Source organism: Dendrobates tinctorius, unplaced genomic scaffold (assembly GCF_039654945.1).
Source record: "Dendrobates tinctorius isolate UK_male_01 unplaced genomic scaffold, ASM3965494v1 ptg000117l, whole genome shotgun sequence".
Classification (NCBI taxonomy): domain Eukaryota; kingdom Metazoa; phylum Chordata; class Amphibia; order Anura; family Dendrobatidae; genus Dendrobates; species Dendrobates tinctorius.
The window spans coordinates 13,811,670-14,307,168 of NW_027361785.1; the positions used below are offsets into that span (position 1 = coordinate 13,811,670).

Here is a 495,499-nt window from a genome sequence, read left to right on the forward strand (position 1 = left end):
GTGATTTCAATCATGTGATATTAGAGATATTACCTTTTGGTGGGGTATTCCCTTTTGGGTGCCTTGTATAGCAGCAGTTTCATAGTGTTGTGATAATTTTATTTGAGCTCTCGTTGTCCATCTGTCAATCTTTTTAATTGTCTATAATAAAGTTTACATATTTAGTGATTTGGACGTGTACATCATTTGTTTCCTAGGGGAAAAACGTTTGTGTTCCTATAGGTGGCGCTAGAGTTCAAGTCCTCTTCCTCTCCAAAGAAACAATTTACACGAGTCGCATGGTTCAGTTCATATTAAGCTAAATCTGCATCTAGTGCGTGGTCGATCGGAATGGCGAACAAAGAAAAATACTGACTTATAATCGGGTACCTGCACTTTTGACAGCAAGATTAACTCTATTTTTCCCATAAATTAACACAATACCTGAAATCGGTGTTAAATATCTCAAAGATTATGCTGCTACCTATGTCATTTTTTTTTTACATCAGTTACTATTATATTGTGGCAAATGTTAATGTTATTTCGACACATGATATACAAGTGCACACTGATACAGTCACATCTTTGGTTTCTAGGAAATGCACCTGTGACTCCAGGAGGCCCAGTGAGGCGGTTGTTGTGGATACTGCAGGGAATCACTGATGCCAAATCTGTTGCACATTCCCATTTGTTACAGCTCATGGGGAGACCACTTTCCTTAGAGGGCTCATTAGGGTGCAGTCACATGTGGTTCAAAAAGGCAGGCAAGCAGTGACTGCTGGGAAAGGGCTGGTTATTGAGAAGGGAATAATGTCTGCTCTCACGCGGTAATACTACTTCCAGAGACTGTGAAAAAAAAAAACAGTTCAGCCAAACGTGTGCATATTTCAGACACGAATTGAGATGCTATAAATCCTACAAAAAATACGGAGATAAAGACCGCAAGTAGAGTAAAAAAGGTCACTTTATTGTAACAGACTCTTTAGACAAAATGTACAAAATACAGACAAAGAACAAAATGCTCATACAGGGCTCATATGTGGTAACCGCTACTAACACCCTATATATAACAGAATGGGTGATAAGAAATGAAGCAAAGAGTCTCAAAGAGAGCCATTCATTATATAGTATATAGGCCCTCACTATGAGAAAACAGAGCTAACACACTCCAAATAGAAAAATAATGTGTAGATAGATAAATATCTATCCAAAATAATAATACTATAATAAATGGAGACAAAATCATACCCATATGTATCTGTAGGTGAGCGCGGCACTAAAGAGAGCAGCCCCGACACGCGTTTCGTGTGGGCTTCCTCGGGGGGCTGTGGGCTTCCCCCCGAGGAAGCCCACGCGAAACGCGCGTCGGGGCTGCTCTCTTTAGTGCCGCGCTCACCTACAGATACATATGGGTATGATTTTGTCTCCATTTATTATAGTATTATTATTTTGGATAGATATTTATCTATCTACACATTATTTTTCTATTTGGAGTGTGTTAGCTCTGTTTTCTCATAGTGAGGGCCTATATACTATATAATGAATGGCTCTCTTTGAGACTCTTTGCTTCATTTCTTATCACCCATTCTGTTATATATAGGGTGTTAGTAGCGGTTACCACATATGAGCCCTGTATGAGCATTTTGTTCTTTGTCTGTATTTTGTACATTTTGTCTAAAGAGTCTGTTACAATAAAGTGACCTTTTTTACTCTACTTGCGGTCTTTATCTCCGTATTTTTTGTAGGATTTATATTATTGTGGAGGTTCCGTAGTTATTTATATATCCTCAATGAAGGTATATTTGCCTATATGAGTGATGGGTGTGTATCAGTGGTATTTATTCTCACGAATTGAGATGCTGCAGCAGCTCGGGCCCTGTGAAATATTCATCATCTTTTCAAATAACTTCTTTGAATGAAAGTGATGTGATACCGCGACAACCAGTCTGAGCGTCAGGGAAGAAATATTCACAACAGAGGAGAAATTACTCAATTTCCATGGTGCCTCTGCTTTACAACCTTCCCGCTAGTTTACATTATCCAGCCAATAGATTTTAATTATAATTGCTATGTGTATATGATGAGCATATAAAACAAATCCTCCATAGGGCATAACTAGCATTCTGTGCCAAGATGAGAAAAGTGACTCATGTTGCCATCATAGTATTTATACATCTGCATACATTTATAATGGATAAATACAGTGAACATTCTGCTTCCAATATTAACTGATATATGATTTTTGGTGAACAGAGGAAGAGTAAATCTAGAACATTGCATTTCAGTTGCAGTTGTGAGACAGTGTCCGGCATTGTTGTGAATGGCTGGTATGTGTCGCAGAGAAGGAGGTCCTCTGCGCTGTAAGCCTGAAATGTTCCTCTGGTACCTGTAGTTTCCCGAGCCTTGTTTAGCTTATAAGGGGCTGGGCTTACAGGGTTAGCTGGAGAGCTTGGTGGGACTGGCTAACCACACACTTCCCATCAAGGGGTGGGTCTCATACAATATAATGAGACTATGGTTTGATCACATGTTCTCTGTGTTTGAAGGTCCTGAATAGCACATGGTGAGGCCATGGACCTGCAGTCTGTGATGGCTACTGCATTGGGGAAGCTACCATCCTTCTGAGGGTCTAGAACTGAAGGGTTTGAACTGTTTAGCAAGTCATCGTCCAGGACAGTGATCCCAGTGAGGCAGCTTCCCTGGAAGCCAGGACTGACAAGTCAGTGTGTGCAGCGGAGCTCCTGGAAGGTAACCTCAGATAAGGGGATTGTAAGAAAGGCAGAGAGGTGTATATGCTACATGAACAGACTGGTGCCTTGCTATGTTTCGTGGATATAACGAAACGGACTGTACTCTTTCCGGTTTATGCTTTGTTTAAATAAACCAGATGGTCTGTTTAAGTGAGAAACCGTTCCTGTGTGCCTTACATACTGTATGGTGGAGAATGCGGACAAAGGTCGACGAACTCTGAGCAGCTTGCTGTGGATCGGAGGGTCCATGAAAAATTTATCAAGACAGCTTGCTGTGGATCGGTGGGTTCACGAACTCCAAGCATCTGGCGATAGCTCAGCGGGCCACGAAGATTACAAGCTTCTGGAAGGTAACCTCGGACAAGGGGGTTGAATGAAAGGCAGAGAGGCACATCTGCTACATGAACAGACTGGTGTCTTGTTATGTTCGTGGATGTACCAAAACAGACTGTAGACTATCCGGTTTATGCTGTATTTAAATAAACCAGATGGTCTGTTTAAGTGAGAAACCTTTCCTGTGTGTCTTAATCCCGTTGCCAAGCGAGTGGCCCCCAACACATATAGTGAGCGCTATCTTACACATTAAAATCAGCTGCATATGGAAAACGAGAGGTAGTCCTGTTGCAAACATCAAAATGGACTGTCATTATGGTACCAATTTTTGAAACCCAGGACAGAAGTGCCTGATGCCCATATACCTTCACACCCTTTCCACGATCCTTGAGCCAATACCTTACGCTCATGTTTTTTAACAAATTCTCTGGAGATGGGCTCTCACTATACAGTTGCAAGGGTCCCATCTTTTCAAAAGGCCCATGGCAGACACTTTATACAGGCTTGATTATTATGACATGTTTGCAATAGTTCTTCTCATTTTCGGTGCCTTACACACCAGCCAGTCCCTCTCACTAACCCACTGACAACAGCCCTACTAATTAAATGCCCAGAAATCCATCATTTAGTGCTTGGTCCTGGACAACAACTCCTTCTACTTGACATCCAGAACGGAACATGTTGTTGGATTATATGAATATCAATGTGAGTGACAATGGCGGGACCTGGAGAATCACCATTGTCACTCACCGGCTGCAACCTTGGTTAATAAACAGCAGCCAGGACACACTGCTGACTCTGCCTAGCAGACAGTGCAGTCAAGAAATGTAAGAGCATTTGCCATTAGTTAAATCAAACAATTATTAAAGGGAGGCTGTAATCAGAAAAATATCTATTGTTTAAATCAGGGTTTTGTGTTACATGTATTTTTAAAATATTTTTGGCAATTTTTTTTTAGTATTATCTTTATAAAAAAAAGGTAATCTTGCAATTTTCACACTGACCACTGTGGCTTTTTTTTATTCCTGTCCTTTCAGGAAGAGTTTACAGCAAGGCGCATTGATGCAACCTGCGCAGGCACACAGAGATAAGGCTACGATCTCACAATGAACTTTTGGTGAGTTTTTGATGTTGCAGATTTCCTGTACCATTACTGCACCTATTTAGTAAATTAGGTTATTTAAGGTTTTTTTTTAAATCTCTTGTTGGTATGTCATATTATACATAAAGCGGCTTTGTTTTTGATACTTCCTGGTATTTTGTTTTCATAAAACTTTATTGATATATTATTCATGTGATGATTCCATGCGATTTTGATGCATTTTGGCTGCAGAAATGCACTAAAAATGCATGTGCAAATTTTCTGTAAGTCTATCGGGAAAATCTGAACATAAAACTCAGGGTACCCGCAAGAGAAATTGTTGCAGACTGGAAACACACACTGCAGCTCAGTTTACACACAGAAAATACACGTCAAAAACTCACCAAGGGCACACTGCCTAAGGGGGCGCTCTTCAAGCTACAAAACAGTTGGAATTATGCATAATGAGCTATTGGATTGCAAAGGGCCCATATATTGTTCTTGCACAGGGGCCCTCTTCTGTCTGTGTCCACTCCTGCTCCATACTATGGGAGGCAGTGTTGTAATGAGAGATAACACCTTTATACACAGCTGAAAGGATCCACCATACACAATAGGTGATGTCATGCTGACTCTGCTCCCTAACACGTTACTATGACCTTTGCATGGGTTCTTTGGATATTTAATTGTTGGGATCCGACCATTGTGGCTATGTACACACGTTGTTTCCTGAAACAACAATGTTAGTCTAAAAAATCCCCAGTGGCCAGTGTGAAAATCGACTTCTATTTTTTAATAAATTGTAACATGGGAAAAAATGTATTTAAAGGGATATTCCAATCTCCAAGATCCTTTCTCAAAGTGTAGTAGGTGTAATAATAATAATATTAGCAAATACCTCCAATTAGAAATGTAATATAGTTCTTTTGATGAGCTATGTTGCTTACTTTGTGTGTAGGGAATTGCAGTAGCTTAAGTATAGGAAGGGAAAGTTCAGCTCCAGCTGCTTGTAAAATCTTCTTTATTAGAATTTTGTATAAAACATATAATGCAAGAAGCTCTCCATATAACCGCACCACAACAGAGAGAAACAGGCTACGCGTTTCGACCTTACGGTCGGTCTATTAAAAATATTGTCTGTAAATTTTTGCCTGTTTTATGTGAGGATGAGAAACTAGCGAAAATTTTATCATCAGGAATTAATGTGGTTTCCAGAAAAGCACATTCTTTGGGAACTGTATTATCCCCTAGCACATTTTCATTGAAACATAAAAAATCTGAGGAAATTTGGTTAACGATCAAAGGTTTTTATAAATGTGGTGCCAATATCTGCAAAATGTGCAAACATGTTCAAGTATCTCAGGAATTCACTAAGAGTAATAATACCTCTAATTTTAGAATAAAAAATTACATCAATTGTAATTCCAGAAACATAGTGTATAAAATTAATTGTGATCTATGCAAGTTGTCTTATGTTGGCTGCACTTCTAGGCAGCTTAAGACGAGAATAAGGGAACATTTGCATGACATCAGTAGTGTAAATAATTATACACGAAATATGTCAGCAGCATCAAAACATTTTAGTTGAATGTCATGCTCGTAATACATCACATTTTAAGGTTCAGGGGATTGAGCGAGTGAGTCTGTCGTCTCGGGGGGGGGGACATCAAACGATGCCTCCTCACCCGAGAAGCGTTTTGGATATACCATCTAAACACAAGACATCCAAATGGCCTTAACAAAAGACATGATTTATTATTGCACTATTGTTAATTTTATTGTCAATGTCTATTTTTATACACATCGGTATATATGTGTTTTGTTTGATTGGTTTGTCATGTCATGTGATTTTTATATGCTGTCTCATTCGTTGATTACACACATATATCCGACCTCAAGTAGATCCTAAGCATGGCTTTGATAAAGACCGTGAGGTCGAAACGCGTAGCCTGTTTCTCTCTGTTGTGGTGCGGTTATATGGAGAGCTTCTTGCATCATATGTTTCATACGTACTCTAATAAAGAAGATTTTACAAGCAGCTGGAGCTGAACTTTCCCTTCCTTGATTTCCCCACGCTGGTCTACATGGAGCTCCGAGTTTCTGCTTCCAATCTTTGGTGAGCTGGCTTTTTTGCATTTATCATGTTCACGTAGTAGCTTAAGTATCCATGTTTAGGATCACTAACAACTAGATAACTGTCACTATATAAGTGGTCGTAACCATGGATACCTAAGGCTGGTTTCACACTTACGTTTGGAGGTGCAGCGGATGCTCGGACGCTGCATGTGACCTGCATACCCTATCTTTAGCATTGGGTACGCAGGCCGTGCGCAGGTATGCTTTTGCCGTCGCATGCATCCTTTTGACAGTGCGGCGACCTGCGCCAAATGCAATGTGTTGCACTGTCAAAAGGACGCATGTGGCAGCAAACGCATACCTGCACACGGCCTGTGTACACAATGCTAAAGATAGGGTACGCAAGTCGCATGCAGCGTCATGCGCCCATATACGCCCATAGGCGGCGCTGACCGGAGGAGGCGCAGCAGGGGGCGGAGCTTCATGACGACCGTCCGCTGCGCCTCCAAACGCAAGTGTGAAACCAGCCTAACCTACTGCAATGCCCTGGCACATGGGGTAAGCGACATTAAAAAAAAACTAAATTACATTTCTAATTGGAGGCATTTGCTAATACTATTATTATTACACCTACTACATATTGGGATAGGATTTTGAACTGTGTTAATTTGCATTGTCTTTAATGTTTGCTTAGTTGTAAAGTGCTGCGGAATATGTTGGCGCTATAGAAATAAAATTATTACTATTATTACTAATAGTAGTAAGTTTAACGCAACATTAAATTACACCTTAAAATATTGAACAAGTACTTTTGGAATATATTTTATGAGTAGCCTTTCCTGTCCCATATGTATTTAATATGTATTTAAGACTGCCATGGCTAACACTGGCACACACTGGTAGTTAAGCTGTCAAACTGCTTGATAGGGAATTACAGGTATATGACAGCTGCTGAACGCCTCTCAATTCTTAGCTGGAATTTGTAGCAGTTCTGAAGATCAAAAAATGACACAAGAGTTGACACACTCGCAAATGAAAATAAGACGTGAAAGGCGACCTCGTGATTTGCTCATATTGAAATTTACTGGAAAATAAAATAAGAAAATTGTGATTGTAATTGTGACCAATACACAGAATATTGCCTTATTGTTTGCTTGTTATTACAAACACAAAAAATATTGCCTTATTTCAACTAATCTCAAACTAAGAAATGACAAGTAGAACCTAAATTGTGATTGATCAGCCCTTTTGCTATAGTTTGCATTTTTTGCATGAAATACGTTTTTGATACAATCGAAAAACAAAACTTAAAATTTGGTGCAGAAACCTTTGAAAATAGAAAAGTCAGATGTTTCAGGTTTCGGGGCTGTCCCTGGGCAACATTGAGTTTCAGATCCGTCTAGAGATTTTCAATTGGGTTCAGGTCTGGAGACTGGCTGTCATGGTTTGCACAGGGTTCTTGCCCTGCACTCACAGGGTTAAGTGTTTGTGGCCTCTTTCTGGATCTGGGAGGGGTATTTATACTCACTCTTTACCAGGGTTCTCTGTCAGCTATACTTTTGCCCTTGGCTTAGTTTAAGTGACCCCTGTGCGTTTGTGCCTTGTGCAGTGTGCATGCTTCTGTGTTTGATATCTTGGTTTCTGACCCGGTCTGTCCCTGTTGTGCGCTTGCCTGCCGTTTCTGTACCGTCTATTGCCCGTTCTGGTTTACTGACCTCTTGCTAAGTCCTGACTATCTGCCTGCTGATTTGGTAGTCTATTTTCCTGGTTTCTGACTTTGGCTACGACTCTGGTGATTCTCCTGTCTACGTCCCTGGTACTTCTGCTGTTCATACGGTTTGACCCTTAGCCTATTCCTGACATCCCTCTTGTCTAGCGCTCATCGGTGCTTGTTTGTGCTATTCCTGCTGGTAGGATCTTTAGTTCTGGCCGGCATCTCTCTCTGCTCCTGCTCCCTCTGGGAGACCTGCAGCGGGCTCCGCCCCTTGGCGGTCACGTGCTTCAGGTCCTGTTTGCCTGAAGCATGCATCTCCACCACTGATGCCCAGCTCCACAGGTATCTTTTAGCATAGTTTGTTCTACTCAGGACACGCGCACTGGCTCAGTGACCAAGTGCAGTGCGGTGTTCTGACATTGGCTAGGCCACTCCATGAACACGAAATGCTTCTTTTGGAACCACTCCTTAGTTGCCCTGACTGTGTGTTTCGAGTCATTGTCATGCTGGAAGACCCAGCCATGACCCATTTTCAATGCTCTTATTGAGGGAAGGAGATTGTTGGCCAAAATCTTGCGACACATGACCCCATCCATCCTCCCTTCAATATGGTGCAGTCGTCTTGTCCCCTTTGCAGAAAAGCACCCCCAAAATGTTTCCCCCACTATGCTTCATGGTTGGGACAGTGTTCTTGGGGTTATACCTTCTTATTCCTCCAAGCACAGCAAATGGAGTTGATACCAAAAGTTCTACTTTGGTCTCATCTGACCACATGACCTTCTCCCATGCCTCCTCTGGGTCATCCAGATGGACATTGGCGAACTTCAAACGAGCCTGGACATGTGGTGACATGAGCAGCGGGACCTTTCATTCCCTGCAGGATTTTAATCCATGATGGCGTAGTATGTTACTAAGGGTAATGTTTGAGACTGTTGACCTTGCGAAGTTGAGTCCTGGACATAATCCAGTAATTAGAATCTACAACTTTATTATAAGTTTATTATCATACACAACATCCAGTTAAAACTCCAATTCATTTAGAAAATCTACTTGTTATTCATGGCTTGCTTACCTGCAATGTACTGTGTCCTACATTTTTTATAAAATTGTTCTGCTGAGGTGTTCCTTCTGGCATGACTCTCAGTGACAAGCTGTCTTCGTGCAGCAAGAGTCATCATGTGATAATACTAAGGCTCAAGACAGTTTCTCGGCAGCTTGCTAAGTCATTTCTCAGTACAGCTGTTTCAGGGCACATCCACAGCAGCGCAGTAGTGTTGAGAAAGACCTCACATTTTAAATCTGATCATTTTCTTTGCCTGGTTGTACGCCACACCAAGTTCTCTGTCAACCAATGTGAGTAGGTAGTTATCTAGGTAGTTATCTACTTTTCTCTGTCGTACCCTGATGAGCAAAAGGGTAACAATGTTCTGAACGTATTTGGCGGTATTTGCTAATACTATTATTATTACACCTACTACATATTGGGATAGGATCTTGAAGATGGGAATATCCCTTTAACACAAAAATATGATTTACACAATAAGTCACTATAGCTGTTAACTGAAATAACCTTACTGACGTCACCGCTTGTCACAGCAGCCGGGGTCACACACTACTCTGTGTGTTCCAGCGGCCATGGTGAGTTGTAATGATATTGATGTCACCGCTCATCACAGCCTCCGAATGTAGCAGTGGGTGGATCATTGTGGGATATCCATATTATGGATTTACGGCTGACCCCAGTGGTTTATTTTATTTTTGGTAAAAGAGGGTAGTCGTTGGGGAGTGCTTTTTGCAACTAAAGGAATTTTCTGTGTGTTTTTTTTTACTACGAGTTTAGTAATAAGGGTGTCTGACAGTTGGGAGAAGAAGTGATAAGTGACAGCAGCAGTCGCAGGCAAAAGGCTGTTAGGGACAACGGGGCCTAGCACTCGGAGCAGTGGATTGCCAAAGAACCTCTCCTGTGTTAATCCGTCTGCTGGCCAGGGAACCTCAAAATGGACGTTGGGGCTCTTGAGCACATACAGCCTGTGAAGCTACAGGGAATGATAGACTCAAATTCTAAGTGTCGAGAAGTGATGCAATCCAGGTACACTGCTTGTGGTGGAGAAAAATTCCTAGTGCTAGAGTAGCAAGAGGGATGCTCTACTGATACCGAGAACTAGGGCTGAAGTTGTGTCGGGTACCTGTGGAAAAGACAACAATCCATTGGGCCTTATCTTTTATGCCTGTTGGTAAAGTCTGCCAGTTGTCAAGTAAAAGTTTGATTGTTTTTACAAAACCTGTGTCCTCTGGATTGATTGCTGTCAAGGTTTCAGAAGATGAAAACCTGGAGTCAAAGGAGGCCTGCGGGCCAGAAGTAAGAGGACACAAAGCAGCACACCGGGACATGTCTTGTCTGTAGAGTACCAGAGCGTGTGGGAGCAGCAGCTTGCCACGACTACCTTGCATGGGCACTTTACAATTGCATATTAAGTGATAGTTTTTGCAGAGGGGAAAACACAGAATTGAAATGATATAACAGCCAAAGATATTGTTGGACACAAACAGGACAGCTTATTCTGAAAAGTTACTCTTTATAGGAGAAGTCAATTTCCTCATGCTTGCACAAGAAAATGTTCTTCTCAAACACCAAATCTGATTTATGACACCTATTCTGTGAGTAGGGGTTATACTGTCTCTTTTTTAGTGTAGTTCAGTATATCAAAGATTTTTGGGTTCATTCCACAAAAGGGGCTATGCTGCACAATTCATTAAAATGCCAGAAGACCACTTTCAAATAAAAGTATTGACAAACTAATCTCCTTAAGATGGTGGAAGTTTTTTTCTAAAAGGATCATTGGAATAAGTGCCTATCCTTTTTTCAAACCAGGCAACAAATGGATGCTAGTAATAGACATGATTTTTATAAAAAAACATTTAGTGAAGGAAAAGTTCAAGATGGACATAACAAGATTTGTTAATTTTATAATTTGTTTTGTTAATTCGGCCAGCATAAATATAACAGATGCATAACTACATATTCCCATACTTACTGTTCACAAAAATTCTCACAATTGCTATCCAGACAGCTTACAGTTGCTAAAAAAGTAAAGAGAATTTTCATGCTACTCAACCTAAACGATGACTCATGAAATCTATCAAGAGATTTTCCTTCAGTATTATTTCCAGATTGCCCCCAACAGTTTTCTTCCCTAGAGAATTCATATCCACAACCTCATTAAAGTTTCAGTATTTGAGTTTTATTTCAAGTTCTTATTGATAAAACTGTTGAACAATCAAACCCAAATTTAGATACTAAGATTTTCTGATCTATGTTCCTTAATCGTTGGTAAAAACATAAATGAAGGAACTTTAAACATCAAAACCGATTGGCTAAGCCGCAACTCCATTCTTCTCAGATTCAACAAAAGATGGATCTCCCTCAACTGGTTGTTTATTCTACCAAGAAAAATGCCAAACTACGATGTTAAGCTTATTTAATCATCAGGATCGACTAAAACCCTGAAATGGTCTGTTATGTCAGTCCATGAAATTCCTTTAATCTCAAAAACCTTTAGAGAAATTGATAGAAAGTAAATGTCACTCTTCTCTACTGGCCTTGTCAGGGCTGGTTCTCTATTACATTACCGTTTCGAAAAACAGATTCTGGAGACTTTGAAAGCAAGAGAATATTCTTTCACAGAATGAGATCTGTCACCTAAATCCAGCCAGGCTTTACCTAATGGCTGGAAGACGAATTAAAAAAGCTTCTTGAATACGGAGTTTTCAGAAGATGCAGTAAAAACCCTATTTCCACTCTCAATGTATGTCACTAAAAAACTTTTGCCAGTATGTTGATAATTTTTCAAAATTGGTGCTTTAACAACCATATTTGTGTCTTCAGTTCTACAATTTTTACAGTAAGGCCTAAAGAAACATCTTATATTGAACATTCTGAAAGTCCAGTTTTTTTTAAATTTACATTTAGAAGACAGATTTTCTCATCATTTGTAAGTAAAATGTTTTCTCAAAGTAATAAAATATATTACAGCTACCGTCCATCATCCATTTTCTTCTTGATATTACCTCATTGTGCTTCTGCTGGCAATTTCCTCTATCAGAAGAAAGCAAGTACTTTCCTGCACACAACTTTACTTGAGAAACTAAGTAGTCTGTCTATTTCAATGAACTATGTCAAGATTTCGCAGTTCTTTGCTATTATTGCTTTTCAATCAATTTGATGTGCTGCTGTAGGACATTTAGGAAATATAACAATTTACTCACCTGAAATTTCCTAGAGTGTGAAGGCAGCACACTTTCTCGGTGCATAGAATCTAACTGTTGTCATTCTTTGGTATGCCCATATAGTACCCTAATTAAAGCTTCATGAGTTAATTTAGTGCTCCTAACATATTCTCCTTTCTGCATCTAGCTAGGCATAGAAACTTTAACCTATAATATACTGCCTACAGTCTCTAGGAAATGAAAAAGTCAAGTAAATGTAAAGTGTACCTCCACTTTCAAAAGAAAAATTATTATAGTGAAGGACTCTAAATAAAAATCACTCTATTAGAGGATTTTGCCATGGACCCGCAGAACATGCTGAATGAAATCTGTATTGCTTACTGCTCTTAGTTACTGTCTTCAGTGCGGGAGAGAATGCTGTAAGACCCTATGATGCTTGCTCCCACAATGAAGACTGTGGCCTAGCAGCAGGAGCAGAACAATGCCTACTTTAGTGCAGCCCTCAGTACAATCCCTGGACAGTCCACGCTGTGGGTTAACAGCAAAATCCTTTAATAAAAAAAATTCTACTGCAAAATCCTGCACTATAATCCTTTTTCTTTTGGAAGTGGAAAATCTTCTTAGCTGACATGTGGACATTGGAAAGCTTTAGTTAGAATATGACCTACTGACTTCTTTGTGAAGTGGGTAGTCTACATTGGTAGTCTTGTACATTGTTCTTTAACTTGACAACAATTACATCATACTACATGAACCACTCTGTTGTATGTCATTGATCAACCACATACAGATCTGTCCTTCCTTAAAGGTGTTTGTCCGAGCACAAGTCACTCTATTTATTTAATGCAATAAAATGCAAATTATGTACTAATCATACAATGTGATTTTCTGGATTTGTTTAGATTCTGTCGCTCCCACTTGAAGTGTACCTACGATAAAAAATTTACAGACCTCTCCATTCTTTGCAGATGGGAAATCTTGCAAAATCGACAGTATATCAAATACTTATTTTCCCCACTGCACTTGCAGTCCACTAGATGTGCACAGCCTCACGCAATGCAAGTGTATTGAGGGTGGCCAGACACGTCTAGTCGGAAAGTGGCAGGAAACATGCAAATAGCACCAGAGAATCTGTGCTCTGCGAGGATTCTTAACTTGATTTGTACTCTAAGGCTGGACAACCCCTTTAACTTGTTTCTAAAACCAATATAGCCTGAGATGTATGGCAGGAGGTGTTAGACAAACATGAAAAACAAGTATATATCCAGCAATCACTACAAAATTAAAAAAATATACATGTTTTTACTTGAAGGCACAAGATCATATTGAATTGGCATCATAACAAATTGTATACCAATAAATAGTCTATAAGGAACTGTATGTTAGTTTAACCTTTGCTTTTTTTATAAATAGTGCCAAAAGCCCATTAAAAAAAGTTTTTATAGCTTGCAATAGAAAAATAATGTGCTTTCTGACAATGAGACAACAATATGCTTTCTGTTGTTTAGACGTCAGACAGCTTTAGGCATAGGACAAAAAGACAAACAATAAAAATAAAAGTGACATAAACAACAAATACCATATAACTTAGTATTGAAAATGAATCCCCAATGAAATTTTTAAACAGACTATAAAAGCATCCTATTAACAATGGTTGCCATAGGTATACAGTACCATTGTCATTGTCATTTTTGAGAAAAAAAATAAAATGGCTTATTTTGGATAATACTCACTTGCCATTTATTCAATTTCTTCTCCATTTGCAGTGATAAATGCCTGCAACTTAACTACACTGGTTTTTGGACAGTTTGCTAAGAATAATCACCCTTCTGAATCATTAGTATTCCGGGCGGTCTCCTTTACGCTGTACACTGCACTTATACTTATTCGCATCACCTGCTCCGATTTAGCACAGATTCACCATAGACCAACTTAGAGATACATAGAAATGTAATTTCCTTTGCAGTAAAGGTAGAGTAGATAAATATCTAACATCTTACTGCTGTACATAATGAGTCTGATGAACCTTCTTAAGAGTAAACCACTTTAATGACTTACTTTAGGTACGATGTACAGGTTTTTGTTTTTTTTTCATTATCATTTCTTAAAACCCTGTAATAAAATTACTTTGAATCATTTTAAATGTATTTTATTAAGATCCATAAAAAGCACCAATTCCTATTACAATGTTCAATTTGCATAACACATATATCCGCTAAACCATCTGCAGAGTCATGTAGTCATGGACTTCTTTAAAACCCATAATGTCAATCCTGAATAATATTTCCAATTTTCAAAACAAGCTAAAAATATGACAATAGTTCAAATATCAAAATATTAAAAACATATTAACAATTTATCATCTCAAGATATACTGTAAATAATATCTATGTGTAAATTATAAAAAGGCGAACACCTTGGAAATGAAGTCCACCTACAGAAGAACATTTGACTTACACAACATTTTGGCTTTCCACTGTTTCACTGTTTTTTTTGTAGTAGCTCATCCAGTAGTAATTCTTAGCATGACATTAGACTAGACAGTTCTTAAAGTATAAAAATTCCTAAATATCTATCACATGCTCTAATTAGTCGCTGTAGCAGATCGACTGTACAATACGTTGCAATCAACAGACGGCAAACTTTAATGATTCCAGATCTGTTCTGAAGCTTGGCGCTCTGGAACATGCTTTACCGGTCACCGATAGGAATCATGACAACTCGCTGACGTATGAAATGTGGGGCACTGTGAATGAATGTGTCGCAGGTGCAAAGACAAAATAGCCCTTCCTGTAGCAAATGTAAACATTTCTATACAACCCGAAACGTATCTGCCTGCACTGGGGCAAGTAATGTGTAAGTTCTAACAAGGCAAAATAATAGAAAAAAATCATCGATCTCAGCAGCAATCATGGTTTTTTCACAATAATCCCTGTACAGTTCCCTTTATATAAATATATATCGAAATTAAATACAGATCTATGCATATAATTCTAAAGCATTGGAGAGGCCAGGAGTGAGGCTAAAACAAAGGGAAAGAAAAAAAAGCTTCTGGTTTTCGAATCATAAATAAAACATTCATAGGTCAAGCAATTTTCAAGCTACACAGACTGTATCCTGCAAAAGCAAAGATGGAGATGAGGCACGTTGTTCTTGGTTTCTTCGGTATATACACACACACATACGGTATTAACCACATACATGCAGACAGACACATTTAACACATACAGTAAAAAGTGTACCGGTTTTCTACAGGCAATGGACATTCCCCCAATATTGGCTCATTGAGTGTTGATGATGCTATGGAGGCACAAAGTGTCCCACGCATCAGGATGCCTCTATTTTCTAGCATGCTCATGAAAACTGGCTCCACAGTGTACAGGCGACAGGTACAGTTCATTGTAGACAGTCCCTATTGATTATTCTCATTCCTATATTGTAAACATTTTACAAAGAGCTGTTTGCGTTGGTTACTGACCATAAGCTTTGGTTCATGATGGTCATGAGAGTACAAGTTTGTGCAACATTGAAAAAGCCAGGGATATAGCAGCAGGCAAAGTTTATCATGGCATGCAAGTCCTCAAGATGTTCCATCATCCTCCTCCACGTCTGCCAGTTCGGTGTCTTTCAGGGCCTCGCCACTTGTTTGCTTTCTAAATAAATGAAATGATGATATTATAGATCAGTTGCTTGAATTACAAAACACCATTGGAAATGAATGCACGTCTTTTATTGCAAAAGAAGAGAAATTAGGTATTAGGTACAATTATGGATCTAAGCCAAGCAATAACCTGCTTGTGACGGGAGTAAGTAAGCCCTCTATTCAATATTGTACCAACAACAAAGAGAATAGATTAATAGTATACATACCAACCGTGTAGAACTCTGCAGGCCTGTCTTCAGGGTCATTATGGGACCCTGTCCCTTCACTTATTAAACCCTCCCCCCGCGCTAATTCACTTCCCTGAAGAGTCCTCGTTGGTGGGGACAAAACAAGACCGAAGGGACTAGAGGTATTTCTAGGAGACCACACCTGAGTACTGTCGTTGGTAGGACAGAAGTCTTCACATGGGGCACGACAAGGGAATATTGTATCGACTCTCCTACCTTGTCTCCTTTCCCTATTGGTTGGTTTTTCTTCAGCAACCGGATGAGGCAAGAGGCAAGAACCATTTATTATAATGCACAAGTTTTTTCGGGTTCTTTTTTTTTGGGAATACCTAGCTACTATTTTGCTCAGTACAATGTTATATGTATTTGTCATATGCTTTATTAGGCTTAGTGCTTTTAATATTAATTAATAAAAGTTAGGTTTTATTCCTATTCATCTATTCTTCTCTCTCTGCTGTTGATACGATTATGGATCTAAACAGACACCAATTTGTGAATCTTTCAAATTAAAGAATATTTGGGACAAACTTCTTTTAAATTTAAAACAAATTGGGACAGATCCAACTTCCAGATAAAGAGAAAGAAAATGCCTTCATTGCTGTAAGGGAGAAAAAGTATTGAGTAGGCTTTTTAACCTTCTCAACTCCTAAAATGTTCATGATAATATGCTCACAAAGGATTATACAGACATTCTGACACAGTGGCTGTCAGAGATCTATTCAATAATGTATACTGTTGGTATTGTGAAATATTGTGAGAAATCAAGTTCAAAGTACAGTCAAGGACTTTTTATTGCCATATGTTCCAGCAAATGTTCTATATAAAACTAAATTTGTGACTTAACCCCTTAAAGGGAATCTGTCACCCTATTTTTCAGCTGCCGACATCGACATCAGGGGCTTATCTACGGCATTATGTAATGCTGTAGATAAGCCCCTGATGTAACCTGAAAGACAAGAAAAAAGAGTTAGATTATACTCACCCGGGGATCCGGTCCGGTCCGATGGGTGTCGCCGTCCCGTCCGGCGCCTCCCATCTTCTAACGGTGACGTCCTCTTCTTTGCTGCCTGTCGTGGCTCCTGCGCAGGCGCACTGCTCTGCCCTGTTGAGGGCAGAGCAGAGTCCTGCAGTGTACCGAGAGTTCCAGCGCCTGCGCACTGCAGTATAGTGCAGCGACCAAAAAAGGTAATTTGCATAGCACTGTACCTTCGATCACAGCTGAGTGCTCACGGTGTCTTTTGACAGTGTGCGAACCACGGCTCTCTGATGAGATGGGGATGATTTCACTGCCGATCAAAAGCTGAGTTCTCCGCGCTGTCATGCACATGACACCTTGGCAAACACTGGATGTTCAGTCCAACCCATTCAAGTGAATGGGGTTAGGTGCTGTTCTGGTACCCGAACCCAAACTTTTTGTAACTGTTCGGCCGAACCCGAACACCCAGGAGTCCGCCCGTCTCTAATTATATACTGTATGTAAGGAGTCAGAGTCTGTCCATTTGATACCGTGTATAGTATAGCATGGCACTACTGCAGGGTGCACAACTAGGTTACCCAAACCAAAGCACAAAGGTGAAAATAACTTGGCACTCTGTGCATCTGTATACCAGGCCTTTGTATGGCTATAAAAAGTACCATGTTGTCAAAATCCCAAAATCATTTATACATAACAGCATGTGGGCTTATAATCTAAATGTGTGCTTACCATTAGTGGTCAGTGGATGCAAGCTCCTGGCAGGATGCAGTTTCCACTGCTTGTCTTGACAAGATGGTACTTTTTATACCCATACAAAGGCCCGGTATACAGATGCACAGACCTTGAATGAACAGGTAAAAATTCTTTCTCTTTGCATCCATTTAAACATTCACCGTTATATACCTTACACATGGCATACTCTCGTATAAAGAATCCCACCATAACAGGAAGCTGTACAAACGTGCCTTAAAATTTCATATAACAGGTATGTCCATAACACCACTTTAATGTTATTTATAACCATTTTTTCTACAATCATCTCCTGACATATATTACTTTATTCTAGCCTCACAAGGGTCTGCCATACAGGCAATCTCAGCATAAATATCAGATAATGTGCTCTCCTTCTTCTGCATGCATTGACATACTTACCACCTTATACTTACCTCTTGGTGCATGTTTGTTAGCAGAGATTCTTATTGTAATAGGGAGCTGGACAGCTTACCTTATATACTCCGTCCAACAGGTATTTTTTCATAGCACCCCTTTGATCCCCATTAAAGGATTAACCTTTTTCATTTTGGATCCCTTTTAACTTGCAAAATCCCGTTATATTTCAATAGGAGCCTACATAATTCTCGTTCTTCTACTCATCCACTAAATTTTTTTTTTTTTAAAAAGCAGTCGGGTAGGTGTGTTTTTCTTTTACTGTTCCTTTAACTTTTGTTTTCGTCCCACCTAGTTTTCCTTGGATATTAATAATATTATTATATTATCATTTCTTGTCCCACCGTATTGGTGTATTTATTTTGTTCATATACAATCATATACTGTGATTATCTATATGTCTACATGAGGACATAATTGTTGTATAAAAAAATTTTTTGAATCATGTTTTTTGTTTATCATGTTTAAATCTCTTTTCGCAGACTGATGAAGGCCATGTAGGCCGAAACGTTTGCAGACTGCCTAAATAAAATTTACTTCTATTCTGGACGCTATAAGTTGAGTGCCAAGTTATTTTCACCTTTGTCCATTTGATACTAACTCCACCAAAATGGACACTGACTCTGACTCGACAGCCCTGATGCTTATAACATGACACTGTATGGGGATAGATTGAGCTACTAGTGTTCTGTCCCCATCATTCTTCATTAGCCGGTGTAAAGTGGTCGAGAAACAAGAGTCAACGACTTCAGTATTGTCGATCACACTCATTAAACGGCCTGAACTCAGCGCATGTAGATACAACCAAAATGTTTGAGTGTCATTGTGCAATATGTGAGCATTGGGGGCCTTATTTTATTTTTTTTGCCTAGGACCCCACTTTGTCTAAAACCGGTCCTGCACACATGTAGTCTCATTGTACCTACTATTGTGTGCTTGATTAGTAACATCTGGCTGCTACATATTCCCATAGTAATGAGTTTACGCGTTGTGACCTCTCGACAGAATTGGTGCACCAGTGAAGTTCTTCCAGTGTTAATGGCTGTAGAGTTATGCAGCAAAACTGTTGTTTATTTCTCATCCATTAAATGGAACCTCTAAACAGATTCATACTGCCTGAACTAAGCATAAATCAGAGACTGGCTCCTGCATAATGCATTTATGTGTTGCATTCTGAAACACTGTCAAAATATAGCTGAAAGCATGACCTGGGGCCTGTTTCTTGGACTAGTCACCTTTTCACTGGCTTCAATTTCTCTCACACAACTTTGTGTTTCGGATCAAAACGTACGCATCTGTAATGCAGGAGACCGTCTCTGATTCATGCCGCTCTAGGATTGAAGAGCATCAATTATCTGACAAGTTTCCTTTATTAATAAGGATATGTTCACACGTGGTGTTTTTGACTCATTTTCCCATGCAGAAAAAATGCCACCTTTTACAGTAGATTTCTGAAATATCAAGCACATGCTGCTTATTTTTTCCTTGCAGATTTGGATTAAAGTGTTTTTTTTCAAATCTGCAACGTGTCAATTCTTCAAGCGCAGTGCAACATTTTTGTGCCCATTCAAATGAATGGGAAAAAAAGAATAACATTTTTTTAATTTTTCTAGAGTAAAAACACTCAAAAACACCACAGTTTACTATTTCCCACCAAGTGTGTCAATATGTGCTGAGTTTTGGGCAATTTATGACTACATCTTGAAATGTATTGTGTTTCTTGTTGTCGTTGGAACTTTGCTTTTTTTTGCTTTTTTTTTTTGGTTATTTGCTTTTTTTCATTTGTAATGCTAAAGTATGTATAAATCTACAGTGTCAATAAAGATTGCTATGTCTTTACCAATATTTTAAGTGTCTACTTGAGGAAAACCACAGCATTTATTATCACTGCACACAGGCTGGAACATCTCAGACCAAGCAAGATAAGATAATTGTATAAAGACTCATCATAAATATGGACATTTGGGTTGTTTCACATAATCCAGATAGCAGTGACAAAAAAATGTAAACTGAGCAAAACAAGACATAAGGCAGAGATAACAGTGTTAGAATACAAGCTATGCTCAGCATTCCCTAGTTATCAAGGAGAGAAAGTAAACGTGAGATGTCGGCTTGAGTGACAAACTGGATGGAGAAAATTGAACTGATTAGCTCAAAATCACAGACAGAATGCAGATGCTAGCAGCAGGTCGACGGGTAACAAAGCCAGTGGAGTAGTAGCCTGCCGTTGTGTAATTTGCACAATGCTGGTTAATATTAGGTTACACATACTGAGATTGCTCTCTGTTTTCTGTATAACACCCCATGAAATAAATAAGGACACAAAAGCAAACACTTGTCAGCATTGGTAACACAGCCACATTTAGGGAGAATCAGCACGTTTTGGCAAGGACAGGGCAAGTAAAAGATTGGTTAATTTGGATGTTAGGTATTTACTCTATGCACAGTGGTGAGGACTGAGGAAACAACACGTCAGTGTAACTAGAGGGGGCATAACACATAAAATTACCTTAAGTAGGGATGCAATTTTAAAGATGACTTAAACTGGCTCCTGTTCCAAGACAATACAATAATACGACACAAAAAGAAAAGAAACAACAATAAAATTGTTTTCAAAATAAAATATGCAAAGCGTTTTAACAGCGGCTTATGGAATGGGATATGCTATAAATACTTGGAAGTAAATTTAGGACTTCCAAGGTATATGATTCACCTGCACTCCGATTAGGGGAACATCTTATTGAAATATTACATTCAGTACATTGAAGAGTAATGAAACCAAACACAGCCAACAGCTCAACAAATTAACTAAAAGCAGGATACGTGTGTGTGTGCATGTGTATGTAACACATGTATATTTATATATACATTACTATTCAAAAGTTTTAGGCAAGTGTGAAAAAATGCTGCAAAGTAAAATTGCTTTAAGTACTAATAGTTTATTTTTTTTATCAATTACCAAAATTCAAAGTGAATGAACAAAAGAGAAATCTGAATCAAATTAATATTTGGTGTGATCACCCTTTGCCTTCAACACAGCATCAGTTCTTCCAGGTACACTTACACAAAGTCAGAGCTTTTGTAGAATCATAGTCAGGTTTATGAGCAACCAATTATACCAAACACTTAACAATGAATATTATTTTCATATGTAGGATGAAGCAGTCCTTGACTTTAACAAAAACAGCTGTGCAGGAGGTAACATGGTGAGGTAGAGAGAAACTCAGCTACAAAGTTAGTTGAGGTTGTGGAAGGCAGTTTCATGTCACAGGTCATACAACATGGCAAAAATGAACATAGCAACAAGACACAAGGTAGTTATACTGCATGAGCAAGGTGTCTCCCAGATAAAAAAAATCAGAGCAGACTAAGGTTTCAAGATCTGCTGTTCAAGCTCTTTTGAATAGATACCAATAAATGAGCAAAGTTAAGGACCATAAACACAGTGGTCAGCCAAAGAAATGTAATGTAGCAGATGAAAGACACATCATGGTTACTTTCCTTCAAAATCTGGAAGATGTTCAGCAGTGCCATTAGCTCAGAAATGACAGCAATCAGTGGAAACCAGGAATTAACTTCCTGTTTCGACGTGGAAACAAGGCCAAATGACTCAGCAGTGAGCAAAAACATAGAAACTGGGGTGCAGGAAAATGGCGGTACATGCTGTCTTTTGTTCATTCACTTTGCATTTGGTTAATTGATAAAAGTAAGCTATTAACACTTCTATTTTTTAAAGCATCCTAATATTGTAGCATTTTTCCACACCAGCCTAAAACTTTTGAATAGTACTCCATATACAGTATATATGTATATATATGTGTGTTTGTATATGTTATATATATTTTACAGAAATTATGTTACAAATGTCAAAGCATTACAACATTGTGCAAGTTTTAAGAGGCATACCGTATTTTCTACACTTCTGAGCACTATAGATACTAAGATCGCAATCCAGCTTTGTTGCCATGGAAACAACTATTACAAAGCACCCCATTGATTATTATACAGTACATGAGGAACATCAGACGTCATTTGAAAAATTTGTGATGCATCTATAAATTATAGTACAATAAGCTATCTACCAACAACTGGGCAAGAAGAGGAGAAATATAATGAACATTTATAAAGTTCTATTTATGTAGTAATAGAAAGTGCACATAGAGTGCTCTGCAATTACCAGGTGCAAATATTCTACCTTCTTGCGTCCATGCTATTCTGTGCTATAAAACATAGCTATGCTGTTAATATTACTTTAAAGAGATGTAAGGGGTAAAATTTCTCCTTGTGGAGAGTGACATACTGGCTCTAGCATGCCAAGGTAAGGAGGCTTAATCGCCAAGCAATGCTCCTCTAGGAAATTTAACTTGCCTATTAAATTTCCCAAAGGAGCATTGCACAGCAAATAAGCCTCTTTACCTTTTCATGCCATAGTCGGTATGTCACTCTCCACAAGAAGAAACGTTACCCATTAGACCTCAGTCGAGAGCCTCTCACCTAGCCAAATCAGTTCTCATACTCTGCACTGATGAGGGCCAAAAGTCTGAAACACCCTGTCTGCAACTTTTATCCCAAGTCATATTGCAAGACTCGTTAAAGGGTCAATGGTGACTTGTAGAATTGCTGCTTCCAACAGGTGGCGCTATAGAGTTCAAGTCCTCTTCCTCTCTGAAGAGGCAATTTGCACTTTAAGGAGATGAAGAGTCTAGAAAATCCAACAGATGAACACTATACAATGGTACTCTGATTGAAAGCATGTAGAACATTCATCACATCATTCAGCAGATTTGTACATGTCATCTAAGAAAGTAACCTACTGGAGTGGATTTAGTATATGGCAGTGTAAGAAAATATATTGTCATGACAGAAAAGTAATGCGTCTTTTTAACTGTGGCTATAAGAGATACATCAATATGGTCAACGTTTGCATGAATCTAGTAGCTAGTGAAAATTGCACAATGTACACCCCATTTGTCAGCCTGCTGAACACAGTACATTTAATTATGAGCACAACTCACTAAACAAGTAAGAAATATTTCTCTTCTTAAAGAGGACCTGACACTTGCTTAAATAATGGAGTTAAAAAAAATTGGAAAGGTAGTCTGTTGGGCATCACCTAAGTGCAGCACTTAAATGTACTGAAATAACTTAGACTAAAATTTAATATGATGTATACAGACTGAACTTGGTTATTTGCCACTATTGCACTCTAATCAGCATGTCTATTTATCTATTCTTCCTGCAGGTACGTCACCTAGCTTTTCCCAATCTGTGATCGTTCTTACATCTCCTGCATGTATTTACTTGTTATGTTTTAACCACTTACCACAGCACTACCTCCCTCACTACTTTTCTTTATGACCTGCTTGTTTACTCTGCAAAAGATGAGCACAGGCCTCTCCCCTCTGCTTCACACCTGAATGTAATTGCTAGCAAATATATTGGGAGCAGTACGTCTGCATGACACAATCTGCTGTGCATCACCTAAGTGCAGCACTTAAGTGTACTTCAATGAATTAGACCTGAAGGGAACTGAAGGTAACTGAGTACATAGTCACAGTAAACAATGTTTCTCTTTGTTTTCACTCTCATCTACTAACCACCCTAATCCCTACACCTAGTAATCAACTGGTCATCTCTCCCTCCATCCTTCCCAACCATCTCAGATCCTCCTCAGAACTGTTCCTCAACATAAAATCCTCTGTCTCCAAACACAGACTGCCCTCATGCTCCCACATAACACTTTCTCTGCTTCTCCTCACTGTCGGTGATATCTCTCCAAATCCTGGTCCTTCTCACCACATCCCCACAGTCACTTCAACCTCTCATCAACAATCTGTCATACAATTCCGCTACCTTTCTAAACATACCTATTTTCCCAGCTCCCACTTCCCCAGTCACTATAACAGGAGCTCTATGGAATGCTTGCTCTGTCTGCAACAAACTTTCATACATCCATGAATTTTTCATTATGAACAAACTTTTCCTTCCTCGGCTTCACTCTGGCTAACCCCTCTGACACAACTTCTCCAACTGCACTTTCTTATGGTGGATGACACCATTCTCACAACCACCACCTGCCAAAGCAGCAAGCACAGTGGAGGAGTTGGTTTTCTCCTGTCAGATAACTGCTCCTTTACCCACATTTCACTGTCACCCACCATTACTCTCCCTCCTTTTGAGGTGCACTCTGTGCACATCTACTCCCCCTCCAACGGCTGTCATTTACTGCCCCCCCAGAGCCAGCCACCACCTACATCTACTACTTTACCACCTGGCTACTTTTTACATTTCCTTTCCGCTGACATCCCCACTACCATCATGGGTGACTTCAACATTCCCATTGACACTTCTCAATCAGATGTCTCTAAGCGTCTAACTCTCACTTCCTCCTTCAGCCTCGCTCAATGATCTTCCGCAGCCACTGTCAAAGAGGGCCACACACTGGACATCATCTTCCCACATCTTCCCCCACCTCTGTTCCCTATCTAACCTCTCTAACTCACCTCTCACTCTTTCTGACCACAACTTTTTTACATTCTTTCCCCTCTCCTGTCCAGGTGCACAATCGCCATTCCACAAACCAGCACAACTTCGGAGAAATCGCAAACATCTTGATTTACACTCACTCTCTGAATCCCTTCTCGCTCTTGGAGACATAAGCTCCTTACACAATGCAGAGGTTGCTGCTGCTTTATAAAACACGACAACAGCTGCAGCTCTCGAATCGGTCGCCCCCTCACACATACCAAAGCTCACACAATCAACAGGCAACCCTAGCACCCAAGGCTAACTAAAGAACTGAGGCGGGCTGTCATGGTTGCTGAGCGGAGATGGAAAAGATCCCATTCAAACCAACACTTCATCACATTCAAACAGTCCCTCACTATTTTTAAGTCCACACACTGAAGCAAAACAAACCTACTTCACATCTCTCATATCCTCCCTGTCTCAGAACCCTAAACAGCTGTTCAACACTTTCAGTTCTCTCCTCTGTTCTGCTGCATCTCCTCCCTCTCCTCTCAGCTGAACCTCTCCTCTCAGCTGAAGACTTTGCCTCATTCTTCAAGCAGAAAATTGGTAACATCAGACAAAGGTTTGGCATACAGTAATCATAGCCCCTCCTCATAACTACTCAGAACAACTTTGGCTTGAGACAGCTCATAGAGTCTCACGACTTTCAGTATAACCTCTAAGCTGATGACACACAGATCTGCCTCTTTGGAACCAATATCACCTCCTTACTAACTAGAATCCCACAATATCTAGCAGTTATTTTACCTTTCTTCTCTGCTAGATTTCTAAAACTTAACATGGATAAAACAGAATTCATCATCTTTCTGCTAGCTCAATGAACCACATCAACAGACCTATCCATCAAAGTCAATGGCTGCTCACTCTCCCCAATCCTGTAACCTCAGTGCCTCGGGGTAACCCTTGAATCTGATCTCTCCTTCAAACCACATATCAAAGCCTTTTCCACTTCCTGACGATTACAACTCATAAATATTTCCCGGATCTGCACATTCCTTAACCAACAGTCTGCAAAAACACTAGTTCAAGCCCTCATCATCCCGTGCCTCCCCTGCTGCAACCTCCTGCTCTGTGACCTTCCCTCTAACACTGTCGCACTCCTCCAATCTATCCTAAACTCTACTGCCTGGCTAATCCACTCCTCTCCCCACTATTCCCTGGCCTCTCTTCTCTGTCAGTCTCTTCACAGGCTCCTCACTGCCTAGAGACTCCAGTTAAAATCCCTAACCATGACATACAAAGCCAACCTTTCGCCTCCATACATCTTTGACCTAGTTTCCCATTACTTACCTGCACGCAACCTCCTCAAAAATCACCTTCTATACTCTCTTTCTCCCACAATCGCGTACAAGATTTCTTCTGTGCATCCCCCCTTCTCTGGAATGTTCTATCCCAACAAATCAGACGCTCGACAACTGTGGAAACCTTCAAAAGGTTTCCACAGTATCAAACCATGAAGTTAAGAAGATGGCTCATGCACAGTGCGTCGCTGAAGACAGGAGACGTATACACTCGGCTTCAGAGAAGCATTGATGCTGCCGAAACGAGGGGAGCGCATGCGCTAGATTTGCTTGAGCTGGTGACGAGGCCGTCTCCTGCAAATTATGTTATCAGGTCTAAAGGGGCATGATAACATGGAAAGAGGGCTGACTAGCCTGGGGCAATTAACGCCCCATCGACTAGTCAAAGCCCTCATTAGCATAGGAAACAGGGATATTATAGGTGCTTTTTTAAAGCATTTATTTAACTGAATAACGTTAAACAGGGCTGGTTAGGCAGGGAGATAATCATGCATAGCGGAATGCTGCTGGGTTGGAGGGCATGAAGAACATGACAGATTCCCTTTATAGCTAAGTTGTGAAAGATAGCATCTAAATCTCAGGTGAAAAAGTAAAACAAAATATATTCTGCCATATAAAAGGTAACCACGTTTCCACCTATCAAAAAGGTCTGTATCCAATACTCGATAATGACGTTTTTGATAGGTAGAAATGTGGTTACCTTTTGTATGGTAGAATAAACTTGGTTTTACTTCTAACCAGAGACTTGGACACTGTCTTTCACTACTTACTGGTTTATCTTCAAGTGGGTTTTTTGGATCTTTTGACTTTGCGTCTATTGATATGAGTGCTGCTGGTTGCTCTCTTCATTCCTTTTTGAAAGCTATCTTTTTAAATCTTGAATGGGCAAAGTGTGGAACATGAGTTTGCTGCTGCCATATATATATTAATGTCTAAAAACACACAGTCGCCTTACAAAAGTAAAGCACATACAGTATATGATGGCTTAGAGCAACATCATAGCTTGTTCTTATTTTAGAACAGTAACTAGCATCAAAGATATTTATTATGAGCTTGGCAACACTTCCCATATCACAAAAATTACTGACAGTTTTTTCCTGTGACATTATTAATTTATATGCCCAAATACCTTGAATGCAGACATGATCATTCTTTAAAGGGAACCTATCAGCAGGATTTACCCCTGTAGACCACCACCAATGCAGTATCACCCTCCTACAAAGGTTTTCTATATTACCCAGCACCACCCAGGCTTCCATGATGGGACCAGAGAATATAAGAATTTGTTGTCCTCTGGTGTTATCGCTGTCAATTTCAAACTATCAGTAGAAAGAAAGTAACACGAATTCATAAATTTGGAGAGAAGCCTAAGATTAATTACTATGCCTAATGCTAAAAGTGGACTGAAATGGGTTAAGACATATTAGCATTGGATTCTGACCTCAACCCCATCGTCTCACCTTTACTAGGAATTGTACTGTAGATTGTGAGCCCATTCATATAGCTGGTTACAACATTTTTGGCAAAATCAAGTGCCTCACAATACAGGAGTTGTCAGTGATTGGATAATTCTTCGAAATCAAACGCTGGCTTTCTTCAGCCATCACTGGTGGAAGCTGACTGCATGTGCTGTTAGCGCACCTAGTGGCAGCAGCAGGCAAACGCAATCAGGTTCCATACTGGATGTAAGTTTGTTTTGGATTTCTTGAATGCGAATTTATGAAACTTTTGATGCTGACTGCAGATCTGGCAAAGATGCTGCAATATTTATGCAAATGCACTTCTATTTCTCAAGGGTATATTATATTCCATTAATAGGCGAGTGTTTGGAAATAGGTACACCCCTGACTATGTTTACAGAAAATTAATTTGAGTTGGTAGATGCTCTGGATTTATACACTGGACAGAATTATTGACTCCGCACAGCTGTGAGCCCTGTCTTGACTCCTAAATTCTAATGAAAAATGAATTGACATTTAATGAGCAAACCGCCTACGCCGCTGGTGTTGGGAAATTAATATATTCTGCCGAGTCCCTGACTACAGTGTATAACTGTGGACTAATTACTGCAGGTGGAAGGCACACGCAAAACAGACTAATACAGAAAAAGAATGAGATGAAAATGGAAGCTGCACAGGGTTTTTATCAAGTAAGGCAAGGTTTCAGTGATCGTCAACGAAAAAAAAAAATAAGAGAATTAAATTACTTCACCTTCAGAAACCAAAGGATCAAGTAAATACTGGCTGGCGGCTGCTGGAAGCAGCAGATTGTGAGACATTTGGGTCGGGGTGGTGTGACATTCCTACTGTGATAACAGATGGGAACTGAAGGTAGATGTTAACATGGCTAAGCTTAATGTGGCTGGTCTCCAAATATTCCTTTAATAAGTTCAACTTATTCAAAATATCATGTTTCATGAAAAAGGAGAATAATTGATGGACAAGCTGCTGTTTATCTGGAGATGAATTTATTCCAAGTGGCGTATTTCTGCAGCAAAAAAATCCACTGCAACAAATGACAACATGTATTCTTATATAGGTGGAAAGTAAATCTGCCACATGACCATTGTTTGGATTTCCACACAGATTTTTTTTCAGTAGAAATCCTTTCTGCTGAGCTTTCAAGTGTATTGTAATTTATTCATAAACTAAAAACCACAACAGAAATCCAAGTCCAGTAATTGCACTTGAGTTTTTAGATGCAGAATTACCTAATTCTCTGGAGTATTTTTTCATCACATGTGAATCCACCCGAAAAATGTTTCTTTCCTTTTATTACAAAATCAAATAGCCATTTGTGAGGACATTTCCGCACAATGTAGGCTCTCTTTTGACTACCTCCCTTAGGACAGGGTCACACTTGCGAGTGTGATGCGAGAAACTTGCGCGAGTCTCTCGCATCAATACCCGGCGCTGCTGCCGACACTTGGGACTGGAGTGTGTGGCAGAGTGTAAGGCAGTGTGACCCCAGCCTTACACTGACTAAGGCCATGTTCACACACTCAGTATTTGGTCAGTATTTTATATCAGTATCTGTAAGCCAAAACCAGGAGTGGGTGATAAATCCAGAAGTGGTGACGTGTTTCTATTATACTTTTCCTCTGATTGTTCCTCTCCTGGTTTTGGCTTACCAGTACTGAGGTAAAATACTCAGCAAATACTGACAGTGTGTATGAGGACTATCTGGCATAATTGGGAAGGAAGACAGAGGAAGGTGAGCCAGAGGAGATGAAAAATGAAAATGGCTAGTCTTTGGCAAAATACACGTTTCACGCCTCACACATTTATAACACTTTTGGATTCTGGAGTAACATGACAATTATTTTTTAGTTGACAGTATACTTTAAAAACCCAGGCAAGAATGTACAAGCTACATCTCCACATACATATAAATAATAGTTATACTTTGTAAGACATTAATCAGATGTCCATGAATTATGCACATATTCTGTGTTTTTCATGGCTAGATCATGTACCCATTAAAGTCTATGTGGCTGTTCACATGTTTGTATTTTATTCACAGACTGAGTGGTCTTCAAAAAAAAAAAAAAATGGAGATGTCCATTTTTTTTATCTGAGTCAAGCTCGCCAATGCATGTCTATGGGTCTGTAAAAAATCCCTTACAGGACATGTTACCATCTGTGTGCTGTCCATGATTACTGTAACATTGCAAAATACAGAAGCTTTGCAATTTGTTTAATTCATTTTTTCATAAGATAAAATTAATTTAATGATAAATTACTGATGGCAAAAACTGAAAATATTGAACAATATTACACATTCTCATTTCCGTACAACCGAAAGTCAAATATTGTAAAGCAGGTACTTTCATGAAATCTTTTTAAATAATTTGAGAAGAATGTGTTTTAACTTAAAAGAAAAAAAAATAAAATATATATATATATATATATATACACACACACACACACACAATGTGCAGAATAATTAGGCAAGTTGTATTTGAGAGGATTCTTTTTATTATTGAATAACAACTATGTTCTCAATCAACCCAAAAGACTCATAGATATCAAAGCTTAATATTTTTGGAAGTTGGAGTGGGTATTTTTTAGATTTGGCTATCTTAGGAGGATATCTGTTTGTGCAGGTAACTATTACAGTGCAGAATTATTAGGCAACTTAATAAAAACCCAATATATACCCATCTCACTTGTTTATTTTCACCAGCTAAACCAATAGAGCAACACTAAATTTATAAATAAACATCTCTGAGATTCAAAAAAAAACAAAAAAAAAAACAGTGACCAATATAGCCACCTTTCTTTACGATGACACTCAAAAGCCTTCCATCCATAGATTCTGTCAGTTGCTTGATCTGTTTACGATCAACATTGCGTGCCGCAGCCACCACAGCCTCCCTGACACTGTTCGGAGAGGTGTAATGTTTTCACTCCCTATAGATCTCACATTTTATGAGGGACCACAGGTTCTCTATGGGGTTCAGATCAGTTGAACAAGGGGGCCATGTCATTATTTTTTCTTCTTTTAGACCTTTACTGGCCAGCCACGCTGTGGAGTATTTGGATGCATGTGATGGAGCATGGTCCTGCATGAAAATCATGTTTTTCTTGAACGATACCAACTTCTTCCTGTACCACTGCTTGAAGAAGGTGTCTTCCAGAAACTGCCAGTAGGTCTGGGAGTTGAGCTTCACTCCATCCTCAACCCGAAAAGGTCCCACAAGTTTATCTTTGATGATACCAGCCCATACCAGTACCCCACCTCCACCTTGCTGGCGTCTGAGTTGGAGTGGAGATCTCTGCCCTTTACTGATCCAGCCTTGGGCCCATCCATCTGGCCAATCAAGAGTCGCTCTCATTTCATCAGTCCATAAAACCTTAGAAAAATCAGTCTTAAGATATTTCTTGGCCCAGTCTTGACGTTTTATCTTATGTTTCTTGTTGGAAGGTGGTCGTTTTTCAGCCTACCTTAGCCTGGCCATGTCCCTGAGTGTGGCACACCTTGAGCTTTTTGATACTCCAGTAACATTGCAGCTCTGAAATATGGCAAAACTGGTGGCAAATGGCATCTTGGCAGCTTCACGCTTGATTTTCCTCAATTCATGGGCAGTTATTTTGCGCCTTTTTTATCAACATGCTTCTTGCGACCCTGTTGGATATTTGCCATGAAACGCTTGATTGTTTGGTGATCACGCTTCAAATGTTTGGCAAGACATCTCACAATTTTTGACTTTTCAGAGTCGGTCAAATCTTTCTTCGGACCCATTTTGCCAAAGGAAAGGAAGTTGCCTAATAATTAAGCACACCTTATATAGGGTGCTGATGTCATTAGACCACACCCCTCCTCATTACAGAGATGCAAATCACCTGATTTACATAATTGGCAGTTGGCTTTCAAGCCTATACAGCTTGGAGTAGGACAACATGTATAAAAAGGATGATGTGATCAAAATACTCATTTGCCTAATAATTCTGCACCCAGTGTAGATGGAGTTTTTAGAACAGGAATGCAGAAAAAAACACATCTGAAAACCTGCTCAAAAACTACTTGACTCTTCTTAGGGTACGTTTTTTAAAGAGGTTTTGAAGCAGAAACTCTCCAAACCCTCCTCAAAATCTCAAATCTACCTTACTCAAATACTTGGAGTTTCTGTCTTACAACTCAACAAAAAGACTCCATGTGCACATAGCCCCAGATGGAATCTGCTACCATTAGGTTATGTGCACACTGCATCTTTTCAGGCAGATTACTCCTTGAATTGGTTAAAAGAAGTGACATGATCATTCTTCTGGTGGTGTCACAGTATAGAGCATTCTAGATCTTAAAAGTTTAAAGTAAAAAACGCCAGCGAAAGAGCCCTCGCAAGAAAGATGGCAAAACCGCCAGTGAAGCTACTTAAGGAAAATGACCGCCAGAGCTTTCTTGAAGTGAATTTGCTGGCATTTAAAAGAATCTGGGTGCACATAACCTTAAAGTTACCTAAATATAAAATTTGCATTGATATATATATTCTTTTCTGATACTGCAGCAAAACGTAGAACTGGCGATTTGCAACATACAAGGGTGACTCTACATGTGGAAACTCAAAGGCTTTGCGTGGAAAAGTGTGTAAATTACAGCTTTTAAAAAAGGGGTTGTCTTGTTTGAAAACCATTTAAAGTGTTAAAAACTAACAAAAGTAATCATAATCATTTTTCCGATTCCCTGCCGATCCGATTCCGATACTTTCCAGTCCCCAACCAGTCTATGTATTTCCTGTTGAAGTGATGAGTTTTCCATTGTGTCATTGCTGGAGCTGGATGTACAGAGAGCAGTGGGAAACAGGGAGGTATAAGACTCAGAGTACGGGAATCAGAAAGGCGAGAATGATGACTTTTGTTTTATAACTTATGAGCAATTAAAAAGAATCTTTTAATGGCAAAACAACCAGTTTAATATTAGTTGACCAGCAAAAACTGACCGTCATGATGGATTGTGGGAGTAGAATTAGGTAAGAAAATAATTCTCTAGTACAATTGCAGAGACTCATGCTACTGTAATAGCTACACTTGCCAATCGGCAAGAATAAAAACCAATTACTCAAAACAATAATGAGTAATAATTCATATTTTAATGGCTAATTAAACATAATCATATTTACCTTCCCGACTGGTGTTAACAATTAAATATGATAACTGTCACATCTATAGTACATTGGCACCCCATCGTTCACTTACATTAAAAGGTTTCCTGGAGCAGACATGGACCTTTCTTCTCTCCTGGCGCATTCAAATGGGTTTCCAAATGAGCGCTTCCGCAACATTGCTTTCACTAAAATCTTAATTAACAAAAAAAGTGCTATGTCAACCAACAAATATATACGTTAAGGAATGAGACACAAATAAAACAGACACTATCATACAACTCTATAAACACAATGGTAAAAATGTGTAAAGCAAAAATGCCAAATATGTTACATGCCAATAACACCGCTTAATGAGTTTTGTCATAAATGACCAGATTGTAGAATAAAAACATAATTGGAGAAATATGACAACCTGAAATTTTGGTGACAAAGTTTAATTATTGCTGTTTGCCTAAAGAAATTGCTCTGACTTGCTATGGGACAGTATGTGGAAAAATAAACGCATTTCTGCCTTTATTTGGGATCTGTTTTTAAAGCATTTACTTATTGAGATAATCATTTTTTAAGTCGAGTGTCGTTTCATTTCTTTTTTCCGTTTATGTTGACATACATTTAACGGGGATTTATCATTGCGTGAAGAGATATAGTTTTCATTAATTCCATTTTGATATATGGAATTTATTCCTTAAAATTTATTTTGACATATATTTGTTTTGTATTTACTGTGCAGAATAATCATTGTGTTGGTTTTATAATTTGTATTATTGTAGTTGCAGCACTATCAGTTATGTATGTTTTCTACATATTTGCTAGAATAATGAAAACGTGGTGTTTTTTTTACTTTTAATTTTTTTCCAACAATTCACTATTATTTTTTTTTTAGCACGAAGAGATTTGAATATATTAAATTTTGACTGCTAACATAATGCAATACTTCTGTATTTTAGAGTATTATGCCAGTGGTACACTACAAATTGTGCACAATCTGAGATGGTCCTTGCAGAGGGATAATTGTGCCTTAATATTTAGCTTTGGAAAAAATCCTTGAACCAATACATTGATATTACTGTGCTTCCGATGCTTCACAGTCCTTATGCCCAACTATAATGGGGTCCATTTGGTTTCTTTTAGAATGGCTGCTATTTTAGCTAGATAAGATTTACAATGCTTCTGGATCTGACAAGAGGAGAAAGTAAGAGTAAAGGCCCCGTCTCACTAAGCGATCTCGGTAGCGAGATCGCTGCTGAGTCACAACTTTTGTGACGTAACAGCGATCTCTCCAGCGAGATCGCTGTGTGTGACAGCGATCAGCGAGCGGCCCCCCTGCCGGTATCACTGATCACTGGAAGAAACCTCTGGACATTTCTTTGGTCGCTGGTCTCCCGCTGGCCAGCACGCATCGCTGTGTGTGACAGGCGGGAGACCAGCGATCAGGTGTAAAAAATAATAAAAAAAATAAAAAATATAGTTATTCTCACCTTCCGACGTCCTGTTCAGCCATCCTGCCTCTCTCCACGCTCCGGTCCCAGTGATCCTTTGCACGAATGACCGCGAGACTTTGTTATCCCTCGAGACCGTGACATCTCGCGGTCATTCGTGCAAAGGATCACTGGGACCGGAGCATGGAGAGAGGCAGGATGGCTGAACGGGAAGTCGGAAGGTGAGAATAACTATATTTTTTATTTTGATTCTATTTTTTACAGCGATGGCCAGCGATGCCGGGCGCTCGGCATCGCTGTGCTGATCGCTGGTGAAGCTGTCTGTGTGACAGCTCACCAGCGATCACATAGCGACTTACTAGCGATCCTGACACCTTGATATCGGTGTCGGGATCGCTGGTAAGTCGCTTAGTGTGACGGGGCCTTTAGGTATTTGAGTTTTAAATCTAGATATCTTATTTAGATCTCAGAGTCAGATATCAGAGTTAGTTGTGTAAAGTGAGAAATTTGGCTCAAACGGTCAATAATCTGATTATTGACATCTAAATATGTCCTAACATGAACATTAGAAATTAATATACAAAAAGTTTCTCAGGACCCTGGTCTAGTAAACAGAATGGTGGTCCTTGGCCACCAACCAGGGGTTTGAAAACCTCCGTCTACCTATCTCAAGAGACTCTATTGATTAGCAGGCCAAATATAACGCACACATGACGTTGTACTGGGACTGCTAGTCAGAAGAGGTTCCGGGGATATCGGTAGGTGATTCTCCAGGTCAGTGCCATGGACAACAATGTGGCTTCTGGATTAGAGTCCTGCAACCCTTTTAATTTGTGAAACAGAAACTGTTCTGTGGAATCTGACTTAGCCATTGGTACCAGTCTGTATAACTGAGCCTTGGGAATCCATGACCTTGTGGCTGGTTAACCAAAGGTACTTTTCTTGGACCATTTTTAATTGGTACTATTGGATGCATTCTGAATACACTCTTACAAGAACTGCCATTTTTGGAAATGCTCAGATCCAGTCATCTAATCAACACAATTTGGTCTTTGTCTAAGTTACTCAGATCCTAATGATTGCCCATTAATCCTGATTCCAACATACAAACTTCAAGAACTGACTGTTCACTTGCTTATTAATATATCCCATAACTTAGCAGTTTCCATTATCATAAAATAATCAATGTAAATCACTTCACCTGTTACGGTTTTATACATGTTACTGATTTATGTATCTAGCAATCATCCAGAGCTTCAATCTATATAAATCTTCATGTAATTATTCAACATAGGTTAAATCTTCCAGAATGTCACTGTATAGCTATAACTCAAAAATTAACAAAAGTATTTTATTTAACATAATCTCAAATATTTTCTAATTTCTGAAAATGTCTGGTAGATTTGTTGTATTAAAGTAGAGCACATCTAACTGATCAGAGAAAAATGATGTGTCAAAGCAATGGAGGAAATCACTAATTAAATATAGGTCATCAACCCCATCTATAGAAAAGAATTGGCTTAATTAAATTTGCATACTTAATAATGCCGATGATGGCTATAACCTGTGGGGAAACTCTTCAACATGATTAAAATATATCACTTTTGTAAAGCTTGACTGCCTACTGCATTTTAAGATTACTCTTAAGATGGGAATAAAATAGACAACATTTTTCATATTCCCATGGAAACTAAACACTCTATTAACCATGTATGACTAGTGAACATCCTCATCCTTGGATTAGTACAGACTGGAAATTAGCAAATCTTCTGAAAATCAAATTAGCAAGTTTAGCCGAATTTTCCTCCAAAATTTGATTTGGTGTAAACCTCAACACTGCACAGCCTCTAATTGCCAAGAAAAAAACCTGCATAACACTCTGAGGTCTCACCTACTGGAGACAGACACCCAGATGAAGTCTACTACATCTGAGTGTCCACCTCCAGTAGGCCTACACTCCCAAAAACGATGCACGACAACACATGTTCGCTCTATTGGCACTATTATAGTCTATGGTCCTGTCGTTAGCGCATATACCCGACTCCCATTTTGGTTGGGTTTTGGACATAAGCCCCGACAAGACTAACGTACAGGTGGCAGAATGCAGTGTTAAAGCACCCTAACACAGACACAAAATTAGGACAGAGGGTTATTAAACTGCCCTCCTTATTTGCAGAGTGTCACGCAAAAAAATGTTGCTATTTAGGTGCTACTACTGAGATATATCACAGATCAATCAATTCACAGTCAAACTGACTATGAAGGTACAGCACCTCCTTATCACTTGATACTTTGTATTATTATTCACAGGCTCAGACTACCGCTCCCATTGTTCATTTTTCTCATCCCTGCACTAGTATACCACAATCAGGGTTAAGCCTTTATTCCTCTATCTGTAATGATGAGTTGTGCGCTCTGATCTCTTATAACTAGCCGGTAAAATCTTAAAATGGCCGCTTCTTTTCCTGCCTTCATGTTTTATAGTCCCTGTGATAATTCCCTTTGATTGGCTGCAATAAACCGTGTGATGTGATAGCTACAAAGGCATTATGGTGACATCATGAGCCCGCTTTCTGGCTGATGCAATTTTCAGCAGTGTATGAAATGGAATTGGCCACTTTTTTTTGGGCTGGAAGGAGGGAGTGATGTGAGGTACGAGGCTGCGCTGGACCCAACTTACTACTGTTTTCAGTGCGGTGGACTTCAGGAAAATGGCCGCCTAGGGCCGCGCATGTGCAGATTGAGATAAGATGTACCATCGATTTATTAAAAGAAATTTCTTTCTATTTTCCACACCAAAATTTGCGGGTAGAGATATCTGATACTTTCTCATAAAGAAAATGGAAAACGGTCTTAGGAGCACAGGAAAGAGACTCAGACAAGAGATGAGTTGAAACCACAACGCGTTTCGACGGAGGAAACTTCCACCTGATGAAGACGGATCCTCCGTCGAAACACATTGTGGTTTAAACCCATTTCTTGTCTGAGTCTCTTTCCTGCGCTCCTAAGACCGTTTTCCATTTTCTCATTGCTCCTATCCTCCATTGGAGGTTTTCGGCTGGAGCTGCGGTGGAGACCTGACAGTCTTGTCTGCCCCTGGGTTGTGTCATGATCTGAAGTGGATCTGACAGTTTTAAAAGCACAGAGTGAACTTTTTTCCTTTTGGCAAGTTGCCAAAGTGACTTGACTGTCCCCGGTGGTGGTTAGTGGTATCGCACTTTAGGTTTAATGCGCACGTAATTATGAATCAGGTGTGGGGCTCTATAAATGAGTCTCAGGGTATGTAATCACTGCTGGTGATATTCATTCATTGATTCTGAGTTTGTGAGAGCCTGGTGGAAGGATGGAGCTGAAGAGGAGTCCTGCGCAGTCAGCCAGAGGAGACGAGTGGCAGCTAATGGTGTCTGCAGGAATTGCTGGCATGGCGTGGAGGAGTCGCAGTTTATGGTGTCGGCGGGAAGTGCGTGCATGGCTTGGTGGAGTGGCGACTATGGAGAGAGTTGCACTCGGCATGCTCGACTTGGTTGCCGAGAGCTGGACTCAAGCATGCTTAGATTCTTGGCAGAGGCTGACTCATCCTTGGGACTGTTATTGGACTGCTGCAACTGGAGATGGACTCTGCTCCAAGGCTGCACTATGGTGTAGGATCCAGGATGGTGATGGATCCGGGTGGAGGAGAAGACGCATGCAGGTGGTGGGCTCTGTTGCAGGAGCATAAGCACAGAGCCTAAAGCTAAGTGGTGTTTCCCCTGTATTATCTTCTTTCCTCATGTGTGTTGTTAGTGCAGTGGTGGGATTAGTCTCCGCACCGACCAATTCCCTAGTGAGGGTTTAGGGTCAGGGCGAGCAAGGGTTTAAGGTTCGCGTGCGGCGACAGGTGCGGAGCCTGTATAGGGAACGTAAGGAGTGCAGGGACACTGGCTCAGGGGAGCTTAGGAAGTCTCCACGTCCCCATTCCCTATCGCAGGGCCCACCATTGTTAATGTTATCCAGGTTCCCCCTTATTATTTAAATTCGCCGTACTGGAGGCGGGGTTTCCAGAATTTATATTAACGTGTAATACCTAAATTTGCCAGGTGGAGGCGGTGTATCCATCTGCACGTATTATTATTTAAATTCGCCACTGGAGGCGCTGTATCCAGGGTCACGTGTGTTATGGGTCCGCCTTGCGGTATCATCTGCGTCCAGACACACGTGACCATGACAAGTTGCTTCCTAAGCGCTCCTTTATGACCGCTTGTCACTGACTCTTACTTTCTCATAAAGAACACAGGAGCGTTTAGTCAAATGTGTGTTTCTGTGTATGGGAGAAATGGCCAAGATGGCTATTGGCAGAACGATCAGCCGAAGCACTAATCAGACAACAGCCATCTACTGTGTATGGGAGCATTTATACCTAAATAAAAGCTAAAATCAAAATGATGGGAAATTATTTCTGATGATCTGGAAATAAGGTTCATTTGTAATATAAAAATATCTACTGTATAATATAACCAGAAATGTGTCATTCTGTCCAAAGCCTCTGGCGCCTGCGCAGTGGTGTGCAAGTGTCAGCGCATGCTGCACTACAACGTCATTATCTACAGGACGCCTGCTGTAGCAGCTTCTTCACCGGCAAAGAGAGAGAGAAATAGAGAGACTTCCATTTTTGTCAAGTATTCAAATTCACCAATGCACGTGCCAGGCATAGTGATGGCATGCACTGACTGAGGTGCAAAAATTAACTTTATTCTCTCAGCCAACATTTAGTTTCAGTCATGGGAGCGGCACCGGCTCAGTCACTACTCTGAGTATGCACTGTGGCCGCTGTAATTGCACCCCCGGACCGGACTTGGACTAGCTGTACATTGAGGCCGACTGTCAGTCAGGACCGAGGACGTGGTTACAGTCGCCGCGCTGTATACTCATAGCGGTGACTGAAGTGGTGCCACCCCCACTCCATGACTGAAACCAAATGCTGGCAGGGAGAATAAAGTTAATTTTCTCCACGCTACATTTGGTTGTTTGCAGGCGCTGGACAACATCATAATGCTGTTAACCTGTAGATTAACCCCATATCGGCAGGTTAACGTCATTTCTGGTGACAGGTTCCCTTTAACATAACACAAAAATGTAACAATAAAAATGCTTGCCACCCGGGCATAGAACCGGTTCAATGGCTCGTAGCACATACTTGCATTGGTAACATACACTGTTGGGTGATCTTTCCAGCAATACAGACATTTCCTAACCCTATTATGTGTCTGACAAAATCAGAAAATTATTACTAATGAAAAGTAACATAGAAATTGAATAGTGAACACAGTACACAAAATGTCATACCACAGTTGTCAAACTTGGGATGAGCTTGACTGAATTCTTGACTTCCTCCTCCGTGACCTCCACAATCGTACAATGCTCTTCTTCAAGAGGCAATGGGTTCTCTCCATTTTTAGAAACCCAGGGATGAACCTGAGATTATAATGACAATGGTGTATAGACAGAATGGAGACATTTCATACGGCTAATTCATATGGAAAATGAATCCAAACTAATTGTACTTTATTTGGGGTCACTGATATAATTATTATCAATTGCATAAATGGTTTTATCTTGATTGGAAAAGAAAAATTAGAAAGATAATGGATTCTCTGTTATTTATGTATAATCATGCCATTTAAATAAGATTCATGTGCTGCAAAGTGGATGTATAATATCAAAGCATCTTCATACAACCGAATAGGACAACAAATCCTACTTAACAGAAAGGTACACGTTTGATGTGTCTGTTGCTATGGAGTTTATTGCAAAAAGTTAACACTGAAGAAATTCTAAGTGTCTTAAAAAGTAGGACAAGCACTAATTCTAAGATTTCTTTTCAAGATTTGAAACCAGTGTCTGCGAAGATAGTTTGAACTTTGTACATTTTTAGTGAATTATTCGCATACTTGTAATTTATTACTTGCGATTTAAAGTGAAATACTGGTTCATAGCCACTTCATCACTGTGGCCTGCAGAAAATTAGATATCACAAGCATTTACCGTACTTACAAATCTCACCAGCACAATCTCCAAATCTCCATTAGATGTTAATGCCCTAGAGCACACTGCTTCCGAGATTTTATATATATATACAGTGGGGAAAAAAAGTATTTAGTCAGTCAGCAATAGTGCAAGTTCCACAACTTAAAAAGATGAGAGGCGTCTGTAATTTACATCATAGGTAGACCTCAACTATGGGAGACAAACTGAGAAAAAAAAATCCAGAAAATCACATTGTCTGTTTTTTTTTTCATTTTATTTGCATATTATGGTGGAAAATAAGTATTTGGTCAGAAACAAAATTTCATCTCAATACTTTGTGATATATCCTTTGTTGGCAATGACAGAAGTCAAACGTTTTCTGTAAGTCTTCACAAGGTTGCCACACACTGTTGTTGGTATGTTGGCCCATTCCTCCATGCAGATCTCCTCTAGAGCAGTGATGTTTTTGGCTTTTCGCTTGGCAACAAGGACTTTCAACTCCCTCCAAAGGTTTTCTATAGGGTTGAGATCTGGAGACTGGCTAGGCCACTCCAGGACCTTGAAATGCTTCTTACGAAGCCACTCCTTCGTTGCCCTGGCGGTGTGCTTTGGATCATTGTCATGTTGAAAGACCCAGCCACGTTTCATCTTCAATGCCCTTGCTGATGGAAGGAGGTTTGCACTCAAAATCTCACGATACATGGCCCCATTCATTCTTTCATGTACCCGGATCAGTCGTCCTGGCCCCTTTGCAGAGAAACAGCCCCAAAGCATGATGTTTCCACCACCATGCTTTACAGTAGGTATGGTGTTTGATGGATGCAACTCAGTATTCTTTTTCCTCCAAACACGACAAGTTGTGTTTCTACCAAACAGTTCCAGTTTGGTTTCATCAGACCATAGGACATTCTCCCAAAACTCCTCTGGATCATCCAAATGCTCTCTAGCAAACTTCAGACGGGCCCGGACATGTACAGGCTTAAGCAGTGGGACACGTCTGGCACTGCAGGATCTGAGTCCATGGTGGCATAGTGTGTTACTTATGGTAGGCCTTGTTACATTGGTCCCAGCTCTCTGCAGTTCATTCACTAGGTCCCCCCGCGTGGTTTTGGGATTTTTGCTCACCGTTCTTGTGATCATTCTGACCCCACGGGGTGGGATTTTGCGTGGAGCACCAGATCGAGGGAGATTATCAGTGGTCTTGTATGTCTTCCATTTTCTAATTATTGCTCCCACAGTTGATTTCTTCACTCCAAGCTGGTTGGCTATTGCAGATTCAGTCTTCCCAGCCTGGTGCAGGGCTACAATTTTGTTTCTGGTGTCCTTTGACAGTTCTTTGGTCTTCACCATAGTGGAGTTTGGAGTCAGACTGTTTGAGGGTGTGCACAGGTGTCTTTTTATACTGATAACAAGTGTAAACAGGTGCCATTACTACAGGTAATGAGTGGAGGAAAGAGGAGACTCTTAAAGAAGAAGTTACAGGTCTGTGAGAGCCAGAAATCTTGATTGCTTGTTTCTGACCAAATACTTATTTTCCACCATAATATGCAAATAAAATGAAAAAAAAACAGACAATGTGATTTTCTGGATTTTTTTTTCTCAGTTTGTCTCCCATAGTTGAGGTCTACCTATGATGTAAATTACAGACGCCTCTCATCTTTTTAAGTGGTGGAACTTGCACTATTGCTGACTGACTAAATACTTTTTTCCCCACTGTATATATATATATATATATATATATATACATATACACTAGAAATAGGCCCGATGCATCCTATTGCATCGGGAGTGCGGTGAAATGAACATCCGCCGGCGGGCGGCTCAGCCAATGAGCAGTGCCGCGCGCTTTGGCAGGGGATTTGAATCCCCCGCCCCGCCGGCTGAGCCAATGAGCAGTGCCGCACGGGATTAGAATCCCCCGCCAAAGCCGGGCGGCATCGCTCATTGGCTGAGCACCACGGGATTCAAATCCCCCACCCTGCCGGCTGAGCCAATGAGCGGTGCAGCGCGGGATTTGAATGCATGGCCCTCTCACTCCCCAATCCTGATATGCATGGTCCCCTCACTCCCCTATCCTGGTATGCATGGTCCTCTCACCCCCAATCCTGATATGCATGGTCCTCTCACCCCCCAATCCTGATATGCATGGTCCCCTCATCCCCTATCCTGGTATGCATGCTACCTCTCACCCCCCTATCCTGATATGTAAAGTCCTCTCACCCTATTAAACTGCACACATACAAAAAAACAAAACATTTTTACTCACCTTTCTTCCCTGTGCTCCAGCGCTGTCCTGTTCTTCCGGAGGCGGAGCACCGGAGTACGCACAGGCCCATACCGTGCTATCCGGCGCCATATTGCTGAAGGCACACTGCAAATGTGTTTTCAGTAAAATGGGGCCGAATAGCGCTATGCGCATGCGCGATTCCGACACCGCACTCCTGCCCCCCGGTCTCCGATGAGAAGAGAAGCGCCACGGCAATGCTCCTCCCGGTCAGGTAGGTATGTAAGTTTGTAATTCCCTGCCCCACCGGCTGAGCCAGTGAGCGGTGCCGCACGGGCTTTGAATCCCAAGCCAAGCCTTAGCCGGCGGCGGCTCAGCCAATGAGGGGAGCCCCACGGCTTTGGCGGGGGATTCGAATCCCGCGCCGCGGCTTGGTAGGGGATTCAAATCCCACGCGAAAACGCTCATTTGCTCAGCCGGCGGGGGATATGAATCCCGGCCGCCATATCGGAATACCCATAACTTGGGTGCAGTGGCGTAACTACAAAGTTATGGGCCCCGGTGCGAACTTTCAAATGGGGGCCCCCATGCCAAAATGCACGCACATCTCCGCTCACGCACGCGGCTCCGTCCACCTCGTACCCGCGCGGCTCTGCTCTGTCCACCTCGTACCCACGCGGCTCTGCTCTGTCCACCACGTACATACGCGGCTCCGCTTCATACACACACGGCTGCGCTCCGTACACTTCGTACGCACGCGGCTCCACTCCGTAAACCTCGCAGAAATGCGGCTCCGCTCCATACACCTTGTACACACATGGCTCTGCTACGTACCATACACCTTGTACACACAGGGCTCTGCTCCGTACACCTCATACACACGCGGCTCCGCTCTGTACACCTCGTACACACGCGGCTCCGCTCCGTACACCTCATACACACGCGGCTACACTCCGCACACCCTGTACACATGCGGCTCCACTCCATACACCTCAAACACACAAAGCTCCGCTCCGTACACCTCGTACACACACGGCTCTGCTCCGCACACCTCGCATACATGTGGCTCCGCACACCTCGTACACATGCGGCTCCGCTCCGTACGCCTCGTACACACACGGCTCCGCTCCGTACACCTCGTACACACACGACTCTGCTCCGTACACCTCGCACACAGGTGGCTCCGCTCCATACACCTCGTACACACATGGCTCTGCTACATCCACCCTGTAAAACCCCTCCTGTCCCCACACATAAACTTCCCCTCATCCAGCACCATGACAACCAGCACAACAAAGTCCTGCACATACCGAGGCCCCGATCATGTGACCCGACTCCTCCCCTCCTGTGACCTCATCACAGGTCCTGTGCACACAGAGCAGCCATCGCCTCAGGCCAATTGCAGCCTGGCAGCCATGGAGCTGCACAGCCAATGAGCGACTGCAGCTCCGCGATCGGACCCCTAAGCACTTCAGGTGGGCCCCTACGATCGCGGTAGATAGCCCCTGCTTGGGTGTTCCAATATGGCGGTCGGCTCTGTCACAGCTTCCGGTCGCGGTGCATTGTGGAAGCGACACAGGCGCCGGAAGCGGTGACAGAGTTTATTGGTAATTATATATTAGATATATACAGTATATATATACATACACTGTGTTCCAAATTATTATGCAAAAAATATTTCCTCATATTTTCTCTAAATTACCTATATGAATTGCAGTCATTGTTATTTTCCAGTCATCTAATATTCTAGTATAATTGCAATGTTTTTGAACAAACTGCCTATGAAAACAGTATATTTTTAAAAATAATAAACACTCAAAATGCATGTTCCAAATTATTATGCACAGCAGCGTTTTCAACCTTTTTATTTTTATTTTGAACAAAAAAATTGGTCAATTGTGAAATTATAAGCATTATCAGCTTATTACAAAATGAATTCAAACAGTTTTCAAGTCAAAACTTTATTCTAGGTGATGTTACATTTGCACATAGGACCCCTTGTTCGAAAGCAGCTTCTGAATTCTCTCGTCCATTGAATTTGTCAGTTTTTGGATGGTTTGTGCTTCAATTGTTTTGCATGTGGACAGAATACCCTCCCAGAGCTGTTGCTTAGATGTGAACTGCCTCCCGCCGTCATAGACGCTCCTTTTGATGATGCTCCAAAGGTTCTCAATGGGGTTGAGGTCAGGGGAAGATGGTGGCCACACCATAAGTTTGTCCTCCCATAGCAGCCAGAGATGCAGATGTGTTATTTGCAGCATGAGATGGTGCATTATCATGCAGGAAAATGATCTTGCTGCGGAAAGCACAATTCTTCCTCTTGAACCATGGCAGGAAGTGCTGTTTTAGAAACTCCACATAGATTATGGAGTTCATCTTTAACCCTTCAGGGATCCTAAAGGGGCCGACAATCTCTCTCCCCATGATTCCAGCCCAAAACATTACTCCACCTCCTCCTTGTTGGCGCCTTAGCCGTGTTTTCATGGGGTGTCCATCAACCAGCCATCCTCCACTCCATCCATCTGGACCATCGAGCGTTGCACGGCGCTCATCGGTGAACAAAACAGTTTGGAAGTCAGTGTTCATGTATCATTTGGCCCACTGGAGCCGTTTCTGCTTGTGTACAGTGGATAGAGGTGGTCGACAGGATGGCTTACGCACAGCTGCAAACCTCTGAAGGACCCTGCATCTTGTTGTTCGGGGGACGTTGGAGGCACCAGCAGCTTCAAAAACTTGTCTGCTGCTATGACAAGGCATTTTTGCAGCTGCTCTTTTAACCTGACGCGATTGCCTGTTGGAAAGAGTCCTCAATTTTTCCTTATCAGCACGCACACGTGTGTGCTGGGAATCAGCTACATACTTTTTGATTGTGCGATGATCACGATGAAGTGTCTTGGTAATGTTGATTGTAGTCATGCCTTGACCTAAATACTCCACAATTTGTTGCTTCTCAGCAGCCGACACATCCTTTTTCTTTCCCATTTTGGCAAAAAATGTAGGCTCCTTAATAATGTGGAACAGCCTTCTTAAGTAGTCTTGCCTTTATTTGGACACACCTGCCAAACTAATTTGCACAGGTATCTGCAATTGCTTTCAGTGATATAAAGAGCCCTGACACATATCACCATCAATGAGTTTAAATGACAAACAAAAAAATTCTAACCTTATCACTCCTAAACTCTTTTTGCATAATAATTTGGAACACAGTTTATATTTTTTAATCACAGCTTTCATGCATCTTGGCATGCTTTCCACCAGTCTGTCACACTGCTTCTGGCGCAAAAATTTAAGCAGTTCTTTGTTTGATGGCTTGTGACTATCCATCTTCCTCTTGATTACATTCCAGAGGTTTTCAATGGGGTTCAGGTCTGGAGAATGGGCTGCCCATGACAGGGTTTCGATGTGGTGGTTTCTTAATTTTTGCCAGAGCTGTATATATATGTGAATATATATATTCTTTTCATGTGACGACACTGAAGATCTGACATTTGATACAATGTAAAGTAGTCAGTGTACAGCTTGTATGACAGTGTAAATTTGGTATGCCCACTAAATAACTCAACACACAGCCATTAATGTCTAAACCGCTGGCAACAAACGTCACTCCTAATTGAAAATGGACAAATTGTGCCAAAAGTATCAATATTTTGAGTGGCCACCATTATCTTTAATCCTGTGGCAAGATGACAGATGTTGACTGGGAAAATCCTGTTAAGTTTACATCTACACACACATCATGGTACAATATGAAACTAATTGGAGATTTAGGCTATGTGCACACGTAGCGGAACTCTTGTGGAAGTTACCGCGAGAATTTTGGAATTCCATTCCGCGGAAAAACCCCTTTTTAAATTCCTGCGATTTCCCGCGGAAAAACTAGCGATTTGCAAGCGTAATTAGCTTGCAGAATGCTAGCGTTTTCCAAGTGATCTGTAGCATCGCTTGGAGAACTGATTGACGGGAAGGCTGCGTGGGACGCCAGAAGGTGAGAATAACAATATTTTTTATTTTAATTCTATTTTTTGCAGGGATATGGTACCCACAGCCCGGAGGACAGTCTCCTCTCCTCCGGGCTGTGGGTACCATCCGCAAATGTTCTGCTTACTTTTCTCATGGTGGGCACAGCGACATGCAGGAAGTAAGTGGAACAATGCATTCCTATGGGTGCGGGATCGCCGCGATTCCGCTAAATTAATGAGCATGCTGCGTTTTTTACCGCGAAGCGATTCCGCCGCGGAGAAAACTGCAGCATTAACACAGCATTGCGGAATCCCATAGGAATGCATGGGATGCTTATTTTTTGCGTTTTCACGGCAAAATCGCGAGTTTAAAACCGCTGCAAAAACGCGACGTGTGAACTCAGCCTACTGTAACATCTCATGTCTCTGCTCAAGATGCTGTTGGGCATTGGGATTTTTGTAAAATTTCTTTCATCAATAAGCCCTAAAATACTAACATTTTACATACAAAAACACAATCTCCAAATCAAGGTCACAATATTACATATAGCAATCCTAAATGTTATTAGACCTTTATTTCTGGAACGGTCATTCTGGCTTCTGGCTTCTTATCCAGCATTTTCACAATCAAGTCCTTAAGTTCATCACTAATGGCTGGCCTTTAACAGGAAAGCAATAAAAGAGACAATAAGTATTCAACTACACAACTCAACAAGGTAGGACACAATCCATGCTCATATATTGTTCCTAAGTTACATTATTTAGTGTTATGTCAGTGAGCTATGTAATCACAACCTGACAGATTTTAAAGAAAGGGGATGGAATGAATGTAATTGAGTAGAAACGAAGACTTAGAGCCTGATTCATCAAAGTGTTTTGCCTGAAATCTGGAGTAAAGCACTTCAAAAAAGTCATAAATTTAGGTTGTGCAACATTTTGTCTCTTTGGGCGTTTTCACACCACTTTTGGACAACTCCGTCAAAATAGGCAGAGCTGGGGTGGGACGGGGGTAAGAAAGGGTTTGTCACCGCCCACTTGTCTAATTTTTGATGATGTGATGAACCTTACACAACAAATCTTACTTCAGTCCCGCCAGTGCCTCTTAATAAATGAGATGCCTCTGACTCCAACATGCCTCCTCATCAAAACCAGCGAGAACAATTTCCCGATAATCTTTCAGTGTAAACAGGCAGATGAACGAGCAATGCGCTTCTTCATTGGGTGAAATTATCTTTTACGCAACACAAAAAAAATCATTGTTCTCGGCAGTATATTGTCCAGTGTAAAGAGAACTCGCGCTGTCAAGAGCCATGGCAGTCTTTGTGCACTGAGCAATGAACTACAGTGCTTTTCATTTGCTTTGGTCTACCTGTATAAACAGGCTTTTCAGTGATTGTCGATCGGTAAATGTTTACTGAATGGCTGTCGTATCGTGCTGTTGGTCGGTCCATGAAAACGGACCCTAATATTTATAGTGTTAAGAATTCACACTGATATACAATAAAACCATTGTTAGGCATAGCTGATTACATACTGTTCTGGGAACTCCACTGGTTTATGCTTTATTATGCTGTGTAGAACCAAGATGTATTCATCCATAAAGGGGCACTGAAAAAAAAAACAAATCATCAAAAAGGTTACAAATTGATATAGCTAGATATCAGATAGCTAGATGATAGATAGATAAATAGATAGATAGATATGAGACAGATAGATGATAGATAAATAGGTAGATGAGATAGATAGATAGATAGTTAGATAGATATGAGACAGATATATGATAGATGGATGATAGAGAAGAGATAGGTAGATATTAGATAGATATGAAACAGATAGATGATAGAGAATCGATAGATAAAATTAACTGCTTTAAAGAGTTTGTGCTACATATAGATAATATATATAATTTGAGTTTATATTGGTTGCTTACCTTTCCAAAAACAAAACAATAAAGTGTGACTCCCATTGCCCAGACATCTAGTGCCTAATAACAGAAACAGATAAGAAAAGTTAGATTCTAATATCTTATGACCATGTAATAACACGTACAGGATATGGAAGTGGAAATATAATGTTTCCATTACAAAGCAAATGGGACCTATGAGTTATCTGCACTTCTCCAGTTACTCGTGTGTACTGTCTGCTAATCCAGAAAGCTCTGACAAGTCCATGAAACTAAACACCACATACTCTTGTGTTCGTAGCAAAACGTAAAGGGCTATTCCCATGAACAAAGTTCATTTTAATCAATAGAACCTTGGAATAATAATAATTTCCCCAATTGGATGTGTTAAAATAAAATATTCCTATGCTGAGATAATCTTATAAATGTGCCCCTGCTGTGTACTGTGTAATGGCCGTGTCTGACCGTACAAGAACATGGTCTGATCATACCACAGCTCCTGGGCAGGGGAGGAAGCAATAGAGTGCACAGACAGGAAAACATTTTTTTTAACTCATCGAATTGTGGAAATTATTATTATTCCAAAATGTATTACGGTAGTCAAAATCAACTTTAAAATTAATTTTGTTCGTGGAATCACCTTTAATAATAACAACACATTGACATTTGGTATTACTTTTTTAAAAATCGATTTCCATTCACGAACGATCCGGCCTGATGAGAGCAGAATTTCCTCTAAGTTCTGTCTTGAACTACTGCTACTTACTCTAACCTATTTCCAGCTACATCTCCATTCTACAAAATATCTGGGTCTCAAATAATAATTATTCCTGCCTTAAGGCATAATTCTTCTTTTAAACTAGATTTAATAGTTTGATCTTCATCTAATATTAAGTCATATTTATTTTTACAATGTAATTTCATGGGGTTGTCCGATAAACATTTATAGGTAATAAATATGTACTCGCTGAGGTGCCACTGCTGGGGCCTCACTGATCTCAAAGTATAGTATTAACAGAGACTGTCATTCCATCAGTCCCATGGACGTGAATGGAGCAGTGATCTCGAAAGTGCCCTACCGCTCTATTCACACAGGGGACTTTAGGAAGCCCAGTTCTTGAAATCAGAGTGGTGCCAACAGTCTATGTCACTATTTTTTTTCACAGTTTTTGCTGCACCTGTCACATTTAACTGAGTAAAGAAATATTGATTTTACAAGTAAAATATCCAATTTAGGACTGAAAAATCTTTTAAAACTTTATTAAGGACACAGTATATTGAAAATACCAAAGTTTTGAACATAACATCACAAACTTCAGACTTACAATGGTAGTAGTAATACCAGCAAGCCATTATTTATTTCTTTAGGGGCCAACTTTCAACTACTACATTGTAAAATCCCTGACATTCTGTCTTCTGACTATAAAGGGCTTGTTTTCTGAAGATGATCTGGTTTTAAAGATGTATCAATGACCTGTTATAGGCAGTAAACGGCATGCATGGCCATACGTTTCATTACATGTTGGGCCTCTGTTGTGACTGGTAAAGGTAACGGTAAGGAGTGGACCCTTCTATATGATGACATCTTACCCATTTCATTCTTCCTTTTCTCTAATATTACTTTCCTTTAGAGCAGATGTCAAACTCTGGCTCGCGGGCCAAATCTGTCCTGCAGGGTGAGTGTATTTGGTTCACAACTTCATATTTAAATTAGGCCATTGGTTCATATGCTTTTACTGCTCTTACATAACATATTATATTATTGCAGTATGCCACATTTGTGATTATTAAGATAGTAGAAGGAGATGGACAACTTTCCTGCGCTGCTGTCAATATCCCACCAAGGATAAAGGAGAATCAATAAGATGAAAACATTTGTTTATTCTGTGGTGTGGATCTACGCGTTTCGAGGAACTCCAACTTGTCCTCAGGAAATAATCTTCTGAGGTTGTAAAGGGCCAAACCAACAAGTATGAAAAAAAAATAAATACAAATGCATATTATGTGGGGCCAGATGGAACTCATGCCAACAGATATCCAACATATCTGTTATAGGGAGACCATCTTCTGTGATGTAATTAGAATAAGATAAAGCATAGCCTAAAAATCAAGTGGAAGAACCCCACGTGTATTGATGCATGTCACAGCTTCATCAGGGGAAGTCTACAGTTTTATTTGGATGAAAATCCTGCAGACCATCACAAATCATTTTTGATGAGGTTCTATTGCCTTCCAAAAATCTATACTGCCCCTTAAGTGAGGATTGTCTGTGTCTTCTGTGAATCTCCTTCACATTACACAGGCATCAATGGCAACTAGACAACAGGCATATACGGCAGCATTGTGGCTCAGTGGCTAGCATTGCAGCGCTGGGGTCCTGGGTTCGAATCCCACCAAGGACAACATCTGCAAGGAGTTTGTATGTTCTCCCTGTGTTTGCGTGGGTTTCCTCCGGGTACTCCGGTTTCCTCCCACATTCCAAAGACATACTGATAGGAAATTTAGATTGTGAGCCCCATCGGGGACAGTGATGATAATGTGTGCAAACTGTAAAACGCTGCGGAATATGTTAGCGCTATATAAATATAAAGATTATTATTATTTATATACTCAGGAGTGTGCTATAATTCTGCAGGAATAAGATTACTAAAGGATTAAATGAAGCCATGTCAATAGTATAATTTCATTTTATATGTTTTATATATGTACCTTTCATAAAAATGGACTTTAGCACAATGATCAACAGACTACCATGGAGAAATATTAATTTTCCTCTCTTTTACCATGTACTGAAAGCAAGTCTTAAGAAAACATTATCTTTTGAGGAACTCAAGGCAAATATACTATATGCAGTCAAAGCAAAACATCAAACGCTGCATCGGTGACCATAATTATTATCAGTACTTCTTTATTACACTGCTATTTCATTGCCGAAAATGTTTATTTTCTATTTAGTGCACATTTGTACTATGTCAGTTATCAGAACAATAACTAATCACCTGCCATTTACATCCCTATTTATAAACTGATTTTTTTTTTTTTTTATAGCGTCCCCTGATATGATCTGTAAAATACATCAGACTCTACCTTTCCACTGAAGCCCTGGCCAGAATCCGAGAGAGTCTCGGGTGCCATGAACGCTGGGGTCCCAGCAGTACTTGACAGGAGTGCATCACTGCCTTCAAACTGATTGCTTACTCCAAAGTCAGCTATTTTAATATGGCCATCATCTCCAAGAAGTAAATTTGATGGTTTTATATCTCGGTGAATAATTTTCTGGTAATGCACTACAAATGAAACAAAAAAAGAATTAATTACTGTAAATATAGAGTTATATAGGGCAGTAAGCATTATGTCAGTCAGTTACCCAAAATGATACATGACAATATTTATGGCAAAAAGAAAATAAAGATTTCTTGTTCCAATCATAGAAATATTTATATATATATATATATATATATATATATATACACACACACACACATATATATATATACGGTATGTCTGTTAATGTCTGTAAAGCGCTGAGGAATTAATGGCGCTATATACAGTTGTGGCCAAAAGTATTGACACCCCTGCAATTCTGTCAGATAATACTCAGTTTCTTCCTGAAAATGATTGCAAACACAAATTCTTTGGTATTATTATCTTCATTTAATTTGTCTTAAATGAAAAAACACAAAAGAGAATGAAGCAAAAAGCAAAACATTGATCATTTCACACAAAACTCCAAAAATGGGCCAGACAAAAGTATTGGAACTCTCAGCCTAATACTTGGTTGCACAACCTTTAGCCAAAATAACTGAGTATTATCTGACAGAATTGCAGGGGTGTCAATACTTTTGGCCACAACTGTAAATGAGTATAATAAATAAAATGCACACACAAAAACATAATTTATATATCTATGCTTGTAACAAGACACATTATGCATGCATACACAGTGGGTGAAGTGAGTATTGAACACGTAACCAATTTTCTAAGTAAATATAAAGGTGCTATTGACATGGAATTCTCACCAGATGTACGTAACAACCCACCCAATCCACACAGGAAAAGAAATCCATCCATGGATGTTCATAAATTAAGTTATGTGTAATAAGAAATGACACAGGGAAAAAGTAGTGAAAACTTGAAGAAAGAGGCGCAAAAGCTATGGAAAGCCATGACACCACCTTAAATCTATCAGTAGTAAGAAAGGAATTCTAACATTTAGTGAAAATTAATATTGATGGTCTAACTGATGGCCTATAAAAAGGTGTCTCATTATCAAGATGCCGCATAAGAAACATCTCATGATGGGTAAAACCATAAAACCAGTTAGTCGTCTCATAGAATGGTAGAGTTGGAAGGGACCTCCTGGGTCATCTGGTCCAACCCCCTGCTCAAAGCAGGATTCACTAAATCATTCCAGACAGATGTCTGTCCAGTCTCTGTTTGAAGACTTCGATTGAAGGAGAATTCACCACCTCTCGTGGCAGCCTGTTCCACTCATTGATCACTCTCACTGTCAAAAAGTTTTTTCTAATCTGTGTCTCCTCCCATTCAGTTTCATCCCATTGCTTCTAGTCTTTCCTTGTGCAAATCAGAATAAAGATGATCCTTCTACAATGTGACAGCCCTTGAAATATTTATAGATAGCTATTGAGTCTCCTCTGTCTTCTTTTTTGCAAGTTAAACATTCCCAAATCCTGTAATCGTTCCTCATAGGACATGGTTTGCAGACCGGTCACCATTCTGGTCGCTCTTCTCTGAACTTGCTCCAGTTTGTTGATGTCTTTTTTAAAATGTGGTTCCCAAAACTGGACACAGTATTCCAGATGAGGTCTGACCAAAGAGGTGTAGAGGGCAATAATCACTTCACGTGATCTAGACTATATGCTTCTGTTAATACATCCCAGAATTGTATTTACCTTTTTTGCTGCTGCATCACACTGTTGACTCATGTTCAGTCTGTGATCTATTAGTATACCCAAGTCTTTTTCACATGTGCTGTTGCTTAGCCCTATTCCTCCCATATTGTATATGCTGTTTTCATTTTTATTGCCCAGATGTAGTACTTTGCATTTTTCCCTGTTAAAAAACATTCTGTTAGTTGCTGCCTATTGCTCCACTTTATTTATATCTTTTTGAATCCTCTCTCTCTCTTCTCTAGTATTAGCTATCCCTCCTAACTTTGTGTCATCAGCAAATTTAATCAGTGTACCCTCAATTCATCTAAATCATTGATAAAGATGTTGAACAATACAAGGCCCAGGACAGAGCTGTGTGGTACCCCACTTGAGACATTCTTCAAACTGAATGTGCAGCCATTTACGACCACTCTTTGGGTCCTATCACTCACTAAGCCAGTTATGAATCCACCTAACCGTTGCCTTGTCCATTCCATACTAAGTCATTTTTTCAATAAGGATAATATGTGCTACCACTGTATGCAGCGTCTCTAATCGAGCATATCTAGGTCATAATTGGAATGCAAATGCATAAGGAGTTGCCAGCAGCACATCGCAATGATTTGTGTGCCCAATTAGTGTGGCAGAACAATCCCCAGACAATCATTTTTATTCATACTGATATCATGTCAAAGTATGGAAGTGAGTATATTTCTGTTCGTGGTGCTCATACTCGATGCTGGATAAACCGAGATATCTTGAAAATGATGTTTCCATTTTTTTGTAATTTTATCATTATCATTCCTAACCATCCTGTGATTTCCATAATTGCACAACTTTTCATTCTTGGTGTTGCAATCTTAATTTAAAATATCCATATACATGCGCACACGATACATAACTACCTTACAAATAATGTTTAACATATAATTTGCAGAAAGTGTTTCAGGGCCATTATAAAACAACCCATGTGCCCAAATCTATCATGCTTCATTAACGGGGTGGCAAGGTGGCTCAGTGGTTAGCACTATGTTTTCATACTAAGGACAATATTGTCATGGAAAATGAGTCAATGCTCTATGAGCGGAAGGAAAGAGGTGTTATAGGGCCACCTCTTTATTATTTTGTGTGTGTCGGAAGATGGACCGGGCATGTAGTACCTATCTCACGTCGGTTACGGAACTATTGGGGCTGTCACCATTATTGCCAGGCGTAAAGCTTTCTGACCCGGACGGACCTTTGCACTCGACTGTAGGGGGTATGAGAGAGGTAAAAGGGATGGTGCACGGGAAAGCGGGAGACTTGGCGGGAAGACAGAGCACGCAGCAGGAGAAGGTTGATTCCCTCTCCATGGAGCTACGCGATAATTCAGGCCCACGCTGCAGCTCCCTAGGCTATGCACACTGACTGACTGTGAGCAACTTATACCTGTGTGCCTGCTCACTCCTGTCACCGAGAATCTGTTCCGCACCGCTCCTCTGACTGCTGCAGGCGTGCAGCCTAAGTCTGACCTGGCAAATCATACAGAGTTGGGTTGATTCCCTCCCGCCTCCGCCACTGAACTGAGTCACACTCCGGCGGTGCCACAGACTACTTCACACCACGTACTTCACTGTGGGAATACAGGACCTCGCCTAGGAGAGCCAAGATACGCCGCTTACGTCAGGAAACAGTGCCTCAACTTTCTTCAGGATCAGGCCAGAGACTTCACACGTCACTTGTGGCGCCACCATATGATTTCAGGCTTCCACTACCCGGAAACCATCAGACTGATAAGTTTACCTGTTTCATAAACATTCGTTCATACTCTTATACAATACTCAGTTTTACTCCATTTATCACTTTTTCTCTCCCTGCGTGGAGTATCCCCTGTAATAAATCCTTTAACTCTTGCTCTACCTCCTGCTGGTCACTGCATCCCGCGTACCTGTGATTCCTACATGTGTAACAGATAATTTTATTGTTTACTTCAATGAGAAGTTTTACAATTTAATATAATAAACTCAATGTTCTGCTTTCAGTGTTTAGCACGCTTTCCTAATTCAGCAGCAGAATGATGATACTTTACAATGATGTGCAGAAAATAAGTATTAGAAGCTCATACTATGCTCACAGAAGTAAACAGCAGGTCTGTCATTTCCATGTGCATGTCTATCTACTCCGTGGAAAGCGCCATTATTGTTAAACAGCTGTCACACATCCCATGTCACAGACATCACTGCACAATGATAATATTAGATCATAAAATGCAGTATGGGTGAAATAATAAAACTGCCACAGAAATGATGCACACACATAATAATTAGCTGAAATGAGCTTTTTAAGGATCACATCTGTCAAAATGCAAGATTTGCCAGCAGCGCTTCAGTAATGACTGAGGAAAAACAAAACTGGCGGCTTGACGTCCCTCCAGGAATAGTCAGTCTGAACTGCACACATCACTTCATAAGTCCCAATGCATAACAGCCAAAAATCCAAGCGTTCCTCTTTTTAAGAGAACATTTGTAGCCACAATCACTGTCCTTATATACCAACAAAACAACACGATGGATCTTTATTCTTGTCTAGATAGTGGTAGGAAAAGTATTTGGCCGGAGTCACTCTACCGTAGAATACGGACGAGTGCTAAGCGAGAAAACATTGCACAGCACTCTGCTCTGTGTTAATCTATGGGGCAGCTCACATCATCGTTTATTTTCTCGGGCATATTCAGCGTGCGTGTAAAATCGCAGCATGCTGCAATTGTCACCAAGACTCGGACGAGACTAGCCAATGCAAGCCTATGGGTGAGAGAAAAAAAATCGCACAGCACTCGGACCATGTGAGTGCTGTCCGATTTTTACGCACCGGTGTCCTTTGAAATGCCGTTCAATTCATGTGCCGCATACAGTAAAATCACACTGACAGGTTAGAATAGAACAGATAGAATAGATATATACATATAAAATACATACATATACAGATGTCAGTGACACACATATATATATGTATTTACATTGCATAGATAGAAGAAAATCCGGTAATTCATCTGCCATGTTCTCTAAAATCACTGCAGGAGCCAACAGTATAGAAGAGATGGATTACATACAGTAAATACACATAGAATAGGTAGATATATAGATGTCAGTGATAAATACAATCAGTACACTGTGTGTGCAGCTTACTGTACATGTATTTAATTAATAAAAGATTATTTTTCGGAAAAGAATGGTGTGGGCTCCCACGCAATTTTTGTAACCAGCAGAGGGAAAGCCGACCCCGGGGGCAGATGTTTATAGCCTGGGAAGGGGGTACCGTAATACCTATGGAGCTTCCCAGGTTATTAATACCAGCTCACAACTGTATACTTAGCATTTATTGGCTATTAAAAAGGGGGGACCCCCCAAAAAATGATGTGGGGTCACCCTATAATTAATAACTGTCAGGATCCTGCCAGCGCTGGCGTGCAGCCTCCGCTTTGTAGGGACTCACCCGCACTGTAGGGGGGCCCGGGGTCAGGTACAGCCGGAAAGTACAGATAGTTTAGCAAGCAGTGAAGGACCTACGGTCATGTGACTGCAAGGGGGCGGGGCTTAGCATCCTGCTTTCAGAGATGGCAGGACACTATACAGAAATACTCGGAGTCAGGCAAAACGGAGGTCATACACAAAGATAGCAGTAAAGTACCAGGGATGAGACAGAACGGATAGTTGGGGCCAAGCAGGGGTCAAAACCAAACAGACATAGAAGGTACCAAGCAGAATCCAATAAGCAATATCCAGAGAACAGACCGAGTCGTACACAGAGTATCAAGCAATCAGAACACAGCACAAACACACTCAGGGGTCACCACACAATGCCAAGGGCGAAAGTATAATTGACGGGGATGGGAGCTTCCTGTGGCAATAAGAAGCTTTCCCAGAACCAATGAGAGGCCACCATAAAAAGTCCCAGGTGTGCAGGTAAGAGTCTGCACTGAGATCAAACCATTAACCCCAGAATGCCAGTCCACCAGCACTGATACCATGACAGTACCCCCCTCTCAACGGGGGGCCTCTGGACCCCCAGGCTTGCCCGGGTACCTAGCATGGAAAGCCCGAACCAGGCGATCCGCATGCATCAACCGGGCCGGCACCCAGGACCTGTCCTCCGGCCCATACCCCTTCCAATGAACTACAGTTGTGGCCAAAAGTATTGACACCCCTGTAATTCTGTCAGATAATATTCAGTTTCATCCTGAAAATGATTGCAAACACAAATTCTTTGGTATTATTATCTTCATTATCGTAAATGAAAAAACACAAAAGAGAATGAAGCAAAAAGCAAAACATTGATCATTTCACACAAAACTCCAAAAATGGGCCACACAAAAGTATTGGCACCATCAGCCTAATACTTGGTTGCACAACCTTTAGCCAAAATAACTGCGACCAACCGCTTCCGGTAATCATCAATGAGTTTCTTACAATGCTCTGCTGGAATTTTAGACCATTCTTCATTGGCAAACTGCTCCAGGTCCCTGATATTTGAAGGGTGCTTTCTCCAAACTGCCATTTTTAGATCTCTCCACAGGTGTTCTATGGGATTCAGGTCTGGACTCATTGCTGGCCACCTTAGAAGTCTCCAGTGCTTTCTCTCAAACCATTATCTAGTGCTTTTTGAAGTGTGTTTTGGGTCATTGTCCTGCTGGAAGACCCATGACCTCTGAGGGAGACCCAGCTTTCTCACACTGGGCCCTACATTATGCTGCAAAATTTGTTGGTAGTCTTCAGACTTCATAATGCCATGCACACGGTCAAGCAGTCCAGTGCCAGAGGCAGCAAAGCAACCCCAAAACATCAGGGAACCTCCGCCATGTTTGACTGTAGGGACCGTGTTCTTTTCATTGAACGCCTCTTTTTCTCCTTTAAACTCTATGTTGATGCCTTTGCCCAAAAAGCTCTACTTTTGTCTCATCTGACCAGAGAACATTCTTCCAAAACGTTTAAGGCTTTTTCAGGTAAGTTTTGGCAAACTCCAGCCTGGCTTTTTTATGTCTCGGGGTTAGAAGTGGGGTCTTCCTGGGTCTCCTACCATACAGTCCCTTTTCATTCAGACGCCGACAGATAGTACGGGTTGACACTGTTGTACCCTCGGACTGCAGGGCAGCTTGAACTTGTTTGGATGTTAGTCGAGGTTCTTTATCCAACATCCGCACAATCTTGCGTTGAAATCCCTTGTCAATTTTTCTTTTCTGTCCACATCTAGGGAGGTTAGCCACAATGCCATGGGCTTTAAACTTCTTGATGACACTGCGCACGGTAGACACAGGAACATTCAGGTCTTTGGAGATGGACTTGTAGCCTTGAGATTGCTCATGTTTCCTCACAATTTGGTTTCTCAAGTCCTCAGACAGTTCTTTGGTCTTCTTTCTTTTCTCCATGCTCAATGTGGTACACACAAGGACACAGGACAGAGGTTGAATCAACTTTAATCCATGTCAACTGGCTGCAAGTGTGATTTAGCTATTGCCAACATCTGTTAGGTGCCACAGGTAAGTTACAGGTGCTGTTAATTACACAAATTAGAGAAGCATCACATGATTTTTCGAACAGTGCCAATACTTTTGTCCACCCTCTTTTTTATGTTTGGTGTGGAATTATATCCAATTTGGCTTTAGGACAATTCTTTTTGTGTTTTTTCATTTAAGACAAATTAAATGAAGATAATAATACCAAAGAATTTGTGTTTGCAATCAATTTCAGGAAGAACTGCATTATCTGACAGAATTGCAGGGGTGTCAATACTTTTGGCCACAACTGTAGGTACTGTACTGACCGCCGTACCAACCTGGAATCTACGATGTGACCAATCTTATATTCCACATGTCCCTCAACCGAAACCGGAGGAGCAGCGGACTCGGATTCTCCCCGGACTGCTTCAAAAGGCTTCAGTAGAGATCTATGGAAGACGTTAGGGATCTTGAAAGAGGGTGGAAGGCACAGCCTATACGCCACTGGATTGATTTTTTCCACAATCTTGTACGGGCCAATGAATTTGGGGCCCAACTTGGCTGACGGAATCTTTAACTTAATGTTTCGCGTGGAGAGCCAAACTTTCTCTCCAACCTGAAACATGGGACCAGGTGTTCGTTTCCTGTCCTCGAAAAGCTTATACCTGCCTTGAGACCTAGATATACGCCGCTGGACTTCTGCCCATGTATCTTTTAACCGCCGAACAGAATCCTCAGCCCCGGGACACCCCGAATCCAGATGAGAAAACTCACCAAAATGAGGACTGAACCCATAGTTGATCAAGAAAGGGGACATACCAGTGGATTGACTCACCCGACTGTTGTGAGTTCATTTTTCCCTTCACCATTGAGGTCTGATGAACTCCCTCCTCTAGTGAAGGAAGGTAGTGAGACTGATTGCCAAACACCTGGGCAGCTAGATGATGACTGGGTGGCTGGAATTGAGGACTGGATATAAGGCTGCCGACGCCCTTCTTCCTGGCTGGTGATTTTCCTGCTGGATTCTTGGAGACCAGTCTGATTCCTGCATCTCAAAGCTACGTTTTTCTGCTCTGCTTTGTACTCTTTTTTGTTTTGCCTTGTTTTTTGGGAGTTCTGCCATCCCCGGCCGGGGGTGAGCTGAATTTCATTTTTGTCTCTGATCTGTTGATATTTTGCTCTGTCTTCAGAATATACCTGAGTGCTGATATAGTCTTTTGAAGCCTAGCGACTTCAGGGCCTGTTTTTCCTATCAGTCGGTTGGCTCATTTTGATAGGGTTTTTGCGGATGGCAGACAGCAGCTTTCCTATCCTGTCCTATGTAGTTAGCTTGGGCCCCATCATTTGCTCAACCTATCTTTCTATCTGTGTTAGTGTTTTCATCTTGCTTCACCGTCATTATATGTTGGGGGCTGCCTATTGCTTTGGGGTCTGCTCTGGGGCAGTTTAGTTTTTCCCCTTTCTGTCTTTAGGCTATATAGTTCTCCGGCTGTGATCGAGGGGTCTAGGGCACCGTAGGAACCCCCCACGGCTACTGCTAGTTGTTGTGGATCGGTTCAGGGGTCTGCAATCCGATAGCTGCCAACCTCTCTGGTTTTTCTGGACTTAGCTGGTATTTTGTTTTTTCCTCCTTCGGTGACTCATCATAACACCCGACTATTGAAGGCAAATTCAGCCAATGGCAGTATATCACACCAGTCATTCTGTCTAGCAGAAGTCAGACACCAGAGGATCTGTTCCAGAGACTGATTAGTGCGTTCCGTCTGACCATTACTCTCGGGATGGTATGCAGACGAAAAGGACAGAGATATCCCTAATTTTTTGCAGAAAGCACGCCAAAACAGCCACAAACTGCACACCACGATCAGACACCACATTCAGGGGTACCTCATGCAAGCGGACCACATGCTGAACAAACAATCTGGATAAGGTCTCAGCAGAAGGTAATGCGGACAGGGGTATAAAATGAGCCTGCTTTGAAAATCTGTCCACCACTACCCATACCACCGTATTACCCCTGGAAGAGGGAAGATTGGTAATAAAATCCATGGACAGGTGGGTCCATGATCTTTCGGGAACTGCCAATGGCATCAGCTCCCCCGCCGGCCGGCTATGAGAGCTTGTAGAACGAGCGCAGACCTCACAACCAGAAATGAATTTATTTATATCAGAACCAAGTGTAAGCCACCAGAAAATCCTAGCCACCGCCAGTCGCGTGGCTGATATACCAGGGTGAGCACACAGCTTGGATTCGTGGAAATCTTGCAAGAATTTAAGGCAAAGTTGCTCTGGGACAAACAACTTACCCCCTGGCTTGGCCGCAGGAGCCAGCGACTGGGCCCCCTCAATTTCCCGTTCCAATTCAGACGAGATCTCTGCTACCACCACCCCAGGGTGCAGAATGGAGGACGGTGGCTCAGGGGCAGACACAGGATGAAAACTACGAGATAAGGCGTCAGCCTTGACATTCTTTGACCCTGGACGGAATGTAATAGTAAACTGGAAACAAGAGAAAAAAAGCGACCAACGGGCCTGTCTGGGCGTTAGTCTTTTAGCAGACTCAATGTATGACAAATTTTTGTGATCAGTGATCACAGTAACCGGGTGACTGGCCCCCTCCAAAAAGTGCCTTCACTCCTCAAATGCCAACTTGACCGCAAGAAGCTCTCTATTGCCTACATCATAATTTCTTTCAGCAGCAGAGAACTTCCTGGAAAAGAAAGCACATGGCCTGAGGTTGGTAAGAGTGGCAGGCCCTTGGGACAACACTGCCCCCACCCTCACCTCGAAGGCATCCACCTCCACCACCACTGGTTTGGACGGATCTGGCTGTACCAACACAGGAGCAGACATAAAACATTTTTTCAGAGTCGCAAAGGCCTCTTTTGCGAGCAAGGACCAATTTCTCACATCCGCACCTTTGCATGTTAGATCCATGAGAGGTTTGACCACCTGCGAAAACCCCCGGATAAATTTGTGGTAATAACTGGCGAACCCCAAGAAGCGCTGAAGACCCTTAAGATCTCGGGGTTGCACCCAATCCACAATGGCCTGCACCTTCTTGGGGTCCATGCGAAAACCCTCACAGGATACAATTAATCCCAAAAAAGACAATTCTTGCACACAGAATACACATTTCTCCAATGTGGCATACAGATGATTTTCTCTCAGTCTTTGGAGAACAGTTCGTACATGTTCCAGATGAGAATGCCTGTCGGAGGAGTATATCAAAATATCATCTAAGTAGATAACGACAAAACGACCAATGAGATCCGAGAATACCACGTTGATGAAATTCTGAAATATGGCGGGGGCATTGGTAAGACCAAACGGCATGACTAAATTTTCAAACAGTCCCTCGGATGTGATGAACGCAGTTTTCCATTCATCCCCCTCCCGGACCCTTATCAAATTATATGCCCTCGAAGATCCAGTTTAGAAAACCACTTTGCCCCTGATAGTTGGTTACACAAATCGGGAATCAACGGAAGGGGGTACGTATTCCGTACAGTAATCTGATTAAGCTCCCGAAAATCGAGACAGGGACGTAACCCGCCATCTTTTTTTTTTTTTTACAAAAAAGAAACCTGCCGCCACAGATGAGACTGAAGGACGTATGTGTCCCTTACGTAGACTTTCAGCAATGTACTCCTTCATAGCCAAGCACTCAGGGCCGGATGAATTAAACAGACGGGCTTTAGGTAATTTAGCCCCCGGTACCAGCTCGATAGCGCAGTCAAAGGGTCTATGTGGCGGTAACGTCTTAGCCTCGCTTTAAGAGAATACATCTTCGAAGTCCTTCAGGCATTCCGGAATACCTTCCAGCTCAACAGATGATACAGACACAGATTTAACAGGTTCAACCAGCAGTGCGGATTTATCACACAACTTAAAATCATTAAACCCCCATTGAACAATCTCCCCCGTTTTCCAGTTAATAACTGGGTTATGGCGTTGTAGCCAGGGCATGCCCAACACCAACCCTGCAGGTAGATTGTCCAGAACCAAATAACTTAGGTTTTCCACATGAGTAGCGCCCACTCTGAGCGAAAACAAGTCAGACATAAAGAGAATTCCCTCCTTAGTGAGGGGAGAGGAGTCAATGGCCACCACCTTGATCGGAACCTTGAGCCTAACTGTCCCTGTCTTGCAGCGTGTGACCAATTGGGAGTCAATGAGATCAATTGATGATCCGCAGTCCACGAAGGCTGTCGAGGGAAAAGAACAACCGTCCACCAACAGTTCCACCTGCATTAACACTTTAGAAAACGAGGAAAATGGTACTTGAGGGTCTGAGTAGTCTCCCTGCTGACTACCCAGACCTAGTCGTTTCCCGCCGACCAGGTCAAAGACGGGCAATCAGGACACTCCCTTTTCCAATGTCCCATTTTACCGCAGTAAAAGCATAACTGCCTGTCCTTCCGGCGTTTCCCCTCTGTATCCTTCAGGGAGAGGGCGCCTAAGTCCATGAGCTCAGGGGCAGTCTCTTTTCCACTGGGGAACAATGGAGTCTCCACCTGCATCACCCCTCTGGCCCGCAGCCTGCGGTCCATCCGGACGGCCTGGGTCATGGCGTCCTCGAAAGTGTTAGGTGGGGGATGTAATGCCAAGGCATCCTGCAGCCGCTCGGACAAGCCTCTGCGAAAGAGTCCTCGGAGTGTGGCGTTGTCCCAAGAAATCTCTGCGGCCCAGCGGCGGAATTCAGTACAAAACCACTCAGCCGAGTGTTTCCCCTGACAGACACTCATCAACATGTCCTCTGCCAATCACACTCGGTCAGGCTCATCATAAATGTGCCCGAGGGCCTCAAAGAATGCATTCACAGACACTCTCTCAGGGGCAGTGGGAGGAAGGGAGAAAGCCCAAGCTTATGGGGACCCTCTTAATAAAGACATAATGACCCCTACCTTCTGGTTTTCATCCCGGGAGGAACGTGGTCTCAAACTAAAAAAAAGTTTGCACCCCTCCATGAAGACCCTGAACTCCTTTTTGTTCCCAGAAAAAAAGTCAGGCAATTTAACAGGTGGTTCCGGGGACACGAGAACAACATCCCTCACCCCAGCCCCCGGAGACCCAGCAGATAAAGCCCCTCGCACTGTCTCAGAAATCTGCTGCTGAGAACGAGCCAGAGCTTGCTGCTCCAGAGATAAACCCTGAAACATCTGACTCTCTGCACAAAAAAACCCCCAAAATGTAATGGTCAGTTATAATGTCAGGATCCTGCCAGTGCCGGCGTGCAGCCTCCGCTGAGCAGGGACTCACCCGCACTGTAGGGGGGCCTGGGGTCATGTACAGCCGGAAAGTACAGATACACAGGACCTGTTGACGCTGAAGTTTAGCAAGCAGTGAAGGACCTACGGTCATGTGACTGCAAGGGGGCGGGGCTTAGCATCCTGCTTTCAGAGATGGCAGGACACTATAAAGAAATACTCAGAGTCAGGCAAAACGGAGGTCATACACAAAGATAGCAGTAAAGTACCAGGGATGAGAAGGAAAGGATAGTCGGGGCCAAGCAGGGGTCAAAACCAAACAGACATAGAAGGTACCAAGCAGAATGCAACAAGCAATATCCAGAGAACAGACTGAGTCGTACACAGAGTATCAAGCAACCAGAACACAGCACAAACACACTCAGGGGTCACCACACAATGCCAAGGGCGAAAGTATAACTGACGGGGGATGGGAGCTTCCTGGGGCAATAAGAAGCTTTTCCAGAACCAACGAGAGGCCACCATAATAAGTCCCAGGTGTGCAGGTAAGAGTCTGCACTGAGATCAAACCATTAACTCCAGAAGTGCCGATCCACCAGCAGTGGTACCATGATAATAACTAGCAAAGGCTTTGCAGACTGCTGTGGGCTATTAATAGCCTAGGAAGGGGCCATGGATACTGCCCCCTGGCTAAAAACATCAGCTCTCAGCCGTCCCAGAAAAGGCGCATCTCTAAGATGCGCCAGTTCTGGCACTTAGCCTCGCTCTTCCCATTTGCCCTGTAGCGGTGGCAAGTGGTGTAATAGTTGGGGGGTTGACGTCACCTTTGTATTGTCTGGTGACATCAAGTCCCGAGGTTAGTAATGGAGAGGCGTCAATTAGACGCCCCCATTGCTAACCCCATAGTCACATTGTAAGAAAACACAGACACCCAGAAAAAGTCCTTTAATTGAAAGAAAGACACCGACTCCTTTAATATTCTTAATTAAATCATACTTATGACCTTGCCTATTCCCACGATGCCCTCATTATCTGCAAAAGAGGCAAAAAAAATCAAACAACAAAATTCTTCACCTTTCTGCAGAGATGCTTTTAACCCATTAGTCCCAAGACAGGTTCATCTCTGCTACATCTAGATGTCAGGCTGCATGGTGCGATCATGTGACTATGCAGCCTGTCATCCAGCAGAGAAACTAAGCACCGTGTGTTCAGTGTCTCTCTGTGAACTGCTATTCCCTGTCTGACTGCACTGCAAGCGTGAGAAAGTTCTCCTGCTCGCGGTGCCATCTGACAGATCCTACCAGTTCACGGCCAATGAACTCACTTCTCTCGCTGACGTCAGAAAGGTGAAGTGAGTTTATTGACTGTGAACTCGCAGGACCCGTCAGACAGCACTGCGTGCAGGAGAATGAAAAATTCAACGGCAGGCGAAGAATTGGTTTTATTTATTTTTTTATGCAGTTCCTCGTTCAGTATAAGTGACTGCGTGACTTTATTCTTTGGGTCGGTGCGATTACAGCGATACCAGATTTATATCAGGTTTTTATGTTTGGCTGCTGTCATACACTAAAAGATGCTTTTATTTCAAAAACTAGTCTTTTAATCCCCATATTTAGGCAGCTGTAAAATTTCCATTTTTCATCCCAGAGTCATATGATGGCTTGTTTTTTGTGGGATGAGTTGATGCTTTCATTAGTACCATTTTCGGGCACATGAAATTTCTCTATTCCGATTTTTAGGAGATAAAATGAACAAAACCCAGCAGTTCAGGAATTTTTTTTTATACTGTTCCATGTGTGGTAAAATTGATAAGGCAGTTTTATTCTCCGGGTCAGTACGATTACAGCAATAAATGCATAATCAAAACTATTTTATAGAAAAAATTACTATTTTTGCATTGCTTTAATCTGAGAGCTATAACTTTTTTATTTTTCAGTTGACAGCTCTCGCTGTTATTAGCGGCAGCAGGCATAGGCTGATGGGAGCAGTAGTCCCATCAGCCAACGCCAGTAACTGGAGGTAAACCAGATGTGGGCTCAAATTACAGCATGGGAACCGCAGATGTCTGACCGGTGGTTATGATTTTACAGCCGATCAGAGGCAATGTTTGCCGCGCTGTCATGCACATGATAATGCGAGAAATACCCGGTGTTCTGAGGGCTGAACCCGAACAGTAAGGCCAGAGTCACACTAGAGAGAAATATGGATGAGTGCTATATGAGAAAAAAAAAAATCACATAGCACTCGGACTAATGTTAATCTATGGGGCAGCTCCCATCATGCGTCTTTTTCTCGCCCGTATTATACGTGCAGAGGAAATCACAGCATGCTGCAATTTGCACCGTATTACGGCCGAGACTCGCCAATGCAAGTCTATGTGTGCGAGAAAAAAACGGATTATACACGGACCATGCATGTGACTTGCGAGAAATACACACCGGTGTCCTTTAGATAAGCCGACAATTCAGTGCGCTATACTGTAAAATCACACTGACAGGTTAAACTAGAATAGATAGAATACATGTTTACACATAGTATAGGTATATATAGATATATGTCAGTGACCAACATATATATATATATATATATATATATTTATATTTCATAGAGATATAGATAGCAGAATAGCAGAAAATTTAATTGTCAACATCTGTAAAATCATTACAGAACCCGATAGGATATGAGACATGGTTTACCTACAGTAGACCATTGCATATCCGTTAGATTTATAAATGTCTCTCACTGATAATGTTAGTAGTGTGTGTGTGTGTCTGTGTGTGTGTGTAAAATTTTGTTGCTGTAGGTGTTAAATTAAATGATTAATTCACAGAAAAAACTTGCCTGGGCTCCCGCTCAATTTTATCTGCCAGAGAGGGCAAGCAAGTGACTGAAGTCAGAAATTAATAGCCTAGAGAGGGACCATTGTTTTTGGGCCCCCCCCGGCTAACAAAATCTGCTCCCGGACACCCCAGAAAAGGCGCAACTTTAAGGTTTTTTCTATATAGGTAAAACCATTAATCCCCTTTCTGTTCGTTTCAGAGAACACTTTAATTCTATTGTGTCGGGTAAAGGTGTCCCCAGATTAATTAACCATATGAGGGATAAACCCGTTAGCAATCCAAAAGCATTACGGTTTGCAGGAATTGAAAGGTTTAAATTACCTCCACAGGGAGGAGATTTACATAGATTGTTACTCAGGACAGAAGCCCGTTGGATCTTTCGTACTAAAGTACAAGGTGCTATGGGATTTAACGATAAGAATGATATGTCTGCATTTCTATGGTTTCCATATATTTGGGTTTTTATTTGTTGTTTTTAACTGTTTGTTAATTTTGCTATTCCAGACTTGTGAGGGATTGTGGGGTTACTCAGTTGGCGGGTTAATGACTAGCAAATAAGATATGGACTGACACCTGTATTTAATGTGCGTCATTTCCATCACATTTTAGATCTAAAGAAGCGCTTGTGTGCGCAAAGAAGCTGTCGTCTAGTGCGTCTCCACTTTTCTGCCTCCATGCTGTTGTCGAATAAAGGATCATTTTGGGATGGAGAGTGCCTGAAGCCACTTTATTTCCTGGACTTGGTGATTTTTTTTACAAATGAATTATCAGTGCTGGCGGAGTAAGAAGCAGATTTCTTTGATAAGATACAGTATATTACAAGGTTTCTTATTTTTATGTGTATTATTGATTTAAGAAATAAAATTTAAAAGACAGTTACTCTTTAAGGCCGGAATATTCATACAAAACATAACGGCAAAACACAAAATGGAATTAAGCTGTCAGTCAAGCTGACTGCAGATCTGGAATGATTCATGTTGGATGGTGTAATAGTTTAATCACATAGGATAGTACATTAACCCCTAATGATTGCAGCAATTACAGCTGTGAATCAATTTCTATGGCAACTGATCATTTCACAATGTAAAAACGACTATGCTGTGAGACGCTTTCTGTGCAATACTTCAGGTGTTCAATACATGGGCAAGTGTTTCAGCAAAGCACAATATAGAAGCAGGGCTCTCCAACAAATGAAACAATACATTATTCACTGCTATCTGTGCTATTTGTTTTTTTGTGCTTACTTATTTAGGTTTTTATTTATTGTCTTCATTTTTTACTGTTTATTTGATGGACAATTGTGAGGTATCACTTGTACTATATAGAGATAGCAAAATAGCCCATTAAAGGGGGTCACAAATTGGTTACAATGGTCAAATGTTCATCAGTATTAGAACTCGGTCACACTGGCGAGTAGCCAGCGTATAACTAGGACAAGTGCTATCCGATGTTTCATCAGATAGCACTCAGCTCAATGTTATACTATGGAGCAGTGCCAGCTAGCCTTTATTTTCTCATGATGAATGGCAGCGCATATTGGAGGGCATGCATCCATACAAGTCTATGGGTAGTAAGACAGGAGGAAAACTTGGAGCTTGAATGGTGAAATGAGCATATTTTATTTCTTACAAACACTGGTAATAGAATAATTAATCACATAATACAAAAAAAACAGACAGGTAACAGTTGCTGGTTAACAAAAAAAAAGACATGAGATAGTTACCATAGTATACCAACTGTGCTAGCGTGGAATCTCCCAAAGTGATGACACAATGGTCAGAAATACCCACAATTTTAACACATAAGTAGTATTTATACATTCAGGAGAGACCACCTTACTTATTAATTGGATCAGCCTGACTTGTTACCAAAAATAAATTGGGAAGGCCAACTCCCCATGAGAAAGCAGGTCATGTAACAAGCAAGATGAACATAGGGGACTCCAATTTCTTTTTGGTAACAAGTCAGGCTGATCCAGCAAATTGGTAATGAGGTCTCTCCTTAACCCCTTTACCCACAAGGGTGGTTTGCACGTTAATGACCGGACCAATTTTTACAATTCTGACCACTGTACCTTTATGAGGTAATAACTCTGGAACGCTTCCACGGATCCCGGTGATTCTGACATTGTTTTCTCGTGACATATTGTACTTCATGTGGTAAAATTTCTTTGATATAACTTGCGTTTATTTGTGAAAAAAAAACAGAAATTTGGCGAAAATTTTGAAAATTTCGCAATTTTCCAACTTTGAATTTTCATGCCCTTAAATCACAGAGATATGGCACAAAAAATACTTAACAAGTAACATTACCATATGTCTATTTAGATCAGCACAATTTTGGAACCACAATTTTTTCTCGTTAGGAAGTTACGGTATAAGGGTTAAAAGTTGACCAGCGATTTCTCATTTTTTTAACAAAATTGACAAACCCAATTTTTAGGGACCACCTCACATTTGAAGTCACTTTGAGGGGTCTATATGATAGAAAATACCCAAAAGTGACACCATTCTAAAAACTGCACCCCTGAAAGGTGCTCAAAACCACATTCAAGAAGTTTATTAACCCTTAAGGTGCTTCACAGGAATTTTTGGAATGTTTAAAAAAAAAAAAAAAAAAAATTTAATTTTTTTTCACAAAAAAATTACTTTTCCCTAACTAAGCGGGTGATAACGGGGGGTTTGATTTACTATTTTTAGCAGGTTTTTATGTTTGGCAGCTGTCACACGCTAAAAGACGCTTTTTATTGCAAAAAATAGTTTTTGCATCACCACATTTTGAGAGCTATAATTTTTCCATATTTTGGCCCACAGAGTCATGTGAGGTCTTGTTTTTTGCAGGACGAGTTGACGTTTTTATTGGTACCATTTTCGGGCACATTACATTTTTTGATCGCTTTTTATTACAATTTTTGAGAGGCAGAATGAACAAAAAACAACAATTCATGAATTTCTTTGGGGGGGCGTTTAAACGTTCTGCGTGTGGTAAAATTGATAAAGCGGTTTTATTCTTCGGGTTACAGCAATACCTCATTTGTATCTTTTTTATGTTTTGGCACTTTTATACATTAAAAACTATTTTATATAAAAAATAATTATTTTTGCATCGCTTTATTCTGAGAGCTATAACTTTTTTATTTTTCCGGTGATGGAGCTAAATGGCGTTTTTTTTTGCGCGACAAGATGACTTTTTCAGCGGAACCATGTTTATTTATATCCGTCTTTTTGATCGCGCATTATTGCACTTTTTGTTTGGCGGTATGATGATAAAGCATTGGTTTTTTGCCTTTTTTAATAGTGTTGGGTTAAATAGTGCGACAGTTTTATAGGGCGGGTCGTTATGGACGCGGCGATACTAAATATGTGTACTTTTATTGTTTAGATTTTTTTATTTAAATATTTATTTATTGATGGAATAAATATTGATTTTTGTATTTTTCATTATTTAAAAAAAAATGTTTACATCTAATTTTTTTAATTTAATTCTTACTTTTACACTTTGTCCCACTATGGACACTCATTTTGTGCAGGCTGATCGCTTCTATAGCATGCAGATCAGCATGCTATAGCAGATGTCAGCGCTGCACTTTCTGCACACTGACCTGACAGACCTCCTAACATGTACAGCGCATGACAGGAAGTCTCTCAGCTCTGGATGTTGTCATGATGACATTGGGTCTCCATGGCAGCGATCGGGACTTTGCCTGCTCCCGGAACGTTGCGATCATGTTTGATTGCAATGTTCCGGGGGTTAAAGTATCGGGAGCAGTCCGTGACCGCTCCTGTCACTAAGGCCTCTTTCACACTTCAGTCTTTTGACGTCAGTTCCAAACCGTCAAAGTGTGAGAAAATGGATCCGTTGCAGATTTGCAAAAAACTGATGCCCTGGATCTGGTTTTTGGATGGATCCATTGCAGCAGCAAGTGTATAAAATTTAATGCAGCAGAACTCTCTCGCTCGAGAAAAAGAGAGGCTTTTTTTTCGGCTGTGCCAGAATGGCGTTTAGGGTTAAATTACATCAATAGAACATTTTCCGGTCATGCACAGTTTAAAAAAGCGGGTCCGGTGCAGACAAAAAACTTTATTATGTCCATCTACTCCACACGGCGGATGCTGAAATACCAACGGATCCGTCAAATAACGGATGCAACGGACGACCATCCGTCACAATCCGCCACTAATGCAAGTCTATGAGAAAAAAATGGATTCCGCAAAAAAAAAAGCATCCGTTTTTTTCAAAAAAGGGTGGATTTCGACTGACGTAAAAAAACTGAAGTGTGAAAGAGGCCTTAGTGCCGGGTGTCAGCTGTGAGAATCAGCTGACACCTGGCCGTGATCTGTAGGGAAGGTGACCTGATGGATGGATGGACTAGTCAGAGTGAAGAAAGATAGGTTTGCACAGTGTAGGTAGGAGTCAGTGATTACAGTGGGGAAACAACTAGGAAAGTGTAGTGGACGTGCAGTACCTTGGGATGACCATTAGATGGCAGGGTGGAGTGTGAGCAAAGGACTTTACAGCAGCTTAGGGCTTTAGAAACCGTTGGTCATGGGGGGCGTGGTTACAGAGTGACAGTTTCGAGGAACCAGGAGAGTTATAAAGACTGAGGGAGGGTTCCAGTCCCCAGGGGGAGCCCAGGTGACAGGAGGACCACGCCAGTCTGTGTTCCCTGAGGAGAATCCGACCAAGGGGACTGAGGAGAGGAAACGTCAGGGGGGTGGTCCTGACAGGGAAGGACCGCAGCAGAGACAAGGCTCTGGATGGAAGACACCGTATGTGTAACGACGAAACTGATTAGTAAAGTGCTGTTGGTGTACGGGCCTAAGGCGGCCACAGTAACCGAGCTGTCAGGATTGTCACAGTGTGAGACGGGACGTGACGTGTAAGTACGTCCCTTGTGTAACATACGGTGTTGAAGCGGCCCTGAACACGGAGGGCAGAGAGAGATATCGCGGTGTACCGCGAGGACCGTCAGTCGGACGGTGTGAAATAAACTTGGACCTGTTGCACCCAGAATCTGCCTCATCGTGTCTGTGTATCATCTCTGCGCGGTATAAAAGTAGGACCACCCCCCCCAGCTCGGAACCCCACCACCGACCCTACATTTGGCGTAGTCGGCAGCATCGCCGCCGCTAATACATCATCTTCTGCGGCAGGCCTGCCTTAAAGAATGGAAAAGGACTTGGACTACTCTGTTTGGATTACAATTACCTGTGGATTACAAATTACCTACCTGTGGAATACAAATGGGGAATGCTGTGGCGGATCTGTGTGGCCAGCAGAGGATCCGGGGCGGTACCAGGTACTGTGCAGTATGGCGGTGTTGCTTCAGCGCAGAGGAGAGGTCCAGGTGTTTGCAGTTGTTCAGAATGGACTGGGACCCCCTCCAACGTACCCCAAAAGGAAGCAGTATGTGCTTGGAGATCGACGCTTCCATATATTGGACCCTGACAGGAGGGTGGAGAGGCCTGCCGACGCCTCACCTCACAAAGGGAGTGGCACAGAAGAAAAACATGGCTGCGGCTGTCTGATGCCATTCGAGTGCTGCCCAACGGACGGTATGAGACTCTGCAGGTGTCGTGGCCTCGGCCGCCTAGAGTGGCAGTGGCGGCAAGGGATGGAGCTGTGCCAGAAGTCGCCCTCAGAGCCACGGGAGAGCAGCGGGATGTTGAGCTGGGGAGCGGAGCCTGAGCGGAGTCAGCGAGAACGGCCGCCGCCAATACCAGCAGAGGACTTCTCAGCGGAGCCCCCGAGTTTGGGGGAAAATCCCGCGGGACAGTGGAGCGAGGGACGGAGGCTGCGGGTGAAGCCGCGTATTGATGTGATGGAGGCCGCAGCGCTGGGGAAGGTGAGAGTACCCCCGGCACCACCAGTGCCTCCGCCAGCGGCCCTCATCATTCCGCCGCAGCACGCTGCCCCCTGCGCAACGGAAGGCCTTGGTACATCGGGCCCGGTGGTGTATGCAGAGTTGAGCGAGGCCCCTGCTCAAGTCCCTGAGGTACTCGGCCTGGAGCCGCCAGTGCAGAAGTCATCCAAAGAAGACGCTGCTGCGTTCCCCCTGCTGATAGCAGCTGCGTCGTTGGAACCGGCCGTTACTCCGGCTCCATTGGAAGTAGTGGATGCGGCCTGTCCTGAGGCCGCGGTTATGCCGCTGCTGGAGTCGACTGCGGCCGACTTAGTGGGCCCTGTGATTCCAGCCTCCGAGGACCCGGTTGTCCCCATTTGCCACCTGGCCCCAGTGGCTGTTGAGCCGCAAAAATCATCGGCCGCCTCTGATCCACGCCCTTCCTCGGTTAAGTCCCGCCCACCGGACTCCAGGGCTCATGCCGGACCCTCTGTTTGGGTCGCAGGAGTTATAGAGAAGAAGAGGGCCAGGGGGCAAGAAGTCTGGAACCTGCTCCATGAGAGGAGAGAGGCTGGCATGGCGGCTGCACGACCCCCGGGACGGCTCGTTTATACTATCTTGCAGAAAGGGACACTTCTTGCATCCTGGGAGCTCCACGGTTGTGGGGTCCCATACTACTGACCACCGAAAGGAGGATTGAACTGTCAGGAGTTCGTTGCACCGTTGTGCAGGTCAAAAGGACAGTTCGCGGTCAGCTTTTAAAAAAAAAAAGAAATGTTTATCTGTGATTTTTATGTCTGTTTTTCTATGTTCCTCTTACAGGATAGTTTGTGTTTACTTTTTAGACTGACAGAGCGCGGGATACTTAGAAGAGAGGGAGTGTCCATGTCCAAGGAAGGGAGGAGGAAAGGAGACATGCAATGTTATGTTATATTTTGGTTTTAAAAGCAAGAAAAAAAAAATTATAAAAATGGGTACTTGTGCTATTATAAAGTTGTTTAATGTATAATATGCCAAAGTAAATGCAACAGGTCCGGGTTAAGGGAAGGTCTGCGGGACCAAAGGAAAGTGTGAGATCCGGTAGGGATCTAAGAGTTGAGGTCTGGGAGACCGGGACGCCGACCATGACATGTAATTGAAAGAAGGAAAATGAGTGGGAAGACGTGAGAAAGACAGCCGTCCTAGGTCAGGTCCCCAACACCACGGACACCCCTGAAGAAGGAAAGGCGGGCGCCGGCAATGATCTGGTAGGTGAGTGGCCTCGATCATGGCGTACCGGATAGTGAAAGGTAACAGTAGGGGAGAGTAGGGGAAAGATACACGCCGTAGAGAGAATACGGGTGTACCTTGCCCAATTTGAAAGACGTTGTCATGTGGCGTGCGCGCTGGTGAGTAGCAGTAGGCTGCTCAGAGCATAGTGCTCCCAGTATGGTTCGGCCCCCGCAGATAGTGGGTTTGGCTCAACTTCTGGTCCGACAACAGAATGTAGGTGTAGATTCAGAATGACGAAGGCAGGGATGACGATTGTCGAGGACGACAATGGACAAAGGAAGGGGGAGTGTAGGGAAGGTGACCTGATGGATGGACGGACTAGTCAGAGTGAAGAAAGATAGGTTTGCACAGTGTAGGTAGGAGTCAGTGATTACAGTGGGGAAACAACTAGGAAAGTGTAGTGGACGTGCAGTACCTTGGGATGACCATTAGATGGCAGGGTGGAGTGTGAGCAAAGGACTTTACAGCAGCTTAGGGCTTTAGAAACCGTTGGTCATGGGGGGCGTGGTGACAGTTAGAGTGACTGTTTCGAGGAACCAGGAGAGTTATAAAGACTGAGGGAGGGTTCCAGAAGGTTCCAGTCCCCAGGGGGAGCCCAGGTGACAGGAGGACCACGCCAGTCTGTGTTCCCTGAGGAGAATCCGACCAAGGGGACTGAGGAGAGGAAACGTCAGGGGGGTGGTCCTGACAGGGAAGGACCGCAGCAGAGACAAGGCTCTGGGTGGAAGACACCGTATGTGTAACGACGAAACTGATTAGTAAAGTGCTGTTGGTGTACGGGCCTAAGGCGGCCACAGTAACCGAGCTGTCAGGATTGTCACAGTGTGAGACGGGACGTGACGTGTAAGTACGTCCCTTGTGTAACATACGGTGTTGAAGCGGCCCTGAACACGGAGGGCAGAGAGAGATATCGCGGTGTACCGCGAGGACCGTCAGTCGGACGGTGTGAAATAAACTTGGACCTGTTGCACCCAGAATCTGCCTCATCGTGTCTGTGTATCATCTCTGCGCGGTAAGAAGTAGGACCACCCCCCCCAGCTCGGCACCCCACCACCGACCCTACAGATCAGCCGTGCTCCCCCCCCGTGAGTGCGGCTGATCGCTCATGACATATACCGTCCATGGGCATTAAGGCCCAGGGCACATGGATGGTATAGTACATCAAATGTCATGAAAGGGTTAAATTATTATGCATACAAAGACCTTTTATTATACACACCTATGGGGCAGTACAGTCCAATGGGCATCGCTGGTCTGGTGCCTCCTCTCTTTTTGCGATGCCATCCTCTTTTGGTGCTTTGTGTGGATGATGCGTCTCATGCCTAGCAGTGGTTGCTTGTGCAAAGTGCATCTGTGACTGCGCTTTTGCTGGTCCAATACGAATTACTACAGAGAAGCTATTCCTGCATATAACAGTCAGCTACCTGCCAGGTTCCAACTCTTGGATTATCCTTCAGCTACAAGAAATGACAGACTATATTGACTTTTCTCACACCATTCACTGAGCCAAGCTATACATCTGTTCTGCTGTGGTCTCCAGTGTGCCAAGTCCTTGTTCCCCACTTGCATTCCTACCTGCTGCCCTAAGACCCAGTGTCCGTGTGCCCACCCAGACCTGAGACCTTGTGAATCCACCTCACCATCCAGAAATGCTGCCATCTTCTCAGGACCAAAGCACACTTAAAATAGACTAAGGCAAAATGGAAAACTGTTCTGTGGTCAGATGAATCAAGGTTTGAAATTCTGTATGAAAACCATGGACGCCATGTACTGCAGACTCCAGTGGAAAGGGACCATCCAGCTCAGCACAGAGTTCAAAAGCCTGCATCTCTGATGTTATGGGGTTGCATTAGTGTATATGGCACGGGCAGCTTACAAATCATTAAGGGCCCTATCAATGCTGAGCATTACAGAGAGGTTTTAGAACAACATATTGTCCCATCCAGACAATGTCTATTTCAGGGAAGGTCTTGCGTTTTTCAGAAAGACAATGCTAAACCATATACTTAATCCATGACAACAGTATGGATTCACAGAAGAAGAGATCAGGTGATGTACCGGCTGCCTGAAGTCCAGACCTTTCACCAATAGAAAACATTTAGCGTATTATGAAATGAAAAATTGTGCAAAGATCCAGGACTGTGGAGCAGCAAGAATTCTACATCAGACAAGAATGGGAGAACATTGCTCTCCCAAAACTCCAGTAATTAGTCTCCTCACTTCTCTGACATTTACAGTGCTCTAAAGAGATGAGGTGATGCTACACAATGTTTGATACTGTCCTGTCCCATCATTTTTGAGACATGTTGCTACCATCAATTTCTAAATTAGATATTTTTTCAAATGAAATGGAAAACGGTCAACTTGATCTGTGTTGTATGTTCTTTAGTAACTAAAATATGGATAAAAGAGATTTCCAGGTCATTGCATACTTGTTTTCTTTACATTTTACATTGCATCCCAATTTTATGGAATCGTATTTCCAGTAATGTCTTTCAAGTACCCTAGAGACGAAACCTCAGCCCCGATATTCTCATCCTCTGGTTTGCTTTGGAAATCATTGAAGCAAATGAAAAAGTAATGTTTGTTGCTATTAATAATAAGATATGTGGGCTGGAATTTCACACTTTCCAAACACTGGAGAGTTTGTGGATGCGGACTATATTAAAACTAGATAATGTCTTAACATCAGCGATTCTATACAGATTGTATCTAGAATGGAACAGAAGCTAGATACAGGTTTTCTGTTTGTACTATAGTGGTTTTATCACCTTATCATTACTGTGACTTACAAAACCAGCTACTAAATAGGGACATAAGCCCCCACGGAGTCACTGAACAGGTGCCTGAATGCAGTGTGAAAGCCCCCTTAGATACTGAAAGTAACAAAGTTGCTCAGTGGGAAAATAAATATCAGGGATTAGACATAAGACATCTTTGAGTTTAGATAAAATGGTCCAGAGATATAGAAAAAAATGTAAATGTGTAAGCCAAGACCAGGAGTGGAACAATCAGAGGAAAACTATAATAGAAACCTGTCACCACTTCTGTATTTATCACCCACTCCTGGATTTGGCTTACAGATACTGATGTAAAATACTGACAAAATACTGAACACGTGCACGTGGACTAAAGGGGGTTTTACACATAGCGATATCGCTAGCAATATCGCTAAAACGTCACTGGTTTTGTGACGTTATAGCGATATTGCTAGCGATATCGCTATGTGTGATACTTACCTCCGACCGGCTCCCCCTCTGTCCATCGCTGATCGCGCGAGATCGGGCGGCTCCATTTCTCGTTGTCCGCTTCCTGCTGGGGCTTCCTGCTGTGATGACGAGCGACGCGTGGAGGCGGGCGGGAGGACGTCTTCATCGCTGTGTGTGAAAGGTGAGTATCGTGCGCTGCGTCGCTGCTGCATCGCTGTGAGATCTTTCTGTATGAAAGCTCACTAGCGATCATTTAGCGATGCACCAAAGATCCTGACAGGGTCGGATCGCTGCTCGGATCGCTGGTGCATCGCTAAATATAAAAGGGCCTTAAGGCTATGTGCACACGTTGTGGATTTTGATGCGTTTCCGCAGCGTTTTTGGATGCGCGGAATTGCATCAAATCTGCAGTGTAGTGCACAAGCAATGTTAGTCAATGGGGAATTAAGTATTGGTGTCCACAAGCTGCGGAAAAATATGTGCTGATTTGCAGCGTTTTATTTTCAGCAGCATGTCAATTCTTTTTGCGGATCTGCAGCGTTTCTCCACCTATTGACTACCATTGAGTCAGGCAAATCTGCAGCAAAACTGCAGGTATAAAAAGTTCTGCAGTATTGCTGCGGAGTTGCATGCGAAAAACACTGCAGATAGAGAGGAGGAAGAGTGTGTGGGCAGAGACTATGTGTGTGGGCGAAGACAATGTGTGTGCGGTAAATATGTGTGTGTCTGTGTGCTGGTGTCTGTGTGTATGTGTGTGTCTGCAGGGGTCTTCGGGGCTGTGTTTGTATGTGTGAGGGTCTGTATGTAGGCAGGCATTGTCCGATGGGACTACTAGTCCCATCCTGCTACGCCTGCTACAATGGCAGCTAGCCGATAATGGGACAGTAGTAGTCTCATCATCCGGCTACTATGTTCAAGTGTAAAAAAACAAACAAAAAAAAACCACATATACAGTACATACTCACCATACAGCTAATACCCGATCACCTGTAAAAAAAAATAATAATAATAAAGCAATAGTATACGCCCTGTTCCAACGTAATCCATTCAATATCGAGTGTCCCACGGCAATCTCCCATGTAGAGCTGTCACCGATGTGACCGCTCTCCAGGGGCTCCAGTGATACAATGACGGCAGGTATCTTCCCGCAGTGGATCACTCCGCCGTCAGAGGTCACTGGAGTTCATGCTGTCACTTGCGGCACCGCTGTGTGGGAAAATTCTCACACAGCAGTGCCGAAAAGTGAGAGCATGAACTCAAGTGAACCCTCAGTGATAACACCACTGCAGGAGCCATTATCTCCTGTCATTGTGCCACTGGAGGCCCCGTAGAGAGGTCACATCTCCTGATGTGACTGCTGTATAGGGGAGATCATTGTGGGACACTCGTTATTAAATGGATTACATCAGAACAGGGAGTATACTGTTGGCTTATTTTTTATTTATTTTTTTTACAGGTGATCGAGGGCGTCGCAGGAATTAGGAGTACAATAAAGATGGGAAACTGTGTTTAGTGTTTTATTCCATTAAAATTTTATTCTGGCTGTGTGTTTATTTAACCCCTTAACAACTACAGGATTAGTAATGGATAGGTATCTTATTGACGTCTCTCCATTACTAAGCCGGGCTTGATGTCACCTCACAATACAAAGGTGACATCAATCCCACAAATATTACTCCATATGCCACTTCTACAGGGCAGTGGGAAGAGAGAGGCTAAGTGCCAGAATCTTAGAGATGCGCCATATCTGGGGCGGCTGTGAGCTGGTGTTTGTAGCTGGAGGGGGCCAATATCCATGGCCCCTTCCTAGGCTATTAATATCAGGCTGCAGCTGTCTGAATAACCTTTTCTGGCTATTAATTATAGGGAGACCCCATGTTGTTTTTTTTGGGGGGTCCTCCTATTTTAATAGCCAGTAAAGGCTAAATATACAGCAGTGGGCTGATATTCATAGCCTGGGAAGATCCATGGGTATTAACCCCTTTCTATGCTATAAACATCGGCCCCCAGTTGCTGGCTTTCCCTCTCTGGCACAAAAACACAGAAAAAATCTGTTTTTTTTAATTAAACAGATATTGCGTTTAAGGCCGGGGTCATACTTGCGAGAATCTCGTACGAGTCTCGCACCTCAATACCCAGCACTGCTGCTGGCACTCAGGACCGGAGTGTGCGGCTGCATGTATTTCTATGCAGCTGAATGCTCCGGTTCATGTGGAAACCCGACCCCAATGTAAGTCAATGGGGAATAAAAGTCGGCATTGAGTGGATGAATGTCATCCGCTCAATGCCGACTTTTATTCCCCATTGACTTGCATTGGGGTCTGGTTTCGGACGAAACTCCGACTTTTTTTGTCCTAGTCAGACCAGTTTCATCCGACTCAAATTTTGTTTCAGTCGGGTTTCACGAAACCCGATCCGACCAAAGTCGTTCAATTCTAGTGTGCACATTATGCCCCCGGAAGAAGCGAGCAGTGAAACGGCACCTGTCGGCCGGGAGGGAGAACAAGGCTCTGTTATAAACAGCGTGACCAGCATTCCAGCCTCACCATCCACCAGCTGCACTACCTATCCACCAGCTCTACTTAGGTAATGAATGCTCCATAGGAGCTTTTTGCTAATGGCAATTATATATATAAATTGTGGTTTAATCTGATAGTGTGGTATATTAATTTCAGGTATCACCCACTAGACCTACTTAGGTAATGAATGCTCCATAGGAGCTCCTTGTTGATAGCAACTATATACATTGTGGTTTAACCTGATGATGCGGTATATTACTTTCTGGTCTTTTCTGTATTGGAGTTCTAGTATACCAATTAATCTATTGCTCAAACTATATATTCAATTGCACATGTATAATAGACATACCTTGTCCATTCATATATCTATCACAGTTTTGATATTCATTGATTCTATTATTGTGCTGTGATATTTTGCTGTTTTTTTCTCCCTCTTCATTGAGGTTTTGTCCCTGTCAATTTTATTACTATTTTAATTGATTATGAATAAATATTTTTTTTTTTTTATCATACTTTCGTTGGAATCACTTCCAGTCCAGTGGCCATGATGCCATAAATGGACATCCTTTGAAATTCATTGTTTGAAGAGTCTAACTACTATCACTAATTGGACATATAGATATTACTCTATTTTCTTATGTGCATTTTCTTACACAATTTAAAGGAGTACTTAGGGGAGATAAAAAATATTAGTACTGTCCCTCATAAGCTATAAAGATGAGATGCCCAGTGCAGTTCTATTATATTTATAACCCTTGTAATTCAGTGTGACAGGAGCTGCTCCTCACCATATCTCCGGTCTGGGACGTTATGTCACACAGCAATGTGAAGCTCCTGGCTGTGACTAACAGAATACCTGAGAATAGGGGTATGGCCACAACCCCTGTTCTCTGCAGTAAAAAGCTATTTTACAGAGACTGGCTGATAGTAAAAGCATTGAACTGCACACTGCTGTAACATCTCAGACAGGAGGGTTGAGCAGTGAGGAGCAGCTCCTGTCACACCAGCCCCCTGATAATGTCTCCCTTTCTGCAGTCCAAAGTGTGGGGGCATGGCCTGCTCTCCTGCTTCTAGTAGCAGCCAGCCCCCTGATAATTTCCCCTTCACTGCAATCCAAGGTGAGGGGGCATGGCATGCCACCAGCTTCTAGTAGCAGCCAGCCCCCTGATAATGTCTTCTTCACTGCAGTCTGAGGTGAAGGGACGTGGCCTGCTCCCCTGCTTCTAGCAGAAGCCAGCTCCCTAATAATGTCTCCTTCACTGCAGGGCCACTAGCAGGGAGCAGGTCCCACCTCTGACCTTGGTCTGCAGACAAGTAAACATTATCAGGTGCCTGGTTGTTACTAGAAGCCAGGGGGCAGGCCACTCCCTCACCTCAGAATGCAGACAAGGAGAGATCATCAGGGGGCTGGAGTAACAGAACTGTTCCTCAGTATGCAGCTCAATGCTGTTACTATCAGCCAGTCTCCTGATAATTGCTGTTTCTCTGTAGAGACCAGGGGGCATCGACATGCCCCCTCTTCTCGGACTGGCTGTTACTCACAGCAGAAAGCTTCACACATAGGGAGCAGTGAAGAGCAGCTCCTGTCATGCCAGACCTTTTATAATGTCTCTTTGTCGGCAGCCTGAGGTAAGGGGCGTGACGGGAGCGTGGCCTGCTCCTGGCTTTCAGTAGCAGCGAGACCCCTGATAATGTTTCCTTCACTGCAGCACGAGATGAGGGCATGGCCTGCACCCCGGCTTCTACTAGCAGCCAGTCTCCTGATAATGTCTTCTACAGTGTAGGGCTACTAGCAGGAGTTAGGCCACACTCCCTTACCTCAAACTGAAGATAAGGAGACATTATCAATGGGGGCCCGCTGCTATTAGAAGCCAGGGTGCGGGGGCACACCATGCCCCTGCACCTTGGACTGCATACAAGGAGATATTATCAGGGGCGGGTGTGACAGAAGCTGACCCCTCCCATCTGGGACATTACATCAGTGTGCAGCTCCACATACTATCAGCAAGTCTCCTTATAATAGCTGTTTCTCAGCAGAGAACAGGGGACCAGGCCACATCCACTCATCTCAGGCAGGCTGTTACTCATAGCTGGGAGCTTCACACTACTGTGTGATATAATGTACCAGACGGGAGGGGGAGCAGTGAGGAGCAGCTCCTGTCAAACTGAATTACAAGTGTTATAAAGATAATAGAACTGCACTGGGCATCTCATCTTTGTAGCATGAGAAATAGCACAAACATTTTTTAACTCCCCGAAGTACTCTTTTAAAGGGATTGTCCCCTTTCAAAAAATATGTGCCCGATGAACTGTGCGGCTCACTTCATTGCAAAAATACAAACTGCACTTTACTTACCCTCCCCTAAGTCTAGCGCTGTGTCTTCTGCCATCTACATTGACAGAGATGCTGAGCTCAGTGATTGGCTACAGCACTGTCGACTGATGTCACCACTGCAACCTATACATAATCACCAGAGTAGTGTCAGACACAAATTGCTGGATCAGGGAAGGAGAACTATAAAACAGTTAGTAGTTGCACAACAAACTAAACTGGAAGGCAAATGTTTTCTAAAAAGAGACAATCCATTTAAATATGGAAAAAAACAACATATGAAATACAGGAATGTATTATAGAGCTAAATGTATACAAAGACATGAACTGTACTTATCTACATAAAATTTATCAGCAGTACTGTTGACTACTGCAGATTTTTCTGTATCGAATTAGAAAATATTGTGCAGATCAGATAAATGTCATTATACATTACTGAGATGTGTAACGTTTAATATAGAAAGACACATGAATAAATTAGTTCAAATTAATTGTGCTACTATTAAGCAAAACAGCTTTAGGTAAAAAAAAGAAAAAAAGAAAACGTATTTAGATGGCAAACTTTTTCTATAGCATTTTACATATGTTAGCACGTATTTAGCCGGCTGAATTGTAAAGCGCCTGCAGACACAAGAGATGCCCGCACATAAATTTGTTTACAACAGCCAGAGCTGTAATATGCTCGATTAGAAGAGAAGCCCATTAGTGTTCAAGGGCAAACACAATCCATATGGCTCCACTGTTGTCTCTGTTTAGTATTGCCCTCACATCATTCGGTAAGCAGAAATGATTTAACACTATCAAAAAAGCTGTGTCAGCATCAGCAGCCACTTCAGTGTTAGTGCGCGTTCACTGCTAGGAGCTCACGGAAAATAACAAATCATGTGATTTATAAGCATTTAAACGATGACTGCTTCTATTAAACAGATCTAAGTCATGGAAAATAGGTGGCTGTACTGACTAGCGTCCTAAGAAAGCTCTATTCTTTGTGCATTTTTTCTACTAGGCAGCCAACCCTTCCATTATTTAGGTGAGTGGGTGGTTGTTCTCATCAGTAGAGTGCACCTGTGCTGCTCCAGCCTTTATCAGTGAGGGCCTGATGCATCCTACTATTGCATTTGTCATTTGAAAAGGATTTGGGGAGGCTAATTTTTATGTTATGTTAGGACTTACAAGTTATGGGGACCCTTGGCATTGGGTTGAGAGCTTATCTGTTTTTACCAAAATAGTAACCAATACCCCATTTAATGTATTTATCATATGCATTATTTTTTCATCTTTTGATTGCACTTTTTATCATTTTTTGCAGGATGCAGCTAGGCCCCTTTATGTTGGCTTGGTTTTCTGTGTGGTGCATATATAGTGCTGGACAGCCCGCCTGCTAATTCTATGGGCGTGATCAACAGGCTGTTATCCAGACACTTTGCATCACACTTACCTGTGTGACTAGCGTCCTATACAAGCCCTATCTGTGTGCATTTTTTCTACCTGGCAGCCAACATCTCCATTATTTAGTTGAGTGGGTGGTTGTTCTCATCAATAGCGTGCACCTGTGCTGCTCTAGCCTTTATCAGTGGGGGCCTGCTGCATCCTGCTAGTGCATTTGTCATTTAACAAGGGGTTTTAGTGAGGCTATTTTTTATGATGTGTTTTTTTTTAGTTTCTCTATGTTAGCTACTTACAGAAACTACCTTTGAGTACAAATAACCAGACCTTAAAGGGAACCTGTCACCAGGTTTGGCTGATATGAGATACGGCCACCACCTTTCAGGGCTTATCTACAGCATTCTATAATGCTGTATATAAGCCCAAAACCAATCTTGTAAGAGAAGAAAAATAACTTTTATTATACTCACCTGCGGGGCGGTCCGGTCCAAGAGGTGTTGCCTCCTATCGTCTTACGATGCCGTCCTCCTTCTTGGTTCGTGTCGATGACGCGTCCCTGAGTCATCCACAGAAGTCTCTTTGGCATCACACTTCCATGCAGGCGTACTTTTCTGCCCTGTTGAGGGCAGAGCAAAGCACTGCAGTGCACTGGTGCCGGGAAAGGTCAGAGAGTCCCAGCGCATGCGCAATGCAGGACTTTGCTCTGCCCTCAATAGGGTAGAAAAGTACACCTGAGCAGGAGAAGAGCGACACCCCTCGGACCGGACCGCCCCACATGTGAGTATAATAAAAGTTATATACAGCATTATAGATTGCGGTAAGCCCTGAAAAGTGGCGGCCGTAACTCATATTGTCCATACCTGATGACAGGTTCCCGTTAATTCACAGAATTCTGCATGGTGCATATCAGTGCTACTGGTTTAATATAAATAAAATCTAATGCTTTCATCCACTAATATTGAACTCGACTGAAAAAAAATACATCTATAAATAGATAGATAGATAGATAGATAGGTAGAGATATGCAAACACCTAAGCATTGATGTTGCAACATTAACCAACATTGAGCAAGAAAAGCTGTAGAATTAAAGGATAGATCAACATGTTAATATCAATCAATTACATGACGTTTCTTTCTTGATGTTGCAATTTTGAGCAGTGTGTGAATGTGTATACATACAGTATATAGATATATATATGTATAAACACGTACAGTATATCACAAAAGTGAGTACTCCCCCACATTTCTATAAATATTTTATTATATCCTTTCATGAGACAATACTGAAGATATGACACTTTAATATAATGTAAAGTAGTCAGTGTACAGCTTATATAACAATGTAAATTTGGTGTGACCTCTAAATGACTAAACACACAGCCATTAATGTTCAAACAGATGGCAACAAAAGTAAGTACACCCTTAAGTGAAAATGGGCAAATTGTACCAAATTGAGCCATTTTCTCTCCCCGGAGTCATGCAACTCATTAGTGTTACAAGGTCTCAGGTGTGAATGAGGAGCAGGTGTGTAAAATTTGGTGTTATCGTTCTCACACTCTCTCATACTGCTCACTGGAAGGTCAACATGGCACCTCATATTAAAGAACTCTCGGAAGATCTGAAAAAAAGAATTGTTGCTCTGCATAAAGGTGGCCGAAGAGATTGCCAAGACCCTGAACCTGAGCTGTAGCCCAGTGGCCAAGACCATTGAACAGTTTAATAAGACTGGTTCCACTCAGAACAGTCCTCGTCATGGTCGACCAAAGTTGTTGAGTGCACGTGCTCAGAGTCATATCCAGAGGTTGTCTTTTCTAAATAGATGTATGAGTGAGTGCTGCCAACATTGCTGCAGAGGTTAAAGGTGGGATGGTTAACCTGTCAGTGCTCAAACCATACACGCATACTGCATCAAATTAGTCTGCATGGCTGCCATCCCAGAAGGAAGCCTCTTCTAAAGATGATGCACAATAAAGCCCACAGTTTGCTGAAGACAAGCAGACTAAGAACATGGCCTGATGGGACCAAGATAAACTTATTTGGTTCATATGGTGTCAAGTATATGTAATGGCAACTAGGGTAGGAGTACAAAGACAAGTGTGTCTTGTCTACAGTCAAGCATGGTGGTAGGAGTGTCATGGTTTCGAGCTGCATGAGTGCTACTGGCTGTGGGGAGAAACAGTTGATTGAGGGAACCATGAATGCTAACATGTATTGTGACATACTGAGGCAGAGCATTGAAACTAGGCCACAGGAAAGTATTCCAATATGATAATGACCCCAAACACACCTTCAAGACAACCACTGCCTTGCTAAAGAAACTGAGGATAAAGGTGCCTGCGATGGGGGTGACTGGGAAGTTACCCAGGGTGTCCACTTCCTCAGGGACCCCCAGTGTTTATAGCAAAAAATACATTGATAATAGAAGTTCTGCATTATCAGTGTAGTTTCTGGTGTTCAGAGTGTATCAGGACCTTTGGTGAAATCACGGTCATATGATCCAGTTGTCACAAATTCCTGTACACTGCAGGAGCCTAGAATAACTGAAGAAGAGGAGACAGACTGTTAAGTCCTCTATAGTGTGTGTGAATGTATGTGTGCACATACAGTATGTGCTCTGTGTATGCATGTGTCTGTATGTATGTGCTCTGCTTATAAATATACATCTTTATGTATGTGCCCTGTGTATACATGTTTGTGCTTTGTGTGTATGCATGTATGTGTCTGTATGTATGTGTATGTATATATATATATATATATATATATATATATATATATACACACACACACACACACGTATAAACTTCCTTCTTACCCCTCAATGGAGGTGGTCTTTGCTGTCCTTTCTCATTCTCGGGTTCTCTACCAGGGGCCTAGGAGTTTGAGGATTCTGCGCAGGATCTTAGTTGTTCCCAGTATTACGCTTTTCTGGACAGAGAGCTCAGATGTTGCTCCTGGGATCTGTTGTAGTCATTCTTCCAACTTAGGGGTCTCTGCTCCAAGTGCTCCTATCACCACTGGAATCACTGTTGCCTTCACCTTCCATATCTTCTTCTCCAGTTCTCCTTTGAGGTCCTGGTATTTCTCCAGCTTCTCATATTCCTTCTTTCTGATGTTGCTGTCACTTGGCACTTCCACATCCATTATCATTGTTGTCTTCTGATCCTTGTCTACTATGACAATGTCTCTTTGGTTAGCCAACACCTGCTTATCTGTCTGGATCTTGAAGTCCCACAGGATTTCAGAACTTTCATTTTCCATCACTTTTTCTGGGGTCTCCCACCTGGACTTAGGGGGGCTTAGCCCATATGCTGCACAGATGTTCCTGTATTGTCTTGTGTGGTAGATTCCTGCTTCTATGGATCTTGTACTTAGTGCTTGCTCTTGTGCCGCTATGATTAGTGCCTCTGTGCTGTCTCGGAGTTCAGCTTTCTCCAGCCATTGGTAGGAATTCTCCATGTCAGCCACTTCCATTATCTGTCGGTGGTACATCCCATGCGGCGGCTTGTCTTGCCATGGAGCTTCATATTCCTGTTCTTCCTTCCAGATCTGTTGTTGTAGCTGCCTGAGGCTTTATCACAGCATCTCATCTTCAGGCGCCATTCTTCTGATGTATTCCTGGATACTCCTTGTTTCATCCATGATGGTGACTTGGATGCTTATCAAGCCTCGCCCACCCTCCTTTCTGTTGGTATACAATCTTTGGGTGCTAGACTTAGGGTGGAGACCTCCATGCATTGTGAGGAGCTTTCATGTCTTCACATCTGCAGCTTCCATCTCTTCTTTTGGCCAGCACACTATGCCAGCAGGGTATCTGATAACTGGCAAGGCATATGTATTGATGGCACGGATTTTATTCTTCCCATTGAGCTGACTCTTCAGGACCTGTCATACCCTTTGATGGTAATTGGATGTTGCTTCTTTCCTTGCATCCTCATCATGGTTACCGTATCCCTGTGGGGATGCCGAGGTACCTGTAGCATGTCTGTACATCTGCTATATGCCCTGCTGGTAATTCCACTCCATCGGTCTCGACTACCTTGCCTCTCTTTATTACCAAGCGGCCGCACTTCTCCATTCTGAAGAACATCCCAATGTCTTCACTATAGATCCTTGTCAGGTTGATCAGTGAATCGATGTCTCGTTCGTTTTTCGCATACAGCTTGATATCATCCATGTAGAGGAGGTGGCTGATGGTGCTTCCATCCATGAACTTGTATCCATAGCCAGACTCTGTAATTATCTGACTGAGGGGGTTCAAGCCTATGCAGAGCAGCAATGGGGACAGTGCATCACCTTGGTATATGCCGCATTTGATGGTCACTTGTGCTAGTTGTCTTGAGTTGACTTCCAATGATGTTCTCCCTAGCCCCAATGAGTTTCTGAGGAAGGTTCTTAATTTCCTGTTGACTTTGTAGAGAGTCATTCACAGCATTCACAGATCCATGTGTGTGGCATTGAGTCATAGGCTTTCCTGTAGTCAATCCAGGCTGTGCTGAGATTAGTCTGTCTGGATCTTGAGTGACTGCTCTATCTACTAGGAGGTGGTGCTTAGAGCCTCTGGTGTCGGTACCGATGTCTTTCTGAGCTGGATTCATGTACTGGTTTATATGGTTCTGTAGCTTGGTGGCTATGATGCCTGACAGGAGTTTCCATGTTGTTGTAAGGCAGGTTATTGGGTGGCAGTTGGATGGAACTGTTCCTTTATGAGGATCCTTCAAGATCAGCACTGTTCTACCTTGTGTTAGCCAAGCTGGATGGTGGCCTTCTTCTAGCAGTTGGTTCATCTGCTTTGCCATGAGTTCATGTACCGCTGTTAATTTCTTTAGCCAATAGGTGTGGATCATGTCTGGGCCAGGTGCTGTCCAGCTCTTCATGTTTTTGACCCGATGATGGAGGTCTGCTTCTGTAATGGTGACTGGTTCTTGCTCTAGGTGGTTGCTGTGTTTCTTCCTCACACCTTGCAGCCACATTGCACTTGTGTTGTGTGTTTTTTCCTTCCCCATATGTCCCTCCAGTATTGTTCAGTCTCTGCTATTGGTGTGGTTGCTGCCTTTGTGCTGTTGTTCGGTAGTTGGGAGAACACTTTGGATGGTTCCTTGGAGAACAGGGCATTTATCTTCTTGGCCTCAGCTTCTCTAGTGTATCTCCCTAGTCTTGCAGTGAGTGCTGGGAGCCTTTGCTTAGCAGTCTCTAGGGCTTCAGCTGGGGTTATGTCTTTGTACTTGTCCAGCTTGGTCTTATTCTTGATCTTTACACCTTTCTGTATTTCTGTTAGTTGGCTGACTTCCCTTCGTGTCACCTTGATTTTGGTCTCCAGCCTTCTTTTCCAAGGGTGGCACATACTTCTGTTGTTCTTGCTGGTTGTATAGCCAAGCATTTCCATGATTGCTGATGCAGGAGCATAGATCAGTTTATTAGTTTGAGTTGTAGTGGAGGTAGGTATTGATGGAAGTACTCTATTGGCATCTTCTAGCATACTGTCTGGTGGTGTTACTTTGCTGGGCCTTGGCAGTCGATCTCAGGTGTTGATGGTATTTAGTTTATCTAAGATCTTCTGTTTCAGACCAGCTGCAGTGCTCTCTAGTTGCAGGATTGGATCAGGATCTTCAGGGGTCTGCACATGTTGTTCTTCCAGGTCTTCATGTGGGATGGATCTGAGTGTATGCAGTTGATCCATCTCAAGTTGTGATAATAGCTTTCTCATTATATTGAGACGTTGGGTGACTAGTTGTTTCTCAGTCAGTGGACATGCAGGTCTTGTATCCATCCAGAGTTTCCTCATACGCTTCATATATCCTCTCTCATTTGGTCTGCTGTTATAGTAGCATTTCATCAGATCCATGTTCTCTTCCCTTGTCCATGAATGGTTTGTTCCAGTAGCCCATTTATCATCAGATTGTCCTGGTTCCTCGACATCTGACATCTATACACATCGTCCAGTTCACCAAAAGTATGGTGAAAGGTCCTCTTTAAAGGGGTTGTCCACTACTAGAACAACTTTTTAATCGAAATGTTTAGCCCCGATAACATAATAAAGCCTATACTCACCTCTTGTGATGGTGCCATTCCCACAGTGTTGGCGCTCGCTCTCCCTGGGGCTCTTGTGAGATATTGTGACACGTGATGACAGCGCCCAATCAGCACGGGCATGACTGTCTTTGGATGTTTTGAACATGAAGAGTAAGTCCAGGCTGCAGCTGATCCCCGGCTTCCTCGTCATTCTCAAAATGTTCAAAGGCAGCATCAGTGACGTCAGAGCTGATTGGGCGCCGGCGTCATGTGTCACAAGACAGCACAAGAGCCCCGGGGGAGAGTGAATGCCGAAGCAGGAGGTGAGTATTTGTTTTATTATGCTATTAGGGCCAAACGAGGGGTATGAGAAGTAGTAAAATGTACATTTCAGGATATCCCTCAACTACCCTCACTTGTCTTCCCTTCTTTTGAGGTCCATGCCGTCAGACTCTACACCCCCTTCTCCATGCGAGTGGCGGTGGTGTATCGTCCTCCTGGCCATTCCTATCAGTTCCTGGATCATTTTGCCACTTGGCTTCCACATTTTCTCTCCTGTGACATCCCTACCCTCATCATGGGCGATTTCAACATCCCCATTGCTCTTCCCCTCTCCCCATCTGCTACTCACCTTTTATCTCTAACCTCCTCATTTGGCCTTTCGCAGCTTACTAATTCTCCAACGCATGAAGATGGAAACTCCCTCGACTCGGTCTTCTCTCGGCTTTGTGCAGTGGATGATTTTGCAAACTCCCCTCTCCCGCCCTCTAACCACAACCTTCTTTCATTCTCTATCAAGAACTGCCAGTCTGCTCAGGTCACCCCCTCTGTCCATACTTATAGAAACATACAGGCCATTAACACCCAGAAACTTATGAAGAACTTGCAGTCTTCATTGGCCCCTATCTCCTCCCTCTCATGTCCGGATTCTGCATTGAAGCATTACAATGAAACACTTCAAAGTGCCCTTCTACATGAATATTTCATCCATTATAAGTTTATGCTTAGAACATACAACACTGCCCTTCACCTCTCAAAACAAACCTATTTCAACACCCTCATCACCTCACTGTCCAATAACCCTAAACGTCTCTTTAACACTTTTCATTCTCTACTCAACCCAAGAGTACAGGCCCCAACCACGGAGCTTCGAGCTGACAATCTGGCCAATTACTTCAAAGAAAAAATTGACCAGATCCGACAGGAAATTATCTCCCAATCACCTCATACCATGCACTGTCCTCCCTCCCTCACTGCATCTAGCTCACTCTTTGATTTTGAACCAGTCACAGAAGAAGAAGCAGGCTCCTTGCATCTTCTCGCCCAACCACTTGCACCAGTGACCCATTTCCGTCACATCTCCTCCAGTCCCTTTCCCCTGCTGCCACCCCTCACCTAACTAAAATATTTAACCTCTCTCTCTCTTCTGGTATCTTTCCCTCCTCATTTAAGCATGCCATCATACATCCACTACTTAAAAAAACATCCCTCGACCAAAACTGTGCCGGTAACTATAGACCTGTCTCTAATCTTCCCTTCATCTGTAAACTCCTGGAACGCCTGGTCCACTCCCGTCTTATCCGCTATCTCTTTGATAACTCTCTTCTCGACCCTCTCCAATCCGGTTTCCGCTCTTTACAATCTACTGAAACTGCCCTCACTAAAGTCTCCAATGATCTACTAACAGCTAAATCAAATGGTCATTACTCCATGCTAATTCTCTTGGATCTCTCTGCAGCATTTGACACTGTGGATCATCAGCTCCTCCTCACTATGCTCCGTTCCATTGGCCTCAAGGACACCATTCTCTCCTGGTTCTCCTCCTATCTCTCTGACCGCTCCTTTACTGTATCTTTTGCTGGTTCCTCCTCCTCTCATCTTCCCCTTACTGTTGGGAGTTCCTCAAGGATCAGTCCTAGGCCCCTTCTCTTTGTACACTGCCCATATTGGTCAAACAATCAGTAGATTTGGTTTCCAGTACCATCTCTATGCTGATGACACCCAATTATACGCTTCTTCTCCTGACATCACGCCAGCCTTTCTAGAAAACACCAGCGATTGTCTAAACACTGTGTCTAACATCATGTCCTCACTATATCTGAAACTGAACCTGTCAAAGACTGAACTCCTTGTGTTTCCTCCCACTACTAATGTACCTTTCCCCTGTCTTTGCCATTTCCGTGTGTGGTTCCACTATTACTCCCCAGCAACATGCCCGCTGTCTTGGGGTCATACTTGACTCCGAGCTTTCCTTTGCCCCCCACATCCGATCACTGGCTCGCTCTTGTTACCTGCACCTCAAAAACATTTCTAGAATTCGACCTTTTCTTACTTTTGACTCCGCAAAAACTCTTACTGTTTCTCTTATTCATTCTCGTCTCGACTATTGTAACTTGTAACCAAACTCTCCCCACTCCAATCTGTCTTGAATGCTGCAGCCAGGATCATATTTCTCACCAATCGTTACACCGATGCCTCTACCTTGTGCCAGTCATTACACTGGCTACCCATCCACTCCAGAATTCAGTATAAGCTTATTACCCACACCCACAAAGCTCTCCATGGCTCAGCACCACCCTACATCTCCTCCCTTGTTTCAGTATACCACCCTACCCGCTCCCTCTGTTCTGCTGATGACCTGAGGTTAGCATCCTCAATAATCAGAACCTCCCACTCCCGTCTCCAAGACTTTACATGTGCTGTGCCAATTCTTTGGAATGCACTTCCCAGATCAATACTGTTAGGAATGGCGGAACGCACTAAATAAAAATAAATAATAAAGTGCGTTCGCTGCTCAGGGTCCACCGTGCAGTAGATGTTACACCGCTGCTAGGTAATGACAGACGAGCAATATGGCGTTATAATGCGCACGGGTTAGACTTCACCCAAAGTGCGCAAAGTGGGCTCTGTTCACACACAGAGGCACCGCAACATAAACATACGAAAACGCTGAGGCTGTTAGTATCACAGACCACAGGGAAATGCACACACGGTATCTGGTCACAGGAGCAGGACCCTAGGCAGAGGAGCTGCGTCCGTCTAGACCTACCGTGTGTGCGGCGTCGCTACTGCGGACGCCAAGGAGGGCTGCAACTGCAGCGCGGCGTAGAGCACGGCCGCTAGTCGACAAAGCTAGTTAGCAGGCGCAGTGTCGGACGCTAGAGTAGAGGTGCGGTGTGCACAGTGGCCTAAGGCTTGCCACTGACTGGCGCTGACTGCTACACTAATTCCCTATCCACATGCGCAATATCAGAGGGAAGGGGTTTCAAATGAGTCAGTCACCATTCACACATTAGCTTGAAAAGTCTATACTAGCGCATGGCCGAATGGTCATGCGCGCTTTTTATAGCCGTGCGGGACCTTCCAGATCTCCAAGATGGACCAATGAGATCTGGAGCAGGACCTGGGCACATGACTCCCGATCTCCAATGGGAGATCGCCTCGTGAGCATGCCCAGTAGGAGCACAGAGGAACTTAGTCTGTGGAGCGGTCTGCTGCAAAGTAATCTTCTCTGCAGTAGACAGCAGGAGACCGCAGAATGTGAGGCTCTGGATTCCTGCAGAGCAGACACAGAACCCAGATGCCTAACAAATACGATTAGTCCCCAATCCCCACAATTTTAAGCGTGCCCTGAAAACGCATTTATTCAGACTGGCCTACCGCCTCAACACATTAACCTAATCTATCCCTGTGTGGCACAGCCAAAAGTTTTTCCATAACCAGGTTCCCCGCATCATGTTCCCACATGCTTTATGCATCTATCAACCCTCTGTGTCTGTACTGTTACACACTTAACATTATGGCTTGTCCATACAATCAGGGCAATTGTTACCACCCACCTTTCGTGTCTACCTTTTTCCTCATAGATTGTAAGCTGGCGAGCAGGGCCCTCATTCCTCTTGGTATCTGTTATGATCTATGTGAATATTGTTATGCTGTAATGTCTATTGTCTGTAAAAGTCCCCTCTGAAATGTAAAGTGCTGCGGAATATGTCGGGGCTATAGAAATAAAATTTTATTATTATAAGTTGTGCAAGTAGTGAACAACTTGATTTATTGCTACATTATGAGTGATGTCGGTATTCTGGAAATAGAACTCTAACTGTTCTTTTTTCATTTTATAAGCACAGAAATCCTCTAAGGAAATGAATGTTAGCATATGTTAGCATTGAAAACAAAATTTAATGTGAAAAAGCGATTAAATTAGTGAATTCAAAAGCGAAGGCAGAGCTTAAATGTTTATTCTACTGACCATGCATTACATGTTCAGCAGTACACAGTACACTACAGTTTTTTTTACAAACTGTGATTTCATGAAAAGAGCACAGAAACTGTGTATACATAATTTATATCCTTTGAGAGGATTTATCTAAGCCAAGACTATGGATTCCTATTTACAAGAGAACCTTGAAAAATAAAATGAGGTGCTGGCTTTCACATAAATTGACACATGCAATTGTACGGTATATTGTAGGCTTAGTGAAATGCATTTATTTACAATATTCTTTTATAATAAAATTTTAACAGAATATAACTTACATAACATTTGAAACACAGGCAGCAGCTGTATATATTGCAGAAAACCTGACAATGTCACAGTCAAGACTTATATCCCCCCCAAAAAAGAGCTAAACTACAAATTAGATTATAAGGCTTCAAAACGTGCAATAGCAATAATTGCAAAAAATGTCATTTAAAAATCCTGCTCACAACTGTTAAAAACCCACATTTCATATACTCATAACATTAGGAAATGGCATATACAATAAAAAGGGAGATGGGACATTGCTATTAACCCCTTCACGACCTTGCAATTTTTCGTTTTTAAGTTTTCGTCTTTCGCTCCCCTTCTTCTCAGAGCCATAACTTTTTTATTTTTCCGTCAATATGGCCATGTGAGGGATTGTTTTTTGCGGGCCGAGTTGTATTTTTTAACTACATAATTGATTCTACCATATAGTATACTGGGCAGCTGGGAAAAAATTCCAAGTACTGTGAAATTGCAAAAAAAAGTGCAAGTCCACAACTGTTTTTTTTACCTTGTTTACTGAATGCTAAATGTGACCTGCTATTATGATTCTACAGGTCATTACGAGTTCATAGACACTAAACATGAATAGGTTCTTTTTTATTTAAGTGGTGAAAAAAAATTGTAAAAAAAAAAAGGCGCCATTTTCCAAGACCTGTAGCGTTTCCATTTTTCGTGATCTGGGTCTGGGTGACGGCTTATTTTTTGCACCCTGAGCTGATGTTTTTATTGATACAGTTTTGGGGTAGATACAATGTTTTTATAGCCTGTTATTGCATTGCTGCGGTGGTAAAAAAAAACCCTGTGACTCTGGTGTTTTTATTTTTTTTCTTGTTACGCCATTGTTACTTTATATTTTGATAGATTGGACATTTCTGAACACAGCGATATCAAACGTGTATTTATTCATTGCTTTACTTTGAAAAGAGCAAAATTGGGGTGAAATAAACTTTTTTTTAACCCCTTCACAACATGCGGCGTATATATACGATGCTTCGGGAGCTGCGTTCCAGAAAGCTACCTTAGGCCGCGGTCACACTTGCAACTGCAATGCGAGAAACTTGCGTCTCTCGCATCAATACCTGGCGAGTGCCAGCAGTAGTGTTGGGTATTCATGCGAGTTGTCTCGCATTGCAGTTGCAAGTGTGACCCTGGCCTTATATATATATCGTAATGATCGCACATGCTCATGCTGAGCGCTACCGCGACCAAATGCAGGTGTCAGCTCTATATGAGAGCTGACACCCTGCAGCAACGCCCACAATCGGTGCTAGTACTTAGGAACTAAACTGAAAAACACTGGGTAAAACTGTCACTAAAAAAGACTTGGGAGCATGGGTGGACAGCCATCTAGTGACCAGTGCCAGTCAGCTGCTACCAAGGCAAATAAAATAATGGGATGCATTAAAAGAGAACATACTGTAGTTTTGCTTCTACACAAGTCACTAGTTAGGCCACACTTAGAATATTGTCTAGAATTTTGGGCTCCAGTGTATAAGAGGGACATGGCTGAACTAGAATGAGTGCAGAGAAGAGCGACCAAGGTTATTAAGGGGCTGGGTGAACTGCAATATTAAGACAGGTTATCAAACTTAGGGTTATTCAGTGTGAAAAGCAGTGGCTTATGGGCTATCTTACTACAATGTACAAATACATCAAGGTACAGAGATTTTTTAATAATCTTTTTACACCTAGGCCTACAACAGTAACATGGGGGCAAACAACATCTAGAGGAAAGATGGTTCAATCAAAATCACAGGCAGAGACAGAGATGTGAGATAAGAACAAGGAGGGCCTGGATGGTTTTCTTGAAAAAATACATACTACAGACTATTGATACTAGATTCTGTGATGGCTGTTGATCCAGGAAACTAGACTGATTGCCGTATGTAGAGTCGAGAAGGAATTTTTACCCTAATATGGAGCTATTAGCATTTGCCCCATAGGGTTTTTGCCTTCCTTCTGGATCAACATGTCAGATTATAGGTCAAACTCGATGGACTTATGTTTACCTTCAATCTTAAAAACTGAGAAGCTCAGAAACCCAACTGTAAAAGAGTGTCATTCTTCTCATGACATTAATAAATCATGCTTTATAATTGGTTTTTAAGCAGAAACACTGAAATCACTCCTCAATAACAAATACAAGACAGAAATGTAATTACCCTCCGATGCTTGGTAGCTTCAGGATACAGTATGCAATCACAAAGGCCGACAAAAAGTAATCATAAATGAAACTTCCCATTTCTGAGATATAGAACCCGGGGTAATAATCTATAATGTAGTGTAGACTCATTTAAAGAATGAATTTAATATTTAAAGACATATCCCAGTGGTAATCATACTGGATCATTGTGTTTTATTATTAATATTACACTCGTTTCAACAGCTCAAACAAGACGTTTAGCAATAATATGGAGCTTTCCTGCCAAGTTTTACTAATAGTGATAGCAAAACAGCTACAGTAATGTTCTAATAGTCAGTACTACCACAAATCAGAATGATATCTACACTCACATCTTAAAATTCTAATTCCATAGTATGTCAAACTCATTAGACTATTTTGTTCAGTTGTTTTTGTTCACCTTTATTTTCTGTCTTTGAATGTGACCCTTTCATTAATTAATGACACTTTAGGACTTTATACAGCAGTGTAGTCACTTTTGTTGTTATATATATTCATGGAAAGACTTGAAAGGGAATCAGTCAGCAGATTTCTACTATGTAACCTGACACAACTATAAGGCTCATGAGATGCAGGTGGTGGCACAGTTTTACCTTGGGTCTCTAGTGGGTTTTTCACTACCTCCTCCAGTCCAACTAGATAGATGAACTCATTATTGGCTGCACTTGGAAGAAAGTTAAGTTCTGGTACAGGTGGTTTGGGTGGTGGAATCACCAGCAAGGTTTTTTCTAACTGCTTATGGGTCGCCCTCCCAGGGCCGTGGGGTACTCAGAGCCGGGCCCGTTGATTTCAATGGGAGTTGTCACAGTAGCGGTGACCCGGTCCGTGGCCCTGAGAGTCCATGTAAAAGAAATAGTGTGCGGATGATGATTAAAGTTTATTAGTGAATGATTCGTGACGCCACCTGTGGTGTTCGGCAATGGAGATGTTAAGCCGACGCTGCAGACAGATCCTCTGGGACAGATGGTGTGGTGCAGCAATCATGGTGTAGCCCTCCACAGGCAGGGCTGTAGTCCCAGGGCAGTGTAGATGGAGAGATTGTGAGGAGAGGAGAGCGGTGTCGTGTTAAGCACAGAGATATAGCAGTGCTGAGTGGGTTGGCGCAGGAATAAGCGGAGGACACCAGGGCATGTAGTTCCAAAGCTTTACTCACAGTCTGTTGTGCATACGGGTGCCCGCCTCGGTGCCGTGTCCTCCAGGTCAGGGGCTCAGCCAACCTCCAGGCAAGATGAAGTACTCCGTTCCAACACTCTGCCAACATAAGTGCCTTTTCTGAACGTCTCCCTTTTGCGCCTATAGTGAAGTACTCTCAGTACTGAGTTACACTGGAGTTCCTCCTGTCAGATGTTCCTATGAACTCTACTTGTACGGCAGACAGCTGTAGCCTGCGACGGGGACTCCTTGCTACTAAGTCCCGGCTCACTCTCGTTGCTGTTGTGCCCCCAAGTCTTGTGTTGGAATAAAGTGGTGACAACTTCTATTCCTCCGGTGTCTGCTGCAGGACCTTTAGTATCCATACAACCTCGGGGACCGGACCCCGGCCATGCGCTGTGAACTTGGGAAGGGTTCTGCTCTAACCCTATTCCTTAGTCCTCCTCTCCTTAAGTTCCGTACTAATCCTTCTTTCTTGTGGAGAGAGTCAGGCTTTCCTTCAATGTCTCTTTCTTGTGCCAGCGGACCCAGGCCACTGAGGTCGGCTGCAGCACTTCCTTCATCCATCCCACTCAGGGGATCTTCACTCTTCCACTGACTCTGTCAGACTGAATAAATCCTAAACTCTTCCCGCTCTTTTGGTGCCAACTAACTCCACCCGCCTCCCAGCACACTTCGTGTTCCAAGCAGGGAGCCACCAAAGGGTGCTTTGCTACACTACAATGTTGTGTGGGATGCAGGTGTTGGAGTGTGGTCAGCAGTCTCCACCTTACCTGAATGGTGGGGTACCACACCTCAGGAGGAGGTGCAGTACCTCTGTGGCGACTGAACCCTCAGGGGCGCCACACTTATGTAGGGCAAGCTTTGCAGCTGCTTGCCAGCTAGTAGGAGATTCATTAGCACTACCACTTGAGATGCTTGTGGTATTTCTGGTGTTCCAGCTGAGCCCTTCAAAGAAGTTGGAGATGCCTGTGGTATGTTGACAAGCAAGCTTGTGTTTGCCACATTTGCTACATGTGAATGTGCTTGTACACAAACACTGTAAATGGACACATACTGTTGCAGCATCTGATGTTATATAATATGTGACAAAATCACAGTTTAATAACAGCATAATATTTTTAAAAACAGGTTGTTAAAATGAAGAGTATTGATTTTGTTTTGTAAATACACTAGAAAATGTCACCACTGACCTTGCATGTAAGCGAGACAGCCGCGATGTGCTAGAAAGGTCAGTCAGATGGATAACACTGAGTAAGAACTTTAACAAAAAAAAAAGGAAATCCTGCCTTTTCAGTCAGTGAGGGGATATTTTATTACGTAAAAATATTGCATGCGGTGTAAAAAGGTGTATGGTAACCAATGCATATAGGGTAAATTAAAGTCACACAACCGTACTTTCTCTCATCTGAGAAAATCCGTCCGATTATGCTAATCTCACTGATTAGAGTTTGATCACCATGTGATCATAGTGTGATACGATTTTCTCAGATGAGGAAAGAATGGACAAAAAATATCTCTGTCTTCTCCATTATGTCAGTCTATGAATAACGGATGTCATCCGAGTCTGGTACAATTTTTTCCACAGAATAACTGAATTACATGGCTGAGTGCGATCTGAATAAGATCAGACTCAGGCATGCAGTGATTTTTTTTTTCCTTGGAGAAACTCTGCCCGAGGGAAAAAATAGGACATGTGCCCCATAGTATAACGTTAGAGCCAATGTTTTGTCGGATTGCACTTGGACCAAACATACAGTTATCTGCAGGAGACATAAGATGTAGTCACAAGGGGTAGAAGTGGAGCTGTTATAACTGGGCCCTAGTCAGACTTGTATTTGCCACTATGCACCGGACGTCCAGTGCCTAACGCGGCAGGTTTCAAGGTGTGGCACTCGGGTTGAGATAAAAAAATTATATATTTGTAGTTATTTTTAAATATACCTCCCTCCTCCAGACTCTTTAAAAAAAACAGTGTCTTTCTGGAGGAGGGAGGGAGTATGCCGTATTCATATGTATTCGTGTCTTTAAGACACAAATACAAATGATCCTCCCTGTGCACTGGCACTTCTTGGGTCAGTGGAGCTCCAATCAGCTCCCTGACAGCACGTGCGGCGGCATGCGCACACTTCTGATGTCATGGCAGCGAGATAAGGCGACCTCATCATGCTGTCGACATCAATGCAGAGTGTATCGGAGGAGGACAAGACAGGTTCTGGAGCTGGTAAGATCTGACAGAGGGGGGAAGCACAATATGAAGAACATGAGGGGGGAAGCACAGTTTACAAAACATGGAGGGGGGGAACAATGATATAGAGAACATGAGGGAGGGCACAGCGTGGAGAACATGAGGGGGGAAGAATTGTATAGAGAACATGAACAGGGAAGCACTGTATGGAGAACATGGAGGGGGAAGCAAGGTATGGAGAACATGAGGGAGCAGGAAGCATGGTATGGAAAACATGAGAGGGAGAGGAAAGCATGGTATGGAGATCATAGTAGGGAAGCAAGGTATGGAGAACATGAAGGGGATGCACGGTATGGATAATATGAGGCGAGGGAAGCACTGAATGGAAAATATGAGGCGAGGGAAGCACCGAATGGAAAACATGAGAGGGGAAACACGGTATGGAGAACATGAGGGGGAAGCACGGCATGGAGAACATGAGGGGAGATTCACTTTCTGGAGAACATAGGGGGAAGCACGGTATGGAGAACATGGGCGGGAAGCACGGTATGGAGAACATGAGAAGGACTCGGGATGAAGAACATGAGGGGGGAGCTTGGTATGGAAGACATGAAGGGGGACCTCAGTATAGAGAACATGAGTTGGATCATATGGAAGACATGAAGGGGAGGGGTCTTGGTATGGAGAACATGAGGGAGGGAGCTTCGTATGGAGTGGGGACATTAGGGGGGCAGTAAAGAGGGGGTTGAATGGAGCGGGGACAATGTGGAGATCATAGTTCACAAGTGAAGAAGGTGTTGTGGGTATAATTCATTACGGAGAGAACAGTGTGGTGGTTTTCGTTTGAGGGGGTGGTGTGGCTGTAGGGCAGTGTGGTGGGAATATTTTATACCTATATTAAATATACTTTCTAATATATAATATATGCATCATGATAAGGGGGAGGTCCCACCTTAATCATGAACCAGGGCCCATCAGACTCTAGTTGCGCCACTAGGGGGAGTCATTGCTGTGTAGTAAATTCAGGTAGTGCTGACAAGGAGAAGAAACAAGTTCTGGCAATCTGGCCAAAGGAACACACTCGTACCCGCACCAAATCTGTATTTACGGTTGCAGAGCCTAGGAATGTGCCAGCTGTCTTCAGAGAGCAGAAGCTAGGGAAGAGTCGAGGTATCATGATGTGATGTGCAAGGCAGCAGAGGAAACTAATTTCTCTTTATTCAGCTGCTTCAGCATGGAGAAGTTTTGTGCAGGGACGATTCTACCTTCCCTGCTATCTGACTTACCCTAACCTAAAGGGGGAACCTGTCGTCTGATTCACGTTGTCCAAACCATGGGCAGCATGAATGAAAGCCTTGCTACATAATTGTGGCCAAGTATACTGTCTTCTGAAATGATGGCGTGCTTCAGGGGGCCATAGCCAGATACGAGATAAATCTGGTGCTGCCACTGGACGGTTCTTTCTACCACGGCTGGAGGTGCTCAATAGGTCTCTCCCTATGTGCAGGCTAAGGTAAAAGAACCTCTAATGCACGCCACCCTCCCCCTCCGTTGGATTAGGCAACAAGCTCTAACAACCATATACACTAAAATGGTTACAGTGCCTTGGGAAAGTATTTGGCCCCTTGGAACTTTTCAACCTACACCATAAATTTACATTTGGTATCTTTATGTTTGATGCATGATATGTTGGAAAATGCTGAAAAGTTCCAAGGGGCCGAATACTTTCACAAGGCACTGTACCTTTTTCAGCTAAAAAAATACCAGGAAAAGAAGAACAAATTTTGTTGTATTCTTATACTGATGGTGATTCTGGTGACATTCATGTAGTAGTGATGGTTGTTCTTGTGCTGTATTCATCAACAAACCCATTATTAGTACATGAATATAATACAAAACTCATTAGTACATAAATAAAGCACCAGAAACGTCATTAGTAAATAAATACATATTTCACTAGAACCACCATCAGTACATGAATACAGCATCAGAACCACCATCAGTACACAAATGCAATACCAGAAGCACCATCAGTAAATACAGCAGTACCATCAGTACATGAATACATCAACAGTACCACCATCAGTATACAAATGCATCAAAAGAATCCCCATAAGTACATAACTACATCACCAAGCTTCGTACAGCAATTAATTGTATTGTCAAGTCAGCCCAATAAACATTTGTATTGCATTAACATACAACTCCCAGTATTTTCTTAACCCTTTAGTGATGGTGCTAATTTTGACCTTAATGACCAGACCAAATTTTTTAAATCTGACCAGTGTCACTTTATGTGGTAATAACTTTGGAACGCTTCAACGAATCTCAATGATTCTGAGATTGTTTTTTTTGTGATATATTGTACTTTTTGTTAGTGGTATATGGTAGTTGATATGATTTGCATATACCGTACTTATGAAACTAACGAAAATTTTACAAAAAATTGTACAATTTGTAATTTTCAAACTTTATATTTTTATACCTTAAATCAGATAGCTACACCACACAAAATAATTAAAAAATACAATTTCTCATATTTCTACTTTACATCTACATCATTTGTTAACCATATTTTTTTTTTTTTTTGTTAGGAAGCTAGAAGGGTTCAAAGTTGATCATCAATTTCTGATTTTTCAAACAAAATTTACAAAACCATTTTTTTGGGGACCACATCTCAGTTGAAGTGACTTTGGGGGCCTTATGACAGAAAATACCCAAAACTGATTCAATTTTTTTTACTTTTGAAAAAACTCCAACCCTAACCCTAACCCTTAGCCCCACCTTAACCCTTAGCCCTACCTTAACCCTTAGCCCAACCCTAATGGCAAAAACTGAAAAAAATAAAAATGCTAAAAAAAAAAAATCCAATTAAGGGAATGACACAGGAGTTAATGATTTACTAACTATTGGCTTTTGATCACTGTGATAGGGTCTATCACAGTGATTAAAAGGAACCAATAGTAAAAAGCCCTGCTGCTGAACGCCGGCAGATCTTGGCATGCACCTGCCATTTTTTTTCAGAAAGAGGAAGGCAGGGAGATGGATCAGGAGGTCCCGGGGGATGGCGGGGGTGCCAGGTGTGGGGCCTGGGGATATAATTTCTCTCTGTATATCATGTCAGAAGAGGCAGAAATGATTTCATAGCGGACACACTTTAATTTTTTTTACTTGATCGCTGTTATTCATTGAATAATGGCAAACGTTATCGTGGATCAGAAAATCCGGTCCTTATCATGTTCTTCAGGGTCTCAGCTACCCCTGGTAGCCAAGCCCCCGGAGATTTTCTGACTCTGGGAGGGCTTTAAACCCTTATTCCCTTAGTGGACAGTCTTTTAGGGTCTGTGCACACGTTGCGGATTCTGCAGCGGATTTGGCCCTGCGGATCCGCAGCAGATTCTCCTGCGGTGTACAGTACTTTTATATTCTATGTAAAACCAAAAACGCTGTGCACATGCTGCAGATTTTTCTGCGTGGATTTGCTGCGGCTTTGAATCCGCAGCATGTCAATTCTTTGTGCGGAATCCGCAGCGTTTTTACACCTGCTCTATTACACCGCAGGTGCAAAAACGCAGGGGAAATCCGCACAAAATCTGCAGAAAATCCGCAGTAAATCTGCACTAAATCCGCAGGTCAAACGCAGGTCAATTTACCTGCGGATTTGGCAAAATCCTCACGGAAAAATCCGCAGTAGAATCTGCAACGTGTGCATATACCCTAAATGCGTATCGGCGGTCATTAAGGGGTGAACAATAGTAGCAAGGGGATGCTTGGAGTTGTTGCTATCAATCACTATTAGACTGGAGACCATAGAGGACCCACAGTACTGAGGAGACGCAGGCAGGTGTCAGGAGACAGTGTGTGCGGTGCATACACACTAGAGAGAGGACAGTAACAAAGAAGACTGTGATTACTGAGCACACTCTCCAGAGGGGGAGGGACGAAGAAAGTAGCAGGCAGAAGCGACGGTGTGCAGAAACACAGACAAGGACCTGGCGGGTCACGTGACCAGAGCAGGAAGGTCCTAAAGGCTAGAACTAGTACTTGTGAGAACTGGGGAGCAAAAGGCGGAAAGTAAGGACCGGCAACGCCGGGAGCGGGGTTGCACTAGCCAAGGTCAGTAACAGGAGGACAGCACAGGACAAAAGGAGTGAGACAAAACCGTAATCAGGAAACAAGCCAAAGTCAATTACCAAAAGAGCCAAACAACGAGGTACACAATCAACAGGCAATAGCAAAGTGAGGGACAGACCGGATCAGAACCTGGGAACATACACGCAGTGCAGGCACAAGGCACAAACACACAAAACACTAAGGTCAAATTAACTCAGCGAAGGGCAGAAGTATAACTGACAGAGAATCCTAGTCCAGCGAGGGTATAAATATCCCTCCCAGATCCAAAAGGAGGCCACAACAATTAACCATGAGAGGACAGGGCATTAACCCTGTCCAAATCATGACAGCAGGATCTCAAATAAACGTTTACATCCAGGTACGTTATAAGTGACTTCTTTTCTGGTTGGAGTTGTTCTTTCCTTTCGTCTTCATTTTGTCTGGACTCCATGATGAATTTTCATATCCACATTTCATCGCTGCAGACTTCCCTCTTCTACGGGCTTCTGCAGCACATCCCCACATTAGGCCCTTAAAATTAGGAGTGTTATTAAAATGCCTTCTGCAAAAAAAATCTTAAGCACTAAATAAGCCTTATATGGTATATAGCCTCCTCACTCTCTGCCCTTATGAGCTACATCTGTCACACTGTCCGCCTTAATGATCTATAACCATCCCACTGTCTGCCATCTATAAATCTGAATGTGTGTGTGTGTGTGTGTGTGTGCGTGTATCACCAACCAATCACGAAGCAGCAGAGTGGGACACCAACCAATCACGAAGCAGCAGAGTGGGACGCGGTTGGAGAGCGTGGCTGAGGACGGATACAGCAGGACAGTGCATGGAGAGCGGGGCTGTGAGGAATACAGTCTTCAGGACAGGGGCCGAATAGTGACGGCACCCTCCCAGCCCTGTCCCGGCTTTGTCGGTGCTCCCCGTTGCCAACTGCGCTATCCCCCCTCTCCCCTACAGCTTCTAGTCCCCGGCTTCTACTGCGGCCTACTACAGTGCTAGGCCACGCCCCCGCAGGCTGCCCAATCACATGCGTTGCAGCTCCGCTCTAGCTCTGCCCACTCTGTCAAGCTCCGCCCACTCAGGCCGCCCGCACTAGGCCATGCCCCCCGCAGGCTGCCAAATCACAGGCTGCAGCTCCCCTCTAGCTCCCCCCAGCTCTGCCCACTCCGGCCAAGCAAACAATCTGCGTACATCTTCCCTCTTAAAGGGATCTCCTGTATGGAAGTTAGGGCAAATCCTTCAGCGCTCTGATTCTGACCCCAGGATTCTATTAAAGGGATCATTGGTATGGAAGTTAGGACCGTTCCACTCAGCGCTGTGGTTCTGACCCCAGGGCCTCTTAAAGCGATCATTGGTATGGAAGTTAGGGCAATTCCACTCAGAGCTCTGATTCTGACCCCAGGCCCCTCTTAAAGGGATCCCTGGTATGGAAGTGAGGGCAAATCCACTCTGCGCTTTGGTACTGACCCCAGGCCCCTCTTAAAGGGATCCCCCGGTATGGAAGTGAGGGCAAATCCACTCTCTGCTTTGATTCTGACCCCGGGCCTCTCTTAAAGGGATCTCCGGTATGGAAGTTAGGGTAAATCCCTCAGTGCTCTGAGTCTCACCCCAGGCTTCTATTAAAGGGATCATTGGTATTTAAGTCATGGCAATTCCACTCAGCACTCTGGTTCTGACGCCAGGCTGACGACGGGATGATGTGGGATATTAGGGGTAGTAGTCCAGTGACTCTGGCTGATGGGATAATGTGGGATATTAGGGGTAGTAGTCCGGTGGCTCTGGCTGATGGGATGATGTGGGATATTAGGGGTAGTAGTGTAGTAGTCTGGCGGTTGTGACGGGATGATATGGGATATTAGTGGAAGTTGTCCGGTAGCTATTTATGATGGGATGATGTGGGATATTAGGGGGAGTAGTCCGGTGGCTCTGGCTGATGGTATGATGTCTGATATTAGGGGTAGTAGTCCGGTGGCTTTGACAGGATGATGTGGGATATTAGTAGTCCGCTGGCTCTGGCTGAAGGGACGATGTGGGATACTAGGGGTAGTAGTCTGGTAGCTCTGGCTGACGGGATGATGTGGGATATTATAGTGAATGTGGCTATGCAGAGAGGGCGGGGCTCTACACTCAGCTTTATATATATATATATATATATATATATATAGATAGATAGATAGATAGATAGATATAATCATTGTAATTTGTTATAACTAACCGTAGTTAGCTACTATGCCCAGGCAGTACCGGGCTCTTCAGCTAGTTGTATATAAAAATCATTTCTCATTTTTCTATAGTTGTGTTCCAAAATGTGGCCTCATCTCCAGGGAAGAAAAACTGTCCTATTGACCTTGCCCATTAAACTCAGCTTTATATATATAGCTATAATTATTATAATTTGTTATAACCGTAGTTAGTTACTATGCCCGGGCAGCGCCGGGCTCTTCAGCTAGTTATCTATATATTTAATGTAAGTGTGTGTGTGTGTGTATGTATGTATCGAGCCATACCCACTCCACATAGCCACAGGGAAAAAGCCCCTGATCCAGGGACACCCGACAACAGTTGTGACACAGCTTTGTCTCACATTATAAGGTCACATTCACACGTTCAGTATTTGGTCAGTATTTTACCTCAGTATTTATAAGCCAAAACCACGGGTGAGAGAAAAATACAGAAGTTGTGACATGTTTCTAATAAACTTTTCCTCTGATTGTAAACTAAAACTCGGAGTAAAACAAATACTGAGGTAAAAATACTGACCAAATAACATATGAACGAGGTCTAAATGAGAAAAGTGTGGTGCTGCTGTAGTATGTTCAATATAATCATTATAATTTGTTATAACTAACCACAGTTAGTTACTATGCCCAGGCAACGCCGGGCTCTTCAGCTAACTGCCACACTAGTCTGCCCCTATAAACCATGTGCTATACAATGGCTGTCTCCACTCCACTGTTTGCCCTTGCACTCTATATCTCCATATTGTCCTTCGCCATGCTAACCTATCTCCATACTGTGCCCCCATTTCATTCTACCCCTCTCCATATCCATTCTGTGCCCCCTCTTCACACTATGCAGCCATACTGCCCACCATGTTGTCCTCTCCAAACTATATCCTCTCCTCACACTGTCTCCCTACATGACATGATGGTCACCATAGCCACCCATGAAGTATGATATCCACAACAGATCCCCAAAATAAAGAATGATGCCCACACAGCACAGGTATAATGTCCAACACAGCAAGGCCCCAGTATAATGTACCCCACAACCAACCCCCCATATAATTTGTACCCCATAGTGTGATAGGCCTCCCAGTATAATGTACTCCACAACCACTCACCAGTATATGTACCCCATCCTGTGATGGGCCCCTCGTATAAAGTACCCCACCGTCAGCATCCCCTAGTATAATATGTACTTCATAGTGTGATAAACCCCCAGGATGTACCTAAGCATTCCCCAGTATAATATCTCCACAGTCAGCATCCCCCAGTATAATATCCCCACAGCCAACATTCCCCAGTATAATATCCCCACAGCCAGCCTCTCCAGTGTAGTATTTCCACAGCCAGCAGCCCCACAGTATAATACCCCCACAGCCAACATTCCCCATTATAATATACCCCAGCCAGCATCCCCCACTATAATATCCCCACAGCCAACATCCCCAGTATAATATCCCCACAGCCAACATTCCCCAGTATAATATCTCCACAGTCAGCGTCCCCTAGTATAATATCCCCACAGCCAGCATCCCCCAGTGTAATACTCCCACAGCCAGCAGCCCACAGTATTATATCCCATAGCCTGCAGCCCACAGTATAATATCCTCACAGCCGGCATCCCCCATATAATATCCCCACAGCCAACATTCGCCAGTATAATATACCCACAGCCAGCATCCCCCAGTATAATATCCCCAAAGTCAGCATAATATTGCCATAGCCAGAAGCCCCCAATAATACATCTCCACAGCCAGCATTCCCCGGTATAATATCCCCACAACCTGTCTTGTGATGTCCCCCATTCATTAGTTAAATACTATAAGGGAAAAAGAAAAAAAAACAACTTATACTCCCCTAATCCAGGCTCCCCCACCTGCACAGCCATTGTCAACTCTTCTATGAAGTGCAGCAGTGAACACTGCATGACGCGATGACGTCACTGTAACACTTCATCCGATGTCCCCTGTGTGCGCCGTTTCCAACAAGACTCAGTCCGGAAGTGGCCTGCGTTCAGCTGGACTTCCTGGCAGGGCAGGGAGCTGATGAATGCTCCTCTACTCCTGTTCCAGGCAGTGCTCACTTCAGTTGTATTTGCAACTGATAGATGTGAATACAATTGAGTGTGGGGAATGAGCGAAGGCCTTGGTGCAGGACAGAGAGGGGTGAGAGGCATCAGTGACTGACATTGCTCCCCTGTGTGCCTGTGGCCTGGCTGTCCCTGTGCTGAATGTCTGTGGCTGGGGAAAGCATTGGGCGAACGCAGGTCTTCAGCTCAGTGAGCCCCCTTCGGAGGTAGAGTTCTAGGCAGGTGCCTACCCCGCCTACCCCTCATACTGCCGGTCAGTACATCTATCATCAGTCCCTGGGATATTCTCTTCCTCCTCATTGTTTAGGCTCTATCCTATAATGGACCTGGATACTTCTCTGCTACTGCACTGTACGGACCAAGGCAATAGTATGCAAGATGCAAGGAAGTTTGTTGAGCGATAACCTCCTCCATGGCTGCACCAGCCACCACAAAGTCTGGTAGCTTCTCCTGGCAATGGAGAGGAGGACTGGGGAGCCAGGAGGACGAGAGACACAGGAGAGTCCCCGCTGTCCTACACGTAACATTGTGACACTTCAGCTGCCGAATATGGTGAAAGCCACAGCAATACTGTGTACCGTGCAAGCAGACACTGCCTGAGGCTGAGTCGTGTCTCTCAGGGGCGTGTCAAGTATAGCGTGGCACTACCACAGGGTGCACAAGTAGGTTACCCAGACCGAAGTGAATGATAAAGTAACTTGGCACTCAACTGAATAATCCTTTATAAATGAAGTTTTACTTTTTATGCAGTCTTAGAAGAAGTGCCAAGTTACTTTATCGTGTCTCTCAGGGGCGGCACAATCATCCTGCTGCAGGATTGGCTGCCTCCTGAGAGACTCCTTAGAGCACTGCTCTCATCACAGAAGTGGCCATGATCTCATATGTTTTAATACACATTTGACTTTTCTAAAAAGCGTAAATCAGCCCGCAGAGACGTGAGTGACGCTTCTACAGGTGTTACTGTGACCTTTCACTTCCGGTACATTTGACAGTCTTCTCTCCCAAATACTCCCTAAACTGGAGTACTTGGCTTGACTGATTGCTCTTGTGTTCTTTATGAGAGTACTAGCTGAAGAGCCCGGCGTTGCCTGGGCATAGTAACAAACTGTGGTGAGTTATAACAAATTATAATTATTGTAATGCACATAAAACCATTTCACATCATATATTCAACACTGCAGATTTGCAACACAAATTAACTAAATGATTACCCAAGTATTGATACACCTCATGATTCTGCTTTTTACACAGCCTCCTCCTGCACCTCACGCTCCTCCTTTTAGTATCAGCCACAGGGGATATATAGCGTAGTAGTATCATCCACAAGGGATATATACTGTCCCGCTCTCTCCCTCCGCAGCCCCACTCTCCACTCGGGCGTCCCGCTCTCTCCCTCCGCAGCCCTGCTCTTCACTCGCCATCCCGCGCTCTCCCTCCAAAGCCCAGCTTTCCATCCACCGTCCCACGCTCTCCCTCCACAGCCCGTCTCCACTGGCTGTCCCGCTCTCTCCATCAGCATCCCCGCTTTTGCTCCGAAGCCCCATTGTCTCCTTCCGCAGCCCAGCCCTCTATTCACCTTCACGCTCTCTCCTTCCGCAGTCCCACTTTACAATCACTGTCCCGCATTCTCCCTCTACAGCCCCGCTCTCTCCCTCAGCAACCCGTCTCCACTGGCCGTCCCGCTCTCTCCCTCCGCAGTGCCACTCTCCACTGGCTGTCCCGCTCCCTCCCTCCACAGCCCCGCCCTCCACACGTCGTCCCGCACTCTCCCTCCGTAGCCCGTCTCCCCTGGCTGCGGTGTTGCTATCAGTGTGTCAAGAGTGGGAGAAGAGGGTGGCATTGACAATCCAACACAATGGGGGGCACTTTGAACACATTTTATAAGTGGTCATAAACTTGTAAATAACTCATAAAAGAATAAAGTTACATTAAAACCGAGCACACCATTGTTTTTCTTGTGAAATTCTCAATAAGTTTGATGTGTCACATGACCCTCTTCCCATTGGAAAAAATAAAGATGGATCCAAAATGCCTGACTTCAAAATGGCCGCCATGGTCACCACTCATCTTGAAAAGGTTTCCCCCCTCCCATATACTAATGTGCCACAAAAAGGAAGTTGATATCACCAACCATTCCCATTTTATTTAGGTGTATCCATATAAATGGCCCACCATGTATATCAGATTAGAAATTTCACTACTTGTCATAGCAAAAATCACAACAAATAGGGAATGGTTTTAAAGGGAATCTGTCACCCTTTTTTTGGCCTTTCAGCTGCCGGCATAGACATCAGGGGCTTATCTACAGCATTCTGTAATGCTGTAGATAAGCCTCCGATGTAACCTGAAAGAGAAGAAAAACACGTTATATTATACTCACTGAGGTGGGCGGTCCGGTCCGATGGGTGTCGACATCCCGTCCGGCGCCTCCCTTCTTGATGTGATGACGTCCTCTTCTCCCGTCCAGTAATGGCTCCGACGTAGGCGCACTGCTCTGCCCTGTTGAGGGCAGAGCAGAGTCCTGCAGTGCGCAGGCGTCGGGAGAGGTCTGGCACCTGCGCACTGCAGAATTCTGCTCTGCTCTCAACAGGGCAGAGCAATGCGCCTGCGCCGGAGCCATTTCAGGACGGGAGAAGAGGACGTCTTTGCATGAAGAAGGGAGGCGCCGGACCGGACCGCAACACCCATCGGACCGGACCACCCACCTCGGTGAGTATAATATAACATGTTTTTCTTCTCTTTCAGGTTACATCGGGGGCTTATCTACAGTATTACAGAATTCTGTAGATAAGCCCCTGATGTCTATGCCGGCAGCTAATAGGGGAAAAAAAGGGTGACAGACTCCCTTTAAGCACTAAAAAATATACATGGTTTTCAAACTTAAAAGGTGGTAACAGTTTTACAAATCTTTTTCTGATGTGTATAACATCTAGATGTTGCAGTTTTAATGGGCAAGGTCAATAGGACAGTTTTCCTTCCCTGGAGATGATGGCCACATTTTGGAACACAACTATAGAAAAATGAGAAATGATTTTTATATACAACTAGCTGAAGAGCCCGGCACTGCCCGGGCATAGTAGCTAACTACGGTTAGTTATAACAAATTATAATGATTATATCCATCTATATATATATATATATATATATATATATATATATATAAAGCTGAGTGTAGAGCCCCGCCCTCTCTGCATAGCCACATTCACTATAATATCCCACATCAACCCATCAGCCAGAGCTACCAGACTACTACCCCTAGTATCCCACATTGTCCCTTCAGCCAGAGTCACCGGACTACTAATATCCCACATCATCCTGTCAAACCCACCGGACTACTACCCCTAATATCCCATATCATCCCATCAGCCAGAGCCACCGGACTACTCCCCCTAATATCCCACATCATCCCATCAGCCATAGCTACCGGACAACTTCCACTAATATCCCATATCATTCCGTCACAGCCGCTGGACTACTACCCCTAATATCCCACATCATCCCGTCAGACAGAGCCACCGGACTACTACCCCTAATATCCCACATCATCCCATCATCCAGAGCCACCGGACTACTACCCCTAACATCTTACATCATCCCGTCAGCCAGAGTCACTGGACTACTACCCATAATATCCCACATCATCCCATCAGCCAGAGCCATCGGACTACTACCCCTAATATCCCACATCATTCCGTCAGCCAGAGCCACCGGACTACTACCCCTAATATCCCACATCATCCCATCAGCCTGGCGTCAGAACCAGAGCGCTGAGTGGATTTGCCCTGACTTAAATACCAATGATCTCTGTAATAGAAGCCTGGGGTGAGAATCAGAGCACTGAGGGATTTACCCTAACTTCCATACCGGAGATCCCTTTAAGAGAGGCCTGGGGTCAGAATCAGAGTGCAGAGTGGAATTGCCCTAACTTCCATACCAATGATCCCTTTAAGAGGCCCTGGGGTCAGAACCACAGCTCTGAGTGAAACAGTCCTAAGTTCCATACCGGGGATCCCTTTAAGAGAGGCCTGGGGTCAAAACCAAAGCGCTGGATGGATTTTCCCTGACTTCCATACCAATGATCCTTTAATAGAGGCCTGGGGTCAGTACCAGAGCATTTAAAGGCAATTGTCCTGACTTCCAAACCGTGGATCCGTTTAAGAGGGGCCTGGGGTCAGAACCAGAACACTGAGTGGCATTGCCCTAACTTCCATACCGGGGATCCCTTTAAGAAAGGCCTGGGGTCAGTACCAAAATGCAGAGTGGATTTTCCCTAACTTCCATACCAATGATCCCTTTAAGAGACCCTGGGGTCAGAACCACAGAGCTGAGTGGAACGGTCCTAACTTCCATACCAATAATCCCTTTAATAGAAGCCTGGGGTCAGAATCAGAGCGCTGAGGGATTTGCCCTAACTTCCATACAGGAGATCCCTTTAAGAGTGAAGATGTGCACAGATTGTTCATTCGGCAGGAGTGGGCGGAGCTTGCTGGAGTGGGTGGAGCTGCAGCACTTGTGATTGGGCGGCCTGCGGGGGCGTGGCCTAGCACTGTAGTAGGCCGCAGTAGAAGCCGGGGACTAATTTAGGCCGGGTAGCTGCAGGGAAGAGTGGGGATAGCACAGTTGGCGACGGGGAGCGCCGACAGAGCCAGGACAGGCCTGGGAGGGTGCCGGCACTATTCGGCCCCTGTCCTGAAGAAGACTGTCTTCCTCACAGCCCCGCTCTCCATGCACTGTCCTGCTGTATCCGTCCTCAGCCCCGCTCTCCAACCGCGTCCCACTCTGCTGCTTCGTGACTAGTTGGTGTCCCACTCTGCGGCTTCGTGATTGGTTGGTGATACACACACACACACACACATTCAGATTTATATATAGAGAGATATACAATACCGAAGTCAGAACATGTCAGAGAGTTATGACAAAAAGTCAACAAGCCTTTTGAAGAACCTGACATTACACATGGGTAGATTCCAAAATGTCAATTTTTTTGTTAAATCTCTTATTTATTGAGTTTTGCACTTTAAATTACAGAAGGTACAATAATCATACCAAAATGTCAATTTATCCTTTCCTATGACATAATAAATACCAAGGCTCCAATTCATCAATCACTTTTCGACAAAACTCTGGAATAAAACTGGTTGAAATGTCTTTTACAATTTTTTGATTATAAAAATATTAACCAAGTGCCCTGTATTTTTTTTTTTTTTTTACATCTGTTACCATTTATTTACTTACCACAGTGTGCCGGATGCACTATGTTTTTATGGTAGGTTGTATTTGTTAGTTGATGGCCCCAGAGTACATGAGCACCTGCATGTCACCTTTATACTAATGTAAGCTGGCCCCTCAAAGTTGCACAAATATATTGTGACATTTAACATTTAAATGCCAGTCCCGGCCAACTCTGACAACTTTTTGAAATCTGGCATGAATTACAACAGAAATGTATGCCAAACCTCAACTGGCATATTTACTGTATATCAGGAAGCGGTGCTTAGCAGTTGAAAAATGTGCCAAATATACTGAAAGACGCACACGCCTTAATGAATTTGGCACATCTTACGCAAGTGCCTTCTTCATTAAGATTGGCATACAAAATACTAGTCTTAAAGAATCAAAGTCCTAATAGTATTTATCACACAAGGTGGTAAACATGTCATGCAGCATATTATTATGTGCGCATAGTCTAAGGGGAGTGTAAGCTCACACTCCAAAAAACAGCTCACACTTGGTCATAGTACTTCAAGGGAACCTGTCAGCAGGATTGTGCACAGTAACCTACAGACAGTGTCAGGTCGGCGCTGTTATACTGATTAACATGATACCTTGGTTGATGAAATACATCTTATGGTTGTTGTTTAATCTTTATTTTCAGTTTTGAGATTATGATCCCTCAGTGACCTGCCCCCTAGTTTACATAACGAATATTATATGTACATGAAAATAATAAAAAAAAAACCTTCTGTAGGTATAGTCGCATGTGTACTGTGTTTATAATTATTATGGTTGAGGTTATCCTCATATTTAATATTATGGTTTCTCAACAACTTTAATTTGTTTATATAACATTCTGAGTGTTTTTTTGAAGCATTTTACTCTATATATTCAGTGCTAAGTGACAAGAGTTGACAGAAGTTCTTCTCTTTGACTTTCTCTCATGTTTCCGAGTCAGAATTGAACTCTGCTGTAAGGAAACTACAGAAATCAGAAACTGCCAGATCTAAACTATCCGGCTCTTCTCCAAGCAATCCTCTGAGTCAATTTGCTGAACCATGTATGCTCACATTTAGGCCTTAGGCGCTTTAATGTAAGGGGATTTGACAGAAAGTTCTGGAAGGCACTGAAGTGTATATCTTAGACTAATATGAACACAAGTAAGCATATACCAAGCATCTGAATGGTACCAATTAAGTTCTGTAGTAACGCTGCAAATGTATGCCATTGGTTTATTGATGTAAAGAAAATGTGACAAGCTATGAGTCCAAATTGCTATACATTAATATGTTTAATATAATAATATATGATTATACATATACAGTGTATATACATAATACATATCTATTTATATAATAAATGCGCTAAGCAGCTTCCGGGTTGTAAGAACTTCCATCCAGTTGTAACTGGTGACGTCACAGCACACCTCTTGCCATGTTAACCCTCAACACACCACTCCTCCTCAACACACACCTCCTCAACACACACTCCTCTCACCTTTCACCATCTCCACTCACTCTTTCACTCCACATACGACCCTTTCTCTCACTCCGTCTCTCATACTCACGCCGTCATCGCCGCTGCTCCACGATCCCCGGCATCTTCTTCCGCTGGTGCTATCCTGGATCCAGACGTTGTCCACGCCGGCGACATGTTCTTGCGGCGATGCCATCTTGGATCGGCGAAATCCCGCGAGTATGAGAGACGGAGTGAGAAGGGGTCGTATGTGGAGTGAAAGAGTGAGTGGAGATGGTGAAAGGTGAGAGGAGTGTGTGTTGAGGAGGTGTGTGTGTTGAGGGTTAACATGGCAAGAGGTGTGTCACTATCCTCCCGATGCATAGCATCGGGCCTTAATGTAGTCTATTTATATAATTGCCTTGTAATATTTTCATTTCCTGTTCTGTCCAGATGTCACCGTATCCCAGAATTCCAAGAGGAGGAACTTCACCGACCGCCATATTGGGACACTCAAGTGATGGGTGTCTCAATATGGAAACTGCTGCTGGTACCAACCTATTCAGCGGTACCACCAGCGGAACACCGTCCCATCGTACCACACACACACTCTATACGCTGTACGCACCACACACACACTCTATACGCACCACACACACACACACACACACACACTCTAACACTCACATGGCCTCTTTCGCGGTATCACCAGCGGAGCACTGTCGCAATTACGCGGCTGCCGGGATCAGCTGAATGATTCACTGACTGCCGCCATCTTTGTAGAGGAGAAGTGCTTGCGCAGTTTTAATGTGATCGCCGCTGTCTGCACAAAGATGGCGACAGTCTGATTTACTGCGCCTGCACGAATTACACGCAAGTGCAGTGAATCATTCGGCTGATCCTGGAGGCAGATGCACAACGTGTCTACAGGCAGAGGAAGCCGGTCACATTAAAGGGGTTTTCTCATGAACGACAGTTCATTTTAAAAATTGTCTATGTCTGACCATGTACGGAGCATACCACATCTCCTGGGTAGGGGAGGAAGCAAAAGACAATACTGACATTACAGCAGGGGATCACAGGTGATTCATTTTGTGAGGTAAAATTTTTCACTGACAGTTTTTAAACAATATTTTACCTCACAAAATGTATCCTCTGCAATCTCCTGCTGTAATGTCAGTATTGTCTTTTGCTTCCTCCCCTGCCCAGGAGCTGTGGTATGTTCTGTACACGGTCAGACACAGGTGTGAGACAGACAGAGTGTAAGGTACTCCTGGGGTGGACCCACTAGACCGTGGCAACGAACCTCCCGAGGGCGAGCTGACCAGGTGGACCACCCCCTATACAGGGAGTGTATGGGGCAAGCCCGCGGGTAACTATCACCACGGCAGCTGGTACCCAGGGAACGTATAAGCGGACAGACAGGTAGATCTGGATGGGATGCACTGGACAGACGGCATGGCTTGGAGACACAGGAGTGACGGCACGGCTGGAGACACAGGAGTGACGGCACGGCTAGGAGACACAGGAGTGACGGCACGGCTTGGAGACACAGGGGTAACGGGCAAGGCCTGGAGACACAGAACCTAGGAGAGAGAACAAGGAGGAATGAGTAAACGCACAGACAGGGAGCTGGGAAGCACAAGGAGAGCGGGCCAGAGTCACTAGCAGGGACTAGTGATAGTCAGGCATCGCCCGCAGGAGGAGGCGGCCTGATATAGGTAGTGGGAGGGCTTCCGGGTCATGATCTCCAGTTGGAGGAGGAGGAGGCGCGCGTCCTCAGGTGGAGGAGAGCGCGCGCCCGGCCATAGAGTGGAGACGCGCGCGCCGGGGAGGAGGAGCGGGGGCGAGCACCAGGCGCAATCCAGAGGGCCGGACGGAGGCGGTCGCCGGCCGAGGAAGGATGACCGGGGGAGACCGCGCCGAGGCCCGCAGCGGCCGGCGCCGAAGCGAGGAGACCACCGGGGAGCGGGTGAGCCGGGGCCGGAGGGAGGTAAGGGAAGGAGTGCGCAGCAGCCGCCGCGTGACAGTACCCCCCCCTTACGCGCCCCCCTCCGCAGACCGGAAAAAAATTTAGCCAAGATTCGAGGAGCTTGGATATTCTCCTGGGGCTCCCAGGACCTCTCCTCAGGGCCAAAGCCCTTCCAATCAACCAAAAAAAAGGTTTTCCCTCTTTGCTTTCTCATGGCCAAAATATCTCTAACCTCAAATACATCGTCTGTGGAGGCAGGCGGAGGTGAGAGAGGAGCCTTAGAAAGGAAACGATTGAAGATGACTGGCTTAAGCAACGACACATGAAAAGCATTAGGGATGCGGAGAGAGGCGGGAAGTCGCAGTTTGTAGGAGACATCATTAATACGGGACAAGACCTCAAAAGGTCCAATATAGCGGGGACCCAGCTTATGGGACGGGATTTTGAGGCGAATAAACTTGGAGGCTAGCCAAACTTTATCACCTGGGTGATATGGCGGAACATCCAGGCGCCTCTTGTCTGCGTGTCTCTTAACCCTGTTACGTACCAACTCGAGAGCGGTCTTGGTCTCCTGCCAGATCCTGGAGAATTCACCGGACAGAAGATCAGCCGCCGGTACACCCGAGGCGGGAGGAACCGGTAGAGGTACACCAGGATGTTGACCGTAGACGACAAAGAATGGGGATTTGCCAGAAGACTCACTGACGTGGTTATTATAGGCAAACTCAGCCCACGGGAGTAATTCAGACCAGTCGTTCTGGTGGACATTAGAAAAGTGCCGGAGGTAGTTCACCAAACTCTGATTCGTCCGTTCTGCCTGACCGTTGGACTGTGGATGGTAAGATGAGGAGAAGTCAAGAGTGACATCCATCGATTTGCATAGGGCTCTCCAGAAGCGAGAGGTGAATTGGACTCCTCTGTCCGAAACAATATGTTGGGGCAGTCCATGAAGACGGAAGATGTGCTGAACGAAAATCTTTGCCAAGGCTGGGGCCGATGGCAAGCCGGGTAGAGGGATGAAGTGTGCCATTTTAGAAAACCTATCTACCACCACTAAGACGACAGTACAGTTGGCAGACGAGGGTAGGTCCGTAATAAAGTCCATGGCAATGTGTTGCCAAGGAGACGAGGGTACTGGAAGCGGATGTAGAAGACCAGAAGGCAGCTGCCTATGCACCTTGATCTTGGCACACGAGAGGCAGGAGGCGACGAAATCCCGGACATCCTGGGAAAGAGTCGGCCACCAGTAATAGCGGGACACCAGGAGAAGTGTCTTTTTATGGCCGAGATGACCAGCCAGCTTGGAAGCATGACCCCAGTGGAGGATTCATCTTCGGTCCCTCTCCGAAACAAAAGTCTTGCCTGGTGGGGTTGCGAGGAGAGAAAGCGGTGCCACGGTGATGAACCTGGATGGGTCCAAGATATGCGCGGGTTCTTCCTCGACATCCGCGGAAAGAGAGGACCTGGACAAGGCGTCGGCTTTGAGGTTCTTGTTACCTGGACGAAAATGCAGGTCAAAATCGAATCGGCTGAAGAACAGAGACCACCTGGCCTGCCGAGGGTTGAGTCTTTGAGCAGACTGAAGGTAAGCTAGATTCTTATGGTCTGTGAAGATTGTGAAGGGATGCGCGGCGCCCTCCAATAAGTATCTCCACTCCTCTAGGGCTAACTTGATGGCAAGCAGTTCTCGGTCTCCGATGGAATAATTCCGCTCTGGGGTGGAGAATGATTTGGAAAAGAAACCGCACGTAACGAGCCTACCAGAGGAAGACTTCTGAGACAAAACCGCTCCAGCTCCAGTTGCGGATGCATCTACTTCGAGGATGAATGGTTTGTTGACCTCAGGGCGATGGAGTACGGGAGCCGTGGCAAATGCACGTTTCAGAGATAGAAAGGCTCCATCTGCTTCAGGGGTCCAGACGTGTGGGTTGGCTCCTTTATGGATCAAAGACGAGATAGAGCCAGTCAAAGAGGAAAAATGGGGGATGAACTGCCGGTAATAGTTTGCGAAGTCGAGAAAGCGCTGAATGGCTTTCACCCCTTGAGGACGTGGCCAGTTAAGCATGGCAGAAACCTTCTCAGGATCCATACGCAGGCCAGAGTCGGAGATGATGTAGCCCAGAAATGGAAGAGAAGACTGTTCAAAGGCGCACTTCTCCAATTTGGCGTACAGACGATTCTCCCTCAAACGGAACAGTACTCGGCGGACATCTCTTCTGTGGGTGGACAGATCAGGAGAGAAGACAAGGATATCGTCGAGGTATACGACCACACAGGAATACAGAAGGTCTCGGAAAACGTCGTTCACAAATTCCTGAAAGACTGCGGGAGCGTTGCATAACCCAAAGGGCATGACGAGATACTCGTAGTGTCCATCCCTGGTGTTGAAGGCGGTCTTCCACTCATCTCCGGAGCGAATACGGATGAGATTGTAGGCTCCAAGGAGATCCAATTTAGAAAAGATTTGCGCCCCACGTAGCCGGTCGAACAACTCGGGGATGAGAGGTAGAGGATATCTATTCTTAACGGTAATCTCGTTGAGACCACGATAGTCAATACAGGGGCGCAGAGACCCGTCTTTTTTCTTGACAAAAAAGAACCCAGCTCCAGCGGGGGAAGATGACTTCCGGATGAAGCCCCTGGCCAAATTCTCCTGTACATATTCGGTCATGGCCTGGGACTCGAGTGGACTCAACGGATAGATCCGTCCCCGAGGGGGAGTCGAACCGGGAACAAGCTCGATAGGACAATCATATTGCCGGTGCGGTGGAAGGACCTCTGCTTCCTTTTTATCGAAGACGTCCGCAAAGGCCCAGTAAGCCGAAGGCAACTCTGCAGGGCCCGAGACAGGAGACGAGCATTTGAGGGGTTGTACTGGGCGGAGACATCTAGTCTGGCAGAAGCGGCCCCAGCGAAGAATGTCTCCGGACCGCCAATCCAGGACAGGTTCATGCATCCGCAACCACGGAAGGCCCAGGAGCACGGTGTGGGACAAAGACGGCAGCACGAAGAAGGTTATCCTTTTACGGTGCAGGACCCCGATCTGTAACTCCAGCTCTTCAGTGACCAGTGTAACGGCCTCGCACAAGGGAGCTCCGTCGACAGAGGCTAACTGCCGGGGAACCTCCAAGGACCTGACAGGTATCCCTAATCTCTTCACCGCCTCGAGTTGGATGAAGTTTCCAGCAGCCCCTGAGTCAATATAGGCTATCTCCGAAAAACGTTTGGAGCCCAGGAGAAACACAACAGAAAGGGTCAAGGGTAGAGAGGTGTCAACGACACCTAGGGAGGCCTCTCTTACCTGTCCTAGGCGGAGGAGTTTCCCGGCTTCACAGGACAGGAACGCAGGAGATGGGAGGCGCTGCCACAATAAAGACAAAGGCCATGAGCGAGTCTGTCCTGGCGGCGTAGCTCCGCGGGCCTGAGTCGGTCCACTTGCATGGGTTCGGGAGCTGCGGCCGAGGCAGAGGACCGCGAGCGTGGAGGGCTGTGTGTCGGAGGAGAAAAACGAGTGGGCCTTCTCTCCCTGACGACCTCGCGGGAACGCTTCCGGAAACGTAGATCAATTCGTGTTGCCAGCGAGATGAGATCCTCCAAAGACGTGGACGTATCCCTGCCTGCCAGCTCGTCCTTGATTCGGGCCGACAAGCCACGCCAAAAAGCCCCTACCAGGGCCTCATTGTTCCACCCAAGCTCAGAGGATAACGTACGGAACTGGATGGCGTACTGTCCCACCGAGAGAGTACCCTGGCGAAGGCAAAATAAAGACTCGGTGGCGGAGACCAGACGACCGGGCTCATCGAAGACCTTACGAAAGGTCTCCAAGAAGGTCGCGAGCTGGGAGACTATCGGGTCATCGCGCTCCCACAAGGGATTTACCCAGGCCAGTGCCTCACCCTCAAAGTGGGAAATCATAAAGGCCACCTTGGCCCGGTCGGAGGGATACTGTAGGGGTGCCAACTCGAAATGCCACTGGCACTGGTTAATGAACCCCCGACAGAGTTTGGGATCTCCGCTATAGCGTGGGGGTTTGGCCAACCGGGGGGAGGAGTGTGGGACTGCCACAGGCGCCGGGACAGCGGCTGCCATCTGTAGAGCTATTAAGCGGTTATCTACAGAGGCTATATAATTCAAAATATGGGCCTGGGTGTCGCGCTGCTGAGCCAGTTCCTGCTGCAAGCCGGAGATTTGGGAGGCAATTCCTGGATCGGAGGTCTGCAAAGACGAAAGTCAGGACTCCATCGATTTGAGGAACGACATGATCCTCGCCTGGTTCTCACGAAGGAACAAAAGTTCCTTTTGGGTCGGGGTCGAGGTACCAGCGGGATCCATGGCCTGACTATACTGTAAGGTACTCCTGGGGTGGACCCACTAGACCGTGGCAACGAACCTCCCGAGGGCGAGCTGACCAGGTGGACCACCCCCTATACAGGGAGTGTATGGGGAAAGCCCGCGGGTAACTATCACCACGGCAGCTGGTACCCAGGGAACGTATAAGCGGACAGACAGGTAGATCCGGATGGGATGCACTGGACAGACGGCACGGCTTGGAGACACAGGAGTGACGGCACGGCTAGGAGACACAGGAGTGACGGCACGGCTTGGAGACACAGGGGTAACGGGCAAGGCCTGGAGACAAAGAACCTAGGAGAGAGAACAAGGAGGAATGAGTAAACGCACAGACAGGGAGCTGGGAAGCACAAGGAGAGCGGGCCAGAGTCACTAGCAGGGACTAGTGATAGTCAGGCATCGCCCGCAGGAGGAGGCGGCCTGATATAGGAAGTGGGAGGGCTTCCGGGTCATGACCTCCAGTTGGAGGAGGAGGAGGCGCGCGTCCTCAGGTGGAGGAGAGCGCGCGCCCGGCCATAGAGTGGAGACGCGCCCGCCGGGGAGGAGGAGCGGGGGCGCGCACCAGGCGTGATCCAGAGGGCTGGACGGAGGCGGTCGCCGGCCGAGGAAGGATGACCGGGGGAGACCGCGCCGAGGCCCGCAGCGGCCGGCGCCGAAGCGAGGAGACCACCGGGGAGCGGGTGAGCCGGGGCCGGAGGGAGGTAAGGGAAGGAGTGCGCGGCAGCCGCCGCGTGACACAGAGCACGGGGGGGAGACAGCTCAAATGGGACAGCACATGAGGGGAGAACACAGCACAGGAAGGACAGCAGACAAGGGGAATAGCACATGGGGTAGACAGGTCAAAGAATAGAGCACAGATGGGAGAAGTCAGCACATGGGGAGAGAGTGGATAGGTGGGTGAGCACATAGGGGGGTGAGATTCTCAATGCTGCAAAGCCTGCCCCCATCATGACATTATCACCCTCCCGATGTGGTAGCATCGGGCCTCCATCTAGTACTGTATATATTAGACAAGACATGATGTTTTAAAATTTTAATTCATTAAGTTTCTCGAATTTTTACTGAGAATGTGATTAGCAGCAAATCGATTTGGAACAAACTGCGAATATCACAAAGCCTCTAAATGCCTGGAAAAGACGTGTAACACGCTTTTAGAACTGTATTGAACCCATTTTAAACTCTTTTACACAAGCAACTATAGAAATGTCAAAGATCTCAACACATGTGCTAAGGGTATACGGATGATAACTGGTCATAACCAACAGACTGTTAAATAACACACTGCATTGACAGACTTTTAAAAATGTAAAAATGGTTTAAAAAATTATCCCTTTGGAAGTGGCAGATGAATGCCATGTCGGTGTTTATACACAGGTGGTGCACATAAAAGAAGCTGTGGCCTTTTGAGAAGCAAAGATCAAAAAAATATTTTTGTTTGGGGAGTGGCAACAATTGTTTTGGTGTTGTGTTTTATAATGAACAAACTATAGTTTTTTAACAAGCTTCCCAAAAATCATCCATTTTTGGGAGCAGCAATAGCTTTACTGTTTGCAAAAAAAGGAGCAATTACTTTTTTTTAATAAGAGACCCATAAATTATCCACATTTTTGGATCACTAACAGTTTTGCTGTTTGAAAAATTAAAAATCAATGGCTTCTGAGAAAGCTGTGCAAAAAAACATTCTGTTTTTGAAAGCAGTTTAAAATGTATTTACACTGTACAGGGTACACACTGTACACCCTTCAGATGTCCATTAGAGCTCGTGAACAAAATTGCACAAGCAAAAGATATCTGCTGCCTATTGGTAATGGCAATGGCCACCCAGTATAGAATATGATGGGATAATGCAAGGAAGTGTCAAGCTGTGTAATACCAGCCCTGGCATCCCCAGCAGCAGAAGTACAGTATAAGTACAGAGCAAAATTGCACAAGCAAGAGATGTTTAGCTGTCTATTGAAAATGAGGAACAGTCACACAGTATAGAATAAGATGGGACTAGCAAGGAGATAGGTCATTTAAATGCCAGCACTCGAAGCCCCTGCAGCAGTAGTACAGTATAACTATAGAACACAATGGACAAGCAGAAGATGTGTGGCTTTTTGTCAGCAGTAGCAGTGGCCAAACCCAAACCACATAGAATATAACGGGACAGGCATGAAGATGGCTGGGTATGTAGGCACTGGCAGCCCCAACTACACAAAGTCACTGTGTTATCAATCATACTGAAAACAGAAAATTACAGAAAATTCTTACATGCCAATATATCCTATCTGTATCTGCTCCTATCAATTGAATATCTGTATCATTCACAGACTACTACATTCATCGTCATTTCTTCAGTTGTACAACACACGTCTGTAGTTTATCCAATATTTTATGTCTTTATCTCTAAATAGCAATATATTCATTGTGTACATAATACACAACATCCACAACTATCTTATTATATCTAATACATGGATGTGGATGTAAGTTGCCACTCCAATAATTGTATACAGCAACCAGAAACACAGGAGTTTTTATTGCAAAAATGTGAATATACTTTATTAGTTTAGACCATAAAATTACATAAAAAATATATAAAATCAAAATGAAAATGACAAAGAACCGCGTTGCCTGGTGACATATGACAAATATAAGGCAAAAAGAGCAAGTATATAACACTATATTCTATCAAAGAGGGGCAGGGAACCTCAAATAATAATTGTCAACAATGAACACTTAAAAGATCTATTTAGTCATATGCCAGTGTGATCACATCCCCCCATTGAAGCTACAATACGCAAAACGCGCGTAGGAGTTTATATTCCCTGGTGGCAACCACCTTCTAACATGTGTGGTGTAGTGACCACTGTGTCCGTTAGGGGGCGCTGTGTTGGTGTCCCAGGACAGGCGTATAAGCATTTCCAGTGTCCTGATAGGAGTAGGATGCTGAATGATCGTAATGTATCTCAAGGTGGGTGGCCTTGGGATGAAGGCTTGATTATGTGCTGATCAGCAGAGCTGATCTTTCGTGCCAATGTGTTAGGGAGATCTACCTACAAATCCACCTAGGGGTGTGTCTAAAAAGCCATAGTAAAGTATATGTGTATGAATGCTTGAAGGACCTGTGATGAGGTCATAGCCATGTGATCTGGTGGGCGTGGCTACGGACCATATAAGGTGGCCAGGGTAGGTCACATGAGAGAATGCTGGGACCCGGTTGGTCCGTTTGGAAGGTCTCGCTGGAAGATGTGTAATCCTTCCTGAAGTGGCTGTGTGTAATGGCTGCAAGTGTCTAACAGTTCCCAGGGAGAGGGAATGAACGTCTGTAGTGAGCTGAAGCACCCATGAGGTAACCCTGATGAGGTGAGAACTGTGAGGCTAGAAAACCTGTGCAATGGACACTGCATAACCTGTGTGAGCACAGGGATAACAGAGGGAAGCTCTGTCATGAACGTTATGCTATGGATATGAACTTTATGTTGCTGCTGTGGGTTTATGATGCCTGAATAAACCGCATGGACTGTTACTGGTTTATGGAAAATCTGTGCCGGATCTGATTATTTAGCTGCCAAGTGAGTGTCCCCAACCTTGAATGACAGCGCTACCTTACAATTGGTGGAGAATGCTATGGGCAGTGTTGTAGCCTTGTTGCTAGGAGCAACGGACGAGGACTGCAAAATTCGGTTGCTAAGGGCAACGGTTCCAACAGCACATGTTGCAGTGCTGGCAACGCTGAGCCAGGAGGGCTGACAGTCTTGAAAGCCGTGTGATATGCTGACCGGGGTCAGTAGAAAAGACTTGTAGGACACCTCTGCGGTAGAGGGGTCCGAGAACCTGCACGGCCGGCAGGTGACGGTCGTGAAAACCGTGTGATGTGCTGACCGGGGTCAGAGAAAGAGACTGTGGATTGTGATAGGGTGCCTCTGTGGATAAGAGGAACCCGAGGACCTGTGTGGCCGACACAGGTAACGGACAGGTGTTCGTGTTGTACTGACTGGGGTCATTGAGAAAGACTGTGTACCTGGAGGGTTCAGTGAGCAAGGTCCTGGAGGGTCAGTGTTGGGAGGTTCTGGGAGAAGAATCGGATCCCTGGAGCACGTGGTATAACCTTGGACCTGGAGAGGCGTAAGTGTTGGACAGTCTCAGGAGGAGACGGATGTCCTGAATAGCACCCGCCAAGCCCCTGGACCTGGTGAGGCCGGTGTGTTGGGAAACCCTGGGAGGAGGGTCGGCTCCCTGAATAGCACCCAGTGTGCCCTGTGTGTTGGATGGTCTCAGGAGAGGAGACGGACGTCTTGAAGAGCACACATACAGGACACGTGAGTTTTGTGCTGCATGTGTGTTTTTTTTCTTTTCCCTTTCAAGTCAGCCTGCGGTGGCTCAGTGGGGGTCAAGAAGGTGACAAGCGGCTTGCTGTAACTCGGCAGGGTTACGAAGGTGACAAGCGGCTTGCTGTAACTCGGCGGGGTTACTAAGTGGACAAGCGGCTTCCTGTAACTCGGCGGGGCTACGAAGGTGACACTAGCAGCTGTGTGTGAGCGGCAGCCGGTGGTGTCGGAGATCGGTGACAGCAGGAGCTGTGGTGGTGCCAGCAAGGACTTGTGTGGTATCGTAAAGACAAACTGTTTTCGTGTGAACTGTGGTCTAAGGAGACCTGTAGAAAGGACATGGGGAGATCCCGAAAGGGGGCGGTGACCCAAATCGGGGTGGTAGCCCATGGACTGTTATTGGTTTATGGAAAATCCGTGCCGGACGTGATTATTTGGCTGCCAAGTGAGTGTCCCCAACCTTGAGTGACAGCGCTATCTTACACATGGGTAAGGGTGCAATACTTTATTGAGCTATTTAATACCACACTAGCATATGGCTAATGGATGTGTTAGGTGTCCATTGTTGACAATAATGTGTTATACCCTTATACACACCTTTACCGGTTTTGCGTATGATTGGGGTCGATTAACCCCTTAAATACTGATGTCAATCGCGACAGCGGTATTTAAGTTGTTACAAGGGGGCACAAGACCCCCTTAGTAACCATCGGACCCCCGCAATGACAATCGTGGGTCTCGATGGTTACCATGGTACCTTGAGGTGATGACCCCAGGGTACGGTGGCCTGTGAGATGCAGCTATAAGCTAAGTCTCACAGGCACCGTCAGTGAGACACTGACTGCTCTCATGCACTGCTGTACATGAGTACAGCAGTGTATGAGACAAGTGATAAAAGTAAAAATTATACATGTCCCACAGTGAAAAAGATTAAAAAAATTTAAAAAGTAAAATAAAATATGTAAAACGATTAAAAAAAAAACTAAAAAGTTCCCACAAATCACAAAAGTGCACTCAAAATGCAGCATTTCTGATAAAACAAAAATAAACATAAAAAAGTACACATAATTGGTATCGCTTCGTCCGGAATGACCTATAAAACTCTATAAAACTAAAATGTTATTTATTCAGTTTGGCGAACGCCATAAAAAAAAAACATGGCAAAAATGTCGCTTTTCATCATGCTAAGGCTAGTTTCACACTAGCGTATCATCACGCAGCGCACGCCGCCGCTAAGTTCCGCCCCCTGCCGCGCCCCCTCCGGTCATCTCCTCCCTACTAGCACACAGCGCTGCATGCGATCTGCGCATTCTATCTTTAGTAGGTGCGCCGATCGAACCATGTTGCATTTTGGTGCGCTAGGCGCACCTTCAAAAGTGCGCAGCGCACGCAAAAATCCTACTAGCGCACGGCCAGCACACGGCCTGCGCACCGTATGCTAAACATAGGGTGCGCAGATCACATGCAGCGCTGTGCGATAGTAGGGAGTAGATCACCTAGGGGGCGCGGCAGGGGGCAGGGCTTAGCGGCGCCATGCACTGCGTGAAGATACGCTAGTGTGAAACTAGCCTAACTCACAAAAAAGTAAATAAAAGCAGTCAAAATGTCATATGTAAAAAATGGTACAAATGAAAAGTGGTAAAATCTCTTCGTTATGACTTGTGTTTATTTATAAAAAAAACGGAAACATGGCTAAAATTTTTAAAATTTCACAATTTTTTAACCCCTTAAATCGGAGAGATATGTCACACAAAATAGTTAATAAATAACATTTCCCACATGTCTACTTTACATCAGCACAATTTTGGAAACAAAATTTTTTTGTTAGGAAGTTATAAGGGTTAAAAGTTGGCTAGTGGTTTCTCATTTATACAGCTAAATTTACAAAACCATTTTTTTAGGGACCACATCACATTTGAAGTCACTATGAGGGGTGTACATGACAGAAAATACCGAAAAGTGACACCATTCTAAAAACTGCACCACTCAAGGTGCTCAATATCACATTCAAGAAGTTAATTAACCCTTTATGTACTTCACAGGAACTGAAGGAAAAAATGAACATTTAACTTTTTTTCACAAACATTTTACTTCAGAACCAGCTTTTTTTATATTCACAAATGTAAAAAGGGAAAATGAACCACAAAATTTGTTGTGCAATTTCTCCTGAATACGCCAATATGCCATATGTGGGGGTAAACCTCTGTTTGGACGCTTGGCAGAGCTCGGAAGGGATGGAACATAGCTTGACTTTTTTTAATGCAGAATTGGCTGGAATTGAGATCGGATGCCATGTCGCTTTTGGAGAGCCACTGATGTGCCTAAACAGTGGAAACCCCCCACATGTGACACCATTTTGGATACTAGACCCACCAAGGAACTTATCTAGATGTGTGATGAGCACTTTGAATCCCCAAGTGCTTCACAGAAGTTTATAACGTAGAGCCGTGAAAATAAAAAATCAAATTTTTTCCACAAAAATTATATTTTCTCCCCCAAATTTTTATTTTCCCAAGGGTGACAGGAGAAATTAGACCACCAACTTGTTCTGCAATTTGTCCTGAATACGCCGATACCCCATGTGTGGGGGTAAACCACTGTTTAGGCGCACAGTAGAGCTTGGAAGGGAAGGAGCTCTGTTTGACTTTTTCACTGTAGAACTGGCTGGAATTGAGATCGGACGCCATGTTGCGTTTGGAGAGCCCCTGATGTGCCTAAACAATGAAACCCCCCACAATTGACCCCAATTTGGAAAGTAGACCACACCCAAGGAATTTATCTAGATGTGTGGTGAGAACTTTGAACCCCCAAGTGTTTCACTAAAGTTTATAACGCAAACATGAAAATAAAAAATCATTTTCCACAAAAATGATTTTTTAGCCCCCAATTTTTTTATTTTCACAAGGGTAACAGGAAAAATTGGACCCAAAAGTTGTTGTCCAATTTGTTCTGAGTACGCTGATCCCCCATATGTGGGAGAAAACTATTGTTTGGGCACATGTCGTGGCTCGGAAGGGAAGTAGTGACATTTTGGAATGCAGACTTTGATAGAATGGTCTGGGGGCATCATGTTGCGTTTGCAGAGCCCCTGATGTGCCTAAACAGTAGACATCCCCGACAAGTGACCTCATTTTGGAAACTAGCCCCCCCAGGTAACTTATCTAGATGTGTGGTGAGAACGTTGAACCCCCAAATGTTTTACTGAAGTTTATAACACAGAGCTGTGAAAATAAAAAATAATTTTTTTCCCACAAAAATGATCTTGTAGCCCACAATTTTTTTATTTTCACAAGGGTAACAGGAAAAATTGGAAAAGTTGTCCAATTTGTCCTGAGTACAACGGTAACCCAAATGTGGGGGTAAACCATTGGGCGCAAGGCAGAGCTCGGAAGGGAAGGAGCACCGTTTGACTTTTTCAACGCAGAATTGGCTAGAATTGAGGTCAGATGCAATGTCGCATTTGAAGAGCCCCTGATGTGCCTAAACAGTGCCTAAACCGCCAATTCTAACTCCAACTCTAACCCCAACACACCCCTAACCCTAATCCCAACCCTAACCATAGCCCTAACCACAACCCTATCCCCAACACACCCCTAACCCTAATCCCAACCCTAACCATAACCCTAATCCAAACCCTAACCCTAACATAACTCTAGCCCTAACTTTAGCTCCAACCTTAACCCTAACTTCAGCCCCAACCCTAAACCTAACTTTAGCCCCAACCCTAATTTTAGCCTCAACCCTAACCCTAACTTTAGCCCAACTAGCCCAACTGCAACCCTAATGGGAAAATGGAAATAAATACTTTTTTTATTTTATTATTTTTGCCTAACTAAGGGTGTGATAAAGGGGGGTTTGATTTACTACTTTTTTATTTTGATCATTGTGATAGAGTCTATCACAGTGATCAAAATGAACCAATAGGAAAAAATCTATTGTTGTCGGGTGCCAGCCGGCCGATCTCGGCGGGCGCACTGTGCACATGCCTGCCATTTTCTCCTGGAAGAAGCCTGAGGCCTGGGACACCTTAGGGGGGTCTGCAGGGACAATGGAGGTAATGGGGGGTGCTCGGGGGGTCCTATTTCTCTATCCTCTGATGTGCGATCACATCAGTAGAGAGAGAAATTAAATGGAAAATCTGACTTTTTTCTTTCGGTCGCCGCTATACCGTTAATAAGGACGATCGCAACACCGCGACATGAATCATGTTCTCTGTGGTCTCAGATACCCCCAGCAGCCGAAACCCCGGAGAAGTTCCGTCGCTGGGGGACGCTATAACCTTAAACCTCAGTGTCGTTAAAAAGCGCACTGTGGTTTAAGTAACCTTAATTGCCGCCGTTAAAAGGCATATCAGCGGTCGTTAAGGGGTTAATAAACTTCTTGAATGTGGTTTTGAGCACCTTGAGGGGTGCAGTTTTTAGAATGGTGTCACCTTTGGGTACTTTCTGTCATATAGACCCCTCAAAGTCACTTCAACTGTGATGTGTGTGCTAAATAAATGGTTTTGTAAATTTTGTTTGAAAATCTGAAATTACTTATCAACTTTGAACCCTTCCAGCTTCTGAACAAAAAAAATTATCTTTCAAAAATTGTGCCGATGACAACTGGGAAATGTTATTCACTATTTTGTGTGACATAAGTCTCTGGTTTAAGGGTATAAAATCTGAAAAATTGAAAATTGCTAATTTTTTTTCATATTTCCAATTTTTTCACAATTAAACACAAGTGATATCAAACAAGTTTTACCACTAATTTGAAGTACAATATGTCACGAAAAAACATTCTCAGCATAAGTCAGATCTGTTGATGCGTTCCAGAGTTATTACTACATAAAGTGACACTGGTCAGAAATGTAAAATTTGACCTGTTCATGAAGGTGAAAACAGGCTTGGGGGATGAAGAGGTAATATTTGGTCCTCTACAATCCCTTAAAATTTGGTGAGGATTGCTCATTTCCTCGAAGAGCAGCACCCTCGATTTATATATTTTATTGCATTTTATATAGTACTTTACATGCATGGTTCCTCACTGTCTCCATTGGGATTCACAATCTAAATTCCCTTTAAGTATGTCTTTTGGGGTGTGGGAGAACACTGGAGTACCCAGAGGAAACCCAAACAAACACAGGGAGAACATACAAACTTCTTACAGATGTTGTCTTGGGTGGATTTCAACCTAGGACCCCAGCACTTCAAAGCAACAGTGCTAATCAGATATTTTCACAAATTAAACATATTCTAAAATATAAGGTAATGTCCAATAAGGCTCTTGACCACCGATGCACTACCATGAACTAGACATCTCTTGCTATCAAGGTCTTAAAATAGGCCCAGTCTACATCTTATTAATTTTTTACATGCCATCAGGAAGGGGGGTTATTAAGTTCTTGTGAATATGTAAAGATATTTACATGTACACATAGGTATGTAATGTATACATGGAAATGTAATATATTGACATTAGAAATGTGGTGTTGGAGAATGATGTTATCAATACCATGGATGGCAAGAAGAACAAACAAATCAATTTTGGAACAAATCAACCCAGACATGTCACTCGAAACAAGGATCACCAAGCTATGGCTTGCCTACTTTGGACACATCATACGAAGAGAGTAATTACTGGAGAAGGACATTATGATCAGAAGTATATAAGAAACAAGGCAACAAAGAAAACCAGCAAGCAGATGACTTGATACTATCACAATATCGGTGGAGAAGACCCTGAAATACCCATCTAGGCTTGCGCAAGATCTTCCTACAGAGCATTCATCCATCAAGTCGCCATGGCTTGAGATCAATCCGAAGGCCCTTAAAAGAAAAAGAATACACAGACATTGTTGACATGTCTGCAGCTTTAGATTTGTCTGAGAGTCCTCTTGACTTTCCATCTTCTCAGACGAATGTATGAACCAGTTGGTTCACGTCAAGAGCCTTGTTGTCCAGAGAAGCCCAAAGAAAATGTTTTTCTTTTAAATCACAAACTGCTTAATTCAATGAGGTGAAAATTGCTGATTGTTACTAGCATAAGAGGATTTCAGGTAGAAAGAAAAACCTCAGGATATGGCAGCCATTCTAATCAGCTGAAATGTTTCCTTTTGTGAGTGGAACAAATATCCCGTGTAATTCCTGGCTATCATTCTGCTATTCAATTTCCTAATTTACAGTAGTGCTCTGATTTTTCCTGTCTGCAATGTGATTTATTCGCTGCAGCCAGGAAATATAATCCAAAGTGATGGAAGCAAAGGAAATTGTTTCTTTCGAATGTTTCCCTAATCTCAGCCTGGAACAGTTCCAACATTTACATCCAGCTGCTTGCCTAAGAATAGAGAAGAGCAAGAGCCATGACATTTGTAGAGAAAGGAATAAATGAAAATAGAAATGACAGCACTTGATTACTGATATGAATTTGGTGATCTAGAAGGGAGAAAATCAGTACAGTACAAGATTCCCAGAAATATTCAGAATTGTGCTCTAGGCTGGAGTGTCAGTCGTCTATTACAATTCTAGCAGTAAGAGAACACCTCGCGCTTATGGTATGTTATTAGAGTAGTGATTTCAATTTGCAGCACAGCTCATAGGTGCCCAAAGGATTTTACCAGCCATTATTCAAGTAAATGTATGAAAATGACAGTAGAAGGGTAATTACTATGGCTACAGTCACTAATTCACTTTATTTCCAGTTACTTGTTTGATAAATGATTAACTCCTATCTGTGTTTGATATCACTTCTTCCTTCTGTTCTTAAACAAACCTGTGTTTTTGATTATTTTTAGACCTAATTGCATAGCATCCTCATATAAAAAGTGAACACAGAGGAACTTCCCCCAATATCGTTCTGTTATTTAAATTTTAGGACTAGACAGAAAATTGGGCGACCTGATCTTTAGCCTATTGTGCTCTGTGTGTCATAGCCATGCCCAGATTAATGCAAGGAACCTGCAGTGCCACAGGATACAACTGAGAGCAAGGAAAGGAATTCCAGCATACGAATGTTAAGTAAAAACACTCTTCATTGAAAAAATGTTTAAAAAGTGGCAAATCCAGTGCCGACGTTCACAAGCAAACACATTTCAGACGAATTTGCTAGTATGTCCGGCACTGGATCTGCCACTTTTTTAATATTTATTCAATAGTGGTTTTACTAAAGATTTGGATGCTGGAATCCCCTTTCTTCCTCCAATGCCTAGATTAATGTTACACATTTTTTTTCCCGGTATACTGGCTATGTTCCACCTCTATGTCACTTTACAACCTTATTCATGAAGTCCTTGCTGCAGATCTTCTTTTTGAAAATGTACTACAAAAATTGTTCTCTCAAACTGAAATCCAAAAAAGGGCCTTGTGACGGGTAAGCAGACTTATCTCTGGAAATGTAGTTTGATGAAGTCCTAAAGGGGAGAAGTAGGCCAAGGGTCCGTTTACAAGTACTGACTGGCAACATGATACGACCACTGGTCGGTAAATCTTTACGGATCAGTGGTCGTTTAATAGCCTGTTTACACAGACAGACCAAAGTAAACAATGAGCACTGGGTGATCTGTAATAGTTCTGTAATAGATTGCTTAGTGCGCATAGGTTGTCAAATTTCTTGGCAGTGCAAGTACTGCTTAGACATGGTCATTTCACCCAATGAATGAGCATTTTGCTTGTCCATCAGGTGAACTGTAGCCTGTTTACACCTCAAGATAATCCTGAAACAGGCGTTTTTAAGAACACTCATTCACAACTATCTTTCAGTGTAAATGCAGCTCAACATGCACTGAAATAATGACACAACGACCAGCCCAAAACATGAACTTCACACTACTGCAACAAAAAAAAAAAATCAGTCAAACAGTACATTTTTATCTACAATCTAATGCATTATTAAAGAAAAATCCATATTTTAAAATATGTAAATGAGCTGTTAAGATTTATGGGCTGGACATAGATCTCCCAGAGAATCTGCTCCGGAGCTTATCTATATAAAAAAAGAGTGTATGTGTGTGTGTTTCAAGCCATGCCCACTCCACCTAGCCCTGCCCACTCAACATAGCCACACTCCATACACAAAGCCCCGTATAATAAATATCTAATATATCTATTTCATAGGCACATCTTTTTGACCACAACAGGTTACACTGCCTGTGTTGCCCATAGCAACCAATCATTAAGTGTCTTTCATTTCACCAGAGCTGTTTAAAAGATGAAAGCTGAGCTGTGATTGGTAGCTATGAGCAACAGTTTTCCTTGTAGAGAGTTGTGGTAACTGAGGCCTATTATTCTTATAATTTCTATGGAGTTATCATCCTTCTGTAAAGCTGGAAATAACACAATTTATTACCGTGCCGACACAGACCACCCTCTGACACAGACTGCAGGGGGAGCCCAGAATCAGGAACTTATCTTTGTCTGGCATGAAGCATCTCATTTACTTAAAAATTCAAACATAGATTAAAAAAAGAAACAAAACAGATTACTCCAACCCAGGTATCAATTTAATTGGTGTAACAGCACCAACCTAACAATGCCTGGTTCTCTTTAAACTTATTTATACAGCTATAGCTAATGCCACTCTAAATTAGTCCTTCGTTACAATTTTTAACTAAATGGTATTACTGTGGTATTAGTGTGGGGTGCAGGCGCAGTGTGGGGTGCAGCACGCAAGCATCCCATAAGCAAAGCATCACAGCATAATCACACATAAGCAAAGAATCACAGAAGCTAAGCATCAAGAAAGCGGCAGTTATCCATGGCATTGGCAAGGAATTAACATTCATCTTCACTCTTCACACAGGTAATCAACTGATCCACCCGGCATGTATTCACTCCATTCACTGTTAGCAAGCAGCCTGAATGGTACAACTCCCCACCTTTGCTGGCTGTCATTTCTGCTGCAATATATCCAAATGGTAATCAACTGATCCACCCTGCATGTATTCACTCCATTCACTGTTAGCAAGCAGCCTGAATGGTACAAGTCCATACTTCTGCTTGCTGTCTGTCTTCTGCTGCTTTACCATTTTGCAACAAATTTTAATGTGCATGCTAAAACTTGTTGCACTGTATGTAATACTAACTGCTTTATATCCGTGACTGGGGCCTCTCTAGATTTTATCAGGTGGAAGGTGCTATAGCATATAGATGCAGCCTGGTCTAGGGCCTTTGATCATCTAACCACCCCCTGGAGTGCTGGCCCCAGCTGCCAAATTATTCCAAACCAGCTCCCACAATCCCTCTTTCCTGACCCTGTAGTGTGGCCTATATATGTAGTAGTTCCTAAGGGGAAGCACGCAGTGTGGGGTGCAGACGCAGTGTGGGGTGCAGCATGCAAGCATCCCATAAGCAAAGCATCAAGAAAACGGCAGTTATCCATGGCAGTTAATCAGGGCAGGAATCAGGTAACCCACACTTTGCTCTCCCCTTTAACCATGTGCTTTATTTCTATCCTCCTGTGCTCCCTTGCCATCCACATTCACCACTCCAACCCCCTTCCATCATGACTTATACACATCAGCCCCTCTATACTTTCCTCTCCGATGCACAGCTCCCATGCACTCCTCACTTTCCTGACAAACCTCAGCCTATCCTTCCCAAACACATTGCAGAAAAAAACTACTTACAATTCCAACAACTATTTGCTCTTTCTCTTCCTACTCCTACTGATTTCAGGGGACATCTCCCCCAACCCTGGTCCACCATCCCCCAACCTCAACCCCTACCCTACCTCATATCGAAACCATAATAATCTTATTAATATTACTTGCACTCCCTCATCAACATCTTTTAATTGTGCCCTCTGGAATCCACGGTCTGTTTGTAACAAGCTTCCTTTCCTGCACAACTACTTTCTGAACAACTCACTTAATCTTTTGGCCCTTACTGAAACCTGGATTCAGGATTCTGACACTGTCTCTCCTGCTGCCATTTCCTATGGTGGCTTACAATTCTCTCATTCTCCGAGACCCACAGACAGACATGGTGGTGGAGTCGGCATACTCCTTTCCTCACAATGCACTTTCCAGGTCATCCCCCCAGTTCCATCACTCATATTCCCTTCTTTTGAGGTCCACACCATCAGGCTCTTCCGTCCCCTCTCCCTTAGAGTAGCTGTCATATACCGGCCCCCAGGCTCACCCACCCACTTCCTTGACCATTTCTCGGCCTGGCTACCGCACTTTATGTCCTTAGAACTACCAACTCTTATCCTGGGAGACTTCAACATCCCCATTAACAGCCTTACTTCCACATCTGCATCCCAGCTTCTATCACTAACCACCTCTCTAGGCCTCTAGCAGCTTTCAACCTCTGAGACACACAAGGATGGTAACACCCTTGATCTGGTCTTTGTCCGGCTCTGTTCAATCTCCAACCTAAATAACTCACCGCTTCCACTCTCTGACCACAACATTCTCTCCTTCACGCTCACAAATCCTCGCCCACCCCAGCTCACTCCTACCTACCACACAGTCTGAAATCTACAAGCCATTAACCCGCAGACACTTTCAGACTCCCTACACTCATCACTGTCCCCAATCACCTCTTTTTCCTGTCCTGATCTGGCTGTTCTTCACTACAACGACACTCTTAGAAGCACCCTTGACCAAGTAGCTCCCCTCACCCTCAGAACCTCCAAGCACAGAGTAAAACAGCCCTGGCTTACATCGCAAACTTAACTTCTCCAGCAATGCTCGAGGAGTGCGAATGCCTATGGAGAAAAACCCACACACCAGAAGATTTCATCCACTTCAAATTTATGTTAAGAACCTATAACGCTGCCCTTTACCTCGCCAAACAGACATACTTCACCACCCTGATCTCCTCACTAGCCAACAACCCCAAGAAACTTTTTGACACCTTTCACTCCCTCTTCAGACCGAAAGCACAAGCCCCTATCACAGACATTTGTGCTGATGACCTGGCCTCTCACTTTACAGAAAAAATAGATAATATCCGTCAGGAAATCTGCTCCCAACCACCAAGTGCTGTGACTCCCATCCCTTCCTGCATCTCCCCTGGCTCACTTTCCACATTTGATCCATCACAGAAGAAGTCTCCAGACTCCTCTCTTCCGACCACATGCACTACTGACCCCATTCCCTCACATCTCCTCCAGTCTCTCTCTCCAGTTGTCACAACTCACCTAACTGCAATCTTTAATCTCTCCCTCTCCTCAGGCATTTTCCCATCCTCCTTCAAGCACGCCATCGTTACTCCATTGCTAAAGAAACCCGCTCTCGACCCATCCTGCACAAACAACTACAGACCATTCTCCAATCTCCCCTTCATCTCTAAACTTTTGGAGCACCTAGTTTACTCCTGCCTTACCCGTTACCTCTCCACTCATGCCCTTCTAGACCCTCCTCAGTCCGGCTTCTGCCCCCTACATTCGACTGAAACTGCACTCATCAAAGTGACCAATGACCTTCTGGCAGCAAAACGTAATGGTCACCACTTTCTGCTCATTCTTCTCGACCTATCTGCAGCTTTCAACACTGTTGACAACCATCTCCTACGCTCTAGGCTCCAGTCACTAGGCATTAAGGGCACTGCTCTCCCCGGGTTCTCTTCCTATCTTTCTGACCGCTCCTCCAGTGTTTTGTTCTCTGGCTCCACGTCATCTCCTCTTCCTCTCGCTGTCAGGGTACTTCAGGGCTCAGTCCTTGGCCCCCTTCTCTTCTCTCTCTACACAGCCCCAATTGGACAGACCATCAGCAGATTTGGCTTTCAGTATCATCTTTATGCTGATGATACACAACTATATATGTCATTCCCTGACCTTACCTCCGCTGTACTACAGAACGCCAGTGACTGTCCGCAGTCTCCAACATCATGTCCGCTCTTTATCTGAAACTCAACCTCTCCAAAACTGAACTTCTTCTGCTCCCGCCGTCTACTAACCTCCATAAATCTGACATTTCCCTCTCCGTGGGTGGCACCACAATAACACCCCGGCAGCAGGCACGCTGTCTGGGTGTTATGTTTGACACCAATCTCTCCTTCACATCCCATATACAATCTCTTGCCCGCTCTTGCCACTTACACCTAAAGAACATCTCTAAAATTTGCCCTTTTCTCACCATGGAAACAACAAAAACCCTCACTGTAGCATTGATCCACTCCTGCCTGGATTACTGCAATGCTCTATTAATTGACACCCATTATTCGACTATCCCCTCTCCAGTCCATACTTAATGCAGCAGCCAGGGTCATCTATCTGGCTAATCGGTATTCGGACACGTACGTGTTATGAGCTCATTTTCTCCTTCACCTTTGATGTCCGATGAACTCCTTCTGCTGGTGAAAGGAGGTAGTGAAATTGATTTGGATGGGAAAAACCTGTCATCTGAACAGGTGGAGTGTGATTGGACATCCGGAATCTCTGAGTGGATATAAGGCCGCCGACGCCCTGCTGGGTTGCTGGTGATCCTCTCTGCTCTGAGCTCTGGCCTCCAGTTTAGTCCTGTCTACTAAAGCAAAGTTTTTGCTCTGCTATTGTTCCATGAGATTTTGTCTGGTTTACTTAGTGTTTGTGTTCAGCCAGCTCTGGTTGGGACTGGCTGAACTCCATTTTTGTCTCTGATCAGTTGATCTCTTTGCTCTGTTTTCAGAATATACCTGAGTGCTGATATAGTGATTTTGAAGTCTAGTGACTTCAGGGCCTTTTCTATCAGACGTGTTAGACATTATTTTTGGCAGGGTTTTTGGGTGATTGCAGACAATTGCTTTTCATTCCTGTCCTTTCTAGTTAGTGAGGGCCCCATCGTTTGCTCAGCCTGTCTTTCTGTCTGTGTTTTCATCTGTTTTCACCGTCAATACATGTTGGGGGCTGTCTATTGCTTTGGGGTCTGCTCTGGGGCAGTTTAGATTTCCCCTTTCTTTCTTTAGGTTTATTTAGTTCTCCGGCTGTGAACGAGGTGTCTAGGACCACCGTAGGAACACCCCACGGCTACTGTTAGTTGCGTGAATAGGATCAGGGGTCTGCAATCCGCTAGCTAGCAACCTCTCCGGTTTTCTGGACTTAGCTTGTATTTTTGTTTTTTCCTCCTCCAGTGACTCATTCATAACATGTACGCTCTTGGCCAGTCCTAACATTGGCTGCCCATTCATTATAGGATCCAATTCAAAGTACTTGTTCTCACCCACAAAGCTCTCCACAGTGCAGCACCCCCCTACATCTCCTCCCTCATTTCTGTCTATCGGCCTAACCGACCGCTGCGCTCTGCAAACGATTTTCGACTAACCTCTGCACTAATCTGTACCTCCCACTCCCGACTCCAAGACTTCTCCCGTGCTGCGCCAACCCTCTGGAGTGCTCTTCCCCAACAAATTAGGACTATCCACAATTTGCATAGTTTTAGGCGCTCCCTCAAAACACATTTGTTCAGAGCGGCCTATCACGTTCACTAATCAAAGTCATTCTATGTGTAAGTGTGCATGTGTAGCCCATTCACTATCTCCATCCATCCCTCACTACTTCAAGATGGCTGGACCATCATTGTAAATACACCATTGTAATACACACCTGTACTTTGTATCTCCCCCACCTCATTGTAGATTGTAAGCTCTCACAAGCAGGGTCATCTTATTTTGCTTTAATTGTTGTATTGTTAACGTTGCTACTTATGACTTGTGTTTTGAAACTGTTAAACTGTAAAGCGCTGCGTAATATGTTGGCGCTATATAAATAAAGATTATTATTACTCTCCCAGAAGGTTGAAATCTGCTTTCTCTAAGAGAAAAGCTGTATTACGCCTAAATGAGCAAGACTTACAGAAAGAAGAAAGGGAGCCAAGACTTACAGAAAAAAGTACAGAAATGGAAGAAAGGAAGGCAAGAGCTGCTTCCTTAAGGGCCACTGAAATGTCTCAGCAGAGACTGCGCCTCGACCGTGTACAGTCGGGAGGGAACCTGCAAGACGTACGTGTATATACTACATGCAGGGGAGATGACATACAGGTATATACTAGATACAGGGGAGATGACATACAGGTATATACTATATACAGGGGAGATGACATACAGGTATATACTATATACAGGAGAGATAACATACAGGTATATACTATATACGGGAGAGATGACATACAGGTATATACTATATACAAGATGACATACAGGTATATACTATATACAGGGGAGATGACATACAGGTATATACTATATACAGGAGGAGACGACATACAGATATACACTATATACAGGGGAGATGACATACAGGTGCACACTATATACAGGAGAGATAACACAGGTATATACTATATACAGGGGAGATAACATACAGGTATATACTATATACAGGAGACATAAAATACAGGTATATACTGTATACAGGGGGAGTTGACATACAGGTATATACTATATACAGAAGAGATAACATACAGGTATATACTATATACAGGGGAGATGACATACAGCTATATACTATATACAGGGGGAGATGACATACAGGTATACACTATATACAGGGGAGATGACATACAGGTGCATACTATATACAGGAGAGATAACACGTATATACTATATACAGGGGAGATAGCATACAGGTATATACTATATACAGGAGAGATAACATACAGGTATATACTGGTTCAGTATGCCTTCAATTTTTAATAAATCCCTAAGTGTCACCAGCAAAGCACCCCCACACCATCACACCTCCTCCTCCATGCTTCACGGTCTGAACCAGGCATGTAGAGTCCATCCGTTCACCTTTTCTACGTCGCACAAAGACACGGTGGTTGGAACCAAAGATCTCAAATTTGGACTCATCAGACCAAAGCACAGATTTCCACTGGTCTAATGTCCATTCCTTGTGTTCTTTAGCCCAAACAAGTCTCTTCTGCTTGTTGCCTGTCCTTAGCAGTGGTTTCCTAGCAGCTATTTTACCATGAAGGCCTGCTGCACAAAGTCTCCTCTTAACAGTTGTTGTAGAGATGTGTCTGCTGCTAGAACTCTGTGTGGCATTGACCTGGTCTTTAATCTGAGCTGCTGTTAGCCTGCGATTTCTGAGGCTGGTGACTCAGATGAACTTATCCTCCGCAGCAGAGGTGACTCTTGGTCTTCCTTTCATGGGACGGTCCTCATGTGAGCCAGTTTCTTTGTAGCGCTTGATGGTTTTTGCCACTGCACTTGGGGACACTTTCAAAGTTTTCCCAATTTTTCGGACTGACTGACCTTCATTAAATAAAGTAATGATGGCCACTCGTTTTTCTTTACTTAGGGTGGTTTCACATTAGCGCTTTTTAAGCGCACGCACGGCCGGGAGTAGCTCCGCCCCGTGCGCGCCAAAATCAAACTTTTCGGATTTTGGCGTGCACGGCGCACCGTCAAAAGTGCGCAGCGCAGGTCAAAGCGCAACTAGCGCACGGCCTGCGCACGATCTGCGCACCCTATGCTAAAGATAGGGTGCGCCGATCGCAGGCGCCGCTGTGCGCTAGGAGGCGGCGCTACAAGCAAGGGGCAGGCACGCCGGGCAGAGAGCCGGCTCGGGGGCGGAGCTACCCCCGGCCGTGCGTGTGCTTAAAAAGCGCTAATGTGAAACCACCCTTAGCTGCTTTTTTCTTGCCATAATACAAATTCTAACAGTCTAATCAGTAGGACTATCCACCAGACTTCTGCACAGCACAACTGATGGCCCCAACCCCAATTATAAGGCAAGAAATCCCCCTTATTAAACCTGACAGGGCACACCTGTGAAGTGAAAACCATTTTCGGTGACTACCTCTTGAAGCTCATCAAGAGAATGCCAAGAGTGTGCAAAGCAGTAATCAAAGCAAAAGGTGGCTACTTTGAAGAATCTAGAATTTAAGACATATTTTCAGTTGTTTCACACTTTTTTGTTAATTATATAATTCCACATGTGTTAATTCATAGTTTTGATGCCTTCAGAGTGAATCTACAATTTTCATAGTCATGAAAATAAAGAAAACTCTTTGAATGAGAAGGTGTGTCCAAACTTTTGGTCTGTACGGTATATACTATAGACAGGGGGAGATGAAATAAGGGTATATACTATATACAGGGGGAGATGACATACAGCTATATACTATATACAGGGGGAGATTACATACAGGTATATAATATATACAGGGGGAGATGACATACAGGTATATAGTATATACAGGGTCAGATTACATACAGGTATATACTATATAAAGGAGATTACATACAGGTGTATATACTATATATAAAAGGAGATGACATACAGGTATATACTATATATACTTATTAACCTGTTCATGACCAAGCCTATTTTGATCTTAATGACCAGGTCATTTTTTTGCAATTCTGACCAGTGTCCCTTTATGAGGTAATAACTCTGGAACGCTTCAACGCATCCTAGCGATTCTGCAATTGTTTTTTCGTGACATATTGTGCTTCATGTTAGTGGTAAATTTAGGTTGATAATTTTTGCGTTTATTTGTGAAAAAATCAGAAATTTGGCAAAAATTTAGAAAATTTTGCAATTTTCAAATTTTGAGTTTTTATTCTGTTAAACCAGAGAGTTATGTGACACAAAATAGTTAATAAATAACATTTCCAACATGTCTACTTTACATCAGCACAATTTTGGAAACATTTTTTTCTTGTTAGGAACTTATAAGGATTAAAAGTTGACCATTGATTTCTCATTTTTACAACACCATTTTTTTTAGGGACCACCTCACATTTGAAGTCACTTTGAGGGGTCTATATGGCAGAAAATACCCAAAAGTGACACCATTCTAAAAACTGCACCCCTCAAGCTACTCAAAACTACATTCAAGAAGATTATTACCCCTTCAGGTGCTTCACAGGAACTAAAGCAACATGGAAGGAAAAAATGGACATTTTAATTTTTCCAACAAAAATTTTCTTTTAGCATCAATTTTTTCATTTTCACATGGGCAACAGGATAAAATGGATCCTAAAATTTGTTGGGCAATTTTTCCTGAGTACACCGATACATCACATGTGGTCATAAACCACTGTTTGGGTGCATGGCAGGGCTCAGAAGGGGAGGAGCGCCATTTTTTGAATGGAAAATATGCTGGAATATTTAACGCTTACCATGTCGCGTTTGGAGAGCCCGTGTGTGCCTAAACATTGGAGCTCCCCCACAAGTGACCCCATTTTGGAAACTAGACAACCCAAGGAACTTATCTACATGCATAGTGATCACTTTGAACCCCCAGGTGCTTCACAAATTGATCCGTAAAAAAAGTACTTTTTTTCACAAAAATTTTCTTTTAGCCTCAGTTTTTTCATTTTCACATGGGCAACAGGATAAAATGGATCCTAAAATTTGTTGGGCAATTTCTCCTGAGTACACCGATACCTCATATAGGGTCCGGAAGTGAAGGAGCGCTATTTGACTTTTTGAATGGAAAATTAGCTCCAATCGTTATCTGACACCATGTCGCGTTTGGAGAGCCCCTGTGTGCCTAAACAGTGAAAAACCCCCACAAGTGACAACATTTTGGAAACTAGACCCCTTATGGAACTTATCTAGAGGAGTAGTGAGCACTTTGAACCCCCAAGTGCTTCACAAAAGTATATAACGCAGAGCAGTGAAAATAAAAAATCATTTTTTTTCCTCAAAAATGATTTTTTAGCATGCTATTTTTTATTTTCACATGGCTAACAGGAGAAATAGGATGACAAAAGTTGTTGTCCAGTTTGTCCTGAGTACGCTAGTACCCCATATGTGGGGGGGAACCACTGTTTGGGCGCACGGCAGGGCTCAAAAGGGAAGGAGCGCCATTTGACTTTTTGAAATGAAAATTAGCTCTAATCGTTAGTGGACACCATGTCGTGTTTGGAGAGCCCCTGTGTGCCTAAACTTTGGAAACCCCCCACAAATGACCCCATTTTGGAAACTAGACCCCCTAAGGAACTTATCTAGATTCATAGTGAGCACTTTGAACCCCCAGGTGCTTCACAGAAGTTTATAACGCAGAGCCGTGAAAATAAAAAAAAAATTTTTCCTCAAAAAAAATGATTTTTAGCCCGCAATTATTTTTTTCACAAGGGTAACAGGATAAATTGGACCCCAAAAGTTGTTGTCCCGTTTTTCCTGAGTACGCTGGTACCCCATATGTGGGAGGTGACCACTGTTTCGGCACAAGTCGGGGCTCGGAAGGGAAGTAGTGAGATTTTGAAATGCTGACTTTGATGGAATGGTCTGCGGGCATCATGTTACATTTGCAGAGCCCCTGATGTACCTAAACTGTGGAAACCCCCCACAAGTGACCCCATTTTGTAAACTAGACCCCCCAAGGAACTTATCTAGATGTGTGGTGAGCACCTTGAACCCCCAAGTGCTTCACAGAAGCTTATAACGCAGAGCCGTGAAAATAAAAAATCATTTTTTTCCTCAAAAAAAATTATTTTTAGCCGCAATTTTTTTTCACAAGAGTAACAGGATAAATTGGACCCCAAAAGTTGTTGTCCAGTTTGTCCTGAGTACGCTGGTACCCCATATGTGGGGGGGACCACTGTTTGGGCACACGTCGGGGCTCGGAAGGGAAGTAGTGACGTTTTGAAATGCAGACTTTGATGGAATGGTCTGCGGTCGTCATTACGTTTGCAGAGCCCCTGATGTGCCTAAACAGTAGAAACCCCCCACAAGTGACCCCATTTTTGAAACTAGACCTTCCAAGGAACTTATCTAGATGTGTGGTGAGCACTTTGAACCCCCAAGTGCTTCACAGAAGTTTATAACGCAGAGATATGAAAATAAAAAAATCATTTTTTTTCGACAAAAATCATTTTTTAGCCCCCAATTTTTTATTATCCCAAGGGTAACAGGTGAAAATAGACACCCAGAGTTGTTGTGCAATTTTTCCTGAGTACGCTGATACCCCATATGTTGGGGTAGACTACTGTTTGGGCACACGTCGGTGCTTGGAAGGGAGGGAGCAGCGTTTTACTTTTTGAACGCAAAATTGGCTGGAATCAATGGTGGCACCATGTCACATTTGGAGACCCCCTGATGTGCCTAAACAGTGGAAACCCTTCCATTCTAACCACAACCCTAACCCCAACACATCCCTAACCCTAATCCCACCCCTAACCATAACCCTAACCACAAGCATAACCCTAATGCCAGCCCTAACCCCAACACATCGCTAACCCTAATCTTAACCCTAATTCCAACCCTAACCCTAATTCCACTCTAACCCTAATTCCAACGCTAACCCTAATTCCACCCTAACCCTAATTCCAATCCTAACCCTAATTCCAACGCTAACCCTAACCCTAATTCCACCCCTAACCCTAATTCCAACCCTAACCCTAACGGAAAAATAGAAATAAAAATATTTTCTTTATTTTATTAGTTGTGCCTACCTATGGGGGTGATAAAAGTTTATTTACTTTTTATTTTGTTTTGATTACTGTGAGAGTGATCAAAATTAATGAATCTGCAGCCGGCGGGCGCACTGCGCATGCGCCCGCCATTTTCCAAGATTGCGGCGCCCATGAAGCAGGATGGCGGGACACCGGGAGCCGGAGCGGGACATCGGAGGTACCGGGGGGGTGAGGGGGGGGTTGGAAGGTGGGGGGAGCGGAAAGAAGGTGGAGGGGAGCAGATGATGACAGCGGCGGCACATTGCCACCGTCAGTTGGTATTGGGGGCCGATCGGCCCCGTGAGTCATGGGGGGGTCGGATCTGGGTCTCCAGCCATGTCCGATGCTACTGCAGCATCGGCAATGGCTGGTTTGTAACATTTCATCAATGTTCATTGATGAAATATTACTATCGCTCTGATTAGCTGTTTCACTTTTAACAGCCAATCAGAGCGATCGTAGCCACGTGGGGGCGAAGCCACGCCCCCTGTGGTGAAGTACAAAGCCCCCTGTATCTGCGGGTCGGGTGACCTTTCATTGTCCCCGGTCACCCGACCCGCAGGGGGGCTTTGAAGTCATGACACAGGGTATGCGTCATTGGTCGGAATGGCACCGACTTTCATGACGCATACGCTGTGTCACTGGTCGTTAAGGGGTTAATTGGAACCTATCACCAGGAATAATGCTGTTAGCCTGCAGATATGCGGTTAATCGCCAGGTTAACAGCGTTATGATGCTGCCCAGCGCTTACACGCAGCCAAATGCAGCAGGGAGAAAATGATCTTTATTCTCCCTGCCAGCATTCAGTATGCAGTCATGAAGGCAGGGGCGCTGGTTCAGTCACCGCTCTGAGTATACAGAGCGGCCGCTGTAGCCGTACCCCCTGTTCTGACTGACAGCCGGCCGCAATGTAAAGCCAGTGTCAGTCAGGGCCGGGGGAGAAGTTACAGCTGCCATTCTATATAGTCAGAGCAGTGACTGTAACGGCACCGCTCCCACAACTGAAACCAAATGCTGGCGGGGAGAATAAAGATCATTTTCTCCCCACTGCATTCGGCTGCGTGCGGGCGCCGGGCAGCATCACAATGCTGTTAACCTGCAGATTAACCGTGTTATTTCTGGTGACAGGTTCCTTTTAAGAATGTGGATTTCTCTGTAATAAGACATTGGATGAGAGATATCAAGGTATAATTTATTCAACTTTCAAAAACCTGCATGCCCATATAGAGGAGAGTTGACCCTATTGACATTACCTTTAACTCTTTCACTGCAGTATACAATTTTCCACAATTACAGTTTTTTCATTTTTATCAATTTAAAGTTGCAGTTTTGTGTGACCTACTTTCCCATACATGACAACCACTTTCTTCCTTTCTGGTTCTACACTTTACTTGTAAGCTGTGGATTAATTGATATCGAGTTTGCCATTCATTTGATATGCTGGTTTGTCTGCTATTATAAAAAATGAACATTCTGGAGGAGTGATAGACCAAGGCGGCATTTGCTTATATCTCACCACATACATCTGGAAGCAGATAACATTTCTTCCATGCCTGGAGATACATCTTGTACCTCCACAGGCTACTTTAGTCCATACAGAAGTGAAATCAGAATTGAAATTCCAAATGAATCCGATCCCTACAAAGTATAGGTGGGAAATAGAAACCTTATGGTCCATTTAAACTTGCTGATTTTGGCCCGATAATGCGCAATTAATAATGAAGTTGTTCAGAACTCATGTACTGACATGCGTACACAGACACCGCTCCCTGATAACGTCTTGGTCCAGGCGGGGTGATAGACACAGGAGGGAAGTGAGTGCAGCCCCAGCCTCCTGATAATGCTTCGTTTGAAACTCTTCTCAAACAAAACGTCACAGGGAGTGAAGTAAAAAAAAAAATTTAGGAATTAAGACAAGACAGGGAGAAGTGTATTATATTTTATACTAAATATATTTACAATAGTTCTTAAGGTGTAAAAATGGAGATTTAGAAAGGACATTTTAGGTATTAGACCACGCCTTTAAGTCCAATATGAGTTATCTAGAAGTTAATTTCTAGAATCTGGAAACAAATACCGTAGTCTGGAAATCCTGATAATTTGATAATTTGCCACATTAGCAGGAAAGAGCATGTTAGGCACTGTAGGTGAGTTCAGCGTCCATTCATTGTACAGCATGGAAGAAGTTACAGGTCAATATTGCATTACCATAGGATCAGATGAGTGTGAACAGCTAAAGGGGCCAAGGTTAAGAATTCATCATTAAAAATGTTAAACAGTTTGGTGTTCCAGCACACAAGTACTTGTATGATGGATTATTGGAATCTAATTGTTCTTACACAAACATGAATATATTAACACACAGAGCTACATACATCAAGGCAGGTTATAGCAGGGAATTGACAACACGTAAAAACATCAGGTTTATCCCTACAATGAAAAATTGAAGAAAAATCATGGCTATACCAAAGTAAAATAGCAACATATTACCATTTCCTACTGTAATGGTAAAATATACAGTAAATGTTTTGATCACAAAACCTTACAATGGGCCATTGTCCATCAGGACCCAGTGATTAAAAAAGACAATCATTCAATTTCACAAGCATTCAGTGCTGGTCTTGTTGTTACAAGGTTTGAGGAAGATAAAATATTCTAAAACATTTGCCTATCTATGGATGACGCTATGGTCGCAGCAATATCAGTGTAAGTATGTATGTATGTATATAAATACACACACACACACACACACACACACACACACACACATATATACACACATAATATCGATCAAAAGATTGGACACACCTTCCTCTTATTGGAAAGTGTACACTGCAGATTCAGCCTGAAGGCAGCAAAACCATTGAGGGAGCACAAATGGAAACATGTGAAACAAACCAAAATGTATTATCAGCTTTAGATTCCTCAAACTACCCCTTTTAGGGTATGCTCAATTGAGTGTATACCGTATATACTCGTGCATAAGCCGAGATTTTCAGCCCATTTTATGGGCCTGAAAGTCCCCCTCTCGGCTTATACACGAGTCATATACAGGGGGGATCGGCGGGGGAGGGGTATCGGGGGGTCAGAGATCATACTCACCCCCTCCCACCTCTTCTCTGCAGCTCCCCTGCTTGTTCCCTTTTCTCAGCGCTGCTGCTCTTCCTGCTTCAGCGGTCACGTGGTACCGCTCATTAAACTAATGAATATGCACATATTTATGACTTTAATTAGCGGTACCACGTGACCGCTGAAGCAGGAAGAGCAGCGCGGCGCCGAGAAGATGGAACAAGCAGGGGCTGCGTGCTGCGGAGAAGAGGCGGGAGGGTTGAGTATGAATGGGGGGGGCTATATTCACCTGTACCCGTTCCAGAGCCGACAACACTGATGAGCAGTGGGCAGCAGGAGGTGAGTATACAGGTTTTTGTTTTTTTGTAACGGAGGCAGAGGCAGCAGCAGAATCATGATGGGGCCACTCACTGTCCTCATTATCTGGGGCCACTCACTGTGCAGCATTATCTGTGGCCACACACTGTGCAGCATTATCTGGGGCCACACACTGTGCAGCATTATCTGGGGCCACACACTGTGCAGCATTATCTGGGGCCACACACTGTGCAGCATTATCTGGGGCCACACACTGTGCAGCATTATCTGGGGCCACACACTGTGCAGCATTATCTGGGGCCACACACTGTGCAGCATTATCTGGGGCCACACACTGTGCAGCATTATCTGGGGCCACACACTGTGCAGCATTATCTGGGGCCACTCACTGTGCAGCATTATCTGGGGCCACTCACTGTGCAGCATTATCTGGGGCCACACACTGTGCAGCATTATCTGGGGCCACACACTGTGCAGCATTATCTGGGGCCACTCACTGTACAGCATTATCTGGGGCCACTCACTGTACAGCATTATCTGGGGCCACTCACTGTACAGCATTATCTGGGGCCACACACTGTGCAGCATTATCTGGGGCCACACACTGTGCAGCATTATCTGGGGCCACACACTGTGCAGCATTATCTGGGGCCACACACTGTGCAGCATTATCTGGGGCCACACACTGTGCAGCATTATCTGGGGCCACTCACTGTACAGCATTATCTGGGGCCACTCACTGTACAGCATTATCTGGGGCCACTCACTGTACAGCATTATCTGGGGCCACACACTGTGCAGCATTATCTGGGGACACACACTGTGCAGCATTATCCAGGGCCACTCACAGTGCAGCATTATCTGGGGCCACTCACTGTGCTGCATTATCTGGGGCCACTCACTGTCCGCATTATCTGGGGCCACACACTGTGCAGCATTATCTGGGGCCACTCACTGTGCAGCATTATCTGGGGCCACACACTGTGCAGCATTATCTGGGGCCACTCACTGTACAGCATTATCTGGGGCCACTCACTGTACAGCATTATCTGGGGCCACTCACTGTACAGCATTATCTGGGGCCACACACTGTGCAGCATTATCTGGGGCCACACACTGTGCAGCATTATCTGGGGCCACACACTGTGCAGCATTATCTGGGGCCACACACTGTGCAGCATTATCTGGGGCCACACACTGTGCAGCATTATCTGGGGCCACACACTGTGCAGCATTATCTGGGGCCACTCACTGTACAGCATTATCTGGGGCCACTCACTGTACAGCATTATCTGGGGCCACTCACTGTACAGCATTATCTGGGGCCACACACTGTGCAGCATTATCTGGGGACACACACTGTGCAGCATTATCCAGGGCCACTCACAGTGCAGCATTATCTGGGGCCACTCACTGTGCTGCATTATCTGGGGCCACTCACTGTCCGCATTATCTGGGGCCACTCACTGTGCAGCATTATCTGGGGCCACTGACTGTGCAGCATTATCTGGGACCTCTCTCTGTGCAGCATTATCTGGGGCCACTCACTGTGCAGCATTATCTGGGGCCACTCATTGTGCAGCAAAACTGGGGCCACTCACTGTGCACCCTCGGCTTATATGCGAGTCAATAAGTTTTCCCAGTTTTTTGTGACAAAATTAGGGGGGTCGGCTTATACACTGGTCGGCTTATACACGAGTATATACGGTACATTGGAAGAATGCTATCCAATGCTTTATTGGATAGCACTTGGATTAATGTTATACTATGGGGCAGCATAGATCTGTATTTTCTTTTCATGCTCCAAGTAACTCCGCAAATCGGTTCACGCTCACCCAGTCAAGCCTATAAGTGCACGTAAAACATTAGACTGTGGATGTTATTGGAGAAGATGGAGAAATTAAGATTTCTTCTGTCTTCTCCGCACCTCTCATCCGAGAGCATCGGATCACAGTAAACTGACACTCGGCCCAAACGCTGAGAAGTGTTTTTTGCTATATTCTGACTTTCAACAGTTGTGAAATAGGTCTGCACTATACTAACCATGCCTCTGCAAAACACATGTGATGTTCGCAAACACTTTTTGAAGGAAAATTCCACACTTGACACAATTGAACGGGAGGGGCGGCACGGTGGCTCAGTGCTGGGGTCCTGGGTTCGAATCCCACCAAGGACAACATCTGCAAGGAGTTTGTATGTTCTCCCCGTGTTTGCGTGGGTTTCCTCCGGGTACTCCGGTTTCCTCCCACATTCTAAAGACATACTAATATAGGGAATTTGGATTGTGAGCCCCATCGGGGACAGTGATGATGATGTGTGCAAACTGTAAAGCGCTGCGGAATATGTTAGCGCTATATAAAAATAAAGATTTATTTATTTAACTGAACCATTCCAGGTGACTACCTGATGTAGTAAGTGACAAATAAGCTAACATTTAAAACCGAGTAAAAAAGAAAACTACATGTAAGATAGAATGAGTGACATAATATTTAATTTCTTTGAAGTCTAGATGAGGTCACAATTTTAATGGAAAACATCTCTATTGTATGATGATATTAACCAGTTAGAACAAGGGTGGTACTTTATTGCATTTATTATCTTTTCTGATATGCAGTTGTCATTGATATTATTATTAATCATGCCATCCTCTGGTTCAACATGTTAGGGCCTGTTAGGATATGATATGGGATGAACTAAATAGACTTAAAGTCTTCCTTCAACCTTAATAACTATGTTACTATGTTACTATTATAGCCACAAGATATTACATTACTAAATAGCCTTTACTGGTTATTAAAATGGAGGACCAAAAATGAAAATGACGTAGGGACCACCTATAATTAAAAACCAGCAAAGGCTGCGGAATATGTTAGCGCTATATAAAAATAAAGATTTATTTATTTAACTGAACCATTCCAGGTGACTACCTGATGTAGTAAGTGACAAATAAGCTACTTTAAAACACCAAAAGCTCCAAGCATGAATACTTAATAAGTAGCTAGTGAAAATGTGCCCTGCTTACTAAAGTGCTAAAAGCAAAGTGCAGGAAAATGTCCATTTATTTGAAAACACCAGTACTCACAGTATTCAATGCCCAGCACAATGTCTCTGAAGTAAACCCAAGCTTGCTCTTCTGAGAACGGATGGTCACTTGGCACCTCCATGACTGGCCTAAGAGGATAAAACATTTTAGTAAAATCTACATGAAGTTTGAGGGCTGAATAAATATTTGCTGGCCTAAAACAGTGAAGGAGATAGTAATGGAATGGAATGTTACATCTAATTTCAAAAGTAGCCAGTTGGGCAGTTTACAAATTTTCAATATTATTACAACTGTAGAGAACATGAGTCCACAAATGGCATTACAGTGGTCTCAAGTTTCGGGTTATATTTTTTCCCTATATAACGTGTTGAATAGGCAACTGAAACCAAAAACCACATTCAACATATGTTACTGACAGTGCCAGTCTGCAGCATGCGAGATTGGCTGAATCTTCTAGATCTGGATCCACATACTGTAGACACGTCACTTGTAAATCACCTGGAGTACTGAAGTTCCTACAGAGATTGGCAGTCTACCGGTGTCTCTTTACAGTACAGACTGCCTGCCACATCAGGTGAGAGTGACATAGGCTTTATATACAGTGTGTAGGGAAAGTATTCAGACCCCTTTAAATTTATCATTCTTTGTTTCATTGCAGCCATTTGGTAAATTCAAAAAAGCTCATTTTTTTCCCATTAATGTACACTCTGCACCCCATCTTGACTGAGAAAAAAACAGAAATGTAGAAATTTTTGCAAATTTAATAAAAAAGAAAAACTGAAATATCATTTGTTCATAAGTATTCAGACCCTTTGCTCAGTATTGAGTAGAAGCACCCTTTTGAGCTAGTACAGCCATGAGACTTCTTGAGAATGATGCAACAAGTTTTTCACACCTGGATTTCAGGCTCCTCTGTCATTCTTCCTTGCAGATTCTCTACAGTTCTGTCAAGTTGGATGGTGAACATTGGTGGACAGCCATTTTCAGGTCTCTCAGAAATGCCAAACTGGGTTTAGGTCAGGGCTCTGGCTTTGCCAGTCAAGAATGGTCATAGAGTAGTTCTGAAGCCTCTCCTTTGTTATTTTAGCTGTGTGTTTAGGGTCATTATCTTGTTGGAAGGTGAACCTTCGGCCAAGTCTGAGGTCCAGAGCACTCTAGAAGAGGTTTTCATCCAGGATATCTCTGGACTTGGCCGCATTCATGTTTCCTTCAATGGCAACCAGTCGTCCTGTCCCTGCAACTTAAAAACACCCCCATAGCATGATGCTGCCACCACCATGTTTCACTGTTGGGATTGTAATTGGTAGGTGATGAGCAGTGCCTGGCTTTCTCCACACATGCCTATTAGAATTATCACCAAAAAGTTCTATCTTCGTAGCATAGCAAACTCTATGCGGGCTTTCATATGTCTTGCACTGAGGAGAGGCATTCTACCATAAAGGCCCGACTAGTGGAGGGCTGCAGTGATAGTTGACTTTGTGGAAATTTCTCCCATCTCCCTACTGCATCTGTGGAGCTCAGCCACAGTGATCTTGGGTTTCTTCTTTACCTCTCTCACCAAGGCTCTCCTCCCACGATTGCTCAGTTTGGCTGGACAGCAAGGTCTTCGAAGACCTCTGCTGGTCCCAAAATTCTTCCATTTAAGGATTATGGAGGCCACTGTGCTCTTAGGAACCTTGAGTACTGCAGAAATTCATTTCTAACCTTGGCCAGATGTGTGCCTTGCCACAATTCTGTCTCTGAAGGCCTTGGCTAGTTCTTTTGACCTCATGATTCTCGTTTGGTCTGACATGTACTGTGAGCTGTGAGGTCTTATATAGACAGGTGTGTGCCTTTACATATCAAGTCCTATCACTTTAAACACAGCTGGACTCCAGTGAAGGAGTAGAACCATCTCAAGGAGGATCACAAGGAAATGGACAGCATGTGACTTAAATATGAGTGTCTGAGCAAAGGGTCTGAATACTTATGACCATGTGATATTTCAGTTTTCCTTTTTTTAATAAATTTGCAAAGATTTCTACATTTCTGTTTTTTCTCAGTCAAGATGGGGTGCAGAGTGTACATTAATAAGAAAAAAAATGAACTTTTTTGAATTTACCAAATGGCTGCAATAAAACAAAGAGTGAAAAATTTAAAGGGGTCTGAATACTTTATGGTACCCACTGTATAAAGACTTGTTGTATATGTTATATGCTTATTTTTCCTTAATCATATTTTGTGTTGCTTTTTTGGAGCTAAAGCTTCATTGTCCCAAGATGCATTTTCAACTTGCAACAGTTGTCCTGAAACATATTAATATTGTAAATTGAGGTCCGTATGTACATTAAAAAGTAGGTTTTCTACTACTCAATGAATAAAAAAAATAGCTTTCTAGTATAGATGAAACTGCTGATGAAGATGTCGCATGGCAATATCTTGACACCATTCACACATCTCAACCTGTCTTCATTGGAAATGAATGTTACCGCAGCTATAGCATTTATATAGATATATAGAGAGGTGGTTTTTAGCTGGTTCCAAGATGAAGCAGAATTCAAGAAGAATCCTTATTAATACATGAATTTTTTAAATAATTTTTTTGAGAAAAGAAGTGCTGGTAATAAGAAAAATCTGTTATACCTATTAAAGGGGTTCTATGAGATTGACACACGAAAGCTGATTTTTGTCTATAATTATAGCTTAACTATATTCGTATCTATGGGGATACTAGATACCAGACATAATAGGAACCGTTTTTTTTTCCATTTTCAGATAAGATATTAAAATACATTTTAACAGAAGATTTATTTTCTTCTAGTATTTACTGATCTTGTATGCTTACATCATATGCATTAAGCGACATAATACAGAAACATTTAAAACCGAGTAAAAAAGAAAACTACATGTAAGATAGAATGAGTGACATAATATTTAATTTCTTTGAAGTCTAGATGAGGTCACAATTTTAATGGAAAACATCTCTATTGTATGATGATATTAACCAGTTAGAACAAGGGTGGTACTTTATTGCATTTATTACCTTTTCTGATATGCAGTTGTCATTGATATTATTATTAATCATGCCTTCCTCTGGTTCAACATGTTAGGGCCTGTTAGGTTAGGATGTGGGATGAACTAAATAGACCTAAAGTCTTCCTTCAACCTTAATAACTATGTTACTATGTTACTATTATAGCCACAAGATATTACATTACTAAATAGCCTTTACTAGTTATTAAAATGGAGGACCAAAAATGAAAATGACGTAGGGTCCACCTATAATTAATAACAAGCAAAGGTTAGGCAGATAGCTGCGGGCTGATATAAATATACTAGGAAAGGGCCATGGACTAAAAACATCAGCTCTCAGCTGCCCCAGAACAGCCGCATCACACAAAGCTGACATCAACCTCAATACTATTACTCCACTTTTGCCAATGAACCAGGGCAAGTGGGAAGAGCGAGGCTGAGTGTCAGAATTGGCGCATCTCATGAATGCGCCTTTTCTGGGGTGGCTTAGAGCTGATGTTTTTAATCTGGGAGGGGAGCAATATCCATGGCCCTCCCCTTCCTAGCCTATTAATATCAGCCCTCAGCTGTCTGACTAACCTTTGCTGGTTATTAATTTTTTTGGAGGGTCCCCCATTTTAATAACCATTAAAGGCTTAGTATACAGCTGTGAGTTGATATTAATAGCCTGGGAAGCTCCATGGGTATTACCCCCTTCCAAGGCTATAAACATCATCCCCCAGCTGTCCGCTTTCCCTCTGCTGGTTATTAAAATTTTGGGGGATCCCATGCCATTTTTTTCAGAAATATATTTATTTATTAATTAAATACATGTACATTAAGCTACACACGAACTGTAATAATTATATATGTCACTGACATCTTTATATCTATTCTATGTATATATATCTATTCTATCTATTCTACCTTGTCACGCTGTGATATTACTGTATGAGGCTGATGAAATGTTTTCAAAGAAGATTGGTCCGAATATAATCTGATTTTTTATCGGATTGCATTCATTCGAGTTCATCGTAAGTGGGAACGATCCCTAAGGCCCACAATTCACATGCATGCCAAAAGGCAGGAGAGGTTTACACAGAATGTCTCACATTTAGAGTAAAAACTCAAATTCTACATTTTGGTATCAGCGGCATGTTTGTGCAGAAAATGAAGTAATCATACCAAAAACTAATGAACTAATTTACTTTGATTTATTTTATATTATACAGAGTTCAGTAGACAAATCTTTAAAATGAGAGATCATTTTAAAAACTTTTACAAGTATTAACCATTTCACTTATACTCAGGCATAAATTTATTGTAGGTGGTAAGACCCAGTCGAAGACGCACTGTTCTAACACATATACAGCAATATAGGGTCAACTGTAAAACAAAGGTTTAATAGAATAATCATTATATGTATTGCATCTGAAACTCTGAACACATATAGTAAACATATACGCCTGGATTATCAAACATGTGAATGTCGAAACATTGATCAGTTTACATACCCTTTGCGTAGAAGGTCAAATACTGTAAAAAAATACGAAGAATAAAGGTAAACAAACTACATCCTGTTAAAATTGATAATCTAACCAAATGCATGCAAAGTGCACTGTTATTTTTCTATCATGAAATTATAAAATTATAGTTAATACAAAAGGTAAATTAAAAACTGTCTGACTTTTCTCTATGGAAAGAATAACTTTTAATGAAACTGGAATACTGTTTTTAAAGTAGATACTGAATTAGTGTAAGTGCATATGTTGCGTTTTTTATTTGTTTTTGGGGGGTTTTCTGCGCATTTTTGCTGTGAAAAAAAACAAAGCATTTTACAGTAATAACAAAGTGAATGAGATTACTGAAATCTCATGCACATGTTGCTTATTTTTTCCTTGTAGATTTGATTTCTAATCTGAAGCCTGTGCATTCTTTCAGTGTTTTTGCAGTGTTTTTCACCCATTCAAATAAAGTGGGAAAAAATACATAAAAAATGTTTGCGAAAAAAGCACCCAAAAACATGCATATGTTAGGTAGCATTTTTCTGGGCTTATCTACAATTTGTTTTTGTTTTTACTATGGGCCGAAAAACCAACAGGAAGTTAGTTTTCAACTACCTGCCTGTTCTACCTGGCACCATTCACTGACTCCTCCTGCCGACGATTCAGATGCTTAAATTCAACAGAGCAGATTTTCCTCTGTGTGTGACTGCCGAAGTCATGCAGATTGACAGCCGTCTCTCCGTAGTTAGGCAGCGGGATGCCATCTGTCAATTAGCATGATGATATCAGTCATGCCCCGTAAGCGGAGCAGCCCGGAAGAGAAGCCGCTGATCTGTCGACAAGACGTCAGCAGAAGCCACCGAATCGCCGGCAGGAGCCGTCTGTGCCGGTAGAGATCGGTGACGGGCAGAAAGGTAGCAACTACCTGCCTGTTAGTTCTTAGGCCCGTAGTAAAAAAAATAGCCCTGGATAAACCCTTTAATCTGTACACATACCCTTAAATATTTGTTGAAAAGCAATATTTAATAATTCAGTTTGTATTACAAATATACATTTACAATAATCTCTTTATTACATGCCCTATAAATAGTGGCATATGATGGGAAAACCAAAACAAGAACTTTATTATCTACAGTCAAAAACTATATTCATTCTGGTTCTATGCATTGGAGGACCAGAAGTATCAATATCTGTGAGTTCTTTTAGACAAGAACACCATATGATTCCAAGCGTGGCAATTCCACACAAAGCCCACCAGTAATAAAGTTTATAGCACAAATACCTGGCATATGCTTTGTGCAAAGAAGTTGTTCAAACTCCTGTTGAGATGACCTGATGTGCTGATGGAGAGTGGTCCGCAATTTCCAATATTTCCTACAGTCATGTGAAAACCTTCACAGGGTAAAGTAATAACTAAAAACAGCACTAGACACAATGTAGTCGTATTTCCATGCTGGAGAATGTGTTTTACACAGTGACGTCCAGAAGGATTTGCTATACATGTACCGATGATAAATCTCCATAGAAGGTCACAGTGACCAATAAGCTTTATGTATAATGGACAGTAATGCACTATAAATCAGTGTGATTCAGCAGCGCATACTGATGACACATATTAAAAAGCCTCTATCTAAAAGAACAGTACAATTTACCTTAAGTGTGACATTTTCAAGCTCAGGCAATTACTTTTCTTTCCTAAAGAATCCTTTCACTGTATATTTTTCCCAAATGCCATTTTAAACTCACAATTACTGGTTTAATCCCATTTGTCCTATCAGCAGTTGGAACATTATGAGAAAAATTGCATATTTTATAAGTGTGTAATTTATTCAAAATTATCACACAATATTAAATTCCCGTTAAAATGTAAGAAGAATACTCAGTGTTTCCCTTATGCCAAATCCTGTTATTCTATTGTAAAATAACTCATCAGATGTTATACAACAAAGAGTTTTCTGTAGATAATCACAGTACACATTACATGAATTTTGCCATTTTTATCATTAACAATTAGTGTTGTGCCAGAAATTATAGAATATAGTAAGTTGCACCTTTTTTGGGACAAATACCGGTACATTTTAAAAAAAAGTTTATTTTAGCCTTGTGAAATTAAAAGAAAAGGACTAACGGGTGTGTAAAACTATGGGCTTCATTCATTGAGACTAACGTTTTGCACCACTCCAGAGTCTTTTTTTCTTTCACCACTGGAGTGGTAATCCAAAGTCCTGCATAGGCTTGAAAAAAAACTATACCTTTCATACTTCTGTATCTCCCCAGGGAAACTGGTGGTACATGTTGATGTTTGTAATTCCTCATTGTATGCAACTCATTTTTAAATGTGCAAAGTGTAAAAATTGTTATGGTATGTGCATTTTGATATTTATTTTTACAACATAACCTCACCTACACCAGTAAAGTACCATATGTAGAATAGTGAACAGGTTTGTAAGTTCATTAATTTCTGATGCAAGTTCTCACAGACTTGCATGTTACTTTTTAAGATTTATATTTTTTTTAATTTAATTCAGGGACCTGAAAATCCCTTTAAGGCTATCTTTGGCTTTTTATACTTGGTTGGCCTTTGCTTTTGAAGACCACTTGCATCTGTGGCATTGAGTGAACAAGCTTCTGCAGATGTTCCTGAGTGATGATATGGTTCCAGGCCTGTATCAAAGCCTCAGTTAACTCACGATTGGTCAAGGCCGTTTTCTAGATATCTCTAATGATACCTTGTGTGACAAATTTTCAATTGGATTCAGGTATGGGGCCTGAGCTGGCCAGTCAATAGTAGCCACCTTGTTCCTTCTAGAAGATGTAATCCTCTGAAAACAGATGTTGACTAGAAGGCAGCATGTTCTTATGAAGGAGGTCTATTTATTTTTTTGCATTAACCATACCCTCCACAATACAAAGCCTTCCAACACCATTGGCTACCATATAGCCCTAGACCATTACTTTCATAGGATGTTTCAGAGAGAAGTTCAAACACTCTAGGGATTGCACTCTTCGTGTGGGAACCTTCTCACATAAGACTTGACACTAAACAGCAATAGCACAAAAAGAGGACTTGAAAATCCTCCAAAAATTCAAAAATACAGCAAAAGAGGCAGAAATGCTCACTTGCCCAGGCCTCCAAACAAATGCACTATTAGGATGCAGTGGACCCATATAGTTAAGATGGCGGCAACACAGGTGCAAAAATACCGATGAGACAACTGCTCACATCATGACAATTCATGGAGGGGGCAGTTGCTTGGTACATTAATGCACAATGAAGACTTGTATGTGGCGCTGTTCACACTATGGCAATGCACAGCATCCAGGTTGACAGCCTATTAGTTACGCCCTTCTATTAGATCAGGCAGGCTGCCCAGTGCTATCAAACTGCATCCCATGTGAACAAACACCACAGTTTACAAGACCAAATGGGCCAAACTGCACCCCGAAAAAAAAGTGCAAAAAACACATAAAAAATGTGAGGTATTAGTTGATATTTTGACCAAAATATGTAAGCTCATAATCCTTGTCACGGATCCTCACATAAGACTTGCCATAATTTCCCAAAATGCAAAAAGTGCTTCTAACACTAAATAGCACATTCCCCCATTTCTCCTTTCTCCATTTTGAATATTTCAATTCCCATCGTTTTCACCTTTGTCTTTGTATGGCTGTCAGCAATGTCTTCTTTTGGACCTTTCACCCTCTTAAACCTGCTTCCAAAACATCTCTAACAGTTGATGTTGCTACTTTAACACTGCACTTTTCTTACCATTCTCGCAGAAGCTGAGAAGAGGTGAGCTTTTGATTGGCAAGGTATGTTCTTAATAGTACTCTGTCCTCCCTGACTTTCTGGGTTGACCAGATCTGGGCCTGTCCTGAGTTATTCCAAGCTGCTTATGTTTCTGCAATATTCCTACATCTGTACTCCGATTACAGCCAAGCTTCCTTGCAATGTGCGGACCAGAAGAACCCTCTTAATGCAGTACCATAACTCACACACGATCCTCCTCTGACAAAAATCTGAAGGCTGCCATCATAATCAGTTGACTTCTCTAAACTCACCAACAAATAAAACAAAGATAAAACAGCAGATGTGATGCAATGTGATTGGCTACCACATCCAACTTATGATTGGTCACATGAGCATCATCTGTGATTGGCTAATTTTGGATTTGAATCTGTATAATAATTAACTGTGCTTTTAATCCCCATATTGTTGGAGAAATTACAAACAAAACTGCTTCAAGAGCTAAAAATATTACAGGGAGAGAATGTAAAACTGAGTTTTGAACAAAACCATATATAATACTGTATGTCATATTAGTGTCAAAGACAATTGACAGAAAACGTTTTTAACGTGAAAAACACCACTAGGACTTTTGAACACCACTAGTGATGACTGAACATATTTGGATAAGGTGCTATCCGAGCATGTTCAGGTGCTAACAGAGTGTCTTTGATGTGCTTGAAAATATGTTCGAGTCCCCACAGCTACCTGTCTCGTGGCTGTTCGAAAGCTGCAATGCATGCTTGGATTGCCTGTTTCTTAGGTTGTCCCTGAATGTGTTGCAACTGTCGAACAGAAACGAAGAGCGGGGACTCGCACATATTACTCGAGCACGCTTAAGTCACTCGGTTGGCACCCGAGCATGTTGGATAACGCCTTATCTAAACACGATCGCTCATCACTAAGCACCATTTTTATGATGTGCAAGTAACCTACATCTCACCCAGCAAATCCTGGTGGGATCCGGCAGAACTATGTTACTCCATTCAAGGACTAAAGTACAATTACTAAAGTGGTGTAAATTTTCATGAATTTGCCACTGTGTCCTTTTTACGCCCTATTCAAGCTTTGGACACTTTGAACATATCTTGCACAGAAAAGTGTTGCACACACTTTGATGAATCTGTGTGTAGAAAAGGGGAGTAGATCTGGGTCTTCAAAAAAAGCCCAAGTTTTTGTTTTTTTTTGGCAGAAATTAATGGAATGGTTTCAAACAGGGTAACAAAATGTTGCACATATTCGGACTGCCTGAACTAAGTTTAAGCTGTGTATTAGACCTAGAGAATGTGAGACATTTTTATCCTAGACATACAAAAGAGGAAGTGAACAAAATGTATATATCCCAATTTGGTACCAATAACCACTACAGCTCTTGTTTCAAAAATAAACCTCTGGAATATTTGCATACAAAAAAATTTTTTCAGGCAAAAAAGCACTAAAATTCAATCATTTCTAGATAAAAACAATTTGTTGCTCATATGTTCAGTCTTTTGAGCATCTTTTAACAGCTTTAGGTTTCCACAGACACCAAGCGGTCAAAAGAAGTGAGCTGACCATTTTTCTGGTATTTTCCTCTTGGAAGATGCTCTATATACTGTACTTTACAAATCAATGGGAAGGCTCAAAAGATGCTATAAAGACATAGGTGCTTTTGCCAGAAAACCGCTAGCGTTTTCTTCATCATTGGAGTAAAAAAAAAAATGTGAAAAATGCTAGTATAAAAGACCCCTAAAAATCCTATAGAATCGCACATAGAAAACTGTCGGCAGCCACAATAGTGAAATAGGTGCTTAGGAAATGCCCTAAAAAACGGTTAAAAAAAAAATAAAAAGACATTTGAAGGGAAAAAATGCCAGCGTTTCCTGAAAAGTCTTCCACTTTAAAAAAAATCAGAATTTGATATCGCCACAATCGCATTGACCTGTAGATTCATGTTGCCAGGTAATTTTTACTGTACGTTGAACACCATAAAAGCGAAACCCAAAAAAACAAATACAGAATTGAGGTTTTTGTTTTTTTTTTACAATTTTAAATTTTTTTCCTGGATTTTGGTATATTATGTGGTAAAGTGAGCGGCATCATTCAAAAATGTAACTTGTCCCACAAAAAAAGCCCTCATATCCTGATCAGTTAAGCAAATTGAAGATGAGATGATGTCCAAAAGGGCCAATGTTAAAGATGACACATTTCCTCTGTATTTTAGGGGAAAATATATATATAATAAGCCTTTAACGGTTATGGCTTGTTCACTATCTTAGTTAGGAAAGGCCAGGTGATGCAAATTTCCCAGCTTTATAAAAACCCAGCCTCCTCTATCCTTGTGCCAAAAAACAGCAGCTATGGGATTTTCTAAGAAGCTGCATAGCACTCTAAAAATGAAAATCGTGGAGGCTCACAAAGCAGGAGAAGGCAACAAGAAGAAGCTTGCAAGTTGCCCTTTCATGTTTGAAATGCAATTGTTTGTTAGGAAATCCCCACATGTATTCAGGCTGTCTAGCTGCCGCAAATCATGCAGCTACGGTGACAGAAACTAAATCTCAGAGCACTTCCAAATACTCGGAAATCACCCGAACATGCTCGGGAAATCTCAAGTAACGAGTATACTTGCTCATCACTGGTTAGGAGTACTTCACCATTTTATTAAATACTGCAGTTTTTTTCCTTGCTGGCAGTGCAAAGATTAATCTGTTCAGTTGAAGCTCCTGGAACTTTCCTACCTGGATTGTCTCAGCTGCTCTGTGCTGGCCACTCCCCTCTGCTATATATCCTCGCCTCTGGCACTTAGGAATTGCCAGTGTTAGCTCTTAGGCCGGGGTCACACTGGCGAGGAATACGGACGAGTGAGAGGCGTTAAAAGCACGCATTACACACGGATAAATTATTCTCTATGGGTTTGCTCCCAACAGCCGTATATTTCTCGGGCGTATTCTACGGTCCGTGCCAATCGCAGCATACTGCAATTGTCAGCGTACTACGCCCGTAGTACGTCAATGAAAGTCTATGGGTGCGCTAAAAATACGCATTACACACGGACCACACATGTGACTTGCGAGAAATACGCACCCGGTGTCTTTTAGAAAAACCGGCAATTCAGTGCGCTATACAGTAAACTCAGACTGACAGGTTTAATAAAGAAACGAAAGAATAGATATATACACATAGAATACATACATATATATATATATATATATATACACGTCATTGTGACAAACATATATATATATATATTTATATTTCACAGAGTTCTTCATAGCAGAATAGCCGCTAATTAAATTGCCGGCTTCTATCAAATCATTCCCCAACCCGACATGAAATGACACATGGTTTACATTCAGTAAAGCATTTCATTTCATGTTTTTTAATATGTCCCTGACTAATAATTAGATGAGGGATTGTGTGCAAAATTTGGGAGTTGTAGTTGTTATTTTGAGGGGTTAATTTGTTGTTTAAAAATGCGTGGGCTTCCCATTGCCCTATACTGGTGGCGAGTGGGTTAATCTAACAAAGGGTTAAGGTCACCATTCGATTGTAAGGTGACATTAACCCTTTGTTAGATTAACCCATTCGCCACCGCTACAGGGCAATGGGTGCAAATTCTTTCTGCGGATTTGAAACCGCAGCAAAATCCGCGCAGAAAATTCCGCACCGTCTGCACAGCGGATTCCGCAGCGGTTTACCATCACCTCCATTGTGGAGATGATAAACCGCAGGGCAAAAACCGCAGGCTAATCCGCAGATAAACCGCAGGTCTTTTGACCTGTGGATTTATCTGCAGATTTTGCAAAATCCGCGCGGATGAATCCGCAGCAGAATTCGCAGCGTGTGCACACAGCCTAAGGGCCCCGTCACACATAGCGACTCACCAGCGATCCTGACAACGATATCAACGTGTCAGGATCGCTGGTGAGTCGCTACATGATCGCTGGTGAGCTGTCAAACAAACAGCGATCTCGCTGGTGAGATCGCTGTTATGTCACAAAACTTGTGACTAAGCAGCGATCTCGCTAGCGAGATCGCTATGTGTGACGGGGCCCTAAGGGTGTTAGCTTCAGTGATAGGAATCTAGCAAATTGCTCCAGCACACAGTGCTGAAAGGGGTTAATCAGCCATGCTTAGTGCTAGGTTATTTGAACAGCTGTAGAGTGGGAGAAGTCCAAAGGATAAATACCCAGTCTTCTAGAGCATTCAGAAAGGGTGGGCCTGGAGGTGCAAAGCTCTGGAGGTGTCAGGATTCGAACCCAGCAGCTCTTAAGGTCCCGTTTCACTTAGCGATGCACCAGCGATCCCGACAACGATACAAACTGGTAATGATCGCTGGTGCTTCGCTAAATGGTCGCTAGTAAGCTGCCAAACAGGCAGATCTCTTCAGCGACACAGTAACCATCCAGCGATCCTCGGCGGTCGTTGGTAACTTGTCATACAGCAGCTTTTCTGAACGATTCCAGCCTGCGTCCCTGAGTTCTGCGTTGCCAACAAGGTCGCTCGTCGGGTCAAACACAGCGATGCGCGCTGGCCAGCGGGACGACGACGATGAAAAAATGGCCCATGACATTTGAGCACGATCAGTGATATCCAGCGGGGGGGGCGGTCGCCGCTGCATGTCACATGTAGCGAGATCGCTGTTGAATCACAAAATCGGTGACACTTCAGCGATCTCGTTATGAGAGATGGGGGCTTTATGCACCAGGCGGCAGTTCTTCCCTCTGAGCTATTCAGCTCACTGGACAGTTCCTTGCTAAATCAGATACTAGTACCTGTGTTGCTCCTGATGTCTCCAACCTGAGTTCCTGATTTCTCCACTCCAAGTACCTGTTTGGCTCACCCTGTGATACCCTGAGCATCCTGCTTAAACCTGGCACTGTACTTCCGTCACTGCGAGAATAGTGAGCTCCCAGCCTTTAGTCTAGCTTTTTCCCCCCTGCTGCTAATCCTCAAGATCCTCCTGCTACTCCATGTACTGACCTCTGGCTATATCCTGGCTACGATTCCTGCTTATCCTTCCAACTATACTGCTGCTCCGTGTACTGATCTCTGGCTATATCCTGACGACGCTACCTGCCAGTGCTGCCCCTATTGGTTGCAATATCACTAATCCAACTCAGGTCAGTCCTTAAAAGTAGGTGTGTGCTTCATGTTAAGACAAGCTGAACCATTTGCTGTTTGTTCCTGAAGTGAGTGGATTCCCGTAGCAACAAGGACTGAGTTATGTTTTTGTTTTCCTGTTAAGCCAGGAAGGCCAGTTGTGTTTTTGCTAATGTTGCACAGGTTTATGCAGTACTTTTAATAAACCAGTGGAAGATTTAAAGAAACAATGTTCCTGTGCAGCCAATTATCTACCACATCATAATAACAGTAATTTTGACCAATGGTGCACAAACTTTTACATGCCACTGTATACAGTATGTACACACAAATATAGAGGTGTATGTTTTTTAAAGCTATACAGCTTTGTGAGGAGAAAAAGAGTAAAACAAATTACCCATATAAAGATTATCTTCAGCCGGATCATCCAGCACCTGTGAAGTAAAAAAAAATAAGGGTCTTCATTTGCAATTTAATTAACATAAACCGGAACATTGACTCCACAATGAGAATATATAATCAAATACTAGTTAAACTAAGTTTCTGATAAATATTCTTTTATTCTAGTCTGTTTTTTTTTATACAGCGGCATATCTTTGTGTTTTGTCTGTACATGATTATGTGGTCAGATGTCTTGCCTGAGTTTCTGTTACTAACATTTACAGATTTACTTTACAGCAGTCACATTGGCGTATAGTGAACAATAGACTGTAGATGAAGTACAGCTTGAATAATACCATATAGGTTGAAATGTTGCTTCTCCTGCACTTGTATAGTTTCATAGTATTTAAGGCTGAAGGTAGTCTTAAGTCCATAGAGTTTAACCTATAGCCTAACATGTTGATCCAGAGGAAGGCGAAAACCCCATGCGGCAGACACAGTAATAGCTACATGTGGAGGAAAAATTCATTCTCGACTCCATACAGAAATCAGACTAGTTTCTTGGCTCAGCGTCCAATCACATAATCTAGTGCCCATTACTTATTATTGGTATTATTATTAACCCCTTACTGCCATGTGACGTACTATCCCGTCCATGTGCCCTGGGACTTAATTCCCAGGGACGGGATAGTACGTCATAGCGATCAGCGGCGCCCACGTGGTGGACGCCGCTGATCGCGGCCGGGTGTCAGCTGATTATCACAGCTGACACCCGGCACAATGTGTCAGGGGCGGTCACAGACCGCCCCCGACACGTTAATCCCTTGCACACCGCGATCAAACACGATCGCGGTGTACCGGGGGTTAAAGGGAAGCATCGGGAGGGAGGGGGCTCCCTCCGTGCTTCCCTGAGCCCCCCACAGCAGCGCAATGTGCAGCGCTGCTGCGGGGGTCTCCTTCTCTGCGGGTCCCCGAATCCAAGATGGCGACGGGGACCTTCGGGGGCCTGCAGGTAGCTGGCTTCCTCAGTGCCTGCAAAGCGCAGGCAAGGAGGAAGCCTGTGTAGTGCCTGTGACAGATTGCTGATCTGTCACAGTGATCTGTGATGTGACAGATCAGCGATCTGTCACAGGACAGTGATGTCCCCCCTGGGACAACTTAATAAAGTTAAAAAAAAAAGTGTAAAAATAATTTTTTTAAAAAAATCGCTAAATAAATTAAAAAAAAAATAAATTCCCTAATAAATTCATTTTTTGGAATAAAAAAAAACTAAAACAATAAAAGTAAACATATTTGGTATCGCCGCGTCCGTAACAACCCACCCTATAAAACTGTCCCGTTAGTTAACCCCTTTAAAAAATAAAAATAAAAAACGAAGCAAAAAATAATGTTTTATTATCATACCGCCGAACAAAAAGTGCAATAACGTGTGATCAAAAAGACGCATATAAATATCCATGGTACCGCTGAAAACGTCATCTTGTCCCGCAAAAAATGAGCCACCACACAGCATAATCAGAGAAAAAATAAAAAAGTTACAGCTGGCAGAATAAAGCGATGCAAAAATAATTATTTTTTATATAAAATTGCTTTTATTGCATAAAAGCGTCAAAACATAAAAAAAGACATAAATGAGGTATTGCTGTAACCGTACTGACCCGAAGAATAAAACCGCTTTATCAATTTTACCACACGCGGAACGGTGTAAACGCACCACCCAAAAGAAATTCATGAAAGGCTGGTTTTTGTTCATTCTGCGTCCCAAAAATCGAATAAAAAGCGATCAAAAGATGTCACGTGCCCGAACATGATACCAATAAAAGTGTCAACTCGTCTCACAAAAAATAAGACCTCACATGACTCAGTGGGTCAAAATATGAAAAAATTATAGCTCTTAATATGTGGTGATGCAAAAACTAGTTTTACAATAAGAAGCGTCTTTTAGCGTGTGACAGCTGCCAAAAAACCCCGCCATAAATAGTAAATCAAACCCCCCGTTATCACCCCCTTAGTTAGGGAAAAATAATAAATTAAAAAAATGTTTTTATTTCCATTTTCCCATTAGGGTTAGGGCTAGGGTTAGGGCTCAGATTAGGGCTAGGGGTGTGTTGGGGTTAGGGTTGGAGTTAGAATTGGGGGGTTTCCACTGTTTGGGCACATCAGGTGCTCTCCAAACGCAACATGGCGTCTGATCTCAATTCCAGCCAATTCTGCGTTGAATAAGTCAAATGGTGCTCCTTCCCTTCCAAGCTCTGCCATGCGCCCAGTGTTTTACCCCCACATATGGGGTATCAGCTTACTCAGGACAAATTGCAAAGCAACTTTTGGGGTCCAATTTCTCCTCTTGCCCTTAGGAAAATAAAAAATTGGGGGCAAAAATATCATTTTTGTGGTAAAAAAATATGATTTTTTTATTTTCACGCCTGGGCGTTAAAAATTTCTGTGAAGCACTTATAGGGTATCAGCGTACTCAGGACAAATTGGTCAACAACTTTTGGGGTCCATTTTCTCCTGGTACCCTTGGGAAAATAAAAAAATTGGGGACTAAATGATCATGTTTGTGGAAAAAATACGATTTTTTTATTTTCACGCCCGGGCATTATAAACTTGTGTGAAGCTCTTGGGGGTTCAAAGTGCTCACCATACACCTAGATAAGTTCCTTAGGGGGTCTAGTTTCCAAAATGGTGTCATTTGTGGGGGGTTTCCACTGTTTAGGTACATCGGGGCTTTCCAAACGCGACATGGTGTCCGATCTCAATTCCAGCCAAAAACGTCAAATGGCGCTGCTTCCCTTCCGAGCTCTGCCATGCGCCCAAATAGTCGTTTACACCCACATATGGGGTATGAGAGTAATCGGGACAAATTGCACAATAACTTTTAGTGTCCTGTTACCCTTGGAAAAGTAAGAATTGAGGGTGAAAAGATCATTTTTGTGGAAAAAATATGATTTTTTTAATTGTACGGCTGTATGTTATAAACTTCTGTGAAGCCCTTGGGGGTTCAAAGTTTTCACCACACATCTAGATAAGTTTCTTTGGGGGGTCTAGTTTCCAAAATGATGTCATTTGTGGGGGGTTTCCACTGTTTTGGTACATCTGGGGCTTTCCAAACGCGACATGGTGTCCGATCTCAATTCCAGCCAAAAAAGTCAAATGGCGCTGCTTCCCTTCCGAGCTCTGCCATGCGCCCAAATAGTTATTTACACCCACATATGGGGTATCAGCGTACTCAAGACAAATTGCACAATAACTTTTAGGGTCCTGTTACCCTTGGGAAAATAAAAATTGGGGTTTAAAAGATAATTTTTGTGGAAAAAATATGATTTTTTAATTGTACCGCTGTACGTTATAAACTTCTGTGAAGCCCTTGTGAGTTCAAAGTTCTCACCACATATCTAGATAAGTTCCTTGGGGGGTCTAGTTTCCAAAATGGGGTCACTTGTGGGGGGTTTCCACTGTTTATGTACATCAGGGGCTCTCCAAACGTGACATAGCATCCGATCTGAATTCCAGCCAATTTTGCATTGAAAAAGTCAAACGGCGCTCCTTCCCTTCTGAGCTCTGTCATGTGCCGAAACAGTGGTTCCCCCCCCACATATCAGGTATCAGCGTACTCAGGACAAATTGCACAATAACTTTTCCATTCCAATTTCTCCTTTTACACTTGGTAAAATAAAAAAAATTGAACCTGAAGTATTTATTTTGTGAAAAAAAGTTAAATGTTCATTTTTTTTAAATATTCAAAAAATTCCTGTGAAGCACCTGAAGGGTTACTAAACTTCTTGAATGTGGTTTTGAGCACCTTAAGGTTGCAGTTTTTAGAATGATGTCACTTTTGGGTATTTTCTATCATATAGACCCCTCAAAGTGGCTTCAAATGTGATGTGGTCCGTAAAAATAAAATGGTGTTGCAAAAATGAGAAATCGCTGGTCAACTTTTAACCCTTATAAGTTCCTAACAAAAAAAAATTTTGGTTCCAAAATTGTGCTGATGTAAAGTAAACATGTGGGAAATGTTACTTATTAAGTTTTTTGTGTGCCGTATCTCTGTGATTTAAGGGCATAAAAATTCAAAGTTGGAAAATTGCAAAACTTTCAAAATTTTTGCCAAATTTCCATTTTTTTCACAAATAAACGCAAGTTATATGAATGAAATTTTACCACTATCATGAAGTACAATATGTCACGAGAAAACAATGTCAGAATCACCGGGATCCATGGAAGCGTTTCAGAGTTATTACCTCATAAAGGGACAGTGGTCAGAATTTTAAAAATTGGCCCGGTCATGAACGTGCAAACCACCCTTGGCGGTTAAGGGGTTAATAATAAAAATATTATCCAGGCACTCTTTGAATTTTAGTACTGAATCAACCAATACAACATCATGTGACAGAGTTCCATAGTCTCACTGCTCTTATAGCAAAGAATCTGTCTCTCTGATTATGGTTAAACCTTATTTTCTATAGATATAGAGGATGCCCCCTTGTCTCTGTCACATGCCTAAGTGTAAAAAGATCATTAGAAAGATCTCTGCACTGTCCCCTCATATATTTGTACATTGTAATCAGATCACCCTTAAGTCTTCGTTTTTCCAAAATGAATAAATAAGTTTGAGATGACCTGTCTTGGTATTGCAGTTCACCCATTCCATCAATAACCTTGGTCGCTCTTCTCTGAACTCGCTCTAGTTCACCCAAGTCTTTTTCAGTGACGGTTTTACCCAGTGTTTTACAATTTAGTAAATAATTTCCTCTGCCTAAGTGCATAACCTTACATTTATCCACAGTAAACTTGAATTGTCATTTCTCAGCCCAGACCTCCAAATACTTCTGCAATAGTAGACAGTTTTTAGGCATACTGTGTGACCAGTGCAGTGTTTGCAGTAAGGGTTGGACTGGACCACAGGAGTACAGGAGAATCCTCCGGTGGGCCCCTGTGTAAGAATGGGCCACCACCCTCTTATATAAGCAGTACATGGCACAATATACTTTAATCACTATGTACAGACAATGGCAATATCTTATTCAATTAACAATCTACCCAGTTCATTGTTATATACATTTGTGATTGAGGATAATGTCACATTTGCATGTAGTTGAAAAGAGGGGCCCTGGAGTTGGTTGCTGGTGGGCCCTTGGCACCCCAGTCCAACACTGGTTGTAGGTGATACGCTGCATTGCAATTTTGTGATAATAATAAGATGACTACTGAAATAAATACCTTTAAGATTTTTCTAAGATAAAAAAGATAAAAGGAAGGTATTGGGTCACTACAAAAAGATTTTTCAAAATCTTTGAATCACATTGTGAGTTTCCATACTGCATCAAGCAAAAAAGTTCTACCTTTAAAACTAAAAATCCTAAGCATAGTATATAATATTCAGATGATTTAACCCTTCACACCTACCTCAATCAATCTGACAATATTAATATGGTCTAACTTTTTCAAAATTGCTATCTCTTGATAAACCCGGTCCAATGGAGCCATTGGCTTTGCTTGATCACCAGATGCAGTTTTTGATCCTCTGGGGGGTGGTCGACCTACCATAATAAGAAGGGATACAAAAATAAAAATTTTGAGTGAAGACAAGGAATAATATAAAATATGCATGAACAAAATTTAGGAAAGCTTTGTACAATTGATTCTTGTATCTCATTCTTTATTATCAAAAGTTTCCATCAACCTCTATGATAGTGGGAAGTTATGAACGTCTACAAGATGCTAGTTATACATATCATTTCATTTTTTTACCATCTAATTGCTAGAATAATGTAATAAATAATGCATGGACTTAATATCATGTGGCCTCCACTCACATGTTGGGAAGTCCATGCACAGAAGTCCATTTGATGCCAGAGAACTAACCCTACACCTAGCGTTGGTTTACTGGTTAGAAGGCACAACATAATGACTGTAACAATAGTAAGTACTTTCCTTTTTTAGAGATTACAAAATTCGTCCACTATTTTACAAATGCTGAATATGCAAAAGTGTCAACTTATTTGGTTAGGATGGCATTTTGTTGTAGTGTACCCCAACAAGAAACTTGTGAAATGCCATCTATGTCTTTACTTAGACAACTAACTTAAAATGAATACATTTTCCATCTTTGTACTATGGGTTTAACATGTTGAAGAGTTTTCATCTTTGCTCTGATTTTTACACTTTGGGGAGATTGAATCAAGTCTGTGTTTATCTATAATTCAGATCCTGTCACCATTTATTTTATGATTGAATAGGCTTTACATTGTTTTTATTTATGTTCCTACGTCCCTCCAATCTGCATTCTGTTTCTCCCTTCCCTTTTCATCCCATCTTACTTGTTGCTTGTACTATTTCTATGTATATTTCCTTATATGTGTATTGCAACCCTTCCCTTTAAAAATTAACAAAAATAATTTGGAGAAATAGTAGTAAATATCTTGGATTCACTTTTTTTGTGATCAAGAAATTAACGATCCACATTTTCCCATATAAAGAAATAAATACAAATTAGTCATCCCAAATATTTTATAGATTTTTTCTTTGTATTTAGAGAAAATGTGAACACAGATAGAAAGTATTAGACTTTCCTTTATACGGTATATATTTTTTCATTGCAATTTTCCATTTTTAAAGAAAGAAATAATGTGGTGATAATTACCCTGATTCTGCAGTGTGCTACTCCAGCCTCACACATTATTCACATAATGGAAGACGCTAAGTGGCCTTTAAGGAATCTCACATGAATCAAGCTATGTAAGTGTCTCCTTGGTTTTCTTGAATACCAGGTGACGTCACCCTTCTGCGTTTTGTTCTGTGCATTAAGTTCCAATGGCATGTGTGGACTGTACAGAACTTTGAAAATGTCAGAAGCTCATGTTCTGATGACAATGAATAGATTATGACTCTACCATTTGAGAAAAAAATTTCGGACCTACACGGGCTATTAATAATTCTCAATTATAGTGTGATGCAAATGACTATATTTAATGCATCCACAACTAAAGCATGAGAATACTGTGCAAATAAAATGCTCTAAATGACCTCATCAACTTATCTCTGACGTAATACAGCATTAAAATATAGTTTAATTTGAAGAAGGATTACACGTTCGTCCACTAATCCATTACAGTATAAAGAATAAAACCTACAGTTTTATCCAAAAAGATAAAACGAATTTGTGCAAATCTCATTTAGGCTGGACGTAAGCTGAAAGATCTAACTAAACGTCCTATAAATCCACTTAGTAACAAGGAAGCTATTCATTTAAATAGAGCAAGTTGGGTATTTATTTGTTCTGCAGATATTGCAATTCAGAAATAACACTTATTCAGTACTAATCAAATTTGGCTGGTAAATCAATGGTCATCTTCTCAATTGAAGATCTGTGTTTTGCCTGGTGAAATAGAAGCTAATCCTTCCATTTTATATAGAGTCATGGCCGAAAGTGTTGGCACTCTTGAAATTGTTACAGAAAATGAAGCATTTCTCCCAGAAAATTATTGCAGTTACACATGTTTGTTTTACACATGTTTATTTCCTTTGTGTGTATTGGAACAACACAAAAAAATAGAGAAAAAAAGGCAAACTCACACAAAACCCCCAAAATGGGCCAGACAAAATTGTTGGCACCTTTCCAAAATTGTGGGTAAACTTTGTTTCAAGCATGTGATGCTCGTTCAAACTCATCTGTGCCAAGTAACAGGTGTGGGCAATGTGAAAATCACACCTGAAACCAGATAAAAAGTGAAGTTGACAATCTTTGCACTTTGTGTCTGTTGGTGCAACGCTAAATATGGAGAACAGAAAGAGAAGAAAGAACTGTCTGAGGATTTGAGAACCAAAATTGTTGAAAAATATCAACAATCTCAAGGTTACAAATCCATCTCCAGAGATCTTGATGTTCCTTTGTTCACGGGGCGCAACATAATCAAGAAGTTTACAACTCATGGCACTGTAGCTAATCTCCCCGGACGGCAGAGAAGAATTGATGAAAAGTTGGAATGCAGGATAGTCAGTATGGTAGATAAACAGCTCCAATCAAGTTTCTAAGAAATTAAAGCTGTCCTGCAGGCTCAGGGTGCATCGGTGTCACCACACACTATACAATGGCATTTGAATTAAATGAAATGGCAGGAGACCTAGGAGATCCCCACTGCTGACACACAGACATAAAAGAGACTGATCTTAAAATTGCTGTTGGGAGAAGACACCCTTCAAATATGAAAGACCTGGAGCAGTATACAAAAGAGTAGTCCAAAATTCCAATTGACAGGTGTAAGAAGCTTATTGATGGTTAAGGAAGCGATTAATTGCAGTTATTTATTTAACAGGGTGTGCAACCAAATATTAGGTTGAGGGTGCCAACAATTTTGTACGGACTATTTTTGTTGTTTTGTGTGAATTATGTACAATTTACCTTTTCTTAATTTTTTTCTGTTGTTCCAATATACACAAGGAAATGAACATTTGTAAAACAAAACATGTGTAATTGCACTGTTAGGCGTCGGATTCCTGGCACTGCACAGCGGGAATCCAGAGCCAGACATCCTGCGGTCTCCCATTCTCCTCCGACCGCTCGGACTCCTGCTCAGCAATCTCGGCGAACCAGGCATTCCCCGCAGACTCGTTCTGTGAGCCTGGATGTTGCTGCCACCTCTGGTGCAGCAATGATAACGCAACCTGCTTTGCAGGGAACTGCTCTAGAGGCTAAGTCCTCGCGCCGTGCGACTGGGCATGCCCGCAACTTGTCCTCTCAGTGGAGAGCAGGGGTCACATGTGAAGGTCCTATGTTGGATCTGATTGGTCCTTCCTATAGTACTGGAAGGTCCCGGAAGCGCATGGCTATAAAAAGCCTGCATGGCGGCTCGGCCATGCGCTAGTGTAGCATATTATGCTGTGTGTATGGTGATGGATGCATGGACTGGTGTCTGACTTATTATGAAACCCCTTCCCTCGGATATTACGAATGGTGACAGTATGTTGGGTTAGTCAGCTCCAGATTGTGGCAGGCTACACGCCACTGAGCCTTCCTCACCTACACTAGCGTCCGTCGGTGCCCGGCTCCTCCGGCATCGTCGCTTAGCGGCTTCAGTTACGGCCGCGCTGCAGTAGTAGCAGCTTTTGGTGTTCGCGGCTGCGACGCCACACGCCGGCTGACCTGTGCAGCTAACAGGTTCAGCCTTTACGTCTAGTTCATACTTTGGCGTCTCTGTGACTAAAGAGAGTCCGCTCTCAGGCTCTCGGGTGACGTTAACCCGAGCGCTGTATCGCACTTCTAGCGTATCTGCCATTGTCCAGCAGCGGTCTTGTCATCTACCGCACGGTGGACCCCGGGCGGCGAACGCGCCTTCCATTATTTATATCTGGTGCGTTCCGCCGACCCTAACATTACACTAGCGCCAGGGTCTGGCTGGCAATGGCAGACGTGCAGCAGCTGCAGCGCTACATTCGGCAGCTGGAGAGCAGGTTGGCGGCTATTGAGAGCACCAACTCAGCTGCGAATGCTGCGCTAGCTGCTGCTCAGACAGTCGCTGAGGCTGTCTCACGTGCGCCCACACTTTTGCCCTTGCCGACAATGTCTCGCCTCCCGCTCCCCGATAAGTTTTCGGGTGATAGTGTCTCCTGTAGGGGATTCGTTAGTCAGTGCTCCATCCAGCTGGAGTTGCTGGCTGCACGGTTCCCTACGGAGCGGGCTAAGGTGGGATTTATTGTCTCTCTGTTGTCTGGCCGGGCATTACAGTGGGCCACGCCATTGTGGGAACGTGGTGATCCCGTGGTACAGGGGGCTGCTCAGTTCCTCGCGGCTCTGAAGCAAGTCTTCTTGGGACCACGGGTCACCCACGATACGGCTCTCCAACTGTTATCTTTAACACAAGGGTCACTTTCGGTTAGCCATCATGCTGTCCAGTTTCGGACACTGGCTTCCGAGTTAGAGTGGCCGGACAAAGTGTTGGTCCCGGTGTTTTGGAGAGGCCTGGCTGAGCACGTAAAAGATGCTCTAGCTACTAGGGAGATTCCCACCAGTTTGGAGGAGTTGATCGCCGTTTCCACCCGCATTGATCTCCGCTACACGGAGCGTGGGTTGGAACGAGCGCAATCCAAACGTAGGGTTAATTTGGCTCCCACCTTTACTGAGCCGCTGAAATTTCCCGCACAGGAGCACCTCTCCTCTGAGCCTATGGAGGTGTCTCGCACCGGCACTAAGTTGCGTCCGATGCGAACCTCTGTGCGCTGTTATCAGTGCCGACAGTTGGGCCACTCGGCTGGCACATGCCCTCAGCGGCCGAAAAGACGACCACGTTCAGTGGCCGTAGGTGGTGGTCAATCCAAGGTGGGACCCTTTTCACCCAAACCGGTGTTCCAGGGTACATTAGATAGTGGGTCCTCCTCCTGGGAGGCAGAGGTCACCCTGGATTCCGGGGCCGAGGGGAACTTTATGTCCTCGACTTTTGCCCAGAGACACGCTATCCCTCTGGTGATACTTCCCCAACCTCTGACCATCAGGGTGGTAAATGGGGCACCGTTACCATCTCAGGTGACCCATCAGACAGCCCCACTCGGACTCTCTATTTCACCCTCACATCGGGAGACTCTGTCCCTGCTAATTATGCCCAATGGCATCGATCAGGTGCTCCTCGGAGTTCCCTGGCTTCGTTGCCACTCCCCGCATATTGACTGGGCTTCAGGGAGGATACTGGGCTGGGGCAAGGACTGTGAGGGAAGGTGCCTGAGGGGCAGCGTTCAGGTGGCTTCCACAGAAGTACCTGCGGATCTCTCCTCGCTCCCCAAACCCTACCACCATTACGCGGACGTCTTCTCTAAGAAGTCTGCGGAGACGCTCCCACCGCACCGTTCCTATGATTGCCCGATTGATCTCCTGCCAGGCACAGAGCCTCCGTTTACCCTTTATCACTCCCTGAGACGGAGGCTATGTCCCAGTATATCCGGGAGAACCTGGCTAGGGGTTTCATCAGAAAATCGGTGTCACCGGCTGGTGCCGGGTTCTTCTTCGTACAGAAGAAGAACGGAGAGCTACGCCCCTGCATCGACTACCGAGGTCTCAATGCTATCACGGTTAAAAACAAATACCCCCTACCGTTGATCTCGGAGTTATTTGACAGGTTGCGGGGGGCCCGGATCTTTACTAAACTAGATCTGCGGGGTGCATACAACCTGATCCGCATTCGCGAAGGAGACGAATGGAAGACAGCTTTTAATACCAGGGATGGCCATTACGACTACCTGGTTATGCCCTTTGGCCTTTGTAATGCCCCAGCTGTCTTCCAAGATTTTGTCAACGACGTCTTCCGCGACATGCTCTCTACCTCGGTGGTGGTCTATCTGGATGACATACTCATCTTTTCGCCAGATTTGACCACCCACCGGAGAGACGTCTGCAGGGTCTTTGACCGTCTGCGGGCGAACTCGTTATTTGCCAAGCTGGAGAAGTGCCAGTTTGAGCAGGAGTCCTTGCCGTTCCTGGGCTATATCATCTCGGCCCAGGGGCTGGCCATGGATCCGGCCAAACTACAAGCGGTAATGGACTGGCAGGAACCCCATTCCCTCAAAGCGGTGCAGCGCTTTTTGGGGTTCGTGAATTACTACCGCCAGTTCATACCACACTTTTCCACACTGGTGGCTCCTTTGGTTGCTCTCACCAAGAAAGGAGCTAACCCCAATGCTTGGTCAGAACATGTCTCCAAGGCCTTCTCGGCTATAAAATCACATTTTGCTGGCGCTCCCATATTACATCGTCCCGATGTGGATAAGCCGTTTATCCTTGAGGTAGACGCTTCTTCCGTCGGTGCAGGAGCAGTCCTTTATCAAAAGGATGCTCAAGGTCGGAAGCACCCCTGCTTCTTCTATTCCAAGACCTTCTCACCGGCGGAGAAAAATTACTCCATCGGCGACAGGGAGCTGCTAGCCATGAAGTTGGCTTTTTCTGAATGGAGACATCTCCTGGAGGGAGCCCGGTTTCCCTTTCTGGTATATACGGACCATAAAAACCTGGTCTATCTACAGACGGCCCAACGCCTGAATTCCCGTCAGGCCAGGTGGTCGCTCTTCTTCTCACGATTCCGCTTCACCCTCCACTACCTCTCTGGAGAGAAGAACGTCCGTGCGGATGCTCTCTCACGTTCAGTGGTCTCAGCGGAGGAAGGAGAAGCTGAGCCTCGGTTAATTCTCCCGCCGGAGAGTTTTACGACCGTGGCTCCAGTTGCGCTCGAGTCGGTACCACCGGGCAAGACCTTGGTGCCTCCTCAGCTACGGCCGGAGGTCCTCGCCTGGGCACATGCCTCCAGAGTGGGTGGCCATTTTGGTAAAAAACGGACCGCCGAACTCCTGGCAAGGTCATATTGGTGGCCACATATGGCTCGAGATGTCAAGGAGTACGTGCAGGCATGTGTTTCGTGTGCTCGGAACAGACCCTCTAGACAGAGGCCGGCGGGGCTGTTGTTTCCCCTGCCAGTGGCGGATAGACCATGGGAGATGGTTGGCATGGACTTCATAGTTGGCCTGCCCAAGTCTGGTGGCAGTACGGTCATCTGGGTGGTCACCGACCATTTTTCCAAAATGGTGCATCTGGTGCCACTCGCACGCCTGCCTTCCGCTCGAGGTCTGGCCACCTTGTTCATTAAACACGTATTCCGTCTACATGGCATGCCGGACAAAATCGTGAGTGACCGTGGTCCCCAGTTTGCGTCTCGGTTTTGGAGGGAGCTCTGCAGTTTACTCAGCATCGAGCTAAATCTATCCTCCGCTTACCATCCCGAGACGAATGGCTTGGTCGAGAGAGCCAATCAGACCTTGGTCACCTATTTACGACATTTTGTCTCTGCCAGGCAGGATGACTGGGCATCCTTGCTACCTTGGGCAGAATTTGCCCTAAACAATGCGGTGGCTGATTCCACTGGTCAGACGCCCTTTCTCCTAAACTATGGCCAACATCCACGTGTCCCTGTCCCGATGCCAGTGTCCTCCACTGACTCCAGGGTGGCAGACTGGGCAGTGGAGGCCCGGGACATTTGGGATCGCACTCAGGATGCTATCCGGGCATCTAAAGAAAGGATGAGGGCGTCCGCCGACATGCATCGGCGGCCTGCGCCAAGCTTCTCCCCTGGCGACATGGTATGGCTCTCCACCCGAAACATTAAACTGCGGGTTGAGTCTCCCAAGTTCGCACCGCGATACATTGGACCATTCAAGGTCCTCGAGCGACTTAGCTCGGTGGTCTACCGCCTGGCTCTACCTCCACATTTGGCCATTTCGGACGTGTTCCATGTGTCCCTCCTCAAACCAGTTCACATGGTCCGGTTTTCTGAGTCATCTGCCGGGTCATCAGACTTATCGTCTGATGAGTTTGAGGTTAACGCCATAGTGGGGCGCAGGTTTGTCCGTGGCAAAAAATTTTATTTGGTGGACTGGAAGGGTCATGGGCCCGAGGCTCGGACCTGGGAGCCGGTGGAAAATATTCACGCACCGCTCCTGATCGCAGCCTTTGAGCGCAGTGAGGCTCAGAGGGGGGGGCCCTAGGAGGGGGGGTAATGTTAGGCGTCGGATTCCTGGCACTGCACAGCGGGAATCCAGAGCCAGACATCCTGCGGTCTCCCATTCTCCTCCGACCGCTCGGACTCCTGCTCAGCAATCTCGGCGAACCAGGCATTTCCCCGCAGACTCGTTCTGTGAGCCTGGATGTTGCTGCCACCTCTGGTGCAGCAATGATAACGCAACCTGCTTTGCAGGGAACTGCTCTAGAGGCTAAGTCCTCGCGCCGTGCGACTGGGCATGCCCGCAACTTGTCCTCTCAGTGGAGAGCAGGGGTCACATGTGAAGGTCCTATGTCGGATCTGATTGGTCCTTCCTATAGTACTGGAAGGTCCCGGAAGCGCATGGCTATAAAAAGCCTGCATGGCGGCTCGGCCATGCGCTAGTGTAGCATATTATGCTGTGTGTATGGTGATGGATGCATGGACTGGTGTCTGACTTATTATGAAACCCCTTCCCTCGGATATTACGAATGGTGACAGTATGTTGGGTTAGTCAGCTCCAGATTGTGGCAGGCTACACGCCACTGAGCCTTCCTCACCTACACTAGCGTCCGTCGGTGCCCGGCTCCTCCGGCATCGTCGCTTAGCGGCTTCAGTTACGGCCGCGCTGCAGTAGTAGCAGCTTTTGGTGTTCGCGGCTGCGACGCCACACGCCGGCTGACCTGTGCAGCTAACAGGTTCAGCCTTTACGTCTAGTTCATACTTTGGCGTCTCTGTGACTAAACAGAGTCCGCTCTCAGGCTCTCGGGTGAAGTTAACCCGAGCGCTGTATCGCACTTCTAGCGTATCTGCCATTGTCCAGCAGCGGTCTTGTCATCTACCGCACGGTGGACCCCGGGCGGCGAACGCGCCTTCCATTATTTATATCTGGTGCGTTCCGCCGACCCTAACATGCACAAATTTGCTGGGAGAAATACTACATTTTCTGAAACAATTTCAAAGGTGCCAACATTTTTGGTCGTGACTGTAAAGCCCCCGTCACACATAGTTTTGTGACGCAACAGCGATCTCACCAGCGAGATCGCTGTGTGTGACACTGACCAGCGACCGGCCCCCCTGCTGGTTATCGCTGATCGTCCTGGAATAGCCAGGACATTTTTTTTATCGCTGGTCTCCCGCTGGCCAGCACGCATCGCTGCGTGTGATAGGCGGGAGATCAGGGATCAGCGTGCTGGTAACTAAGGTAAACACAGGGTTTCTAAGCACCAGGCGGTGCTTAGAAACCCGATGTGTACCTTAGTTACCAGCGCGCTGATGCAGGGAGCTGGTAACCAAGGTACACATCGGGTTTCTAAGTGACGGACACCCCTTAGAAACCCGATGTGTACCTTAGTTACAAGCTCTCGGCATCAGAGCGCTGGTAACTAAAGTACACAGCGACGCCGCGCGCTCGGCGTCGCTCGTGCTGATCGCTGGTGAAGCTGTCTGTTTGACAGCTCACCAGCGATCATGTAGCGACTCACCAGCGATCCTGACAAGTTGATATCGTTGTCGGGATCGCTGGTGAGTCGCTATGTGTGACGGGGCCCTAACTATTCCATAGCCCTGTTTTGTAGATATGTCTTCACAGTCTTCCATGTTTTCCAGGTGGCAATCAAGCAGACATTAGCGTAGCAAGGAAAGGATACCAACTTTCATGACTTATCTTATCCACAGTGCAGAGTATCAAAGGACAAGACTTCGTTATCAAACGCCTGAGCAGCCCTTGATCTTAAAGCTACAGTGAAGACACAAGCCTTAGTTACTTTGCCTTTGGAGATGCAGTGCTTTCAGTTAACCATAATCTAGTGGAATAAGCTACCAATTAGAAGCCATGTTTCCATTGTAGAGAATAAACTGATATATATTTGTTTGGTTGAACTAAAAACATAAAACTAATTATTTTATCTATATCCAGAGATTCCTTTATAGTTATTTATGATAATGTAAGAGATTAATTAAATACATACGTGGGAAACCATATTGCTTCAATAATCTCTTCTTTGAAAGTACTTTCATAGCCTAAGAAAAATAACATATGGGTAGATTATAAAATGCAAGCAGAATCCATTAAACAATTGTTCAGTTACTATTTCAGTGCATATAATCTGTGATGCAGATAAAATATTTTTGTTACGATATTTTTAAAACATCAAGGTCCCAATTAATTAATACTGGCATTTTGTATGCGAGTTGCAGGCATGAATAAGATGTGCTGAATGTTTGGCGCACTTTATCAGTAATAAGCGCTGCCTCATGTTTTACCAGAAATGTTACTCCAGTCATGGACTGGAAAAACATTTCTGGAATAAAAAACTGTCCCCATTGATGAAAGAGAATATGGTGGGCATAGCCACGCCTACCCCAGTTCCAATTTGGTGGTGCTGCCCTTAACGCCAAAAACCTCAAAATTTATGCACAACTATGTGCTGCTTTTTAAAGAATTTTCCACCAGTTTTATAGCATAAACACGTTAATGAATCGGGGACCAGGTGTTTTACTTGTAGTGTAGTGTAGTATAAATATAGGTTCATTTGCACCCCAACAACCCCCTTCAGCTCTGTATATTATTCAAGGAATTATACTTGCTAACTTGCTTTATCCAAAATTTGTTCTGATATATTCTTCCGTCTAGGTAAACTTCCTAATTGTGACCATCATAAGAAGTCACAAAGTTAAAATCAGAGATATATAAGCATACAGTTTATACAGTGGCATGTAAAAGTTTTGGCATCCTCACTTGATTGCAAAAGACCTTCAGAAAGATTTAGCAGACTCTGGAGTTGTGGTACATTGTTCTACTGTTCAGAGACACCTGCACAAATGTGGCCTTCATGGAAGAGTCATCAGAAGAAAGCCTCTTCTGCATCCTCCCCATAAAATTCAGCATCAGAAATATGAAAAAGAACTTCTAAACAAGCCTGATGCATTTTGAAAACAAGTCCTGTGAACTGATAGGTTAAAATAGAACTCTTTGGCCACAATGATCAAAAGGTATGTGTGGAGAAAAAAGGGCACAGTATTTCAGGAAAAGAACATTTCGACAACCATTAAGCATGGGGGTGGATCAATCATGCTTTGAGGTTGTGTTGCAGTCAATGGTACGGGGAACACTTCATACTTTTACATGCCACTGTACATGAAAAGCACTTAGATTGTTAGGTGTCAAACAATGGGATTTTATTGCATGCTATAGATTACAACTGTAATTTTCTTTTCTCAACTTGATTCTAGTATTATATCAACGAAAATACAAAACGAAAATATTACAATACTGAAAATGAGGAAGAGCAAACCCATCAACTGTTTTTTCTTATTACAATATGTGTTATTTTGATCTTTGCATTTTCATTTTTCAAGCAGTTTTAAAGCACAACTTCAGAGGTTTTTTCTTGCAGAGCTGGAGTGTTGCTACTAATCTACGTTACCTGCACCCAGTCTCATACTTTCTAGCCGCCATCTTCATCTTTTATCCACGCTAGTTGGTGTCCAGCAGTTTGTGACCTACTGGATTGCTACAGTGTTTGCTGGGCAGTCTGGAAGTCATAGCTCAATGTATGTTTATGTAAACCAGAAAAAGACCTGAACGATGCTATCGTAGGCTTAAGGTACCGTTACACTTAGAGATGCACCAGCGATCCCGACCATGATATGAAGCGGTCAGGATCGCTGGTGCATCGCTAAGTGGTCGCTAGTGAGCTGCCAAACAGGCAGATCTCACCAGCGACACAGCAGCGGTCGGGGGTAGCTACTTACCTGTCAGACGAGGCGATCCTGACGTCCTCCCGCCCGCTTCCACGCGTCGCTCGTCTCCACAGCAGGAAGCCCAGCAGGAAGTGGCCGATGAGAAACGGCCCAGGACATTCTCGCGCAATCAGCAATAATCAGCGGGGGAGCCGGTCGGAGGTAATTATCACACATAGCGATATCGCTAGCAATATCGCTGCTGCGTCACAAAACTAGTGACGTTATAGCGATATTGCTAGCGATATCGCTTAGTGTAATGGGCCCTTAACATTGAGACCTTTTGACCGTTATCTCTGACGGGCTAGGTGGATTAGCTTTCTTCCATAACAGCGGAATAAAAGCTCTGGCAGCCATCACCAAAATTCTTAGTAGAAACTGTTTGTAGGAGGAAACGGAAGTCTCCTTCAGTCTCCATGAATTTACTCCAAAGAATCTGAGGACTCAGCCCCAAAGACACAGGGTTAGAGTCCCTCTAGACCCACCAATGCTCGGCGCCGCAACTGAAAAATCAACTAGGAGGCGCCGGACTGTCACATCACCATCAGACTCAGGGCCTGCTGTCCCGGCCTTGACCACTAGGAGGCGCCGGTCTGTCCCATCGCCGTCTGACTCGTGGCCTGCGGTTCCGGCCTCGGTCTCTGGGAGGCGCTGTGCTTCAACCCCGAGTCATGGCGGCGATAGTTATGAGGCTCCTGCGCAGGCGTCCGCTGGACGCAAGCTTCGCTCCTCGGTCAGTCATGAAGGGGCTGGTGCATCACCATCCAGCCTGGTCCTGGGGGCGGTCCGGATGACATCATCAGCCCAGGAGCCTGTGAGGGATGACCTGATCCCTCAAATACTTTGGGACGGCTCTTGCAGGCCGCCGGATATATTCTTGGTTCCCCTGCGTGTTACTGTGTGAATTACTGTTTGACTGACTCTGACTTTTGCCTGGACTTCTGACCCCGCTTCTGCCTAACGATTCTGTACCTCTGCGACTCTCCTGGTTTATGACTCTGACTTCGGCCAGGATTCTGACTCTGCTCCTGCCTAACGATTCTGTACCTCTGCGACTCTCCTGGTTTATGACTCTGACTTCGGCCTGGATTCTGACTCTGCTTCTGCCTAACGATTCTGTACCTCTGCGACTCTCCTGGTTTATGACTCTGGCTTCGGCCTGGAATCTGACTCTGCTACTGTCTACTGTTTTTATACCATTTCTGCCCGACTGGTTTAGTCTCGGATATCATTGCCTCTGTGTCCTGTATTGGAACACCTTTCTGGCGACCGTCCTGCTCTGGTCATTGCTCCTATTCAGACAGCGCCTCCTGGGCTCTGCTATAAATCCAGATTCCTGTATAGGGGTAAAGGGTATCAGTGTTTCTCGGGGTGTTGTCTGGCTCCAGCCCAGACCGCAGGCAGACGTCACAAGGGGTTAACTAGTGGGACAGTTTTATAAGCAGACGCGGCAATACTAAATATGTGCACTTTTATTGTTTTTTTTCACATAAAGAAATGTATTTAATGGGGAATATTTTTCTTTGTTTTATTCAGGAATGTTTTAAAATATTTTTACACTTTTTTTTCTTCACTTTTTTACTTTGACCCAGGATGAGACATCACTATATAGTATCAGATCGCTGATCTGACACTTTCAGAAATCTGTGTCAGATCAGAGATCTGACAGGCAGCGCTGGAGGCTTGCCGATGCCTGCTCTCAGCAGGCACTGACAAGCCACCTCCCTGCAGGACCCGGAAGGACCTCGTGGCCATCTTGGATCCAGGGGCCTTCAGGGAGGAGGCCCTCGGAACAATGCGATGCTTCCCTATGCCACTGGAACGCAGCGATCATGTTTGATCGCAGTGTGCCGGGGTTAAAGTCCCAGGAGCGGTCTCCCCGAGAGCACTGCTGATCAGAGATGACGTACTATCCCATCCCTGGGCATTCAGGCCCAGGGCACCTGGACAAGATAGTACGTCATATGTCAAATAGGGGTTAAAGAATCCAGGTTGGGACAATTGAGTCACCTGGCCATATACCTCACTGCTCTCGGTAAGTTTCCTAAGCTCATCGTTACCTCCTCGCTGTGGGGGCCCGACAAAAGCAGGGAGCTCCTAGTGGAGGTATTGGGCATTAGAAGCAGCTCTAATCCTGGTGAATCAGTGGAAGGGTGAGACTCTGTAATTGGCACCATCTTGGGTATTTGCTGGGACTGTTCTGTATGCTATTGTGTGTTGGTGGTTCAATAAATTATTGCCACACTGTTTTACCCTCACCCTGTGTTGTCTGAGTAGTGTTCTGCCCACGGGGAGAGAGCAGGTGTTCAGTATTATGAGCCCTGGTCCATGCAGTCTTTCTAGAGACAGCTGGGCCAGCGGACAAGAGCACCTACTCCGTGTCTTCACACCAAATCTTATAAAAACTTTCGTAGGAGTTATTGACTGGAGGAGGAGAGTTGCTCCATTAACATATCTTTATTAATTTTTGCAAACCGGTGGTGAGTCTTTTTTTTTTTTCCAAAGTAGAGTAATGCACACACTTGTAGTCGCAATTAAATGCCTTAATATGGAGTGTCTATATAATCTTAGAGGGATATCGCAGTGAGGGAGGACAAAACCTGGGTTTAGGTCAGTGAGTTTATGAATTGACTGGTTTGACAAGGGGCAGACACTAACAGCTTGGGGCACCTGTGAAAGTAATGTCTCTGGGCCCCCCCTCCTATTATGGCGACAAAGCTATACACAGCTCTGGCAAAAATTAAGAGACCACTGCAAAATTTTCAGTTTGTCTGATTTTTCTCTTTATAGGTATATTTTTGAGTAAAATGTAAATTGCTCTTTTATTCTATAAACTACTGACAACATGTCTTCGAGTTTCCAAGCACTAAATTTTGTATTTAAGTTCAGAAAATGAGAAATGGTCACAGTGACAAAAAAATGCAGTGCTTGCAGACCTCAAATAATGCTAAGAAAACAAGTTCATAATCATTTAGAAACAATACTAATATTTTAACTCCGGAAGAGTTCAGAAATGAATATTTTGTGGAATTACCATGATTTTTAATCACAGCTTTCATGCTTCGTGGCATGCTTTCCACCAGTCTTTCACACTGCATTTGGGTAACCTTATGCCACTCCTGGTACAAAAATGTAAGCAGTTCTTCTTTGTTTGATGGCTTGTGACTAACCATCTTCCTCTTGATTACATTCCAGAGGTCTCCGTCTAACCATTAGACGACCAGGTGTTCGGCAAAGCTGAAAATTACACTCATCAGAGAAGATTACCTTACTCCAGTCCTCTATGGTCCAATCCTTATGGTCTTTGGCAAACTTCAGCCTGGCTCTCCTTTGGTTCTCATTGATGAAAGGCTTTTTTTTACCTTTACATGACTTGAGCCCTGCCTCTAGGAGCCTGTTATGAACTGTTCTTGCCGTGCACTTCACCCCAGCTGCCATTTGCCATTCCTTTTGTAGGTCACTTGATGTCATCCTGCGGTTGCTGAGTGACATAAGAATAAGATGATGGTCATCCCGGTCAGTGGACAGTCAATTCGCCCTGTGTCGGTCTGTAGCTTTGTTGTCCCAATGTCTGCTGCTTTACCTTGTTGTAATGGACTGCCATCTTAGAAATTTTAAGGATGGAGGCAACATTACGCTCACTGTGTCCCTCTGCAAGACTTTTCTTTTCAACTCCTTTGGCATGGTTAAAAGTAATTTTTTAATTCCTATTACAATGGGACATTGTCAAATAAGATCACAGTGAGAAATACCTATCCCCTCCCACTCATCCCTGATTTGTACAATCAACTGTCGGGGGGCCAAAGGTTTTCTAAATTGGACCTCAGGGGAGCATATAATCTAATCCGTATTCAGGAGGGGGTTGAGTGGAAAACGGCATTTCTCACTTCTGAAGGGTTATTTGAGAATTTGGTTATGCCCTTTGGTCTCACTAATGTACCAGCTGTTTTTCAGAATTTTATTAATCATGTATTTTCTGCTTTTATTGGGTGCTTCATGATGGTGTATTGAGATGATATCCTTGGTGTTTTCATCCAACAAAAAAGTTCACATGGATCATCTACGTGCGGTTCTCCAGAGGTTACGGGAGAACTCGCTTTTTTCGAACCTGAAAAATGCTCATTCTTTGTCCAAGATTTGTCCTTTCTGGAGTTAATTCTGTCTGACAAGGGGTTTCGTATAGACCCTGGCCCCTCACGGATCTGACTCGTAAGGGGGCTGATATCAAAACTGGTCAGCTCCGGCTGTGGCGGCGTTTTCTTTATTAAAGAAATGCTTTATGTCTGCCCCTGTTTTGGTCCAGCCTGATCTGTCTGAACCGTTCATCGTTGAGGTGGACGCGTCGGAGGTGGGAGTGGGGGAGATGTTGTCCCAAGGACTGGCCACTTTGATCAACTTGTGCTTTCTTCTTGAAAACATTGTCTCCGGCTGAGAGAAATTATTGTTGGGAATCGGGAGCTTTTAGCTATCAAGTTTGCCTTTGAAGATTGGAGGCACTTTTTGGAGGGGGCTGTTCTTCGGATCACGGTGATTACGAACCACAAGAATCTGTCTTATATTGAGTCGGCCAAACGTCTTACTCCCAGACAGGCTAGGTGGTCGCTTTTTTTCACGCTTTAATTTCTTAACTTCTTCCAAGAATGTTAAGGCAGATGCCTTATCGCGCAGCTTGAATCCGATATCACCTCCCGAACCTTCTTCCTCCATTCTTCAGCACGGGATGGTCGTGGCAGTGGTGTCCTCAGAATTGGAGCGGGAGATTCGTGAGGCTCAGTCTCTTGCTCTTCCGTCATTGCCTGACAACAGGCTCTTTGATGCGGTTCAGTAGGCCTTCTTCCAAGAATGTCAAGGCAGATGCCTTATTGCACAGTTTGGATCCGATATCACCTCCCGAACCTTCTTCCTCCATTCTTCAGCACGGGGTGGTCATGGCAGTGGTGTCCTCAGAATTGGAGCAGGAGGCTCAGTCTCTTGCTCTTCCGTCATTGCCTGACAACAAGCTCTTTGTTCCGGTTCAGTACCGGTTGAGGATGCTCCAGGAGTTCCACGATTCTGCTCTTATTGGGCATCCTTGAATCTTGGCCACTCGTAAAGCAATTGCTAGGCTGCTTTGATGGTCCTCTATGGCTTCTGATGTCGCCGTGTTTGTGTCTTCGTGTAATACTTGTGCCTGTGCTAAAAGCTCTCATGGCCAGCTGGGGAATTGGTGCCATTGCCAAATCCGGATAGACCTTGGACTCATTTGTCCATAGACTTTATCACTGATCTCCCCCCTTCCAATGGCAAAACTGTGGTCTGGGTGGTGGTGGATAAATTCAGAAAAACAGGCACATTTTGTACCTTTGGCGGGACTGCCTAATGCTGAAACACTTTCTAGGTTGTTTGTTGAGCACCTCGTGCGATTGTATGGTGTGCCTTTGAGTGTGGTTTCAGATGGGGGGTACAATTTGTGTCCAAATTCTGGAGGGCTTTTTGTAAAAGGTTAGGTATTAGTTTGGCCATCTCCGCGGCCTATCATCCCGAAGCCAATGGTCAGACGGAGAGAACCAATCAGTCTCTTGAACAAATTTTGCAGTGTCTTACCACATGCCAACAGGATGATTGGTGTTCTTTGCTACCAGTGGCTGAGTTTGCCTTTAATAATCGTATTAAATCAGTCCACAAGAACCTCTCCGTTCTTTTGTAATTATGGCTATCACCCCCATTTTGGTGAGTTTTCCAGGATGGACTCGGGGTGTCCTGGGGCTGATTCGGCCATTCAGCGGTTGAGGGAGGTATGAAGGGAGGTCCAGAGGAACATTGGGGAAGCTCAGGGCAAACATAAACTGTTGGTGGATAAGCGACGATCTACAAGACCTATATTCCTGGTGGGCGATAAAGTATGGTTGTCTACTAAGAACATTCGTCTGAAAGTTCCTTCCGCTAAGCTAGATCCCAGGTTTATAGGGCCTTATGAGGTAACTGAGGTTGTCAATCCAGTTGCCCTCCTGTTATGAATGAGTCACCGTAGGAGGCAAAAGCAGAAATACAAGCTAAGTCCAGAAAACCAGAGAAGTTGGCAACTATCAGATTGCAGACCCCTGAACCTATCAACACAACTAGCAGTAGCCGTGGGGGGTTCCTACGATGCCCTAGACCCCTCGATCACAGCCGGAGAAATACATAGGCCTAAAGAAAGAAAGGGGAAATCTAAACTGCCCCAGAGCAGACCCCAAAGCAATAGGCAGCCCCCAACATATAATGACGGTGAAGCAAGATGAAAATACTAACACATACAGAAAGATAGACTGAGCAAAGACGGGGCCCCAAAACTACCTAGATAGGAAAGGACAGGAAGGCTGCTGTCTGCAATCTGCCAAAACCCTATCAAAGACATAAGCCAACCAGCTGATATGAAAAGGCCCTGAAGCAGCTAGGCTTCAAAAACTGAATCAGCACTCAGGTATTTTCAGAAGACAGAGCTAAACGAATTCAGCACACCCCAGCAGGGAATGGCAGAAATCCAGAAAAACAAAGCAAAAACAAAGTCAAAGCACAAAAGCAAAAGGCCGAGCAGCAAACTTAGCTTTGGAGGAGCAGGAATTCAGACTGGTCTCCAAGGATCCCACAGAGAAATCACCCGCAGGGCAGAAGGGCGTCGGCAGCATTATATCCAGTCCGTAACTCCACTCAGCCAGTCACAATCATCAGCCTCAGGTGTTTGACAATCAGGCTCACTACCTTTCTTTACCAGAAGAGGGAGTTCCTCGGGCCTCAGTAATGAAGGGGAAAATGACCTCACAACAGTACCTCCCCCTTGAGGAGGGGTCACCGAACCCTCAACTATGCCACCAGGGCGATCAGGGTGAGCCCGATGAAAGGCACGCACCAATCGTTTGGCATGAATATCAGAGGCGGAGACCCAGGAATTATCCTCCTGACCATAACCCTTCCACTTAACCAAATACTGGAGTCTCCGTCTAGCCAGACGGGAATCCAGTACTTTCTCTACCTCATACTCCATGTTACCTTCAACCAATACAGGGTATGGAAGTGCCACCCCCGGAACAACAGGTTCAACAAACCTCTTCAGCAAAGATTTATGGAACACATTATGGATTTTAAATGTGACAGGAAGAGCCACATGAAAAGAGACCGGATTAATAATCTCCACAATCTTGTAAGGTCCAATAAATCTAGGCTTAAACTTAGGAGAAGCCACCTTCATAGCAATATTTTTCGATGATAACCACACCATATCACCAACCTTAAACTGGGGACCAATGGTCCTATGTCGGTTGGAAAACCGCTGGGCCTTCTCCCGGGAGAGAGATAACTTATCCACCACTTGGTCCCAGATCTGGTGCATTCTCTCCACCACAGTGTCAACACCTGGGCAGGCAGAGGGCTCCACCTGCCCTGAAGAAAATCGAGGATGAAACCCAAAGTTACAAAAAAAAGGTGACATCAAAGTGGCAGAACTAGCTCTATTATTCAAAGCAAATTCGGCCAAAGGCAAAAATGAAACCCAATCATCCTGATCAGCAGAAATAAAACATCTCAAATATGACTCCAAGGTCTGGTTTGTTCTCTCTCTCTGCCCATTGGTCTGAGGGTGAAAAGCAGAGGAGAAGGACAACTGAATTCCCAGCCTGGAACAGAAAGTTCTCCAAAATCTAGACACAAACTGCACTCCTCTGTCAGATACAATGTTCTCAGGAATCCCGTGCAAACGAACCACCTGTTGTAAAAACAGGGGCACCAACTCAGAGGAAGACGGCAACTTAGGGAGTGGTACAAGATGAACCATCTTAGAGAACCTATCACAAATCACCCAAATAACAGTCATCCTCTGAGAGACAGGCATATCAGAGATGAAATCCATTGAAATATGGGTCCATGGCCTCTTGGGGACCGGCAAAGGCATCAACAACCCACTAGAGCGAGAACACGATTTAGACCGGGAGCACGTCCCACAGGACTGCACAAAATTCCTGACATCACGAGACAAGGAAGGCCACCAAAAAAACCAACTCACCAGATCTCTAGTACCAAAAATACCTGGATGACCAGCCAAAGCAGAGCAATGAACTTCAGACATCACTCTCTTCTTCCACTGGTCAGGAACATACAACTTTCCACTGGGACAACGCTCAGGTTTGTCCTCCTGGAACTCTTCCAGAGCACGTCTCAAATCGGGCGAGATGGCAGAAAGAACTACCCCTTCGCCTAAGATGGTAGCAGGCTTGGTCACCACAGGAGAATCAGCAAGGAACCTCCTAGAGAGGGCGTCTGCCTTGACATTCTTTGTTCCAGGAAGAAAAGAAACCACAAAATCAAAACGTGTAAAAAACAAGGCCCACCTAGCCTGACTAGGGTTCAAGCGCTTAGCCGACTCTAGGTAAATCAAATTCTTGTGGTCAGTGAGGACCACGACTTGATGCTTAGCTCCCTCCAACCAATGTCTCCACTCCTCAAATGCCCATTTCATGGCCAACAGTTCCCTATTCCCCACATCATAGTTACGTTCAGATGGAGAGAACTTTCGGGAAAAGAAAGCACAAGGATTCATTTTAGATGTTACAGGATCCTTTTGGGACAAAACAGCTCCTGCACCAATCTCAGAAGCGTCCACCTCTACCTGGAATGGAAGTGAGACATCAGGTTGCCGCAAAACCGTGGCGGAGGTGAATCTTCGTTTCAACTCCTGAAAGGAAGAAACAGCCTCCGGAGACCAATTTAACACATCAGCACCCTTTTTAGTCAAATCAGTCAATGGCTTGGCAATACTAGAAAATTTTGCTATAAATTTCCGATAAAAATTAGCAAAACACAAAAACTTCTGGAGGGCCTTCAAAGAAGTGGGCTGAACCCAATCGTGAATGGCCTGTACCTTGGCCGGGTCCATTTCAATAGTTGACGGGGACAAAATAAATCCCAAAAAAGAAATCCTCTGTACTCCAAAAAGGCATTTAGATCCCTTGACATACAGGGAATTCTCCCTCAAGATCCGGAACACAGTCCGAATATGTTCCACATGAGAATCCCAATCCTTGGAGAAGATCAAAATATCATCCAGATAGATAATCAAAAATTTATCGACAAAATCTCGGAAAATATCGTTCATGAAGCACTGGAAGACAGAAGGGGCATTAGTGAGCCCAAAAGGCATCACCAGGCACTCAAAATGTCCCTCCGGAGTATTAAACGCCGACTTCCATTCATCCCCATGCTTAATGCGAATAAGATTATACGCCCCCTGAGGTCAAGCTTGGTAAACCAGCAAGCACCTTTAACTCTGGAGAATAGATCAGAAATCAGGGGTAACGGATACTGATATTTAACAGTAATTTTGTTGAGGGCACGATAATCAATACAAGGTCTTAATGATCCATCGTTTTTGGCTGCAAAAAAAAAACCGGCACCCAAGGGTGATGAGGATGGTCTAATATGACCCTTCTCCAGCGCCTCCTTAATATAGGATCGCATAGCCTCGTGCTCGGGTACAGATAAATTGAAGAGCCGACCCTTGGGAAATTTACACCCCGGGCTCAGTTCAATTGCACAGTCATAACTCCTATGAGGAGGCAGAGACGCAGACTCATTCTCACTAAATACATCATAAAAGTCCGCCAAATAATCAGGAACATCATGCGACTGAGGAGAGGTGGAAAACACCGGAGCCTCACTAAAGGCACCCCGACAACCCCAACTCACCACAGACACAGATTTCCAATCCAAAACTGGATTATGAATCTGTAACCAGGGAAACCCCAGAACAACAGTATCATGCAGATTATGCAACACCAGAAATCTGCAATTTTCTTGATGGTCTGGGGCGACCCGCATTACCACCTGGGTCCAAAACTGGGGTTTATTTTTAGCCAAAGGAGTAGCATCAATTCCCCTCAAAGGGATAGGCGTCTGCAGAGGTGTCATCGGAAATCCACAACGTTTAGCAAAATCCAAGTCCATTAGGTTTAGGGCTGCTCCCGAATCCACAAACGCCTTGGCGGAAAATGTGGACAGGGAGCAGATCAGAGTAATAGCCAGAAGAAACTTAGGTTGAACACCCCCAACAGAAAACGTGTGTGCAAAGCGTTTCTCTCGTTTGGGACAGACAGAAATAATATGCGAGGCATCTCCACAGAAAAAACACAACTTATTACGCCTTCTGAACTCCTGACGCTGCTCTCTGGAAAAAACTCTATCACATTGCATAGGTTCAGACATTTGTTCAACAGGTGGCAACACCTCTCGTGCAGCTTTGCGTTCGCGCAAACGCCGATCAACCTGAATGGCTAATGATATAGAATCGTCAAGACCAGAGGGAACAGGAAATCCCACCATAGTATCTTTTACGGCTTCTGAAAACCCCTTCCGAAAGAGAGCAGCCAAGGCATTATCATTCCAGGTAGTAAGTACTGCCCACTTTCGGAATTTTTGACAGTACAATTCTGCAGAATCACGACCCTGGCTCAATGCCAGCAGGGTCTTTTCAGCCTGATCAATGGCATTAGGTTCGTCATACAACAACCCCAAAGCTTGAAAGAATGCGTTCACATTAGTCAGAATAGGATCATCTGGTTTCAAAGAAAACGCCCAATCCTGGGGATCGCCACGCAGCAAAGAGATGACAATTTTAACCTGCTGCGCGGAGCTCCCTGACGAGTTAGGCTTCAAGGCAAAAAATAATTTACAATTATTTTTGAAATTCAAAAATTTAGACCGATCCCCAAAAAATACATCAGGTGTAGGAATCTTTGGTTCAGCATCACGTGAATGAGCAAGGTAGGCGGAAATTCCCCGCACTTCCGCAGCGAGCTGCTCCACACAATCAGACAATTGCTTTATCTCCATTGAGAGAAAAAAAAAAATTCCCCCTACGGCCTCAGAGATATAGAGGAAAAAATATACACACTTTTTTTTTTTTTTTTTACAATACTTTCGTGCTATTGAGTACCCTAGAATCTGCGGTATGGCCGGTTATTCTGTTATGAATGAGTCACCGTAGGAGGCAAAAGCAGAAATACAAGCTAAGTCCAGAAAACCAGAGAAGTTGGCAACTATCAGATTGCAGACCCCTGAACCTATCAACACAACTAGCAGTAGCCGTGGGGGGTTCCTACGATGCCCTAGACCCCTCGATCACAGCCGGAGAAATACATAGGCCTAAAGAAAGAAAGGGGAAATCTAAACTGCCCCAGAGCAGACCCCAAAGCAATAGGCAGCCCCCAACATATAATGACGGTGAAGCAAGATGAAAATACTAACACAGACAGAAAGATAGACTGAGCAAAGACGGGGCCCAAAAACTACCTAGATAGGAAAGGACAGGAAGGCTGCTGTCTGCAATCTGCCAAAACCCTATCAAAGACATAAGCCAACCAGCTGATATGAAAAAGGCCCTGAAGCAGCTAGGCTTCAAAAACTGAATCAGCACTCAGGTATTTTCAGAAGACAGAGCTAAATGAATTCAGCACACCCCAGCAGGGAATGGCAGAAATCCAGAAAAACAAAGCAAAAACAAAGTCAAAGCACAAAAGCAAAAGGCCGAGCAGCAAACTTAGCTTTGGAGGAGCAGGAATTCAGACTGGTCTCCAAGGATCCCACAGAGAAATCACCCGCAGGGCAGAAGGGCGTCGGCAGCATTATATCCAGTCCGTAACTCCACTCAGCCAGTCACAATCATCAGCCTCAGGTGTTTGACAATCAGGCTCACTACCTTTCTTTACCAGAAGAGGGAGTTCCTCGGGCCTCAGTAATGAAGGGGAAAATGAACTCACAACACCCTCCACTTACGCCTACCTCCATCGCTTCGGATCCCCAATGTGTTCCAAAAGTCTCTCCTGAAGTCATTTGTACCTTCCTCTGATGTGTCTCCATCCCCTCCGCCTCCGATTTCTGTGGACGGGAAGATGGCGTATGAGCTGGAATGGATTGTGGATCTGCGTAGGGTCTGCAGTTCTCTGCAGTATTTGGTACATTGGAGGTTTTACGGTCCTGAGGATCGATCCTGGGTCCAGGCGCGATCAGTTCATGCCGATTGATTGGTCTGGGCGTTTCATGCGCGGTATTCTGGGAAACCTGGGGGTTTAATTTGCAAAATGAATCTTGCCAAATCAGAAAAGGTGATTTTCTGGATTTGTTTTCTCATTTTGACTCTCATAGTTGTGGTCTACCTATGATGTCAACTACAGGCCTATCTCATCTTTTTAAGTGGGAGAACTTGTACAATTGGTGGCTGACTAAATACTTTTTTCCCCACTGTATCTGTTCATATCCTGACATTCTGGAGGTCTCTTGTTGTCCTGCAGTGGTGATGTTACACCACAGCACCAGATCACTAGCCTCAGCTAAACCTGCGTGAATGTGCATGTAGTGTAGTATAGGTGCATTAATACACTCATGGATCACCCTCTTCCAAGATTTCCATCTCCGGTCCTCTTCTGAGTCACGTGTAGTTCCACCTTTCCAGATCCATGCGTGGGCTGAAAGTCGTTTTTACAATGTAAGCCTATCGAGAGTCAGAACTATACTTACCTTGTAAAAGAAACTTCTGGCTCACACAAACCACTGGGTGATCTGGAGTTTGGGAACTTCAGTCAGTGACTCAGAAGAGGACGGGAGCAGAGTTGGAAACCAGAGGAGATGGCGATCGGTGAGAATATTAATGCATCTACACTACACTGCATATTTAATGGCAATGCTTCTTCAATCAACAACATTTCCCAACTCTTGGTCAAATTTTGCAAAATTCTGGAAAATCCGTACAACAGTGTGCAATGGTCTTCAATTACCGGACACACGCAATTTGTTTAACCCCTTTACCCCCAAGGGTGGTCTGCATATTAATGACCGGGCCAATTTTTACAATTCTGACCACTGTCCCTTTATGAGGTAATAACTCTGGAACACCTTTTTCTTTTAGGGACCACATCACATTTGAAGTCACTTTGCGGGGGGGGGCTATATGATAGAAAATACCCAAAAGTGACACCATTCTAAAAACTGTACCCCTCAAGGTGCTCAAAACCACATTCAAGAAGTTGATTAACCCTTCAGGTGCTTCACAGGAATTTTTTGAATGTCTAAAAAAAATGAACATTTAACTTTTTTTCACAAAAAAAATTACTTCAGGTCCAATTTTTCTTATTTTACCAAGGGTAACAGGAGAAATTGGACCACAAGAGTTGTTGTGTAATTTGTCCTGAGTATGCTGATACCTAATATGTGGGGGGAACCACTGTTTCAGTGCATGGCAGAGCTCAGAAGGGAAGAAGCGCCGTTTGACTTTTTCAATGCAAAATTGGCTGGAATTCAGATCGGAAGCCATGTCACGTTTGGAGAGGCTCTGATGTGCCTAAACGGTGGAAACCCCCCACAAGTGACTCATTTTGGAAACTAGACCCCCCCAAGGAACTTATCTAGATATGTGGTGAGAACTTTGTGGGGGGTAAACTACTATTTGGGAGCATGGCAGAGCTTGGAAGGGAAGAAGCCATTTGACTTTTTTGGCTGGAATTGAGATCGGATGCCATGCCGCGTTTGGAAAGCCCCTGATGTGCCTAAACAGTGGAAATCCCACACAAATGACACCATTTTGGAAACTAGACCCCCCAAAGAACTTATCTAGATGTGTGGTGAGCACTTTGAACCCCCAAGTGTTTCACAGAAGTTTATAACGCCTGGGCGTGAAAATAAAAGAATCATATTTTTTCCACAAACATAATCTTTTAGTCCCCCATTTTTTAGTTTCCCAAGGGCAACACAAGAAATTGGACCCCAAATGTTGTTGTCCAATTTGTCCTGAGTACGCTGATAACCCATATGGGGGGCAAAAGGGCAATTCTCAGAGATAGACTTGAAGAGTTTGATGCAAATATCTTATAAAAGTTAGCCGGGAATCCATCCGGACCGGGGCTTTTGCCATTTGCCAGAGACCTGACTGTATCCAGTATCTCCTGTTCCGAGAACGGGGTCTCAAGGGCCATTACGTCCTCAGATGGAAGAGGAGGAATCGGAGTGCTATTTACATAGTTATCCACTCTTTCCTGGAGGTCGGACACAGCCATGTCTGCCAAAGGTCCTCTAAGGTTGTAAAGGGAGTTGTAATAGCCCCTAAATGAGTCTGCAATCTCCAAGGGGGAGTGGAGGGATTTACCTGACCCAGACTTAATGGTAGGTATATAGGTAGTAGGAATTCGTGGGTGTAAAAATCGTGCTAAGGCCCTACCAGGCTTGTCAGAGTATTCATACAGGTATCTGCGGAAGCGGTCTCTCTGTCTTGCTGTTGCTGTATCTAGCAATAAGCTTAAGTCAGTTCTAGCTTTCAACAGGTCAGTCATGACTTATGGATTTTGTGACCTTTTGTGTTCCAACTCCAAAGCTTGGATGTGCGTCAACAAATTTGGAATGGCAGAAGCCCTTTCTCTCTTTAATCGTGCCCCCTGTTGGATGAATACTCCCCGTATAACTCCTTTTAAGGCCTCCCACTGATATGACAAAGCTGTGGGGTCATCTTTGTGAATATTGAAAAAATCTGTGATTTCCATCCTGATTGCCTCCTGACAAGAGGGATTTTTGAGAAGCCCCGGGTGTAAGGGCCAAGTCCATTCGTTCTATGTGAGTTCTGGAACCGTCAAGGATAGTAAGACTGGGGCATGGTCCGACCAATTTGTGTCGTCGGGTGAAACGAGAGCAGCCCGTGACTTATTAAAAAATAATCTATCCTACTATACGAATCATGTACCGCAGAATAGAAAGTATATTCACATGTAGTGGGGTGGATCAGTCTCCAAACGTCAACCAGTCTATATTCCGTTAGCTTAGATTTCAGACTCTCCAACTGGGAGGGGGAGACGGCCGACCTACCCGAAGATGAGTCCAGGACTCGATTCAATGTAAAATTGAAGTCTCCTCCGACAATTACTGAACCCTCTGCGAATGCCGAGAGGTCGCGTAGGTAAGCTTTACAAGTTCTGATCTGATCCTGGTTAGGCAAATAAAAATTAGCAATGGTAAATACATCTCTGATAATTTTAATCTTTAAAAACAAACATCTTGCGTATCAGATTTAGAGGCAATTACTTGAGCCTGTAGCGACGTGTGCAAGGCAATACTAACTCCTTTGGATTTTGAGTCTGGGTTGCCACTATGGAACCAGTGTGAGTAAAATTTATGGTTAAGTGAAGGTATCCGATCTGATCTAAAGTGGGTCTCCTGCAGAAGCAGCACATGAACCCGTTTCTTGTGCATGTGATAAAGAACCTGCGAGCGTTTTTCAGGAGTATTAAACCCTCTGATGTTCAAAGAACAAAGGTTCAAGGTGGCCATTGTAAACTAGTACAAGAATCAGTAGTAGGACTAGGTGGTGATAGGAGGGGAAGAGGTGTTGGGTAAAGAAGAGAAAGCACTTAAGAAAAAGGATATAGAAGGAAGTTCTGAGGGAAAAATAGAAGAGAGCAGAATATAATGTATGAAGCAAATAAACAAAAATTTCAGACGGAGCAGAATATTCCATCTTATTAGACCACAGGTAGCTACTCCTACGGGCTAAGAATTAAGCAGAGAAATTCTCTGAAGGAAGTGTCAAAGACACACCCTAACTTGGGATGTGACTGGACTCTAAAACAGAGAGAACAGCCAGGCCCCCACAGCAAGTTAATTATACATGTTAAACAACCAAACAGATTCAGTGCCCCAGGCCTCAAGGCTATACTGGCTATGTATTGGATCCAAATACCCTACACAACATAATACCAGAGGCAACTTGGAGGTGATGAGGATCCCTGTAGACTAATTTTTCTAGTTATAGTAAACCACTATAATGCATAATAAGGCTCCACCCCGGGACACGAGGCCCTCGATAGAAAACCACCAATATTCCCTGACCCAAGGAAAAGGACAGCGGAGAGAGCAAGTGATTAATATAGGACAAACTCCTCAGTGCTTAGGCGTCACCTGAGGGACCACCGGAATCACGGCGTAGATTTCTTCTCCTCTTCTTCCCACGTTCCGATGGTACTCTTCCACCTCCTCGAACTCCCCCGAACCCAAAAGAGAAAAAACGGGGCCACTCCCCCAGGGTGACCGGTGGCAACCCCAGAGCCGCTGAGAAATCCAGGAGATCCGACGGGGATCTCAGGATTACCGTGCCAGTGTCCCCCCAAGCTTGTAGCTGAAAAGGGTATCCCCACGTGTAGGCAATGTTTTTCACGCGCAGAGCTTCCAGGAGAGGTCGCAGAGCCCTTCTTTTAGCCAGAGTTATAGGGGAGAGGTCCGCTAGAAGTTGAATATTTATGCCATTAAAGTCTATAGTGTCGTTTTCTCGAGCTTTACGCATAATGTCCTCCTTAATTTGGAAAAAGTGGATCCTGCAAATTACATCTCTCGATCTAAATGGGTCAGGGTGCCTTGGGCCCAGGGATCGATGAGCTCTGTCCAATTCAATACGTTCATCCGTGGATTTACTCAGCAATGAATTAAAAACATGCTGTAGGGCTGAAATCAGGTCCCGTGGGGCCACGCAGTGTAATGCTGTTTCTCCTATTTCTGTTTTCAGAGTCTTCTAGCATGTCCATAACTAGATCAAAATTCTGTGAATGCTGATCTAAAAGTAGCTGCTGAGTATGAAGCTGGGAAGATAGCTCATCCACTTTAGCCTCTAACACAGTGATGGCAGAATTTATGTTGGATACGTCCTCTTTGAGGGAGCCAATTTCCCCCTTGCATACTGCCTCCAAACCCTGGATGTAACCTTCCATGTCAGTTTTGGTGGGGATGGCACTTAAATGGGCACGAAGTTCCCCTACATTCATAGTCAGGGACGAGGAATCCCCAGAACCTGTAGGGGTCTCAGAGCCATCCTGGGTAGCTTCACTGCTGATCCCCACCATGCCAGTGTCAAATGTACAAGATCCATTAAGTGTGCTGTCTGCAGACCCTGCTCTCCTCAGAGATTCGTCTGGAGCAGAGGAAAGAGTAAAAGGGGTTTTACACATAGCGATATCGCTAGCGATATCGCTATAACGTCACCGATTTTGTGACGTTATAGCGATATCGCTAGCGATATCGCTATGTGTGATACTTACCTCCGACCGGCTCCCCCGCTGTCCATCGCTGATCGCGCGAGAATGTCCGGCTCCATTTCTCGCCGTCAGCTTCCTGCTGGGGCTTCCTGCTGTGACGACAAGCGACGCATGGACGCGGGCGGGAGGACGCCAGGATCGCTGTGTGTGAAAGATGAGTATCGTGCGCTGCGTCGCTGCTGCATCGCTGTGAGATCTGCCTGTGTGACAGCTCACTAGCGATCATTTAGTGATGCACCAGCGATCCTGACCGGGTCGGATCGCTGGTGCATCGCTAAATGTAAAAGGGCCTTTAATAGTTTAGCAGCAGGAGCTGGCCCGACCTTATCTCCAGTTTTGTTCTGTCCAGCTTGGCACTTTCTGTGTGTTTGTTTTCCCTGTGTGCGTCCTCCATGTGATGATCCGGCTGCAGCAGCAAACAAGCGTGCAGCCTTCAGGCCACTCACATCAGATTTCTCCTCAGCAGCTGCCATATCTGCACGTCTGGTCTGTTTTCCCACGCTGCTTGGGGCTGTTAGATACCGAGTAATTCCAGGGTCAGCAGGTCCGGAGGAAGGCTCCCGTGGTGCCTGAGAGCGAAGACTGGCTTTATCTCTCATGTAGAGGCCAGGGGACTGCCCGTGCTTGCTAAATCTTTGCTGTAAGGGCTCTGGGAAGCAAGAGCTCTCTCTATGTGCGTCTGCCCTGCTCCATGACCAGGCCACGCCCCTATTTTTCCATAGCCGTGGAGCGTGCCTACGATGATCCTAGACGCCTCGGCACAGCCGGAGAGCTAACTAAGCCTAAAGCAAGAAAGGGGAAATCTAAACTGCCCCGGAGCAGACCCGAAAGGAATAGATAGTTCCCAAACATATATTGTCGGTGAGACAAGATGAAAACACAAACTCAGGCAGAAAAATAGACTAAGCAAACAATGGGGCCCACACTGACTAGACAGGACAGGAAAGGAAAGACACTGTCTGCAATCACGCAAAAAACCCTGCAAAAAGTCCAACACGTCTGATGCACAAAAACACTGAAGTCGCACGGCTTCGCCCTCACTATATCAGCACTCTGGTATATTCTGAAAGCAAAGTAAAAAAGAGACCAATATAACAGGGGACAAAATAAACTGGCACATGCAGTAACATATGGGCGGTGATTCAGTACAGCCCCAGCCGGAGCTGGCTGACGCGCACAAAGCAGAGATAAACAAAACCAGATCAAATGCAAACAAAATAACAAATGATCCACTTAGCTGAACACTGCAGGGAAAGAGCAGGAGACATCAGACCTCAACGGGCACAGGAAGAAAATCACAAGCAGGGATAGAGGGAGTCAGCTGTCTTAAATCCCAAACAGAAACCCCAGATCTCCAATCGTCTTCCTCATTATCAGGTGGCAAGCCTCTGTCAATCAGATCAGCTCCACTACCTCCAGTAACCACCAGAGGGAGTCCAGAAAGAGAACTCGCAACCCCTCTGTCAATCTGACCAGCTCTACTACCTTCAGTAATCACCAGAGGGAAGCCAGAGAGAGAATTCACAACACACTGCTGTATTCCCATTGTAATGTACAGCTCTGGCAAAAATTAAGAGACCACCACATCAAAACCCTGTCATGGGCAGTCCATTCTCGAGCACTGAACCCCACTGAAAAACTCTGGAATGTAATCAAGAGGATGATGGATAGTAACAAGCCATCAAACAAAGAACTGTCTAAATTTTTGCGCCAGAAGCAGTGTGAAAGCATGCCAAGACGCATGGAAGCTGTTTTTAAAAATCATGGTTATTCCACAAAACATTGATTTCTGAACTCTTTCTGAGTTAAAACATTAGTATTGTTGTTTCTAAATGATTATGAACTTATTTTCTTTGTATCATTTGAGGTCTGAAAGCACTGTTATGCTTTTTGTTTTTTTTTAAATATTGACCATTTCTCTTTTTCAGAAATTTACTGCTTGGAAATTCGGAGACATGTTGTCAGAAGTTTGTAGACTAAAAGAACAATTTACATTTTACTCAAAAATATACCTATAAAGAGAAAAATCAGACAAACGGCACATTTGGAAGTGGTCTCTTAATTTTTGCCAGAGCAAAATATGCACCATGATGTATTATTATATTACAAGAATACATTCACAGCTTTCTCCCCATCCAATTGATAAATTCTATCTATCTATCCCATAATTCCATCCATTCATGTATACCATCCATCCATTCGCCGTCACTGAGGGGAGTAGGGGATAATCTTTATTGTCAGGGCTGGTGTTCAGGAACAGTGTGCAGTACAGGAGGTATTGCTGATGCTGTGTGAGATGCTGGAGGAGTAATGGGTGAGGTTTAGGAGGAGTTACCAGGGCTGAGATCTCAGGGATTGAAGCTTGAGGAAGATAATTTGCATACTCCAGGTGCCTTCCGAGAAAAGTGAAGAGTCTCCCTAAGCAAGAGGATCGTTGGATACAGCCGGGACCAGCTGCTTGGAAAGCATCGGTGAACCGCGCGCCAAATTTTTGCCTCTAGGACATTATTGCAAGAAAGCTTGCCTGATTGAGTAGATTACACAGGAAGGAAGACACGCAGCAAGTCAGCAGGATCTAGGATCAACATGGCAGATATGACAACCTACATGGTGAGCTGCAACATGTGCTACATGTTCACAGATCGACCAGAAGAAGTATCCAACTTCACCTGCCAGAAGTGTAGATTAGTGGCCCTTTTAGAAGAAAAGGTGTGTGGTCTGGAAAAAAGAATTGCAACTTTGAAACTTATCAAAGAAAATGAAGACTTCCTAGACAGAACAGAAGCATCTCTACTGATCACAAAAGGTGAAGAAAGTGTCAGAGAACCTCCAAAAGCAGACGAGTGGAACCATGTGACCAAAAGAAGCAAGAAGACCATAGTGACATCACCAACCACACAACTGACAAACCGATACCAAGGCCTTGCGGAGGATGACGATGGTACACCTAAGGATGAGGCACAACCAGCACGCAAAGAAGAAAAGGGCACACAGCAACACCCAGAAGTGACAACAAAAAGATCAGCCAAGAAGCAAAGAAGAGTGGTAGTGTTGTGAGACTCACTACTGAGAGGCACAGAAGCAGCCATCTGCAGACCGGATATAACTGCAAGAGAAGTATGCTGCCTTCCAGGTGCGAAGATCAAGGATGTGACCGATAGGATACCAAAGCTCATCAGTTCCAAGGACGTCCACCCATTTCTTCTGATACATGTTGGCACCAATGACACGGCTAGGAAGGAATTAGCGACAATCTGCAAGGACTTTGAAGAGTTGGGGAAGAAAGTAAAGGAACTGGATGCACAGGTAGTTTTTTCTTCTATCCTTCCAGTAGACGGGCATGGTACCAGGAGATGGAACAGGATCCTTGATGCGAACAACTGGCTAAGACGATGGTGCAGACAACAAGGATTTGGATTTCTGGACCACGGTGTGAATTATGACATAGTGGGAATAACCGAGACATGGATAGATGAAAGCTATGACTGGGCAGTTAACTTACAGGGTTACAGTCTGTTTAGAAAGGATCGTAAAAATCGGAGTGGAGGATGGGTTTGTCTTTATGTAAAGTCTTCTCTAAAGTCCACTTTAAGGGAAGATATTAGCGAAGGGAATGAGGATGTCGAGTCCATATGGGTAGAAATACATGGAGGGAAAAATAGTAACAAAATTCTCTTTGGGGTCTGTTACAAACCCCCAAATATAACAGAAATAATGGAAAGTTTCCTACTAAGGCAGATAGATGAAGCTGCAACCCATAATGAGGTCCTTGTTATGGGGGACTTTAACTACCCAGATATTAACAGGGAAACAGAGACCTGCGAAACCCATAAAAGCAACAGGTTTCTGATAATAGCCAAGAATAATTATCTTTCACAATTGGTGCAGAATCCAACCAGAAGAGCAGCACTTTTAGACCTAATACTATCTAACAGACCTGACCGAATTACAAATCTGCAGGTTGTTGGGCATCTAGGAAATAGCGACCACAATATTGTACAGTTTCACTTGTCTTTCGCTAGGGGGACATGTCAGGGAGTCACAAAAAAACTGAACTTTAGGAAGGCAAAGTTTGACCAGCTTAGAAATGCCCTTAATCTGGTTGATTGGGACAATGTCCTCAGAAATAAGAATACAGAAAATAAATGGGAAATGTTTAAGAACATCCTTAATAGGCACTGTAAGCGGTTTATATCTTGTGGGAATAAAAGGACAAGAAATAGGAAAAACCCAATGTGGCTAAACAAAAAAGTAAGAGGGGCAATTAACAGTAAAAAGAAAGCATTTAAACACCGTTGAAGCTCTAAAAAACAATAAGGAGAAAAATTCTTTATCTAAAAAAATAATTAAAGCTGCCAAAAAGGAAACAGAGAAGCACATTGCTAAGGAGAGTAAAACTAATCCCAAGCTGTTCTTCAACTATATCAATAGTAAAAGAATCAAATGTAAAAGTGTAGGCCCATTAAAAAATTGTGAGGAAAGAATGGTTGTAGATGACGAGGAAAAAGCTAATATGTTAAACACCTTCTTCACCACGGTATTCACGGTGGAAAATGAAATGCTAGGTGAAATGCCGAGAGACAAAGAAAACCCTATATTAAGGGTCACCAATCTAACCCAAGAAGAGGTGCAAAACCGGCTAAATAAGATTAAAATAGATAAATCTCCGGGTCCGGATGGCATACACCCACGAGTACTAAGAGAACTAAGTAATGTAATAGACAAACCATTATTTCTTATATTTAGAGACTCTATAGCGACAGGGTCTGTTACACAGGACTGGCACATAGCAAATGTGGTAACAATATTCAAAAAGGGCTCTAAAATTGAACCTGGAAATTATAGGCCAGTAAGTCTAACCTCTATTGTTGGTAAAATATTTGAAGGGTTTCTGAGGGATGTTATTCTGGATTATCTCAATGAGAATAACTGTTTAACGCCATATCAGCATGGGTTTATGAGGAATTGCTCCTGTGAAACTAATCTAATCAGTTTTTATGAAGAGGTAAGCTATAGACTGGACCAAGGTGAGTCATTGGATGTGGTATATCTTGATTTTTCCAAAGCATTTGATACCGTGCCACACCAGAGGTTGGTACACAAAATGAGAATGCTGGGTCTGGGGGAAAATGTGTGTAAATGGGTAAGTAACTGGCTTAGTGATAGAAAGCAGAGGGTGGTTATAAATGGTACATTCTCTAACTGGGTCGCTGTGACCAGTGGGGTACCGCAGTGGTCGGTGTTGGGACCTATTCTCTTCAACATATTTATTAACGATCTGGTAGAAGGTTTGCACAGTAAAATATCGATATTTGCAGATGATACAAAACTATGTAAAGCAGTCAATACAAGAGAAGATAGTATTCTGCTACAGATGGATCTGGATAAGTTGGGAACTTGGGCCGAAAGGTAGCAGATGCAGTTTAACAATGATAAATGTAAGGTTATACACATGGGAAGAAGGAATCAATATCACCATTACACAATGAAAGGTAAACCACTGGGTAAATCTGACATGGAGAAGGACTTGGGGATCCTATTTAATGATAAACTTACCTGGAGCAGCCAGTGCCAGACAGCGGCTGCCAAGGCAAACAGGATCATGGGGTGCATTAAAAGAGGTCTGGATACACATGATGAGAGCATTATACCTGTACAAATCTCTGGTTAGACCGCATATGTAGTACTGTGTACAGTTTTGGGCACCGGTGCTCAGGAAGGATATAATGGAACTAGAGAGGGTACAAAGGAGGGCAACAAAATTAATAAATGGGATGGGTGAACTACAATAGCCATAGAGATTAGCAAAATTAGGATTATTTAGACTAGAAAAAAAACGACTGAGGGGCGATCGACTAACCATGTATAAGTATATAAGGGGACAATACAAATATCTCTGCGAGGATCTGTTTATACCAAGGAAGGTGACGGTCACAAGGGGGCATTCTCTGCGTCTTGAGGAGAAAAGGTTTTTCCACCAACATAGAAGGGATTCTTTTCTGCTAGGGCAGTGAGAATCTGGAATTCCCTGCCTGAGGAGGTGGTGATGGCGAACTCAGTCGAAGGGTTCAAGAGAGGCCTGGATGTCTTCCTGGAGTGTAACAATATTGTATCTTACAGTTATTGTTAGGTCCTTTAGAAGGACGTAGATCTGGGGATTTATTCTGACAGAATTTTATAGGCTGAACTGGATGGACTAATGTCTTTTTTCGGCCTTACTAACTATGTTACTATGTTACTGATCTTGGTGCAGAGATCTCTATCTGCGCATGCGCCTCCTCCGGCAGCCATTTTCCTGGAGTCCACCGCACAGTAAACCATGTAAGTGCGGTGGCTCTGGGCTTTCACAAAATGTCGGCAGAGCCCCCGCACCACCGAACACACGCAGCGGCACTCATCGGAACACCCCCTCATCCCAGCCTGTGGCCTGCAGCAACGCTTCACTCTTGCCTCCTCCAGCAGCGACCCTGGGACCCCGCTTCACCGCAGCCACCACCCCCGTTAAGCAATAAAACGCATCGATTATAAGAAACACCACCAAAAGTTTTTTTCTTATTTTTCTCCTCACAATTTAGGGTGCGCATTATAATCCAGTGCGTCTTATAATCCGCAAAATACAGTAAATAAATATTTCTAACAATTACTATTTTCTTTATTCATTAACTTTACTTGGCTTCATCTGTGTTTTTTTTGTTTGGCATTATGGCTAATATTGGCTATACAAATGATTAAGCCTAATTTATAATTTGCAACTTTTTAAAATGCCTTAAAAATTGTTCACAATTGTACTCTAGTACCGCAGTTGAATACAAAATCTGTTTAGACATTGTTAGTCTAAAAATATGCTAACAAGGAAAATCATAAGGCTCTTTGGATATGTGCCAATTCATCAAACATTGTGTGCCTGTTTTGATGAATTTGGAGCAATGGCGCAAAGTGAAAAAAAAAATAATCAACAAATACCCCTGAAAAAATGATGTTTTCTCTGTATGGTTCTTATCTCTCTTTTTTTTTACATATTAATGAAACTGCATGTGTGTGCCAGAATGTAGATTACCAGCCCCTGATCAGTAATTATTACCCTCCTAATAACAGAGTTAATTCCCTGGCACATTCAGATTTTTTAACTTTGAATTTTTAAAAAGTCACAAATAAGTGTGAACGTTCCCACCAGTGAAGGGTCGTCTCCGGCCACATAGTTAGAGACTGTAGTGCTACTAAAAAAATGTGCTAAATTTACCAATAATTGTGCAGCCACATTTATCAATTTGGTGCTAAGAACGATTCCTATCATGATTATTCTCTCCCAATAGCTGGTATACCGTAATTGATGTACCTCTTCCTTGCCTAACATTGCCCGTTATATCACATACAGTCATTGTGGCAGCGCTATGCACACAAAAAAAACGAAAACAATATGGTTAGAAAAGCATATAATATTTTCTGAGAGAAAAGAACGCATTAACCTCATTACCATGCTCCGGCCTCAGATTTACAGCTGCTAGCTTGGCAAATATTTTGAGCAGTAATAGGATAGTAAAATACATAATAATGATCATTTCTGTGCAAAGTAGGAATCATGCCAGAGGCACATAAATGAGCTGGCCATGAAATCTCACCCCTGAATGTGCAGAAGAACAATAGCAACCCTATATCTAGAACTTCAGTTTGTCATCAGACATACGTCCATACTTACGGTATGTTGGAAACAATATCTGTCTAAGGCTCTTCACATAACATTTTAAACTGAATGTCCATATCACGATCTAATCTGAAATATTGCAAATTCTCATTGTTCACTTGGCATAATACTAGATTAGATGATTTAAAGGGAACTTGCCATCTGAACCACAGAAAGCATGAATCAGAGTCTAGTTGACCATTGCAGCCATTTATCTGTATGCATAGGGATAGATCTGTCAGTCAAAGACATAAGTGCACCAGGGTATCTACCTTGATTTTGTCAGCCAATACACATAGTGCCCAGCCGGCTTTTCAAAATATATTTTCTCTGAAACGCTATAGCGTTTCACAATAAAGCAGACCCAGCTCCGATAATGCAGCCAAATTATGATTTGTACTGCCCGATGTTCAAGCAGCATGAATAAAATGACAGGTTCCCTCTAAATTGAGCTGTAAGTTTCAAGTTTTTTTTAAGTTAAAGAGGTACTCCAGGAACCTAAAAAAATTGTACTGTCTCTGCCCTCATAAAATATAATGATGAGAAGCCAAGTGCAGTTCTATTATCTTTATAAGGGCTCATACTCACTTGCGAGAGACTCGCACGATTCTCGTGTAAGTCTCTCGCAGGAAAACCTATGCACTTAGGCACATCAACATGAACATCCGCAGAATTTTAGAGCAGCAGGCTAACAACAGTGAAACTCTACAGTATGTAGTGCATCGGGGTTGGTGCAGTGCAACAGATAGGCAGAGATCACATCAGAGTTCAAAGCAAATGTCTTTAATGTCCATAAGAAACTCACATATGGAAAGCAAATGGTATCCTCTGGATCGCAGCTGGGGCGTCAAGACAGTCCGAATTCGAGACCGGTTACCGTGGGCGACTGCCCCGCCTTGTCACACTCATGGGTGCCAGGCGCTTTTGCTTCCTTTGGCTCCGTGTTACTTCACACAAGCCAGACGTTGCAGAGCCACCTGCTCTACAGTTTGCAAACCAAGACTGACACACCCATTCCTTTACTTCAGGGTTTTCAAATGGAATTTGTAAGACCCATCTGGAGGGAGCGAACCGCACCACTACCATCCTGTAGTTCGCTCTAAAAATAAAAACCCTTAACGGGTTTTCCTAAATGTAGCCTTGGCCAAATAACTTGACCAGGTCCACACTTTTATTTTGCACTGCAGCCAGAACAATGCCTGTGACTGCAATGCACGTCAGCGGCCTCAATACGCTTCTATGTGCTTCCTGGGGGATAACATATCAACCCTCACTTATGATCCTCCTCACCTCACTGCCTCACAAGTATATTAAAAATGGAAAATAACAAATGTCTCCATGTGAGCTGTTTGGCTCAACGGTCTCAAGATGAAGATATTACGCTTTATTTTAAGATGGATTATAGGATTAATGTATTTTCATTGTTCAATCAAATTTATTTTTATTAAAAATCTACATTAGAATTATATACAATGTATTATTAGTTTCAGCAATGGGTTATTGTCTAGTCTCCTTCGGAGATAGCAGTGTTTTGCAGCCGTCACAACTGTGCTAGCCAGATGGAGCAAAACATAATTTTGGTAGGTAGTTGAGCTCTATTATGCTTATACAACATACAGAAACTCCCCATTTTTAATACTGATAGAACGCCTGACGAACCACAGTAAGTAGTAAAAAACTGCAACGCACTCAGGAAACAATAAGTTCGTGGATGGTGCACAAGTAGGGTATCCAGCCCGTCATATAGAATAACAAATTTGGCACTCAAATTTGTGAAAAAATGATAGTTCCATTTTATTGGCATCCAATTAAAGTGTTATTCTAAACGTTTTCGGCCAAACATCACAAAGCGGTGCATACCGCATACCGGAGGCATCACCATTCCAGCACAATCTCTGACAGCGGCACATGTCGCTATACTCAAAGCGCTATTGAACATTTCAACTGAGCATCCAGCAATCTTTAAGAAATTGTCTGATGAAGGCCTGATATTTGGCCAAAAACATTGAGAATAACACTTTAATTGGATGCCAATAAAATGGAACTATCATTTTTTCACAAAGTGCCAAGTTAGTTATTACTGAACCACAGTAAGTGGTGCAACAATTTTTGAGGTGTTCTGTGCTCTCAAAGCCTAACCCAACTTAGATTAATATGTCCCAAGATAATCAATATGTCTATAGAAATTATTTTATTTGCACTGATACCTGGCTTTTTTATTGCGGCTATTCCATCCCCACTTTCTGGGGAATTATAATCAATTGTGAATATATCTTTTTTGAACAATTAAATATATTTAGATCAAGAATGAAATGCAATGTATTATGCAGTGATTACGGTATATCATTCAGTGGTTTACTAAGTTGGTTTGGCCCAACATCACTTTCATATGAACTTCATAGTCCACTAGTTTGTCACCCATTTAGGATGCTATGTCGATACGTATCTCTAGATATTGTTCTTTACTTGATTTTCACTATATTTGCCTACAGTGTCCATGCTACAGTATATGCTAACTTTTATCTTTGGAGATTGGTGCTGTGCCGTTGGGGGTGGAGAGTGAGAAGGATTGTGGCCTTATGGGATTTTTCCTGCGTCACCATTTTCTTGGTTCTCCCCAACTCGTATTATTTTTTTAACAAGTATTCTCACATTGTCTATTATGTTTTTTGTATATATGTGTAATTAATAAACTTTTTTTGATATGCTTAATAAAAGTAACAATAATATATTTATACAATACAGTATATTCACCTTATCCCTCTTTTTGTCTTTGGGTAGGGTTGTTGTCATTATCTCTTTCTGTTGTGTTTTGGTATGCTAATTCTAGACTCATACTACTTAATCTGTACAGAAAATTTTTCAGCAGTCTTGCTGTCATGACACACAAGATTACAATGAATGGTAAAACCTCTATAACACAGGATTCACAATAGTTAATGGTCAGAGCTCACCCTCCTCTCTCTGATCAGAGCATATCCATAGAGCTTTTCTGTAGAACGTCAAGAGCCACTGCTAATCTATTGCAACCTATGTCAATGTGGCTGAATAAGTCTATTATAAGATTTAGTGGCCAATGACAAAATAGCAAGATTTGTATTATTTTTTTTACAATATAATTAAAAAAAAAATTATAACAAAATCAGATTTAAACAATAGATAATTTTCTGTTGGCACATAAAGCGGGTCCATGGAGGTGACAACCTTTTGCTTCAATTTCTACTTAAACTATCACTCCCATGAAAGTTTTTATCCTCTTAATATTTTGCAACCATCATATTATATAGCACTGTGTACTTACATGTGCTCATTTTGCCTTTCTACCAAGCTAAATCTCCTCTGGTCTGGAAACAGGAAGTCTCCTGTCCCTGCATTTATCATCCCCCTCTTCACCTCCTGACCCAGCTGCTCCCTCATCCCCCTGCCATAGACTTTTGCCTCATACAGGGAAAACTGACTTCCTATTTCTACATAGAGCTTAGAAATATTCAGCTAGTCAGTTTTTAATCACGTGATGCCATAGACTTAATGGAAAAGAGAGTATTTAGCTGGGTAGAAGGGCAAAATGAGCAATTGTAAGGATACAGTGCTATATAATATGATGACAGCTATATATTAAGAGGAAAAATTTTTTAATGGGAGTGCTTCTTTCAATGCAAGATAGTAGAAGAAAGCATCTAGGTGTGACCATGCCAAACTACTGTGTTTGATGTAAGTGGATAATGGACACAGCAGTGCACATAAATACACTTCAGGACACTAAACACATGTTTAACAAAACTTTTGGACAACACTAGAGGGCAATTTTACCAAATAAATCATCATCTCAAAAGGAATATTTAATTCTACCATTTTACACAAACCAATAACGGTTTCCCATTGTGCACCATTTTATTTTTCTCAATGCATACAATATTCTTCATTCATTGTAACACTTGAAATTTAGATAGATAGTATTAACAGACAAAATTTTCATTTTGTACAATCATTGATAAGGCATTACTTACATAATATTTGTCATCACTTTGATTGTAAGCCAGTTTCACAACGCCGTATGAGCCCTAGAAATAAAAATATATTTAATACGGCTGCATATCACATTCCAAACACTATGGGATCACAGAACAGATGGATAAGATAAGACAATGCCAGGTACACACAAGACCGATAGCTGAAAAAGCTGATACTAGACAAATCCACAGAGGTTCCCAAGATTCACACAGGCTGATCCTGATAGCTAGATCTATTTCAAATGCAAATGTATATTCACGCACAAACATAACCAGAAAATCATTGCTCTTTAACTTTCCATTATCATAGGACACCATATTGTTATACAAGTCATTTTGGAAACTTTCTGCTTCAATTGTCCAACCCTAATTAAGTGCAGTCACCGTGCCCTGAAAAACCATGCAAGGCCATATATCACAGAAGCCAAAGAATGGGACTATGGAGTGTTCAAGAACATAGCACATGAAAAGTCTGTTGCTGGACTTACTAAACTACAGCATGCTCCTGAAAGTACGGGACCCTCAACAATCAAGCGCCGAACAGACAGAACTCAAAGTTCCAATGGTGACTATGTATAGCATTAGAAATTAGGCTGAGCTGCTTGTATCCGTTGAAGGAAAATCTTAATTCATATAAATACATTCTAGAGAATTGTATTTTCTAAATTAATTTAGGGAAGGATTCTTTTGGTATTTTACTGCCACAATAAATTTGATCTATAAAACTGGTCTGTCAGATTTGGAACAGAAGGTCTGTACACAGCACTAACCAGAACACCACTAAACACCTTTTAAATGAGTTGGGAGACCAATTATGAATCAAGCCTTAGGCTCTGTTCACATGTTCAGTAGTGATCCATTAGAACGGATTCAGCAGCAATTCGTTGGCAAAAAAAGTTGTGCAGATACAACTTTTTAGGGTGTTTTTAAATAACTGATCTCTGCTGGCTCCATTTTCTTAACATTGATGGATCCTTTACTGAGCGATCTGTTTATCTTTCACTTGTAACGGATCCGTTCTCTTTCTTACTGGATCCGCTACAAATCAAAGAAAAATGGATGGCTAATTAATTGATCCATTTTCCATAGACTTCAGCGTTAAAAAACCTTAATCCTATTGAAATCAGTTTTTTTTTTAACCGGACAAAGAAAGTTGTGCCTGCACAACTTTTGTCAAGTGATTGCTGCTGGATCCGTTCTAATGGACCACTACTGGACATGAGAACCCTAACAGAGTCTCAAATACAGACAAAATTGTGTCTTATCGTGAGCAAACCTTTTAAATTCCTTTATTGTAAACATACAGTTGAAATATCTTCTATTTGCATAAACAATTAGAAACTGAATATGGATTAGAAAGCCAACTAGTGGAAAGGGTTAATGGAATTACAGCAAGTGGCTGCATGGGTGAACCGAGGATAAGGTGCTTAGTTGTAAGACACATAGCCCTGTAGGCAAACTAAATATAGTGAGAACATTCTACGACTCATACTGTTCGCTAAATTTAAAAAGAATTCAGCAATCTTAAAAAAAAAAAAAAAAAATTAGTGAGACTATGGAACTCTCCGTCACAACATGTTGTAATGATCAATTCTCAAAAAGTTCAAGAAGGGTCTGGTTACCTTTCTGAAAGAAATAAGTATTGCAGGGTCTGGGTACTAGACTCTGCTTAACTTTCCCCCATTATGGGACCATTGTTGTCTGCCTCATTGGGGCTTTTGCCTACCTGTGGATCAACAAAAATTAAATTAAACTCATTGGACTAGTGAGCTCACGAGAGAACTACTAGGGTATGTTCGTATGTAGATTTTTTTATGCATTTCTTTTCTGCATGAAACGTGCAAACTATGGTCAGAAAGCCACAGCAGAAATTATGCACGTACTTAATATAGGTTTTGGTGGCTTTTTTATTATATTTTTGCTGCCAACTAATTTTGAAGTCAATGGGGAAGACTGCAGTAAAAACGCTGAAAGGCCAGACAAACTGCGCTTTTTTTTTTCCTAAAAAATGCACCGCAGGTCTGAAAACGCAAGGAATAACCATGTGAATGAGATTTTAGAAATCGAATTTATTTTGCTGTTACTGTAAACTACTGCAATAAAACACAGACAATAATGCAATGTGTGAACATGCTCTGACATAACTTTCTAATGATTATACTTGTCTTCCCTTCACATTAGAACAAATTGGTAACTATTACACACACTTTGCATTTCCATTCTTTTTTTTCAACTTACCATAAAAGGAACAATTGACCTTGTTTAGCTTTATATTCACAACTTTACTGTACATTGAACTCCATTAAAACTGTCTGCACTCAAAACCTTTAGGGAGTTGCGCACCAGTTTATATAGTCCATTGCCATGTAGTAAAGAGTAAAGAAAAAACACGCAAAAGACAACTAGATCCAATGGTAATTAGCGATGCAACAAAAGAAATGGACAACCATGGTGTCGGTTAGAACTATGGTCTTTAATTCTATTATGAGCCACCTCTTCTGGGAATAATACTACAATCATTTATGCGGGACTGTGGGTAGGGTCTTCCGCTCTGCCATGACCCCTCTGCTGTCTATCTTCTTCCATGACAGAGCCGAAGACCCTTCCCACAGTCCTGTCCCGATGCACGGAAACCAAAATTTCTAATGATGAATTTATAAAATCCAGGCTATAGATTTCTTCACTGAAAGTATGTTTTAATTCAGTATACCAGCGCCATTATCACAATGCCTTTAGTTTAGTATGTATAACCCTGACGACAGGTTTTCTTTAATGCTTCCGGCATGATACATGTAACATCTAACAGTCTGTCAAAATATAGCTGCGCAGTACACGCAATATGTTTTCCTATTCACATTTATTTTAAAAGGTCAGAAGTGATTGAATACAGAGAGACCTGACCCAAACCAAATTTTGAAAAAAAGACATTGCCCGTAATATTTGTTTTCCATTTTCGATACATCTATTCATCATGCACCCATTAGGCTCTGTTCATATGAGTGGATGCGCAATTATAAAGATCTGATTCTTTCATTTTTCAAGAAAGAAACAGCACAGCACACAATTGTTTCCAGAAAATGTCAGAAACCTTAAGCATCCTATTACGCTCAATGGGGTGCACCGGGCACCATTCGTGTCTGTCACATGATGCATCCATCCGCTGCATACATTTGGTTCGTATAATGGAACAGAAAAAAACATTATTCCTAATATAGATGTGAATATAGACTTAGAGATTTTTGGATCTTTTTTTGAAGAATATAGTTGAATATACTTAAAGGGAATCTGATAGTAGGATTTCTGACCCCAAACTATTTGTATGTGCATGTAGCTCTTTCAATGACAAGTGCAGCAATACCTTCACATGGCCAGTCCATTCCTCTGTTACTGAGAAATGAGCAATTTAATTTATATGCAAATGAGGCTGTTGACCTGAAGCCTCTGTCACTCCAGCTCTATTCCCAGCTTAGCGCCTCCTCTTATATGACTGACAGCTTCAATGCTGTGTGATGTCAGTAAAAGGAACTCTCAGTCAAGCAGTAGGAGGCACCACTGGGAGTGAAGTAGAGCTGGAGTGACAGAGCCTTCAGATCCACAAATAGATCTTCAGACTTATTTGCATATCAATACAAATGCTGATTTCTCGAACTGGCCATATAAAGGTATTGGTGGATTGTCTTTAAAAGAGCTACATGAGCATATAAATAGTTTTATAAATTGTTTGGGAAAGAAGTAAATTATTGCTGACAGATTCCCTTTTCTTAAAAGTTTTCTTTACATCATAAAATGCTGTGATTGTGACACTATCATCAGGAATTACAGCGAGCTGCTGAGATCAGGTTGTCTCTATTACTAAAAACCATATTACTGGAAACCACCAGTATTATAAAGGAAGATGTAGATTGACCTCTAATGTGATAACTGAAGAACTAAAGTTGACAACGCCAGTAAATAGCGCCTTATTAGGCCATAGGCCATCTCTTGGGACCCAACCTTCTACAGATTGCATGAAGAGCAGTTAATTTATATCACTACAATCATTACTACTCTTTGCCTGTAGTGACCAAAGTAGGGAAAATTAACAGATGACATCAACTTCAATCCAGCAAAATCAACACAAATTAAAAAGGTTGCTTGGAATTATATAATCCCTTTAAAACATCAATTAAAACATTTAAATAGAGCACAAAGATCAATATACACTGCTCAAAAAAATAAAGGGAACACTTAAACAACAGAATATAACTGCAAGTAAATCAAACTTCTGTGAAATCAAACTGTCCACTTAGGAAGCAACACTGATTGACAATCAATTTCACATGCTGTTGTGCAAATGTAATAGACAACAGATGGAAATTATTGGCAATTATCAAGACACCCTCAATAAAGGAGTGGTTCTGCAAGTGGGGACCACAGACCACATCTCAGTACCAATGCTTTCTGGCTGATATTTTGGTCACTTTTGAAAGCTGGTTGTGCTTTCACATTCGTGGTAGCATGAGACGGACTCTACAACGCACACAAGGTAGTGCAGCTCATCCAGGATGGCACATCAATGCGAGCTGTGACAAGAAGGTTTGCGGTCTCTGTCAGCGTAGTGTCCAGACACTGGAGGTGCTACCAGGAGACAGGTCAGTACACTAGGAGACGTGGAGGGGGCCGTAGGAGGGCAACAACCCAGCAGCAGGACCGCCACCTCAGCCTTCGTTCAAGGTGGAACAGGAGGAGCACTGCCAGAGTCCTGCAAAATTACCTTCAGCAAGCCACAAATGTGCATGTGTCTACAGATGGGGGTTGTGCTCACAGCCCAACACCGTGCAGAACACTTGGCATTTGCCACAGAACACCAGAATTGGCAAATTTGCCACTGGCGCCCTTCACAGATGAAAGCATGCTAACACTGAGCACATGTGACAGATGTGACAGAGTCTGTAGATGCCGTGGAGAGCGATCTGCCTGCAACATCCTTCAGCATGACTGGTTTGGCAGTGGTTCAGTAATGGCATGGGGTGGCATTTCTTTGGAGGGCCGCACAGCCCTCCATGTGCTCGCCAGAGGTAGCCTGACTGCCATTAGGTACCAAGATGAGATCCTCAGACTCCTTGTGAGGTCATATGCTGGTGCGGTTGGACCTTGGTTCCTCCTAATGCAGTACAATGCCAGACCTCATATGACTGGAGTGTGTCAGCAGTTCCTGCAAGATGAAGGCATTGAAGCCATGGACTGGCCCACCCATTCCCCAGACCTGAATCCGATTGTGCACATCTGGGACATCATGTCTCGCTTCATTCACCAACGTCACGTTGCACCACAGACTGTCCAGTAGTTGGCGGATGCTTTAGTCCAGGAATGGGAGGAAATCCCTCAGGAGAACATCTGCCGCCTCATCAGCAGCTTGCCCAGGCGTTGTACAGAAAGGGTGATAATACAGGCACGTGGAGACCACACACAATAATTAGCATCTTTTCCTTGTCATGAGGCAGTTTCACTGAAGTTGGATAAGCCTGTAATTTGATTTTCCACTTTGATTTTGAGTATCATTCCAAATCCAGACCTCCATGGGATATCCATTTTGATTTAAATTGATAATTATTATGTTTTCTTGTTCTGAACACATTCCACTACGCAATGAATAAAAATTTGCAACTGGAATATTTCATTCAGAGATATCTAGGATGTGGTATTTTAGTGTTCCCTTTATTTTTTTGAGCAGTGTATAGACAGGGAAAACACATTCTTACAAATAATTATTAGCTTCCAAGTGGCAGCAGAAAACAGGTGAATTGAAGGGAGTAGTTGCGATGTCATAAACCAAGAAGAGAAGCATTATTTAACAGTTAAATCCACCCCCCCATCCAGCACGCCTCCCCCAGTGCTGACCACTGGCCATTATTTACTTACTGCAGTGATGACTTCCTGTTTACACACAAAACAGTTGTAGCAAATCATCAAACTGACTGCAGCAGTCACATGTGTTGATGGGATGTCAGCAGAGATTTTTTTCACTTCCTGTTAGATATGAGCAAATCCACTCAATGCAAATCAATTTGGTTTTAATGTCTAGGAATTTGCTTAACCGTGGAAAAAATGAACAATTTGTGCAAGTTATCAATATGTTCTCTGCATTTCAGACAATGCAGAAGATTGCCTCAGCAAGAGAAGGCTCATATGACCTTGGCTACCACATTACATGGTATAGCACAATGTGACTCTGAGTCACTTCTTACAGATAAGCCATGAGTCAGGATAGTCAAGGAGTCAGAAGTCAAAAGCCAGGAGGATACCTTATAAACAGAGGGAAGAGACAAAGGCATAGGCAGGTAAAAGGCCGAGGTCAGAATACCAGCAGGATAACACATCAGAGCAAAGGGGTTAGACAAGATGGTCAGAACCAGGTCCAAGATCAGGCAGCAAAAAGATCCACAAGCAAATCACAATGCACAGACAAACAAACCACACAGAGCTGAATCTATATCTGTTAGATATAAGTAGCTGGGCAATCACTTGGGACTGGGAACGCCTAAAGGAAGCCCAGCACCTCCCAGTCTCAGATTGGATGGCTGACCTGTCAATCAAAACAACGACAGCTCAGCACCCCCATGCACCAGACTGGACGATTGAGCTGTCAATCAAAGTACTGACAGCTTCTGCATGGTCCTGTACCAAATTGGATGGCTTAGCTGTCAGTAACTGCATCCCTGATACACTGAGGAGTGGAATCATGACACACAACCAGTCAGAACAGACTACCATAGCCTAACAAAAGAAAAGGCAGGGCATCCAGCAGCATTTTGTGTTGAATCTGGACATTGAGAGAACGTCACAGCTCTTAGCTGTACTATAAATATAGGGAGAGAAGGTCATAAATAGCAAAGAGATTCTACAGAAGAATCAGAATATAGATACATTGTGCTGTTTGTACAATCAAGTACCTTTTAATACCTGACAGAATGATTTTCATTGTATTGCTGTGTTTAATAATGAAGCCTGTAATAAAGACAGTCATTGAGAACACAAACAGGTATTGATTCATAAGGTTTAGCATCTTAAAAATATATTATCCTTGAGAAAATAATCCTAAACAATGCATCTTAATAGTGGAGATAACACCTTAGAATAAGGCTGCTGCATAACCATGCAGAATTTTTTTTTATAGGGTGCAGAGCCAAGGTGACTGGAGTGCCGCACTCGGAGAAGTTCTTGTTGTGGACTTGTTGAGTCACTAATTGTTCGCAGATCTTTCCAAAGTAGTAGCATCATAAGAATTGATTGCTAGCTGGTTATTCTAATTACCTAGGAAGCTTGATGTAAATTCCAGATGTCAATGGGAGCACAGACAGAAGCAGACAAGATCATTTAGATTCAGAGCGGTTTAGCAATTGTCATTGTTTTTAAATGAAGAAAAAGCAGGAACAGATGTCAGAGACAGAAGAATTATCACACAGCCGTTCACATCCAGTTCAGATCTACATCATCATGGCACTAATATCACTATGCATTCTTTGCCTTTTAATGGCAGAACAGACAAGGAATACACTTTTTTACTCTTTAGCCATGTATTTTCAATCTGACTATGCTTTGGTTATACAGTTAGCAATTTTACCCCATCCTTGTGAATTAAATTTATTAACTGTTTTGTTATCTTTAATTCCTTTTTAGTCAGTTTATTAAGATGTAGAGCAAAAAACTAATATACTGTTACTATCTGGGAACAGTCAATAAGCTGCTGTCCTGCTTATCTTAGGCTAGATTCACAAATCTGTGTACATTTTACCACTCGTGAGAAATCGACCAACATTTTCTCATGTGTCATCCATGTTGCCTCCATGTGGTATCCAAGTTACATCTGTGTTGAATCAGTTTTTTTTTCATCTATTTTTTTTTCACTGAAGTAGTATCTTTGTCCCCAAACCAATAAAAAAAGAAATAGATGTAAACCGGAAGCCTTTGAATGCATCCATGTTTCACAGTTCCCCATTGACTTGAATGGTCAAATCTGATTTGCAAACACAGATTAAAATTAGACCTGTTCCAAGTGTCAAGGATCTCCTACACTAGGGGTTCCCAACATGAGGCTCAGTAGCCACATGTGGCTCGTGGTCCCATGAACTGTGACTCGCGGCTGTCTGCCAGCTTGGTCCATTAGCTCCAGGTCTAGCAAACAGGTATGTAGAGCACATTTCAAAATGGTGAATTTTGTGAGTAGCCATATACAAAAGAGCAGGTCTGGATGCACATATACTGGTCTTAGGGGTTTGGAGATATTTTACGCATGATAAGCTGGAGAAAGAATGATATTACCTATCAGAGGTGGTGCTTGAAGCTAGATGCAACAGTGTGTTGGGAGAGCTTTATGGGAGAATACTGAAAGGGGGATTTGTAGGAACCACTGGATCTTGGTATTCTGCTTTAGGGTGATTTCTGTGGAAAAGCTTTGGTTATCAATATACCCATAATGTGGGCTTTGGTTGCCACTCCTGTGAGAGGACTGAGCTGAACGTGGCTCACGACCCTCTCTCAGAGCTAAATGTGGCTCGTGACCCTCTCTGAGAGTTGAATGTGGCTCATGACCCTCTCTCAGAGCTTAATGTGGCTCTGAAGGTTAGAAAGGATGGGTACCACTGTCCTACACCAATCTGTGTATTCCATAGATATGTTTAAATCCATCAAACTCTATGGGTCCGTCACAGTTATATCCTGCAGTGAATGTCGGATTGCCTCATATAGACTACCTTAAAGGGGTATTCATAAATTTGACAGTTATCCCCTACCCTTAGGATAGCAGATAACTTTCCGATTGGTCATCTGACTGCAGGGGCTCCGGACAATCTCAAGAACTTGGGCTCTTAAGAGACCCACATGAATGGAGCAGTGGTTGATCAAGTGCACTGTTGCTCCAGTCATTCTAATGGGAATGTCAAAGATTAGCCACCCCTTCAATCTACAGAGGTCCCATTCAGAACGAATGGAGTGGCGGTATGCATGATCAGTCCATTCGCACAGGGATTTCCACAGTCCCTGTTATCAGGATTCCTGGGTGCCCAAGAAGACAGACCCTTAATTATCAGAAAGTTATTCCCTATCCACTCAATGCCGACTTTTATTCCCCATTGACTTGCATTGGGGTCGGGTTTCGGACGAAACTCCAACTTTTTTTTGCCCTAGTCGGACCAGTTTCATCTGAAACAAATTTTGTTTCATGAAACCCGATCCGATCAAAGTCACTCAAATCTACTTAATATGGTTCACACACGGGCAATATTTCATTGCCGCTATTATTAGACATAGCAGGTACTCTCTCCATATCTTTATGCACTTTTATACTATGGTCACTGGAAAGTTATTTACTGTTTTTTTATGCATTTTGCTTGCAGGTTTTGTTAGCTGCTCGATATGCTTGTATATCTGTACTAATCACATTGTGAGATAATTTATACAACTTGTTATTTACCTGTTGGTGCATATTAATTGGCTTTCTCATACCTCTAATAGCCGTTCTTTTTTGCACTGTTTGTCCCCATTTTTTAACTTTTTATTTAGTTGATTATACCATTTTTAATTATTACTCAATAAAAATCTGTATTTTTTATGGCAATAAGACTTCCTAATTTTTCTATATGATGACTTGGCATTTGGAGGTTGCCATAGGTCTAGGCACTTTGCAGCTTTTTTATTACTTTATCTGGTATAGATATTGTTACCATCACAAGGCATCATCTGATAAAAGGAGATGATTTGACAGAAAAGCTCATTCTGCCAGAGTCGGTCTATGCTTCATATGTCTGTTTCTCAACAATCATCAAACAAGCCATCTACTTCAAAATATGGCAGACAGAATTACAGCGCGTTCTTGTTTTATTCATGAATTCATTTTGATACAAGATGCAAACAAGCATTATGTGTAATGCCTTGGGATGGAGAAGACATAAATGCAGATTTGTTCAGCTTCAGTCTTGTGAAACTTTTTTTTTTTCTTAAAACAAGACAGTACAAATTAATGGTAATTATTCCTGATTTCAAGGATGTAAGCTTCTGATTGATTTTTTCCCCAATTCCACTAATATAATTGAAAAAAAAGAGATATGATACTGCGTTTTATCATCTCCGTATGTAATAAGAGATATGTGAGACATAAATGGCCATAACCCAATGCTTACACTTTACCTTCTGCTTCAAGGATAGTCGTGTACCATTTTGTGACTTGTATTTATATCTTTTGCCTTTGCAGAGTTCATCTCTAATTTTAAGTAATGTTTAGGCAACAGGGTATAGACTACTATATCTCTTATACACAGTACATACAGGCTTGATTACTGCTCTGTTGTCTATGTAGCACATGTTTAGAATCAGCAGCGGCATGGCGGACAATATACTTCAGTACTGCGCAGTGTAGCTATGAATCCAGTTCTGGGATAAGATCATAGAATATGAGCACTAACTCTGCCTCTTTCAATTTCATTCTGCCCCCCATTCATAGACTTCAATAGGCAGCTGTAATCTGATTAATCAATGAGGAGGCAGCCTGTGTTTCCCCGAACAAGACAGATTTTACCTGTATTTAATCGTAAGTGATGAGTTCAGTAGGTGGGAAGGAGAAGTAACAGCTCTTAAGTGGAGAAAGGAGAGCGGGAATATATATACTGTACTTATGTTTGCTTTTATTTTTGATTTATGCAAAATGTACTGAAATGATAGTTCATAGAAAAAGAAAAGTCCAGCTCAAGGAGTAAAATCCAGAATTTTATTTATTTAATTAAAATACAAGCATGGCTGCTATAGTCATCATTGCGGTTTTTACCCTGACGACATGGAATAGCCGCACAGAAAGTGCCCAGAAGGTTCTGTACGCGTTTCGAGCGGTATACGCTATTAGACTTCTGAGTCTAAGAGCGTATACCACTCGAAACGCGTGCAGAACCTCCTGACTTTCTGTCTGGTGTCTGTACTCAGCTTGTTATTCGGTGCAATCCCTGGCCGCCTCCAGTACAACCTAGCGGTGCATGCACCAGACCGCTGGAGTTCCTTTTTAGCTCGCTGCTAGATGTCCGGAGCCTGATGACCGTGGCCTCTTGTCCAGAGCCAGATAACCGCGGCCTGATGTCTGGTGTCTGACGACCGCTCCTAGATGTCCGGCGCCTGATGTCTTCCACCAGATGTCTGGAGTCTGATGTCAGTGTTCTGATGTTCTATCCGAGTTCTGATGTCCAGACTGTGACCTGAGTCCTGATGTCCGCCTTGTGCCCTGATGTCCTGATGTCCGGCCTGTGTCCTGATGTCCAGTCTGTATACTGATGTCCCGATGTTCAAATGTCCAGCCTGTGTCCTGATGTTCCGCCTGTGTCCTGATGTCCTGAGTCCAGTCTGTTATGAATGAGTCACCGTAGGAGGCAAAAACAGAAATGCTAGCTAAGTCCAGAAAACCAGAGAAGTTGGCAGCTATCAGATTGCAGACCCCTGAACCTATCAACAACAACTAGCAGTAGCCATGGGGGGTTCCTACGATGCCCTAGACCCCTCGATCACAGCCGGAGAACTGCCTAGCCTAAAGACAGAAAGGGAAAACTAAACTGCCCCAGAGCAGACCCCAAAGCAATAGGCAGCCCCCAACATATAATGACAGTGAAGCAAGAAGAAAAAACACTAACACAGAAAGAAAGATAGACTGAGCAAATGATGGGGCCAAAGCTAACTAGATAGGACAGGATAGGAAGGCTGCTGTCTGCAATCCGCGAAAAACCCTATCAAAATAAGAGCCAACAGACTGACAGGGAAAAAGGCCCTGAAGATGCTAGGCTTCAAAAAGACTATGTCAGTACTCAGGTATTTTCTGAAGACAGAGCAAACCGACAAAAAGGAATTCAGCTCACCCCAGCAGGGAATGGCAGAATCCAGAAAAGCAAGGCAAACTAAAACCAAAACACAAATGCAAAAAGGCAAAGCAGAAAACTTAGCTTTTGAGGAGCAGGAATCAGACTGGTCTCCTAGAATTCCACAGAGAAATCACCAGCGAGGCAGAAGGGCGTTGGCTGCCTTATATCCAGTCAGAGATCCCCGTCGCCCAGTCATCCTCTCCCAGCTCAGGTGCTTGGTAATCAGCCTCACTACCTTCCTTCACCAGAAGAGGGAGTTCATCAGACCTCAATGGTGAAGGGGAAAATGAACTCATAACACCAGTCCGTGGTCCTGGTGGTCCAGCCTGTGCTCTTGAGTCGGTCCCATTCGTGTTCCTGGATGGATTCCACCTCCGTGGTTCTTAGGTGTCTCCAGCTCTGTCTCCCGGTGACGGTCCCGCCAGTAAGTCCTGGATCTGACCAGCTGATGCCCGGTGTTGTTTTGCCAACATTCCAGGACCTGTGCTATCCATGTCTTGCTTATGTTCCGAAGTCCTGCCGGTTCCCTGGGGTCTTACCCATGATGGCTCCAGCCATTGTCTGGAGACTGTCCGAGGTTGGTGTCTAATGTTCTCCTGCTGTGCCTGTGCTATGCCTGTGGCCTGAGAGAGAAGCCATCCTAGTATGCCCATGCCAGACAACCCTGGACTGCATCAACCCATGATGACCTCCTGCTTCGTCTGTCAACCTGAGATATGTAACTGTGACGTTTCCTGGAGTGGACCATTTGGGTCGTGGCACCAACCCACCTAGGGTGAGCTGACATAGTGAGGACCACCCCCTATACAGGGAGTGTCGGGGAGAGCCCAAGGGGGTAAGGTACCACAACTGCTGGAACCAGGTGACTGGCTAACAGGAGACACGAATGAGTGTGTCTGCAGGAAGCAACTAGACTTGTGCAAAGCGTGGGCACGGGGACACGCAGGGTACAGGACAATACAAGGCGTGTACATGGGAGTGCGCTAGATACAGGACATTGCAAAGCGAATACACGGGAGCACGTATGGCGCGCACAGGCAAGCACGCCCAGGTGCGGGCAAAGCAGAGCGCGTGCAAGGGAGCTCGCAAGAGCACAGAGTAAGGCAGTAACAGATCATGAGCTAAAGAAAAAGCCAGAGGACAGGGCAGAGCGTAGGTACGGAGCATGTGCTGGGAAGCACGACAAGGCAAAGTGTAGGAACGAAGCGACAGGCAAGGTACAGGCACAGAGCACAAGGCAGAGGACCCGAGTACAGTGCGCAGTCAAGCAAGGTCCAAGCCGACCAAGCTAGGAAGCACAACAATAATCAGACACCTCCCATAGGAAGAGGTAGCCTGATATAGCAAAAGAGCACTTGGACTTCCCGGTCAGGTCCTACAGAGCCATAGAGAGGACAAGACTGGAGATAGAGCTAAGAAGAGCGCGCGTGCGCACTAAGAACATTGTGTAGCCATGGGACTAAGTACGAGAGGAAGTGGTGATGTTGCGCCCGAGGTCCCGCCCCCAGGTGAGAGAAGCGTGACAGTACCCTTCTTGATGTACGTAATCGGGAACCTGGTGTCTAGATGTCTTTTTGCTTCATTTAAGTAAACTTTATGTTTCTTCATACCTGAAGTTGTGTGGTGTCTTTTAGTTCTGCATATGGCCATCTTGTCCACTAGCTCAGCTGCCACAGACCCCGATCGCTACCCTTCCCTAGTCCGGGTAGTCCCGGGTCCCTCTCTGTGGTCCAGTGTGTCCACATTCCACGATCACCTAGGACGCTTACCCTGTCGCTGTTATGGTTCGACGACGTGGGAGTGTTGGCTGGTAAGCCACGCTGCGTCCACAATCGTAACATACGGAATATGACGACAATATCTACCGCCTGGTACCTCCAGGAACAAAGATATTCTGTAAGGTGGGGATATCATAAAATTCTAACAGACCTAGTAGATCCCACAATCAGCTACCACACGAGTTCATCAAGGGGAGGTATGTGGGCATAACCATGAGCTAATAAAAATGAAAGTTTGGATCTCTTGTCTTTGTTCATTCTGGAAGTCAAAAGTTCGCTGTAAGGGTGTGTGCACACGCTGCAGATTCTACTGCGGATCCGCAGCGGTTTTGGTCCTGCGGATCCGCAGCAGTTTCTGCTGCAGTGTACAGTACCATTATAACCTATGGAAATAGAAATCCGCAGTGCACACTGTGCGGAATTTTCCGCGTGGATTTGCTGCGGTTTCAAAACCGCAGCAAGTCAATTCTTTGTGCGGATTCCGCTGCGGTTTGGCACCTGCTCCATAGCAGGTGTCAAACCACAGGGGAAACCTGCAGGCTAAACCGCAGAAAAACTGCAGATAAACCTGCGTATTTAACTGCGGTTTTTGACAAATCTGCGCGGAAAAATCCGCAGAACAATCCGCAGCGTGTGCACACACCATTAGAGTGTTCCATTTTCCCAATCGGAGTGCTTCCCTCTGCTAAGCTCTGAGCCATTTTCGTGACATCAGGTTTAATAATTCTCTTTCGTTAATGTTTTTTATTTTGTGCAATTGTATATATCGTATTGTTTTGTTCCCTTTTTGTGTAAATACTTATGACCTCAAAAAATGAGAAAAGTATTAAAGGAGTGATACATTTATTGGCTAACCAGAGAAATTATATTTGTACACTTTCAGGGCTCAAACATCCCCTTCACCAGGCTATATTACAAGTAAATTACTGAGAAGAGATGACAACATTTAAATAGGAAATACACAAGGACATGAGGTGGATGCTTGCTAGAGGTAGGCCAAGGAAATCAACTTAAGGTTTTAGTTATACATGCAGATGAGGTGGAAGTGCTCTATTAGAGATCTGAAGACCTTCTTGTGGAGGTGTGAACTGTGTCCATGTAATTTAATACTATTCTCTTTTTTGGGGACATACCGTATTTTTCGCTTTATAAGACGCACCTGATTATAAGACGCACCCCCAAATGTGGTGAAGGAATAGAGAATTTTTTAATTAATGGGGTCCGTCTTATAATGCCAGTGTCCGTCTAACAAATCATATAGGGTATATGTCCCTCATAGCCCCCCATCCTAAAATTAGCCCCCTTAATCTGGATATGGCCACCTTATATTGAATATAGCCCCCTTGTGCTGGCACACGGGCCCCCTGTGGCTGACACACGGCCCCCTGTGGCTGACACACGGCCCCCTGTGGCTGGCACACGGGCCCCCTGTGGCTGACACACGGCCCCCTGTGGCTGACACACGGCCCCCTGTGGCTGGCACACTGGCCCCCTGTGGCTGACACACGGCCCCCTGTGGCTGGCACACGGCCCCCTGTGGCTGAAACACGGCCCCCTGTGGCTGACACACGGCCCCCTGTGGCTGGCACACTGGCCCCCTGTGTTAGATATCGCCTCCATGCTGCTGCTTTTAGTAAAATAAACTCTTTCCTTACCTTCTCAGCGCTGTCCCTCCTCGTGTCTCCCTCAGTGTGGTTGAGCTCCTCCTCCACTTCCTGGTTCTCAGTGCCGGTCATGTGATCAGCACAGCAGAGTGATATCATCTCTGCGTGCCTGATGACAGCGGCAGCAGAGACACCGGGAGATCAGCGCTGGAGGAGGTAAGGAAAGAGTTTTTTATTTTACTATGGGCAGCAGCATGGGGGCGATATCTAACACAGGGGATCATGTGCGATCAAAGGAGGGCGCAGGCAGCTATAATATGCGCCGCTCCCCCAGCCAGTCACCGTGGTGCGGTTTCAGCACCATGGTGATGGACAGCGGCAGTGCATATTATATGAGCGGGAGCAGGAGATCAAAGGCTCCCTCCGGCAGCTTTTACCAGCTCACAGCACCGCTCCAAAGCTGCCCCCACCTCCCCTGGACCCTGCAGTATATATATATATACACCCCCCTTCCCCCGTATATTCGGATTATAAGACGCACCCCCTACTTTCCCCCAAAATTTGGGGGAACAAAAGTGCGACTTATAAAGCGAAAAATACGGTAAGTATTTACATCGATTTTTCTGGCTGACATGGTACCACAATATTATTTTGTATTGTACATCGTTCCCATTTTGTATCATTTTTGTATATTTCTTATAAATCCTGCCTACCTTTCTGCATTAAATAGATAAAATGTAATAGCTTTGTTCTTCTTACTGTCAACCGCACCCCTGAAGTCATATGCTACCCATAACGGGCTTCCAATCAGCCTGTACAACCGGTTGGAGGTGGCAGCTAGTAGCGGTTCAGTTCTTTTTGATATTGTGGAGTTGGCAGTGACCGTACTAAGGTGTATATATGATATACAACTCTAGCAAAAATTAAGAGACCACTGCAACATTTTCAGTGTGTCTGATTTTTCTCTTTATAGGTATATTTTTGAGTGGAATGTAAATTGCTTTTTTATTCTATGAACTACTGACAACATGTCTTCGAGTTTCCAAGCACTAAATTTTGTATCTATTTTCAGAAAATGAGAAGTGGTCAAAAAAAAAAAAAAAAAAAGATGCAGAGACCTCAAATAATGCTAAGAAAACAAGTTCATAATAATTTAGAAACAACAATACTAATGTTTTAACTCCAAGAATTCAGAAATCAATATTTTGTGGAATAACCATGATTTTTAATCACAGCTTTCATGTGTCTTGGCATGCTTTCCACCAGTCTTTCACACTGCTTTTGGGTGACCTTAAGCCACTCCTGGTACAAAAATGTAAGCAGTTCTTTGTTTGATGGCTTGTGACTATCCATCTTCCTCTTGATTACATTCCAGTGGTTTTCAATGGGGTTCAGGTCTGGAGATTGGGCTGGCCATGACAGGGATTTGATGTGGCAGTCCTTCATCCACACATTGATTGATCTAGCTGTGTGGCATGGTGCATTGTCCTGCTAGATAAACCAGTCCTGAGCAGAAGGAAACAACTATTTTTCCTGGATAACCTTGCATGCGGCTTGATTCATACATCCTTCGCAAAGATAAACCTGCCCAATACTAGCCTTGCTCAAGCATCCCCAGATCATCACCGATCCGCCACCAAATTTCACAGTGGGTGCAAGACACTGTGGCTTATACCCTCTCCAGGTCTCTGTCTAACCATTAAATGAACAGGTATGGGGCAAAGCTGAAAATTAGACTCATTAGAGAAGATTACCTTACTTCAGTCATCTATGGTCCAATCCTTGTGGTCTTTGGCAAACTTCAGCCTGGCTCTCCTTTGCTTCTCATTGATGAAAGGCTTTTTTCTAGCTTTACCATGACTTGAGCCCTGCCTCTAGGAGTCTGTTACGAACTGTTCTTGCCGTGCACTTCACCCCAGCTGCCATTCCTTTTGTAGGTCACTTGATGTCATCCTGCGGTTGCTGAGTGACATTCAAATAAGATGGCGGTCATCCCGGTCAGTGGAGAGTCGTCTTTGCCCTCTGGCGGTCTGTAACTTTGTTGTCCCCAATGTCTGCTGCTTAACCTTATTGTAACGGACTGCCGTATTAGAAATTTTAAGGATGGAGGAAACATGACGCTCACTGTATCCCTCTGCTAGTAAAGACAGAATTGAGCCCTTCTTTTCCTCACTCAAGACTTTTCTTTTCAACTCCTTTGGCATGGTTAAAAGTTATTTTTTCATTCCTATTACTTTTGGGATCTTACTATCACTTGTTTTGCCATCCAGCTTGTCCTACTGCAAGATGATTGTGAACACCACAGCAGGGTTTCTATACTTTCCCTCATTAAATACGATTTGGCTCAGATGATCACCTAATCAGAAGTACATTAAATAGAATGAGGTGTCCTCTGGTTGGAATTCAACTGACACTGGAATAGACTGGCTGTCAGACATGTAGAGAAGCTGATTTTTATAAAACTGTGCAGTGGTTTCTTAATTTTTGCCAGAGCTGTATAGATATATATTTCAATGTGTTGGAGTTGGAGGTATATATACCGCACGGTCACTGGGAGTTCCCCAATAATTTTGACAAACAGGTAACAGTGGTGGGATCTGCGTGACCCCTCCTGGCTGTTATCCTTGACATCTGGTGGTAGTGGTGGAATATGAGCGATGCCTAGTTGTTATCGTTGACAGCAAGCTAAACAAAAGTTTGTGTATATTTGCCCCTGCAGATTTTCCTGAGGCTTGTCAAAGATTTGCTGCCGAAATTTGGCACATGTGAACCAACCCTAAAATACAAATAGCCTCTTCAGAGAGGAAGCAGATAGGAACTTCGGTGCCATCTATTGGAAGTAGTGATTCTAAAACTCAATAACAAACATTTTAAGATTTTTGCTGCATGACTTAAAAGGGTTATTCTCAAGTTGTTTCTTGAGCAGCACACAGCTTTACAGTCTTTCACTTCCTGGTTGGTGCCAGGACGGTCCTCCTTAAGTGATAGCTATGGTGAAAAACAGAGCTGTAGTATTAGACTAAGTTCACACTGGGCGTTTTTGCTGTGTTTTTTAATGCTCTTTTATGCTAATTTTCAGCTGCGATTTATAGTGCCAGCAAAGCCTATGAGATTTCAGAAATCTCATGCACACACGTTGTTTTTTTTTGTCATCAGGATTTTGTGCTTTGTATGTTTTTTTGGACAGAGCATGTCACTTTTTTCAGGGTTTTTTGGCGTTTTTCACCCAATTACTTGAATGGGTGATGAAAAAACGCATAAAAAATGCAGGTATCATATTTTGCTGAGTTTTGGGCACAGGGATTTTAAGAGGGCAAAGTTACACCTTGTGAAGACGCCAAGATGGCACAGAGACTTCTAGGCAATGCAATGCTTAACTGGGAATGCAATTAATTTTCACTCTCCTCAAAGAGAAATTTTACAGATTAAACCATCTGTCTTCGGCCTATCACCCAGCCATGAGGGGAAAACACCACAAAACACGTGTCTGCAAATGAAGTTTTTGGTTTAGCTTCTAACCTTAAGTCATGTGGCTCTTTAAAATATCATATTGACTTTTAGCATTGCTACATCTAGAGTCCCTAACCATTTCGTCTCTGAAGAGTCTATTGGAATATTTAAATTCTCAGAGAAGCATTGAAAGGCCTGCAAGTCTCCAGTTTGGTGATCTGCACAAGGAGATACTTTACCCTTTAGATCAACCATAATATAAAAATACTATGGTTGCTAGAAAATAATTTTCTATTCTACAAATAATCATTTAGAAACATATGAGACATATACCAGTCATATATTCTCGCTAATATGCTGAGTCTGAGCCTATTCAGGGAACTTATTAACTAACAAGGACCATAAAATTAAGCACTCTTTTCCACAAAAGAAAAAAGAAATATAAATTAAACAAAGGGAACTCAGCCAACAACTGATTGTTCAAAGTGAAACCCTTTGAAAAATGTTATCAGGATACCGCACGTGGTAAATAATTGTCAGCCCCAAAATGGACTATAAAAATTATTTTTTCCTGTGTATCCAAGTTAAAATAAACTAAAAAAAAATAATTTTGTATACTTACTTTACCAATTTCGCTCTGAAGTTTGTACTGGTTCAACTGTACACAATCCTAAAAAAAAATAAAAAAAAAATAAAAGTAAAGCAAGTTAAAATACAATTGCTTTTCCATAAAGAGATCCAGTGGGCAACCGATTTGAGTCTAAAAAGCCGCTTAGGCTAGTTTCACACTAGCGTTTTGGAGCGCAGCGACGGCCTGCACACGGCCGCCGATAAGCCCCGCCCCCTGCCGCGCCCCGCCAGTAGCTCCGCCCACCGGCGCATGACGCTGCATGCGCCCTGCGTCCCCTATCTTTATCACAGGGGGCGCAGGCCGTGCGCAGTATGCGTTTGGCGGCGCATGCGCCTTTTTGACGGTGCGCCGACGCAACCAAAATGCAGCAGGTTGCCTTTGGCGCAGGTCGGTGCACAGTCAAAAGGACGCATGCGCCGCCAAACGCATACTGCGCACGGCCTGCACCCCCTGTAATAAAAATAGGGGACGCAGGGTGCATGCAGCGTCATGCGCCGGTGGGCGGAGCTACAGGCGGGGCGCGGCAGGGGGCGGGGCTTAGCGGCGGCCGTGCGCAGGCCGTCGCTGCGCTCCAAAACGCTAGTGTGAAACTAGCCTTACACATCACATTCAACCACAAAGGCGTGTATTGAAAAGGGTTAATTTAATGGCTTGGTTTGATTCTATCACTTTAATAGTCTTAGTTTTACCCTTTGAGAAGCAAGGTATCAGGAAATGCCAGGCACAAGGTCACTTACCAAACTTGTTTCTTCGCAACCGGTTTTGATTCCAAAAATGCCTATGACAATTTTAGCTTTCATGCCAGCGATATGAGCTGGGCCAAGTGGCGAATGCAAAAGTAAAGATTAGACAAACAGTTGTGTCTAGATAAAGTTGTAGGATAACTCTTTTCTCTGGGTCCCTGCAATATGTGGGGAGTGGAGTGCTGAGTCTAAGGGCAGGTGAAGACGAGCATATTTTCGGTCCAAGTGCAATCCGACAAAACATTGGCTCACTCCCGGACCAATGTTATACTATGGAGCCGTGCACATGTCCAATAGATTCCTTGGGCAGAGACAGTTCAAGAAAAAAAATCATTGTGTGCCCAAGTTTGATCTGATATTCGGCCATGCAAAAGAATGAGTCAGTGGAATACATCGGACTGCACTTGGATTTTCACATACTGACAGAATGGAGAAGAAGTAGATGTTTTTTTTCTCCTTCACCTGATCCAAGAAAATGGATCACACTATGTTCACACTCTGATCCCAGATTGATCAGAGTGTCATTTGCATAATCAGCCCAATTCTCTTGACTAGGAGAATCTGCAGTCGTGTGCATCTGCCCTAATACAGTGGCGAGCAAAAGAGTAAGGCTGGAGTCACACTAACCTGCGCAAAATACGGTCAGTATTTTACATGCGTAATACGGATGAATGGCCCCTAAATAGTGCTCCGTATGTCATCCGTAATCAAGGTGTGGTCGCGTATTTTGCGCATGTAAGCATCCGTATGTAATCCGTATGGCGAGATTTTCTCGCAGGCTTGCAAAATGGACATATAAACCCTGTCATAGGGCTCCATTATAACAGAAACCAAAGAATAGATATAGATATATATATATATATATATACGCGCATTCTATGTGTATGTATGTATTCTATGTGTCTATATCTATTCTTTCGTTTCTTTATTAAACCTGTCAGTGTGAGTTTACTGTATAGCGCACTGAATTGCCGGCTTTGCTAAAAGACACCTGGTGCGTATTTCTCGCAAGTCACACGTGTGGTCCGTGTGTAATGCGTATTTTTTGCGCACCCATAGACTTGCATTGGCGTACTATGGCCGTAGTACGCGGACAAGCGCAGCATGCTGCGATTGGCACGGACTGTAGAATACGGATGAGAAATATACGGCTGGTGCGAGGGACCCCATAGAGAATCATTGGTCCGTGTCTAATGCGTGCTTTTTGCGCCTCTCACTCTCCCGTATTCCTCGCCAGTGTGACTCCGGCCTAACAATGTTTTTAACTTCACTTTCCGTCTCCATAGCTCAGAATCCACTACTGCTTTTAACTGGAGACCACCATTATTTTACAAACTTTCATCTTGGCTATCTCATTTATAAATTTGACTTGCAATTATTTAGCATATGATTAGTTATGCAGATTCTTGTCATGTCACTGCATTTTTACAAAACAGCAAAACAGCTCCTGGTGGTGGAAAAATCTTTTTCTTCCTATATACTATGAAATACAACCTGTTCTCACATTCCCTAATAGCTCAGCGTATTATTAAGTTGATTCCCAGGCAAAAGATCACTGGTTCAAATCGAGGAGCAGCCAAGAAAAGAGAAACCTCATCATACAGCTCACTGATTGGGGTCTGACAGGCAAGAAAATTACCAAACTGCATCATGTGAGAGCCATGACAGTTGGAAGAATATGAAATGAAGTTCTTCCATCCATTCAAAAGCCAAGAGGTGGACATCCAGGCAAAATATCGGAGTCAATATGTCAGCTGATCATAAGATCTATTAGTTCTGGTGCGACAAACACAGCAGTGGAGGTGGCTCATATGCTTCGGAATAGTGAGATCACAGACATCCATGCAATGCATGTTACACAAGTCTATAATGGAATGAGATAGTGCTATATAAGCAATGCATAATAATGGTGGCTCAAAAAAAATGATGACGAAGCCTCGACTTCAATATCATCATAAGAATAGATGGCTCAAGTTTGCAAAAAAGTACAAAAGGTGGACAGTAGAAGACTGGAATCGGGTGATTTGGAGCGATGAGACGAAAGTCTACGCTCTGATGGGTGCAAATGGGTCTGAAGAAAAAAGGGGAAAAATGGGGAAAAAATGAAGCAATTATCACATGAGCAATACAAAGGAAATCCTGAAAACATGATCTGTTGGTGGGCCTTGAGGACTGGAGTTGGGGAACCCTGTGTTAAAGAGAAGGTATCATCAGAATATGACCTTTTGCTTAAATTCGGTTTTCCTGTTAAATGTATTTTAAAAAAATGTTGTTTTTCCCCACATTACAATGTTTAATAAAGATCAAAACTAGAAATCTTGCAATTTTCACATGGCCACTGGAGCTTTTTTAGACTCCTACTTCCTGTTGTTTCGAGAAATCCACATGTGCTGCAGCCACAAAGAACAGACTCCCACCCAATCTTTTATACTAAAGAATCTAACAAGAGTGCGCAAAGGCCATTGTGAAGGAATGGTGAGCAGGTGTGACATAATACATCAGCTGAGGACAGAGGTATTATCTCTCAGTGAAAGCCTGCCACTGATGATAAACTGAGGTAAACTCTTTCTGGAAGGGTGTGTACATATGAGCAGTGTCGGACTGGGGTGCCAAGGGTCCACCAGTAACCAATTCCAGGGTCCCACTTTTCAGTTTCATTCAAATGTGACATTATCTTCAATTATAAATTTACACAACAATGAACTGGGCAGATTGTTAAATGAATTAGATGCTGTCATTGTCTGTACATAGTGATTCACGTATATTTTGCCAAGCACTATTCATATAAGGCTACTTTCACATTTCCGTCTTTTGAATCCGGCTGCCTGCGGTGAAAAGCCGCAATACAGGATCCGGCCTAAAACGCTGACACCGGATCCTTCTTTTGGCCGGATACGGTAGAGCAGAAATTTAAAAGAACAGATCTGCAAATGTGATCCCTGATGAGATTAACATTAACATTCTCGGCCGCCGCTTGCAGGGTTAACATTCTCAGCCGCCGCTTGCAGGGTTAACATTCTCGGCCGCCGCTTGCAGGGTTAACATTCTCGGCCGCCGCTTGCAGGGTTAACATTCTCGGCCGCGGAAATGTGCCAGGCATGCGCATTGGAAAAAAGCGGTCTGGCTGAGGAAAAAAACGTTGCATGCAACGTTTTTTCACAACGCCGCATCGCCACTTTTCGCGGTGTAATCCGGCAACAATGTATCCTAATGGGGAAAAAGCTGGATCCGGCACCACATATCGCCAGATCCGGTTTGGGAACTTTTCGCCGCAGGGTGCCGGATTGTAAAATGTGAAAGTAGCCTAAGAGATTGGAGGCCCACTCTTTCACAGGGGCCCACCAGATGACTCTCCAGTTCGCCTGTGGGCAAGTCCAAGCCTGTGTATGAGTCTAGAAAAGCCTTAGTAGTTAGTGTGAAAATTAGAAGATTACTAATTTGATTTTTTAGTTAAAATCATGATTTGAAAAAAAAAGCCAAAAATAAAAATAAAAATACATATAAGTACAGAAATGTAGTTTAAACAATAAGTTATTTTCTGATGGCACAGTCACTTAAATCATGTTTTTCAACCCATTTAATTTCCCTAATTTTATTTTACAGCCTTACATGTTTTGACACAAGTACTCTACATAATCTTATTTTTGGCCTTAAATCACCTGTTTGGTGAAAGATGCATCAAAGGTCAAATTTTGCAAGATTTCTTCTTAATATGGGTTTACGCACTGCAATAACTGCATGTGGCTATAATTCTAGTCATATGTTATTGCTAATGGCTGCATAATACTGATGGTAATATTTCCATTTTACCCACACAATCATGAGGCCAGTGGCTGTGGCACATCTGTGAGATTTTGTGGCTATTACAGTGAAAAAACCCAGAAGATATGAGTTCAGGTATGTAATTTGACTTTATGTGGATTAAATGAAATTATAGGGCAGTTTACAAAAAGTTATGCACAGTTTGGTTCTTGCTTCTTCAAAAATAGTTGTCCAATTTAGAAAACTAATTTTAAGTACTATATTAACCCCTTCACGACCAGAGGTATATTTGATTTTGCATTTTCATTTTTTGCTCCCAGCGCCATAATTTTTATTTTTTGGTCAAAATGGCTATGTGAGGGCTTGAGTTTTGCGGGACGAGTTGTACTTTTGAATGACACCATTGGTTTCAGCACATCATGTACTGGAAAACAGGGAAAAAAATTCCAAGTGCGGTGAAATTGCAAAAAAAGTGCAATACCACAGTTATTTTTTGCTTGTTTTTTTACCAGTGTTCACTAAATGCTAAAACTGACCTGCCAATATTATTCTCCAGGCCATTACGAGTTCATAGACATCAAACATGTGTAGGTTGTTTTTCATTTAAGTCAGGGGTGGGGAATCTTTTTTCTGCCAAGGGCCATTTAGATATTTATACCATCCTTCGGGGGCCGTACAAACTCCGCCCACAAAGTACATCCTGACTCTGGCACTGGTTTCATGACTTAATCTTTCATTGCATGCCCTTCAATGTTCAGTAGTGAACACTGCGTGTGTGTGCTAACAGAGCAATTAGATATTAATGGCAATCAAAATACAGCTCCCTGCCCAAGAATGCAGCCCCGGAGAATCTGCTTGGGGGCCTGATAAAAGGTCATCGAGGGCCGTAAATGGCCCTGGGGCCTGAGGTTCCCAACCCCTGATTTAAGTGATGAAAAAAAAATTCAAAGTTGTAAAAAGAAAATTGCGCCATATTCCGTTACCCGTAGCGTCTCCATTTTTCATGATCTCAGGTTGTGTGAGGGCTTATTTTTGGCACGCCGAGCTGACATTTTTAATGATACCATTTTGGTTCAGATACAATCTTTTGATCGCCAGTAACTGAATTCTAATGCAATGCTGCGGCGATCAAAAAAACATAATTCTGTCGTTTTTACTTTTTTTTTTCTTATGCCGTTTAGCGATCGCGTTAATTTTTTTTTATAATTATAGATCGGGCGATTCTGAACACGGCGATATCAAATATGTATATGTTTGTTTTATTATTGTTTTATTTTGAATGGGGTGAAGGGGGATGATTTGAACTTTTATATATTTATTTTTTTTTAATATTTTTAAAAACATTTTTTTTAACTTTTGGCATGCTTCAACAGTCTCCATGGGAGGCTAGAAGCTGCCATAGCTTTATCGGCTCTGCTACATAGAGGTGATGCTCAGACTGCCTGTATGTAGCAGAATTGCTCGCTCATAGCAATCCGGCAGTGACAACCATACAGGTCTGCTGGAGACCTCTCGTTTTCATGCCAACCCATCGGTGACCCACGATCACGTGACAGCATCACCAATGGGCGGGATTTCCGGTGTGCGCTTGCCGGAAGCATGAGTTAAATGCCGCTGTCAGAGATTGACAGCGGCATTTAATGTTAACAGCCGCAGATGGATCACGATTCTACCAGTGGCTGTTAGAGGCATATGTCAGCTGTTGAAAACAGTAACTATGTAACTACAGTGCCTTGCGAAAGTATTCGGCCCCCTGGAACTTTTCAATCTTTTCCCACATATCATGCCTCAAACATAAAGATACCAAATGTAAATTTTTGGTGAACAATCAACAATAAGTGGGACACAATTGTGAAGTTGAACGAAATTTATTGGTTATTTTAATTTTTTTTTCAAATTCAAAAATTGAAAAGTGGGGAGTGCAATATTATTCGTCCCCTTTAACTTAATACTTTGTTGCGCCACCTTTTGCTGCGATTACAGCTGCAAGCCGCTTGGGGTATGTCTCTATCAGTTTTGTACATCGAGAGACTGAAATTCTTGCCCATTCTTCCTTGGCAAACAGTCCCAGTCTCAGGTCTTTTGCAGACTCTAACAAATTTTCTTCAAGAATGGTCCTGTATTTGGCTCCATCCATCTTCCCATCAATTTTAACCATCTTCTCTGTCCCTGCTGAAGAAAAGCAGACCCAAACCATGATGCTGCCACCACCATGTTTGACAGTGGGGATGGTGTGTTCAGGGTGATGAGCTGTGTTACCTTTACGCCAAACATATCATTTGGCATTGTTGCCAAAAAGTTTGATTTTGGTTTCATCTGACCAGAGCCCCTTCTTCCACATGTTTGGTGCGTCTCCCAGGTGGCTTATTGCAAACTTTAAACGACACTTTTTATTGATATCTTTGAGAAATGGCTTTCTTCTTGCCACTCTTCCATAAAGGCCAGATTTGTGCAGTGTATGACTGATTGTTGTCCTATGGACAGACTGTCCCACCTCAGCTGTAGATCTCTGCAGTTCATCCAGAGTGATCATGGGCCTCTTGGCTGCATCTCTGATCCGTCTTCTCCTTGTTTGTGATGAAAGTTTAGAGGGATGGCCGGGTCTTGGTAGATTTGCAGTGGTATGATACTCCATCCATTTCAATATGATCGCTTGCACAGTGCTCCTTGGGATGTTTAAAGTTTTGGAAATCATTTTGTATCCAAATCTAGCTTTAAACTTCTCCACAACGGTATCACGGACCTGCCTGTTGTGTTCCTTGGTCTTCATGATGCTCTCTGTGCTTCAAACAGAACCCTGAGACTATCACAGAGCAGGTGCATTTATACGGAGACTTGATTACACACAGGTGGATTATATTTATCATCATTAGTCATTTAGGACAACATTGAATCATTCAGAGATCCACAATGAACTTCTGGAGTGAGTTTGCTGCACTGAAAGTAAAGGGGCCGAATAATATTGCACGCCTCACTTTGCAGTTTTTGACTTTCCACAAAAATTTAAAATAGCCAAAAAATTTCATTCAACTTCACAATTGTGTTCCACTTGTTGTTGATTCTTCACCAAAATTTACATTTGGTATCATTATGTTTGAAGCATGATATGTGGGAAAAAGTTGAAAAGTTCCTGGGGGCCGAATACATTCGCAAGGCACTGCATGAAAGATACTCATCTCCTGGCAAGATTAGTGAGCTCTTACAAATAAATGTTCTCTCTCTAAAGGACTGGTTTTTCATAACATAAATTACATTGATAGTTTCCTTTGGTTGCGCTCCTGGAAAATGTAACGGTTGTTGCCAGATATTACGTAATTGTTTTAACTAGAAGAACTCCCAAAAAGATATCTTACTAAAAGAGTAATACATTAGTTATTGTCATGGGGGGTAAAAGAATTAATAGTGTTCTCTTGATGCTTGAAAATAAGATTTATTAACTCCTTTGTGAACATATAACATAGATTTATGTCATATAGGTACATGGGATGTATGGATCGGGCTCAGGAAATGAACCTGCACCATAACCGGAAGATCCCCGAGGCTGACATATTGGTCCCTAAGTGGAATACAAAAAAAGAATAAGCGAAAAAAAAGTTTTCAAAATTATAATAAAAAAAATATGTAAACGTTTAAATCACCATATCCCAATTAAAAAATAAACATATTGGACATTGTAGTGTGTGTAAATACAATATAGAAATGGAAGCATTTAAACTGTAAATTATAAGCTGAAAAGAAAAAAAAATTAAGTTCCAGAACTGACTTTTTCAGTTGCCTCACTTCCATTCCCAAAACTGCAATAAAAAGCGAACAAAACATTATATGCACCTGAAAATAGTATGAATTAAAATGTCATCTTGTCATATAAAAAAGCTTCAGCAAAGCTCCATAGAAAATACTAAATTTATAGGTCACAGAAAATGGCTACAAGCCCCCCTCTTTTTTTTTTTTTTTTTTTTAAAGTTATGATTTTATTTTAACACTAATATGTATAATATATATATATATATATATATATATATATATATATATATATATATATATATATATACTGCTCACAAAAATAAAGGGAACACTTAAAAAACAGAATATAGCTCCAAGTAAATCAAAGTTTTGTGAAATGAAACTGCCAACTTAGGAAGCAACACTGGTTGACAATCAATTTCACATGCTGTTGTGCAAATGGAATAGATAACAGATGAAAATTATTGGTAATTATCAAGACACACTGAATGAAGGAGTGGTTCTGCAGGTGGGGACCACAGACCACATCTCAGTACCAATGCTTTCTGGCTGATGTTTTGGTCACTTTTGAATGTTGGTTGTGCTTTCACACTCATGGTAGCATGAGACGGACTCTACAACCCACACAAGTGGCTCAGGCAGTGCAGCTCATCCAGGATGGCACATCAATGCGAGCTGTGGCAAGAAGGTTTGCTGTGTCTGGCAGCATAGTGTCCAGAGGCTGGAGGCGCTACCAGGAGGAAGGCCAGTACACCAGGAGATGGGGAGGGGGGAGTAGGAGGGCAACAACCCAGCAGCAGAACCGCTACCTAAGCCTTTGTGCAAGGAGGAACAGTAGGAGCACTGCCAGAGCCCTGCAAAATGACCTCCAGCAGGCCACAAATGTGCATGTGTCTGCACAAACGGTTAGAAATCGACTCCATGAGGATGGTCTGAGTGCCTGACGTCCACAGATAGGGGTTGTGCTCACAGCACAACACCGTGCAGCCTTCCAAAGAAATGCCACCCCACACCATTACTGACCCACTGCCAAACCAGTCATGCTGAAGGATGTTGCAGACAGCAGATCGCTCTCCACGGCGTCTCCAGACTCTGTCACATATGCTCAGTGTGAACCTGCTTTCATCTGTGAAGAGCACAGGGCGCCAGTGGCGAATTTGGCAATACTGGTGTTCTGTGGCAAAAGGAAAGCATCCTGCACAGTGTTGGGCTGTGAGTACATCCCCCATCTGTGGACGTCGGGCACAACGTCACACAAATGAGGTGAAATAGTGAAGTAAGGCTAGTTTCACACTAGCGTATGGAGGAGCTGTGGAGGGATGAGAACGTCCTCTGTGATGCTCCGCCCCCTGCCGCGCCTCCTCCGTTCAGCTCCTCCTCCCTCGGAATGCCGCCTGCATACCCTATCTTTAGCATTGGGTACGCAGGCCATGCCGATGTATGCAGATGCCTCCGCATGCGTTGTTTTGACAGGGCGGCGACCGGCGCCAAACGCAACGTGTTGCATTTTGGTGCGGTCGCCGCAGCGTCAAAACGACACATGCGGAGGCATCCGCATACATCGGCATGTCCTGCATACCCAATGTTAAAGATAGGGTACGCAGGCCGCATGCTGACGGAGGAGGAGCTGAATGGAGGAGGCGCAGCTTCACAGAGGAAGTCCGCATCCCTCCGCAGCTCCTCCATACGCTAGTGTGAAACTAGCCTTACTTCACTATTTCACCTCATTTGTGTAAGGTGAACAGGAGCGAGGTGAGTATGCATTGTTGCTTTTTTTTGGGATGTGTGTCCATACATAGAAGGCTACAGGGCCTCATGCTCTATATAGGAGGCTATGTGGGGGCTCATACTGTATATAGAAGGCTATGTGCGGGCTCATAATGTACATAGGTAGTTATTTGGGGGCTCATACTGTATATAGGAGGCTATTTGGAGCTCATACTATATATAGGAGGCTATGTAGTTGCTCAAACTGTATATAGTGAGGCTATGTAATGGCTCAAACTGTGTATAATGATGCTATACAGTGGCTCAAACTGTGTATAGTGAGGCTATGTAGTGGCTCAAACTGTGTATACAAAAAAACCACGGCACTCCAGAGAAAAACAGAGGATAATTGGTGCTCAAGTAAGGATTTCAACCCATAGACATATACATAAATTCTTGGCACTCAAAATCGGAGAAGCAATTTTTTCTTTATTGTGCATCCAGACAAAAATAGACTCGTATCATATTTTTCAGTAAAACAACGGACCTTCATCAGAAAGGTCTTTTTGTTTCTTTTAGAGTAGACTGTAAGAGATACAGTAGGGTAAAAGATATCCTAAGGCAGGAATGAAATCCTATAATGCTGTTTATTTTGCAATGACTGGAGCTCGAGTCTATCAAAGGGACCTCCTCTCACGGCGGCACCCTGGATTGTTTCAGCGGCCTCTTAGCGCTGCAGCCCCTTGCAGATACTGCTTCATGCAGCGCTGCCTTTCTCTCCCTAAGGCCTGCTTCATCCAGTCATATTGTATCCAGCCCCTTTGATAGACTCGAGCTCCAGTCATTACAAAATAAACAGCATTATAGGATTTCATTGTCATTACAAAATAAACAGCATTATAGGATTTCATTCCTGCCTTAGGATATCTTTTACCCTACTGTATCTCTTACAGTCTACTCTAAAAGAAACAAAAAGACCTTTCTGATGAAGGTCCGTTGTTGGACCGAAAAATATGATATGAGTCTATTTTTGTCTGGATTCACAATAAAGAAAAAATTGCTTCTCCGATTTTGAGTGCCAAGTAATTTTGTATATGTCAAACTGTGTATAGTGAGGCTATGTGGGGGGCTCATACTGTATATAGGGAGGCATGTGAGGGCTCATACTGAATATAAGGGGCTATGTGGGGACTCATATTGTATATAGAGTGGCTATGAGGGAGCTCTCACTGTATATAGCAGGTTATGTGGGGACTCATACTGTATATAGGAGGCTATGTGGGGGGTTCATACTGTATATAGGTGTTACAAAGATACCGCAACAGAAAGGGGTCATAAAGAACCTGTACAGAATGAAAGGACCCGTCTAGGGACATCAAGAAGCACAGGGCAGCGCAGAGCAAGTTTCAAGGGTTGCCGTTCCTATCTCTCCCTAAGGACAGTGCTTCCCTTCTCAATCATCTCGACGTGTGGCTCCTTCGTGGACAATAGAGGGCTGTGTGTGTACTCAAACAGTATAAAGTGGGATGTCAGCAAACTTAATTCTGCTCGTTATTAACCGATACAAATATAATTAATATAAAATAATAATCCTAAATAATATGGTAATATTAACATTGATTAATTAGTATCAATCGATTGGTCCGACCTCCACAACAGTCAGGTCTCTCATGAGGCCCCTCAGGAAAATTAACTTCCCACTCCTGCTCCATTATGTATAGTGCTATGTTATGCATAGTGCTTGACCTTAGAGAAAAATTTGCATAATAAATTAGTTAGTACCCACAAAAAAGGGCAAGAGTCTTGGGTGCCCAAGAGACATTGGTTGGCATAGGGGGTAAAGGCTATTTTGCCTGGGTGAATCACACAAAAATAGCTACTGTAGCACAATTTGCTGAAAAAGTTAATACCGGCCATGATAAAAAGCTTTAGCACGTGACCATGGAGCAATAATCGAAGGTGATCTGGGTCTGAGGAATGAAATCTTCTTTACATCATGTGAGGAGCAGGTGTGTGTTGGACCACTTAGCAGAAGAATAGATGGAACAAATAATGCACTAAAGAAAATAAGTACTTGGCAATGTTCTGCTGCGAAATCTTGGGCTCTGGCATTCACATGGACAGGGCCGGACTGGGACTAAAATTCAGCCCTGGCATTTGAAGTTACACAGGCCCACTAGTCACATGGTGACTATATAATATCTTTGTACACTTACAAGAAGTGAGAGGAGATTAACACGACTATATAACATGTAGTCACAGCTGTGCCCAGTATTTCAGCTCAGTCCTATTTATTGCTTTTAGGTACAGTACTCCTCCCAAATCTCTGTCCCCTTTTGTATGCATGATTACAGAATTCCTGGCAGAACTGCTCTCTATTGGGCAACCAGACCCCCTGGTCATAGCCGCCCCTATCATACCTCCCATCTTTTGAAGAAGAGAAAGATGGAGAAAGACTGTGGCGCGCGCAGCGCGCCGCTGCAAATTTTGGCCACGCCCAGCCACACCCATTTCACAACTAGTCACACCCATGTCCACACCTAATCGCACCCATTCAGCACTGCTGATCACACTGACTGGTACTGAGGGCACAGTGGCTGGCATTATGGGCACACTGACTGGCACTAAGGAAGAGAGAAAACAGAGAGAGAGAGAAAAAAGAAAACAGAGAGAGCGAGAAAGAAAGAACACGGAGAGAAAGAAGAAAGAACAGAGAGAAAGAAAGGGGAAAGAAAGAAAGAACAGTGAGAGACAAAGAAAGAACAGTGAGAGACCAGAGAAAGAACAGAGAGAGAAAGAGGGGAAAGAAAGAACAGAGAGAGACAGAGAAAGAACAGAGAGAGAAAGAAAGAGGGGAAAGAAAGAAAGAACAGAGAGAGACAGAGAAAGAACAGAGAGAGAAAGAAAGAAGTAAAGAAAAGAAAGAAAGAACAGAGAGAAAGAGAGGAAAGAAAAAGAAAGAAAGAACAGAGAGAGAAAAAAGAAAGATTAGACAGAGAAAGAAAGAACAGAAAGAGAAAGAAAATGAGGGAAAGACAGAACAGAGAATGAAAGAAAAGAGAAAGAAAGAAAAAGAGAGAAAGAAATAAAGAAAGATTCTACAAAGATACTATAGCAGCCTGGCTCCCATTGTAGTGCCCACCTGAGCCTCCCGGTGCAGGACCTATCATGATCCGTTCACATGGCCGGCATCCCCGATTCCAAGGCGATCCTGCTGTCTGCGCTGTCGGAGGAGGACACGGTGATGGATCTGAAGCATTCCTGGTTCCGTCACAATCGCCTCAAGAAATTATCTCATTTCCGGTCAGCTTCCAGCACATCACTTCAGGTGGAACGTCATGTGTGTGTTTTAAAATGCTCCTAGGGGCTCCGCCGTGTACTCCTGTGTCCGTGGGAAAAGCCTGCTTTGTATGCTTTGTACACACTTGGCTCCGCTCCGTACACCTCGTACACACACGGCTCCACTCCGTCCACCTCGTACACGCGTGGCTCCTCTCCGTACACCTCGTACACACGCGGCTCCGTTCCGTACACCTCGTACACACGGCTCCTCTCCGTACACCTCGTACACACGTGGCTCCGCTCCGTACACCTCGTACACACGGCTCCGCTCCGTACACCTCATACACACAGGGCTCCGCTCCATACACCTCGTACACACACGGCTCCGCCCCGTACACCTCGTACACACACGGCTCCGCCCCGTACACCTCGTACGCGCGCGGCTCCGCTCCGTACACCTCGTACGCGCGCGGCTCCTCTCCGTACACCTCGTACACACGCGGCTCCAATCCGTACACCTCGTACACACGGCTCCGCTCCGTACACCTCGTACACACGCGGCTCCGCTCCGTACACCTCGTACACACGCGGCTCCGCTCCGTACACCTCGTACACACGCGGCTCCGCTCTGTACACCTCGTACACACGCGGCTCCGCTCCGTACACCTCATACACACAGGGCTCCGCTCCGTACACCTCATACACACAGGGCTCTGCTCCGTACACCTCATACACACAGGGCTCTGCTCCGTACACCTCATACACACAGGGCTCCGCTCCGTACACCTTGTACACACTGCTCCGCTCCGTACATCTCGTACACATGCGGCTCCGCTCCGTACACCTCGTACACACTGCTCCGCTCCGTACACCTCGTACACACTGCTCCGCTCCGTACACCTCGTACACGCGTGGCTCCTCTCCGTACACCTCGTACACACAGGGCTCCGCTCCGTACACCTCGTACACACTGCTCCGCTACGTACACCTCGTACACACGGCTCCGCTCCGTACACCTCGTACACACACGGCTCCGCTCCGTACACCTCATACACACACAGCTCTGCTACATCCACACTGTAAATCCTGACCCCACACATACTTACCTCAACCAGCACCATGACAACAGCAAAGCAGAGTCTTACAGACGGTAGAGGCAAGGCTGAGCGCACAGGACCTGTGATGTCACAGGAGGGGCGGAGTCAGGGGTGACATGATCGGGGGTCTGGACAAAGGCTCCTGATCATGTGACCCCCTGACTCCTCCCCTCCTGTGACCTCATCACAGGTCCTGCGAACAGAGCGAGCAGGCAAGCGAGTGCGACGCTGTGAGTGGCTGCGGGGGGGAGGGGGTCTCATGCTAAGGCGAGGATGGGGTGCGAGGATGGGGTGCGAGGGGGGGGCGTGGCAGCTTATCTCCCTGCAGTGCGGGAGGAACTTGAAACTATCACCGCTGTGCTGCAGAGGGCCGGCAGCAGGAGCAACAGTGGCCGCAGCAGCTGGCAAGCGGCCAGATGATCGGTCGCTGCCGCCCGCGGCCCACGTGACAGCGGCCCAGCGGGAAAATGCCCGGTTGGTTATATTGCCAATCTGGGCCTGCACATGGATGTTAGTTTCGCACATACAACCCATCTAGCATTGTTGCACAGCGAATAGACCCCTTCACAGCAACATCATTTCATAAGGCCAGTGATCTATTTCAGCAGGATAATGTTCCAGGCAAAAAAATGTTCTTGAATGGCTTGAGGAACAACATAAAAGAATTCAGGGTGTGGACTTGGCCTCCACATACCCACATGTGAATCTGATCAAACATCAGTGGGAGGTGCAGGAAAATTAAGTATGACTTACCTTGCAATTTACAAAATGCATATAATCTGATGCTAATGCCTATATGCCAAAAACCACAGAAACCTTCAGAGGTCTTGAAGAAGCTTCAAAAGAATGGAGGTGTGTTGGTAGCAAAATGAGGACCAACACAATATTTGGCAAATATATTTAATGTTATGAGTAACTCTTCAAAGTTCCCAACAGCCGTTAAAGAGAAACAAATAGTTACAGGGAATCTATCAGGCAATTCATGCTGGCCAAACTTCAGGTAGCATAAATTGCAGCCGGTCTGTAAGAATGCAGCCACATATATTATTCCCTGACATGCTTCGGCGTCTTAGGCCTCTTTCACACATCAGGTTTTCGCCGTCAGGCGCGATCCGGCGCTTTTGACAGAAACCGGATCCGGCGAAATGCAATGCCGGATCCGGTTTCCCCCCCATTGACTTGCATTTGCGCCGGATCGCGCCGGATGGCCTTGCGTTTCATCCGGTTTTCGCCGGATCCGGCAATGTGTCGCGATCCGGCGTCTGGAAAAAACGGCTACTGTAACGTTTTTTGTCTCCGGCGAAAAAGCCGGACACGCCGGATCCGGCGCGTCCGGCTTTTTCACACAATGAAAGCCTATGAGCGCCGCAATGCGCCGGATCCGGTTTTTTGGTCTGAGCATGCTCAGTAGCTCTGCCCACAGGAGATATATAAAAGCAAGACAATGGGACCCTCAGCCACACCCAACATGCCACCCAAGCCAAGAACCAGGAGCAGGAGAAGGCAGCAGACATCTGCAGCAGCAGCAGCACCATCAGCACCACCACAAATGGAGCAGCAAATGGAACATGCTGAGGAGGGGAGTCCAGCAGCAGATGAGAGACGGTAATTATCAAATCCCCCATTCCTCCAAACTAGGGCCATGGAATATCAAGATATTCATTGGCCCTTTGTTTCTCTTTATTCAACAGCCGCCAAAGAGATGCAGCAGCAGCAGCAGCAGCAGAAATGGCATCACTGGCAGCAGCAACAGCAGCAGCAATACCCACAGCCATGGAGTCTGGCCATCAGCAGGACAGCACATCTTCTTCTGGGAGCCCTCCCTCGCATCGTCAGCGTTTGACGGTAAGTTTTTATTTCCAAAATCCATCATCTCTGTAATATATGTCTATTCATTGCCTTTTATTTCAAAACAGGAATCACAAGATGAAGAGGAGCTCCCAGAAGAAGAAGGAAGGGGTGGACAGACACTTGGAGTGGGCTCACAATTGGTAAGTTTTTTGCATCAAACGCAGAAACACAACATCACACTACACACAACACATAGAAAACAATGTTCTGCAGACCACACACAGCAAACAAATGCCTACATCCAAAGACATAACATTTTTTGTTTTCTTCTCTAGTCTTCCCAATCTGGTGCTCGGCCAAGAGGTCCTCGCAGTGCCTCCCAGGGTCGTCGGCGACAGCAACGCGGCGGTCACCAGCGTGTAAGTATAAATATTTTTGCTTTGTTTTTTTGCACTTTTTATTTCATTTCTTTTGTGGAGGCTAATTATGTTATTTTTGTCTTTTTCTTTAACAGCCTTCACAGCGTGCTCCCGACTCTGACGGTGAGGATGGAGGGATTGATGTGGACCGCCTCATCGATCTCGTCAGAGAAAGGGAGCCGCTCTGGAATATGGCTGACCGCCGCCACGCTGACCTGATCGTTACCCGACGACTCTGGGAGGAAATCTGTTTGCTCCTTGTGGGCCGCTGGGAGGACCTCGATGTTCGGGCCCAGATTAAAGAGCGTAAGTATATACAGTACCGGTTGCTTGATGTAAACCAGTGTTTCCCGAACTCCAGTCCTCGTGGTCCCCACGGATCATGTGTTCAGGATTTCTATTTACTATGGAAATCCTGAAAACATGACCCCTGGGGACCATGAGGACTGGAGTTTGGGAAACACTGATGTTGTATACTAACCACTCCTTTCTCGTTTCAGGGAACAGAATTGTGAATCGGTGGCGGTCTGTGAGGGATCGTTTCAAGAAGGAGTTCAATAAAGAGATGCGGGCCCCGAGTGGATCTGGAGGACGCAGGAGCAAGTACAAGTACGCACAAGCCCTGTCGTTCCTCCGGGAAACAATGCTCACCAGAAGGTAAATATTACACACCACATGTGAAAAAAATGTTAGATGTAACTTTTTTTTTTCAGCCAGGGCCATACCATGTCAGTATTTTAATTGTTTTTTTTTCTCTTTATTCCACAGCACGGTGAGCAGCACTCGGGAGCCTGCACGATTGGACCCTTCTGAGGCGATCCCTGAGGAGACCGGCACCGAGGGACACTTCGACCGCCCCGGTGCATCTGCACCTTCCCAGCCTTCCCACACATTCGACCCATCTGTCCCATCCACCAGCACAGGAGCATCGTGGCCGCCTACATTACATGAAGCTGCTGGTGAGGAGATCGCTTTCCCTTTACCTCACCCTTCTGCCCCTGCCACCTCTAGTACACCTGCGGGTACTGGGCGGCAGCGGCAGAGGGGTCAGGAAAAGAGTTATGCGCAAGAGTTCTTGAATCTGAATGCATCTTTCCAGAACTGTCTAAAAGTCTCCGCAGGCTTTCAGCAGATCAACTCCAGCATTCTGGAGGTGAAGACACTTCTGCAAACCATGCATTCAGAAGCAAGATCTTCGCCAAACCACACCTTTTTCAGGTCTGTTGTGGAGCGCATGGCAACACTATCTCCTACCCAGCAGATGCATGTAATGCATTCGTGCCACGGTGCTCTACAGCAGGTTACCTCCCAACCTCCACCTCCCACCACTGTAGTTCCTCCACCTGCACCCCCTCCAGCCACTTTCCATCCTCCCCCTCCTATTACATCTGCACCCCCTCCAGCCACTTTCCATCCTCCCCCTCCTATTACGTACCAGCAACCTCACCAGTACCAGCAACCTCCCCAGTACCAGACATCTCCCCACTTCCAGCAACCTGCCCCTTACCAAACTCCTTCCCCGTACCAAACTCCTTCCCCGTACCAAACTCCTTCCCCATACAACTTTCCATCAACATCATCTGCTCCTACAGTCCCTGCCCAACCCTCCACTCCACCGCCCACCACCTCTTCTGCCTCCAACATGTCCACCCATTCTGTAGCTTTTTCCACACCTTCACCTCTAACTGTTCCTTCACCACCACGATCCCAGTCCTCTCTCCACACACCCAGTGTCGAAGTGTCCCGCAGCCCCTCCAGCAGTATTTCCACCCCACAGTACACAGATTTGTAATGTGTGTTTTTTGTAATAAAAATGCCCATTGGGTTTAAAACCTTTATTAAAAAAGTTTTTTGCACTTTAAAAACATTTTACAAAAAAAAAAAAATTTTAAATAAAAGTTAAATTATCGTTTCACAATGGTTGTCTGTCATTTCTTTCTGCGGCGAACTATGTTTAAAAAATAGGTTAAATACAGGGTATTTAAAAGGTAAAAAGGTATTCAAAACCAGGTATAACTGTGGGTAAATTTTAGCTTTTTGCCACAGTTGTGTTCCTGGTTGTGTTTGAAGCAAAGTATTTCACCTAAAAAGTTGTGTTTATTGTTGGTGATTTCCTACCAATGTACACAACTTTTGTTAAAAGGTGAAATACTTTGCATAAAACACAACCAGGTACACACCTGTGGCCTAAAGGTAAAAATAGTAAGACCATGACAAGATAGCCAACTTTGGTTGGCAAAGGTATATACTGTTGGTCCAGAAGGTACACAAGTTTGGTTAGGGCACAAATCTTTCACACTCTGTCATCCCAGTGTACTCTGCCTTGAGGTGACATAAATTATAGTGGAAAATTGTCCCTGAAACTGTCACAGAACTTCTAGTGGTAATATTTCCAATGACAACATCCATCTTCGCCAGTAACTTGCTCTTCTCTCCAACCTGCACTTTCTTCTCTACAACCTGTCAAAGAAGGGCTGTAGGAACATGCTATATATATAGTTTTCCAGTAGCCAATCCCGTTCGGAAGGCCACAAGGGTCAATTTTAAAAACCGGATCCGGCGTAATCCGTCGAAAAACGGATAGAAAAACGGATGAACCGGATGAGACGGATCCGGTTTTGTCTGTTAAGAACAAGACGGATCCGGCAGAAAACCGGATCCGGCACATCAGGTTTTACAAAACATTTGCCGGATCCGGCATTCCGGCACGACGCCGGATCGCGCCTGACGCCGAAAACCTGATGTGTGAAAGTAGCCTAAGAAAATATACTTTGAAGATCCCATGCAGGTAACGTTGGGAGAGCTGTTTATCAACTGCAGCTGCTCTTTGAAGAGATGAATCTTAAAGATTATTTCTTTCTGATATGCTGAAGTGTTTCAGAGAATATACCAGGCTGCAATTATGCTGCAATTCATGCTGCTGGAGGTTTGGGCACCATGATTTGCCTGACAGGTTCCCTTTATTTTTTTTTAAATGTGTTAGAAACTATATAAAAGGGCACAACACAGATTACATACAGATTATGGTAGTCATAACATTAAAACCTACTGCCTAATATGATGTCATCCTCCTTTTGCCTTCAAAACATCTCCATTCATTTGAAGCTTAGACTCCTCAAGATCTCTGAAGGTCTTCCTGCAGCGGCTTTGCCTAACATCTCAACTCTGGCGTCAAAAAGGAGCCAAGTGCACATAGTCTTAGATATTATTTACAGGCTGTTTTGAATAGAGCTATTAGTGCACATTTATTAATTTGAAAACGTATGACTAGGGATGATTGAGTATACTCGTTAGGATTCGGTACTCGGCGAGTATTGCGGTACTCGCAGTACTTGAATCCTGGCGAGTAAATTTCACTACTCGCATCGCAATATTAGGCACAGCCCGCACAGTCCCCGCACAGCCCAGCACAGTCCCGCACAGCCCTGCACAGTCCCCGCACAGCCCGGCACAGTCCCCGCACAGCCCGGCACAGTCCCCGCACAGCCCGGCACAGTCACAGTCCCCGCACAGCCCAGCACAGTCCCACACAGCTCGGCACAGTCCCCGCACAGTCCCCGCACAGCCCAGCACAGTCCCTGCACAGCCCAGCACAGTCCCGCACAGCCCAGCACAGTCCCACACAGCCCACCACAGTCCCACACAGCCCACCACAGTCCTGCACAGTACCTGCACAGCCCCAGCCCAGCACACACAAACAGCTCATTACTCGCATTTCCCATAAACTTACATTGGACTCGCTAATCGTTACGAGTACCCGAGTATTAGGAGCTACTCGTAACGAGTACAGCGAGTCCGAGTATTTCACTACTCGCTCATCCCTACGTATGACAAAACCCTACTATGGTGGAAGATGCGTCCTAATACTTTGTATTTTCACATTATAATAAAGGAAAATTACTGTTAAAAATGCAGATGATACAGCCATATATGTAAATATTGACCAGCAAATTCTTGTGGAAAACAAGTTATTATATAAAATATAGACATACTGTATACAGTAGATAATATCAGTGGTCAACATCCTCAGGTGCAACATAACAAATGAAAAGCTCAGTTTACATCATTAAATTTTGCTAAAAGTCATTTTACCGTAATATAAAAAGTCACAAAAAGTTACAATTTACTATTATTTCATCGTATAAAATCTGTAAATGCTGATTAACTGGAAAAAAATATTTTTGCTCAACTGATCATCATCATGCTGTCATTCAGAGAAAAATGATGGCTGGAGAACCAGAAAAACTGCACGTCTCCGGGACATAAAGGTCTTCAGCAGGTTTACATGTGAATAACTTTTAATTTATAAATCTGGCTCATTGGCTAATCTGGTTTTGCAACTTTCTATTTTCCATTTGAACATAGAATATCTCCTATAGCAGATATGCGGAAAATAACATAGAGCAATTACAGCATCTGTACTTTAGGGCCTCTTTCATGTTGAACTTTAAAGGGAATCTGTCACCTCTTTTTTGAGATATCATATAATGATATCATTCAATTGTGTGTCACATAAGGATTCTCTTAGCACTTTTGCTTCCCCCTGACCCTGCACCTTTCATGCATAAATACCTTTTTTATATCGGTTCAGATGTATGTAAACTGCCACAGTCCGGTCCGATGGGCTGGACTTATTCACCTGCTCCCCCCCTCCATGTCTTGCTCTACGCATTTCTTCATGCGTAGAGCAAGACAGGGAGGGGGGGAGCAGGTGTATAAGCCCCGCCCATTGGACCGGACCGCAGCAGTTTACATACATCTGAACCGATATAAAAAAGGTATTTATGCATGAAAGGTGCGGGGTCAGGGGGAAGCAAAAGTACTAAGAGAATCCTTATGTGACACACAATTGAATGATATCATTATATGATATCTCAAAAAAGGGGTGACAGATTCCCTTTAACATGGGGCAAGCACTGGAGACACATCGAGTTACGTAATGGAAGAAATTACTGCAATTAAAAATGACATTGTGTAAAGCTGGAGACCTTTCTTTCAAGTGCCAGAAGACTGACAGAGGAAAAGAGCAACTTACATCTGAGTCAGAGATTGAGACCCGGTTGGATTCAATCGTTGGCCTTCGGACTATTCGTGGTGAAACGTGCGATGCTGGACCAGTTGCGTATGGACCATATCCCTGGTTCTGGGAGGGCAGGCAACCCCCTGTAGGCCTTTCCTGGAGGGAGTATTTTCTGTTTGAAAGCGTAGGCCGAGAAGCGGCTCTTTGGAAACAGTTGAAGTCCCTCTGATCTTGGGAAGAAAGAAACACATCCTCACTAGTTGCAGAGCTCATGCCGTTATTTGTCATGCTGCTCATATCTTCAGAAAATAGAACATCTGGCCCTTTAGCTTGTTCCTCCACATCTATAGCAGCAACTCTCTCAGCAAGCTCAGTCTGAGTGTCTTTACTTGGGCCACAATCACACTCCATTGCATCAATGTGGGAAAATTCCAGCACAGTCTCTAGGGTGCAATATACGAGTTCCCAAATCGGATCAACAGATCTTCTTAATTAAGGCTTTGTGTCCACACAGATTCTGCAATAAAACATAAATGTCAATAAGTTGACAGCATGATAAAAGAAAACTGTCATTATTAACACAACCAAAATGTAAAACCAATGTACTGTCAAGATACTTTAGGAGACTTTCCTCCCAAAACATTGCACGATAGTGACCACAATGTACCGCGTTGAAGAAAATATGGAAGTAAAGCTGCTGGGATTCAGAGTGTGAGTTTTCATAATAAAAGTTTATATACTGTATATACAGGGTGGGCCATTTATATGGATACACCTTAGGCTGGGGTCACACTGCATTATGACAGTCCGTTTAACGGACTGCATTACACCGCGGTATAACGTGGTGTAATGCAGTCCATTAACGCTGCCATTCAGCTCCATTATGTGGCGCATCGCGACGCGTGCCGTAAAGCGGCACGCGTTCGCGATGTGTCATCATTCACTGACGGCGCCTCGGACGCGGGCTGCAGCGTCTGAGACTCCGTCACCGCTAGCGCTGATGAATTATCAGCGTTAGCGGTATAGCATAACGCATATCGCGTTATGCTATAGCGTTAACGCAGCCTGTCAACGCTATGCATTGAACGGGATGTGTTAACACAATGTCAACCTGGCCTAAATAAAATGGGAATGGTTGGTGATATCATCTTCCTGTTTGTGGCATATTAATATATACAAGGGGGGAAACTTTTCAAGATGGGTGGTGACCATGGCGGCTATTTTGAAGTTGGCCATTTTGGATCCAACTTTATTTTTTTCAATGGGAAGAGGGTCATATGACACATCAAACCTATTGAGAGTGTCACAAGAAAAACAATGGTGTGCTTGGTTTTAACGTAATTTTATTATTTCTTGAATTATTTACAAGTTTATAACGACTCAAATTGCTGCCCATTGTGTTGGATTGTCAATGCAACCCTCTTCTCCCACTCTTGACACACTGAACAGTTTGGCAAGAACAGTTCGTAACAGGCTCCTAAAGGCAGGACTCAAGTCATGTAAAGCTAGAAAAAAGCCTTTCCTCAATGAGAAGCAAAGGAGAGCCAGGCTGAAGTTTGCCAAAGGCCATAATGATTGGACCAAAGAGGACTGGAGTAAGATAATCTCATCTGATGAGTCTAATTTTCCGCTTTGCCCAACACCTGGTAGTCTAATGGTTAGACGGAGACCTGGAGAGGCGTACAAGCCACAGTGTCTTGCAACCACTGTGAAATTTGGTGGCGGATCGGTGATGATCTGGGGATGCTTCAGCAAGGCTGGAATTGGGCAGGTTAATCTTTGCGAAGGACGTATGAATCAAGCCGCATACAAGGTTATCCTGGAAAAACAGTTGATTCCTTCTGCTCAGGCAATGTTCCAAAACTCTGAGGGCTGGTTTTTCCAGCAAGACAATGTGCCATGCCACACAGCTAGATCAGTGGATGGATTAAATATTGAAGAGGTACTATAACCCTAGTGCCAGTAACATGGACTACATATGATGTAATCTTATTAGTACCCGATGTTCTGTGCCTTGGTTATAATAATATGGAACTATCTATGATATTACCCGGGTTACCCACCTATTCATACTGTACCAGTGTATCTCTCCATTTTTTAAGTAATATTTTAATGAGTTGTTAATAAAAACTAATTTTTTATTACTTTGGCGGTTTCTTAGTCTGCTTTCTTTGGTGTTATATATAGGTTAATATAAACCTTTATAATCAATTAGATCTCATTATCACCCCTGTTGAGTAGAACAGGCAATTAGTGCTCCTCTAGTGAGCTTGTGAAATGAACGTCATACAGATTCCTGCAATTATTACTCTTTATTGTCATAACCCCAAGATGATACATTAGCGGTCATACTTACTTCCAGTGGAATACAACAGTAAATTATACAAGCAGCTTCTGTGCTGACACAAACCATCTATAACCTTATAACACAAGGCTTCGAGGAGTCTGGAAATATCGCTGCTCCTTAGTGTATTTATATATATTATACAAGGATAGTCAAGGCAATAGCATCATTCATGTCACTCCTTTCTTATCAGCATACTTATGTATTCAAAGCCTTCTACAGAAATTCATGGAAATTGTATTTGTAATTGTATTATTATACTGGTAATATGCAGGCAAACATCTATTATGCATACCAACATTTTGTACGCAAGCCGAAATTTATGTCCTCGCATACAGTATGGAAAAATGTAAGGCTCAGCTTTATAGGCACATTTAACACTGTTCTTGGGAAAGAAAAATAAAGTTTCAAGGTACAGTGTTTGTTTTACACATATGGCATATTGGGGCAGATTTACTAATTAAGTATTTTTTAGACAGTCTAAATTCACAGTAGACAGTCTAAAAATGCACCAAATTATCAATGATTAATATGGTTTGATAATTTTCGTGCATTTTAGAGAACGCAATTTGGCACACGGTGTTGCATTTTAATTCGATAGTGCTTTACAAGCAAGACACACACATTTCTAAAAGGGAAGGACTCCAAGACAAAATAATATGAGTCAAAAGTGATGCACTTCTATAATGAAAGGGTGGTGCACTGAAGGAACATGCAACAGTGGTAATAAGACGATAACCTTCGGCACTCTTTATACCGGCGATCCAGTTCTGCTTGGGGAATAGCAGGATTTCTACTCCCCAAGCAGAACTGGATCACCTGGACCCCGCCGACCGACTCATCTACAGATATCCTTGACAAAGGCAATGTTGCCAAAACGTTGGATTTATATTTTCTGTTGTTTACTGAACAGTTGGCCTTTTCAGCACAACTTTATTGACTTATTTGAGTGACAAAGGTTATCGTCTCCTTGACAAAAATGTCAAAGAGCCCTAAAAAATTTTGCTTTACAAATGTTTCTAAATAATGTAAGTCCATGAGCTCCCTTGATTTTGACACTCTTTCCCATTTTGGGCTGCGTCGCTCTACTGTAGAGATATTCACATTTGTTGATTTTGGAGTGCAGAATGTGAAATCTCTGCTTGCAGATCAACTAGGCGTTTCTCCAGAGTCAACTCTTGAGGTGTAGACTTTCACCTCTTTCACCCAGACGCTATCAATCACAACTCGGCCACTTCTGAGTCTCAGATCAGCTGTCAAGCTATGATTGTCAGCGTTTGGGAGGTAGGAATGAATGCGCATATTCCCAGAGAGGACTGTGAAGAAACCCACAGTTGCATTACAGGCAGAAATTTCACCTGTTGCACTCCAAATGCAAAAAATGCGAATATCTTTGCAATGCAGCGATGCAATGTAAGGAGATGGAAAAGTGAGGAGACCCACACAGTAAATGCATAACAGAATGTCTGCAAGTGAACACTGTCATCTACTGGCCAAAAAGTTTGAGAAACGGTAAAGCAGAATTGGATTAGCAGGAACTGTAGAGTGAAGTGCATGTTTACTGGTTGGAAGAGATTGAAGGGACACCAGGTCAGGTGATAGCTGTCTCGCAGTTAGGAATTATAAAAGGCCCAGGAGAGCAGAGAAGGGGAGGAGTCGAAGGCTGAACCTGTATCAAAACAAGAGTATGGAAGTAGCTGAGGTGGCATAAAGTCGCAACTACTAGCATGGGCCAGACCAGTGAAGTGAAGCCTCAACCTTGCGTGAGGAAGAGGGATCCAAGAGACAGTGCTGACCAGAGGAATCGAGACGACCCAAAAAATAGAGACAGTGAAATTGAGAGAACCCGAGAAAAGAGCCGATCAGAGGAATTCAGAGAGGGAGCTGAACAGAATGATTTGAAAGCTGACCGGAGAAATTGAGATGACCTGAGAAAGAGCCGATCAGAGGAATTGAGAGAGATAGCTGACCAGAGGAACTCAGGCAACTGTGGTGTAAATTACGGTACAGATGGGACCGGGTGACCGTGATTCAAGAAACAGAGGCAGCCGGAGTAAAGGCATCACTGAAGGGACAAGTCTATAAGAGACCTGCGGCCCAACGGAGTAGTACCAATGACTCCCCTTGGGACCTGCACTGTGATTGTTACCACCAATGTACTGACTAAGTGATGATGTCGAAAAGCACAAGACTGACTTAGACGCACTTAACCATCTTCTTTTATTGCTTTGTATGATAGATTTTTATCGTGAGAAATGTTATAGCAACTTACATCACAAAGAGGTATACATTTCCATTGTAAAATACTTCACTGCATTTCAATAATTTGTCAATCCTTCTTAATTATGTATCATAATCACCTAAACTGTTGTGTTAGATTAATAAATAATCTTTGCTTAAGTTACCACTGTGTCATCTTCTGCGCTGTTGCATCTGATCACCGTAGCGCACAGAAAATAGAGGCAGAATCAGAGGCGCTCCATGATGTTTGAAAGGTATTTAACTCGATTCTTTGAGAAACTGACTCTTTTCAGGCCTCAATTCTACCAGAAAACAAAAGAAAATGTTTAAAAATTGGCTGCGCTGCTTGAAAGAAGTCTTTCGCTACGATATTCATTAGAACGCTCTTTATTGACCAATTCGTGCTTCAATGCCGTACTGGCATCTTTATCAAGTATAAAAAAAACAATAGATTACACACTGGTACATGGAGATACTTATAGACAAAAATGGACGCCAAAAAGCCTAGAGTATCACCCACTGAGAGGTGGGTTGGGGGTTCAAATTCAAAAGGAGGCCTGGAACTCAGGAAAACGAAAAAGAGAAAATAAAATGTCTCTGAGGGTTTGGAGTCCAAATTCAAAGAGAGACTTGGAAGACAGAAAGAAAAAGGAAGGAAAAAAACACGTGCAAAGTAGAGGAATATTACCTTAAGGAGTTGATAGGACACATAGGGGAACATAGAGAGTGTGTAACTATAAAAAATTAACATTTCTTAAATTATAATTTCTGACAAGGAAATAACTTTACTGGATATAAAAAATGAATTCTTTGAGAACTTTCAGGTTAAACGAAGTTACTGAGATGTTCATGTAATAACTGATAGTTTTTAATTTTTCCTTCCCTTCGATTCAATATCCACTTTATTCACACATGTAATTGTGTTTATTATTATTATTTTATTTCCACCACCCTTCCATTGTACATATTTGGGGAGCATAATAGCATGTTTCTACCCCTTCAGTGGTATTAATACCATTCATTTTACAATAGCGAAAGCTCAGAAATAACCATATTTTATATATCCTTTTATATTAACAGTTTTAACATCCATAACCTAGTTCTCACGCTGATATAGCTTTACATTATTTTCGTTTATCTTTATTTTGTATGCATTTGATATTAATAAGCATTATTTACTCCTTAGAATTTTAGATACTTTGTAATTGCTTTAATATGTACTGGTAGATATGTGCCAATTGAATTCAATGTAACTTTTAAATATTGCTAATTATTTTTGTCTTATTTTCATATACAGCAAAGAAACACTCACATGTTTTATATTGCCACCAATTTATATTTCTCTTATATCAATTTCTATTTTTATTTACGGTAGTTTCACACTTTCCAAAATTTCATGTGAATTCATGGCTTCTGACATCTTACGGTCCTTACTACTATTTCTCCTTAAAACCCCATATTTTACTTTCTGCATCATTTATTCATTATTTTAAACTAGAGTATTCACAACATCTCGTTAGCTTATGTCTTCATATTACTCAATCACATTCTCTCCTCTACGGCTCACTCATTTTTTTTTTATTTGTTTCACTCCCAACATTTTATTTTATTATTATTTTTTAATATTATTTATTTTTTTCTTGTATTACCTACTATTTTAGCAAAACTTCTTTCTCACTGGAGACTTCAAATGCAATTTTGTATCTAAGCTGGGATTGCCCATTTGGAAGCTTGTACTCACACCCCTTTAGGCCGGGGTCATACTTGCGAGAAACTCGCATGAGTTTCACATCTCAATACCCGACACTGCCGCGGGCACTCGGACCGGAGCGCTCAGCCGCATAGAAATACATGCAGCCCCACACTCCGGTCCCTAGTGCTGGCGGCAGTGTCGGGTATTGAGACGCAAGTGTGACCCCGGTCTTACACTTCTATCAGTTCAGCCTCCTTCCAGGTTAGCCACCCGTAGCTCTGTGTTCTCTCCTCACCAACTGACTCTCCTTTTTTGCTATCCATGTCCTTTTTGTTTCCACAGTATTGCTTCCTCCATCTCTTCACCCATCCTTGTATTATTTATGAATTAGTCCTCCCTTTCTCTTTCTAATCCCCTGTCCTACACATATTGTTTATTCACGTTTTATTAATTTTCCATTGCTGATATATCTAATGCTTAATATTTGTTTTTAAACACTCTCTCTCTGTTTCCATATGTGTCCTATCAACCCCTCATGGCAGTAATACCTCTACTTTACAAACTTTTTTCTTTCTGTCTTCCAAGCCTCCCTTTGAATTTGAACTCCAAACCCTCAGAGACTTTTTTTTACTATTCCTCCATTTCCTGTCTTCCAGGCCTCCTTTTGAATTTGAACTCCAACCCAGCCGTCAGTTGGTGATACCCTAGGCTTTTTGATGGCCATTTTTGTCTATAAGTATCTCCATGTAGCAGTGTGTGTAACCTATTGCTTTTTTGTTTATACTTGATAAAGATGCCAGTACGGCATTGAAACCCTTAGTGGAAATAAAGAACCTTCTAATGAATATCACAGCAAGAGACTTCTTTCCAGCAACAGTCAATTTTCAACCCCTTAACAACCACCGATATGCCTTTTAACTGCGGCAGATAAGGGTACTTATTCTTCAGCGACAATTTTTAACGGCGCCAAGAAATAAGGGTATAGCTAAGACCCTGGAGAACTTGATCAGGGTCGGTTTTTACGTTCCATGTCACATGATCGCCGTTATTCACCAAATAACAGCGCTCACAAAAAAGTCAGATTTAAAATGAATTTCTCTCTCCTCTGACATGATTTAACATATCTGAGAATAGAGAAATGATGCCCCCCAAATCTAGCCAGTACCTAAGCAATCCCACGGTCCTTCCTGCTTCATCTTCTGGCCTGCACGTCATCTTCCTGAAAAAAAATGCGCCCGCCGAGATCTGACGGTCGGTACACGGCAACAATAGGGAATTTTTCCTATTAGTTCCTTTTGATCACTGTTATAGACACTATAATGGGTCCCACATAGTCCTCTATACAGTATAATGGGCCCCACAGAGTCCTCCATACAGTATAATGGGCCTCACAGAGTCCTCCATAAAGTGTAATGGGCCTAACATAGTGCTGTATGGAGTATAATGGGTCTCTGCATTGCTTTCCATACAGTATAATAGGCCCACAGTCATCCATATGGTATAATGGGCCCAGAGTCCTCCATACAGTATAATGGCCTCATAGTGCTCCATACAGTACAATAGGTCCAACATAGTGCTGTATGGAGTATAATGGGGCTCTGCATTGCCTTCCATACAGTATAATGTTCCCATAGTATCCTCCATACAGTATAATGGTCTCACTTAGTGCTTCATACACTGTCATGGCACCACAAACCGCTCCATACAGTATAATAGCCCCACATAGTGCTCCATACAGTATAATGTGCCCACATAGTGCTCCATACAGTATAATGGCCACATAGTGCTCCATACAGTATAATGTGCCCACATAGTGCTCCATACAACATAATGGCCCAAAATAAAAAAATAACTACTAATTTCTGCCAGTTCCCCCACTGCTCCAGACTCTTCATATATCATAGCCCTACCTGCGTCATCTCCTCAGTACTACCGCCGCTGCCACTCTCCTCAGCACGCGCGCCATCCCCTCAGCACTATTGCCACGACTCTCACCCTCCTTAGCATGCGCATGGCCTGATGGGGCATGCGTGCAGAGGAGAGTGGAGGCGGGCTAGTGATCATGTGGATGTCGCACGTGAAGAGGAGAGTGGTGCGCGTGCCATAGGTTTGATACCACTGCTGTTGGACATTGGTCAAGATTACTAGTTTTATGCAATATGCTAAAATAAACATACAGTCCTTGATTAATCAAAGCATTTACATAATTCTTGTGCAAATCGAGTTGAAATTAAAATTAACAAAATTTTTGCACAATGCTGAGTTGTGAGCTGTGGCATTCCTTACGCCAGAAATCTTACTCTAGTTCCTGATCAGAGTACGATGTATTGGAAGGTGGAGGGAGGCAAACACCATAATTGGTGTTGATATTTAGGGAATAAGGTAAGGTTACAGTGTGTCTCAGATGCAGGGTGAATTTATCATTAGCTATAACTATGGGCAATAGGGCTATCTACTGTCTTGTTTTAAATATATATATATATATATACACACACACACACACAGTTATATAACCTCAACTAGTTAAATACATTCATTTAGAGCTGTAACCTTTAGAAAAAAAAAACCAGGGTCTCTCTGTTCCTAATATCTCCTGCCACCATAAAGTGCCACCTTTTGAACCTCTTTAGGTACAACTTTAAAACTTGTTAGATCCCAAAGAATAGAGACACATCTCTTAATCACTGAATTCAGGTTTTTCAATCTGTCTCATTCCCAGAGGCGTATAAAATCCAGCCTCTAGTCAAGCAGTCTGCTTGTTCACACACTTGTAAAAGTAATGGGTCTTTTAAAAAGATCTCAGTGAATTCGAGTGTAGTGATGTAATAGGATGCCACCACTGCCAATTCTTGAAATTCCTTCTTTCCTAAATAATCACCGATCAAGTGTCAATGATGTTACTGGAAAGTTACATAATTTAGGAACCACAGAAACTCAGCCACCAAGTGGTACACCATGTAAAGTTACAGCCCGGTGGCTGAGACACATAGTGCATAAAAGTCAACAACGCTCTGCTGACTCACTAACTGCAAAGTTCTAAAACTTCTCTGGCATTAACATCAGCACAAAACCCTGTGTCAGGAGCTTTCCAAAATGAGTTTCAATGGCTGAGAAGTCAGCTGCATGCAAGTCCTACATCACCAAGCCTAATGTAAAGCATTGGATGAAGGAGTGTAAATCATGCCTCTACTGGAATTGGGAATTGCAAATGCAAAAGAGAACGTTACCTGCCTGACTGCATTGTACCATCTAAAAATGTTCTGTGGAGAAGGGATAATGCTATGGCATGTCTTTTTCAGGGGTTGACCTAGGCCCCTTAGCTCCAGTGAAGGGAAATCTTAATGCTTGTGCATACCATGAAATTTTGGAAATTGCACCCTTCCATCATTGCATATGGATATGACTGGACTTACTTTGATTCTATAGTTAAGAATGGATATGCTTAGTAAGAACAGTTTTGGAGATTTTTTTTTGTTCCAGCATGACAGTGCCCCAGTTCAGAAAACAAAATCCATAAAATTATGGTTGGGAGAGGATGGTGTGGAAGAGGTTGGCTGGTGCATAAACAAAGTCCTGAATTAAACATCATCAAACACCTTTGGGATGAACTAGAACAGGGGAGGGGATCCTTTTTCCAGCCGGGGGTCATTTGGAAATTTCTACCATCATTCAGTGGCCACACAAAAATGATCACCTTGAAAATTACTCCGGTATATTTAGTCAAATTAATTACTGTAACTCACCTGGAGCTGCTTCTCTTTGGTGCAGCTGTGATGTTAGGTGATACTGATCATGTTGCTTCTCACAGCTGCTTTTCCAGGTTTGTGTCATCCAGAACAGCAGTCAAAATAAGTTTTGTAAATCATATACATCACATAGAACAGTGGTCCCCAACCTTTTTTGCACCAGGGACCGGCTTGAACCAAGACCATTCTTCCATGGCCCGGCAGGGCGGGGATGGAGGTGTGACAGGGGCGGGGCTTTGGTCATAAGGGGGCGGGGCTATGGACACGGTTGTAGTTTAGCAGTGCATATTTATCATTTAATTATAACATTTTTAATGTGACTCAACTCACCATAGGTTTTGAATGAGTGGGAGCACAGGGCTTGTTTCTCTGTTTCAGTGGGAGCACTGGGCTACTTCTACTGATGACCGTCACTGCTAATGATGATTGGAACCTACAAGGAAATGGAGCATTGAGCACTTAAGAACAATTGTACTGGAGTACTGTACATGCTGATTATTTTCTAATCATCAGAAAATGTATGTGTGGTCCCCCCCGTCCAGCTCTGTGTGGCTCCCCCTGTTGTATGCATGGCTCCCCTGTCCCATCCTGTATACATGGCTCTGCTCCCACTCTCCCATCCTGTATACATGGCTCTGCTCCCACTCTCCCATCCTGTATACATGGCTCCGCTCCCATCCTCCCATCCTGTATGCATGGCTCTGCTCCCACTCTTCTATCCTGTATACATGGCTCCCCTGTCCCATCCTGTATGCATGGCTCCGCTCCCACTCTCCCTCCCTTGTATACATGGCTTCGCTCCCACTCTCCCGGCCTCCCTTGAATATATGGCTCCGCTCCCACTCTCCCTCCCTTGTATATATGGCTCGGCTTCCACTCTCCCTCCCTTGTATATATGGCTCCGCTCCCACTCTCCCTCCCTTATATATATGGCTCCGCTCCCACTCTCCCTCCCTTGTATATATGGCTCCGCTCCCACTCTCCCTCCCTTATATATATGGCTCCGCTCCCATTCTCCCTCCCCTGTGTATATGGCTCCGCTCCGACTCTCCCTCCCCTGTATATATGGATCCGCTCCCATTCTCCCTCCCCTGTGTATATGGCTCCGCTCCCATTCTCCCTCCCCTGTGTATATGGCTCCGCTCCCACTCTCCCTCCCCTGTATATATGGCTCTGCTCCCAGTCTCCCTCCCCTGTATATATGGCTCCACTCCCACTCTCCCTCCCTTGTATATATGGCTCTGCTCCCACTCTCCCTCCCTTGTATATATGGCTCCACTCCCACTCTCCCTCCCTTGTATATATGGCTCTGCTCCCACTCTCCCTCCCCTGTATATATGGCTCTGCTCCCAGTCTCCCTCCCCTGTATATATGGCTCCACTCCCACTCTCCCTCCCTTGTATATATGGCTCTGCTCCCACTCTCCCCCCTTGTATATATGGCTCCGCTCCCACTCTCTCTCCCTTGTATATATGGCTCTGCTCCCACTCTCCCTCCCTTGTATATATGGCTCTGCTCCCATTCTCCCTCCCCTGTGTATATGGCTCCGCTCCCACTCTCTCTCCCTTATATTTATGGCTCCGCTCGGCTCCCCCATCCTCCCCATCATACTTACCCTCACGTCGCTGAACTTCCTTCCCGTCGCTGCACGTCCCTGCATCTCGTGGCGCTTCAGCTTCTTCCTGTGCGGAGCGGTCACGTGCTACCGCTCATTAAGGTCCATGAATATGGATGCCACGCCTATGGGAGATGAGTGGCGTCCATATTCATGACCTTAAATGAGCGGTAGCACGTGACCGCTCAGCGCTGCATGAAGCCGCCGCTGGATGAAGCCGCCGCGGGATGCAGGGTGAGTATCAGCTGCTGCACCGCCCCCTGGCTCCCCTTGTGTCCGCGGACCGGCAAGGGCACTGCAACGGCCCGGTGCTGGGCCGCGGACCGGCGGTTGGGGACCCCTGACATAGAAGATGCTAGGACTACTGTATATACATTACATAGGAGACACTGATACAGCTGTATATACACCACATAGGAGACGATGGGACAACTGTATAAGCAGCACATAGGAAACACTGTGACTGCTATCTATACATTACATAGGAGATGCTGGGACTGCTGTATATACATCACATAAGAGACGCTGGGACTGTTGTATATACATCACATAGAGGACGCTGAGACAGCTGTATATACATCACATAGGAGATTCAGGGACTACTGCATATACATCACATAGGAGACATAGGGACTGCTGTTTATACATCACACAGGAGACGCTGGGACTTCTGTGTATACATCACATAGAAGAAGCTGGGACTGCTGTATATACATCACATAGGGGGACGCTGGGACTGCTGTACAGATATAACAAACGAAACATTGATACTTCTGTATATGCATCACAAGAGACTCTGGGGACATATAAATTCCAGGAGGGGCTGGGAGGCACATGGAGCGCCCCACCAGGGCCTAGCGGGGTACTCGGTACCGGGCCCGTTGATCTCAATGGGAGTTGTCACGGAAGTTGTGACCCGGTCCGTGGCCCTGGGGCTCCATGGCAAAAGGGGGATGAATGAACAATGAAATAAAGTTTATGAATAGTTCATGACGCCACCTGTGGTGTTCGGCAAGTGAGGTGTTAGGCCGACGCTGCATGCAGATCCTCTGAGACTGGTGGTGGGTTGCAGCCAAGATGGTGAAGCTCCCCACAGGTGGAGCTGTAGTCCCAGGGCAGTGTAGATGTAGCAATGGAGGAGAGGCACAGGCGGTGTAGAGGCTGGTGCCCAGATGTAGTAGTGCGTGAATAAGTGGAGGACACCAGGGCATGTAGTTCCAAAGCTTTACTCACAGTCTGCAGTTCACACAGATGCCTGCCTCCGTGCTGTGTCCTCCGGGTCCTGGGCTCAGTCAACCTCCAGGCAAGATAGGATGCTCCCTTCCAACACTCCGCCAACATGTACCTTTCTGAACGTCTCCTCTATAGTGCCTTTAAGTGAAGTACTCCCAGTACTGAGTTACACTGGAGTGCCTCCTGACAGATGTTCCCAAGAACTCTACTTGTACGGCAGACAGCTGTAGCCTGCTTCGGGGACTCCTTACTCCTGAGTCCCGGCTCACTATCCAAGTTGCTGTTGTGCCCCGAGTCTTAGATGGGAGTAGTGCATTTACAGCCCACTACTCCACCGGTGTCTGCTGCAGAACCATTAGTGTCCATACAAGCTCAGGGACCGGGCCCGGCCTTGTGATTAGAACTTCTAGGCAGGGTTCTTCCTCTAACCCACGTCCTCTGTGTTCCCTTTTACTCCTACGTTCCGTACTTGTCTTTCTTTCTTATGGAAGCTCAGGCTTCAGTTCAATGTCTTTCTCCTTCTTTCCTTTCCTGTGCCAGCAGACCCAGGTCACTGAGATCTGCTGCAGCACCTCCTTCCTCCATCCCTCTCTTAGGGATCTTCTCTCCTTACTCCTCTCTGAGTGACTCTTCCTGACTGACTACTCCCTGAAATTCTAAACCTTCCCACACGTTTATGAATTCTAAACTCCACCCACCTCCCAGCACGTTTCGTGTTTCCAAGCAGGGAACCACCAAAGGTGCTCTGCTACTCTCTAAGCAAAGAGCTGCAATGTGGCTTTGCTACACTACTTTGTGGTGAGGGGTGCAGGTGTTGGAGCATGGTTAGGAGTTCCCACCTTACCTGGATGGTGGGGCACCACACCTCAGGAGGAGGTGAAGTACCTCTGTGGTGACTGAAGCCTCAGGGGTGCCACACATAGACATCACAGGATGCTGGGACATATTCACCACCGGGGAGGCTGGGGGGAATAGACGTCACTGAGGGGCTATATACATCACCAGGAAGCACAGACAGAACTGGGGGTATATATGTCCCTGGGGGAATATACATCACTGGTGGGGTCACATACAGCACTGGGGGCTATATACAGCACTGTGGGCTATATACATCAAGGTGGGGGGATATACAGCACTTCTAGGGTAAATGCAGCACTGGGGATATACATATCACTTGAGGGCACATACAGCCCTGGGGGGGATATACGTACAGCACTGGGGGAGGGGGGTGTACAACACTGATGGAGAGGGATATACAGCACTGGGGGGACAGGCATAATCGGGGAGGCAAATAGATCACTGGGTGGGGCTCAGATATCACCAGGGGGACACAGAGATCACCAGGTGGTGGCACAAAGATCACGGGAGGCACAGAGATCACGGGGGGCACATAGCTGGGGGCACAGCAATCACAGGGAGACATATAGCTATGGAACAGAGATCACAGGGGGTACATAGCTGGGGCCACAGAGATCACGGGGGGTACATAGCTGGGGCCACAGAGATCACATGGGGGCACAGAGATCACATGGGGGCACATAGCTGGGAGGCACAGAGATCACAGGGGGCAAATAGTTGGGGGGTACAGAAATCACATGGGGCACAGAGATCATATTGGGGCACATAGCTGGGGGCACAGAGATCACAGGGGGGCACATAGCTGAGGGGCACAGATCACCAGCAGAAAGGCACGGAGATGCGGGCACAGAGATCGCTCTGGACTCTCTGGCAGCAGCTCCTCTTCTGGGACAGCAGGATGGGAGTGCATTGGGCACTAACCTTGCCCACCCCGATGATGTCATCATACGTGTGCTGCGTACCGTACACCTGGGGGTTAAAGGGCTGGCAGCTGGCAGGATACGGCTGCCACCCGAGCATTGTTGACTCAGGGGACCTGAGGTTCCCCAATCCTGAACTAGAATGAAGACAGTGAGCCAGGTCCTCTCATCCAACGATAGGGTTTGACCTCACAAATGCTCTTCTGGATAACTGGTCAAAAATTCCCTCAGACACATTCCAGAGAAAGCCATGCAGAAGCATGGAAGCTGTTTTAACTGTAAAGAGGGACCAATTCTACATTAATACCTATGGATTTAGAAAAGGATATCATAAAATCTCATGTAGATGTCCAGGTACTTTTGCCCACTTAGGGTTTTAGCCTATTGTTGGACTTATCAAAGGAACAGAGGACAGATATGGAAACGTTAATAGTTGCTGTTCTCTTCATAGCAGCATAGAAAAGAGAGTTGAACCACAGAAATCAAATGTGTTTTAAAAAAATGACATGCAAAATTGTAATTCAGCTTAAAAGCAGATACGCTTGAACTGGCATAACCTAAGTAGAGAATATGAACATGACTCACTAGTATATTTGAAAACTTTATTCAGTGTGCAGTTTCTGCTTTCTCCCTTTGTCATACCCAGGAATAAAATAAAAACAATGACTGTATTACAATGAATCATGAAAAGAATGATGTCATTGATTGTAACATTGTCAAAAAATAAAAAATATCATTTATCTTTACTGTGTATATCAGCTTCCAAGTCCGTGAAATGTTTTACTATAGATAAATTAATTGGCTTCTCTGTGGTAGTGTCTGATAAAATGATGAAAGTCTACAAAATTATACATTTTACAAGTGTTAAAATGCAGGTAGGGGTGCACCTAGACTTTTGAATACCCCCAGGTCTATACAAAGGTTCTTGCGAGTGGATGGGTGGCAATAAAAAAAAAAAATCATTTTCAAAAACTTCAAGCATAAGCTGTTAAGTGATCATAGCTTGCTGGGACAATGGCCATACTGCAAGTGGAAAATGCAGGATCAGACATGAGAGATATCATCCTCAAATCAGATCCCGCAAAACAATTCAAAACTTGCATTAAAGGGGATGTGAAATTATCCAACACCTAGCAAATCTTGTGCACATGTTCAAAAAATTATAAAAGGACACAGGCACCAAGTTTTAAAGTAATGGAATGAACAAGTTGGCGACATATTACTAATTCTATCTTTTTCCATTTTAGAGCCTGGATGGAAAGTGAAGCTCAACTTGTCTTTTCAGAACTCCCTATAGGTGTTCAGTTGGGTCCAGTTCAGGAGACATATTTGGCCACAGAGTCACTTTCACTCTGTTCTTCAGAAATGCAGCAATGGCCTTAGATGTGTGTTTTGGATCATTATGTTGGAAAAGTGCACATCTACCTAGAGCACAGAGTGATGGTAGCATCTTCTCTTTCAATATAGAACTGTACAGCTGTGAATTCATGAAACCATCCATGAAGTGTAGCTCTATGGCACGGGTGGGGAATCTTTTTTCTGCCAAGGGCCATTTGGATATTTATACCATCCTTCGGGGGCCGTACAAACTCCGCCCACAAATTACATCCTGACTCTGGCACTGGTGTCAGTATGTAATCTTTCATTGCATGCCCTTCAGTGTTCATTAATGAACACTGCATGTGTGTGCTAACAGAGCAAGAAGAAATTAATGAGTTTGTGGCAATCAAAATACAGCTCCCTGTCCAAGAATGCGGTCCCTGAGAATCTGCCCGGGGGGCCTGATAAAAGGTCATCCAGGGCCGTAAATGGCCCTGGGGCCTGAGGTTCCCCATCCCTGCTCTATGGCAACAGCAGTACTCATGCAACCCCCTCATCAGGACACTGCCACCACCAAGAATCTTGCATCTCAATAGTCTCTGCTGGCATCCACCTATATAAAACTCTTTTACATTCTATTCTGTAGAGTATATATTAGCTGACCTGCCATCTGTGACTGCAGACTGGACGCTTCCCATGTTCAAGTGTAGGGAAGGTGACCTGTTGGACGGACAGACTTTTATGTTGCAGTTAGTTTGCCTGACATGGCAGGGATGCGGAAAAAAAAAAGGGAAGTGACAATGTCAAAGGAAGGGGGAGAAATCTTGTTAAGTTTTTGTTTTATTATATGTTGGTTTTAAAAAAAAAAAGAAACAGAAAATGGAAAAAAAAATAGAAAAAGGGGAACTTGTGCTATTATAAAGTTGTTTGATGTATAATATGCAAAAGTAAAATGCAACAGGTCCGGGTAAGAGAGGGTCTGAGCGACCAAAGGGAAGTGTGAGATCCAAAGGGGTCTATGTGTTGAGAAGGTCTGGGAGACCGAGACGCCGACCATGACATGTAACTGAAAGAAAGGTAAAAGAGATGGAAGTCGTGAGAAAGACATCCGTCCTAGGTCAGGTCCCCGACACCACGGACACCCCTGAAAGAGGAAGGTGGACGCCGGCAATGATCTGGTAGGTGTGAAGCCTCGATCATTGCATACCGGAAAGTGGAAGGTGACAGAAGGGGAGAGTAGGGGAAGGTACATGCCATAGAGAATATGGGTGTACCTAGCCCAATTTGAAAGACGTTGTCATGTGGTGTGCGCGCTGGTGAGTAGCAGTAGGCTGCTCAGAGCATGGTGCTCCCAGTATGGTTCGGCCCCCGAGGGTAGTGGGTTTGGCCCAACAACTGGTCCGACAACAGAGTGTAGGTGAAGCTTCAGAACGACAAAGGCAGGGATTATGATTGTCGAGGATGACAATAGACAAAGGAAGGGGTAGTGTAGGGAAGGTGACCTGATGGACGGACAGACTTGTCAGAATAGAGAAAGGAAGGTTTGCACAGGTTAGACAGGTGTCAGTTACTACAGTGGGGAAACAGCTGAGAAAGTGTAGTGGACGTGCAGTACCTTGGGTTGACCATTAGAGGGCAGGGAGGAGTGTGAGCAAAGGACTTGACGTCAGATTAGGGCTTAGGAAACCGTTGGTCATGGGGGGCGGAGTTACAGGGAACTGGGAATGATATAAATTTGACAGGAGGGTTCCAGAAAGTTCCAGTCCCCAGGGGGAGCTCAAGTGACAGGACTATGACAGTTTGTGCACTCTGAGGAAAACCAAACCAGGGGGACTGATGAGAGAGAACGTCAGTGGGGTGGTCCTGACAGGAAAGTACCGCAGTATAGACGAGGCACCGAGGTAAAGCATACCGTATTGAGAGAGACGACTGTTCAGTAAAAGTACTGTTGGTTTACGGGCCTAAGGCGGCCACAGTGACGGATCTGACAGGAGCGTCAACAGGTGAAGAGGGGACGGTACGTATATGTACGTCCCCCGGTGTAAAGTATGGTGTGCGGGAGACGGCCCTGAAAACGGAGGGCCGAAAGTGAAGTGAAGTGCAGTGTACTTCAGAGGCCGTCAGGCGGACGGCAAGAGAATAAACTTGGACCTGTTGTACCCGACATTTGCCTCCATCGTGTCTCTGTTACATCTCTGCGCGGTAAGAGAGGGACCACCCCCCCAGCTCGGCCCACTGACTGTACACATGCATTAGTTTACTCCACTTTGTTTATATATTACTGATCTTTGCAACAGTCAATCACCTCACTGTTATGTGTAAACTTGGTCTTAATGGTGTCATTACAGCGTATTATATAGGTTACCCTACTAGATAGATCACATGCTTTACTTGACTTACCTACTTGCAGGTTTCCTTTGTGAGGCATTCTCCCCTTTATATTTTATTACCTGTTAGGATTATTTATGCTTATGATATTTTCCACCATTTCCTCCATTTGATTTGCGCCTCCTTTTATCTAGCTGTTGTCCATTATACACCATTTTGCTTGTTCAATAAAATTGTCTACTTTTTCGTCACACGATTCACTGACTTTTTCATTTTTCTGTGCTCCCCCTGTGGTTTAGTGTTCTCTCACTGATTACTTTCCTTTGCATCACAGTTCATTATTTATGTGCACACCTATTATAGATCACACACGTGTGACACCTTGAGTGACTCTGATTTCTATGTGTGCATATATTTCATTGTTTTTCTTCCTTTGTCCCCCTGAAATATTTTTTTAGCTAACTGCATTGAACTTGCATTTAGATTTTCTTCAACCCTTCTCATCAGAAGACGCTTCTGTTTAGGTGTTAATGAGGTCGGGCTTTACATCTCTGTGAGATGGTTCTATCAATTTTTGTATCACTGTTGCTACAGAATTCTGACTGATAAGGAAAGCTTTGCGTGTTTTCGATGATTTATTTTTGAATGATTCTGCAATGAAAGACATTTTTATAGGACAGCGTGCCGCCTTTCTCCTCTTTGAAGTTTCACGAAAATCTTGCATTTAGTCAAGCACTCAGAGTGCCTGAATAATCGCGAGGTGTGTACCATTATCCTTTCAAGTAGTGTTAGTTATAAATAGTGTCATTTTTTTCACATTGACCTTCTTTTAGTCTTTACCTTTCTTGTGCAAATAAATTATATTCTTTCTCAAGTCTTGTGACATTTCTCTTCCACATTTTGCCATTGCTGACATCATGAAATGGGTAGGGGTTTTCTTAAGTAACGTCCTGTTCAATGAATAGTTAGAGTTAATTGTGGTTGAATTGTTAATTAGAATTTTGTAGTCTAAACTTTGTGTCATAATTTCACCACTTAGTGTACTAAGAACACTGTGAGTGACAGCTCCGCCACCCTATAAGATCAGGAACGTGCTGAGCTGTCTATTCTGAGTGGCAGCCCAGCTTCTCAAACAGGGGTAGGGCATGCTGGGCTGTCAGCATTATGAGTCACAGCTCAGCTGAGCTGCCCAATCTGGCCAGGCCTGATGGGTTTCCTCCAGGTTTCTGTCATTTCAGGGGGATTACCTGGCTATTTAGCTGTCTGGAAATTGTCAGATCATTGCCAGTCATAACCTTGTTCAATGGTTTGTTTGCTCTGTTCTCTGATATTCTGATCTTTGCTGCAAGACCTCTGATTTGCCTTTTTGACTACTCATTTGTATTACCCTTTTTGCCTTTGACATACTCTGACTTTTGTTGCCTGACCCCAGACTTTGCTTTTGACTATTCGTTTGTCTTATCCCTTTTGTCTTTGACATACTTTCCTGGCATTTGACCTCGAATTCTCCCTCATGGCTTGTCCATGAGAAGTGACTCAGCGTCACATTTTGCTGCTAAGATTTTTATTGAGGTACACTCATTTTTGCAACATGGTCTTGGATGAATTTGTTAGGAAAATTACTTTTTTGGTTGTCTAAAATAACAAATCTTACAATCAATTGGCCACATTTGTAGAATAGTATGCCAGAGAAAATGTGAATTCAGAAAGAAAACTAAAGGTTTTCTGACAAATCTGTTGGGATGTACTTATTTATGCTGAGCACTATTAGTGGAGAATAGGCTGCACAAAGGGTAGGAAACATATACACAGTCCAGATCTGTAGTGTCCCAGGTACACAGTGCCATGTGTTGTCACTTATTCATGCAGCAGCACTCAAATATATTTTCTTCAGTCTTTTATATGATGCCCCCCTTTGATTTGCTCTCAGCCTTGGAAGTCTGCTGTGTAATAAGGCACTTATAAGTTCATATCAGACAACATCCTGCTGTTTGATGTTAGCCAATACGTCATATTGGCCGCTGATGTCATTGCAACCGATGCAAGACCTACGGTTACACATATGCAGAATGTTATGAAAATATAGAAAAAAGAAAAAGAGAAAGAACCACTGCAAAAAAGGGCACACTGCACCAATTAAAGTAAAGACTGAAATAAGTAATTTTTATTGATACAAAAGAGTTATACACAATAAAAACACGATAAAAATCACAAGACTATGGCATCCATAGTACATAAAATGCATATCAACACAGAAATATCATACATATAAGCATGAATAATGTGAGCATATGATCCAGAGACACTGTAGCACTATAGCAGTAACCCTCCCTATTCCTAGGCTCATGAGGACTATATAACCCTAAACAAAGGCCAGCCCATAGATGAAATAAAGCAACCACATACAAAAATCCATATTATATAATTTTCATACCAGGACCCTAATAAGCCCAGATAGCAAAGAAAGGGGGGAAAGAAGTTAAAACCCCCACATGTCAGTGGTGCCAAAAACACATAGCAAGGCAAAACAATATCAAAAACTTCCAAAAAGACGATCAATAGTCGCAATGGAAATACAGATACACGGATGCCATACCCAGGACCATTACCCCACGCATATCGCTGTAACCTGTACGGCTTCGTTAGGGACGAATGTGATTTTATCATGTTTTTATTGTGTATAACTCTTTTGTATCAATAAAAATTACTTATTTCAGTCTTTAATTGGTGCAGTGTGCGCTTTTTTGCAGTGGTGCTTTCTCTTTTCCTTTTTCTATTGTCATTATTCCACTGCTGCGGCACCTGGCCATATCATTGATGTTGCTATCATGCACAGCTGAGTGCGCCCATAATTGTTTCTTGTATTTTGCGTTATGAAAATATGTCTCAGAAGCATGCATAGGAGCTAGCATTGCAAAATAAATAAAAAATATCTATATAGCGATCAGCTATATTATCAGTTACAAAAAAATAACAAAACAACCCACAAAATAATCAACTTTTGTTACTGTTTATAATGTAGATGGTGTATACATGATAGGCACTGTACTTAGTGTTTCAAGCAATACCTTCTGCTTTTATAATGTATCTCCAAAGTCGATAATTTAGATTGATTTAGGCTTGATGTGATCCAATAAGTCACTTCACTAGATTTCACAATGAGTAAATAAGATTAAGTTTATGACATATTTTAAAGATAATCTGCCACCAGTTTTTTTGCTACCTCTGAGAGCAGCATCTGCTATCTGAAAGCAGAAAAATGTAGAGGCAGTGTTCCTGATTTCAGCAATGTGTCACTTACTTTACCAGGTGCTGTAGTGTTGAATTAAAATTGTTTTATCTGCTGTAGATCTACCGTTTCCCTGAATGCTGAGCTGTGTACAACCCCGCCCAAACCACTGATTGACAGCCTTATATATACACTGGGCATAGGCAGAAAGTTGTCAATCAGTGGTGTGGGCGGGGTTATACAGAGCTCATGAATATGGAGGACTACCTAGCAGCAGGTCTACTAGTCCTCTAGTGATAACCTTCTGCTGAAACAGCAAGCAGCCTAGTAAGTGATACATTTGCCCTCGGACACGTGGTCCATGGAAACACGCAGACATGTACACAGACCCATTCACTTGAATGAGACTACGTGTGTACATGTCTCCGGTACGTATTAAAACAGTCACAAGTACCGGAGACACTGACGTCTGAAAGAGCCCTAAGAATCAGAGTCCTTTCCTCCTTGTGGGCCTGTAACAGGAATATCTACACACAACTGATAACTTTTCTATTGCCTCACCTGAATAACTAAATATTTGTGAGACAGTCCCCTTTAAATATGGAGATATGGAGTTGTACGTGTATTTCGGCCTAATGTTTTCATTTATATACGCCCATGGGAATACTTGAATTACCAGAATTACAACTCTTAAAGAAACCCAAGTTCTTGATAAGCTATTTTCAGTGATTTTAAACAGATTTTTTCTTCTAATTTTAGCTACAAAACAAAAAAAAAGGAAAAATCATTAAAAGTCCATTAAGTGTGAACTGAACCAAGCTGGCCATCTCATGAGCAAATGTGAAAGCAAAAAAAACCAAACAAAAAACGTGGTGCATATTGTACACAGGTCGCATACAAATCCCACTGTCTGTTCCCTGGCAACACCAGCAATTTCCAAGATCAAGACGTCTGCCCTATAATGCCGCAGAAAGTATGGCGTTTGCTGAAAGAGCCCAGAGAAAGAAGTTGCAATTTTAGAGGATTGGATGGGTTTTTGATACCCATTTTTTCTCACTTATTTAAAAAGTACGCAGGTTCTGTTTAAGAGCAGACATCACAACAATGTCTGTCCAAGTGTTAGGCTGTGTGCACACGTTGCGGATTCTGCTGCGTTTCCGCAGTGGTTTTGGCCCTGCGGAAACGCAGCAGTTCCGCTGACATGGTACAGTACAATGAAAGCCTATGGGTTTTCAAAAACGCTGTGCTCACGGTGCGGTTTTTTCCGAGCGGTTTTGCTGCGGTTTACAAACCGCAGCATGTCAATTGTTTGGGCGGTTGCCGCAGCGGTTTAACACCTTTAACATAGTAGAGGTGTGAAACCGCAGGGCAAAACCGCAGACCAAACTGCAGGAAAACCGCAGGTCACTTTACCTGCGGTTTTACCTGCGTTTCCGCAGCGGAATCCGCAACGTGTGCACGTAGCCTTAGTATGGCACTTAAGGGCTCCTTCAAGCTTTAACCCCTTTATGACCTTGGGATTTTCGGTTTGTTTTTTTTGCTCCCCTTTTCAAAGAGCAATGACTTTCTTATTTTTCCATCAATATGGCCATGTGAGGGCTTGCTTTTTGCAACAACACAATTGGTTTTACCACATAGTGTACTGTAAAACAGGGGAAAAAGATTGCAAAAAAAAGTGCAATTCCACAATTGTGTTTTTTTACCATGTTCACCAAATGCTAAAACTGACCTACCATTATGATTCTCCAGGTCATTATGAGTTCGTAGATACCAAACATGTACGCAGGTTCCTTTTTATTTAAGTACTGAAAAAAATTCCAAAGTTTAAAAAAAAAAAAAAGCGCCATTTTCAAAACCAGTAGCATCTTTATTTTTCAGAATCTAGCCATGGGTGAGGACTTATTTTTTGCGTACTGAGCTGACATTTTTATTGATATCATTTTGGTGTACATACGATCTTTTGATCGCCTGTTATTGCAAAGTTGTGGCGACCAAAAACATAATTCTGGAGTTTTGACTTTTTTTCTCATTGGATTAATTTAGTTTTTATTTTGATAGATCCTGCGATAGGGAGATGATGTCTTGTTTCACAGTTAGAAAATGCTGTGGCAGAAATAAAAGCTAAGTGCGGGAGCTGCACTCGCCTCTCACAAACTAGCACCATGAGGATGGATCCAGAACATCTTCAGAGGACGGTTATGCAAGAAACTGTATTAAGTAACTGCAGCGCTGCCCCTAATGACGTCCTGTTCCATGAAGGGTGATGGACGCTGTGGGGAAATGAGTGCAGCCTCAGACTGATGTTACATAACACATTTAGGGATTGTCAGGATGGAAGAAGTGTAGGTATTTTATAATAGACCTAATTACAAAAGAGGATAGTGTGTAAAGACAGAGATTTAGAAAGGCAATTTTAGGTGCCAGACCACCCCTTTAATGTTGAGCTAACAAAGTGAATCTGAACAACACATAGCAAAACTTGCCAGGAGAGAAAATAGGTTTATCGGAAGCACTATAAAGGCCGGAGTCACACTGGCGAGGAATACGGGAGAGTGAGAGGCGCAAAAAGCACGCATTAGACACGGACCAATGATTCTCTATGGGGTCACTCGCACCAGGCGTATATTTCTCCTCCGTATCCTCCGCTCCGTGCCACTCGCACCATGCTGCGATTGTCAGCGTACTACGGCCGTAATACGCCAATGCAAGTCTATGGGTGCGCAAAAAATACGGATTACACACGGACCACACATGTGACTTGCGAGAAATACGCACCCGGTGTCTTTTAGCAAAGCCGGCAATTCAGTGCGCTATACAGTAAACTCACACTGACAGGTTTAATAAAGAAACGAAAGAATAGATATATACACATAGAATACATATATATATAAATATATATATATATATATATATGCATTCTATGTGTCTATATCTATTCTTTCATTTCTTTATTAAAACTGTCATAGGGCTCCATTATATGTCCATTTTGCAAGCCTGCGAGAAAATCTCACCATACGGATGCCATACGGATTACATACGGATGCTGACATGCGCAAAATACGCGACCACACCTTGATTACGGATGACATACGGAGCACTGTTTAGGGGTCTGTCATCCGTATTACGCATGTAAAATACTGACCGTATTTTGCGCAGGTTAGTGTGACTCCAGCCAAAGGCTCATTCACACGTCAGTATTTGGTCAGTATTTTGCATCAGTGTTTGTATGCCAAAGCCAGGAATGGAACTTACGGAGAAAAAAATATAATTGAAAGACTGACTCCTGTTCCTTATTTTGGAGCCATTCCTGGTTTTGGCATACAAATACTGATGAAATACTGATCAAAAATACTGATGTGTGAAAGAGGCCTAAATGTGGTGCACCATTACTACACATCAGAGGATGGGTGGAGATTAACTAAATCAGCGATGGGAAATTAATTTTTCCAAGGGGCCACATGAGTGACCGTGACTGCTGTAGAGGGCCGAACCAAGAGGCTGAAATTAATTCTCTTCAACATTAATATCAACATACTAATTATAATTATTATGTTAGTATCACTTAATATTGAGCAGAATCAAGTATGCTGACATCCCCCTATATACCGTTTGAACCTGAATACAGCTCCTTCTCTATATCGCAAGAGCCCCACACAGCCTCCCCACGCCCAGCATATCAGCCCCACACAGCCTCCCCACGCCCAGCATATCAGCCACACACAGCCTCCCCACGCCCAGCATATCAGCCCCACACAGCCTCCCCACGCCCAGCATATCAGCCCCACACAGCCTCCCCATGCCCAGCATATCAGCCCCACACAGCCTCCCCATGCCCAGCATATCAGCCCCACACAGCCTCCCCATGCCCAGCATATCAGCCCCACACAGCCTCCCCACGCCCAGCATATCAGCCCCACACAGCCTCCCCATGCCCAGCATATCAGCCCCACACAGCCTCCCCATGCCCAGCATATCAGCCCCACAGCCTCCCCATGCCCAGCATATCAGCCCCACACAGCCTCCCCATGCCCAGCATATCAGCCCCACACAGCCTCCCCACGCCCAGCATATCAGCCCCACACAGCCTCCCCATGCCCAGCATATCAGCCCCACCCAGCCTCCCCATGCCCAGCATATCAGCCCCACAGCCTCCCCATGCCCAGCATATCAGCCCCACACAGCCTCCCCATGCCCAGCATATCAGCCCCACCCAGCCTCCCCACGCCCAGCATATCAGCCCCACACAGCCTCCCCATGCCCAGCATATCAGCCCCACACAGCCTCCCCATGCCCAGCATATCAGCCCCACACAGCCTCCCCATGCCCAGCATATCAGCCCCACACAGCCTCCCCATGCCCAGCATATCAGCCCCACCCAGCCTCCCCACGCCCAGCATATCAGCCCCACACAGCCTCCCCATGCCCAGCATATCAGCCCCACACAGCCTCCCCATGCCCAGCATATCAGCCCCACACAGCCTCCCCACGCCCAGCATATCAGCCCCACACAGCCTCCCCATGCCCAGCATATCAGCCCCACATAGCCTCCTCGTGTCCAGCATTAGAGCCGCATAGGCTCCCCATATCCAGGATGAGAGCCCCATAGCCTCCCCATGTCCAGGATGTCACACCCATATCCTCCCCATGTGCAGCATGACACCCTAGCTTCCCCATGTGCACCCAAACATCCCATACATATGAAGAAAAAACCACACCAAATACTCACATTGCTCCCGTTCCCACAGCGCTCTGCCTCTGCTTCTGTCTCTGGTGTGCTGACTTACCACAGTACACAGCTGACACGATGACATGCATCATCGTGTCAACTGTTTCACATGCCGATTGGTGGAGGAATGATACGGAGGCCCCCTCCTCCACCAATGCAGTCAGCGTGGATGGAGAGTGAGAGTGGAGACAGCAAGCGGGCAGGCACGGTGCAGCCCGTGGGCAACTGTTTTCAGGCCCTTGGCTGTCTTGGTCTGTGGGCCGGGCTGGATGTGGCCCACGGGCAGCACTTTGTCCAGGTCTGATCTAAACTATCAATAACAACAGCTGGAAAAAAACTTTTGTTAAAATGTGAACGGAGCAATCTGGCAAGAGATGGAAACAGACAGCACAGAAAAAGAATTACATGTAAAATACCCGGAGGCCTCTGCGTTTAGAGTAGGGTAAAGTAGTAATTGGTCAATAGTCTCAAAAGCCAAATAGCAGCATGATTTCTAACTCAACGGCAGATACGATTAGAGAATGAAATAAGATTTTATAGGCAACTTGTGAATTGAGAGAACACAAAGCACAAGGAAGAATGGATAATGGTGCTACAGAATCAAAATGAAAGATGCCATGTAATGCAAAAACTAACCTTTCTGCAATAAAGCCAGTGATGTCTACTAAATCACCCAGGGCAATAGCAAACAGTACATGCTGCTTTTATGTTGCTGCATCCTTAAAAATTGTCTGAATGTGTTGCTAAGGGAAAATCATCCGAGGCTGACATGGCAGAGTACGACACCAGCGAAACGGGTTTGTTTTGTAGAATACATATTGTAAACATGAGATATTTTTATTACAAGAAGAATATTTGCCATGGGCCTATCACAATTAATTTTTTGGTTAAATAAAACCTGTCAAGTGAAAAAAAATGCTATTAACCTCCAGATATGTGGCTATTAGTGTTCTGATCCAGTGGCCGCACATATAGCAGCATTCAGACAATGCTCGCTCTAGAAAGCGGGTGAAGGGCAAATGAGGGCCACAACAAAGGTGTTCGGATTCAAACCTAGAAGCTCCTGTGCATCAGTTGGCAGCTCTTCCTTCTGAGCTATTCAGCTTGCTGGACAGTTCCATGCTTATCCAAATACTTGAACCTATGTTGTTGCTGATGTCTCCTCCGTGAGTTTCCTGTTGGTTACCACCCTGAGTTCCTGATTGGCTCATTCTGATTGCGCACCCTATTTAAACCTGGCCTGGCGTGATGATTGAGCTACCTGCCTTTAATCAAGCTTCCTTCCACCTGCTATTCCTTCAAACGACACTGCTGCTCCTGATAAACGACCTCTGGCTTCCTTGACTACGATTCCTGCTTATTCCTTCAAATAACACTGCTGCTCCTGGTAAACGACCCCTGGTTTCCTTGACTACAATTCCTGCTTATTCCTTCAAACTACATTGCTGTTCCTGTGTATTGACTCCTAGGCTATTCCAGACTACGCTACCTGCCTGGTGCTGCCCCTAGTGGTTGCAATATCACTACTCCAACCAGGTCAGTCTGTAACAAAAGGTTCACTAAAACCTCCTCATTTGCATATGAATTAAAAGTCCTTTTCTCAGGCACTGGACCAGTAACAGGTACAGGACTAGTATGGCTGTTATGGTGGCTAAGTCCTTTACAACACTATATAGCCCATTGAAAAAATGTTTGGGGGGGATGGACTCCCTTTAAGAGACATGTAAAAGTGCTATACATGCACAGAGGTAAAGGACATATGGGTAATGACTTTTATCTACTTGTGCTTCATGCCGTCTGGGATTTGTCCAGTGCTGACTTATGAGATACTATACAGTTGTGGCCAAAAGTATTGACACCCCTGCAGTTTTGTCAGATGATACTCAGTTTCTTCCTGAAAATGATTGAAATCACAAATTCTTTGGTATTATTATCTTCACTTAATTTGTCTTAAATGAAAAAACACAAAAGAGAATGAAGCAAAAAGCAAAACATTGATCATTTCACACAAAACTCCAAAAATGGGCCAGACAAAAGTATTGGCACCCTCAGCCTAATACTTATTTGCACAACCTTTAGCCAAAATAACTGCGACCAACCGCTTCCGGTAACCATCATTGAGTTTCTTACAATGCTCTGCTGGAATTTTAGACCATTCTTCTTTGGCAAACTGCTCCAGGTCCCTGATATTTGAAGGGTGCCTTCTCCAAACTGCCATTTTTAGATCTCTCCACAGGTGTTCTATGGGATTCAGGTCTGGACTCATTGCTGGCCACCTTAGAAGTCTCCAGTGCTTTCTCTCAAACCATTTTCTAGTGCTTTTTGAAGTGTGTTTTGGGTCATTGTCCTGCTGGAAGACCCATGACCTCTCAGGGAGACCCAGCTTTCTCACACTGGGCCCTGCATTATGCTGCAAAATTTGTTGGTAGTCTTCATTCTTCATAATGCCATGCACACGGTCAAGCAGTCCAGTGCCAGAGGCAGCAAAGCAACCCCAAAACATCAGGGATCCTCCGCCATGTTTGACTGTAGGGACCGTGTTTTTTTCTTTGAATGCCTCTTTTTTTTCTCCTGTAAACTCTATGTTGATGCCTTTGCCCAAAAAGCTCTACTTTTGTCTCATCTGACCAGAGAACATTCTTCCAAAACGTTTTAGGCTTTGTCAGGTAAGTTTTGGCAAACTCCAGCCTGGCTTTTTTTGTCTTGGGGTAAGAAGTGGGGTCTTCCTGGGTCTCCTACCATACAGTCCCTTTTCATTCAGACGCCGACGGATAGTACGGGTTGACACTGTTGTACCCTCGGACTGCAGGGCAGCTTGAACTTGTTTGGATGTTAGTCGAGGTTCTTTATCCAACATCCGCACAATCTTGCGTTGAAATCTCTTGTCAATTTTTCTTTTCCGTCCACATCTAGGGAGGTTAGCCACAGTGCCATGGGCTTTAAACTTCTTGATGACACTGCGCAGGGTAGACACAGGAACATTCAGGTCTTTGGAGATGGACTTGTAGCCTTGAGATTGCTCATGCTTTCTCACAATTTGGTTTTTCAAGTCCTCAGACAGTTCTTTGGTCTTCTTTCTTTTCTCAATGTGGTACACACAAGGACACAGGACAGAGGTTGAGTCAACTTTAATCCATGTCAACTGGCTGCAAGTGTGATTTAGTTATTGACAACACCTGTTAGGTGCCACAGGTAAGTTACAGGTGCTGTTAATTACACAAATTAGAGAAGCATCACATGATTTTTGCCAATACTTTTGTCCACCCTCTTTTTTTATGTTTGGTGTGGAATTATATCCAATTTGGCTTTAGGACAATTCTTTTTGTGTTTTTTTCATTTAAGACAAATTAAATGAAGATAATAATAACAAAGAATTTGTGTTTGCAATAATTTTCAGGAATAAACTGAGTATTATCTGACAAAATTGCAGGGGTGTCAATACTTTTGGCCACAACTGTAACTGTCACTTGCCTTTTGGTACATTATACAAGAATCATGTCCTAGTATAGAAACATTGCTTTCCTCCTACACTTCCAAACCACTTGAAAAGAAGGTTAACCAGCTATTCCTGGAGGCCTCCAGAAACTGTAATCTGTGTAGTATGCTCTGAAATCTAGATATCAACCTACAGTAATGGCTGCCATTAGTGGTTGGGACCTAGCATCCATTACCCAGATAAAGAAGAAACAGCTGAAAGAAATGGGGGGGGGGGAGTAACAGGACATGGAAGATTATCAGGTAGCTGATGCCCATATACTCAGAGTAATAAGCTTTAAGGTGGCAAAACACTTTAGCAAGGTCCAAACCCAACAATTCTCCTGCAATTTGCCAACCACCTAATGCATATCTGATGTTCAGCTGACATTCGTTCATCATGTCTCAGAGGGATGAGACACTTTATTCTCAGGAATATGTCTGGAAGCAGAGTTTGCTCTTTCTGAAATCTTATTTAACAGGATACTGTTGTTTCCATTGCGTATTTTGACCAACAAAGGGTTTTTTCACACCTTCAGCATGTCAAATCTTTCAGTGTTTTTGCAACAATTCTCACCCAGAGTAAAAATGCTACGAAAATGCATGTAAAACACACATATTGTACATTGCATTTTTTCTACCAAGAGACACAGTTTTAGGGCACGATCATGCTAGCATATAAAACGGCCGAATGCTATGTGATGTTGTTTTGTTGGATAGCACTCGGCATGATGATATACTATGGGGCAGTGCAGATCTGTGATTATTTTCTCATGCCGATAGGATCTCACTCACCCATACAAATCTATAGGTGCGTTTCAAACATGGGACTGCACTCGGATGTCATCCAAGTGCAGTCCAATTACTGCGGACACAGAGAATGGAGAAGATGGAGACATTAAGTTCCCCATCTTCTCAGCACCTGTGCTGCGATTCTCTCATGCAAAAGAATCTGATCTCTCCCTCTCATCCCGTTCAAAAACGCCTCTATATCATCCCCTGGGGTTATCTTTTGCATAGGTCGTCTTACCGACTTCCGCACGTACAAGTCATCACATTGATGTGGGGGAGGGGTTGTTTCTCTGCTGCGGACATCTCTCACCAGGAGTTCCATCTGCCTTTGCTGTTGTTGAATCGGCTGTATCAAGAGCTTATTTGTCTCCTGCTGTACCTGCAGCTACTCACGGAATTGTTGCTCTTGTCACTGCTGTTCTCGATGCAGTTGCTGTTGTTGACTCAGGATCAGGTGCTTGATTAGCTTCTCCATTTTGTCCGACTGTTGTTCCATTTCTGTTGCCGCCTTCACCCAGGACATATGAATTGTCCACAGCTGCTTTCCGTGTTCCTGGAACGTTGCCTGCATCCGAAACACAACTTGTGCAAGATCAGCTCACTTAGCTGCTTCCCAAGGTAGACACATGAATGCTTTTAAGTTAAAGGTTATGGGTGGTTTATTACTTCATAAACCAATGAGCCCAAACTAGTAAGAAAAACACAGCCTTTCCGGTTCAAATGAGAATAAAAAGTCCATACAATGTCCTACAACAGAATGGCTCCTGCCTTCTGGGACAAACGAATGGTAGGTCTATCTGGAGCTCAGCCTGGAGGCTTCCTTCCTCCAAAACAACAGTGGCTGGAAATTTAACTTCCTCCAACCACAACCTTGAGGTGGAGATATGATGAGTAGTCGTCGCGCCCTTCTCTATCCTACCCACCTTGAAAGCCAGACCCACGGAACGTCTGATTTACTCTCAGCACATACCATGCTGGAGGAAAATGTATGTCTTTCACATCACGCAAGATAATAACCTTTGCGACACATATCTCCCCTTGCATACGGTGCCAGTGACCCTGTCACATATCCCCCCACCTCTTCCAAAAGAATTCAGGATAGGGCATCTGCGTTCCCATGTAACTTCCCGGGTCTATGTTAAATGTGGAACCTGAAATCCTGGAGGCCTAAGAACCATTTAGTCACATGGGCATTTTTACCTTTTATCTCCCTTAACCATCTCAGAGGGGCATGGTATGACACAAGTTTGAACCCCCGGCCTAGTAGATAATGCTTCAGCATATCCACGGCCCATTGTATGGTTAGACACTTTCTCCACAATGGCAGTTTTTCTTGCATGATGAGAGCTTCTGGCTCATTTACTGGATGGGATGCTCTTCCCCCATTTACTTATTGAAACAGTACAACTCCCAACCTGACTTCTGATGCTTCCATCTGGAAGACAAACTCTTTGCTGAAGTCTGGTGTGACCAAAACCAGATGTTTACACATAGCCTGCTTCAGCTTCTGGAATGCCATTTCTGTGTCAGCAGTCCATTTAATTATGATTTCCATTTCAGATTTATGGTGAACTCCACATTTCTTAAAGCATTCAGAACCACCTGTACCTTTTGACAGATGACTAGCCCAGTCAGGGCTAAAGACCACAATGACATCAAGGTACGTTGCGGCATACTTTTTATGTGGAACTAGGATCCAATCCATAGCCCTTTGGAAGGTTGCCGAAGCACCCTGCAGTCCGAAGAGCATCATGTTGTATTGAAAACACCCATCAGGCGTCGAGAAGGCAGTCTTCTCCTTGGCACTCTAGGACATGAGGATCTGCCATTAGCACTTTGTCAGGTCGAGGATTGTAATATACCTCGTGGGTCCAAGTCTGCCAATGACTTCATCCACATGAGGCATCGGGTATGTATCAAAACTTGAGACTTCATACAGCCTGCAGTAGTCATTACAAAATCACCACTCACTGTCGGGCTTCAGCGTGATGACGATGGGACTCAACCATCCATTTTTCGACTCCTCCATCACCCCGAGGTCTAGCATCCTCTTCACATCATTCAATATCACCTTTTGATGTATTTCCTGAATTCTATAGAGCTTGAGGTTCACCCTTACATGCGGTTCTGTGAACACGTCATGCCCCACCACTTGTGTAAGCCCTGGCAACCCCGAGAAGAGGTTATTGTTCTGCAACTTCCGCTGCAACAGTGCCCGACACTGTTGCCTCTGTGTCGGCGTCAGAGTTTCTGCAATGGTGTCATCGTCCACTATGGCTTTGGGAATGGCCCCAGCCAAGGGGTTTCCAGTGATTCCTGTACTTGCCAGGGCTTGAGCAAGTTCACATGACTTGGTGAGGCTTCTTTCGACATGGCTGGTGTACCTTGTAATACACATCGTATGGGCCTTGCCACTTGGCTAGGAACTTGCTCTCCACCGTGGGGATAACCAATAGCATGCGGTCCCCAGTATGGAACTTCCTCAGCCTTGCTGATCGGTTATACACCCTTGTCTGTGCCTCTTGTCCCTGGAGAAGATGCTCCTTCATGATAGGCTTTACTTTCGCCATCCTCTCCTGCAGCTGGGCAACATGCTCGATGATGCTTTGGTGTGGCGAGACCTCAGTTTCCCAGGTTTCCTTGGCGATCTCCAGGAGCCCTAGCGGGTGTTGACCATACTGGAGCTCTAACGGCGAGAAGCCAGTAGAGGCTTGAGTAACCTCTCTGATAGAGCAGAAACAGATCGTCCCAGTCTCGACTGTCCTTCTCAATGACCTTTTTGAGGATAGACTTTAAGGTTTTATTGAAGCGCTCTAGTAGGCCGTCGGTCTGCAGATGGTAAACTGAGGTATGCGCATGGGCAATCTGGAGGACCCTACACAGATCTTTCATTACCTTGTTCATAAAGGGGGTTCCCTGGTCTGTCAAAATCTCCTTCGGCAGGCTCGTCCTCGCAAAAATATGGACAAGTTCCTGGGCCATACTTTTGGCCAAAGAGTTCCTTAGTGGTACTGCTCAAGGTATCGGGTCACATAATCCATGACAACTAGGATATATTGGTGCCCTCATGCAGACTTAACTAGAGGGCATGGCCAGTCTCTCAAACAGGATTTCTAATACTGATACCGAGACCAGGGGACTTCGGAAGTGAGAAGAGGGAGCAGGACCTACAATATTTCAGGATCTCCCGGTAACATCCGAGCTAATAATAAAACAGTTCAACCCAGGTGATCGTGTACTGGTACCCACGGTGAAGACTAAATTCCTGGCCAAGTGGCAAGGTCCCTATGAGGTAGTGGAGAAAGTGTCATGATCTGCTGAGTTTGTGTGATCAGGTTGTTCAGAGGTTAATCTGGACAGCCTCACTCTGAGATTCTGGGAGGCTTTCTATAGCCTCATTGTGGGCTCACTCCTTGTCGCTTATACTCAGACCCTTGGCCGAGTGTGTGGCCCTAGTGTGCTTTGTGACTGTGATACTTTATGCTTGCTTGGTTTTGATCCGGTTCTGTCCCTCTTACGAGTTCTGCCTGTCCCTTTTGTACTGCTCTGCTATCTCTGTGTATGACTCTTTTGCCTTGGACCTGACTACTCTCTGACTGCCTCCATTGTACTGCGTTGCTATCTCTGTGTATGATTCATTGCTTACGTTTTGACTATTCTCTGCTTTTCCCTCTGTTACCCCGCTGCCCTCTCCGTGTATGACCCCCGCTTGTCTGACTTGAGTTTCCCTAGCCTTTACTCCAGGATTCCTGTAATAGAACCCTACATCCCTCACCTGAAGCAGGACGCTAAGCCATGTCCCCAGTGGTCACATGATCATAGGTCCTTGTACTGCTAACTACTTTCAGTGTCGCAGGTCCTGTTGTCTGAACTTTCCCTGCAGTATCGGACCCTGAGTCCTCCCGTAGTCTGGGTGAGTTACCCTGTTCAGCTGCGGCAGTCTGCCGGTGTTGACAGGATCCTGATAGAAAGTTGGTGATGTCAAATAGAAAATCCACCAACCGGGGAAGCGAAAGCCCTACCAGGTGTACCACGTGAACTTGATTAAACCATGGCAGGACTGAAAACTTAAGGAAGCTCCTTGTCAGCTGGCTAAGTTCGATGTTGGTGTGAAGAATGTTAAGGTGACAGACACCTTTTCTCGCTCGCAGAAGCAGCATTGCCGAGAGTTGCTACAGCATAACAGAGACCTGTTCTCAGAACTTTCAGTTTGTACGAAGGTCAAGAAGCATGATGTCCTAACAGAACCTTATTTCCGGGTCAACTTGAAGCCATACAGGATTCCCGAAGCACGCTGAGAGTTGATCTCAATGGAGGCGAAGCAGATGCTGCGCCTTGGAGTCATCATGGAATCCAAGAGTGGCTAGTCCAGTCCAATAGCCCTACTGCCAAAAACAGATGGGGAATGACGATTTTGCAATGACTAACAGAAGCTGAATGAGATTTCTAAGACCGATGTCTACCCAATGCCCCAGGTCGATGAATTGAGAGACTAGGGTCGGCTTGGTACATTACTATTCTTGACCTCACAAAAGAGTATAGGCAGATCCTCATGTCTCAAGACGCCAAAGAGAATACTGCCTTTTCAACGTAGAAGGAAAAAAAAAAGGTATTCTGCTCACCATTAGACGAATTCCTGTGGCTTTGGGTGTGGACTCCAGGATGGTGCTCGGAAAAAGCGGCTGTGGTAATCAAACAAAAAAGTTCCAGCAACAGACATCCAAATCAGATTGTTGAAAAGACGTTAAAACTTCATCTTTATTGCAATGCCTTTAAAAACATACTGTTAAAATTGTAATTCCAGGGGATTACGCATTTCAAACAAAAATGTTCTTAGCCATAGCCATGTCTTTTCAAAGCCAGATGGATGCTTTTAATATACTAGGCTGCCGTTTGGGTTACAAGGCAGTCCCGCCACATTCCAGACAGCCATGGACTGAATCCTAGCTCCTCACAAAAGGCACGCAGTGGACTACCTGGAAGATATTGTGCTCTTTAGCCAGGATTGGGGAAGCCATCTGAGCAAGGTCCAGGCAATATATGATGCTCTACGGCTTCTCCATCAACCCAAAGAAATGCGCCTTGGGAATGGAGTAAGCAAAATACTTGGGCTATGTTGTAGGGAGGGGTAAAATAAAGCCCCAGATAAATAAAGTTGAGGCGATCCAGGGCTGGCCACTATTCCTCCCAAAGAAGCAGGTCAGGGCATTCCTGGGCATTGTGGACTATTACTGCGGGTTTATCCCAAACTTTGCCATGGTAGCCGCCTCTGTCAGACCTCCTTAAAGGGACAAAGTTGGCTATAGCTAAGTGGTCTCCAGAAGTTAATGGCCTTCCAGGAACTGAAGCTGGCCCTGTTTAAACAGCCGGTATTGGTAGCACCCGATTTCTCCAAGGAGTTTGTGGTCCAGACGGATGGATCGGATGTTGGGCTGGGTGCTGTCTTATCCCAAGAGGTGAACGGGAAGAGCACCCCATAATATGTTAGCCGGAAGTTGTCATCCTGGGAGAAAAACAATTCCATAGTGGAGAAGGAATGTTTAGCCATCAAGTGGGCGTTGCACTCTCTAAGGTACTATCTCTTAGGCAGGAGGTTCAGACTAGTGTCAAACCATGCCCCACTGAAGAGGATGAGGGAGAAGAAAGGGAACAATGCCCGAGTGACCAGGTGATTCCTAGCACTTCAGGATTTTAACTTCCATGTGGAGCATAGGCCAGGGAAACTGCATAGCAATGCTGATGCTCTATCGAGGATCCACCGTTTATTGGCAGAAGGTGCCAAGCCCACCGGCTTTGGACAGAGGGTATGCAAGATGGTGGCCACCAAACGAGTCCTTGAGGGGAGATATATGTCACTGCAGCTGTTAGCTGTGGTGATGTGAGCTCGGAAGCATGCTCCAGCACATACAGTGCTGAGAGAGTTACAGTTAGGTCCATATATATTTGGACAGACAACACTTTTCTAATTTTGGTTCTAGACATTACCACAATAAATTTTAAACAAAACAATTCAGAGGCAGTTGAAGTTCAGACTTTCAGCTTTCATTTGAGGGTATCCTCATTAAAATTGGATGAAGGGTTTAGGAGTTTCAGCTCCTTAACATGTGCCACCCTGTTTTTAAAGGGACCAAAAGTAATTGGACAATTGACTCCAAGGCTATTTCATGGACTGGTGTGGGCAATCCCTTCGTTATGTTATTTTTAATTAAGCAGATAAAAGGCCTGGAGTTGATTTGAGGTGTGGTGCTTGCATTTGGAAGGTTTGTCTGTGAAGGAAATGTGGTCAAAGGAGCTCTCCATGCAGGTGAAACATGCCATCCTTAAGCTGCAAAAACAGAAAAAACCCATCCGAGAAATTGCTGCAACATTAGGAGTGGCAAAATCTACAGTTTGGTACATCCTGAAAAAGAAAGAAAGCACTGGCGAACTCATCAATGCAAAAAGACCTGGGCGCCCACGAAGACAACAGTGGTGGATGATCGCAGAATAATCTCCATGGTGAAGATAAACCCCTTCACAACAGCCAACGAAGTGAACAACACTCTCCAGGAGGTAGGCGTATCAATATCCAAATCTACCATAAAGAGAAGACTGCATGAAAGTAAATACAGAAAGTTCACTGCAAGGTGCCAGCCACTCATAAGCATCAATAATAAAAAGGCTAGACTAGACTTTACTAAAAACATCTAAGAAAGCCAGCACAGTTCTTTTTGAACATTCTTTGGACAGATGAAACCAAGATCAACCTCTACCAGAATGATGGAAAGAGAAAAATATGGCGAAGGCATGGTACAGCTCATGATCCAAAGCATACCACATCATCTGTAAAACACGGCGGAGGCAGTGTGATGCCTTGGGCATGCATGGCTGCCAGTGGCACTGGGTCACTAGTGTTTATTGATGATGTGACACAGGACAGAAGCAGCCGAATGAATTCTGAGGTATTCAGAGCCATACTGTGTGCTCAGATGCAGCCAAACTGATTGGTTGTCGTTTCATACTACAGATGGACAATGACGCAAAACATAAAGCCAAAGCAACCCAGGAGTTTCTAAAAGCAAAGAAGTGGAATATTCTTTAATGGCCAAGTCAGTCACCTGATCTCAACCCAATTGAGCAAGCATTTCACTTGTTAAAGACTAAACTTCAGACAGAAAGGCCCACAAACAAACAGCAACTGAAAACCACCGCAGTGAAGGCCTGGCAGAGCATCAAAAAGGAGGAAACACAGCGTCTGGTGATGTCCATGAGTTCAAGACTTCAGGCAGTCATTGCCAACAAAGGGTTTTCAACCAAGTACTAGAAATGAACATTTTATTTACAATTATTTAATCTGTCCAATTACTTTTGGTCCCTTTAAAAAACAGGGTGGCACATGTTAAGGAGCTGAAACTCCTGAACCCTTCACCCAATTTTAATGTGGATACCCTCAAATGAAAGCTGAAAGTCTGAACTTCAACTGCATCTCAATTGTTCTGTGTGGAGACCTCCAGAGGGTGCTGCTAAAGACACTGACCTGAGCAGGCAGACCTGCACAGTACTATATGGACTACTTGTTTCCTGTTTATTTTTTACTTTGTGCCGGAAAAGGCCATTTGTTTTTCTATCCAGAGCGATTTATGCAGTTTTAATAAACTTGCTTGGAAATTTCAGCAATACCGCTTCCAGTGCCTACTTCAACCAAGTGAATACAGATCTCTACAGTATACACACATAAGCTAATTAACACAGCCTAATGAAATGAAAATTGCAAACATCCAAAATGCAAGAATAAGGCTGAGTTCACACGTGGTGTTTTTTTCGCGTTTCCGCGGCGGTTTTAACCGCACGATTTTGCCGTGAAAACGCGAAAAATAAGCATCCCATGCATTGCTATGGGTTTCCGCAATGCTGTGCTAATGCTGCGGTTTTTACCGCGGCGGAATCGCTTCGCGGTAAAAACCGCAGCATGCTCATTAATTTTGCGGAACCGTGGCGATCCCGCACCCATAGGAATGCATTGTTCCGCTTACTTCCCGCATGTGGCTGTGCACACCATGCGGAAAGTAAGCAGAACATTTGCGGATGGTACCCACGGTCCGGAGGAGAGGAGACTGTCCTCTGGGCTTTGGGTACCATATCCCTGTAAAAAATAGAATTTAAAATAAAAAATATTGTTATTCTTCCGACGTCCCGCGGTAATTCGCGATGATGTAGCGCGAATGACCGCGAGACTTCGCGATCCCGCGAGAACGGACGTCATCGCGGGCATTTTCGCAAAGGATTACTGGGAACGGCTGCGCGGGACGTCGGAAGGTGAGAATAACACCATTTTTTTTTTTTTTTACATTTTATCTTTTACTACTGATGCTGCATAGGCGCCTCAATAGTAAAAACTTGGTCACACTCGTCAAACACTATGTTTGACGAGTGTGACCAACCTGTCAATCAGTTCTCCAGGCGATGCTACAGATCGCTTGGAAAACGATAGCATTTTGCAAGCTAAATACGCTTGCAAAATGCTAGTTTTTCCGCGGGAAAATCGCGGGAATTTAAAATGCGATTTTTCCGGCGGAATGGAATTCCGGAATTCTCGCGGTAATTTCCGCAAGAGTTCCGGTACGTGTGCACATAGCCTAATACACACAACTCCAAAAATGAATGGAGAAAAAAGGGATGACTGAAGCAAAAAAATAATGCAAAAATATTTTTATTGTACAAATTTTTTTTTTTTTTTTATGTATCCATAAGAATCATATCAAGAAATGAAAACCACAAATCAAAGGACACAGATTTTTTTCTTTAATATATTACCAGGCACACATGATTATTTAGAGTGCATTGTGTGTACTATTGTACTTTAGGCTCGCTTTTGGAATCACCTCACAAGGATTTCAACTTAGTGTGTGATTTATCATCAGTTTTATATACATGGGATTTTTTTGCAAAAATTTTATCTTTTCTGCACAAGATTAACTCCATTTATGCACTTAGCACTTTACAATAATTTTATAACAGTATTGTTTGAACATTTCTTGTGGGGTTTAGTATATACATTTATGACCTCTTATTTTTGCAGAAATTTTGGTATACCAATTATCATTGCAGGATATAATATATATATATATATATCTTCTTCTTTTTTTTTGTGTGGGAAAATAACCATGGCATTTACTACATGTCCTTTGATTTGTGGTTTTCATTTCTTGATATGATTCTTATGGATACATAAAAAAAAAAAATTTGTACAATAAAAATATTTTTGCATTATTTTTTTGCTTCAGTCATCCTTTTTTCTCCATTCATTTATGGAGTTGTGTGTATTTTAGTATATACACATAGAATAGATATAATGATGTCAGTGACATATGTAATTAGTACAGTGCGTGTGCAGCTTACTGTATATGTATTAAATATTTTTCTGAAAAAAAAAATGCATGAACTCCCGCATAATTTTCATTATCCGCATCGGGAAAGCCGACTGCTGGAGACTGATGATTATAGCCTGGGAAAGGGGTAATACCCATGACCCCTTCCTAGGTTATTAATATCAGCCCATAGGTGTCTGCATAGCCTTTACTGATCATTAAAATGGGGACCATAAAATAAAGATGTTGGGTCCCCCTATAATTAATAATGAGCAAAGGCTTTGCCGACACCTGCGGGATGATAGTAATAATAGCCTAGGAAGGGCCCATGGATACTGCCCCCCCAGGCTAAAAAAAATCAGCTCTCAACCGCCCCAGAAAATGCGCATCCATAAGATGAACCAAATCTGGTGCAGTTGCAAGTGGGGTGATAGATGGGGGGGTTGATGTCACCTTTGTATTGTCAAGTGTCATCAAGCCCAGAGGTTAGTAATGGAGAGGCGTCAATAAGACACCCACATTACTAACCCCAAAGTGATATTGTATAAAAACACACACACAGAATAAAGTCCTTTGATTGAAAGAATGACTCAGACTCCTCTTAATGAATCTAAATTAAACCATACTCATGCCATCGGCCAGTTCACAGAAGCCAATGTCCCCTATAACAGAATTAAAATAATAAACAACTATATTCCTCATCTGTCCGCTGAGAAGATAATAATCCATTTGTCCCACGACGCATCTAGCTCTGATATATCTAGCTGGTACGCTGCATTGTTGTACTCACGATTTTTTTTCTCACACCCATTTAATTGCATTGACAAGTCGCGTCCGAGATACGAGGACAACCGCAGCATACTGTTTTTTTTTTCTGTTTGTTTGTTTTTTAATTCTCATTCCAATTTCAGCTGAGAAAAAAAATCGCAGATGAGCTGTGACTCATAGCTTAACATTGATAAGAGTACAATCCGAATTTATTTCTGATTGCACTCATCAGTCTTCCTTACAGATGAGTATGAGCCCTTAGACCATGTGCACACGTTGCGGATTCTGCTGTGGATCCGCAACGTTTCAGGCTCTGCTGGTCAGCAGCAGATGTAGCTGCGTTGTACAGTTCCATTGTTTTCAATGGTAAACTGAAAAACGCTGTGCACATGCTGCGGATTTTTCTGAGTGGATTTGCTGCGGGTTCAAATCTGCAGCATGTCAACTCTTTGTGCGTAATCCGCAGCGGTTTCACACCTTCTCCATTGTAGAGGTGTGAAACCGCAGGGCTAAACCGAAGGCTAATCCGCAAGTAAACCACTGCAGGTCTTTTGACCTGTGGATTTAACTGCGGATTTTTCCAAAGCCACGAGCAAAAATCCGCAGCACTTAAAACTACGTGTGCACATAGCCTAGGGTTTTTTCTGGAGTCAGTGCTAAAGTAATAAAAATGACAAAAATAATACAAAAAGTAAAAGATCAAAGAGCAAACTATAATAACACTATCATTTACTTAAATATAATATACGTGCTTGGGAAATAAAGGGTTCAACACTGGATTACTGTAAGGGATTCATGGAGTAGTAATGGTACAGGATTTAAGGGGTGTAAAATACTTGTTTTGCCCTGGGCATCCCATGTGTGCTACTGTGGTGATCGGCTATTTCTGAATATGTTGACTGTTGCATAAGTTTGGAAATACATAATCTGCCAAGGTCAGTCTCGCTGATACACCTGCATAAAGTAAACATAGATCACATTGAAGATTACAAAGGGAATTTGTCATATGGATCAGATTCCATTGTGTACACTTTCTTAGTCTTTGTCAAAATCAGAGTATGTTCTGCAAAACATCTGGACTAAGGCTATATGTTCTTCCCAATCTTTTATACACTGCTCAAAAAAATAAAGGGAACACTTAATAAAACTCCAAGTAAATCAAACTTCTGTGAAATCAAACTGTCCACTTAGGAAGCAACACTGATTGACAATCAATTTCACATGCTGTTGTGCAAATGAAATAGACAACAGATGGAAATTATTGGCAATTATTAAGAAACACTCAATAAAGCAGTGGTTCTGCATGTGGGGACCACATAGACCACATCCCAGTACCAATGCTTTCTGGCTGATGTTTTGGTCACTTTTGAATTATGGTTGTGCTTTCACACTCGTGGTAGCATGAGACGGACTCTACAACCCACACAAGTGGCTCAGGTAATGCAGCTCATCCAGGATGGCACATCAATGCGAGCTGTGGCAAGGTTTGCTATGTCTGTCAGCGTAGTGTCCAGAGGCTGGAGGCACTACCAGGAGACAGGCCAGTACACCAGGAGACATGGAGGGGGCCATAGGAGGGCAACAATCCAGCAACAGGACCACTACCTCAGCCTTTGTGCAAGGAAGAACAGGAGGAGCACTGCCAGAGCCCTGCAAAATGACCTCCAGCAGGCCACAAATGTGCATGTGTCTGCACAAACGGATAAAAACCGACTCCATGAGGATGGTCTGAGTGCCCGACATCCATAGATGGGGGTTGTGCTCACAGCAACACCGTGCATGATGCTTGGCATTTGCCACGGAACACCAGGAATAACAAATTCGCCACTAGCACCCTGTGCTCTTCACAGATGAAAGCAGGTTGACACTCAGCACATGTGACAGAGTCTGGAGATGCCGTGGAGAGCGATCTGCTGCCTGCAACATCCTTCAGCATGACCGGTTTGGCAGTGGGTCAGTAATGGTGTGGGGTGGCATTTCTTTGGAGGGCTGCACAACCCTCCATGTGCTCGCAATAGGTAGCCTGACTGCCATTAGGTACCGAGATGAGATCCTCAGGCCCCTTGTGAGACCATATGCTGGTGCGGTTGGCCCTGGGTTCCTCCTAATGCAGGACAATGCCAGACATCATGTGGCTGGAGTGTCAGCAGTTCCTGCAAGATGAAGGCATTGAAGCTATGGACTGGCCCACTAGTTCCCCAGACCTGAATCCGATTGCGCACATCTGGGACATCACGTCTCGCTCCATCCACCAATGTCACGTTGCACCACAGACTGTTTAGGAGTTAGCGGATGCTTTAGTACAGGTCTAGGAGGAGATCCCTCAGGAGACCATCTCATCAATTAGCATGCCCAGGCGTTGTATGGTGGTTATACAGGCACATGGAGGCCACACAAACTACTGAGCATCATTTCCTTGTCTTGAGGCATTTCCACTGAAGTTGCATCAGCCTGTAATTTGATTTTACACTTTGATTTTGATTATCCTTCCAAATACAGACCTCCATGGGATATTAATTTTGATTTACATTGATCACTTTTATGTTTTCTTGTTCTCAATGCATGCCACTATGTAATGAATAAAGATTTGCAGCTGCGATATTTCATTCAGTGATATCTACGATGTGGTATCTTGGTGTTCCCTTTATGTTTTTGAGCAGTGTATTTTAAGCATGTCAAGATTTCACTCAAATTTTGATAACATGATTACATGTTGCATTTAGTGTTCATCCATAAACTTTCTACAAGCTCTTGTTTTCAAAGAACAAAGTGTATTTATGTAGTGCCCACTTCAAACAGATGAAATCGGAAGTCAAAGAGCTGGACAGAAAATAAATCGGGCTGTGGGTCTTATCCATACCAAAATATGTTGTGCAACACTCTTATCTATCTATACTCCATTGCTCATATAATCTCATAATCTATATCTTGGGTAATAATCTGGCTTTATTTTTGCATATACAGGTCAGGATTTTCACTTCAGCAGAAGTTCATATCTATTGGGGATAAGGGATACGCCTCTGAACACTGTTTTAGACTTCATATTCCTGCACTAACCTTCTCCTATTGACACCAGCCTAAAATGTACAACACATCTACCTTTGCTGTGATATTATTAAACCGCTAGTACATGCCCTTGTACAGGGCACAGTACCCTTTCTAGACACGATGAGATGAGGCAGAGTCCTGGTCAAAAGAAATTTAGGTTCAATAAGCAACAATTGTTGGAAAGTTTCGCGGTCCACAGCTAGAACTGGGAAATGGATATCCTGTATGTGTAAAGTCCAAGAGCAGTAGTTGCGACCGAGCTGCTGTCTGGTTGCGCTCTGGCACTTTACAGACAAGACTTCCCAGTCCTAGTGTGCTGTAGGGTGTGACTTCTACGTATAAAACCGAATTCACACAAGGGCTTCTGTTGTCTTCAGGAGCAGGGCAAGACAGACAGTCCACATCCCTGCAGATGCATAGGTAAACCTGGCCATACACAAAGGCATTGGTCAGAACGTGTTTGAATAACCAGTTCTAGATGAGGCCATTTACCCCAATTCCTGACAAAGCAATTTTTTTTTTTTTTCATATATGCACTTTAAAGAGCAGTAAATGTTGTTGTTCTAACATTCAAGTAATTTTTTGCATCTTTTTTCATAAAACAGGGGACTAATTTTTTATGTTTTCATTAATCAATGATAGACAAGAAGTGCTAGGTAGCACTTAATAAAGAAACCTGAGTGCTTTAAAGGCTGCCGACAATAAGGGAAAGTTTTAGACAAAGTGGGGCCCTGGACAAAGTTTAAAGTGTGGAACCAAATGCTAACATATTGCACCATCACACAGAAACATTTTGGTTGTATTTACATGCGATGAGTTTAGGCCGTTAAACGAGCGTGATCAAAAATATTGAAGTCGTTCGAAGTTTGTTTCCCGTCTTCTTTGCACCGGCTGAAAAAGAACAATGGGCACATGACTATCATTAGTAGATAAATCTGTCCCCATACAGTATCATGTTATCAGCAGCATATCTGCAGTTATCACTGGGCGATGTGCTGCTGAGAACAATTATTTTTGTTGCAGAATAAACAATCCAATTTGGCAGCATCTTGCTTGTTTAGTATAATGCACCCCATAGTCCTCCACATATTTTAATGCACCCCCATTGTCCTCCATATAGTATAATGTACACCCCATAGTCCACTATATAATAAAATGCGCTCCTCATAGTCCTCCATATAGTATAATTCACTTCCCATAGTACTCCATATAGTATAATGCACTCCGCATAGTCCTCCATATAGTATAATGCACTCCCCATAGTCCTTGAAAGAGTATAATGCAACCCCCATATAATACATACAGTATAATACACAACACATAGTCCTTGATAGAGTATAATGCTGGCCCTTTTAGATTATAATACACACCCTAAAGTCCTGCAGTATTATGGCCACCACTTATTGATTTAAGAAAAAAACCCACAATACTCACCTCTCCTCGTTCCCCAGCTGCTCCACCTCTACTCAGCAGCATCATTGCTGGCACATCGTGGCGTGCGATGAAGTTACATCATCGCGCTCGTTGTGTCAGAAACAGAGGGAAAATTATAGGATAGGGTGCGTCACGTGACGTGCTCTCCTCCATCATTGCTTGCAACTGTATCGGTATCTACGATACTGATACAGTTGAATGCATGACCCAGGGGCGAAACCAGAGCCGGCACTACCACCGGACCCCCCTGACTCATGGACCCCATAGGAGCCATTGGCTGGGGGCCCTTGGGTGAGTGGGGGCCCTAGGCAAATGCCTAGTTCGCTTGCCCCTAATGCCGGTCCTACCAGCAATGCGCTGGCAGTAGTGGTGTGCGCTGGAATAAAACTTTATTTCAACAGTCATCCTGCTATGCAAGTCTATGCAGATGACCAATTCTTCTATCGATCCCTGACAGCAGCATTTCTTACTAAACAACTTTTTTATTTTAAGTGGAAACAGCTATTTTCCCCATTAAATCCATGAACCGAATTGTAATGGCCATATGGTTTTTGCTGGTGAAAATTTTTTTTTTTCTGCAAAAATCAAGTGAGTCCATGTTAATCAATGATGAAACAGCAGTGGCTAATTGCTTCTGTGGTTTTTAATTGTGTTATGGCTGCACCACTTGGCCTTCACTGATACACAAGCAAATGAGCTGTCCGACATATTAGGCAGTTAAGTAAATAGTGTTGTTAGTACATGTAACAGAAAACCTAATCTGAGACCTAATCCTGGCACTAAGAATACATTAGCACAAGCAATCAATGATAATTCAAGTGCGTAGAAATGTATGTTTTAGCTTGGAGATCTGTTACAGGAGCTGCTCACACAAGCATCTCTACACTATGCAGCGTAAATCACTAGTAATCAAGGGAGCAGTCACAGAAATGTACAAAGAAAAGATACCAATTATCCCAATAACAGCTTCTGTTCCTGTTCTACAGTAGCTGCAGGTCTCGGTTCTGAACTTTATATTCCAATGTTCATCAAGTTATATAGCTACTAGATGGTGACCTGATTTTAATGCATCGGGTATTCTAGAATATGTATGCAGTTTGTTTATGAAGACTTAATAATAATGCAATAATGCACCCCCCCCAATCCTGATATGCATGGTCCTCTCACCCCCCAATCCTGATATGCATGGTGCCCCTTACCCCCCCTATCATGGTATGCATGGTCCTCTCACCCCCAATCCTGATATGTATGGTCCCCCTCACCCCCATTTCTGGTATGCATGGTCCTCTCACCCCCCCCTTTTGGATGAAGAGTCCATAACGCTGCGTTCTACATAGCGCACTTGTGTTTTGGAACTATGCAGATTTACTGCGTGTAATGACAGTCTATTGGGGAGAATAGCGGAGACACTTGTTTCCTCTGTGTAGAGAAATTAACATGCCATGACTCGGAAACACGCACCATGGATGAGTTTGCACAGCGTTAAAAGAAGCACAGTGGACATAGGATTTCTAGAAATCCCATCCGCTGTGCTTATAATGTAGAACATACGCTGCGTCCAAAACACTACTATTCCTGATCATGGGAACACAGCCTTAAATGGCATACATTATTAAAAAGTTATACCATCTTGTCATGGCTCTATCTGATGCATTTTGACTAGCACATGACCTTAGTTGTAGCATATACAAATATCGCGAGTAGAAATTTAATACTACACACAGCCGGTCCTCTGTTACGTCACTTTTGTACATATACAGTTGAAACCAAAAGTTTACATACACTGACTACTGTATATAAAGACACATCTGCATGTTTTTCTCAATATCTGATAAGAAATCAGAATAAACCTTTCCCATTTTAGGTCAATTAGGATTACCATAATTATAAATGTTTGCCAAATCACACACTGGAGCATCATATATAGGATGGGGCCCATTATATATGGAACATTATATGGGACCATCATACACTGGTTAATCATATATGGGGCCCATTATATATGGAGCAATCTGTGGCCCATGATATATTGAGCATTATGTGGGGCCCATCATACACTGCTGCATCATATATGGAGCCCATTATATATGGAGCATTATGTGGGGCCCATTATATGGGCCCATCATACCCTGGTGCATCATATATGGTGCCCATTGTATATGGAGCAATATATGAGGCCCATCATATACTGGTGCATCACATATAGGGCTCATTATCTATGGAGCATCTTTTGGGGCTCATTATATATGGAGCATTATGTGGGGCCCATTATATATGGAGTATTATATGGGCCCATCATACACTGGTACATCATATATTCAACATTATATGGGCCCATCATACACTGGTGCATCACATATGGGCCCATTATCTATAAAGCATCGAATGGGCACATTATATATGGAGCATCTTATGGGGCTCATTATATATGGAGCATTATAATGGGCCCATTATATATGGAGCATTATATGGTGCATCCTATATGGGGCCCATCCTATATGGAGCAATGTATTAAGCCCATCATACACTGGTGCATCATATATTGGGCCTATGATATATGGAGCATCATATGGGTCCCATGATACATGGAGCATTATATGGGGCCCATTATATATGAAGCATTATATGGGGCCCATTCTGTTTGGAGCAATATATGGGGCCCATCATACACTGGAGAATTATTTGTGAGCCATCATATACTGTATTGAACATTATATGAGGCCAATTATGAATGGAGCAATGGGGCCCATCATACACTGGTTAATCATTTATGGGGCCCATTATATATGGAGCAATATGAGGCCCATCATACACTAGGGCCCATGATATATTAAGCATTATGTGGGGCCCATCATACACTGCTGCATATATGGAGCATTATATGGGGCCCATGATATATGGAGCATTAAGGTGCCCATAATACTGTATGGAGGACTATACTGTCCGGTTACTGAGCTATTGTAGAATTTACAATATATATCATTCATGTAATGTAAGAAGTAGGTGAAATCTTTGGCATTGTACTATACCTATATTTCTCTGCTGTATCTGTGCATCATGAATTGTGGTATGTGTTAAAGGGGCCCACTGAGACTCTTTCACCAGGGCCCACGAAAACCTGGAGCTGGACCTGCATAAATTCTATATGAAGCAATTGGCTGCATTCACTATGAACTATAAGGGTAAAAAACACAGTCATACATATCTGTACAAGTCTTTTCATATTAAAAAAAAAATCTGGACATGGGACATTTTTTTTTGGACATGGGAAAAAGTGCCCTACTAAATTACAGACTGTATAGGAATTTCGAGATGTTGGCAACCTTAAATATCCGTTTATGAGCAGTGTTTCTTGTTGCTTGGGAGGTACAATAATAATGCAACCAGACTTACTGATAATATTGTCATTAACTGAAGATATTAACGCTAAAAGAAGACGCCACTGCAACAATGCATTAAGTCAGTGGAAAAGCCTGTCTATTCACATGCTTTGACACTGCAGCACAGTATATAATGTATTAATAAATAACGGAAAATCTATATTATGTATTTTCCTGGTGGTCATGACATATAATATTTCACAAAGACAGATCCACCCAATTAAAGGAAATATTCGACAGGAACATTGCCTTGGAATATGGCTTTAAAGGGCACTTAGAGCTCTGCAAGCTTGAGTGAATGCTGGGCCCCAAGATAACACACATCAGGGGATAAGAACAAGATGTCAGCCCATAAAAAGGATCTTACTGCCAAGCAGATTTTCCAGAACAACCTTAGGAGAGCACAAAGCCGCTAGTGTTGCTTGTCACAAAATACATACAATCTAGGAAGAAAACAAATCAGCATAACATTAGTATGCGAGAAATAATGTTATATCACTAACATAAAAGATGCGTACTATTCCTCATAGGGCACGTGTCATCAGAAGGTTATCTATTGTTTTTATGTTGTTAAATGGTGTTTTGTCTTAGTCACATGGGACGCCTTGGGATAAATGGGGTAGGCGGATTGCACTATTCTTTGATTCAACACATTTTCCTCTAAGGGCTACTATATGAGAGCTATATTTTAATAATTTCACTATGAACATTATGCTCGACATAGACCTCTCTACATCATAGTCTTTGTCCGGATATAAAATCTGACATACTGTATTTGTATTTTATCTTTATATTTTTTTCCTCTGTTTTTGATAAAATGAGTCTTTTCCTTTGAATACCGCCCTATACACAGGTTCATTGAAACATAATTAAAGGAGAGCTAACTTCTAATTGAATCATTTGCTTCATTTGTCCTTCCCTTGTCCCTGCCTGCTATATATATCTCATTAGGACACACTCCTTGTCAGGACTAAGAGCTTCACAGCTTGAAATGCGTAGACCAATGTCCTCCTTTCCCCCCCCCCCCGTGTCTACCTCCCATTCTCCCGTACCCAATGTTAAAGATAGGTACGCAGGCCGTATGCGGATGTAGACGGAGCTGACCGGAGGAGGTGCATCAGTGGGCGGAGCTTCATGGAGGAAGTCCGCAGCTCGGCCATCCGCAAATGTAAACCTAGACTAACACTAATTCTGACTCTGACATTGTAATTGTACCTGTAATTATAATGAGATTGCTGAAAAGTCACTTTTGCAGAACAGGGGGTACGAGTCTATTATTAGAAACCCCAGGTCCGAATGGGCATATGGACCACAGACATTGATGAAGCATGCTGGTAGGCATATGAGTGGCAAGGACTTGGCCCACTGAGGATTCTCAGGAGCAGCAGGATAAATGAAGTGGAACACAATACGCAAAGATGGAGCACACCACGCAGAGGTCTAGAAACTCAATCTCAACACACAGGTGTATGTGTCAATGAGCCTTAAACAGGTCTAGGGGGATGATGTCAATGATCCACGGAGGGCAACCTCCAAACCCAGGGAGGAGCACAACAGAGGGCAGCACACCCAGGAGAAGAGAATGAATCCCACGATACCTGGGATAGATGTGTAACAGGATTAGTGGACATTGTGAAAATTGCATTTTTTTAATGTACAGCACATATGTGTGGAAGACAGGGCCAAAATCACATCTGAGCAATGTATGTGATTACTTTCTCAATACAGGAGGCGTCTTGGAGCTGTCATCACTAACAAAGGTTTTTATGTAAAGTATTAGGTACATTTCCGTACGTGAGTTCAATACTTTTTCCCTGTGTAATTTCTCATTATTATACATGGCATAATACAGTTGTGCTCAAAAGTTTACATACCCCGGCAGAATTTTTGCTTTCTTGGCCTTTTTTCAGAGAATATGAATGATAACACCAACATTTTTTCTCCACTCATGGTTAGTGGTGAAGCCATTTATTGTCAAACTACTGTGTTTTCTCTTTTTAAATCATAATGATAACCCAAAACATCCAAATGACCCTGATCAAAAGTTCACTGGTGATTTTGGCCTGATAACATGCACAGAAGTTGACACAAATGGGTTTGAATGGCTACTAAAGGTAACATCCTCATCTGTGACCTGTTTGCTTGTAATCAGTGTGTAAGCATAAAAGCTGAGTGAGTTTCTGGCATCCAGACAGACTCTTGCATCTTTCATCCAGCCATTGATGTTTCTGGTTTGTGAGTAATGAGGAAAGCAAAAGAATTCTCAACGGATCTACAGCCAGCAGCGATCAAACTATGATTAACAAATGGAAAATCAGGGGCTCTGTAAAAACAAAACCATGGTCAGGTAGACTAACAAACATTTTGTCCACAACTGCCAGGAAAATTGTTCGGGACGCAAAGGAAAACCCACAAATAACATCAGCTGAAATACTGGACTCTCTGAAAACTAGCAGTGTGGCTGTTTCAAGAATCACAATAAGGAGGCATTTGAAGAAAAATGGGCTGCATGGTTGAGTCGCCAGAAGAAGGCATTACTGCGCACATGACACAAAGTATCTTGCCTACAATACGCAATACATCACAGAGACAATCCTGAAAACTTCTGGAACAAGGTAATTTGGAGCAATGAGTCCAAAATTTAACTTTTTGGCCTCAACCATAAATGTTACATTTGAAGAAAGGTCGACAAGGCATATGATGAAAGAAACACCATTCCTACTGTAAAGCACAGAGGTGGATTGCTGATGTCTTGGGGATGTTACCATGAGTGTGAAAGTACAACCAACATTCAAAAGTGACCAAAACATCAGCCAGAAAGCATTGGTACTGAGATGTGGTCTGTGGTCCCCACCTGCAGAACCACTCCTTTATTGAGGGTGTCTTGACAATTGCCAATAATTTCCATCTGTTGTCTATTCCATTTGCATAACAGCATGTGAAACTAATTGTCAACAAGTGTTGCTTCCTAAGTGGACAGTTTGATTTTACAGAAGTTTGATTTACTTGGAGTTATATTCTGTTGTTTAAGTGTTCCCTTTATTTTTTTGAGCAGTGTATATACAAGATTTCACTCAACCAATCGACAACTTTCTACTATATGACTTCTCTTACAAATTATTTCAGTATCTGTGTATGAAGATGGATTGGACCAGAGGTACCTCTCTTGCGCCAGTTCTGGAATTGTCGGGGCTGTCACCATTGTTGTCCGGAGGAAGGCTTTACAACCAGGACTGACCTTTGCTCTAGACACCGGGGGCATGACTAAGATAAAAGGCCTGGGCGCGGGAAAGGGAGAGGAGACTTGGTGGGAAGGCTCAGCACTTAGCAGGGGAAGTCTGGTGCTCCGTCCTCTGAGCATCGTGACAGCACAGGTCCGTGCTATAGATTCCCTGCGACCAGGTACAGTGACTGTGACCAGAGACCTGCCGTGTGCCCGTTTGGCTCCGGCAACCAAAGGTGTCAAACGCTCCGGGCCAGTTGTTACCACGCGCGTGACACCTAAGAAAGACCAGGTGAATGATCTAGAACTGTGCCCTTCCTCACCCGCATACTATTTGAGAGCTGCATCACGCTCTGGGAGTATTAGAAACTGCTCTGCAATTCGCATGACGTATCCTGGACCCAGGACCCCGCACAAGGCAACGAGGACTCATCGCCACCGCCAGGAACCGGAACATCAACTTCTTCAGGAAGACACCGCAATCATCACACGCCAGTTGTGTAGGTGCCACCGTTGGAACCTAAGACTCTGCAGTCAGGAAGATGTCGGACTGATAAGTTAACCCTTCATGAACAGTTGCTTTACTTATAAAGATTGTTATTTCACCCTGCACCCATACTGTGCTCATATCACTTGCCATAAACCTGCCTCTACGTGCCACTCCCTGCATGGAGTATCCCCCTGTTTAAGTAAAATCAACGTTAACCTTTGCTTTGCCTGATATCCTTTACTGCATCCGCCAACCTGATCACATCTGCTAGAAAAGTTAACAAAATGAAATACATTTCAATTTTGCTTTATACCCTACATGAATAATCATATAACATGGTCTGTATGGGTGCACAGAGAAATGATTGTCATATTGATGCCTCTGAGATATTAAAATAAATGGCTTCTTCCTATCCATGCACAAAGGATGAGTGCATTTCCGACCACATGAATGAAAAGCGTTATGTTCTACCACTAATGGACCTGTGGTTAAAGCATTTACAGTGCTCAATATATACTCCAAGCTGAAGTAAATGTGGTGTATGGTATTAATGTGGTGTAGGAATAATAGATACAGCTCATACAATGTAGAAACTGATGCTGTTGCAGTTTCCATTTTTTTTGCGCCTAAACTTTTTCAAAATGCAGTTTGACAGACCTCAATAATAAGAAAAAAAAAGTGCGAGATGTTGAGGACAAAAGAAAATGACTGACTTTCCTTCCCTTTAACTATTTGGGGTATACATATTATGTATTTTCATTACATTCAATGTGGTTCTAAAAATGTCATATTGGTTCTCTAATTGTTTTGGTCACATGTATAAAGCCTCTCCCTTCTATGGGCTTCCATTCAGTCTTTGTCATAATTATTTCTGTTCAAATCCTTTAAACTGTCAAAATCGCTGCAATTTGCTGAACATAGAGGAATCATAATTGCACTATTTTTTTATTTTTATATACTGATACCCTTCAGTAACATGACAGGTATTAAAGGGAACCTGTTTAAAGGGAACATGTTACACGATTTAAGCGTCCCAAACCACGTGCAGTATGAATCAGAGTTTGGTCGCACGACTGCAGCCACGTATAGTTTGGAATCACTGTAGAAGAGACCTGTCAATTACCGATAACAGCGCTGGGAGGAGTCGGCCAAAGTCAGCCCTGGACTGGACTAGTCTCATCTCTGGCTATGGTGTCCAGCCGGATCTCCTAATAACATTTTCTCTGAAATGCAATTCCTCGCTACAATCATGCAGCCTGGCTCTGACTTATGCTGCCCATGAATTGTGTGACAGGTTCCCTTTTAAATATGCAACATTGCTTTAGATGTAATTTTTTTCCTTTAAATGGAATACTGAATCTCTGTGACTTTCCACTTTTATGATAAACTTGACATGAGCTAATGGATTTTCCTCCTCACTGAGGTCTCATGTATATGGCCAAATCATGGCTCCCAGAGAGGGGCACAGGGCTCACTTTACTGTAACATGTCTATGAATTAATTAAAATAGTGTGGTGCATGCCAATGGATGCCATTTTAAGGAGTTATTCTGACCTATAAGCATTACTAACAGTGAAGAATAAATGCATCACATGGCACCAAGCAGAGCTTCATACCACCGCATACAGGTGCATCTCACAAAATTAGAATATCATCAAAAATTTAATTTATTTCAGTTCTTCAATACAAAGCGTGAAACTTGTATGTTATATATAGAGTCATTACAAACTGATGTATTTGAAAAGTTTATTTCACTTAATGTTGATGATTATGGCTTACAGCCAATGAAAACCCAAAAGTCATTATCTCAGTGAATTAGAATACTTTACAACACCAGTTTGAAAAAATGATATGTAAATCCGAAATGTTGGCCTACTGAAATGTATGTTCAGTAAATAAACTCAATACTTGGTCGGGGCTCCTTTTGACATCAACTACTACATCAATGCGACATGGCATGGAGGCAATCAGCCTGTGGCACTGCTGAGGTGTTATGGAAGCCCAGGTTGCTTTGATAGCAGCATTCCGCTCGTCTGCATTGTTGGGTCTGGTGTCTCTCATCTTGCTCTTGACAATACTCCATAGATTCACTATGGTGTTAAGGTCAGGTAAGTTTGCTGGCCAATCAAGCACAGTGATATTGTTTTTAAACCAAGTATTGGTACTTTTGGCAGTGTGGACAGGTGCCAAGTCCTGCTTCAGAATGAAATTTCCATCTCCAAAAAGCTTGTCAGCAGAGGGAAGCATGAAGTGCTCTAAAATTTCCTGGGAGATGGCTGCGCTGACTTTGGTCTTGATAAAACACAGTGTACCTATACCGGAAGATGACATGGCTCCCGAAACCATTACTGACTAGATCTCAAGCAGCTTGGATTATGTGCCTCTCCACTCTTCCTCCAGACTCTGGGACCTTGATTTCCAAGGTCTAATGTGAAGTATCCACATGCTTCCCTCTGCCAACAAGCTTTTTGGAGATGAAAATTTAATTTTCCAGCACGACTTGGCACCTGTCCAGACTGCCAAAAGTACAAATTCCTGGTTTAAAAAACAACAGTATCAATGAGCTTGATTGGCCAGCAAACTCGTCTAAACTGAAATAAATTAACTTTTTGATATTCTAATTTTGTGAGATGTACTTTTATATAGTTTCCTGCACATGGTTCTGGAGTAATCTGCACAGGCCTCATGGACTTAAAGAAACATTGAACGTAGGAAAAACACCAAAAAAAAAAATCGCTGCAATTTCTCCATTAATATGCTCTAACAGTTGCCAAAATTCCTGGAGAGGATTAGGTCCCACCCTGGCACTTCTGGGAATGTCCTATCCCTCTGCCCTGGCCTGGAAAGCACACCTTTGGAAGGGGATTACATAAACCCCACTTCCATTCAACCCAAGAAATTAGGGACAGTTGGAAACTATGTGCTGACATTACCATATGCATTTGTGTAATTTATATCCTGGCCGCCTCATTCACACACATCCACCGCCCTGGCATTATCTCTATACACTCCATCCATATCGGCCACTCGCTCCTTTCCTCTCCTATGTATAGCACTCATGCTCTTTTCACATTGTTAAATTGCACAGATCCAGTCAGCCCCACCATTCAACATAAGAGACGCTCTCACAAATCACTTAACCATCTGCTCACTCTTTCTATCCTCCTTCTCCTAGTCGCAGGAGACATTGCTCCCAACCCTGGTCCCCCATGTTATAGAAAGTCAAACCCCCCAACTGCTACACTCAGAAACCCTTTTAACCTTATTAATATTCCCTGCATGCCATCTGTCTCTCTTAATTTGTGCACTTTGGAATTCTCTCTGTGTGTAACAAATTCTCCTTCACTCATGACTTTTTCCTTTCTAATTCTCTTAACCTCCTGGCTCTTACTGAAACCTGGATCCAGCAGTCAGACACTACCGCTGCTGCTCTTTCATACAGGTGACTACACTTCTCTCATATCCCAAGATCAGACAATAGAGCAGGTGGAGGCGTTGGTCTGCTCCTATCACCAAAATGTACCTTTCAGGTTATCCCTCAACAACCCTCACTAGTCTTCCCTTCTTTTGAGGTCCATGCCGTCAGACTCTACACCCCCTTCTCCATGCGAGTGGCGGTGGTGTATCGTCCTCCCGGCCCCTCTCATCAGTTCCTGGATCATTTTGCCACTTGGCTTCCACATTTTCTCTCCTGTGACATCCCTACCCTCATCATGGGAGATTTCAACATCCCCATTGCTCTTCCACTCTCCCCATCTGCTACTCACCATTTATCTCTAACCTCCTCGTTTGGCCTTTCGCAGCATACTAATTCTCCAACGCATGAAGACGGAAACTCCCTCGACTTAGTCTTCTCTCGGCTTTGTACAGTGGATGATTTTGCAAACTCCCCTCTCCAGCTCTCTGACCACAATCTTCTTTCATTCGCTATCAAGAACTGCCATCCCGCTCAGGTCACTCCCACTTTCCATACTTATAGAAACATACAGGCCATTAACACCCAGAAACTTATGAAGAACTTGCAGTCTTTATTGGCCCCTATCTCAAAGTGCCCTGGATGAATTTGCACCCCCTATAAATAGAACACCACAACACAGACAGCGACAACCCTGGCACACCCTGCAAACACGTTTCCTGCAGCGGTGCTCCAGGTGCGCTGAACGTCTGTGGAGAAAATCCAATCTACACGAAGATTTCATCCATTATAAGTTTATGCTTCGAACATACAACACTGCCCTTCACCTCTCCAAACAAACCTATTTCAACACCCTCATCGCCTCACTGTCCAATTGCCCGAAATGTCTCTTTGACACTTTTCATTCTCTAGTCAACCCAAGAGTACAGGCCCCAACCACGGAGCTCCGAGCTGACAATCTGGCCAATTACTTAAAAGAAAAAATTGACCAGATCCGACAGGAAATTATCTCCCAATCACCTCCTACCATGCGCTGTCCTCCCTCCCCCACTGCATTTAGCTCACTCTCTGATTTTGAACCAGTCACAGAAGAAGTAAGCAGGCTCCATGCATCTTCTCGCCCAACCACTTGCACCAGTGACCCATTTCCGTCACATCTCCTCCAGTCCCTTTCCCCTGCTGTCACCCCTCACCTAACTAAAATATTTAACCTCTCTCTCTCTTCTGGTATCTTTCCCTTCTCATTTAAGCATGCCGTCATACTTCCACTACTTAAAAAACATCCCTCGACCAAAACTGTGCCGCTAACTATAGACATGTCTCTAATCTTCCCTTCATCTCTAAACTCCTGGAACGCCTGGCCCACTCCCGTCTTATCCGCTATCTCTTTGATAAATCTCTTCTCGACCCTCTCCAATCCGGTTTCCGCTCTTTACACTCTACTGAAACTGCCCTCACTAAAGTCTCTAATGATCTACTAACAGCTAAATCTAACGGTCACTACTCCATGCTAATTCTCTTGGATCTCTCTGCAGCATTCGACACTGTGGATCATCAGCTCCTCCTCACTATGCTCCATTCCATTGGCCTCAAGGACACCGTTCTCTCCTGGTTCTCCTCCTATCTCTCTGACGACTCCTTTACTGTATCTTTTGCTGGCTCCTCGTCCTCTCACCTTCCCCTTACTGTTGGGGTTCCTCAAGGATCGGTTCTAGGCCCCCTCCTCTTCTCTTTGTACACTGCCCCTATTGGTCAAACAATCAGTAGATTTGGTTTCCAGTACCATCTCTATGCTGATGACACCCAATTATACGCTTCTTCACCTGACATCACTCCAGTCTTTCTAGAAAACACCGGCGATTGTCTAAACGCTGTGTCTAACTTCATGTCCTCACTATATCTGAAACTGAACCTGTTAAAGACTGAACTCCTCCTTGTGTTTCCTCCCTCTTCAAATGTACCTATACCCGACATTGCCATTTCTGTGTGTGGTTCCACTATTACTCCCCAGCAACATGCCCGCTGTCTTGGGGTCATACTTGACTCCGAGCTCTCCTTCACTCCCCACATTCGATCACTGGCTCGCTCTTGTCATCTGCACCTCAAAAACATCTCTAGAATTCGACCTTTTCTTACTTTTGACTCTGCAAAAACTCTTACTGTTTCTCTTATTCATTCTCGTCTCGACTATTGTAACTCTCTTCTAATTGGTCTCCCTCTTACCAAACTCTCCCCTCTCCAATCTGTCTTGAATGCTGCAGCCAGGATCATATTCCTCAACAATCGTTACACCGTTGCCTCTACCTTGTGCCAGTCATTACACTGGCTACCCATCCACTCCAGAATTCAGTATAAACGTATTAACCTAACCCACAAAGCCCTCCATGGCTCAGCACCACCCTACATCTCCACCCTTGTTTCAGTATACCACCCTACCCGCGCCCTCTGCTCTGCTGATGACCTGAGGTTAGCATCCTCAATAATCAGAACCTCCCACTCCCATCTCCAAGACTTTACACGTGCTGTGCCAATTCTTTGGAATGCACTTCCCACGTCAATATGATTAGTCCCCAATCCCCACAATTTTAAGTGTGCCCTGAAAACGCATTTATTCAGACTGGCCTCAACACATTAACCTAATCTATCCCTGTGTGGCACAGCCAAAAGTTTTACCATAACCAGGTTCCCCGCATCATGTTCCCACATGCTTTATGCATCCATTAGCCCTCTGTGTCTGTACTGTTACACACTTAACATTATGGCTGGTCCATACAATCAGGGCAACTGTTACCACCCACCTTTTGTGTCTACCTCTTTCCTCATAGACTGTAAGCTTGCGAGCAGGGCCCTCATTCCTCTTGGTATCTGTTATGATCTATGTGATTATTATTATGCTGTAATGTCTATTGTCTGTACAAATCCCCTCTGAAATGTAAAGTGCTGCGGAATATGTCGGCGCTATAGAAATAAAATGTATTATTATGTGCTCCTCTCATTTCAATTCACTAAAATTAAAAAAAAAAAGAAAAAAAAGTGAAAAATATATAAAGAATTAGACAACCAGAACTGTTGCACTGAACATACACAGAAACTGAATTTGTTATACAGGGTGTGCCATTAATATAATACACCTAAATAAAATGGGAATGGTTGGTGATATCAGCTTCCTGTTTGTGGCACATTAGTCTATGGGAGGGGGGAAACTTTTCAAGATGGGTGGTGACCATGGCGGCCATTTTGAAGTCTTTTGAAGTGTTTTCCTTCTTTTACTTTTTGAAACTATGTTTGTGATCCGGTATTAATGGTAAGAATGTTTGTGTTAAACGGTGGTCTGAAAACTAAAATGTATTTTAATCCTAAATGCCTGTCTACTTAATGAAAACAAACTGAGCAAAGCTCCAAAAATGCGACTATAAGTCCAAAGTAAAGTCAATAATTTTTATTATTTTTATTAAGACAAATCCAGATACAAATGGGGGGAAGTGGACAATAAAGTGTGAAAACCGCACACCGCATGGATAAAAAGGGGTTGCTGTACAATCAGAACCTATGCAGTAACAAGAAAAACATACATGAAGTTAGTAAATTATCGCAAAGTGCATATAGTGCATGGCAATGTATAGCAATTATGAATGCACCGCCAAAAAGTATATATATTTATCTTATACGAGCTCCATCCATCAAGTAGACAGCTAAATACACAGGTCATTATCAGATAGCAGGTGATCATTCACCATGGTTAGACAGGTATATGACACCTAAGAAGCATAGTAGCAAGAGAGGAAGCATAAATTACCTAATGAAATGGCGGGCAGAGGTTCCAGCAGTCAGCAATCCACCCCAACGATCGTTTCGAAGGGTTACTCCTTCATCAGGGGGTGTTTTTTATTCACTGTCTACTTAATGTCATAATCTAATCTCTTTTCTAATATACAGTACTTCATTTAAAAAGTCTCTACTGTTCCCTCACTACTCTATCAAACTGCTTTATTTATTTATTTTTTTTTTTACCACTTCCTATTTAATAAGACTATTCCTTTGAGAATACCAGCGCAGGCTGGGATAGTCAAATGAGTCACTTTGCGAGGGCAGTGCTGGTCTCTGCTTTTAGTGCAAGCCAGTATTCTTCCAACAACGCGCTCTCTTACCGGCTCATTACTTCTCATCAGAGGCGGCAAGTGAGCGCACTGTCACTGTGCATATTTCACAGTGATAAGAAACTATTGAGCATTCATCAGAATTGATAAACGAAGCACGTTCAGTAGAGCATTGACTAGCCCAGCCCCTGAAACGGAAGTCAATGATGACTCGTCGATTCAGGGAGGGGGCAGAGGCTGTGGCAGTGACCGCAGTCTCTGCCCCCTGATGTTGACTCGTTTGATTAAACTTTGATTGCAAATCACTGGGATAATCAAAGAGGAAGCAGTAAAAAAATAGAGCAGTTAGACAGAGTAGTGAGGAAACAACAGATACTTTTTAATGAATGTATATTAGAAAAAAGATTAGATTGTGACAATAAATAGGCATTTAGGATTAAAATAAAAGGGTGGTCTAAAACTAAACTTTAAGTGTATGACTAGCTTTAAGGCACATCTCATTAAAAAAAAATCCCTCATCCCCTTAGGTGGACAACACTTTTCATCTTGTTACTTTCATTACAAGTTTCAAGTCTAGTTTGTGTTCCAGAGGTGCAATAAATATGAAATTCTTGTAAAAAGTTACCATTTGGGAGATTTTAGTTACCCTTTGTGCACCTAGGCATACACAAACACTTGGTCTCTATTCCCTATTAGAGACCACTGCCAGGAGCCATATTTACCTAAAAAGACTTGTAAAACCTGTGCCACTAGGCAGCCATATCTGAAAGACAGCTTGTAAATGTGCAAGTCAGGCAAGAACCACATTCCAGTTATGATAAACAGCCTAATTGTAAAACAGGCTTTCTTGTCAGGGCCATACTCAGCAGGGGGTCTGTGGCTCTGTCATCCTTGATCCCAACAGTCATACTGTCAACTCAACTGCCTCTTTGGTCTCCCCTCCTCTGAGCTTTAGCACTTTAATGACAACAATATTACCCTACAAACACACTCATGAATGGTAGCATGGCTCTCAACAAATTGCCCTCAGGGTACTTTCACATAGCGTTTTTGTCCACATTCGTTGGTCCCATCGTAGTTTGTGTCCGAATCCACCCCCTGCAGAACGGGATTTGGACGTATGCGCCAATGAGTCCATAGACTGACTATAATAGTGCCAGCAGAGTCAACGTTTGCTGTGACATGCATCAGTTTCTCAGTAGGCTGAGTCTGAGTGTCCTTTTTCATTAAGCATATATACCTGAAAATTATGCACATCAGAGCACACGTGACTCTGTCAGCACCTTTATAGTCTATGACCCAGTCGAAGCATAGGTCCAAATCCCGTTTTGTGGATCTAATGAACTTGAACAAAAACGCTGAATGAAAGCACCGTTACATACACAGGATGGTAGACCGACAACAGACATCTAGCTCCACATGTCCGGAACATCATATATAAGCTTTTCTGGAATTCTTCAAACAGCAGCAACCAGAAATCAATCAATGTCAACAAGAGGAATACTCTTCTCCATGTTCTGTGTTTGTGGCACACATGGTTTCGTGGACCCACCATACCACAGGGCCGGGCATGCCTAGGAAGGGCGTAGTTAATCGGTTCCCTGGTGTTCACTGGTGCTTCTAAACGGGGAGACAGGCTGGGCTGCAGGTAGCCTCCAGGTACCACTCCTAGGCAAAACCCAATACTGCAGCTACTGATCCCAGGGGTCAGGTTCACTGGCAGGAATAAGGACTAGGACTCCATTCAGACTACTAGGTTCTGGCTTACTGACTCTGGATACAAATAACAAGAAACTGACTGGCACTTCCAAATCAAAAAACTGGTGTGTACAGGTGGGAACTAGGAGTAGCCATCTCTATACATAAACAAATAAAATGTAGATACTTAGAACATAATTTGGCCAATTCATGCATGCCATCAGCCATCAACAAGGCAGTCTCCAGTTTACTGGGAACCTATGTGTCTAGTATGAATACCTCTCTTAGGCTAATACCTGAATTTATGGGTAGGTAGGTAGGATCCTGCTGCAATTAAAGCCACCACAGTCTGCAGAGTGGAGTGCTGGGTCAGAGAGCCAATATACAAATAACAAAAGACTGACTGGCACTTCCAAATCAGAAAACTGGTGTGAACAGGTGCAAACGAAGAGTAGCCTTCTCTATACATAACAAGCTAATAAAGTTGCACTCTGTAGCGCTGAAGCATGTAATACGGACCCAGGATACGTTCAGCCTGGACTGATTTGGAGACTGGTTTTTAGCAGTCTGGATACACTGATTATTCAAGATAAGATAATCCTTTAATCGTCCCACCATGGGGAAATTCAGAGCATTAAGGTACTGTCACACTTAGCGATGTACCAGCGATCCCGACCAGCGATATGACGCGGTCAGGATCGCTGGTGCATCGCTAAGTGGTCGCTAGTGAGCTGCCACACAGGCAGATCTCACCAGCGACATCGCTGGAGACGGGGGTCGCTACTTACCTGTCACACTAGGCGATCCTGCGTCCTCCCGCCCGGCTCCACGCTCGTCGCTCGTCTCCTCAGTAGGAAGCACAGCAGGAAGCTGACGACGAGAAACAGTCCTGGACGTTCTCGCGCGATCAGCGATAACCAGCGGGGGAGCCGGTCGGAGGTAAGTATCAGACACAGCGATATCGCTAGCAATATCGCTATAACGTCACTAGTTATAGCAATATTGCTAGCGATATCTTAGTGTAACATGCCCTTTACAGCAGCAAGGCAGGAACAAGTACAGATACAGATGCATAAAGGCATTACATTGACAGTTGGTAGGTACATATACGAAAAAAAAAGGATATAACCGGACTATCACAACTTTGGATCTATCAGTTCACTGTTTGGTTCGTTCTCCTTTTTGGACAGTGCTGGTTATACAGCCTAACTGCAGTAGGAAGGAAGGACTTTCGATAGCGCTCCCTCTCACATTTAGGATGAAGTAGCCGGTCACTGACAGTACTGCACATCTTTGTCACGGTCTCATGCATGGGATGGGAATCATTCTGCACCATGTAGCTCACCTTGGCCAGTATCCTCCTGTCGCCTACTTCCCGAACTGGATCAAGGGGGCTTTCCAAGACAGAGCTGGCCCTTCTAATCAGTTTGTCCAGCCTATTCCTGTCCCTGGTTGATATGCCACTACCGGGTGTCGGACACTAATACTAGCACTGTCCGCACACGACTGGGTGACGGGGTTCAGCACTGGTCGTACTAGGACCAGGGATTTCGAGTTCTGGATTGGCTGCACTGGGACTCGGAATTTGGGTTCAGAACACTGGCCACACCAGAACCAGGGATTAGAGTTTAGGACACTGCCCACACCAGTACTAGGGGTCAGGGTTCAGGACACTGGCCACATGGGGACCTCACAACTAGACTGGTAGAACACCACGCTACCTAATGACTGAATGTGTTACTTGGTGACTCTCTAAGGGGGAGGGAGTCTTTTATATAAGATGCCTCCTAGCTATTGGCTGGGAGCCATCTTGCAGGTGAACATTAACACTAAATGCCTCTCAGCAATAGGCTGAGGTCATTATACTATATGTGCGCGCTGTCACTGTAAGAGTAGGGGGGAAATATGTTTTTAGTGAAAATAGACTTTCCTATTAATGAGTTAGCAGATGACACTTGATGCTTATAAAGTTCTATGGAGAACTGTAACTTCAGGAGAGCTTGCAGCAGAATGTCTGTGTCCGCCTCTAGCTCCTCCCCTCTCTCCATAGAACTTTATGAGCACCAACTGTGATCTCTCTCAATAATAAGAAAATCTGTCTTCATGATACAGATTTCACCTGTGAATTCAGAGGAAAGGATCAGTCCATGAGGAGAAAAAAACAGATTTCTCTGCTAAATATATTATAAAGTTTCTTATTTTCATGTGTGCTATTGATTAATGAAATAAACATCTGGCTACCCTTAAAGGGAACTTGTCAGCAGGATTGTGCACAGTAACCTACGCACAATGTCAGGTTGGCGCCGTTATACTGATTAAAACGATAACTCGGTTGATGAAATCCGTCTTGGCCGGATTGGTGGGCATGTCACCTGCCTGTTTTTTTTGGGGTTTTTTAAGTATATATAATTATACATTATGTAAACTAGGGGGCAGGTAAGTGAGGGATCAGTAACCTGTCAGTAGGCTGCATTATGAATACCTAATCAGAGCATCACATGAAGGCCACCCCACAGACTGCCCTGGAGCATGAGCATATCATTAACTCAAAACTGAAAATAAAGATTAAACAACAACCATAAGACGGATTTCATCAACCAAGGTATTATGTTAATCAGTATAATGGCGCCGACCTGACACTGTCTGTAGGTTACTGTGCACAATCCTGCTGACAGGTTCCCTTTAAATGATATTCTGTATAGGACAAGCCTGTTACAATGGACATGTAGTTTTTATTTGCTTTCTGTTCCATAGCAAAAGAAAAAGTATATGACTTTCTGGAGGTCAACTCTTGTTGAGGCTAAATTAGCTATAGGTCAAGAACAGAGCATTGACAAGTGCAGTCAAAGTATGACCTATACAGTTGCTATAGGAAACAAGATATCAAACTCATGCTTTGCTAGCTTCATTCTACAGTATTTTCTATTCACATTAGCAACTATATTTGCTGAGGGATCTATATTTCATCCTGAAAAAAAATCCCCACAAAACCTGTTTCACATCTCTTCCACTATCATTTTCCTGTTCTTGAACTCAGAAAAGGAAAAACGTCAATCTTAAAACTGTATTTCCAGTTATGTAATTTTTTCTCACAATATGCACACCATTTGGATTGTTTAACAATATTGCCTAGAAAATATGTCAATTTGTCTTGTTGGTATAAACACAAGACGCAATGGCTACGTGCGCTATATTCCTGAAGGCAACACAGCAGCCTGTCAACAAAGACCGGGGGGCCGTGGTGCAGAGGCAGTGCTGTAGCAACTCTAGGAAGTCTGATTTTAGTTTCTTTTTCCCTACTAAAAGCCAATAACATAAGTGAGGGAAAAATGGAAAAAAACGCTTAAAGAAGTTGTCCCCTACTTTTTTATTGATGACTTTTTCCTGAATAGGTCATCGATGTCTGATTGGTCAGGGTCCGACACCCCCAATGATCAGCTGATATTGGTGGTGGAGAGTGCAGGCCGGTACTACTCGATTGCGGTGCTGTTTCGTCTTCCGATAGTGGCCGCGGCAGGGTACTGTAGGGTCGGTGGTGGGGTGCCGAGCTGGGGGGGGTGGTCCTACTTTTGTACCGCGCAGAGATGATAACAGAGACTCGATGAGGCAGATTCTGGGTGCAACAGGTCCAAGTTTATTTCATTACTTGCCGTCCGCCTGACGGCCTCCGCAGCACACCGCACATTTCTTCACTTATCGGCCCTCCGTTTCCAGAGCCGTTTACACACCGTACTTTTACAATAAGGACGTACATATGCGTACTGTCCCTCCTTCACTTGTTCGACGCTCCTGCCAGGTCCGCCACTGTGGCCGCCCTAGGCCCAATAACCAACAGCGCTTTCACTGGTCAGTCGTCGTGTCAAATACGGTATATGGCACTCACTGCCTCGTCTCTTCTGCGGTATCTTTCTGTCAGGACCACCCCCTGACGTTTCCCTCTCCTCAGTCCCCCTGGTCTGGATTCTCCTCAGAGTGCACAGACTGGCGAAGTCCTCCTGTCACCTGGGCTCCCCCTGGGGACTGGAATCTTCTGGAACCCTCCCTCAGAATTTATAACTTCCCCGGTTCCTTGAAACTGTCACTAACTGTCACCACGCCCCCCATGACCAACGGTTTCTAAAGCCCTAAGCTGCTGTAAAGTCCTTTGCTCACACTCCACCCTGCCATCTAATGGTCATCCCAAGGTACTGCACGTCCACTACACTTTTCTAGTTGTTTCCCCACTGTAATCACTCTCTCCTACCTACACTGTGCAAACCTATCTATCTTCACTCTGACTAGTCCGTCCGTCCGTCAGGTCACCTTCCCTACACTCTCCCTTCCTTTGTCCATTGTCGTCCTCGACAATCGTCATCCCTGCCTTCGTCGTTCTGAATCTACACCTACATTCTGTTGTCGGACCAGAAGTTGAGCCAAACCCACTATCTGCGGGGGCCGAACCATACTGGGAGCACTATGCTCTGAGCAGCCTACTGCTACTCACCAGCGCGCACGCCACATGACAACGTCTTTCAAATTGGGCAAGGTATACCCGTATTCTCTCTACGGCGTGTATCTTTCCCCTACTCTCCCCTACTGTTACCTTTCACTATCCGGTACGCCATGATCGAGGCCACTCACCTACCAGATCATTGCCGGCGCCCGCCTTTCCTTCTTCAGGGGTGTCCGTGGTGTTGGGGACCTGACCTAGGACGGCTGTCTTTCTCGCGTCTTCCAACTCATTTTCCTTCTTTCAATTACATGTCATGGTCGGCGTCCCGGTCTCCCAGACCTCCTCAACTCTTAGATCCCTACCGGATCTCACACTTTCCTTTGGTCCCGCAGACCTTCCCTTACCCGGACCTGTTGCATTTTACTTTGCATATTATACATCATACAACTTTATAATAGCACAAGTACCCATTTTTTTATAATTTTTTTTTTCCATTTTCTCTTACTTTTAAAACCAAAATATAACATAACATTGCATTTCCTCTTTCTTCCTCCCCCCCCTTCCTTGGACCTGGACACTCCTCCACTTTTCCGTATCCCCGTTCTGTCAGGTAAACATATTTTCGTATATAAAGAACATAGAAAGAAGAAAGAAAGAGAGAGAAAATAGTTGCATCAGTTAAACAACAACAAAATTTTTTTCTAAATGCAACTGTCCTTATAATCTGCACAACGGTGCATCGAACTCCTGACAGTCTATACCACTCTCAATGGACAGAGGTGAGGGCTCCACGGGGATACTGAGGGTGTCCATTCAAGTCCTCTTCTTTTCCATGACGGCCTCTCCTTGAGTGTGGAGCAGGTTCCACACTTCCTGCTCCCGGGCCTTTTTCTTCCTGATCACCTCCGCTTCCCACACGGAGGGAACAGCACGGGCCCTGGAGTCCGGTGGGCGGGACTCCGCTGAAAAAGACCGCAAGACAGAAACGGCCGAAGATTTCTGCGGCCCAGCAGCCGCTGGGGTCAGGTGGCAAATGGGGAGAACCGGGTCCTCGGGGGCTGGAATCACAGGGCCCGCTAAATCGGTCGCAGCCGACTCCAGCAGCGGCATAACCGCGGCCTCAGGACAGGCCGCATCCACTACTTCCAACGGAGTCGGAGTAACGGCCGATTTCAACAATGCAGCTGGTATTAGCAGGGAAAGCGCAGCAGCATCTTCTTTGGGTGAGCTCTGCACTGGTGACTCCGGGCGGGGTAGTTCGGGGACATGAGCGGGGACCTCGCTCAGCTCTGCATACACCACGGGGCCCGTGGTAACTAGGCCTTCCGGTGCGCAGGGGGCCGCGTGCTGCAGCAGAATGGTGGGGGCCGCTTGTGGAGGCACTGGTAGGGCCGGGGGTACTCTCACCTTCCCCGGCGCTGCGGCCTCCGTTTCATCATCACGCAGTTTCCCCCGCAGCCTCCGTTCCTTGCTCCACTGTCCTGCGGGCCTTCCCTCCGGACTCGGGGGCTCCGCTGAGAAGTCCTCTGCTGGTATTGGTGGCAGCCGTTCTCGCTGACTCCCCTCAGGCTCCGCTCCCCGGCTCAGCATCCCGCTGCCTGCCCGTAAATCTGAAGATGACTTCTGATGCAGCTCCATCTCTCGCCGCCATTGCCACTCTAGGCGGCCGATGCCCCGACACCCGCAGCATCTCATACCGTCCGTTGGGCAGCACTCGAATGGCGTCAGACAGCCGCAGCCAAGTTTTTCTTCTGTGCCACTCCTCCTGCTGGGTGGGGCGTTGGCAGACCTTTCCATCCATCTGCCAGGGTCCAATATATGGAAACGTCGGTCTCCGGGCATATATTGCTTCCTTTTGGGGTACGTTGGAGGGGGTCCCAGTCCACTCTGAACAACTGCAAACACCCGGACCTCTCCTCTGCGCTGAAGTAATACCGCCATCTTGGGCAGAATCAGCTACTGCCTTGGATCCTCTGCAAGCAACACAGATCCGACACAGCGTCCCAATTTGTAATCCACAGGTCAGTAATTTTTAGTCCACAGGTATTTATAATCCGAAATAGAGCAGTCCAAGTTTTCCTCAGTCCTTCAGTTGCAGGCCTGCCGCAGAAGATAGCGTATTAGCGGCGGCGATCCTGCCGACTACGCCAAATGTAGGGTCGGTGGTGGGGTGCCGAGCTGGGGGGGGGGGTGGTCCTACTTTTGTACCGCGCAGAGATGATAACAGAGACTCGATGAGGCAGATTCTGGGTGCAACAGGTCCAAGTTTATTTCATTACTTGCCGTCCGCCTGACGGCCTCCGCAGCACACCGCACGTTTCTTCACTTATCGGCCCTCCGTTTCCAGAGCCGTTTACACACCGTACTTTTACAATAAGGACGTACATATGCGTACTGTCCCTCCTTCACTTGTTCGACGCTCCTGCCAGGTCCGCCACTGTGGCCGCCCTAGGCCCAATAACCAACAGCGCTTTCACTGGTCAGTCGTCGTGTCAAATACGGTATATGGCACTCACTGCCTCGTCTCTTCTGCGGTATCTTTCTGTCAGGACCACCCCCCTGACGTTTCCCTCTCCTCAGTCCCCCTGGTCTGGATTCTCCTCAGAGTGCACAGACTGGCGAAGTCCTCCTGTCACCTGGGCTCCCCCTGGGGACTGGAATCTTCTGGAACCCTCCCTCAGAATTTATAACTTCCCCGGTTCCTTGAAACTGTCACTAACTGTCACCACGCCCCCCATGACCAACGGTTTCTAAAGCCCTAAGCTGCTGTAAAGTCCTTTGCTCACACTCCACCCTGCCATCTAATGGTCATCCCAAGGTACTGCACGTCCACTACACTTTTCTAGTTGTTTCCCCACTGTAATCACTCTCTCCTACCTACACTGTGCAAACCTATCTTTCTTCACTCTGACTAGTCCGTCCGTCCGTCAGGTCACCTTCCCTACAGTACTGCACATCCGTTTCCTCTTCAAATCTATAGAATCAGAAGACATAGCAGCTCTGCGATCAAACATTTCTGGTCAGTGGCCGCCATCGACACAGAGAACAGCTAATCGGACGGGGTTCTGGGTATCGGACCTTGGCGAATAAGACATTGATGGCCTATCCAAAGGATAGGTCAATCATGAAAAAGGAGTGAATAAATCTATAATGCCATTGTGCTCTCTTAAAAGAAACTTGACAGCTGATACAGGTTGCCCGATCAATGGGCAGTATGTAACAGGCACTTACTGTATGAACACTGCCAGGTATATTTGACTCTGAAATGTGTTTTAGGGCAGGTTCACATTGCGTTATGGCAGTCTGTTTAATGGATGCATTACAAAGCGGCATCAACATGATGTAACACATCCGTTAACGCACCCATAGACTGCCACAACGTAGCGCATCGCTAATGCATGTCAAAATCGGCATGCATTAGCGAAGTGCCGTTATGCTGTGACAGACCCTCGGACGCAGTCTGCAGCATTCGAGGGTCCATCACAGCTAGCGCAGGAGGAGCTGCTGCACTAACGTGATCGCACAAACGTGATCAAAAGAAGACTAGCGTTAGCACAGTCTGTTTAACGCATCAGTGAAACGGACTTCCATAACGCAATGTGAACCTAGCCTTAAGGCCCTTTTACATTTAGCGATGCACCAGCGATCCGACCAGCGATACGACCCGGTCAGGATCGCTGGTGAATCGCTAAATGATCGCTAGTGAGCTTCCACACAGGAAGATCTCACAGTGATGCAGCAGCGTCGCAGCGGACGATACTTACCTTTCACACACAGCGATCCAGACGTCCTCCCTCCCGCATCCAGCGTCGCTCGTCTCACACAGCAGGAAGTCCCAGCAGGAAGCAGACGACGAGAAATGGAGCCGCCCGATCTCGCGCGATGAGCGACAGACAGCTGGGGAGCCGATCGGAGGTAAGTATCACACATAGCGATATCGCTAGCAATATCGCTATGTCACAAAATCAGTGACGTTTTAGCGGTATTGCTAGCGATATCGCTATGTGTAAAACCCCCTTTAGAGAAAACATACTTTAAAGCTGATGGGAACTGAGATGAAATAGAGACTAGTTGGACAGGCAGGTCCCCGGCAGCTTCTATCTGCCTGCTGCCCTTGAGTGACAGGTCTGTCCCTATCAGTGCACGTAAGGTAGAGATAAATCAATCCAGTGCAGTGGACGGCTTTTAAACTTATGTCCTTCAGCATATATCAGCGGTCAGATTCCCTTTAACCCCTTTACCAACCCAAGCCTGTTTTCACCTTCATTACCAGACCAAATGTTACAATTCTGACCAGTGTCATTTTATGAATTAATAACTGTGGAACACTTAAATGAATTCTGAGACTTTTTTTTTTCATTATATATTGTACTTCAAGATAGTGGTAAAATGTATTTGATATTTGACAACATTTTGCAATTTTCAAACTTTTAGGCTATGCGCACACGTTCGGAAATGCTGTGGAAATGCAAGAGCGCGACGTCATCGCAGGCCATTCGCGCAAAGCATCACTAGGACCGGAAGATGCCGGGAGCGTGGTGAGAGGCGGGAATGACTCCGGGGGCCATCAGAAGGTGAGTATATCACTATTTTTTTATTTTAATTCTATTTTTTACAGGCTTATGGTACCCAGGGCCTGGAGGAGAGTCTCATCTAATACAGACCCTGGCTACCATCCAAACATGAAGTGCTCACTTTACGCATGGAGGGCATATCCACATGCATAAAGTAAGCGTTTCAATGCAATCCTATGGGTGCAGAATCGCCGTGATTCCGTACAAAGAATGAACATGCTGCGGATTTTACCGCTATGCAATTCCACAGCGGTAAAATCCTCAGCATTAGCACAACAATGCGGAATCCCATAGGATTGCATGGGATGCGTTTTCATAGTGTTTGTGCAGTGTTTTCGCAGCGGAAAAACGCCGCAAAAAAACACTAAAAAAAGCAACATGTGCACATAGCCTTGATGTTTACATAACATTTCACACATTTTTTATATATTATTTAAAAAAATGTTTTGTTTTTTACTTAGTTACTTCACTTTTTGCAGTCTGATAGCTGTTATAAAGCATTGCAAAGCACAAGCATTGCAAAGCTTTAAAGCCTGTCAGCCCTGCAGATGCAAGTTAGTTAGATCATGCATTGCACATGATCTAACTATCTTGTTAGTGTCTGGCAACCCGGATGTTGACATTGGCTTACAATGGCAATGATCGGGAGGGCCGAGGTATGCGCATCTTTTGCTATGGTGATTCACTGGCACTTTTGTGGCATAATGAATGATAAATTTGCTGCCCCTTTCAGATGAAGCTCCACCTACTTTTCACAAAGTTAAAAAATGAGTTGAATAGAAACGGATTATTTTGGGCCTCAATTTGCTCAATGATTATTCTACCAGTAAAAACTAACAGTGAAAAAAATTACTATTAAAAAGCATTGGCAACTGTGCGATCTGAATTTTTTTTCTGTAGTAATTTCTATGTAACCACACAGTAATTAGACAAATTACTATGAACAGATTATCTAATTGGTAGGTTATGAGTGTTTATGTTAAAATACAAGGCACAATTTACTTTTTTATATGTATGCGATTCATTAATACTGTATGAATGGTACTAACACTCAGTGTTACAAGGGCTGTGTAGAAGGTTATGGAAATCACATAATTAGAGTAAACAGATCAAGATACAAAAGACTGACTAGAAGCTAGGTGAGAGCACTGCATCCATTTAGTAATCCGCTTTTCTTGGGCAATTTAAACAAGAAATAAAATTCTGTGATAAGCCAGAACAGTTTAACCACCAGTGAGACGACTAGAAACTCAGCCATATAAACCCCATTGTGTTTTCATATACAAGTGCTTCTCACAAAATTAGAATATCATCAAAAAGTTAATTTATTTCAGTTCTTCAATACAAAAAGTGAAACTCATATTATATAGAGTCATTACAGACAGAGTGATCTATTTCATGTGTTTATTTCTGTTAATGTTGATGATTATGGCTTACAGCTAATGACAACCCAAAAGTCATAATCTCAGTAAATTAGAATACTTTATAACACCAGCTTAAAAAAAGGACTGTAAAATCCGAAATGTTGGCCTACTGAAATGTATGTTCAGTAAATGCACTCCATACTTGGTCAGGGTTCCTTTTGCATCAATTGCTGCATCACTGCGGCGTGGCATGGAGGTGATCAGCCTGTGGCATTGTTGAGGTGTTATGGAAGCTCAGGTTGCTTTGATAGCAGCCTTCAGCTCGTCTGCATTGTTGGGTCTGGTGTTTCTCATCTTTCTCTTGACAATACTCCATAGATTCTCTATGGTGTTAAGGTCAGGTAAGTTTGCTGGCCAATCAAGCACAGTGATATTGTTTTTAAACCAGGTATTGGTACTTTTGGCAGTGTGGACAGGTGCCAAGTCCTGCTTCAGAATGAAAATTCCATCTCCAAAAAGCTTGTCGGCAGAAGGAAGCATGAAGTGCTCTAAAATTTCCTGGTAGATGGCTGCGCTGACTTTGGTCTTGATAAAACGCAGTGGACCTACACCAGCAGATGACATGGCTCCCCAAACCATCAAGGATTGTGGAAACTTCACACTAGACCTCAAGCAGCTTGGGTTGTGTGCCTCTCCACTCTTCCTCTAGATTCTGGGACCTTGATTTTAAACTGAAATGCAAAATTTAGTTTAATCTGTATACAACACCTTGGACCACTGAGCAACAGTCCAGTTCTTTTTCTCCTTGGCCCAGGTAAGACACTTCTGACATTGTCTATTGGTCATGAGTTGCTTGATACAAGGAATATGACACTTGTAGCCCATGTCCTGGTTACATCTGTGTATGGTGGCTCTTGAAGCAATGCGTCCAGAAGCAGTCCACTCCTTGTGAATCTCCCCCAAATTTTTAAATGGCCTTTTCTTAACAATCCTTTCAAGGCTGCGGTTATCCCGGTTGCTTGTGTACCTTTTTCTACCACACTTTTTCCTTTCACTCAACTTTCCATTAATATGCTTGGATACAGGACTCTGCGAACAGACAGCTTCTTTAGCAATGACCTTTTGTTGCTTACCCTCCTTGTAAAGTGTGTCAGTGACTGCCTTCTGGACATCTTTCAAGTCGGCAGTCTTCCCCATGATTGTGGAGCCTACTGAAAGAGATAAAGGGAACTTTTTAAACGCTTAGGAAGCCTTTGCAGGTGTTTTTTGTTAATTATTCTAATTTACTGAGATAATGACTTTTGGGTTTTCATTGGCTGTAAGCCATAATCATAAACATAAACAGAAAAAAACACGTGAAATAGATCACTGTGTTTGCAATAACTGTATATAATGTATGAGTTTCACTTTTTGTATTGAAAAACTGAAATAAATTAACTTTTTGATGATATTCTAATTTTGTGAGAAACACATATAGTTCCCTTCGCCACTGGAACTCTTTCTAACCTTGCCTAAAAATAATATATTTGTTAAAAGTGACTAAAACAATAGAACATTAGAAGGGAAATATGCTATCAGAAAATAACTTTAACCCCTTTCCGACTTCGGGTGAGAAAGTACGCCGATGTCGATTCCCTCCCTTTGATGCGGGCTCCGAAGGTGAGCCCACATCTTTCCCGGGACATGTCACCTGTTTTGAACAGCTGACATGTGCCCACAATAGCCACGGGTGGAATCACGATCCACCTGCAGCTATTAACCAGTTAAATGCCACTGTCAAACTCTGACAAAGGCATTTAACATGCGCTTCCAGCAATCGTGCCGGAAATATGCACACCGGGGACCCAGTCACATGATCGCTGGGTCACTGGTGTGTTGGCATGACAACCGGAGGTGTCCTTGAGACCTCTAAAGTTGTCAGTGCTGGCTTGCTGTGATCGGCACTCATAGCAAGTGAGTAAATCTGCTATATAGAATCATAGAATCGTAGAGTTGGAAGGGACCTCCTGGGCCATCTGGTCCAACCCCCTGCTCAGAGCAGGATTCGCTAAATCATCCCAGTCAGATGTCTGTCCAGCCTCTGTTTGAAGACTTCCATTGAAGGAGAACTCACCACTTCTCGTGGCAGCCTGTTCCACTCATTGATCACTCTAACTGTCAAAAAGTTTTTTATAATATCTAATCTGTGTCTCCTCCCATTCAGTTTCATCCCATTGCTTCTAGTCTTTCCTTGTGCAAATGAGAGTAAAGTTGATCCTTCTACAATGTGACAGCCCTTTAGATATTTGTAGACAGCTATTAAGTCTCCTCTCAGTCTTCTCTTTTGCAAACTAAACATTCCCAATTCCTGCAACCTTTCCTCATAAGACAGGGTTTGCAGACCGGTCACCATTCTGGTCGCTCTTTTCTGAACTTGCTCCAGTTTGTTGATGTCTTTTTTAAAATGTGGTGCCCAAAACTGGACACAATATTCCAGATGAGGTCTGACCAAAGAGGAGTAGAGGGAAATAATGACTTCACGTGATCTAGACTGTATGCTTCTGTTAATACATCCTAGAATTGCATTTGCCTTTTTTGCTGCTGCATCACACTGTTGACTCATATTCAGTCTGTGATCTATTAGTATACCCAAGTCTTTTTCACATGTGCTGTCACTTAGCCCTATTCCTCCCATTCTATATATGCTTTTTTCAGTTTTATTGCCCAGATGTAGTACTTTGCATTTCTCCCTGTTAAAAACGATTCTGTTAGTTGCTGCCCACTTCTCCAGTTTATTTAAATCTTTTTGAATCCTTTCTCTCTCTTCTCTAGTATTAGCTATCCCTCCTAGCTTTGTGTCATCAGCAAATTTAATCAGTTTACCCTCAATTCCTTCATCTAAATCGTTGATAAATATGTTGAACAATACAGGGCCCAGGACAGAGCCCTGTGGTACCCCACTTGAGACATTCTTCCAACTGGATGTGCAGCCATTTACGACCACTCTTTGGGTCCGATCACTAAGCCAGTTATGAATCCACCTAACAGTTGCCTTGATCATTCCATACTTAGTCATTTTTTCAATAAGGATTGTATGAGAGACTTTGTCAAATGCTTTGCTGAAGTCAAGATATACTATATCTACAGCATTTCCTTGATCCACCCAATCAGTGATACCGTCATAGAAGGAAATTAAGTTAGTCTGACATGACTTATTAGTTACAAACCCATGCTGACTCTGTTTAATCACTTCATTCTTATCCAGGTATTGACATACATGTTGTTTAATAATTTGTTCAAAGATCTTTCCTGGTATAGAAGTCAGACTCACCGGCCTATAGTTGCCTGGGTCCACCTTCTTCCCCTTTTTGAAGATAGGAACAACATTTGCTCTTCTCCAGTTTTCTGGCATTTCTCCTGTTCTCCAAGAATTTTCAAAGATTATGGAGAGGGGTTCAAAAATTTCTTCTGCTATCTCCTTCAGTACTCTGGGGTGTAATTCATCTGGACCTGGAGACTTGAATTCATTTAGGTTAGCTAAGTGTTTCCTCACTATCTTTCTGTTTATAGATATCCTGGATTCTTCTATTCCCTTAATAGGACAGTGAATAACAGTTGATGTTACATTTCCTTTCTGAGAGAAAACAGATGCAAAATAGGAATTGAAAAGTTCAGCCTTCTCAACATCCTGTCTTACCATTTCATCATTTTCATCCTGTAAAAATCCTATAGCATCTTTGACTTTTCTTTTACTTTTGACATATCCCCAAAATCCTTTATTATTGCTTTTGACATCTCTTGCAAGCCTCAATTCATTTTCAGCTTTAGATAATCTGATTTGTGCCCTGCAGGTTCTGCAGACAGCATTATATTCTTCTTTAGATATGCCTCCCTCTTTCCATTTTATAAACATTTTTTTCTTCCTTTTTAGCATGTGCTTAAGTTCTGTGTTCATCCATCCTGGTTTCCTTAAATGCTTCCTATTCTTCCCTCTTTTCGGAATTGTTAACAACTGTGCTTTGAGAATTTCATTTTTCAAGATTTCCCATCCTTCCTGGACATTTTTGTCTTTAAGGATATCCAGCCATTGGATCCCTCCAATTCTCTTTCTTAATCCCTTAAAATCTGCCTTTCTGAAATCTAACCTTGACGTCTGAGTCTTCACAGGTCTTCCGCCTCTAGTTATCCAAAATTCTAAAATAGCATGGTCGTTACCTCCTAGGGTCCCAGCCACTTTTACCTCCTCAACCATTTCCTCCTTGTTTATAAGGACTAGATCCAAGGTAGCAGTTCCCCTTGTTTTCTCCCTTACCTTTTGGAAGATAAAGTTGTCAGCAAGAGAGGATAAGAATTTCCTTGACCTGTTAGTTTTGCCTGAGAGAGATTCCCAACAAATGTCTGGATAGTTGAAATCTCCCATGACAACTATGTCATATTTTTTGGAGAACTTGGCGATTTGATGCATAAAGAGTTCATCCATATCTTCAGCTTGCACAGGCGGCCTGTAGTAAATGCCTACAATGGTGTCCTTTCCATTGTTCTGTCCTTGTATTCTTACCCAAACAGTTTCCACAGAACTCCCAGTCTCTGAAGCTTCAATCTCTGTGCAGATATACGCGTTTCTAACATACAATGCGACACCCCCTCCTCGTTTATCAAGTCTGTTTCTTGCAAATAAGTTGTATCCTTCTAGTCTTGTATTCCAATCATGTGTATTGTCCCACCAAGTTTCAGTGATTCCAATGACATCATATTTCTTTTCCTGTGTTAGTAGTTCCAATTCTCCTTGTTTGTTGCCCATGCTTTGTGCATTAGTATAGAAACATTTTAGTTTGTGATTGGTTTCTCTTTCTCCAATATTTTTATTAATTAGATTCTTTCGTCTTTGTTCTTCCTTTCCACTTCTAATAGCAGAGTTCTCAATAGCATTTGTCAGGTGTATGGCTTTTTCTGGTCTTTTGCTTCCCTTCCCATGTTGCTCTAGTTTAAAGTGTAGCAAGGCGACTTCCAAATACATGCTTTCCAGTCTTCGTAAGGTGCACCCCATCTCTAGCAAGTAGTCCATCGTATAAGTAGTTCACTCCGTGATCCAGAAATCCAAATCGTTGCTGATGGCACCATCGACGTAGCCAGTTGTTCACCTGCAGAATCTTATTCCACCTCCTTGTTCCATGGCCATCCACTGGGAGGATGGAAGAGAAGACCACCTGCGCTCCCAGTTCTTTCACTTTCTTGCCTAAGTCTTCAAAGTCTCTGCAGATGGTTTCCAGGACGTTTCTTGCGGTGTCATTTGTCCCCACATGTAGTAGCAGGAATGGGTAGTCATCTGTAGGTCTGAAGAGTCCTGATATCCTTTCAGACACATCTTTAATTTTTGCACCTGGAAGACAGCACATTTCTCTTGAAGTTATATCCGGTCTGCAGATAGCGGCCTCTGTTCCTCTCAACAGGGAATCCCCCCATGACCACCACTCTCCGTTTCTTCTTCACAACATTTTTCTTTCTCCATCCAGGAGGACTCTGAAGGCGTACAAGGTTGCTGTTTGTTGGCAAAGTCTTATCCAGATGTATTTCTTCATCGTTTTCCTGCGTGAGAGCCTGGTACTGGTTTCTGAGCAGTATGGGTGCTGACTGCCTCCTGATCCTCCTGCTTCTCTGGGTCACATGTCTCCATTCCTCTGTTTCTTCAGGTGCACTTCGAATTTCTTCTCTTTCTGTAACATGAAGAGATAATTCTGCTCTGTCCAAGAACTCTTCACCTTCCTTAATGATCTTCAACGTAGCTAACCTCTCTTCGAGATTTTGCAACTTTTCCTCCAACAGGGACACAAGCTTGCATTTGTGGCATGTGAAGTTTGGCTTTTCCACTGGTAAATCTGTGAACATGTAGCAAGAAATGCAGCTCACCAAATGGCTCCTGGCCTCTTCCATCTTGAGATTTCTTAAAAACGATGAAAGATGAGCCAAAATGGCGCACGGTGATCTCATCATCGCCTCTATGTAGCAGAGCCGATTGGGTCGTGGCAGCTTTTAGTTTCATATGGAGGCTATTGAAGCATGCCAAAAGTTAAAGAAACATGTTTTTAAAAATATAAAAAAATCAACCCTCTTTTCACCCCATTCAAAATAAAACAATAAAAATAAAACCAAACATACACATATTTGGTATTGACGCGTTCAGAATCGATCGATCTATCAATAAAAGGATTAACCTGATCGCTAAACGGCGTAGCGAGAAAAAAGTAAAAATGCCAGAATTCGTATCTGCACCAAAATGGTATAATTAAAAACATCAGCTCAGCACGCAAAAAAGAAGCAATCACCCAACCCGAGATCACGAAAAATGGAGATGCTACAGGAATTGGAAATAGCGTATTTTTTTTTTAAACAAAGATTGAAATTTTTTTTTCACCAATTAGATAAAAAAGAACCTAGGCATCTTTGGTGTCTATGAACTAGTATTGACCTGGAGAATCATAATGGTCAGGTCAGGTCAGTTTTATCATTTAGTGAACCTAATAAAAAAGCCAAACAAAAAACAAGTGTGGGATTGCACTTTTTTGTAATTTCACCGAACTTGGAATTTTTTTTCCCATTTTCTACTGCATGACATGGTAAAACCAATGATGTCATTTAAAAGTACAACTCATCCCGCAAAAAACAACCCCTCACATGGCCATATTGACGGAAAAATAAAAAAGTTATGACTCTGGGAAGGAGGGGAGCAAAAACCGAAAACGCAAAACCGAAAAAAGCTCCGGGGGTTAAGGGGTTAAATCAGATTTTCACATCAAAATGTTCTACATTTTTTATATTACAATATATGTATATATATATTTAAAAGTGTTGCAATATTCACATTGGCTTTTGGGCCTTATCTTTCCCATTTTATTTTTTTCAGCAGCAATAGACTGGGTCTGACACTACTGACATATTTTTGGGCATGTTTTGATGTGGGCAAAGGTCATTCTAAAGATAGGGGGAGGGGCATGAGCTGTGACCATCACCTAATTTGAATGTGTTATCTACAGTATATTATAGTATTACAGAAATGTTACCGGTCACCTGTTATTTTGTCTGTGACGATAAAGAGACTTGTAAACAGTCTACTGTAAAATACAGGGAGTGTCGGTCTAGTATGAGATTTAGTGTGAAATCTCCGAGAGATATATATGAATGAATTGGAAAAAAAATAAAAATAAACATTATCAAGAATTAAAGAAAAATACATTAACAATAAAAACAAGTGAGCATGATGAATATAATCTATAGCACTGGCAAAAATTAAGAGACCACTGCAAAATTTTCAGTTTGTCTGATTTTTCTCTTTAGGGCTCATCCCCATTTGCGATAAAAAAGGTCCGATTTCTGGACTGTAAAAAAGGGAGGAGTGCTATGCGAGTGTCGTACGATTTCTGTGCGATTTTTAATCTTTCCATCCGTTTTACATCCGTATGCAATCCGTTTTTTTTTTCTCAGCAACTATTTTTCTACAGTCATTTACAGGACCATTTACAGTGTTCTATGCCACAGAATGGCAATGTATCCGTTTAAAACGGATGGTCCATTTTTGGTCCGTTTTTTAATCGCACCCATTGACTTACATTGGCGATTTTCAAGCAAAAATCGCAGCATGCTGCAATTTTTTTCTCAGTCTAATTTCGGATGGGAAAAAAAAATCGCAAGTGAGATGTCACCCATTGACTAACATTGGTCAGAGTGCAATACAATTTTTAATCGGATTGCACTCGTCCGATTTTCTCTCCAGTGAGTATGAGCCCTTATAGGTATATGGAGCGCCCCACCAGGGCCTAGCGGGGTACTCGGTACCGGGCCCATTGATTTCAATGGGAGTAGTCACGGAAGCTGTGACCCGGTCCGTGGCCCTGGGGCTCCATGGCAAAAAGGGGGTGAATGAACAATGAAATGAAGTTTATGGATAGTTCGTGACGTTACCTGTGGTGTTCAGCAAGTGAGGTGTTAGGCCGACGCTGCATGCAGATCCTCTGGGACTGGTGGTGGGTTGCAGCCAAGATGGTGAAGCTCCCCACAGGTGGAGCTGTAGTCCCAGGGCAGTGTTGATGTAGCAATGGAGGAGAGGCACAGGCGGTGTAGAGGCCGGTGCCCAGATGTAGTAGTGGGGGGTGTAGTGATGCGGGAATAAGTGGAGGACACCAGGGCATGTAGTTCCAAAGCTTTACTCACAGTCTGCAGTTCACACAATTGCCTGCCTCAATGCTGTGTCCTCCGGGTCCTGGGCTCAGTCAACCTCCAGGCAAGATAGGATGCTCCCTTCCAATACTCCGCCAACATGTACTTTTCTGAACGTCTCCTCTATAGCGCCTTTAAGTGAAGTACTCCTAGTACTGAGTTACACTGGAGTGCCTCCTGACAGATGTTCCCAAGAACTCTACTTGTACAGTAGACAGCTGTAGCCTGCTTTGGGGACTCCTTACTCCTGAGTCCCGGCTCACTATCCAAGTTGCTGTTGTGCCCCCAAGTCTTAGATGGGAGTAGTGCATTTACAACCCACTACTCCACCGGTGTCTGCTGCAGGACCTTCAGTATCCATACAACCTCGGGGACCGGGCCCCGGCCTTGCGCTTAGAACTTCTAGGCAGGGTTCTTCCTCTAACCCACGTCCTCTGTGTTCCCTTTTACTCCTTCGTTCCGTACTAATCCCTCTCTCTCATAGAAGGTCAGGTTTCAGTCTAATGTCTTTCTCCTTCTTTCCTTTCCTGTGCCAGCTGGCTCAGATCACTGAGGCAGCTGCAGCACTCCTTCCTCCATCCCTCTTCCAGGGATCCTCACTCCTCTCCGAGTGACTCTCTCTCTCACTCTGACTCCTCCCACTCTTTATGTATTCTAAACTCCATCCGCCTCCCGGCACGTTTCGTGTTCCAAGCAGGGAACCACCAAAGGTGCTCTGCTACTCTCTAAGCAAGGAGCCGCAATGTGGCTTTGCTGAACTACCATGTTGTGTGGGATGCTAGTGTTGGAGCGTGTTTAGGAGTTCCCACCTTACCTGGATGGTGGGGCACCACACCTCAGGAGGAGGTGCAGTACCTCTGTGGCGACTGAAGCCTCAAGGACGCCACATTCCCCCCCGTTAAACACAGCACGTCTGCGGGCTGCAAAGCAAACACAGTTGACAATATAGGAACATACAAAATTTTGGTAATGCTGAATAAACATTTCTTATACTAAACTTCCTAATATAGGAGGCACGGGTTCTTGAACGCTAGAAACAAATTAACTGTCTAAACGTTTTAAATTACGCTACCTAATGTAAAGTGCTATATAAGCAAACTCAATATCAATTCACATTTTCTAGCAACACATCTCTTTCCATTATCTTTCACATTTTCTACTTTTCACTGTTTCTTCTAGACTTAGGACAACAACCATAAATACCTGGTTCGTCACCTGTAATTTTTAATTCTGCATTCACATTCTCAACATCTTTATTCAAAACTCTGTAAAACATTCACTATGTCTCTTTCTCAATATACTTCTATAAAATCTGTCATTAATACTTTCATTATAAACTATTATGTTCTAGCTTCTTATTCAGAGAATAACATTAAGCATTATTATCAAGTGCAAAGATAGACACTGGTCCGGCCATCGTGTCTGGAAATGTCCCTATGTCGAGGTAGATCTTCTTTCAAAAAGAGAGTCCTACGTAAAACCAAGAGAGAGCACCTAAAGAGGTGCAAACTATATGCAGTAACAGTTCTGGACCATTCAGCGTTCATGATCTCCACAGTTCAAGTGTGAAGGCTGCCAACAAAACAGGGCAACTCTGGGAAAATAAACTAGGACATGATAACCAACAATAGGAACAACAATAGGAAAGTGGTGCAAAAATAGAAAACAATGGCACAACTGTGCATATACCCTCCTGGGCAACGAGATTCACTTTAAAGTAGCATTTTGACTAATTGTGGTCCCCTCCTGGGGTTTCTGGACTGAAACTGCTACCAGATGAAAGAAACGCATTGGCAGTCCTCAGGTACTCTTCCTCCAGTGGGGTAAAGTTTGCGGCTTTCCGTACTTTTGGCTGTGGGACTTGTACGGCTCCAGCTTGGCAGATGGGGGTAGTGGGCGGTTTTTGCCTGTAGGTCTTGATGAGATCCTCCGGGACCCGCCTAATGTTCATAGCACACCAGCCTCTTAGACCTTTGTGTCTGGTGAAGGTCACACGATCTCTCGGACTCAGTTTTCTGGCAGGGTGTCCTTTCCTCAAGTGGGGTTCTACATCTCTCCGGATGAAAAACAGATCGGAGATTCGGCTAGGGTCATGGATAAAGCCAAACCCCCTCTCATGATTCACGTTCAGGACGTGGCCCCAACCTGCCGCACCTCTGGGACCGTAGTGACCGGCTCTGACCTGGTCCTTCCAGTCCAAATCTGGACCTAGTACCGCTAGCCGGTGCTGCTCCCTCTCCCGGTGTTCGGCTGCCAGTTGCCAAATGGTAGCTTGACAACTAGCCCAGTTCTTATCATCCTCCCGGGACCGATCCAGGCTGGTTTGGTACCGCAGCGCCACCGTCAGGGGTTCCGGGGTTCCCCCCCAGGGACAGGTATCCCGGTCCCAGACCAGATCTAGCACAACCTGGCCAGCCACTGCGACCACGGTACACCCCAGGGCCTTCCCAGGTGTAGGGGCATCAGATGTACCTGGAGCCTCCCGGTGGTGTGGTCTCTGCTCCGGTGCAGGCATAGTGGCGGTGGGCACTGTCCGGTGGGACACCGGGGACGGCGGTGGAGCTAATGGCGGCTCCGGGTCCGCAGGGGTCTCTGGTTGGACCTGCGCGGCCGCGTCAGGTCTGGGCAGGAGCTCCTCTTCGGCTCCCGGGGCCTCATACAATTCCTCCGGTGGTGGCAGTAGAGAAGGGACTCTGGATGCTGTCGGTGGTGTGGCAGCGGCTGCAGGCTCCTTGGCGTCTGCCTGGGGAAGCTCCGGTATTGCAGCGACGGGTATCGGTGATGGCGGTACCGCTGGCGTAGGCCCCTCCTGGGCATGCTGCCAGTTCAACCTCCACAAAGCCTCCTGACTCAGCTGCAAATATTGGGTCAGCCAGGCAACCTCTTCCTCTAGCTGCCGGCGATTCAGCCTATAAGCAGGGTCCAAGCCTTCATCCATGGCGCCGGGGGGATCCAGCTTAGCCTCCCTGCTCTCCGCAGGCCTCCTTCCCTCTTCTTCCATCATGGCATTCTGACATTCTTCTTCCTGCCTCGGCCCCTTTCCCGCCACTGGCTTCTGCCCCTCCTTCTTGGGGTGGCGTCTTCTTCCAGCGTCTCCATACCAAGCCAGTATACGAACCCCTCAGGGGGTGGGCCAAGTTGCTGTCGCATAGAAGTTTAGACAGGGGAGGCCCAGGACAGTCCACGCTCTTTTCTTAGGACCACCCATATGATCACGCCCTTCTTCTCCAGGCTGTCGGCCATTTTTAGTATTCATTTCACAGTCTATCAAATTGGGTCTTCTGCACATTCTCAAAAGTTTTAAGTCCAGCAAATCTTAGGCGCACAGAACCCGATGGCATCGGGTCTCGTCATCCTGTTCGTGACACCAGAATGGAGCGCCCCACCAGGGCCTAGCGGGGTACTCGGTACCGGGCCCGTTGATCTCAATGGGAGTTGTCACGGAAGCTGTGACCCGGTCCATGGCACTGGGGCTCCATGGCATAAAGGGGGTGAATGAACAATGAAATGAAGTTTATGGAGAGTTCGTGACACCACCTGTGGTGTTCGGCAAGTGAGATGTTAGGCCGACGCTGCATGCAGATCCTCTGGGACTGGTGGTGGGTAGCAGCCAAGATGGTGAAGCTCCCACAGGTGGAGCTGTAGTCCCAGGGCAGTGTTGATGTAGCAATGGAGGAGAGGCACAGGCGGTGTAGAGGCCGGTGCCCAGATGTAGTAGTGCGGGGTGTAGTGATGCAGGAATAAGTGGAGGACACCAGGGCATGTAGTTCCAAAGCTTTACTCACAGTCTGCAGTTCACACAAATGCCTGCCTCCGTGCTGTGTCCTCCGGGTCCTGGGCTCAGTCAACCTCCAGGCAAGATAGGATGCTCCCTTCCAACACTCCGCCAACATGTACCTTTCTGAACGTCTCCTCTATAGCGCCTTTAAGTGAAGTACTCCTAGTACTGAGTTACACTGGAGTGCCTCCTGACAGATGTTCCCAAGAACTCTACTTGTACGGCAGACAGTTGTAGCCTGCTTCGGGGACTCCTTACTCCTGAGTCCCGGCTCACTATCCAAGTTGCTGTTGTGCCCCCAAGTCTTAGATGGGAGTAGTGCATTTACAACCCACTACTCCACTGGTGTCTGCTGCAGGACCTTCAGTATCCATACAACCTGATACAATGACTCTGACACAATGCGACTCTGGCACTGAGAGTACCTGATGCCAGGGGCATAACATCCCTGGTTGCAGGGGTCACAGCTGCAACGGGGCCCCTGAGCGCTTAGGGGCCCGGGCCCCAGAGCCGCCATTCAGGGTATTAATGCCCTGACTGGCGTATGGAGCCCCTATGAGCAGAGCGGGCCCGCATCGAGCCCCAGCGGCGGGGCAGGCTGGGCGGGAGGGAGGGTCAGAGACACACCATGTCAGCGCTGACTCTCCCCACCGCCGCATTGAACTATACCGGCGTCTATGATGCCGGTACAGTTCAAAGCAATGATGGAGGAATGTCAGCTGACGCTCCCTCTCCCATCACTCCCCGCTCTGCCTCTGACACAGCGGGTGCGTAATGACGTCATCGTGCACTCACTGTGTATCACGAGCAGCCAGCAGTGCGGGCACGAGAAGGTGAGTTTTTTTTTATGCAACAGTGAGTATAGCCAGGACTGTGGGGCCATTCTCGGGGGGGGGGAGGGGGGCTGTATACCATGGGCGGAGTGCTGTGCTGTATACCATGGTGCTATATACCATGGGGGGTGCTGCGCTATATACCATGGGGGGTTCTGTATACCATGGGGGGTGCTGTGTTGTATACCATGGGGGGCTGTATACCATGGGGGTGCTGTATACCAAGTGGTGCTGTATACCATTGGGGGTACTGTATACCATTGGGGGTGCTGTATACCATGGGAGGCTGTATACCATGCCATGCTGTATACCATGGGGGGCTGTAAACCATGCGGGGCTGTGCTGTATACCATGCGGAGCTGTGGTGTTTACCATGCGGGGCTGTGCTGTATACCATGTGGTGCTGTGCTATATACTATGCAGCTGTGTTATATACCATGGGGGTACATTATATTCTATGTGGGAGGCTGTTATATAATATGGGGTGGCGACATTATATTCTATGGTGTAGCAAGTCATATACCTGTCCTCCGTTCCTTTCATTCTCTATGTGGGGATGGAGTTATGGGAGTGGTGGGGCTGTGGACAGTTCGAGGGATGGAGTCTGGGCTGGTCTCAAGGGGGCCCCCAAAATTTTGCCAGTATGGGGCCCCGAAATTCCTAGTGGCAGCCCGGGGTGGGGGGGGCCCATTTGAAAGTTCGAACCGGGGCCCATAACTTTGTAGTTACGCCACTGCCTGATTCCATGGGGAAATTAACTTTAGGCCACCCCTCAGCGTTAGGTTTCCAGTCATAGGGATGGCACCGTCAGGGTTTCAGTCACCGCTCTGTGTTTACGATGACTGTAACCTCGCCCCCAGTTCGACTGACAGCCACCTCAACATTAGAACTCAGTATAAGGGCTGCCTATCGATCAGAGCAGGGGTGTGGTTACAGCCGCCACTCTATGTACAGATTGATGACAGAACAAGCATCGGCACCACCCCTATGTTAGGGTTGGCGGAACACACTAAATAAAATATAATAGTAAAGTGCGTTCGCAACCCGGGGTCCACTGTGCAGAGATGTAAAACTGCAGCTAATGTGAACAATGGAGAACTTAAAGCAGCAAAACAGCAATCAAAATGCACAGTGTTAATCATCACACTGTGTGAACAGAAAACTAAGTTCCAAGCTCTGTTACTCCACAGAGCGGAGCACTGAGCGCTATACCCTGTTAACCTTCACAGGGATACAGCAAATATGACGCTAGGTGAGGTCCCTATAGCTAGCCCCCAGGAAAGTCTAAGCTTGTGGTTGCGCTTGCTCTAACACACGGTGTGCGATCTGCACATGCGACTTAGGAAGCCCAATGTAGATGCTAAGCCAAGCGGGGAACCCACCCTACCCTGACTAGACACACAATCACCGCTATAAGAGTGGCCCACACACTTGTGCTCACAGAGCGGTAGCATATCCACACACAATCACAAATGATACTAACGCACTAACATGTGCCTCTGAGAAGCTTTTATATGTTAGGCTCATGTCAAAACAGACAGGACCTCGCCTGTGGACCAATCTGAAGCTGCCACATCACCAGAGCAGCTGACATCCGAGCACCAATGAGAAGGCGCCACATCATGGACATGCTCAGTAGGGTGAAATCTGGACTTGGGCTCCAGAATACAACCTGCACTTGTATACCAGTAGTCACCATAGGCTTAACTGGAAAGCTAGCAGCAACTACGCATGCAGTACGAGCCTGGGCAAGGCGCTGAGACCGGAATCTGTGCTGAGCAGACATCCCAGCGGCCGAGCCTGTAATGGGAGACCACTGCACCTGACAAGGTTTGCTATCTATCCTGTTCAGTGGGAGAATCCTAACACCCTATGACTGGAAGCCAAACGCTGCCAGAGAAATGAAGTTCATCTAATCTTGACAGAGGTCTAAGTGCCGCATAGTGTAAGAATGCTATTAACCTTCAGATTAACTCCCTATCTGCAGGTTAACAGCATTATTTTACATGACAGATTGTTGTTATTATTATAGCGCCATTTATTCCATGGTAGTTTACATGTGAAAAGGGGTATATATAATAAAGAGTACAATACTCTTGAATAAAACGAGTCATCGACTGGTACAAGAGGAGAGAGGACCTGCCCACGAGGGCTCACAGTCTACAAGGCTCCCTATAACTATTACATTAGAGAGAACTCCCATTAAGATGCTAAATAAATCACATTTTTCTGTGTTTTTTTTAAATAATTAAAAGAAAGATGACTACAATTAAAACTACATCTTCCCACACCTTTTCTAATATAACATTTAATAACAACACTTTTATCAAGTAGACAAAAAAAAACTGAAATGTAATTTCTATTGCTTTTAAATTAACCAAATGAAGCATGGAAAATGTTATAATAATCTTATTCTGTAGAAGGTGTAGTTAGTTATGTTTCTTTTTTTTTAAGTTTTAAACATCTTTTTATTGGTTTAACAAAGAGAAATAACATTACATGCGACTGATATGATCAAGCATTATTAGTTTCTCACATTTCAAGTTTGATCTTACTAATCGTATATTCACATCTCATATATTACTGCTTGATACTTGTTGGTATGCAGTAAACCAGGTAGTAATGTTTCTTTTGTTTTTATCAAATAAATAGCGTGGAAGTTTTCAAAAGTCCAAATAATAATGCTATTCATTGGGCAAATAATGCAAAAGCAAGAAACACATTCTAATAAAGTGTATCACAGGAGGCTGCAACATGAGTTAATTTTTAAATCCATCAGTGAGTTCTTCTGACAGTTTGGGTCTGTAACCTTTATCTTTCTTCTCCTGAACCATTTAATTTCTAAGATGAATTTAGAAGTTTGCAGAGAGAAGCAGATATATGGGCTGCATAGAGGCTGCACAGGCCAAAAGGTTCACATTAATTATATCCTATTGTAAAAAATGCTTGACAGCCAAGAATACAAGCATTTTATGGTTCATACTCAACAGCATGCATAATATTGGTCCAATGTTGTTCCTGAAAAGTCGGACGAGTGTCATGCACGTGGCATGCGATTTTTCTCACTTACTATCCATATAACATCCGAATGACGCGTATGCGATCAGTATGCAGTGCGATTTTGACATCAGCTTTCACATAGAGTAATTCTGTCTTTTAATGATACTTTTCCAACAAAATATTCTTTAATACATATATAGATAGATAGAAATAATAAACAACCTGTCTGACGCGAATCCAAGAAAAAGCTATAAACCTTAAGGCGATGTGCGCACATTGTGGATTTTCTTGTGTAAAATTCTGTGCGGATTCTGTGGAGTATATGTTGGTTTATTATCTTATATTATTTCTAGGAGACGAGGGTGTTGGGGATTTGGTGTGAGGCGAGTATAATGGGTTTTTATTTTTATGGGAATATGTATGTAATTTTACTTTTTTTTTTTTTAAACTGTGAGCACAGGCGCCGGCAGATAATAATAATAATAAATAATAAATTTTATTTTTATAGCGCCGACATATTCCGCAGCACTTTACATTTCAGAGGGGATTTGTAGAGACAATAGACATTACAGCATAACAATAATCACATACAGTAGATTATAACAAATAACAAGAGGAGTGAGGGCCCTGCTCGCAAGCTTACAGTCTATGAGATGATACTACTCTCCCATCAGCGGCACCTGCTGTCACTGTTATCAGTTATCAGTGACAGCAGACATAGCCCGATGGGAGCAGTAGTCTCAATGGCCCTTACTTGCTTTTTTACCGTAGGTCACTGCTGCGGGTCACAGTCAGCTGCGGGATCACACTGACATCTGCCAGCATGATACCGCAGCGCTGTGACCGACAGTAGCGTTACAGCGGGTGACCGTCACAGCTGCGGGATCAGGCTGACATGTGACAGCATGATCCTGCAGCGCTGTGACTGACAGTATCGGCAATAGCGTTACCACACACAGCCACAGACACCCGCACATATTCTCCTCTCACACATATTCTCCACCCACACACTCTTCCTCCTTCTGACATAATTTCCTTTTGGCAGTATTTTTGGCACGCAACTCCGCATCAAAGCCGCAAACCTTTTTACACCTGCGGATTTGACTGACTCAATGGAAGTCAATGGGTGTAGAAATACTGCAGATCCGCAAAAAGAATTGACAAGCTGGGAAAATAAAATGCTGCAAATAAGGATAGAAATTTCCGCAGCATGTGCACAACAATTCAGGAATGCCATTGATTAACATTGCCTTAATAATCCATTGCGGATTTATAGCATTTCCGTGTGGGAAAAAACACTGCGGAAACGCAACAACTCAGCAACGTGTGCACATAGCCTTAAGGTCACAAGTTTGAACAAAATCAATTATGGCCTACACCTTCCCAAGGTCCATCTCAAACTCTTCTACTGACAAGATGAATCCCAAGAACAAAATTTCCTGAACAGAAAAAAAAATCTTGCAAACAGTTCTTCCTCAAACTTTGTAATACAACACAGACATCTTCCTGGTGGGAGTCCAAATCGGTAGAGCGAAAATTAGAATATCATCCAGGTAAGTCTCCAATGCAATTAGAAAAAATATCATTCATAAAATTTTGAAAAACAGCAGGTGCATTGGATAACATAAATGGCATGGCAAGATTTTCAATAATTCTCCTCCAAGATGGCGCCGCCCGCACCTGCGCAGTAGCAGTTATCGGTGTGTATAGAGATCCAATAGCTGCTACTGCGCATGCGCCGGCGGCGCCATTTTACTGGAGATGGAAAAAAAAATTTCCCCTCCAAGATGGCGCGGCCCCGCCTGTGCAGTAGCAGCTTGGAGATAGCTGAGAGCTGCTACTGAGCAAGCGGGTGGCGCCATCTTGGAGAATTTTTTTTTCATCTCCAGTAAAATGGCGCCACCAGTGCATGCGCAGTAGCAGCTATCGGATCACAACCAGACACCGATAGCTGCTACTGCGCATGCGCGGCGGGTGCCATTTTCAAATAGATTTTTTTTTCTTCTCCTAGCTGAATAACATCACGAAACTGTACTATTGGCACACAAAACAAGCGATTATGCTGCAGAGCAGGTGCTATGGCCGGCACCTGCCTGCAGAAACACTTTTTTTTTTTTTCTTTTATTCAGTATGGGATGGTATTCATTATGCAAACTAGGGGGCAGATCAGTTAGAGATCAGTGACCCGTCAGCAGTCTGCATTATGAATATCTATCTAATCAGAACACCACATACATGAACCCAGCTTTAGGACAAGAGAATCTCATTAACTACAAACTGAAAGTAAAGATTATGAAACAGCCACAAGACGGATTTCATCAACCAAGGTATCATTTTATTCAGTATAACAGTGCCGACCTGACACTGTGTGTAGGTTACTATGCACAATCCTGCTGATAGGTTCCCTTTAAGGACTGCTGTTACCAGATGGAGTGGGAGACATATGCTACGATAATGGGAGGAGCATGGACTATGACTACAGACTATACTGGTGAGGAGATATAAAAGTTGGGAGACAGTGGGTATCACCTGGTATGGGGACAATGGAACTATCAGCTCCAAGATAGGATCTGCTGTACTGGGGACATTGCAGTGTGACCATCTGCCCAGAATTTCAGTAAGAGCATGGTTGTAAGGAATATAAAATAGTTCCTTTATTAACCTGCCTAGGTGATTATTACAACCCACAACCTCATACCTTTACAGCCTCCACCAAAGAACAATTTATCCGGAAGGGCCAATACAGGTTCAGGTACATCAAAGGGTACTGACTTCACAGCCAATGCTGGCAGTGGAGGGCTAGAGAAAGTTTTCATAAAGCTAATTATCTGACCCTGCAATTGGTATTGTGACAATTCCAGACGCTAGCATTCCTTAGCCAGATCCTCCATCATTTGCGTCAAATTTGCCACCTAGTCACAGAGCATGTGAACAGGCTCCATACTGGCAAAAAAAGAAAAAGAGAAAGGAGGAGAAAGAATTAGATTTCTCCTATAAGATATATTACAGTTACTCACATTCATGTGAACTATGGATTTATGAAACAAAAATTATAATGATGGTTACTATTTAAGATTAAAAAAAAAAGATGCAGAAGACTTAACACTGCCAATTCTACAGCTATTGCTTATTAGTGTTATCGCTGAACTTAGCTAAAGAGGGAGTAGAGGAATTAGTAACACTCGAGTCCAGGTCTCTTACGGGACCAAAATACCTGTCGGTCACCAGTATACAAAATGGCTCCTGGTGGGTGAGGCAATGTTACGAATTTTGCATTCAAAACCTCAGGTTATGCCTTTAGTGCTGGCTGCTTTCTCAAGTTCATCACACTGTATAATCTGTTCTTTTAAGTCTAATCAGTCACATCCTCCTATCTCCTATTGAAGCAGGAAATATCTCTTCTGTTGTAAATCCTCAGAGGCACAAGCTCCCTGCCTGCTCTCCTCCAGCACAACAGGCACAGATTCCCAAATTAGAAATATACATTCAGCTTCACACTACTTGTACTCCCAATCAATAAATATTTTGTACCCTTGCAGCACATACTTTTTACTCCCTACTTATGTGGCACTCTGGGATTTGCCTATATTATAACTCATTTCTTGGGCCAATAGGTACGGACTGGGGCTGAAATTCAGCCCTGGCTTTGAAATCACACAGGCCCATGTTGTCCCCATCCCCATGAACCAGATGGGATATATTACTAATATTAACCTGGATGGAGATTTACTACATGACCAATATTTCTAATAATTCCTGTGGCCTGCTGGGGTAAGTGATGGAGTCGGTGACTTTGTGCTCCATCACAACTCTTAACAGTATGGGTGTCCTGAGAACACTGTTAACAACGTAGCAGACAAGGCAGCCCATGACCAGACAGGCCCTTCTGGCATTTGCCAGAATTGCCAGTCCGGCCCTGGTATGAGACATGGCAGACTGTCCCAGAGACTTATCACACACCATGTGGGTGTTTTATATATCCATTAATACATTTGTGATATGCAATAAGTATAGAGAGAAAACTCCTTTCAAAACAGTGCCTACTGGAAATTGAGCGTCTACTACCGCCAACAGAAAAAAGACTTTAATAAGTAGTCTGCAGTCTGCTGACTATGTGAGCCGAAACCAATAGCAAAAAAGGGGACGCTCACCATTAATGTGACGTGCTCAGAAGTAATAAAAAAAATTCTATCAACAAATTGTACATTGTGGTACTCAAAAAATATATTTATATATAATAAGCAGAGAAAAAAGGAAATCAGATCCAAGGAAATACAGATAGAACTATTTTGATGGCAGCGTCAATGCAGTAGCACGACCCCCGGTGATCCCTCACCATTCAAATATCTCCTGAGGAAGGCCATAAATAGGCCGAAACATTGGAATTATTGCTATCTGTATTCCCTTGGATCCGATTTCCTTTTTTTTCTCTGCTAATTATTATTAATATATTATTTGAGTGCTGAAGTTTACAATTGGTTGATATGTGAGCTGAAACGCAGTTAGGCATTCCTAATTTCCAGGAGTCTCTCTCAATTCCTACCTTATAACATCATTTTGCAATGAAGGTCTGTATGAAAGCACCAATCTGGAAGTTTTACTCTCTTACTAATGTAAGTTCTCTGCCTCCAGTATTATACTTAACAGCCTTCGTCTTCCTCTGTTCTTGGTGCTGCTCTGGTCAGTCTTCTGCTGGTTGTTACTTACCAGTTTGCACCAGTGTTTGCTGGTCAAGCTTTAGTTAGCTTCTAAATGTAAGTCTATGAAAGCAAGAACAAGGCTAGAAAGAGTCTCTCATTGACTTCCATTGAGAGCTTGTTTATCTCTGACTACTGGTCAGTCAGAAACTGCGATCAAAAGATGGCAGAGTGGAACCAGAGTTGCACTGGGAGGAGCAGAAGACGACGGCTAGTTAGTATATGGGCGGAGACAGGGGCAGACTGGTACTGAAATTCATCCCTGCCATTTGGGAGCACACAGGCCCACCTGGTGTGGCGAATGTGAAATATTTTTCTGCACTTGTGGGTTATGGCTGATTTGGGTATATGTCACATTTTTCTCCTCATTGTTTGGACTCACTGAGCTCTGTTGTGAATTGAGTTGATGCCTGGGTGTAAATTTCCCAAGGGTCGGCTTTTCAACTTATCAATACCCGTTACCCCTGATTGGCCGTAAAACTGGAGAAGTGAATCTCCACTTAAGCTCCTGAAATGCCAAGACAGCCTCTCGAGACCAATTCAGCACATCAGCGCCCTTAGTTTCCAGCTCAGTGCCTGCCTTCTCAAGCTAAGTTGTCTTTGCTAATGTTCACATTTGATTTGGTTTGGTCTATTCAGTTTTTTGTGTGGTCAGTCAGCTCCGGCTGGGGCTGTGCTGAATTTCCGCTCTTATGTCACTGTATGTGCCAGTTTGCGTTTTGTCCCTTATTAGATTGGCCTCTTTTTGCTCTGTTCTCAGAATATGCCAGAGTGCTGATATAGTGGGAGAAGTCTAGTGACTTCAGGGTATTTTTTGCTATCAGAAGTGTTGGACATTTTTGCAGGGTTTTTTGGCGTGATTGCAGTCAGTATCTTTCCTTTTCTGTCCTTTCTAGCTAGTGTGGGCCCCATCGTTTGCTCAGCCTATTTTCCCACCTGTGTTCGTGTTTTCATCTTGTCTCACCGTCAATACGTGTGGGGGCTGTCTATTCCTTTGGGGTCTGCTCTGGGGCAGTTTTAGATTTCCCCTTTTTTTGCTTTAGACTTATTTAGTCCTCCGGCTGTGACGAGGCGTCTAGAATCATCGTAGGTACGCTCCACGGCTGCTGTTAGTTGTGTGGTTAGGATCAGGGATCTGCAATCCGCGTAGTTACCAACCTCTCTGGTTTTCTGTGACTTGGCTTGGTCATGTTTTCCTCCTCGGTGACCCATTCATAACAGAGCTCATTCTAGAGGTCATTAGACTCCATCTTTTCTAAAAGAATGGTTACAATACGTCTAGGAATAGATGCGCCAGCCATTCTTTTTTGCTTATATTTTATGTTGTATAGCGTTTCTCAGTATATTTATATGTCATCCCCCATTACCTTTTTCACTTCTCCTTACAAATATGTCTTGTATCTTAGCTAAAACATGGTAGTAAGTAGCACATTAGACACTTTTACTATGGGTAGTGTATAATCACTGCATATTTCAGGGTTATGTACATCCGAGAACTAATTAGTGTAACAATATACCATACCTGTCATCCGGTGTCCAGCCCCACGCCATAATCCATATCTAAGGGATATACAGTTTACAACCGGGAGCGGTGCTAATGCGACCGTTCCAGCTGTAAACCACTGATAAATGAATGAAATCCTACTAGCGCAGACTCGGTGACTTCACTGAGTCTGCTTTCCCTCACTGCCTGAACTGAGATGAACTATTGAGCATGGGAAAATGCCAGTTGGTTTTCCCACACTCAAGAGTTCAGCGGGAGACAGGCTGTGAGTGTGCGCAGCATCAATGACATCATCTCTATTCACTGAAGCTGTTCTCAGCTTAAAATGCAAAGGTGACATTAACCCCTTATTACCCCATATGCCACCCGCTACAGGGCAATGGGAAGAGAGAGGCTAAGTGCCAGATTTGGCGCATTTTACATCTTACTGCAAAAGTCTAAGGCAGGCAGGGGGCAGGATGAGCAACTGGGTCAGGAGTTGAAGAGGGGAATGATTCATGCAGGGACAAGAGACTTCCTGTTTCTACACAGATCAGAGAAAAGAGTAACTGGGAAGAAAGGCGAAATGAGCCATTGTAAGTGCACGGTGCTATATCATATAATTATTGCAATAAATTAATTAAGAGTATAAAAATTAATGGCAATGCTTATTTAAGTACCGTGAGAGACAGACCACCATTTCTAATATTCAAGGATTTAAATATAACAGGGTATGAATCACAGGACTGCCGCTGTCACAGCAGTAATTCACATGACTTCTCAGCACTGCCCTACTCACTGTTGTCACCATGCGGCTTCTCTGTGTCAGGCCAGCTAACTGAGTTTTGCCTCTTACAGCGCTACTGCATATGAGTCTGTTTCCATTGGGCTTTAGAGAGATGTGGCCGATCTCTGCAAGAATGTAACCTTGCTGTGTCACGCAGAGATAAGGTTCCTTGGCCTATCCTGGTTTTATATTAGGCAGCTTCTCCCACCACTCTTGCCCCAAACATTGGTTCACAGTCAGTTTGTTCTACTAGTGTCCTGTTAGTTTATGTGCATTTTGTTTCTCCTGTTGTTGGCCCGGTCCATATCCCCATCCTGTCTGACCTCTCCGCTCATGAACCTGTGCTGCCTGCCCCAACCTCAAACCATCTGACCTTGTCCTTATCTTCACCCTCTTGTACCTGGTACCTGCGTGTCACGTAGTGACTTGTCCTGTGTGACGCGACCCGCAGGTCGGTAACTAAAATGACACGACAATACAAGGGAACACCGGGGACACAGTTACAACGGTGGGCCCTACAATAGGGAACGGGGACATGGAGACCTCCTGCACTCCCCTGAGGCAGTGTCCCTGAACAGTCCTAACGTTCCCTATACAGGCTCTTCACCTGTCGCCGACCAGGTTACCGGAATCCCTCACTAGCCCTGCACCTATCCCTTACTTGGGAACTGGTTAGTGCGGACACTGGTCCCACCGCTGTACTAATATAACATTAGGGAAAAGAACAAACAGGGAAAACACACAACTTAGCTTTGCTCTGCTGCAATTGCTCCTAGCAACAGAGTACGGCACCCGGAAACAGCTTCCACCTGAACAGCTGATACACCAAAGCTCTGGATGAGCTGCAAAGCACTGCTCCCAATAGCTGCTCTCTCCTCCAAGGTTGGTTGAGGAATGAACAATATCACCAACAGTGATTCAGAGCACCTGACATCTTTTTATAGGAAGGAGGTGGGGGTTAACACCTGCTGGCTAATTTAACGTTTAGTAACCCCAGCGGCCACCGGAGGCAAAACCCATTAGCAGCAACTAGGCTGTAATAACCCCAGCGGCCACCGGGGGCAAAACCCATTAGCAGCAACTAGGTTGTAATAACCCCAGCGGCCACCGGGGGGGCAAAAACTAACACTAAGCCAGAGGCTTGAAGAAAAAAAAGGTTATATGTGAGCCAGATCTGCCACAATCCAAACATGGATTGTGACACTGCGCATCTGACCCTCCGGTTGGCTGCTGCAGTCACGGGGACTGCCCTGGAGTTGAACCTGGTGTCTACTGGCAACCCAGTCTATCCTCACCACCAGAGGTTCCATTGAAGACTCAGTAGACACCTAGTCACACCCCTCCAGGGAAAGCCTGGTCCATGGCGCAGTGGGTCCACATCCACCAGAATTACATTCACGCACCAGCGTTACAGCTGTGTAGTAAATGTGGTACAGATATTCCAAAAGGGGACAACATCTGAGCTTGGAATTTATAGGCTGGTAAGTTTAACCTGTACTGTGGGCAACATCTTTGAGAGTTTTCTAAAGGTACTACATCGCTAAGTGGTCGCTAGTGCGCTGCCACACAGGCAGATTTCACCAGCGACATCGCAGGGGTCGGGGGTTGCTACTTACCTGTCAGACGAAGCGATCCTGACGTCCTCCCGCCCGTGTCCACGCGTCGCTCGTCGTCACAGCAGGAAGCGATCCAGGACGTTCTCGCGCGATCAGCGATAACCAGCGGGGGAGCGGTCGGAGGTAAGTATCAGACATAGCGATATCGCTAGCGATATCGCTGCTACGTCACAAAATCCAGTGACATTATAGCGATATTGCTAGCGATATCGCTTAGTGTGACAGGCCCTTAAGAGATGCTATCCTGGAGTATCTCGTTAAGAATAACCTAATTTCCCTATATCAACATATGTTTATGAGAGATATGTTCTGCAAACTAATCTGATCAGATTCTATGAGATGGTAAGTTCTAGACTGGACCAGGGAAACACAATGGATGTTGTCTATCTGGACTTTTCAAAGGCATTTGATACGATGCCACACAAAATGTTGGTACATATAATGAGAGCAAAATATGCGTAAATGGCTCAGTGATAGGAAACAGAAAGTGGTTATTAATGGAACACACTCAGATTTGGTCACAGTTAACATTGGGGTGCCACAGAGATCGGTAATGGCAGGGGCGGACATATCGCCACCATATAGCTGCAAGTTGCACTAGGGCCCAGAGTTGGAGGGGTCCCGTAACATCGGCGCACATTCAGATGAAATGTATTGCCATGCAGGGAACTTGCCAGCTTCCTATGCTGCTATATACGCCGCTGGACAATCAGAGGCTTGCAGCTTACATCAGGGTGCCCGACTGCGGGAACATGGCAGTGACATCATGTGTCATGGCTTGCATGCCGAAGATCATGTGTAGCAAGATGGGAGCAACAGACCAGAGGCAGGAGCTGCTGGACAGAGGACAAGCGTTTCACCAAACACGTCCTCCCGCACACCGGGAAAAATTCCTTCTCACTAATGTGCTGCTGCTCTTCAGTGTGTGGAAGCTACGTACCACAGCCTACTCCTGGCTGGCAGGAGGTAATGATCATGCTGACTGGTTGAGGCATCCTCTCCTCTTTAATCTTTCATGTGCATAATGTAAATATGAAGAAAAAGAGGTCACGTGGGACTCGTGAGAGAAGGGGTGCGACGTTGAACCCTGCGCAGCAGAAGATACCAGGAGACACCAAGTGACAGAGCGGCCCAGTGCAGGTACCAGCCCATCTGGCAACTGCCAGAACTGACAGATGGTCAGTCTGGCCCTGACAGGGCATGTGGATTAGTGTTGTTTCCACTCCAGTGGTGAAATAAAAAATGCTGAAAGTAGTGCTTTAAAGTAATTACATTATAACACAAATGTAAAGCTCTTCTATATCATTAAATCAATTCAACACAAGAATTCACATTAAGGCTATGGGCCCACGTAGCGTTTTAAAACGCACAGTGAAAACCGGACTCCTTCCCAGAAATCGCGCGTTTTTTCTGCGTGATTTCACCGCGATTCTGTTCGCGATTTTGCAGCGATTTTCTCAAGCACTTTCCAAGCGATTTGAAGCATTGGTCACACTCTTAAAACATAGTGTTTGACAAGTGTGACCTGGTTTTTACTATTGAGGCTGCCTATGCGGCATCAATAGTAAAAGATAAAATGTTAAAAATGATGAACGCATTACTGGGAACGCTGTGGCCCGGGATGGCAGCGCGGGACGCCGGAAGGTAAATGTACCCCGATTTTTTTATTTTTTACTCTTTTTTTTACACGGGTATGGTACCCAGGGCCTGGAGGACAGTCTCCTCTCCTCCACACCGTGGGTACCAACCGCACATGAGACGCTTAACTGCGCATGGTGGGCATAGCCACATGCGGGAAGTAAGCGATTCTCATGCATTCCTATGGGTGCGGAATCGCGGCAATTCTTTGCGATTCCGCACAAAAGAATGATCATGCTGCGATTTTTTTCCGTGATGCGATTCCGCCGCGGAAAAAAGCGCAGCATTAGCACAGCATGTGCGGAATGCCATAGGAATGCATGGGGGTGCGTTCTGTACACGATTTTTAAACGTTTTCGACCCGAAAATCGCGGCAAAAACGCTTAAAAATCGCATCGTGGGCACACAGCCTAAGAAGCAAATATTTATAATAAATTAAGCAAATGTCAGAGGAATTCAGGTATAGATATAAAAAAGACGTCTGTTTTCAGAAAAAAATAGCACAAGAAGGTAATGCTTTAAAATAACAAAATAAGAATTACTTACTATACCTGTTAAAATTGACACGCCCCAGGTGCCGTGGCATACTCTGTACCGGGCCCGTTAACTTCAATGGGAAATATCACAGTGGCAGTGACTCGGTCCGTGTCCCCAGGCGGTCATGTAAATTTGGTGTGTAATTAAATGAGAATAAAGTTTATACAGTCATATGTTAAAGTTTGGGCACCCCTATTAATGTTAACCTTTTTTCTTTATAACAATTTTGGTTTTTGCAACAGCTATTTCAGTTTCATATATCTAATAACTGATGGACTCAGTTATATTTCTGGATTCAAATGAGGATTATTGTACTAACAGAAAATGTGCAATCTGCATTTAAACAAAATTTGACCGGAGCAAAAGTATGGGCACCCTTATCATTTTCTTGATTTGAACACTCCTAACTACTTTTTACTGACTTCCTGAAGCACTAAATTGGTTTTGTAACCTCATTGAGCTTTGAACTTCATAGCCAGGTGTATCAAATCATGAGAAAAGGTATTTAAGGTGGCCACTTGCAAGTAGTTCTCCTATTTGATTCTCCTATGAAGAGTGGCATCATGGGCTCCTCAAAACAACTCTCAAATGATCTGAAAACAAAGATTATTCAACATAGCTTTTCAGGGGAAGGATACAAAAAGTTGTCTCAGAGATTTAACCTGTCAGTTTCCACTGTGAGGAACATAGTAAGGAAATGGAAGAACACAGCTACAGTTCTTGTTAAGCCCAGAAGTGGCAGGCCAAGAAAAATATCAGAAAGGCAGAGAAGAATGGTGAGAACAGTCAAGGACAATCCACAGACCACCTCCAAAGACCTGCAGCATCATCTTGCTGCAGATGGTGTCACTGTGCATCGGTCAACAATACAGCGCACTTTGCACAAGGAGAAGTTGTATGGGAGAGTGATGCGAAAGAAGCCATTTCTGCAAGCACGCCACAAACAGAGTCGCCTGAGGTATGCAAAAGCACATTTGGACAAGCCAGTTACATTTTGGAAGAAGGTCCTGTGGACTGATGAAACAAACATTGAGTTGTTTGGTCATACAAAAAGGCGTTATGCATGGAGGCTAAAAAACACAGCATTCCAAGAAAAACACTTGCTACCCACAGTAAAATTTGGTGGAGGTTCCATCATGCTTTGGGGCTGTGTGGCCAATGCCGGCACCGGGAATCTTGTTAAAGTTGAGGGTCGCATGGATTCAACTCAGTATCAGCAGATTCTTGACAATAATGTGCAAGAATCAGTGATGAAGTTGAAGTTACGCAGGGGATGGATATTTCAGCAAGACAATGATCCAAAACACCGCTCCAAATCTACTCAGGCATTCATGCAGAGGAACAATTACGATGTTCTGGAATGGCCATCCCAGTCCCCAGACCTGAATATCATTGAACATCTGTGGGATGATTTGAAGCGGGCTGTCCACGCTCGGCGACCATCAAACTTAACTGAACTGGAATTGTTTTGTAAACATGTATGGTCACAAATACCTTCATCCAGGATCCAGGAACTCATTAATAGCTACAGGAAGCAACTAGAGGCTGTTATTTTTGCAAAAGGAGGATCTACGAAATATTAATGTCACTTTCATGTTGAGGTGCCCATACTTTTGCACCTGTCAAATTTTGTTTAAATGCAGATTGCACATTTTCTGTTAGTACAATAAACCTCATTTGAATCCAGAAATATAACCATCAGTTATTAGATATATGAAACTGAAATAGCTGTTACAAAAACCAAAATTGTTATAAAGAAAAAAGGTTAACATTAATAGGGGTACCCAAACTTTAAGATATGACTGTATGTGATTCGTGATGCCACCTGTGGTATTCTGGTCAGAGGCGACCAGCGCTGAAATGCCGTTCCCCTGGGACCGTTGGTATGACGCAGCTGAGGTGAAAATGGCTCTCCACAGGTAGAGCAGTAGTCCCAGGGCCCTTGAGAGTAGTTTTAGAGGTGATGTAATGTGGAGTGAAAATGGAAGCAGTGCCGGGTTGATGACGCGGGAAGGAAACAGATGACGCAGTTGAATGTATTTCCAAGACTTTACTCACAGTTCTGTTCTGCAGTACAGATGCCCCCCTCAGTGCTGTGTTCTTTAGGTGAGGGGTCCAGTCAACACCCAGGCAAATGAGTACACCCTTCCAACACTCCCTGTCAGTATGTACTTTCCCAGGCCGTCTCCACAATGCTGCTTTCCACTTTCCTTCCTTTCAGCATCTCACAGTCAGTGTCCCAGGCCAGCTGCCGCAGATCCTGTCAGGTAACGTGACTCAGGCGTTTCTTTTATCCTATGTGGCTGCCTTTCTGGCGAAGATAACTGAGGCCCATAAAGTAGCCACAGCTGTCGGCTTGCTAGTTACATCACGATGTACACTCCACTAGGCTAGGGGTTAAGACCCCTCTGAGACCTGGATTCTTCCCCCACCTGACGGCTATCAGCGTGGGACGAGCTCCACGTGGAGAACTCTCCACCCGTGCCTCTAGAAGAACCACCCTTTCCTTCAGGAAGCTTTCCTTCAAAGCCAATCCGTCCAGCAGCTCCTCCTGACAGGAGCTGCTCCAAACACATCCTTTCACTTCCCCTCCCTTTGAAGGGAACTCCCCAACTGACTACAAATCTCCCGCTCTTTTCCTAAGCTCCGCCCACCTCCCAACACTCTTTATGAGCCAAGCAGGGGCCATAGAGGGTGTTCTGCTGTTCAAAGTGTGTGTGGGATGCAGGTGTGGAGTTTGGTCAGGTGTCCCCATCTTACCTGGTCGTGAGATACCACACCTCTGGGTGAGGTGCAGTACCTCTGTGGCGACTGAACCCTCAGGGGCGCCACGAAATTTTTGTCATTTAAGTGCTGCCTCTTTTCTGCTCCCTGATGATGTTTATCTACAGGCCTGCAGCTGTGATATACTATCTTCAATACATGACCACTGCAGCCAGTCATTGGCCTCAGCGATCTTGGTTCGACTGCTTCAACATGACTATTGAGGCCAGTAAATGGCTGCAGCAGTTTTGTGTTGTAGTCGGGGCATAGCTGCAGGCTTGAACCTAAAGCATGGGGGGGAGAAGAATGATGGAGGTACTGGCTGACACCTCCACAGGAAATTAATGCTTACTTTAAAGCATTACCTAGTTTTGCCCGTTTTCCCAGAAAATGGACATCGGCTTTTAGTCACAACTATTAAGTTACTGGTAAATGAATGGCTACAATTATATTTTCATTTTGCACTATTTTAGGGCCTACAGAGGTCCTAAAAAGTTTATACATGAAAAGACTGAACTTTGAGGAACCAATAAACCCATCTCATAGTTATTATTACGAAGTTCATGGAATCTCCTAAAATAAATGTAGATTGTAAAATTTAACTTTCCCTCCATCAAAATACAAAAATGTCAAACCAATTACAAATGTGTTATGACTTCTATATATGCAGACTTGACTAAATTAGTTACTCAATTTATAGTATTTAGGAAGCCTTTGAATGCCTTTGTTTGGAAGACGAAAGCATACCCATGTTCCTCAGCCATCTGGTCCTCCTGAGATCCAGCTGGATTCATTAAGAATAAGGCAAAAAGACAATATGTGAAACAATATGTGACAGGATGACATCACAGTGAAAATAGATGCTCAGGAACAGTGAAGCAATGACTTTTAATCTAATTGCTTATCCAATATATAAAGCTGAATGTGTGTGTATGTCCGGGATTAGCATCTGCACCGTCGCAGCTACAGCCACAAAATTTTGCACAGTCACACGTCTGGACTCTGAGAGCGTCATAGGCTATGTTGTGAGGCGAAATTTTAACCTGGTGCGTTCCAATTCACCAAACAATTTGGCCTATTATTCTTATCATTTCTATGGTGTTATCGTCCTTCTGTACAGATGGAAATAACACAACTTATTACCGTGCCAACACAGACCACCCTCTGACACAGACTGCAGGGGGAGTCCAGTATCACACAGGATAGGATTAGATACACGGCTCAGCAGAGAGTATCACACAGAATAGTATTAGATACACAGCTCAGCAGACAGTATCACACAGAATAGGATTAGCTACACGGCTCTGCAGTCAGTATCACACAGGATAGGATTAGATACACGGCTCAGCAGTCAGTATCACACAGGATAGGATTAGATACACGGCTGAGCAGTCAGTAACACACGATAGGATTAGGTACATGGCTCAGCAGTCAGTATCACACAGGATAGGGTTAGATACATGGCTCAGCAGACGGTATCACACAGTATAGGATTAGATATACTGCTCAGCAGTCAGTATCACACAGGATAGAATTAGATACACGGCTCAGCAGTCAGTATCACACAGGATAGGATTAGATACACAGCTCAGCAGTCAGTATCACACAGGAGAGGATTAGACACATGGCTCAGCAGTCAGTATCACACAGGATAGAATTAGATAGACAGCTCAGCAGTCAGTATCACACAGGATAGGAATAGATACACGGCTCAGCAGACAGTATCACACAGGATAGGATTAGATACACAGCTCAGCCCACAGTATCACACAGAATAGTATTAGATACACGGCTCAGCAGACAGTATCACACAGGATAGGATTAGATACACGGCTCTGCAGTCAGTAGCACACAGGATAGGATTAGATCCACGGATCAGCAGTCAGTATCACACAGGATAGGATTAGATACACGTCTCAGCAGTCAATATCACACAGGATAGGATTAGATACACGGCTGACCAGTCAGTAACACACATGATAGGATTATGTACATAGCACAGCAGTCAGTATCACACAGGATAGGGTTAGATACACGGCTCAGCAGACGGTATCACACAGGATAGGATTAGATACACTGCTCAGCAGTCAGTATCACACAGGATAGGATTAGATACACGGCTCAATAGTCAGTAACACACGATAGGATTAGATACACAGCTCAGCAGAAAGTATCACACAGGAGAGGATTAGGTACACAGCTCAGCAGACATTATCACACAGGATAGGGTTAGATACACAGCTCAGAAACAGGATGTGCCAAAGGAGAGGACATTTTCATTCCAAGAATTCCACTCACTCCATCTGATTTGTTTTTAAATGCCTCCAGTTTCCAGTTCAACTGCTATTTGCAATGTCCATTAACAATGCTCAGGGACAGTCCTTGAAAGTAGTAGGGATCGATTTGCAATCTCCATGCTTTTCTCATGGTCAACTTTATGTGGTCTGTTCAAGAGTTGGAACTGCCAAAAATCTGTTCATCTTTGCACCGAAACGAAAAACCAAAAATCTTGAATGAGTTGAAAATAAAATACTGTCAATACTTGGGTAATTGTTTAGTTAATTTGTGTTGCAAATCTGTAGTGTTGACTATATGATGTGAAATGTTTTTATAATCATTATAATTTGTTATAACTAACCACAGTTGGTTACTATGCCCAGGCAACCCCGGGCTCTTCAGCTAGTAATACATAAAGCAAACATAAATCTTCAGAGAAAAACATTTGTACATTCTTAGTATTATAGGAGCCATTTTATGATATAAAACTGAAAAATGTATAGCTAAAAACAAGTGTTTCACTTTTAGGGTATGTTTCCATGGTCAGTAATTGGCATGTCCGTTCCGTCCAAAGCGTTGCCGGCTTTTGAACGCCGGTAATTCCGCATGTGTTCATTGAACCGTGCAGAATCACCGCGCCCTATACATTGTATGGGTGATTTTATCTTGCGGAGATGGAGCGTTTACTGACCGTGGAAACATACCCTAAGATACAAAGTTAAATAAATGGCTCTATCTCTGACATTCTTATTACTGTTTAATTAGTTATTATTGCAGCACAATATAAAATTGTACAGATGCAGTCATTTAAGCTGCTGTGATTGAACCAATAGTGCCCACAATTGCTCTAATAAATAGTGAGAGATATTTATGAAGATAAATAAACCAAAGGCTGCAGTGCAAAAAAATGCAGTGTACATAACTTGCATCCCATTTAAAGGTAAGCTGTCAGTAGGATCAACCCTCCTAAGCCGTCTATATGGGCATGTACAGTGCCTACAAGTAGTATTCAACCCCCTGCAGATTTAGCAGGTTTGATAAGATGCAAATAAGTTAGAGCCTTCAAACTTCACACAAGAGCAGGATTTATTAACAGATGCATAAATCTTACAAACCAAAAAGTTATGTTGCTCAGTTAAATTTTAATAAATTTTAAACATACAAGTGTGGGTCAATTATTATTCAACCCCTAGGTTTAATATTTTGTGGAATAACCCTTGTTTGCAATTACAGCTAATAATCGTCTTTTATAAGACCTGATCATGCCGGCACAGGTCTCTGGAGTTATCTTGGCCCACTCCTCCATGCAGATCTTCTCCAAGTTATCTAGGTTCTTTGGGTGTCTCATGTGGACTTTAATCTTGAGCTCCTTCCACAAGTTTTCAATTGGGTTAAGGTCAGGAGACTGACTAGGCCACTCCAACACCTTGATTTTTTGCCTCTTGAACCAGGCCTTGGTTTTCTTGGCTGTGTGCTTTGGGTCGTTGTCTTGTTGGAAGATGAAATGACGACCCATCTTAAGATCCTTGATGGAGGAGCGGAGGTTCTTGGCCAAAATCTCCAGGTAGGCCGTGCTATCCATCTTCCCATGGATGCGGACCAGATGGCCAGGCCCCTTGGCTGAGAAACAGCCCCACAGCATGATGCTGCCACCACCATGCTTGACTGTAGGGATGGTATTCTTGGGGTCGTATGCAGTGCCATCCAGTCTCCAAATGTCACGTGTGTGGTTGGCACCAAAGATCTCGATCTTGGTCTCATCAGACCAGAGAACCTTGAACCAGTCTGTCTCAGAGTCCTCCAAGTGATCATGAGCAAACTGTAGACGAGCCTTGACATGACGCTTTGAAAGTAAAGGTACCCTACGGGCTCGTCTGGAACGGAGACCATTGCGGTGGAATACGTTAATTATGGTATTGACTGAAACCAATGTCCCCACTGCCATGAGATCTTCCCGGAGCTCCTTCCTTGTTGTCCTTGGGTTCGCCTTGACTCTTCGGACAAGCCTGGCCTCGGCACGGGAGGAAACTTTCAAAGGCTGTCCAGGCCGTGGAAGGCTAACAGTAGTTCCATAAGCCTTCCACTTCTGGATGATGCTCCCAACAGTGGAGACAGGTAGGCTCAACTCCTTGGAAAGGGTTTTGTACCCCTTGCCAGCCTTGTGACCCTCCACGATCTTGTCTCTGATGGCCTTGGAATGCTCCTTTGTCTTTCCCATGTTGACCATGTATGAGTGCTGTTCACAAGTTTGGGGAGGGTCTTAAATAGTCAGAAAAGGCTGGAAAAAAGAGATAATTAATCCAAACATGTGAAGCTCATTGTTCTTTGTGCCTGAAATACTTCTTAATACTTTAGGGGAACCAAACAGAATTCTGGTGGTTTGAGGGGTTGAATAATAAATGACCCTCTGAATAAACTTTTCACAATTTAAAAAAAAATTAAACAAAGAAATAACATTCTTTTTTGCTGCAGTGCATTTCACACTTCCAGGCTGATCTACAGTCCAAATGTCACAATGCCAAGTTAATTCCAAATGTGTAAACCTGCTAAATCTGCAGGGGGTTGAATACTACTTGTAGGCACTGTAGGTTATAGGAAGCAGAATAAAATGATACCTTGATATCTGTCATCTGACACGTTATGCTTCTCAATAAGGCAACCTATACATATATAAAAACCCCACTGTTATAGTCTCCTTCTCAAAGACTGATCTCCTGACTGAAGTATTGTTAAAGAAATATTAAAGTGGTTGTCCACTACTAGGACTTCTTAAACTAAACGTTCGGTCTCGATAAAAGAATAAAGTCTATACCCACCTTCCGTGCTGGCTCTGTTTCCGCGGTGTTGGCACTCACTCTCCCCGCGGCTGTGATACGGTGTTGTGACACGTGAAGCCAGTGCCCAATCAGCGCTGGCGTCACTGTCTCCGACTTTGGACAAACTGAACATGAAGAGGAGGCCAGAGATCAGCTGTTATGAATAGGTCACCGAGGAGGATGGCAGGAATAGGCTAGGCCACCAGGAAAACAGAAAGGTTGGTAACTTAGCGGATTGCAGACCCCTGATCCTAACAACACAACTAGCAGTAGCCGTGGGACGTACCTATGATGCCCTAGACTCCTCGGCACAGCCAGAGAACTAACTAAGCTTAAAGCAAAAAAGGGTAAATCTAAACTGCCCCGGAGTAGATCCCCAAAGAAATAGAAAGCCCCCAAACATATAATGTCGGTGAGACAAGATGAGGCACAAACGCAGGCAGAAAATAGACTGAGCAAATGATGGGGCCCAAACTGCCTAGATAGGAAAGGAAAGACACTGTCTGCAATCATGCAAAACCCCTAAAAAATCCAACACGTCTGATGTACAAAAACACTGAGGTCTCACGACCTCTCCCCCACTATATCCGCTTTCTGGTGTGAACTGGCAGCAAAGCAAAAGAGACTAAACAAACTGACACAAGCTGTAACATATGGAGCAGGGTCCAGCACTGCCCCAGCAGGGAGCACGCTGAACCCTCACAGCAAAGCAGAAAGAAGCAAAACCAGATCAGATGCAAAGGATTAGCAAAAGAACAACTTAACTGAAAAATGCAGGATCAGGCAGGAGAAAGCAGACCTCAAAATGCACAGGAAGAAACTAATCACCAGCAGCAACTGAGGGAAGCCTGCTCACTTATATCCTCCCAGTTAGTAACCCCTGATTTTCAATTATCGTCGTCAGGTGGCAGACTTCTCTCAACCCGGCCAGCTCCACTACCCGCAGTAACCACCAGTGGGAGCCCCAACTCAGAAGTCAGATCAAGAGAATTCACCTGCAGCGCGGACTTCATCTTCACGCTCAGTTAGTACGAAGGCGGAGACAGTGACACCAGCGCTGATTAGGCGCTGGCATCACGTGTTACAACACCGTATCACAGCCCCAGGACCACGAGTGCCGAAATCGCTGGAACAGCGCCGGCACGTAAGGTGAGTATAGGCTTTATTATTTTATCGGGACCGAACATTTAGTTTAAGAAGGGGTTGTCCTTGTAGTGGAGAACTCCTTTAGCAAGCTTTTACTGACTCAGATGAGACACTGAGCGATCCTATATAGCAAGACATACATATGCACTTATAGGCAATGTCCGTAGATTATTTAAATGGTTTTTAGCTGTGATTCTATTTTTGCTCTCTCTGGTATGCGTTTTTTTCCACAGCCAGAAGCTTCTGTAAAAACAGCACTTTGGTTTCTGAATGTGGATTAGCTTTAGGGTAAATATTTCTAAATGAGGACAATTGTAAGAAAATTAGACTCCTGCTCGTTGATAGAAAATGCACAGCAAGAAAACAGCAGATTGGAATATTAAGAAAAAAAGAGAATGTAAGTTGAGAAAGCTGAAGAGAAAATCATCCATTATATAAGAGAAAAGTTCAAGAAACTTCAATAAATTAACTACCTGACTAGTGAGTACAATGCAGAAAACCTAGGGTCATCATCAGCATTAATACCTATTATTAGAGTTGAGCAAATAGATTTGATGATAATCAAATTCGAGTAGAATTTTATGACATCTGTAGGTGCCGGTTAATTTAAAAAAAATTGCAATTTGATATGGGCAGATTGCCCCCCCAAAATTCCTGCTGTTTTATACATTGCAAAAGATTGCATAAGCCACAGAAGACCTCAGATGTGAAATAATGCCTTACAGCTATTACATCACATGGTTTAGAGGAGCCAATAAGGAGGGACTATTATAACCGGTATAAAAGCTTAGGCAAGGAATGCAGCAGCCAATATACAGGGTGGGCCATGTTTATGGATACACCTAAATAAAATGGGAATGGTTGGTGATATCAACTTCCTGTTTGTGGCACATGTGAAGAGGTCAGCTTACACTGAGTCGATTTCTTTAGAGTGGACCCACTGGGTCGTGACACCCACCCACCTAGGGTGAGCTGACCTTGTGAGGAACCACCCCCTATACAGGGAGTGTCAGGGGCAAGACCAAGGGGCTGAGCCACCATGACTGCTGGAACCAGACGGTGGGTTCAAGGAAGACACAATGTGAGCGTCTGACGACCAGGGACGAGCAGGAAACAAGACAAGACGTAAGTTCAAGGTATCTTCATTAAGACAAATTCAGGATAACACTAGGTGCAAAACGTGATAACAGGCAAAACACAGCAAGGTGCGTGCGTGGCACGCCAGGGTCCATGGCATGGTACGTGCTAGAAGGCAAGCCCAGTTACCGGCAAGGACACGATGGCATCGGACTCCGGACAGCTGGCAAGGATCAGGGCATCAGGCTGTAGTCTTCATGCTTACGATCTCTGGCAGTGATGGCAGGTTCCGGGAATCCAGAAAGCAAACCAGAGTACAGGCAAGGAGGCACGACAGATCTCCAGACATGGTGCGTGTTAGGGAACACGCCGAGGTCCATGGCAAGATTCCAGGCAGGTTGCGTGCTAGGGGCACACCAGGGTTCAGGGCAATTGTGCAAGGCAAGGTGCGTGTGTAGGGACACGCCAGGTTCAACGTGCAAAGTACGGTGCGTGTATAGGGGACATGCCAGGGTTCAAAGTTCAACACACGAGACAGGGTGCGTGTGTAGAGACACGCCAGAGCTCAAGGTACAAGGCAGAGTCCTGCGCGTGCCAAGGGGCACGCCAGGGTCAGGTTCAACCTACAAGACAGGGTCCTGCGTGTGCAGAGGGGCACACCAGGGTCAGGGTTCAAGTCAGAGTCCTGCGCGTGCAGAGGGCACGCCAGGGTCAGGGTTCAAGTCAGAGTCCTGCGCGTGCAGAGGGCACGCCAGGGTCAGGGTTCAAGGCAGAGTCCTGCGCATGTAGAGGGCACGCCAGGGTCAGGGTTCAGGGCAGAGTCCTGCGCGTGCAGAGGGACACGCCAGGGTATAGGCTAGGACCTGTGCGTGCAAGAGGGCACAACAGGGTACATGGCAAAACCTGCGCGTACTTTTACAAAAGCACGAGGAGGTATGCCACGGGGCAGGCGAGGGCCTGCGCGTGGTAAGAGAGGAGCACACAAACACAGTGCAGAGACAGCATGGGTGCAAGGAAGCACAGAGAGCACGACTGGGCACTGGCTAGCTGGTGGGGCTGCAGCACAAGCAGACGGGCAAGACTCCAGCGAACCCGGCTGGGGCATAGCAGGCGACACAGCTGTCACTGACCGACGAGCACGGCTGACGCACAAGCAGGTGGGCACGGCTAGGGCAGGCACGGGTGAGGCACAAGCAGGAAGCTAGGAAGGCCAGGCGCATGCAAAGGACAGACGAAGAAGCAAGGCAAGGCAAAGCTAGACAGGGTACGGAACCAGGAGTGGAACGTAGGCAGAAACACAGAGAGGGTCAGAGCGAGAACAGAGCTAGCAGCGGAACGTAGGCCGAAGCCCAGAGCCAGGTCAAGGCAGAGCCTTGAGACTAGCCTGGAAATGTGCCAGAGAGCACCGAAGGTAAGAGAGAAGGAATGGTGCGTGTGCCAGGAGATACTACAGAGCACCATATATTGAAGAGAAGAGAAATGGTGCATGTGCCAGGAGGTACAACAGAGCACCATAGGTAAGAGCAAGGAAGAACAAGCAAAGACAGAGTACATAGGAAGGACCACAAGGCAAAGCATAGCAAAGGCAAGACATGCCAAAGCAGGCAAAGCAGAGAACACCGGAAGGACTACAAGTCCAAGAAAGGACAAAACATGGCACAATGGACAAACACAAGACAAGGCATGAGACAAGAGGCAGAGTACAAGCACAATGCGTGTGCAGAGATGCACTACAGAGCACAGTGCAGGGGCACAGAATACAGGGAGCGACCGAGCAGACCAAGCAGCCATGCAGGGAAGCAACACGATACTCAGGCCCCGACCATAGGAAGGGGCGGTCTGATATAGGGCATTAGCACATGCAGTTCCGGGTCAGGACCAGGGGAGAACTTCCGGTTCAGGTCCTCCAGGATCATAGAGAGCGTTGTTAGATCAGACTGGGCTGGACCATAGAGAAGGTCACATGATCAGGGGCTCCAAGTATACAGAGAGGATTGCAGAATCAGAGCAGAGACGGATGATTACCTAGCAATGGCGTGCAGCCATGAGGTAAGGCGCGCGTGCACACTGCTCCAGGCATCTTGCAGCACAACAGTCAAGAGGTGCGCGTGCACACTGCTTCCAGGGATCTTGCAGCATGAGACATAACGGGCATGAGAATTCAGTGCACGTGCACACTGCTCCAGGGGTCACGCGGCACAACAGACATGGCGGGCATGACAGGCATAACAGACATGGCGGGCATGACAGCACATTAGTATTTGGGAGGGGGAAAACTTTTCAAGATGGCTGGTGACCATGGCGGCCATTTTGAAGTCAGCCATTTTGGATCCAACTTTATTTTTTCCAATGGGAAGAGGGTCATGTGACCCATCAAACTTATTGAGAATTTCACAAGCAAAAACAATGATGTGCTTGGTTTTAATGTAGCTTTATTCTTTCATGAGTTACTTACAAGTTTCTCTTTGTTTACAGCCATTCACATGTCGTAGAGGTTAACACGTGAGGAGCAGATAGAAATTGCGTTGATGTCTGGTGAACGCAGTATCTGGGTCATTGCAGCAGCTTTGAATGCAAGACACCCTACGCAAGAAAACTGTTACCATTCCCATTTTAATTACATGTATCCATAAAAATGGCTCACCCAAAAAAGTGTGCCTCATCATTGAACATAATCTGTGAAAACTGAGGGTCCTGTTGCAATTTTTGCTTTGCCCATTCTGCAAATTCAGCGCGCCGATCTGGGTCATCCTCGTTTAGATGCTGAAGCAGCTGGATTTTGTAAGGGTGCCATTTGTGAGTAGCTAATATCCGCCGAAGGGATGTTCGACTGATGCCAGATCGGCGCGCTGAATTTGCAGAGTGGGCAAAACAAAAATTGGAACAGGACCCTCAGTTTACACAGAACATTATCTTCAGTAATGAGGCAAACTTTTTTGGTTGGGCCATTTATATGGATACACCTAAATGAAATGGGAATGGTGACAGTTTTCTTGCGTAGGGTGTCTCACATTGAAATCTGCTGCAATGACCCGGGTACTGCGTTCACCAGACATCAACACAATTTCTATCCGCTCCTCACGTGTTAACCTCTGTGACATGTCAATGGCAGTAAACAAAGAAACTTGTAAATAACTCATGAAAGAATAAAGTTACGTTAAAACCAAGCACACCATTGTTTTTCTTGTGAAATTCTCAATAAGTTTGATGTGTCACATGGCCATCTTCCCATTGGAAAAAATAAAGTTGGATCCAAAATGCCTGACTTCACAATGGCCGCCATGGTCACCAACCATCTTGAAAAGTTTCCCCCTTCCCATATACTAATGTGCCACAAACAGGAAGTTGATATCATCAACCATTCCCACTTTATTTAGGTGTATCCATATACATGGCCCACCCTGTAGGGTGATTTAGAATAATGAGAGGATGTTGGCGCTCACAGCTCAGCAATACAGATAGGAAGGAAAATCTCAAGACTTCTCAGAGCAACTGGAGACTTTGCATTCTGTCAGTTCGTGGTGAACTAAATTTTTGGAAAGAATTAATTAAACCCGGTGAATTAAAATTGCAAGAGATTTTATCATTTCTACTACCTATAGTATCAAATGAACACACAGGTGCATGTAAACTATTCCTGCAAAAGAAGCATAAATGCAAATGCCACAGCACTCTACAGGCATCAGATACAAGAAATACAATACTGCTACATGCCGCATATTTTTTTCCTTCATATTGTTTAACGCTACAGGAAATGCTGACCAGACTTTATTGTGTATGTAAGATGTGTGGCTACCTCCATGGTTCATGCACCCCATCCACCCATCAGTCCAGTACTGCTTTTAATGAGAACAACATTCAGTTGAATCCTGTTCTTCTAAAGTTCATTTGAAGCCTAGAACAAGAAGTGTGTCTTTTACCGTAGGTCTCATGGTCCCCTCTAGAAAAGGTCACCTTGTCATCTTGAACATGGGCTCTCGTACTTTGATCAATATGTGTGCTAAAACGTCAGACTTTTGGGTATGTAGCAATGATGTAATTCATGCATATAATTTTTTCATTATGCGGTTACATTGTGATTTGTAATTATTTCTGACCAATGAGTTCAGCCACAAAGATTACTACAATGGTACCAAATGGCATTTTCTCTAGCAGTCATGCTCAGGATTGAGTGTGGAGAAGAGGCAATGAAGGACAATGATTAAGCTAATAAACAATGACGGAACCCCACAGATAGGTTAAAAGGTAAGTACTTTTTGTCATCTGGACTGCAAAAAGCTATGACCACATACAGTGGGTACGGAAAGTATTCAGGCCCCTTTAAATGTTTCACTCTTTTGTTTCATTGCAACAATTTGGTAAATTCAAAAAAGTTAATTTTTTTCTCATTAATGTACACTCTGCATCCCATCTTGACTGAAAAAAAAAACAGAAATGTAGAAAATTTTGCAAATTTATTAAAAAAAGAAAAACTGAAATATCACATGATCACAAGTATTCAGACTTTTGCTCAGTATTGAGTAGAAGCACCCTTTTGAGCTAGTACAGCCATGAGTCTTCTTGGGAATGATGCAACAAGTTTTTCACACCTGGATTTGGGGGATCCTCTGCCATTCTTCCTTGCAGATCTTCTCCAGTTCCATCAGGTCGGATGGTGAACGTTGGTGGACAGCCATTTTCAGGTCTCTCCAGAGAAGCTCAATTGGGTTTAGGTCAGGGCTCTGGCTGGGCCAGTCAAGAAAGGTCACAGAGTTGTTCTGAAGCCACTCCTTTGTTATTTTAGCTGTGTGCTTAGGGTCATTGTCTTGTTGGAAGGTGAACCTTTGGCCAAGTCTGAGGTCCAGAGCACTCTGGAAGAGGTTTTTATCCAGGATATCTGTACTTGGCTGCATTCATGTTTCCTTCAATTGCAACCAGTCTTCCTGTTCCTGCAGATTTAAAACAACCCCATAACAAGATGCTGTCACCACCATGTTTCACTGTTGGGATTGCATTGGGCAGGTGATGAGCAGTGCCTGGTTTCCTCCACACATTCCACTTAGAATTATCACCAAAAAGTTCTATCTTCGTCTCATTCAGATCACAGAATCTTATTTCTCATAGTCTGGGAGTCCTTCATGTGTTTCTTAGCAAACTCTATGCGGGCTTTCATATGTCTGGAACTGAGGAGAGGCATCCGTGGGGCCACTCTGTCATAAAGACCCGATTGGCTGCAGTGATAGTTGACTATGTGGAACTTTCTCCCATCTCCCTACTGCATCTTTGGAGCTCACCAACAGTGATCTTGGGGTTCTTCATTACCTTTCTCACCAAGGCTCTTCTCCCACGATTGCTCAGTTTGGCTGGACGGCCAGGTCTAGGAAGACTTCTCGTGGTCCTAAACTTCTTCCATTTAAGGATTATGGAGGACACTGTGCTCTTAGGAACCTTGAGTACAGCAAAAATTCTTTTGTAACCTTGGCCAGATCTGTGCCTTGCCACAATTCTGTCTCTGAGCTCCTTGGCCAGTTCCTTTGACCTCATAGAATCATAGAGTTGGAAGGGATCTCCTGGGCCATCTGGTCCAACCCCCTGCTCAAAGCAGGAGTCGTTAAATCATCCCAGACAGATGTCTGTCCAGCCTCTGTTTGAAGACTTCTATTGAAGGAGAACTCACCACCTCTCATGGCAGCCTGTTATACTCATTGATCACTAACTGTCAAAAAGTTTTTCCTAATATCTAATCTCTTACTCCTCCCATTTAGTTTCATCTCATTGCTTCTAGTCTTTCCTTGTGCAAATGAGAATAAAGGTGATCCTTCTACAATGTGACAGCCCTTGAGATATTTGAAGACAGCGATTAAGTCTCCTCCCAGTCTTCTCTTCTGCAAGCTAAACATTCCCAAATCCTGCAACCTTTCCTCATAAGACAGGGTTTGCAGACCGGTCATCATTCTTTTCTGAACTTGCTCCAGTTTGTTGATGTCTTTTTTGAAATGTGGCGCTCAAAACTGTTCACAGTATTCCAGATGAGGTCTGACCAAAGTGGAGTAGAGGGCAATAATGACTTCACATGATCTAGACTGTATGCTTCTGTTAATACATCCTAGAATTGCATTTGCCTTTTTGCTGCTGCATCACACTGTTGACTCTTATTCAGTCTGTGATCTATTAGTATACCCAAGTATTTTTCACATGTGCTGTTGCTTCGCCCTATTCCTCCCATTCTGTATATGCTTTTTTCATTTTTATTGCCCAGATATAGTACTTTGCATTTTTCCCTGATAAAAACCATTCTGTTAGTTGCTGCCCACTGCTCCAGTTTATTTATATCTTTTTGAATCCTCTCTCTCTCTTCTCTAGTATTAGCTATCCCTCCTAGCTTTGTGTCATAAGCAAATTTAATCAGTTTACCCTCAATTCCTTCATCTAAATCGTTGATAAAGATGTTGAACAATACAGGACCCAGGACAGAGCCAAGATTCTCATTTGGTCTGACATGCACTGTGAGCTGTTAGGTCTTATATAGACAGGTGTGTGCCTTACAAATCAAGTCCTAGCAGTTTAATTGAACACAGCTTGACTCCAATGAAGTAGTAGAACCATCTCAAGGAGGATCACAAGGAAAAGGACAGCATGTGGCTTAAATATGTGTCTGAGTAAAGGGTCTGAATACTTATGACCATGTGATATTTCAGTTTTTCTTTTTTAATAAATTTGAAAAAAAAATCTACATTTCTGGGGTTTTTTTTATAGTCAAGATGGGGTGCAGAGTGTACATTAAAACCTCTTCACGACCAAGCCTATTTTGACCTTAATGACCTGGCCATTTTTTGCAATTCTGACCAGTGTCCCTTTATGAGGTAATAACTCAGGAACTCTTCGACGGATCCTAGCGATTCTGAGAATGTTTTTTAGTGACATATTTGGCTTCATGTTAGTGCTAAATTTAGATCGATAATTTTTGCGTTTATTTGTGAAAAAATCGGAAATTTGGCGAAAATTTTGAAAATGTCCCAATTTTCAAATTTTGAATTTTTATTCTGTTAAACCAGAGAGTTATATGACACAAAATAGTTAATAAACATTTCCCACATGTCTACTTTACATCAGCACAATTTTGGAAATACATTTTTTTGTTAGGAAGTTATAAGTGTTAAAAGTTGACCAGCGATTTCTAATTTTTACAACAAAATTTACAAAATCATTTTTTTCAGAGACCACCTCACATTTGAAGTCAGTTTGAGGGGTCTATATGGCTGAGAATACCCAAAAATGACACCATTCTAAAAACTGCACCCCTTAAGCTGATCAAAACCACATTCAAGCAGTTTATTAACCCTTCAGGTGTTTCACAGCAGCAGGAGCAACATGGAAGAAAAAATGAACATTTAACTTTTTAGTCACAAAAATGATCTTTTAGCAACAATTTTTTTATTTTCACAAGGGTAAAAGGAGAAAGTGGACCCCAAAAGATGTTGATCAATTTGTCCTGAGTACACTGAAATCCCATATATGGGGGGAAAACCACTGTTTGGGCGCACGGCAGGGTTCGAAAGGGAAGGAGCGCCATTTGACTTTTTGAATGGAAAATTAGCTCCAATCGTTAGCGGACACCATGTCGCGTTTGGAGAGCCCCTGTGTGCCTAAACACTGGAGATCCCCCACAAGTGACCCCATTTTGGAAACTAGACTCCCCAAGGAACTTATCTAGATGCATGGTGAGCACTTTGATCCCCCAGGTGCTTCAGAAATTGATCCGTAAAAATGAAAAAGTACTTTTTTTCACAAAGATTTTCTTTTAGCCTCTATTTTTACATTTTCACATGGGCATCAGGATAAAATGGATCCTAAAATTTGTTGGGCAATTTCTCCTGTGTACATGATACCTCATATGTGGTCATAAACCACTGTTTGGGGGCACGACAGGGCTCGGAAGGGAAGTAGCGCCATTTGACTTTTTGAATGGAAAATTAGCTCCAATCGTTAGCGGACACCATGTTGCGTATGGAAAGTATGTAGTGTATGTCAGGTTGGTGTGGTGTAGTGTACGTCAGGTTGGTGTGTGTGGTGTAGTGTATGTCAGGTTGGGGTGTGGTGTGGTGTAGTGTACGTCAGGTTGGTGTGTGTGGTGTAGTATACATAACACACACACCAATCTGACGTATACTATACCAAACCACACACCAACCTGACATACACTACGCCACACACACCAACCTGACACTACGTCAGGGTGGTGTGTGTGTGGTGTAGTGTATATGTCAGGTTGGTGTGTGGTGTAGTGTACGTCAGGTTGGTGTGTGTGTGGTGTAGTATACACCACACACACACACACCAACCTGACGTACAATACAACACACACCAACCTGACTTACACTATACCACACCACAAACCAACCTGACGTAGTGTACGTCAGGTTGGTGTGTGTGGTGTTTTGTATGTCAGGCTGGTGTGGGTTATGTGTTTAGTCCACAGACATGTGATGAATTCTGAAGCATTCATTCAAACACAGTCCAGGTTTGTCAGGACATGTTTCACATTGGAAATGAGTTTCCCTTCTTGTCCCGCTTTTATAGTATACCCGACATCTTTTTTTGCTCTCCCCTCACAGGGAAAATGTTACCCTGGTACCATACGGAAAATTTGAGTTCCAGGGGTGCTGGGGCCCGCTCCTTCCTCGTCTCCAAACATCAGGGCCTTTATCACTGCCTGCTGGAACTGAAGGAAGGTGTTGTTGGTCTTGCCTGCACATCGTGATAGCACGTATGCGTTATACAGTGGTATTTGTACCATGTGCACAGCCAGTTTTTTATACCACACCTTCGCCTTCAACATGGCACTATAGGGCTGGAGGACTTGATCAGAAAGATCAACTCCCCCCATGTGTTTGTTGTACCCCAGGGCAGTCGGGTTTGTGGCCCTGTGCTGGGGTACCTTGAACGGTGGTGGCTGTGGTGCTGGTGTAGAGAGGAGGACCCCCACAGAGTGTCCGGGCCGGAACCAAGGGGACCGCCATCTGAGTTCCTAAGGAAACAGTACCCGGGGAACAAAGGAGGAGAGAGGACTGTTGAGAGTGACAGGACAGCAAGGGGAGGGGTGAGTATAAAAGGGACAGGAAGCGCGCAGAGGAGTCAGTTGGTGATACGTCAGACACGGAGCAGGAGACGGAGGGGGCGTGAGAGAACGGGAAGGACACTGACAGTTGAGAGAAGAGACCAGCAGCACAGGGTAGATACGCAGTGGCCTTCAGGAAAGAGGCGCCGAGCTTACCGACAGGGAACTACCTCTTCACCCCAATCCTGGGTTAGGATCTGCCCCCGGTCATCCTCGGCCGTTTTCGCTGAGCTCGAGCCCTCCGCGACCTGTCCGCTCCCTCTCCTGGCTGCTGCCATCCCCCTTCAGCCTGCGGTTGTGGCCTGCCCGCTGCTACCCGCGGACGCTGCCGTTTCACTTCAGCCCGTGGTTGCGGCCTGTCTATGACTGCCCACAGCCACCTTCACCCCGCTGTAGTCGGCAGTTGGGGCCTGTTCCTCGTCAACAGAGACACTCTGCACACAGCCTCAGGCTGTGCGCGTGGCCAGTAAACCGCCACTCTTGTGCACTGCGACACAACCCTGCTTGGGGACAGGAGTCCCATTGAACTCGCTAACAAGCGCAACCCCGCTGTTACAACAGGGGGTTACTTCATCTCAGGACTCCATCAGGGCCTGTTGTGCCCCAACTCCTCCTGGGCGCTGGAACGCCCGAAGACTACTCCAAATCTTCAGCAGCTGGGCCCAGCGGCTGCGACGCCAAGGCAGCCTCATCAAAGACGACACAGCAGCCTCATCAAAGACGTCAAAGCAGCTTTATCCGCAACGCAGAGATGCCGAGGGACGTCAGGACGGATAAGTGACATTATAGAGTATAAGGACCCGTAGACGGCCATACCATGGCCCCATAGTAACCGCCCTCGGCCGGGTTAGTCATGGTCTTTTCAAATAGTGTTTGGTTGTACTGAGTTCCTGCGAGGACAACTGTTGTTACCCCTTTTTGGTTGCTTAGTATAGCCCTAGCGGCTTCAAATTATAAAAGTTTGCTTTTCAAAGTTCAACCAGTCTCGCGTCTCGTCACTGCATCCTGCGAACCTGCTGTTACCTACACTGGGACCATGGATTTTTGTCAAGATAAAGACATCCCTTTTGTCTTTGAACTTGACCACAACCATGTTGCCGCTACATTGGGCTCGGCTCTCACCCTTTGGGAGAGTCTGCTCAATTAGCGACAAAGGGAGACCCCACTGGTTTCTGCGCACGGTACCGCACGCTGTGGTAGCTCTAGCAGGGAGGGATTGAAAGAGTGGAAAGCTTGTATAAAAGTTATCAACGTACAGATGGTAACCTTTATCAAGCAGTGGGTGGACCAAATCCCACACTATTTTCCCACTCACCCCCAGAGCAGGTGGACATTCTGGGGGCTGGATGCTGCTGTCCTTCTCTTGGTAAACTCTAAAGCTGAGAGGGTACCCTGAGGTACTCTCACACAGCTTATAGAATTTTACCCCGTACCTCGCCCTCTTGCTGGGCAGGTACTGACAGAACTGAAGACTCCCTTTGAAGTGGATGAAGGATTCATCCACACAAATTTCCCTTTGGGGAAAGTACCCTTCAGCAAACTTGTTGCTGAAGTGTTTGATTACCGGTCGAATTTTGAACAGTCTATTAAAATTCCGGTCATCACGGGGAAGGCTGTCAGTATTGTCCCTAAAATGGAGAAACTTATGAATCGCCTCAAAATGTTTGCGAAACATAACCATGCCAAATATTGGAGATTGATATAAAATATCAGTACTCCAGTATTGGCGAATTTCCGGTTTCTTCACAATCCCCATGTGAAGGACCAGTCCCATATTTCATCATTTCTGCTAAGTCAACGGGACTCCAAGTAGAAAATGATGAATTAGGGTTTTCGGCAAAAAATTGCAGGGCGTACAAGTTTGTTTGCTCCACCATAAGATTGGCAATTGACTCCGAGAAATAGACTCTGAAAAAGTCTATTTCCCTGAAGCTGGCAGTCTCGAACCGGATTCCTGATTGGGGAACCCAATCAGGAATCCGTGGAGCAAAATTTTCAGAGACTGGGGTCAAGGAGGGGGGGAGGGGGCACTAGTGCTAGGTTGGGTGTGACTAGCAATAGGTTGGGGGTTACTCACACTTGGCTGTGGGTCTTCTCCCCCAGCCTCTGGCTCTTCCTCCCTGGCCTCTGGACGATTTCTCGTCCTGCAACATCTTGGTGGTGGTAAGTCTGTGTCGCTGGAGGAGGAAGAGTGGGAGGAATAGAGAAAAGTGGGGTCCTCTCCCTCACTATCAGTTTCGGAGGCAATAATGTCATATGACTCCTCAGCTGAGTACACGCTTTGTGACTGAGGTGACTGAGATGAGCGGGTGAAATTGGATGGAGGGGGGAGCAGAGGGCAGCAGAGGGAAGTACTGGATAGCAGCAGCGGCGGTGATCGTGGTCAATCAGTGGCAGGGCAGCAAGCAGGCACCTCGCTCTTCAGCTATCATGGACGGGATGAAGCTGAAGAGCGAGGCAGCCATAGTTTACTCTGCCCCTCCACATCTGATTGGAGGGATAGCGTCACATGGACGCTAGCTCCAATCAGATCTGGGGGGGTGACAAAGAGGTCACCAGAAGCAATGGTAGCCACAGGAGGGCAAAGCCACCCCCCGGGATTAAGTACAGGCTTTCATGTATTTGCAGGTCAGGTAACATATCAGGGATCCCGATCACCCGACCTGCAGGAACGCGATCTCGCCATGACGCCACATAGGCGTCACAGGTCAGATTGGCACTGACTTTCATGATGCCTACGTGGCGTCACAGGTCGGGAAGGGGTTAATGAGAAAAATGAACTTTTTTGAATTTACCAAATGGCTGCAATGAAACAAACCTGGGGTTCAAGGTGTTCACCACACATCTAGATAAGTTCCCTGAGGGATCTAGTTTCCAATATGGTGTCACTTGTGGGGGGACTTGCCTTATTGAAATGCTCTCTAACAATCACAATTTGGCTGTAGTCAAGGATCCTCAACAAACATACCCATTTTCTAACATATCAACCTTAAAGGTGTTGTCCACTACTAGGACAACCCCTTCTTAAACTAAATGTTTGGCACCGATAAAATAATAAAGCCTATACTCACCTCCAGTGACGGCACCGTTCCCGCGGTGTTGGCACTCACTCTCCCCGGAGCAATGATGCGGTGTTGTGACACGTGACATCAGCGACCAACTAGCGCTGGCGTCACTGTCTCCGGCTTTGGACAAACTGAACATTAAGAAAAAAAACTGAGCTCCAGCTCAACCCGAACTTCCTCTTCATGTTCAGTTTGTCCAAAGATGAAAAGAGTGACGCCAGTGAGGCATGGGTGCCAAGCATCACATGTCATTCCACCGCATCACAGCCCCAGTGTAACAGGCCAGATTAACCCTCCCCCCGCCCAGAATATACCCGGGGTTAAAGTGGCCTAGGCAAGATTATACACCGGGTATATTCTGGCCTAGGCCAAACTATACCCTGGGGTAGAAATTGGCCTAGGCCTGCTTATACCCCTCTGGGCCAGAATATACCCCGGGTATATTATGGCCTAGGCCAAACTATAACCTGAGGTATAGTTTGGCCTTGGCCAGATTATACCCCTCTGGGTCAGAATATTCCCCAGCTGTTGTAGATCAGATTTTTCACGCTTTTGAGAACCATTGAGTGATATACTTAATAACGGGGCCCCAGGCAGCGCACAGGGGGGCAGAGACAGCGCACGGGGTCCCAGGCAGCACACTGAGGGCAGAGACAGCGAACGGGGTCCCAGGCAGCACACGGGGGCAGAGACAGCGATCGGGGTCCCAGGCAGCACACAGGGCCCCAGGCAGCACACGGGGGATCCAGGCAGCGCACAGGGGGGCAGAGACAGCGCACGGGGTCCCAGGAAGCACACTGAGGGCAGAGACAGCGAACGGGGTCCCAGGCAGCACACGGGGCAGAGACAGCGATCGGGGTCCCAGGCAGCACACAGGGCCCCAGGCAGCACACGGGGGACCCAGGCAGCGCACAGGGCCCCAGGCAGCACACGGGGGCCCCAGGCAGCACACAGGGCACCAGGCAGCGCAGTGGGGCCCCAGGCAGAATATGGGGGCACCAGGCCATGCCATGTTTGGGGCCCCTTGTGCTGTCTCTGCCCCCTTGCGCGCTGCCTGGGGCCCCATGCGCTATCTCTGCCCCCCTGTGCGCTGCCTGGGGACCCATTCTTGAATATATCATTCAATACTGTGTGATGTCTGGGGCCCCTGTGCGCTGCCTGGGTCCCTGTGCACTGTCTCTGCCCCCCTGTGCGCTGTATCTGCCCCCCTATGTGCTTCCTGGGGCCCCTGTGCTCTACCTGGGGCCCCGTGTGCTGGCTCTGCCCCCCCCCGTATGCTGCCTGGGGCCCTGTTATTGAGTATATCACTCAATGGTTCTCAAAAGCCTGAAAAATCTGATCTACATCAGCTGGAGAATATTTTGGCCGAGAAGGGCATAAACTGGCCAAGGCCAATTTATACCCCGGGGTATAATCTGGGCGGGGGGGTTAATCTGGCCTGTTACACAGGGACCATGAGAGCCGGCACCGCTGGAACGGAGACAGCATGGAAGGTAAGTTAAGGCTTTATTACTTTATCGGGACCAAACACTTACAGGAGTTTAAGAAAGAGTTGTCCTAGTAGTGGACAACCCCTTGAAGAACTGTCTGTTCTTCCTAATATATACAACCTCTTGACAAGTGCCATTGCCATAAAATAATTAAGGTTGTTCAATTCATCTCATTGGTCTTATAGTTGTAGCTGGGGAGGAATTGCTTCCTGACAGCCACAGTGAGTGCAAAACAATTACTGGAAAACATGTAAATTGATTGCCTAGTGTAAATGGCAGCGGCTTTGTAAAACTAGGTGACTATTAATAATAAGTAATCAATTTTCACAAATTTCCATAATCTATTTGACTGTCATTTGTGGCCATTCAACTTTTCGCTGTATGTGGTGTATATATAACGTTTTCTATAAGATCCATTAACCAAAAGTTAAATATTACAAGGAATTATAAGAATAATGACAAAGCAAACAGTAGCATTTACTTTGTACGCCGGCTGATCTAGGAGGGCACAGTTAGTTGTACTGCAATTTGTCAGCTGTCAGTTCTTTAAATGGCGTATAGTCATTTGTCTCACTATGGAAAAGGTGAGGGGATAATAGTTTCTCTGACTCCGGTGTTACAGATTATCGGGCTTATGGAGGTGGATTTCAGTTTTCTTTTATACACAGTCTAGTTGAGCTGTGATTCGTGATCAAACCCCAGCTGCAAATATACTGTGCAAACAAGCCCAAGGGAGAAACAATGGCACAAGCTTATGTATTCGGATTGTGCCCTTTGTCTTTCGGCATGGAAAGAGTGGGAAGCCCTTGGAAGCAGCTGCTTTTCCTCCTGAAAGTATGAAGAAGTACAACACTGATTGTCAGCAGTACTAATCATATCGACAAAGCGGCTTTCATCTGCACACCTAGGTGACCGCTGCACTAGGATTAGCTGTTGCCGCATTTAGTACAGTAAAGAGTTTATCGCCATCGTGTTTAGTGGATGATTGTGGAAGAATTACTCCTGCCCTAGACTTTCTGGACAGTTGTAAGATGTCGTCACATCACCTTCTCCTCTTCCAAATCTAGTATTTAGTCTCTTGCCGGGAGAGCACTGGTGACTGTCTGTTGAAATGCTAATGGCCCATGTCATGTTTATCAAGGCAGAGTGGAGATCAGGCATTCCAGGCATAGGTTGCTCCCAGAGACTAGAGCAACGGGGACAAACATTCAGTTCATCACAGAGCCTTAGGCTGTGTGCACACGCTGCGGATTCTGCTGCGGTTCTGCAGCGGTTTTGGCCGTTGTTTTTGCTGCGGTGTACAGTACCATTATTCCCTATGGGAATCAAAAACCGCAATGCAGACGGTGCGGAATTTTCCGCGCGGATTATCTGCGGTTTTCAATCCGCAGAAAGAATTGACATGTCACTTCTTTCTGCGGATTCCGCTGCGGTTTTCCATCTCCTCCATTGAGGAGATGAAAAACCGCAGGGCAAAAACCGCAGAGCAATCCGCAGGTAAAACCGCAGGTCTTTTGACCTGCGGATTTTACAAAATCCGCGCGGATGAATCCGCACCACAATCCGCAGCGTGTGCACACAGCCTTAACGTTCATTTAGAGGAATATTCTTGTCTAAAATAAAAAAAAAAAATACATAGCAGGACATGAGGTGCAATTATATCAAGCTGCATGTTAGCATATTATTGTCACAGTGATGGTTGCCCAAAATTTGTAGACCCCTGTGTAGCAAATCTTCTTCGTTGTTGCATATAAATCACGGTAAAACTAGGCAGATCTGCTATTCATGTTTCTGAGAAACCTAAGTTATTGTTGACCACCTAGTATTAAAGGGAATCTGTCACCAGGTTTTTGCAACCCTAAGAGCAGTATGATGTAGGGGCTGAGAATCTCATTCCAGCGATGTATGACTTACTAGGCCCTTCGCTGCAATTTTGATAAAATCACTGTTTAATCTGCTGCAGATCTAGCAGTTCTGTGAATGCTGAGCTCTGTATAACCCCACCCATACCACTGATTGGCAGCTTTCTGTATACAATGTGCATAGGCAGAAAGCTGCCAATCAGTGGTGGGGGGGCGGAGTTTTACAGAGCTCATGAATATGAAGGACTACCTCTCAGCAGGTTTACTAATCCTCTAGCAATAATCTCCTGTTGATAAAACTGTCATTTTATCAATATTACAGCAAGCAGCCCAGTAAGTAATATATCCCTGGAATCAGAGTGTCTGAGATTAAGTGACGAAAATCCGGTGAGAAATTCCATTTAAAACCGATATTATTAGAGCCCTGTTCACACTACCATTAAAATACCTGACTTTATATTCTAAGGATGTCTCATCCTAAGGTCTCTAATTGCACTTCATTTTTTTAATAATAAAGAGATGCTTGGTAGGTCACAATATACTGACATCAATTTTAACCCCTTAACGACCAGGAGTATTTTGGTTTTGCATTTTCATTTTTCTCTCCCCTTCTTTCCAGAGCTATAAATGTTTTATTTTTCTGTCAATATGGCCATGTGAGGGCTTGTTTTTTGCGGGACGAGTTGTACTTTTGAACGACACCATTGGTTTTACCATGTCTTATACTAGAAAAGGGGAAAAAATTCCAAGTGCGGTGAAATTGCAAAAAAAGTGCAATCCCACACTTGATTTTTACTTGGCTTTTTTGCTAGGTTCACTAAATGCTAAAACTGACCTGCCATTATGATTCTCCAGGTCAATATGAGTTCATACAAAACACAATCCGCGGAGACACCATCACATGTTTCTCAACGCAAGCAATGTCTAGCCAGGTCTTTCCCCGGGAAGGAACAACCACTGGAAGGGCAGTCTCCAATGAAGGAAACCACCTATGCCAAAACGTGGTATCCATCCACAGACAGCTGTTTCGGGGTATTGCCCCTCATCAGTGTGGAGTAGGAAACTGGCTAGTAGGAGCAATGCCTAGTAAAAGACTGTGAAAAATAAGATTAACATCCAACACTGCGGAGACACCATCACATGTTTCTCAACGCAGTGATTCTAGAGCAATGCCCCCATCCCTTATGGGAAATATGTAAAAACATGCAAAACACAAGCCGCGGAGACACCATCACAGTCAGTCTTCTACTAGGCATTGCTCCTACTGGCCAGTTTCCTACTTCATTGGAGACTGCCCTTCCCGTGGTTGTTCCTTCCCGTGGTTGTTCCCTGGCTAGTCATTGCTTGCGTTGAGAAACATGTGATGGTGTCTCCGCGGCTTGTGTTTTGCATGTTTTTGCATATTTCCCATAAGGGATGGGGGCATTGCTCTAGAATCACTGCGTTGAGAAACATGTGATGGAGTCTCCACAGTGTTGGATGTTGATCTCCATGAGTTCATTCATCCTCATTTTTCACATTATGAGTTCATAGACACCAAGCATTACTTGGTTCTCTTTTATCTAAGTGGTGAAAAAAAAATCCAACGTTTGTTAAAAAAAAAAAAAAAAAAAGCCATTTTCCGAGACCCATAGAGTCTCCACTTTTCGTGATCTGGGGTTGGGTGAGGGCTAATTTTTTGCGCGCTGAGCTGACGTTTTTAATGATACCACATTTGTGCAGATATTTTCTTTTGATCGCCCGTTATTGCATTTTAATGCAATGTAACAGTGGCGGTTTGATTTTTTTTTCTCGCTACATCATTTAGCGATCAGGTTAATGCTTTTTTTTTTGGTTGATAGATCGGGCGATTCTGACGCGGCAATACCTAATATGTGTGTGATTTTTTTAAATTGTTTTATTTTAAATGGGGCGAAAGGGGTGTGGTTTAAACGTTTATATTTTTTTATTTTTTTAATCTATTCTATTATTTCTAAACACTGTTTTTCGGTGATTCCTTTGTGTCCCTGTTCATACTTTCACCCACACACATAAATGATACATCATTTGAAAGGTAAACTTGCCCCCTTCAGCAAGAAAATAGCCAAACAAACCACACATTCACGATTTGATCACAAAATACAGTTTAAACATTAATTTTCATAAACCTGCAGTAAGGAAAAATGACCTGCAGATGGCACCACAGTACCCCAAAGTACACTACCAACACATTTGTACACATGCACTGCTTTTTCGCTGGTTACTTCGCCCCACACACATGATCCACCATTTGAAAGGTAAACTTGCCCCCTTCATCAAGAAAGCAGCCAAACAAACCACACATTCACGATTTTATCACTAAATACGGTTTAAACATTCTTTTTCAGAGACTTGCAGAAAGCCACAATGACCTGCAGGTGGCACCTCAACCGGAAAACATTTTTTGGCCTCTACTTATCAAAACAATTTATTGTATTACCAATCTACATATAACTTTGCATGTAACCCCCCTTTTCATGTACAGCACCATGGAATTAATGGCGCTATATAAATAATAATAATAATAATAATACTAATAATAATAAATACCTGTCTATGTTCATCAGCTCATGAAATACATTTGACGAGCTTGCTTTTAATGAAATTACCTGCACGAAAATTTCGCACGGGCCAAGCTAGTATTTTTTAAAACATTATTTTTTAATTTTGGCATGCTTCAATAGCCTCCATGGGAGGCTAGAAGCATCCCATACTTGATTGGCTAAGCTACATATAGGCGATGAGCAGATTGCCTATATGTAGCAGAATTACTGCACTGTTATGAGTGCCGACCACCGGGTGGCGCTCATAGCAATGTGGCATCAACAACCATAGAGGTCATTGGACGTTAAGGGGTTAATAGCAGAAACCAATGTGTATTTCTTATAGGAGGTTGAAAGGAGTTTTCCAGATTATAAAATAATGCTTTTCATTGCATAATAATGATATACTGTACAATTTTCCAAGAAGTTATGTTATGAATACTTCCTGGTTTTCAGTATCTCTGCTTGCTGTCTTTTCTTTTTTTCATTATCAGACACTTTCTCACTCTCCATCTAGTAACTGCAACATATGCAATTTCATATTGCTCTACTGGAAAACATAAATTATATCAAATGCCTGTCATGGTAAAGCACACACAAGATAACATCAGGAACACAAGGTTACTTTTCAAAATGGATTGGGGAATATAAAGGGCGAATCCAAGGTCATACATCTACAAACTCACAATATAATATCAATAAGAAAAGAATCTCATAATCCATACTGTGGTCTTAGGGGTCTACACCTGTAAGAAAATGGCATTGTTCAATAGACGCAGTCAAACTTCAGCCCTAAATTAAAAGTCTTGAAAGAGGCTGATTCATCACAAATTTTATTCTAGAGAACTGTTGTAAAAGCATTGAAAGGTCACAAAATTTTTGCGCAATGGGAAATTTTGGGGCTTTTGCCGCTTGCATGCCAGTTTGAATGAGATCTGTTGAAATGGGTGGAGGTGGGGAGGAGTCGGGGCTCGATGGGTTGCGTTCACGCCTGCCCCTGAAATTTACTAAAAATTCTGGTGCTTTGTATGCTAGAAATGCTACTCCAGTCACTGACTAGAGTAGCTTTTCTGGCGCAACGCACTGAAGCATAAACCACGGAGAAGATGGGTGCTTCTATTAATGAATTTGGCACATCCAACCCTAGGGATCCTTTGCATTTGCTCTATGATTTACCCCTCCACCATCAAATGTACAGTACTGTATATGCAGAATCATACATGGAGAAGAGATGCATTAATCATTCTTTTTCATTTATGGAGACACGTTCCCTTCACATTAGTGGAGACATCACAGTACCTGGGCTGCGCTTGCGAGAATGAAGAAGCCTTGATGTATACAATTAAGGGTTTTATTCACATCAACGCAGTTCAGGTAAAAAAAAAATTTTTTACATTGAAAAATGTGCCAGTCCAGCGCTGAAATGCGTTGCTGTGAATTAAAACCTTAATTGTATCCCATGGAGGCTTCTTCTTAATTCCTGCAAGTGCAGCCCAGGTACCTTGATCTCTACATTATAGAGAACTGCTATCTGGAAGGATTTCTCCCCCAACCGGGGGGCTGCAGCCATACATACTGACTCTTATAAGTGTTCTTACACGTCCCCCCCAGGTGAGCACCACCATCACTCTCACCCTCTCTTATACTGTATCTCTTACGGTATTGCCCTATTGTGCGTTTCTGTCCCAACCAGACCTCAGCACATTCCCGTCACAATCATTTTTAGGCTATGTACCCACGTATGCAGAATATGCAGAAAATTCCAGACTGAAAACCGGACTCCTTCCCAGAAAACGCGCGTTTTTTTCCGCGCGTTTTCCGAGCGGTTTTTGTGCGATTTTTGCCCTTTTTTTTTCCGGAGCGTCCCCAGTCTCATAGAAAATAGTTAGAAATGCGGATTTTTCCGCGAAATTAATGAGCATGCTGCGTTTTTTACCGCGATGCTTTTTTTTTTCCGTGCAGAATTCATTAAAATGAATGGGATGCTTCTTGTAAGCATTTTTTAAGCGTTTTTGCCGGTAAAAACGCTTAAAAAAGTGAAAAAAAAAAACGCTTACGTGTGCACACACCCTCAAACTTTTCACAAATTAAACCTTTATTATAGTTAAAAAAAAAAAAGAAAAAAAGCAAGCCCTGTCTGATATGTCAACATATCCTTTGCTCTTTTCTTCATATGTTGTTGCAATAACTTTTACATATGTTCTGCTTCTGGAATAGAACATTGTATAAAAAAAAACTACATAAATCAAAACAGTACAGATTTCCTGCCTGCACCCATTATTAAAGAGTTTAATTCATTGGTCTCTTCCCAAATGTACAGAATGTCCTATGCTGATCATGTTTTCACACGATCTGATGATGCATCAGCATTTGTTATGGCAAATGTTCAGGATCCAAAATGTGAATACGAACAGACAGAAGAGCATCTGAGAACTACAGCTATACAGAGAGGCTTCCAAAATTGATATCAGCTCTTTGTCAGCCACTTGTCAGCAAACTGAAAATATGGAACATGTCGCAGTGAAGGAAAAATGTAACAAAACAACATTTTTCAATGAGGCAATAGCAGGCTAGATTTTGTGTGGAAGAGGTTCATTAAAAGGAACCTGCCACCAGAAAAAACACCATAAACCTGTAGATATAGGGTTAATCAGCAGGCTAGTGTTACTACCCTGCCCAGCGCCCATACGTAGCCAAACACTGCGGGGAGAAAATTAACTTTATTACCCCCGGTAGTGTCCAGTTTCAGTCACGAAGGCGGCGCCGATTCAGTCACCGCTCTGAGTATACAGAGAGCAGCAGCTGTAACGGCACCCCCGGCCCTGACTGACAGTCTGCCCTAATGCTGAGCCAGTGTCAGTCCATGCTCTGAGTATACAGAGAGCAGCAGATGTAACCGTACCCCCGACCCTGACTGACAGTCAGCCCTAATGCTGAGCCAGTGTCAGTCACTGGCTGTGCATTGGGGCTGGCTGTCAGTCACTGCTCTGAGCATAGAGAGCAGGAGCTGGAACCACCCCCGGCCCTGACTGACACTGGCTGTGCATTAGGGCTGGCTGTCAGTCACTGCTCTGAGTATAGAGAACGGCAGCTGGAACTGCACCCCGGCCCTGACTGACTGGCTGTGCATTGGGGCTGGCTGTCAGTCACTGCTCTGAGTATAGAGCGTGGCAGCTGGAACCGTACCCCCGGCCCTGACTGACACTGGCTCTGCATTGGGGCTGGCTGTCAGTCACTGCTCGGAGTATAGCGAGCCGTGGCGGTACCCGCACCCCTGGCCCTGACTGACACTGGCTCTGCATTGGGACTGGCTGTCAGTCACTGCTCTGAGTATAGAGAGCGGCAGCTGGAACCACCCCCAGCCCAGACTGACACTGGCTTTGCATTGGGGCCGACTGTAAGTAAGGGCCGGGTGCGCTGTTAAAACTGACGCTCTGTATAATCAGATCAACGATTGAACCGGCGCCGCTCCATTGACTAAAACCCAACAATAACGGGAGGAATAAGTTATTTTCTCCCCGCAGCGTTCGACTAAGTGCGCGCTCTGGACAGCTTAGGAAAACTATTAACCTGCAGATTAACCCCATACTGCAATTTTCAAAAAACTCAGTTTGCTCGAGTTCACCAACTGTCATGTGCCCCCCAAAGTTTGTAACGTCCCATGAAAGCTAAGACATCTCATGAAAAGTTTCAGGATGCATCTTTAGCTTTTGCATTGCTGCACATGAAGAGACTGGCTGTTTGACTAAGCCATCTTGGTATCTATCACTACTGATGGAGAGTCCATTGTGGCATTACAAAGCAGATTTTTCTTAATTGCTTCCCTAAAAAGGAATTGATATAATCGGGAAAATACCTTTTGTTTTTTAATTTTTTTTGTTACATGTAATTCTTTTGGGCAATATGTTTTTTTTTCATATTACAGTACATTCTGAATTAAAAACAACAAAAAAAAAGATTATTAATTTTTACATCAATTTCCTTATCATCAGAGGCAGTATTACAATGACAAGTAACACTTCTGTACACAGGTGATAACACAGCATCCAGCAATCACAATAGGTGATGATTTCTATTTTTATTTTCAATACAGATTGTGAGATTGAAAAAAAAAAAACCTGAAAAAAAAATACATTTTATAGAATAACCTGGCTTAAACAATGCTATTTTCGAATGATAGCTAATGATAGAAACAGCGAATACCACCCATTACCGTTAGCATGCATCACAGGCGGCTGGCAATGCTTTTACAATTATCCATTAGCAGGAAAGGCAGCCACTATGTGACTAACAGGTGCAGATTGGAATATATCATCTGTAATTTACAGCAAACACAATCTCGCCTAGCAATAGACCCAGCAGACTGGAAACACGTGGCAATATTGTAGAGCAGACCTGGGCAAAGTGGAGCCTGGAGGCCACATCTGACCCCTTGGCTGCCCCTCTATGGCTCATGGACAGTCCCAGTTCTTCATGTAGACCCTTGGAAAAAGGAATTTCCCACCCCTGCTGTAGAGTCATCCTGTTCTGCATGCTTTGTGCACAGTGTTTTGATTGGCAGGACCATAGTATAGAGCTCATGGCACAGGCACCCATAAGCACCAACAGCAAGAACACCGGGCTTGCCAACTTCACTTTTTTTTCTGGACAGCTTACCAAAAACTCACAGACAATTTTTTTGGGGTTTTTTTTACAGACACATTGAAGAACCATAATAAAAGACTAAGATTATAAGTGATGCATATCTACAGCCCATAATACTGATATGAAGACATTTACTGTAAACTGTACAATGATAATTAAAGTAAAAAAAATCACAGATGTCTCAAACGATTTTTTTTCTGGACAAAAAAATTGACCAATATTTACAGACTGTCCTGAAATTTCTGGATGGTTGTCAACCATGTGTGAAACAATACTTTGCATGCGAGACCTCCAACTGGTATCCCATTGCCTAATAGGCCAATGTACTAGGAAGACCTGGGGCCCCCAGCTGCCATGCCAACCCATGACCAATCTATTTCCTATCAATGAGCTTACGGTGCCCTATTACCTATAAATGTGCTTATGGAGGGAGCTCCTAATGTCTGTAAAACTAACTAGATGCTGTGTAAGTGGCGGGTTAGAAGGGGTGCCAGCTGTAGGTGGGAAAAAAGTTTATTTCAAAATCTTATTACGCTGCCAGAAGAAGTACTTGTACGGTATTGAAAGGTAACAAGCAGGCCATGTCCGCTTACTACAGTTTGCCCATTTTCTGTTTAATGTGTCTATTAATTCTGCACTGCGGAGTCAGCTCTGTCCCAGAAGCCAGGATGCCAGCGCTGCACTCCTCTCTGATTGCATTACTATATGGAGAAAGTGAATGGCAGATATTAATGAGAATCTCTGCTATACAGCATAATCGATGCATTTCATTCACCATACAGTTTGCTTAGATCTTGGCAGCTCCATAAATCCGGTCTCTTTCCACAACAAGACAAACAATGGCACATAAAGCAAAATCTGATCGCATCATTACTTTGTCGCATTTATATTTGCATTTATATTCCCTTGCAACTGCTAAATGAAAAGGTAATAATATGTTTTTCACAAAATTACCTATTAAAAAGGGTTGCTTTCATTTTTTTACAAAAAGATTTGCAACTCCAATGTATCAACCGGCAAGCAGCTTTCAGCCCAACTCTTTGCCAGTTACCGTTATGGGAGAGTGATCTCCATTGCTGGCTGGGAAATTCCTGAAGCCATGTAGATGAGCAATTATAGGACAAGGGTTGGTGATCAATAGGCAGGGACGTAACTTTAATAGGTGAAGGGGTTGTAATCCCACCCAGGCCTTGGAGCCTAAGGGGCCCAAAAGGCCCCTTTAGCTCATATGAAAAGACCATTACTATTAAAGATTTGCAATAATTAGGGGTCTCATTGGAACGTTTGCATTGGAGCCCACACAATTCAAGTTTCACCACTGCCAGTAGGAGCACATTAGGACCTAGTTAAATCCCCTACTCTTCTGTATTCTGACCTAGCTCTAGGACGAAATACTCTGCTGATTTACCCCTTGGACATCTTATAGGATTTCAGCCTGGACTGCTTGACACCCCTTTTACATTAAAGGGAATCTGTCACCCCTTTTTTTAGATATCATATAATGATATCATTCAATTGTGTGTTACCTAAGTATTGTAGACATATTTTTTCCTCCCTGTCCCCGCACCTTTGATGCATAAATACCTTTGTTATCACTTTTCAGATTTATGGAAATCGCCGCGGTCCGGTCCAATGGGCGTGGCTTATTCTCCCCCCACCTTGACTTGCTTGACGTAATTTCTTCTGTGAATTTAGCAGATGGCATTGTTTATTCACACCTGCGCATTCATCAGGCCACTCGCACTTGCGCAGTATTCTTTGCCCAAATGTGGGCAAAGCATATAATCACTACTGCGCCTGCGCCGGTATTTTTCCCTGTGTCTATGACCCGGAAGTCTTCATATGCATATGAAGACCTCCAGGTCATAGATGCCGGGAAAAATACCGGCGCAGGCGCAGTAGCGATTATATGCTTTGCCCACAGTTGGGCAAAGCAAACTGCGCAAGTGCGAACAGTCTTTTCAATGCGCAGCCGCTGACATACTACGTACGTGAACGCAAGACTTGCTATAATGAAATACGCAGAGCAAGCCAAGGTGGGGGGGGGAATAAGCCACGCCAATCGGACCAGACCGCGTCGATTTCCATAAATCTGAAGATTGATAACTAAGGTATTTATGCATCAAAGGTGCGTGGACAGGGGAGAAAAAGTACGACTACAATACTTACGTAACACACAATTGAATGATATAATTACACTGGGTGCAGAATTATTAGGCAAATGATTATTTTGATCACATCATCCTTTTTATACATGTTGTCCTACTCCAAGCTGTATAGGCTTGAAAGCCAACTGCCAATTATGTAAATCAGGTGGTTTGCATCTCTGTAATGAGGAGGGGTGTGGTCTAATGACATCAAAACCCTATATAAGGTGTGCTTAATTATTAGGCAACTTCCTTTCCTTTGGCAAAATGGGTCAGAAGAGAGATTTGACGGACTCTGAAAAGTCAAAAATTGTGAGATGTCTTGCAGAGGGATGCAGCAGTCTTGAAATTGTCAAACATTTGAAGCGTGATCACCGAACAATCAAGCTTTTCATGGCAAATATCCAACAGGGTCGCAAGAAGTGTGTTGATTAAAAAAGGCGCAAAATAACTGCCCACGAATTGCGGAAAATCAAGCATCAAGCTGCCATTTGCCACCAGTTTTGCCATATTTCAGAGTTGCAACGTTACTGGAGTATCAAAAAGCTCAAGGTGTGCCATACTCAGGGACATGGCCAAGGTAAGGAAGGCTGAAAAACGACCACCTTTCAACAAGAAACATAAGGTAAAACGTCAAGACTAGGCCAAGAAATATCTTAAGACTGATTTTTCTAAGGTTTTATGGACTGATGAAATGAGAGCGACTCTTGATTGGCCAGATGGATGGGCCCAAGGCTGGATCAGTAAAGGGCAGAGAGCTCCACTCCGACCCAGACGCCAGCAAGGTGGAGGTGGGGTACTGGTATTGGCTGGTATCATCAAAGATGAACTTGTAGGATCTTTTCAGGTTGAGGATGGAGTGAAGCTCAACTCCCAGACCTACTGGCAGTTTCTGGAAGACACCTTCTTCAAGCAGTGGTACAGGAAGAAGTCGGTATCGTTCAAGAAAAACATGATTTTCATGCAGGACAATGCTCCATCACATGCATCCAAATACTCCACAGCGTGGCTGGCCAGTAAAGGTCTAAAAGAAGAAAAAATAATGACATGGCCCCTTTGTTCACCTGATCTGAACCCCATAGAGAACCTGTCGTCCCTCATAAAATGTGAGATCTACAAGGAGGGAAAACAGTACACCTCTTGGAACAGTGTCTGGGAGGCTATGGTGGCTGCGGCACGCAATGTTGATCGTAAACAGATCAAGCAACTGACAGAATCTATGGATGAAAGGCTTTTGAGTGTCATCATAAAGAAAGGTGGTTATATTGGTCACTGATTTTTTTTTTTGTTTTGTTTTTGAATGTCAGAAATGTTTATTTCTAAATTTTGTGTTGCTCTATTGGTTTACCTGGTGAAAATAAACAAGTGCGATGGGTATATATTGGGTTTTTATTAAGTTGCCTAATAAATCTGCACAGTAATCGTTACCTGCACAAACAGATATCCTCCTAAGATAGCCAAATCTAAAAAAAAAAAAAAACACTCCAACTTCCAAAAATATTAAGCTTTGATATCTATGAGTCTTTTGGGTTGATTGAGAACATAGTTGTTATTCAATAATTAAAAGAATCCTCTCAAATACAACTTGCCTAATAATTCTGCACACGGTGTATATGATATCTCAAAAAAGGGGTGACAGATTCCCTTTAATGAAGCCTCCCATCAATTTTTTTATCATCTTAATATATTGCAGTCATCACATTATGTAACACTGTGTACTTACAATTTTGCCTTTCTACCCAACTAATTCTTCTCTTTTCTGTCATCTATGTAGAAATAGGAAGTCTTGTCCCTGCATTTATCATCCCCCTCTTCACCTCCTGACCCAGCTGCTCCCTCTTCCCACTGCCAGGGACTTTTGGAGTGACTTATGACTCATACACAAAAAATTGACCTCCTGTTTCTACACAGAGGTTAGAAGGATTCAGATAGTCAGTTTTTAATCACGTGATATCGTAGACCTAATGAAAAATAGAAGAATTAACTGGGTAGAAAGGCAAATTGAGCAATTGTACGTACATAGTGCTATATAATATGATGACTGCAATATACTAAGAGAATAAAAACTTTCATGGGAGCACTTCTTTAACTCACTGTCCAACCCGTCTGTTATTCCACGCCAGCTATTCTCTTGACCGCTTCCCTGCCTATTGATTCTAATACTGCCTTAGGTGTTGATATTAACCTAGCTTGCTGACCATTCAAGTCTGGCAGTTTTATAAGACGACTTATATATATTTATATTTTCTTACATGAACCTGAAAAGACTAACATCTTAGTACAAAGTTATGATTTTGCTTCTGTGCCAAGATATAGTCACACTTTGCAATTAAGGCCTCTTTCACACTTCCGTTTTTGACCATCAGTCAAAATCCGCCAGTTTTTGAAAAAAACGGATCGGCCATTTTTTTGGGTGGATCCGTTTTTTTCCTCACTGAGTTGCATTACCGGAGGATCTTGACGGATGGCCATCCGTTGGATCCGTTTTTTTGTGGATCCGCCAAAATGTTTGCGTCCGCCGACATGCCTAGACGGACCTTTTTTTGGCTGTAGGATCCGCATTTTACAGTGTGCATGCCCGGAGAAAGGAAGTCAGCCGGGGATTTAACCCTGAAATCCTTTCTGGCGGTGGAAAAAAAAATTCTCTCTCTCTCTCCTCTCTCTCTCCTTCCCGGGCTGCGGTTCCTTTAAAATTCTGCATTCAACGGATCCGTCAAAAAACGGTCCGGTGGCATCCGTTTGCATCAGTTTCAATCGGATCCGCTTTCCTCCATTTTGGCGGATTTTAACTGACAAGAAAAAACGGAAGTGTGAAAGATGCCTAAGCTAATAGAATGCAAAGAGCTACATGTATTCAAATCTATAAGAAATGCAAGCAACATTGTGCTCTTATCAATGGGGCTACCTCTGAGCAGGAACAATAATCACAAAAGTCCTTTACATTAAACGCCTAGAGTGCTATCAAACTATTATAGGAAAAAATATGCGTTCCTTTATACTTTCAAGGCAAAAATTCGGATGCCAAACAAATCAAATAGTCTAATGTACTATGCTAATAATTACAGAATTCTGTCAAGTTCACGGCAGAGAAAATGAGAGCAAAAGCTCATATAATACCCCAAATCCTACTGTATATCTAGGACCATGGTTGGTTAAAGCACCACTCCAACATTTTTTCATTTCTGTGTTAGTGTGGTGCCAGTAATCTAAGTACCCTGTTCTTAGTAATATACTGACCAGCGGAGTCTTCTGCTCTTCCTGCAGCCGCTTCGGTCGCAATCTGCCATCTTGTGATCACAACATCTGACTGACTGGAAGTCAGAGGTAACGGTCACACGCTCTCAATGAAAAACTATGAAAGCCTTGTTCTGCCCCTGTTCCGGCTCCCATAGACTTACATTGAATTGTGACTTCCAGCTCACCCAGCAAACACTGAAGCAATCAAACAGGTCATAATCTGCAGAAGACTGACCGCAGGAACAGAAGATGGCGGCTGGTAAGTCTGATACTAGATGCTGTAAACTTATACTATATAGAGTCTGCCTATGGGGCTGCATTATTCAATATAGAGTCTGCGTATGGGGGTGCATTATATTATATAGAGTCTGCCTATGGAGGGTGCATTATACTATATAGGCTATCTAGGGGGCCATCATACAGTGTGGAGATTACAGGGCGGGGGCTACCATACTGTGTGGAGATTACAGGGCGGGGGCTATCATACAGTGTGGACATTACAGTGCTGGGGTTATCATAAAGTGTTGGGGCCATCAAACAGTTTGTGGGCTACTGAGGGGTCAGTATACTGTGTGAGGGGTACTATACAGTGAGGGGGCATTATGGTACTATACAGTGAGGGGGCATTATACTGTGTATAAGAGAGCATCATACTATATATAGGGGAGCTGCACAGGGGGTCTAGAGCAGACCTGGGCAAAGTGCGGCCCGCGTGCCACATCTGGCCCTCTGGCTGTCTTAGTCCAACCAGCAAACCAAGACAGCTGTGGGACTGGAAACTAGAGGTCCGTGGGCCGCACCGTGCCTGCCCGCTGGCTCTTTCCGCGCAGTCAGCATAGGTGGAGGAGGGGCCTCCGGCCACTTCCTCCACCAATCAGCATGTGAAACAGCTGACGCGATGACGTCATCTCATTGTGTACAGCCAGAGAGTCAGCGCACCGGAGGCAGGGAGAAGAGCAGAGCGGCAGGGAGCGGGACGGAGGTGAGCATGTGAGGGTGACAGACAGCACATGGGGATTCTATGGGGTGACAGACAGCACATGGAGATTCTATGGGGGTGACACAGTACATGAGGATTCTATGAGGGTGATATACTGCACATGGGGTTTCTATGGGGGTGACAGTACATGAGGATTCTATGGGGGTGATATACAGCACATGGGGTTTCTATGGGGGTGACACAGTACATGAGGATTCTATTGGGGTGACAGACAGCACATGGAGATTCTATGGGGGTGACAGAACATGGGGATTCTATGGGGATGACATGCAGCACATGGGGATTCTTTGGGGATGACAAACAGCACAAGGGGATTCTTTGGGGGTGACAAACAGCACAAGGGGATTCTATGGGGGAGACAGACAGCACATGAGGATTCTATGGGGTAGACAGACAGCACATGGGGAATCTATGGGGGAGACAGACAGCACATGGGGATTCTATAAGGGGTGACAGACAGCACATGTGGATTCTATGGGGGTGACAGACAGCACATGGGGATTCTATGGGAGTGACACAGCACATGGGGATTCTATGGGGGTGACTCAGTACATGAGGATTCTATGGTGGTGACAGCACATGGGGATTCTATGGGGGTGACAGACAGCGCATGGGGATTCTATCGCTATTCCTCCACTTCTCCCCTCTGCAAATCTCTTCACTGGCTTCCATTCCCTCAGCGTATCCAGTTCAAATTACTAATACTGACCTACAAGGCCATCTACAGTATAACCTGTCTCCCCCATATGTCTCTGAACTAATTATTATTATTTATTATTATAGCGCCATTTATTCCATGGTGCTCTACATGTGAGGAGTGGTATACATAATACATACAAGTACAGTGATCTTAAACAATACAAGTCACGACTGGTACAGGATGAGAGAGGACCTTGCCCGCGAGAGCTCACAGTCTACAAGGGATGGGTAAGGATACATTAGGCGAAGGTAGAGCTGGTCGTGCAGCGGTTTGGTGGATCGGTTGAATACTGCAGGTTTTAGGCTTGTCGGAAGAGGTAGGTCTTCAGGTTCTTTTTGAAGGTTTCCATGGTAGGCGAGAGTCTGATATGTTGTGGTAGAGAGTTCCAGAGTAGGGGAGATGCGATGGAGAAATCTTGTATGCGATTGTGGGAAGGGGAGATAAGAGGGGAGTAAAGAAGGAGATTTTGTGAGGATCGGAGGTTTCGTGCAGGTAAGGCTGGTTTCACACTTGCGTTTTTTTTCGCGGGATTTTAGCGCTAAAAAACGCATGCGTTTTTTTTTCCTATACTTTGCATGGGATGCGCTTATGTGCGCATACACATGCGTTTGTACGCGTTTTTCAGCGCATGCGTTTTTTTGCGGTATGCGCTTGGGCGCACAAAATGCATCCTGTTGCATTTTTTGGTGCGTCCGACTTGCCTCAAAAAAACGCATGCGCGCGCAATGCGTTTTTTACAGCAAGACACCCATTATAGTCTATGGGTGCGCATATGTGCGCATTGGCATGCTTATGTATGCGTTTTTTTGCACATGCGTTTTTTTTGGTAACCATGGAATTTAGGGGTTTGGGTTAGAGTTAGGGTTAGTTAAGGGGGTTTAGGGTTAGGGTTAGGGTCAGGGTTAGGGTCAGGGTTAGGGTTAGGTTTAGGGTCAGGGTTAGGGTTAGTTAGGGTTTAGGGTTTGGGTTAGGGTTAAGTATGGTTTGGTTAAGGGTTAGGGTCAGGGTTAGGGTTAGGTTTAGGGTCAGGGTTAGGGTTAGTTAGGGTTTAGGGTTTGGGTTAGGGTTAAGTATGGTTTGGTTAAGGGTTAGGGTCAGGGTTAGGGTTAGGGTCAGGGTTAGGTTTAGGGTTAGTTAGGGTTTAGGGTTTGGGTTAGGGTTAAGTATGGTTTGGTTAAGGGTTAGGGTCAGGGTTAGGGTTAGGGTCAGGGTTAGTGTTAGGGATAGGTTTAGCGTTAGGGTTAGTTAGGGTTTAGGGTTTGGGTTAGGGTTAAGTATGGTTTGGTTAAGGGTTAGGGTCAGGGTTAGGGTTAGGTTTAGGGTCAGGGTTAGGGTTAGTTAGGGTTTAGGGTTTGGGTTAGGGTTAAGTATGGTTTGGTTAAGGGTTAGGGTCAGGGTTAGGGTTAGGGTTAGGTTTAGGGTCAGGGTTAGGGTTAGTTAGGGTTTAGGGTTTGGGTTAGGGTTAAGTATGGTTTGGTTAAGGGTTAGGGTCAGGGTTAGGGTCAGGGTTAGGGTTAGGGTCAGGGTTAGTAAAGTCATGGTTTGGGTTAGTGTGAGGAGCCACCTAATGTTTGGAAAAAACGCAAACGCGGTAAAAATGCACTAAAAACGCATACAAACGCATAAAAACGCTGCGTTTTTTTCATGCATGCTCATAAAAATGCTTGAAAAAAACGCAGCAGTTGTATGCTTTTGTATGCGTTTTTTCAATGCGTTTTTTTGCGGGAAAAACGCGCTGCAAAAAAAAGCAAGTGTGAAACCAGCCTAAGTACTGGGAGACGAGGTCACAGATGTATGGAGGACTCAGGTTGTGGATGGCTTTGTATGTCATGGTTAGGGTTTTGAACTGGAGTCTTTGGGTAATGGGAAGCCAGTGCAGGGATTGACAGAGGGGAGAGACCGGGGAATAGCGGGGGGACAGGTGGATTAGTCGGGCAGCAGAGTTTAGAATAGATTGGAGGGGTGCGAGAGTGTTAGAGGGGAGACCACAGAGCAGGAGGTTGGAGTAGTCAAGGCGGGAGATGATGAGGGCATGGACTATGGTTTTTGCAGATTCTTGGTTGAGGAATGTACGGATCCGTGAAATATTTTTGAGTTGAAGTTGGCAGGAAGTGGAAAGGGCTTGGATATGTGGTTTGAAAGAGAGATTGTTTAGTTTACTGGATAGGTCCATTGAGGGGGGTCACATGAGATGGGGGAAAGATGATTAATTCTGTTTGGTCCATATTAAGTTTTAGAAATCTAGCGGAGAAGAAGGATGAAATAGCAGAGAGACATTGAGGGATTCTGTTTAGTTGTGAGGTGATATCTGGTCCAGAAATGTAGATCTGTGTGTCATAAGCATAGAGGTGATACTGAAAGCCATGAGATCTGTGAAATATTTTTGAGTTGAAGTTGGCAAGAAGCGGAAAGGGCTTGGATATGTGGTTTGAAAGAGAGATCTTTTACTTTAATGGATAGGTCCATTGGGGGGGTCACGTGAGATGGGGGAAAGATGATTAATTCTGTTTTGTCCATATTAAGTTTTAGAAATCTAACGGAGAAGAAGGATGAAATAGCAGAGGGACTGAGGGATTCTGTTTAGAAGGGAGGTGATATCTGGTCCAGAGATGTAGATCTGTGTGTCATCTGCATAGAGGTGATACTGAAAGCCATGAGATTCTATGAGCAGTCCGAGGCCAAAGGTGTAAATGGGGAAGAGCAGGGGCCCTAGGACTAAAAATTGCGGGACTCCGACGGATAGGGGGCGCAGTGAGGAGGTGGTGTGCGAGTGGGAGACGCTGATTGTCTGGTCTGTTAGGTATGACGCAATCCAAGATAGGGCCAAGTCTGTGATACCAAGAGATGAGAGGGTCTGTAGTAATAGGGAATGGTCCACTGTGTCATAGGCAGAGGACAGGTCCAGGAGGAGGAGGAGAGAGTAGTGTCGCTTGGCCTTGGCGGCTAGTAGGTTATTGGTGACCTTAGTTAGGGCAGTTTCAGTGGAGTGGTGTGGCCAGAAGCCAGATTGTAATTGGTCAAGGAGGGAGCAAGAAGAGAGGTGGGAGGACAGCTCAAGATGGATGTGTTCCAGTAGTTTTGAGGCATAGGGGAGAAGTGATATAGGGCGATAGCTAGGTACAGAGGATGGGTCAAGAGAGGGCTTTTTGAGGATAGGTGTGATTGAGGCATGTTTAAAGCTTGAGGGGAAAACACCAGTTGTTAGTCATAGGTTGAAGAGGTGGGTTAGGGTTGGGATGAAGACTGTGGTGACGTTTGGGATGAAGTGGGATGGGATCGGGTCAAGTGCACAGGTAGTGAGATGTGATCTTGAGAGTAGAGTGGAGAGTCAATCTTCTGTAATGGTGGAGAAGTTTTGGAGGAGGAATCTCCCGATACCTTCCCTCACGAAATCTCCGGTCATCCCAAGACCTCCTTCTCTCCTCCACAATTATTAGCTCCTCACCCAAGCTCCTCACCCAACCGCCTCCAAGACTTCTCCCGAATAGCCCCCATCCTCTGGAATTCTTTGCCCCAACATGTCCAACTATCAACCACATTCGGATCCTTCAGTCGGAACCTGAAAACCCACCTCTTCAAGAAAACCTACAGCCTGCAATGACCCCACTACCTCCTCACCACTACCGGAGATATCACCTCAACCAACACCGGAACTGCTGCAACCCATCGACCTACTGTCTCCTTCCCCACCAGCCTGTAGCATGTAAGGCCGAAAGGGCAGGGTCCTCTCCTCTCTGTATCAGTCTGTCATTGTAAGTTTGTTTACTGTAAGTGATATCTGTAATTTGTATGTAACCCCTTCTCATGTACAGCACCATGGAATCAATGGTGCTATATAAATAATAATAATATGAGGGTGACACAGCACATGGCGATTCTATAGGGGTGACAGACAGCACATGGGGATTCTATGGGGCTGTTGTGCAGAACATGGGGATGCTATGGGGGTACCATGGTGCACATGGGGAGGCTAGGGTGCTGTCGTGCAGAGCATGAGGATGCTATGGTGGTGACAAGCTGCACAACGGGGAGGCTATGTGGTTGTCTTGCTGCACATGGGGAGGCTATAGGGTGTTATGATGCACACGAGGAGGCTATGAGGGTGATATGCTGCACATGGGGAGGCTATGAGGGTGTCATGCTGCACACGGGAAGGCTATGGGGGTGACATGCTGCACATGGTGAGGCTATGGGGGCCTCATGCAGTAACTGGGAAGGCTGTGTGGGGCTCTTGCTGTAAATGGGAAGGCTGTGTGGGGCTCATGCAGTATATATGGAGGCTGTGTGGGGCTCATGCAGTATATAGGGAGGCTGTGTGGGGCTCATGCAGTATATATAGGGAGGCTGTATGGGGCTCATGCAGTATATGGAGAGGCTGTGTGGGGCTCATGCGGTATATAGGGAGGCTGTGTTGGGATCATGCTGTATAGGGAAGGCTGTGTGGGGCTCATGCTGTATATGGAGAGGCTGTGTGGGGCTCATGCAGTATATGGAGAGGCTGTGTGGGGCTCATGCAGTATATAGGGAGGCTGTGTTGAGATCATGCTGTATAGGGAAGACTGTGTGGGGCTCATGCTGTATATGGAGAGGCTGTGTGGGGCTCATGCAGTATATGGAGAGGCTGTGTGGGGCTCATGCGGTATATAGGGAGGCTGTGTTGGGATCATGCTGTATAGGGAAGGCTGTGTGGGTCTCATGCTGTATATGGGGAGGCTGTGTGGGGCTCTTACACTATATAAGAGGCTGTGGGGGTTCATACGATATACAGAAGGGGCTGTACTTGGGTTCAAACATATATAGTGGGGTGTCAGCATACTTAGTTCTGCGCAATATTAAGTGATACAATTAATATTAATAAATTAATATTAAGTAGAATTAATTTCAAGATATTGGTTCGGCCCTCCACAACAGTCATGGTCTCTCATGTGGCCCCTTGGGAAAATTAATTGCCCACCCCTGGTCTAGAGGGCTGCTTTAGAATTTGGAGGGCACACAGTACCAAACAGTAGGTGCAGTAATAGGGACACTTAATAATAACAATTTTATTTCTATAGTGCCAACATATTCTGCAGCACTTTACATTTTACAGACAAAACAATACATAACGGAATAACAATAATCACATAAAACAACAGATAACAAGAGGAGTGAGGGTCCTGCTCGCAAGCCTACAATCTATGAGCTAATTATCTATCAATCACATACAGCAGCAGTGGCTCAGTATTTGGGTATCAGCAGGAAGAGGAGTTTGTGCAGGATGGGGAATAGATGGGGACAATACTGAAAATATGAGAAGTGAAATGTATCTTTGTTGAATTCTCTGCAGCCGAGTCCTGGCTGGAGAAGTTGTCATGTTGGTCTGGGCCAGATGGAAAAGACGGGGAAAGTAAACGATTCCACCAGAAAGAACATCATCTGTAAGCCACCATCGGTAACTGTGCTGTAATCTCTTATATGTTTCTTAGGACTGGTATTTACCACTGACCATATGGTGGTAATATCAATATTGGGCTTTATATAGAGATTATTTTCAGTAACAGCGCAGTCATCTGCTGAGGTTCTCATACATCCACTATTAGGGTGCGTCACCCAGTTGTAAAGAGTTTACCTGGTTATCCCCCCCGATCCAAAACCCTAGCTACACCTCTGGATCTATGCAATATGTATTTATATGGTTGTACTAGGTTTACCTTTATATTCCAATATAATAATGATTTTTACCAAATCACAGACTCAACTTTAATACATTGGCCGTGCATAAATAAGCACATATGCTGCTATAAGAGGGGTAGAGGGCACTTCACTCTTTCCTCAATAGGCACAATACAAACTGCAATCTGAGTATTAGTTGAGTGTATGAAAAACGCAAATTATAGCTTAAAACGAGGGTGTAGTGTACTTATATAACTACTATCATCTAGCAAATGCAGTTACGGTACATGGAACGGCTGGGGGTTGCCTGACTTGTCATTGCTTCACTCTGAAAGCCAAAGCAAACGGCCCCCAATTATTCTAAACACCAACACATGCTTATAGTGTGCGGCACAAACACTGCATCCTGGGAGGCAGACTTGTAGCTTTACATGGATGTGAATACTGTGTAGGCTGCATGGCTTTAAAGAGCAAACTAAGCAAACATTTTAAATGTCAAATTAATGTTATTATGGCTTAGAAGCACAGGAGTGAAAATGACCCATAATAACTAAGACAGAACAACAAAAGCACATCATCATCAATATCCATGTTAAGGGAGAATAAAACGATAACTTTTCATATAGTTAAAATGGTGTTCCACAACAATGATAATGATGATCAATCCTTAGCTTAATGGTGGTCTGACACTCAGCATCAACTGTTATCACCTTAATTAGTGGTTGGATATCTACATTATATGTAGCAAATGGAAGGTAATCTTCAGTACCCAGGAGCGGCCACTAAACAGTGTGACGGAGTGGTGGCTTTCCATAGAAATACAGTGGTCCTAATAAGGTATAGGAGAGGCCGGAGCCCTGGGCTTGCACAGTGGGCGGAGGCTGGTGTGGCGCCCCTGAGGCTTCAGTCGCCACAGAGGTACTGCACCTTCTCCTAAGGTGTAGTGCCCCACCATCCAGGTAGGCTGGGAACTCCTTTCCGCATTCCAACACCTGCACCCCACACACAGGATAGTTCAGCAGGGACCCATCCATGCTTTATGCTGGAAAGGTTATAGGGTGCCTTTTGTGGTCCCTGGCTTCGTAACACGAGAGGTGCTGGGGAGGCGGGTGGAGTTAGATATAAAAGAGAGGGAAGGTGTAGGATTTCAGGTCAGTCTGGGGTGAGTCCCAGAGAAGGAAGTCAGTCAGACGAGGGTCTGAGAGAGAGAGAGCAGGCTGACAGCAGGTCAGCCTGAGAGGAGCTCAAGGCGGAGTGAGGCAGTCAGTCAGGAGAGGCTGAGGACTGTTCTTAGTGGAACGAGCTCCCTGGGGAAGGAAGAGAAGGAGAAAGAGACGTAGACTGGAGACTACAGATTCCATAAGAGAGATAGAACAGATCGGAACGAAGGAGAATAGAAGGACGGTGGGAAGCTGGTTGAAGAAAGATAGAGAACCCTTCCAGTCCAGAGAGCACCAAGGCCAGGGCCCGGTCCCTGAGTTTGATTGGATCTTTATGTCCGGCAACAGACACCGGAGGAGTAGTGAGCCGCTAACGCTTTGCTCCCATCATAGACTTGGGACACAACAGCAACTGAATAGAGAGCCGGGACGCAGTGAGGAGTCCCCGAAGCAGGCTACAGCTGTCTGTCATACAAGTAAAGACTAGGAACACCTAGAGAGAGGCATTCCAGGGTAACTAAGTTTTGGAGTGCTTCGCACCTAAAGGCGCATTGGAGGAGTCGTTCAGTAAGGTACATGTTGGCGGAGTGTGGAAGGGAGAATCCTATCCTGCTTGGAGGTTGGCTGGAGCCCTGACCTGGAGAACACGGTACGGAGGCAGGCAGTTGAGTGAACTGCAAACAGTGAGTAAAGCTTTGGAACCGCATACTCGGGTGTCCTCCAGTTATTCCCGCACCACTACACCTGGGTACCAGCCTCCATACCTTTCTGCGCCTCTCCTCATCCATTGCACCTACACTGCCCTGGGACTACAGCTCCACCTGTGGGGAGCTATACCATCTCTGCTGCACCACACCATCAGTCCCAGCGGATCTGTGTGCAGCAATGGCTTACCATCTTACTTGCCAAACACCACGGGTGGCGTCACGAACTATTCTAATAAACTTTAACACCATTAACATCACCGCCATTGATATTGGGCGCCCAGGGCCACGGACCGGGTCACCGCTGCTGTGACACATTCCCGCCTTGACACCGGCCCGGTACCGAGTACCCCGCTGCCCTGGGTGTGCGAGGGCGACCCACTGGCATGACGATAGTTTGGAGGAGGTGGAGTAAGGATTAATATGGGAGGTTCTTTAGTGGGGAGGCATTTATTATGGGGGTTGGGGAGTTTACCACTTTGTAATAATAAGAACCAGGAGGGCACCACTAAGTAGAAGATAGGGATACTCCTGCAATCAGAATAGACAACAATTGTGAAAATAGTAGAGATAGCTACTGACCAAAAAACGCAGGGATCACCAAAATACTACAAATTTTATTAGGTACACATGAACAACACCATATAAAAACATTTAAAAGTCAAACAGTGACAATGCAAAAAGCACACAAAAAGCTCATAATAGAGCCAACAAGACCCATCCCTTGAGAGCAAAATAAATGGCTTCACAGTTCAAAGAATGTAGACATTATGGATAGCAAATAAAGAAAGATGGTTACACAATCCAATGGAAGACTGAAGAAAATAAAAAGATCAAATAGTTATTGCTAGCAAAACCACCTATCTGGAACGGCTAATATGTTACCAATTTGCCCATGAAAATAAACGGGCCATGATGGTTAATAATAAAGAACATACATGTTTAGAAATCAAGGTCATTCATGAATAATAGAACCTATAAGGCACATTTACATAGATACATTTAGATGCCCAAAGACGTTACCAGAGGGTTAGTTAAAGTACTCACAGTATAGAGAACCAATGTCAGCAATGCCCATATAAATAAATGAACCGCTTGCCATAATAAGCTAAAGCCACACAGAAGACAGTGCAAGAAATGCTATAGACAGGCTAGAGAATAAGCAAGTTAGGTAAAAGCCATGCCAAAAATAACCTAAAGAGAGGTTGAATAATCTCAAATAAGTTGTAAAGGCTGAATCCTGCCCGCACTGTCCTAATAGGATACACTCACATGGGGGAGTTTGTGGAGTGCCCGACGCGTGTCGCCACCAAAAGATGGCTTCGTCAGGTCTTCTAATTCGATAGATGCTACTGTGCCACCGCTTGCGCCATTTTGATGACGTTAAATATTTAAAGTTTTTACCCGACATTATATGCATTGTGCAATACTTGCTACTGTGCAGGCGCCACTGCCGGCGCCATTTTGTTGAATGTGATTTTTTTCTCCTAACCCCACAATATTTTATGCATTATGTAAAATACGAGGCAGGTCACTAAACGATCAGTGACCTATCATAAGCCCATAAGGATGAATATGTAAGCAGAACACCACATAAAATCTCACCCACAGGGCTCCCCGAAGCACGAAAATCTCATTAACTGAAAACTACAAATGCAGATTAAACAACAACCACAAGAAGGATTACATCAACCAAGGTATAATTTTAATCAGTATAACGGCGCCGACCTGACAAGTGTCTGTAGTTTACTTAGTACAATCCTGCTAACAGGTTCGCTTTAATTATGTTACAGCTCTTAATGCCATTGGTTTTATACAGGTTTCCCCCTTTTGATATGGATTATGTGCAATTCCTAAGTCTGTTGGGGCGCTGCTCAGGAGGACGTGAGAAAAAAACGGAAACAGCTTGGTTTTCTGAGAGAAAAGACGGTTAACAGGTGGCTTGGTTTCATAGGGATTGGGTGGAACAGGGTTTTGAAAGAAGTTTATGGTTTGTACATATAGATCGCCCACAGACATTTTAGTTTTGCACTTTGGACGTAATGTTTTGGGGGGTCGCCCATGCAGTGATTTGGTTAGAGATAAGAAGCATGATTTTTTTTACATCTTTGGACATCTTTTTCCGGGATCATTACAGTTTAGTCCAAGTTTGTTCCACAGATAAGGTGGCAGAACTCCCGTTTAGTTGAGAAATTGAATAAGGCTCGAATAAATGTGAACCGGGTAATTTAAAATTTGGTTTCTTGCAATAGGGGCACAGCTGTGTATGGCATTTTGATTAGAATTTAGTAACGACAAGTTCTGGTTCGCAGACGGGGTGCATCTAAATGTCGTATTGAATTATGGGCTTCGGCTCTGCAAGAAGGCATCGAGCAAGCAATGGTCCTGAAGGAAAGTGGGGTCTCGAGCATTTGAGGGTTCAAATACTCTCATGGTGGCGTGTCTTGTGGTCCTTGAATCTGGTTTTAAATTGGTATGGGGGATTCATCAAGACATGTATCCCTCTGTAATAAGTTGGTTGTTTAGTCTGGTGATTGGTGGGGCTTACGGCAAAAGAATGTCGGATCCCGGGTTAGCGGTTAACTGTTAATGAACCCTTTGGAGTTTTGGTGCTCCTGACCCTGAGCGATGCGACTGGAATTGTGGTTTTGCTTAGGGCTGTTTTAGGGTCACCAGACCTTACAGCTTCAAGGACCTTGCCACGCGTTACAAATGGGCTATAAATGTTTGTGATGTTTCTAATAAAGGCTACTGTGGCCAATATTAGATATGTTGGTTTGATTGGTAAGGGTTAGGGACATTCTATAAGAGGGAAGGTTGATATATGGACCACCAGAGAGTCAGCAATACCAGCGTCATGAACAAACCATAAAATGGAAGAGCTCATGGACCAGAAGACGACAATAAAACCTGCATCAGTATGGAAAAATATATTCATATTTAAAGGAGATTAAAGATTTGCTTAATTTATCAGAATTATAAAATCTGTTCATACTTCATGAATACTCCAAAAGTAAGGAAAATTTGAGGAAAACATTGGATCAACAATAGTAAGATAAAATCAATGGCATACTATTCTTAGGACACTTGTTAAGGATAGAAGTTCTATTAAAAAGAGATTATACGGTCTTCTGCTAAAAGTCAGCAATCACTAAGTGTGACTTGAGAATTCTGAATACTCACAGTGCGCACACTGAAAGAGTCAAGACTCTTCGATATTGTCGGCGAGAGCGGGCTTTCATGTGACCCCAAGTATAGTGTTTGTATAGAGTGACTGCAGACTTTTACCAGAAAACCGTAAAACTCCTTTCATGAAACTACTTTCTTTTATTAAAACCCTAAGAATAATATGCCATTGAGGCGTCTTTATATTCCCCATCCCATGTTTTCCTTAAACTTTCCTTAGTTATAGGGTAGCATGAACCGTCTTTATCATTCCGATATGTACAGCAATTCTTCAGTCCAAACTGAAAATTTGACTATACATGTGAACTGAATTGCCAACATACCTGATACTCTTCTGTTGAACAATCCTTCCACCATTCCTCTGTGCTGGAGCAAAATTTGGATCTTCCCAAAATCATCACGGCTGTAGAGAACATTTGTAGAAACATATCTTCCACATCTAAGAATTCTCTAGATCATAGAACTTTTTGGGAAGATGCAAACATGACTTCAGACTTCAAAGAAACAACAGTAGAATTGTTCCAAAAAAAGAACCTCATATATTTGACATTAATAGTAAACTTTTTATTGTGAACTGGAGGGTCAGTGTAAAGCACCACTCCAGCATTCCTTTTTTAATTGCAGCGCTGGAGTGGTGCTACTAATTTAAGTTCCCTGACCCCAGTAATATACTTACCAGCCACCATCTTCAGCTTTTATCAGCGCCGCTCCAGGGGGCCTCTAGCAGTTTGTGACCTAGTGGATTGGTTTGGTGTTTGCTAAAGCAATCCGGGAGTCACAACTGAATGTAAGTCTATAAGAGACAGGCCTGGGCCATAACAATGCTCTCATAGATAGATATTGAGAGCTCATTGCTTTTACGTCTGATTTACAGTCAGTCAGAAGTTGTGGTGACAAGAAGACGCCATGTGACCGGCGTCGGAAACAGTGGAAGACGGTGGCTGGTAAGTATAATAGTAGGCTCAGGGAACTTACCGTAGATTAGTAGCATCTCACCAGCACTAAAATATTAAAAAATGCTGGTGAGGTGCTTTAAAAGTGGCATGGCAGTACTTGATATAATTACGACATTAATAATTTCACTAATTCATGTATTAAATCTACTGAGAAACTAACTAAAATTCTTTTGAGTGGGAAAATAAAAACAAAATAAAAAATATTGTGACTGCATAAGTGTGAACACCCTCTTATAATTGGAGATGTGATTGAGTTCAGAATTAGCCAATCACATTTAAACCAATGTGAAATAGTAATCAGAACAAAACTGCCATTATAAAAAGTGAATCTAGTTTTCTGAAATTTCTGTAGCTGCATTTTACCTCAAAAGCAATGGACCATAAACAGTTTACAACACAGCAAAGGGATCTTATTGTTGAAAGTTACCAGTCAGGAGAAGGTTACAAAAAAAATTCCAAGGCACTATAGTATGGAACTCTGTGAAGACAGTTATCAAGAAGTGGCTTAAATTTGGAACAAAAGTGACATTACCCAGAACTGGACATCCCTCAAATATTGATTAAAATACATTGAAAAAAATTGGTAAAGGATGCTGCCAAGAGGCCTACAGCAATATTAAAGGAGCTGAATGCAAGCACTGGTTGGGTACTGCATGTGACAATAATCTCCTGCATTCTTCATTTGTCTGGCCTGAGGGGTACATTGGCAAGACGAAAGCCTTTTCTTACAAAGAAAAGTTTCCAAGCCTGACTATGCTTCACCAAAACCTATATGAACTCTGGAAAAGCATGTGGGAAACCGGGGTATGGTCTAATGAGACCAAGGTGAAACTTTTTGATTTTAATTCCAAAAGTTATTGTTTGGTGCAAAGCCAATACTGCACATCACCAAAAGAACCCCATACCTACACTGAAACATGATGGAGGCATTATGCTTTGAAGCTGTTTTTCAGCAGTTGGAACTGGGCATTTAGTCAAGGTGGAGGGAGTATTGAACAGTTTCAAATATCAGTCAATTTTCCAATAAAACTTTCAGGCCTCCACTAAAAAGCTGAACATACTTCCAAATTTAACAAAAGAACAACATCACCAAAAGAAAATCAACATATTGGAATGCCCCAGCCCCAAACTGAATCCAATAGAAAACCTGTGGAACCTGAAGAGGGCTGTACACAGGAGATGCCCTCGCAATCTGCCAGATATAGAGCGCTACTGCAAGGACGAGTGCTCTAAAATTGCCAATTCTAAATGTGAGTTGACTTCTTCAATATTGAAGATTGAATACTGTCATAAAATCAAAGAGTACTTCAACAAAGTATTAATCTGAGGTTGTGGATATTTATGTAACCATATTATATTAGTTCTTAATTTTTCTTTTTCCATTGAAAAGTTTTCAGTTTTATTTTGGAAACAGTTCTGAAATTATTTATCTTGATATGATTTTTTTTTCTATGACAACAAATGGCACTTTAACAGGGGTGTGTAGACTTTTTATATGTACTGTATTTCGGAAAACAACGTAGTTAAACTATGCACAATTAGCCTATTTTAGGGTATGTACACCACATAGCTAGCATGCAGAAAAGAGTTGGCTCTAAGAAAGCACACGTATTCACCAGCAAGAATTCAGCTCAAGCATTTACAGCAAAGCATTTTTTTTGTTTTTTTTTATTACCATAGTGGCTAGAAGACAAATATTTAAAACATGGTAACACAGATACATTTACTTAATATAAATCTCCTGCCTACACAAAATAAAAGGTCTCTAGTGTGAACAGTAAACCAGTATCCAGGGGCGGACAGAGACAGAAGAGTCCCAGTGCAAGCACAGTAATTGGGCCGTTTGCACCCCTTTAAGTGCTGCTTTTTGGTTTTGGGCTCCTTGGTTATTTCACAAATTGCAATAACTGTATGTCCACCCCTGAGTCAGGCATTCCCTTATTAATAATTCATTTAGTCTTTCACCATCTGCATTGATTCTCATGAATAGGAGTCCAACTTACAACAGAGCTCTTATTGCAAAAAATGTAACTTGTTATAAATGATGGTATACATTATATTTCAGAATTTGGGATCTTAAAAGGGGTTATTGTAATAGAGACACTATTAAGGAGGATCTCACTTTAAAAGGGGTTATCCGATCCAAAATGATAAGTCTACAGTCACACAGAGTTACAGCACTGTGAACTGTGTGGATTCGTCGGTTTCTAAGATGGGATCGGAGAGTATGCATTATACATACTCCCGGGCAGAGCCCAACTAGTGGGTATGGCCTCGCTCCACACACTTGTATTGAGTGAGGCTGCACCCCATCTGGTGACACGAAGGTCCAGTGGGCGTGGCTGACTAGTAGGCGCGGCCTTGTTCTATACAAGTGTATGGAGCGAGGCCGCCCCCTAGCCAGGTTATGGTCGGAAATATGCATAATGCATATGGGTCGCCTTCCCAGGGCTGCGGGGGTACTCGGTACCGGGGCCGGTATCAGCGGGATGTGTCACAGCAGCGGCGACCCGGTCCGTGGCCCTGGGCGCCCAAGTAATGGGGGGGATGTAATGATTTGAATGAATAGTTCGTGACGCCACCTGTGGTGTTCGGCAAGTGAGATGTTAGGCCGACGCTGCATGCAGATCCTCTGGGGCTGGTGGTGTGTTGCAGCCAAGATGGTGAAGCTCCCCACAGGTGGAGCCGTAGCCCCTGGGCAGTGTAGATATGGGGGAAGAGGAGAGGCACAAGCGGTGTAGAAGCTTGTACCCAGATGTAGCGGGGCTGGGTGCGTTGGCGCAAGAATGAATGGAGGACACAAGGGCTTGCAGTTCCAAAGCTTTACTCACAGTTTGTAGGACACATAGGTGCCTGCCTCTGTGCCGTGTCCTCCGGGTCAGGGACTCAGTCAACCTCCAGGCAAGATGGAATGCTCCCTTCCAACGCTCCACCAACATGTGCCTTTCTGAACGTCTCCTCTATAGCGCCTTTAAGTGTGAAGTACTCCCAGTACTGAGTTACACTGGAATGCCTCCTGACAGATGTTCCCAAGATCTCTACTTGTACGGCAGACAGCTGTAGCCTGCTTCGGGGACTCCTTCTCCTGAGTCCCGGCTCACTATCCAAGTTGCTGTTGTGCCCCCAAGTCTTAGATGGGAGTAGTGCATTTACAGCCCACTACTCCACCGGTGTCTGCTGCAGAACCATTAGTGTCCATACAACCTCGGGGACCGGGCCCCGGCCTTGCGCTTAGAAATTCTAGGCAGGGTTCTTTCTCTAACCCACGTCCTCTCTGTTCCCTTTTGCTCCTTCGTTCCGTTCTAATCTCTCTCTCTTATGGAAGATCAGGTTTCAGTTCAATGTCTTTCTCCTTCTTTCCTTTCCCGTGCCAGCAGACCCAGGTCACTTAGGTCTGCCTCAGCACCTCCTTCCTCCATCCCTCTCTCAGGGATCTTCTTTCCTCACTCCTCTCTGAGTGGCTTCCTCTCCCAGACTGACCTGTAATTCTAAACCTTCCCGCTCTTTTATGTATTCTCAACTCCACCCGCCTCCCAGCACGTTTCGTGTTCCAAGCAGGGAACCACCAAAGGTGCTCTGCTACTCTCTAAGCAAGGAGCCGCAATGTGGCTTTACTGAACTACTCTGTTGTGTGGGGTGCGAATGTTGGAGCGTGGTCAGGAGCCTCCAACTTACCTGGATGATGGGGCACCACACCTTAGGAGGAGGTGCAGTACCTCTGTGGCAACTGAGCCTCAGGGGCGCCACACATACATCACCGCCATTCCTGGCTATGAAACTGGGGAATCCCCTCAGCGCGCACACACATTGCACACACAGAGTGATTGCAGATTTATCATTTTGGACCAGGGTCACCAGCCAACCCTTAGTCTAATGAAGAAAACCTGGAGAAGAGTGGCTAATGCTCTTTTGAATCCAGATCCACCTTGCATAACAAACATTCGTTTAAGTGATCATCATCTAATAATAAATTTTCTCTTCACAGGGAAATGTTCACCTGCCCCAGGCCTCTCTTATCCCCAAATTAAAATGCTTAATTATGGGAAACAAAAGTTAATAAAGAGCAAATGCATGCATAACCAGTATCATCAGGTTTGCCATAACCCAAACTATAAAATGTTCACATAGTGAATGCTGTAAAGAATGGCAGAATTGCTGTTTTTTGTTTCTCTCTACTTTAAAAAACGCACTGTGTGAACAAGCCCTAAAACATAAAAAGATGAAACAAACAGAAGGGAGCGGGATTCAGGCATTGTAATTAGAGAAGCCGCAGGGTACCTGTAGATTAGCGCATACATTATTTTTTTCATTTTACAGTATGCGGGCTATTTTTTTTTTTTTTTTAAAGGATGGACAGTCCCTGTAAATCTCCATTTGAATATCTTCATCATATAATATGTTGGAACATTTCTTTTGCACATCCAAAAGTTATTCTCACCTATGGGGTTAACCAGACGTGCTTTGACTGCCAGCATGGCACAGACTACGGCATTGACCCTTTGTAGAGTAAAATGAAGCTGGCATTATTTGTCATAGTGGATTGGAAGTTAATTGTTCTCTTATTACTTAAGACTACTGTGACATTAACAATGTGTTAATTGATCCTTTTGTTATACTAGAATGGCCAAGATAAATCCCAACACTAGAAATAATACCGGATATTCCACTTTACTCTAAAAATAAAGATAAAGCACCCAGAACAAACCAGAAATAGAAAATGTACATGCATTTCAGAAATTTCACTGGGCGCTTCTGATTGAATATTCACAAGCACAGTATCGTCTAGAAATACATTTAATTAGTGCGGATGAAGTCTGCATGATAATATTGCATTAGTAAGCGAGTTGCCCTAGTTAACCACGGCACGCACAACAATGTAGACATAAGTGGGAATGTCCAAAGCGCCGCCTTCTAAGTGCACTGAACAGGGAATTACATTCTCATTTTCCAAAGACGATCAATAATCTCTACTTACGCAACACAACTTTAAATCTGTCCCCCCAGTACCCAGTACTCATCAATTAATTAAATTCCTAGCGGAACATTTCAGGAGATCATTAGCATGGGTGACATACATTATGAGGCAGAGAGCAAGCAGCACGATCGATACTATTCATCTATATCCCTCTGATGGCCAGGTTCAATCTCCAACCTTGAACGGGGCCTGGTTTTACCCAACCTAAACATAAAATAAACGTGCTTTATTGGTTTGCCCTGACTATGTCATCTGTATTACCCAAAACTACAAAGTAAAAAAACAATGCTAGGTTTGGCCCGTTGGACTAACAATGGGCACAGGAAAAACATCCTTTAGATTGGTAGGAGTCCGAGCCGTGAGACCGCCCAAGATTGCTCAAAATACTTGTAATAAAGGTACGTTCCCACGTCTGAGACGCTAGCCTCCGCACCAGAAATTAAATTAATAGAATGTGTCATGATCCATTGTTGGATCTGGCGGTATTAAAAGCACAAAGTGAACTTTTTTTACTTTGTTTAAGTTCAAAGGTGTTTTGACTGTCCCCGGTGGTGGTTAGTGGTATTGCACCTTAGGTTAGGTTGCACTTAATTATGGTTCAGGTGTGACACTCTATAAATGGGTCTCAGGGTGTTCACTCACTGCTGGTGATATTTCTTGCTGAGTTGTTGGAGAGCCTGGTGGAAGGATGGAGCTGGATAGGAGTCCTGCGCAGTCAGCCAGAGAGAACGAGTGCCAGCTAATGGTGTCTGCAGGAAGGACTGGCATGGCCTGGTGGAGTCGCAGTTTATGGTGTCGGCGGGAGGTGCGGGCATGGCTTAGAGGAGTGGCGACTAGGAATAGAGTTGCACTCAGCATGCTCGACTTGGTTGCTCAGAACTGGACTCGAGCATGCTTGGATTCTTGGCAGAGGCTGGACTCATCTTGGGACTCTGTGTACTGGACTGCCGCAAGTGGTGATGTACTCTGCTCCCAGGCTGCACGATGGTGACTGATCCAGATATGGTGATGGATCAGGGTGGAGGAGAAGATGCACACAGGTGGTGGGCTCTGTTGCTAGGAGCGTACGCAACAGAGCAAAGATAAGTGGTGTTTCCCCTGTATTGTCTCTTTCCTCATGTGTGTTGTTAGTGCAGTGGTGGGATTAGTCTCCGCACCAACCCATTCCCTAGTGAGGGTTTAGGGTCAGGGCGAGCAAGGGTTTAAGGTTCGCGTGCGGCGACAGGTGCGGAGCCTGTATAGGGAATGTTAGGAGTGCAGGGACACTGGCTCAGGGGAGCTTAGGAGGTCTCCATGTCCCCATTCCCTATCGCAGGGCCCACCATTGTTAATGTTTCCCAGGTCCCCCATATTATTTAAATTCGCCGTACTGGAGGCGGGGTTTCCAGAATGTTTATTAACGTGTAATACCTAAATTCGCCTGGTGGAGGCGGCGTATCCATCTGCACGTATTATTATTTAAATTCGCCCCACTGGAGGCGCTGTATCCAGGGTCACGTGTGTTATGGGTTCGCCTTGCGGTAACACCTGCGCCCAGACACACAGTGACCATGACATTATCACCAGCCAAACAGTTTTTTTTTCTGGTGAGCTTTGGCCATGTGGAGACCGCTGAGTTATTGCTGCCGGGCCTCACTGAGGGTAGTGGGGAGCGGCAAGGTGTTTAGAGCCGCTGCAGCAGCAGTTATCACGGTCTGGGGCCTCTGCTCAGGTAACCAGGAAATCAAAATGGCGGCTTTGGCAAATTGCGGGTCTGGCAAAAGCCCCTGGAGTCGCTGCTGGGGAGCGGGACTTGCTCATGCACGTGGGCGTACCCAGGCAGGTGGGAGGAATGGTGCCCCACGGAGCTGCTTGGTGTTCCCCGAGGTGATGGGGTGCGTTCCAGTGATGAGCAGACTGATGTAGAGTCCGCGGGGTTTACGCCAAATCTTCAAATACCACCGCAGAAGCCGCCCCTCCTGGCCGTGTGGAGGCGGCCAGTGAGTGTATATTTCCTCCATATCCGGTCCCTCTCCTCCTGGTGTGAGCAGCAGGTGTGCTGCGGGGGAGTAGGGACAAATCTCAACCCTCGCCATTAACCAACCCTGGGAGGTGCAGACCTCATGGTGAAGAGGGTTGGAGGGTGGTGACCCCTTGGTGATTTGCGGGGGTGTGAGTGTGGTGATGCAGGGGGACGCCTCTGCTGTCTAGTTCAGAGTGAGTTCACCAGTTATGACATATGTATGTGTGCAATAAACGTTCAGGTCCGGACCTGTGTGTGAACGTGCATGTATGGGTGCCCACTAAAAAACATCTTGTGGAAATGTATTGTGGAGTCTGATCAGCTCTGAGCAAACATACACATACATTAACTCGTTCCCCAGGTCGGCGCTGTGGAGATGAGTGGTTCCTCCAAAAGGAACTTTATTGCCAATATCAGCGGTGTTTGTCATAAACCTGAAGTTTCAGGTAGTGGTAGGGTGAACTCAGGGTCTGGGCGTCCCCGCTGTAGGTGTTTCCCTAATGAGGGGTGGTCTTGAGGGTCCAGAGGCCCCTCATTAAGGAGGGGGTACTGTCATGATACAGTGTTGGATCTGGCGGTATTAAAAGCACAAAGTGAACTTTTTTTACTTTGTTTAAGTTCAAAGGTGTTTTGACTGTCCCCGGTGGTGGTTAGTGGTATTGCACCTTAGGTTAGGTTGCACTTAATTATGGTTCAGGTGTGACACTCTATAAATGGGTCTCAGGGTGTTCACTCACTGCTGGTGATATTTCTTGCTGAGTTGTTGGAGAGCCTGGTGGAAGGATGGAGCTGGATAGGAGTCCTGCGCAGTCAGCCAGAGAGAACGAGTGCCAGCTAATGGTGTCTGCAGGAAGGACTGGCATGGCCTGGTGGAGTCGCAGTTTATGGTGTCGGCGGGAGGTGCGGGCATGGCTTAGAGGAGTGGCGACTAGGAAAAGAGTTGCACTCAGCATGCTCGACTTGGTTGCTCAGAACTGGACTCGAGCATGCTTGGATTCTTGGCAGAGGCTGGACTCATCTTGGGACTCTGTGTACTGGACTGCTGCAAGTGGTGATGGACTCTGCTCCCAGGCTGCACGATGGTGACTGATCCAGTTATGGTGATGGATCAGGGTGGAGGAGAAGATGCACACAGGTGGTGGGCTCTGTTGCTAGGAGCGTACGCAACAGAGCAAAGCTAAGTGGTGTTTCCCCTGTATTGTCTCTTTCCTCATGTGTGTTGTTAGTGCAGTGGTGGGATTAGTCTCCGCACCAACCCATTCCCTAGTGAGGGTTTAGGGTCAGGGCGAGCAAGGGTTTAAGGTTCGCGTGCGGCGACAGGTGCGGAGCCTGTATAGGGAATGTTAGGAGTGCAGGGACACTGGCTCAGGGGAGCTTAGGAGGTCTCCATGTCCCCATTCCCTATCGCAGGGCCCACCATTGTTAATGTTTCCCAGGTCCCCCTTATTATTTAAATTCGCCGTACTGGAGGCGGGGTTTCCAGAATGTTTATTAACGTGTAATACCTAAATTCGCCTGGTGGAGGCGGTGTATCCATCTGCACATATTATTATTTAAATTCGCCCCACTGGAGGCGCTGTATCCAGGGTCACGTGTGTTATGGGTTCGCCTTGCGGTAACACCTGCGCCCAGACACACAGTGACCATGACAGAATGTATTTGGATGCGGTAAATCCGCACGGTTCAGTGAACACATGCAGATTTTCCTGTGTTCAATAGAACGCAACGTTTTGGAAGCAGCGCTGGGCCCAAAGTGCTGCTCATTCCGGATCGTGGGCACATAGGCTAAATGTGCAGAAGCTCTGAGCTTCGAGGTGGAATTTTGAAGCCACGTTAATCAGCTAGAGAGCACATTGACGCACTCCAAGTGTAGCGACACATCCAAAATACATTTCCAGGCTACTTTGCATATGTGATCAATGCTTGATTTCTCCTTTTTTTAAGGTTTCTAAATTATGCATTTCATTTCCATTTTCTTTATTTATGACTTATTCAAATTGCTTATGATAGCACCAATATTTTATAGAAAGCAGCGCAGATATCATTCACATCAGTCCTCTTCCAAATATCAGGGCAGATTCAAAAGACGCTAATTAGGTCATCGGTATAGTATTACTGTGTAGCAGGAACCCGAAGAAAACTCATGTAAATACAGGGAGGACATACCATTTCCTAGCAGATGGTGGCAATAAGGAAACTAAGCTGATGACTGAGTCACGGTGCTTTTTTTTACCCATCTGATTATTTTTTATTTTAGTATTTACTTTTGTACATATTCAGCATTTGCTTCTAAGACTTCCCCATTTACTTATTTGTAAACCATTCCATATCCCGGACCCAGTGCTACTAGAAATGGAAATCATTACTTTACAGCTTTCATTTTAAAGTATATTTACTGTTGAAATACATATACTATAAGCATGATCTGAGTGCCATACTGGTAAAGGAGGAAAATGGTCCCTGCCTGTGAGAACCATCAATCCTTGGCCCACAAATTTGGGTGTGCACCCATAGCGCCATTGGCCGGACTTACCCTGAAGGAGCGTGACTAAGTATCTACCGGGTCCTCACTAGGGCCTCTGATGGTGAGGATAGGTTGGGCTGACGGTAGACACCAGGTACCACTTCAGGGCTGTCCCCGAAACTGCAACAGCTGACTGGAGGGTCAAAGGCACGGGTGCGAGGTACAGGAGGGTGATACAGAAGCATAGTCAGAAGGCCGTGGTCATGGCAGACAGCATGGGTTCACAATACATAGTCGGAGTCAGGGATGGAAAGTCAAACAGAACGGGTAAACAGGCTGGGACAATAACGGGAGACAAAATACGGAGAGATGCTAGCAGGTTAGGAACCAATATATGGGCAAGGAATGATGGGAAGAGCTACCTAATATAGACCCTGCTGGCACAGGATAGGCCAGGGAACCTAATCTCTTCAGTACACAGCATGGTTAAATTCCTGCAGAGACAAGCCACGTCCCCCCCCAAAGCCAAATGGAAACAAGCAGATGCAGCAGTGCTGAAGAGTGCTGCAAGAGGCAAACTCAGTGAGATGACCTGACATGAGGAGAAGACACGTGGTGAGTAGGGTGGCGCTGTGGAGGCATGCAAGTTACCGCCGTGACAAGAAAAATACCTTAAAGGCTTTTTGCAGACTATCACATAATTAAGGGCTCATAAAGACGTCCATAAATCTCGGACCACAAGTACACGAACTGACCACCGACCTAAGTATGACAGCTTGATATATTTCTATGAGGCTGTCACCCTCGGGTCAGGAGACCCGTGGCCAGTCCGTGTATTAGCAGTCTGTGCTTGGACTCATTTGCACGGATGTCTATATGAGACCTAATAAGCAAAATGCTTGATTGTTGAATGATTGGATCATTTATGCGGATAATTAAGGCTGCTGTCATGAACTCATTTTCTGCTCCACCAGTTGAGAGTTCCCCTTCCGTTCTCCCTCTGGTGGTGACAGGAGGTAGTGCGGTTGGTTTAAGTGGTAGTGATCTGCTACCTGATGAGGAAGATAATGATTGGATCTCTGGAGTATCAGACTGGATATAAGACAGCCGACGCCCTATCCGGGTGCTGGTGATTCAGTCTGCTTCTCAGGTCCTGGACTTCAGCTCTCTTCCAGTCTTCTCAAGTTAAGTTTGTTTTTTTGCTAATGTTCACACTTGCGCTTGTTGGTCAATTCAGTTTGTTGTGTAATCAGCCTGCCCCTGCGGGGGCTATGCTGAAATTCCGCTCCTATTAATCAGTATTTGCCAATCTGCTTTTTGTCCCTTATTAGATTGGCCTCTTTTTTGCTCTGTTTCAGAATATTTCAGAGTGCTGATATAGGTTTAGAAGTCTAGTGACTTCAGGGTTAATTTTGCTATCAGAAGTGTTGGACAATATTTTTGTAGATATTTTTGGCAGATTGCAGACAGTGTCTTTCCTTTTCTGTCCTTTTTAGTTAGCCGGGCCCCATCATTTGCTCAGCCTATTTTCCTTCCTTTGTTTGTATTTTCATCTTGTTTCACCGTCAATACATGTGGGGGGCTGTCTTCCCTTTGGGGTCTGCTCTGGGGCAGTTAGTTTTCATCTTTTCCTGCTTTAGGCTTATGAAGTTCTCCGGTTGTGACGAGGCGTCTAGGACCAACGTAGGAACGCTCCACGACTGCTGCTAGTTGTGCGGGTAAGATCAGGGATCTGCAATCTGCATAGTTACCAACTTCTCTGGTTTTCTGAGGCTTAGCTTGTTGTCTTGTTTTTCCTCCTCGGTTTTCTATTTCATAACAGGCTGCGTTCACATGTCACATGCAGCTGTTATGCTGCTGCGGCCTTTAGGATTGTGATCTTGCAGGTGAAACTGCTCTTTCCCTGCAAGAGTAAGTGATTGTGCAGGGAAACAGTTGGAAAACCACAGCGGTACAGGACTGCAGGGGCTAAAAGCTGCAGCATCACTGCTACATGTGAATGGAGCCTAAATCATCTTAATCAATCTCCCGATATATACAAGGAATGTGTTGCTAACAAGATGCATGTGATATGGACAGAATGATTGTATTAATGACTCACATACTGTATGATCTGGTCATTTGATTTAAATGCATTTATTTTACCTCCAACTGATTTGTATTTAGTAGAAAATAAGCTCATTTTAGGCAAAAACCTGCCCATGTTATTGGGACGACTGAGGGGCACAAGTAAAGTAATGGCAGCAAATATGGACTTTTTGCATTACTTCATTTTTTTTGTATAGAAAGGTCATGATTACAGACTACCCTATAACAATTCTCCACAGGAAGCCGGAAAGGTTTTATCAGATAAATAGTGTGAAAGTTTACATCCTTCACACAAGTACAGTGGTGTGCTGAGAGCCTTTTGGTCCCCTGTAGACTCAGGATTCGGTACAGAGAAGAAGCTGATGAAGTCAGAAAAGTTAATAAGGTCATTGCGCCTGGTCAAATAACTTGTTTGCAGATAATGTCAAAACATAAAAGAAAAATCTTTTCAAACTACTAGAAGTAAAAAGATAAGACTGGCATTCATGAATGAACACGTTAATGGCCACAGGCTGTCGCTGACCACTCCTTCGTTTTCACTTGTTGAAACAAGCAGCGAGATAGTAGAAGACGGCAACAGTAAAGAAACAGACCAGAAACCTTACACTTCCATCTTCTGCTTGTGATACAACACAGACATTTTCCCATGTATCTGCCAAACAGAAAAGACTTATACAGATCCCAAGTATTTACCATCGGGTTTTATCAAAAGAATGCAACACTGTTATAAATAAAATCTACAAAACCGTGATGTGACTCGTATACTTCATCAAAGATCCATTCGAAGGAGTGTAAAGAAGCCAAGGCTGGACAAAAGCCAGCACTAAACATGTTCCTTAGAAAATACTACATAATGTATTACAGCCCTTAGGACCCTTGAGACACTGCAAAAAGAGAGAGGGGTCTTGTAAACTAAAGGTAGTTAGGGCAGGAAACAATTGGACAGTGACACAAGTTTTGGCAATTTAACTGTCTACCAAAACATATTCAAGGTACAGTTATATAATTACCCCTTAACAACCACTAATACGACTTTTAACGGCGGAAGTTAAGAGTACTTATTCCTCAGCGCCCGCTTTTAACGGAAGAGAGAAATAAGCGTTCAACTCCCCCCAGCGTTGGTAGCTGAGAACACGGAGAACATGATCAGGGTCAGTTTATACAGTCCCTTGTCACATGATTGCTGAATAACAGTGATCACAAAAAAAGTCAGATTTACAATTAAATTCAATCTCCTCTGATATGATCTGACATATCAGGGAAGAGAGAATTGGGGTCCCCCGAGAAATCCCTGGATACCTCCGCCATCCTTGGGCCCTCCTTATCTGTTGTCCCCTGGCCCTCTGCGTAATCTTTATGGAAACAAAAATGGTGGGCGCATGCGCAGTGCGCCCGCCGAGATCTGCTGGCTGGTACCTGGCAACAGTAGGAAATTTTTCCTATTGGTTCCTTTTGATCACTGTGATAGACCCAGTGATCAAAATAAAAAAATAGAGAATCAAAACCCCCTTTGTAATCCCACAATAGTATATGCAGTATCTAAAATTAAAAGCAGGTCACTGAAGGATCAGTGACCTGTCATAAGCCATACAAATATTTATGTAGAGCACCACATAAAGCCTCCTCAAAGGCTGCCCCAGAGCTGGAGAATCTCATTAACTGAAAATTACAAATGCAGATTAAACAACAACCACAAGACGGATTTCATCATCCCAGGTATCATTTAGATCAGTATAATGGCGCTGACCTGACATTGCCTGTGGTTTACTGAGCACAATCCTGATGTCAGGTTCACTTTAAGGCAGAAAGACCCACAAATAAGCAACAACTGAAGTCAGCTGCAGTAAAGGCCTGACAAAGCATTACAAAGGAGGAAACCCAGGGTTTGGTGACATCCATGGCTTCCAGACATTCACACAGTCATTGCGTGCTAAAGATTCTCTATGAAGTATTAAAAATGAACATTTTATTTATGATGAAATTAATTACTTTAATTATTTTTGAGCCCCTGAAATGAGGCTTTGTAGAAAAATGGTTGCAATTCCTAAACGTTTCACCGGATATTTTTGTTCATCCCCTTTAATTAAATCTGAAAATCTACACTTTAATTGCATCTCATTTGTTTCATTTTAAATCCAAAGTAGTGGCATGCAGAGATTTGGTCACTGTCCAAATATTTCTGGACCTAATTGTAAATTGTATTCACATTTACTGTAAATTTAGCATTTTTTAAATCACTTTCCTCACCTTGAGAAACATGTTTCAGATGTCCCTACATCCTTATTTTTCCTAATCATAACTAATACACCATGGGGGAGTTTAGAATATAAACTTTTGGGAGGACAGGGAGTGGACATATCGTTGGTGCGGCCTGAGAGGTAAGGGGAACTCCTATCTCCTCCAAAACATGTGGACTTGTGCATATACTGTTCTTGCACAGGGACCCTTCTTCTATCTGTGCCGACCCTGTACACAGTTTTGTCTGATATACTGTATTTTTTTTTTTTTTACAACATGGCATTCTCTATCTGTGGATGTTTTGCCCCACTGACTTTTCTTATGTGATAACTTAAAAAAAAAGAAGGAATCTGAACCTTTTTCTAACAAAAAAAGACATTTAGATGAGTTCTCGTTGCGTTTTTAGAAACCTCTTCAACTATGAGTGGCTTAAAAAAGTACATCAGGGACGTGATATAGAAGAACATTTTCCAAATCATCTAAAAAATGATATCCTTATAATTTACAAACTTTGGCCTGTATCCAAGAGGCAGCAGGAAAATCTGGCATCCACATTAACATTTCTCAACTGTTTCCCATAGCTGCGGCTGTTCACTTCCAGCAGTATAATTATTTTACTGAGAATTTTCCTCCATACTTAACATTTTTCATGACCAATAAAATCCGTTGCCCAGCTGAGCGCAGTCTCATTCCTCAGCCTCTGGAACAAAGATATATCAGATTGCACAAGGTCATTCAGAACTAGGATGACATTTTCAAAGCGATGCGTTGCTTCTAATGTATCAGAGTTCTCCAATCTTAATGTCAAAACCTTCTGCCCAAACAAAATGCTGGGAAATGTTACAAATTATAAAACAACACGAGAGGCTATTAGGCTGTAATGTCTGAATAACGTTAAGACATATTTGTGATGAGCCAGACGTTGCTCAGTGGTTGGCGCAGGCACTTGGCTGGGCTCCAGGGACAGCTGATGTGATAGGTATGCACCTGATCCTTCCATTAGAACATACAATGAGGATGCCGCTGGATGATGAGCACATGATGACCACTTAACTGATTTTCCTGACAATCTCTAGGACGAATGATCATGAATGGTAACGAGGATTAGACTGCACCACGTCAACACAAGCACTTGTCAGCATGCAGGATTCAGATTATCAAGTCATAAACAAATGGATTAACGCCTTCAAACTTTGCATAGCAAACCCTTTATGTCATTGGATGCACTTTGTTAGATTAGTGAACGTGGTCCCCCACTGTAGACTTTAATCAAATCCGAAAAAAAAAAATATCAAAACGTTCTTATTCTATTAGGAGCATTTGTACATAGTGGCTCAGTGGATAGCACTGCAGACTTGCAGCACTGGGATTCTAGTCCCACTAAGAACAACATCTGCAAGGAATTTGCAGATTTCCCCATGTTTGTGTGGGTTTCCTCCTGGAATTGCTTCATCTTTCAAGAGAGGAGCTTGTGGATTCGAACAGAGACTGCAGTGGATGAGTATGAGGTCATCAATCATAATGAAGATAGTGCAGAAGACCACAAACATGAATGCCAACTTGCTCATATTGATAACTTCACTTTACCTGTCATGCAATAATGTTTTGCCTGTAATAGCATGGCTACACTATAGAACGTGATCTGTCACAATTCCACCACTCACTGTGTCCTGGACGCAGTGAGTGGAAGCTCAGCCACCCTACAGAGTCAGGGTCGTGCTGAGCTGTCAGTATTGTGAGTGACAGCTATGCCATCCAATCTGGGGCAGGCGCATGCTGAGCTGTCCGTATTGTGAGTGACAGCTAAGCCATCCAATCTGGGGCAGGCGCATGCTGAGCTGTCCGTATTGTGAGTGACAGCTAAGCCATCCAATCTGGGGCAGGTGCATGCTGAGCTGTCAGTATTGTGAGTGACAGCTCAGCCATCTAATTTGTGAGTGGGGCGTGCTGAGCTGTCTGTATTGTGAGTGACAGCTCAGCCATCTAATTTGTGAGTGGGGCCGTGCTGAGCTGTCCGTATTATGAGTGACAGCTCAGCCATCCAATTTGGGAGTCGGACTGCTGAGTTTCTTCTAGGTGTCTCCCGTTCTGGATGAACACCGGGATGTTTAGCTGGCTGTCAATGTCTGATTATTGCCAGTTGTAGCTTTAGCTCCGTGGTGTGTATGCCTTGTTTTCCAATACTCTTTCTGATCTTTTGCTGCCCTACCTTGCCTTTGACTATATATTTGCCTAGCCCCTATGTGCAGAGCCACTATCTTCCAGGAATTCTGACCTCGAACTGTGGCCTGACAATACTTTTTTCTTACCCCTGTTTATGATGAGCTCTCTTAATATCTGACCCCAGACCTCTTGACTACTCTGTCTCACAGCTTGCCCATGAGTAGTGACTCAGCATCACATAATCCTACCAAAAATTAAGTTTTCCACCTATCTTAAGGTATAAACCGACATAGCCCTTTCTATTCTCTCCATTTTTCTGAGCCAGTCCTACAAGAATCTCTATGCATATATATATACACTCACTGGCCACTTTATTAGGTACACCATGCTAGTAACGGGTTGGACCCCCTTTTGCCTTCAGAACTGCCTCAATTCTTCGTGGCAGAGATTCAACAAGGTGCTGGAAGCATTCCTCAGAGATTTTGGACCATATTGACATGATGGCATCACACAGTTGGCGCAGATTTGTCGGCTGCACATCCCTGATGCAAATCTCCCGTTCCACCACATCCCAAAGATGCTCTATTGGATTGAGATCTGGTGACTGAGGAGGCCATTTGAGTACAGTGAACTCATTGTCATGTTCAAGAAACCAATCTGAGATGATTCGAGCTTTATGACATGGCGCATTATCCTGCTGAAAGTAGCCATCAGATGTTGGGTACATTGTGGTCATAAAGGGATGGACATGGTCAGCAACAATACTCAGGTAGGCTGTGGCGTTGCAACGATGCTCAATTGGTACCAAGGGGCCCAAAGAGTGCCAAGAAAAAATTCCCCACACCATGACACCACCACCACCAGCCTGAACCGTTGATACAAGGCAGGATGGATCCATGCTTTCATGTTGTTTACGCCAAATTCTGACCCTACCATCCGAATGTCGCAGCAGAAATCGAGACTCATCAGACCAGGCAACGTTTTTCCAATCTTCTACTGTCCAATTTCGATGAGCTTGTGCAAATTGTAGCCTCAGTTTCCTGTTCTTAGCTGAGAGGAGTGGTACCCGGTGTGGTCTTCTGCTGCTGTAGCCCATCTGCCTCAAAGTTCGACGCACTGTGCGTTCAGAGATGCTCTTCTGCCTACCTTGGTTGTAACGGGTGGCAATTTGAGTCACTGTTGCCTTTCTATCAGCTCGAACCAGTCTGCCCATTCTCCTCTGACCTCTGGCATCAACAAGGCATTTCCGGCCACAGAACTGCCGCTCACTGGATTTTTTTTCTTTTTCGGACCATTCTCTGTAAACCCTAGAGATGGTTGTGCGTGAAAATCCCAGTAGATCAGCAGTTTCTGAAATACTCAGACCAGCCCTTCTGGCACCAACAATCATGCCACGTTCAAAGGCACTCAAATCACCTTTCTTCCCCATACTGATGCTCGGTTTGAACTGCAGGAGATTGTCTTGACCATGTCTACATGCCTAAATGCACTGAGTTGCCGCCATGTGATTGGCTGATTAGAAATTAAGTCTTAACACACAGTTGGACAGGTGTACCTAATAAAGTGGCCAGTGAGTGTATATATATATATATATATTGTTGCCAGGAACTGAACTAGATTAGAAAGTATACTATTAATAAATTTAAAGGGAACCTGCCACCAGATTTTGTCCATACGAACTGGCCCATCGCGCTGTAGCATGTGTAATGGCTTTGTGTCTTGAAACAGATAACGAAGCTATGAAAACTCCTGCACGGTATAGTAATTGGTCAGATCGGTTAGATAACATGATGTGATTAGGGATGTTCTGGCTTGTTCAAGCTTTAGAATACGAATCAAGGGTAGGAAGTATGCCTGAAAATTTTGGTGTGAAGTGCTGCATGGTTTTTAATATTTCACTGGAATTTTTTAGAGCTTTTTTTTTAAGCAACAGGTTACTCAAGAATAAAATAAAATGATAAAATACCCTGTGGTAAGTAAATAAGCATCGTGTTTTGCGGACTATAAGACGCACCTCTAAATTCTTTTTTTTTTTTTTGGGGGGTGGGGAATAAGAATACATTTTTTTTAAATGGTGCTCCATCTTATAGTCCGAATTTACGGTAGCTTACGGAGGGAGCAGTATCACAGGAGGCAGGTTCGCTGCTGAAGGTGACAGGAGTGGGTTGTGATGCTGCAGGCCCTATGCTAAGAGTAGGGGGTGACCTGGTGGTGCGAGGATGCAGGCCCTGGACTTCCAGAAAATGTCGGTGGTGAGACAGGAGTGGAGTCCTTGCTCTGACCATTGATTTCACGGCAGTGGGGTTCAGGAAAATGGCCTCTGGATGCGTCGCATGTGCAGATTGAGTTCTCGGGAGCTGGTATGTTACATTCGTACTATAAGATGCCCCCCATTTGCCTCTCAAATTTGAGGGTGGGGAGTGCATCTTATAGTCCGAAAAATACTTTTTTTAGTAATAGCATATACTGTATAAATAATATAGGGTATTTAGTTAACCCCTTTTGACATCAGACGTACTATCCCATCCATGGGACCCGGGCCCCTATGCCCATGGACTGGAGAGTACGTCTAGCGCGATCAGCTGCGCTCACGGGGGGGAGCGCAGCTGATCGCGGCCGGGTGTCAGCTGATTATCACGGCTGACGCCTGGCACAATGTGTCAGGGGCGGTCACGGACCCCCCTGACACGTTAACCCCTTGCACACCGCGATCAAACAGTGTACGGGGGGTTAAAGGGAAGCATTGGCAGGGAGGGGGCTCCCTCCGTGCTTCCCTGAGCCCCCCACAGCAGAGCAATGTGCAGCGCTGCTGCGGGGGGGCTCCTTCCCTGCAGGTCCCCGGATCCAAAATGGTGACGGGGACCTTCGGGGGCCTGCAGGGAGCTGGCTTCCTCAGTGCCTGCAAAGCGCAGGCATGAGGAAGTCTGATTCTATACCTGTGACAGATCGCTGATCTGTCACAGTGATCTGTGATGTGACAGATCAGCGATCTGTCACATGACAGCTATGTCCCCCCTGGGACAATGTAATAAAGTAAAAAAAAAAAAAAAAAAAATCGCTAAATAAATAAAAAAATAATAAAAAATATTCCCTAATAAAGTCATGTTTTGGAAATAAAAAAAAACAAAAAAACAATAAAAGTATACATATTTGGTATCGCTGCGTCCGTAACGACCCGCCCTATAAAACTGTCCCATTAGTTAACCCCTTTAGCGAACCCCTTAAAAAATAAAAAACGAAGCAAAAAATAATGATTTATTTTCATACCGCCAAACAAAAAGTGCAATAACGCGCGATCAAAAAGACGCATATAAATATCCATGGTACCACTGAAAACGTCAGCTTGTCCCGCAAAAAACGAGCCACCAAACAGCATCATCAGCTAAAAACTAAAAAAGTTATAGCTCGCAGAATAAAGCGATGCAAAAATAATTTTTTTATATAAAATTGTTTTCATTGCATAAAAGCGCCAAAACATAAAAACACAACATAAATGAGGTATCGCTGTAACCGTACTGACCCGAAGAATAAAACCGCCTTATCAATTTTACTGCACGCGGAAGGGTGTAAACGCACCCCCCAAAAGAAATTCTTGAAATGCTGGTTTTTGTTCATTCTGCGTCCCAAAAATTCAGAATAAAAAGCGATCAAAAAATGTCACGCGCCCGAAAATGGTACCAATAAAAACGTCAACTCGTCCCGCAAAAAATAAGACCTCACATGACTCTGTGGGTCAAAATACGGAAAAATTATAGGTCTCAAAATGTGGTGATGCAAAAACTATTTTTACAATAAAAAAGCGTCTTTTAGCGTGCGACAGCTGCCAAAAATAAAAACCGCCATAAATAGTAAATCAAACCCCCCGTTATCACCCCCTTAGTTAGGGAAAAATAATAAAATTAAAAAAAAATGTATTTATTTCCATTTTCCCATTAGGGCCAGGGTTAGGGTTAGGGCTAGGGTTAGGGCTGAGATTAGGGTTAGGGGTGTGTTGGGGTTAGGGTTGGAGTTAGAATTGGGGGGTTTCCACTGTTTGGGCACATCAGGGGCTCTCCAAATGCAACATGGAGTCTGATCTCAATTCCAGCCAATTCTGCGTTGAAAAAGTCAAATGGTGCTCCTTCCCTTCCAACCTCTGCCATGCGCCCAAACAGTGGTTTACCCCCACATATGGGGTATCAGCCTACTCAGGACAAATTGCAAAACAACTTTTGGGGTCCAATTTCTCCTGTTACCCTTAGGAAAATAAAAAATTGGGGGCAAAAATATCATTTTTGTGGAAAAAAATATGACTTTTTTATTTTCACGCCCGGACGTTATAAACTTCTGTGAAGCACTGGGGGGGTTCAAAGTGCTCACCACACATCTAGATAAGTTCCTTAGGGTGTCTAGTTTCCAAAATGGGGTCACTTGTGGGGGGTTTACACTGTTTAGGTACATCAGGGGCTCCCCAAAGGCCACATGACACCACCAGACCATTCCATCAAAGTCTGCATTCCAAAACGTCACTACTTCCCTTCCGAGACCCAACGTGTGGCCATACAGTAGTTTTCTCCCACATGTGGGGAATTAGGGTACTCAGGACAAATTGGACAACAACTTTTGGGGTCCAATTTCTCCTGTTACCCTTGGGAAAATAAAAAAATTGGGGACTAAAAGCTCATGTTTGTGGAAAAAATATGATTTTTTTATTTCCATGCCTGGGCGTTATAAGCTTCTATGAAGCACCGGGGGGTTTAAAGTGCTCACCACACATCTAGATAAGTTCCTTAGGGGGTCTAGTTTCCAAAATGGGGTCACTTATAGGGGGTTTACACTGTTTAGGTACATCAGGGGCTCTCCAAAGGCAACATGACACCAGCAAACCATTCCATCAATGTCTGCATTCCAAAACGTCACTACTTCCCTTCCGAGCCCCGACGTGTGCCCATACAGTAGTTTTCTCCCACATATGGGGAATCAGGGTTCTCAGGACAAATTGGACAACAACTTTTGGGGTCCTATTTCTCCTGTTACCCTTGGGAAAATAAAAAAATTGGGGACTAAAAGATCATGTTTGTGGAAAAAATATGATTTTTTTATTTTCACACCCGGGCGTTATAAGCTTCTATGAAGCACTTGGGGGTTCAAAGTGCTCACCACACATCTAGGTAAGTTCCTTATGGGATCTAGTTTCAAAAATGGGGTCACTTGTAGGGGGTTTACAGTGTTTAGGTACATCAGGGGCTCTCCAAACGCGGCATGGCGTCCAATCCCAATTCCAACCAAAAAAGTCAAATGGCGCTGCTTCCCTTCCGAGCTCTGCCATGCGCCCAAATAGTGGTTTAAACACACATATGGGGTATCAGCGTACTCAGGACAAATTGCACAATAACTTTTGGAGTCCTGTTACCCTTGGAAAAATAAAAATTGAGGGTGAAAAGATCATTTTTGTGGAAAAAATATGATGTTTTAATTGTACGACTGTATGTTATAAACTTCTGTGAAGCCCTTGGGGGATCAAAGTTCTCACCACATATCTAGATAAGTTCCTTGGGGGGTCTAGTTTCCAAAATGGGGTCACTTGTGGGGGGTTTCCACTGTTTAGGTACATCAGGGGCTCTCCAAACGTGACATGGCGTCCGATCTGAATTCCAGCCAATTTTGCATCGAAAAAGTCAAACGGCGCTCCTTCCCTTCTGAGCTCTGCCATGCGCCGAAACAGTGGTTCCCCCCCACATATCAGGTATCAGCGTACTCAGGACAAATTGCACAATAACTTTTGCAGTCTAATTTCTCCTGTTACCCTTGGTAAAATAAAAAAAATTGGACCTGAAGTAATTTTTTTTGCGAAAGAAAGTTAAATGTTCAGTTTTTTTAAACATTCAAAAAATTCCTGTGAAGCACCTGAAGGGTTAATAAACTTCTTGAATGTGGTTTTGAGCACCTTGAGGGGTGCAGTTTTTAGAATGCTGTCACTTTTGGGGATTTTCTATCATATAGACCCCTCAAAGTGACTTCAAATGTGATGCGGTCTGTAAAAATAAAATGGTGTTGCAAAAATGAGAAATCGCTGGTTAACTTTTAACCCTTATAACTTCCTAACAAAAAAAATTTTTGGTTCCAAAATTGTGCTGATGTAAAGTAAACATGTGGGAAATGTTACTTATTAAGTTTTTTGTGTGCCGTATCTCTGTGATTTAAGGGCATAAAAATTCAAAGGTGGAAAATTGCGAAATTTTCAAAATTTTTGCCAAATTTCTGTTTTTTTTCACAAATAAACGCAAGTTATTTGAATGAAATTTTACCACTAACATGAAGTACAATATGTCACGAGAAAACAATGTCAGAATCACCGGGATCCATGGAAGCGTTTCAGAGTTATTACCTCATAAAGGAAGAACACCATGAGCACAACTCAAGATGTTGCTAAGGTTAGGTTCCCAAACTGTTAAAGCAACAAATATGAGCCTAGCACTCAACTTAAAGGTATTTGTAAGGCGGTTTATTGTAGCACACGAAAAAAGACGTTTCGGTCAATGTGACCTTCTTCAGTTACGTGTGGTATATAGATTGTGTAGAGCTTATAGGCATCTATCAGAAAGGACGATGGTGCTTTAAGCGTTGAGGAGAATGATCTCTCTAAGGTAATGAGCTTGTCAGTATATAGGAGAGGGGCAAACGTGCCTCCAGATGCGGTGTCCACCGGCCATCGGCCAGCTGAAAACTGCTGTTCAGAAATGATCTCCATCAAACCTCACTGAGCTCGAGCTGTTTGCCAAGGAAGAATGGGCAAGAATTTCAGTATTTCGATGTACAAAACTGATAGAGACATACCCCAAGCGACTTGCAGCTGTAATCGCAGTAAAAGGTGGCACAACAAAGTATTAAGTTAAAGGGGCCGAATAATATTGCACGCCCCACTTTTCAGTTTTTGAATTTCCATAAAAATGTAAAATAACCAATAAATTTCATTCAACTTCACAATTGTGTCCCACTTGTTGTTGATTCTTCACCAAAAATTTACATTTGGTATCTTTATGTTTGAAGCATGATATGTGGGAAAAGGTTGAAAAGTTCCAGGGGGCCGAATACTTTCACAAGGCACTGTATGTACATCTCCCAAAATATCGGATTTAAAGCAAATCTGTCACCAAATTTTACAATACCAAATTTCATATACGTATTAAATGGATCTCTTAGAGACAATGAGGCTAGTGTACTTACTTTGAATACTCGTTTCAGAATGACTACATAATCCTTTGTGAAAGTTTTCTTGCTGTATATTTAAACCATTTTGTGGCTCAAGCTTCGATGTTCATTTTACTTTGAGGATTAACTAAGTAGCCATTCTGTTGTGGATTTGCAAAGTAAGCACACCCATCTCATCAAGACTAAGAGATCTATTTAATAACGTCTGAAGTCTGCATTGTGAAATCTGGTGACAGATCCACTTTAAATTATTAAAGGTTTTGTTTTCAGGCTGAGAAGAGAAGTCTGCAGTCATAATATATGACTGCAGACTGACGAATCATGACAGTATGTGAAGCGCACACTGTCATGATTAGCCACATGTATGCAATTTGCATAGTGGCAGTTCACATGCTGACTGCACTCTCTCCCGTTTCTCTCAATGTTCTATTAACCCCTTCACCCCCAAGGGTGGTTTGCACGTTCATGACCGGGCCAATTTTTACAATTCTGACCACTGTACCTTTATGAGGTCATAACTCTGGAACGCTTCCATGGATCCCGGTGATTCTGACATTGTTTTCTCGTGACATATTGTACTTCATGTTAGTGGTAAAATTTCATTCAAATAACTTGCGTTTATTTGTGAAAAAAACGGAAATTTGGCAAAAATTTTGAAAATTTCGCAATTTTCCAACTTTGAATTTTTATGCCCTTAAATGACAGAGATACGGCACACAAAAAACTTGATAACTAACATTTCCCACATGTTTACTTTACATCAGCACAATTTTGGAACCAAAATTTTTTTTTGTTAGGAAGTTATAAGGGTTAAAAGTTGACCAGCGATTTCTCATTTTTACAACACCATTTTATTTTTAGGACCACATCACATTTGAAGCCACTTTGAGGGGTCTATATGATAGAAAATACCCAAAAGTGACACCATTCTAAAAACTGCACCCCTTAAGGTGCTCAAAACCACATTCAAGAAGTTTATTAACCCTTTAGGTGCGTCACAGGAATTTTTTTTAATATTTAAAAAAAAATGAACATCTAACTTTTTTTCACAAAAAAAATACTTCAGGTTCAATTTTTTTTATTTTACCAAGGGTAACAGGAGAAAATGGACTGCAAAAGTTATTGTGCAATTTGTCCTGAGTACGCTGATACCTGATTTGTGGGGGGAACGCATGGCAGAGCTCAGAATGGAAGGAGCGCCGTTTGACTTTTTCAATGCAAAATTGTCTGGAATTCAGATTGGACGCCATGTCACGTTTGGAGAGTCCCTGATGTACCTAAACAGTGGAAACCCCCTACAAGTGACCCCATTTTGGAAACTAGACCCCCCAAGGAACTTATCTAGATATGTGGTGAGAACTTTGAACTCACAAGGGCTTCACAGAAGTTTATAACGTACAGCGGTACAATTAAAAAATCATATTTTTTCCACAAAAATGATCTTTTCACCCCAATTTTTATTTTCCCAAGGGTAACAGGACCATAAAAGTTATTGTGCAATTTGTCCTGAGTACGCTGATACCCCACATGTGGGGGTAAACCACTATTTGGGCGCATGGCAGAGCTCGGAAGGGAAGCAGCGCCATTTGACGTTTTTGGCTGGAATTGAGATCAGACACCATGTCGCGATTGGAAAACCCCTGATGTACCAAAACAGTGGAAACCCCCCACAAATGACACCATTTTGGAAACTAGACCCCCTAAGGAACTTATCTAGATGTGTGGCGAGAACTTTGAACCCCCAAGGGCTTCACAGAAGTTTATAACATACAGCCGTACAATTAAAAAATCATATTTTTTCCACAAAAATGATCTTTTCACCCTCAATTCTTATTTTTCCAAGGGTAACAGGACCGTAAAAGTTATTGTGCAATTTGTCCTGAGTACGCTGATACCCCACATGTGGGGGTAAACCACTATTTGGGCGCATGGCAGAGCTCGGAAGGGTAGCAGCACCATTTGACGTTTTTGGCTGGAATTGAGATCGGACACCATGTCGCGATTGGAAAACCCCTGATGTACATAAACAGTGGAAACCCCCCACAAATGACACCATTTTGTAAACTAGACCCCCCAAGGAACTTATCTAGATGTGTGGTGAGCACTTTGAACCCCCCAGTGCTTCACAGAAGTTTATAACGCCCGGGCGTGAAAATAAAAAATTCATATTTTTTCCACAAACATGATCTTTTAGTCACCATTTTTTTATTTTCCCAAGGGTAAAAGGAGAAATTGGACCCCAAAAGTTGTTGTCCAATTTGTCCTGATTATGCTGATACCTCATATGTGAGAGAAAACTACTGTATGGGCACACGTCGGGGCTCGGAAGGGAAGTAGTGACGTTTTGGAATGCAGACACTGATGGAATGGTCAGTGGGTGTCATGTTGCCTTTGGAGAGCCCCTAATGTACCTAAACAGTGGAAACCCCCCACAAATGACCCCATTTTGAAAACTAGACCCCCTAAGGAACTTATCTAGATGTGAGGTGAGCACTTTGAACCCCCAAGGGCTTCACAGAAGTTTATAATGCCAGGGCATGAAAATAAAAAAATCGTATTTTTTCCACAAACATGATCAATTAGTCCCCAATTTTTTTATTTTCCCAAGGGTAACAGGAGAAATTGAACCCCAAAAGTTGTTGTCCAATTTGTCCTGAGTACGCTGACGCCCCATATGAGGGAGAAAACTACTGTATGGACACACGTCGGGGCTCGGAAGGGAAGTAGTGACGTTTTGGAATGCAGACTTTGATGGAATGGTCTGCGGGTGTCATGTGCGTTTGGAGAGCCCCTGATGTACCTAAACTATTGAAACTCCCCACAAGTGACCCCATTTTGGACACTAGACCCCCCACGGAACTTATCTAGATGTGTGGTGAGCACTTTGAACCCCCAAGTGCTTCACAGAAGTTTATAACGCTCGGACGTGAAAATAAAAAAATCATTTTTTTCCACAAAAATAATATTTTTGCCCCCAATTTTTTATTTTCCTAAAGGTAACAGGAGAAATTGGACCCCAAAAATTGTTTTGCAATTTGTCCTGAGTAGGCTGATACCCTACATGTGGGGGTAAAACACTGTTTGGGCGCATGGCAGAGCTTGGAAGGGAAGGAGCACCATTTGACTTTTTCAACTCAGAATTGGCTGGAATTGAAATCAGACGCCATGTTGCGTTTGGAGAGCATCTGATGTGCCCAAACAGTGGAAACCCCCCAATTCTAACTCCAACCCTAACCCCAACACACCCCTAACCCTAATCTCAGCCCTAACCCTAACCCTAGCCCTAACCCTAGCCCTAACCCTAACCCTAACCCTAGCCCTAACCCTAACCCTAACCCTAGCCCTAACCCTACCCTAACCCTAACCCTAGCCCTAACCCTAGCCCTAACCCTAATGGAAAAATGGAAATAAATACTTTTTTTAATTTTATTATTTTTCCCTAACTAAGGGGGTGATAACGGGGGATTTGTTTTACTATTTATGGCGATTTTTATGTTTGGCAGCTGTTGCACGCTAAAAGACGCTTTTTATTGTAAAAATAGTTTTTGCATCACCACATATTGAGAGCTATAATTTTTCCGTATTTTGACCCACCGAGTCATGTGAGGTCTTATTTTTTGCGGGACGAGTTGACGTTTTTATTGGTACCATTTTCGGGCACGTGACATTTTTTGATCGCTTTTTATTCCGATTTTTGGGACGCAGAATGAACAAAAACCAGCGTTCCATGAATTTCTTTTGGGGGGGGTGCGTTTACACCGTTCCGCGTGCGGTAAAATTGATAATGCGGTTTTATTCTTCGGGTCAGTACGGTTACAGCGATACCTCATTTAGGTCGGTTTTTTATGTTTTGTCGGTTTTATGCAATGAAAACTATTTTATAGAAAAAATAATTATTTTTGCATCGCTTTATTCTGTGAGCTATAACTTTTTTATTTTTTCGCAGCTGGTGCTGTGTGGCGGCTCATTTTTGCGGGACAAGATGACGTTTTCAGAGGTACCATGGATATTTATATGCGTCTTTTTTATCGCGCGTTATTACACTTTTTGTTTGGCGGTATGATAATAAATCATTATTTTTTGCTTCGTTTTTTATTTTTATTTTTTAAGGGGTTCGCTAAAGGGGTTAACTAATGGGACAGTTTTTTAGGGCGGGTCGTTACGGATGCGGCGATACCTAATATGTGTACTTTTATTGTTTTTTTTTTTATTTCCAAAAAATGGATTTATGTGGGGGAATATTTTTTTTTTTTTCTAATTTATTTGGCGATTTTTTTTAAATTATTTTAACACTTTTTTTTATTTTTTTTTTAACTTTATTAAATAGTCCCAGGTGGGACATCACTGTCCTGTGACAGATCGCTGATCTGTCACATCACAGATCACTATGACAGATCAGCGATCTGTCACAGGCAGTGCCGAAGGCTTCCTCATGCCTGTGCTTTGCAGGCACTGAGTAAGCCAGTTTCCTGCAGGCCCCCGAAGGCCCCCGTCGCCATCTTGGATTCGGGGGCCTGCAGGAAAGGAGCCCCCCGCAGCAGCGCTGCACATTGCGCTGCCTTGGGGGGCTCAGGGAAGCACGGAGGGAGCCCCCTCCCTGCCGATGCTTCCCTTTAACCCCCGGTACACCGCGATCGTGTTTGATCGCGATGTGCAAGGGGTTAACGTGTCGGGGGCGGTCCGTGACCGCCCCTGACACATTGTGCCGGGTGTCAGCTGTGATAATCAGCTGACACCCGGGCGCGATCAGCGGCGCTCACCATGTGGGAGCCGCTGCTCGCGGTAGACGTACTATCCCGTCCATTACTACAACAACCCCTTCTCAATCACTACATTTCCCCCCAATAAAATAAAAACTCTGGTGCTGGCACCATTAAGACGGTGTCGACACTGCCTATCCCGGTGATTGTATAACAATGTGACGTCAAGCAATCTCTGCGATCAATCACCGGCCGTTTCATTCTCCCCTCTTTCGGACATATCACATTCCATATATACTCGTGTATAAGCCGACCCGAGTATAAGCCGACCCCCCCCTTAATTTTGTCACAAAAAACTGGGAAAACGTATTGACTCGCGTATAAGCCGAGGGTGCACAGTGAGTGGCCCCCAGATAATGCTGCACAGTTAGTGGCCCCAGATAATGCTGCACAGTGAGTGGCCCCAGATAATGCTGCACAGTGAGTGGCCCAGATAATGCTGCACAGTGAGTGGCCCCAGATAATGCTGCATAGTGTGTGGCCCCAGATAATGCTGCACAGTGAGTGGCCCCAGATAATGCTGCACAGTGAGTGGCCCCAGATAATGCTGCACAGTGAGTGGCCCCAGATAATGCTGCACAGTGAGTGGCCCCAGATAATGCTGCACAGTGTCTGGTCCCAGTTAATTCTGCACAGTGAGTGGCCCCAGATAATGCTGCACAGTGAGTGGCCCCAGATAATGCTGAACAGTGTGTGGCCCCAGATAATGCTGCACAGTGAGTTGCCCCAGAAAATGCTGCACAGTGAGTGGCCCCAGATAATGCTGCACAGTGAGTGGCCCCAGATAATGCTGCACAGTGAGTGGCCCCAGATAATGCTGCACAGTGTGTGGCCCCAGTTAATGCTGCACAGTGAGTGGCCCCAGATAATGCTGCACAGTGTGTGGCCCCAGATAATGCTGCACAGTGAGTGGCCCCAGATAATGCTGCACAGTGAGTGGCCCCAGATAATGCTGCACAGTGAGTGGCCCCAGATAATGCTGCACAGTGTGTGGCCCCAGTTAATGCTGCACAGTGAGTGGCCCCAGATAATGCTGCACAGTGAGTGGCCCCAGATAATGCTGCACAGTGTGTGGCTCCAGATAATGCTGCACAGTGTGTGGCCCCAGATAATGCTGCACAGTGAGTGGCCCCAGAAAATGCTGCACAGTGTGTGGCCCCAGTTAATGCTGCATAGTGAGTGGCCCCAGATAATGCTGCACAGTGAGTGGCCCCAGATAATGCTGAACAGTGTGTGGCCCCAGATAATGCTGCACAGTGAGTGGCCCCAGATAATGCTGAACAGTGAGTGGCCCCAGATAATGCTGAACAGTGAGTGGCCCCAGATAATGCTGAACAGTGAGTGGCCCCAGATAATGCTGCACAGTGTGTGGCCCCAGATAATGCTGCAGTGAGTGGCCCCAGATAATGCTGCACAGTGAGTGGCCCCAGATAATGCTGCACAGTGTGTGGCCCCAGATAATGCTGAACAGTGTGTGGCCCCAGATAATGCTGAACAGTGTGTGGCCCCAGATAATGCTGCACAGTGTGTGGCCCCAGATAATGCTGCACAGTGTGTGGCCCCAGATAATGCTGCACAGTGTGTGGCCCCAGATAATGCTGCACAGTGTGTGGCCCCAGATAATGCTGCACAGTGAGTGGCCCCAGATAATGCTGCACAGTGAGTGGCCCCAGATAATGCTGCACAGTGAGTGGCCCCAGATAATGCTGCACAGTGTGTGGCCCCAGATAATGCTGCAGTGAGTGGCCCCAGATAATGCTGCACAGTGAGTGGCCCCAGATAATGCTGCACAGTGTGTGGCCCCAGATAATGCTGCACAGTGAGTGGCCCCAGATAATGCTGCACAGCGTGTGGCCCCAGATAATGCTGCACAGTGAGTGGCCCCAGATAATGCTGCAGAGTGAGTGTCCCCAGATAATGCTGCACAGTGAGTGGCCCCAGCTTTGCTGCACAGTGATAGGCCCCAGTTATCTGCACAGTGAGTGGCCCCAGTTATGCTGCACAGTGAGTAGCCCCATCATATTGCTGCTGCTGCTGCCTCCGTTGCAAAAAAAAACCTGTATACTCACCTCCGTCGCTGCCCCTTGCTCATCAGCATTGTGGGCTCTGCAGTGACTGCGCAGGCAGAGGGCACGATTGCGCCCTCTGGCCTGAATGTCACTGCAGAGGCCGCAAGACAGCAGAGCGCAGGGACAGGTGACTATGCCTCCCCCCCCGGTCATACTCAGCCGGTCCTGGCGCTTGTCCTGGTACCCGCTCATTAAATATGTGCATATTTAATGAGCGGGTACCATTTGACCGCTGAAGCAGGAAGAGAGCAGCGTCAACAACATGGAACAAGCAGGGGAGCTGCAGAGAAGGGTGAGTATGATCTGACACCCCCGCTCCCCCTCCCCCGCCTATCCCCCCGGTATATGACTCGTGTATAAGCTGAGAGGGGGACTATCAGCCCAAAAAAATGGGCTGAAAATCTCAGCTTATACACGAGTATATACGAGACATCTAGAGGAAGAAGGAGAGCAACAGCGCTCAATCGCTGCAGATGTAAGTGATTTGTCCGAAGACAGGGGAGTGAAACAGCCAGTGATAGGCTGCAGGGATTGCATGACGTTACACTGCTACGCTATCCCCGGGTAGACAGTGCCAACACTGCTGGAACCGCACCGGAGGTGAGTATAGATGTTATTATTTTACTGGGGGAAACATAGGGACTCAGAATGGATTTTTTGAGTTTTTGATTAGTGGATAACCCCTTTAAGAAAACGCAGGAGAATTTATTTGGCACGTGATCACAAATATGCAAATCGCATACATGTGGTCATGTGACCGCCCACTCGCAGGGAATGTAGAGGTATCATGAGAGGGTGCGAATCACATATTGTCACAATTCATCAGACTTTTCTTCTCAGCCAGATAAAAAGCCTTTAAGCAGAAATATTATCGCCAAGTATCATTTATAATATTTCTTTATTAAATGGCCGTTGGCTCAATCATGGTCATATGAACCATGTCCCAGACATCAGGGTCTACAATCTGATCCATTCCCAGCTTTCCTCTCCTGTCTGGCTGTAGTCTCAGTTCCTATTGTAGCCTCCTCACCCAGAGCAAACCTGAAGACACACAGTAATGTCACCATTGCTACCATGCAAGTTGTGACACTTCTCTAAACAACTTGTTCTGTGTATGGACACTTTTTTCCACGTTGCAGAAAACCAAAATGCAGAGAGCTCTGCAGGAAAACAAGGGGGATCAACGGAGAAAATCGATAAGTCTAAAACCTCCATCCGTAAACTGCTTGGAGCGCAACTAGGTGGAATGAATCCCAAAACAAGTGATGTGTAACCAAGACTACAGGGGGACGATGACATGATCGTTCCCTGCCACACAGAGCTGTCTCAACAAACACAATGCTACAGGCAGGCCAGGGGTTAATTGCAAAGGGACTAACAAGTTCATGAAAGCATCTGGATGAGGATCATCTCGCATGATCTAGCATTACCACTCAGTCAAGACAGAAGCCTCTTGCAGAGGTAACACACCATCCTGCTGGACTGAGGATTTCCCTGTGCTTTGCTGCAATGCTCTGCTGTTCCCATTGGGGGTAGTGCAGGAAGCTTGGCTCTGCTGCATCACTGTACAGTCCATTATAACAGGGCTATATGATGGGACAGGAGCAATCAGTGGTATCCAGTCAGAAGGCGATCACGTCTCCATTCACTAAACAACTACTATATATACAGTATATATACAGCTCTGGCAAAAATTAAGAGACCACTACACAGTTTTATAAAAATCAGCTTCTCTACATGTCTGGCAGCCATTCCAATGTCAGTTGAATTCCAACCAGAGTACACCTCATTCTACTTAATGTGCTTCTGATTAGGTGATCACCTGAACCAAATCTTATTTAATGAAGGAAAGTATAAAAAACCCTGCTGTGGTGTTCACAATCATCTTGCAATAGGACAAGCTGGATTACAAAACAAGTGCTAGTAATATCCCAAAAGTAATAGGAATGAAAAAATAACGTTTAACCATGCCAAAGGAGTTGAAAAGAAAAGTCTTGAGAGAGGAAAAGGGCTCAATTCTGGCTTTACTAGCAGAGGGATACAGTGAGCGTCATGTTGACTCCATCCTTAAAATTTCTAAGACGGCAGTCCATCACAACACGGTCAAGCAGCAGATATTGGGGACAACAGAGCTACAGACCGGCAGGGGGCGAAAACGACTCTCCACTGACCGGAATGACAGTCATCTTATTCGAATGTCACTCAGCAACCGCAGGATGACATCAAGTGACCTACAAAAGGAATGGCAAATGGCACCTGGGGTGAAGTGCACGACAAGAACAGTTCGTAACAGGCCCCTAGAAGCAGGGCTCATGTCATGTAAAGCTAGAAAAAAGCCTTTCATCAATGAGAAGCAAAGGAGAGCCAGGCTGAAGTTTGCCATAGACCATAAGGATTGGACCATAGATGACTGGAGTAAGGTAATCTTCTCTGATGAGTCTAAGTTTCAGCTTTGCCCAACACCTGGTCATCTAATGGTTATACGGAGACCTAGAGAGGCATACAAGCCACAGTGTCTTGCACCTACTGTGAAATTTGGTGGAGGATCGGTGATGATCTGGGGATGCTTCAGCAAGGCTGGAATTGGGCAGGTTAATCTTTGTGAAGGACATATGAATCAAGCCGCATACAAGGTTATCCTGGAAAAACAGTTGATTCCTTCTGCTCAGGCAATGTTCCCCAACTCTGAGGACTGTTTTATCCAGCAGGACAATGCGCCATGACACACAGCAAGGCCAATCAATGTGTGGATGAAGGACCACCACATCAAATCCCTGTCATGGCCAGTCCAATCTCCAGACCTGAACCCCATTGAAAACCTCTGGAATGTAATCAAGAGAAAGATGGATAGTCACAAGCCATCAAACAGAACTGCTTTTGTACCAGGAGTGGCATAAGGTCACCCAAAAAGCATTGTGAAAGACTGGTGGAAAGCATGCCAAGATGCATGATAGCTGTGATTAAAAATCATGGTTATTCCACAAAATATCGATTTCTGAACTCTTCCGGAGTTAGCACATTAGTATTGTTGTTTCTATATGATTATGAACTTGTTTTCTTTGCATTATTTGAGGTCTGCAAGCACTGCATTTTTTTGTCATTTTGACCATTTCTCAATTTCTGAAAATAAATACAAAATTTAGTGCCCGAAAATTCGAAGACATGTTGTCAGTAGTTTATAGAATAAAAGAGCAATTTACATTTTACTCAAAAATATACCTATAAAGAGAAAAATCAGACAAACTGAAAATTTTGCAGTGGTCTCTTAATTTATGCCAGAGCTGTGTATATATATATATATATATATATATATGTATATATATATATATATATATATATATATATATATATATATATACTGCTCAAAATAAAATAAAGGGAACACTTAAACAACAGAATATAACTCCAAGTAAATCAAACTTCTGTGAAATCAAACTGTACACTTAGGAAGCAACATTGTCAATCAATAAGAAAGAATAGAGGTACAGAGAGATACATAAAGTGCATGTGTACTAATGCCAGAAGCCTCGCCAACAAAATGGAGGAATTGGAGTTAATGTTGTTGGAACATAATTATGACATGGTGGGGATACCTGAGACATGGCTGGACGAGAGCCACGACTGGGCGGTTAATTTACAGGGCTATAGTCTGTTCAGAAATGACCGAACTAATAAACGAGGGGGAGGCGTGTGTTTATATGTAAAATCATCCTTAAAGCCCATCCTTCGTGATAATATATATGAATCTAATGAAAATGTAGAGTCCCTGTGGGTAGAGATAAGGGGAGGAGGGAAAAATAATAAATTACTGATAGGGGTTTGTTATAAGTCTCCAAAAATAATGGAAGCAACAGAGAATATCCTCATAAAGCAAATAGATGAAGCTGCGACTCAAGGAGAAGTCATTATTATGGGGGACTTCAACTACCCTGAAATACACTGGGGAACCGAAACCTGCAGTTCTAGCAAGGGTAATAGGTTTCTGACAACGATGAGAGACAATTACCTTTCACAACTGGTTCAGGACCCAACAAGAGGGGGGCACTGCTAGACCTAATATTAACCAACAGGCCAGACCGCATATCAAATGTAAGGGTTGGGGGTCACTTGGGAAACAGTGATCACAAATTAATAAGTTTTCATGTATCCTTTAATAAGATGTGTAGTAGAGGGGTTACAAGGACACTAAACTTCAGGAAAGCAAATTTCCAACGGATGAGAGATGATCTTGGTGCAATTAACTGGGACGACATCCTGAGACATAAAAATACACAAAGAAAATGGGAGACGTTTATTAGCATCCTGAATAGGACCTGTGCACAATATATACCGTATGGGAATAAACATGCGAGAAATAGGAGGAAACCACTATGGCTAAATAGAGCTGTAAGGGGTGCAATAAGAAATAAAAATAAAGCATTTAGAGAATTAAAGCAAGAAGGTAAAGAGGCATTAACTAAATACAGAAGATTAAATAAATTCTGTAAAAAGCAAATCAAGACAGCAAAGATTGAGACAGAGAGACTCATTGCCAGAGAAAGTAAAAATAATCCCAAAATATTCTTTAACTACATAAATAGTAAGAAACTAAAAAATGATAGTGTTGGCCCCCTTAAAAATAGTCTGGGTGAAATGGTGGATGAGAATGAGGAAAAAGCCAATATGCTAAATGACTTTTTTTCAACAGTATTTACACAAGAAAATCCCATGACGGATAACATGATCAGTGATAAAAATTCTCCATTAAATGTCACCTGCTTAACCCAGCAGGAAGTACGGCGGCATCTAAAAATCACTAAGATTGACAAATCCCCGGGCCCGGATGGGATACACCCCCGAGTACTGCAGGAATTAAGTACAGTCATAGACAGCGTCGGACTGGAACACCTTGGGCCCACCAGAGAAAATCATTCTTGGGGCCCACTATGCAGCTGCATAGAGTTAAATACCAGACCACCAATTATGCGGTAAAACACGCTAATATCCGGGTATAATATAAGGTTGTACATGTCTTAATTATGTAGCAGGAGTTGGGGTAGCCCCCTCATAGAATATAAAGCAGCCCCCTCACATAGTATAATGCAGCCATCTCATAGAATATAATGCAGCCATCTCATAGAATATAATACTGCCCCCCTCATAGGGTATAATACTGCCCCCCTCATAGGGAATAATGCACCCCCTCATAGGGTATAATGCACCCCCTCATAGGGTATAATGCACCCCCCTCATAGAGTATAATACTGCCCCCCTCATAGGGTATAATACTGCCCCCCTCATAGGGTATAATACTGCCCCCCTCATAGGGAATAATGCACCCCCTCATAGGGAATAATGCACCCCCTCATAGGGTATAATGCTGCCCCCTCAAAGGGTATAATACTGCCCCCCTCATAGGGTATAATACTGCCCCCCTCATAGGGTATAATACTGCCCCCCTCATAGGGAATAATGCACCCCCTCATAGGGAATAATGCTGCCCTCCTCATAGGGTATAATGCTGCCTCCTCATAGGGTATAATGCTGCCTCCTCATAGGGTATAATGCTGCCCCCTCATAAGGTATAATAATGCCCCCCTCATAGGGAATAATGCACCCCCTCATAGGGTATAATGCTATATAGATATATAGATATATAGTTAGATAGATATAGATAGAAAGATAGATGTAGAAATAGATAGATATAGAGATAGATAGTAGATAATGGATAGAAAGTAGATAATGGATAGATATAGATAGAAAGATTCATAGAGATAGATAGAGATAGATATAGAAAGAAAGATAAATAGATAGATAGATAGATAGATAGATAGATCGATAGGTAGATAGATATAGAGATAGATAGAAAATAGATAATGGATAGATAGATAGATATAGAGATAGATAGCTATAGATAGAAAGATATAGAGATAGATAGATATATAGATAGAGATAGATAATAGATAGAGATATACAGATATAATAATAATAATAATAATAATAATAATAATAATATAGACATATATAGTTAGATATAGAGATAAATATATATAGATAGATGGCTATAAATAAAAATAGATATAGAGATATATATAGAGATAGATATAGAGATAATAGATATAGAGATAGATAGATAGATAGATAGATAATAGATATAGAGATAGATAGATAGATAGATATAGAGATAGATATAGAGACAGATAGATATAGAAAGATAGATATAGAGATAATAGCTAGATATAGAGATATGTATAGAGATAGATAGATATAGAGTTAGAAAGATAGATATAGAGAGAGATATAGAGATAGATAGAGATAGCTAGATAGATAGATGGATAGATATATATAGATAATAGAGATAATAGATAGATATAATAGATAGATATAGAGATAGATATAGAGATAGATGGATAGATCAATAGATAGATAGATAAAGAGAGAGAGATAGAGATAGAGATAGATAATGAGATATAGAGATAGATATAGAGATATAGTGTTAGATAGAAAGATAGATATAGAGATAGATAGATAGATATAGCGATAGATATGGATATAGAGATAACAGATAGATATAGAGATAGATAGATAGATAGATAGATATAGCGATAGATATGGATATAGAGATAACAGATAGATATAGAGATAGATAGATATAGAGATAATAGATAGATAGATAGATAGATATAGAGATAAAATATAGATAGCTATAGAGAGAGAGATATAGAGATAGATATAGAGAGAAACAGATATAGATATAGAGATAGATATATAGATAGATAGGTAGATAGATATAGAGATAATAGATAGATATAGATATAGATAGATATAGATATAAAGATAGATAGATAGAGATAGAGAGAGCGGTAGATAGAGAGAGAGATAGATATAGAGAGAGATAGATACAGAGATCGATAAATAGATAGAGAGATAGATATAGATATAGATAATAGATAGATAAAGATAGCTAATAAATATAGAGATAACAGATAGATATAGAGATAGAGTAAGATAGAAAGATATAGAGATAGGTTGATATAGATAATAGAGATAGCTATAGCTAGATAGATAGACATAATAGATAGATATAGATATAGAGATAGATAGAAAGATAGATAGATGTAGAGATAGAAAGATAGATATAGAGATAGAGCGATAGATAGAGATAGATATAGATAATAGAGATAAATAGATAGATAGTTAGAGAAAGATAGATAGATATAGAGATAGATATAGAGATAGAAAGATAGATAGATATACAGAGAGATAGATATAGAGATAGAGATAAATAGATAGATATAGAGAGAGATATAGAGAGAAATAGATATAGATATAGAGATAATAGATATATATAGAGATAGATAGATAGATATAGATATAGAGAGAGATAGATACAGAGAAAAGATATAGAGATAAATAGATAGAGAAAGATAGATAGATATATAGATATAGAGATAGAAAGATAGATATAGAAATAGAGCGATAGATAGATATACAGAGAGATAGATATAGAGATAGATAGAGATATATTGATAGATAGCTATAGAGAGAGATATAGAGATAGATATAGAGAGAAATAGATATAGATATAGAGATAGATATAGAGATAGATAGAGATAGATATATAGATATAGATATAAAGATAGATATAGAGATAGATATAGATATAGAGATAGAGCGATAGATAGCGAGAGATATAGATATAGAGATAGATAGATACAGAGAAAAGATATAGAGATAGATAACGGATAGATAGATAGGTATAGAGATAGATAGATATAGATATTAGATAGAGATATATATAGATAGATATAGATGGTAGCTAGATAGATATAGATGGTAGCTAGATAGATAATAAATATAGAGATAATAGATATAGAGATAGATAGAGTAAGATAGATAGATATAGAGATAGATAGATAGATAGACATAATAGATAGATATAGAGATATATATAGAAAGATATAGAGATAGATAGATATAGAGATAGATGTAGAGATAGAAAGATAGATATAAAGATAGAGCGATAGATAGAGATAGATATAGAAATAGATAGATATAGATAATAGATAGAGATAGATATAGATAATAGATAGAGATAGAAAGATAGACAGATATAAGAGAGATAGAGAGAGAGATATATAGAGATAGATAGATAGAGAGAGACAGATAGAGAGAGCGAGAGATATATAAAAAAAAAAAAAAAAACACAATACTCACCTCTCCTCCTCGCTCCCACGCTGATCCCGGCTTCAGTGTCAGGAGCTGCCCCCTCTGCCAGACACACAGCGGGGCGCGCACTGGCTGTGAGCCAGGAGCAGAGAGGACTGAGGGCGGCGCCGGCCCTGATTTACAGCTGTAGTCTGCTGAGCAGCTTACTGGGCTGGGGGCGGGGCCTCTGGGGGGGTGGAGACCTGAAATGATATTCACTGCTTCGCAGTGAATATTCATTTCTCTTTAGCAGCGGGGACAGGGGCTCCTGCCTCCTGACACCCGCTGCTGCTCCGCTGGCAGGGGCCCCCATAGCAGCTGCATGGTGTGCGACACAACACTGGCTGGGGGCCCCTGGAGCAGCGGGGGCCCTAGGCAACTGCTGGCCCTGTATGCCAGCAGGTGCCAGGGCCCACCAGATGCCAGGGCCCACCGGAGAATCCTCCGGTTCTCCGGTGGGCCAGTCCGACGCTGGTCATAGATAGACCATTATTTTTAATCTTTAAAGATTCCATAATAACATAGTCTGTACCACAGGACTGGCATATAGCAAATGTGGTGCCAATATTCAAAAAAGGGACAAAAACTGAACTTGGAAATTATAGGCCAGTAAGTTTAACCTCAACTGTGGGTAAAATCCTGGAGGGTTTTCTAAGAGATACTATACTGGAGTATCTGAAGAAGAATAACCTCATGACCCAATATCAACATGGGTTTACAAGGGACCGTTCCTGTCAGACTAATCTGATAAGCTTTTATGAAGAGGTAAGTTCCGGACTGGACCAAGGGAATGCAGTGGATGTGGTGTACATGGACTTTTCAAAAGCTTTTGATACGGTGCCACACAAAAGGTTGATACATAAAATGAGAACAATGGGGATAGGGGAAAATATGTGTAAGTGGGTTAAGAGCTGGCTCAGGAATAGGAAACAAAGGGTGGTTATTGATGGAGCACACTCTGACTGGGTCACGGTTAGCAGTGGGGTACCACAGGGGTCAGTTTTGGGCCCGCTTCTTTTTAACATATTTATTAATGACCTTGTAGGGGGCATAGAGAGTAGAATTTCAATATTTGCAGATGACACTAAACTCTGCAGGGTATTCAATACAGAGGAGGACAATTTTATATTACAGGAGGATTTATGTAAACTAGAAGCTTGGGCTGATAAATGGCAAATGAACTTTAATGTGGATAAATGTAAGGTCATGCACTTGGGTAGAACAAACAAGATGTATAATTATGTGCTTAACTGTAAAACACTGGGCAAAACTGTCACTGAAAAAGACCTGGGTGTATGGGTGGACGACAAACTCACATTTAGCGGCCAGTGTCAGGCAGCTGCTGCAAAGGCAAATAAAATAATGGGATGCATTAAAAGAGGCATAGATGCTCATGAGGAGAACATAATTTTACCTCTATATAAGTCACTAGTGCGACCACACTTAGAATACTGTGTACAGTTCTGGTCTCCGTTGTATAAGAAAGACATAGCTGAACTGGAGCGGGTGCAGAGAAGAGCAACCAAGGTTATTAAGGAACTAGGGGGTCTGCAATACCAAGACAGGTTATTACACTTGGGGTTATTTAGTTTGGAAAATCGAAGGCTTAGGGGTGATCTGATTACAATGTATAAATATATGAGAGGACAGTACAAAGACCTTTCTAATGATCTTTTTACTCTTAGCCTGTGACGGGGACAAGGGGGCATCCTCTATGTCTGGAGGAAAGAAGGTTTAAGCATACTCACAGACGCGGATTCTTTACTGTAAGAGCAGTGAGACTATGGAACTCTCTGCCATATGACGTTGTAATGAGTGATTCACTACTAAAATTTAAGAGGGGACTGGATGCCTTTCTTGAAAAGTATAATATTACAGGGTATATACACTAGTTTCTTTAATATTGCGTTGATCCAGGGAGCTAGTCTGATTGCCGTATGTGGAGTCGGGAAGGATTTTTTTCCCCCAAAGTGAAGCTTAGTGTTTGCCACATGGGTTTTTTTTGCCTTCCTCTGGATCAACATGTTATGGCAAGATAGGATAGCATATGGGTTGAACTAGATGGACTTAAAGTCTTCCTTCAACCTTAATAACTATGTTACTATGTTATTATGTCATTTCACATGCTGTTGTGCAAATGGAATAGACAACAGATGGAAATTATTGGCAATTATCAAGACACCCTCATTAAAGGAGTGGTTCTGCAGGTGGGGACCACAGACCACATCTCAGCACCAATGCTTTCTGGCTGATGTTTTGGTCACTTTTGAATGTTGGTTGTGCTTTCACACTTGTGGTAACATGTGACAGACTCTACAACCCACACAAGTGGCTCAGGTAGAGCAGCTCATCCAGGATGGCACATCAATACGAGCTGTGGCAAGAAGGTTTGCTGTGTCTGCCAGCGTAGTGTCCAGAGGCTGGAGGCGCTACCAGGAGACAGGCCAGTACACCAGAAGACGTGGAGGGGGCCGTAGGAGGGCAACAACCCAGCAGCAGGACCACTACCTCCGCCTTTGTGCAAGGAGGAACACTGCTAGCGCCTTGCAAAATGACCTCCAGGAGGCCACAAATGTGCATGTAACTGCACAAACAGTTAGAAACCGACTCCATGAGGATGGTCTGAGTGCCCGACGTCCACAGATGGGGGCTATGTAACACATCTCTTTTACCTCCTGTCTACTAGGTCAGAATAAATGGGTAACAAAACGATAATTAACTAGTTCCTAGCTAATCAAGATCATGGATCATCCCAGACATTATCCACTCATGTTTTTTTTAATGTCCTACGTACATACCGTAGTTTTATTATCTCTCCTCAGCGCTGATTAGGGCATAACCCGCTGTAACAGGCCTTAGTAGACCCCAAGTCCAGACTATAAGTGGGGTTAAATCGGTCTAGGCTCAATTATATCACAAGATATATTGTGGTATAGACCATTTCATGCCCCCTCATGCCAGATTAGACCTTGATATCAGCAGCGTTGAGTGATGTACACATGAATTACGTAATTTTTCAACATCTTATTGGAGATTCGGGTTTGTCAAGTTATGTGAGAAAATAACTGACATAAATCTTAATGTTCTAAGCACATAGACTTTTATTACTTGAAATAGAAATACTTCAATCAGTAAAAATATTAGACTTCCACAAAGATATAACGAGGTAAAGAATCCTACCGCACTTCTCAGTAGTCACACATTACAAGCAGCCACGTGTCTGAGTATAATAGAAAGAGATTGGCTCTCTTATCAACCAATCAGAGACAGGGTGAGAAAACCAGTGAAGTGAGAAGACCAAGTTACAATTGTGTTCCAAGGTAAAAGCACTTATGTTATCTGACAACAGTGTAATTTCAGATGTAATGACTGCTGTCCGTTACCTGTTATATGGTAACAACAATCTACATCATGTGAATAACAAAAATACCTTCCGGCTATCTGTATGTCCGTCCGTTTTAAGTTATTAAAGAATTGCATCTAAAATCTATCTCATTTACAAAGGGTATATTGTATCCTGGAGGGGAAAACTATGGCCTAAGTTATTTTACACCCTCGGGTATAGTTTGGCATAGGACAGTTTATCTCTCGGGGTATACTCTGGCCTGGGCCGAACTATACCCGGGATTAATCTGGTCAAGGGTTAATTTGGCCTGTTACACTGGTCCAGTCTGCTGTATTAGTGCATGTCCCGGTCCTCTCTGCTGTACAGTTGTGGCCAAAAGTATTGACACCCCTGCAATTCTGTCAGATAATACTCAGTTTCTTCCTGAAAATGATTGCAAACACAAATTCTTTGGTATTATTATCTTCATTTCTCCTGTAAACTCTATGTTGATGCCTTTGCCCAAAAAGCTCTACTTTTGTCTCATCTGACCAGAGAACATTCTTCCAAAACGTATTAGGCTTTCTCAGGTAAGTTTTGGCAAACTCCAGCCTGGCTTTTTTATGTCTCGGGGTAAGAAGTGGGGTCTTCCTGGGTCTCCTACCATACAGTCCCTTTTCATTCAGATGCCGACGGATAGTACAGGTTGACACTGTTGTACCCTCGGACTGCAGGGCAGCTTGAACTTGTTTGGATTAAATGAAGATAATAATAACAAAGAATTTGTGTTTGCAATCATTTTCAGGAAGAAACTGAGTATTATCTGACAGAATTGCAGGGGTGTCAATACTTTTGGCCACAACTGTATGTATATATCCCAGTCCAGCCTGCTATATCAGTGCACATCCTGACGTTCCTGCATGCTGTACGTATATATCCCGATACCACCTGATGTATGTGTCCAGATACTGGCTAATGTATCAGTGGCATGTCCTGGTCCTGCCTGCACTATCAGTGCTTGTCCTGGTCCTGCCTGCAGTATTAGTGCATGTCCTAGTACTGCCTGCTGTATCAGTATGTCCAGATCCTGCCTGCAGTATTAGTGCATGTCCCGGTCCTGCCTGCCGAGTTAGTGTATGTCCCAGTCCTGCCTGTAGTGTTAGTGCATGTCCTGGTCCAACTGCAGTAATACTATATGTCACGGTCCTGTCTGCAGTATTAGTGCATGTCTCGGTCCTGCCTGTTGTATCAGTATGTCCCGGTCTTGCCTGCAGTATAAGTGCATGTCCCGGTCCTGCCTGTAGTATTAGTGCATGTCCCGATCCTGCCTGCAATATTAGTGCATGTCCCGATCCTGCCTGTAGTATTAGTGCATGTCCCGGTCCTGCCTGCAATATCAGTGCATGTCCTGGTCCTGCCTGCACTATCAGTGCATGTCCCGGTCCTGCATGAAATATTAATGCCTGCCTGCTGTATCAGTGCACATCCTGGTCCTGCATACAGAATCAGTGCATGTCCTAGTAATGCCTGCTGTATCATTACATATCCTGGTCCTGCCTGCTGTATCAGTATGTCTCAGTCCTGCCTGCAGTATCACTACACATCCTGGTACTGCCTGAAGAATCAGTGCACGTCCCGGTCCTGCCAGCAGAATCAGTGCGCGTCCCTGTCCAGTCTGCAGTATCAGTGCACGTCCCGGTCCTGCCTGCAGTATTAGTGCATGTCTCGGTTCTGCCTGCAGAGTTAGGGTATGTCCCGGTACTGCCTGCAGAGTTAGTGTATGTCCCGGTCCTGCCTGCAGAGTTAATGCAAGTTCCGGTCCTGCCTGCAATATTAGTGCATGTCCCGGTCCTGCCTGCAATATTAGTGAATGTCCTGGTCCTACCTGTTGTATCAATGCACATCTTGGTCCTGCATGCAGGATCAGTGCATGTCCTAGTAATGCCTGCTGTATTAGTGCATATCCTGGTCCTGCCTGCTGTATCAATGCACATCTTGGTCCTGCATGCAGGATCAGTGCATGTCCTAGTAATGCCTGCTGTATTAGTGCATATCCTGGTCCTGCCTGCTGTATCAGTATGTCTCAGTCCTGCCTGCAGTATCAGTGTATGTCCTGGTACTGCCTGAAGAATCAGTGTACGTCCCGGTCCTGCCAGCAAAATCAGTGCACGTCCCTGTCCTGTCTGCAGTATCAGTGCACGTCCCGGTCCTGCCTGCAGTATTAGTGCATGTCCCGGTTCTGCCTGCAGAGTTAGGGTATGTCCCGGTACTGCCTGCAGAGTTAGTGTATGTCCCGGTCCTGCCTGCAGAATTAATGCAAGTTCCGGTCCTGCCTGCAATATTAGTGCATGTCCTGGTCCTACCTGCTGTATCAATGCACATCCTGGTCCTGCATACAGGATCAGTGCATGTCCTAGTACTGCCTGCTGTATTAGTGCATATCCTGGTCCTACCTGCTGTATCAGTATGTCTCAGTCCTGCATGCAGTATCAGTGCACGGTCTGGTATTGTCCGCAGAATCAGTGCAAGTCCCGGTCCTGCCTGCTGCATTAGTGCATGTGCCAGTCCTGCCTGCAGTATTAGTGCATGTCCCGGTCCTGCCTGCAGTATTAGTGCATGTCCCAGTTCTGCCTGCACTATTAGTGCATGTCCCGGTCCTACCTGCAATATTAGTGCATGTCCCGCTTCTGCCTGCAGTATTAGTGTATGTCCCAGGCCTGCCAGCAGTATTAGTGCATGTCCTGGTCCTGCCTGCAGTATCAGTTCATGTCCCAGTCCTGCCTGTAGTATCATTGCACGTCCCGGTCCTGCCTGCAGTATCAGTGCACATCCCGGTCCTGCCTGCAGTATTAGTGCATGTCCCCGTCCTGCCTACAGTATCAGTGCACGTCCCGGTCCTGCCTGCAGTATAAGGGAATGTCTCGGTCCTGCCTGCCGTATCAGTGCACGTCCCGGTCCTGCCTGCAGTATCAGGGAACGTCTCGGTCCTGCCTGCCGTATCAGTGCACGTCCCGGTCCTGCCTGCAGTATCAGTGTATGTCCCGGTCCTGCCTGCAGTATTAGTGCATGTCCTGGTCCTGTCTGCAGTATCAGTGCATGGCCCGGTCCTGCCTGTCGTATCATTGCACGTCCCAGTCCTGCCTGCAGTATTAGTGCATGTCCCGGTCCTGCCTGCAGTATTAGTGCATGTCCCAGTCCTGCCTACAGTATCAGTATGTCCCGGTCCTGCCTGCAGTATCAGTATGTCCCGGTCCTGCCTGCAGTGTCAGTGCACATCCCGGTCCTGCCTGCAGTATTAGTGCATGTCCCGGTCCTGTCTGCAGTATCAGTATGTCCCGGTCCTGCCTGCAGTGTCAGTGCACGTCCCGGTCCTGCATGCAGTGTCAGTGCACGTCCCGCTCCTGCCTGCAGTATCAATGCACATCCCGATCCTGCCTGCAGTATCAGTATGTCCCGGTCCTGCCTGCAGTGTCAGTGCACATCCCGGTCCTGCCTGCAGTATTAGTGCATGTCCCGATCCTGCCTGCAGTATTAGGGCATGTCCCAGTCCTGCCTACAGTATTAGTGCATGTCCCGGTCCTGCCTGCAGTATTAGTGCATGTCCCGGCCCTGCCTGCAGTATTAGTGCATGTCCCGGCCCTGCCTGCAGTATTAGTGCATGTCCCGGTCCTGCCTGCAGTATTAGTGCATGTCCCAGTCCTGCCTGCAGTATCAGTATGTCTCGGTCCTGCCTGCAGTATCAGTATGTCCCGGTCCTGCCTGCAGTATTAGTGCATGTCCCGGTCCTGCCTGCAGTATCAGTGTATGTCCTGGTCCTGCCTGCAGTATTAGTGCATGTCCTGGTCCTGTCTGCAGTATCAGTGCATGTCCCAGTCCTGCCTGCAGTGTCAGTGCACGTTCCGCTCCTGCCTGCAGTATCAATGCACGTCCCGATCCTGCCTGCAGTATCAGCATGTCCGGTCCTGCCTGCAGTGTCAGTGCACGTCCCGGTCCTGCCTGCAGTGTCAGTGCACGTCCCGGTCCTGCCTGCAGTATCAGTGCACGTCCCGGTCCTGCCTGCAGTATCAGCACGTCCCGGTCCTGCCTGCAGTGTCAGTGCACGTCCCGGTCCTGCCTGCAGTATCAGTGCACGTCCCGGTCCTGCCTGCAGTATCAGCACGTCCCGGTCCTGCCTGCAGTGTCAGTGCACGTCCCGGTCCTGCCTGCAGTGTCAGTGCACGTCCCGGTCCTGCCTGCAGTGTCAGTGCACGTCCCGGTCCTGCCTGCAGTATCAGTATGTCCCGGTCCTGCCTCCAGTACCAGTATGTCCCGGTCCTGTCTGCAGTATCAGTGCACATCAGTGCACGTCCCGGTCCTGCCTGCAGTATCAATGCACGTCCCGGTCCTGCCTGCAGTATCAGTATGTCCCGGTCCTGCCTGCAGTATCAATGCACGTCCCGGTCCTGCCTGCAGTATCAGTATGTCCCGGTCCTGCCTCCAGTACCAGTATGTCCCGGTCCTGTCTGCAGTATCAGTGCACATCAGTGCACGTCCCGGTCCTGCCTGCAGTATCAATGCACGTCCCGGTCCTGCCTGCAGTATCAGTATGTCCCGGTCCTGCCTCCAGTACCAGTATGTCCCGGTCCTGTCTGCAGTATCAGTGCACATCAGTGCACGTCCCGGTCCTGCCTGCAGTATCAATGCACGTCCCGGTCCTGCCTGCAGTATCAGTATGTCCCGGTCCTGCCTGCAGTATCAATGCACGTCCCGGTCCTGCCTGCAGTATCAGTATGTCCCGGTCCTGCCTCCAGTACCAGTATGTCCCGGTCCTGTCTGCAGTATCAGTGCACATCAGTGCACGTCCCGGTCCTGCCTGCAGTATCAATGCACGTCCCGGTCCTGCCTGCAGTATCAGTATGTCCCGGTCCTGCCTCCAGTACCAGTATGTCCCGGTCCTGTCTGCAGTATCAGTGCACATCAGTGCACGTCCCGGTCCTGCCTGCAGTATCAATGCACGTCCCGGTCCTGCCTGCAGTATCAGTATGTCCCGGTCCTGCCTGCAGTATCAATGCACGTCCCGGTCCTGCCTGCAGTATCAGTATGTCCCGGTCCTGCCTCCAGTACCAGTATGTCCCGGTCCTGTCTGCAGTATCAGTGCACATCAGTGCACGTCCCGGTCCTGCCTGCAGTATCAGTGCACGTCCCGGTCCTGCCTGCAGTATCAGTGCACGTCCTGCCCGCTCTGCACGGATGATGAGGACAGTACCTGTGTGAGGACATAGTGAGGCAGTCTCCTGTGATCCGATGTGTGCGGGGTTTCCCAGCTCCTGCCCTCTCCGGCTGCTGTCACTTTCTCTGCGCTCAGTGTCTGCCTGCCGCGGAGCTGCTGGTGTCAGCCCTGTCATTTCTCCAGCTTCTCTGCATGGGGGAGGAGTTTAGTCTGCTACTCTTTTCCTATTGGCTGCTCTTAGTTGCCAGCAGTTCAGATGGACAGCTGGCATTCCCCACTTCGCAGTGCTCATGCTCCATCCCCGGGAAGTCTCGTGAGAGCTCAGCTACTTTCCTCCCGGGAGTTTTAACGTGAGCAGCACGGTAGTACGGCCCGGCAGCTGGTCTGGTGCTGCGCTGCTCTCCGGTCTATGGCGGCGCCATACTGTCCTTGCTCCTGTCCCTGGCTGTCCAGCTGCTGTGTTATTGGGAACACACGGTGTAATAGTCAGCACAGAGCATGTGGACGGGTGTCAGCAGGGTCCTGACAGCAGCTCCCATTCTGCTCTCACAGATAGTCCCTCCGAGGTCTGAGGCCACAGAATTTCTCTTCTGGTGCAATGTCCTTCTAGGACGATTTTATTATTCATTTATGTATTATATATATAATGTATGGGATGAAACCCAATTGTAAAAAATTAATTTAATTATTATTTGGTTGGCTTTTTTTTTTACTGCACGTTAATGTAATTTGTGGTCAGATTATACCTATGAGGAGCTCAGAATAGGACAAATAAAAGCGTTATAAACTCACCGTCAGACCTTCCTGGTGGGCTCACTGACAGGTTCTCAGTTAACTCATTCTGCAGCCTATAGGGAGTGCAGCACAGAGGCTATTGAAGACAAACGGTGCAGAACGTTTAAGGCTGTGCCCATAATCCCGAAGAAGCTGCGCTTTGGATGCAGCATGTCCGCTGCCGTCTACTGAACGCGGGTGATTCCGCATGTGATCACTGAATCGTGTGGAATCACCGCGTCTAATACATTGTACGGGTGAGATTTCTCTTGTGGAGGCTTGCGTCTCTGCAAGATAAATAGACATGCTGTGGTCCTGAAAGACGCGCCGCATGTCCGTGTCTGTGGACGCATACTATGCACGGGACTTCTTGAAATCTCATCTACTATTCTGTAACATCTGGACGCTGCATAAATACGCAGCATCAAACCCGCAGCGATTACTGATCGTGGGCACGTACCTTATAGAAACACTCCCATCAAAGTTTTTATGCTCTTAATATAATCATCACATGGCAACAGGCCAGTCAGCTGCAATGGGGCCCTTGAACTGGGGGGATGGTGTCGGGAACTGGGCTCCCCCTGCCCGTCATCGCATGTTCAAACAGATTGGCATCCTGGATGCCAATACAGTAGAAATTAATGAGAGGGAGTGTCAGCTGACACATCCTCAATCATTGTCCTTCAGCATCTGGCATCTCAGTGCAGTGGGCATAATAACGTCACTACATGGAACCCGCGCTGTGCAGAGACGGGAGCAGTGGGGGAACGAGGAGGTGAGGTGAATATTGTATTATTTCTCAACGTCATGAGTATGTTGTAGTGACTATAATAGTGTATGGAGGACGATAGGGAGTACATTATGCTGTATGGAAGCCTATAGGGACTGCATTATGCTGTATGGAGGACTATGGGATGTGTATTATACTTTATTGAAGACTATGGGGAGTGTATTATACTGTATGGAGGACTATGGAGAATGCATTATACTGTATGGAGGACTATGCAGTTTGCATTATGCTGTATGGAGGTCTATGAGGTGCATTTTATTGTATGGAGGGCTATGGGGTGCATTATATTCCATGGAGAACTGGGGAGTGCATTATACTGTATGGAGGACTATGAGGGGTGCATTATACTGTGTGGAGGACTATGGAGAATGCATTATACTGTATGGAGGACTATGCAGTTTTCATTATGCTGTATGGAGGTCTGTGAGGTGGATTTTATTGTGCGGAGGGCTATGGGGTGCATTATATTCCATGGAGGACTGGGGAGTGCATTATACTGTATGGAGGACTATGGGGAGTGCATTATACTGTATGGAGGACTATTGACAGTGCTTTATACTGTTTTGAGGACAATGTAGTTTGCATTATGCTGTATGGAGAACTTTGGGGTGCATTATATTGTATGTAGGGCTATGGGGTGCATTATATTCCTTGGAGGACTGGGGATTGCATTATACTGTATGGAGGACTATGGAGAATGCATTATACTGTATGGAGGACTATGCAGTTTGCTTTATGCTGAATGGAGGACTATGGGGTGCATTATATTCCATAGAGGACTGGGGAATGCATTATACTGTGTGGAGGACTATGGGGAGTGCATTATATCATATTCAGCTGGTCAGATTTTATGACATGATGTCATAGACCTAATGGAAAACAGAAGAATTAACTGAGTAGAAAGACAAAATGAGCAATTGTAAGTACACAGTGCTATATAATATGATTGCAGTATATTAAGAGGATACAAATTTTGATAGGAGGAAAGTGCTTCTTTAATGAAACCGAATTCCAAAAATGATTTTTAGCCCCAATTTTTAGTCTTAAAGGAGGACAAACCCTTTAACTTTATCCCAAATTTAGAAAAGTTCTCATAGAGAACCCAAAACAGTTGCTATATCCTTCTAAGATGAATCCCCAGAGCTACGTGTCTGCTTTTTGTGTTATCAGAGGAGTCTGACAATAACTCCTCAGTAATAGGTTGTAATGTCTTCTATGAGAACAAGATCAGCACATTATTATAGCGTATCTTCACATTCTGAATAAAACCATTCAATGTCGGACTTTGCAGTATAATCATTTTTCTAAATCAGTCTATTACACATGTTTGCTGATATCTGAAGAACGGAGCGCTCAATTCTGTGCTGCCGGATACAATAAACTCAGCAGCAGCTTATTCCTGCTTCTGGGCTACTGTCCTCAGTGCAGGAGTCAGCGTCAGAAGATTTTACAGCCCTCGCAGTAAGCAGAATGCTGCTTACTATAGGGTAACTTGCAGAAAATGCCTCGGGCAGTCCTGTAGGTTATCAGCAAAAAATAGTGATTACAAAAATCATCGATTTCTCCTATATTTGGATAAAATAAAAGTAACAATCCAGTTGAGACAGATGAATCCCAAGTCTAAACAAGAGAGGCCCTTCCTGATCACAAATATCTTACTGATTGAACCTGATTTCACACTGGATATTTTTCAGGCCGTGGATGGATCTTCCTAAATATGACCTAGCATTTGGCCTGACCCGTCATCATATAGACTGAAAAACATTATCTTCCAACAAGTCCTGTCATCGATTTGCAAAGTCTCCCTCGCTTCAGTTTCTTAAGTCAGAGGCTTGCAGATATTATTGAACTAACTTTCCAAGATCTTAAACTGATCTCAGATTGTATTTGTGGTTTTCCATTAGACACCTTAAAATTAGCTTTTAAGAATCTTGCTTAAATCCAACATTACTGTAAGAGCACTTTGACGTAAAGTGACTGTGAGCACAGAATGACTGTTCAAACCAAGCACAGGAGCTCGGTGCATCCTTGGCATGGCTAAATCTTGAAGTGCACCTTCCCGCCTGCTTATTTTCCCTGTATCTCTACCCCTCTCTCCTTCACTTGACAAGTCTGGATTTATAGAGGCGGAGATAGATGGAAAACAAGCATGTAGGAAGGTGCATGTTCTGCCCATTCTGTGCAGCAAGATATTTTTAAGTGCTGTTCCAGCTATCACCAGTAGGTGTTATAGTTGCCATTCTCTTTCTTATTCATGTGTTTGGAATCTTCTGTTCCCCCAAATGGTTAACTATTCAGAACCGCCCCTTCGGTTTTGCAGCATATAACCATTCCTGCCAAACTCCTGAGTAACCCACATGTGCTCAGCTCCATGCAAAACCACTGCTTATAACAAGTGGATTCCGGTAAGGTTCAATGCATTGATGTAAACTATGCTATGCATCTGTGTTAGCTGGCCATAATGCATGCCTCATGATGTTTGCAATGCATGTTCAGCTCCTGTAATGCTATTACACTGCATGATAGTTATATGCATCCTCTTGTCAGTGAGTGCAAAGCTGGCAGCCTTTAGTTGTTTTAGATATCTTTCTCTTTTACTGCTGTGTATGTTGTATTGCTCAGCTTCTATGATGCCTGCTACCGATATAACAGCATCCTGTATCATTGCTACTGTTGTGATAGTACCTTGTATTGCTGTGATTACCTGCCAGTATTTGTGTATTGAATATTATCTACCAGTACTGACATGCTGCATTATCTGTTTTCTTACAGTTTTTACCTGAATCATCTATAACTGTGCTCTTCAATCTCTGATATTATCTACAACTTTGTACAACAACCCCTGATCTCATCTACTACTGTGGTCTACTATACCATCTGTTATCATCTCCCATTGTTGTCCATATCATCCCAATAACTATAGACTTAAGCACCCATACAGTCTTGTTTCTGGGAGTAGATGAAAGGTACATATGCTGGAATCCACACAGCGTCATACATGGATGAAGGCAGTACAGTGCACTTCAATATTTGGCTACCCCAAGCGTTCACCCAGCGCCTGTACTTGGTTTGAAGAGTCTGTGCTGACAGCCTCCATTTAAAGAATGAACAGGTGACGTATCAAATAAACAGTTGTGCTCCCTGCCATTAGAAACAGTTTTTTTAGACCTCAACGTATTAAGATTGTGAAACCACTGGCTGAAGACTAGCGTTTTTGTTTTCCCTGGTCCAATACAAATCAGTATCATTATCCCTCCAGTAGATGCTCTCCTAATTTTAGGTGAAAACGATAAAACTAAAATTTATCCCTCAACAGGGAAATAGAGACTCTGGATTAAAGAAAATGAATGACTCCTCCAAGAATCTTTAATGAATTCAGGCTACATTCCTATGGGTGTATGGCTTTCAAGATTATGCAACATCTGGGAGGCATCAACTTCAGACTCCTGGGTGGCTTTCCTGTATTCGGAGAGGATATTTCTTGGAATTAAAGATTCTTCTCTCACCAAATGCTCAATACTTCAGTTATATTCCATCTACTAGACAATTTTTGAGGGAAAAGGATTGGAAGAAATTCCTTGTTACTAAAGTGGTTTAGAAATGTGTTCCAGGATCTTCACTGTGCTGAAGCTCAACAATCAGTGGAGACATTATAGCCACTCGCGATGTGGATAAAGTGATCAGTTTTAAAGATGGTTCCCAGACATTTCAAGGCCCACCACAAATGCAACTTTAATGACTTAAAAATTTGAGCTATCGATAGACTACGTGTTGGCATAAGGGGAGGAGATATGAAACGTCTGTTAGCACAAGTTGGATTATGGTTCTGGGTAGCGTGGTACCAGCTAGCCTTAATGAACAATTAAGTTTTGTTCCTTTTTTTGTATTCAATGTTGTTTCTGGGTTCGGATTTTAATCTGTGTTTTTTGTCTTTTAGTTTGTTTTTAATTTTCTCATGACTCTTGACCACCTACTGTGAATATCCTCTCCACTCCTCTGTAGTGCTACGGTTATGTATAGAGCTGGCTACTCTTAGTTCGCACCTGTACACACCAGTTTTCTGATTTGGAAGTGCCAGTCAATCTTTTGTTATTTGTATATTAGCTTTCTGACCGAGCACTCCACCCTCCAGACTGTGGCGGTTTTTATTACAGCAGGATCCTACCTACCCATAAATTCAGGTTTTAACCTAAGAGAGGATTCACATTAGCCAGGTTCCCAGCAAACTGGAGATCGCCTTGTCGTTGGCTGCTGGGCATGCATGAATTGGCCAAATTATGTGCTAAGTATCTCCATTTTTTCTTATTATCTAGAGCATTATTGCTATTCATATTTCATATATTACATATTTACATGCTTTAGCACTATAGAGGGCAACTTTATTTTTTTGTATAGTAGATCTCACATATCTCATCAAATTTCTTCTACAAAGAAAATTCAAAATAACCTCTATAAAATCCATCATCCAATATGCGTATCATACAAGCAATCAAAAGTGCGTCATTTACTGTTAGGGAGTCAGGTTTCTGCGGTCGCTATGCAGGAATCCAGACCCTCACATTCTGCAGTCTCCTGCTCTTTGTCCACTGCAGAGGAGATTGCAGAGGAGATTACCTTGCAGCAAATCTCTCCTGAGGTTAAGTCCTTCTCTCCTCTTACTGAGCATGCTCATTGGACGATCTCCCATTGGAGATCGGGAGTCATGTGCTCAGGTCCTGCTCCAAATCTCATTTGTCCATCTCAGAGATCTGGAGGCGTGCGGATGGTCCCGGCTGCTATAAAAGGCACGCATGGCTGTTCCGCCATGCGCTAGTATAGACATAATGCTGCTGAGTGAATGTTTGATGGATGCATGATCTGGTGAATGACTCATTTGAAACCCCTTCCCTTTGATAATACGCTTGTGTGAGGGATTGAGTGCCAGCGCGCTATTGCTCCATACTCAGCTGCTAGCATCCGACATTGCGCCTGCGCCATAGCAGTGTCGTTGAGTGGCAGTATTCACGCCGCGCTGCAGTAGCAGCCCACTTGAGCGCTCGCGGCTGCGACGCTATATACTCGGACACACACGGTAGGTCTAGAAGGACTTAGTGCCGCCATCTTGGGCTATTCCTGTGACCACTTACCGTGTGTATTATTGCTCTGAGCTCCTGTGACCCTAACAGGCTCAGTACTTTATGTTTTCGCCATCTCTGTGACTAAACAGCAATTGCTTTGCGCACCAGGGTGAAGGCTAACCCCGTGCGCACCTCCGCCATATTGCTCTGCCACCGTCTAGCAGTGGTTATACCACCTACCGCACGGTGGACCCCTAGCGGCGAACGCACTTTATATTTTTATTTAGTGCTTTCCGCCGTTCCTAACATACTAGCGCCAGGGTCTGGCTAGTGATGGCAGAACAGCAGCAACTCTTGCAGTGCATTCGGCAGCTTGAGGGCCAGTTGGCCACTCTTGAGATGGCTCTCTCAGCTGCGCAATCCACCGAAGCTGCTGTGCAAGCAATCACTGACGTGGTTCGCGTATGTCCACGTCCTCCCACGCGCCGACAGTTACCCGCCTCCCGTTGCCCGATAAATTTTCTGGCGATGGCGCCTCCTGTAGGGGTTTCATCAGCCAGTGCTCTATTCAGCTGGAGCTACTGGCTGCGTGATTCCCTACCGAACGGGCCAAGGTGGGGTTTATTGTATCCCTTCTGTCGGGCAAGGCGTTGGCGTGGGCTACGCCACTATGGGAGCGTGGTGACCCAGAGGTTCGGACTGCTGCTCAGTTTTTAACAGCTATTAAGCAGGTCTTCCTCGGTCCACGGGTCACGCACGACACCTCTCTTCAGCTTCTGGCTTTGACCCAGTGATCCCTCTCGGTTAGTCAGTATGCCGTTCGTTTTCGGACACTGGCTTCCGAGCTGGAGTGGTCTGACAAAGCCCTTATCCCTGTGTTTTGGAGAGGTTTGGCAGAGCACGTCAAAGATGCTCTCTCTACCAGAGAGGTACCCGCAACTTTGGAGGAGCTGATTGCCATTTCCACCCGCATTGACCTCCGTTTTTCAGAGCGCGGTATGGAGCGTGCTCAATCCAAGCAGAAGGGTTCCTCAGCTCCCAACTTTTTTGAGCCTCTGGAACCACCCGAGCCAGAATTTCCACCTCCTGAGCCCATGGAGGTGTCACGTGCCGTTCTCGAGGCGCGTCCGGCACAAGACTCCATTTGCGGTTACCGTTGTCAACATGCTGTTGCTCCGGACGGCTGCGCCCCGCAATGGCCAAGCTCTGTGCCGCCGGGTAAGACCTTTGTCCCTCATCACCTTCGGCCGAGGGTTCTCGCGTGGGCACACGCTTCCAGGAGGGGTGGTCACTGCGACTATATGCAGACCACAAAACTCCTGGCTGGGTCTTATTGGTGGCCGCACAGGGCTCGGGATGTAAAAAAATATATTCGGGCCTGTGCCTTTTGTTCACGGGATAGCCTCTCCAAACGGAGAGTGGCGATGTCCGCCGACACACGGCGGCGTCCTACTTTAACTTCTGCTCCCGTTGTCTCCCATGTGTCCCTTCTCAAACCTGGTGATCTTGCCATCCCTGATGCCTTCCGCGTGTCCCGGGTTTCCTTGTCACCTACCCGGACATCAGACTTGCCTTCGGACGAGTCTGAGGCCTACGCCACTAAAAGGCATAAGTTGGTTGGTCGGAAGTCTCGGGGGGGGCCCTAGGAGGGGGGGTAATGTTAGGAGTCAGGTTTCTGCGGTCGCTATGCAGGAATCCAGACCCTCACATTCTGCAGTCTCCTGCTCTTTGTCCACTGCAGAGGAGATTGCCTTGCAGCAAATCTCTCCTGAGTCCTTCTCTCCTCTTACTGAGCATGCTCATGGGATGATCTCCCATTGGAGATCGGGAGTCATGTGCTCAGGTCTTGCTCCAAATCTCATTTGTCCATCTCAGAGATCTGGAGGCGTGCGGAAGGTCCTGGCTGCTATAAAAGGCGCGCATGGCTGTTCCGCCATGCGCTAGTATAGACATACTTGCTGCTGAGTGAATGTTTGATGGATGCATGTGTAGGGAAGGTGACCTGACAGACGGACGGACTTGTCAGAATAGAGAAAGAAAGGTTTGCACAGTTTAGACAGGTGTCAGTTATAACAGTGGGAAAACAGCTAGGAAAGTGTAGTGGACGTGCAGTACCTTGGGTTGACCATTAGAGGGCAGGGAGGAGTGTGAGCATAGGACTTGACATCAGCTTAGGGCTTAAGAAACCGTTGGTCATGGGGGGCGGAGTCAGAGGGAATTGGGAAAGTTATAAATTTGACAGGAGGGTTCCAGAAAGTTCCAGTCCCCAGGGGGAGCTCAAGTGGCAGGAAGACTGCCACAGTTTGTGCACTGTGAGGAAAACCAAACCAGGGGGGATTGAGGAGAGAGAAAGTCAGGGGAGTGGTCCTCACTCAAGGTACCGCAATATAGACGAGGCACAGAGGTGAAGCATACCGTATTAAGGAAGATGACTGACCAGTAAAATTACTGTTGGTTTATGGGCCTATGGTGGCCACAGTGACGGACCTGTCAGGAGCGTCAATAAGTGAAGAAGGGACGGTGCGTACATGTACGTCCCTGGTGTGAAAGTACGGTGTGCACAACGGGTCCTAGAAACGGAGGGCCGTGAAGTGAAGTGCGGTGTACTTCTGAGGCCGTCAGGCGGATGGCGAGTGAATAAACTTGGACCTGTTGTACCCGACACTTGCCTCCATCGTGTCTCTGTTACGTCTCTGCGCGGTAAGAGAGGGACCACCCCCCAGTCCGGCCCACCAACCCTACACATGATCTGGTCAATGACTCATTTGAAACCCCTTCCCTTTGATAATACGCTTGTGTGAGGGATTGAGTTACTACCAGTGCCAGCGTGCTATTGCTCCATACTCAGCTGCTAGCGTCCGACATTGCGCCTGCGCCATAGCAGTGTCGTTGAGCGGCAGTATTCACGCCGCGCTGCAGTAGCAGCCCACTTGAGCGTTCGCGGCTGCGACGCTATATACTCGGACACACATGGTAGGTCTAGAAGGACTTAGTGCCGCCATCTTGGGCTATTCCTGTGACCGCTTACCGTGTGTGTTATTGCTCTGAGTTCCTGTGACACTAACAGGCTCAGTACTTTACGTTTTCGCCATCTCTGTGACTAAACAGCAATTGCTTTGCGCACCAGAGTGAAGGCTAACCCCGTGCGCACCTCCGCCATATTGCTCTGCCACCGTCTAGCAGCGATTATACCACCTACCGCACGGTGGACCCCGAGCGGCGAACACACTTTATTTATATTTTTATTTAGTGCTTTCCGCCGTTCCTAACATTTACTTTCAGTTCATGTGCCTTTTATTTGGCATGCCTTCTTTCCCCTGGGGTCTTCACAAAAGTAATTGAAGTCTGGCAGCTCTCAGAATGTAAGAGACTTTTTCTGGTCTAATATCTTGATGATCGCCTCCTAAAGACCCCAAGTGTAGACGTCATTGCTTCTGTAACACAACGGTTTTCATTCATTTTCTACCGGAGTAATGCAAACGGTGTAGCTATCCCATCTCGGATGATTCCATGGCTCCTTCTCCAGTTTTGATGCCTGGATGGGGTTTTCTCTTTCATAGCCATGAAAGAGTGAGAAAGGAATAACCCTTTAACCACTCTTGTTTTGTTCTGTACTAGTAGATGGGCGGCAAAACAAACCGAGATATTATTGTGCTGACTTCAGATTCAAGAAAAGGAAATGAACTATGCCGAGCTGCCTGTCCCCAGGTCAATACAGTGCTGGCGTACGTCCAAAGCAAACACTATATCAGTCATTTAATACTAGTAATACTCCCCTTTCACGAACCTATATTTCTTCAGAACTGTGCTCTCACATTACACATAAGGGAAGTCTTGGCGGTTCTGCTTTTGCTTTCTGCTGAGTTTTATTTCATTTTTACTTCCTCCCCAAAAATAAATTTTCTACAACTTTTTGAAATGTTGGAATCTAAATTTCCTAGACCTCAGAACAGGAAATTTGCCATGTTATGTGATAATGCATCCCTTGTGTTTTTATGGGTGGAAAACTAGACAAATCTGTTGGTCATGGCTTCAATGGAAGCGATATCAATGGCTAGTCATCTTTAGCATTAGAAATGTATAAGCTTACCATACAGACTAGATGAGCATTGTTCAGGAGACAGTTATCTCACCCTCAATGGTTAATTGATTGCACCAAAACGTACATTAGGATCTCAAAGGAAAGCTATCATCAGAAAATTACGGTTTTGTTTTAAATGTAATATTTTTTTATTTTTGGCAGTGTATTTTTGAAATTCACAATCTGTATTAAAAACGTAAGATACAATTTTCACACTGGTCTCTGGTGATTTTTTTACACTCATACTTCCTGTTGTATCAGGAAACAATACATGTACATTAGCCTCAGTGGTCAGAGTGGGATCAAGGTCAGCTGTGACATCACCTATTGTGATTGGTGGATTCTCTGTTACCAGCTGTGTCTGGTATTAGTGTAATATGGCCTCTGAAAATAAGGAGCCTTGTTAGAAACTGAAAGAACAGGATGTATAAATCTAAAATAGCCTCAGTGACCAGAGTCAAAATGACTAGACTACTAATTTTGTTTTTTAAAGGGAATCCGTCAGTAGGATCAACACTCCTAAGCCGCACGCAGGTCATAGGAAGCTGAATAATGTGATACCTTGATATCTGCGATCCGATGTTTTATTCCTAAAGAAATCAACATTTTCTTAAAATGTAAATAACTTGTTAAGATCTTTGGGCCTGACATAGATCTACTCACGAGGAAGGAAATCCTATCAATGAAACAGTAATAGCAGCAAGGATAGATAGGTTTTGCTGCCTACTAACTTTTAATTTAATTGTCTAAAATAAGGGGAAGCATATAAATGGACAAAACATCACACAACAAATATGATAATGTGCTCAAGATCTCAACAGTGCACATAAATAAAATGTTTCGGTCTCACCCCTTGGTTGTCCAGAGCTAGCAGTCCATAATCATAGGACAGTCCCAAAGTATGGTCCTGTCGTCCTATAGTATGCCCCTTAATTCCCTCGATGCATTTCATCCATTGGTTACAGTGGACTCATCGAGGAGTATGAGAATATATTTAAGTTATGAGAAGGTTCAGATGTTAGTCATCAGAACAAAACTATTCTAGTGTTGCCCAGATGCAGGGGAGACCCTATTGCGTCGTCAGAGTCTTGCACAACTATAAAAATTCTAGCAAAGGAGATCTACCTGAGAATCTGCCTCCAGAGCTTATTTTAAATGAAATAGGGCTGTTCTGCCTTCCTCCACGTATGACGCTGTGTGGATTTCAGCATACGGCTAAACCCTTCATCCTAACATTGTGCTAACTGAATAGAGAATGCATATAACTAGATGCAGAGCAAGAGCACTACAAGGAACTGGAAATGCATTGCAAATATCATGGGGCATGCACTATGGCCAGCTAACACAGATGCATAACATATATTGCATAACTGCATTAAAACCACAGGAATCCGCTTGATATAAGCAGTGATCTTGAAGGGAGCTGAGCACATGTGAGTACCTCAGAGATCTGTCAGAAATGGCTACATGTTGCTGACCCGGGAAGGATGAAGGGGTGGTTTTGAACAGATTCACCATTAAAGGGAAAGAGGATTCTAAACACATGAATAGGAAAGAGAAGGGCAACTATGACATATAATGGCCATAGCTGGAACAGCACTTAAGAAATGTCTTGCTGCACGTGAATGGGCAGAGCATTGTCGTTACCAGTGTGAGACACATAATGACTGACAGTCTGCTCTCCTGATCTACATGTCTCACACTGGTAACATCACGTTTCATTTAAAATAAACTCTAGAGGCAAATTCTCTAGTAGATCTATGTGCGGCACATAGATCTTAACACCTCCTTTACCTATTAAGAATTACGTGGATTTCTCTGGAATAAGATATTTGATCACAGATTTCAAGCTATCATATTTTTCAGTTTTCTATGACCAGCATGTCCTTGTAGACAACATATATACAGCTCTGGCAAAAATTAAGAGACCACTGCAAACTTTTCAGTTTGTCTGATTTTTCTCTCTATAGGTATATTTTTGAGTAAAATGTAAATTGCTCTTTTATTCTATAAACTACTGACAACATGTCTTCAAATTTCCGGCACTAAATTTTGTATTTATTTTCAGAAAATGAAAAATGGCCAAAATAACAAAAAAATGCAGTGCTTGCAGACCTCAAATAATGCTAACAAAACAAGTTCATAATAATTTAGAAACAACAGTACTAATGTTTTAACTCAGGAAGAGTTCAGAAATCAATATTTTGTGGAATAACCATGATTTTTAATCACAGCTTTCATGCGTCTTGGCATGCTTTCCACCAGTCTTTCACATTGCTTTTGGGTGACCTTATGCCACTCCTGGTACAACAATGTAAGTAGTTCTACTTTGTTTGATGGCTTGTCACTATCCATCTTCCTCTTGATTACATTCCAGAGGTTTTCAATGGGGTTCAGGGTTTGAGATTGGACTGACCATGACAGGGATTTGATGTGGTGGTCCTTCATCTACACATTGATTGACCTAGCTGTGTGGCATGGTGCATTGTCCTGCTGGAAAAACCAGTCCTCAGGCTGTGTGCCCACGTTGCATTTTTTTAAGCGCTTCTGCAGCGTTTGTGCAGGCTCAAACGCTGCAGAAACGCTTAAAAGAAGCTTCAAATTAATTTGCATGCGTTTTTTTCTTTTTGTGCCAATGCATGTGTTTTTAAACGCTCAGGAATCGCTTAGCGGCTAAAAACGCAGCATGCTCTTTAATTTCCGCATTGCTGAGCGTTTTTAGCCTTCCCCAATGTTCCCAGAAAACGCGCGTCAAAAAACGCATCAAAAACGTGCGTCTTTTGTGCAAAAAAAGTGCAAGAAACGCACATTTTCTGGGAAGGGGATCAGTTTCCTGAGCGTTTAAAAACGCTAACGTGGGCACATAGCCTCAGAGTTGTAGAACATTGCCTAAGCAGAAGAAATAAACTGTTTCTCCAGGAAAACCTTGTATGCGGCTTGATTCATACATCCTTCTCAAAGATTAACCTGCCCAATTCCAGCCTTGCTGAAGCATCCCCAGATCATCACCGATCCTCCACCAAATTTCACAGTGGGTGCTAGACACTGTGGCTTGTATGCCTCTCCAGGTCTCTGTCTACCCATTAGATGACCAGGTGTTGGGCAAAGCTGAAAATTAGACTCATCAATGATTACCTTACTCCAGTCCCCTATGGTCCAATCCTTATGGTCTTTGGCAAACTTCAGCCTGGCTCTCCTTTGCTTCTCATTGATGAAAGGCTTTTTTCTAGCTTTACATGACTTGAGCCCTGCCTCTAGGAGACTGCTATGAACTGTTCTTGTCCTGCACTTCACCCCAGCTGCCATTTGCCATTCCTTTTGTAGATCACTTGATGTCATCCTGCGGTTACTGAGTGACATTCGAATAAGATGACGGTCATCCCGGTCAGTGGAGAGTCGTTTTCACCTTCTGCCGGTCTGTAGCTTTGTTGTCCCCAATGTCTGTTGCTTGATCCTGTTATAATGGACTGCCGTCTTAGAGATTTTAAGGATGGAGGCAGCATGACGCTCACTGTATCCCTCTGCTAGTAAAGCCAGAATTGAGCTCTTTTCCTCACTCAAGACTTTTCTTTTCAACTCCTTTGGGGCCTTTACTTTCAGTGCAGCAAACTCACTCCAGAAGTTCATTTTGGATCTTTGAATGATCCAGTGTTGTCCTAAATGACTAATGATGATAAATATAATCCACCTGTGTGTAATCAAGTCTCCGTATAAATGCACCTGCTCTGTGATAGTCTGAGGGTACTGTTTGAAGCACAGAGAGCATCATGAAGACCAAGGAACACAACAGGCAGGACTGGGATACTGTTGTGGAGAAGTTTAAAGCTGGATTTGGATACAAAATGATTTCCAAAACTTTAAACATCCCAAGGAGCACTGTGCAAGCGATCATATTGAAATGGAAGGAGTATCATACCACTGAAAATCTACCAAGACCCGGCCGTCCCTCTAAAATTTCATCTCAAACAAGGAGAAGACTGATCAGAGAAGCAGCCAAGAGGTCCATGATCACTCTGGATGAACTGCAGAGACCTACAGCTGAGATGGGACAGTCTGTCCATAGGACAACAATCAGTCGTACACTGCACAAATCTGGCCTTTATGGAAGAGGGGCAAGAAGAAAGCCATTTCTCAAAGATATCCATAAAAAGTGTTGTTTAAAGTTTGCAACAAGCCACCTGGGAGACACAACAAACGTGGAAGAAGGTGCTCTGGTCAGATGAAACCAAAATCGAACTTTTTGGCAACAATGCCAAACGATATGTTTGGCATAAAGGCAACACAGCTCATCACCCTGAATACACCATCCTCATTGTCAAACATGGTGGTGGCAGCATCATGGTTTGGGCCTGCTTTTCTTCAGCAGGGACAGGGAAGATGGTTAAAATTGATGGGAAGATGGATGGAGCCAAATACAAGACTATTTTTGAAGACAACCTGTTGGAGTCTGCAAAAGACCCGAGACTGGGATGGAGATTTGTCTTCCAACAAGACAATCATCCCAAACATAAAGCAAAATCTACAATGGAATGGTTCACAAATAAACGTATCCAGGTGTTAGAATGGCCAAGTCAAAGTCCAGACCTGAATCCAATCGAGAATCTGTGGAAAGAGCTGAAAACTGCTGTTCACAAACGATCTCCATCAAACCTCACTGAGCTCGAGCTGTTTGCCAAGGAAGAATGGGCAAGAATTTCAGTCTCTCGATGTACAAAACTGATAGAGACATACCCCAAGCGACTTGCAGCTGTACTCACAGCAAAAGGTGGCGCAACAAAGTATTTAAGTAAAGGGGCTGAATAATATTGCACGCCCCACTTTTCAGTTTTTGTATTTCCACAAAAATTTAAAATAACCAATAAATTTCGTTCAACTTCATAATTGTGTCCCACTTGTTGTTGATTCTTCACCAAAAATTTACATTTGGTATCTTTATGTTTGAAGCATGATATGTGGGAAAAGGTTGAAAAGTTCCAGGGGGCTGAATACTTTTGCAAGGCACTGTAGAATGAGGTGTACTCTGGTTGGAATTCAACTGACACTGGAATGGAATGGCTGTCAGACATGTACAGAAGCTGATTTTTATAAAACTGTGCAGTGATCTCTTAATTTTTGCCAGAGCTGTATATTTAAAAATATGGGTGAATTAACTGTTAAGTATTAATATACATATAACACATACCATTAAACAGATAATAATATATGTAAAGTGCTGCAGAATATATAAGAAAAGAATAATAAATAAATAATGACCCATACTCAGGCTATGGTCAGATGATGGTACACTCTCTCATGCGAGAGAATCGGATCTTTTTATGGGAATGAGACTTCTACCAAACTCTGATCTGAGTTTGATCAGAGTGTCAGCTTAGTGTGATGTGATATGATTCTCTCAAATGACATAATTGTAGTACACTGAGGAGAAGATAGAGATCGAAATGTATCCAACTTTTCAATTGTGTGAATCCTCAGAAATCAGACAGCACTCAGATGTCATCCAAATGCAGTCTGATGTTTTCCATGCACCCATAGACTTGAATGGGTGAGTGTCATTTGTTTCCAGAGTGCAGTTTGTTTTCACTGACAGATTCGGTCAGTGTGAAAAACAGTCATCAGTACTGTCCCTTTAAATAACAATAATCCAAGTGCTATCTGATAAAATACACTCACTGGCCACTTTATTAGGTACACCATGCTAGTAACGGGTTGGACCCCCTTTTGCCTTCAGAACTGCCTCAATTCTTCGTGGCAGAGATTCAACAAGGTGCTGGAAGCATTCCTCAGAGATTTTGGACCATATTGACATGATGGCATCACACAGTTGGCGCAGATTTGTCGGCTGCACATCCCTGATGCGAATCTCCCGTTCCACCACATCCCAAAGATGCTCTATTGGATTGAGATCTGGTGACTGAGGAGGCCATTTGAGTACAGTGAACTCATTGTCATGTTCAAGAAACCAATCTGAGATGATTCGAGCTTTATGACATGGCGCATTATCCTGCTGAAAGTAGCCATCAGATGTTGGGTACATTGTGGTCATAAAGGGATGGACATGGTCAGCAACAATACTCAGGTAGGCTGTGGCGTTGCAACGATGCTCAATTGGTACCAAGGGGCCCAAAGAGTGCCCAGAAAAAATTCCCCACACCATGACACCACCACCACCAGCCTGAACCGTTGATACAAGGCAGGATGGATCCATGCTTTCATGTTGTTTACGCCAAATTCTGACCCTACCATCCGAATGTCGCAGCAGAAATCGAGACTCATCAGACCAGGCAACGTTTTTCCAATCTTCTACTGTCCAATTTCGATGAGCTTGTGCAAATTGTAGCCTCAGTTTCCTGTTCTTAGCTGAGAGGAGTGGTACCCAGTGTGGTCTTCTGCTGCTGTAGCCCATCTGCCTCAAAGTTCGACGCACTGTGCGTTCAGAGATGCTCTTCTGCCTACCTTGGTTGTAACGGGTGGCAATTTGAGTCACTGTTGCCTTTCTATCAGCTCGAACCAGTATGCCCATTCTCCTCTGACCTCTGGCATCAACATGGCATTTCCGGCCACAGAACTGCCGCTCACTGGATTTTTTTTCTTTTTCGGACCATTCTCTGTAAACCCTAGAGATGGTTGTGCGTGAAAATCCCAGTAGATCAGCAGTTTCTGAAATTCTCAGACCAGCCCTTCTGGCACCAACAATCATGCCACGTTCAAAGGCACTCAAATCACCTTTCTTCCCCATACTGATGCTCGGTTTGAACTGCAGGAGATTGTCTTGACCATGTCTACATGCCTAAATGCACTGAGTTGCCGCCATGTGATTGGCAGATTAGAAATTAAGTCTTAACACACAGTTGGACAGATGTACCTAATAAAGTGGCCAGTGAGTGTATATTATAGCACTCATCTGATATATAAAGTGGTGTGAGTAAGCCCTTAGGATAAATCAATGAGTAGTCAATACCAGATCGGTGGGGTTGACACCCAGCACTTCCACTGATCATAGGTGCAGCAAGCAATGATGTGCACAGTGTTCAGCGAGTTCACAATGATTCCAAACCTCAAATCCTCAACAATTTACTGTACAATACAAGTAAATGGGTCTTAGAAAATCCAAGTCGTACGTTGTGGACTAAAATCCCCCCCAAAAATGAATGCATGGTCTGAATTTCAAATCTGAAGCATGCTCATTATGCAGATTTTTATTGCACTTTTCCATAGAGGAAATTTTCCATAATGTGCAGCAAACATAGCCTTAAAGACCAGAACATGGCTCCATGCTCCATCTAGTGTTTTTTTTTGGGTACTGCAGCTGTAAACTTTTGAAAGTAAGGAGAGGTTGCAGTATCCGAGAACATGCACTACACCCTGTATGGAGCTGAATCATTGCGGCTCTGTGCATTGTGTACATCCAGCCACAGTGGGAACGACAAAGAGCGGAAAAATTTTCAAACTTGTATGTCCTTAAATCAGAGAGTCATGTCACACAAAATAGTTACTAAATTACATTTCCCACATGTTTACTTTACATCAGCACAATTTTTGAAACATATTTCTTTTTTAGGAAGTTAGAAGGGTTAAAAGTTGACCAGCGATTTCTCATTTTTACAACACCCTTTTTTTACGGACCACATCACAGTTGAAGTGACTTTGAGGGGCCGATATGACAGAAGATACCCAAAAGTGCCACCACTCTAAAAACTGCACCCCTCAAGGTACTCACAACCACATTCAAGAAGTTTATTAACCCTTCAGGTGCTTCCTAGAAACTAATGGAAGGAAGAAATAAACATTTATCTCTTTTTCACAAAATTTTTTTCTTTAGACCCAATTCTTTTTTTTTACTTTCCAAGGGTAAAAAGAGAAAATGGACAATATAATTTGTTGTACAATTTCTCCTGAGTACACCAATCCCCCATATATGGGGGAAAACCACTGTTTGGCCTCACAGCAGGGCTAAGGAGCGCCGTTTGACTTTTTGAATGTAAAATTTACTGGAATAATTAGCGAGCGCCATGTTGCGTTTGGAGAGCCCCTGATGTGCCTAAACAGTGGAAACTCCCACAAGTGACCCCATTTTGGAAACTAGACCAACTCAGGGAACTTATCTAGATGTGTATTGAGCACCTTGAACCCTCAGGTGCTTCATAAATTTTTTAACGACTTTGAGCCGTGAAAATGAAAAAAAAAACAAATTTTTCCCACCAAAAATGTTTTTTAGCCCTAAATTTTGCATTTTCACAAGCGCAAGAGAAGAAATTACACAATACAATTTGTTGTTCAATTTCTCCTGAGTACATCGATACCCCAAATGTGGTAGAAAACTACAGGGTGGGCCATGTAAATGGATACACCTAAACAAAATTAGAATGGTTGGTAATATCAACTTCCTGTTTGTGGCACATTAGTATATGGGAGGAGGGAAACTTTTCAAGATGGGTGGTGACCATGGTGGCCATTTTAAAGTCAGCCATTTTGGATCCAACATTATTTTTTCCAATGGGAAGAGGGTCATGTGACACATCAAACTTACTGAGAATTTCACAAGAAAAACAATGATGTGCTTGGTTTTAACGTAACTTTATTCTTTCATGAGTTATGTACAAGTTTCTCTTTGTTTACAGCCATTGACATGTTGCAGAGGTAAACCCGTGAGGAGCGGATAGAAATTGTGTTGGTGAACGTAGTATCTGGGTCATTGCAGCAGATTTCAATGCAAGAGATCCTACGCAAGAAAACTGTCACCGTTCCCATTTTATTTACATGTATCCATAAAAATGGCTCACCCAAAAAAGTGTGCCTCATCACTGAACCTAATGTTCTGTGTTATCTGTTTTATCTGAGGGTCCTGTTCCAATTTTTGTTTTGCCCATTCTGCAAATTCGGCACGTCGATCTGGCATCAGTTGAACATCCCTCACAAATGGCACCCTTACAAAATCCAGCTGCTGCAGAATCTCAACGAGGATGGCCCAGATCGGCGCGATGATTTTACGCAATAAAAACTATTTAATTGAAAAAATAGTTATTTTTGCATTACTTTATTCTGAAAGCTATAACTTTTTTATTTTTCTGCTGACAGAGCTGTATGGTGGCTTGTTTTTTGCGGGACAAGATGAAGTTTTCAGCGGTACAATTTTTATTTACATTTGTCTTTTTGCTTGCATTTTATTCCACTTTTTGCTCAGCTTCATGATGATAAAGCATAGTTTTTGTCTCTTTTTTTTCTGTATTCACTGAAGGGGTTAATTAGTGTAACATTTTTATAGGTCGGGTCATTCCGGACATGGCAATACCAAATACGTGTATTGGATTCATATTTTTTTAAAATTTTGTACTGTATTTGGGGATTTTAAAAAAAAAAATACTTTTACAAATTTTCATTACTTTTTTTTTACTTTTTTTGCATTGTCCCACTATGGGACATCATCCTTACACTGACAGATTGCTGAACTGATATGCTGCAATGCTTCTACACTGCAGGGCATCAGAGCAGGCAGGGAGGAGGCATTTCAGCTCCTGCTCTAAGCAGGCGCTCACAGGCCACCTTCCCTGCAGGACCCTCCCTCAAGGACCCCATGGCCATCTTGCGGCTGGTGGTCATCGTGGAAACCATCGGCACAACGCAATCGCATCTTGCTGTACTGATGGGAGCAGACAGGGATCTCCCTCCCTCTGCAATGCTCCTCAATGTCACTGTCACTATTGACAGCGGCATCAGAAGGGTTAAATCGTGGGCTTTGCTGCAGCATGTCCGGTCTCACTTAGAGCTGACACCTGTACCTGATCGTGGCGGCACTCCGCATGAGCCCGAGCGATGGCGGCACTGTATATATACTTTTTCTTTGTGGGAGCGCATCTATACGGTGCATGTCGGGATGGGGTTAAACTAAATGTTCGGTCCCTATACAATAATAAAGCGTATACTCACTTCCCGTGGCAGCTCCGTTCCAGCGGTGTCGGCACTCGCGGTCTCGGGGCTGTGATGCGATGGAATGACGTGTGATACCTTAGAGAAATCTAAATCACTATTTAGTGTGACCACCATTTTGCCTTCTAAAGCTGGGGTCAGACTTGCGAGAAACTCGGACGAGTCTCGCACGTCAATACCCGGCACTGTCGCCGGCACCCGGATTGGAGCATGTATTTCTCTGCTGCATGCGCTCTCTGGTCCCGAGTGCCGGTGGCAGTGCCGGGTATTGACGTGCGAGACTCGTCCGAGTTTCTCACAAGTCTGACCCCGGCCTAAACAGCATTAAGGCATCAATTCTTCTAGGTACACTTGCACACAATCTCTGCAGAAACTTGGCAGGGATGTGGTTCCAAAAATCTCGAGAACTGACCACAGATGTAGGATGTAGGCTTGTGCAAATCCTTCTGTCTCTTCACATAATCCCAGACAGACTCAATCATGTTCAAATCAGGAATCTGGGGCAACATGTCCTCACTTCCAGGACTTCTTGTTCTTCTTTACATAGAAGATAGTTCTTAATGTCATTGGCTGTATATTTGCGGCATTCTGAACGGTTTCTGCATCTCTTGGCAGAAAATGCAGTGGAAAATCCGCACGTTTTTGATGCGTTTTTGTTGTGGGTTTTTTGTATGGATTTTCATGCCTTTTTATAAATCCATAGTGCTAAATAAAGATATATTATTAAAAAAAAAGATTTGTGATGTCATTTCCTTGTTCAACATCTTCTTTTTCATTCTCTCCGTTGAAGACCATAATATCATTACATACCATGTTCAAATATAATGTTTACACATACAAAACAAATATGTGAATATACAGTATATATAATGTAATACCAAGCCCGAGGTTTGATAATGAACAGGTGTCAGCCAGATACCCTCATTAATAAAACGGTACAGTACATAAAGAGTTAAATAAAGACACACACATCCACCCATCAGCCTATGTAGGAGCATTCAAATGACAAAAAATTGACAGGCACATCCAGACTAGTGTGAATAGGTGCATACCAGGAGGAGCTACCTCCATATACAATATACAAAAAAGGTTGCGCTCTATCATGCTAAAGCATGTCAATGAGATTTTGAATATTAGGACCAGGGGCGTAAGTACCGCGGTCACAGAGGTCGCAGCTGCGACGGGACCCGGAGCACTTAGGGGCCCAGTCGCGAGTTTGCACTTTGAAGGTGAGCTGTGTAGTGGGCGAGTCAGGGGAGTAGCAGCCTCTGAGAGCTGCAGCCGCTCATTGGCTGTGCAGCTCCGTGCTTTGACTGGCCGCCAGGCTGCAATTAGCCTGACGCGATGGCTGTTCTGTGCACACAGGATCTGTGATGAGGTCACAGGAGGGGAGGAGTCAGGGGTCACATGATCAGGAGCCTCCGTGTATGCAGGACTCTGCTGTGCTGGTTGTCATGGTGCTGGATGAGGGTAAGTTTATGTGTGGGGTCAGGAGGGGTTTACAGTGTGGATGTAGCAAAGCCATGTGTGCACAAGGTTTACGGAGCAGAGCCACGTGTGTATGAAGTGTATGGAGCAGAGCCGTGTGTGTACGAGGTGTACGGAGCAGAGCCGCATGTGTACGAAGTGTATGGAGCGCAGCTGTGTGTGTATGAGGTGAGTGGTGTTGTGTGTGCACGAGGTGAGCGGAGCCGTGTGTGTACGAAGCAGAGCCGCGTGTGTATAAGGTGTAAGGAGAAGAGCCACACGTGTACGAGGTGTACGGAGCGGAGCCGCATGTGTACGAGGTGTACGGAGCGGAGCCGCGCGTTTACGAGGTGTACAGAGCAGAGCCGCGCGTGTACGAGGTGTACAGAGCGGAGATATGCGTGTATTTTAGCATGGGGGGCCCCCTTCTTCTCCAGTGGGGGCAGCAGAGGTGCTGCCAGGGAGTAGGGGCAAGTCTCTACCCTCACCACATGCTAACCCTGGGTGTCGGAGTCCTCTTATGAGGAGGGGTCAGAGGAGGGTGGTGACTCCTTCTGAGCATTGTGGGGGTGTGACGACACAGGGGGACACCTCTGTTGTTGGTGCTGTGAAGAGTTCACCATCTTGTGGCAAACGTGCGTGGCAATAAACGTTCAGGTCCGGACCTGTGTGTGAATGAGTACATATGGCTGTCCACCAAAAACATCAGGTGGAGATGTGCTGCTTGGGTCTGGAGTTCTCGGGTGATCGGGCTGTATCGAGTGTCAGCCATCCTCGGCCCAGGGACTTACCAGCTGGAGCTACCCCCAATAATGCCCATAGACAACTCATTCCCCAGGTCGGTGCTCTGGAGATTTGTGGTGCCTCCGGAGCATACATTGCCACTTCCATCTGCCCACGTTTACCATAAACCTGCGAGTCAGGTGGTTGCTGATGTGAACTCTGGTGGATCTAGGCGTCCTCACTGTAGGTGGTTTTCCGGTGAGGTGCGGTGCTGAGGGTCCAGAGGCCCCTCATTGACAGGGGTACTGTCACGGTCCTTTTTTGGATCTGTGTCAGAGTCTGGATTCTCTTTTATAAACCTTTTTCCTTTCTGGCCCTCGGGGGTTAATATGGGTTTTTGCTCCCCGGTGCCTACTGGTGTTACTACAAGTTTAGTGAGTCTGCTGCTGGGTTTCCCCTCGGCGGCCGCTGGTGTTACTACAACTGTAGTTGGTCTGCTATAATGGGTTTTTCCCCGCCGTGGCTGCAAGGTGTTACTGTATGGTGATTAATTATCTATGCAGGTGGGTGCCACTCCCTCGTCCCTTTATAAGCCCACCTGGTGCTGCAGATCACTATTGGTAATACTGGTCATTTGCTAACCAACCTTGGTGAAGACTGGACCTACCTGGTGCAGAGGGGGTCCAGCTTATCTGGAGAAGCGGAGATGCTGCTGAATGCTGATTGGGTGCATTACTCTGCTGCTTGGAGCATTGGCAGCAGATAAAGCTAAGTTTTGGCTTTAGTTGCTTTAACTCCATGGTGTCTGTTTTATCTTTTCCTTTCTTGTTATTGGTGCAGTTCACTTTATTCCCTGTCTCACCTCCTGGGGAGGGGGTTGGGGGTTTAGTTCAGGGCTAAACAGGAGACAGGGACAGGTTGTGGACTTGGGCCTCACTACCATCAAGTGTACTCCCAAGTTAACGAATGTCAGGGCACCTCCTTAGCCTGAGGGGCAGTCCAGGGGCCCTGGTTCCACGTCTCCTGTTTTCCCCCTACTGCCCCGTGACAGATATGACCTGGTAAGGATCGCTGGTGCATCGCTACATGGTCGCTACATGGCCATCAAACAGGCAGATTTACCCAACGATGCAGCAATGATCCAGCGATCTGTATAACGACCTCGGCGGTCGTTGGGGCCTTGTCACACAGCAGCGATTCTGACGATTCCCGCCTGCATCCCTGAGTTCTGCGTCGCTAACGAGGTCGCTCGTCGGTGTCAAACACAGCGATGCGCGCTGGCCAGTGGGACACCAGTGATCAAAAAATGGCCCAGGACATTCCAGCATGATCAGCGACATCGCAGCGGGGGCCTGGTCACCTGTTGTGAACACTTTTGACCTGGCTTCTGAGTTTGGGCTCCCTCTGGTGGTTGCTGCGGGTAATGGAATAGAATGTAAGTCCGCAAGGACAGGGTCCTCTCCCCTCTGTACCAGTTTGTCATTGTAAATTTGTTGTGGAAACTTGTCTATTGTTAACGATATCTATAACTTTGTATGTAACCCCCTTCTCATGTACGGCACCATGGAATTAATGGCGTTATATAAATAAATAATAATAATAATAATGGAGCTGGTCTGGTTGACAAAAGTCAATCACCTGAAGAGGATGATTGGAGGTAAGGTGTTACAGACTGGGAAGATTTAAGTGAGCAACCTTCCCTCAGTTGTTGCTAGTGATTTGGTTTTCTTCCTGGCATTTTGGAAGTCTGCTTGCCCCCCTGCTTAGTCCTGCATCATTCAGATAAGTTATTTGTTTGCTGGAATCTTTTTGCATTTGATCCAGTTTTTGCCTTTCTCTGATTTCTGCTTTGCTGGCGTGGGTTCAGCCTTGTTTCCTTACTGGGACCTGTGCTGGATCCCGTTCCATATGCCAGTATTGCTAATCCCCTGTTATATGAGTATCTTTTGTTTTGCTTCCAGTTCACACCAGAATTCTGATCTAGTGGGGGAGAGGTCGTGTGGCCTCAGTATTATTGCATATCAGACGTGTTGGATTTTTCTTAGGGTTTTTTTGCGTGATTGCAGACAGTATCTTTCCTGTCCTATCTAGACAGTTTGGGCCCATCATTTGCTTACTCTATTTTCTGCTTGTGTTTTGTGTCTCTTCTTGCCTCACCGGCAATATATGTTTGGGGGCTATCTATCCCTTTGGGGTTCTACTCCGGGGCAGTTTAGCTTTCCCCTTTCTTGCTGTGCCGAGGCGTCTAGGGAATCGTAGGTACGTCCCACGGCTAATTCTAGTGTTGTCAGTTTTAGGGGTCTGCAATCCGCTAAGTTACCAACCTTTCTGGTTGCCTAGCCTTTCCCTGGCTGTCCTCCTCGGTTCCCTAATCATAACAGTCGCCGCTACGTGTCACACGTAGCGGAATCGCTGGCGAGGTCGCTGTTGCGTCACAAAATCTGTGACGCTTCAGCAATCTCGCTAACGAACTCGCTATGTGAGACGGGGCCTTAAGGTAAGTGGTTATCAGGCATCCATCTACTCAAGGCCTTAATCTGCCCCGCAAGATAATAGAAATAGAAATCTGGCAGAGCCACCCCTCCCATCTGTTTAGATGTTTGCTAGGTAGATAATTTAAGCTTGGGTCTGGTTTTCCCCCATATAAATGACGTGTGTAGAGAATTTAGATTTGCAAAAAAGGACTTAGGAATCACCACCGCACTGTGTTGGAGGGAATAACTAAGCTTAGGGAGCAAAATCATCTTAATAAGGTTTATACGACCAGCGACGAATAACGGGAGTTTACTCCAAGATGCAAATTTAAGCCTAACAAGATCCAATAGTGGAAAAATATTAATTTTTGGGATATTAACCCCTTTACTACATTGGACGTAATATTCCGTCCGTGTGACCTGGGACCTAGGGACCACGCGATCAGCGGTGCTCACGGGGGGGAGCGCCGCTAATCGCGGCTGGGTATCAGCTGATTATCACAGCTGACACCCGGCATTATGTGTCAGGGGCAGTCACGGACCACCCCTGGCACATTAACCCCTGGCACACTGTGATCAAACATGATCGCAGTGTACCGGGGCATAGGAGAGAAGCGCGCAAGGAGGGGGCTCCCTTCATGCTTCCCTGCGACCCCCGGAGTGACGCGATGTGCTGCGTCACACCGAGAGTCCTCCTCCCTGCAGGCCCCTGGATCCAATATAGCCGCGGGGGCCTTCGGCATCCTGCAGGGAGGCGGCTTCCTCAGGAAGCATGCAGCAGAGCCTGTCAGATCGCTGATCTGACACAGCGCTGTTCTAAGTGTCAAACCAGCGATCTGACAAAAGACAGTGATGTCCCTCCAGGGACAATATAATAAAGTAAAAAAAAAAACACTTGTAAAAATAATTTAAAAAAAATATCAAAATAAATTTAAAAAAATAAAAATATTCCCTAATAAATTCTTTTTTTCTAAATAAAAAAATAAACAATAAAAGTACACATATTTAGTATCGCCGCGTCTGTAACGACTCGCCATATAAAATTGTCCCACTAGTTAACCCCTTTAGTGAACCTCATCAAAAAAAGCAAAGTGAAAAACAATGCTTTATCATCATACCAACGAACAAAAAGTTCAATAACGCGCTATCAAAAAGACGTATATAAATACCCATGGTACCGCTGAAACATCATCTAGTCCCGCAAAAAACGAGCTGCCACAAAGCGTCATCAGTGAAAAGATAAAAAAGTTATAGCTTGCAGAATAAAGCGATGCAAAATTATTTTTTATACAAAATTGGTTTAATTGTATAAAAGCGCCAAAACATAAAAAAAGACATAAATAAGGTATCGCTGTAATCGTACTGACCCGAAGAATAAAACCGCTTTATCAATTTTACCACACGCAGAACGGTGTAAACGCCCCCCAAAAGAAATTCATGAAATGCTGGTTTTTGTTCATTCTGCGTCTCAAAAATCGGAATAAAAAGCGATCAAAAAAAGTCACATGCCCGAAAATGGTACCAATAAAAACATCAAATCTTCCCGCAAAAAATAAGACCTCAAATGACTCTGTGGGTCAAAATACGGAAAAATTATAGCTCTCAAAATGTGGTGATGCAAAAACTATTTTTTATAATAAAAAACGTCTTTTAGCGTATGACAGCTGTCAAACATAAAAACCCGCTATAAATAGTAAATCAAACCCACCTTTATCACCCCCTTAGTTAGGGAAAAATAATGAAATTAAAAAAATGTATTTATTTCCATTTTTCCATTAGGGTTAGGGCTAGGGTTAGGGCTAGGGTAAGGGTTAGGTCTAGGGCTGAGATTAGGGTTAGGGGTGTGTTGGGGTTAGGGGTGGAGTTAGAATTGGGGGGTTTCCACTGTTTGGGCACATCAGGGGCTCTCCAAACACAACATAGTGTCTGATCTCAACTCCAGCCAAAAAAGTCAAATGGCGCTGCTTCCCTTCCGAACTCTGCCATGCGCCCATATATGGGGTATCAGCGTACTCAGGACAAATTGCACAATAACTTTTGGTGTCCTGTTTCCCTTGGGAAAATAAAAATTGTGGGTGAAAAGATCATTTTTGTGCAAAAAATATGATTTTTTAATTGTACAGCTGTACGTTATAAACGTCTGTGAAGCCCTTGGGGGTTCAAAGTTCTCACCACACCTCTAGATAAGTTCCTTGGGGTTCTAGTTTCCAAAATGAGGTCACTTGTGGGGAGTTTCCAATGTTTAGGCACATCAGGGGCTCTCCAAACGTGACAGGGCGCCCAATCTCAATTCCAGCCAATTTTGCGTTGAAAAAGTCAAACGGCGCTCGTTCCCTTCCGAGCTCTGCCATGCGCAGAAACCGTGGTTCCCCCCACATATCAGGTATCAGCGTACTCAGGACAAATTACACAATAACTTTTGCTGTCCAATTTCTCCTGTTACCCTTGGTAAAATAAAAAAATTGGACCTAAAGTAATTTTTTTTGTGAAAAAAAGTTAAATGTTCATTTTTTTTAAACATTCAAAAAATTCCTGTGAAGCACCTGAAAGGTTAATAAACTTCTTGAATGTGGTTTTGAGCACCTTGAGGGGTGCAGTATTTAGAATGGTGTCACTTTTGGGTATTTTCTATCATATAGACCCCTCAAAGTGACCTCAAATGTGATGTGGTCCCTAAAAATAAAAAGATTTTGGTTCCAAAATTGTGCTGATGTAAAGTAAATATGTGGGAAATGTTACTTATTAAGTTTTTTGTGTGCCATATCTCTGTGATTTAAGGGCATAAAAACTCAAAGTTGGAAAATTGCGAATTTTTCAACATTTTCACAAAATTTCCATTTTTTTCACAAATAAACACAAGTTATATGAATGAAATTTTACCACTAAGGCCGGGGTCACACTGGCGAGGAATACGGATGAGTGAGAGGCGTTAAAAGCACGCATTACACACGGACCACTGATTCTCTATGGGGCAGCTCCCATAAGCCGTATATTTCTCGTCTGTATTCTACGGTCCGTGCCAATCGCAGCATGCTGCGATTGTCAGCGTGCTATGCCCGTAGTATGCCAATGCAAGTCTATGGGTGCGCTAAAAATACGCATTACACACGGACAAGATGTGTGACTTGCGAGAAATACGCACCCAGTGTCCTTTAGAAAAGCCGGCAATTCAGAGTGCGATACAGTAAAATCACACTGACAGGTTTAATAACACAAACGAAAGAATAGATATAGACACATATAATACATACATATATATATATATACACATGTCATTGAGACACATTGTTAGCGCGGGTGGTCTGGAGCGGGAAACTCCGAGAGTGGACCCTCTGGACCGTGGCACCGAGGGGCCCCGGGCGAGCTGCCAGGTGGAACCGACCCCTATACAGGGACCGTTAGGAGCAGGCCCAGGGGTTCGAGTACCACGGTAGCCGGTACCGAGAGGGGCGGCTCAGGATGGACCGGAGTAAGACTGAGACTGGAGTAGGACGGCAGGAACACTGAAGGCAGGACTGGAGTAGGACGGCAGGAACACTGAAGGCAGGACTGGAGTAGGACGGCTGGAACACAAGACAGGACTGGAGTAGGACGGCAGGAACACTAGGCAGGACTTGAGTAGGATGGCAGGAACACAAGGCAGGACTGGAGTAGGACGGCAGGAACACAAGGCAGGACTGGAGTAGGACGGCAGGAACACTAGGCAGGACTGGAGTAGGACGGCATGAACACAGGGCAGGACTGGAGTTGGACAACAGGAACGCTGATAGCAGGACTGAGAAGCTGCTGTGAGGAGCAGCCGAGACTGGAACTGCAGGAGCAGAGTGTGCACGATGGAGCGAGGCCAGAGTGTCAGGAAACACAACGATCAGGCGCCTCCCTCAGGGGGAAGCGGCCTGATATGGCCCCGTCTGGTCAGCCATTGGTCCAAAGGTGCTTCCGGGTCAGGGCACAGCCAGAGCATAAGAAGCAGGAAGGAGGCGTGGCCGCGGCCTATGGCGCATGCGCATAGCATGCAGGGAAGGCATCGGTCGCAGACCTGTCTCAGGTGACCGTCGCGGCCGTTGGGTGGAGAGAGGCTGCGGCATGGGAGCGGAGGGCGACTGCGGTGTGGGAGCGGAGGCCGGGTGAGTATGGCGGAGCGGTGTAACAGTACCCCCTCCCCTAAGCCGCCCCCCACGGAGGTTAACAAGAAACCTCTTGAGGATACGGGGAGCATTAATATTCTCCCGAGGCTCCCAGGATCTCTCCTCAGGACCAAAACCCTTCCAATCAACGAGAAAGAAAGTCCTACCTCTAACCCTTTTCACAGCGAGGATGTCCTGCACTTCAAAAACGTCGTCGGCACCCACCGGCTGAGGACCAAGATCAAGCGAGGAATGGAAACGATTCAGCACCACAGGCTTCAGGAGAGAGACGTGAAAGGTGTTCGGGATCCGGAGCGAAGCAGGCAACCTCAATTTGTAGGCGACTTCGTTAATACGTCCCATAATTTCAAACGGACCGATGTAGCGTGGGCCCAACTTGTAGGAGGGCAGTTTTAACCGGACAAATTTGGAGGAGAGCCAGACCTTGTCGCCAACACGATACGGAGGAGAATCCAACCTCTTTTTGTCTGCATAGTTCTTCATCTGATCCGCGGATCTCTTGAGTGATGTGTTGGTCTCAGCCCAAATCTTAGAAAATTCCGAGGACAAGGCATTGGCCGCGGGTAACTCAGAGGCAGGAGTTATCGGAAGAGGAACACCAGGATGTCTGCCAAAAACAATGAAAAACGGAGACTTGGCCGAAGACTCACCAGCATGGTTGTTATAAGCGAACTCTGCCCAGGGGAGTAAGTTGACCCAATCGTTCTGGTGGGCGTTAGAGAAGTGACGTAAGTATCCCGTAAGCGTCTGGTTGGTATGCTCTACAACAAAAACAAAGAAAAAGATAGGCCATAAAAGGGGGATCACTACAAACCAGGAGATAGCGTTTAGAAGCAAATTTTATTGGACATGAATGCACCAACACACACATTTAAAAACATTTAAAAGTCATCCATGTGACATAGCTATAACAACCCTAGGCTCATAATACAGCCTGCAACCTATAGCAATACTCCAAAAAAGATTGTGCAAGTGTCAGCCAAATGATCATAAAAACAGCATACCAAATAGTGGTTAACAGTATAAAATGCCCTACCAAGGATACAAAAAACCATATATTATATCTGATCTGAACCTCTGAACCCTGCAAGGCAAAAGTCAGCAAGATGACAAATAATCACAAGAGCCATACACACTAGAAATATATATGAACAGTGACAAAATGGAACAATGAGTCACTGAGATCACAAAGATACATGCAGATGGAGTGCATATGGGTTCAGGAATGAGGTCATGATAGTTAGTTAGTTACCACTAGGATAGCTGTTCAGATATACAGGTGTTAGAACCACAGGCTAGAAAAAACACTCATGTTAGATTCCATGAGGAAAATAGTACTACATATAAAGACCCATATGGAGTAGAGCCAAGTGCAATGTATGCCCGACGCGTGTCATCACCCGTAGTGGCTTCGTCATGGTACGCTCTACTTGTCCGTTGGACTGTGGATGGTAGGCCGAGGAGAAGTCGAGGGAAACGTTCATGAGCTTACAAAGCGAAGGCCAGAACTTGGAGGTAAACTGAACCCCTCGGTCAGACACAATGCGTCGAGGTAGTCCATGAAGCCTGAAGACTTGATGAATGAAGATTTCGGCCAGCTCTGGCGCTGAGGGAAGACCGGGCAGAGGGATGAAGTGAGCCATCTTGGAAAAACGATCCACCACCACCAGAATGACTGAGCAGCCCGCAGAGCAGGGTAGGTCGGTGATGAAATCCATGGCGATGTTCTCCCAAGGAACCGTAGGGACAGGCAATGGAAGCAACAAGCCGGACGGAGATCTCCGTGGCACTTTGTTTTTTGCACAGGATGGACAAGAAGCCACAAAGTCGAGTACATCTTGGCGAAGTGAGGGCCACCAGTAGTGGCGCTTGATAAGGTCAAGGGTCTTCTTAGTTCCGGCATGGCCGGCCAGTTTGGAGGAGTGCCCCCATAGAAGAACCTTTCGCTTGAGATTCTCTGGCACAAGCGTCTTGCCAGGTGGAGGAGTGAGCCAGTTCACCGGAGCCATGGTGATGATCCTAGTGGGATCAATGATATGCGACGGTTCCTCCGTGGATTCGTGTGGCTGGAAGACCCTGGACAGGGCGTCGGCTTTGGAATTCTTGTTGCCAGGACGGAATCGGAGCTCGAAATCAAATCGGGCAAAAAATAAAGACCATCTGGCCTGGCGAGGGTTTAGTCCCTGGGCGGACTGGAGATAGGCCAGATTCTTGTGGTCCGAGAAGATGACAAAAGGATGGACAGCTCCTTCCAGGAGGTGGCGCCATTCCTCCAAGGCCAACTTGATGGCCAAAAGTTCCCGGTCACCGATCGAGTAGTTACACTCGGATGGAGAAAAGGCCTTCGAGAAGAAGCCACAAGGGTGCAGGCGACCGGAAGCGGTTCTCTGGGACAGCACCGCCCCGGCACCAGTCGAGGAAGTGTCCACCTCGAGTACAAAAGGTCGGTCGCTCTCAGGGCAATGCAGGACCGGAGCCGTGGAGAAAGCCCGTTTTAGGGTCAGGAAAGCCTCCTCTGCCTCAGGAGACCAATCCTTGGAAGTAGACCCTTTACGGGTGAGTACAGAAATGGGTCTTGTGATCGCGGAGAAGTGGGAGAAAAATTGCCGGTAATAGTTGGCGAAACCGAGGAATCGTTGTATCGCCTTTAATCCGACGGGGCGAGGCCATTTGAGGATGGCAGACAGCTTCTCGGGATCCATCCTTAGACCAGCGTCGGAGATAATGTATCCCAGGAATGGCAGAGAGGTCTGTTCGAAGAGACATTTCTCGATCTTCGCATAGAGACGGTTCTCCCGAAGACGCTGAAGCACCAGGCGGACACTCTTTCTGTGGGACGAGAGGTCCGGCGAGAAGACGAGGATGTCATCTAAGTACACGACCACACAGGAGTACAAGAGATCCCGGAAGATCTCATTGACAAACTCTTGAAAGACTGCAGGAGCATTGCAAAGACCGAAGGGCATGACCAGGTACTCGTAATGGCCATCTCGAGTGTTGAAGGCGGTCTTCCACTCGTCACCAGCACGGATACGGACCAGATTGTAGGCTCCTCTGAGGTCCAGCTTGGTAAAGACCCGAGCCCCTCTGAGATGGTCAAACAGTTCCGGAATGAGTGGAAGAGGGTACCTGTTCTTGATGGTAATCTCATTCAAGCCCCTATAGTCAATGCATGGCCGTAGAGTTCCGTCCTTCTTTTTGACGAAGAAGAACCCGGCTCCCGCGGGCGAAGAGGATTTCCGTATAAAGCCTTTGGCGAGGTTCTCTCGGACGTACTCGGACATGGCGGTGGTCTCTGCGGGAGACAGAGGGTAGATTCTGCCCCTTGGAGGGGTTGTACCGGAAACAAGTTCAATTGGGCAGTCAAACGGCCGGTGTGGAGGGAGGACCTCCGCTTCCTTCTTATCAAAAATATCTGCGTAGGAGCTGTAAGCTGGAGGAAGGCCCGGGAGGTCTGGAGGTGACCGTGGAGCGGCGAGTCAGACAGCGAGCTTGGCACGGGTGCCCCCAGCGGAGTATCTCCCCAGAAGACCAGTCGAGAACAGGCTGATGAGTCCTTAACCATGGAAGACTGAGTAGAATGGCGTGAGAGAGCTTAGGTAAAACATAAAAGGCTATCTTCTCTCGATGTAAGGCTCTGATTTGCAACTCCACCTCCTCAGTGACCAAGGTGACGGTCACCTGTAGCGGTTTGCCATCCACGGTGGCAATCTGAATTGGGTTAGATAGAGTGACTACAGGAATTTGGTATTTGTCTACCTCTTCCGGCCGAATGAAGTTACCCGCTGAGCCCGAATCCACGTAGGCCACCTCGGAACCACGCCTCCCTCCTGAAACCAAAAGCACAGAAATCGTAAGGGGTTGAGAGGAATCATCATCACCTAGGAAGGCCTCTCTTACCTGACCTAGGTGGAGTCGTTTCCCTGTCTCTTAGGACAGGTGCGGATATAGTGTGACGAATGACCGCAATAGAGGCACAGACCTTGTGCCCGTCTCTCTCTCTGACGTAACTCGGCCAACCCTAGATGATCTAACTGCATGGGCTCACCCGAAGAGAGGGAAGAGAATCCGACTGAACGGGAGCAGGCAGACTGGGTGAAAGGAGAAACTGACCTGGAGGAGCGCCTGTCTCTCGCTGACTCCCGAGCGCGCTCCAGGAAGCGCAGGTCAATGCGGGTAGCCAGCGAGATAAGATCCTCTAAGGTGGACGGGGTATCTCGACCTGCGAGTTCATCCTTTATTTTACTAGAAAGACCGCGCCAGAATGCCCCCACCAAAGCTGCGTTATTCCAGCCGAGCTCGGAGGAAATAGTGCGAAAGCGAATAGCGTACTGTCTGACCGTGAGAGAGCCCTGGTGTAAGTTAAAGAGTGACTCACTGAGAGAGGCTAACCGACCCGGCTCATCAAAAACCTTACGAAACGTATCCAGGAAAACCGGGAGACTCGAAACGACCGGGTCGTCACGTTCCCAGAGCGGGTTTACCCAAGACAGGGCCTCTCCCTCCAGATGGGACATGATGAAGGCCACTTTGGCCCGGTCCGAGGGATATTGCTACGGCAGCCATTCAAAGTGGAGACTACACTGATTTAAGAACCCCCTACAGAGCTTGGGATCCCCGGTGAAACGAGGCGGCTTGGCGAGGCGGGGCGTCGGAGGAGCAGAAGACGCAGGGGGAAGAGTCGGCACTGCAGTGGCAGCCTGGAGGGCCGACAAGCGACTATCAAAGGAGGCCATGTAGGACAGAATGTGGGTTTGTGTATCTTGCTGCTGACCCAGCTCCTGTTGGAGACTGGCCAGCTGAGTGGCATTTCCAGGATCGGCCACCTGTAAGGCCGACAAACGGGTGTCCATGGACCTCATGACTGACATAATGTGCCCCTGATTCTCCCGTAGGAATAGCAACTCTTTCTGGGTAGCAGCCGTAGTACCGGCGGAGTCCATGGCCTGATCGTACTGTTAGCGCGGGTGGTCTGGAGCGGGAAACTCCGAGAGTGGACCCTCTGGACCGTGGCACCGAGGGGCCCCGGGCGAGCTGCCAGGTGGAACCGACCCCTATACAGGGACCGTTAGGAGCAGGCCCAGGGGTTCGAGTACCACGGTAGCCGGTACCGAGAGGGGCGGCTCAGGATGGACCGGAGTAAGACTGAGACTGGAGTAGGACGGCAGGAACACTGAAGGCAGGACTGGAGTAGGACGGCAGGAACACTGAAGGCAGGACTGGAGTAGGACGGCTGGAACACAAGGCAGGACTGGAGTAGGACGGCAGGAACACTAGGCAGGACTGGAGTAGGACGGCAGGAAAACAAGGCAGGACTGGAGTAGGACGGCAGGAACACAAGGCAGGACTGGAGTAGGACGGCAGGAACACTAGGCAGGACTGGAGTAGGACGGCAGGAACACAAGGCAGGACTGGAGTTGGACGACAGGAACGCTGATAGCAGGACTGAGAAGCTGCTGTGAGGAGCAGCCGAGACTGGAACTGCAGGAGCAGAGTGTGCACGATGGAGCGAGGCCAGAGTGTCAGGAAACACAACGATCATGCGCCTCCCTCAGGGGGAAGCGGCCTGATATGGCCCCGTCTGGTCAGCCATTGGTCCAAAGGTGCTTCCGGGTCAGGGCACAGCCGGAGCATAAGAAGCAGGAAGGAGGCACGGCCGCGGCCTATGGCGCATGCGCATAGCATGCAGGGAAGGCATCGGTCGCGGACCTGTCTCAGGTGACCGTCGCGGCCGTCGGGTGGAGAGGGGCTGCGGCGTGGGAGCGGAGGGCGACTGTGGTGTGGGAGCGGAGGCCGGGTGAGTATGGCGGAGCGGTGTAACACACATATATTTATATTTCACAGAGTTCTTCATAGCAGAATAGCCACTATTTCAATTGCCGGCTTTTGTGAAATCATTCCCCAAGCCGACATGAAATGACACATGTTTTACATACAGTAAAGCATTTCATTTCATGTGTTTTTTGTATGTCTTTCATTAGTAATTAGATGAGGGTTGATGTGTGAAATTTGGGAGGTGTAGGTGTTAATTTAAGGGGTTAATTCGTTGTTAAAAAATGTGTGGGCTCCCGCATTAAACCTGTCATAGGGCTCCCTTATATGTCCATTTTGCAAGCCTGCGAGAACATCTCGCCATACGGATTACATACGGATGCAGACATGCGCAAAATACGCGACCACACCTTGCTTACGGATGACATACGGAGCACTGTTTAGGGGTCATTCATCCGTATTACGCCTGTAAACTACGGACCGTATTTTGCGTCGGTTAGTGTGACCCCGGCCTAACATGAAGTACAATATGTCACGAGAAAACATTGTCAGAATCACCAGGATCCATGGAAGCGTTCCAGAGTTATTACCTCATAAAGGGACAGTGGTCAGAATTGTAAACATTGGTCCGGGCATTAACATGCAAACCACCCTTGGTAGTAAAGGGGTTAATTCCTATCAAGGTGGGCTCCTGGGTTGTAAGAGAGGGGTAACAAGGCTGATTTCTCCCAGTTAATATATAGACCCGAGTATTTACTGAATTTATCAATGGTAACAATTACATATGGCAACGTTTCCACTGTTTTATTCATGAATATCACCATGTCGTCGGCATAAAGGTCGATAGTATCTAGACGATCTGCTATGTTTATGCCCTTAATATTTAGAGAGGAACTTACGCAAATTGCCAAGGCCTCGATCGCAAGGGCAAAGAAGGCCGGGGAGAGGGGGCACCTCTGCCGTGTCCCTCTAAACAGAGAAAATGGTTCTGATGTAGAGTTATTTATGATTATACGAGCCTTAGGCTTTGCATATATATTGTGCTGATCCATCTTTGAAATCTATTACCAAAACCGTATTTCCGTATTACACGCAAGTAGGAAAGGCCATTCAAGGGAGTCAAAGGCCTTGGCAGCGTCTAACGACGCCAAAGCCCAGGTACAGTGCCTTGCGAAAGTATTCGGCCCCCTGGAACTTTTCAGCCTTTTCCCACATATCATGCTTCAAACATAAAGATACCAAATGTAAATTTTTGGTGAAGAATCAACAACAAGTGGAACACAATTGTGAAGTTGAACGAAATTTATTGGTTATTTTAAATGCAATATTATTCGGCCCCTTTAACTTAAAACTTTGATGCGCCACCTTTTGTTGCGATTACAGCTGCAAGTCGCTTGGGGTATGTCTCTATCAGTTTTTGTCCATCGAGACACTGAAATTCTTGCCCATTCTTCCTTGGCAAACAGCTCGAGCTCAGTGAGGTTGGATGGAGACCTTTTGTGAACAGCAGTTTTCAGCTCTTTCCACAGATTCTCGATTGGATTCAGGTCTGGACTTTGACTTGGCCATTCTAACACCTGGATACATTTATTTGTGAACCATTCCATGGTAGATTTGGCTTTATGTTTGGGATCATTGTCTTGTTGGAAGGCAAATCTCCGTCCCAGTCTCAGGTCTTTTGCAGACTCCAACAGGTTTTCTTCAAGAATGGTCCTGTATTTGGCTCCATCCATCTTCCCATCAATTTTAACCATCTTCCATGTCCCTGCTGAAGAAAAGTAGGCCCAGCCATGATGCTGCCACCATCGCCACCATGTTTGACAGTGGGGATGGTGTGTTCAGGGTGATGAGCTGTGTTGTCTTTACGCCAAACATATCGTTTGGCTTTGTTGCCAAAAAGTTCTATTTGGTTTCATCTGACCAGAGGACCTTCTTCCACATGTTTGGTGTGTCTCCCAGGTGGCTTGTTGCAAACTTTAAAAGACACTTTTTATGGATATCTTTGAGAAATGGCTTTCTTCTTGTCACTCTTCCATAAAGGCCAGATTTGTGCAGTGTACGACTGATTGTTGTCCTATGGACAGACTGTCCCACCTCAGCTGTAGATCTCTGCAGTTCATCCAGAGTGATCATGGGCCTCTTGGCTGCATCTCTGATCAGTCTTCTCCTTGTTTGAGATGAAAGTTTAAAGGGATGGCCGGGTCTTGGTAGATTTACAGTGGTATGATACTCCTTCCATTTCAATATGATCGCTTGCACTGTGCTCCTTGGGATGTTTAAAGTTTTGAAAATCATTTTGTATCCAAAATCCGACTTTAAACTTCTCCACAACAGTATCACAGACCTGCCTGTTGTGTTCCTTGGTCTTCATGATGCTCTCTGTGCTTCAAACAGAACCCTGAGACTATCACAGAGCAGGTGCATTTATACGGAGACTTGATTACACACAGGTGGATTATATTTATCATCATTAGTCATTTAGGACAACATTGGATCATTCATAGATCCACAACGAACTTCTGGAGTGAGTTTGCTGCACTGAAAGTAAAGGGGCTGAATAATATTGCACGCCCCACATTTCAGTTTTTGAATTTCCACAAAAATTTAAAATAACCAATAAATTTCGTTTCACTTCACAATTGTGTCCCACTTGTTGATTCTTCACCAAAAATTTACATTTGGTATCTTTATGTTTGAAGCATGATATGCGGGAAAAGGTTGAAAGTTCCAGGGGGCCGAATACTTTCACAAGGCACTGTATTGTCTGATACCAAAGAACTATATTGAATCACTGACTGGACCTGCCTAATATTAATGGAGGTGCTTTTGCCAGGCATGAAACCAGTTTGGTCAGGGTGTATGAGATCCAATATAACTGAGTTCAGTCTAGTGGCCAGAACCTTAGTGAAAATTTTATAATCTACTTTTACCAGAGATATGGGGCGGTACGACCCACATTCAAGGGGGTCCTTCCCTGTTTTAAGTACAATAATATTGGTTTCATAAAAGGAACCCGGCATACACCCCTCCCTCAAGATCCCCTGAAACACCTCCAGGAGAAGTGGCGCCAATACATCCCTATACTTTCTGTATAGTTCAATAGGGAACCCATCCGGTCCCGGAGCCTTCCCAGAGGCCATATCCATCATAGCACTTTCCATTTCTTCTATAGTGAAGTCAGCGTCCAAAAGGGCATTGTAATACTATTGTAGGAACTCGAGGATTCTGGTAGCGTGGGGCAATGAACAGACAGAAACGGGTTGCTTTAGTGCAAATAGTGTATTTTTACAACAACAGGGATACCCAAAAACAATATACTGATAACCTGTAATGAGGCAAGTCCTAAAGCGATATAGCGATTCGGTATAGTTCCCAAGACATAGTCCATAGTCCTCACCAAAAGGTGATCCAAAGGTGAGTGTGACACTCAGGTGACGTGGCGCAGTTCACACTGTAGCGATGCAGAAAGAGTCCAATCCAGGTATGTAGCAAGCACAGGGAAGTCCAGAACAAGTCTATAGGTAAATCCCAGACACAGCAAAAGCACAGGAAAGTCCAAACGCTGATTCACAAGTTGATCCCAGAAGTGGTGTGAACACAGTTGAGCCCAGAAACAGGTTCACATTAAAGCATACGGTTGGTGATAGTTCTGACCGCTCTCACTGGGGAGAGTGGAGGGTTAAGAACAACACACAGTTCAGGAACACAGTTCTTACTCGAAGTGAACCAAAGGTTAAGTTCCAGAGTCAACAAATGCAGCTTTCCTACGCAGAGAACAGGGAATGTCCAGAGCCACAGTAGAAGCACACTAAGGAACCAGCAGCACAGCTGAATTAAGCAGAATACTCCAGCAAGGAAGGCAGCACCTGAGCCAGGTTTTATACAAATGAACAGGAAGTAGGGCACACAAAAACAGCAACCTCCATCTTGACAAAGGGCAAAACCATTCACAAGGTGATTTAGAAAACCCGGAATACTGACAGGCATGCTGAGTAGAGTCTAACGTGGGGAATTTTACGTTTGATAAATAATCCAGACATTCTGAGATACCAAGACCACTCCTAGAAGTGTATAATGTATTATAATAGTCAGAAAAGCAATGAAGTATACCCTCAGTGGAGGTTACTATTGGAGAGTTATCCGGTTTCTGAATTTGAAGTATCGTGTTAGACGTGTTATGCTGGCGTACCAAAAAGGCCAAAAATTTACTTGCCTGGTTTCCCAATTCAAAGTAGGACTGACGGGTAAAAAATAATTTGCGTTTAGTTTTGGTATCCATGTACTGGGAATATAACCTATGGGAAGTCAACCATGCAACTCTATGCTCGGTAGTCTGATTGGATATATAAGCGGTTTCTGAATTCCTCAGTAGTCGCTCCATTTCATCATCCTCCCCCGAGGTCACCCTTTTACTATAGGAGATTGTAGATGATAGGCATCCTCTCAAGTATGCCTTAAGGGCATCCCAAAACAGGTTAACATCCCGGGGTTCAGGATGGATTAAGACAAAACTATTTGATCCACAGTTCTATCATTAGAATCCATTAGCCTTAGCCAGATTGGATTTAATTTCCAGAATATGGTGTGGTTTAGCTGGCCAAAGCTAAGTCTGAGTATAATCGGACTGTGATCTGAGATCCCCTTGTTACCATGTTCTATGCCACCCACCCACGTCGCTAAACTGCTGCAAACAAATATGTAATCTATACGAGATAAAGTGCGTAGTAGTCGAGTGACAAGTGTATTCCTGTGTCGTGGGGTGACGTATTCTCCACAGATCAAGCCAGCCACTACCCTCCATGAACAGTGCCAATTGAGATGAAAACGAAGATGGGGTCCCCCCGGAAATCCCACCATCCAATCTAATTCTGTCGAGGCCATTGTCCATAACCAGGTTAAAGTCTCCCATACATATAACGTGCATCTGGGTAATTTAGGGAAAAACTCAATGCCTTTTGAAGAATTGACACATTAGCTGGGGAGGATTATAAATACACAGTATCACATATCCTCTAGAATTTACCAATGCGTGTAAAAATATGAAACGACCTTCAAGGTCCCTCCGAGCCTCTCTGACCTCCCATCTGACGTCTCTGTGAATCAGGAGTGAAACCCCCCTTGAATAGCTAGTATGGAACGCATGAGCGAACCATTGTACCTGTGGCTTTTGTATATACCGAGCAGAATCTCTGGTTAAGTGTGTCTCAACCAGGGCTACAACATGAGGATGGTATCGTTTACTTTGGGAAAATACCTTGACTCTTTTACTAGGGGACATTCCAGGTCATACATATATCAGAACCCATGTCACCCCATCTAGATATAATATACTTTTCACATTGGCCGAATTTATAGGCATCATGTAGCGATTCTTGGCAGTTGCTTCTACATGCCTAACATCCAACAGATTTAATACATAAGAAGAAAAAACAGAGAAGAGTTCAAAAATAAAGGAGCAAAGTCCTGTGCTCCTATCGAGAGTTAAACAAGGGGATACTCTCACTGAAAACAGCGTCCGGTATTGTTGTTGAGTTGGACACTAGTGGAGAAAGCTCCATTCTTATATCTAGTAGAAGAATCCCATGTGACCGCACACATATCAGGACTTCTGTTCACGAGATCCCATATAGAACCGTAGCCACTCAGATACCTCTGCCGGATCTGTAAAAAATATGGAAGAACCTTCATGGACAATTCGGAGTCGGGCTGGATAAATCATGTAGTATAGAACATTCTTTTCTCTAAGCCGTTTCTTGATCTCTGTGAATTGTGTCCTCTGCTTCTGGAGTTCCATAGAGAAATCATAGAATATCGAAATCGTGGCGTTGTTAAATTTTATAGGGCTTTTTTGCCACGCCTTACGTAATATAGCATCTCTGTCCTTGCAATTAAGGAGCCTTGCCAAAAAGGGTCTAAGTGGACCGCCCGGAGGAAGTGGTTTCGTAGGGACCCTATGAGCCCTCTCTACAGAAAATGTAGAGGAGAATGCATCTCCTAGAATGTCCTTAAGCCAGCTTTCAAGGAATTGCTCAGGTTGCTGGCCTTCAGAGCGCTCAGGCAACCAAGTGATTCGAATATTGTTTCTGTGCTTTCTATTTTCTAGATCATCCGCCTTCTGTCTCCAGACATTTATAGAGCCAGAAATGTTTGTTAGTTGGGCCTCCATAGGTGTGAGATTATCCTGTAGGTGGGACACCCTTGATTCCACCTCAGTAATGCACCCCCTCATGGCCTGCATGTCCTGCCGGATACACCCCACCTCCGAGTGTACATCTTCGATTTTCCCGGTCAGAGATGTTCTAGTCAGGGAAATGGCCTCCATTAACTGTTTGGATGCCTGCCTTAGAGTTAGATCTTCATTCTCACCTCCCTCCTCATTATCAGAAACAAGGTTTTTACGCTGATTTCCAGCCTTAGGGTTATTCTTGAGAGAGCGTGCATTATTAGATGGATCAATCCTTGCAAATTCTTTTAGCTTGTCTGCTACTCCTGACCCCTTTGAGCGATTCATGGTTAACAATAATGAATTGTGGCAAGTTCAATGACCACATAATAAGAAAGTCCCCTCTGCCAGGAGCAGAAGCACTGTTGCAAAAGAGTATATATATATATATATATATATATATATATATATATGTATACTTGCTCAACATCATAGTGTTAAGGAGTACAGGTGGCTACAAATATTTTAATTAAGTGAAATGTTGAGTGCTGCAGCAGGTTAAAGGTTTCATATAAGTCCTGTGAATTAGACTGGGTTGTTGTGACACAGAGCCTGTAGGGGCAGCGGCAAGAGATCCTAGATTCCTAAGATGGTGGGGGGGCACATGCACCAAGGGCAGCTATAATGTCAGTGAGGGAGCGCGGGGCACATTTTTCAGAGCTCTCACCGCGTCTCCCCTTTCTATACCTCCAGTGAGTGGTCGTGCTGCTCCAGTGGCTCCCCCGAGACCGAGATCCTCAGCCCTGTGCCTCCTTCCTGTCGGAGCGCACAGCAAAAGATGGCCGCCGCCTTCCCCAGGCCCCGTGTTCCCACCGGTGTCCCTCCAGAGTCTGACCCGCCGGAGCCACAGCTCACGCTTCCCCTGGGACTGGACAACTCCTGGGGTCCAGGGGAGTATATAGGTAGATGCCAGTGAAAGTAGATAGGAGTCAGGATGCGAGGAGCTCCATCTCAGCGTGTCCGCCCGGCTCCACTACATCGACACACCCCTGGAAATCCCTCTATTCTTGATAACCAACCTTGCCAAAGCTGACAGCTGATGGTTGCAGCCCCCAGCTGTAAGTTTTGCCTGGCTGGTTTATCAAACATGCAGGAGAACTCACAGCGGTTTTTTTTAAATATATTTATTTATAGTGCAGGCGCGAGCTGATTTATACTACGCATTAGCCGCCACATGCTCTCACTGTTATTAGCACGGCTGATGGGAGTAGTAGTCTCATCAGCCTACGCCAATGCCCGGAGGTAAAGTTTATACCTCCGACCACAGCTGCAAGCTCATTTGACAGCATGGGAACCACGGCTCTCTGACCGGTGGTAATGATTTTGCCGCTGATCATAAGCAGTGTTTGCAACGACAGCGTGGCAAACACTGGATGTCTGGGCCTCTAGTCAAGTGAATGGGGTCCGGGGTTCAGATCTGGGTATTGTTCTGGTACCCAAACTTTTTAAACTGCTCGGCAGAACACGCCACACCCGAACATCCAGGGGTCCACCCATTTCTATTTACAAGCTGTGATATTTGAAAAAGGGGGTACTACTAGGTGCTAACCATGTAGGATGTCCAAACATTTGCATAGGCCCATTTTCCTTTTTGTTATTTTTAAAATGTAAAAGATGAAAATATTTTTTTGTTGTTGCCTAAGGAACAACGTGTCATCTTTAACTTTAGGTTTTTTAGAGATTATTTCATCTTCAAATTGCTTAACTGTTCACAATAATAGCAATTTTTGAAAAGGAGTGCCCAAACTTTTACATGCCACTGTATATATGGTGAATGTGTATTTACTGAATGTGTAAGGATAATGTACATATAGTACAATATAATGTGCATTTGTGTGCGGAATGTACATATATGTGTATATACAGTATGTACAGTATGTAATATGCCATTATGCAGTCATCTACTACTGGCCCTCTAGTGGTGGCTGCAGGTGCTTATTGTGTAATCTTCACTATCTGTTGTCTATGCAGATTTTGCATCAGATAAATAGAGCTCTGAATACACGAGGCAAGATATTAATCAGGACAGAATTTTATATCTGCAATACTGCAGATTAAAAATAGTGTTTAACATTAGACATTCACTTTAAGGCTAAAACTGTATGCATTCTTGAGCAGCTACCATACATTTGTTCCAAGATGAATCCTTTTAGATGTATAGGCTTTGATTCATCATTTGCATTTTTTTCAAGTCCCTTCCTTTTTTAGTCTTGTGATATTAGTTGATGATTTTGGTGCCAAATTCATCAAAATTCATGAATTAAGAGCAAAGTCTAAATTGGGCTTTCTTCCTGTCTTGCAACTGTGTCCAACATTTCTTTTGGAGCAACAGGACAGAAACTGAGAGCAAGGATGAGATCTCATCACTACACAATTATAGTCAAACAAAATCCTCAACCATTGGCCAAACATTTCTGTGGTCCAGGACACAACAAAATGTACAGTATGAAAGTTGTCATATTAACATGCAACTTTAAATCACAAAAACATTGGAGAAGTCTGTGAACAAAAACATATTAAGTTTTCAATTCCCTCCACGCAGGAATAAATATGTCACAAGGATGAATTGCTACAGAATCTGAGGAATCTGCTCCAGAGACAGTGAGGGCACCAGGCCGCTGATCTTACTTGGGTATTGGGACAATAAAATTTTCACACCACTTATCTAACCTAATGAAGGATTAATTCTCTGAGGTCAGTTTTTTTTTAAATGTTCGTTTATAATGTTCATACCTCTGCTCTTTTTGTGAAGTTTCCACAATCAGTGAAGCCATGTCATCTGCTGGTGTAGGTCCACTGTGTTTTATCAAGACCAAAGTCAGCACAGCCGTCTACCAGGAAATTTTAGAGCACTTCATGCTTCCCTCTGCCGACAAGCTTTTTGGAGATGGGAATTTCATTCTCCAGCAGGACTTGGCACCTGACCATACTACCAAAAATATCAATACCTGGTTTACAAACAACAGTATCACTGTGCTTGATTGGCCAGCAAACTCGGCTGGCCTTAAAAAGTTCCCCTGTGTGTTTTTCCGAAGGTCCATAGCTTCCTATTCCTGTTGTAATGTCTGGTTGTAAGGTGCCCAGGGCAGTATCTGGGGGCGAGCTGCTGCTTCTCCACACCCTGGCACCCAACAAACAAAGTGTCCCATTAGTGTCATGCTGTGTACAAGGCATTGCACTCACTTGCAGGCCGGAGGCCACCACTGCATCCATGTCCTTAGGTTCAGGACCAGCCACACACACATCAGGGGACACCCATTTTGAGATAGAAGTTCAACTTTACTGGACATCTCAAGTACATCAGTATTTAACACGCTTTATCGGGCACAGCAACTTCCAGTTCCATTTTCATCAACACATTTCAAGCTCTTTCTCATGTTCAGCTCCGACTATCCCTATTCTTGATTCTCCTCTTAGCCCCCTGGATTTCACGTCCGGCACCACAGCTCTGCTGAGATTTATTACATTAACCTCACGCATTTTGCCATCTGGCTTCCTCTCTATGGAAGGGATTAAGGCGCACTCCTTCTTGCCTAGCTAATGCCATAGGTCCCAGATATTACAGAAATTACCACAGGAAATCTTGTACGACCTCATGCTTCTAGAACATTATGTACCCCACGTGCCTTTATCCCACTGCACCTTGAAATTGTACTTGTCACAAAACACACACTACATCTGACTCAGACTGATTAAAACCAGGAAATGCTTGTCCCTTTTGTGTGACCTTTCACCCCATCCCATGATGGGCTTAATGAGGCCCACCATTGCCTATCTGCTCTAATGTTCCTATCTATTACTAACCAAACACTAAACTATGTTCTATACTTTCCTTACCCCCTAGTTGAGTGTACCAGGTTACCTTAGGCATTACCACTACAGTACCCACACAGCAGCATCAGTACCTTTAACAACCTATGCATTTTACATTGCATTTTATACTTTTCATGTCATACAATAAAACGCACTAAAATCCAAGTTAATATTCACACTACAATTGTTGTCTTCAGGGGCAGGTATCTGACTGTCCCTGTCACAACCTTACATGGTCTCATATGTTAGGGAAAACGTAGCCTCTTTAGACATACAAGGCCTATATATTCACATCCAATCCCGTTAGGCACACGTTTATTTAGTAAAAAGAATATCCGTTTCCAGCTTAATTAAATAAACGGCCATTTATTTATTAGTGCATAATCAAGAATAAAATATAGTTCTTTAATAATGTGCGATCACATCATTTACATTAAAATCTACTACATTTGTAAGAAAAAAGTTATTTATAAAGTATTTTATTAACAGTGTCACATTTAGAAAAAAACATTTTTGACAAATGTACAAAATCATGAAATGTCTAGAAAGACAGTGAGTGGTTTAACCATTAACACTAACACAATAAACAACAGTGAACAGTTAACGAAGGTCACATAAATACGAAAGCATGAGGCTCCAGTGTCAAGTGCAGCAAGTCATGAGCACTGCATTGGGAGACTGGCAATGAGGACACAACCCTAAACCCTGCCACACTTTACTTACTCAGCCAACAGATCTCTCTCCTGATGCTGCTGTGCCTGCTTGGTTTAAATGTGCATGTGCAGAGAAGTGAGGTACAAGCTCATTTACCTTGATAAAGGCCAGGGTACCTAAGACATCATCTTGGGTATTTCCCTTCAAATTTCAAAGGTTTGGCAGTAGATAAGAGCAAATTGCCTTACGTGACTCCGGTCCTCGGTTCAGGTCAGAGCTCTCTAGCCCTGGACTGGAGCTCCAAGAATCCTTCGAAGAAGACTTGGCTTATGAATAGCATGGCTGATGACACACACAGCACAGATGACGTCCCACCAAGCCAACAAATCAATGTAGAAAATTTACACAGCTCCTGTCCACAGCCAGAGAGTACTGACTTGGATTGTGGACTGGGGTTGTGTGAAATGATCCACTCCTCTCTATTTGGCAGACTTTACTCTAATGTGAATTTTCAGCTTTAACCTATCATCGATAGATCAATAGGTATTTTATGCGGATAATTGTTAAATACCTAAAAACTTTGCCATTTATATTATTCAGTTAGCAGTGGTCAATATATATTATATATACAGATGCAATCAAAATTACTAAAACCTCATAGCAAATTAAGTTTAATAGCAAAAATTACAAAACATGTGCTGTTTGCAATATACCATTCAAACAAGAACAATGTATGTAGCTCAACACACCTAATGTGGTTTCTCCAATCAAAATGTCATTTTTAATGACTACTTATTCAACCCCCTTCATAACTATCATCTTTAATACTTAGTAACGCACCCTTTGGCTGTTATGACCTGTTGCAAAAGTATAAATTAAAAGTGTCTGGGGCTGGCAGCAATCCTTTGGAATCTTAGTCCAGTCTTCATGGGCAATGGACTTCACTTCTCTAACCTTCATATTTCAACATTTTCTATGGGGATTACTGTGATGGCCACTCCAGAATTCTTCACAACTTTTTCTGTAACTGATCCTTGGTGGACTTTGCGGTGTGATTGGGATCATTCTCCTGTTGGAATATCCAGTAATGACACCCAACTCCAGTCTCGTCACAGTAGGCATGATGTTTTCACCTAGGTATTCCTGATACTTGATTGAATCCATCTTGCCCTCCAGATTTCTAGTGATAGAGGATGCAAAACAGCCCGAGTGTGTCACCACCATGCTTCACTATAAAAAAAAGGTGTTTTCATCACCATATGCTTCATTCTTCCCCTCTAGACAAAGAAGTAGAGTTGCCAACTTGACTTTTTTTTTCTGGACGACTTATCAAAAAATCGGACACCAAAGATTTTTTACAGACTTGTTGGAAAAACATAATAAATCATTATGATTATAAGTGATACAGACCTGCAGCCCATAATTCTGATGTAAAGACATGAGCTGCCTTCACTGTAAAATGATGATAATTACAGTCAAAAGATGTATAAGTTTCAGCAGCTTCGAAAAAATCAGATTCATTCATTTTTTTCTGGACCGGGCTAAAAAACAGATACCCACTGTACTGTTTGGTGACATGGTGTGTATCACATTCAACATGGATCAGAGGAAGCGAAGGAAATAGTTGTCTCAGGAGATTAGAAAGAAAATTATAGACAAACATGGTAAAGGTAAAAGTTATAAGACCACCTCCAAGCAG

At 43.9% G+C, this 495,499-nt stretch overlaps 1 protein-coding gene across 4 annotated transcripts; it reads right to left on the reverse strand.

Moving 5' to 3' along the window:
- Window positions 1-14,293: 14,293 nt before the first annotated feature.
- CAMKK1 (calcium/calmodulin dependent protein kinase kinase 1) lies at window positions 14,294-448,089 on the reverse strand. Of its 4 annotated transcripts, XM_073590579.1 has the most exons (17): window positions 447,937-448,089; window positions 251,357-251,858; window positions 229,768-229,815; window positions 210,441-210,494; window positions 179,910-179,961; window positions 169,835-169,968; window positions 164,445-164,481; window positions 155,188-155,209; window positions 150,722-150,810; window positions 51,246-51,445; window positions 48,186-48,239; window positions 47,790-47,863; window positions 46,827-46,914; window positions 39,392-39,520; window positions 32,722-32,822; window positions 20,704-20,745; window positions 14,294-15,813 (listed from the first exon to the last, which is right to left on the reverse strand). In XM_073590579.1, exons 2-17 carry the CDS (start codon window positions 251,750-251,752, stop codon window positions 15,741-15,743), a joined length of 1,593 nt encoding a protein of 530 aa, XP_073446680.1. In that variant the 5' UTR covers window positions 251,753-251,858; window positions 447,937-448,089; the 3' UTR covers window positions 14,294-15,740. The 4 variants fall into 4 exon arrangements, with proteins under 4 accessions (XP_073446680.1, XP_073446683.1, XP_073446681.1 ...); XM_073590582.1 differs by lacking the exon at window positions 229,768-229,815; XM_073590580.1 differs by lacking the exon at window positions 20,704-20,745.
- Between the last annotated feature and the right edge of the window lie 47,410 nt (window positions 448,090-495,499).

What these genes read in the sequence shown, in the direction of transcription:
- CAMKK1 (XM_073590579.1), bottom strand. Translation starts at nt 251,752, where the DNA reads ATGGAGTGTGATTGTGGCCCAAGTAAAGACACTCAGACTGAGCTTGCT. An exon ending in TTCAGAGCGAAATTGGTAAA is followed by an intron (nt 210,495 to 229,767) that starts GTAAGTATACAA and finishes TTTTATTTCTAG; the next exon opens with GGCTCATACGGCGTTGTGAA. An exon ending in GCCAGGGCTTCAGTGGAAAG is followed by an intron (nt 48,240 to 51,245) that starts GTAGAGTCTGAT and finishes TTCTGTTATTAG; the next exon opens with GCACTAGATGTCTGGGCAAT.